The following is a 487,587-nucleotide window of genomic DNA, read 5'->3' on the forward strand; positions in this document are numbered from 1 at the left end:
TCATTTTCTCATTATTAACTAGTGGAGAGGCTCAGTAATTGGCCACTTCAAGACAATGCTGTCACATGGTTTCACAAAACCTAGCCAGGAATAGCATTATATTTATTAATCTATAAAGTTCATCCTAGTAAAAACATCACAAGAATATAAGTTACCTTTACAGACAGGCCAGGAAAAAACTGGTATGTTTCCTAGCTGAGAAAAACAATATTAAAAATCCACAACAAATGATGCAAAGCAATACTATTCCTTTCAAGTAAATCAGAGGGGAGCCGATTCTTTAAGAACATAAGCACAGTAATGATAAAAATGGAGTCAACTTACCTATTCGGATGAGACAGATGGCTTATAGGTAAGAACCCATCTTCAATAAGCACCCATTGGAGCATTAGCCACCATTGCATAAAAAGACCCCCAAGCCCTAACCAGGGTCCAATTGTCTTAAGTCATCATCCATTCAAGAAAATTCCTTTACAGTGAAAGACTCTACACTACTTATCAGGTGTTTTATCAAAGACTCTAAGGGGAAGGAGGAATTAATTTATGGAAGGGAAATTTCAAACCTATTTCAGAAACATACCTACTACATGAGGTGAAATACATCCCAGGAGATTGCCACTTAGAAGAGAGGACGTACTTTCTCCCTTGAACTCTCTCTAGATCACCTTCTCCCCTTGCTAAGAGAAAGGAATCAGACAGGAGCAGGGGGAGGCGTACTAAGTGTCAGGTTATCCTCAGCAAGCACCAGTCTCACAGTTCCCTATAGTCTCCGCACTATGGCAACACCCCTACCTCTCTGTACCTCAGTTTGTTCATCCTTAAAATGGACATCATAAAGAGCATATGATCTATGCGTTGTGATGAGGATTATATGTGTTCATGTATCCAAAGCCATTCAATAAGCATTTACTATCATTATTATTACTATTGCCTAAGCTGGAGAAGATGATTAAGTTTCCCCATGCAGTGCTAGCCTTATGATGAACAGAGAAATAGAAAGTATCATTTACGTAGTGAGATACTGGGGGCAAGGGAGAGCTGTCCTCCAATATATGAGCTTCACTGGATGGTAGCAGGAGTCCCCAGACCCCTGAACAAAGCAACTGGTTCAGGGACGCACACTCTGCCTTAGTTACTCCAGTGAGTGCCCACCAGAAAGGGCAGAGACTTCACCTGCCTTTGCCCACTGCTGTGTCTCCTACCACTTGTTTGAGGAATGTTAAATGAATCTTGGGACTTAAGAAGAAAGAAACACTCACTTTCCATGGGGGGTTGCTAAACTAATGCAATATTTACACCTCAAGCTACTGGTGGCCATTTTACTTTCATGAATGGAAAGCCTGCTAGAGACTGAACACAAACCAGAGGACAAAAGCCAAGAGAAAAAAAGACAGGTTCCCAAAGACATTTTAGCACTTGGGTACAGCTATGCCTGAAGGAAATTACACCTGTACTTTTTAGTTACAGTGACAATAAACTTTCTCTCTCTCTCTCTCTCTCCCCCATTGTTATTACTGTTATTATTGTCTTTTTAAAAATCAACTTGAGGGGCGCCTGGGTGGCTCAGTCGGTTGAGCGTCCGACTTCAGCTCGGGTCATGATCTCACAGTCTGTGAGTTCGAGCCCCGCGTCGGGCTCTGTGCTGACAGCTCAGAGCCCGGGGCCTGTTTCGGATTCTGTGTCTCCCTCTCTCTCTGACCCTCCCCCGTTCATGCTCTGTCTCTCTCTGTCTCAAAAATAAATAAACGTTAAAAAAAATTTTTTTAAAAATAAATAAAAATCAATTTGAATAGAGTTTCTGTAACTTGTAACTCACACAGTCCTGACTTTCACTATCTCTGTGCCCGGGTGTGTTCAATCACTGGATTAGATTGAAGCGAGAAGCAGAACAGAGTTCACCATCCCAAAGGAGATGGGGTAGGATGTAGAAGACACAAGTGAGGGGTCTTCAGAGCCCTGCTCACATGGACCCCCGAGGCTCCATCTTTCTCTTGAGTCACTAGGAGCCATAAGGAGAAGGAAAGTTCACTCCTGACAGTTTTCATCAGAGTCCTTGTGGCCAAGGTACTTTCTAGATAATCCAATTGTGCTCCCAGTTTTTATAGAGAAAGAACCCAGGGTAGCCTTGGCCAACTTTACCTGGCCAGACAATCTTTGCACCAAATAATTTTCATTCCAACCCTTGCAAAGCTGACATGTTTGGAACCACATAGGGCTGGGTCAAAATAACATCTTTTTGAAAAACTTTTCTTTTGGGCGTACCTGGATGGCTCAGTCGGTTAAGCGTCTGACTTCAGCTCAGGTCATGATCTCACAGTTCATGAGTTCGATCCCCACGTTGGGCTCTGTGCTGACAGCTCAGAGCCTGGAGCCTGCTTCAAGTTCAGTGTCCCTTTTTTCTCTGCCATGATGCCCTCCCCACTTGTGCTCTGTCTCTCTCTCTCAAAAATAAAATAAACATTAAAAAATTGTAAAAAAAAGAAAAAAAGAAAAACTTTTCTTTAAAAAAACTTTTTTTAACTGAGATTCTCCTTTGAAGCGGCCTCAGTCACTTCCATTTGAGGGAGGAAGCCTCTCAGTCAAAATCTTCGCTCAAGTTAGGGACAACATCTTGGTTTGCATTTTAATTCCTGTTCTGCAGAGCACCAGCAAACAAGCGCCTCCTTTAATCAATTCCTACAGTGGCCAAGCCAGACATATTTCATCTTCTGATTGGACCCTCAGGGCTGAATTTGCAAAGAATGCATCTTAAGCCATTAAGCCAATAAATGAACCCATTTTCAAAAGGACCATTTAAGTCATTAGTTCGGTTACTTCCAGGGAATTTCACCAGTGTGAAATCACTGGTGTAGCAGTGGAGGAGCTGCAGATCAGAGCTCATCTTCTACTGATACTGAGCTGCCACGGCTCTCCCAGCAGCCACTCAGAACAGACGCCTTGACCAGTCGCTCTGACCACTTGCAACCGGAAACACACACAAAGATGTCCCTATGACAGCTGTCTCAATAGCAACCTGTCTAAGGAAATACTGAAGTTGCATAGAATATGCTGTCATCACATGGAATTTCAGCGGGAAGTGGTAAGCAGTTTCTGCAAGAAAGAATTTAAAGGCCTAATCTAGGCTGAAAAGCAATGGCTCTGGAATTTCTGCGGTTTTGCTTCAACCTGTGCTAAAGTCCAACAGTTCTCTTTCCTGAAGTGGCAGGTGACCCGGGTTCCTACCAAGCTGAGCTCTGGACCTAAGGAGACCTGCTAGTAGTTATATATAGTTATAAGTGTGGTGTGCTCTGTGAATTGCCATTTCAAAGTGTGGAAAGGTAAAACAAAGAAAAAAAAAGAATTAGAAGGTTTAATTCCACCCTGCTAATACGAAAATGGTGTCAATGTCTTCTCTTTCTCATGATCGAATCTTTCTGACTCCATGCTTATTATAATTAACTCCATGTTAATTATGATTCAATTATCAAATGGAACCTGATGTCCTGTCTTCTCCCTTGCACTGTAGGGAAAGTTAGGATCTCTCCACTCGGCTTTCTCTCCGTTCACATTCCAAATCTGCCCCCTAAAGATCGGGGGTGTCTTTGAGTTTTCATTCTTGGCTGCACCCCCACACAAGAGTCCTGCTTAATGCTCCTGTTTCTCACACAGAAATCTTCCACACTGATGTGTACCTCTCACCAGTGTTCTCCAGAATGTGTTCCACATAAAACTAGTCTTACAGATGCCCTTGGAAAAAAGGGGGAGTGGGGGGTCCCATGATGCAATCACTTTGGGAAACATTCCATGCTATCTATATTCTCCCTCCAAGATTCACTATCCCTGGCATAGCATGATAATGGCTTGGAAAGTCTTACAGAAAACAAAAACCCTGTTAGTTAACAGAGATTCACCAGGCATTTCGAAAATTAATTTTGTCAACAGAAACTCTTTGTGGACCTCTATTAAGAGGGCACAAAGGTAACAGTCTGAGGATTCAGGTTTGACTCTGACTACAGAGACAGGTGCTAAAGCTTTCTTGATGCCCGGAGCTACGGAAAAACAACTTAAAAGCATATTAATGGTATGTCAGTATTTATGCATAAGATTGCATTCATTTATTTAAGACCTTCAGCTTTATTCAGAGGTGTTTTGGCATGAAAATGACTCATCATCATGGTTTCCTGGTCTATAGTATAAGACCACTGCTGAGATATTTTTAAATGCATATTTTGATATGCTTGACAATATGGTTTTTAAAAATAGCGCTGAAATGCAATTCATGAAAGTTCTCAACACTGATGTTATATTTTGTCTAGGCAGGATCTGTGGTGGGCTCCTCTTGGAAGCCTAAGTCTAATCGGGCTCCCCACCTTCCCACTCAACCAGCACCCCCTTATCCACCATTCCCACCAGTCTGTAGTTTGGGCACTGAGGAAGAAGCAAGGAGGCAAAAGATGGGTGGCAGGAAAAAGAAGGCAGTGACAGAGAAGTGGGAACCACTCAGGAGTGCTGGATAGAATTCAAATGACAGGTAAGTAAATTAATTAATTGGTTAAATGAAAACATTAAACATGGAAAGCAATGCCTCAGAGGGGAAAAACTACATTTGGATTCTTACAATATTTTTTATGCTAAAGGCTTACAATGCTTTCATTGATATACATTATTTTTTATTTTATATTCATAGAAGTTATTTTATTTTTAAATAAGTTTTATTTTTAAAAGATGCCTGTGACATTTGGGTATGGATGTTAGTGTTCTCACTTGGTCATTGAGATCACAAAGCTTACCAAATGAGTCAACTGCCCAAGGTCACAGAGGGAGCCACAGGGGCAGGGGAGGGTACCACTTCTTTCTTCTTACCCAATATACTAAATTCTGTTACTACATGCAAAATAAAGCTATACATGTGGCTTTAAAACGCATTCTTCTTTACTGTCAGTGAAATATCATCAGATGTAGATCAGTCCTAAATATGTCCTCCCTTTCTGTTTCTCAATCCCCACCCCCAAACTACTAAGTGATTATGTATTTCTGAAAGAAATAATAGATTAATGTCTGTAGAGTATCTTAAACGTCTAAGGGCATTTTATATAACAGCAAAAACCACCATATAAAGCAGAGGAAATTCAATCTACTTGCTGTTTTGTCTACAAATGTCAAACAGCCAAACACCTGGTTTGATTGATTTTCTAAATTGTGTTGATTGAGTGGATTGTAACCAACATGCCACTTAATCGTTTTTTTTCCTAAATGTAGCTTCGTGTTCAGCATCAAAGTCTATTTTCATGGTTATTAGGATGTCCGTGTTAGGAAATATTCCCCACTCTGAAATCTGTCACTCCATTGTGTCAAGAGATGTCTGTCTGTGATAGACTTTTTGGCAGTTAAAAGTTTTTGATAGATTTTTTTTTTTGAGTAGAGAATCTCCACACGTCATTGTGGAAAAGACAAAGGTCAGATGGTCATGGCCTCTGCCCCAAGAACTGTAGAAAAGAGATGATCCTTATGCAGCTATCACGAACAACAGAAGTAAGGATCATCAGATGGCTTCACAGAGATGTGGCATTTGACTTGAGCCTACAAGTGGAGAAAGGATTGGAAAAGGTTGACAGGAAGGGAAGAGTGTAAGCAAAATCACCCAAGTGGCAACATCATGTCTGCTTGGCAACATCGTGTCTGTTTAGGTCAGGGTGTGATGGCTGAGGGCGGACGCTGTGTTTGGAAAGTTAGGTTGGGGCCAGCCTGCACAGTCCTGGATATTTGGCTATGGAGGCTGAGCCTCACTAGGTGTGGGAGGAAGATTTTGATTTCTCGCTGCTCTCTCAGGGAAACAGAGAACAGTGGCTAAGAGCAGGGGCTCAGACCCCAGGGCCACTGCTTCCCGGACTGATTACTTAACCTCCCCAAAATTTAAGCTGTCTCACCTGGAACATAAAAAAAGACAACAGCTCCTTCCTCCTCAGGCTGATATACAAGTTAGGTGAGTTGATTCATTAGTGCACAAATACTTATTGATCACCTACTCTGTGCCACACACTCTTCCAAGTGCTGGTGATACAACTGTGACCAAAAAAGCCAAATACCATCCCTCCAGTGTCTTATATTCTAATGGGAGAAGCAGGCAGGAGAGCAGAGAAATCATCCATATAGATCACGTGAAGTCCTGTGAAGAAAAAACAAATAAGGAAAGGAAGATTTGAAGTAACAGGCTGGTGGACTGTCCAGAAAGGACCTCACTGAGAAGATGACTTTTAAGTAAAGACTAGAGAAGAGTGATTGTGTAACTAGAGATATTGGTTCTCAAAACATCCTATGCAGAGTGGGGAGTATATGCAAAGATCCTGAGACAGAAATGTGCCTGGGCTGTTTGAGGAAGAACGGGGAAGTCCAGTGTGGCTGGAGCAGAGTAAGAGATGAGTTCATGTAGGTTACAGTGGGGTGGGGTAGGTGGGCGAGCCATGTAGAGCATCTAAAAACTTGTCTTTTATTTTGAGTGATACGGGAAGCTATTGAAGAGTTTCAAAAGGGAGTGACATAATCTTAAGTTTTAACAAAATCCTTCAGACGGCTGGATAATGCATATAAAGTAGTTAGCATAGGTCTGGTGACATGGTATGATTTCAATAAATTTTATCTATTATTCTTATTATTTTTTTAATATTGATATTATATGGTCTGGGGAATACCAGGATCTGTAGGACACCAAAGTCTGTACAAATCCTTTTTTCAGTCCTGTTTTATGACAAGGGCTTGCATAACTGTGACAAATGGGCTGTCTACCTTGATAATAGGATCAGACAGATCTGGCTGTGGGGTATGCCTTCCTTGGTGCACCCCCTGGATTTGCAGGGTGAAGAGATCACACATGTAAATATCAGGCTATTGTCAAGCTGCCATGCACAGACCCAGTTAAAGTGTACAGGCAGGAATTGGACAGGAAAACACTTTTCTGGAAGTGCCAGAAGCTCCTGAATGCTGCTGATGACAGCCTCCCATCACCAAGCAGCCCCATTGTGCTGAAAGCCCCAGAATTACTCAGGGGTGGGGAGGAGGCAGCCTCTAGTGTGATTTGAGAACCTATTTGTTCCTTTCTATTCTCAGGAATTAATGATCATATAATGAGTTAAACATAATAGCAACTATGTAATATAACAACCATATAACCACCATAAAATACATTCTATCCACCAAGACCATCACTTTCATCCTTGGCCAGTGAAAGTGTAAATTGGTAAAACTTTTCTTTAAGGTAATTTGGGTAATAGGTATCAAAAACCTTCACAAAATTCACACTCCTTTATTCAGTAATTCCACGTATGGACAAAAATGTCACGAAGTCATCTATGCATGTAGAAAAAGAACTGAATATCTACTCTGGTTCTCCATCACTTAAAACATAAGGGCTGGATTTTGTGTTTTTCAAGGTGGTTTCAAATGCTTACTCGGCATGATGCTAGGAGGCAGTGCAGTCAAGTAGTCAATGAGTAGTATGAGCAGGAAATAGAAGTGACTCTGGGATAGGGTTACCCAAGAAACTACCATGGGCAGAAAGGGCCTGGGCTGAGCCTTGCAGAGAAAATAAGTACACAGCCTCTAAATCACTAGCCATTTTCTCACCAGCTCACAGGCCTGCATTTTCCAGAAAACCCCACATCATTCTCCTCCTTTCTTTCCACAATTAGAGTTGCTTGCTCACATTTGGGAACCCACGTTTCAGGGAATGAGAGCCTTTTTCCTATGTGAGTATTTTCCAAAATACATCCTACACAATGTTAACAGGTGTTAAGGATACAAATAGATGCTTTGGGAAAGTATTCCACAATCAATTACCTGGGGCGATGTGGTTGAAATTATACAAGCAACTTGGCTGCAGAGCTTCTCAGAAATTTCATTATGCATCATGAAATTCTAAGAGTGAGGCATCGTGGGCAGAAGACTGGTACAGACTTATTTGACTACATAGTTTTGTGGGGAATTCTGCACCTATTAACATTCTGCAAACCACCGGCCCTGAGGAATGCAATATTGGACACTTCTAGATTGGCCAGAATACTTGGACCTTGCCAAAGTAGGAAAAAACCTCTTCAGACAAACCCTTGTTACCATGATTTCAGGAATGTAACTTCTAATTACCAGCTCTAGGAAAAGAGTATCCATTGGTCAATGAATAACCCAAATATACAAAGAACTGTGATGGTACAAGGCACCAAGAGTTAGGAAGAACCATCCCACTCGAGATCTTAAACCCCTTTTATAAACAATACATGTGCCAGTTGCCAGAAGATTTACATGCTTAGATGACAAGACTTCTGTGCTAGCTGTCAGTCAAGAGAAGCCTGGAGAATTCTCAAGAGGGTTTTTTAAAAAATTCCCCAGCAGATGTGCATCTGGAACAAAATCCCACATTCCATTCTCACCCTGCATGTTGTCTAGAGGCAAAGAGCCACATATCTAAGAGGACTGCAAAGTTCACCTTATATTGTCAACAGTAAATATGTCAATCATAATCAGAGAGCGCCTGACAGACTGTGATTCACATTTGCATTAAATCCAAAATAGCTGCCTACAGCTGCCTCTGGGTTAGTGTCCTTCTCAGGACCTACCAAGACAAGTCTTTCCCCATCATGTAGTCACTTTCTCTTCATTTAATGTCTTGGGGATATTGGTGGCCAATATTGGATATTGTATTTGGCAGCCATGACTTTGGGAACTTGGGCCTCTGGTTCTGCTTTCCATATCACAACACTGAACTGCACGATAGTGTGCCCCAAATAAATGGCAAGGAAAACCAAGAATAATGTAAGCCAGACCGGCCAGTCCCTTCCCAACTTTGAATAAGCAAAGCTGTACAGATAGATTCTGCCTGCTGGCATGCTCAGATTTCTGCAGAGTTAGTACCCACAACTTTTCCTGACTACCCAAGTGAGAGCAACTGAGCTTATAGCTAGAAGGTCAGCAGTCGTTCAAGTAAAATTTAAACGTGCATAAAAAAGGAAAGTCAGGGACACTGTCAAGTACATAAGAAGGACTCACCACATTGTTAGCCATTATTACAATCACTTGTTCTCCCTTACTAGGCTTAGCTCAATATGGAGAATATGGGAGCATCTGGGTGGCTCAGTTGGTTAAGATTTCACCTCTTGATTTCAGCTCAGGTCATGATCTCGTGGTTTGTGAGTTAGAGCCCCACATCGGTTTCTGCACTGACAGTGAAGAGCCTGCTTGGGAGACTCTCTCTCTCCCTCTCTCTGCCCCTCCCCCACTTGTGCACACAGACACACACACACACACACACACACACACACACACACACACTCTTTCTCTCTGTCTCAAAAATAAATAAACTTAAAAAAATTTTTTAAATATGGAGAATACGTATTTTTTTCCTATTTGAAAAAATGGAAAGTCAGGACACTGGATACTTTCTCCAAAGCAGAGAAATTCCCTGAGCCAAAAGTCATATAAAGGATGCTTACATTTTTCTTTTCAAATATTTTCTCTACTTCTCTGCTTCTTCCTCTTGTTCCAAGTACACTCTTCAAAAAATATATGATTCTCATGGGAATATGAATATGACCAAACTCGTCAAATTATTGTATACATTAAATATGTGCAAGGTTTTGTATCTCAATAAAAAAATCAGATGAAATTGATTCAACTCCTTTTTTTAAGTTGTTATTTAAATTCCAGTGAGTTAACATCCAGTGTAATACTAGTTTCAGGTATATAATATAGTGATTCAACATTTCCATACAAAATGGACTCATCACAAAAATTGACTCAATTACTATAAAAAATATGATTTCCTGTGGACAAAACAACTATGCTTGCATATTCCTTTCTTTGTCCAAAATGTGTTTATAAACCATACCAAGTAGATAAGAAAGGATTATATGTATAGAGATAGAGGGTTTCATGCTATTGCTATTCCTGGCCTGCCTGGATACTCTGATTCCTATCAACCTTTCACAGGGAGTTATTTTGAGGACTTTGATGGGTATCTGAGATAAGGTATTTGTTGTTGGCAAGGACTTTCCTGGGGGGCCTTTTGCAGAAAGCTACTTCATTCCATCCCAAAGAATGAGTGGATCACCTTAAGACAAAGGGATACAGTAAACAGAAGTCATCCATGACCAGAGGGGCCTGCTCACCAGGGTGACATCTGGCAGTCAAGCCTTGACCTTGGGGGGCACGTGGACACCAAGGAGACAGTCTTCATGCCAAGTAGGACCTCAGAGAAAGTTGGAAAAGAAGTGCTGTGCCACAGGGCAAGCCCAGCATCACAGGCAAACCAGTAGAAAGTGAGGAGCATGCAGAAACAAAGTAGAAGGCAAAGCTTAGTCCTGGGAGGTGAGGCACAGGGCGTGCAGAGGCTAGAGCCTGCATGATGCAGAGAGGGCAATGAGCAGAGGAGACAAAGCACAGGCAGGAGGGAAGTGAGCACCTACGGGTAGATTATATGAGCAATCAGGAGAGCAAAACCTGTGTCCTGGGCAAATCAACTGGCAGGTGAGGAGCATCTGGGAGCACACAGAGTGAAGATGAAAGAGAAGCAACTTGAGATCAAGAGGTCCCAGGAACCGGGCTGAGACACTCACCTAGTAAGGCAGGACTGGCCAACCAGAACCAGGATTATACTGTGGCCCTAGGTTCATAACCACTCATAATGTTTAATTTAACTCTTTAGTAATTTGAGTAATATTTAATTTATAGGATTTAATCCATTATTCACAAAGAGATAACTTTTATCTGAAAGTCGGTTTTCAGTACCTTTTAAAAACTTCCAGTTCAAAGAACTGAAACAAGGCAAATGAGCAATGGGTCAGACCCACACATGGAGCCTGGAATGTCACCCACACTGGGGCCAACTGCCCCCCACTGAAGGCCGACTGAGGTCTCCCTGCACCTGTGCCTCTCTAGTGGGAAGAAGCAGAGGCTGGACAGGAGACCTGAAACAGGTAGGTACACCTTCATGTCTAGTGTTCTTAGGTCTCACGGGGATGTTAGCTGTTTTCCCACCATTTTGAGGAAATTTAGGCCTATAAAGGTTAATATTAAATAGTTTAAGGATAGAGAAGATGCCAAAAAACTCCAACTAGAATCCAGAGCTCTCAATCCTTTTGGAAAAAAAACAATATTCAAACCAGTACAAAATTTAATAGCCCATTTTCATTGGCTTTGGGATTAGGAAAGGAAAAAATACCAGTGAATACCAGTGGTATTGGCATCTTTTCCTGCTCCACTGGAGAGCTTTTCAGTAATGGGAAACTGGGCACAAGCATATGATACCGACAGCAATAGCTTCTGTTTATTTATTGAGAACTTGTTTCAGGCCAGGCATTGTTCTAAGCACTTGATAAGTTAATTCATTTTATATTCACAATAATTCTATGAAGTAGATATTATTATTATCTCCATTTTACAGATAGAGATATGGAGGCATAGAAATGTAACATGCCTGAGGTCACACAGCAATAATGATCAGAACGAGGCCTGGTACCCAGACTAGGCTGGAGAGCCTTTGATCTCAACAGTTACATTCCCCTGTGTGTTATCTGGGGATCCTTGGGCAAGATCTACCAACTATAGTGAATGTATTCCTTACATATTCATAAACCAAGCCTCTAGATTAGAACACTGGCATTTATAGATTCCTGTGCCACGTGTACCATGTAACCAACACCCACATAAGCCTCGAAAGAAAGAAAGAAAGAAAGAAAGAAAGAAAGAAAGAAAGAAAGAAAGAAAGAAAGAAAGAAAAGAGAGAGAGAGAGAGAGAGAAAGAAAGGGGAAAAAAGACCCTGAGCTTCTGGAAGACAAGACCCTTATTCTACCTGGTCCTGTGTTTTTATGGACTAATAAAATGTCTGGCATAAATCAGTTGACTGTTATGCATTTGGTAAATGGATAAATAGCTACTGATGAAAATCTGGCTTTTCACCATCAACAACACTATCTGCACAGAACTCTGATTCTTCAGCATAGTGAATCATAAATTAGTAGGCTATACATCTCTCCCTGAGCTCAGGCTCTATGAGCACAGGGACTGTATTTTATTTTTACTTCATCCCGACTGAAAGGCAAAGTGCATGGGACATAATTGTGCTCAATACCTTCTGGTGAATAGGTAAATTAGGTTTATACACCTACCTACAGGAAAAACTGGATTCAGTACCACTATCAGATGAATATTGCCTGTGATCTCATCTTGACTGTAGGCGGGGATTTGTTGAGTCAAGTCAACCAACACCCACTGAAAGGACAAAAGGCATAGTTCTTGAGCACTGAGCAATGCAGGTGACAGAAGAGGACGGGTCACGAGAGCTGCTGAATTGGGAAGATGCCCTTGGCAAAGGAGGGGGGCTCAGTCACTAATGAAATCCTAAGTACTCTTCAGAGGGAACTTTCTGCCCTGAACAAAGGCACATAACTCAGAATGTTCACTGCATGTACTGAGAATTAATGTTTGAAAGAAAGTATGGGACCTATCAGGGAAGACTATCAGGGGCCTTGGTCAAAAAGGGGAGTGATGAAGTAAAACAGTGACATGTCTGGAGCACTTCCAGGGCTCTGCTGACAGAGTGGAGATTAAAGTAGGGACACTTGTGTAGAAAGTTCTGGAATAGGGTGGAATGTGTGTGTGTGTGTGTGTGTGTGTGTGTGTGTAGGGTGGAATCTTTTTAACTGGTGGAATGTCTTGCAGCATGGATGAAGAAAAAGAGAATCATTTTGAACAAAGAAGGGTCATCTTAGTGTCACAAGTCACACCAACCCTAATATGAAACATGAGATCTTAGAAACAGATCTGCCAATTTCTTATAAAGACAGAGATGGTCCCTGAGAGTTCATTTTCCTGCAGGAGTGCTTGTTCAGCCTTTTCCTACAGGTTCCACAGCCATGGGATTAGACAGATTATCCTAAGTATTTTCCTAAGGGTATTAATTGATATTCTAGAGGGAAAAATGGTTCCAGGATCAAATAACATTGGAAAACATAGGTGTAGTGGAAAAAGCTCTGAGCAGAAATCAGAAAATATGAGTTAGAATCCCTATTTTGCCATTTCTTGGCCATATGACCCTGAAAAGTCACTTTTATCTCTTAATTCTCCGTGTTTTGAATCTGAAATATATTAACATCAATCACTAATCAAATGAAATAAAGCATGTTGAATGAAGTAAAATCACATAAAAAATGTAATGAGAATTTGCTCAGAAACTAATACTTTTCATTGTATGGAGTGAATTGTGTCCCTCCCCAATCAAATTCATATGTTGAAGCCATAACCCTCAATGTGATTGTGTTTAGGGATAGGGCTTTTAGGGGGTAAATAAGGTTAAATGAGGTCATAAGAGTAGGGTCCTAATCTGATGGGATGGTGGCCTTATAAGGAGAGAGAGAGAGAGAGAGAGAGTGAGAGAGAGAGAGAGAGAGAGAGGTTTCTTCTTATTCTTCATATAAAAAGAGGAACCCATATATGTACTGAGGAAAGGCCATTTGAGGGCACAGCAAGAACTAAGCCAGAAAGAGGGTTCTTACCAGAACACAGTCATGCTGGTGCCCTAATCTTGGACTTCTAGCCTCCAGAACTGTAAGAAAATAAATGTCTGCTGTTTAAGGCACCCAATCCATGGTGTTTTGTTAAGTCAGTCTAAGAACACTAAGATATCCATATATGTTAATATTATTATCCATGCTTCTATTTATATTTTTCCAGTTGATATGAAGCATTCAGAAATGAAAGCTGGCATAAACATGAGAAGGAAACTGCTCTTGTCATAAAAATCCTCTGTGGGAGCAGAACTAGACTTTTGAAACTTGGGAAGGAAGATGAAATGCACAGAAATTTTTTTAAAAGAAAAAGTCTTCAGTGACACAGGTGACCCCTGTTGGAAGTCAGTACAAGGTTTCTAAGATGCAAAATGAAGCTGCAAAGAAGGAAAGTGCCATCAGGAAGACACCAATATGTAAGGCTGCAGAGTTTAGTGAACAGTCTTTTTAATATAAGTGCCAATTCAAGGAAAATTAAAATTAATGGAACAGAAAAGAGAACCCAGAAATAAACCCATACTTAATGGTCAATTAATCTATGACAAAGGAGGCAACAATATAAGACCATGTCTTCAATAAATGGTGCTGGGAAAAGTGGACAGCTACATGCAAAAGAATGAAACTGGACCACTTTCTTACACCATCTACAAACATAAGCTCAAAATGGATTAAAGGCCTAAATTTAAGACATGAAACCATAAAATTCCTAAAAGAAAACATAGCCAGTAAACTCTTCCACATCAGTCTTAGCGATGTTTTTTTTGGATCTGTCTTCTCAAGGCAACAAAAACAAAAATAAACAATTAGGACCACATCAAACTAAAAAGTTTTTGCACAGTGAATAAAACCACTCATAAAATGAAATGTCAACCTACTGAATGGGAGAAGATATCTGCAAATCATGTGTCCAATAAGGGGTTAATATCCAAAATATATAAACTCATACAACTCAACACCAAGAAACAAAAACAAAAACAAAAACAAATGATTAAAACATGGGCTGAGGACCTGAACAGACATTTCTCCAAAGAAGACATACAGATGGCCAACCAGACACATCAGTCAGATACTCAACATCACTAATCATTAGGGAAATGCAAATCAAAATGGACGTGAGATATCACTTCACACCTGTCAGGGTGGCTAGTATCAAAAAGACAAGAATTAGCAAGTGTTGGTATGGATGTGGAAGAAAGAGAACCCTCATGCACTCTTGGTAGGGATATAAATTGGTCAGTCACTACAGAAAACAGTATGAAGGTTCCTCAAAAGTTAAAAATATAAATACACAATCCAGTAACTCCACTACTCTGTATTTACCCCAAGAAAACAAAAACACGAATTCAAAAAGATACATGTACCCATATGTTTATTGCTGCATTATTCACAGTAGCCAATTTATGGAAAAAACCCACACGTCCATCAATAGATGAATGGATAAAGATGTGGTGTATATACACAATGGAATATTACTCAGCCATTAAAAGAATGAAATGCTGCCATTTGTGACAACATGGATGGACCTAGGGAGTATCATGCTAAGTAAAACGAGTCAAAGAAAGACAAATATCATATGATTTCATTTACATGTGGAATTGAAAAAAAAATGAACAAACAAAAAACCAGAAAGACTCATAAATACAGAGGACAAACTGATCATTGCAAGAAGGAGGCAGTGAAGGGGAGATTAAGAAGTACAAACTTCCAGTTATAAGTCACAGAGATGAAAAGTTCAGCATAAGAAATATAGTCAGTAATACTGTAATAACTTTGTATTGTGACAGATGGTAACTACACTTGTGGTAAGCATTTCAAAAAGTATATAAATGTCAAATCACTATGTTGTGCACCTGAAACTAATATAATAGTGTATGTCAACTATACTCAATTAAATTTTTTTAATTAAAATTGGTATGTTTTACATTTTCTCATTCAAAATAAAAATGACTATTAAAACTCATATAAAAAATTGTATTCTTGGGGTGCCTGGTGGTTCAGTTTTTTAAGCATCTGACTCTTGATCTTGGCTCACATCATGATCTCACGGTTTGTGGGTTGAGCCCCATGCTGGGTTCTGCACTGACTGTGTGAAGCCTGCTTGGGATTCTCTGTCTCCTTCTCTCTCTGTCCCTCCCCACCTCTCAAAAATAAATAAACACAAAAAAAATTATATTCCTCCACCTAAGCTTATCTCTTTTACTGAGTAGAAAATTATAAGTGAGATTATTGGTCAGCCCTCTTACCTTCTTCTTTGAGAAATAGGTCTGGAGCTCTGAAACCACAGAGAATTTGCTTATAATGCTAGTCTGCATATTAATCCTCCCTTAAAATGTTAGATTAATTTTTTTTTCATTTTGAAAAAAATAGGTTAATTTTATCTCCATACGTACCATAGGATGAGGCAGACTACCAGTTTCATAGGCCATTTTTCTCAGATAAAATTCTGGGGAAGAATTTATTATTATTTATTGAGGTAAAATCTACATAACATAAACATAAAATTAATCAATTTGAAGTGTACGATTCCATGACACTAAGTATAGTCACTATACTTTGCTACTATCACCTCTATTTCCAGAACTTTCTCGCACCCCCAAAGGAAACCCCATATCCATTAACAGGTAGTCCCCATTCTTCCCACCTCCCCCAGCCTCTGGAGCAACCAATTGGTTTTTTCTCTTAAGACTTTATTTTTTTAGAGTAGTTTTAGATTCACAGCAAAATTGAGAGAAAGATACAGAGGTTTCCCATATATCCCCTTTTCCCATATGCACATAGCCTCCTCCATTATCAACATCCTCCACCACAGTGGTAACTTGGTACAACAGATGAACCTATATCAACACATCATAATCATCCAAAGTCCATAGTTTACAGTTCACTTTTGGGGTTACACATTCTCTGCATTTAGACAAATGCATAATGACATGTTTCCATCATTATGGTATCATACGAAGCATTGTCACTGCTCTAAAAATCCCCTGTGTTCTGCCTATTTATCTTTCTCCCTCCCCCAAATCCTGGCAATCACTGATCTTTTTTCTGTTTCCATAGTTTTGCCTTTCCCAGAATGTCATATAGTTAGAATCATCATACGGTATGTAGTCTTTTCAGATTGGTTTCTTTCACTTGGTAATATGTATTTAAGTTTATTTCATCTTTTTTTTTAAAATTTATTTATTTTTGAGAGAGAAAGCAAGCACCAGTGGGGGAGCAGCAGAGACAGGGTGAGACACAGAATCAAAGGAGGCTCCAGGCTCACAGCCCAACATGGGGTTTGAATCCACAAACTGTGAGATCATGACCTGAGCCAAAGTCAGACGCTCAATGCACTGAGCCATCCAGGCACCCCTCATCTTTTCATGGCTCCATAGCATACTTCTTTCTAGTGCTGAGTAATATTCCACTATCTGGATAGACCATGTTTATTTTAAACATTCACTGGGGAAGCATTTTAACTTCTCTGTAGGTGGCTGACTTAGTAGCTTAAGAGGATGTATGAAATGTTGCTTTGTAGATCATTACCCACCTCCTCCCACTCTCTTTCTTAATTCATGACATTAATTCATTAGTTCATTCATTGATTCATTTTTTTCAACAAAAAATTATTGTTCATGCTAGTGGCACAGAATTTCATGGAGCTTATAGCATAGAGGAGAGGGCAGATGATAAACAGCTAATTATATCATTAAATTTGTTTAACTATTACGATAATGGCTACAAAAGAATATCAAGTACTCTGAGAGTGTAAAATAGCATATGTTAACCTAGACCAGGATGGGACAGAAAAGTCTTTCCTGAAAACTTGCTCTTATAGCTGGGAATGTAAAGTATGAGAAGGTGGTAAGAAGAAAAGGAAAAGGCAGAAGTGCCTTGCAAGATACAGGTCAGCACAGGGAAAGAAGAAGGTAAATGTGAGTGCCAGCAAAGACCAATATGACCAGAGTATAGAAAATAACTGGGAGCTTAGCACAGAAAAAACCTGGTGCTGGAGGCAAAGGCCAGATAACTTCTGACCTTGGGAGCTTTGGCAATAAATTTATACTTCAAGAGCAAAGGGAGGCCACTAAGGATTTTAAACAGGGAGTAGGATGATCACAGGGTAATCTTTCTCTGCTTCCTAGAGCATCTCCTGTTCTATCAGGGCTTTGCGCTCCAAAGCAACATAATCCTGGTTGGAGGAAAATGGAAAGTCCTATCTGGTATTAGATAATGCCATGTGCTTGCCAATTTGGGGATTTTGCTGTTCTTTTCTGAACATAGTTAAATATTTAAAGGCAACACACTGGCCAGCTATTGACTCTGGCCAAAAAGTAATTATTAGTGGCTGCAAAGGGTTTTGTGGATGGAAAGCAAAATAAGGAATATCATTACCCTACATGAGTAGTAGCAGGTGGTAGAGCCTGAGGACAAGCTTTTCTTCTGTGGTGGTCTCCCCATATCAGCTCATCTTGTCCTGCTGCTACATGTAGATAAACACAGACCCTTTTAGGGGAAGAGAAAATCTACAGCATGAGTAAGGCTTTGTTTGCTTCACTTTAATCTCAGATGCATGTTGTCCCATGAAGAACAGCCAAGATGGGCACCCATTCCAGTTTAATACAAAGTCATCAGACGTTGTGTAACTAATGTAGTCATTTCCTGGACAGTATAGAGCAACAGAATCCGAAAATCCAAGCACTACCAACTGTATGAATGCAGACAGGTGACCTAAACAAAATTTAGTTAATTGGCCTTAATTAAGTCAAGCCTTAGATTACTCAAAAAGGTAGATTCACTCATTCATTCATCCATCCATTCACTTAAGTACTCATTCAATTATTTGGTAACTACTTGCTGAATGCCAGGCCTAATACTGGAGACAATAGCAAGCAGGACTGAGTTTTCTGGTGCTCACAAGGGAAAGATATGCAAACAGTAAGATAAGTTGTACTAAAAAAAACCCAAAAACAATAGGAGTTACCGTGAAAGCATATAGAAAATGTTAATACATCTATTTAAAAAATAGTTTTTATCCTGAATTGATTATAGATTCACAGGAACTTTCAATAATAGCTTAGAGAAGTCTGCTGTACCCTTCACCCAGCTTCCCCCAGTGGTAGCATCTTACAAAACTATGGTACAATATCAAAGCCAGGACGTTGGCATTAGTAGGATCTATGGAATTTATTCAAATTGTACCTATTTTGCATTCTTTCATTTAAATATCTGTGTGTGTATAGTTCTATGAAATTTTATCACATGCACACATTATATAACAACCACTACAATCAAGATACAGAATTGTTCTATCACTACAAAAGAACTTTCTCATGCTATCCTTTAGAATAATAACATCTTTTTTTAAATGTATACATGAAGTATGCTTTAAAGACACACAGAAGAAAAATAAAAGTTGTTTCCCTCAAAGATGATTGGGTTGATGATTGGGTACTTTGTAACTTTTGATTACTTACATTGGGACAAAAGTTGATGTTTCTGAGTCTTAGCTGAGGCCACTACAGGAAAGAGGAAGAGATCTATTATTTCAGTGACCTACCATATAGTAGGCATCTTGCTGGGAGCTTTACCCTACTAACTCATGTTTATCCAGTAAATTTCTTCTTCTAGGTCTATGGCCCTGCCCATTGCTGAACCACAAATGGACTCGGCCAGTTCTCACTGTGGAGCATTTTGTTCTTAAACAGTCAGATTCTTAGTGAAGGTCATGAAAAGTCAGTGAGTAGAGATGGGACACTGAACTTTTTTAGCCAGAGGCTCAAGTTCTCAGTCTCAGTCCTAAGTACCACCAAATTACAACTGCCTCACTGGCAGGAACCATCCCATACACATATTCATATCCTCATTGACCAATGAGCACAACGTGTGCCAACAGACACATATCCAAAATAGATTTGTTGCTCTCTCTTACCTTGGCAATGACTCTCAGCAGAACCATAGAGTCAACCTGGACATTGAGTCAGAGGTAGAGGGTGATATGTGGTGGGGTGATGGGACAATGAACTTTGCTGTGAGTCTTTTTGCCAGGCACAGCAAAGAGTGCATTAGATTACCTAACTGAATTCTACAGTAAGTCTTGAAGTATATATTAATATTCCTATCTTATTGATGAAGGTACAGTGGCTCAGAGAGGCCAAGTAAATTGCCAAAACCTATGCATCTACTGAGCTCCATCAGAACCCAGATCTTTGACCAAAGGGCTCTGTTTTTCCACAGGGAAGCAATTCCAGGAGAAGGACCTTCCCAGCATCAATGTATTGTCCAATGCCTAAAACTCTACACCTGGCACTCCATTCCTTTTGGTTTGCTCCATGAAAAGGCCAGTGAGACTCAATGCACTTTGCCATTATCAGTCATTTTTACCCAGTGGGAAATAATTTGTAAGCTTTTTTTCTAAACACTGCTAAAAAGCAGATTTGAAAAGTGGAAAGTTACTGAAGGATGGAACAAAATCAGGTGAGCAGGACACTAAAGACAAACTACCTATGTCAGAGGGTGGCCGGTCTACAAATCTAGTTCAGGAAGGACTGACAGAAGTACTGATTCCTCTTACACAGGGCAAGTCTGATTTTGACTGGCTTATCATGAACCATTTAGCAATAAATTATCCTTTTACCTAAAGCCTTCCTGCACAATTGGGCATGGTAAATTCATTGCAAAAAATGGCTCCAATTCTCCATGCCTTCCTGAATCCATGCCCCTCTGCATGGGGTTTTGAAGCTCTTCCCGTGCCCTTGACTCTGGATTGCCTTTGTGATTTGCTTTAGCCAAAAAAATGCAGAGAAGGTGAAGGCCTGCCAGTTCCAAATCTAAGCCTCAACAGGCCCTGAGTACTTCCCTTTGCTCTCTTAGACCTTGCCTCACCTGCCAAACAATTGTGGATTAGTCTACTGGAGGATGAGAGACCATGTGGAGGAAAATCAAGGCCACCCGAGATATGCAGCCCCCAGACACCCTGCCAGCTGACCACAAAACACATGAATGAGTTCATATAAGTTCACCCAAGCTTGACCCAGAATAGCAACACCACCTCATCGACCTATAGATACATGAACAAAAACTGAATGTTTATTAACATATGCCACTGAGGTTGTGGTTGTTTTTATGCAGCATTATTGTGGCAACAGATAACTGACAGAGCAAGGGTCTTAATCCCTTTCCTATGGTGGGAATCTAATTTTCTCTGCCTAGATACAGAGTCCCTAATTCTAGGAGTTATGCTAGATTTCTATCTGTGAGAGTGAGCAGCACCCCTGTGGTTGAATGACAGTGATGTGTTTTGCTCTTGTGTATAATACAGCCCACAAATCTCATGTAGGCTGCTCTCTGGCAGGGCTAGAAGCAGGCTGCTGGCATCATCCTTCAATGTGAAAGAAGTTAAATCGAACGCTAGCTCCTGGGCCTGACCACTTCCCATCCAATCCCCGGCAAGAGTAAGAGCTGACTAGGGAACTTCAGCACTCGGTTTCTAGTTTCATAGGCCAGAGGCACAGTATATCCACATGCAGATATTTGTTACAAATATTTATAGGTGGGGGAGATCATCTCTCAGCACAGCCTAAATTGTGATACTCCCCACTGTCAGTAGATGTCATGTAACTCCATAGTTTCTCTGACCCTGATAGATTTTTTTTTGTAAAAATATGCTGCAAAACATAATATTGATCTTACTAAATTCCTTTTCAGATGCTGAAATTTTCTCCAATAGACAAGGAAAGAATGCATTATGATGATGTATTAACAAGCATTTTGCCAATTAATTCTCATTCATACTTTATGGCTAAACCTAGCAAGTCAGCTCGCCCTGTGTACCCTGGTCCTGATTCCAAACACAAAGCCGTCAATAACTTCTATGACTACCTGCCTTCAGTACCCATCCTCACAATAATCCAACGAAAAGCTTTCATTCCTATGTAAGCCACAAATACAACTCAACAACTCAATACTGCCACTGCTGCACATCACCTGACTCAAACTTGCAGCAACCAATCAATACGAAGACTGAGGTCTCTCTCTCTCCAATGGAAAACAGAGTCCAAAGACCGAGAATCACCAAATCAGTCTGGACGAACCTAAATGCTGTCTCTTAAAGAAACTAACATTTCCCTCTATGCAAAGTCTCCCCACTCCAGGGCTCGAGTTGCTCCTCACAGGCTGCACTTAGAGAAAAACGCAGGTCAATGCAAAATTGTTCGGGGGCTGGCTGGCACCTATGAAAACTGGTAGACCAGACTATAGACATCTAGACCCAGCTTAAGTTTTACACCCAGCTACATGCATTAGGCCTACTCAGAAGCTTCCAGAAATGGATATCCCTCCACTCACAGGCTGTGTTCTCACTTTTTTAGAAACAGTAGTTAAGTGGTTAAGCTAACCTTAAAAATTAAGCTGAAAAAAATCAAAAATAAATAACCATAGAATAATACTCAACATAGGAGTTAGGTTCTGTCAGGCCGAGTTCTGACTGAGAAAACAGTGATTTCACATCTTCCATCTCCTGCTAAGTTCAGGGCATGCATTCACTGAGTTGGTCTTGGGCAAAGGAGCCCACCCCATTGAAATTGTTAAATCTTTGTCTTTCTGAGTGCATATAATCTAACTGGTGACTGTTCATACACACAAAGTGAAATTCCATTGTAATAGTGCTGCAATTATTTCCCTCACTAACTGGGATGTAAGCCCCTTTAAGGTCAGGGACTTCCTATATCACTGCTGTATATCCAGTGCCAAGAGGGGCAGCATCTGACATACCTATGTATGCAAGACATATTTGCTGAATGAATGCATAAGTGAATGCATGAATGAATTAATGCATCACCAAACTAACTAGTGTATCAAGGCTTGTGGTTCATAATACTCTTCTCTGTCAGAGTTTAAGGCTCTCCATATTTATGGCAGCTTCCTTCACCATTCAGCCTGCAGAGACCTCTCTCCCTATAATAGATTCATTGGCACCTTGCCCAGATCCCTTTGAAAGGCTGGTGCACCCATCCTCTAGCTTTTGTGCATGTCAACTTCTAAGGGCACGTAGCTGCACCATTCTCTGGAAAATGTCATCAGTGAACAACAGCTACCTCAACTGTAGATGTCTGAGAAGTTAACATAACGCCTCCCTGGGAGTGGCAAAACAGGCAAAGACAGAATGATTCAAGGATCCAACAGTGTGGTCCCTGTGGTCCCTTGGCCTGAAGATGGAGCAATCCTGTGTTGTCAGTCACCACAGCTCCCTGTGGGAACAGAATTAGACTAGACTTTAGCTGAACTCTCATCTTTGCTTGGCTTCATCCCCTGTCATAACTCGCATTCTCATTTCTTTATTGGTTTCTCCTGAGAACACTCCTTTAATAAATTAATTGCACAAGAATCCCATTTTCAGCTCTAAATGGTAATCAAAGCCCCATCCTCAGAGGTAGATGGGTTATTGAAAGTCCCTGGCACGTGTAGCTATGGACTTGCAATTTCCACCTAGCATGAATTGGATTGTAATTTAGGTAGAAGGGTATGCACTGGCTTCTGTGTAACACCCCTGGCATTCAGAGGAGTTGAGGAAGTAGTAATTACAAGGAGTATCGAATGAGGTAGCTGCTTCATGAAGACAGAACATGCAGTTTTGGGTAGATGAATCAACAGTTCAAAGCAAGGTGTGAACATCAAAAAGCCTCTTTGGTTGGTAGTATCTAAAAAGAGCCCTCTCTCCTACATCTTGGGGGGCCAGTTATGCTGAAAATTAAGCCCAAGAACCTAACTTTAAGAGTTAGAAAACTTCACAGGGAATTGAATTCTCAGCATTGACATGAAGTCTCCTAAACCAAGGTCAAGACACTGATAGGGGAAAAGTCATTCCTTGACACTGAGAGTAAGCCTGGGTGTTGTTAAAAGAGGTGAAATATAAAGCTGGATGGAGATAATTTATCAATACAAAGACAGCTCTCATGATGTAGGACTTAACATCTTGGTAAAAGCCTGAGCACTGTTCCTGGTACAGGGCAGGGATGGCTCTCAGAAGCTTAGAAAGAGTAATGGCCAAATTATTATTATTTTTTTTAGTGGGAGAGCATAAGCACAGTATAGGGTTAGAGGGGGAGGGGGAGAGAGAGAGAGGGAGACAGAGAGAGAGAGAGAGAGAGAGAGAGAGAGAGAGAGAGAGAGAGAGAATCTCAAGAAGGCTCCATGCTCAGCATGGAGCCCAATATGGGGCTCGATCCTATGACCCTTGGGATCATGACCTGAGCCAAAATCAAGAGTTGGATGCTCAAACAACTGAGCCACCCAGGCACCCCAGTAATGGCCATATTAAGTGCAGAAGAGATGCCAGAATGTCATTAGCAAAGTATAAAGAGTCAAAAAACTCAGAGAAGTGAGCATGCAAGAATGGATCTACTCTGTGTGACCAGCAACCCATCAACTGACTATGTTCCTCTCAAGGGCTCAGAGAATAATTTTTTTTCCAAGCTCTGGTGATGGGGACAGAAGCACCATTGAGAAGCTCTTTGTTGTCTGTCCTCTGCAAAGAACGACTGACAGCTGGCCATGTTATTATCAAACTAGGCTCCCTGGTAGCAATGGGGATGGTAAGAGTCCAAAACAGACAGAAGGCAGGTAGCAGCATTTAACCATGAGAAGGAGGGTGGCCATAATTACCTTAACTGGCATAGAGGTTGGAATTGCTGCCAGGAGGCCCTGAACCATAGCAATCTACAGATATGGCTAAAAGAACATGGTGTTATTAATGGCAAAATAGATGGACAATCCCTAAGAATACTGCTTAATACAAATAATCAAAATAAATTCAGGATGGCTAAGCAGGCTGAAGTCAACTGCCCCAAAGGAAAATCACAATCCTTTGGAAGGTCCACTGGAAACACGGAACCACCTAGTGCTGTTTCCTTGGTTCTCAAATAAGAATAGACATGCTTAGCAGTTGGCAGAAACCTCTCAACCAAGATAATAATTAAAAACCAATATCAAATCCAGGGGGAAGGGCAGAGAGAGGTGTGAAACTGTGTGTCCAACCAGTGGAATACACATGGGTCCAGGAACCAAGGGATAAAGTAAGAATGGTCCTGTTTTCCATCACTCTCAGTGACCTAGTTAGGAATTTGTACTTCTCATCCCTGTAACTTTAGTTTGTGTGGTTACAGAGGTCTTCATTCACAAAGAAAGGATATTTCCATCAGGGATACTGTAAGAGTCTCATTAAACTTAAAACTATCACTCCTGTCCAATAACTTAGATTTTCTACGTGTACAGAGTTAACTGACCCTGTTTATCATGAAAAGTTAGAGCTATTGCTACATAATAAAAGTAGAAATACGTTTAGAACGCAGAGAATAAACTGGGCATCTCTTGGCACCACCATGCTCAGGTTAGTTGTAAACAGGCAAGGACAGCAACCATAGCTAGGTAAGTAAGAGCATGGGAACTAGGGACTTAGACCCCCCCACCAAGGATGAAGATCTGGATCACACTACCAAGCAAGCCATATTGACTAACAGAGATGCTAGATGAGAGGAGGAGAATCCAGAAAGGATAGTAGGGGAGGGATGATGTGTACTAATTATGACCTTGGGTTATTACCTTCACTAAGCCCCAGTCTTGTAAGTTTCCCTAGCAACTATGATCAATCAGAATCTTAGAGGGGCTTTGCATAAATGAAATAAATATAATATGAGAAATAACAGGGAAATAGAAGCAGGGAACAGGAGTATATGATCAGAGCCCTATTTATATCCCCTTTGTAAGGGAAGTGCACCTATCTCCCAGAAACTGTGACCATGGCCACTGATAATCCCTAGCTATATCCTTCTCTGGAGAATTGCCATTGGTCAATGGGAGCCACCTTGCACAGGAATGTCTGGGAAGTTATACACCTCACCTCAAGCAACGGTCCACAGCAAATGACTAACTGATGCCTCAAGGTGGAATACAGCTGTGATACCATTACTGCTTCAGAGCTCTCACTGCGATAAAGATGATGCTAGCTTAGCTTCTTCCTGAGTCCTATCTTGCTTGTCTCACTTCCTTACAGGTTTCTTTGTGACAACAGCCTCACCTCCGCAAGAATCCCCATCTCAAGCTCAGCTTCCAGGGAATCTGACCAGGATACTAACCTCTAAATTCCTGTGGTTCTTATTATCACTAGTCAAGAACATCCATTGCTAAGACTTGCTGACAGTTGCACTTCCCTTCTGGGCAAGACGAGCTAGATCTGTTTCCTCCAGTGCTCCCTTAGTGTCTATAATTCCCTTTACCTTATCACTGATCCTTTTACATTGAAATGACAGGCTTGCTTATCACCAGTATTCTTACTACCCCTGAATCTTAGGTTCAATGTTCATATGAACAGGGTATGAAATAATGAAAGGACATTCTGATGAGAGACAGTATCTCTCACACTGAATATTATGACTGACTAGCCTGTAACCAAATACTGTGAAATGTGCACAATTTTAATCAAACTAATATTTTGGCATCACATTAACACAGACACACACACAGATGAAACCATGGGTTACTTGACAGTGTTCAAGTGTAAATTGTCTCTTTTCGCTCACTCATATTAAACCGTTTTCTGTTTGTAAATACAAGCTGGGGGCCATCCTGCACTGTGTTCTTGTGTGCTAGGCAATGAAACATGTTCTCAGAGCCATCAGATATTTTGGAAAAATACTTGATTTCAGACCTTGTCTTGTGGAACAATGGCTGTATTAGTCAGGGAAGGCTAACTGCTGTCACAAATATCCCCAAATCTCCATGGCTTAGCGCAGTAACACTGTTTCTCATTCACATCACAGGTGGAGGATCATGCATGGAAGATTTTATGGGCCAGTCCACAAAATGACATCCCTCCCTTCTGCCCACACTGTGGCATGTAGCTCCACCTACATGAAAAGGGTCTGGTACCATTTAGTACTGTGGCCAGGAAAAAAAGAGAGAAACAAAGCCGTTGGTGAGCACCAGCTCCCTCTACCAGTGTTGTGGCAGACAGAAATTTCCACTTAAGTGTTGTGCCCTGAAGCAACTCCAGAGACATCCAAATAGCCCCTGATAGGAAGGGCTTCTAGGGAAGTTGATTCCTACTTCTCCGAAGCACACAGCTGTCTTCACCAGTGGCAACACCAAGCAGCTCGTTTGCCACCTCATCCTGACATAAACAGATCTCAGGAGTACGTGTTTCTAACACTTACCATTCTGGAAACAAAATACTACAGGTTAACTATTTAGGATCTCAAGTTCGGGCAGTACCTTACATTTTTTGCGCCACTGATCATAATAGTTGTTAATGGATCAATAAACACAATTCACAACTGTCAACATTAGAAAGTTCCTCTGCTATTTTCAACATCTCTGCTTCAACACAGTTTGATACAAAATAAGTTTCTACTGCTTGAGAACAGTCTGATTTCACTAAACTGTTATTTCTTTTTCTCCAGCCTGTGCCTTTACATGTACCCATCACACTCACGTCTGCCATCATGGGAAGTTAAGGCTTTCACCTTGCATTTTGCCTCCAGAAATACCCTGATAATGTATACCCAGTCTCCTTTTTTACAGTTCCCCTCTGTCTCTCATTTGGTTTTATACCTTCTGTCCACCTCATTGCCAAACCACACTAGGACAGACAACCCAGCTGTCAATTATCTACCTGGCCCTGATTTTTCAGCCCTTGGCATGTTAAAAGAACAGAAATAATATGGAATTCTCAAGAATGCATTCAATTTATTTGTTGAATGGCTAACATATGCCAAAGTATGATGATGAACAAGAGGGTCATGGTCCCAACTATTACCACCTGTGATGGTAGACAATGCTGACATGGGGTACACACATCACGTGTTCTCACACACACACACACACACACACACACACACACACACATATTCAAGCATGCATTTATCATCATGACCACCATTATCCTAGCTCCCTTGGCCAGCAAGTCCTTTTCACCATTGGCATTCAGCACTTATTGATTCAACACAAGACTCACTAAGTCCCACTAAGATCACTACACCATATCCAGTACTTCTGGCAACACTCATTTCTAGAGAAAATGTTCTAGCCATTCCTCAATGCTCAATATTCCAGAGCAGGCTGTTCAAAACTTATTTAGCTAACATCTGGGTCTGTCACACCATTATCTATCATCTTGTGGAATAAAGAGTTGGACAGAGACTTGCCCATGGAGTAGACACACTGCAAGTCTGGGCTTTTGGAAGACAGCCCAAATATTCCACCAGCAGGACATGGGTACAGCACATAACTACCAAGGGCCCATCTAGGCTACCAGTGGTCAGACAATCCTATTCCAATTCTTAGTCCAAGTTCAATTCTGGCCACAGCAAATGATGATTTATGTCTCAGTGGGACCTAGGGTAGAAGGTCTTGCCTGTCAGACTATAAGGCTTTAGAAGTTTTTCACCTGATTAATATAGACAACTGGTACACCCCGTGTTGGAGAGAGACCAGTCCTCATGACAATGATCTCAGCAAATGAAGCAAAGAGATATACACTGCTTGTTGGTGATCTTCACCTTAGTTCTCGCCTTCCCAGCCTGCAAAGGTATAATCAGGTATATCTTGAAATAAATATCCATACTATTTACTCTTCATATCAGGGTCTCTACTACTATTTGCAAGAAATCTTTGATATTTGCTTATGAATTTGCTTATGAGTTTACTGATGTCTCCCCCTCAGTACAGTCTTTGACATTGTTATTGGTGTGGAGTTTGCTTCTTTTAATAGATTAAAAAATACCAGTTGGCTTCATCAGTTATTAACCTCAGAATGGCTACTCAATGCCAGAACTATATCAGACTTCCTCTAATCTGATCACTGTGTATTCTATCATTTCTTCATGTTGTGTCTAAAAGAAAGATATTTTTTAAAGTCCTTGTGGTAGACAACTTCTAAAATGCCTCCCAATGATCCTCAGTTCCTAATGTTCCTCATGTAACTCCCTCCCTCTGAGTGTCAGCTGGGTTTTTTGATTCATTTCTAATGAAGAGAATATGACAGAAAGAATGGGATGTCACCAACCGGCTTAGATTCTAAGAAGACTATGGTTGCCATCTGAGTGCTCACCTGCTCTCTCTCACTTGCTCTAAGAAAGGCCAGCTGCCATGTTGTGAGCTGATTTATGGAGAAGTCTCAGTGGTAAGAAACTGAGGGAGAACTCTAGCCAACAACCAGTGAGGAACCGAGGTCTTTATTCCAACAATCCATGAGGAACTGAATCTTGCCAAGAGTCACATGAATGAGCTCAGAAGCAGATTATCCTCCCATGCAGTCTTCAGATGATTCCTCAGCTCCAGGCCACAGCTTCACTGAAATCTCATGAAAGACCTTGAGCCAGGAACACTCACCGTTATATTTCAGATCAATGGGGACTATGAGATAACAATTGTTTATAGGTTTTTTTAAGTTGTTTTAATGTTTTCCTTTTGAAATAATTACAGATTCCCAGGAAACTGCAGGATTCCTACAGAGACATCTCATGTGTACTTCACCCAGTTTCCCCCAATGATTGCATCTTATAAAACTATAGTACAAAATCAAAACCAAAAATCAAAGCAGGTAGCATATGAGTGTAGAGTTTTATGCCATCTTACCCACGGTGTAGATTCTTATAACCACCAGGGTAATCAAGACAAAGAATCAAGATACAGAACTTCTCTATCACTACAAAGATCTTCATGCTACCCTTTGATTGTCATATCCATCCCATACATCATCCTTAACCCCTGGAAACCACTGATCTCTTCTCCATTTCTGGAATTTTGTTTTGCCAAGAATGTTATATAATTTATATCATATATGGTCTTCCGAGGTTGGCTTTGTCTTTTGCATGTCCTTCACATGCATCCTTTTTGTTGTTGTAAGGCATTGGGTTTTGCAGTGATTTGTTACACAGCAACAGCTAATACACCACTCTCGTGGGAAAAATTACTTCCTGATTAAAGTGTGAACTGAAAAAAGATTTCCCATTGGGTATAGGAACGTGAACACTTACTGAATGTCTCTTAGAAACAGCCATCATACCACAGCAAAGATATTTACAATAACCTCAAACTCATGTTCCTAGGGGTCCTCTGTTCACACAGCAGAAGGGTTGGACAAGTTTATAATTATATAAATATGAACGAGCATTTCTGAAAATGTGTTTTACTAACCGACTGTGCTGTGAGAGGTATCTCCTCGGAGAACACTCCCATTAAGTTAAGTATAAAGAACAAATTAAGACATATTGGTGGTTATGGTTGTCTCCTAAGTGTGCATGAGAATCAATTTAGGTTCTTGGGGAATAAATGAAAAACCTGATATCCTTGAGCCCCACACCTAGGGAATCGGATTCCGTAATCCACAGTGGGAAGACCTGGAATTTTTCATTTTTTACAAACTTTTGACGTGCTTCTGAGGCAGATGACCCAGGACCATACTTGGGGAAATACCATTGAACAGCATTTTCTCCTTCTCTTGCATTCTGCTACAAGTCTCGGAACACTTCCCGCTTCATTCATACTTTCACTTGCTACCTCAGTATTATTCACTGAATAGCAGAGAACAAACGGGATTGAGAGTCATGCAGACGTGAGACATCCCACTATCTCCGCTACCTCCTCCCTGTGCAAACTTGACAGAGTTACTTAAGCGATTTCAGCCTTGGCTGCACATTCACCCCATATAGTTGGTGTGAGGCTTTCAAAATGTTGTATAAATTATGCCGATCCGTGGTAGGAGCGCTTGAAATCCCACCTGATTTGGGTTTCATCCCCTTCCTTCCTTCCATTAATTATCTGGAAGCCTGGCTGTTCCATGTTATGGTTCCCCAGCACACTTGTCTCTCTTTCTTCAGCTACTGGTAGCCCCCTGCTCCTCCACAGTCTCTGTGACACCGACAACCAGAATGCATTTTGTTATTGCTTTTACCACTGTTGTTCAGGTAGCAGCTCCATGGCATGATCCTCCTCCATATAAATCATTTGTGGGCCCATTGCCAATAAAAATAACCACAGGAAGTATCTAGAGCCTGATTTTGTTTCCTAATACAGTTTTCCTCTTGTAAAGGACCCCATTATTAAAATATTTTTAACAATTTCTGGGACCAGCTCCCTCTTTACAAGAGTCTCTGGTTGGTAATGAAAGAATGAACATTAAATGCTTTTACATAAGTGGCTGGGGGAAAAATAGGAATAGCTGTGTTAAGAAAAACAGTTATTTAATTATGAGCATTTTATGGTGCTCTTAAGGTATCAGAACCCCACAGCTTGCTTTACTAACACTGCATTTCTAAATCTAGCTTGTGCTGGTTTCCTTCCATTTTCAACATTTTGTTTCCTGGGCAATTTGAAAACAGCAGGCCAGTTTGGGGATAAACATTAAAATACAAATACTTCAGCTCTAGTGATTTTGTGAAGCAGCTACACAAAGCACTTGCAGTTTTAAGCATATTTTTTTAAAACACACATTGCTTGGGGACCGCTGTGCCATAATACCTTACCTTAAATAGGTTGTTGATTCGTGGCAACACATTTAATGTCAGTGCTTTTATTATTTAACATAAAATTCAGGCAATGGGCCTGGCCCAGATTCAGCGAGAGAGAAAGCTGACAAGCTCCTGTCTTGTTGATGTGCTGGTTCCCTTTAAGGGAGAGCCTGGGTTTGAAAAACACATTGACTTGCCACTTCTAGGGACTTCCATGGGACCTCCTTTTATGACCATAGGACTCATCATATCATTGTGGTTATTACTTTTGTAAACATAGTTATGACCAAGTATACTAATAAGGAGGTCTCATATATGCTTGCTGTTTACAAAAGGTTTCCTCCTTATGTATTGGCTCAATGCTCACAATAGCTCAGTGAGGATGATCCTTGAGACTTCCATTATATAGATGCGGATGTTGAGGCTCACACGACTTAAGCCACACATGCTGAGCTTCTAGCTTGAAGAAATAGAACGTGAAATCAGATGCTTGACCCAGTTGTTAGAGTAGCCAGCTTATCTTCCTTAGTAAATATTTCTCCAAAATGTCAAAATGATTACACATTTCAGCTCAACAGTGGATCCAAGTGGTCAGAACAAGTCAGGCAACTTAGTTATTTGGAAATGCACACTTGGTTTTAAATGGTCATATATGCATTTCCTCCATGGACTCCTCTGTACCCTGCAAAGTCCAGCTCCTCCTCTGTGTACCTTTCCTCAGCTCTGCCAGGAAGGACCCTCCACTTTCATTCTTTCTACAAATAGGTATAAAGTACTTTTGTGCCTGGTGTAGTCCTAAGCACTAGGGAGTTAGCAGTAAGAAGGACAGACATGGCCTGGGGTTTCAAGAAGTTATTATCAAGTGGGATGGAAAAATGCAAAAACAATTTTTTTAAGTTTATTTATTCATTTTGGGGGGGGGGGGGAGGGGCAGCGAAGGAGGGAGAGCAAGAATCCCAAGCAGGCTCCACACTGCCAGTGCACAGCCCTATGTGGGGCTTAAACTCATGAACCATGAGATCATGACCTGAGCTAAAACCAAGAGTTGGACACTTAACTGACTGAACCACCCAGGGACCCCTGCAAAAACAATGTTTAAGTTTACATGATAATAAAAGCTATCAAGGATAAGAACATGGAGCGTTAGGGTGCACAGTAAGGATGCCTAGGCTAGGTAAAGAGACAGGAGGGGGCACAGAGATGAGGGAATGGAGGGCTAACTAGCTGCAGTTAAAGAGCCAAAGGTGGTTTCCCTGAGAAAATAACATGGCTCTTATTCTTTGGAGGAGAGCTACTGGTTTATGTTATTTTATGTTATTCTCCCCCATTATTCTGTTTAGCCTTTGGTGACAGGAAGCATATTTTATGCATATTTCTTTAATTTCTGAGCTTACAGTAGAAGCTCAATGATATGTGTAGTTGTTCTGTTGTGCCTGTTGAACCAATGAGCCAGCGACCTTCTCTCTAAACTCCAAGATAAAAGCCCTAGGCTACCAAGTTTCCAGCGGATTGTTACTTGGTGTTCTAGGGAGAGGAAGTAACCCAAAAGATTTCTTGCTTGTATTCCCTCAATCACTGCCTCCAGTAATATTAATACCACAATTAATAACCTTATGTCACAGTTTGATGTTGCTGCATGTGCTTAAAGCATATATCATGTTCATCCATCATTTCCTTATGTCAACAGGGCTGTCTACATTTAAGTAATATTAATATAATTAATTAGCATTAATTCAATTAATAATATTAATATTTATGAAGCACTTATTTTCTGCTACATCCTCTTTCTAAGCCCTTCATAAATATTTCCTAATCTTCACAATATTCTGAGGGGAAGAGAATTATTCCTACATTTTACAGATAAGGAAACTGATACAGCAAAAGGTTAAGTGATCTGTTCAAAGACCCAATAAAGACAGTGGCATAATTTAAACTAGGCAAACCACATGTGGAGCCTGCAGTCTTGGACACTATTCTAAAGCATGCTCTTCTGTGATTTGTGTAGTCTGGAGCCTACCTAGTCCAGTGGTCTTCCTTACTCAGCATTTGATTGCTGCCAAATTGTACCACTTTATCTAAAAAATCCACTCTGTAGATGTATCACATGAGTCAGTACATCCCAACATCATAACCTCAAAGGACTATTTATCCAATAAGGTAAGTTGGCATTGCCCAGAATCTAAAGATGAGAAGTCACAAACGCCATATTTGTTGTATCCTACCAGTGAACCATTTGGACTGAACTGACCCCTTAACGGAATGATTGACCAGTTAGCCGTTTGATTAAATAGGCTTCATGGACAATCCAAGGGCTGGGGATGTTTTAATTGGTCAGTCATTCCCAGAGAATTCAAAGCTATTCTCCTATAACTCAAATCTTTGGCAATTCGTGACAAGCGTAAAGTAAAATTTCCTTTTCTTTTTCTTTCAGTTCCATTGATTTTTCCCTTCACATTAAAGAAACCGTATGCAGACAGACCAGAATCTGTGGCTCCAGCTCAGCAGGTCCCCATAATGACGCATGTGTCTCTTCCCTAGTAGATCAAGCCCATGGAGATGGGAGGCTCACACGGATTTTCACTGCCCTCCCTCTCTTTTATATAACTGACTAGTTCTGTACTAGGTTTTGAATATGGAGTCAAGAAATATCAAGACAAAAACACCTTTGGCTCATTCAATCATTCATTCATTCATCTCCTTGGAGGGCCATCAGTGTTCACTCCTTTTAATATTTAACAGACTCCTTTAATTTTAACACTTAAACATTAACATACTTCTTAATGTTCACTTTATTCACATGCATATCAAATTCTTTTGCTTTCTTAGAATTGCACTCAATCTGCAGATGTCTCTTGCTCAGACTTTCTCTTTATAGGCTTTTCCTAGTTTTCTTCTTTTCTGCTATTCAATTCGAGAGCTCTAGATTGGGTTCTGGTTATAAGCCAGTTACACGATTACATCCTGTCCCAAGTCCTCAATTTTCTCACCTTTAAAATGAGGTGTGGGTAGGTAACTGCATGACCATAAAGAAACATGCTGGTTGTAATTTTTTTCCTGTTTCTATTTTTCTAATTTTAGTTAGGTGCTAAGCTACTTAAGGTCAGAATAGGTGGAGGGATACCTGGGGAAAAGGTGGCTGGATATCTCCTTGCATGACTTGACCACATTGCTCTGAAGAGGAGAGAGGAAGAAACTCATTCCCAGCCCACCAAGATGGTGTCTGATAAAACAAATATTCATTCCCTCTTGGATCCCTTAAATGACAGAGCACTGGCAGCAAGGATAAACTGGAACTCAACTTCTGCTATGACCACACTCGACCTGTTTGGCATGTCTTATCCAACTGTCTGTCAACCAACAAGAGACAGACACAGAATTATGTATGCCTCTGGATTTGGATGATTCTCCCTGATATTAATCACTTGTCAGTAGATTTGTCCCTGAGCCCAGGGCTGGCACTGGTACTGTGCATAGTATAAGAAACTAAAAGGACAAATTTCATTTATTTCATTTTCTTAAAGCTTTATATAACTCCTGGCACAGCTGTAACCCCTACAGATTTGGAGGCCACCCTTCACACATATCCCAAGAGATTCCGGGGCTGTTGACTCTGACAGGTCTTCTCATTTCTTTCCATTTCTGACTCTCCAAACTCGGACAGGGACAGCACATCAAAATAGACACTGATATCTACACTTACCGCTGCAACCATAGGTATCCATTACAACAGCTAGATCCATTCTTTCAAAGCCTTTCCAGTAATCTGAACGAGGAGAGAAAGTCTGGCCTTGGAGCTGACAATCAAAGCCCTCCAACATTAGTCTAGAGCCTCAATTAATGGCCTGACATGTCTTGAATTTTAAGTTGCTGGAATTTTTAATTAAATATTGAAGAATTCTTGTGGTAGAATATGACAGCGTGGTGCCAAATAATTTACACTACCATGTCCTATTACTTTTTTAAAGCACTTTCTCTAGTATGCAAAATCCCGAGACACGCCATCAACCAAAAGCACTAGGTTTTTCCATAAATTGAATTTTAAGAAAAGATACTTGTGGTTTGGGTTAGCATTTCTCCTTCTAAAAGATTCCAGAGAGGGGCGCCTGGGTGGCTCAGTCAGTTGGGCATCCGACTTCGGCTCAGGTCATGATCTCGCGGTCCGTGAGTTCGAGCCCCGCGTCGGGCTCTGTGCTGACAGCTCGGAGCCTGGAGCCTGTTTCAGATTCTGTGTCTCCCTGTCTCTCTGCCCCTCCCCCGTTCATGCTCTGTCTCTCCCTGTCTCAAAAATAAATAAACGTTAAAAAATAAAAAATAAAAAATAAAAAAAGATTCCAGAGAAAAATCTTTCCTCAGCACCAATCTATTTGAGGAATTTCTTTTACAAACTTTTATTGAACTATTGAACACATTTTAATACGCTATCTTATTAACCTTTATAAAAATTCTAGCATAGTAATTCATTCCCCTTGAAGAGATGAGAAAACTGAGGCCCAACTAGAACAGCAACTTGTACAAGATTACAGAAGGAAAAAAGGCAAAACCAGGATTCAAATGGACTTGAATTCAAAATCTTTCTCAAACTCCAAACCTTCTGTGTCTTTGTGTCAGTCTGGTTAACAATGTTAAATGTCACTAAGTTGAGGCTTTTTATTTGGTTGGTTGTTGGTTGGTCTGGTTGTTTTGTTATCCTCTATACTCAGACTTTTCCTTGAAGCTTATGGGAAGGATGAATGCCCTTGCAAATTTCCTTCCAGTCCTATGATCCTATGGTATTAACTCCCTCTCTCATTTCCTTCCTGCCTTCCTTCCACATTTCTAGAACACCTATTACACCTAGGCACCTATTACCTGCCAAGCTTAAAGATGAAAATACACTGCACCCACCTTGATACACATTCAGTATGCTTTTCCAATCCTATGATAGTCTCTGGCATTTCCCCATGCACCCACTCATTCCTTAACCAGGCAAATATTTATCGAGCATCTACTAAAGTAGTATACTAAGCCTTGAGGATTTAACAAATAATTCAGGCTTGGTCCCTGATCTCATGGAGCTGAGGCTCCGCTGTCTCCATCTGGGTTTCTCTTTAATTTCTTTTCTCTCCACATGCTTATTCTATAAGGATTTTTCTGAAACATGAGAGACTGGTAGGGTCATGAACTGAGGGTGTACATTTTTAAGTGGAAATTGAGATTATGAGACATTAGCAGATGCTTATTTCCACTTATTCAATAGTACCTACAGAATCATAGTACCTAAAGATATTTTCATTTATTCATTTCCTAACTTCATTTTATTTTTATTTAACCTTTTATAACTGCAGTTCACACCTTCCCCAACTCGTCTATATGCTTCTTGAGTCACTCCATGGTGACTCTACTCACAGCATAGGTTATAAAAATATCCATGGGATAAATTCCAAACCCATGTCTTTGTCTCTTGTTGTTGCTATGTGTCTGTAAACATGAGGTAGCAACTCTAAAGTCTTGTTATAACAGGCAAGCCTGTAAATATGAATAATACATATATTCCCAAGCAAGTTCCCTGCCCCAGGCAGCAGATACTCAGTGAAGGATACTACCAGGGGCTATAACTTTTTGATAAATATAGCAAGTGCTCCACTAGAAGTCATACAACTCCCCAAAGTGGATTTTAGACATTTCTCTCCTTCTCAATAAAAACATTGCAGAACTAGATAGGAAGCATGAGGTGGGAAGAGGCATTTGAACAAAAGTTGCCACATTTGTCTTCATCTGTGCCTTGGTTTCCTTATTTTGAATGTATTCTTAGTAGTGAAAGATGGTTGGGGCACCTGTGTGGCTCAGTCGGTTGAGCGTCCAACTTCAACTCAGGTAGTGATCTCATGGGTTCGAGCCCCACATCGAACTTTGGATCCTCTGTCCCCTCTCTCTGTTCCTCCCCCACTCACATTCTTTCTCTCTCTCAAAAATAAATTAACGTTAAAAAAATAGTAAAAAATGCTCTACCTACACCTCTTGGGATAGTTTTAACTATCCCATGAGATAAAATGTTAAAGTGTTTTATAAACAATAGCTATAAATCTATGTTGTGAACAAACTTTAAATTATATAGTATGCTACAGACAAAATTTAATTTGTATTCCTTCACTTTTCATTTATGCTTTTGACTTACCAGATTTGTGACCCATTCCCTCTAGGCTATGTTCCCAGCTCTGATAACTTACTAAATAACATATAAGATAAGCAGATCAGATAACATATCAGATAAGCAGATGTTAGTGCCTAATAATGGTTTAACTATCAACTATCTTCACTGACCAGTAAGGTTTAATAAGTGAGTATCCCCATTCCAAGTAGGGGAAATATGGTAGAATAGAGAAGAGTTTTCACTACTCTTCTTGCAACATATAAAGAGGTGTCTAATCGGGGCACCTGGGTGGCTCAGTAGGTTAAGTGTTCCACTCTTGATTTCAGCTCAGGTCATGATCTCATGGTTTCGTGGGATTGAGCCCCATGCCGGGCTCTGTGCTGGCACAGAGGAGCCTGCTTGGGATTCTCTCTGTCTCTCTCTCTCTCTCTGTGCTGCCTCCTGCTCATGCTCTCTCTGTCTCTCTCAAAATAAATAAATAAAACTTTGAAAAAACAACAAAAAACCTTTTAAAGAGGTGTCTGATCCACCTATCTACTCCCAGGGCCAACCCTGATAGAAGATCAAACTTTGGAATGTTGCAGAACATTCCATTTATTGATGTTTGAAAGGGAATGCACATACCAGTTAACATTTTTTGTACTCTACTGCCTATGCCAGGTATAATTCTAAATGTCATACATAGATTCATTATATCTTCACTGCACCCCTGTGAAGGAGACAATATCACATCGCCATTTTACAGATGAGAAAAGTGATACACAGAGAAGCCAGGAAAACTGTCCAATGTCACTACACTAGCACGAACAAGAGAACCCTGGCAGGCTGATCTCTGAACCCACCCCATTAGCCACCATGCCACATTGAGAACCCCCACAGTGCTGGCTACAGATGAGTGGCTCCAAGTTTCAGAATCCCCCAGGAAGAAAACAAAGGTCCCTTCCTGTGAAGACTAAAGGTATCTGACTAGCCACCTCTGGTTTCCTTTCATTTTTTTAAATGTATTTATTTTTTTTTGAGAGAGAGAAAGCATGAATAGGGGAGGGGGAAAGAAAGAAAGAGAGAGTGAGAGTGCGCGTGCACGCAAGAGAGAGACAGAATCCCAAGCAGACTCCACACTTTCAGCATGGAGCCCAATGTGGGGCTTGAACCAACAAACCGTGAGATCATGACCTAAGCTGAAACCAAGAGTCAGATGCTCAACTGACTGAGCCACCAAGTACTCCACTTTACATGCCTTCTTATGCCGTCTCGTGCCTTCATTTGTTGTGTACTATGTGCCTCTCACGTTAGCTTAATGCTTATTCATTTAATAGGAGTTAGCTTAAGGGTCCCCTCCTGTAGACAAATGTAGATGCTTCCCATAACCAGTTCCCATTGCCCAATACATATTCCCCCCCCCCCCCCCGCCACCTGTGGGTGCATTTACCTTCACATACTGCAATCGCCCACTTATCTGACAGCCACTCCTTGAAAGCTGGTATGGGTCTTTTCATCTCCATTTCACCAGGATCTTGCATGACATCTGGCTCAGGTAGAAAGATCTGTACAAGCCCATCAACACTGAGTGGGGATAGAAGGAAACAGATTTTAAATTACTGAAAACTACATCCAGAATCAGATTCACGTACAAATTCATCTCCACAATTTGAAGGAGAATTCTAAAACAAGAATTCTGGAAAGCATTAAACATTTCTATTTTCTCTTATGGTTTTCCAAATCAGAAAACTACCTGGGAGGCATATTAAATGGCTTCAAAAATCAAGTAATGAAAGAAATCGCTCATTTCTTGTAATCAGCACTCTGCCATGTGCAGCCAGAACAAGATTTAGAAGTGGGTGTTTCTTCAATCAGCAAAACTAAAAGGAAAATCAATGGAATGGGAGAAGATATTTGCAAACGACATATCAGATAAAGGGTTAGTATCCAAAATCTATAAAGAACTTATCAAACTCAACACCCCAAAAAACAAATAATCCAGTGAAGAAATGGGCAAAGGACATGAATAGACACTTCTCCAAAGAAGACATCCAGATGGCCAACCGACACATGAAAAAATGCTCAACATCACTCATCATCAGGGAAATACAAATCAAAACCATAATGAGATACCACCTCACACCTGTCAGAACGGCTAACATTAACAACTCAGGCAACAACAGATGTTGGCGAGGATGTGGAGAAAGAGGATCTCTTTTGCATTGTTGATGGGAATGCAAGCTGGTGCAGCCACTCTGGAAAACAGTATGGAGGTTCCTCAAAAATTAAAAATAGAACTATCCTATGACCCAGCAATTGCACTACTAGATATTTATCCAAGGGATAAAGGTATGCTGTTTCAAAGGGACACGTGCACCCCAATGGTTATAACAACACTATCAGCAATAGCCAAAGTATGGAAAGAGCCCAATGTCTATTGATGGATGAATGGATCAAGAAGATGTGGTATATATATACAATGGAGTATTACTTGGCAATCAAAAAGAATGAAATCTTGCCATTTGCAACTACATGGATGGAACTAGATGGTATTATGCTAAGTGAAATTAGTCAGTCAAAGAAAGATAAATATCATATGACTTCACTCATATGATAACCTTAAGATACAAAACAGATGAACATAAGGGAAAGGAAGCAAAAATAATAACAGGGAGAGGGACAAAACATAAGAGACCCTTAAATATGGAGAACAAACAGAGGGTTACTGGAGGGATTGTGGGAGGAGAGAGGGGCTAAGTGGGTAAGGGGCATTAAGGAATCTACTCTTGAAATCATTGTTGCACTATATGCTAACTTGGATGTAAATTTTTTAAAAAATAAATTAAATAAATCAATAAAAGAAGTGGGTGTTTCTCGGTTTTCCATCTATCCTGTTCTTAATCTGAGTCTTTCCCAAATCAGGTACTAGAATACTTGTGATGCCAAATACAAAATATGGGTGGAAGGGGCAGGCCCAGGAAGGGACAGGCATATAGGAATATCTCCTATGGATAGGAGAAATGACTAAGCCAAAGTCATCATGTTGATCTACGTAATACAGCGCAAGGCCATGGAGAGAGGACCAGAGAGAAAAATCAGTAGCATAAGTAGCATGGACTGGGATAGAGGATATGGAGGGGTGGAGTGCCTGGGTGGCTCAGTTGGTTAAGTGGGGTAAGCATCCAGCTCTTGATTTTGGCTTAGATCATGGTCTCACAGTTCATGAGATCAAGCCCTGAGTTGGGTTCTGCACTATCAGCGTGGAGCCTGCTTGGGATTCTCTCTCTTCCTCTCTCTCTCTGCCCCTCCTTCACTCATACTCCCTCTCTCTCTTTCAAAATAAATAAATAAACATCAAAAAAAAGGCTATGGAGGGGTACCTAGTGAAGGGAATGAGGATTTGTACATTTGCAGTGGAAATGATGAGAAATATGGTATGGCATGGATATGCTTTCTATGAGAGACGGGAGTAAATACAAATTTTTGTTACTATTATTTGTGGTTACTCAACTGCAGTTCCCCTTGAAAAAATAGCCACTTAGGTTTCCAGGATACTTAAAATTATATTCATCATTTAATTCCAGAATTTTGGCTATGACTACAAGGGTGCTTTACAAAAATGCTCAAAAGTCAAAAAAGTCTCCGTTTTTAATTTCACTCAAGGGCAATGTCCAGGAGTGAGATGAATTTGCATTTCTTTTTCAATTTATTCCAGCAATGATTTAGCATTCCTTACAGAGGGCACTCCAGGAAGCTAACTCTCTTCTTTCCTTTAACCTGGTTCTGCTTAAGGCTGAAGACATCCTGGATTTAGACAGATTTGTGGCTATTTGCTATGGAGGGATATTTCCAATGTTTTCTAGGACCTGTATCCCTTTGAGAATCCAATGGAAAGTATGGATATTCCTCAGAAAAATAAATGCACACAAGAAAATACACACAAAATTTTGCTTACATTTTGAATAGACTCACAAATGCCCTGAACCGTTTCCATGGACCTCTCAGGTATCCATGGACCCAAGTCACCCTGGGTAACTACATGGATCCAAGTAGGGACAGTTAGAACCTACTGTCCCTAGATGAATTCACTTACCTATCACGTTTAGCCATGTTAGAACATTTCATCTTACTTCCTGTCTCAAATAAGGAACATCTATAGCCAAAGTTACTCTGGGAAAATCTGGAGTTTTGCTTAACCCTAATGTGATTCTGGTACTCTAGGAATCCCTAATTTGATCCTTTCACTTACTACTGGAGACAAAGAATCACCCAGTGGGTTAACAAAGACAAATGTTGGTCTTTGTAATTTCTGAGACCATTTAAAGTCACAGTCCTGCAGTGGGCATTGTTTAATCATTGATATCCAGTGTGGAGTGCAGGTTCGTGATAAACATTTGAGGTCTTTAGGTAAGAAAGGTCACCTGTGAAGGAAGAGGTGGTTAGAGGAGGTCAGAGATAACAGATTCCTTCAAACTTCCTGGACGAAAGCACTCAAGGGTACTCATGCTACTATACCAGGTACCATCTGTAATTGATGAGTGGTTTTCAAAGCCGTCCCCAGCTAAAGCATTTTGCAGTAATCCACTCAGGCAATACTTAACTTGCTGCCAATAAGTCACATAATTCAGGCTGTCTACCTGAATCATCCCTCATGGAGTGTAAGTAAAGGCTTCTTCCTCCTCCCCACCTCCTTCTTCTCAGCAGCTAGCTCTCGGGAATGGGCCAGCAGTACTGAAGGCCAGTTAAATTCGTCTCTTACCTGACGGCCAAATGAAATGTTAAAATTCCCTCAACCCCTCCGAAGAAGCTTTCAATAATCAAATAACATAATTCCAACCAGATGTCAAATACTTTTAGAGTACCATTTCTCTTACATTTCTACTTCCCTCTAATGATTTTCTATGGGGAACATTTATAAAAATATTATGCTCTGAAGAATTATATGACGCTATTGTTTTTTCCTTAACTGAAGCATGAAACTTTCTTTTCCAATAAGATATAAAGAGCAAAAAATTATTTTAATGTTTAATGCACAAATAGCACTTAACATGCTATTAGGCCAGAAAAAGACTCCAATATTATATATTATATAACTATATTTACGTTACACAATAAAACAAAGTTTGAGTGAGAAACAAAAGTATGTTGAGTCTCAGACAGTAGATATTAGGCCAGAGAAGAGGGCTGGGCTTTCTTGAGAGACATGAACTGAATATTTTCTGAAACAGAAGAGTCATGTGAAATAACCTAGTCATTTTTTACAACAAGAAATAGAAAAGGAGGAAACTTCAAAATGTGTATGAAAGAGAATGAAGAAAAATATATCAACATCCAGAATAAAGCATACTCAGAATAAAATCAATCCAGCTGAAAACAAAGGGCTCAACTTTTCCGTGCAACGTCAGAAAGTGGTTAAATCTCATCAAGGCTAATTTCTTCCATATCAACCCTCAGTGTGTGTGAGTATATGTGAGTTTGGACCTAACATCTGTGAATACTTTACTCCCTTCAAGTTGAGAGAAATACACTTTCCCTTGCTCCTACCTTCAACAAGACAATAGCAGGAGTGTATTTTGACATCCTAAGGGTGGGAATACAAAAGCCATCTTGCAACAGACCTCTATCCTTGTGGGTTGTGCCATATCTGAAACTCATTCCTCCTCGGGGAATTCTTCTCTTTGTGGCAAAGGAGAACTTGTGTGTCACCTCTGGAGATTGCAAAGTCTCCATACTCCTGTTACAAGTCTGACTTGCTTCTAGGTACAAGCCCACAACGTGAGCTCTATCAGTCTGACTCTTGCAGCATGGACTTTGACGGTCACGTAGCAGAGCTAAAAAGGAAAGGTCCTAAAGACAGTCCCTGGCAGTGGTGGTGGTGGGAACAGCAGTAGCAACTGTGCTGACAGTAGTATAGCGTCGGGTACCAGCCACAGCAGCAATGCCAAGGGCAGTATCTAGCGCATCATGGAAGTGGCTGCTCTGTGGCAAAGGTCAAGCTCCTTGATGTTATGTGAAGCACTGTTTCCAGTTCTGAAGCCTTTTGGCCCGAATTTCTTGCAATCTAGGCTGTTCTTGGGCTATTCACTAAGTATCTTCCTCATTGTCTTTAGAGAATTACTAAAGCAAGCTCTTGTAACTAATAAAGCACTGCAACCTTAACTTTGTATAGCTTGCATCATTAATTTTTTTTTAACTAGATATAATTTCAAACTTCCACAAAAGTTGCAAGAGCAGTTCAAAGACTTTCTGGACACCCTTCAGCCAGTTTCCCCAATATTATTATTCTGCATTGCTTTCTTCTGTTTCTCTCTAGAATTCTTCTAAACTGCTTAATAGTAAATTATAGACGTGATATCTTTTCCCTAAAATGTCACTTGGTATTTACTTAAAAAAATTATCTTGCATACAGCACAATTTTCATCATATCAGTATGGATAAACTGCTATTATCTAATCTGCAGACTTTATTCAGAATTTTCCAAGTGTCCCAATGATGTCCTTTATAGCAAAAGAAAATTTAAGATCATTCTGGAACTATTTAGTACATTTTAAATAAATTGATGTCCTGCCTCAAGCAGCCAGAGTTGTTTTCTGTTGCTTGTGGCAGATAACCCAAACTGATAAAAACAATTGGAACTGGGAATGAGATTCTGCAAGCGATAGACTTTAAAATGTGCAACTGCCGGTGTGGAAAAAGGTAGGGACAGAAGGAAGAGAGGACGCTGGTGTGCTGCACTGGCAAGTTGTTGAACTATTTTTTGCTGAACTCTTGAGACCATCTACATGCCTAAGGAAGGCTGCCAATGCCAGCAATTTCTTAGGGTCATCAGTGGCATCATAAGAAAGAGACATAAGGAACAATGGCCCTTCTTTCTCTAAACAAAGCCATACCTGGAGGTGATGCCTAAGACTCCAACAGCCGTTTTGTGACCAGAGAGGGACAAGTCTGAAGGCAAAGACAACCCTTGGAAGACAGCACGGCATCAATGTGGAAACAATGGATCCCTCAGGATATGGCTGAGCTATCCCATCTCTGGACTTTTAGCTTTGTGAGATACGTTTTTTATCCATTATTTAAGCCAGTTTCTGTCAAGGTTTTCCATTACATGCAGCTGAAAACACTCTAAAGATAAACATACTCGCCAAATGACTCCGATTCCATGTTGACATTTTGTTTGACGGGTTAGACATTCTCATAAATATAAAACTGGAGGAGGTGCCATTATTCTCTACTGTATCATAAAGCTAGTTTCCTAGATCCTCCTAACATGGTATTTCTTTTTTCATAAGCATCATAGAGGATAGAATAAAATGTGTAAACCAACAATGACATGTAAAATACCACTAGTGAAAATAACAGCATAAAGAAGCCTCTTAAAATGAGTTTCTCAGTGTTTTTTGCATAATATGGATTAAATATCCTGTCAACATTTATTATAGACTTAATGGTACAGTTAACACTTGCACGACATGGATTTGAACTATGCAGGTTCACTTACATGTGGATTTTTTTCAATAAATACAGTACTATAAATATATTTTATCTTCCTTATGATTGTCTTACTAACATTTGATTTAGCTGACTTCATTGTAAGAAGACGGTATATAATATATATAACATACAAAATATGTGTTAATTGACTTCCAGTCAATTATGGGTAAGGCTTCCAGTCGACAGTAGGCAATCAGTAGTTAAGTTCTGGGGAGTCAAAAGTTATATGCAGATTTTTGACTGAGCAGGCTGGGCGTCACCCCTAACCCCCGGCATTGTTCAAGGGTGTAAATTAATAATGCTAAAGAAATCTTCTGTGCGGGTTAATTGATTAATCTCCATGGTATGCTATGCAATAGTTAGTCCCGTTTTACAGATGAGGAAACAGGATTAGGGAGATTTACCCACTGCATCAAGATCACAGAGATCTTAAATGCTGGACTCAAGATTCAAACTGAGTGAATCCCACTCCATAGAAGGTGTTCTACCTTTCTGATAATTAGGCCAAGGTGGTAACTCTCCTCGAGGGAAAATTAATTTAACAGGTTAAGTTGAACTGAAAACTAGACACATGAGTTGAACGGTGGGTGTGGAGCATTCTTTCCAAACTCGAGATGACCTCAAGGAGGGGCTGGGGGGTGTCAGTCTGGAGGAAGGGGCTGCCATATCTCCATCAGCACAGACTCCCTGCCCTACTCCCGGGCAGCCACTGCCACCCAACCGCACCCACAGATAAAAGTGGTTGGCACAGAGGGACTATAAGGGGAACTGTAACATTTGCAGAGGAATTGTTATGTTTAACAAAAACCTCTCAGAGAGCGGCTAGAGCTAACAGCCTCATTTGCTGGAAAATGAATCCGAGACACTTGCTCAATTATATCCCTGACCCATTCTCTTGTGCTTCAGAGGATAAGGTAGGCTTGTGAGCTGCCCAAAGGTGAGGAAATGCCTGCTTATTTTAACAGAGTTCACGACCCTCTCTTAGCTCTACGGAGGCCCCTGTCCCTACCCTATCTGTTCACTTGCAGCCTGATTTGCCAGTCTCATGGCTGGGCCTGGATAATTCTCCACAGAGAAGCAGAGGTATGTTTCTATCACTGATTGTCCAACTCTTAAAACATCACTTAACTGAATTTTACATATAGTGACTCTGAAAAGGATCAGTTTGGGCAGTGAGGACTAAGGTTGCAGGGGGCATTTATTTATTGGTGGAGTGTTTGGCTTCTATCCTATAACAATAGTAGGTAGACTCACCTCTCCAACATAGTTCTGAACAATTAACCAATTCATCTTCCCAGGATTACTTGATAGTGATCCATTTCCATAGTTAGCCAATTAGCATCAGGGGAAAAGTAATAAAAACTACCGTTTGTGATCTACTTACTTTCGTCCCAGCACTGAGCTTAGTGCTTTGTATATATTATATTAACAACCCCCATAACAAAACTCTGGGTATTCTTATCCCTAGGTAACACACGAGGAAACTAAAGTTCTGGGAGATTAAGAAACCTTCCCACATTCTCACAGCAAGTGAGTTCTTATCATCAGTCATGTCAATGTAGACCCACGACCTTCCTGACCCATCAAGATGCCACTTCATCCACCTCTTATTATAACTCACCAGAAGGGAATAATAATACAAACAATGGGGGCACCTTGGTGGCTCAGTTGGTTAAGCGCCCAACTCTTGATTTCAGCTCCAGTCATGATGTCACAGTTCATGAGTTTGAGCCCTGAATCGGGCTACACACAGCATGGAGCCTGCTGAGGATTCTCTCTCTCCCTCTCTCTATGTTCCCCTCTCCTCTAAATAAATAAACAAACAAACTTTTAGAAATTATAAAATAATACAAACAATGACTATTCTGTAAATAACCTCCTTTCCAGTAGGATCAAATGCTAGGGAGAAGGGCATGGTATTGTGGATGTTCAGGAGAAATACAAAGCAGGAAACAGAATTAGGGCATTAATCAAATTTCAGCATTTGACTTTCTTCTTGCAGAAATATCTTTATCACTCTTGATTTTCCTCCAACCTCAACCTTGCTCCTTCTTAATTTCCATTTCTGGTTCCTCCTCCTCTGCTAACCCTTAACTCTGTGGTCCACCCTCTTTTCTCTCCAAATTCCTTCTCTAGGTGATCTCATCCTCTTCCATGGCTTAAAATAACACTTTTGTACTGATGACTCATAAATCTCTATCTCTAGCTCTTAACACTCCCCTGGGCTCTAGATTTATACATCCAACTGCCTACTTGACATCGCCTCTTAGCTGTCTAATAGACATCTCAAATTTAGTTATGTCCAAAATAAAAGTCTTGATTTACCCCCAGCTGTCTTCCTTATCACAGTTGATGGTATCATCACCACCAAGCTTCTTGCGCCAAAATACCTTTTCTCACTCCTCCCAAACAATCTATCAGCAAATCTTGCCAATTCTTATCTCCAAAATACTTTCAAGAGCCCGCCACTTACCACCATCTCCATTGCTCTGGCCCTAATCCCAGCAACCAATATGTCACACCTGGACTTCAATGGGCTATTTCTACTTCTTCCTCTGCAGAGTTCATTCTCCACACAGCAGCCAGCCAGAATGGCCTTTTAAAGCATAATACAGGTCAAATTGATTAGGGCTTAAAAGCTTCCAACAGTTCCACTGGACTTAGAGTAAAAAACTCCTCCACATCACCAACAAAGCTATCCATGATACATTTCTTGCCAGTCTCTCAAACATGACCACATACGTCTCTCCTCACCATTCTCCAGCTTCCCTGGCCTTCTTCCTAGCCTTCTAGCACACTGAGCTCCTTCATGTCACTGGCCTTTGAACCTGGTATTCCTCTGCATAGACTTTCTTTCCTCAGATCTTCTATGATTACCTCTTTCTCCTCATTTGAGTCTCAGCTCTGATGTTCCCTCCTTAGAATGACTTTCATTGGCCATTCCAGCTAAACTGTCTTCCTCCATTCCTTCCTCCAAGTTCCATTATATCCCATCACCTAGTTTTATTAGTTTAAAAAGACTAGGGGTGCCTGGGTGGTCAGTCGGTTAAGGCGGCTGAATTCAACTCAGGTCATGATCTCATGGCCTGTGAGTTTAAGCCCCGCATCAGGCTCTGTGCTGACAGCTCAGAGCCTGGAGCCTGCTTAGGATTCTGTCTCCCTCTCTCTCTGACCCTCCCCCACTCATGCTCTCTCTCTCTCTCTCAAAAATAAACAAACATTAACAAACTTAAAAAAAGACTTACATTATGTGGTAAGTGACATTTTGTGTTCAGTATTTGTTGTTTGTCTCTGCCCCTTAGAACGTAATCTACAAGGAGAGAGTCCAGTCCAAGAGTCCTGGTCAAAGAATAGCTGAGCCCCATGGTGACATAACAGAGGTCAAGCTCCACAGAGATTGGATGAAATATCCCACAATTATACCCACTCGTGATTGAGCAATACTAGTTTCTGGAATCTCTTGACTCAGAGAATAACATGTTCTGGTTAGAGAACACTTAAGTAGACTTTCAATTTTAATTAACAAATCAGCACTTTTATCCATAACTTCTTATGAGTTTGAATGTATATTCCAGTTGCCTGGGACAAAATCATTTGATGACAATCATATTTAAGAAACCTACAAACCTAAGCACTACAGAGCTCTCCCATCCTGGTCAATACAAAAATAAGTGCCTAGAAGTGCAGTAATAACATATCAAAAACCTAAAGTGTGTGGCATTAGCTCAGTGCTCAGCTGGTAGGCAGCAAGGAATCTTTGGTTACAGCTGCAAAATAGATTATCTATTTTGTAAAACTGTCACCTGTGATAACTTAAAAGGTAATATACTTTTTGAACTTATAGCTTTACAGGAAGTAATTTGGAAAGAGAACTTTTCTAGCAGGTTGTTGACTGCTGTTGACTGAATGTGACAAGATACTATAATAAAAACAATGAGCTAAGAACAGAACTAACTGATTTGTAAGCAAGCATGGAAAGTAACAGAGATGGTCCAGAAAATAGGAGATTTGCAGGACTGGAACAGACCATTATTTCTTATCACTGATTGGTGAAAAACTGAAAGAATCGAACATAGCCTTGTGTCAAGGGATACATCAAGGGTATGGTTTTCACACCTAGTGTTAAACTTCTGAATGAGTTAAGATGGCACTTAGTTAGACTTACACTTGGATAAAATCATCCAAATAAAAAAGACTGAAGTTGTGGCTCTTTCCAATGAAGGCTGATGGGCTTAATACACCTGCAGTTAAGATGAAACAGAGAGAAGGATGTCTCAATAAAGAACGGTGTATGTGGCTATTGGCACAAGGAGCTGACCAAAATCAAGTATAAAAAGAAGCTGATTAAATTCTTGAGAAACTTGTACAGCCAAAGAAACTATGAGCCTTCTAAAAATGTTTGTGACAGTTTTGTGTAGTCTAAAGACAGAAACTTTAACAACAGTTGGGCTTGTGAGCTTCTATGAGCAAGCTGGAGGCTAAGAAAGCTTCTAAACCTTGAAGGAGGGCACATTCCACAATGCACTTTCTAGAAGTAGCCAAGCCAAATAATAGAAAAGGAAAGGCCCCTAAAGTACAGAGTCAGGGGCCCTGGAGAACAATGGACTCAGAAAACCCCTACCCTGGGGCCCGGTCAGAAACTAATCAAGAAGCTTTCTCACCGCCAGGGGACTGGGACTTGCAGTTAGATTTCAGAATTGACGTGAAGCAGCGACTTCCCCTTTCCAAACAGGAATGTTGTAGACACCCGGCCCCTGTTCTATTATTGTGTACTAGATATGGGGGAAAGAGAGAATCTGTTTTTTTCCAGTTGGCTTGGGGATCAAAAAGAACCACGTCCAGGGGCACCTGGGTGGCTCAGTCAGTTAAGCAGCTGACTCAGGGTCACAGGATCAAGCCCCACATCAGGCTCTGCACTGGGAGTGAAGTCTACTCGGGATTCTCTCTCTCCCTTTCTCTCTCTCTGATCCTCTCCTGCTTGTGCTCGCATGCATATGCACGCTCTCTCTCTCTCTATCAAAATAAAAAAAATTTTTTTAATTAAAAAAAAAAAAAAAAGAACCACATCCAGACCATCAGGCATTACCCAGAAATCATGGACTTGGAGTTTTTGATGCTCTGATGGAATAGGACTTTTTTTTTTAACTTTTCTTTAAAGTTTATTTATTCATTTTGAGAGAAAAAGAGAGAGAGAGCAACCAGGGGAAGGACAGAGAAAGAGAGGGAGAGAGAGAGAATCTCAAGCAGGCTCCAAATCGCCAGTGCAGAGCCCCATACAGGACTTGAACTCAAAAACCCTGATATCATGACCTGAGCCAAACCCTGAGATTATGACATAAGTCGGATGCTTAACTGACTGAGCCACACAAGTGCCCCTAACTGAACAGGACTTTTGAGTTGTCTCCCTCACTCAGACTGAGTGCGCTGAATATTGGTGACCATGAGTGGTATCTTTAGTGCTGCTTACTGAGTATTTCTAATTCTCTCATTCCCAATTACATGCAAGAATTACACTTCCTTGTTCCCTTTTGGGTGGGTGGGACATGTGACTAGACCTGGCCAATGAGTTATAAGAAGAAATGTCATCTTTTACTTCCAGGTCAGAACATTTCATTCCTTTTATAAAAATGAATTTTGACTCTATGCACTGTTTTATGACCTACTTACAAAACAGTCTCATGCATCTTTTTGTACCATTTATATATTTTTCTGCAACATTATCATTTATGGCTGCTTAATAGTCCATAGTAGGGATGTTATGTAATTTTTACTCTATCCAATATCGGTAAACCTAAATGAGCTGTTCTGAGCTTTTAGTATTATAAGTAACAATATAATGTATATTCTTACAGCTAAATCTTTTTTTTTAATATACTTTATTGTCAAACTGGCTAACATACAGTGTGTAAAGTATGCTCTTGGTTTTTGGGATAGTTTCCTGCGGTTTATCCCGTGATTCACGCAACACCCAGTGCTCATCCCAACAAGTGCCCTCCTCGATGCACATCACCGATTTCCGCCCCCCCACCCCCTCATCAACCCTCAGATTGTTCTCTGTAGTTAAGAGTCTCTTACGGTTTGCCTCCCTTCCTCTCTGTAACTTTTCTTTTTCCCTTCCCTTCCCCCGTGGTCTTCCGTTAAGTTTCTCAAGATCCACATATGAGTGAAAACATATGATTTCTGTCTTTCTCTCTTACAGCTAAATGTTAACAGTAGGCTCATATAATTTCTAATTCTTATAAGTGAAATTTGTGCACCATTTTATATGCAAAATTGTAAACATTTTGGCATTTATTGATTTATTTATTCAAGTTGATTTTTAGGCATTAAAGATTGCATAGTAATCAAGATGCAAAAAGACTTCACAGAGCAGGTTGCTAAAATGTTTCTAGAGAGAATCCACTGATGTGCTCTGATGCACCCTACTACCACCAAAGTATGAGTGCCCACTTTCCCACAGCCTTAGCTACAAAAATAACTTCTTACAATCATAAAACCACCTATTCAGAATGTCCTGCCCAGATTTGAAGATGATGATAATAAGCAAAATACACTTGTCTATTTTCAGAAGAGTGTGCCTCAAAAACTAAAATGAGCAGTCAACATTCTTTTCATCAACTTGGGAAAAGGGACAAAAGCACATGTTCGTGGCGCTTTGTTTAGTCCACTTTATAGCACTTCTCTCACTCCACAAGTTATTTGTTCATGTCTGTTTCCCTCACTAGATTATCACATCCTTGAAAAAGAATAAGGAAGAAGGAATGTTTAAGGAAGTGTTAGGTAGCCAATCACCCAAGCCACATCTTCAGATAAGGGTAAATCACTTCCCTGCCTATACTCTCCAGTTCCACTTTCTCAGTCACAACAAACATTGAATGTCCATGTTTTCCCTCTGTTCATACCATCCCAGTTCCCTGAAAGGCAAGTTAATTATGCAAATAAAGGAGGAAACTGTTGTGCTATTGAAAGAAACTGGTCACGATTACTGGACATCTTTTGCAGACTCATAAAATTGGAATAGGAGAAATAGCTGTAGGCTGGCATTATTTATGTGGATATAGACTTTCTACTTACATTGTAAGAAACCAAAAATTTTAAAAAGTAGAAAGCTATAGATTCTTCTTCCATACCAATTCTACAGGCATACACAATGGCCATACACAGTGATGTTACAGAACAGAATCTGGTACACCGAATCCATGGAAGTGAAAACCCAAACCAAAAAGTCCTGCCCTGAAAATTCACTGGCAAATTTGTATGATGAAGCTTTAGTCAGATTATTTTTTAAGCCTCTCAAGGGAGACTTTGGGGGAGAGCATAAAAGGAATATGATTCTAATACTTTATAAGGAAAATATTATTTTTCAATAAGATATAAAATATTTACTATATGCCAGTGATGGCATTCTGAGTGATTTGTAGGTATTACTGTGACAGCATAGTGTTTAAGGATGCATTTCATCCTACATAAGCAATAATTTGAGCAGTATATCAAAAACCTTAAAAAAAAACCAAACCCCAGTAGAGTAGAAATGGACTATTTCTGAAAATAAGTGCATGCATATCCTTAATATTATTAGCTTTGGGTTTTTTTTTTTCAAATATTCTCATTTAGATTTTCCACCAAACTAGTAAATTTTGATCAGACATCAGGAAGTGGTGTGCAATATAAAGATGTGAAAAAGGAAACATGATACACTTACTGCCATACTTATTTAATTTGCCAGAATGATTTTCTTTCCTTTTGGGTTCCTTGCTGGGTCCTTGAAGAATACTTTGTCTTTCTCTAGAGTGGGAAGGCATTGTATAAATCTTCCAAAAACCTGGCTTACACTTTAGTCTCTTGCTAACAGATGAAAATTTCTCCAGGAGGCATTAAGCCTTCTTACATCAATAGCGCTCACCTCACTGACCCAAGCTCACCCCACCTGCTTCTCCACAGAGGCCCTCTGCTCCACTAGAGGTCATCTCTACCATTTCTGTTAATACTTGTCTAACCCAACTGTCTCTCTTTCCCTTCTCATCTGCTCAGTTCCCCTTCCCTTGCCTTTTTCCTTGGTTGGTCACACCTAGAGTATCTTCTCTCTACTGTGTACATCCCAAGTTCTGTATTTCCTTTAAATCCAGCTCCACACTCACTTCTACCCTTCCATCTTCCTTCTATACTCAATGTTGAATATTCTTCAAAGTCCCCCAAATCAGGCGTGCCTGATGATCCTACACTTGCTTACATGATGACTTGGAATTATTTATTCTCTCACATTTTAGGTGGATAGATATATGTCTGACTAACCAAAGTGGTATCAGTAGAAAAATTATTAGAATAGGAATTAGGGATCCTGTGGTCTACCATAAAATTCCTTGAGTATTACATTACACAAATCACCTAACAACTGTTTTTTTTCTTTCTCTCTAAAAAAGAGTGTTGAATTACAATAACATCATCTTTAAAATATATTCACACCTAGAAGATTCTTTTTAGATTCACAGAACTGTCTTTTGTTTCCCTGGTATCCCCCATAACATCTACTACAGAGCTGGACAAACAGTAATTTAATACATGTAACTTAATAAATGTAATAGGTGACTATTCGTAGATTGATAGATGAGTGGGTGAGTGGGTATAAGATGCAGCTCTGTGATCTTATCAACTTTATAACCGTTCATTTCTCTGAACTAGCTAACATAAAAATCACCAAATATTTAATTTTCTTTTCTATATTGATCACATACATTACTAATGAATATTACTCTTTTTCTTCTCTCGTTTGCTGCCCAAATCTGCTCTAAAAGAAGAAAACTCTCTTCCTCCCTTCAGAAAAGCCCTGTGGAACCTACCTGCTCTAATGAATATACGGAGCTGCTTTTACAACTTTAATTACTAAAAAAGAAAAGATTCAACTCAACACTGAGAGATGTTATGATTTTTTTTTAAATGACTGGCTCTTACGAGATGAGATAATGTTCATAACCAAGACCTGAAATTTGATTCTCATCTATGGTAACTCTGGCTGTTTCAATTTTGTGAAATAATTTTCATCAACAATTTGACAGAGAAAAGCAAAAGAAAATGATTTTGTGTCTTCTAACAGCTGCAGATTTGTGAGCGGAGAGTAAATGACAGGCATATATTTGGATCAAAGTGTGAAGATATTCTTAATTCTCATCCAACACTTACTCTCAGCCCCATTTTTAAGATATAAGAATTAATTCCCATGCACACAAACCAGATTCAGATTTCCATGTGAATCACTGCTTACATTTCCAGGCAAAAAATTGCCTGTGGAAAGCTTCTATGGGGAGAACGTACAGGAAAATTACATCTAGGAATCCTTTCTGGAAGATAGGGATATCTTGCAAATGGACAGGAATATTGCTTTCTCAGGAGCCTCTTCTTCATTGGTCTTTAGTCCCCATAACTACTACCCCCTAGTTTCCAGATTCCATTCCACAAACCAGTACAGGACACAGATCCTTATCAGGGTGACCAGTCACATGGGACAGCAAAAGTTGTTATGACCTAAACCCTTCACCCAAATATCCAACCTGTGAGATATCTCTCTTCCTCACACAATACTCCATCCCATTTGGGGCATAATTAAAATACCTGTCTACTCCAAAATCAAAATACTCCATGATGTCAGAAGTGGTGACCATGTATTCTGGGTTTTTAAAGAGAGTTCCCATCTTAAATGTCATATATGACTACTACCTAAGTACATACCCACTTATTAGGCTATATTTCAATTTCTAGTTTCAGTCATATGATCATCACAGCTGTGGGTCATAAACTAATTTCAGTGAAGATCCTGGCAATACAATTCTCAAACTTGTATTCACTCAACAAACATTTCTTAGATAGACGTTTGTTCACTCAGCAAACATTTATTGTGTGCCAGGTATCGTGCAATGATTTGGAGATACAATGATGAATAAAATGCAATCTCAGCCTTCTAGGATGTAAGCCAGCAAACTCTTTGTAACGGGAGAGATAGCAAATATTTTAGGCTTGTGTGCCACACAGTCTCTACCATAACTGTACAACTTTCCTGCTATAGTGGGAAAGTGCCATAGACAACATGTAAATTAATGAGCCTGGCTGTGTTCCAATAAAACTTTATTTACACAAACAGGTAGCAGACTAAATTTGGCCCACTGAGCATAGTTTGCTGAACCCTGCTCTGGTTGTTTACAGCCTAGACCAGTACCATCCAACAGGAATATGATGGGAGGCACAAATGAGCCATGAATATAATTTTAAATTTTCTAGTAGGCACAGTTTAGGAAGTAAAAAGCAAGAAGGTGAACTTAACTTTAATAATGTATTTAATTTGACTTGATATTTACAAAATATTATTTCAAAATGTAACCAGCATTTTAAAATTACTAATTAAGTCATTCATACTCTTCATACTAATTCACTGAAATATGGTATTTTATGCTTACAGCACATCTCAATTCATCCTAGCTACATTTCAAGTGCTTGATAGCTACTATAGGTGGTTAGCAGCCACCATATTGGATAGCCCAGGCCTAGACAGATGAGCAAAGATCTAGTTGATAGGGATAAGCACAAAATATTTAGAGTGAACACGAAGGAGGAAAAGCCAACCTCATCTCCATGATGGTTGTAGCTGGAGGTCAGAGAGAGTTTCTCAAAAGAGAAGCATCCCGTGATATGAAGAGGAGTACTTCAGGTGAGGATAGAGGGAACAGGATAATTCTGGACAGAGGGAAAGACATGCACAAAAACCTGGAGAGAGAGAGAAAGATGCAGCTTTCTTCAAAGTGCTTCAAGTAGCTCGGGATGCACAGGGCCAGGGTGGAGATGTTGACCATGAGCTAAGGCAGTGGCAATGGAAATGGAGTGCAGTGCATTAGATGTGAGAGATATTAATGAGGCAGTATCGACAGAAATTGGAGATTGATTGGACGTAGGGGATGAGGAAGAAGGACGAGGAAAGGATGATGTTGAGCATTGCAGCTTACACAAAATGCAAAAACAGAGCTGTCATTTGTCAAGATGGGATGCTCAGGAGTAGGAGCAGATCGAGGGAAAGATGAACAGTTTAGCCTTGAACACCCTGGGCTTCGAGGCCTCGGGAACACACACAAAGGTAATGGGAGACACACACAAGCAGCACCCACACACAGAATATGTCTTCACACTCGGGAAAATCCCTTATGTAGTGGCTGCCCTCATTCTCTGATCAAAAGTCTGTCTCTCTCTCCCTGCAACCAAGATGTTTTTTCTAGTGGCTTTGCCACCACAGGAAGGGCCTAACATCCTGCTTCGCTCTGCCTGGAATGCTGGCTTTCTCTACTCCTCCTTATCTAGGTAGCTCCTGTTCATTTTCAGGGCCCAATTCAAATGTCACTTCTCAGAGAGACTCCTCAGATCTCCCCAGATGAGGTCAGATAGCCCTTGCTATATAGTCCATGTATCTTCTTCCTCAGTGGCAATCCCCACATTTGTAATTTCACATCTATTTGTATAACTATTTGATTAATTACTTTCTGCCTTGAAGGTAAAGATTATTCAGCAAGAGCCGTGTCTAGTCTTACTCCACATTGTAATACTAGCCTCTACCACTCACCTACCACTCATCCACAGAGTGGATGCTCTGTGTTTGTATACACACACACACATATACATATAGTACTTTATGCATATAGTATTTTAATATAGTATTACAAGTCACTGTTGACATCCAAAATTATCTGGAAAGGATCATAAGCCTTAACATGAATCAGTGCAATGGATTCCAATATCATCTACCAACACAAACAGGCAAGAAATATTAACTTTTTCTATTTTTCTATAATTTCACTGAACTTTTTTTCAATCCCTCATTTACAACCGAGGTGATAGAAACATAATCCCAGGCATTTCCCAACCTTGCTAGAGGCATTTCCTGCCTGTAACTGGCGTGGGTTTTACCAAGAGTCCTATCCCTTCCTTTGAGGGCATAGGCTTTTACAAACTACAGCCAAGAAGACTGACTTTTCCCCTTAGTTTCTTATAATATCCATTTCTTTTGGCAATGTGTGTACAAGGCTTCAGCTGCATGAATGGAGGTGGGGGCAGAAGAGAGAGATAAAAGATAAATGCTGAGGGAGGAGTGGAATGGGTCAATAATTTTAAAATGTTATCCTATCATATTAGTTTATTTAAAAATTAAGAGATCATAAATGACTGAATCCTAGACCGGAGACATTTCATCTGCAGCAAGGAATATATGCAGCTGCAAGAAACGTGAAGCAAAAAGCATAAAGTACTTCCCAGGGAAGGTCTAACTACTGAATAGAACAAAACCGTGTCTTTTTCACTTCTGCGACCCTCATGGAATGTAGCACAGCATGGCATAGAAAAAGCCCTTAGTGTGTAGTTCCTGAATTAAACAGCATCCGAAATTTCTCCATCAGAATTACTCATGAAGTGCCTGTAGGATCACCACCTCCACCTCTGGACCCTCAGTTCTATCCAGCATGGACACTCAGAGACACCGTGCCTCACCAGCACCTACCACAACGCCTTGTGAACATAGATGTTGGATAAATATTTATTGAATAAATAAATATGTTGAACAGGAAAAGGGCAGATGAAAATGCGCAGAGCCAAAATCCTCCTATCCTTCGAGTCCCAGCTCAAACCCTTTATCATATCAGCAGTTCCTTCTAGAGAAAAGTCTTTGCTCCTACCTCTGACCTCTCCAAATGCCTTGGTTATCTCTCTTCTAGCATGTATTAAGGAGCAATGTACATAGTAGTTAAGGGTACAAGCCCTGGAACCAGAAGGCCATTGTTTAAATACCAGCTAAGGCATTTACAAGATGTGTTACCTTGGGCAAATTATTTAAGGTCCCTGAGTCCCTGCTTCTCATCTACAAAAGGAAGAAAATTATTCTATCAGTTTCACAGAGGTTGTTGTGAGCACCGAGGAGAATAATAATACATCAAAAACTTAATTCAATAGTCAACACTGTCAGCACTCAAAAATTATCCATCAGATTTATCACTCTCTACTTTCATGATGACAGTGTTAAGAACTGCTTAATTTTTTAATGTTTTTAATGTAACATTTTTAATGTTGATTTAGTTTTTAAATATAATTTATTGTCAAGTTAGCTTGTATACATCCATACGGTATGTATACAGCATTCTCTTGGCTTCAGAAGTAGATTCCCATGATTCATCACTGACATACAACACCCAGGGCTCCTCCCAACAAGTGCCCTCCTCAGTGCCTATCACCCATTTTCCTCTCTCCCCGCCACTCCCCCCATCAACCCTCAGTTTGTTCTCTGTATTTAAGAGTCTCTTATGATTTGCCTCCCTCTCTGTTTGAAACTATTTTTTTCCCTTCCCTTCCCCCATGGTCTTCTGTTAAGTTTCTCAAATTCCACACTTATTGAACACATACTATACTTGGGGGCATGGTGGAAAGTGTTTTATATGGGTTTTCACAGTGAAGTCACAGTTGGTCTCAGGGGTTATTACTTTAGCTATCTACCACTATGAAGCTGATGCTCAAAGGGGTTCATAAATTGTCTGAGGTCATACAACTAATCATTACATTCACTGTCATTTGAGCCCAGACAATAATACAGCAACTCCATTCACTGTCTCCATGGATGTGTACACCTTATGTCTTACGCTAGGTCATAAGTTCCATTGTGGGCAAGGATTTGATCTGATCTATCTTCATATCCCACAAAGCATCTAGTGTAACGCCTCATATGTCAACAGTGGTTAAGTATTTATTAACTGATTAAACATAGAGTGAAGGGACCCCAAGGTCAAATTTTATCAATGTCATCATTTTGGTGCATTGGTTCTATAGAAGCTGTTCACATGCAGATCGAATAGAGTCTTTTCCACATTTGAGCAGCACCTACACGAACACACACATTAAAAAGAGCAGTGTTCCCCTAAGAGAAACACCACGTAAATTGGTCCTTTGTACAACCAAATCCATCTGTATGTTTGCTGGGTTCATCAAATGTGTAGTATCTTTAAAAATTTGTATTTACACCATGTCAGCAGCATGGCAACATAATTCATTAATGCCACCTACACATGTCAAATTTTAAAAATGCATTTATGCTGGGTGCAGTAGTCTTCCTCAGAAAACAGCGATGGCAACAATTACACACAATAATGCACTGAGAATACATGAAGCTTCAGACGCAAAACAGGAGCAGCCAGGCAGAGTCACCAGCTCTGGAGATGAGACGACTTAAAAGGCACAGAGTCTGAGTTGACAGGATCACAAAAATGCCAGAGCAGCAGTTCTCAGAGTTTGCCCCACGGACCATGAGGCTCCGCACCCCTTGGGAACTCTGCAGTAGTACAAATTCTCAGGTCCCAGACAGGACTTCAGAATCAGAAACTCTGATGCGGGACTTAACGATCTGTGTTTGCCGACACTACTGATGACTCTAATGAACGCCCAAGTTTGATAACCACTGATCGAGAGCAAGATCTGCACGGCGCACATCCTAGTTTAGAGACATGAATTATCATGTACACGGTTTCTCCAAGATCACACCGCTAGTTGGTAAAGAACTTCTATCCTCTGGTTCACAGTAAGGAAGGTGGGGAGAGGTGATGGCAGGGACAAAGGGACTTTATGTTCCCTCGGTCTAAGCCCCATTTATACCTAAAGACTGTGTTCATTTGCTTTTATTTGAGCAGAGTTGACACGCGATGTTACATTAGATTCAGGTGTACAACATAGTGATCCCACAAGTCTATAGGTTATGCTGTGCTCACCACAAGTATAGCTACCATCTGTCACCAAACTATTATCATATTATGGATTATATTTCCTGTGCTGTGCCTTTTATTCCTGTGATTTACTCGTTCCATCACTGGTAACCTCTATCTCCCCCTCCCCTGTTCCCATTTTGCCCATTTCCCCTATCCCCCCTCCCCTCTGGCAACAATCAGTTTATTCTCTGTATTTATAGGTCTGATTCTGCTTTAAGTTTGTTTATCCATTTGTTTTCTCTCTTTTTTTTAAGATTACACAGATGAGTAAAATCATATGGAACACATGGCCTGCAATTCCACTCCTAGGTACATACATAAGAGAATTAAAACAGGTGTTCAGCCAAAATCTTATACATGAATCTTAATGGCAACATTATTTAAAGTAGCCCCAAGGTAGAAATAACCCAAATGTCCATCACTGGATGAATGGGCAGATGGAATGTGTTGTATCCATATAACAGAATATTACTCAGCCATTAAAAGATACTGATATGCACTACAACATGAACAAACCTTGAAAACACCATGCTAAATAAAAGAAGCCAGATGCAAAAGGTTACATATTGCACGACTCCATTTATATCACGTGTCCAGCATAAGCAGAGGTACAGAGGCAGCAAGTAGATTAGTGATTGCCTAGGGCAAGAAGAGAATGAGGGGTTAGGACAGTGACAGCTACAGGGTACAGGGTACAGGGTTTCTCTTTATGGTGACAAAAATGTTCCAAAACTGACTGTGGTGATGGCTGCACAGATCTGTAAACGTACTAAAAACCATTGAGCTGCACGCTCTAAATGAGTGTGTATGAAATTGTATGGGATGTGAATGCTATCTCAATAAAATTGTCACAAGGTAGAAATTTTTTAAATATAAATAAATAAATAAATAAATAAATAAACACCGACCATGAAACCATTTAGCAGCCGTTCCTGGGTGAAGCCGGCAGGCACAGGCTCTGACTGCCATTAGGTCAGTGGTTGCAAGCACTGCAGAGTTAAGCCGGCATTCTTGGCTGCAGAACACTTAGTAAGGACATAAGTAATATTAATCTTCCAGAGGATAATAGAGTATGTAGCAGTGTCCAAAACTGTTTGACCACAAACTCTATACTAGCTTACAAAAAAAAAAAGGTAGGAAATGCTGATCTACATAATGTCTAAACGGTAAACCATTTTTGTTACACAACTGATTGATTTCATTGTTTAAGGGCCAATCAAATCAGTCAGACTCGAAGATGCTTAACTTGCCGTCCACAATATCCTAAATGCTGCCTGGCTCTCAGGGATCTGTAAAGCCCCTGAAATTACAAGCAACATTTTATGAATATGTGCAAATGCGATTTTTACCGGAGGGTTTCCAGAGATTTTTATTATATTTTCTAAGGGACCTATGTTTTATTCAATCACGAGACACCCCAGTTTCATGAAGATACAGCTGATGAAATCTGGGCTTTTCCTTCAGCTTAGGTTCTCAGGATTTCTCATTTACACTATTACAAAATTCTCCCGACTGCCATTTCCACTGCCCTTCCAGTCTCTCTCCACCCCACGCTCTAATTTTCTTGAACTCCAAGCCTATTAACATTCCTCCTCAAAACCACTGCCTACCAATTCAAGTGCAAATGTTTCAGACCTCCACAATCGGCTCTGCTGGCCTTGTCTCCCTATCCTTCAGGGCTCCCACACTCAGATGACTCATTTTCCCCAGGCACACTCACCTTCGCCACCTCCACATGTGGAACCACTCAACTCTATTTTCTCTTTAGACATTCTTTATACCCTTCTCTAAATTCTTCTCTTCCATGAAGTCATTGTGAGTCCCCAAATATTCACCAGCTTCTCCTCCACTCATGTCCCCAAAGCAAATACACGTCAGTCTCTTATGATACTAATCACACTCAGAAAATATATAGTCATGACTGGTGTGTTTATCACCCTTCTGTGCTTTAGCACAGTAACTATTATTACTCTTGTTTTTAATTGGTCAGTGAGTCCTTTTGCTAGGTCACCCTGTTCAGGGCTGTCACCAGGAAAGTGGTATTGACTTATCATAAGTTGTATCCTGAAATGATCAGATTTTGTTAGGGGGAAAAAATGTTCCTTTCTGTTCAGAAACAAATTCTTACCCATTTAGAAATCAAAAGATCCTCAGATGTTTTGTATGGTTTTGTTTGTATTATAACAGGCTGCCTTTGACAGGGGCTGAGGAATGGCAAAAGCAGTAGGAATCATAGGGACACAGAAGCATCCAGCCAGACAGCATGTACAGGCAGCAGCTTCCGTGCAAGCTTATTTCTGAGATGAAAGAATACAATTAAGGCAGATCAATAAAACAACAAAGATTTTCTCTTTGTGTTTGTTCATCTTTTTCCTTGTGATGAAGAACCATCACACGTATTTTCAGAAGTCATGAATCAAAAATAATCATTGTGTTTTTAATACATTAATCAACCTCCGGAATTCATCTTTCCCTGTTCCCACTTTATTTCTCCTTCAGTAGAAAAGCCTTTATTTGAATCAAGGAAAAAAATAAAAACAAGATGTTGGGGATAGGGTATAGGAGGCCAAAGCCTTAATACATTGTTAGAAAAATAAATACAAAATTCCAGACCAGGCTGGAATTTCTCAGGAAGAAGAGCAGAGGATTAGGATCCTATTTATAGACTTTCTAGGATGGCCCTCTTCATAGAGATCGGCAGGGCCCAACCTAAAGCAAGACACATGTTCCTTCCTCAACCCAGCCTGCAGGCTCTAAGCAGCCTGCTTCAGCCAGAGACTTAGGGTCAAAATCACAGTAAAGTTAGGGCCGGAACAGTAGTGGGCAGTCATGACCATGGAAACAGCATGGAAGGAGCTCGGTGTCAGCTCTATGTTGGGGGCCAAGAGGAGAGTGGGGGGTGGGGGGGGCACTGCAATGAGGAAGCTAAAATCCCCTGGTGGTCTTGGATCTCTTTTATTCCTTCCAATCAAAAAGGAGGATTTTAAGGGCACCTGGCTAGCTCAGTTGATAGAGTGTGTGACTCTTGATCTCAGGGTTGTAGGTTTGAGCCCCGCGTTGGGTGTTGAGATTACTTAAAAGTAAAAAGAAGGATTTAAAATGTTTCTAAAGTTTTATTTATTTTTGAGGGAGGGAGGGAGAGAGAGAGAGAAAGAGAGAGAGAGAGGGAGAATGAGCAGGGGAGGGCAGAGAGCAAGGGAGATAGGGCAATCTGAAGCAGGCTCCAGGCTCTGAGCTGTTAGCACCACCCAGGTACCCCTAAAAGGAAGCATTTTAAATAATACCACTGGCTCCGGGCCTACTGACAAAACCAGACTGTTTTTTGAAATAAAACTAGGCACAGAACTTTGTTTCCACATTGAAAAAAAGTCTATCCTTTCCATCACTTTACGCACTTATAAAAGATAATCTGGGTTTACTATTTCCCTTTCCTGTCCCTTCCTTGTCTCATTGGCTAGTGACTGATCTCAATTGGCAGAGACTGGCAAATGCAAACGGGATGCAAACAGAATGATGGTGAAGTAAATACACGCATTTAATCACCACTGCTCCACATATTCATAGTTAAGCATCCCAACTACCATTCTAAGAGTCTAAGAATTAAGTCTTCTTTTTTTCAATACACTTTATTTCTTCCTGAGATATACTTTTCCAGCAAATTCAGCTTATATACAAATGAAAAGGATAACCTAGCTAGGTTCTGATCTCCTCTCAAAATTTTCTGTCCCACTTTGGATGAGAACTTCTCCTACCCACCTGCCTTAGTTACCCTCGCTGCAAAATGGGAATAATGTCTTGCTTTTCTCATTACATCTAGTGTCTGCTCTAAGCTGTATGATGCTATAATTCAATAAATGTGAAATGATACTAACAATTTGCATCATATCCTTCAAAAGCATCTTGAGTGCCTAGGATGAATCCAATAAATAAACTATAGTAAGTTCGATCCCTAGGAGAATTACTTAATGGAAGAGTAACTGAGATGCTCCCAAGTTAATTACTACCAATCAGGGTAGGTGCGAGAGATGATTTGCTTTTTTCCCAAATTCAATTTGAGGGATTGATTTTATGGCTTCTCAGGTCTCTTTCACTGTTGAAATCCTACAAAATAAATGGATAATCAATGAAAGAAAAATCTGCTGGTGCTTGACTGGGTTACTATTCCCTCCATCTCCTTATTTTTTCTTTACCAAAATAAGTGTTGCCATCATGGTAAAAACAGCCCTTAGATTCTGTTCTGATTGAAAATCTAGATGCATAGTTGTCCTTTTATAATACACATACGTGTAGGTAACAATATTTGTTGCCATGGCCTTTTGCACATGCTGTGTGATATCCCACAATATTGGAAAACCCCACATTCAAATATTAAAACATTTGAGCTTATCCATTTGGTAAGCCATTTGATCTAGACTCTCATTCTGTTACTATGCCTGAAATTTGACTAGTTAGCTGCCTTAGGAACCACCATAAAGTTATGATATTGCAAAAATCATATTTTATTATAATATAAAAAATATGTTCTGCACCACACAATGGCACACTCAGCGACACAGAGTAATGCCTCATTTATCAGGATGGTTGGGTAATGAGGTGGTCCCGTGCGATTTTTTTGATAACCAAGACTGATTCCCTTGTCGTGCCAAAAAGTCTATTCCAACTAATTTTGACGGAAAGATTTCTCAAATGTATGACACAGTTTCCAGCTGAATTAAATACATACAAAAGCTATTAACATATTCTGTGATAAAGTTAGCACATGGCTATCAGCCATTGCACAGGGCAACATCACAGAGGAGGCCTGGAAGAGGAAGGCTTGCTTGCTCCTTTGCTGAATGTTCTCGACTCTTTCTGCTTTCAGAGTCAGGTATAAGAAAGCTGTAGCCCTTATTTTTTTATACCTTGCATGTCCAGTAACTCACTGATACCGCTTAAGCTGTGCCTAAGTCAAACTTCTTTGGCCAGTCAAAGGATCTCTTTCCTTTGATCATGACAGTCAAAAGAATTTATGTGGAGACTGGTCCTCAGAAGCAAAATGTAAAGGCACTTTACATTAATTTACATTAATTTAAGTATATCTGGCCCATTTAGATATTTATTCTGAAATTTTCATTTATCTCAATTATTTTCACCCTGCAAAAGTCACTTCAGGATATCATCTTCCTTTATGACATCAATTTTCTCAGCACCGGGTTCTTGATTCGCCCAGGATGTGAAAGCACACAGTTCCCTGGCCACACTGCAAAACATGTCTTGCCTCGGTTTTGATTGCTTCTGAAAACATTCTCTAAACCTGTAATGTGTTCACACCACTTGTCTGTAGACGCTTGGAAAGTGGAGTCAGAGATCTAACTACAACACATGGTAACACCAGGCTCTGGTTATCATTTTGCACCTGCACAGGGATTTGTAGAATGACACAGACTTCTACACATTACCTAAGACCAAACCCTTCTGGGAAGGTCTGCTTAGATTCTAATCCTAGACAGTAATTCACTGGGTATCCCCTGTAACATGCCCTTCTTTTCTCAAAGCTACATTTTTAAACACCCTCTCATCGACCTGTGAGAAAGCAGCTGCAAAAGTCACTTTTGTGACTTTTAAAAATCCAGAATGACCACAGCCTATCCTGATCCCTAAGCCATATTCTCTGTAAACAGAACATGGGAATAACACAATAGGGTCTGATGGCTGGCTGAATATATTTTTACAATAAAATATATGTATTAAAGAGTGAATAAAAATTTACATGAACTTCTGAGAGAGAAATAATAAATACCCATGTGCTCACCAAAATTTTGAGATATTCAGCATTATTACCCCATTAGTGCTCTGAGTAGCCCATCCCCAATACTTCCCTTCCTCTCCTCCAGAGGTAACAACCATTCTGAAACTGATCTTTCTGTCTCTTTCTCTCCCTTTCCTTCTCTTTCTTCCTCTTCTTTCTCTTTTCCTAACAAAATAACAGCTACCTTTTTTAAAAAGTTTATTTATTTATTTTTAGAGAGAGGAAAAGACAGCAGGGGAGGGGCAGAGAAAGGGAGGGAGAGAGAATCTCTAGCAGGCTGCAGGCTGTCAGCACAGAGCCCAATGCAGGGCTCAATCTCACAAACTGTGAGACCATGACCTGAGCCTAAACCAAGAGTCAGAAACTTAACCAACTGAGCCATCCAGGTGCCCTCCCCCCCAGCAGCTACCAGGGGTTTTTTTTTTGCAGAAATTAGCAAACTTACCCTGACATTCATATGCAAATGAAAATGACTCAGCAAAACAATCTTGTAAGAGCATAATAAAATTAGAGGACTCCCTCACTTCCCAAAGTCAGAACCTACTACAAAGGTATAGTAACCAGGACTGTGTGGTCCTGGCATACCGGTAGACAAATAGATCAATAGAATAGAATTCACAGTCCAGAAGCGGATCTGTATACATTTATGGTCAATTTCTGTTCAACAAAGGTGCCAAGGCAATCCAGTGGGGGGAGAACAGTCTTTCAACAAACGATGCTAAAAGAACTGGAGTTCCATATGCAAGAGAGTGAAGCTGGACCACTATGCCATACCACATACAAAAAGTAACTAAAAATAAAAAATACCCAAATATAAAGGCTGAAACTCTTGGAGAAAAATAAGGTACAAACCTTCAAGACTGTGGATGAGGCAATGGTTCTTAAATATCACAACAAAAGTACAAGAGTCTGGATGGGTGGATCTTCCAACTGAGGGGCCACCTCCCACCCCATGTTGGTGGTTCCTCCAGGAGTCAGAGGGCCTGGCCATCCCTCTCAGTGGTTCCTCCAGAAGTCAAAAGAGACGGCCATCCCTTTTGCTCCTGTGGCTGCACCCCTTCAAGTTTCCCTACCGTCCCCTGCCTGGGGCCGCTATGGCCATGGCCTAGGGTGCCCTGGTGCCCACCCATTTGGAGCGGGAAGTGTTATTACATGTACCTGGAGCTCCTGGCCGTCTAGCAGAGCTTCAGGCAGAACCCCAAGAAGCTCAGGGTCACCTGGATCCTGTAGGTGTCCGACCAAGGAGCCCAGCCCCGTTCCTGAATCCTAGAAGCAGGGGCTGCTGGGCCACCTGACCCGGGGCCGCCATCTACAACCGCTGGGGCGAGACCTGAGGAAGGGCCGCAAGACGCTGCTCACCTGGCTGCCGCTGGCCTGGCGCCCGCGCCGAGAGTCCTCCTGGCTTCGAGGTCACCGAGCTGCCCTTCCGCCCCAGGAGCACCACGGGGCAGGGCGTCCAGCTGGTGCGCGCGCTGGGCACGCTGCACGGGAGCTACCGCGAGCGCCCTCGACCGCACGCGGGAAACCGTACCCTTCACGCAGGGCCTGCGGCGGCTCACAGCCACCTGGTGGCGCTCGCCGGTCCATCTGCCAGTCAATGACAGGACGCCGCAGGAGCAGGAGGTGGAGATCCAGACCCAGGCCGGCGTCCTCCCGACACTCAAGGACCCCACCGGCTGGCTCCTGACCCCTGGAGCGCGCACGTGCAAAAGCAGCCCCGAGGTCCCGCCGGAGCTGTACGTCCCAGAGGCCGAGCGCGGCCACAGCCACCCCGCCTGTGCGCTGGGAAAGGAGCGGCCCCTGCCTCCCCTCTACTCCATCAGGCCCGCGGGGAGGAGCGGCCGTGCTCCCCCCGAAGACCCCAGGGCAGGAAGCTGGGGACATTGTAGGAGAGACGCAGAGCCTCAGCCAGTGCCTCCTGAGCACCCCCAGGATGGACTGAGGGACGCCCGCCCGCTCTCCAGCCTCCAGTGGGCAGGCCACCCACTGACAGGGTGTTTGAGGAGCCCAGAAGGGAGAAGCCAGATGGGCATGGTGGCTGGGCCCGGTGGTACCCCCACCCCCTGCCACATGGGTCCCCAAAGCACTACAGCTCAAGCGGGGACACCCGATGCCTCAGTACAAGAAAGCATCTTGAAGTTTGTACCCTTTATCTTAATGTCTTTAAAATAAAATAATACTTGATTTTAAGTATATAGGACACTTTGATCTTGGGAATGATCATTTCCCTTTTTGAAATGGCTTTTCTCTTAAGATTTTTTTTTTCCCAATGTCTTTCCATTTGTACTTTTTCTATTTGCTCAACTGGGGAAATGGTGGCCAGTCTTTCCCAGTTTCTCTGGCTATATGTGCAGGCCTCCAGCCAGGGTCTATATGTTTATTACAAATCAGTTAAAGGTGTTGGAGTCAAGATTAGCAGCTTTGTGAGGCAGAACATGGCCCTGACAGTCAGTGCTGTGCACATGGGCACCCATAAATAGCATGCTCATTAGAAAAAAAAAAAAAAAAAAAGTAAACTGGACATCATCAAAATGAAAAATTCTTGTGCTGCAAATGATACCATCAATAAAGGAAGCATGGGAAGATATTATTTTAAAAAATATTTTTATGTTTTATTTATTTTCTTCTATATTTGAGAGAGAGACAGGGAGACAGAGAGTGAGTAGAGGAGGGGCAGAGAGACAGAGACAGAATCTGAAGCAGGCTCCAGGCTCCGAGCTGTCAGCACAGAGCCCAACGTGGTGCTTGAACTCAGGAACCTTGAACTCAAGAACCCAAGTGGAAGCCCAACGGACTGAGCCACCCAGTGGCCCCGGGAAGATATTATTTTTAAACCATGTATCCTTGCAGGCCCAGTATCCAGAATATACAAAGAACTCTTAGAACTCAAAAATTAAAGGGGCACAGGGTGGCTCAGGCAGTTAAGCATCCGACTTGGGTTCAGGTCATGACCTTGCAGTTTGTGAGTTCGAGCCCCCCCCCCCCCCCACCCCCCCCCCCGCCGTTGGGCTCTGTGCTAACAGCTTGGAGCCTGCTTCAGATTCTGTATCTCCTCTCTCTGCCCTTCCCATGCTCATGCACTGTCTCTCACTCCCTCTCACAGATAAATAAACGTTAACAAAAATTTTTAAAAAAGAACTCAGGGGCACCTGGGTGGCTCAGTCGGTTAAGCGTCTGGCGTCTGACGTCAGCTCAGGTCATGATCTCACAGTCCGTGAGTTCAAGCCTCGCATGGGACTCTGTGCTGACAGCTCAGAGCCTGGAGCCTGCTTTGGATTCTGTGTCTCCCTCTCTCTCTCTGCCCCTCCCCTGCTCATGCTCTGTCTCTCTCTATCTCAAAAATAAACAAAAACATTAAAAAAATTAAAAAAAAAAGAACTCAATAATTAAAAAGACAACCCAATTAAACACTGTATAAACATTTTTACAAAAAAAGATATACAAATGGGCCAAGAAGTACATGAAAAGATGCGCAACATAATTAGCCACTGGAGAAAAACCATGAGATACCAGTTTACACTCACAATGGCTATAATAAAAAAGATAGAAGTAACAGGTGTTGGTGTTGATATGAAGAAATTAAAACCCTCAGACACTGCTAATGGGAATGGAAAATGGTACAGCTGCTTTGAGAAACAGTTCGACAGTTCCTCAAAAAGTTAAACATAGAATTACCATCAAGACCCAGCAATTCTACTCCTAGGTATATACCCAAAATAATTTGGTATATGTAAGTATAAACATACATACCCTTTATACCCAAGTACACCCTTGGATATATATAGGTATAAACATATGTCCACACATATGAAAAACTGGCATATGAATCTTCATGAAAGAATTACTCATTGTAACCAGAAGATTGAAACAACCTAACTATCCATCAACTGATGATGGATAAACTGGTGATGGATCAACTGATAATGGATAAACAAGTGTGATATATTCATACAGTGAAATATTATTTGACCAATAAAAAGATGAAGGTCTACTACATGCTATAACATAGTTTTGGTTTTTTTAAGCACTGAAAGCATTATGAAAAGCTTTGAAATCACTATGCCAAGCGAAAGAACCCAGTTTCAAAAGGCCGCATATTGTATGATTCCATTTATATGAAATGTCCACAATAGGAAAACACTCAGTGACAGAATTCATATTAGTGATTGCCGGGGCGGGGAGAACTGTCAATAGCTGCAGGGTTTCTTTTAGGGGTGATGGAAATGTTCCAGAATTAGATAGTGGTGATGGGTGTACCTATTTGTGAGTCTACCACAAAACATCTTAGTGAATTGTCCACTTTAAAATGGTGAACATCGGGGCACCTGGGTGGCTCAGTCGGTTAAGTGGCCAAGTCTTGATCTCTGCTCGGGTCATGATCTGATGATGCATGAGATGGAGCCTCACATCAGTGCTCCTCGCTGACAGCGTGGAACCTCCTTGGCATTCTCTCCCCACCCCCCTCTCTGCTGCTCTCCCTCTCCCAAAATAAATAAACTTAAAATCAATCAATCAATCAATCAATCAATAAAATGGTGAACTTTATGTTGCATGAATTATATTTCAATTAAAAAAATCAACCTTTGGCTTGTTGATCCTCTCTTTTATGTGTTTGCGTTTTCTTTTATTACTTTCTGCTCTAATCTTCGTTCTGCTGTTATTTTTCTAATTCCTTAAGTTAGAAATCTAGCTCATTCTTTTGGACCCCTCATTATTTTTAATGTTGACATTTAAGGCTACAATGTTTTCCTGTAAATACTGCTTAAGCAATTACTTATACATCTTGATAATTAGTACTGTAATTATCATACAGTTTTAAGTATGCTCTGATTTCCATCATTATTCCATGCGAGTTGTTTAAAAACGCATTCTTCGACTTTGAAGGATATAGCTTTCTTTTCCCTCATTTTTTATTCCAGATTTTTAACCTATCTGCAGTTTGTCAGAGAATATAGCTTGTACAATTCTATTTTAGGCAGCTACTTGATATGATGAGCTGTTCTAGAATCTCAGTGGCTTGACACACACACACACACACACACACACACACAGCAACTGGTCAGTGGGCTTTTCCAGAGTGGCTCTCCTCTGAGCAACAGCTTATGGGACCCGGCAGCATCCGTGTCATAGCTTTGCTTTGCTCTGGCCCCACTGGACAGCCTGCCACACTGAGCTGGCTGGTGAGTAAAGAGAGAAAGTACGTTGAGATCACGTAGGATGTGTGGAGGTGGCATAACCACATTCACCTACTTTCTTCCCTTTGACTGGAACGAATCCCATGTTCCCATTCCAGATACAAGGAGAAAACGTGGGCCCGGAAAGAGGAAGCTCGGTTACTGAACATCTAGCTCGTTCTTTGCTGCAGATGGCCATCTTTTGAAATGTGCTGAGACTAGTTTTGTGGTGGAGCTATGGTAAAATTTCATTAATTTTTTTTATGTTTGCTTGGAAATAAGATGAATTCTGGATTCAGTTGTTGGATACAGGATTCTGTAAATGTCTGTCAGTTTCCCTTCAAGTCTTCAACGCTCTTACTGATTTCCTTATGTGCTTGACCTATCACTTGAGAGAAAAATTGGATCCCCAAAGCGCTACAGTTGCACCTGATACTGAAACAGTCACTTTCTCCTTGTAGTCTTACTAATTTTTGTCATATATATGTGAGGCTGTTAAGGGCATACAAGTTTAGAGTTATTACATTATCCTGGCAAATTGGATATTTTTTCATTAGTTAGTGGTCACATTTGCCTCTGGTAGTACTTATTTCCTTCAAGTATATTTTGTCAGTTATTGATATAATTATATCAGCTAGCTTCTGTAAAAAATAATTATATTAGCTAGCTGAAATGATATGTTTTCAACCGATACAGTAAGTTTTTAAAAGATATTTTTACCTTTGATGTACCATTCTTGTGTTACATTAATAAGTTAGGGTTTTTTTAATTTTATAAGATATCTTCAGATGTAGTCTTATAAATTTTTCCTCAAAATATTTCATTCAAGAGCACCTGATGTCATTCTCTCACAACATCTCATAGCTATCAGCTGCCAAGCAGCATGCAATCATGTCCACGTCTACAATGATCTCAAATGATACCTAAGAATGCTGACTTAGTTAACATCACATAGAGAAACTTCTTAATTAATCAGCTAATTCTAATCAGAAATTAGAATTCCATAGTCATAAAACTAGGTTTAAATGCGTTCTCTGTTCTGCACATATTTAAAATGTGCTCTGACCTAGCTGGACATCAAAATGAGTCATTGATTTTTCACCAATACTTGCTTCGGACTTACATTCCCTCCCGAAATCATAAACCTTCTTGATCAATAACTTCAATCCATCTGTTTATTATTTGATCACTTTCCATTGCCTGCTTTTGCTGACCTGTGTTGTCCTGGCAATTTCAAGTATGGTACCATTCCATCAGCAATGACAACTTTTCATCTCATATATTTCATTGAAGAATGCAAAACACTTTTAGATAGCTCAGTAGGTATTCAATAACCATTTGTTCAATTGAATCATCCTACTTATTCATGATCACCAAATAGGAGTTTAATAATGACACAGTCAAGAATTTTCTGTGTGTGGCATTGAATGCCCTGAAAGCTGAATTTGTTCCCAATTTCAACGTTGCATGTCTGCAGCCCCATGAACTTGAAATGTCTGCTGCGATCTCATTCTTTATTATGTGCTAAGAATGCAGCCAAGAAAGACTGCTCACTTCTATGAAGTAAATCTAAGCCAAGGACATTAAATTCCATCTTTACCATTGAATACAGATTTCTATGAAAAGGCCAATCCATTTTTAAAAGCTGAATGGAGAGCCTCGAAGTAATTTACAGCTGATTAATATTTACGAATCCCCCCCAAAAAAATCCAGCAGAAGAATATTTCCCAGATTTATTGAACTTTACTTTGATTAGGACTTGATTGAATTTTCATTCACTCAGTTCTTACCTTTCTTCGGTTCTGAACTAGTCAATGGTGTGTCGCTGGCCATGTTGAGCTCCATGGTTCTGCCACCCTTATTGAAATGATCTATTTCTATGGCAAGACTGCCAGCTTGAGATAGTCTTTTTCCTGCTGAGCCATTTGCAGTGATAGATGATAGAAGGAACAGTAACGCTTTCCAATTTGGCGTCTTTTAGGCATTAACTGGGTCTTTTATTCCACATCCTTTCAGCCCTACCCTTATTTTTCTTTGAGCTCATTGACTTCTAGACAAGAAAATGACACATTTCCTTAAGGAATTCCCGTTAGCTAGGACTTGATGTCATTTTTTAAAAGAACTTCTTAGAAAAGGCAGAAGTGATTCTTAAACCTCAAGTTCTGTTGGAAACAGGGTGGGAATTTTATTAAAATACGTGAACAAGGATTTGTTGACCTAATAACAGACTGTATTAAGTAGAGGGAACCACCTGAAGCTTGAACTAGGGCATTTTACAAAAAGAGAGAATAATAAATCACAACATTTGCAGTAACTTCACGTGTAGCAGTGATTATTGCTGTTTGGCAATTATTTCCATTTCTCCCTTTGCATACACACAGCAGAATTACACTTCCTGGCCCTCTTGTGCTTGGGTGGAGCCATGTTTTGCCCAATGAATTATCTGGGCATATGAGTATGTCACTTGTGATCTGGATCATGTCATGTGAGTTCCTCAATGCCTCTCTTCCCTCTTGGCAGGTAACTGGCAATGGCTATCTTGTGGGTCTGCTTCCCTGAGTTACTACCTTGAGGAGTTAATCCCTGCTCGTTTGCAATAGGCAGGTAGCATGACCCAGAAATAATCCCTTGTTACCTTAAGCTACTGAAATCTACAGGCTATGTGTTATTGCAGCATACGCTCCATTTATGGAGCTTTATGGTTAAGACATAATTGGAACTTGCTATTGCCATCAGGTAAAAATTACAAATAGGCTCAGAACACTGTTCAGATAAACTTGGAGATGAAGCATCCCTGACAGGCTTTTATGGATTTCTAACTCTTGAGGTTGTTAATAAGAAAAGACAACCCTATCTTTTCATAAAATCCTACCTAGTATTGATGAGCAGAACCATAGGTTGGACATTCCAGATGCGGGTAAACTGTGGACGTTTTTAACTTCCGAAAAGTAACGTAGTCAAGGTAGAAAGTATGGACTTAGGAGCGTGGGTTTTATTTCTGATGACATTCCTTGTGAGCTCTTGTTCTCTAACCTCTTGAAGCCTCAGTTTGCTCATCTGCAAAATGGACGTGATGGTGTTACTGCCCCCATGTGGCAGTTATGGAAAAAAACACCAGTATGCTATTATAGCCCCGTTATAAAAAGGAGTAAGTACCTGTTCCAGGGCTGGACTTAAAGAAGTGCTTCATAAATCATGGTTCTCCTCCTGTGTTGAGGAGCTAATGACACAAATTTAAAACATCATACCAATACTGCAGGGCCGTTACTCCAACATAACCATCGACCTACTTTTCTTCCCTTTTCTGTTTGCCCTGAGCCTTTCTGATCCTGCTTCATTTTTCACGGGAAAAATTAGCCCGAGTAGCAACCATCTCATGGCATTGGTGCCTCATAAGTCATTGGTAAGAGAAGCATGGTAATAATAACAGTTCTGCCTCATGTTGTGATGTTACTTTGTGCATCTGGTCTTTGCTCTAGGTACTTTTCATACATTTTCTCCTTACAACAGCCTGGTAAGGCAGACATTTTTGCCTTCATCTTGCAAATGAAAAGGTTGAGGGTTGATATTTACCTACGATCATGTACCTATTAATTGATACAGCCAGAATTTGGTCCAGGATGGTCGGAAGATTGGGCTCTTAACTGCCAAGTAGAGGAAGCATATACCAGGTTTGCCTCCAACAGTCTCTATTTATGTCTAGTATTCTGACATTCCATCTGGCTTAGCATGTGTCTCAGATTTTTTTTTGTTTTTATAAGAGTATTATTATTAATAGCTGCATTAAAAAATGCTGGATTCACTTTCACCTCCAGCTTCTGCCACAGTTTCATCTAGTCTATGTGTGAAACGTGCATGCCATAGAGTTCAGAATTTAACAGTTAGTTATATTTGGAAATCAACCACAGCTGACCTCTTTCTTCTCTTTGACCCTTTCTAGATGCAATGCAATAATACCTCCCTTTGAAGGAACGGAAATGATATTGTACACTAGGAGCTGGGAAGACATGTTCAACACCAGTTCCCCTCCAATGAAGGTAACATATGTGCAGTTGGGGCCGTGGCCAGTCCTACAGCCTGCAAGATGCTTGAGGCCACCAGAACAGCAGGCCATAGAGGCAGAGAAACTTGGGAAATTTTGGATAGGTGTATGTAAAATGTGTGAGAAATAGAGACTGAGCGCCCTTCCATAGAAAGTGTAGAGCATAGTTCCTACTACTGTGGTTTTAGCATTTATTACACACTCAAAATGTACAACTTTTTTTATAAAAAAAAATTTTTAATGTTTATTTCTGCGAGAGAGAGACAGTGTGCAAGCTGGGGAAGGGCAGAGAGAGAGGGAGACACAGAGTCTGAAGCCAGCTCCAGGCTCTGAGCTGTCAGCACAGAGCCTGATGCAGGGCTTGAACCCACAAACTGCAAAATCATGACCTGAGGCGAAGTCAGATGCTTAACTGACTGAGCCACCCAGGCATCCCTGTATGACTTTTTATTTATGGTGCTGTTTGGTCACTCACTGCTTTAAAACTTTTTAATAAATCTTTTCAGCAGCAGCGAATTCTAGGAGGGAAATGTACATGTTTAATAAAAAAATTTAAGTACTGAGTTTCTAGTTATTAAGTAACTTTATGAACACTTAACTCACACAAAATGTTTTCTGGTGTGTGACATCTAATGTGGGGGCCATGATGATATTCGTGACCATATGAAGATTCATGACCATATGAAAACTTACCATGCAAATCTACTAAAAAGGCATCAGTATCTATTTCAAAAGCTAGTAGTTACTTTGCTCAGGTTTGCCTGAAAGTAACAATTTGATGTAACTTATCATGAAAATATCAAAGGAGGAAGTGAATAAATAAAAAGATGAACCCTCGTGCTGTGTATAATATTTAAATTTGAAATTCTAGGAAAGCCTGGGTGGCTCAATTGGTTGAGCGTCTGACTTCAGTTCAGGTCATGATCTCACAGTTTGTGAGTTCGAGCCCCGGGTCGGGCTCTGTACTGACAGCTCAGAGCCTGGAGCCTGCTTTGGATTCTGTGTGTGTGTGTGTGTGTGTGTGTGTGTGTGTGTCTCTGTTCCTCCCCCACTCGCACTCTGTCTCTCTCTCTCTCAAAAATAAAGATTAAAAAATTTTTAATTTGAAATTCTATACATGTACTTTGGAATGTCTCAATTTGTGGTGAGATTCTGAATTTAACTCTTCCTGTTAATTAAATAAATTTATATTCCATACTTGGAATGCAGTGAAAAATAAGCATGCCTCTGATTTTGCAACATAGGAGTTTGTAGAAACATTCAAAAAAAATCACAAAGACGTCTCAGCCAAAGAACTTCGATTAAAATATTTTTCAGGGATGCCTGGGTAGCTTAGTCAGTTAAGCATTTGACTCTTGATTTCATCTTAGATCATGATCTCACGGTTCGTGAGATCAAGCCTAGCATTGGGCTCTGTGCTGACAGCATGGAGCCTGCTTGGGATTCTCTCTCTCCCTCTCTCTCTGCCTCTCTCTCACTCTCTCTCAAAATAAATAAACTTTAAAAAATAAAATATTTTTCAAAGGAAGATATTCTGAATGGAGGCAAAAAGAGCATAAGTCTGAAAACATTTGGGATGACATATTTACCCATTTTGATTTTAGAATGGAACTGAGAATATACTCCATTAGCAGCATTTTCTCTTAGCTACCAAGTCCTTCTGTATCTAAAGAGAATTTTCTTAACTAAAAACATTATGGTCCATAGATGAGTCAATTAAATATGCTAATAATTATTTCAAATTTATTAGCCATAAATTGCAGTTGGAAGAAGACTGTGGGCAATTTTATGGGAAAAAATTAAAAATGAGATCATTAGAAAAAATACATTTTTTTAAATTTTTTAAATGTTTTTATTCATTTTTGAGAGAGAGAGAGAGAGAGAGAGAGAGAGAGAGAGTACAAGCAAGGGAGGGGCAGAGAGAGACACACACACACACAGAAACAGGCTCCAGGCTCTAAGCTGTCAGCACAGAGCCTGACGTGGGGCTCAAACTGATGAACCACGAGATCATGACCTGAGCCTAAGTCAGATGCCTACCCAACTGAGCCACCCAGGCACCCCAGAAAAAATACATTTTTGAGAGTATGAGAAACAGATAATGCTAAGGAATTGATTAATATATGTAAAGTAGATCAAACATAGTTATTCTGTTTATGTTATTTTTAATGTTTCATATAACCACATAATAACTAATGTAAAACCAAGACATAATAACCAAGTAATAACCAAGGCCTTTTTATTTTGTTTAAATATAAATGGATATATGCTATGTTTTAGAAAGAATTATATTTTTGAAAATGTTTTTTTCTATAGAACTATTCTACAAATACAAATGTGTTCTATAAAAACAAATACATCGATCAATAAGCAAATGTTTCAGAAAGCGTAATTTAAATTTTGAAGCATCCCCTTTTAGTCTAACAATAATTATATGGCCACGCATCCCAAACAGGCAGTCTGTATGCCACCAGAAAGTAGCATAGCCTGTGGGGTGTGGTGACCTCCTGTTTCCTTCCCAGCTTTCTGGATGTGGTAGGTCAGCTTCATCTCAGGCATCTTGGGGAAGTGTTTTAAGTGAAGAATTGAACATAAGCTTCTTGCTGCCTCTCCTACTTTTAAAAGGAAGCGTCTCTTCTGGGTTCTTTTTGATTCGAAGGTATCAAGGATTCCAGGAGACACAGTCACCTGAGAGTTATGGCTGATAAATGTCTTCATTGCCTCAAAGAAATGTTCTGGGGCTGTGACGCTCTCCAGTGTTGCCTGAATTCCAAACAGAACTACATGCCTTTGTGACTTTGAAGATTAATCTCTGTCACTCACAGGTCGTTGGCTTCCCCTGCTCATTTCTGCAATGTCTGCAGATGGTGTGGAGCTGTGTGCCAGAGTTATTTATCTACAAGTTCACTTCTCACATAGCTCCCTCTTTGAGCCATTCCAGGGAGAGTTAAATACTGAACAATTACACAACTCTTCTGTCAACCCATGGGTCTTTGCAGCTCCCATCCAAAAGGGTGGCTGTCCAATAATACCCACTATTCCTGAAGGCTGCTGCTTCTATCTCACAACTGAATGCAACAGGGACGTTGCCTTCAGGAAGTTGTTCAGACCACAAAATGAAACATTTTCAAAATACACATGAGCACCAACAAACTTTTCAGTTATAAGAATTCCCTACTCTGCTTCTGGTGCTGCCTACTTCTCTGCTGAATACTTATTCTAGAACCTGAGTCATGGAACTCACCAGTCCTCTAGCTTTTTATTAATTGAAAAGTCAGCAAGCATTTTGACACTGAGGACCACAGCTTTGGAAGAAAGAGGTAAGGTGGAAGTGAGAGTTGGAAAAAGGAAGAGGGGAACACAGTAATTGTGGTAGTGAGTCCTTTACATTCATTACTAATGTTTCCATCAACTCTATGAGTATTTTCGTATCCCATTTTACTTGTGAGGAAATAGAGACTCAACAAGATGAAATAACTTACACAAAGTCATATCCCTACTAATGACAGAAATAAGGTCCTGAATCCAGGCAGTTTGCATTTAGAGCCTGCAAACATAAACCGTTAAGCTGTATCTCTCCAACACTCTGAGAGAGGGGAACAAAAGGAAAAGAAGAAAAATATATATGGGAGAAGGAGATGGGAAAGAAGAGAAAACAAGTGGGAAGAAGAAAAGTAGAAGATGATAGAGGGATGAGGAGGAATAAAGGGAAAAATATGGGAGAGACTGAAGAAAAGAGACTGAAGAAAAGAGCAAGAGAAAGGCAGATGGAGTGAGTGATGGCCCTAGAGCCTTCTATGGTTCAAAGCTTAAGTAATCTGTGCCTTGATAAGTCTTGCATAAATTTAACAATTATTAAAATAGCTCCTGTCTTTTTTTTCAATAGCCATCTTTTTTTTTTTCATATTGTAAGAGTCTACTGCTGCTGATTTGCTACAGGAAGCTTCAAGTATTGGAAGAATACTGACTTTCAAATTAGTGAAGTTCATTTTCCTCTTCCAGAAATTGGGAACAAATACCCATCCACCTGACATCTCATAAATAAGGTACTGTAAGTAAAGCCTTGGAAATTACAAGTCAACCTCCTGTACACTAAGTACCATTATTTTAGTCAAGAAATTAAGGTGTAAAAATGGGGAATTGGACGAGGGAAGGACAAAGGAAGAGGAAGAAATAATAATAACAAATAGAATGCATTGAGCACTTGCTATGGGCCAAGGACAGTGTGTATTACCATAATGCACTCAGGAAGTTTAAGGTCTCTTCCTCTCTCCTCTGGAATGAAAGCAAGCACTGGCTGTTACTTCCAGACCCCCTAAACCTCAGGCAAGGGGTGGTATATAAAGCAGCATTTTAAGAATAGGATCAGAGCAATACTGGGTTTAATTGCTACTCCACCATCAAGTTCATCATTCTCATTGCCCCCTCAGATGATTCTCTGCTTTGTGCTGACTTCTATGGACTGCACCTCTGGGATTCTTCACCTTCTAACTTCTGGTTAGATCTGACCATTGGGAAGCACAGGCTCTCCCCTGTGTTCCATTCCTCCCAGCCAGCCAAGACATGGTAGGTTTGGGAAGTAAAGAACATCTTCTCCTTAAGGAGACAGCTCACATCCAGGGATCTCTCTCACACACCTGTTTTGCTGTTTCAGTAACACTGTGCTGAAGATGGGAAAGGATTCCTGTTGTTGCTTACCTTTGGAGACCTTGGAGCTATCCTTCAGGGGTTCCCATAATCCTACCCTCACCTCTGTAAACTTTTCTATCATTGAACTATCTTCAGTTGTCTTTTAGAATCTGCCATCTGTTTCTATCAAGACTTTGTCCAACACAGATGTGTACTTAGATGTGATCTTAGATAAGTTTCCTAGCATTATATGCCTCAGTTTCATTACCTATAAAATGGACAACTTGTATTTCAGAAAGATGCCATGAAAATTAAATTAAATTCCATGTCCTTTGGTGCTTAATACCTTTGGTGCTTAAACAGCAGCTGTTATTGTGTGCAGCCTGTGCAGGAAATATGAATGCATATAAGATCAGATCTTAAATACAAGTCCTCACACCCCCAACACACACACACACACACACACACACACACACACACACACACACACCTTTACTCTAAGAAGTTCTCTGCAGTATCCATAATTTAAGTGGTTATCTTAGTTTTAAGGTCTCTGGTAGTTCCTGACTCATTCTATTTCAAATGGGTCTAGGATTCTTAACATTTTTATTGAGTTTATGAAACGCAGAGTATGAAGGATGAAGGGATATAGGTATATGAGGAACCAGTATGCCTGGAAGACAGAACACTGACCCTTTATCCAACTAGATAGAGGCCAACACAAATTCTAGTAGGTTCTTCCAGAACTCAAGGATCCCCAAAACCATACTTTAAATTTAAGGAATAAATCCCAATTTATTGTATAGTATCGCAACAATAAATTGGCCCAGTATCTCCAATTATCGCATCTGTTAGATATATTGAATATAAAAACAGCCCACTGCTCTATCATTGTTCTGTATCTTGAGATTGCAAATAGGTTTCTTTTTTAAGTTCCAACTCGGATCAATTGGCAGTGGTTGCCTGGAGTGCTGGGTGGAGAAAAATTCTCAGGCCAAGTGCAGGCTCAGCAGGAAAATTAAGTGTTATAATTGATTAACAGTATTTGCTATGGACATGGAATGAGGGGGAGCACTCCCACAGTTGCCTATTTGCTGACCATGCATTAAAGTATTGAGATTTTCTGGAAAATAGCAGAATAGGGTGGTGGCACTCCAGTGACTTTTCCTCTTTCATGTAATGATGCTCGAATGATACTCTTCTTTGCACTCTTCTACAGAAACTATTTCAAATAAAAGGTAATGATGGAGATTACAGATACATTTTCTCATTTGGATCTTCCATTTTTACATCCATTTGCATTCAGCAGTGAAATTATAACACGTATTTGGTATCTGTTGTAAGCATCTGGGGATGGTTTATATTAAATAGATTCAAGAAACAGAACTCTCTACTGGACAGTGATTCAGTCAAAGATTTTCAACATAGCTCACTGAGCTCATCTCATCAATGACATGTTCACGCAGCTAAAGGCAAATGTTTAAACATTTACTTAATGTACCATATGTCTTAAATGTTTTAGTTCCATCTGACATTTTTAAAAATCTACTTTAGTGGGAAGACGCCAGGCTAGGTAGCTCTATCTGATATGGTTTATATCCTGAGGGCCACATGGCTTGTTGTAGGCAAAGAGGTCCCCAAGAGAAACCAATTGTCAACCATGGGGGCTCACAGTAGTGGTAAGAGAAGAACAAAATGGAAGACTAATAAAACAAAAGGGACAAGGTCAGAGAGGTCAAAGAAGTGGAGGAGGGAAAAAATGAGAAAAAAGACAAAGGCAAATAAAGAACATTGGCCACAGGATACAGTTATAACTCTTATTTTTCAGATCACACTTTCCTATGGATTCAAAACAGTACATGGGTAAAAATAATAACCATATAACTCTGAGGTTTAGGCATAGTGGTTAGAAACACAGAATTTTATACCAGATAAATTAAATCTTACCTCTACCAATTGTCAACTGTGACCTTAAGCAAAGTATTTCATCTCTCTGAGCCCAATTTCCTTATAGGATTGATTAAAATATCAAACAAGCATGGTGGGTGTGTATAAAAATTCAGGTCTGAGAAACAAAAGTAAGTTTTTTTTTTAAATAAGTGAATTCAACTTAAAGTATAAACTGCCAGTCTGCCTATAGCAGGAGATATATTTTATCACATTCCAGTGGAGTCCATTCTTATTCAGTGATTTTTATAAAGCCAACTTAAAGTATAATTTTCTCCATTTTTATCCCATTCAAACTTAAGATGCTTTTGGGTAAAAATTATTCTTTCTAAAGTTTCTCCTACTGCACCTCACCTTCTACCTTAGGGTGAATAAATTTGTGGAGAAGAGTGTTTTATAATATCCTGGCTTTGGATTTTTGCTGGTTCGCACTTGCGACATCTCATTCTTTTTTTTTTTTTAATTTTTTTTAACATCTATTTATTTTTGAGAGACAGAGAGAGACAGAGCATGAGCAGGGAAGGGGCAGAGAGAGAGGGAGACACAGAATCTGAAGTAGGCTCCAGGCTCCGAGCTGTCAGCACAGAGCCTGATGCGGGGCTCAAACTCACAAACCACCAGATCATGACCTGAGCTGAAGTCGGACGCTCAACCGACTGAGCCACCCAGACGCCCCGAGACATCTCATTCTGTGTGGCATTTGGTGGCTGGCCTCTTTCCTTTCTCTTCAGTTCTGGTAAACGGGTTCATCAAGCCTTGGGCATCCCAAGTTGGCGTCTATTCAAGTAGAGCTGGCCCTGCCTGATTTTTGTGATGTCTTGCTGGTACTCCCAGCCAAAGATCCTTGCCTTCTTCAGCTTCTCTCTCCTTACCTCAGACTTCTTCCTATCTATCAGTTTTTTCTTTAGTATTGTAGCCCCCATGGGAGTTTGGAGAACTCTTAACTACTCCATCTATACCATACTAGATTGCATAAGACCCAGGAAGGCTACCTGCAGCTCACCACCTACGCCCATCCATCCTCCACACTTACTCTACCATACTGGACACCAATATAGTTAATAAAAGGACTTCTCTGAAAGGATGTCAGTCTCCCAGTTTCTCTCCAGTCAGTGAAGTAGGAACTCTAGGCTAATCACAAACTCTAGACTTGAAGCTCTGGTCTCTCTACCTAGAGAGGAAGCATTCAGGAATAATCAAATGAGAGAAGAAAAGGATGAGTAAGGGAAGCAACTTAAAGTCCATTTCTTGAAATCTAAGTCTCTGAAAAAAACAAAACCTTTCCTGAAAAGGGAAGGGTAATTGTATCAAGTACAAGCCACCTCATCAGTTTGGTGATTTGGACAGGCTATGTTTTAGAGAAAGAACCCAGATTCCAAAGTCAGGCTGGAAAGACAACCCATAACTTGGATTACAAAGAAGTAAGCTTGAGATCATAGCCTGGAGTCTACTCTTGCTCACTGGTGGCCTAAGTGTAGCCAGTGCTGCTCTTTGGCTTCCTAAGACCAGAGACAAAATGGTCAGTCAGTCTGGGAAATGATGAGGATGCAGATCAGAGTGGCAGCCTTTTCTTCCTCTGGACATTAACAAAAAAAAAAAAAACTGCTTAACACCCTCTGGTAATTCAAGGTCATTTCAAGACTTATCTCTACTCCTCCCCCCCCCCCAAAAGCTCTGCCTGTTGTCTTTGAACTCTGTTAAGAAGAGGGCAGAGAAATGAAAACAGAATGTAAGCAGGGTATGGCTCCCACTTTGTTTGAAAGGAGGAAGATACCAAGACAAAACTAAAGATATTTGAGGGGAAGGATTGAGTGTGGGAAGATTTACTAAGAGAAGATTATAGCAGGAAGAGTATGTTTGAAAATATTTAATCAATGTATTGTCTTCCCTTTAAACCCTTAATTATTATTCACTTCCCTGTCACCTTTGAGGCATTCAATGTTAGAGAGAGAAGCTAGAACATCCTAGATCAAATAAATCATTGCTTGGCTTTGAGTTTTAAAAGATAGATTTGGGGCGCCTGGATGGCGCAGTCGGTTAAGCGTCCGACTTCAGCCAGGTCACGATCTCGCGGTCCGTGAGTTCGAGCCCCGCGTCGGGCTCTGGGCTGATGGCTCGGAGCCTGGAGCCTGTTTCCGATTCTGTATCTCCCTCTCTCTCTGCCCCTCCCCCGTTCATGCTCTGTCTCTCTCTGTCCCAAAAATAAATAAAAAACGTTGAAAAAAAAAAATTTAAAAGATAGATTTGTTGGGATGCCTGGGTGGCTCAGTCAATTAAGCGTCCAACTTTGGCTCAGGTCATCATCTTGCGGTTCGTGAGTTTGAACCCCATGTCAGGCTCTGTGCTGACAGCTTGAAGCCTGGAACCTGTTTCAGATTCGGTGTCTCCCTCCCTCCCTGCCCCTCCCCTGCTCGTGCTCTGTCTCTCTCTCTTTCTCTCAAAAATAAACAAACATTAAAAAATTTTTGGTTTGTTGTTGTTCATGGTAGGACAATAGGCTAAAGACAGGCATTTTTAATTTTCAGAACCCAGGATTTTGATAAGGTGTGTTCTTTGAACTCCAAAAAACTGAGCTTTATACATCAGAATCTAAAGCTAGAAAGACTAGAGTACAGGGTTTTAACATAAGCCTTGAATGGGAGAAGTGGAGGATGGGACTGAAGGGCAATTGATGTCACTGGAGTTGAAGTGGAAAATGAGAATACAGATCCTGGGAATGGGGGAAGAGGAGAAGCTGGGGAGCAGACTAAAGTGAATTTGTTTTCCTGTCACTTTGAGATCAATATGGGAGGAGGAGTCGTATCTAAAAACCTCTCATTAGAGTCAGGGATTACAAAGTAGGGTCCTTATTCCTTGCCCCCACCTCCCGAGCTCATGCCTTTCTCAGATGACCTGAGTCTATGTGGCAGCAAGGCCAACACGATGTCTAGTTGTTAGAGTAGAAACGACCTAGGAAAGTACCAAGTGGAAGTGCTCCGGTGCTCACTTCGGCAGCACATATACCAAGTGGAAGTGCTCCAGAGAGCATTCTTCCACCCTCTTCCCTCAACCCTGCCCCTACCTCATTCCAAAGGTCTGTGGAGAATTTGAAGTTCCCAGGAGCCCTAGGGTTGCAACAGGAGTCACAGCCAGCTCCAAAGGACTAGCAGCCCCAGGGATAACTAAGGTGAAGCCCAAGTCAACCATGGAGGAAATCACCAGGCCCTTAAATGTGATGCAAACTAGTTATGCTACTGCAAATACTTCAGCAATGGATGTAGCACAAACTCCTTCCCAGGAGAAGATCAGAAGGACCTCATGCCCCAAAACCTCAAGAGGTAAGTGTTCCTCTACTTCCAGGTAGATGCCATCTTGGGAAAGTAGAGGGGAAGGAGTAACTGTACAAACAGTTGGATATAAACCAGAAAGCCAAGAAATCTTTGATTGACAAGACTAACTGCTCTCCCCATCAATATGGTAGGACAACAAAAAGTTAAGTCATAGAAAATAAATGGAATTATGGAAAATAAAGGATTTGGGGGAGGGTTGGTTTTATGTTTGTTTTTAATGTATGTGTTAAATTTGCTCAGACTTTCATAATAGAATGCCACAGATTAGGTGGCTTAAACAACAGAAATTTATTTTCTCACAGTTCTAGAGGCTGGAAATCCAAGATCAAGGTGCCCACAGGTTTGGTTTCTGATGAGACCTCTGTCCTTGGCTTACAGATAGTACCTTCTCCCTGTGCCCTCACATGGCCCTTTCTCTGTGCTCACTCTGGTGTCTCTTCCCCTTCTTATAAAGACTATCAGATTAGGGCCCCACTTTATAATCTCCTGAGGGCCCCATCTCCAATAACAGTCCTACTGGGGCTTAGAGCTTTAACATATGGATTTTGGAAAGACACAATTCAGTCCTTACCAATATATAAACTAAAGGTGAGTGATAAAAAATATTGTCCATCTTAGATAATTAAAGACCTTAGTCCAGTTCCTGAGCTTGCTAAGTGCTTAACGAGAGGGAATAGTAATAATAATAATATTACATATTATATCATATCATATCATGTCATATTATATTATATTATATCAATAAAATTAGCTAATTTTAATGTGTACCAGGCATTGTTTTATGTGCTTTGCACCTACTATTGCATTTAATACCACAGTCTTACACAACATATACTATTACTCTCTAACTTTACTCCTATTAGCTCTACTAGAAAAATAACTTTCCCACTCCAAAGCCAAAGTTCAGCCACAGATAATTCACAGTAGGTATTGTCCTTGGAACACTAGTTTAATCGCAGACCACAGAGTTTCAATTCCTTTCCTCCCCTCTCTCTTTAACTGCTATGGTGAAATCTTCAGCTACTCATGACATCAAAAATGTCAATTGCCATTGGCATCCACTGAAGACACCAGGGCAACTGCTTTGGTCTGATGACAGTTACTGCTGTTGCTGCTGCCACCACTGAAGATATATATGGAACAACCAGTTTACTGAAGCAGCCACCATTGATGACCACAACCAACCATGTTCCTTTCATCACCAATGTCATCGTAGCTATACTCAACCTGCTGCTTGTCCAAGCAATGCCACCTTGCTATCACCCAATGACCCTTCAGATCAGATTGCTGCTAGAGATTCATTGAGTCCTACTGTGCTACACCCAGAATCAACAGTCCCTTCCTAACTTTTGCATCTTTCTTACTCTCAATTCTACCTATCCTCAATACCTACATTGATATTTCTAAAGTGTGTGATAAATACACCTTAGACTCAACATACAGTTGAAAAAGCAAATGGAGACACAGAAATTGAATAAGAAAAACAACACTCAAAGTGGATAAGCAGTTAGGACTAAGATTGGAAGTGCAAAAGATAAAATAAAAGTAGTTTTGGGTTACATAATATGATGAAGATAATATCTATCAATATGAATGATTTTCTCTGCCATTCAAGAAAAATATGCTTTAAATATTAAATAAAAATAATCCTCTGTACACATTCCACTACCTTTCTTTTTTTGAGCCCTATTTGATATGAAGCTGCCATTTCTTTCTGAACACACCAAAGCTCTGAGCTTCCAGAGAGAAATAAATCTGCAGTTCATCTTCCCACAGATATTATTTTGGAGCAACTCCATTAGATGCCTCCTGGATAAAGCAATCAACCCGGAAAGGAATGAGAAGCCCATATACTAAAAAGTGACACATAATTATTACCACACCTATTAAGTGAATAAACCAGCCAGAGCCCAATTACATCTTTGCAACATACAATGAAATACCTCTTAAACAGTTCTTCAACAAAGAAATAAACCTGTCATGGAAGAAAAATTTGCTGTACATCAAGGCTATGTATTGAGGAAGTAATGTTGGTGTCAGGGTCATGCTGGCTGTAATTCAATGAGCAATTAAGGGAAATTAGAGGCAGTCCTCATTACATACATTTTACACTTTGTTTATTGTGCTACAAATTCTGTAGTGGAATCACTGACTTGTAGCAACAATAGCTCATTTAATAGAAAATGAGAATGTTAACAAAGGATGTTTGATGGCTGAGGAGCAGAGCACAGCAATTTACGTTTCGTGCCACGTGTCCCTTCTTCCAAAGCACATATTTGGATTGACTTGAGTATGAAGTAGCCACAGGCAGAGCCAATGTAATATATCTGAAATGTTACTTGAGATTCAAAAGAATAGAAAAAAGACAGAAAACAAAAGTATTTCAATGATATTTAGCCCAAAGAACAAATTTCCAATCAATCATTTAACAAAGAACCAGAAATGAAGTGCACAAAAATGGCTGAGAAGCCATGTTGGACTGAAACTCATCAAAAAGAAAATGCTGGTCAATAAAGATCACTTTTGAAAGCTAATGGTCCCCTCAGGGAATACGCATTGAAAATACCGTAAATCTTAAATTCTGATATATTCAGTCTCAAAACCCTACAGTTGCTTCCAATCATTATTTCCATAAACTTCCACCATCTGATCATAGGCAAATAAAAAATAAGACTAGAAAAAGATGAATTATAAGGTAATAATGTGGTATGCAGATGACTGCCCTGTTGGGAATCTCAGGCTTGAGGGTTAAGAAGAGGATATTGGTCACATTGAGTGTTGGTTTATAAACTGGCCCCTGTTCATGGAGGAACATACATACTAGGCTTGTCTTGGACATCACAAGATGGATAGATCTCCACCCCCTCCCCACCAGAATCTTAAAAGTTTATATAGAGATCTTAGCTGAGTTCAGTTAGTATACCATCAAGATGGTCTCAATAACGCCTTACTCTCTCAAGGCTACATCCTTGGAACAGCTCCTACTGTGGAAACAATGGGAAGAACTTCTATTCCAGGAACAGGCAGAGGGGCTATTGAGCCTCCAGTTGTCCCAATTAAGCTCACAGGTCAACTGGCCCTCAAGTCTTCTCAATGACCTCCTCCAAGGAATCAGGTAAGCATTTTAACCTGCCTCTTGGCTACTGGATCACTTTGTAAACCTCTGACAGAGAGCAAGTGTTCAATTTTCCAAAATTAGAAAGGATTCATGGCTTCCTGTAACCCTACTTAGACTTTGGAGGGAGAATTCAGGTCTGTGGCAGTAGTAGCAGGAGAAAAATGAGACCACACAGACTTTGGAAAGCCTCTGACAGGAAATAAAAGTTCCAGATTACTTTTGGATGAAGTCTCTGCCTCTGAGAAGTTTGAGTTTTTCCCTCCCTGGAGCTTCCACAATCTCTGGCATCTTGACTGGTAACTCTCTCCAAACGAATCAGGCGTATGGATATTTGATGCTAACTACCCATGTAATCAGACTACAGTTAACATTATTTTCCTTCCAAAAAAACGAAAATGACCCAATTACATTGAAACATCCCTAGCCCCTTTCATTTTAGAAACTCTTCTGAAAAAAAAAGGGGGGGGGAGGGTGCCTGGAATATGAGGTCAAATAAACTCTCACTGATGCTTAGCAACTGCACAGATGTGTGTTGGGTGGGAGAATGGTAGGAAAGGCAGGGAAAGCTGAAAAGAAACAGTAAAATGCCCAAATTACTTGCCAGGATTCTCAAGGAGAGAAGGTTGTGCTTCTGAGCAATTAGAGGCATCCTCCGAAGTCAGAATACTGCCAAGCAGGGGAAGAAGAGCTATTTAAAATTCTGCTTTTCTTCCATGGGGAGAAAAGAGATGATCACATCTTTAACCCTTCCCAGACTTCAAGAAATATTTATAAAATAATGATTTTTAAAGTATATGTTCTCAGGCTTATCTTATGCTCTTCTTCTAAAAGTAGGTTTGCATTGCTAGAAAATTTTTCCTGTTAGTACTTTGATACCCAATCTTAATTGGGTCTTTGATTCATTGGAGACTATGGGGGAGGGTGCCTAAAATTACTGAAAGGACTGAACTGACCAAGGTTTCAGGAATTTGGCTACACCTCCCACCTCTTCTCTTTGGGTAAATGACTCAGTAAATGTTAAACATCATTTTGAAGTCTTTCTCCCAATTGTCCCTTATGGTGGGTCTGGCTTACTGCCTGGCTCTGCCATCACTTTTAAGCTATATGTCCTTAAGCCAAGTTATTTCATCTTTTTGTGCCTCAGTTTCTTCATCTGTAAAATATGAGTAATAATGTTCTTTATCTTATAAGCTTGCTGGGAAGAATACATTATTTAAAACATGTAAATAACTTGGAACTGTGCCTAGTGCATAGAAAAGTGCTGATTACATATTAGCTATTATTTGGAGAATAGGGAAATGTGTGATTAATTCTATCTTGATTCATCAGAAGAGATTTAAGCAATGAAGTGCTAAACAGAATAATGTCTGGGACACCAAATCAAAGAAGGCCTGGTAAAGAAGATGAGAAGGTACGTACATGGTAGAGTGAACTACAAGGGAATGGTTTGGATGCTAAATCAGCAGAGCATATTTAGAAAGTCAGAAGAATTTCCAAAGAAAAAAATTAATGGCTTCCAGTCCCCCAATCTCACCTAAATTCTAACTTCCTTTCTTGAACTTTTAACTTAGGAAGACGTGGCAGAGGGTATTTACCAAAGATAACCACAACAATACCTACCATCCTGCATGCTCACCTTACACCATGACCTTAACATTCCCCTTTTCAAGTCTCCTCCATGTTGAACCTGGGTAGAAAGTTGTTATTGTCTCAACCAATAGAAGAGAACAGAAAGATGTATCAAGAATGCCATTCTTGGGGCGCCTTGGTGGCTCAGTCGGTTGAGCGCCCGACTTCAGCTCAGGTCACGATCTCACGGTCCGTGAGTTCAAGCCCCGCATCGGGCTCTGGGCTGATGGCCCAGAGCCTAGAGCCTGCTTCCGATTCTGTGTCTCCCTCTCTCTCTGCCCCTCCCCCGTTCATGCTCTGTCTCTCTCTGTCTCAAAAATAAATAAACGTTAAAAAAAAAAATTAAAAGAAAAAAAAAAAAGAATGCCATTCTTTCTTGCTGTCTCAGAACACTGGCTCTTGGAAACCAGCTGCCGTGCTGTAAGGAAGTCCAATTAGTCCATTCAGAGAGACTAACTGGAGAGGAAACCACATGAAGATGCTCCGGCCAACAGCCTAGCTGAAGTCTCCAGCTGACAGTCAGCATCAACTTCTAAAGATAAAAGATGCTTCCAGATGATTCCAGCCTCCATCTATCATATCACTTCTAGTCTTTTGGTTTTTCCAGCTAAGGTACCAGACATAATGCAACAGAGACAAGCCATCCTTACTTTGTACTGTCCTAGTTCCTGGCCCACAGAATCTCTGAAAAAAAATAGATATCTGTCATATTCTAAGACATAGGGTTTTAGGGTGGCTTATTACACAGAATAGTAGTTAGGACAGGAGATATTCCTTCTCTTTCTGTGGGGGCAGGTGTTGCTTGCCATGTCACCATTCAAGGCTACCACTCCCATTCAAGGGGTCAGCTCTACCCAGAGCCACAGGAGAAGCCAACAAAGGTAGGCATCATGAACATCCCCAGAATAAGAGGCTTATCCAGGTAATAACATCAGGAGAGCAAGCCTGTATTAAGGATAGGGAAAGGAAGAAGGAATGGGCTACATAGTCAATCTTTGATGTCCTTCTCTCTGCCTCCTACTCTGTTTTACTGTCTTACCTTTATACTGATTCTTCTAACATTTTATTATCACTTTTAACAAGTATGTTGTCAATATATTATCTTTAAAACATATTTTGAATACATCCCTTTTGTGGATTGTGCCTAGATTACACCTAGAAACACACCACTTTGGTGTTCAGCCCCAGGATGCTCTAAGAGCCTCACCCACTGAATAGAAGAAATAAGGAAAGTCACAGCTATACTACGTATTATGAGCCTGCTGCCACAGAGAATACCCAGCTGTGAATAAATGCTCAGTAAATATTTCTTGACTGCATAAATGGCCAAGGCAGTTCTCTTTTCAAGTTAATGTTCTCTTTGCCCCTTCTCTCCCAAGCCTCTAACTGGCCCAAAACACAAGCTCAGAGGAAAGCACAGAAAAAAGAGGAAGACCATGGAGAGGTTAAAGCTTTGCCAAGCCACAGTTTGGTGAATATCCCTATTTGGTGTAACCTGATGCTTCCAGAGAAAACTTCAGTGTTCTGGAGAAGAATGAACAGTTGGGAGCAGAGATCTAGTTCAGTCTCAGCTGTCTTCTGGGAGAGCGCTTTGTGGCCCATCACAGCTGGAGCACAGCTGCCGGCCAGAGAACTGATTTCCTGATGGAGTCTGGATTTGGAAATCCCTGTAAGTCACAGCTGTGCCCACCACCTGGCCTTAGCCAACTTTTGCCTGTTGCGGGGAAGGCAGTTTGACTTCTGGTAGAAACCTGCAGACTTGACAGAGACAAGAGCTTGTCTGTTTACCTGTAGCACATAACATTCCTTGGAAGACTATTTGAGGTGTGTTTGCATAGGGGTCTTTGACTCCTAGCCAGAGTGCATAATTTGTGATATCTTGTAGTGTGTCTAACAGTCTTGAAACCTTCTCTCTCATCACCACTGCTGGCATGAGAAGGTTAAGAGAGCAGCATTGGTTCGGCACTGTTCCTGTCACTATAAAAACAGCTAGAGCCCCTGCCCTCGAAGTACTTACACTAGTTTCTTAATTAGCCTTTTGCATTGAGTGATAACTTCTTGTGGACACAGCAGGAAGGGATGGGAGATTTCAATCAACATCACTTATGTGTTATAAATGAAGATGTGATTATCCTCTGAGGGGTAGAAGAGATAGCAATATTGGTAATAACATATTAGTTACGGTATTCTTTCTGAACTTTAATGAGGAGGATGGTACAGTGTGCCTTGGTCTGTGTAAAAGTTTTTCTTATGTGATTGATCTAAAAACAGAGTGACAAGCCATTCCAATTTGCCCACAACTATTCCTGCATTAGCAGTGAAAGTCTCACATCCCAGAAAACCCCTCAGTCACAGACCAAATCAAGACACTTGATCACTGCACGAGTAAGAGGCTCCTCCGGGGGTGGGGGGGTTGGGGGGCAATGGGTGCACTAAGAGCTTGTTAATGGAAGAATCTAAAATTCCTGCCTTTTTTTTTTTACATTTTTTTTAATGTTTATTTATTTCTGAGAGAGACACAGTGCGAGCAGGGGAGGGACAGAGAGAAAGGGAGACACAGAATCCTAAGCAGGCTCCAGGCTCTGAGCTGTCAGCACACAGCCCAATGCAGGGCTCAAACTCACAAAAGGCAAGATCATGACCTTAGCCGAAGTCAGATGTTTAGCCAACTGAGCAGCCAGGTGCCCATGCCCATTTCTCTTAAAAGGCAAAAATTCCTGAAAAGCCAGATATTAACATCTGAGTACAGATCACTATCAAATCATCACACTTTGTCAATTGAATATATATTCAAATATTTATTGGACACCTATTGCAACCCAGGCACAGGATGACTTACTAGGGATATGGTGATAAATCAGCCAGGATGCCCAACCTGAAAGAGCTTAATGGACATGAACACAAGTGGGCAATGACAGCAGAGTAGGATAGCCCCATACTCTCTTATACATGCCGTGATACCAACACACACAGGAGGGCAGTTACCTGGCCTTGGGGGCAGAACAAGTGTCTGGATGAGGTGACATCTGAGCTCTGAAGGTTACCAGAAATTATTGGAGGTAAAAGTAGAGGTAAGGGAGGGATATTCCATGGAGAGGAAACTGTAGGAACAATGGCCTCAAGGAAAAAGAGACCTTTGTTTTTCCAGCATATGAATCACAAAGGAATAGGACAAAGGAAAGATGGGTTTTCTTGGTCTAGGATAGGTCAGGGAAAGGATTACTTCTCAGTCTTGTCTGGGGTCAGGTTTTTCATTAAATTAGAAAAAAAAAATGTCCCACACGCTATGATTATGATTCCTTGATTTTCTCAGAGAAAAGGGTCAAATCTGGTGAGAAAGAGAGATTGAGAATGTATTTGCCAATCTGCTTTTGAATTTCCCTGTTTGTCTTCATCCTGGTGACTCGGAAACACAAACTCAGGCAGCGACTCATATGGACACCTCCCTTCACTTTTCTCCACCTACTTCCTCAGCACTTGGGACTAATCTCAGGTTAGATCTCGAGTTAAGTCTCTAAGGAATGAATACAGAACTTGTTTTTGTTTTGTTTATCAGAGGCTTGACATTTCTTGTGGATGTTTCCCCACCAGAACCCACAGTACAGTATAATGACATAATAAAGGTATAGTGACATAATAAAATCAATAGTCAGAATTAGAACAAATACCCAAAATAGCAAAGACTAAGAAGAAAAACCTTCTTTAATATTTTTATTATTAAAAGTAACACATTTTGATGAAAAACTCAAACAGGTAAGATAACAAATTGAATACGAAATGCTTCATCCCTCTAACCTTCCTTCCCTCAACCACTTCAGAGATGCCTACTGTTGACAGTTCTCTGCACATCTTTTCAGATATTTTCTATACATACACAGGTTAGGATGGATGGATGGATGAATGGATGGATGGATGGATGGATTTTTTAATGCCAGTTACATTTATTGTTAGGTTATATACTTTCTTCACTAAGCTTATTCCTGACATTAATTTTTTTAATCTTTTTTATTTCTTTATTTTTTAGTTTACATCCAAGTTAGTTAGCATATAGTGCAATAATGATTTCAGGAATAGATTTCAGTGATTCATCCTCTACATATAACACCAGTGCTCATCCCAACAAGTGTCTTCCTTAAGGCCCCTTCCCCATTTAGCTCATCTCCCCTCCCACAACCCTTTCAGGAACCCTCAGTTTGTTCTCTATATTTAAGTGTCTCTTATGTTTTGTCCCCCTCCCTGTTTTTATATTATTTTTGCTTCCTTTCCCTTAGGTTCAGCTGCTTGTATCTTATATTCCACATATGAGTGAAGTCATATGATATTTGTCTTTCCCTGACTAATTTTGCTTAGCATAATACCCTCCAGTTCCAGCCACATAGCTGCAAATGGCAAGATTTCATTCGTTTTGACTGTCGAGTAATACTCCAGTGTATATATATACCACATCTTCTTGATCTATTCATCTGTTGATGGATATTTGGATTCTTTCCATACTTTGGCTGTTGTTGATAGCACTGCTATAAACATTGGGGTGCATGTGCCCCTTTTGAAACAGCACACCTGTATCCCTTAGATGAATACCTAGCAGTGCAATTGCTGGGTCGTAGGGTAGTTCTATTTTTAATTTTTTGAGGAACCTCCATACTGTCTTCCAGAGTAGCTGCACCAGTTTGCATTCCCACCAGCAGTGCAAAAGAGATCTCTCTCTCTCTCTGCATCTTTGCCAGCATCTGTTGTTGCCTGAGTTGTTAATGTTAGCCATTCTGACGGGTGTGAGGTAGTATCTCATTGTGGTTTTGATTTGTATTTCCCTGATAATGAGTGATGTCGAGCATTTTTTTCATGTGTCAGTTAGCCATCTGGGTGTCTTTGGAAAAGCGTCTATTTATCCTGACATTTTTTTGAGGTTAGATGTACCAGTCAGGTTTTGTTGTAGTAGTGCTATATGACAAACATCCTCAAAATCTCAGTGGCTTACAACAAATATTTATTCATTGCTATTGCTAGATGATGGTTACAGATCATCTGTGGTTCCATGGGCTTCATTTGACTTAGGTGGGCTCCTCTGGTTCTTCCCCAATAAGCTCTGTTCAACTCATTTTCTCATTTTGGAATCTAAGCTAATAAAGTAGCCACTATGTAACATTATGCTCATGTGATAAAGAGTTGGAGCAAAAGGCTTAGCCAAGCTAGGCAATCATATTTTGGAACATGGCATATATTATACCCATTCATATCCAATGGCAAAACATGTGATATGGCCAAGCATAAGTCAATGGAGCAATGAAGCACAGCTAGGATGAAAAGGAATGGAATGATTAAAAAAGAAACAATGCCATCTACCATTCTTCTGAATATCTCCATAATATTCTATGGAGAGGGATATAGATTATACATTCATTTTTATTTTTGCAATCAATGCTGTAATAAATACCCTTAAAATACATATTTTTAAATACTTATGGAAACATATCTATAGGTGGAATTACTGGGACAAGTGATACATGCATTTAATTTTTGTGTTGGACACTCCTAAATTGACTTCCAAAATTATGGTGAATCCAATTTCTCCTAACCCAAGGTGAATGAGACAATGTTTCTTCAAACCTTCCCCAAACTCTTTGCATGATCAAACTTTTAATTCCAAAAATAAAACGTTGACATTTTAAATTGACTTTCTTTCTTTAATGATGCAATATTTTTAAGTGTCCTAAATTTGGAGATAGTTCTGTCATAGCCCCAGACATCAGATTAGCTCAGATCTCTTGGAAAATAACTGTTGTATTAACACCAACAATTTTCCCTGCCCACTACATACACCGAATTTCTTTGGCTTTGTTCCGGAGGAAAACAGGGCAAGTCAGCTTGCCTTAAAACAGATAGTAATAGGTTTTCAACTAGAGAACCAAGTCCTATCATTCGATTGTGGCTATGTTTAGTGCCATGATGAAATAGACGGTGAATTGAGAGCAGTCTCAGCAGGGAAGAGTGGTATGATCCATTAGTGATGTCTTCCATGAACTTGGGAATGGCAGACAGCAACAAATATAGCATTTATTTGCTGTCCCTGCCTCTGAAACTGCTAGAACTCTGCCAGCATTTTTAACCCCCTCGTCTACCATTTCATTTGTCTCAAGTCGCAGATAAGTATTGAGCGAATATTTCATGAAAGATAACTTGAGCTCTTTCCCCTCCTATACTACTCATCTGGATCACATGAAATTTTCAGAAAATATCACAGACAGTGATTTGGAAAAAAAGGGCCAGCAAACATTTTGGTAATGTTCTGGTGTGGGCTTCGTTTGGCATCTTTATCTTTGCTGAGCTAAGTGGCTTAGGCTTTTAAAGATACTTTTACCAGCAGAGTAATATTATTTTGATAACCCACTTCCTGGTGATGTTTGAAAGACAGTTAATTATTGTGGGGGCTTTAAATACAGTGTCAAAGTAAATCACAACAGGATTCTTTGGTCAGGCTCAAGGTTAAAGACAACCACATTTCCCAACAACAGAGCAACATAATTGTTCTTTTTCCCACAGATAACCCTGGTCTTCCTGTCAGCCTACAGGAATCCCATTCCCTTTCCCCCGGTGTAACTGGACTCCCTGCCACAGAGAAACAACACTCTCCTCCTTCGCTTCACCACAGGGCAATCAGTCATTGCTACACGAGCCAATCTCCCAGTGCTGCAGTAACCACAGAAACCACACAGAGCTTGGACTGAGCACGTGACTGTGGACACAATCATCATTTTTAACACAGATGAAGTCACTCAGTCTTCTCTCTGATGAAAATAAAATATTGAAATACAGCGTAGGAAACAAATACTCTTCCTCCCAATGGGGAAATGTGTGCTAGAAAGACCAGACTCCACTCTACATCTCCGAGTAAAGGAAGCAAAGACCAATGAACAAAATTCCAGGAAAACCATTAAGAACCAGACAGAAGGTAAAAGGGAGGTGACACTATAGGGGTAAAGGAAATTGTCATCCATAGGACAATTAGGCATGTTCTCCCAGAAGAGAGAAAGATTGAGTCACCTCAGTTGCAAAAGGATGGGAATCCCATAGAAGAAAAATAGTGAATTCAAAATCACTGAAAAATAACTAAGCAAAGAAAAGCTTGGCTTTGAAGTGAAATTTTTGTTTCTTCTGGTGTCTGAACAGTAGTCTTCTAAGGAGAATAGCAAGAGCCCCTTCCCAACAGACTTTTAAGCTTCAGCTGTGAAAAGGCTATTCTTGGCTCACCGGCTCTGCTGATTTATTCTCACCTTGAGGCAGATCTGTAACCTTGCTTTCTACCTCAGCTTCCCAGTCAGCCAAGTGGGACATCCTACTTGCAATCTGCTTCATTTGCCAGGATGTCATGAAGATTAATTAACAACATTAATACACTAAACGTTCTTTGGGATGGTCAGGGAGAAAGCGTGATTATGATCATTATTGCTATGGATTACTAGGTAGAATATTGTCAGAACTATTCAAAATGAGATGGTTGCAGGAACTATATTTGGAAGTAGGAAAGCAGGCCAAATGGTGATCTTTGAATGGTTTCAAATACCCCTGGCCCAAAGATACTTCTTTCAGATTCTGGCCCAGGTATTTAAAATTTCCATGAATATGCAAATATAGTAGAAAGTGTACTGGGTTTGAAGAAAACCTATATTCCATTCTATCTTTGCCACTTATTAGATGTGTGATCCTATAGAACATACTTAATTGTCCTGAGCCTCAGTTTCTTCATCTGTAGAATTGGCATACTGATGCCTCCAATATTTATATGCCTCACAGTGTTCCTGAAAAGTCTGAATGAAATGTGAATCTTTCGAAAAATTGGGCTGACTATACAAAGATAAAATATTATCTCTGAGAAAAAATGCTTCAGCCGTGGTAGACTATAAATTATTTTAAGAGACACAATCCACCAACATAAGTACATCTAAGACAGACCATCTTTGACTCTGAAGAAGGACCAGAAATGTTGATACGGTTGTCAAACTGGGGACCTCTGTTAGCCATGGGTCTATTTGGGGTGCCTGGATGCCAGTGACACACCAAATAGGGAGATACCAAAGAGCAACTGTGCCTTTCACTCTTTCCCACATGCATGGAGGGCAAATCTATGATGCCTTAAAATCTTCCTATCTTAAAATGTTAGGCTTGGAAAGGAATTGGAGTTCCTGTTAGTTCAATTCCTTTATTTCATAAAATAGGAAACTTGGCCTCAACCTTGCTCTGAAAACCTCTTTCTTCCTCATACTTAGATGAGGGTTATTCCCATGACACACCATCCCCAATAGGCAGCTAGTTATTAAATGCTATGGGTGCAGCAACATTGAATTATTACTCATACCCACATCTCTCATTCCAATCCCACCATCCACACCTAGGTCCAAACCCCTAACATTATAGGTTTGAAATAGTATAATAGTCTCATACCCTATCTTCGTCTAATTTCTTCTCTGACCCCTCATCTTCTCTAAACATTTCTCTCAGATTAACCTTCCAAAAATGTTCACTGAACACTGCCTCCTCTGCTTAAAATCCACTCATGGCCATTGTGTACAAGAGAAGAGCAACAGCAATGTCTGCCTACCCTCTCTGTTCCTGAGGGGGTGACACTGTGCCATCGCCCCTAGTGCTCACGCTCTAGAGAGGGATTGACAAAAATGATAAATGCACCACTTCCCTGGGTTTGCTGTTCATCTTAAAAAGAAATCCAATTACAGTTTGCAATTGCATTTTGGTGAAACATAATGAGCTCTCTTTGGAGTTGCCTTATTCAGATCAAATTACTTCTTGGTAATTTAAAGCACATTACATTTCCCAGATACCTCTCAATGCACCCACAGTGTTCGAGTCTCTGTGTAACTATTACACAAACATTGGCAAGTCAACTCTGGATGAGTTCATAACCAAAGGACCACTTTGTGGTTACCCACAGACAAGCCACTTTTCATTTCCCTCATGTGGAGAGGTCAAAGATCATATAATTCTTCAGGAGCAACTTACTTCTCAAGGGCTAAAAATGGCAAGTTAGGGAGATCATTCCTCTAAAAAATATTATTGCAGAGAGGTCTAGATACTTGTGTATGAATGATCAATGTTATCAGTCAATGAAATTTCTTGGTCAATTATTCCCATATGTTGACATAAATGACACAGAGCCATCTGATGACTAACCAAAATGACAAACCCTGAAAACATCGACCAAGACTCTCAAGGATGACATTTTATAGTCTTTTTCTTCCAAAAAAAAGCAAGACATGTGACCAAAAGTTATGTCAGTGAGAGAGAAGAAGTAGAACTAAAACTTTATAATGGCAAATTGTCCTCTGATTTCTCTAGGAAAGTTCAGTGCATAAAACATCAATAGATCTGAATATCATTAAAATTTTCTCCACTAATTTTGACAGGCCAGAAAGGTCATCTAAGAGTTTTTAAAGTGCAGCATGACCTGATTTTTCTGCAGTATTATTGAGCCAGGAGTCTCATAAAGATACGTTTTCCTCCATTCATACAGTGAGAACAATAGCCGTTAAGGTCTTTTGTTCTGGACATTTTCATCTTCATTTCAGAGATTGTGTGCCATTGGACTGTATCAACTCTTAAATTTATCCTCTGATGATCCTCTTATATTTATCCCTACTAGTTTTAAGCAAGAGTCTAAGGTTCAAAGGATCTTTGGAAAATGGAGTCAACTTCCACTCAACTGCTAGAGTCACATTTATACCATTTCTGAAAATCACCAAACAATGCTTGGATGTTTTCAATGGTAGCCTTGAATATTTTCAGTTGGTTTCCTTTGTTGGACAGTGATCCTTTTAAAAGAAGATCTGTTTGATTCCATATTAAATGTATGCTCTTTTTGCCTACAGAAAAGAAAGCAAACATATGTAGAAGTCCACAAATTTGGAAAATCACAATTAAGTGACTCTTGACCACAGACAAAATAGATTGCCTTCTGAACATCAGATTGCAAAATAAGAACTATTGGTCAGAACATACATATGTAGAGACCCTTGATGGAGGAAGGATGGCTTTCAGGCCAACAGAACTTTGAACGTATTATCATAGTTTTGAGATTATGTAGATCTTGAGTTTGGGGATGGAGAAAGGGAGAAATTTGGTCAATTATGAAAACAAAAAAGGAAATCATCAAAGCCAATATTGGTGGTGTCCAGCCAAGCATTGTCCAGGAAGAACAGAGCTTTAGCTATTGGATTTAGAGTATTCTAGTTTATAGAGTAATGTAATTCCAATACGTAGCTGGATAGAGACTGTAGATTTTAAGCGGATTTCACTTCAATTTATTTATGATGAAATAGAGGCCTACATTTAATAAAACTTGATGGTTTGTGACATCTATATTACCTTGTTCCCCCAACCAGAACCACAACTCACACCCATCCTCAACTCACCTTTGACTTTTTTAGCTTCAGGTCTTAGGTTATAAATAATTTTCTCCTGGAAGGCTTTCTCCAACACACCTAATCTAAGTTTGATAACTCTCCTATATGTTTCTACAGCATCCTACACTTCTTTTATCATAGCCCTTCTTATCAGCATGTTATTATCTGTATAACTTATCAGTATGTTATTATCTGTTCCTTGGTATTTCAAAACTTCTTTAGGATTCCTAATATCAGGAGCCAGGTCTCTCTTTTGTCTCCTTAGAGTCTGAGAACCTAGCACAGTGTCTGGCACATTATAGATGCTGAATAAAAAGCATTGAATTAATGAATACAGTTTGACTACAAGAAGGGAATGTATTGATTTGGCCAATGTTAATCATTCTGGTTGTGGATCTGCTTCAGATTCCAAAGTGTTGTACTTGGTATGAGTTTTCTCAGGCTTGGTCATCCCTAGGACACTGACCAGAGTAAGACTCTCTTTGGCCCTTTAAGCAGATTCTATTCAATTTACCTTTCCCTTAGATGGTGCCATTTTTATATATCTTAAACTGCTTTCTAACTTTCTTTATAAACTCCTAGATATGCCAGAAGCCCAGCTTATACTTGTATCTCTCAATTTTATAATCTCCATGATAAAAAAAAAAAAAAAACTTGAGTCTTTTAAACTCTATTTACAAATTTTACAGAAAGAACTCCTGGGGGGGGTGGTGAGGTAAGGGGATAGTTTGTTAATCTGATCATCAAAATTATGAATACCAAAGGAACTGTTTTAAGGACCTTCAAAAGAATATCAAAGGAACTGTTTTAAGGACCTTCAAAGTTCATGCCAAATACTTAACTGCATTTGCTGTTTACTGTTTGTGTATCCTGTTAGAGAAGAACATGAATGAAAGAGCTGAGAAATACTCTCCCACATTACCCTTATAAAAGAGGATGATAACTTCTGAAAATGAATGGTAGAAAGAATGCAAACAGAAAGCAGTAGAGCAGTATGGGGGCACCTGGGTGGTTCAGTGGGTTAAGCATCTGACTTCAGCTCAGGTCATGATCTCACAATCCTTGAGTTCGAGCCTCATGTGAGGCTGTGTATTGACAGCTCAGAGCCTGGAGCCTGCTTCAGATTCTGTCTCTGTCTCTGTCTCTGTCTGTCTGTCTTTCTCTCTCCCCCTCCCATGCTCATGCTCTGTCTCTCCCTCTCTCTCTCAAAAATAAATAAACATTAAAAATAAAAAATTAAAAAAAAGAAAGCAGTAGAGCAGTATGGACTAGAGAAGTGAATGGTCAGAGTTACAAGAGAAAAATGCAAGAATGAAGGGAAAAGTAAGTGGGGAGAGCACAACAGAGTCTTCTCCTGGAGATTAACTTCAAACGTCCTGGTGAAGGAGGACTACCCTGTACTGACTGCTAAGAATATAAAGGTTCATACTTGGGGAAGAACACAGCTAGTTCCCCAAAGGGAAGCGACTCATCAAGGTGGCTGGTAAGTCCTTCTATGGGGCTCAGACCTGAAAAAAGCAATTCCGTAGGTTTGTGGTCTTGAAACATACATCCAAGAAATGGCAGAAAGTCTGACAAGGCTCATTGAGCCCACAAATTGCTACTTACTTTTGATGAATGTGGAACAAATGACAAAGTTGGAGAAAATAATTCAAATGTGTGTCTAAAAATTCGACAATTCTCATTAGAAATCTGACGGCTAGAAAACTCCAGTGGTTTTTTTCTCTTTTTTTCCTTTTCCTCCCTTCTTCTAGTTATTTTTAGGACTAAGGAAGAAAAGAAGACTTCAGCTTTTACGGTACAGATGAGCAAGGACTATGACTATTTTGTTTAGCACTAAGTGGAAAAAAACCCCACAGAGCCTAGTACTGAATCTGGAACATAGGTATTTTTTTTGTTTGAAAGAAAATGGAAGTGAATGGATGGCTACATAGATTATATAAAAGAGTTCACTTTCTCATTTAACTATGGCTAAAGTCATTAAAGTAGAAGGGTGGAATGCATATGGGGTGGAGATTGCAATTTAAAATATCAATGAAGATCATATAAAAAGCCCTTCATTTGTTTAATAAGTTTTAACCAACAATCCATAGAGAATTGCATTCCAAGACACTTAGCGAAACTCACAGGTGTAATCTCAGAGCTACTGTTATTAACATTCAAGCAATCATGAAAAATGGAAGAGCCTTCAGAAGCTCAGAGATGGTAAAATATTCAGGACTTTAGAAGGTGGGAAAGGTGGATGTTGGCAGTGACAAACTAAGAAGCTTGATGTCAATCCATAACCAAATTAACAATTATTTTGCTTGTAGTCATTTAGAAAAGATGGTAGTAATTATGATCACCCATCAATAATGACCTCCAAATGATTCTAAAATTAACTTGAAAGAATAGGAGTACAAGTATTAAGGAGTATTCATAAAAGAACTATGAGGGAAAATTAAACTTATGAGATCTGTTTTAAATCTTATTTTAAGCAATAAATAAAACTCATATGGTAATATTTCAAAATTAGGAAATTTAATCCATGAAACACAATAATTTAATATATTATTTTAAATTAGTACAAAAGCAAAAGAAGAAATGTGTTATAATATATGAGATTGAGGTAATAGTCTGAGGGAAAACAATGTAGATGTATTCCAGTAAAATTAAAGAATCTTAAATGCTTTCATTTTAATCAAGCAATCTGGGGGAAAAAAACAGATTACACATTTATACCATCAAGAAGAGATGGTCACTTTGGAGGATTTGAAGCAATAAAATATATTTTTATATAATAAATATTTATTAAGCAACTACTCTATGTACTAGGAAGTCAGTGTCAGTACATAGTGCCCAAGCACAGGGTAGACAGGACCCATGCCTTCAAGTAACCTACATTCTAGGGAGAAGAGTCGGGCACTAAACAGGTACACAGATTAGGAAAGAAGGCAATTCTGAAGAGTGATACCATGACAGAAAGTTATTATCATATGTATATACAATAAAAAAGAAACATAGCTACAAGGAAAATATTTGCATCAAAAGTGATAGAAAAGAATGATTCCTTAATGATCTCAGAATGCAACATATATTTTTAGAAACTACCCACAGGACTGCACTAGCATGATTAAATATCAAACAAACAAAATTTACACAAGAGAAAATACAAATAGGAAACAAATGTCTGGGAACATGTTCAAACTAACTTGTAATCAAGAAATGCAAATTTAAGCAACTTTTTAACATCTGCTAAGCTTAAAAAAATGTTTGAAAAAATAAAAACCAGACTTACAGGAAGGATGACAACATAAACATGGTCTCTATTCCGCATCCCCCCCCCACCCCCCCCCACCCACCCCAGCCCCAGGAAAGTCCTGAAATGACCAAAGTGGAAAGAGATAGGGCAGGGATAAGCTGCCCTCAGCAACCCAGGGAACGGGGGCCAATCACACATGGACCACAAAGTGGCGGATTCCTTCCAGCTTTGGTACCAACAGTGAAAGAAGTAACTACTTTCTCTCAAAGGCAGTTATAGGAAGGAAGGGGATGGAGAATTAGAGTGAAGGCATGGAGCAGGTTAAGAGCAGACAGAAGACAGCCATATCTGGAGTCCACTTCTCCACAGCTAGGGATATACATAGCCCTGTTGGCAAGAAAGGGAAGAGAAATCATGGTGCCATTCCTGGCCATTTTTCTCATCTTTGGAAAATCGTAGTGTCACTAGTCAAGGTGAACATGGGCTTGAGAAGGGAAAATTCTGATTTGAAGGGGTAAGATCTAAAAGCAAACTCATACTGTGGGAGAGATGAAGATTAATTAACTGTGAATAACAAGGAAAGGCAGCACTTGGGGAGTTTATATTTGCAGCCACATCTAGCAGAAAGCCCTCAGGCCAAAGGGTTTTTCTCTTAACTGAATTATTTTTAACAGTGTTCCTTTGCTATAAGCCAGAAGCTCAACACAGGACTGGAAAAACCCTCCCCAAGGGAGGGAAACTCCCCTAGCTCAGTGAAGCCACCGCTTCCATGGTAGTTTCAAGAGAACATTTATGTAAAGTACCCAGGTTTTCAATGTTTATGGCCCATGGGGCCTTTCCACCTTTCTTAGGTAAAACAGACTCACCTGCTCATATGATGTTGCCTCATCCAGCCCTCTACTTATTTCTATGGGGAAAAGCCCGGTCGTACACAAACAACCATAGAAGGAAGCTTACCTATGCATTATTGAGGGATAAAATTTCCCTCATTCAAAGATAAGAAAGGAGAAAACCACCAGTATGCATCTAGAAGACAACATAAAGTCATACAGGAAGCATTTAAGCATTGAGTTTCTAGAATCAGAATCCCAGCTCTACCATTTAGTAGCTATACACCCTCAAAGCTTAACCTTTCTATGCCTCATTTATAACATAAGGGAAATCGCTGTGAAGAAAATGAACATTGTGAGGATTAAATGATATATGTATATAAAATATTTCCAAAATGTTTGGTGCATGGTACCTGTTAGGAATTGTTATCATCACTATAGTATTATGCCTTTTGCAAAATAAATATTGGATGTATCATTATGGCTTTTTACCAAGTATTCCAGTTGCTTTCCCAGGTACATGAACTTTCCATCTCCTTTAGAGTTAGGCAGGGTGGTATGACTTGTTTTGATCATCCAAATGTGAGTAGAAGTCAAGTCTATCCCTTCTGGGGCGCCACTTTGAGTTACTGCATGAATTTGCCAAGCAACTTCTCTCTCTATCACAGGAGTGAGCCCCAGCCAATTGCTATCGCATGAAGGCAAATAAAAATCTTATGGTCTTAAGCCACTAAGAAGTGAGGACTTTTTTTTTGTTACTGTAGCACAACTTCACCTATACTGATTTACACAGAAGTATAAGGTAAATGAGGAGACTGTTTTTGAAAGCTTACCTCAAGAAAAGAGGAAAAACAAAGTAAAGAAAAATTACACAGAGACCACAAAGATTAAAAAGGCCTATGAAACAATAGTTAAAACGTGAGATAACAAGATATCTGCTTATAGACTGAATGTTTGTGTCCCCCTAAAATGGATATGTTAGAACCCTAAGCCCCAATGTGATGCTATTTGGAGATGGGGCCTTTGGGAGGTAGTCAGGTTCTGCCCTCATGAATAGCATTAGTGCCTTTAGAAAAGAGATCCTCCTTTTCCACCATGTGAGGCTAGAGCGAGAAGACAGTCCTCATGATCCAGGAAGCCAGGCTGCCACCAGACACAGAATCTGCTAATGCTTTGATCTTGGACTTCCCGATCTCCAGAAGTGAGAAATAAATGTTTGTTATTTAAGCATTCAGTTTATGGGATCTTGATGATAGCAGTCTCAAAGGACAAAGACGGAATCCAGATGTGATTAACAGTGAGGTAGCAAAGTCAAAGAAAGAAAATGAGGAAACCAGTATAGCAAGAGCTGGGTCAAGGCTGAGACTGGTATGTGCCATTATGTTGGAGTCAGGCCTTGAAGTTTAGAAAGTCAGCATGGATCTGCCTGAAGATCACTACAAAAATGTTCTTTGCTGTATCATTTAGAATAGAGGAAGAAGTAAGTTGGGGATAACTGAATATCAAGAACAGAGGATTTGTGAGGCACCGGGGTGGCTCAGTCGGTTGAACGTCTGACTCTTGATTTCAGCTCAGGTCACAATTTCACAGTTTATGAGTTCAAGCCCCATGCTGAGCTCTCACTGATAGCACAGAGCCTGCTTAGAATGCTCTCTCTTCTCTCTTTCTGACCCTCTCCTGCGAGCTCTCTCTCTCTCTCTCACTCTCTCAAAATAAATAAAAAACATTAAAAAAAAGAACAGAAGATTAGTTCAACGAACCTGTGCAAACCTTTATAAATGTGTAACAGTGCTGTCCAACAAATTTTTTTAGCATTAATGGAAATGTTCCATGCCCATGCTGTGTAGTAAGTAGTCACTACTCATATGTGGCTAATGAGGGTTTGACATGTAGCTGATGGGACTAAGGAAACTGAACTTCTAATTCAATTTCATTTGATATCATTTTAATTGATTTAACTGAATTTAAATAGTCGCACTGGCTAGTGACTTCTGAAAACATCAGCTCATATTTAAAATAAGAGAAATCTGCATTTGTTGGCATAAAAAATATCCATAATATATTGCTAAGGTAGGTCACATAGGGAGTATTTACAGCTTACTTTTTTGTGTGTGTGCACAAGTGTAGGTGCTCATGTACATACAACTGAGGGCTCCACACCTAAATGTCATCATAGGTACCAAAGAGTGGCAATATGGGTGACTTTTGCTTTCTTCCTCAAACTTTTTTGCGTTGTCTGAAGTTCCCAAAGCATATTTTAAGATTTTTATACACAGAAAGGTGCAACTATTTTCATTTTAAAAAATAAAATTGTTAGAAGCTAATACTGTAATACTGCAGGAAAATTGCCGATGGTATCACAAACTGATACAATTACTTTGGAAAAAATTAAGTATGTCTGCACCTCAAGAATGTATCCTAAAATAACTCTCAAAAGAAGGAAAAAAGATTTCTTCAGAAATCTTGTCCTTAGAGAATAATTGTTCCCAATTATTTTGCAACAAGTTAATTACAACTCCCTTTAAATGTGTCTATAGGTTATAATGGAATGTAAAAAGGGAAAAATGTTAAAAGCTGCTTTAGGAAAATATAACATTATCTGTTTTGTTTCCCTTTAATGTTTTAATAATACTATCACAAGAAATAAATCTTTGTGGGAGAGCTGGGCATCAAAAGGATAAGCAGCACTAATTATGGAAAATTAGTCCCCTGGCTCTCAGTGACTTAACACAAGTGAGGTTCATCAGTCATTCACATCATAGTCTGATGTAGGTGGGACAGCTGCCCTCATTGGTTGTCTTTTGAGTAGTAACTCCTTTCATTTCTTGGACTCCACTGTCACTATGAAAGGGAGGAGAGAATACAGAGGATCATGCAGGAAGCTTGATGGCCAGATCTACATTCCATTGACCAGAATCCAGTCACATGGCCCAGACTCAAATGCAAGGGATCTTGGTAAATGTAATCTTCCTTAATGCCCAAGAAGAATAAGATCAGGGTATACCTACCCAATCTCTGATAAACTGGGCATGTCAAACCAAATTCATTGGCTTTCCTGATAAGTTTATGAAGTAGGTCAACCATATTGATGGATGCTGCTGTAAAAATGCCAAAGACTGTATCTTAGATTTTTTTTAATATAAAAAATCCCAAGTATAATAGAATTGTTTTAGTCCATTCAGGCTACTATAACAAAATACCACAGACTGGGTGGCTTAAACAACAAACGTTCATTTCCCACAATGCTGGAGAATGAAAGTCTGAGATCTAGGTACTAGCAGATTCTGTGTCTGATAAGAGCCTGATTCCTGCTTCATAGAGGGCTAGCTTCTTGCTCTAACCTCATAGGGCAGAAAGAAGTGAGGGAGCTCTCTGGGATCTCTCTTCTAAGGGCACCAATCCCGTTTTTGAGGGCTCCACCTTCATGACCTAACACCCCCCAAGGTCCTACTTCCAAACACCATCACATTGGGAATTAAGATTTAAGATACAAATTTGGGGGGACAAACATTTAATCTATAGCGATAATAACATTACCCATGTTCCTACTGCCCAGAATTGACCACTTTTAACATTTGTCATATAACATTTTGTTATAATATCATGTTGCATTGTACAGGTCAAGCTGCACATTTTCTTTGCCATCAGTATGTTTTAGGAACAGTGTTCGTACTTAGCATTATAGCTGGCTTCTTTTAGTTATATAATATATTTCATTGCCTGAATATACCATGTGTTTATTTCTCTTGCTTTAGGAAAATATAACATTATCTGTTTTGTTTCCCTTTAATGTTTTAATAATACTATCACAAGAAATAAGAAATGTACTAATTATGGCATATCGTGTTATTCCCATTTTTCTCTAAAATAATTCTGCAAAGGACAGCCTTCAACCTGTCTTCTTAAGTATATGTGAGAGGATTAATGTGTAGAAGGGAAATTGCAAGGTCAAAAACGCTCAAGTTTTTTCAACATTTTGAATATGTATAACTTGGATACACATATGAAGATGTAAAACACACACATGTCAAATTTATAGATGTCACGAACCCAGAAAGGAGAGAGAACGTGTTAGATGACAAAAATCAATGTTCAAACTTTATGTATGTTAGGACATGGGATTGTAACTCCAAGATGGAACTCAAGAAAGACAAGGATAAAATATTGCATTTATTCAAAAGAACTAAATGCCCATTGCAGAAAGGCAGAAATATAACTAGACAAAAGTTTATCTGAAAAATGTGTAGGGATGTTACTTAACCTCTACTTTGCTGTGAACCAACAGCGTGACACTGTTTAGACTCAAAAATTTATGCTGACACAACTTTATTAATAGAAGAATAAGCTTTACAGGGTCTCCAGTCTAAATGTATTCCACTCTACTGAGGCAGAATTCCAAAACATTTAAATGAAACTAATTCATATTAACATAAACAAAAAGGAGAAAGCAGTGACTTCATATACTGCGTTGTAGAGAGGATGAGATTGGAGTCAGGCTGTAAGAACTAAACCAGGGCCTCCATGCTGCTATGACTCCATATCTCCCTGTTACTATCTCCCGTCTATGCATCTCTCTGCCTGCTGGATTTATTCTCTAAGCCACCAACTGTGTGAGGCCAGTCATGGCCATAGCAGATCTAGATGATCCTCATCTGCAATTTCAATTCAGAAACTCCCAGGGGAAGCTTCTGCTGAACCAATGCAATGGTATTAATTTTGTGTGCCCCCAGTTCACATGTTGAAATCCTAACCCCCAGTGTGATGGGATCATGAGCTGTAGCTTTGGGGAAGTAATTAGGTCATACGGGTGGAACCCGCATAAATGGGATTAGTGCCCTAATAAAAGTACCCCAGAGAGCTCTCTTACCATTTTTTCCAAGCCATTTGAGGATATGAGAAGTCAGCCAACTGCAACTTGGCAGAGGGCTCTCACCACAACCCAACCATGCTGGTACTCTGATCTTGGGCCTCCAGCCTCCCAAAGGGTGAGAAATAATTATCTGTTGTTTGTAAGCCAAGCCAACCTATGGTGCTTCATTATAGCAGCCCAAACTAAAGCACCTAACACAGGTCTTGTGCCCATATCTTGGACAATCAGAGTGGCAAATCAGGATAGAGGGGTCTAGAATACTGGATGGAACAGGAGAGGAACAACTACTTTATAGTCTTAGGAGAATAGAATCACTGTTGACCAGGAAGCCAATCTGTGTCTTCTAAAGTTATTGTTCTTCCCGCTGAAGTCATTAGGAATATAGTTATCTGCAAGCACGTTTACTTTACTTGCTTTTCTTAGAACTATGTTCTGATTCTGTGAGTCTTATTTATGCTGTGTGATCAACATCACGTAGACAACGGGTCCTAGATATATAAAGCTAGAAGAAAACTCCTGATATTTTGTTCACTGTGTGATTTTTTCCCCATCGATTTCATATTTTTAAGACTTATAAAAGTAGAATACTTATTTATAGTGGCTAATATCAAGAAAACTACTTCTATCAGTTGAATGGAGCCTTTGCAAATGTTTGCAGCAGGTATAATCAGAACACCTGCTTGAACTAGGTGTCTGGATCATTACCAGACTTGATATTTATTGAGCTCTGTGTGCAACCCCATAGGTGTGGGGTCTATACCAAGATATTTAAAATCTCACAGGTCCAACCAAACTGTGTGGATAACAACCAGAGAAGATGGATCCCATACAGGGGAAGGACTTAATCAGCCACTAGTTTCTAAGCAGCGGTTTCTGATCAACATCAGAACTTCTTAGGGGGCCTCAGTAGAAACCAGGCAAGAAAAAGATACTTGGAAGAAATGAGATTCTAACAGGACATAAAGGAGTAAAAGCAATACATTATAATGAGAGAAAGAGACTTAGGGTAGGACACAGACATGCATTTAAGAATATGTCACTGGACATTCTACATCAGTGGCTCTAAAACAAAACCTAGTGGCACAATCACCTGAAAAACCAAAATAAATAAAATAAAAAATAAGGATCCTGGGCCCCAACTCCAAAAGTTCTCATCCAGTCCATCTGAGCAGAGTTTCATGATTTATAATTTTAGTAATAATAATAATAGCTGATAATCTGTAGCACTTACTATTTGACAGAATTTAGCTTGTGTTTTATGTATAATATTAACTCTAAATCCTCATTATAACTGTATGAATTAGGAACTATTATTATCATCCTTTATGATAAGAAAACTGAAACCCAGAGAATGCCACATACTGCTGGGATTTGAACCCAGGCAGTCAGGTTGCAGAGCCTGCCTTTAATCGCTGTGCTGTACTGATTCTCAAAAAAAGAAAGTGAAGGCTGCAAATCTCTCTGGGTGATTCTGATGAATCCAGTTGCCAAACCAGCATTTGAAAAGCACAACACTGTAAACGCGAGAAAATTTCATTTACTGAACTCTACAAAAGAGAAGGGACTCCATATTCCTCAGTGCCTGGCATAGAGTATGTGCAGAATGCTGTTGACTATACTCCAGATAGAGGGAGTCCATAGAAACAAGGAGCAAGGGGAAATCTGGAAAGCCTGCTACTGCAGGAAGAAAGTGGGACAAACTGAGTGACTCACACCGTGTTTCCTGTCCTCATTAAAGGAAAGTGCCAAGAATCAGAGAATAAGAGATGTATCATTTTGACCCCACTTGGAATGCCCTGCCCAGCCTCTTAATCCTTCGCCTCTTTGTGCCACATACTATCTTAATTACTTGGAGAAACAAGGTTCCCGACTTTACTCTTTTAGCACCTTCTTCCTCTAGTTCTATCCTTTTTAGAAACATTACAGACGAGTAAGGAAATGTAAAACTCCAAGAAGCTGGTTTCCCTGCTTGTTAAGAAAGCCAATGAACTGTTTGTACATCATAGATACTTTTTGGATAGGTGAGTGGATGAAAGAATGCACAAAGAGATGGATAGATATCTAATAGTTAACCATGATTTCTGTCACCTATGGACTTGGCAAGACTGGCTTTTCCTCTGGTGACGTGCAATATGATGTTATGATAAGTGCACCATCCTTAGAATTAGGCGGCTTAGGTTCAATCCCGCCTCCACCAGTTACTAGCTGTGTGACCCTGAGCAAGTGACTTCTCCTCTGTCAACCTCAGTTTATTCTTTTTTTATTTTTTTATTCTTTTTAAAAATAGAGATCATGATATCACTTCACTTAAACCTGTGATAATAACAGCCCTTACTTCCACAAGGTATTGTGAGATAATGTATATGATAAGCACAATGTCCGGCACGTTCAAAAAAGCTCAATTGTGGATAGTGATTTCATAAGAAATGATATTAAATTTGGTTGCTTGAAATTGCCCTTCTAATATCATTTCATGGTAAAACTTTGTAGGTGTTATTTATTCTGGAAGGTAAAACTTTTTTTGGAATCTGAAAGGTAAAGTCAGACTTTATTAAGATTGGCATAGAAGGGGGAAAAAAGAAAGGAAAAGGGGAAGGAAAACATGACAGGGAACAAAAGGGAAGGAAATATATTAAACAATAGATAACATTTCTTTTTCTGAAAACCACATCAATATTTCTTTATACTCGTGCAATTTGAAATGTTTGCCTGCCAGTGATGAAGTTATCCCAATTATAATTCTCAGCAAAGAAACAGTCAATTCCTAAGAAAATGGTTTGAATATCTAGAAAGTCTTGAGGGCCTAAAGAGTCCATGTTCAATAAAGAGAAAATTTCAAGGTTATGAGCTAAGGTCACCCCAACCAGAGAGCTGAATTAATATCCTCAGGGTTAAGTTTGTTCTAGATATGTATATTATTTATTTATTTAAGAATTTATTTTGGTGCATCAGAAACAGTATAGTATGTTAGAGTTGGACAAACCTTAATTTGAATTCCAGCTCTCAAACATTTAATAGTTGTATGGCCCTGGGCAGATTGCTAGCAACAATACACCTCAGTTTCTTCCTAGGTAAAGGGGAAATCATGTTACCTTTTGCATCCACATGTTGAGATGATTAAACAAGGTCCTGTACGTAAAGCATTTAGCCCCAAACCTAGCATATAGTAACCACGCAGGAAATATTGTCTGTACTTATGTTCATCATTATTATTATTTTCATAATATTTTCTGCTCCCTTCCTTTATGAAGTGCATCATACCCTTGGGCATCAATACAAGTGGCCTAGAGTGGGAAGTCCTCTGGCTTTTGCTTTGTTAAAGGCATACCCAGAGCCCACCCATGAAACTAATTCACACCTCCTCTTGCCCCCATCCTAATTTTTCTTTTGTTCCAAATTCTATAACTGGAGATTTCCTCTTTGCCAAAATGGCTTCAGGCTACTTCTGCTCTCTTCCTATACAAAAGTCTTTAAAACCTCCAGTTTGTTTGTTTTTTCTTCCAACTAACTGGAAGTGAAGAAAGATTCCCCTCCCTTCATCTAGCACTGATTTTTTACTTATAATTCCATTTCAACAAAACCACTTGCACTAATGCTTATACACAATGTAAATAATTCATTAGAATTGTATATTTGTTTGATGTTTATATACTTGCCATGTGTCTGCAGAGTCTGATGTCTCAATCAAGGAAATAATAAAATTCTCAGTCACCAAGAGCGGATGGAAAATCCCCCTCTTTAAACAGATAAAAATTTAAGGGGCATGCAAGTCAATCTTGGAAATACAGAATGCTAGCACAGCAAGGGAATTTGGAATCTATATATTTTAACACTGTCAGTTTATAAATGTGGAAAATAAGTCTATATGACTATAGAAGGCTTTGCAGAATTCTGGATTGGGAGGGAGGCTGGATGCTGAGAAGGGAAAAAAAGATAGGAAGGATAAAGCCAGGTATATAGTGGCTAAAACCATGATACTGACACTGTGGCTACAACCAGGATACTGACACTGGAGACCACCCTAGGAAGTGTTTCACCCTGGGCAAGAAATACCAATATTCCAGTAGTAGATCCTGTTCCTTGTACCTGGAGAGGTAGCCAAGCATTTCTCACCTCTCCCAAAAAGAGTGGATTGTCTTCAAACAGCCAGGATCCTTACCATCTCACTGTCTTTCTCACTAAGACCAAGAATGAAACATAAACTGAGAATTAAATTTAATATTTCCTGATACTGAAGAGGGATATTCTCTGCTGAGTTTCTTTACCAAGCAGGAGTGCTAGTAGCCCAAGGTTTCCAGGGCCCAGACCTTAAACCCACATCAGCTATGCCCAGAGCTGGCAGGTACAGCTTAACCTGGGCTGTGTTAGTACTCCATCATCATCTCCGAACATGGCTGTGGATGCCTCAACGTAGCAACAGTGAAAGGAACTTGGGAATCCAGAGCAGAAAGTTCTATATGTTTACCATTATTGGCTCTACAGAATACAGGCAACCACACAGCTATTTCAGTAGGACTCACACATGGAGAACTGTGGGAGTGGATAAGGAATATCCCTGTCCATCTGAAAGAGGGACAAGCATATCCCCTGACATCCAGCAGCAAAGAAAATTTCATACTGTAAGGCCTAAGCTAGATAGAGTGGAGAGTGGGCAGAGCTCACTCATGAACTATAAGAAAAAAAAGGGAAAGAAAAAGAAAGGAAAGGAAATTCTAGGCCCAAATGGCTTTATTGGTGAATTCTACCAAATATTTAAGGAATAATTTAAACCAATTCTACATTGCTTATCAACTCAGCCTATGAGGCCAGCATTATTCTGACACCAAAACCAGACACAGACATTTCAAAAAAAAGAAACTACAGACCAATATCAATACTGTGAAAATAGGTACTAAAATTCCTAACACAGTTAAGCAGCAAAGTTTTATAGTCCCACAGAACAACTGATTCAAAGGAGCAGGGGAGAAGGAGAAAATTCAGGGAAAGGAAATGTGGGAAACTCAATCCAAAGAAGGTTGAAAGCAAATGATGGATGACATTGTCTATATGAACTTCCCAGGCATTTGATCTACTGGAGGGTATTTTACAGAGAGTCCCCACCACTTAGTTCATGAAGATTCTTTGGTTGGGCTGTCCAGAGGCAGAGGTTGAGACAGAGATTCTGGTGCACATGATTTGCTGAGGGACTATTCTCTAGGAAAAAGTAGATAAGCAAGTGATGGAAAAGGAAACGAGCAGAAACATAACAAGGATACAGTCCCAGATAAAGTCTAAACTTTACCTGATCCTCAGGGTGTGCTGGAGTCTAGACTGCATGATGGAGTTGTCCCACTTTGAGGCGAGGGCCTGGGCATCATATGTACTCTGATTCAGTCAGTCATTGGATGTGCCACTCAGTATTCCTGGGTTAGATGGATCAGAACCTAAGGGTAATTCTCTACAGAAGTCAACAGGTATAAGCTCTTAGCTTATACATGCACTGTACCTGGGGGAAGAGTTATAGCAGGTGCAGAGGGACCCCAGCTATGGCACCAACAGCATCTACCACACAGAACTCAGGACACTTAGAGTCTGAAGTAAGTATGGTGTGGAGTTAGTTAGGATGGGAGGTGTCTAGCTACTATTTAGACGGTAGAATTGGGAGGACATAGAGCTAACTGCATATGAAGGGTCAAGGGGAGATTAGTTGATGGACCATAAGAAGTACAAGACCATACTCAGGCCCTACGGAAATGCAGGAGTGGTGGGACCATCTTCAAGATACGGAAAGAAAGGAAAAGGGCAGGACTTAGAAGGATAGATCAACTCTGTCTTGGGTATTTTTTTAAATTTTTTTATGTTTATTTTTGAGAGAGAGAGAGAGAAAGACAGAGCGTGAGTGGGGGGAGGGGCAGAGAGAGGGAAACATAGAATCCAAAGCAGGCTCCAGGCTCTGAGCTGTCAGCACAGAGCCTGACGCGGGGCTCGAACTCATGAACCGCAAGATCATGACCTGAGCCGAAGTCAGACACTGAACCAACTGAGCCACCCAGGCACACCATGGATATTTTCAGTTTGAAAAGGAGATAGATTCCTCTTGAATAGCATACCTCAAGCTCTCTGGGAGGTTCAGGGACCAACCTCATGAGGATGGTGGGGTCAGCGACATGAGAAAAGGACATGAGAAAGTCAAGTGATCTTATCCTAGGTTCCTCATCCTTTCTATACCAGAGTAAGTTCTACTGTCTTGATTTGGTTCCCCCAAATTTAGACTCCCAGGAAGCACAAATACAGATAGTGAAACTGGAAAGGGAGAAAGAGCCACAAGTTGTGTATTAATGAGTAGAGGACAGCAGAGACAAAGTCTGTTGGAGGCCCTCTGAAGATTTGTGTGGAACTCACCTAAAATATTTCCCACCAAGTGGCAGGAATCTAGAGAATTTTTCCACCATGTTTGGAACCCATTGGTTGAGGGCAACCCTGAGGGGATCACAAACCCTTCAATCCCATACATTCCTGCAGGCCACCTGAGGGAACCTCTGTAGAGGCTATAGAAGAAAACTCACGGGCAGAGAAGCAGGGATACAATCTGCCCATCTTGGCTGGTGAACTCAAACCAGGCCAGTGCAACATGGAGCAAGGCATCTATGGCTCCTGCTACATCTGCTCCTCTGTTTCATATATTGAATTTCCATGTAGGATATATTTTTTAAGAGATCTCCTGTGAGGAAGAACAGGCTGGTCAATAGTTCTATAATCAAAAGTCCACAGCAGAAGGCATTTCGAAAGAGGGGCTTTTGCCTTCTCTGGTCTCACCTCCAACTTCTCATGCAAAATGAATGACGTACCCTGGGGACATCCCTCCTATTATCTAGTCTTGGTGAAAAGGGACAAAGGTAGAGCAGGATAATCTCTGCCATATCGATTTCCTGTGCAAGCTCCTCATGCCTCCAGGGAGACACCAGTGCTTTCAGTGCCTGTTAGCAGTTGTGTCTTTTAACCTCCGGGTCAGCCTGGCAGTGGGAGTCCAGCAGAGGCTCCAGCTCCAATTACCTCACCAGCACACAGCCTGGCTAGACGGGAGCCCACAGCACTGCATGTCGAAGCTGGAAATTGCACTTTCCACCAACATGGGGACAAGCAGAGAATGACATTCAATAAAGCCTAAGCTACAGCCCAGCATGGCAGGGAAGCGGGAAGGACCCACACACCAATTAGCCAGGCAGCTGTGGCCATCAATCAAGTATGACCGGGGTTCCCTGCATGCAGGTTGAGTCTGGATCCTGCCATAAAGATCATACTGAAAACCTGTTTCCAGAGGAGGACTGAGACAGCTGACCCTGCAAGTGGCAAAGGCTATCATTCCAACAAAGCAGTCTAATCCCACAACACGAAAAAGAAGGACCATATGACCAGTATGATACTAAAAATCTGTTACTCTGTATAGGAAATGATTTTTTGTTTGTATCTATTCCCAGGAAATTCTTGGCAAAGGCCCCTACTTTCCCAGGAAAATTAGATATAGAAATGACAACAATAAAACAGATTGGATATTTAAAGATGTAGAACCACCTCACTGTGGCTCAGACAGAGGTCCTTTTTGATACTTTAACATTTCCTGTAGGTTGGCCTAAGGCCCAAGAGGAAGCTGTAATTATCTGCCACTTACACGTTTGGTATGGGGCACCTGGATGGCTCAGTCAGTTGAGCATCTGACTTCGGCTCAGGTCATGATCTCACAATTCATGAGTTTGAGCCCCATGTAGGGCTGTTAGCACGAAGCCCACTTCGGATCCTCTGTCCCCCTCTCTCTCTGCCTTTCCCCAACTCGTGCTGTCTCCCTCAAAAATAAATACATACTTAAAAAAAATTTCACAGTGGCCATTTAGTTCAGTACTTCCTATAGGCCTCATTATGGTCTTTACGTAACAGGCAACATTCCTGTTGATTTGTGAATTACTATCAACCTGCACCTTCCCCACTGTTTTCAATGCTCTCTCTTAGACCTCAGAAACCCATCCAGACATACATGCTCCTGGGCTTGGAACTCAGCCCTCTGCTGTGAATATTCATTAAGGGTGGTTAACATGGTACTTCAGAACAGGGCTCTGGAGCCAGACTACCTGGGTTGAATTCCTATTCTGCTATTGATTGACCATGCAACATTAAACGACTTACTTAACCTCTCTGAGCCTCGATTTCATCATCTGTTAGTTGAGGATAATAGTGCCTACCTAATAGGGTTGTTGTAAGAGCACATAAAATCATGCGTGGCCCAAGTGCTAATTTTTATCTCTTATTACTGCATAGCTCTTTCTGCCTGCTCCCCTGGTCACAGGTATAGTTACAAAAGTGCCCTTGAACTATAAGTCCTCATGAACTGCTCCCTAAGTGGGTAATGCAGAGTTGTTGGAGCATGGAAGTGATGAGAACAGTTAACATTTCCGAGAGGCCAGCAGGAAGGTCAGAGTATGCTTCAGAGTCTGAAGCAGCCACAGTGGAGGTAGCCGTAGGCACCCACCATGTGATGGAGCAAATGAAGCCTTGTTCCTGGAGGGAGGAATTCAGTGTTACCAGATGATAGCAAAGGTGGTAAGCATGACCCTGGACCAGAGGGGTGAGTGAGAGACCCAAGCCAGCTAAGAAATTAACACAGGGTTGGGATGAGTTGTGTCAGCAGTGAGGTCCCTCACCATTCTCATTCTCCTCTTGCCACATGGAACGACCCTCACAAGGCCATGCTGCTCATAGGACCTGCCCTCTGGGAAGGGCCTGGTGGAAACCTGGCCTTCAGGATCAGGGAAAAACAGGCCTGTTTTCTCAGTTTTCCCCCTTCCTGACTCCACATTTTCAGAAGCAGGTCCATAGTTCAACCTTAAAAAGAGTTGATCAGAAGAGGGACTTGAGCTTCTGGCTGGCTCAGTCAGTTAAGGGTCCGACTTTGGCTCAGGTCATGATCTCATGGTTTGTGAGTTCGAACCCCATGTCAGGCTCTGTGCTGATGGCTCAGAGCCTGGAGCTTGCTTTGGATTCTGTGTCTCCCTCTCTCTCTGCCCCTCCTCTGCTCATGCTCTGTCTCTGTCTCAAAAATAAATAAAACATTAAAAACAAATTTTTTAAAAAGAAGAGGGGCTTCTTTTTGAGTCCAGGAATCAACTAAGAAAACACTTAGAATGAGAACAGCTGGAAGACTAACAAAATGTTGGCAAAAAGAGGTGCTCATCTTGAGAGCAGTGGGGGTTTCTAACTCTCTTGACAGATTATCTGTTTCTGCAAATGAAATTTAACATGGAGGTTCAGGGTATAAAAAGACAAGATGTAGAGCTGCTCTGTAGAAAGGGACCCCTTGGCTGGTCCTCCTCGGACCCTGAGGCAGCTCTGAGAAGTTTTCATCTCTCAGGAGCACGTTAGAAGAGAACCGCTCCAGTGCCTGAGGGACAAACAGAAGAGGAAGAAGAGGTCCCTCATCTTTGGGTCCAGTACTAGCTTCTTACGGCCACCACTACAAAGTTTCCAAACTGAGTCACTTAAACAATAGACATTTACAGTCGCACAGTTCTAGAGGCTAGAAGTCAAAGATCAAGGTGTCATCAGCAGTGCTGGGTCATTCTGAGAGAAAGGAGGTAGAATCTGTTCTGTGCCTTCTCTCTCCTAGCTTCTGGTAGTTTGGGGGCAATCATTGGTGTTACTTGGCCTGTAGAAGCATCACCCTAGTCTCTGACTTCATGTTTACGTGAAGTTCTAGGCATCTGTCTGTCTCTGGGTCCAAATTTCCCATTTTTTATAAGAATATCAGTTATATTGGAGTAGAGTCCACACTAATGACCTCACATTAACTAATTACATCTACAGTGACTTAATTTGCAAATAAGGTCAAATTCTGAAGTACTGAAAATTAGGACTTCAACATATAAATTTTGAGGGACAGCACTCAACACATGACAGTCCCAAGCTTGGACTGCACTTCTGGTACTTTCCAGAGCATCTCATGCTCCTCTTCGACACTATGCCCCCATCCCACCTCCCCAGGAAAAGTCCCAAGAGCACTGGAAGCCAGGTCAGAACATAAGAGACCGTGAAGAAAACTGAGCTGGTCATGTAATAAGAGCTTGCAGGACATGATGGAAAAGGCAAAAATGCAGTGGGGAGGTGAAAATGACATTCTTAGCTAAGAAATTACAGGATCAATGGCTCACGGTAGCCATAGGCCTCCCAAGAAGAGAGCAAGCAGCAGCTTTTCATAAAGGACGTGGCTGACAGTGAAGCCATCTGTGCAAAGACTGTGCTTGAGAAATCCAATGCTTGCTACCCTCCCCTTTCTGCCACCAGCTGCATATGCCAGATCTTTCTCCTGGTTAAGGAGGCTTGCACCTCCATGCACCCTTTTTACACTGGCTGCCCCATCTTGATAGGCTACCAGATTCCTGGCAGAAAATACTGATTCTACACGGGTTTGGAGCTCAGCTATTTTAGCCAGCCAGGTGAGGAGCTATTTGGATGTCCCACTCTTCTAATGAAGAATAATGAAACCAAGGAGAATCTAAATGCAGGAAACCTGAAAAACCCACCAAGATGGTGCAGGATTCCCTCCCCATGAGGTAAAAGAACCTCTCTACTCATTTACAGAAAAGCTCCCTTAGGAAAGGGATAAAGGTCATTATTGGGGCAGACATTGAAAAATTCTGATGCCCAGGGTACATCCTAAACCACTCAAAGCAGAATCTGTGGAGACAATATCCAGATGCCAACAGCAGTGCACTACCAGTGCTACCAAGCAGCAGTATCACTGCTTTAGAAGTTAGGGAGGGTTGGGGGTGCCTGTGTGGCTCAGTCATTTGAGCATCCGACTCTTGGTTTCAACTCAGATCACGATCTCACAGTTCGTGAGTTCGAGCCCTGCACCAAATCTTGCTTAGGATTCTCTTTCTCTCCCTCTTTCTCTCTCTGCCTCTCCCCCATTCTCTCTTTCTCTCAAAATAAACAAATAAACTTAAAAAAAAAGAAGTTAGGGAGGTTTTACGTATATATCTGTAAAATAGAAAATGTATGTATATGTGTGTACATCTGTATGTACATAAATATATAGACTATGCATGTTGTTATATATAAATATGTATGTATATACTATATATATACACATATAATTTGGATATATATCATATATACAGTACATACATATACACCTATAAACAGACACAAAAATGCACATACACAGATATAAAACATCCATTTCCCAACACTTGGAAAAAAGAAAGTATATCCTTTCTAGCATCATGCTACAGTATTATTTCACAGGCCTACCCCAAAATCAGTTAATCACCTAGGGGAATATACCTCTGTTTGACCTTTTCCTTGCTATTGATTAGAGCTCAGCACTTTTACAAGTCAACATGTACATTTTTATCCAGTCCACATGCAAACGGTTCCTGTCCAGCAGTAAAGATAACCCGAGGTTATGCTTAAATTGCCCTATAGGACACTACGCAGTTTTGTATCTTATCTGACAACCTATTTCTAACCTATCAATCCTATTCTATCTTTGTTCATTGTCTATAAATACCTAGTTCCTCCATTTTTTCTTGAATTAGTTTTGTCATATTATTGGTTCCCTCATTAAAGAGCTAGATACATTTTTGACATAAATTCATGGTATTTTGTATGAAACTCCTTTTTTCAACTTTTAAAAAATTATGCTTTGAAAGTACTTAGCTTCTTGTATACCCCTTTAATTTGCCTGCCATGATGGCACTCTCTAAAAAACTTCTCCAAACAGCTCCCCAATGCTGGAAATTTCCAATGCTGGAAATTCCCATATGGGTCATTCACAGTTAAGACTGCATTTCACCTTAGGTGAATGGTTAACTAGATTGTCCAGCTCATCACTCATCAGAGCTCTGTGAGAATAGGGATATGTTTCAGAGAAGTGGCAAGAGTCAAAAGAAGCAACTCAATGCTTAGGAGGAAGGAGAAGGGGTCATTTAGGAAGAGAGAGGGTAAAAATGGTGGCCCTTAGCACCTGAGGATGAAGTTGAGAAGAGCACCTCAACTAAAGATGTGGTGAGAGGCACAGGAAACATCAACTACTAACTTCGCAATTTTGGCCCAGGGCTAGCCTGGACCTGCTATAGAACAGATCTAAATGGTTAGAGACTGGATCAAACAGGCTATATTGATCTCATCTCCAAATATGAGCTTCTGGAGCTGCACAGAAGCTCCTGCAGCTTCAGGAAGGATGCCTGCCTGCTGCCCCATATGCGCTCCACTGATATTCAGGACCCACACCTAGACCCAATGATCATTGACCCTGCCTTGTCCCTTGACTCTGACCTTGACAAAGCCATTTGTAGGCTGATTAAAAGGAACCTCAGCCTCAATTTGGAAATTCATCAACCTCTGCCCATTTTCCTACTTAATGATCATATGGTATAATTTACCATGGAAAGTAACCCTTCTTCCTTCCTTACTATTGCTAGGAGGACTTATTCCCTGTGACATTAGCTTCTGAGAGACTCAACTGAGCAAGCAAATTATAGGACTGAAGTCAGGGATATATCCCACTCCGATCCCTGACTTGGTCACACGCTAAGCTGAAGTCAGCATTTTTCAGATAGTTCATCAGCAATACTAGGAGACCTTTCCAGCAAGGTCGCTGTACCACCGAAGCAATCATGTGTGAGTGCCCCCAGCCAGACGGAGCTAATTTAACATGAAGTAATCAGAGATAAGAAAAAGCCACAGGAGTTATAAAAATATACACATCAGGTATCCTTGCTGAGGAGGAAGGAGAAGTTTACTGGAGGTTAAGGGAGTGCACCAAAATGATAAGAAAAGTGAAGTCAAGAATGAAATGAAGATTTTATGAGAAGTTAAGATAAATAATAGAACAATTCTTTTTCTACTATAAACAGAGTAAGAGGCCAACTAAGGACTCAGCAGGGTTTGCCAAGACTAGAAGGAAGGTCACTTGTCAGAGGAGTTGGACATTACAGAAAATATGGATGGATGTGTCTTGTCAGCACTCACCAGGGAGGAAAATGCTCTGAGAGCAAGGCAGAAGAGATTTTGTTAAGGAAAACAATGAGTAGTGACAACCACTGGGGTAACAACATCTGCAGGGTAGAGGGAATCTGGAAGTCCATTTGGAAATACTCAAGCCAGGGAATCCCTGGAGCTCCTGAGGAGGAAGAGAAGCTGTTATGAGCACAAGCCCAGTGAGAGAGGCTTAGTCTTCCATACGTTCAGAGTCTTAACTTCAGGAGGTCAGAGATCAGGCATGACCCACCTCTCCAAACTTCAGATGTGGGAGGACCTCACTGCTTGGGCTGAAAGTCAAGGCTGGTTATGAACCCCCTTCCTTACACCCAAATTTCCTTTCAGCCTCTATATTTCCTGCTATTCTGGGGGTAGACCTGGGATGAACACTTTGGTCTTAAACCAAGGAGAACTAGTAAAGGAGCTAGAAGTAAGAGCTTTGCCAAAAGCTTGTGCTATAAACTTCTATCCCCAGGTTGGCACCAAACAGCAATTTCCAGGGTTTTGGTTTTTTGGGTTTTTTTGTTGTTGTTGTTGTTTGTTTGTTTGTTTGTTTGTTTGTCTCAATGGTCTATTTCAATGACTGGTGTTAAGAAAACTCATTTGCCATTGGGTAAAGATCATCTTATATCTCTACCTCTCACCAGACTGAAAAATTAATTCCAGGTAGGCCTTTTAAACCATAAAAATATGAGAAGAAAATATGAGCCAATGGTGGAGACCATTCTTCTACCTAGAAGCAAAGTGTTAGGAAGAATGAAGTGAAAGATGATGTTATGGATGCTGTTGGTACCTCGTCCAGGTCTCCTGGGATCTTTTTTCTCTTGGGAGTTCCATGGCCCCACTTCTGCAGGTACTGCTACCATAGATTCTCTGGAGAATTGCCCATTGTCAATTTAAGGCAAAGTTGCTGTGACCTTCTGACCTTCTTTCATCACCTGCTTGAAACTGAGGCTGGACTCAACCCAAGAGTATATCCTTCCTTCTTCCCCTTCCCCATCCTCCTTCCCAACTTTCACTTAAAGACTTAGTTTTCCCCTGAGAATATTTCTCTAATAAATCCACTTGTAGACAAATCTCCAGTTCAGCCTCTGTTTCTAGGTACCTCAACTATGATACCTGATATAACTAAATAAAAATGTAAATGACTATTATGTGGAAAGATATCATGAATAAATTTGAAAAGATATTTTATCACATGTTTGCATATATGTGTGTATAGACATATATCTATGTTATGGGTATAACTGTGTTCCTCCCAAATTTACATGTTAAAGTCCTAAATCTCCAGTATCTAAGAATGTGACTATATTGGAAGATTAGGCCTTAAGAGAGGTGATTAGGTTAAAATGAGGTCATTAGAGTGGGCCCTAATCCCATCTGACTGGTCTCCTTATAAGAAGAAACTGAACACACAGAGGCATAGTTGCACATAGGGAGGACCATCTGACGACACAGTGAGAAGGCAGCTGTCCAGGGAAACTCCCTGTGTTTTTCCTTTACTCACACACACAATACTTCTAACACCAGATGCACGTTCTTTCTGCCCCCTCTCCCCCAAATCAACCAATTCTCTGTCGCCAGCTGGGTAACCTGCAATTCAATTCAATTGAATTGACAGTAACTGACACTAACTGACTGACACTAACCAATGTAAGAGCAGACCCTCAGTCCCTTAAGACTGCTCCCCAACTCAGATTGCAAGTAGTCAGTCCCCAGGTTGCCCACAACTTCTAACTTGGATACAAATTAGAGGTTCCCACCACACCTTACTTTAATTCAATTGTTTGCTGCAACACCTCACAGAACTCAGAAAAACACTTACATTTACTGTTTTATTATATAGTAAAAGATATGATAAATGATACAGATGAACAGTCAGCTGAAGAGATACATAGGGCAATGTTTAAAAGAGTCCCAAGTGCAGGGGCTTCCATCCCTGTCGATTTGGGGTTCCCCCATCGTCCCAGGGCATACATATGTTCAACAACCTGGAAGCTCTTCAAATTCTGTACTTTGGGAATTTTTATGGAGCCTTCATCATGTAGATGTAGGCATGATCAATCAATAAGTCAGTCTTCAGCCCCTCTGCCCTTCCCAGAGGATGGGGAGAGAGGTGAAATTTTCAAGCTTCTAACCATGATTTGATCTTTCTGGTGACCAGAAAGATCTGGTGACCAGCCCCCATCCTGAAACTATCCAAGAACCCACCAAGAGTCATTTCATTATAACAGAAGACAGTCCTATCACCCAGGAAGTGTCAAGAGATTTAGGGACGTGTGTCAGGAACCAGGATCAAAGACCAAATGTTAGAATTAAAGACGCTCCTAGTTCTCTAATCACTTAGGAAGCTATAAGGGGTTTGGGAGCTCTGTGTCAGGGACCAGGCACAAAATATTATTTTTCTTCTATTATTTCACAGGCGCCATCTATAAGCCAAAGAGAGAGAGGCCTCAGGAAAAACCAAACCTACAGACATCTTGATCTTGGACTTTGAGCCTCCAGAACTGTGAGAAAATAAATTTCTGTTCTTTAAGCCATCCAGACTGTGGTGTTTAATTATGGGAGTCCTAGAAAACAAATCCAATCTATATAGAGATATATAGATATCTTTCTCTCTCTCTCTCTCTCTCTTTCACACACACACACACACACACACACACACACACCATAACATTTCAAAACATAATCAAAAGATACAAAGATGAGCACCTGGCTGGCTAAATTGGAAGAGCATATGAATCTTAATCTTGGGGTCATGAGTTTGAGCCCCATACTGGGCATAGAGATTACTTAAAAAATAAATAAAGTAAAACTTAAATATATATATATATATATAGAGAGAGAGAGAGAGAGAGAGAGAGAGAACGAGAGAGAGAGAGAGAGAGCTCATAAGTATTCAAGAAAAAATAGAAAAAAGGACAAAGGACTTAAATGAATAATTCACAAAAAATATCAAATGCCAATAAATATCCAAGAAGATGTTTAGCCTCATTATTTCCTCCTTTTGGGCTGCATATTCTTTATCCTGAGTCCTGTCTCTCTACCATGCCTCTGCATGTTGTTGTCCACTCCAGCTCTCCCTCATTATTATACCCACACTAAGAGCCTGGACAGTTCTGCACACAGGTGCGTATTTAATAACCATTGGCAGCAATTTAATAGTGTTCTGAGGTAGAGAAAAAAAACTAGTTTTAAGAGAATTCAATTCAAGAAGCTATCATAATGGTTCTAAGAAAATCACAAAAGAGAAGAATAACTAGCTCTAGTAAGTAAAAAAAAAACCTGTTTATCACAAGTCATGAAAAAAATGCAAAATAAAAGGCAATGAGATTGCTTTGCAAATTTGCATAACACAATAACAAAAAGCTAGAAAACCTTGATACTTGAAGTTCAGTAAAATGTATTTTTAGTTTGTTAGTGGCATCATCAATTGGTAAATACAATTTGGCAATGCATTTTTTAATGTTTATTTATTTATTGAGAGAGAGAGAGAGTGGGGGAGGGGCAGAGAGGGAGGGAAAGAGAGAATCCCAAGCAGGCTCTGCACTGTCAGCACAGAGCCCCACTCGGGGCTTGATTTCATGAACTGTAAGATCATGACCTGAGCTGAAACCAAGAGTCAGGTGCCTAACTGACTGAACCACCCAGATGCCCCTCTTTTCTGAAACCCTAAATACTAAGTCAAAATTTGGAAAAACATCATTTGAAAGACAATGTTTATAATCATGGTATTTATGATAATCAAAAATTAGTAATACTTCCAAATATCCAAATCGTCAGAAACTACAGGACAGTCACTCAAGGGAATAATGTAGAAACACCAAAAAGGACAAATATAAAGACGAAATATCAATATAAAATTAATATAAATGCATATATTAGGGTATAAAGTTATATATGCATAATGACTATAGCTATGCAAACACATGCAAATAAAAACTAGAAAGAATACAGAAAAGAATTTCAACTTTATGTTTTTTTATTTTTTTATGTTTATTTACTTTTGAGAGAGAGAGAGAGAGAGAGAGAGAGAGAGACAGAGCATGAATAGGGGAGGGGCAGAGAGAGGAAGACACAGAATCTGAAGCAGGCTCCAGGCTCTGAGCTGTCAGTACAGAGCCTGATGTGGGGCTCAAACTCACGAGCCGTGAGATCAAGACCTGAGCCAAGGTCGGGTGCTCAACCAACTGAGCCACCCAGGCACCCTAAGAATCTCAATTTTAGTACTCATCACAAAGATGGTTAGCTGCCCCCCAAGATGCACACCTTCCCCTCTGCAATGGAGAATTGTGGCTGGGAAGCAGCTGCCAAGCCAGAGCATTCCCCAGTAGCCCCTATGACTTTGCATCCAGGTGGAGCCACCTTACCAGAAGGCAAGCTATACATCCTGTGACAACACAATTTGTCCACAGGGCAAACACTAATCCATACAAGAGGATCAGATCTATAAATTAGTCAAAAGTCTGAAACTAAAGGTGTATGAATAGCAGAGATAATTGTCCTTTTCATTTAAAAATGGTGTTAAAATATGGCAATATCATTTGTCACCAATTCAACTGCCAACATCTGAGAAATGTTACTTCCCAGGATTGAACAGAGTGCCTGGAAATGGGCCATTTCCTATCCTACTACTGGTGAGAAGTAAGTTGATGCTGCCTTTCTGTGGCTTAGTTTGTCAACATGCATCAGGAGTCCAAAAACTTCAGAATTGTGTAAAATCCTTGACCTAGAGATTCTTTGGGAAATTATCCTAATGAAATAAGAGATCTGAGTAAAAATATACAGCAGAAGTATTGTCAATGTCAGAAATTTTTATAAGACTAGCAGAAGCCACATAAATAGCTATAGGGAAGTGGACAAATTCTACTTTGGCTACACAGTGAGTTACTATGCAACTATTTTAAATTATATTCCAAAATAATATTCAACAGCATGGAATGATCATGATACATTATACAGTGTGATTCCATTCTTACTGTGTTTTTAAAAACACATCTATATCAGGCATGAATTTTCTTCTTCCATACAGGTGCAAGAATTATTACATTTCCTTATTTCTCTAAATGGAATGAAATCTGGCTTAGAGTCCCATCCTGCCTGGCTGAGAGGAAGAACTGTGTCAGGGACTGTTGCCCACCCTCACGCACACGCTGCTCATGCCTTCCTCTGGATCTTCCTATTTTCCCAGGGCTCATGTGGTACCAAGAAACAGAAGAGGTGCCCATCTTTAGACCGTGGTCAGTGCCTCTGTCTCCACAGCTCCTCAAAGCACCCCTTGCTATTGACAAGGGCTGCAGTTCTGGAGGTGGGAGAAGAGGGGATGCTTCTATCACTGGACTTGTCATTGGGTGGCTATGGGACCCATGTACTGCTGATCTCAAAGCCATGGCTGTCAGTGTTCTATCCCCAAGGATATGCCACCAGAGGTTTTGCCCCTCGGGGGGGGGGGGGGCTGGGTGGGAGGGACACAAATCTCTGACTCGAAAGGAGCCTGTGCTATTCTCTCCTCTCTATCTCTTTTAGGAACTTCAGCTGTTTTCTAGGGGCATTCTACCCTTTAAGTGCCATTGTATTTTCCTCCCCATATAAGACAATCCTGCCTTAATTCCATGATCAGTCCAATCTTCCAAATTAAGGCCTTGGTTGGTTATTTCTTCAATGACCCCTGAGATCCAAATAAATTGTCCGTCTCCATCCCTCAAACCCAATCCACATTCACATGCACACTCACAATCAAACCCCACGCAAACCCACACACAGATGAGCTTAAACCTTAGAATACAAAGGGAAAAATGGTTTTTATATTTTTCTTCTCAAAAGTTTGTGTGTGTTGAGAGAAGAGGATAAAAATGGAAGGCATGGAATGGGAGAAGTGGGGGAATTAATTACATTTTTATCCTCTTTCAACTCAGCACTGAGAACAGGTCATCAAACCTGCCACATATATGTGCATTAAAAAGCCTGAGAGATGTCAGGACACCTGGGTGGCTCAGTTGGTTAAGTGTCTGACTCTTGATTTTGGCTCAGGTCATGATCTCACAGTTTGTGGGTTCAAGCCCTGTGTCCCACTCTGTGCTGATAGTGAGGAACCTACTTGGGATTCTCTCTCTCCCTCTCTCTCTCTGCGCCTCCCCCACTTGCATGTGAGCTCTCTCTCTCAAAATAAATAAATAAATTTTTAAAAAAGGCCTAAAAGGTGTCATATATATATATATATATATATATATATATATATATATATATATATATTTTTTTTTTTTTTAAGCCTGAAAAATGTTACAAGTGTTTTTCATTGGGTATTAGGATTATAGGAAAATTCATATGTTTCTTTGTATTTATTATCATTTTCTAAATTTTCTACAATTAACATAGGTCATTTTATTATTTAAAAGAATGCAATTAATTTTTTCTTGCTAACAGATCAACTATATTTCTTTTCTTTTTCTAATTTTCTTAACATCGATCCTAATACACCAATGTATTTTTAAAACAAAGAATAACTAGAAAGCAAAGAGATTTACTTTATTGATGTGCACAGACCATGGCTGTAAAGGGATTTTAAAAAATGAGAAAGAAATTCTAAAAATGTATTTTAAGTGGTAGCTTCACAGAAATCCATGTGTAACCTTCTGAGGTGACTCAGTTAATGTTAGCGTTGATTTTAGGTATACACATCTGGATTGATTGCTTTGTTCAGTTAATTTAAATCATTTTCTCTCCTTCTATAGATATTCCAAGCTTGATACCACTGTGGAGGGGTGCACCCACATTGAGACTAAATGTTTCTATCTTTAAAGAAATAACATATAACCATCCCTCAAACTCAAAACACAATCTCATTAGAAGATGGGGCCCTGGATAGCCTAAAGTTCAAGAAGAAATTGCTATCATCTCCCATTTTTCCTCTTTCAGAATCAGAGATTCTCTTGCCAACTGTCAACAGCCCAACCATCAAACAGGAGTAGAGATGGTGATCATCCCACAAAAAAGCCAGCAGTCCCATAGAAGTGCCTGGAATAATGAGAATCCTACACACTCTCCCACTTATTTTCCATTCTAGAGGCATTCTATTTCAATGCTCTCTCCTCTTTTCATACTTGGGCACCCATCCAGCCATTAAAATTCATATCTTCCTTTAAGAAATCTCCATCACAACTAATCTTTACCCTTGCCTCTAGCATAGATAAATCTTACATATGTGGTTCAAAGTACCCCAGAGGGAGACAGGCAGTGGAGGGAAAACAAAGAGTAATAAACAGAAGTATCCAGCAACATGTCCCTCATGTTGGGCTCATCTGATTCAGGAATGTCTCGTGTTCAAAACCAAACCCAGGGATTATTTGATACAGATGTACTTAAGGGGTTCTTGTCTTTTTCCTCTTTCTAAGTTGCCCTTAGTCACCCTGAAATCATGGCCAGATTTTTTTAGTACAAAGGCAACCCTTAAAGACCCAAGGAATGAACGCATCTGCTAGTCATTGGCTCCAAGCTCAGGTACTGTTTCCCGCCTGGGTTCTGTATGTCCTTAGTTTTCAGAGAAAATCCTATTCACAGGGAGCTCAGAGAAAGAGAATGTACATGTGAGACACTGAGAAGACAGGCCTAGTTCCAACAGTTTGTCCACACCCAGCACATCCAAAGATGGCCTTTTAGTTTGCAGCTGTAGCCAAGATAATGATGTTCAGAACATCTTTTCCCAAGTTCACATAGTCCTGAATCTGAACTAATGGACTGTGAGATCCCTGAGGGTTATGTCTTTAATTACTTCAATATTTATTAAGTAGTACTATAGGCCAAATGTTCTGCATTTTTGTTTTTGTAACACCAATCTTAGTCATAATAAGCATACGATAAATGTTTGTTTGTTTCAATGGATGAATATTTCCCCAACTAGAATGTGAGCTCTAAGTCAGGGACTTGAACTTGACACATCCTAGGTACTTAAATTTTGTTGAAGTGATGGATTAATTAATTAATTAATGAGTGACTAAAGTAATCAACTCATGCCAAAAAAAGTTGTAACCCAACAGTAGTGGAAATAATATATTTGTACAATAGAAATCTTTTGGGTTTTGGAGTTAGACCTGAATGCAAATTCCAGGCTTATATTCTCAATTTTGATGTCCCCATCTATAAAATAAAATAATGATATTTATCTGACTGAACTGTGAGGATTTAATGAATTAACAAACATTAAATGTTTGGCAGATTTAATGAATATAAAGTGTCTGGTTCTTTTTAATAGGTCATAACACCTAGTTCTCTACCTCTATGTCCTGTTTCTGAATCTCAGTTCATTATTTTTAAAGTGCAGGCAATAATGCTTATTTTATAAAGGTGGTAGAAGATTAATTTGCTGCAGAAAGTTCCTGGAACAGTGCTCAACAAATATTCTCTCCCTTCTTTCATTTTCCTCAATTTCATTAGGAGGTGGAAGGGTGGGGTGGGAAGAAAGAAAGTAGATCAGTCCTTGTAAAGAATTTCAGTGCGTGCATGTGTTTCTTAGTCATTAACCCTTCAACAGCCTCCTGGAAAAAGGAGAGTATAACAGAAACTGGTTGTACTCTAAAATTTATGCTTCTCTTTTCCTCAAGGCTAAAATTCCTGGGTTTCTCAGGATGCTCAGAAGAAAACTACATTTCCCAGCCTCTCTTGTAGCTAGCCATGGCCATGTGACTGAGTTCTAACCAATGGAATATGAATGCACTTCTAGGTCCTGCCTTTATGGGGAAAGGGTGTACTTCCTCCCCTTTCTCTTTCTCATTCCCTGCATGAGACACAGACACAGTGGTGAGCCATCTTGGACAACATGGGCAAGGGCACTACCCTCTGGAAAGTTGACATCAAGATAATAGTAGCCTAAGTCCCTGAACCCTGGAGGAATCATATTAGCCCCCAAATGATGAGAGAGAAATAAATATCTGTCCTGTTTAAATCAAAGATATTGTCAGTCTTAGTTATTGCAGATGAAAGTAAATCGGATCTAATACAGAAGTATCAGGAGATCTGTGAATATCCCAGACTTGTTAATGACAAATCCTCACCTCAGGCAATTTTTCAGTCTCCCCTGAAGTGCTTTCAGGCACCAGACAAGGCTGGTCTGCTTGGCTGGTGCTGCCTGCCCATCTCCTTACTGGCTTGCTTATCCACAGATTTAAAGTCCTCAGCCGCATCATGGGCAACCAGTCAGAATCTAACCTAGTCATGAAAGCCTCTTCCAAGATCAGCCTTGTTTATGAATCCATCCTCATCCTCGGTGAATAGCTGCACTCCTGGATCTCTCCCTTGTCTGAGCTCCATAGCAGCTAACTATACCACTATGACTGGGTCTCAATCCCACACTATTTTCTAGGCCATGGGTTTTCATTTCATTTTGTTGAGAACCCTTCCTCCTTATCTTAACAGCAAACTCATTGACAGCTAGAACCAAGCTTTTGACATTTTAATCAAATGTTTGTATCTTTATCTGATTTTGGAAGTAATCTTTAACCATGAAGCATCATGCTCTGAACTTTGAAAACATTGTGGACTTTAGTGATTTGTTTATATATAGCCTTAAATTGTGATGTCCTCAAAGGGAAAAAATGTATTATAATAACCTCTGCACTTAATTCTTACATGTACCTCAGTAGTACTTATTAATTGGTGAATAACTGTATTTTGGTAGCCTGCTAACATTTGGAATGATATCTTGTACTTAATGCCTGCATGGCTCTAGGCTAATGAGTTAATGCAGGTATTGCCAGGGTAGGAAGTGTTTTGATCTTTGGGTTTGGTACTCACATGAGTTAAAACATTTTCAATTGCAAGCAGTAGGGGCTTGATAAACTGACTTATGCAAAAAACAAACAAACAAACAAACAGTTCAGTCTCATATAACAGGGAAGTCAAGTAAGTGACTTCAGATAGTGCTAGACCAGAGGATCAAAATACATCATCAGGGTTCTGTCCCTCTCCTTGTCTTAGATGTGCCTTTCTATGGAGTCTCTTCCTGATTGTTTCCAGTAGCCCAAGATCTAGCCTAGCTACCCCAGCAGCCTAACAAAAACTATGTTCCCTAATATCCATGTCAAAATGAGATCATAGAGTGTTTTCACCGATTGGAAGAGGCTGATAACACATTCCATTCTTGAATCACTATGGCCATCACCATCCTGGAGCTGATACCTCTTCCCAGATTCAGTTTGCCCAAAGTTTTTGCCTGGGATCCACACCATTCTGGATTTCTTCTTACCATCTTCTTGCCACTGTTATTATCCTGCAGTCACCTTAAAACATTTCTTTAGTATTTCTCCCTTGCCCGCCTGCTCTACAGTGTCAAATTATAGTTAGTAGTTTACCAAACAGAAAGGGAGTAGGCACCCCAAGGCTTGGGAATCTGCTTTACCTCCTAACTGCCTCAAACATAGGGTCTGGGGTAATTGGAGCAAGTCCCTGGTGATGCCACACAAGGGGGCTCTGCTTCTAGGCATTCCTTTCTTGTAGGAAAGAAATTCAGTTTGACCTTAGTGACTTGCCTGATTAGCCTGTCAAGAAAGTACTTGGTAATCCAATGAAGCAGTTTGCTTTTTTATTGAGATCAGAGTTATTCTCTAAATTCTTCAGAAGATACTGAATTGCTCTAGTCACTGTGGGGGAAAAAATGGCATCCATGAATAACAAAAGAATCTCAAGGTCTCTGTGTTCTTAGTTTGCCAAATTTTGTAGCACTTGTTGAACACAGTTGGTTCCCACCAGGAGAAAAGTCTTTCAAGGTTCTGCATTGAGTGGTTAAAAACATGAATTCTGGATATAACTCTGCCCCAGAGTCGCCCTACATTTTCCATGCCCTTGCTTCCTCCTACCAAACCACACCCATGACTTCTTTGAAATCTCAACCTAAGCCAGACTTTTTGCAAGACTCACTGGAGTTCTTTGGCTTGCCTGAGTATTCTCTAAAGTCAGTGCCTTCCTTTGGTTTCTCTCTAGCACTTCCCAGGGTATCTATAACACTCTTGTGATCTTCTTTCATTACTAACATGGAGTAAAAATTCACAGTTTGTAAACCACTTTCCTAAGCATTTTGTATGAGTGCCACAACAGCTCTGAGAGATAAATATTATCATTGTGCCCTGATTAAGGAGGAAATTGAGGCTTAAAAGGAAAATGTAATAACTTGAAGTCACATGGCTAGTTAGTGGCAGAGACAGCTCCTAAACCCAGGCCCTCTCATGACAAATCCCTTGCTTTTCTTCCTATAATGCACTGCCTCTAATTATATTCTATTTGATGATTTTGACTCCCCAGTAAGTCAACTTGAAGGTAGGATGCAGGTCCTTTTGCCTTAGGGTTCTACCTGCAGAAAGCCCAGCACAGCACTATGGATTGATACTCCAAAATAACTTGTTGGTTGAGGAAATGGGCACATGGCTGCTGTTAGCTGGGTCATTTTGGGAATTCAGCCTTGCAGGCAGGGTGGTACACACACAGATAGGCTATTTGCTCACTAGCATCTGGAGGATGTACAAAGTGAAACCTTCATCTAATAGTGCTTAGAATTAGCTCTTCGTGTATCCATTCATTCAACTGATTCTTGTCTTTTGTCTTGTATATACCAGGCACGGTGATAGGTGTTAGCTATATATTGGTAAATAAAACAACTCTGGCCCTGAGGAGCTTATACCTCTGGGAGAGTTTTAGAATCAAATAGGTACAATCTAGTGATAAACTCTTCATTATTCTTACCTGTATTAGTTTTCTATTGATGCAGAACAAGTAACTACAAACTTAGAAGTTAAAAACAATATTGACTTATTAACTCATAGTTATATGAACTGGGCAAACTCAACTGAATTCTCTTCTGAAGGCCTTGCAAGGCCCAAATCAAGGCACTAGCTCAGCTGAACTATTACCTGAAGGCTCTAGGGAAGAATCTACCTTGGAGCTCATTTCTGGTTATAGGTAGAATCTAGTTCCTTGTGGTTGTAGGATTAAGGTCCCTGTTTTCTTGCTGGCTCTCAGCTGGGGTTTGCTGTCAGCTGCCAGAGGCCACCCTCCAGTCTTTCCCCTGTGACCACATCCATCCATCCATTGTTAGCTTTTGCTGCCAGCTGGAGAAAACCTTCTGCCCCTAAAGTATTCAGGCCCACCAGGCCTCTCTTTCTTATAGTCAACTGTGCCAAATAACATGATCTAATCACTAATTGACATGTCATCATATTCATAGATTCTACCCACACTCAAAAAGGAGAAGATTATACAAGCGATGAGGCAGCAAAAGGCAAGCTGACACCTCACAACTACCCTCTCCACTCGCCACTGCTGACTCTTGGGTGGGACTTGTGTGACACTCTTCAGGCATTCCTGGCTGCCCTAAAGCTAAGAGAAGGGAAAGACAAATAGTTAACTGATAGAGACCACAGTCATGGAGGATATGAGTCTCCAACTGTTTACAAATAGATATTTGTAGTGAATTACAAGAAAAAAAGCAATCTTATCAATAGCCTAACTTCTAGAAACCCAGACTCAGTTTCCTAGAGCCCTAACATTACCCTCTCCTTCATAGTGATGTGAGGAAGAAAATGTAGATAAAACTAAATTTCTTTATAACCTTCAGCCCACTGATAAATGCTTGAGATAGGTAGAGGAAAACATTCTTCCAAGAAACTCCCAACGGTCTTGCCTTAATGTTAATGCCTTACTAGAGGGAAAAATAAGTTTAGCTCAACAATAGCAAGGCCTCCAGCATCTTATGAGTCCTCTTTAGCATGTGAAAGTCCATTTGGAAACCTCCCATTTCCTTATCCCCACCCCCAACTCCATAGTATATAATCAGTCACTCCTTACAACCCCAATGCAGCTCTTTCTGCCCACAGGTCCTGTCCCATGCTTTAATAAAAAGGGACATCTTTGTGCACGAAAGATGTCTCAAGAATTCTTTATTGGTTGTCAGCTCCGAACCCCAACACTTCAAACCTCATCACAAGGGTATTAATCATTGGATATCATCTTAGAATCTGCCTACAACACAACCCTGATCAAATTTGGGAATTTAAAACTTCACATGAACTTTTGTTACAACCTAACATGTGCTCTTACCTTGTCTTGTCTCATCCATATTCATCCATATGATGCACCTCTACAGCTTCGCATAGGCCAGGCCAGTGTCTGCTATGAATACTTCCCTTGGTTTCAGCTCCTTCAACAAAATCCTCCTCAGCACCTACCACCTTTCGGGTGGGTCTTCTCAGCACCTACAACCCCTCAACCAGTGTTAAATACTCCCTTCTCTGTGTTTTCATGGGACTTTGCCCATCTCGCCACTTCAGAACCTACTATACTAATATAATCTTAGTCACCAAACTGAATCTCTGACAGCAAAAGATTCATTCATCTTTGCTTTTCCAGAGACTCCCATGGATCTTGACACATAAATACTTGGTGAATGTTTGTTGAATTGAACTAGACCTTCTATCCTCTGTTGTGGGGATTTATGATCAGAAGAACAACACAGGTATGAAACCTAGTCTATTTAGGGGTAGGGTAGAATGTCTGTAATTTTTACCTCCCCAGCACACATTCATTAATGTTCTGCTTACTGCACCCCGATTTGCCATTAGGGAACCACCATATTCCCATTTCCATTCATTTGGTTCATGTGGGAATGACCCTATTACCTTTCAAGGACAGACTCACATGTGACTCAGGCTTTGCCAGGAAGAAGAACCAGGATTGATTCCAAGATGGACACAGTGCAATTCAGCTGATGAGAGTCCTTCAGTACTTGTACACTGAAATCTGTGGGAAAGGAGTTCCCCTTTTATGTTGTTTATGCAGCCAGTGAAGGCTTAGATGGTTCTCTCTGCCATCTTTTGGGGAAACTTCCTACATAACAGACAAGAGAGAAAAATGTAAAACTAAGAGATTACAATATAGAAATACTGAAATACTGAGTCCCGAAGACATCATGAGCCTCTAGATTGAACCATGCCCAAGGCATGTCATCCTCTGAATTTATGAATAAACTAAATACCTTTTGACTTAAATTTCCACTAACACAAGCACTTTTTCATTTATTAATTTAAGTTAGGTTTTTGTTCCTTGCAACAATAACAGAAAAAGGTGGGTGGGGGTTGCTGAAAACATGCAGTGGTAATCTAGTGTTGTGGGAAAATTTTTTAAAGAACAACCCCCCTCAAGGACTAAATCCCAAGGCCTGAGATCTCTTAGCTCTTTATCAGTCTTGCTGAAAACCAAACAAAAAGGACCATCAGACAATGCAAGAGGAAGTGACCTTCTGCCTCCAGCATCTCCAAATGAATTTGCTGGGTCCTTTGCATTTTGTTTTGGAATCCAGATAGCAAGGATCTTTGGGCTGATACTGTGTTGACTGATGGGACACAGAGTAATTACTGTTATAACCTTCAGAAACACTAATGTAAGTCTAGTGGCCAAGATTTTTTGAGGGACACCAGGTGTGCAATTTGCAAGCAAATGACAATCGACATGACTATTGATTGCCCTGACTAGCTAATTATGAGCATGTAATTTCCTGGCCCTAGGATTTCTCCCCCACTGCTCATACTGGAATCTCCCACAGGATCTCATTTGTTTGCCTTAGGTCATCCCCAGAGAGGAATGTCTCTCATCAGCCTTCCCCAGGTCCTTCTCCAGTGCTAGCCTCTCAATAGCTGTGTCACCTGATTTCAAAGGGGACTTTCAGCTTGTTGCAAAATCAGCTCCTCCCTGAGTCTTTCCCCACCCCCACCATTACCTCAGGGTGCTGGAACTTTGCTAGGAGCTGCTGACAGATCATTAAAGATCCCAGCTGTTCCTGATCCATAACAAACCCTTTCAATTGGGTCTCCTTCAAGGAACAGCTGCAAAAGCTCCAGAAAGGAAGGGAGGAGGAACATTTAGCATGATAACAAATCAGTGGGGAGTGACCACTTTACCCAGAAAAGCTGTGATGCAGATGTATCCACCCTACAACACTCCCCACACCCCAGGAGAGAGGCAAATGTGTGCTGTCTCTGTGTGAAAACTCTCCCATAACCAATGGAATGAGATCAAGAATCCCCACCCTTGCTCCCAGGAGAGAAATTTGAAAAAGCTTCCTGCTTCCCTCATAATGATTCACAAAAAGATCTCTCAATGTTTACAAAAAGTTTATTATCTTATACACCCATACAAGTACTATGTACTCATTTATACCAAATGAGCAATATTGAAGAAGTGCTGGTGGCTGACATCTGATGGCATACAGGACACTGGGCAAAGTGCTCTATATACATTTTCTCATGGATACTCACAGCAAGTATTGATGGGCAAGGAAACCAAGACACAGAAAGATTGAATAATTTACCTGAGTTTGCACAACTCAGAAGTAGTTCACAAGTCTATCTGACACCAGAGCCTATGCTCTGAACTTCTACTCCATTCTGCTGCCTATATGCCAGCCTATCTGAACGCCTGCAGTTCCCTGTTGGACCAGAGTCTGGCAGTGGGTACTCAGTAAAGTTTGGCTGAATGATTATTTTTTAAATGAAGACTGATTCATACCACTATGTTTTTATAGAGATTGTTCTCTCTTCTTGAAACACTCTTCACTCACAACTACTTTGTCTACCTGGAAAACCTCAAATGGTTCTTCAAAATTTATCTTAGTTATTATGTACAGTATGAAAAGCACCCTTCCCACATCTAGGTGATAGTCTTAATCTTTGTCATAACCATTTCCTTCACATTTTCACATATCTCCATTATGGCACAATTCTTTATGTATCAAAGATTTTAATTATCTCTCTAACCATTACAGCTAAGCAAAATTGCCTTGAACTCCCCATTCCATGACCACAGGAAGTACTCCCTCAATATTTGTTAATTCCCAAAGGTTTTGCATCTCCTGCCTTGTTCTATCTCTCAAGCTTCATCTTTCCCTATTATTGCATATGCCTGTCATCATACACTTTGAGATGAAACTCAACAGTTTCTTTGATTTCTATAATCAATGCCAGGTATTCATGCATCTCATAATTTTGGAGATTTAGGACATCAAAAAGAGTCAGGAAGTGCAGTACTTTGCCTTTTACTGTCTTCTTGCTCTGACCTTTACTTTTTCTCCTCTTTCTTATAAGCAAAATAGTTCCTCAAATTCTTCATATGCAGAGCAATTCTCCCCAGAATCCTGATACCAATTACCATCAAGGTCTTGGAATGAAGGAACCACAAAGAAGTAGGCATAGAGTATTGAAAATTGAGGGGTGCCTGGGTGGCTTGGTCGGTTAAGCGTCTGACTTCGGCTCAGGTCATGATCTCACGGTCCGTGAGTTCGAGCCCCGCATCGGGCTCTGTGCTGACAGCTCAGAGCCTGGAGCTGTTTCAGATTCTGTGTCTCCCTCTCTCTCTCTGCTCCTCCCCTGTTCATGCTCTGTCTCTCTCTGTCTCAAAAATGAATAAACGTTAAAAAAAAAAAATTAAAAAAAAAAAAAAAAGAAAATTGAGAGTCATAACCTACTCCAAGCCCTCATGTATTCAACAATTTTTTATTGAGCACCCCTATATGTGAGGAAATTGGGATACAGAGATGAAGAAAAACAGATAAGAGCTCTACTGTTATGAAACTTACATCCTAGTACAGGGGACACACACACACAAAAACTGGTAAATGAGATGATTTCATCTTGTGGTGATGTGATATTTACTTGGAGGGGTGGACAGTGATGAATTAGGATAGTGTAGTCAGGCATGGACTATCTGTGGAGGTGGGATATTTGAACTGAGAGTTAAATATACAGTAGAATCAGCTTTGTGATGAGCTTGAGACAAATGTTGTAAACTGAAAGAATTATAAAGACAAAAACTCTGAGATAGTGATAAATTTTGTCTGTCCTGAAAAAAAAGGTAGTAAGTGAGAGCATGGCCATAAAAGACAACAACAGACAGGTAGTGATAGATCACGTAAAAGGCTTAGATTTTTTTCGTAAGTTTAATGGAACTCTATCAGAGATTTTTAAGATACCAATGACCTAATTAAATTATCAAACCATTTGTCTGAACAAGACAAGAACTTCTTCATATCTACTTACATATAAGTTTTGCCCACTAGACTATCAGTTCTTTGAAACCAGAAACTGTGTCTATGTTATGTTCATCATTTTATACTAAGGAACTAGCCCAGTACTTGGATACATAGTCAGTTGTTTTACAGATGAATAAAAATAGTTGAATAAATAAATTATTCTACAAAAAAAATACTTAGCAAGTATTTCGATATTTCTGTAGTATTTATAAAAGATCTGGCAATGAGGAATTTCAAGGAGAAATCATATTTTTAGAGTAGGCAGTTAATTAGATTTTAACAGGATGCCTGGAGGAGGCCAGTAAAGGGGGAGTCAGGGTCAACTGTCAGCAAGGATAGAGACCTGTCCACCTGTCCTGGAAGCACTCCAAAAACAAAGCCACAACAAACTGGATCAAACCAGACAGACCCAAGACAAAGAAGGCCAGAAACCCTGACCAAGTAAAGGAGAAAAGGCATGAAATCCAGCTCCCAAGAAATCCCTTCCCCAAATAATAAATATTACACCCCTCGTTAAGAACTGTCAATAAAAGATAGAAACCCAAACCCTGGGGCATGCAACTCTTTCCTGAGCTTGCCTGCTGTCACATCTCAAGAGTGTATTCTCACTTTATTTTTTTTTTTTAATTTTTTTTAACGTTTATTTATTTTTGAGACAGAGAGAGACAGAGCATGAACGGGGGAGGGTCAGAGAGAGGGAGACACAGAATCTGAAACAGGCTCCAGGCTCTGAGCTGTCAGCACAGAGCCCGACGCGGGGCTTGAACTCACGGACCGCAAGATCATGACCTGAGCCGAAGTCGGCCGCTTAACCGACTGAGCCACCCAGGTGCCCCGAGAGTGTATTCTCACTTTAATAAACTTTCTCACTTCTACTGCTCAATCACTGTGTCCGGTCTTTCCTTGAATTCTTTCCTGCTAGGAGACCGAGAGCCTCTGGTGACATTCTGGGGACAGGCTGGGTAGAGGCCTCAGGTCCAGGAGTCTCCCTGGTCCACTTGGCAACCATATCAGAGAGTTCTTGGCTTTTTGTCATCATATTAGCTCCTGCTGTACTTCCCCTCCCCCCATTCTATTTTGTGTCCCCCTTCATCAAATATTAAGCAGAGTCCTTTGCCAGCAGCAAACTAATTGTGGCCCCATCCTGACCGCAAGCTTTTACCAGAAGAATTCTGGTAACAACTATTAATATAAAAATAAGTAATAAAGCCTTAAAGTAACAACAATATTAATATCTTGTAGTACCCATAACATATATTTACAAAATATATGCTTGATTAATACAAAAGAAGATAAGAAAAAGAAATAAGGAACAAAAAATAGATATAATAAATAATAAGATAGTAAGCATAAAACCTGTATCAGAATTACATTAAATATAAATGGGTTTTAAAGATCAAATTAAAAGGCATATGTTGTCAAACTAGATTACACACAAATCTACATGTTGTATGTAAGGATCAAAACTTATATAAAAGTCCACAAAAAAAAAATGTGAAACTAAAAGAATAAAAAAAGCTATTCAATACAAACCTAATAAAAAGAAGCTGATGCCACATTTATATCAGATAAAGTAGACTTCAAGGCAAACCAAAAAAGAGCATTTCATAATAATAAAAGAGACAACTCAATAGACAGATAAAACATTCTGAATTTTTATGTAATTAACACAGTTTCCAAATATTTAAAGTAATGTTGGCAGAACTAAAAGGTGAAATAAGCAAACCTGAAACCATATGCAAAGTCAAAAAAGTCATAAGGAAAATTAGAAACGTTTCAAACTGAATGACAATGAGAAGACTACATGTTAAAATGTGTAATATAAACCTAAAACAATGCATATATTAGAAAAAGAGGTTTAAAATCAATGCTCTAAGTTTTTATTTTAAGGGGCTAAAAAACAAAGAAAAATTAAACCCAGAGTAAATAGAAAAAAGTCAAAAATAATCACAAAAGTAGACATCAATTAAATAGAAAACAGAAAGGCAATTGAGAAAAACCAACAAAGGCAAAGAAAATGTTTTCTTAAAGATTAACAAAATTTATAAACCCCGAACAATACTGATCAATAAAAAAAGAGAGAGAGAAGACACAATATAAGGAAAAAGAGACAGACACCACTACAGTTCCTACAGAAATTATAAGGATAATATAATACATAAGTCCTACAAAATACTCATAGTCCAAATAAGAATTCACACAAATAATAACAAAAAGAAACAATCCAACTTAAAATGTTTTTAATGTTTATTTATCTATTTTGAGGGATAAAGAGAGAGAAAAAACAGGGGAGGAACAGAGAGAGGAGAGAGAGAATCCCAAGCAGACTCCATATTCCACACAGAGCCTGATGTGGGGCTCAATCTCACAACTGTGAGACTGTGACCTGAGCCAAAATCAAAAGTCAGACACTTAACTGACTGAGCCACACAGACGCACCTCCAACTTTTTAAAAGGCAAAATTATTAAAAGACAGTTCACATAAAAGAATATTCAAATGTCAACAAACAAATAAAGGTATTAATCATCAAGGGAATGAAAATTAAAGCCACAATAAGATATCATCACCCCTGCATGAGGATGACTAAAATTAAAGAACTAACTAACAAAACCAAGCTTTGCTGTAGATACAGACAATATTAGGCCAAAGAAGCTGGACACAAGCAGATCCATACAAGTCCATTTCTATGAAATTCAAAGCCACAAAACTAATCTATAGTGTCAGAGGTATCCTTTTGGATGGTGCGTCTTGGTTAATAAGAGGCATCAATAAATAGCCTTCTGGGGTGCTGGGAATGTTCTATACTTTGAACTGAATGATAGTTCCATGTGTATATATGTATATATACATGTGTATATATATATAAAGATTTATTGAGCATCATACCTAAGATTTGTGTACTTCACTATGTATGAATTGTACCTCAGTTAGAAGGTACAAAACAAAAGTTGTGCATTACTTAGGCATTCTTTAAGCAAAGAAAAACAATTAAGCTATTAAAAACAACAGTCATGCAATAATAATAATAGTCCTTTTCCTTCCTCACAAGGCTATGGGTTCCTCTAGACAAAACAGGAGCTTGTTCACAATTATATTCTTACTTCTTGGCACCTTGTAGGTGTTTAATATGTAATTATTGAATTGAACAGAATTACAGTAATGAGAGGGCATAGGTTTATCATGTTTCCCCTTTTAGAGTGCTTTCTCTAACTCATCCGATGATGCAGTTCAGATGGTAAATCTCTAGGAATCCATTGTTTCCACTGTGTTGGGCCAATAAATCATGCCAGCTATCACATGGAGATAGTCAAGGTTTTGAAAGCATCAATCCCAAATAAGCCCAGAAACTGAGGGATATCTAAGAATGCTGAGATGTAAAAGAATGTCCAGTGATGTCAAATGGCCTCAGTAAAAGTTTGAAGGGCACCCAATATAAATGAAATTCAACACAGTTAGGCAATAGTATGAACAAAAGTGGGGTGACTTTAATAACTTAAAAATGAGGTTACTCTGAAGATAACATTACTAAAATCAAGGCCTAAAATATGACCCAAGACATCTGTCAGTGCTGACCAATCAGTTCTTAAAGAGTAATTCCAAGCAAGGTGACTAGAGAGTAGTGTAAGGAAGTGCAAGTTATATGAGTGTACCTCAAACTGCATACACACGTCATCAGGGAGAGCCAACTTAGAAAAAAAAATTGATTCTTGGTAACGTGGTCAGAGCTTTTATCTCATCAACTGCATTGAATCTTGTTGGAAGAAAGGATGTGCAAGCACAATGGGGCTGGTGGGCATGCCATCTATAAAAGCCTATTCTAAAGGGAACAAATGTATCAATATTCACCTACCCCGTCTTGACTTTGGATCAGAGGCTATCATGGTTAGTAGAAAGGAGTTAATTATTGAGGGACAAGTGGAGTTCATTGCCTGGATGAAATTGTTTTTAGGTCTAAACACTCATTTCCTCTGATTCCTTTCCTCATAAATGTTTTGAGAAAGGTAAAGAGGCTTTGTTTAATTTCCCAAGTGGAATCATATACGGGGAGAGAATGCGACCCTGAACATCATGGTCTGATCTGGCAATGGTTATTAGCTAACATTTGTTAATCATTTTGATAAGCTAAATCAGGATAGGCTAAAAGTGCTACATTAAAAAGCCTGAATTTCAGTGGATTAACCCAACAAAAGTTTTTAAATTTCCACCTCACTTATTGTCAAGCATGGGTCTTGGGTGAGAAAGAATAGGGAGGCATTAATCCAGGCATTCAGGCAGACATCCAGGCCTCTCATATCATTGGCACCATTGTCCTCCAAGTTCTCAGAAACGTATTAATTCAATTGGTCAGTGGAGAAAGAGAGCAAAGATTGCACATAGTAGGTATGTTGAGCCCGTCTGCAATTGATGCACATCACATTTGTCCACATTCGAATGGCCAGAACTCAGGCACATAGTCACATCTAACTGCAAGAGAAGCTGAGAAATGTCTTTCTGACATTTCTGACATTCTGAGTGCTCAGAAAGGAGAACCTAAACATTGACAGATCCAAAAATTTCTTCCACATCTACTAACTTCTTTACATGAATTACAGCATGTAATCTTCATCCCATTCCTTAAAAAGTGGTACTCATATTATCCTAACCTTACAAATGAGGAAACTAAAGCATAGCTAAGATGAGTAACTTGTCCTAGAATACAAAACTATGCCTGAACAAAAGCAAGGTTAGAACACATCTCTGGAGGGCTGCCTGGGTGGCTCAGTCAGTTAAGCGTCTGACTTTGGCTCAGGTCAGGTCATGATCTCATGGTTTGTGAGTTCAAGACCTGCACTGGGCTCTGTGCTGACAGCTCAGAGCCTGGAGCCTGCTTTAGATTCTGTATATTCCTCTCTCTCTCTGCCCTTCCCCTGCTCATGATCTGTCTCTCTCTTTCTCTCAAAAATAAATAAACATTAAAACAAAATTTTAAAAAAGAACACATCTCTGGAGTCCATATTTTTAACCAATACAGCACATAGCAATTATATTTATTGTGACAAATTAGTAAACTGGCCTTCAGATTTTTAAGCGTTAGTGAATTTATAAATCTGTGAGCCTGAACATGTAAATGGAGAACTAGATTCTAGAACACAGTGACCCAGTAAGTTTCTTTCTCCTGTGAGGCCATGATGGATAGTCAGCCAAATCCTCTAGAGGATAGTACATCCTGATGGGTCAAACTACCACAAATGAGAATATGAGGTAACAGCATATCATCACTTATCACCAAACCAGGTATAACGCTGAATGTCTTGCACGAATTGAGTGTAAATGGCTACAAAAACTCTATGAAATAGGCACTATTATGAAGCAGCTGCAACATGGGGAGATTAAGAAGCTTGCCAAGATCACACAGCCAGAAAGAGTCAGGGGCAGGATTGGATGCAAGGCAGTTTTAGTTCTAGAATCCATGCTCTGAAACACTATAGTAAAGAAACACCCAATAAAGATGGTACCAACACTGTTATTGGTATGTTGTTTTCCTCCACAGTGGTTCCCGTAATTACCCACATAGAATCAAAACTTGACACTTCTCAGCTAATACCAGCTCCTGTTCCCAGGAATGGACACTTCTTTAAATAGTTGCATGGGAAATATTTATGACACTGAAATTCTTTCAATTGTGTTAAATTGAAGTTTGCAGTGTGGTACCTGTTTCCCGTTAGTCTGTGGCCATAAAATAAAAAGTAGCTAAAGCACTTTATGTAACTCATCTCATTTAAAACTAATAACACCCTGCCATGGATGTAACTTTACCTCCAATTTATAGGTCATAACACTAAGTTTTAACATAAGGAAACAAAGTCCAGTGATAACTAACTTAGATATGAGTCTAGCCCTCCTGGTAACACTTTCATAATGAGTTCTAAACATCTGTCTAGATGACAAGAAATATCCTATTCTAGCATTCCAAGAATATAGTCTGTTAAAAATTCAGAACTTTGCTTTCACAATTCTGTCTTTTTTACTTCCAGGGAAGTCATTTCCGTGAAGCACTGGTGTGAACAACAGTCACAAGTGGGAAGAGCAATGGGACAAGGAGAAGGAAGGAAACGGTTCCATAATTTTAGAAAGAGTGTGAAGAAAAAAAGAAGACTTTTAGGTTCTATTTCTGGCTCTGCCTCTGTTTTCTAACCAGCCAGCCATCTCTCTACCTCTCTCTCCATTAATTAGAAAAAGTTGAGAAGAATACAGACTGGGTATAAAGCACTTTGTCGTTTTTGGATGAAAGATCCTGTGTTATGGCCAGCACAAACTCCAAACTAATCATGTTGTGAGATCCACGATGTGTTATAATATATCACTTTCAAGTTTTACAGGAATACTTTTACTCTGAATTCATGAGGTCAGAGAAGGCAAAATTGCATTTTTAGGTGGGAACACCAAAAGTGGGTATAGCACACTGAAAACAGAACGGTTGTGAGCAAATCTTGTCCTACACCAACTTGTAATGTCAATGAAATCTGTGACCCATCCTATCCTTTCTCTTCCTGCACTCTTTCTTCTTCATCAAGTGTTCCATTTCCTTATGTCATTTTTTTCACATTATTCTACATCTTCAGTATTAATAACTAGTAGGTTACTTCTCTCAGGAGTATTGCATATTAGAAGAAATCCCAAGGAAGAATGAGGCTACATGCCCAGCACAGTGACCCATTAACTGCTCTCCTCTTTAATATTCACATCATCATCCTCTTGTTTGGAGAGGATGGTGAAGGAGGAGTAGGACTGAAGAATGCTGATGTCCTTCTCAATACTGTGATATACTCTTCATCTGTGCAGAACACTTGTTGAACTTAAACAATTAATGTTTTCCCTCCAGTAACACCAGGATAGACCATCCTAATTGCTTGTGATCCATAAGCAAACCTTTATAATGTCTAAGTAGTGTCCTTTAGAAGTAGGGAGATACCTCTTTTTCACAGTCACCATCATATTGTTAGCCCCTATTTCCCCCAAACAGGACCACTTTCTTCTCAAGTCTCACTGGTAGAAATGAGGCCTCCAACTTCTACCAATAAGTAGCCCTTGCACACCCACACCTGAACCACCACAGGGCACCAATATGAATCTATGAGTATGGGTTCAGACACTCAGATATTTTCATCATGTCCTCCAACCCTCTTTCTTTTCATGGACCAAGCATCAATCTCTTTTTAAAAGAAGCCCTCCTGGGGCACCTGGGTGGCTCAGTTGGTGTCCAACTCTTGATTTCCGCTCAGGTCATGATTTCACAGTTTGTGGGATCGAGCCCTGTGTCTGTCAGGCTTCTGAGCTGACAGCACGCAAAGCCTACTTAGGATTCTGTCTCTCCTTCTCTCTGCCCCTTCCCTGTCTGTGTGCTCTCTCTCTCTCTCTCTCTCTCAAAATGAATAAACTTAAAAAAATAAAAATTAAAAAAAATCCCTCCTAACTTCATATAAATCACCTCAGATAAATAGATGGCTCAAGGCTATTGCCCCCACCACCTCATAAATATGCCCAAATATCCTGAATTTTTTTTAGGCTCACCTGAGACCTTCATCTCTCACCCTACACACAAAATTACAGAATCTATGTAGCACATTGTCACAATGTCTCCCCTCCAATCCTGTTTTATTTAATTTCTAAGATATCTAAGTACCTAAAAATAACTAATTATCTAATACACATATTTGTTAAATACCTAATATCTAATAAAATATATAAAATTAAAACAGTCTTCAAAAAAGTCCTTAAGACTGAGAACACTTCTTTGAATAACTTAACATGTTTTTTTTCTCTCTCTCTCTTTGCTCTACATGCAACAATTCTCTGCTTCCAAATACATAGATGTGACTCTCATAACAACTAAGCTTCTCCTATTAGAAATATTACTACTATAATGTTTGGTCTCAAATCTCTGAATAGTCTCCTGTTGGCCTTAAGAAGTATTATGCAGAGGGGCACATGGGTGGCTCAGTTAATTGAGCAGCCAACTCTTGATTTTGGCTCAGGTCATGATCGCAGGGTCGTGGGATCAAGCCCTGCATTGGGCTCCATGCTGAGCCCTGAGTGTGGAGCCTGCTTGAGATTCTTTCTCTCTCTGTCTCTCTCTCTCTCTCTCTCTTTCTCTCTCTCTCAATCCTTCTACCCCCTCCCACACTCACACTCTTTCTCTCTAAAATAAAAAATGTTTTTAAAAAGAAGTGTTATGCAGAAAATGTGTACATTTTCATTCCTGCTTTGACACTGGTTGATGGTGTCTTGAGGACTGATGCATCTCACCGATTTTACAGCCAAGATAAAAACATAGTTTTTAGTTTAAAACATGAGCAGCTGCGACATACATCCCTGTGTTTTGGTAAATCCATCATTAGAGAGAGAGAGAGACCTCAGTAAAGATTAAGCCCTTTGTCTTGTTATGTAGCATAGAAATTCTTGGACTAAATTAGCTGTGTAGCATCAAGTTCACGCTGGTTCTATGATCTCATTATTTTAGGGTCCTTATTAAAAGCAAGGTACTAGTTATTCTAATTTCAAAGTGTTTCCCTGCACTCTCACACACAAACCCTTGGTTAAAAAATAAAAAGCATACTCTTATTCAGACACACAGGAGAAGGTTAGTCACTTTGGTTCATTATTTGTAAATAATGCAACAAGCCCCAGAGATTTTTTCATAAGCTTAGAATGGTCCTGCAAATCTATGTGGATGGTGCATGTCTAGAATCATGATTGCCTCGTGTCTCTCCCTGGATTGTTTACGGAGAAAAAGGTATGAAAATATAGACTCATGGATTATTTGGAGCATTACAGAATTGTAATGATCAGGGACTAACTGTAGCGATTCAGAACAGTATGGGAGCTACACAAGTACCGGCAAAGACAGGGAACCTCCTAAAAGATGGAAAAACACAAACACCTTCTCATCATCTTCAGATCCTGACCATGTATCTTTTACATGGATATTCATTTAACAAATATGGAGTATAAAATGTGCCAAAAGCTGCATAGACCTAGGAGTTACAACAATGAAAACGTGTGGTCTTTTCTCCAAAAGCTCAAACTGTTGGGAGACATTGATTTATAAGGAAGTAATAACCATCTAATAATATAAGGGATATAAAGAATATAGATACAAGGTGCAATGGGAAATCATCATACGAATAGATTAAAGGAGAAAATTCTTAGGATTCTCTCCACAGGTGCTATTAACATTCAACCTCCTAGCCACAAGGTGAGAAACCTTATTTCTTGTCCTCACTAGAAGGACTTTTGCTCTCTAATGATAATGGGGGCCATATGAGAACAAGCACTTAGCTCCCTTATTCCACCAGCTACTGGTTTACTCTCTCAGGAGACAGCAGTCAGGCTAATTAGTTGCCATTGATGGAGCCCCTCAAAGTGGCCTCTTGCTCACTTGGACATTTGTGCTTTCAGGCAGAAAGGGTCTTTCTTTTCTGCTTCTTGCCTCAGTGTGGGAAGGGCCTCCCTACTATGCAGGACCTCTCTGTTCCTCTACCCTCATCTCTTTATGTGTTTATCTCCACCCCCACTTCCAACTCCATCTCTTCCTCATCTCCACCTCCATCTTGTACCAGTGACTGGGTGTGTGAATTAGGCCCAAGATTTTAGGCAGGTAAGCTTCTCCAGCAAGGTTACCAGGAGCTCTGAATTATAGGGTAAGACTGACTCTTGCTCAGCATCATTAAGTAGACGCTTTTGTCCCGTATGACTTGTGATCCTTATTATCTCTTCTCTATAGTTCAGTACATAGAATGAAGAGGGAAGAGTCTTAGCCTCTCCATCTCCAACATCTTACACTGGCTCACCATGCCAGTCCTCTTTTCTGGTGGACTGAAAATACTCTTACCACTATTTATGTCCTGAAATTTAACTACTGCCAATATCATTCATTCACTCACTCACCAGATACTTGAGTACTCAGTATCTAGCTCTGTGAAATGTCTTAGAGATTCAGCAGTAAACCAAAGAGATATGGTCTCTGTCCTTGTGAACATATAGTCTGGCTTGGGCAATAGATAGTAAATAATCATTTGGATAATTTATAACTGCACTTTTGATACATGCTGTGAAAGAAAAGTTGAGTAAACAATAGATCATGAGCAAGACAATTTTAACCTGGTCAGTGGAGTGATGCAAGGCCACCTTCAGAAAAGTCTACATTTCTGTGAGTGAGATATGAATCACCAAGATTGAGAGGAGGGGAGATAAAGTCCTTGAATAAAGAAAGAATTTGAGTCACAGAAAAGAAGGGATGAGGCTAGAGAGCCATATCATAGAGGGTCTTCCTGATCTTTATAACTTAATCTTAAAAGCAATGGGAAATCACTGAAAAATTTTAAGCAAGAGAGGGACATGATCAGTTATGTGTCACGCGGGGCAGCCCTGTAATGAATAGATTGCAAAGAGGCTGCTGAGAGGCCAGTCCAGAGGCCATTGCTTGGTCCATGATGGAAGCAGCAAAGATGGAGAAAAGTGGATGGAGTCAAGATACACTTTAGAGGTAGAATCAACAACCCTAAGTAGTTGGAGATTACAAAGAATGAGGGAAAAGAAAGTGACAAAGATGATTTCCAAATTTCTGGCTTGAGCAACTGCCTGGATACAGATGCCATTTTTTTTTTAAATGGGAAACTGCAGAAGAAGCCCCTTAAGACCCCAAAGAAGGATCAAGAGCTTCCTTCTAGACAAGTAGAGTTTTAGGAGATGTCCACACAAACTGTCAACAGGCAGGCAGATACCTGAATCTACGGCTGTGCGCGCGCGCGCTGCGCGCGCACACACACACACACACACACACACACACACACACACACACACACACAAGATGACTAAAATGAAGATATAAGTTTAGAATTCGTCAACATACAGATGGTATTTAAAGCCCTCTGAGTGAGGAGATCCCCCAGGGAGAGTGAAAATGGAAAAGAGAAGAGATAGAGAGAGTGAGATCCGGTTACCAACAGAATTAACTACTGTTAACTGTCACTGGGGAGACCTTGGCTTTGAATGCTCAAAGAATAACGTACAGGTTTTCTTTCAATTAAAATGATAGGATTAGGATGTGGGGGAAGAGAGGATGCCTATGACTTTTCTAGGCCACCCCAGTAGTTGGCATCTCCTCCCTCTCCCGATTCTGAAATCCATCTATAAAAGGACAGCACTCTGGGATGTAAGAGGCCTTGTTAGGTGAGAGTAGAGAAATACTCTCTTGGATGTGTGTTATTTACTTTTGAGGATTAGGTTTTCTCCACATGAGTGCCATCTGCAAATCTGTAGTGTTAATGTTCTCACTAGCCCTGTTAACCAAGTGAAATCTCTAAGGAGACAGAGAGCAGGTCTCCTACCAAATCCTAACATGCAGATGCTTTACGGAAATTCAGTGAGTAAATCACAAAAGGAAGAGCCAAACACCAAACAGCAATCTTCCCACACACCACTCCCTAGGTTGGTATTTAGGCAACAACCTGCGTCTTCATTTCAAAGACCTCTGAGTCTATGAAGTTTTCTGAAATGTAACCAAGTTTACTTAAAACTTCACATCAAGAGCCAGTGAGTCTTTGTCACTCAGCTCGTTTCAAGTATGCCAATTTTCATATGCACCTCTTCTTTCTTTTTTTTTCTATGATTCTTGTAAATGGTGCCCAACTCAGCACAGGTCAAACACAAGGAAAAGAGGTCTCAGTGTGAGAAGAAATACGTGCCAGCTAGTGAAGCAGGGCCCTAGTGTGGGAAAAAACAGAATAAGGTCAATTTCAAGTCTTCCCACAGTGCTTTGAAAATATTACCTTGTAGGTCATAATATTTGGGTGTAATCGTGGAAAGTGCTTCATTGCACAGAATTATTATATACCTAAAAATGCCAAATCAATTCACTCAAGGTTATAGTATAACCATCCATTCCCCATTTACTCTTTCCTGGCCTAAAGAAATGAATTAGTAGAAACTACACCCAATTTTTTGCTGCTCATGGGGGCTAACACTAACTATAGCATATCCTATCCCAGTGGTTCTAAAAGTTGACTATGTATAAGAATCACCTGAAGTATTTGTTAAAATAGTTTAATAGGTGCCATCCCCAGAAATTCTACTTCACTAGGTCAGAGCAGAGGCTGTGGACTTGCATTTCCAACATGTTTATAGGTAATGCTGCTGCTGCTGCTACTACTAGGACTATTTTAAGAATTACTTTCTACCTGATCTCCCGGAGGCCCCTGGGGGATTGAGCCCCAGCTGCTAGAAGTGGTAATCTCCTCAACAGGGCACTCTTTCTTCCCTTCCTTGTTTGATATTCCCATTCTTCTACCAGTGTTTCCAGGGATCACCTCCCTAACAGACTACTTGCATTCAAATCCTAGGCTCAGCATCTGCTTCCAGGACTAATCTAAACCAAGACAAAGGCAGAGCCAGAGGCAAATAAACCTCTTATTAGAGGGCAAAGGAAACAGTCAGAAACATGGCATCAGGGTGCCTACCTCTGTTGTTCTGCAGGGCACTGCTGCTGACCAGGGGTCCTAAAACATTCCAGGGGTGCATTGTCTTTGTATGCCTCACTCCAGATCCAAAGTCTTAGACTAGAGCCTCAGATGGACTAAGCCTGGGGCACATACCTGCTTTTTGGCTGCCTAAATGCCCAGATCCAAAATCTTGAAATAATCTTGGATTCCTTGCTATACATTTACCTTCTTCATACTGATCATTATACCTCGCCAATTCAACCTCCTCATTTCAAAGTTGTCTCCTCATCCATATCATGTGTGTCTGGTTTGGGCCTTCATCCCTTCACAGAAGGCTTTCTGTGACCAAGTCCCTGCTTACTTCTCTAGCCTAATTCCTTATTTCTTCAAAGCATATAGTCTATATTTAAGCCATAGCAAATTACTTTCATTTTCCTAAACAGATGTTCTCTTTCACTTCCATGCTTCTGCCCACATGCCTGGAATTCATTTATTTAACAAATATTTATTGAACTCCAGCTCTGTGACAGTCACTGTTCTACAATCTAGATGGTGGTTATATAGCTGCATAAAAGTACAAAAAAGGTTCTGTCTTCATGGAGCCTACCTACCAGCAGACAATAAACAAAATCAGTAAGTAAGATGTCATATGGTGACACATGCCAAGGAGAAAAACAGAGCAAGAAAGAAGATAGGATGCAAAAGAATAAGAAGTTCAGTTTTATATAGAATGTGGATGGAAGGCCTCAATGAGAAAAATTCTGCTGGAGGAAGTCTTGCAGATACCTGGGGAAGGTCATTCAAGCAGAGGGAACAGCAAAGTTGAAAACCACTCCTTGTCCCTCTCACTCTGCCAAGCTTCTTCTAACTTCTCATCTTTCAGAATTCCTCTTGGGTGCCTCCCACCAGTCAGAGCATTTCCTGACTCCCATTGCCAATTCTCAATTAAGGATCCCATCTCAATGCTCTCAAAACATGCAGGCATATTGTGGTAGCCTTTAAAATATTGGTGATAATAAATTGCAGTTAACATGTATAAAGTACCTGCTGAATAGCAGCTACTGTGCTGATGGCTTACTTGGTTGGGGTCTTTTTATAGTTCTCACCAACACTGGAAGAAGGTATGTATTTATATTACCTCATTTTACAAAGGTAAAAAATTGAGATACAGAGACATTAATTAACTTAAGATTACTATGAATTCTAATCTTTGTTCCATGAGCTCTCGCATAACAGGGACTGTGTGTCCCTCATAGCTGTATGCTTCATAATGGTGTGGCTCTAAAAAAAGAGCCTCTATCTTAATGCTTTGAATACACATTAACACATTTGTAAAATAAAATGCAAGTGCTATCTGCATGTATCTTAATAAATCACGCAAAAATGGTCAGATGAATTTGGACACATTTGGTGAGTACATTTGTGATGGTCTGACTTAGAGGTCAAATTTATTTGGTGAGTCTCTGGGGCCACCTCACTGAGAAAGGCTGGTATCTTTCAGAGAAGTCAAAATTCAATGCCACGTGGGAGAGATCTACTCTATGTTTTGACTCTATAGACTGAGGACATCAACAGTGGCTTCAATTATGAGTTCCAAATGGAAAGTCATTTATTAGTAATTTTCAGATGTTTGAAACATGGGTGTTAATGCACAATCATGCCGCTTCTTATATTCTATGTTGCTCCCCAGGTGAGTAGCTCCAGGGAGTTATTTGTAATAATAATCAACAAAAATCAACAATCAACAATTCTCCCAAGCAACTCTATATAGGCCTGCAAGTGTCTAATATTTCTCAAGTTCTATTAGCTACTATTTTTCATGTCCAGAATTGTCCCACCTATCTTCCTAACCATTGTTTCTCAATTGGGGGTAATTTTGACCCTTGGGGGACATTTGGCAATGAGACATTTCAAGTTGCGGTAACCGGTGGAGGTGGAGTACCACCGGCATATAGCAGGTAGAGGCCAGGGTTGCTGACAAGCATCCTACAGCATATGAGGTAGCCCCTCTACAAAAAGGAAACGATCCAGCCCCAAGTGTCAATAGTGCTACAGTCCTATCTTGTTACCATGTACAAACCCTATTGTCTCTCTTTGATTCCCATCCACTGACACAGCATGGATCCAATGATATGTCAAGCATTGTCCTTGCTATTGTTTACTGTGGAGAATCCTTGTTACATTACATAAATTTCCTCATGTCATAATTAGGATGAATCATTGGAGCAAAAATGCCCTCCACCCCCTTCCACAAAGTGAACACTTATTCTTTGTTAAAGCTCCTGAGCGTCACTTCCAATATAAAGACTTCTCTGACACCTCCCAGGAAGAACTGACCACCCTTTCCTTTGTACCCCCAACCATGACTTATGCATGATGCTAGCACGGGAACTATAATACTTTCTTTGCCATTATTGGTCATATACTCATCTTCTTTACAACTTCCCCATTAGCTCCTCATTGGAGCTCCGAGACCACGCCTAATTATTTTTACCTTCCCGAGACCTCACCTAGCCCAGCACCTAGTCCTTAGTAAGCACTCAGTCCAAGGGTTTGAAATTAATACATTCTCAGGGGAAATCTAAAGCTGCAGTTGTTTTACATTCAAGGACTCTGATTTTCACTGTAAATGTGACTTTCTTCTCCAGTTTCCAAATAGGATAAAAGCCAAGCAAACTTCACGGTCCATCCCTTTGCCCTCAGCCTCATAGCCCACCGCTAATGTTCATGTTCAAAAGACATTACTCCAATGTCCTCCAAACAACAATAAGAAGTCCTGGTAAGTGTGGGAAAGGATGATAAAAATAGGCTGCTTAAAAATCAAGCACTTTTGCACAGAAAAAGGAGACGCAAACAGCCTCTGGCACCTTCCTGTGAGTAACAGAAGTTTCTATTTTAAAAGAAAGGCAGTCAAATAAGAAGCAACTTTATCACAATGCCGCTTTCCCAGATTTCTTGGCCAAGACAACACATCAGCCTGTATTAGGCTCTTGGCGTTCCATGACGGATCCGGCTCCAGTGATGATTCAGAGCTGCCATGTGAGGAATGGAGGCTTTCACACAAACTTGCCCCTTTAAAACGAAAAAAAAAAAATGCAGTCCAATATAAAGCCCAGCTCTATCAATCATGCCTGTGGCGCTCAACTTCTCTCCCTGGCAGATAACAAGGTAAGTGATGAGGATTGCCAAAGGCACGGTCTTCCAGTGGGTCCCCAGCTTTCTGCTCTTACGTAGCTAAGGATGTCCACTTCTCCCTCGGCTCTGATGTGCAAATCTCCCAGAAGTTTCATGAACACAGTGGAGACACTGGCTTCATGAATCGAATCCTCCTCTTTTTTCCTCATCCTGCAAATTTCTTTGGTTTTGAATGGTCTCTATAGTTTCTAGATGAACTTCATGTTAGGCATTAAAAAATAGCCCTACTTACAACATTTCGAGTTACAAGTATTATTTGGTTAAGATTAAGTATGTTTATGCTTCCATTAAGTGAATGTTCTAGCACCTTCTGCTCCTGATAGGATTTAAGAAACAATGCTAACTGTTTACGAATAAAACAGTGCAGTTCATCTGAAGGAAACAGAAGGGATACGTGCTATCCGTAGCCTGAAATGAGTTGATTATCATTCTCTGGCAAAATGTTGGCTTAAAGTTTTCCTGAAACTGAGCCAGAGAAAAGGAACAGATTGGAAGTGTTTGTAAGTCAGCACTGAGGAATTCGAATATTGAGAAACTGGGAGGCAGGCGTCAGCATCTCTTTCCTGAGGGAGCTCCAGGGGCAGCAGGAGCCCCTTCCTGCTCAGCCCTGGAGTGGGAGCTCCCACCCTGTGCAGAGCCCCGGGGGCTGAGAAGAGGTCACACTGGGACTTTCCTGATGATGCCTGGAAACACTGAGTTTCCAATGATGCAACCAGGGCATGGGACCAAGAGAGAAGCACCAGAACCCCAAACTCGGCCTCTGGGGCAGGACAACCAGCATACTGCAGGTTCATTATGCTTGACTTTTCAAAAGCAGTCCCATCACGGAATTCCTAAAATTCAGGTAATCCCCTTAAATAGTGAGGTCCTAACAACCCCCATTGCTATTACCATCTATTAAGCATTTCTCATAGGTCAGATGCTACATTCATTTGATAATGATAATAAGAATGGTAAGAACAGGAATAAGATGTTTATGAAGAACTTATGGGAGTTCTTGGGTGGCTCAGTCAGTTAAGCATTGACTCTTGATTTTGGCTCAGGTCATGATCTTGCAGTTCGTGAAACCAAGCCCTGCACTGGGCTCTGTGCTGAGTGCAGAGCCTGCTTGGGATTCTCTCCCTCTCTTTCTCTGCCCCTCCTCAGTGCTCTCTCTCTCTCTCCCTCAAATAAAATAGTAAATAAACTTTAAAAAAAAAAAAAGAACTTATGGGTGTTGGGTACTGTTCCATCCTCTTTATATATTTTAATGCACAAAGTCCTTTCCACAGCCCCATAGAACAGGTACAATGATTCTAATCTTACCAGTAAGGAAGTTGAGGCATAGAGTTATCTACTGGGGCCACCAGCACATGGGTATTTGACTGCAGGAGTTCTGACAGGAACACAGACAAGGATTCTGCCTCTCAGACCACATTATTATTTTTTTTAATATTTATTTATTTTTGAGACAGAGAGAGACAGAGCATGAATGGGGGAGAGGCAGAGAGAGGGAAACACAGAATCTGAAGTAGGCTCCAGGCTCTGAGCTATCAGCACAGAACCTGATTTGGGGCTCGAAGTCATGAACCATGAGATCATGACCTCAGTTGAAGTCAGACAGTTACCCAGGCGCTCCTCTTTTTTTTTTTTTAAAGCAGTTTTATTGACATATAATTCACGTACCATACAATTGAACCATATAAAGTGTACACAATTCAATGGTTTTTATCATGTTCACCGAGTTGTGCAAACATCACAGTTAGGACATTTTTATCACTCCCAAAAGAAACCCATAACCTTCAACTGTATCTCCCCATCCCCCATCCTCTTTAGCCCTAGGCAATCACTAATCTACTTTCTATCTCTATAGATTTGCCTCCTCTGGACTATTAATATCAATAGGATCATATAATACACAGTCTTTTATGAGAAATGAACTTTAAATGAAGCTCAGGACCAAGCAGGGTAACTTTAAACAAATCACTTAAACTTTCTACACCTTGGTTGCCTCATTTATAAAAGAAGAGTAGCGACATCTACTTCTTAGACGTGGGAGATGCATGTCAACAGCATTGCCCAGTGCCAGGTACATCATAAGAGCTTAGTCATTATTAACCCCATTCTATCAGGTTGTATGTGTTGAGGCAGGCCTAGGACAAAGAGGGAGGTTAAGGAAGAAGGAGGAAGAGAAAGCAAACAAAACTGTGAGTGAATGGGACTGTTGAGGTTCTTTTCCTGCCTCTGGCTCTAGCACAAATCAGCACCATGGAACACTTGTGAGTATGACTTCATCTACCCAAAGACATCTGGAGAGGACTCCAGGGAGAGCGGCCCCATCCCCCACTTTTTGGTGCGTCTGTGGGTGCCCTACTTGTCATCTGCATGCTTCCAGCCCTAAACCCATTTGATGCCAAAGAATTCAAAAGCTTTTGGTGGGAGTGGAGACTTCAGTACATTCCCTGGGAAGCCTAAATAGGCTAAAACAATAACCTTAATCCAAGCATGCCAATTACATATTCAACCACATTTATTTCTGCGTTCTCCTTCATGCAATTAGAGAAGATAAGTATTAGGTTCAGGCTTCGCAGTAGGTTTCTGAGTTTTGAAATGAAATCATTTATAATTAATTGAAAATTGTCTTTCTCAAAAGTAATGCAAGCCTATTTTTAAGCTCTTACTAGCAGGCCCTGTATCAATTTGGAAACTGCAGACATAAAACAAGGAATATGGAAAAGGCAACAATTAAAACATGTTCTTTTTAAAAGGGGAGATAAAAGGGGAGGCTAATTAATATTACAAGCTGTAAAAGAGCAAGTTGTTTCAATCACTAAATGGATTTTTTTTTCCTGTTGCAAATAAAGCCTTTTATTCATTTATTCAGGTAATGTGCACCTATCATTAAAACGTAGTGGCTCTGCTCCTGGTTTCAGAGAATTCATTCCTTGTCAATAAAATATTTTTTAAAAAGTTGTTCATGCACAGTGAACAGAGGGACATGAGATCTGAGGACATTTTTAGATGGTTCATCTCAGCCTCAAGAAAACTGCACATTTTAGATCTAAATCATTGATCCACCCAGCCTTGGACTCTTTGCACATTAATCTAAAATGTTTATATTTTGGGAAATGGAGGGTGAGGGAAGCAGCACATTAACAAAGGCTGCTTGGCACCTTCCAGGGCTATTTGAAGATTGTGTGCATTGATTCAAAGAATAATTCATAAGAATCTATTATAATGAAGAAGAGAGGCTAATAGGTTATAGAATCTGCTCTGAACACAGGATTTTGGTGGCAAATTCTCAGTTCTCACTTTTTTTAGTAAACCTCACTTTGGTGGCCACTAACAAACCATGAATGCCAGCATCCAGGACTTGTGACTTCTTACCTGTCCTACTGCCCCTACTGATCTGGGCATGGCCACAGGACTGGCTTTGGCCAAAGGGACATTAGCAAGCATGATGTAAAGAGAGAATGCTCTTGGAATGCTTCTTTTGGAGACATGCCTACCCAAATCCCAGCCACCATGCAGTGAGAAGCTCAAATGGAGGAGAATTAAGTCCGGCACTGAGAGTCTCAGCTAAGCTCTCATCAACAGCCAGCATCAACTCACTAGCCATCTCTGCTGAGTGAACAACAGTGAGTGAAGAAGATCCTCAGGTCCCTGTTGACCCTCTACAGATGAGCCATTCTAGCCAGTGCTCCATGGGGCAGAGATGAGCTGATTCTCCTAAATCCCATCCAAATTGCAGAACAATGAATAAATAAATGACTGCTGTAATTTTAAGCTAATGTTTAGGGGTAGTTTGTTATATAGAGCTTTTTAAAAAAAAAATTTTTTTTTTTGCACAGAATTTTTTTTTCTGGGAACTAGCATGAATCTATTACACATTTATGTCCTTTATAGAGATCCACTAGATAGATAGATCAGAGAAATGTTGTAGGTATAGTATATCTGATTTTCTGCAGGACTTTTGATGAAGTTTTACATGTTGTATTTGTGAACAAGATAAAGAATGTAACACAGAATTTTTTTATTTTTAATTTTTTAATGTTTATTTTTGAGAGAGACAGAGAGTGGGGGAGGGGCAGAAAGAGGGCAGGACAGAGGAGCCAAAGTAGGCTCTGTGCTGACAGCAGAGAGTCCAATGTGGGGCTCAAACCCATGAACCATGAGATCATGACCTGAAGTCAGATGCTAACCTACTGAGCCACCCAGGAGCCCCTGTTAAATAGCTTTAGATAATCAAAATAATGATTGGAGCATAGCACCAAACAAGGATGTGAGTGAACTCTGCTTTTCCAGTCCCACATCCACCTTTATGAACCATCAAGAGGAAGAGAGTGTGCTTCTGACATAAGCTGAGTTTAAGAATACTGGCCCATGGCCTGCTGTTCCCCCCAAATTCTATCCTTTAATCAAATTGCAAAAGCATCACTTATTTAGCTCTTTCTAAGTGCCAGGGACTATTCTGAGGGATATATGTGTGTGTATACACACACACATACACACACACACACACACACACACACACACACACACACACAAGCATACCTCCTTTTATTTTGCTTCACTTTATTACCTTACACAGATAATTGCATTCTTTTACCAAATGAAGGTTTGTGACAACCCAACAGTGCCATTTTTCCAACAGCATTTGCTCACTTCATGTCTCTATGTCCCATCTTGGTAATTCGTGAAATATTTCAAACTTTCTCATTATTATTATATTTGTTATGGTGATCTGTGATCGGTGATTATGACTCCCTGAACGCTCAGATGGTGGTTAGCATTTTTTAGCAATAAAGTATTTTTTAATTAAGGTATGTACATTGCTTTTTTTAGACATAATACTATTGCACACTTAACAAGCTACAGAATAGGATAAACATAACTTTTATGTATGCTAGGAAACCAAAAAAATTCCTTTGGCTCACTTCATTGCCATATTCGCTTTATTGCGGTGGTCTGGAACTAAATCTGCAATGTCTCTGAGGCATGCCTATATAGAATATCATTTTGTGCATGTAATAAGTCTATCAGAAAAAGAAATAACTCTGGAGGCACCGGGGTGGCCCAGTCAGTTAAGCATTGGACTCTTGATTTTGATTCATGTTATTACCCCACAGTTCATGAGTTCAAACCCGTGTTAGGGTCCGCTCTGGCAATGCAGAGCCTGCTTAAGATTCTGTCTCCCTCTCTCTCTGCCCCTCCTCTACTCACTCTTTCTCTAAAAATAAATAAGCTTTAAAAAAAAGCTTTAAAAAAATAAGCTTTTAAAAAAAGAAATAACTTCATATAATAGATGAGGAAATGGAGACTTCGAAAAGTTAAGTCACTTGCCCGAGAGGTTCTAACCAATAAGTGATACAATTAGGATTCCATTAGTCCTTTACCCAGAATACGCTGCCTCTACCCCAGGAAGGCAATGTTGACCCACCTCCGTAGTCTAGGTATTGCATATGCTTTGATTTTCCTTTGTCTTTATGCATTTATTTATTTTACATTTTATTTTATTGTGGGAAGAACACTTAACATGAGATCTACTGCTTAACAAAATTTTAAGTGTACTAACATTATTTTTGACCAGAGGTAAAATGTCAGCAGCTCTCTAGAGCTTATATTCATCTTGCTTAACTGAAACTTTATGTTTATAGATTGGGCCTCACATTTCCTTATCAGCAGACACAAGGGGATTCTACTAACCTTTCCAGTCTCTAGCTATTGTCCTCCCAACTTGCCAAGCATTTTTTTCTTTTTTTTTTTTTTTTGGCCTTGTTGTTGTTTGTTTGTTTGCTTGGTTTTGAGATGTAAATGCCAAACATCAGACCACTTTTCTCTTCTGGGAGGGAAAGAAACCTCAGAGTAATTCTCGCCCCTGGATTTTCTCCAGCCACCACACTCCCATCTCAGTCCCATTAATGACCTGGAATCACCAGTGGTAAACACCACCCTATCCTGTCATAGCCACAGTCCTTTATGTTCACGGGAGACAGGGCCAGGAAAAGGACATGTGAGGCTTGGGCTCTAGATGCCAGTAATCACTCTCGGTGAACTAGGCTAGATCACATGACACGTCAAGAATGTGCCATGTGTTGGCATGAAAGCCCCTTATGTTTTCCTTCCTGGAGGATGGATATCAATCAAATACATATGTACACAAATACTAATAAAAACTACACATATCCTTTTGCCTTTAGTTGATAAGTATGACTTTTGGACTCTAAGCATATCACTCTCTTAGGCTCTATCTTTCTGTGGTGTTTTTGTGCATGTGGTAATTTTTGCAACAATTTAAAGTATCCTTGAAGACACTTAAGCCTTTTGAAAGATTTAAGCCTTCAAGAGAAGAAGCAGAGGTGCCTCTCCTTACCCCTCACCCCCTCCCATTTCAAGTAGTTGGGGAAGGGCAGATCTAAAACTGATGTTTAAAGCGTTGAGCTGCAGTCTTTACCATGAGGACCTCTCTCCAAAGCCGCCTCAATCCTGTCTCCAGAGCATTGACCAACAGCTGACAAGACTGAGCATTGAGTTAATACCCTACATTAAGCTAAGTCAAAAATCAAATACATCAATCACTTAACTAAAAGCTCATTTCAAAGGAGGACACAGCCAACTGGATAGCAATCCTAAGCAAAGCTTGTCCTGGCAGGTGTCTGATGAAGACACTACTCTGTAATGCTTTCAAAGTCCTTCTAAGCAATCAGCTTGGCAGTCCACTCTTTTGTTGGAAAGAGACGCCTCTAGTTCCAGGAGCAAGAGCTGAGGAAGGGGAAGGCAGACCACCCATAAACAACAACAGTTTGTCCTATTTTCATAATGCCACACCAACACTAGCACACTGATCTTGCCTACAGCCTTCACAAAAGTAGATCAGGATCCCCATGCTGCAGTTGAGGAAACAGATATGTTTTCCTCTCATAGTCAGTGGGTCAGCTTTGCCTCTGAATCCCTGAGATCTGGGATTCCCGCCCATTGGCCACTGCGTCACCAGTGCACTCATCCCCTAAAAACCAGGGCATTGCCACAGCTAAAAAATTAAAGAAGAGGACTGAGAATTGGTGGGATAGGAGGGTAATGGTGCTATTGGTATTTCCCCACCTTCTTCCATGCAGACTTCTCCAGTGTGTCATATGTCCATCATTTCTCTCACCAGATCTTCCAGGGAACACTGTCATCCTGGGGTACCCAGGACTACCTGAAGCAGAGAGTAGGTGAATGCTTTTCCCAAGGCCACAGGACAAGCTGTGGGAGGTCCTGATTTGCTCCATCAATCCCCCTTCCCAGATTTACGCTTGCACTCTTCCATCCTGGTGCTCAGACAGAGGAACAGGACACTCAAGTGTGAAACAACAAAATACACTTTCTCTTTCACAAAGCAAAGCAACATACCTCAGTCACAAAGCTTGTCATAATGTTAAAATACAGTGATAGAAACAGACAAAACAAGAGCCACAAGAAAGAGGCTGAGAGCATGTTAGGGCTCTCAAAAGGAAGTGGTATCCCTTGAGAACAGTTCTTGAGATATACCCGTTACTAAAAGATACCCAAGTCACCCACCCTACACCAGTTCCCATGTGTGGGTCTGCTATAACCAGGGAGGGTCACAGATATATTCAGTTCTGTAAAAAGCAGCTTTTAAAAATAAAATTCAATTCTTGGCATGTGTTGGAATACTTCCTCTGTTCCAAACTTAATACTGAAGCCACCCACAGGAGTGCTGTCCTAGCCAAATACAGTAAAGGAAACGAGCCTTCTTGCAGAAGGCCTAGATGAACAGCATCCAACAACCAGTGTCAGGCTGTGAAGGCTTCCATGATACAGCACCACCGGACGTGTTTCAGCCAGGCAGGCCAGAGCTGTTCTGCTACTGCTTTCTCCAAGTACTGCTCATAAAGACAGTTCTATAGACTTTAGGAAAAGATGTCCATTGGCACTTAGAACTTCGGACTCCAGGGAAGACAATACGCAGTTTTTGCCGTGAATCCAGTCTCTGCTAGACATGGAATGATGACAGCAGAGAAAGAGATCTCTCATCTAATCTCTCTATAATCCACAATGCCCATTCAGTTGCCCTTGAGTATCTACATTCTTACATAATTCACTAATATTTTCCCTATATAATTCTTACCTTCTCAGCTAGGTCATAAGTTACATAAGGGAAGAAACCATCCAGTTCTTGAACAATTTAAGCCATTAGAACTCACCCTCCCAACATACTGTACACTTGGCTTCACATACAAGGCCTTCATTCCATGTTTTACATTATTCACAATAGAGTCCTGAGACATATGTTCTAATTCATCTCATTTCTTGCTTCCTGAACTATTTTTCCTGGTTTTAACCTTCTAGTCTTTCTTCTGATAGATAACCTTTCCTTGTTCCTTGTATTTAGCCTTGAATTTGAGACATTCATCGGTAGTGGGTAAGAGTCCAGACTCAAAAGCCAGCACGTCTGAATTCAAATCTTGACACCACCATATATTAACAGTATGACCTTGGAAAAGTTATTTTAATTCTCTAAACTTTAGTTTTCTCAACTGCAAAATGGTGCTCATAATAGCACCTACATCTTGAAATTGTTGAGAAGATAAAAATGGCTTATATGAAAAGCAATTAAAACAATGCCTGGCACCATAGAATTGCTCAGTAAATGTTAGCAGTTGCAAGGCATTTTTCTACCACTTCTATGGCATGTGGACACTTTCATCAACCTGGCACAGCTCATCGTCTCACTGATGCTTATCTTCCAGGTACTTTACACCTGAAAAACCATGCCAAGTTCACTCCAGCAGACAGAGGAGAGAGCACTTACTTCAGATACGCAAACACATCGTGCCTAATGAAGAACAAAGCATTACAGTAAGTGCTAAGATTTTCTGATCCAGTGATTAATATCTTGTTGGCTCCAGGTTTTTTTAAACCGAGCTCCACAAAGCCTTAGCTAAATTAAACGCAAAAAGCACATTCCCTCTTTTCACTGGTTTCCTATCAAAGAAACACATGCCTTGCTCTTTAATAGAGAGTAGAATTCACAAATAACCCACTACACTTACCACATGTATACATTTCCAGTCTCCACATTGAAAGGACACCAAGAAAGCATTATTAATTCAATCAACCAACACTTATATGCTATGGATCCTGCCTTTATCTGTTAAGACAAGACTGACACATATGACATTATCAAACAATAGAAAGTATATAATTAAGTAAATACTGATTATAAACACAATATTTCTAAAAAGAGCATATCAGGTAGGGGGTCATGGTAATTCACTTATTCATCCCACATACACATACTGAGCATTATCTAAGTACCATGTCTTGTGTTAGAGATTGGATGTAGGGAGAGAGCACTGTGGTCTTTCTTCACTACAGTCCTGTTCTTCCCTGCTAGTATTCCCTGGGATAACATCCACATGGTTAGGGGAACTGACTCACCTAAGCCAATCATGACACACTCATTCATCTTGCTTGTGATTTATTCCTACACGGCCTTTGAGATTAAGAAGAGTTGGCTAGAGACTTCTGAGAAATCTCTTCCTTGGTCTGAAGAAACCATCACAGGAAAACACCTCCCTTTTCTTCTGGTTATGACCTCATATGGATGTGAAGACCCTAATTACTGCTCACATCTTGCCACCAGTTTGAAGACAGAGAAACAAGGGCCAAATGCACTATAGGGAAACAGGATCAGTACTACCAGATTAACTCAGCTTTTAACACTGCTCTAGGTCTGAGTTTCCAATTATTTAATCTCATACATGTCCTTATTGTTCAGTTAGCTCGACTTTTTTCTGTTACTTGCATACATATACATTCTAACTACTAGAACATATGAAGATCATTGAGATACAATCAACTCTCAAGGAACTCACAGCCTAATCTTGGCAAACACACAATCATACAACATTGCAATTTATTAGGATTAGTTATGTACAATGGAATCATGTTCCAGAAGTAAAAGTAGATCAGAAGAAGGAGGAGTTGGCAAAGATGTAAGAGAGGTAGCTTCATCAACTTCAATTAGTCCTTAAAGGACAGTCCATGAATGATGGTAAAACGGTGAGAAATTGGCAATATCCCCAACCTATCACTATAGAACTTGGCTTAATTCTTTTTTTTTTAATTTTTTTTAATGTTTATTTATTTTTGAGACAGAGAGAGAGCATGAACGGGGGAGGGTCAGAGAGAGGGAGACACAGAATCTGAAACAGGCTCCAGGCTCTGAGCTGTCATCACAGAGACCGATGTGGGACTTGAACTCACGGACCGCGATATCACGACCTGAGCTGAAGTCTGACGCTTACCGACTGAGCCACCCAGGCGCCCTGTGGACTTGGCTTAATTCTTATACCTTCACCAATTTTTGTTGTTAATCCAGATATCTTAAAGAGGAAAAGAAGCTCACCTTCCTGGAATTAAGAGCTAAAATACTAAACACATTCCTTCAGCTTGATTCCTGTTCCTGGAATCAGCCTGAAAGTTTCTCTTTTAAAGGCTATTTTTGATCTCTGAAGACGCAACTGGCTGCAAAATTATAGGAAATCAGAATGCATTGCCCAATGTGCATAGATCTTAGTAATTATGTGCATGGAAGAAAAAATTTTTCTCTCTTTGATATCATTAGATACACTTTTAGTCACCTTTCTGTACAGAAAGAAATGTTTACTGTCAATTTCAAAAGTAGACCCCCCTTGACTAGACATGTTATTATTTAGTTTACATTCATTACGTGCCTATTACATTGGGGAATTCCAAAACAGATTTTTAGAAATAAAGTTGTGGTGAGGAGGAGCCAGAATATGGAAGCTTTGTTTAGTTGAGGTTCAGAGCCCCAGATTAACTTTCAGGTTTCTCCAAGCACTAGCACTGGAGGGGTATTTAGGTCCTTAGTGTCATGAGTTCAAAGAAACATGGGAACCTTAGAAAGATGCATACCTCATTCAAAGATAAGGAGATGGAAGGATGTGGTGAGGCTTATAGAATTAGTGTCAGATCCTGGCCAAGAGCCAAAAACCCCTTAAGTCCAGACAAAGGGTCATTACTTTGACCTATGCCATAGTATTTTTCTGTTGGACTCATGCCTCCTCTGACCCTCTCGGTTGGCATAAAGAGAGCAGTGGTGTTATACAAGGGCTAGGATAAGGATGAGAACTATGCTGCTAAAACCAAGGGAAGAAAAGACAGGGCCAGAGAAGGCACTAGAGCATAGAATCCCACCAAAATATATACTCCTCAGTTGCCATACATGAGCAGGACCTCAAGTAAGGAGCTACCAGTTGTTGATATCAGAAGTATGTATTGAACTCTGTTCTAATTAATCAAATTCTGAAATTTTAGCATGGAAAGGGACCTCTATGGTTCTTCCATCTCTTCTCAGATGTTTTACACCATTTGCAATAGGTCTGCCTGGAAGTTATCAGTCTTATTTTAAATATCTCCAGTGAGAAAGAACTCATTGCTTCTTAGGGGAGCTCATTTTGCCTTCCAGCTTTCACTACAAAAACATTCTTCAATACCCTGAGCTAACAGTCTACTCTCTAAATTCTCTGGACTAGTTTTGCCATCTATGGATATCCTCAAGGCAGCTGTCATAACATCCCCGAGATTCCCTTTTGCCAGGCCCTTCAATTACTTTTCATATGGAATGACCTTTCATTGACATAGGATTTTCTTATCTATCTCTCCCTCTCCATGTAGTTAAGTGTATCAAATTTCCTCATCAAGTAGGGCTTCAGGTACAGGGTGAGCAGCTTAGAAGCCAGAACTTTCCTCGCTCCAGAGTTATATTTATGTGATGTAACTAAAGTTATTAGTCTTTGAGTGCTCACAGCCACCCCCACTCCACCTCCAGTCCAATAAAAATAATCCTACATTGCCTGCTCAGTCCCCACTCCTTCCCAGTCCTGCTAAGGAAGGATTTTTGCTTACTGAAAGAAGCTAAGTCAACCCACATAATAAAGTGATAGAAAGAGGGATAAGGAGAATAAAGATCAAAAACTTTACAGCCTGTTACCATAGGAAGAGTTTTTTGGAGCTAAATTTTTAAGAGAGAGATACTGGAGTGGCTACAGGATGTAAGGGAATTGGAGGAAAAAAGGAAAAGTGATGTTACAAAATGTCAAGGTGGCTTAGTAATGGGATTCTCTTTGATGATCCCCAGGAAATGCAAATAGAGATTTCTATTGCTTTTAACTACCTTTAGTTGTTAAATTGTTTCCTTGAATGTGACATACCACTCTTATGATTGGACCATATGGGTCACTGAATTTATTAGGTTATGCACATTCAAAATCATCTTAAAACAATTATAATAATTTGTATTCAGAGTGATTTACTATGTACCATGAACTGTACTAAAGATTTTACATTTATTATCTAACTCTCACAGAACCTCTTCGAGGTATCTATTAAATCCTTATTTTTTTGATGAGGAGGCTATAGGAAAACCAAATCCAATACATTATCTCTTGTGGTAGCCAGGGGTCCATTTTTGTCCAAAAATAAAGAGAAAGAGCCAGAGCTATGTGCCTGGAATCTGGGACTCTTCTGATGCCCCAGGGAGCTACCTCAAGTTTCTTGAGAGTGGACAGTCAAGTGCGGATCGAATACTGAGATCACAGCCAAAAGTATAACACACTAGTTGGGATTTGGGGCATATTCCTTAGAAAGAGATTCAGACTTTCAAAAACTTCAATCTCATTTCCCACAATGCTGATTACATAATTTTAGCCCATGGGTATTTTTTCCCTTAGCATATCCATTTAGAAACCTTAAAAAACAAAACTGGGTTCACACAAATGTAATTGATAAAGCTAACTCTTTCCTAGCTGACTTTATGGTTTCAGCTAAAATGCAAGCTAAACCAAATTCTATAATGGACTATACTTCATAATAATTGTAGGCTATTTGTATGCAAATAGCTGAACCGCATCTCTCAATTTCAGGCTCTGGCTGTAAACTCACATCAGTTTTGGGTAGATTCTAATTATACATCTGATATAATAGGTATTGAATCAATGAGAAATTCTGACACCAGTTTTGAGAGTTAACACTCATTATTCACTATATGAACCTTGGGTTCAAAAGATGTGCCTTTATAATAAAATGTGTTGGGTTGTACCATTGTTTAGTAACTGTTTAATGTAAAACAGGTTATTTAATTTCTCTGAACCACAGTGTTGTAAGAATGGAAATACTAATGACTCTCTTATAGGGTTATTGGATAATTAAATAAGATAATGTATACAAAATACTTGGACCAATATTTGGATCCGTAAATTACAGTTTTCCTCTTCTCTGTTGCCAGATTACCCTGATGGTGATTGGTACCTAGAGGGGCCAAATCTTAATTCATTGGCTTGCTAAAAACACCCCAAAAAGGGGTCCCCCTATGACTCCAGTCTGACCTTTAAAGACAAGACAGAGCTAACAGTCAGTAGGAACTGAGGGAGCAGGAAGCAGGATCAAGTAGACACATACACAAGGTTTGCTGTGGATCCACAACCTGCTCACCTAGTCTCACATGATATCCTCAGGCATGACTGATGCTTACCTAGCCCTGTATTTCTGAGGACAAGGGCCATAGAAGGAAGAAAACATTCTTTACAGGAGATGTTTATTTTCCCATTAATAAAGGGAAATTACTTTGTTGGTTGGGAGCCCAGATTTTTAAATTACTCCCATGGCTGTATCTAAAACCGATTCAATATTTTAAAACTCAAATTTGTTTGGTATAATAGACTTGAGGATGTCATAACTTGTGACATGGCCAGTCATAAAACGTTCCATGGGAACGGGAGGAGTGGGAAGAGGAAAGTTGCAATAATTTATGTCTAGAAGAGTCTAGTAAATGCTTGGGACAAACCTAGCTTCAGAGAACAGGGGAAAATTCATCCAAATGGGTGGGAGATGCTTATACTATTTGTTGACCATAAAGTGGGATAGAAGGAGGTCAGGCTCTAGAGTTGGACAGACAGATCTTGGCTCAAATCCAGGCTCTGCCCTTTATTTGCTGGGTAATACTGGGTAAGTCACTGACCTGGCTAATCCTCAGATTCCTTGTCTATGAAATGTGAATTGTAGTATTAATTTCATTATGGGCAAAAGGCTAAAGAAAGCACTTGGTTCAATGCCTCATACATGCTAATTTCTCAATAAATAACAGCTATTGTTAGTGTTAGGTTGTTGTTATTGTTCATGTGTTAGCAGCTCCTATGTGTTAGGTCCTCCAATATATTTGTCTATTTTCCTCCAAGATATAACACTCTGCCATATTAATTACCATCTCCATTTTATAGATGAGAAAAATGAGCAATATGCCCAAAGCCACATAGTTAGGAAAAAGTCAAGCTGCAAGTGGAACCTAGGTCTAGCTTATTTCAAAGTGCACATTATCTCCATTGCCCATCCTGACACTGTGGAAATGAAAAGTCTCATTAATAAGATATAGGCTGTAATCTAAGAAAGGCTTTGGCCAGTGAAAGGAAGAGGTAGCAGGACATCCTGAGTATGAAGGATCCAGAAGAAAAATCTCTTCAGAGATCTGGACAGACAGGAGGACAATAGGCTGCATTGAGGGCCATCAGAAAAGGAGATCCCAACTCTGAGGGCTCAAGGCAACATGGCCAGACTCAGAGCAGAACTGGCTTAGATACCAGGGTGGGTGGTGCCAGCTGATCTGGAAGCCTACTAGAGTTCTTAAAATCCCTATTGACAGCAGGAAGGGTTAGGCTCAGGGATAGGGTGGTACCAGCTGAGCTACAGGTGAGATTCAAGTAGATCTAGCTATGCAGAGGAACAGATGAGAAGACACAAGTCCCGACATCAGCAACCAGTTGATTGGCACACTTTTTAAAGCTTTGCAAACAGTTTCCCTGAGATCATGCAGACATAGTCTTAAACCTGTCAATTCTAGAGGCTCCAGATTTACACATGCACACTGCTCTGTCATTCTCCAAGTACAAGACTGCAGAATGCAATGTATCTTTCTCATTATTGCTATCCACTGTTCCATGACCTTGGGTTTAATGACAGCTGCTTCTCTAGCTTCTTCAAATTAGCCAGTACCTTCTCCTTGAGCATTGGCAATTCTGGAAATTATGTAACACTCCTTGGTCTATGACTTGTACCTGTGATCTATGACCTCAGAGTTTATACAGAGTCAGTACATACAGGGAACAGGGGAAGTCAGTACCCTTAACCATTTCCATGGTAGACATCACTAATCAATCACACCATTCCTTTCAATTTTGCCGAGAAAATCCTCATGACCATGCCCCAGGTGGTCATACCAATGGATTAGATTTTGCAGGTGATAACACTTACTGACACCAGAGATATTTAGTGGTTTACCTTTAAACAAGTCCTGAATTAAAAATAAAGCTAATAATGGATGCTTTAAAGTGACCTCCCTATTAATTCTATAAAGAAATCTCTGGGGCTCCTAGGTGGCTAGTCAATTGGGCATCTGACTCTTGATTTTGCCTCAAGTCATGAACTTACACTTTGTGGGTTCCGGCCCTGCACTGGGCTCTGAGCTGGCAGCTCGGAGCCTACTTGGGATTCTCTCTCTCCCTGTCTCTCTGCCCCTGCCCTGCACGTGCATGCGTGTGTTTCTCTGTCTCTCTCAAAATAAGTAAATAAACTTACAAAACAAAAACAAAACCAAAAACAACCAAACAAAAAAAAATCCTCAAAAACTCATTATATAAGAAGTAATATGGGGGATGCCTGGGTGGCTTAGTTGGTTAAGCAGCCAGCTCTTGGTTTCCACTCAGGTCACGATCTCATGGTTTGTGGGTTCAAATCCACGCTCTGTGCTGACAGCACAGAACCTGTTTGGTATTCTACCTCTCCCTCTTTCTCTGCCTCTTTCTCTCAAAATAAATAAATAAATAAACTTAAAAAAAAGAAGAAGAAATAAGGAACGCTGGATTCCCTCACTAGCTATCTAATTAAATTTAGCTATGTAAATACCTGCTATATTCTAAGGCTATATTCTAAGAGGCTATATTCTAAGAACTTTACATATGTTATCACATTTAATCTACATAACACAGTAAGTAGGGACTTTTAGTATCTTTTTTCACCAATGAATAATGGAATATTAAAGTGGTTAAATAACTTTGGTCACATGAGGTGATTAGAAGCAGCAATGAGGTTCAAAACCAGGTCCACCTAATTTTACAATCAGACACCTCAGAGTTTATACAGAGTTTATACAGTGTAGGTTAAACTCTACATTTATATTGTCTCCGCTAGATATTTGAAGGTCAAAATAAGACAAAAAGCTAAGTTGGCAAACAATGGATATGGTCTAGAATATTCTTAAGCCAGATAAGAGCTGCCAAGACAGTGGAGGCTACTGAAAGTCTTCATATGAGTCTGTTGTCTCAGGGACCAGAGAATAATAAACAGCCATGGCAATGCAGGACAGTCACTCTCCACAATACCAGGGGGACCAGGATATCAGAAAATGTCCCCATGGGAAATATAGCAGTTGACCGGGAGATGAAAGAAAGATTACAAGGGCAAACAGCCCACTGATTCTCTCTGCTCTGTCAGGTTCACTGACTTAGCAGAACCTGTCTTCTCTCCATAGCTACGTGCACAGCACATCTCCACAGCCTCAACAGATGCCCTTGCCATGGGAGGGAGTCTGAGATATGACAGTCGATGCCAAATTATCAATTACAAGATGGACATCAATCCCAAAGACCTCGCCATTCCTAGATCTGTTCCTGCTACCATTCTTTCCTTTCTTTCCTTGGCTCTGGGAGGGAGCATAGCACCAGCCCCAGAGAGACCCCAGTTCTGTACAAATAGCAATTTAATCCCACAAATATTCTCTGGCACTGAAAAAATTGTGGCTACCCCAGCATGAGCTTTCTTGACTTCTTTTCATCTTTCAGATTTCTCTGTTTTCACCTTCTCTTCCCTTGCTCTCAAAGGAGAATTGTCTCCCTATTGACCAATGTTACTGCCTTTACTGACACAGTATTCTCCATTTCTCCTGAAATAATGCTCCTCCCTGTCTTAAAGAGAAGTGAGATAAGTCAGGCAGTTAAAGTTCTCCTCCAGCCTGAAAAGCATACCTTCCCTTGAGCTTGCTACCCTACTAGTAATATTTACTGTTTTTACAACACCAGAAAATTTCTGACATCAAATGTGTAGATTTTTTTCACAACAGCAACCAATTCTTCAACTCTCCAGATACCAACTGGGTGTCCAACAATTCAGTTCAATTCTGACACTAACTACTTGGAGTTGGAGTCAGACCACGCAAGTTAGAGGCACAGACCCACAAGACTACTCATACTCCAGATGCCAGTTCAGGCCTCCTGTACTTCTGTCTGAGCTGTTATAAATCGGGGGTGTTTATGACCCCCTCCTCAGGCTCAGTATATTGCTAAACAGCTCACAGAACTCGGGGAAACACTTTATTTAGACTACTAGTTTTATTATAAAAGATGATATAAATGACACAAGTGATCAGCCAGTTGAAGAGGTACGTAGGGTAAAGTTCAGAAGGGTCTCAAGAGCATGAGCTCCCATAGGGTTTGGGGTTTGCCACTCTCCTGGCACGTGGATGAGTTCACCAACCCAGAAGCTCTCAGAGCCCCTTCATTTGGTGTTTGTATAGAGATGCCATTATGTAGGTATGGTTGATTGAATCACTGGCCATTGGTGATAAAGTCAATCTCCAGCCTCTCTCCTCAGAGGTTAGAGGGTGGGGCTGAAAGTTCCAACCCTCTAATCACATGGTTGGTTTCTCTGGCAACCAGATCCCAACCAGAAGCTATCTAGGGGCCTACTGAGAGTCACTTCATTAGCAAAAACTCAGGTATGGTTGAAAAGGGCTTACTATGAATAATAAGATACTCCTCTCATCCATATTTCTCAGGAAATTCCAAGGGTTTCAGAAGTCCTGTGCCAGGAACCAGGGAGGAAGACCAAACATATATAAATCTTATCATATCACAATATCACACCTACTATAGCCTAATCTCTTTCTTTCCATTCTCCACCAACATTCTTGCAAGAGTAATTTGTACCCACCAGCCTCTGTTTAGTGACAGTCCCTCACTCTATTGTTTCTGTAATATCATGTCTGCTACCACAACTCCAAGAGAAACCACTTCTTTTTTTTTTTTAATTTTTTTTTCAACGTTTTTTATTTATTTTTGGGACAGAGAGAGACAGAGCATGAACGGGGGAGGGGCAGAGAGAGAGGGAGACACAGAATCGGAAACAGGCTCCAGGCTCCGAGCCATCAGCCCAGAGCCCGACGCGGGGCTCGAACTCACAGACCGCGAGATCGTGACCTGGCTGAAGTCGGACGCTTAACCGACTGCGCCACCCAGGCGCCCCAAGAGAAACCACTTCTTGTTGGTTATCCATATGGATGTTTGTATCAGATTATACAATGAGGACTTCTGTTTATAAGTGACAAGAACAAACTCAACTGTTCTAGGATTTAAGGGTGAGAGGGGGCATACTGGTTCACATCCTCAAACCTGGGGAAGGGAAGGCATGGACCCGGCTAGAGCGTCATCAGGATGCTCTGTACAACTTATCCATCTGTCTCATTTCTATAGCTGTGTAACAACAAGGGAACTGGGCTTGAGACCATTCTGACCTCACATTTTCCCCTGTGTTCACCAGTTTGTTGGGAAAATCCAGACAAAGGACAGAATTGGCTTGTTTGAGTCACATGGCCACCTCTTGACCCATTCACTCTGACAGGGGAAGCTAATGTTGATTAGTCCAACCTAGGTCCAAGGTCTTTGAAGCTGTCTAGAGTTGGGTAGTGTCCGTTGCTAAAAGAGCTGGGGAGTCACATACACAGCTACTGGGGAAATAATGAACTGTGAAGCCACCATCATTTTGTGTTAACTAAACACATGTAATGCTGAGAATTATGCCCAATAAAATAAGAGATGGCTGAAGTGGGGTCATTATCAATACCAAACAATCATTAAGGCCAAGCAGCAATGTCAGGGATACTTGTATTTCCAGTCAAATGTGTATTTAAGATCCTAGACTTGTGTGGTACATGAGCTGTACCTTTTGAAGGTACACCCAGTAGGGCAAGGCGTCTCTGAATATTATCTCCCCCTACCTGTTGCCTTTTTGCTTCTGGACAGCTAGCTCTTTTAGTTTCAAAATCTTTCAATGAAGCACAAACCCCTATAAGAGAGCTACTATCATAGCTACAAATTAACAACTCGGGAAGGGTAGATAACAAATAACTGAACAAAAGACTCTAGCACCACAACTAGAAAACTACTGGAAATTTGGGGCCGGTGGAAGGTTGAAGAGGAGCTGTAGGGGCAATTCAGCTTCCCCAGCTTGAATTCAGCACACAGGGATATCCTATAGCAGGAGAGTGCTTTGAAGTTTTCTAAACATTATTATCCCAGTACGCCTAGGTGGCTCAGTTTGTTAATTGTCCAACTCTTGATTTTGGCTCAGGTCACAATCTCATGGTTGGTGAGATCAAGCCCCACATTGTGCTCTGCATTGACAGTGCAGAGCATGCTTGGGGTTCTCTCTCCCATTCTTGCTGCCCCTCCCCCACTTGTGTTTGTGCTCTCTTTCTCTCTCAAAATAAATATATATATATATATATATATATATATATATATATATATATATAATTATTATTATTATCCTAATCAACAGAAATGTGAAGCCAAGAAAGATTTTCTAAGGACTTGCCATGGGTCAGGTGTGCTAATACTCCCCAGGATGGAATTCAACCCATTTTACAGATGAGAACACTGAGGTTCAGAGAGCATAAAGAACCTGCCCAAGCTTACACAGCCAGATAGTGACAGGCTTGGGATTTTCACCCAGTTCTATCTGTGCAGCTCCCAAACACCGATGATGGGCAGTTCATAAATAAGCAAATTTATGTCAGAAACTAGGTTTTTTGACTTCCAGGATAGTGCCCTTGTCTACGGAGTACAACACCTTATTTGTGTACGCCATAATGTCAAACAAAGCACTTTCACAAGAGGAGCAGCATTCTTTGATCCCCTTACAACGTAGTCTGTGAGACAGGTGGGTGATTTTCCCCACTTAACAGCTAACGGAGCCCAGCCTCTGAAAGGACAAACTTAACCCACTAAGGATGTCATTCTCAATCCGGAAAGGCTAGGACCCCTGGAAATATCTTGCTTTTGCTTTTAGTAACCACATTCCCACAATTCAGCAGATCCTGGAACCAGGCCAGGCGGGCTGTTTTCTAGTGAACTCATCTGTCCTGTTTTTAGCTTCAATTCCTCATGACTGTTTTATATTCTGAGCCCTGCCCTTATTTTCAGGCTCTCATAAAGAAAAGTTGTTACATTAGAATTGAGTGACTCTGTCTGCCTCCTTCCTCATCTCAGACTGTATTTTTACATTATCAAGTAAATTAAAAGCCATACATTATGTGTACGTGCATTATGGAAGCTCATTTAAAATTCTGTTTAGCACACATTTTCAGAACTTTTGCTGATTCAATGACTGCCACAATTACCCATCAGGTATAAATCAGCATTTTGCTGTGAGGAATACTGAGGGACTGGCCACCCCAAAAGGGTCCATTTTGTACTTTCTCAAGTTTCAAGTTATCTCCTGGCCTCATGGTCTGAGGAGGTGAGGAAGGGAAAAGCTGAGCTCAGGAAGGCAATGTGAGACTGTGGGGCTCTTGCCCAGGACGTCCCACCTCAGGGGAAAAGGCGAGACACCCCATCCTTGGGTGGTGGCAACGTCTCCCACAGTCACCACCATAATAGGAAGACTGTCAGTCCCCAAGGCTGGCTTGCTGGGTATGCAGCCTGTATGACTGCAAAGCCTCTGGCTCTGAGAGGGACTCATGCTTGGTTTACTTCTCTGCTGTCACCACCTTGAAATCCTTAATAACTTTTTCACAAGGGGTCCTGCATTTTTATTTGACACTGGGCCTCACAAATTATGCAGTTTCATCATTCGCTACCATTAATGAGCATTTTCTACAAGTCAAAGTTGAGCTGAGGTTTCTCTTGCATCATCTAATTTAATCCTTGTACCATTCTGTTATTTGAATAAGTATTGAGCCATCCTTTAGGTCCACGCACTGTGTGAGATCCCAAGGATATCCGGAGAAACAGGATGAAATGGTTCCTGCCTTCATGGAAATGACATGCAGAGCACTACAGACACAGGTGATTTCAAGTTGTAACAATCTTTCTCAAGGAAAAAAAAAGTAATAAAGTACTGAGGTAAATATAAAAGGAAGGATCCACGTAAAATAAGGTAACCAGAAAGGGCCTTTCTGAGAGCCTAATAAGTAAGAACTGTTGTACTCATTTTATCGAGGAAGAAACTGAGTCTCAGAGTTGGTGAATTAGCCAAGGTCTCAGAGTCAGACAGTACCAGAGCCAAGCTTTGGAGTCAAGTCTGGCTGGCTTGGTGGCCAGTATTCTAGAGCAAAACTTCTCAAAATTTAATATGCATAGAGATCACTGGGGACTGTATTAAATTATAGACTGAGTCAGTAGATCTTGGGGGGCGATGATCTTGCTGAGCCCAGAATGACATTTGGAGTACAAGATCCTAAACCCCTGTGCGGAAGAACATGGTTGGGGTGGCCCTAAGATAGAGCATGGCATTGAGACCCGGGAGGCTAGCTCTCACTAGGGAAGTCTGATGGGGTCAGTGCCATGGACAGGCCCAGAGGGGCAGAGCAGGAACTTGGGGACCACAAGCCCCCAGGAATCTCATGCATCTGCCTAAATCTTGCAGAAAAGAATGGAAAGATCACCATAACAGTTTCTGACCAAGAACTTGGAAGGAGAGAACTGACCAACAAGAAAAGGAGCTTTTTTCTCCTCTCCAGATTCTTCCTAGATCCCAGAGCCTAGGTTTCTCACCTTGAGTGTTAAGAAATGTTTCTTCCTTAGGTAACAACACAATCTTTTCCACGGTGCTTAAGTTCATTTCCTTTTGCAAAGTTCTCTATGAAGACAGAGCATGACCAGTTCACATACTCCAGTTAGTTTTAAGTCATCTTTAGGTTTCTAAATTCTAATTTAAACACCTCACTGTCATTTATTTCTGTCCCTATGGGAGTCATTTTTAAATAATCTTTTTTTCTAATTCTCCTACAGTTTCATGAGCCAAATATGACATTATAAGAGCTGACTAATTTATAGCAAAAATAACTACCTCCAAACATACTCCCCTTATTCCCCAACAATGTATTAAATGGAGGACCAGCTGTGAATGCCAGGACTTTCTCTGCCATATATGTGTGTGTTCTGTCTCTCTGTTCTCTGTAGTTGTGTGTGCATCTGGCAGGGGGGGGTGGTGTTTGCTCACCTGTTTACTCGTTACTGAAAGCATGGTGATTAACACAATAACTGGCACACAGTAGGTGATTAATAAACATCTGTCAAATGAATGTTGTAAACAATCTTGAATTAGTTTCCACTGAACTATAACATGAATTTAAACTATTACCTGTCTTTCAGAATATTAGGAAGCTCCCAAAAGGGGAAGTGACCTCACTTTAGAGCCAAAATGTAAATGGTGACATCTAAGAGCTATTTTTCATGAGTAGCGGTTGGCCAAAGGAAGTATAGAATCTGTAATTTTTGAGAAGACAGGGAGAAAAGTCTGTCCACAGTCTTCCTAGTGGTGCATTTGATCTGCCCTCAAAATTCCCACTGACTTTGTGCACTTGCTGCTGGATAGGGCCCATTTAACCTGCATAACCATCTGACACCAAGGTGGGTAATCAAACACCCTGTGGATTTTGGGTCTATTCTCCAAGATATCATCTCCCTGAGCCCCAGCTCTCCCTCTCATGTCAGATAAATCACTCCCTCTTCTACACTTCACAGGGGCCGTGGTCGGGAGATCCTGGCTTCAGAGGGCAAGCTTGCTTCATCAGTCAGCCTCCATTGGCCTCTGCTTCTTCCCACCTGCCCTATAAGAGGAACCCATTTTTGCCAAGAAATTTTGTTTTTGTCTGTTTCTGATCCAGTACACAAGCTTCCCACAGGTATCTAATGTGCCATCTGCATTGGAGCGCGTATCATCCCTGCATTCAGCCTGAATCAAGGGCTTTTCTCTCAGCATCTGGAATTTGTACGTCTGCTGGAGGCATTGGCAGAGCAAACCAGGAGTGACAACAAAACAGCATCTGTGAAATGGGATAACCTACAGACAAAGGCCAAGGAGCTTTGGAGTAAGCAAAGGAGAAAACTGGCTTTGGGTCAGGGACGGGGAAGCAAATGAATGTGGACCCTGGGCTGTGGACCTTTTGTGCGCTTTGCAAGGCACTGAGTGCTTTTAACAAAAGTGGGTCATCTCAGCAACTCTGTAGCAGAACTTCCAGTTTACGGACGGAGAAAGTGAGGCTGGGAGAAGGGGGACAATCTCCCCAAAGTTGAGTGACGAATGAGAGGGTTCAAATCCAGGCCTGCAGGGGCGCCTGGGTGGCGCAGTCGGTTAAGCGTCCGACTTCAGCCAGGTCACGATCTCGCGGTCCGTGAGTTCGAGCCCCGCGTCAGGCTCTGGGCTGATGGCTCGGAGCCTGGAGCCTGTTTCCGATTCTGTGTCTCCCTCTCTCTCTGCCCCTCCCCTGTTCATGCTCTGTCTCTCTCTGTCCCAAAAATAAATAAAAACGTTGAAAAAAAAAAAAAATCAAATCCAGGCCTGCTTAACTTCAAACTCATGTTCTTTCATTTTGCATCAAATTGCTATGAGAAACGGAAGAAGAGTCAGGATAAGAGAAGGAGGTACAGGAAAGGAGGGGAGAGGAAAAGGAAAGGAAGGGAAGAGTGGGGGATCATCTATAGCTGCGTCATGTGGCACTCAGGGTGTGACATCGACATCAGAAAACACCCCCTCCTCACTTTCTGGTTTGGTTCTAGGACAGCCACATTCAACAAGTCTCTGAAGTCTTTCTTTCATCAGGCTTCTTTTCGCGGCTTTCGCCGAGCAGGTACAAGTGTCCACTGTCACCTGTGACCTCTTTCATGGCCCATGTTTGGCATATAGCTTCTAGCCTTGCCCACCTATGTACAGGCGCTACTGTTTAAGAGTCTATGAGCACGCATCCCAAAATGTAGCAGCTTAAACAACATCATCAGTGTATTATAATCTCTGAGGGCTAACTCCACTCAGTAGGGTGGTCCTTTCTCAGGGTCTCTCATGTGGCTTCAGTCAGACAGCACCCACACTGAAGGTACATATCATCATGGCTTCCTTGCTCACAGGTCAGGTCATTTGAGACCTCACCTGAGGCTGCCTTCCAAAACATCAGTGTGTGGCCCCTCCCTGTGGCTGGAGGTTCCTCACAGCATGGGGCTAGGTTCCAAGAGCCCCTGGTGGAAGCTGCACTGACTTTTATGGTGTAGCTTTGAACATCTGGTAGCATGACTTCTGCCATAGCCACAGGCTTTCCCAGATTCAAGGGGAGGGAACAGAAAGTTCACTTCTCAGTGAAAGAAGTGACACTGTCACATTGTATAAAAGGTCACGTGAGATGGGAAATCTCGTCATGACCATTTTGGAAACTATATTCTGCCAGAGTCTGCCCTTTGACCGCATGCCACCCCTTTCTCGCATACAAAGTACATCTTCCCTTCTCCCAAGACCACCAAATCTGAAACAATTACAGCACTCGTTTGAAGCCCAGGAGTGCATCAACTAAATAAAGTTTAGCTATGGGTGAGGCTCCTGGCATGTCTCTCCCTGAGCACCATTCCTCATTCTGAGCACCAGACTACTTTCTGTGGTAAAGGAGAAAAATAGAGCATCGTCATTATACAGTGGAGAGCTTGGACCACCCCTTGACTGGTGATCACAATGACCATTATCAACATCATCAGTGAGAGACATATGGTGATGGCGGGCTTCCAGAAGTGGTTCCTGAGAAAGATACCTCTGCAGGATTCTGGCCTAAAATGCATAATCTGAATCTGATCACAATGAAACATCATACAAACTCAAAATGAGGAAATGTTCTTGTTTGTTTGTTTGTTCATTTGTTTGTTTTCCCCATGGGGGCAGGGAGGAATGTGGCTTTTACTCTCAAAAATATCAGCGTCTTAAAAGAGGAAAAAATAATGCTGTGGAAATATATTCCAGATTAAAGGAGGCTAAGGAAGAGAACTAAATGGAACACTCAACTCCACACTGGATCTTGTACATATAACCTCATTAGGTCAACCGACAAAACTGGAAGAAGGGCAATAGAAATGTGTTGTTAATGTAACTTTATATAGTTGATAGCTGTACTGTGGTTATGGAAGAGAATACCTCTCTTCTTAGGAAATACCAACTGATATATTTAGGGGTAAATGATGACAGTGTGTGTACCTCACCCTCAAATGATTCAGCAAAAAAATAAATAAATAAAATAAAGATGAAAAATGAGTGGGGGTGGGGAAAAGGCAAATAATAAAGCAAAGGGAATAAAATGTTAAAAATAGTGAATCAAAGTAAACATATGGAGAATATATGGACGTTCTTTGTGTTGCTTTCGTTTTTGAAAACGTTTAAATTGACAATTATTTCCAAGTAAGAAGTGATGAAAAAGTAACAGTGAGTCAAATCACTAGCACTTTGGCACACCTTCAGGCTGTGTCCCCAACAGCTCTTGCGGCCATCGGACTGCTTTCTTCACCGCCACACGCTAACAACTTTTTAAAGGCCAGTTTCATTTTAAAATGTCATTGATGGGGGCACCTGGGTGCTCAGTCAATTAAGCCTCCAACTTCAGCTCAGGTCATGATCTCAAGGTTCATGGGTTTGAGCCCCACATCGGGCTCTATGCTGACGGCTCCGAGCTGGAGTCTGCTTCAGATTCTGTGTCTCCCTCTCTCTCTCTGCCCCTCCCCCACTCGCACTGTACCTCTGGCTCTCTCAAAAATAAATAAATATTAAAAATAAATATATAAATAAATAGTCATTGATGGTGCAATAGGAGTGATTAACTTCTTAAGTCTCGACCCATGGGTACATGCCATTTTAACATTCTTTATGACGAAATGGGAAGTACACCATAAAGCATTTCCATTTTCTGCAAAATTATGATCATTGTCTCAAGGAAAAGCATTTGTACAATTGTTTGAGTGCAAGCTGGATTAACTGGGGTTTTTTTTCCTCCCATGGAATTCCATTTCGACTCAAAAGGATGACCCACAGATGAACTATGGTTTTTCAGACCTGAGTACTGATTGGGCAGACACTTTCTCAAAAATGAACAAAGTGGGCCAGTCACTTCAAGGAAAGCCACTAACAGTACTTTTGCTACTAATAACACTTAAGACTTCATGTAAAACTTAGAAAATATTACAAAACTTAGAATCTGCCACCATGAGTCTGACAGTGTCCCGATACTTAAATACTTTACTCATGAGATCAGTGGTGATATTAATCACTATGATTTTGCACATTGTAAATAAAGTATGTCAATATTTGGAAGATCTGCATAACTCAGTGAGCCAATATTTTCCAAATGACCAATGCAGGATGATACAAAATCTCGTGTGGGTAAAAGACACATTCAAACTGCAAAAGATAGTAATGGATTTTAAAGTGTCTGAGGAAGAAATGTTTATTAATAAAGTTTCAGATTTTTAAGAAGTTACTATTTGTTGAGTTTTGGTATAATATGAAAGAAGAATCTCCACAATTATGTGAAAGGCTATTAAAATACTCCTCCCTCTTTCTCCTAAACATCTTTGTGAGGACAGCTTTTCTCTAAATACTTTAAACAGAATAAAATATCACAACAGAGTGAGTGCAATATGAGAATCTAGCTATCTCTTTTTTTTTTTTAAGTTTATTTATTTATTTTGAGAGAGAGAGAGAGCAAGTGAGCCAGGGAGGGGCAGAAGGAGAGAGGGAGAAAGAGAATCCAAAGCAGGCTCCATGCTGTCAGTGCGGAGAGGCTCAAACTCACAAACCATGAGATCATGACCTGAGCTGAAACCAAGAGTAAGTTGCTTAACCGACAGAGCCACCCAGGCACCCTTAGCTGTCTTCTATTTAACCAGACATTAAGACATTTGCAAAAATATAATACAAAACTCTTCCTACTAATGTTTCTGGCTTTATTAAATACAGCTATTTTTATTTTTAAAGTATAACATTTATAGGGTCTCCCGGGTGGCTCAGTCAGTTAAGCATCTGATTCTTGATTTCTGCTCAGGTCATGATCTCACAGTTTGCCAGATCAAGCCCCAGGTCGGGCTCTGTGTTGTTGTCAGAGCAGACCAGCTTGGGATTCTCTGTCACTGTCCTTCCTGCGCTCTCACTCTCTCTCTCTCTCAAAGTAAATAAACATTTAAAAATAAATAAATAAATAAAAAGAAACTGGTTTATTGTTATTTTTAAATAAATTAGCAAATAAATATTTTAAAATTTATCAGTTCTAATTTCTAATATGATACCTACACAAGTCAAAGCTCTTTGGGGTCCCCAGTAATTTTAAAAGGGTCCTGAGATCATTTTGTATTCTCAGTGGGAAGGATGGTAAACCCCAGTGCCTGCTCTTCTCCCATGGCTACTGAAGTTGTCCCTGGAGGCCACCTCTATAGGTATTTTGTTAACCACACCATCGAGTCAACAGCAGGCACATAACCTAAGCTTGGCCAATTGTATTTTCTCTTCTAGGATTTTAATTCTGGGATGAAATAGAACTGTGGCAGAAGATACAATTTCTGTTCATTCATTCTAATTTTTGAGATAATCTGGAGTTGCCTGCTTCCTCTGTTCTAAGCCTGATTTCTTCAGCCTTTCTTTTCACCTGATAAGGTTCCTTCGAGCAGGACAATGCGTTTCTTTTTGTTTCTTTCCCTCTAGTTTAGCCAGCATAGGATTCTGTTGCTTGCTCCCAAGGAATCTTAATGATTTATTAATTTCTTGCTTTACCCTGGAAATGCCTTCTCTTTGTGTTTCCTCTAAGCTACAGTTCTACTCTTTACACTGAGTCCTGTGTGTCCTGATTCTGAAGTTTTGTTCTCTGCCTCACCTGAGGACCAAAAGACTTACAGTCTGCTCCTTCTAGTCAATCTTCATGACTGGGACCCAGGATAAAAACAACGCAGAATTGTTGAGAAACACAACTGCTCAGACATTTCCCGTTAAGCTTGGTTAAATTTCTCTTTGCCTGGAAGAGCCCAGGGCATTTCCTGTTTAGCCAATTAAAGCCCATTGTTTTGTTTTGTTTTGTTTTAAATTTAAGTAGGTGAAAACATTATGAAAACAAAAAGGCACTCTAAAAATAACAATATGGTTTTGTGTTATTATTATGCGGTAAATGAGGAATCAGAGGGACCTCAAGGGGATACAGTAAAGAATACTAGATGTGGAATTAGAAAACCAGAATTATACTTCTTTTTAATTCACCCAAGGTGTGTCTTTGAGCGAAGACTGGATGATCTCATCAGTCCCTTCCAGCTCTAGTTATATAATTTAAAGTTCAGCAAAGCACCACCAGCTATCACTTCCTCCTCCATGCCTCCCTAAACAAAAATCAATGCCACTTTTCCTTAGCAGTATTCTTTGGTGGTTAATGTGGGACCCAAGGAATTTAACAAAAATCCCCTACCCCTGGACAAGCACAGCATGACTAACTCCATTTTGTGCTACACCCACCATGTCATGTATAACCCCCACATGACCTACTTATTGCTTAAGACACTCCCCCACCCTAGTCAAGCCGCTGAGCACACCCTTACTGGAAACCGGCTCATATAGGCTCATATAGGAATGCGGAACCCCTAACCACCAAAGAATGTAAACCCCGCCTTTTGCCCGCCAAACTTGCGCGCCAATTCTGACCAGAGTGATAGGCTAGTTCAAACAGTTACTATAGGGTAAATTGTAATTCAATTGGCCACCTGCGTGTGGACCGACATGACTATGCAACTTTCTGTGTGTGTTACAATCTCATTGGCCACTGGCCCCTATAAAACTGCTACGCCTCTTAACCTCAGGGTCCAAGTCCCTGCTCCGCTGTGTGGGGTATACTTGGGCCCAAGCTCGAGCTTGCAAATAAACCCTCGTGCATTTGCATCGGTATCGGCTCCTTGGTGGTCTCTCGGATTCGAAATCGGGGGCATTACAGTTAATAGCACAGGCTCGGAATCCTGGTCTACCTGGTCTAGCTCAAATCTGAGCTAAGTCACTTTACTTCTCTCAGTGTCAATTTTTCCCATCTAAAAAATGGGAATGATGATATCAAGGCATTGTTTGTGGATTAACAAGGTGCAGCATATATAACAAATTTAGCACAAAGCCTGTAATAGAACAAATGCTTAATGAAGGCGATCTGTAATTGTATTATACCTACAGGTGAACATTATCTCCATGGATTATAGTCATCCTGCCACTGAATACATTTTTGCAGACAGCTTGCTATTTCTTCATCTGTAATTCTAAATGCGTTTTACCTACAACTCAGAAAGAGTTAGGCTAAATTTATCACTTTGCATAGAATCAGCAAAAACAGTAATAGGATGTACTGTCAGTGAGTAATGGCATATATTTGTAAGGGATCAGAGCTTCCTGTAAAGAACAGGAGGGATTCAGACCCCATCTAGGAGAGCTCCTTTGCTGCTCTGTTTGCTACCCTTCAGTCTATCACTTTACTGAGAGATGGCTCAGGAAACAAATCAAGAGAGCATCATGGGCAAACTGCTCACACTCAAAAGAAGCTGCCTCTCAGGATCTGTCTTTTTTGTGCCCAGCTATATCCCATCTGTTGTGCCCTGACTTGTGTTCCCTCCAAATCCATGTGTTGAAGCCTTAAATTCCAGTATCTCAGAATGTGTAAATGAATTTGGAGATAAGGTCTTAAAGAAGACATTAAATCAAAATGAGTTCATTAGAGTAGGCCCTAATCTAGGATAACTGATGTTCTTTTAAGAACAGGAAATTTGGACACAGATATGTGCCCACATTGCAGAAAGGCCATGTGAGGACAGAAAGGGAAGATGGCCACCTACAAGTCAGGGAGAGGGGCCTCAAACGAAATTGGTCCTGCCAATCGGTATCTTGGTCTCAGTCTTTTGGTCTCCACAACTGGGAGAAAATAAATTTCTGTTGTTTAAGTCCCCCTGCCCCTGCCTCAGTCTGTGGTATTTTGTTATGGCAGCTCTAACAAACTGATCCCAAGGCCTAGAAAAGTGTCTAGCACACAGTAGGTGTTCAGTAATTACTCGTTGAATGAATACAAGGATAAATGCAGCAGCTGGTAGTTGACACCCAGGTTTTGGTGAAAGTAGGTCTCAGACCACATGCAGCCACACATTTATCGTGACTAGACAGAAACTAGTCACACAAGCAGGTCTGGAAGCTCCGTGGACTCCTAACCCTCTCTCCTATTTGAGGCTCAGAAGATGCTTTGCATGAAAGGTCACTGGGGCAAAGACCATGATACTCCAGCAACGTCTAACATCTAATGACTTCTAACAGCCATAGAAGGAGTCAGGTCCAAGGCCATTTAGGAATCAAGAACAGCATGGGGTGCCTGGGTGGCTCAGTCGGTTAAGCATCTAGCTTCGGCAAAGGTCATGATCTCACGTTCATGTAGTCATGCCACTGAATCTTGTCCAGCTAGAAACCTCTTAACCTTTTTGGAAGAATCCATGGCTTTCAGAGGAAATCCAACATGAGAGAGGTCAACTTCGATGGCCTCAAGCACCACAACTCAACAGGTAGATTTTTGCCATCTTTCCCCAAACTCCCTATTCCTTTTCTTTTTTCCTTTTATGGGTATAGATACTGAGGCTAACATGGTGAAGCAACCTGCCCAAATCCCAAACTAGTTAGTGGCTATTACCAATTAAGCTGCTTTCCGAGGCAAGGAATAGTAATGATTCAAACAGCTGTAAACAACTAGGAAATTTGCTGGTTCACAAACCTGCAAATCCAGAAATAGCATAGAATTTAGGATTATTCTATCTAGAGACTCCAAAGTGTGCACAAGGATTCATGTTCCTTCTGCCAGACATTCACAGTTCAGTGTCACCCTACAGACAGTTCTTTTCACACCCATTGGGATGGTGGCTTTTACTTCACATTTAGTAGGGTCCCTTTAAGAAGACATCCCTGAAGGGTGAGCAAGAATTTTCTTAGAATGCCCCAGCAGACCTCTCCTCATTTCTCTGAGGCCCAATGTGGGTTCATATGCCCATTCATGAACCAATCATTGTCAAGGGGAGATGAACTATCTAAAGCCAATCAGGCATATTCCTGAACCACAAAAAAAGCTGCTCTCTTAATGAGAAAGACAGAAAGTATGTGAGATAGGCAATCATCTATACCCACCACCGTGGTCCAGCTGGAACATGAAGCAGGTCTGGCTCATGCCAATGCCCAGGCTTTTTCCTGTCTACCTCACTATTCCTATCTGAAGAAACTTCAAAATTTACAAGCCAAATAAATGAGAAAATGGTTAGTCACATTGTTAAACAACTTTTTCCCAACACAAGTGTAGCCTAGTTTCTTTAAATAGTGAGCTTCTCGCTAGCAATTAAAAGTGGCTACAATATAGGAATTCTGACTTTCCTAGAACTTTCAAGAATAAGTTACTAACACCAAGCAAGGTCTTTCTGTATACAAACCATCCTCTCCCTTGTCCCCCCTTTCTATACACTAAATACAACTAGGGCTACTCCAAGAATACTGGAAGCCACTATTTCGTTACAAACAGTATTTTGCTGCTCATTTAAGTAGATACATTACTCTTAACAAAGGCTCAGTAAGTTATCGACAAGCGTCTCAGGAGGAAACCATCATGATTGCCAACCTTGTGCTTTCAGCTGCAGAGCATCCCTGGAGGCGGTGTGGGGGCACGCTGGGGGAGCTGCAGCTCCTTCCTGCAGATGCCTTGGCACTGGAGGCTGCTTTCTTCGAGCCCAGCCCTCCAGGCAATTGGTCCTGATCCTTTGGCTCAGAGAATCATTATCCTCTTTAGGTTTTGCAGCAGGAAAGCAATTGAGCCAAATGAAGAAATTAGAACCATACTCAGGCTTCACTGAAGCTTGAGCCCCCGCCCAGAAGAGCCCACTGAGAGAATTCCATACACACTCCACTGCACTTGAACAGCTAATATATCAGGTCAGACTCGAAAGTGTGAGATTCCATAAGGCAGAGAGACATGGTCCAGGAAGGAGAAGAGATAAAGCCTAAAAACATATAAAGGCGCCACGAGCAATCCCAGAGTCAGTCAAGAACCTAAATCCCAACTCCATCCTCAAAGTCCTTTCTCTCCCTCAATTCTTTTACTCTGTTAATGCTTTCACCATCTGTCAGTCACTCAAGCTTGAAGCCTCACAGTGAGGATGAAGGCGTCCTTCTCCCTCACTCACCATTCCTAATCAGCTGTCAAGACCTGTCACTTCTACCTCCTTGACTCCTCTTCTTTCTGCCTCTTCCTCTCCATTCTGTTTGCTGTCACCCTAATTCAAACCCTTATTAACTCTTGCTTGGGTTATTAAAATGGCTTCATAACTGGTCTATCCACCTCCCATCTCCCTGCTGTCCAAACTGCTCTACTGATAGTTGAATTGACATTCATAAAGCAGAGCTTCAGTTCTGTCACATCCCTGCTTGAAAAACTTCAGTGAGTCCTCTTTCCTATGAAAGTAAACCACAATCAGTGGTTTACTCTTTCCTATGAAAGTAAACCACAATCAGTGGTTTACTTTCAGAGAATCAGAGAATTTCAGTGTTCTGACATCCCAGTCTCACCTCTGTGTATATTCATTCAAACAGTACTTCTCATGATCCTCCACATTTCCCTCTCTGGTTCCTACTCAAGAATCCACCTGACCTGGAATCCCTCAAATCCCCACTTTCATCTGCCATCTTTCCATCCTCTAAGACCCAGCTCTGATGCCACGGCTTTGGAGGTGACACCAACCACTTGGGACCTCTCCATCTTCTGAATATCCAGAAAGTGTTATTTTTTCCCTTTTGCATCTACACTTCTTTTTTTTCCCCAAAAATATAAACCGTAGCTTTCTCACTGTATTCAACTCATTTATTCATTAATTCAAGGAGTATTTATTGAGTACACTGCTATTCTTGCTGTGGACACTATGGATACAATAACGAATGTATGGAACAGACAAAAACCCTTGCTTACAGTTTATACTTCATTAGAGGGGAGAAATTATTACATTAAGAAAGATCTGTATTACATCAGATAGTGGTGGGTGCTAAAGAGGAAGGAGAAATCAGGGAAGGGGATAGGAAGTCTGCATGAGGGGTTTGACATTTTAGATGCAGTGGTCAGGAAGGTGACTTGAGTGAAATTCTGAAAGAAGTGAGGCAGCCAGCCATGCAAATATCTCAGGGGAAGAGCACTCATGGCAGAAGGAACAGAAAATGCAAATGTCCTGAAGCATAAATTTGCCTGGCATGTTGAAAGAAAAAAAGGATGAGCCCTGAATGGCATGAATAAAGGCTGATGAACAGTGTTCCTGAATACAAAGATTGTGTTTGTCGTCAAAACACAGTAAAATCTTCCCTCAAAGTAGACATGAAATAATATTGTCTGCATTAATGAACATATTCCTTCATTAATTTCTGCATTTTTAGGTTTATAAATGAAGTCTTTGTCTTTTCCTTAAGAATTCTCATTACATGCTTCATGCAGGACTGCTGGAAATTAACTTCCTCAGTTTTCATTTGTGTGGAAATGTCTTTATTTCATTTCCAATTGTGAAGGATATTTTGTTGGGGTAAAAAATTCTACATTGGTATCATTTTCTTTCAGAAACATCAATATTCCTTCCATTGTCTTCTGGGTCCCATGCATTATGTTAACAAGTCAGCTGACTACTCAATTGAAGCAAAGTTTGAAGTTTGAGCCAAATGGCTCCAGCGGCTGCTTTCTTCAAGCTGAGCCCTCCAAGCAATTGGTCCTGATCTTTTGGCTCAGAGAATCATTATCCTCCTTAGGTTTTGCAGCAGGAAAGCAATTGAGCCAAATGAAGAAATTAGAACCATACTCAGGCTTCACCAAACCCACTGAGAGAATTCCACACACACTCCCCTATACTTGAGGAGCTAGTATATCAGATTGGACTCAAATAGGGCAAAGGACATGGTCCAGGAAGGAGAAGGGGTAAAGCCTAAAAATGATAGCGGTGCCACAAGTAATCCCGGATTCAATCCCAGCTTTACTTAGTGGTACACCAAATGACAAAGATACCCTCCTTGCCCTCACTTATCTCTCCATCTGTGATAGACACCTAGGCAGAAAACTCCAGCATGTGGTATTTGCTATAAAAGCAATATATACAGGATACTATGGTATAACAGGTGAAGGGACCTAGTACATTTTGGAAAGAGGACTGGGGAGAATGGATTAGAAATTCTAGAAGAGGGGGGCACCTGGGTGTTTCAGTTGGCTAAGCGTCCAACTTTTGATTTTGACTTAGATCATTATCTCACAGTTTGTGAGTTCAAGCCCTGCATCTGGCTCTGCACTGACAGCATGGGGCCTGCTTAGGATTTCTCTCTTCCTCTCTCTGTCCTTCCCCAGCTTGCTCTCTCTCTCTCTCAAAAAATAAATAAACATAAAAGTTAACAGAAAAAAAGAAATTCTGGAGGAAGTATTGGCTGAGTTTACTCTTAAGGAATCAATGAAAAAATAGGTTTGGGAAGGAAACAATCAGATCCCAGGCAGCAGGGACAGCATGAGCAAAGGCAACAGGCTAAAAACAAATAGGAAAGGAAACTTAGAAGGACACAAGAGGCTTCAGTGGTGACATTATGAGAGATCTAGAAAACCATGTAAAGGAGTTTAAGAATCTGAGAATGCCAGGAAATAGAGAATTCTTGAGTGCTTATAGGCAGCAAAGAAATGTAATCAGACATGTTGTTTAGATGAACCACTCCGCATACTTTTTTTTGTATATATGCTTTTTTTTTTTTTTTTTTTTTTTTTTTTTTTTACAAAATTGACCCATAGCTTTCATCAGATTCTGAAAGGCATCAATGACACAGAAGGATTATGGATCCCAATATAGGAAGGAATAGTAAATGTGAGCATATATGAGAAATGTCTGGTCACATTTTAAAATATTTAGATGATAGAACTCACCCCATGCTTATTGAATCAGACTCCAAACATGGGCTTAGTAATCTATGTATATCTGTAAAACTTCTTTGGTAGAGTTCATAGCCAGACAAATTCAGGAACGATTCATCTGGAACAAGAGGGCTAGGCCCTAACTCTTGCCTCCCCAGGAATCACCCACATTTTCATTTCCTGTCTCTTTTGTTTATTCACATCATGAATGACTTCATCCCTCAAGTGAGGTCCTAACTTCACAAAGAATGTGATTTTACTCTCAAAGGTTACAATAGAATAATCCTAACAGAATAAGGTTTTCATGTAATGGCTATAACCTACTCAGAATAACATAGTGAAGTGATTCTCTTAGATGATCCGAGACCTGGATGACCTAAGGATACTTGGTTTTTGGGTGGCCATCTTGGGAGTAGTTTTTAGCATCATGTAGAATGCCTAAGGTATTCACCTAAATAACATGAAGACAGTTGTTTTTGTAATTAAAGATTCAGTGATATACTGCAGAGTTGTTGCCTTTAAGCAGCTTAAGGCTTTATTTTTATAGACACTATGAGTTGATGGGTGAGGAAAAAGGGCCTCAAAATAAAGTATTTAGACAATGTTATGCAAAAAATAGCTGAAGGAATTTGTTCCTGCCAATATCTAGAAGCTATAAATAAGGAGTTAGGGAGTGAAAAGAAGAAACCAGCAGAAATCCTTCTGAGATATGCTTGGCTTAAAGAGATTTTTTTCTTCAGAAAAGTTGGAAATAGGTTGTAGATACGATACTCTAAAAAAATCTGAATGTTCTCTTCTTACCTCAGGAAGGGGGTGGAATATCATACCCACTTATTGGAAAAACTAGGTCAGATAATATCCATGCATAGATAGTCTAAACCAGAGCTAGTCCAAGCACTTGGGATCGTGAAGAAAACAAATTAATTAGCCAAAGATAATTTTGCACATCTGTCAAAAATACAAAATGTCTACCATCTCATAGACCTGGCCTCTTCTCCCATCTTTTAGAGCAGTTTTATATATCATGGCCATGCAGGCATTTGTTTCTACTAAGTGGTTCTGTGTCATGAATCATATTCTTGGTAATATCTACTCACTGGTTGATCCTTTGACTCAGAGTGACTTATATTTATTTATTTGATTTTTGAGAGAGAGAGTGTGTGTTAGAGAGAGAGAGAGAGAGAGAGAGAGAGAGAGAGATTGAGAATCCCAAGCAGGTTCCATGCTCAGTGTGGAGCCTGATGTGGGACTCAATCTCATGACTCTGAGATCATGATTGTGAGATCATGACCTGAGCCAAAATCAAGAGTCAGATGCTCAACTGACTGAGCCACCCAGGTGCCCCTAGAGTGACTTACATTTAGAATTGGGTTCATTTTCCCAGCAAGAATCCAAAGGCCAATGAATTCAACTCCATTTTAGGACCTTAGGTAATTGACACTTTTCATTAACCTTGGGCACTCCCACCAGTTTGGATAGCAAACAGTAACAGAAGGTTTGTTGGGATTTGACATGTTATATTTAGTGGAAATGTCATGTAAACTGGAGGATGAAATGTTCTTACAAAATTACAATCCAGTATTTAGAAAGAGCACTTAGGAAACATAACTGTCTTATTTTGTAAAACTAGGTTCTTGTGCTGTAGCTTTCTATGGCTTTGAGGATTTAGGGAAGCAATTCTTATCCTGGTGTCACTGGAATCATAGGAGCCCATGGATACCTTTCAGAGAGTTCATGGACCTCTTATATAGTGTGTCGAATATTGTGTGAATGTGGCTTATGCATATCTCTGGGCCAGATATCATAGCTCTGATTGAATTTCAAAGGAGTCGGAGACCCCAAGAGTTTGAAAAACAATTGCTTTAGTGTCTCATAGTAGGATAAAACCTTCCTTCCTATGTTCAAATGTGTCACTTTGGTGCACCACCCTACTTTTAAGAAAGGTGCTGCTTTGTCTTCTCATTGGCTAATATGTGAGACCCTCATTAGCCAAGGTTGGAATCATGGCACCCTATTTTAATTTTTTTCAAAATTGTGTTTATTTTATTGCTAGTGAATTTACGTATTCTTAACATTTTTAAAAATTGATGTGTATAAATAACACACAATAAAATACACAGGTGTACAATTCCTTGGGTTTTGAAAATTAAACACACTGATATAATCATCTCCTATTTCAAGATATAGAAAGATATCCATCACCCTAGGCTGTTGCCTCATACTGCTTTCTAGTTACTTTTATATCTACTCCAACCTAGAGGCAACCACTGTTCTTATTTTTATCACTGTATATTAGTTTTGCCTATTTCAGACTTCATAGGAGTATTTCCTAATGATGTCTTTTGATAAACAGAAAGTTTTTATTTTAATGGAGATCAATTTTTTTTCCTTTATGGTTGGTAATTTTTTTTAATCCTTCGACATTTTGCTAACTCCAAAGCCAAGGTCAAGAAGATTGTTTCTAATCTTTTCTTAAATACCATCAATTTTAACATTTGAACTTACTTTGTTCCCAGCTTTATTGAGAGATTATTGACATATACCATTCTGTAAATTTAAGGTGTATGATATAATTTAATGTAATTGTAAGTACAATGTGGTGATTTGATATATGTGTGTATACTGCAAAATTATTCCCACAGTAAGATTAGTTACTATATCCATTGTCTCAAATATTTGCATTTGTGTGTGTGTGTGTGTGTGTGTGTGTGTGTGTAGTGAGAACTTAAGATCTCTCTTAGCGACTTTCAAATATACAATACAGTATTGTCAACTATGGTCACCATGCTGTACATTACATCCCCAGAATTTATTCATCTTATAATTAGAAGTTTTTACCTTTGACTACCTTCTTCACCCATCTCCCCACCTTCACAACCCCCATCGCCTGGTACCATTATTCTACTCTCTATTCCTATGACTTTGGTTTTTTTAGATTCCACATATAAATGAGAACATACAGTATTTGTCTTTCTCTGTTTCACTTATTTCACTTAGCATAATGCCCTCAAAGTTCATCCATGTTGTTGCAAATGACAGGATTTCTTTATTTTCTAAGGCTGAATAATATATATAATTATTACATATATGCAATATATATTATATACAAAATATTATATACAATATTATATGTGTATATATCACATTTTCTTTATCCATTCACACTTACATTGTTTCCCTATGTTGGCTATTGTAAATAATGTTTCAGTGAACTTGGGGGTATAGCTATCTCTTCCAGAAACTGATCTCATTTCCTTCAGATATATATTCAGAAGTGGGATTGCTGGATCATATGGTAGTTCTATTTTTAATGTTTTGAGGAACCTCCATACTGTTTTCCATAGTCACTAGTGCAATATAAATTTGCTCCAACAGTTCACAAGGGCTCCCTTTTCTTCACATTCTTGCCAGATGGATGGTTCTATGTATCTCAGGGCATCTATCTTAGCTCTCCTGCCCTGTCCCCAGCTCCCAGTAAGCCAATGACTTGCATTTGATACAGGCTTTATGTACCTTGAAGGGACTCTCTCGTCTTTCATGCCCTGCTTCCACAATTTTAGGAGTTTCTGCTTTGCATTTGGTGAGGGTCCTGTGAACCTCAGGGGGATTTTTTCTTAATTTTCTTGTCCTCTCCCAGCCTTTGGTTGGTCATGGTCATGTATTAAGTGGAAGTCCAGTGAATCTTGAAGGGGGTCTCTCCTGTGTGTTTTGGGGGGATCTCAGCTTTCCTGCTCTTCCCCCAACCTTCAGTGGGCCACTGTTTTGCACTGTGATGATCCTCTACATGTTGGGATGAGAAGAATTTTCTGTTTTCCTTCCCTTCCTCCAGATATTCGTAGACCACTGACCTTCACCCAGTGAAGACTCAGTGTGACTCAAATGGTTTCTATGAGTTCTCTTGCCTTGCATTCGGTCTCCTGCTATATAAAATTGGTGAGGATGTCATGGGAAAGAATTGGTAGGTGGGCATGGATCAATAGGCGACGGGATCGCCTGGGAATTTGAGTCCTTCATGCCAGCCTGCACATGGCCACTGAAAGTTTATTAGCAACTCACTTGATTTCTCCTTTCCCCACTCTCTAAGGGAGTAACACTCTGGTGTTGCTAGGATGAAAGCAGCTATAGGATACTCTTCTCTTGGGAATGGATTGTCTCTTCCTAAGATTTAGCTCATTTAAGTTTCTGTTTTTAAGTTACTGTTCTCTGCCAGGCTTTAAATTACCATGATATTGTAACTTACCGGACTTATACTCATTGTCAGGGTGAGTGTGACAGTCTCCTGCAACCTTTCTACATCCTAACCAGAAATGGAAGTCAATTTTTCCATTTCAAAAGTCTTCAGAGCCAGACCATTCCTAAAGATTTTGAGAAGAATATGCTTTCTGCTCCCCTCTGCATACTTTGGTGAGTGCAGTAAAATCAGATATGACCCACAATTTCAGTGTTCTGTACTGAAAATTTTGCATTAGGAGAAAAGAAAATGGGATTCAATGAAATTATTACTATTACTATTATTATTACCTCCTTACTCTAGTTTTTGCTGAGAGCACCTGCCATTAGCCACACAGTCGTCCTAAGCCATGTCAGACTGAACCAACCACATCTTTGTGTGAGGATAATGTCTTTCACAGATCTAGGCTCTCATTTTTCCCTCTGTACATACTTCTGATGGATGGTATTTGAGTTCATGTCCCTTTGTAAGTAGTGTCCTTTCCACTCTTTTCTGTTAATTGAATTGATACTTATTTCTTTAAAAAGCCCAGCCCTGGCTTTTTATTTTTTTTTGAAGTTTATTTATTTATTTTGAGAGAAACAGAGACAGCATGAATGGGGAAGGGACAGAGAGAGAGGGAGAGAGAGAGAGAATCCCAAGCAGGCTCCAGGCTGTCAGCATAGATCCTGATGCAGGGCTTGAACTCAACATAACTATGAGACCATGATCTGAGCCAAAACCAAGAGTCAGACACTTAAACAACTAAGCCACCCAGGTGCCCCAAATTGCTACTTATTTCTTAAGGTCTCAAACACACATCTTCAATGAAGTCTCCCCCCAAGACATGTGAAATGCCTACTCTCCAACATTTCTGGGATAGCCGTGCTATGCCATTAGTGTAAAGGTTACCACATTGTATTATGCACATAATGTTAGAGAAAAGATGGTATCTCCTTTTTAAGGTACCAGTGGGGGTGCTTGGGTTGGCTCAGTTGGTTGAGCGTCCAACTTTGGTCATGATCTCATGGTTCGTGAGTTCCAGCCCCAAGTCAGGCTCTGTGCTGACAGCTCAGAGTCTGGAGCCTGCTTCAGACTCTGTGTCTCCCTCTCTCTCTGTCCTTTCCCTGCTCGTGCTATCTCTGTCTCTCTCAAAATAAATACATAAACTTGAAAAAAGAAAAGACATAAGGGACATGTTACCTAGAAAAAATTTTCCAATATTCAATGAGAGGGCTAATACCAGTAAGCTAGTCCTTCCTGGGGAATGATATCCAACTGTTTTTTTTAACCACTGAAGATGACCATTTGTTAATTTTGCCTTCATGGACCCCGATTTTATTTTTTTTTTGGACCCCAATTTTAAAAATATGATGGATGCCAAACTGCAATTGTATTTTCTAGATAGCTTTTTATCACGTCAATTTAAATTTTCTTTCAGTAGGCATTACAGTACATTGAAATATCTTGTGAATATGCAGCAAAAGTCTAAAACATTTATAATATTTGACCTGCTAATTTTAGGTCTATCATTTATCCTAAGAGACTGGTTACGGATGTGAACAAAGATTTTTCTTTGGGAATACTTATTGTAACATGGCTTACATTGACCGAATGTTGATTACAATATTTATCCCATAATTATAAGAAAATTTAAAAAACGTAAATTTCCAACAGTTAAGAATTGGGTAAAGAAAATATAGAATGGCCATAAAGCAGAGTACTATGCATTCATTACAATTTGATTATTCAAGATGTGATGACATAGAAATATGTTTGCTATATATTATGTGTTTTAAAAAGCATGTTATAAAATAACATGTATATATAAATCTTTGGGGAGCAGTGCAAATATCCTCCAAGTCTCCCTTGTCATTGCTTAACCTTGTTTTCCCTACTCTGAGATGGGATAACTGATCCTCTCTGATTAAAGACACATTTTAGGTTTGATTTACAAGTAGATTTAGCCAAAGAAACCAGGTTATTTGCCATTTAGTTTGGAAAAGAAATTTCAACTTGGCAAATCATTTACATATTGGCAAGAGCACGTTCTCTTTCTTAATGTGATTGAAGCCACCAGGAAAGAAACATTAATAATTGGCACCTAAACTTCCTTTTAGTCCTCAGCCACCTTGACTATATTCCATTTAATGAGAATAAAAAACAGACCATTCCTCAAAGAAGTTCAGCCAGAAAATAAAAACCTGACTTTGTGTAATTTCTGCTGATGGATTGCCTATTCCTGGATGCTATGATGATTTCATGTCAACAGACATTAAAATATAATTGTAGATGAAAACAAGAGATGCCTGGGACACTAGAAAGATCACAGTTTAATCTGGGTCAGTATTAATATCCTGAACATTAAACTCAGAATGTTTCCTTTTTAACAGATTAAGGAAACGATTCTTAAACCATTTTGGCAAAATATTAACTACTGATGTTAGGTAAAACTTACATACTTCTTATGCTATACTGAATGCTATTTTAAGAACTTTGTGTTTATTAATTTATTTCACCCTCATGAGAACCCTATGAGGTACAGACTAGTGCAATTCTGAGGAAAATGAGGCACAGAGAGGGCAGGTAGTTTCCATAAGGTCACAGAACTATCAAGACCAGAATCAGGATTCAAACCAGGTGGCTGTGTTCCAAAGACTTTGGGGTACCTGGGTGGCTTTGGGGTACCTGGGTGGCTCAGTCAGTTGAGCATCCAATTCTTGATTTCAGCTCAGGTCACGATCCTGGGGTTGTGGGATAAGCCCAGCATCAGGCTCTGCTTAGTGTGGAGCCTGCTTGAGGTCCTCTCTCTCTCACTCTCTCTCTCACTCTCTCCCCCCACTCCTTGCCCTTCACCCCTGCATGCTCTCTCTCTCTAAAAAGAAAATAAATCTTAAAAAAGAAGATTGGGACTTTAACCAGCGCACTTGAACAGCTCATCTGAGTGAGGTCAAATGCAAATAAAAACCTTGGATCCTCTGCAGTAAACAAATACCTCCATTATATCCTCCAAAGTATAGCTGAGCCTCAAACAGTAGGAGACATAGCCTAATTCATTCCCCCTGTATTATGAGTTCCTGCAATCAGACTAACATTAAGGGTGGCCAGTATGGAACGACTCAGGTGTCCATTAATAACTTCTAGTTTTCTCTTGTCATGAAACTTGGTGGAAACGCTCAGATTATAAAGCAACACCATGTTTAATTTATTAAGTAGGTTTGCTCAACGTGTTTTTGCATGCTATGCATTTGTTGAAACATCTGTGAGGTAGGGTTGGACTGAATTTTAAAGCTGCTTCTCCAATGGGCCTTCTAATGTGCTCTCACACTTGGGATTCTATCATCAGTAACACCGTGGGGCCAGATTTTACAAGTAGCACTGTCAGAACCATAGAACCCCGGTCTTGGCAAATTCCTTGCTGAGACTCCTTTGATGGCTTGCCTTGTCCAACCAGACCCTGACCTCTCTCTCTCTCTTGAGGACAGGGAGTAGGATTTCTAAAAAATTCCCTCCGATGCATCTAGCACAGGGCTGAGTATACAGTAGTTGCTTAGAAAATACTTGTAAATAAATATTCAGAAGTCACCATTTTACAGATGGACAAACTGAAACACAAAACATAAAACTTGATTGATACCCGAAAGGAAATCAACACCCCCAAGTGCAGTTGGGTGTTTGCTCCCCTGCAACTTGGTGACATTGGTGACTGATGTTTTTTTCTCTAAAAATGTCCCAAGAAAGAGGGTAGAAAAAGCGATGAGGAGATGCCCCTGGAAAGGAAGGAGAGAAGAGGGATTGACAGGAGGTTCCTAACTGGATAAACCTGACTATGATGGTCCTGACGCGTGGTGCTGCATTCACACCTGGAACCATTTATAAATTCTTTTGAGAAATGCCAGTCTAATAAATACTTCGCCATTCAGTAATTCACGAGCTCTACACAGTAGTTGAAACCAAAGGAGGTAATGGTCACAGCTGTCAGGCTCCAGATGCTCTGGACCCGGCCTCGCCATGATGTCCCAGAGCCTGCGTGGAGGAACACTGGGAACTGGGCACATCACCAGCATTCACCCTGGCCAGCTTCCAGCAGCCCCAGCTGCGTCTGGCCTGGAAGACGGCTGCTGGCAGCACCGTGGTGCCCGAGAGGCTGGGCGCTGGGATGCATCCGGGCGGGGAGAGTTGGACCTGCACCCAGCACACGTGGTCCAACCTCCTCTGCCTGCCCCCCACCGCCCCGAATCTCCCCAAAGCTTTGCCTTCCCCAGCACACAGAGTCCTCCTGAGAACCGACACCTTTCTGTCATCAACAGAAAAGATGGAATGAAAACCACTCAGATGAAAAGTCATGTCATTTATTAATAATCTCTCTCTCTCTCTCTTTTTTCTTCTTCTATAAATTGGAAGGAAACAGTCTTTGGTGACACTTGCTATAAAACAATCTATCTTGGATGGCAAAACTCAGACATAAAGTTACACAGGTCAATGAAGTAAATCAAGATCTATGGCTTTGTATTTTCTCGCACACACTCTCTCCAATGCACTTCAGGGCTTCGTTGCATTAATTAATAGTCTATCACAAACGGGGTAAACACTTCCGAGAAGTCCTGTGATGATACTGCAGAGATACCGGCAACATTGTTAGAAAACTGTCCCAAATGTACATCGGACACAAAATAAGGTATATTTTTTTCTTTTTTTTCTGCTTTACAGTTTGCCACCTAAATTAGTTCGTTTTTACTGCCTTTCTTCTACCCCTCAACATATCCTACACGTATTTTTCTCTCAAAGTAAACATACAAGGTTCATTACATGGTAACCAGGTCATTTGCATGGCCCCAGTTTTAGTAATAATCACAACCCAAAGGAAAGGGATGTAGTCCTGTAGGAGAAGAACAGAGAACTATTGCAGAAATCAAATGGCCTTTGAAGCCTAAAGGGCAACTTATTACAAAAGTAGAGTGACTGTAAAGCTAACTTGATTTTAAACAAGGGTGGGACCATGCCAATCTGAGGGCTTTCTTGAGGGCGGCTACTTGCCTCTTGTTCCAGAGGATAACACAGACTTCCTCACCTACTTAACTGGGCTGTGGAGGTCAGCAGTTTGGAGAGTTCATCTAGGCTCCCAACATGGAACGTGTTGGAACTTTAATGACAACTACAGATAAGAACCTGCTAAGTAAAAACGATGACAATAAAATCCTTTGGTTTCTGGAAAAGGTAAAAAGAAGAGATGGTTTTCAGGAGTCATCTTCATTATTGAGATTATTTTGTAAATAGCAGCTTTTCCATATCCATCCACAGCATCCAGACAGTCTCACGGAATCGATGGGGGAGGCCGTGTTCTTAAGGAGGCTGGATCCCATTTTTAAAAGTAGACCCGGAGTCGAAGAATCATCTAATGTCTGAATGCTGAAGTTCTAAGACTGAGGGAGACAAGTTCAGCACAGTTTGATATTAATGCTTATTGACTGAAAACGCAAGTCAAAATGACTTTGTCCCCCTCAAGCATGCCTGAGAAAATGAGGCCGGCAGTAAAAGAACTTTCTGGGTTAAATCTGGCCAAGAATGACAAAGCCAGCTGAAAATGGAAACTAGGTAAATGAATTCAGCAACTGATGTCCTGCTGCACTGGCTGCATGTCGATTCTATTAACTATTAGAAGGCAGGGACATTTTCATTTCAGAGTTCATGGCAGTAAGTGGTACTTTTTTTTTTTCTTTTCTTTTTTTAACTGGAGCTCTCAGACCGGAGGGAACATAAGACACGTTCAGGTCTGGAAGTTTGCCTCGGCTTTTGCATCCTTAATTCAGCTTGTCCAGCAAGAGCCTTATTCAGATTCTAACCTGGCAGAGTTCTCTGCCTTTTCCCTACTCCTGCCCTCCAAACAGGTTTGATGAAAATTTCATTAGTTGTTAAATCAAGAGCCCACTTAAAAAAAAAAAAAGAAGGCAGTATATGGGTCTCTTCATATTCATTCATGTCGCCCCCGGTTAAATTAAGTTCAGTAGCCTTTATGAAAGGCCACCGGCACGACAGACCTTCAAGTGACCAGGTATCCAGAACAGCTAAAATAAAGGCTAACATAGCCTACTGGAAATGAAAAACAAAAATCACTCCAAAAGAATAACTGAAGGAAGTCCTTTGAGCAGCAGTGGTAACAAGAAGAAATTAAACCGTGATGCACATGAGATTCCGGGTAGGAGAGATTTCACTTTCTTCTGAAGCATCCTCTGGAGACTGTGCTTTTATGTCCAGGTGGGTCCACCTAGGTATGTGATATTTTGTGCACGGCTACCGGGGTTAGTTCATAGATTTTTCTCTACGCTCTCCGTTTTCGGTTATCTCGTTTTCAACAAAGGTGATCTATTTCAGGTATGTGCAAACTTGATTGTGTATTTGCAAACCATTTCATGTAAATACAGAAGCCAGCTTTGAAAAAATTATTCTAATGTGGAACTGGAAAACGTGTGGAAATCCTAAGTGGCTGAGTCCTCTACGGAGTTTCTGCATGTAATTCATTATGGGATTGGCATTGTACTCTGGCCTTGGCTTCTTCCCAATTCATGTTGGCCCACTTAGGGACACCTGGTTATCATTAAACTTGACTGAGAGAGATAACTCTGGACACCCTACAGAGATGCTTATGATTTGTCAACTTGCTGCAGTGAAATACAACTCTTGCCTAAGTGAATTAAAATTACATCTTACTGCTGAGCCTCACTGATTTGCTAAGCATTGTTCAATTCCCAGCTGTATGTTCCGAATGGGAAAAGAACATACTAGCTAGCATCCCAAAGAGATTTGCTCAGACAATGACATGAAATGAAACCATGGAGATTTGAAGTGGCTGAGTGTGTCAGATGTTCTCATTTATAATTACTTTTTTTTTTTTTTTTCCATGGAATACATACTGTTCGTGGAGAATATGCCCTGTGAGCTTTGGGGCAGGTAAATCTGGCAGGGCAGTCCCTCAAATCCATTCATGTGACTGACTGGTACAATCAGGGACACTGCTCTGCAAGCCAAGTGACAACATGAGTTTCAAGTTGGCTTGGGGTCATTGAACAAAACATTGCATGCGTTTTTGCAAAAGAGAAAGACGCAAGAATAATTTGGCAGTCCTCAAAAATTAATTTAAATACAAATTTGCAAAGGCCAGATGAGTAAGGATTAATTGCTAACCGCTGAAGTCACTAAGAGTTGCAGCTTAAATGACAAAGAACCTATTAGACGGGGCATTTCAGAGAAACAAGTGCAGGTACCGTGGACCTAAGAATTAGTTTTCAACAAATACGAAGACAGAATCGCATCCACTTAGGAGAAAACGTCATGCTTGAGAGTGGGCTAAAGCTGGGTCAAACTGGATGAGAGAGACTTCAACAACTGTTCTGAGTCATGAGGCTGCAAAGGAAGGCCCCCCCTTTCGCTGAACCTCCTTGCCTGCCCACCACTCACAACACAGCGTCTGGATGCGTGGGCCGGCCCTCGTGCTGTCGTGAGGCAGCATGGAGTCACCTCTCTGGGACTCTGCAAACACCCAGTGTCTGTCCTGTTTGTGGGGGCCCTCCGTCCTTGCTTTCTAGCCCACCCCTCTTTCCCTTCCGGACGTCTACAAAGCAAGAGGAGTTCAAGTCTCCCGGATTTATGGTTCCCACTGACCTAAGCCAGGCACTTGGAATGATTGGAACATAATTCTGTAATGGGATTTTCTTCTAAGCAACACTAGAAATAAGTTTATGAGCTATATGGGAGTCCAGGGGGAAAGAACTAAAGTGCGCCTTGTTTATTCAGAGTAACAGGGGGACCCAATAATGTTCTCTATTCTCTCTTGCCTCTTCCCAGTGGAAGGAGGCATTTGATACCAGAAATCTCCGGCTTTTAGAAGGGAGTGAATGGATACATATATATTTTCTGTTGCTATTTGCAGTTTCACAATAATCAGAGACTGAAAGCAGCATTTGCAGGAATAGAAGTGTTCTTTTTAACAAGAAGCCCTACACAGCTTCTCCGCACACCGAAACATTAAGGTGTCAGGAAACGGTATTCACATTTGTTTCTGATTATTTTGTTTGCTGGATTCTTGCTCAAAACAAGGTTTGACCAAAGAGTGGTATAAGGATCCCAGTGGTGAGGTGAGGTGTACCCTCAGTTCCTTGTCAGCAATGCTCATGTTCAATGGGGAGAGTGTCTATATGATTACTTGTTTCTCATGAGAAGCTTCTGAAACTCGAGGTTTTCACAAATACAAAGAGCTTGTCTTGTGATTGCTGGTCTGCCATGGACACATCCACTGTTCCTTTGCCTCTAAACCAAAGCCTTCCCCCAGCTCTCAGAGGCCCTGTGTCAACGGTTAAAGGTATAATCTAGCCCACATCCCTGAAGAGCCCTGAAGAGTCACTGTTGTGGGTCGCTATTTCCATCTCACTAATATGCTGGTGGATTGTCTGGATGGTTCCTTGTGTGCACTGAACACTCTTAATTGTACAGTCTTTTCCTGCTGCTGACTCCCCCCATCCCCCAATGCCAAAGATGATCAGACCTCTGTGTCTCAAACATAAAGTTTTCTGCTACAACTGTCTACCTGGAGGTCATAATACTTTCTCCCATGCAGCAACATATTAGAGATAGACGTTCAAGTGGATCTGCAAATTCGGAAGTGGAAAACATTTGCACTGGCAAAGTGGAATCATGAACTTGTCTTAAACTTAGGCTCGGTTATTTCTTGACACTGGGTGGAGTGACTTCTTGTGTCTTCCACGAAGTCTGAGCGTCTGTAACTGCTGCGAACCCTGCGTGACCGACGGCAATGATGTTTGTGGGAAGAAGAGTAGCAGCTTTGAAATATTCACAACCAACACAATTTTGATTAAAGAAAGAACTCTGGTTTTTAATAGTTTTGATCATTAAAAAAGTTTAAACCTGCATAGCAATCATTTCAAAAATAATTATTTAATGTTCCATAATTAAACTGTACACAACCTAGTCTTGGGACATAGAAGCCAGTGAGGTGAGTTTGAGCAGTCCTGTGCAGTCCCAGGAGCCAGGAGTCGAGTTTTCATTGGCCTTTTTTTTTTTTCTTTTTTCCTTTTTTTTTTTTTTTTTGTCATTCTGTTCATCTAAGATTATTTGGATACTTGGCACAATCTGGCTCCGCTGCTAGCGGATCTGCACTAGGAAGAGAGAGCAGCCTGACCCCGTCCCTTCTCGCTGCCCCTCCCCCACTTGGCCGGATTCCTCAAAGTCGCTCAATGTCTCGGTATTTCTTCCTCAGAATGGAGACCTGGTCTTTAAAGAGGACAGGGTCGAGCCTCATCTGAGAGTGGATCAGCGGCATGTAGCCAAACCAGCTGGCAAACGTGTTCATGCAGCTCTGTCGCTGGGCAAAGTGGTCGGGGTCAGCCCAGCGGGAAGCCCGAGAAGTCTGGGGAAAGGGAGAGAGACGAGGAAGACAATGAGACAGTGCAAGGTGAGCTGGAAGACCGCAGAAAACCAAGTCAGGTTCCAGGGCAAGTGACAGAGCTTGGGGTCTGGACGGGCCACCAAACGTCCCACGCGCCTGCAGAAGATGATGACAGCACTAGTCCTGGGTTTCAGCCTCGCCAGAAGGTTTTCCCAAGATACGCGACTTTCCTTGATGTTAAAAACAGGCGAACAGACAAAGCTCCATATTGACTAATTCCCTGGTCTGGAATGATTTACCGGTTGAATTCCAACTACTATGGTCAGTAAACATAAACCTTTGTGCTTGCGATCAAATACTATGACTAACAATGTGTTTATGGTTTCAAAGACAGTTTCTAAAACCTTCTGGTTTACTTGGTTGATTCTGGGTAAGTAGGAAAGATGCCTACCATCTCTTTAGCTCTCTGTGTTTCCCCTAAGGTTGGTTAAATATTTTTAGATCATGTGGATAACACTGATTTAAAAGAAAGCCTTAAATGGCTTAAGCACTGAAATTTAAACAAGCATAATATCTCTGAAACCATGTTTTTATGAAACAAAGAAAAAGGGAGCTACCAGATTATGGGGGAAAAACACAAACACATTTATCAATAGGCAACTGTACAATGATGTATATGCACGTGTGTGTGTTTTTATTCTCATGTACTGTTAGAAAATACTTTCCTAGGAAGGTACGTTTTACTGTGAGAATCACTCAGAGTACTTAAAAACCTAAGTGTCAACGTGCTTGAAAGGAACCATTGAGGGTAAACACGAATGTCAAGTTACCTCTGAGCAGCAGAATAACAAACAAAACACTACTGGTAAAGTGTTTCCATGAAGCTCATTTGAGCCTCATAACAACAACCTGGTCAAGTTATCTATCCAGGTAATAACATCCCCCCCTTGCATAGATGAGGAAGCTGGTTTAGGGAAGTTACATTTACTTGTTCAAGGCTAGAAAGGGGCAGATCTCGAGTTCCATCCTCTACCATTTATGGTAGGAGAACTCTACTTGGTAAGTCAGAGAAAGTTTCTAATTAAGCTGACCAGTTGAGTTCATAGCAGAGCAGACTGTCCCAAAGGGCCAGACTCCCTACCCCCAGACATTTGCTCACATATGCAAATGTATGCAAATGGAACTACTGTCAAGAGTTGCTTAGTCTCTCTTACAAATGAAAAAAAAAAAAAAAGAATCCAGTTGAGTCATTCAAGTATCATTTTTGCCTCTAGATTTCCACATTTATTTTTTGGTCAGCCAACATCTTAGAGAAGATACATTTCCTGTGTAATAAAAACAATCATACCACATGATATCCATTTACTTCACCAGTCATACATTCAACAAACTAAAGTGCATGATAGGAAGCAGGGGCACGTATAGTACATATTAACTAGATACATCAAGTTATACCTAAGGCTGAATTTAGATGTGTCCCCAAATATGTGCAAAATCACTTGAAATACTGGTTTGGTAGAACTGGCAAGTCTATGAAAAGAACACAAAACCAATGCCTAAGAAAACATGTGTTATTAGAGTTCCACCCCTAATTAGTGTATAACCTCAGGGAAGTTCACTGAACTCTCTGAGCAAACAATGTTAAAGGAATGTTGTATCCCTAAGTGACATAGATGAAAATGGCTAGGCACACAGTAGCCACTCAATACATCTTGCTTGAATTTGAATACTCTGTCAGCCTTCAAGATGAAAAATTCTTGCAAATCCTCTTGCCTGTTCTTTTAGTAGTTAGACGGAAACAAAATTTTCCACTAGACTCTTTACTCATTAAGGACAGCAGCTCTGTCACAACCAGTATCTAAAACAGTGTCCGATACTCTACACATTCGTAAATACTGAACTATGAAATTTTATATACTTAAAATCCTGCACGTTTTTTGTTCTTACTAAATTCAGTGAATGAAAAATCATCAATTGTGTTAACATGAGCCCTGGCTAAGTGTTCCTTTGCAAGTTGGATTCTCGATTTAACTTGGGTGGATCTAAATGGTCTAAAGGTTTTTGGCTTCTTGTTGGTACTGGGCTCTGTCCAGGACGAATAAAGGCGGATGAACTACAGCATATCTAGATCATCTTGCTATGGAACCTAGAAGTGTAAAATAATGAGCAGTGGAAGGAACAGAGCCTGGGATTCAACTCCCAGTTCTGTCTCTAATAGTAGGTGACTTGTGGCACTATATTTAAAGTCTCTGGATCCTAATTTCCTTAGTTGTAAAAAGAGAAAGTTGAATTATATTTCCTTGCAAGTATCTTAAACTTACTACTACTACTTACTACTAACCTTACATGACTCAACAATATTTTACTTTCATAAAAGTTTTCATACATGTCACCCCAACCCCGTGAAGTAGACTTTTACTATTTCCATTTTAAGAATGAACCAACTGAGTTTCAGAAGGTAGCTGACTTGTGTATAGCCTATAGATGTTAGTTCTAGGTGAAAATCAAGGCTTATGACTCCTGGTCTGTCACTGTGATGCTCACCCAACTCAAGAGCACTTACCAGAAGGCTCTGTTGAAGACAGTATTATTAGCTATTCATTACACAAAGCACCTACAATAAACTTACATAAATTCTTGTAGGTCTTTAACTCTGGATAAGATACATCTTTCTCATGGCACTTTGTAGGTCATGTAAGAGCTTTTATGTTCTTGATAGAAAGATACCCTTGACTTAGGTCTTCCTATTCATCCATGTGCCAACCATATACTTCCTTAAAGCTTTTAGGTGTGTGTGTGTGTGTGTGTGTGTACGTATGTATGTATAAACACACACATATATTTCTTCATCATGCTTCCTAGAAGAACAGTGAGTCCTTATTACCTTAGGCTGAACCACCAGAGAGCAAAGCAGAGGAGGAGAGTTCTATTCTTACCTGCCCCATCATTGTCTCCTTATACTGCTTCTTCTGGGTGACTTTGATTGGAGGCAATTTTGTCACAGCAGACACCAGGAAATTCATGAGAATGTCCTCACAGTTGGCCAGTTGGTCCACCATGTTCTTCAGGCTGGCTGGCAGGTAATGGGTGTACAGGTAGTGATAATATCTGTAAAAACCAGACAGGTTTCATAGGTGGCCATCATTATATAATGACAAGTGGTCTTCTTTGACAGGAAACCTATACTTACTCTTTGAATCCCTAAACGGATCACAGATGATGACAATAGCTATCACTTATATGGTACTTACTATATGCCACATAATGTTCTAAAATGCTTTACAAGAAAGGCCTCGTGTAACCCTCATAAGGAGCCTATGATACAGGTACCGTCATTACCCGTGCTTCACAGATAAGGAAATAACATGCAGATATGCTTGGCCAGTGTGACTTTAATATCAGGGTGGTTGGTTAGAAGGTGAATATTCAGATGGTAAGAGAAGTTATTCACACATTATCTACCTATCCTTAAAAACTGCTGTACAATTTTAATTATTGGCTTAATCAGAACTGTATTCAACTATCCTATGGCTCTGAGTCCAACAATATTCCATTTTTGTGGCCTATAAACCATACATTTTTACACTGTTAGATCAAAACCCTAATTAATCTGGTGGTCAATCATTATGGAGAACCCAAAATTAAGTTGAATTATTTCTCCCTCTACTATTTTTTCTACTATTAAGAGAGAGATAATAGCATATATTTATAGGAAAAATCATTTGAATGAATCAGATTCATTGGGTGGTAGGGACAGGAAGAAAGGGAACAATGAACTTTCAAGGGGCAGAGTCTTAAGGGGCACCTGGGTGGCTCAGTTGATTAAGCATCCGATTCTTGATTTTGGCTCAGGTCATGATCTCACAGTTTGTGAGTTTGAGCTCTGTGTTGGGCTCTGCGTTGACAGCATGGAGCCTGCTTGGGATTCTCTCTCTCTCTCTCTCTCTCTCTCTCTCTCTCTCTGTCCCTCCCTTGCTCGCTCTCTTTCAAAATAAATAAACATTAAGAAAAAAGAGGTAAGGTCTTAAGATCAAGATTCAGTCAACCTAAATGCTTCTACCTTGTGCACTTGCAACTCTGTCCCTGAGATGGCAAGACTCTCTATTCTTTACTAAAGAAGACTAGGTTAAGATTAGTGTGTTCACCTTACTAAGGCAGAAGAATGGGGAATTTATTAATGACTGAGTCACTAACATTAGCCACCTACACTCACTAATTTGGTAGTCTTACCCAAGTCCCCTGGCTTTAAAGACCAAATATATTTAAACAACTCCCATATGTGTATCTCTATCCTTGCCCTTTTTCCAACATACCCTTTTGGAGGTCTTAGCATGCACAAGACTGAACTCCTGTATTTTCCCTAATACCTAATTCAGCTATATGAGCTTTTTCCATCTTTTAATGACTCCTATCCGTCCAGTTCCTTAGGTCAAAAAAACTTCGTCATCAGACTGGAGCATCTTCAAAATATGCCCATAATCTGATCCCTATTTACTACCTCCAGTGCTCCCTTACAGGTCCCAGGCTCTATCATCTCTTGCCTAGATGTCAATCACCTCCTAATAGGTCACCCTGCTTCTACCCTGTCCCCTGTATCATCTGTTCTCATCACAGCACCCAGAGTGGATGCCTAAAAAAGATGTCTCTACTCTGTTCAAACCCTGGCACTGGCTCCCATGCCTCTCTCCCCTGCTTTCCACTCACTCCACTCTTGGCACATTCGTCTTCCTGATATTCTGGCTCAGGGCACTCGCTTAGTTCAGCTGTTCCCTACACCAGAGCACTCTTCCTACAAATATCCTCTTGGATGATTTCTTCTCAAGGCTCTGCTCCGATCTCACCTGTTCAATCAGGATCACCGGCCACCTTCGAACCTCCCCTCTACCTTCAGCACTCATGATCCTTGACCTGTTTGACTTTGCCTTTTTGCTATATAACTCACCCCCTTAACCTATTGTAAAATTATTATGAATATTGTGTCCTCCCCTTGTTAAAAGAGAAAGCCTACTTAGGCAGGAATTTCTTTTCCTTTTTTTTTTTTTTTTTTTTTTTTAATTTTACTCAAAGGTAAACCCCAAGCACTCAGAATGGTGCCTGGGAATGCACAATTAAGTATTTACTTTTGTAGTTGTTATTCAAAATGTTCAGTTACTCAATGTACATGAGTATGTCCTCCAACTTCAGACAAATTGAAGATGTTACTCTACCATTATTTCTGGAAATGCAGTAAGCAAGGGGTTTTCCTGGTTTCAAAGACACATGCTGGCCACATTGACAAAACTTGTACAGTGATGCAAACTAATTTTTATTAATACTGTTAACAAGATCTGGCCCAAGTTCCGATTGATGCAACAGCCAGAAGTTAATCTACAGGAGTTACGTAAAAATCTATATGAGAGATGTCTAAATTCCTCACTTGTGGTAAATAGCAGCTCCTGTCAAAACCATGGAGTAGTCGTTTGTCCACTTGGACGTGTACCCCCACCGTTCCTTAGAGTTATCCCAGAAATGGCTGCGCGCGGGGTACCCCACAATCCTCTCGGGGAAGCTCTGCCACACTGTGAAGGCAAAATCCACCTGCAGGCAGAACACAAGCCAAACAAGCAATCAACAGCGTCAACAAATGTCAACAAAACATTACCTTCCCCCTGCTAATTCATAATGCGAAATCCCAGGACTGTTGCCCAACATTAATTCCATGTATTCATCAGCAAATTAAACTGACTGCTTGACATTTTGCCCCATAATTATGCACATTTTAATGTTTTCTGTTGAAGAAACTTCAGATGAGTGTAGAAATGAAAGAAGAAAAGAAATTGCCGATAGGTCCTTCAGAATCCAATTTGTTCAAGAAAAAACACAAGTCAAAAAAGCAGTTGCTTTCTCCCCTCCTTCCTCTAGGGTGCACGTGACCAATGATTCACACGAGGCACAAATGTGTCTGTTTTATAAACGGGAGATTTCCTGTATACATCCAGAGCATGAATATAGAGCACACAACATGACTAGCATACGGCAAAGCCAAAGTGACTAGAATCAAAGCATCCTCTTAAGAGCAAGAGAAAAGATGCTTAAAAACCACACAAGTTCTACCAGAAATTCAGAGCAGATATCATAAAGAAATGTAAGTCTGACCTCTCAGCTTTGAAGATGCTCAGTAAAAAGGAAATCTAGAAGAAGCAGCCACAATGAAAAATCACTAAGGGTAAGTGGGGAAAAGCTCCAAGTGAAGCCACATGGTGATTTTATTATTATTATTTTTTGCCACATGATTATTTTAAAGGAAACGCAGGTAAATGACTTTTCAGTGCTTATACTAACCCAAAGCAGGTACTTCTCTAAACATGCTGGAAACTGACATTTATAATTAGCAAATAATCTGTTTTTGAATGTGTGAGCTAATTTCTGACTTGCTATGATTGTTTGATGAATGAAAAATAAATAAAAAATAAAAACAGTAACAGCAAGTGATCAGCTAATGCTCATAATCATGTAATGCTTTGGTGCGAGGTACTTACACATTTTAACTCATTTAACCCACATAATAACCCTGTGAAGTGGGTAATTTTATAGTCTCCAATTTACAGAGAGGGAAGCTAAGGTATATGGAAGTTCACGTAATTCTCCTGAGCTAGTAAGAGGCAGAGCCAAGATTTCAATCCAGCCATCTGGTTTCAGACTTGGTATGTACTGTTACCATTAGCCTCCTTTTTACCTCTGTTGCTACGGTACTGAGAGCAATTTAGCTCTTATACAGGTCCCACATTCACCCCATGACCTGTCTCCAATCTCTTCTCAATAAGCCACGCAAATGGAAATTCCATTTATTCTACAAAATTTTCCAGTTGCTACGCTGGGATGGTGGCCGGGAACTGAGTGATGGCGGCAAGGCCAGTTCCTACCCCCCAGAGGTTGAAAAGCGTAGCCAGTAACTACTCACAACAGCCAGCAGCGAAAACGACCCAGTTCTATCAACTGATGAATACATAAACCAACCATGGTATCTCCATCCAATGGAATATTATTCAGCTATAAAAAAGAATGAAGTACTTAGAACATGGCTGAGCCTTGAAAACAGTATGCTGAGTGAAAGAAGCCACACACAAAAGGCTACATATGGTATGACATGCCCAGAATAAGGGAATCCATAGAGACAAAACCAGATCGGCGGTTCCAAAAGGTACGGAGTGACTGATTAATGGATATGGAGCCTTTTTTGGGGTGATGAAGATGTTTCTGAATGACACAGAACTGATGACTGTCCAGCATGGTGAATGTAGTAAATGCCACTCAATTATTCACTTTACAATGGTTAATTTTATGGTTATGTTGTGAATTTTATGTCAAATAAAGAGCACAGAAAATAAGCCTAGATCAGTATTTCCCAAGCATTCACCACATGCGTAACATCATTCTCTTTTCTGCCACAGTCCCACACCACACAATCACGTATTTAATATTTTTCTTTAAATTGCCTATGTTTGTTTTTTTCCTTTTCTTACTTAGCCTCATCCTATGTAAACATGTCGGTGAAATCCTAGGTTTCACTGCTGGCTATATTGTTTTCTAGCAAACAGTAAATACAATTGTTGAAATGAAATATGCTTGCCATGAGCCACGCAAAACTACTGTGCACAAACCATCCTCTAGGAAACACTGGCCTGAATCATCTGTGAGGGTCCTTCTATCTCTGAATTCACTGGGGGCCAGAAGTCACTATTTTTGTGAACAGCCATAAATTCAAAATTTTCTGAATATCTAGTTTCCCTAACTCAAGATAAGAAAGGCTTTAAGAACGTAGTTTGTTCCCACAAATGCAAACATGGGGGGGGGGGGGGCGGCGGGGAAAGCAGCCAGGCATTGGAAAATACATTAAGAAAGCTTGTTGGGGGCAGGGTATCTTGGAGCCAGCAGCAGGGGAGTGGACCGTATCTGCCAGAAGATTGAAATTGGTTGTGATAACCTGCACACCGTCACTGGCGCTCGATACTAATGGCGCCAACTGATGGGCCCGTATATTATGCAGCCCGGCGTCAAAGAATCAGCCTGGCTGTCAGCGCTCTTTGGGGTTTTCCATTATTCTTTGAAAAGGAAACACACGCACTGGCAACTGCTATAGAACCCGATGGGGTTTTTTTCATCACATGAATTTCTTACTATCTCAAAGCCGTTTCAAGTCATTTCAAAGGAACTGGAAAGTAAATTCAGATAAAACTACGATTCTTGTGATAGTTCTGCTTTCACGAAGATCATTAACACATCAAAGGAGGCAAAGGTCAGCTTAGGGCCTTTTCTCTTAAAAACCAACATCTGTTTCCTTTTGAGAATTTGCAGCAACCCAGATAAATGTAAATAACTGTAAACCAACTATATCTAATACCCTTTGCAGAATGCTGTTTAAAAATCTATCCTTGATACTACAGAGAGGCATTTAAACAACCGGAGAATCCTCAGAGAGGGAATAAAATGAACCGACATCCATTCACTTAAAAAGCGAGAAAAGAGAAGTCCTTGTCCTTGGCCGTTTTAGGTCACACAAGCACTTCGTGGTCAGCAGGCAAAAGTAAACCAGACCCCTGGCCAACGACGCTGACACCGTTCCCCAACCCCCCCCAACGCTGACTTCTCATTACTTCACACAGGACCCGTGTCCCTCCCAGCACGCCCTGGGCGGCTGGAATTGCCAGTCTTTGAAAAGACGTTCACCAGCCCATGGAAACGTCAAAGAAGCTGCAAGATACCTGCCCGTGGGACAGATAAAAACACCTGTAGAGTGGGACTAAGTGCCTTCTGCCCAGGGGAAGATGTAACGCGCATCAGTATTTGAGGCCATGGGATAATGATTTAAATAGACGCCGCAGATGTCTTGACCACACATTCTACCAGGCCAGCGTGCTGCTTTTCCCCGCGTCTGCTCTCCGACGTCCCCTCCCTGCTCTTCTGGCCATGCTCTGTGGCTGGGCAGGATGGAACCCTACGGATGGCACAACCTGGTCTCCCTTGCAGGCTGCTGGCTGACTGAGTTGGGTCAATGGCAGTCACCAGGGGGAACATGGAGGTGGGACAGAGAGGGAGAAAGAGAGAGGTCCGGGTATTTCTTCCCAGCTCCCTCCTAGGTTTGGCATCAGAGTTTTGGCAGTTACCATACCCCGCCGCCATCTACCCTATCCCACCGCCACGTGCCATATCCCGCTGCTGTCATCCATACCCCTCCACCATCTTCCCTATCCCACCGCCATCTTCCCTATCCTGCCGTTATCTGCCCTATCTCGCCCCCATCTGCCATATTCCGCTGTCGTCACAGCTCCTGGAGAGCAGTCTCCTCTCAAAGACGATGAAACACGATTTCCTCCTCTCCCTTCTTCACCCCTGGGGGTGGGGGCTGCTTGTGGTTCTTGTCGCTCTCCAGGTACTCCGGTGCCTACAAGCCCGCCCACCTAAGTCATCCTAAAGCCCTTCACTGAAATCCCTAGACTTGAATTCTGTTTGCTGCTACCACTGTGATGGCTAGAGGCAGGAGCTGGGTCATCAAGGTACCCGGTGTGGAGACCAGAACAAGGAGATCCCCCAATAAATACTTGTTGAATGAATATGCTACTGGGATGCCGGCTTCCCTTGCAGGAAGCAGCAGAAACATGCAAGCTGGAGTGTCCCACACCCTGTACTCCACAGCTGTCTTTCCCTTTGAACATTAGGCAGAGCTTGTCCCCCCCAAACCCCTTTCTCCTGCAGACTTGCACGTGCCGCAACTGGCTTTGTGCTCAGGCTTTAAACACCTCAGCACACATCTCTCCAATCATTCATTCACTGAGTATTTATAGAGCCTGGGCTGCAGAAAAAGCATTTACCAAGGTGAGTGAGGCCCAGGGCATTTTGTCCTGGGGTTATTTAGGCAGCTCTTGCACATAACTTCTGTTCAACTCCATTTGATGGAAATTGGAAGCATCCACCGAATTTCAAGAAAGAGGCCGTGGGACTGTTGGCCTAGGTTAACACCAAGCGCTGGCTGCGCAGGCAGCAGGCCATTAGAATCGGTCCAGCGTCCAGGAAAGTGCATGCTGGTAAGTGTCGATGTTTAAATTGGAAAGAAAATGATTATGAATAAGAGGGAGGAAAAAAGGTAAAGGGATAAGTAGCTCAGTCTCTGTGCTTTTTAGCAGCCACCATTAATAATGCATTTCCGATATATGACATTTTTATAGAACTGTCTTTGGTCCCCTCGATGGTTTAAAGTAAGGTTTCTGAGATCAATACTCATTCGGGTTGTAAAAATTGGTTTTCTATCATATCTATCTCTCCTCCTCTCTCTCTCCTCCTCACACGTTCTTTGTGCAATCTTATTTTTGGCACAAATACCTGAACATCTGAAATAGCAAGGATCTCCGACTCCGTCTTAAGAGTGAAATCGTTTGCTCTTGTGTGGGTGAAGGAAAATGAGCGCTTGAATGCGAGACAGAAGGCCTGCCTTCAGAACCCAGAATAGTTTTCCTTAACAATGGCAACACACACGCACACAGGCATTAGGATAACCGGGGAAGGATGGGCTGTTTGCTCTGGATTGTGTGGTCTCAAGATGATGCTAGCCAGGTTCCCCACCCCCGCCCCCACTACTCCCCTTGGCTCTGCACACGTGCCCACAGCTGTGCTGTTGAAAAACAAAAGGAGGGCAGGCAGGAGGGGAGAGGTGAGGCACAGCCATGCAAATGAGGAGCCAATTAGCAGAGAAAACAAAGGGGGAAAAAAATGCCCTCATCAGGGTTCCAGGTGGTGGCAAGGTGCTATCAGGAACCAGGTTGATTAAAACCGACTGTGCAGGAAGTTTTGAAAAAGGTTTTCAAGTTAGCCGAGGCAAGGGCAAAGGAAACGCTGGCCCCTTGGGGTTTGGGACACCTGCCTGAAGAGCCCACGCCCGCTCCTTACCTCCGTGGTGGAAAGCACAGTGTCCTCATCAAGGCTGAGCACTGCGTCTGTGACGATGTTGTCATAGGGCAGGAAACGGCTGCTCATAACCTGGGGTGGGGAGAAAGCAGACAGGAGGAAAGGAATTAAAGAAAAGAAGTAAATTTGGAGACCCGTTTTCAGGAAAATTCCCCCATCTTCACCTTCGAAAAGAATGTTCTACCACCGTGTCATCCTTCAACACTGAATATTTCCATTTCCCATCGGTGGAGAATCATGTACCGTTACTGGGCACCTACTGTGTACCGACACCTTGCTAGTCAAAGGGAGTACAAGGTAAATAAGACATTTTCTCCTGTCTTGGGAAAGTTCACAGTCCGCAGCCATCGAGATGCCGCTGACCAGTCCTAGCCCAATATGGACCATGCCAGGGGTGCAGAGGACGCAGCAGCCAGCCACTTGGAAGCGCAGGTGAAAACCTTAGAGAAGACGGGACATTTAAGTAGGACTTGATGGACAGGAATCCACCGGGTATAAAGAGAAGTGAGGCAGAAACAGCGCTCAGCAGACATAAGGCACAGAGGAAAGAACCAGCACCCTGAGGCCTGGAGAGAGTGGATGGATGGAGCCATGATTCCAAGTGTGGGCCACACACTACTGGAAGGCCACGTCATTTCAGGAGGTGTAGAGACACATATTTGAAAATTCTACTCTTCACTGATGTTAGCACAGATGAGAAAATATACATACACAGAGATTAGTGGCTATAGCAATAACAGGGAGCAGCAGTCAACTTATTCAAAAATAACTTCACTGAAACGAAAAGTAAGCTGATTTATAGAAAAATATTAAATAAACAGAGCATATGTGGTCTATGGATTTAGGCACATTGTGAAGGCACTACATGAATAAAGTTTGGGCAACTCCAGGATAAGGCATGGTGAGGTGTGTGTGTTTTGGTGGGGGGGTGGTGGTGGTGGTGGTGAGGGCTTTGGGGATAAAGGGACCAGCTGGAAAAATTAAGTCTAGAAAGACTTCTCTGTGACAGTCATACCTTCAACCTCTGTGCTGAATGTACCACAGGATAACTAACCATGAGAATGATGACTTAAGAATAACTAACATGGTAAAAAACCCATTTACTTTGTGTCAGAAATGTTCCAAGTTCTTTATACACGTCATCGCATTTCATCTTTATAATAACCCCATTGTACAGCTGAGAAAATTAAGGCATAGAAAGGTTAGATGTCTTGCTCAAGATGGACCCACCAGCATTGCATCCCAGATGGTGAGCTTCTACAGAGCACCTCATCCACCATGCTGGACCTGCCTCAGGCTTGACAAGGACCCCAAAAGTGAATTGGGGGCACATAAAGTGATCTCATATTCACCACCTTCCTCTGGAAATTATATTCACAGTTGTGACATCCTCTCTAAATTCACACTTGGAGACTGAGAGAAAAGGCACATTTGCCACCAACTTCCAAGGCACAAAAGGCCAGGGAATACAGCAGTTGGTCACTGGAGACAGAGGGAGAAGGGAGACCCTGAACCTGGCTACCAAGGGTCTGCTCTCCACAAATCTGAGACCCCCAACCCCCAAGAAGCTAGCTCATCCATGAACCCACATCTCAGAATCGGCTTCTGTGCCTGTGTAGCTACTGGAGGGCTTCTGACATCAGAGGGTGGGAAGTGCCCACATTTCCCATCTCTGGGAGCTCAAGGGATGGATCTGTAGCATAAATGGCTCCAGGGTCTGCTCCTACACATCTGTCAACTGGGTCAAGTTTTCTTTTTCTTTTTCAGGCTTTCAAAATAAAATAAAATATAAAGTGATCAGCAACCCCATATACACAGTGCTCGGAAATCTCAGCCTGAAGCAATTCTCCTGATACTGTTTACATGTCCACTGACTAACACAGAAACCATTAGCTGCCAGCTTAGTGATGCCCTGACCTTTCCCTTGTTAAGTCTTTAGGGGGAGAGCTGCAAAGACAAGTCCTATAAATTCAAAAGAGAATTTCGCAGCCAAAGCAGCAAACACATCAACTCTAAACTCAAGGCTAGATATGGAAATGTAAAATGGGGAATAAGGAGACCTATGACTCCTTTCCCATTATGTTCCCAACCACTGGTTTTAAAAGGATCCACTTCCTTTTTCTGAACATGCTTCATCGACAGAGGTTAAGAGCCCATAATCTAGCCACTTCAAATTCTAGTGTAGAAACTAGATGCTCTCTTTCAAATACCTTGCCTCAGCTACATTCCAAAAGTTGAATGCTTTAGCATGAAAGGAACTGGTGTACTTACAAAGTCAATCCTGAGTGAACCGGCTTTTGCTTGTTAGTTCATGTAAGAAACAGTTAGCTACCATATACCAGCCCAACCTCTTCTAGGATTAACAAAAATGACTACCAAGACTCAAGAAGTTTATGATCTAATGGGCAAGATAAGAAATATCCATAAGCAATTATAGAAAGAACAATAAGAGTTAATGTTTACCGAGCACTGACCACGTGCACACATACTTCTGAGCACATTTACAAGTACAGTGTTGTACCATTTGATCTTTTAGCTACCCTGTTAGGTATTATGATTGCTTCCATTTACTGAAGGAGGAATTGAGGCACAGAAAGTTAGTAACTCGTCTTACAGTCCATGATACGAACATTACAATACCTCCACAGAAGAGTAGCTGACGTTCATTGTACTCTTGGTGTATAACAGGAACCAGGCTAAGCACCTGTAATGCACTATCTCACTGAATCCTCAAAATGGGCCTGAGTCTTAGCCTAGGATAACCGGAATACAGAGCCTTAAGCAATACTTAATTGAGTGCAAATGCTTTACTAGGTGGTGCAATCCCAGAGTAGTGGGAGTGACAGCAAAGGAATCACATGGCCCACTGGAATCAGTGGCCAAGGTGGAGGCTAGGACTCAACAAATGGCAAGATGCCACAGATATGGCGGGGAGAATATGAAGTATCTTATAAGCTACATCTGATGAAACCCACTGTCTCGTAAATAAAGAAACTGGGACTACTTACAGGGTAAAAATATAAAATCAACCAATGAATCCGTGAGCCATAGAAGTCAGAACGGCTCCCAGTCAGTCCGACTGGAACCTGTATGGATATTCTAACAAATTCAAAGGAAGACTTTTTTACCAGAAGATCTAGTCACCCATGTAAGCACAAAAACAATGAATTTCCAAGTCCAAAGTTGACAGCATGCATGTGAGCACCGTTCAGGGACTCAGGCATTGGCAATGGCGTGAAAGATGTATGGGATTATAGGCGGGAGATTTTTGTGCACCCATCCCTCTCGTAAAACCACATCTGTGGGGAGACGGATTTCATAAGAGTAGGTAAGACGCATGCCGAGAGGCAGGTGATTTTCTAATTGCCATCTTTACTCATTAAATGCTTATGAAGCAGCTCTTGGATACCCACGTCGCTGGATGCCAGCCCTGGGAATGCTGGGATTCTACGTATCGTATTCTGCACTGTGTTCCATCACACTGCATGGTGCCCAGCACACAGTAGGCAGTCATAACCCTGGAAATGACAGGATAATGCACTGATAGTCTTGCCCACATGACAGTCACAGTTCTCACTGCATCATGTTGAACTGTGTGAAACTGCCACTTTTAGCAAGTCAAGTGATTGTTTTGAATGGTCTGACCCAATTGATATTTTTTTATTCTGGCTCAAAGATGTTTTACTTAGTGTGAGACAATCTCTCATGACTGGACTCCTTGGGCACTGACGAAAGAGGTCTCTTGGATGACTGCTTCACCAATCTGTTTTATTTAGGAGCCACTAATTGCCTCACAATGGATTATGGCCTACAAGAAGTAACAAGCAGAAGCTAGAGGAAAAAAAGAATGCTGCCAAGAGTGGAAGAAACTCCAAAGGGGAGGGTGCATGGGAGCAGGGATGAAAGAATACATGGGGATTTTGATAACAGAGATGAAGAGTTGAGAAGGGATAGTCAAGACTTAGAGCAAAAGGGAAAGACAAGAATTAGAGGCAGGAAGGCAATTTAGGTAACCGTGGATGATCAAATTTGGTGAGAGGACAAGGTCTGTGGGGGAAAACAATGAGAGAGAAGACTGGTAAGGCTGGCCAAGAACAGATTACACATGGCCTCAAATGTTAATGTAAAGCCCTAGCAAACAGAATCCCTTGAGGCTGCGAGATGATTAAGAAGTTCATCCCGCTCTAGGCAAAATGAATTGCAGAATGGAAGCAAGGGGCCAGCTAGGTGGCACCTGTGGGTCTCTGGTGGAGACACGCAAAGGAAATTAAAATGCAAATGTCCTTTGGGGGACAAATGTGAGGACCAGCAACTATTCTGAAAGACACAAGTAATCCAGGCTAACCAGCCAAGCAAACCTCATGCATCACCAGCATTGGCAGCCTCATCTGGATACTCATCTTTTATAGAAAGATCACCGTTGCCAGGTCCTGAATGCATTTAATCCTAACAGCTACCCTACGAGTATGTGTTATTACTTCTGTTTTATAGATGAGGAAACTGAGGCTCAGAGAAGGAAAATATATTCAGGGTCACAAAGCTCCTAAAGAGTTAGTATTAGGACCCAATCAAAGCGGAGGATATTCAGCGACAGGGACAATTTCATTTATGTATGTATGTATGTATTTATTTATTTACTTATTCATTCATTTATTTATATTTTTGAGAGAGAGAGAGAGAGAGCGCTCAAGCAGGGGAGGGGCTACAGAGAGAGGGAGACAGAGGATCTGAAGTGGGCTCTGCAGTGATAGCAGAGAGTCCCCAATGTGGGGCTCCAATTCACGAATCGGAACCACCCAGGGGCCCCAGGGACAATTTTAGAGAAAAGAGTCCAGGGCCAGAAGCTCCCCTGGGCAGGAAGAAGTAATCTAGAGCCAATGCCCAAAGCACCCCACAGAGAAACAAAGGCTCCATGGTGGTTCCACACTCAGGGCCACCTTCCTGTCCTACCTTGCTTTCTCCTTCAATGACGATGACAGGCACAGCCGTGGCAGGCCAGCGGTGTTTGGCTGGTAGAGGCTTGTCACAATTCCATAGAACTATGATCTGAAAGGGACAGGGGATCATTAGATGGCTCGGGAAGGCTGGCTTTATATAGGCCTCCAACCCAGCTCCTTCTCAAGACAGAGGGAGAAGAAGCCTTAGCAGGAGGCAGACATCAACCTTGAATTTTAAAGAGGGTCCCCTCCCACACAATCTTCAGAACCTGGTGACTCAACAACTAGAGAGACAGGGCAGAAAGAGTAACCTAACACAACAAGGAGGTAGGGGAAAGCTGGGGAGAAAAGAAGTAAACTTCAGGGTTGCTGAATCTTAATATAGTGGTTTCCTAAGTTCTGATGTCTTACTATGAGCAAGATAACAACACTGACCAAATTAAATAAAAACATATAGTGAGCATCTGAATTCTGGCTATGAGCCAGTGCTACTCCACTGTTAAGAGTATTGGAGTGACACTGATTTGGAAAATTTTATTGTCAAAGATGTAATCTTCTGCTCCCAATTTTATAATTAAGTCATGGTTGCTATGAAAGATGCATCCTGAAACCAGCAAGTCTGTTCCTTCTGTTGAAACTTAGTTTTCTGGGTCCTCCCATGGCATTTCTGATGTTACTTTACCACGGTGACATTTAAAAACAAAATAGTGTGCTTACGCATTCTTTAAAGAATGTGTTGGTGTATATATTTAAACGTAACCCCAGCGGAAAATCTCTTTGTAACCCATCCCTTACCTGTGCTAGATTTCACTTCCAAGAACCTCTAAGTTGATGAAAAGGGAGTAACAAGGCATGACAAATGAAAGGGGAGTAGCAGGGCATGACGTTAGACGAGTCCCAGGGAGCAAAGCGGAGGGCAGGTAAAAGCGGGGGGTGGGGGGGGGTCTCGGGTCCGCTGAGCTGGAGGAGGCAGGTGCTGCTGGCACTCCCACTCACCTGGGCACAGTACTGGGATTTGGCCGCAGCCACGAGAAGCTTCAACACTGGCTGGGACTGAGAGACCAGGGGGGTCACTGCATGGATGACTGCAGTGAATTTGGAGGGGGGCTTTAAACCTGAAATAGAAAGGGGAGAGGAGCCAATGAAACACTGAAAAACAACACTCAGAAAATCATTCCTCCTCGCTCCATTGCCTCACCCTAAGCTAATGTTCCCTCCTAGCATATTTGTCCTGCACCTCTTATGTCCTGACAGAACAAAAACAAGGTGAAAAGCTGCTAGTTAACTGCTGCCTGAGGCTCCAGGACCTCGATAATTTACAGCTCAATGTGTATCTGCAGGTTCTTCCTTTGATAACATTTTCCTCCCCTGGGGATGCATCTTTGATCACCCGTCTGCTCTTTAGGTACCCAAAGTCTTAACACACACCCCACCACTCACCTCCCTCTACTCCAGAAAGAGTCTATGCTAGTCACTTATATCGTAATATGGATTTAAGAAAATGTACTCTCTCTCCTTGGGTATTTGAATAGCTCTTATTCTTAATAAAGTAGTTAAGGGTTTTTTATTGTTTTTTTGTGTGGTTTTTTTTTTGCCTGATTATTACTATTTCAAATTATAACCAGCAAATGGTAAAGGTTAAAAGAACAGCATCCAGAGCCTCACTGTCTAGGTCTGAATCTCTGTGCTACCCCCCAGTGGTGGTGGGATCTTCCCCTCGGTGTTTCCCCTGCTATGAAATGGGGCTCAGGGTCAGAGCATCAAACCTGTGGGGTTATTATCAGAACTGAATTAAAGGAGTGAATGCTTTATGAGCAGGTAGCAGCGGACACAGCAAATAGTAAGTGCTCAATATTTGTTCATGGCTATCATCTCCATCACTGTCATCATCACTGTCATCATCACCATCATTTGGGAGTGGAAGCTTCTATGCTCCCAAGAAGCTCTTTCTGTGCGGTGCTGACAGAAGCTGAGAGAATAAGTGTGTGACCCAGACCTCTGCCAACTGTTGTGCTCTGAAGCCTTAGGTAGAAAGGTGTCATAAATATGCAAAACAGGCACTGCCACCAAAGCGAAAGAAGTGAGATGGCTTCTCCTTCGAGTGAGTTTTTCCGTAAGAACTCACTAAGAAAATGGAGACAGGTTTAAAAGCTTTTTAAGACTTCACTAGTTTAGACCCACAAATTTTGCATCTTGGTAGCTTAAATGCAAACAAGAGGGTGCAGTGACGTTTAAGTTCAGCTTTGGTGTTGGTAAAGGGAAGAATCAGACTATACATATTAAAGAATTCAATGGGTGTTTTGTAGAGCAAATTGTATCTTCCAATTGGTACTTTAATAGCATGTTAGAAAGAACCTAACTTCCCCACTATCTAGATACACAATCAAAATTTTGCCAAGGAAGAATAAATATGATGGAGGGGTTCCTTTTTCACAGTGAGGACGAGTCACTGCTTTAACGTTTTCCTGTACTAGTTTGAGCAGCATCATGTACACACTTCTAATGTGCTTGCTCCACATGAAGATCTCACTAGCTCTACAAGAAATACGTAGGGATTTTTATCAAATATGGCCTTATTCTAAAAATTACCAAATTCTAAATGTATTACCCAGTGTGGACCATACCCTGGTTTTACTACCAGTCCCCATAACATGTTTGGTTTGGATTAAAGGGTTCTTTGTCACTGGTTGATACTTCGGGACAGGACTTTCGTTCAGTTTCTTTTTTATCAGTTTCAAATGAAACACACAACTCACGGGTGAGATCGTTATGGGGAACATCTGCACAGGGCGGAAAATCTAGAGTCTTTTCCCCACAATATCTTGAAAGATGCTTTACTGTCCCAGAGTTTCTCCAATTTGGAACTGTGAATGAAGGGAAATGTCTAAAATGCTGTTAACACTAGCACAAGTGGGGCTGCAAAAACGTAAACGTCTATGGCAGTAATAGCCGAGCTCTGTCTAGGACTCTGCCCATTCCCTTTTCCTCATTGGGATTAGATTAGAAGCTGCCAGAGGGCAGAGACTGTGTCTCATCTGGTTTTTTATTTCTACCACCTAGCATTGCATTAATGGAACATATAAGAGGAGCACAATAAATGTTAAATGGGTGAATAGGTTTGTCTCTTGTCATACATTATTAAATCTTTCTCCATTCCCTTTATCAATTCCACTTTCCTTCGGTAGGAGAGAGATACGTTGAGATCGCAAACGAAGAAACAAAGAAGAGTTAGGGAGAGCTCTTCTGGTTCCATTTCATACAAGAGGAGATGTAAAATTACAGCAAACCCTTTGTCATGTTCAAAATGATCCATCGTTTGGGGAGCCCATGTCTCAAAAGAGAATGACTCTACTAAATGTGAAGTGCTGCTCAGACAAGAAAGGAGTTTTTTCATCTTGCGATGTTCTGCTAGATTTATAATTCTTGATCTCGATACGCCATGTATGACAGGGCCCGAGGAAGCAATGTCCCATGCAGGCTGGTAGGAAGACCCTGCTCTAGAACAGAAAAATCAAGGGACTTTAACCTGGACAACAGCTGGAGGGTAAACACAAGGTAGCACCCTGAAAGGAACTCACTTACCTAAATTAGCATAGTAGTAAGGAAAGTCTCCCAGATAAGATGAATACTGTGGTAGTACGAACAGTCCTCCAGGATGTTTGTTCCATATTAAACTGTTACGTGATATGTGCTTGAATATTCTGTCCTGAATAATCTAGAAAATAAAAACACAGTGTGTGGTGAGGATGAAACCCTGATGGTATTTGATAAGGAGCATGTTCAGTCCAAATTTGGAGAATGATGACCCTCAAAGTAGCGACTACCCCCAAATTCTTCACAGATAAAAGCGTCTGGGACACAAACAGACTGACAGAGCAATGGAAGAGAGTGTGAGAGAGAAAGAGATGAATTATGGCTAATCAAATTTCCTAATTAAACTTCAGTTTAACCATAAATTCTACCTTGTCTTTCTATAATAGTAAGTCCATTCTCATTTGAAAGCAGAGTGCATGGAACAGTTGCCTTGATGGTCGAGCCTCCAGCTGTGGTTCTAGATCCTTGCCAGGATGATCTATTCTCGGTCCACACACATATCCATGTGGAGACAGGGTGGGGAGGGTACAGAAGGCATGGCACATCCTAGAAGCTGTTGAAGTTTGATCTGTTCCTTTAATTTAGGAGGCAGATTTACCTGTCATATTTCATTTTCCTTCCAAAGTCAACTGTAGAACTTTGGGGTACTGGTTAGCTGACGTTTTTTACATTTCACCTCAAAAAGCAGTGAGTTAACAATTGCTCCAAACATCCCACATAATAGGACAAGAACCATGGCATATAAAGACTAATAGCCATGCTAGTTCATTAGTTTCTTTGGACTTTGGGACCTCGCAGATCATTAAATTCTACATTTAGAGTCAAACATTCTCCCATCCTGAATCATTTGTCAGATGAACATGATTAGTCCACTTTACAGATTTCTCTCTGTGACTTTCAAACTCTTGTAATTATACCATCCACTCATTAAGATATGATTTGGCAAATAATTAACTTGATACAGGATCTCATGTTTGTAGCAATTTTTTTTTTGCACTTAAAAAAAAAAAAAAGAAAAAGCCTACCATGCCTCTCAAGAGATTTAAGGCCTAAATCATTATTTTCCAGGTTCCCATTTAATGCAACGTGATTTTAAGTAAAGACCATTTTAACTGGAGCTTTATTATTTGTTAAGGTTATTAACACATTTGTCTCATCCCACATAGTGATAGATAAGTAATAAAGCAAGCTACATTTATTTTTGCAAACCTTATCATGTTTATATTTCTTAATGAGAGAGAAGAAAGGAAGCAAGGAGGTAATTTGAAAGAACTCAAATATCTTAGTTTAGTGATTTCTGTATTTTCTCTTACTCCCAGATCAAAACTGCTAATTTTATATGGCTAGGTAATGGTTTCTAATTTGGTGGAGAGTTTAAGAAGCTAGCTAAAATATGAATGTTTACACTCTGTGGTACAACAGGGGTGTGTTAAAAATGCTATTGTGTAGGCATTAATTATGAGAAACTTCTTATGGTTGTTAAGGGTTTTTATGTGGCTAACGATTTCACTTTCTATACCATTTATTCAAGTTTTATAATATTATTTATACCTTCCAAATCTACTGTCTATTTTCCCTTTTAGTTTTTCATTTAGATCCTCTTTTTTTGCTTTCCAAATTTATGTGGTCACTTAAATGAATTTGGACATCAAGACACAGAATAAATTGAAAGTAGACAGCATCATAAATCCGACATATATACGAATGACATGGAGCTCAGGATGCCACAAAGTGGTTCACCATTCACTTCGAGTCTCGGGGCAGTATGCTTCTCATTGTCATACTCCTTCTGGTTCAGTAGCACAATATTGTTATCATTTCAAATTCAAGGATACAACAAGTTATAGCAATCTTCTGAGATACCAGTAGGCATGTTATACTCTCTTCAAATGAATCTTGATAGGAAGATATCGGTAAAGTTATAAGAGCAACAGGAAATGTTTAATTTAACCTGGGTCAAGCAACTTGCCATCTTTATGTCTCACTTTTCTCATTTGTAGTAAAATAAAATATCATGTAAATTCTAACAACCCCTCAGAATTTGTTAGGAAGAGCTGCCCACGTTTTTATACTTAAGACTTGACTTTTTTGCCTTAAAAAAAGTCTCATTCCTGAATCCATTTTCTAGGCATAGATTTTTCCATTTGTACATAGTTTTAATATCACAGATATTAGATATTATAGGTGTCTTTCCATATTGTTAATAGTATTCATGGGCTATGTATCCTAAAGGACCAATAATAGTGTAATTTTTTCCATGCAGAGCAATGAATATATTTATGAGTTAAAAATTTCCACATCTAGAACTGATTCATTTTTAAAATGTTTATTTATTTTTGAGAGAGAGAGAGGCAGAGAGAGGAGAGGACAGAGAATCCCAAGCAGGCTCTGAGCAGAGCCCAATGTGGGGCTCAAACCCACAGGCCGTGAGATCATGACCTAAGCCAAAATCAAGAGTTGGACTCTTAACCAACTGAGCCACTCAGGTGCCCCTAAAATTGATTCTTTTTCAGAGAATTTGTCAAAGGGTATAAACACTGTTAAAACAGTTCATATGTACTGACAAATGTTTTCTAAAAGGTTTGTATCAACTTGCCTTCTCAAAAGTCTGAACAAGTATGGATCTCATCTCACCAAACAGAAAAGTCATTCTGTCCCTCTCCTAATGGCCAATTCTCCCTATTGCTACACTGGACAGCCCCCGGGGTCCTTGCAGGGGTCTAGAGCTCAATCTTTATCATTGTGGAAGAAGACACGACATTTAGAAGTTGGGCATTTCTTTGGCTATAAAGAAAATCAACACAAACATACACATAGATACATATACACTCATAATACAAAAGCTCTTCATTATAGACCCAAATGGTACCCTCGATAAGGATAATATTTCTCATTAATCGGAATTCAAAGGGAAGAATGGTGGGCTCCTTATTTTTCTTTTTTTATGTGCCATCTGTCTTCTAAATAATGGGCTACTGGTTACAGGTTACAGTCATTCTGTGTGGCCCTGACTTGGTCTTTTGACCAATGCAATATTGCCTCTCACACACAGTGCCACCATATGCCACCTTACTCTGAGCCAAAGCATTCTATTTCCATTATTTCATTGATTTTAATATTTCACTGTACAACAGCATCAGCAATACCATGGTTTGAATGTGCATTGTTAGGTAACTGAAGACAAAAAATTCATAAAACTCCATTAAAAATGTGCTTTCCAAACTGCCATTAGCTCTATTCATATATTATTACGATCTAGTGCACTTTTCTTTCACTCACCTTGATTCTGCCTGAGCTCGTATGGTTTAATCATTAGTGCCAGGTCACTGCTGTGCAATATTCTGACAAATAATGGAATCCATGAAGGAGCACTGTCTTTGCAATATTTGATCATTGTCCCATCATCACTTCTCAACTTGCATACACACACAAAAACTGAGCTCCAAAGAGCCCAGCTCTATTAAATAGCTCCTTAATTCCAAGATGCAGAATGAGGAAGTTTCTATCAGACTGGAAATGCTAGCCAACTCCCAAGCATGACAGAGTGCAGTGCAGCGGAATGCACTAACAACTTGACCCTGGCATTGGAGAGAAGGCGTCCTGTTTTCAATTGTGTCTAAGCATTACCTACAACACTAAGGCTCATAATCTTCAAAGACCGAGTAATCCCCTTCTATGGCCTCATGTATAGCAAGCAAGGAAGACCCAAAGTTTTAGAGTCTGAGTGTAGAACATCCTGAAAACAAAGGATCCTCAAATCTATGTTGTCTAAGGGTAATTTTGAATTATCCTCATAACTTAGTAGCTTTAGTACAGACTGACTTATATCATCTAAGTTCTAAGCCGAGGAGACATTTTTGATATGTGATACTTAGGTTGTTCTCATAAACATGTTGGCTTTATTTGTGTATGAGGATGGCATTTCCTGCTATTTTCTCTGCTTTTCTAGTTACATTGAATTCTGGGGTAATCTGATTCTGAATTAAAAAGGGAAATTGGATGGTATCTTTCATGCAATTCGGCTGAGAGGTCAAACTGTTACAATCCAATCTTGGAACTATATACGGAGATTTGACAGTTGCTATAAATTTGAATGAAGTATATGGTTCATAGTGTTTTCAAAACAACTGTGTCGCTAAAGAACTGCATGGCTTAAATCCAAGGGGAAGAAGGCCTTTCCAGCAGAGATGACAACAGCTTGACTTAAGATTCTACTCTGATGAATATAACACATCCAACTGTTCTCTCAGGATAACTGCACACTGCTAACTGAATAGGCAAGAGACTGGCTCTATGCAGAATACTCAAAAGAAGTGTAATTAATGAGATACCATCTTTCATCTGGCAAATCTGCAAAGTTGTGTTTGTGTGTGTTTTAATTATGATCCTTAAGGCTCACAAGAGCATAGCTAGAGAAGGTGTCCCCCCAGATGGCTTATGAGAGTCCAGACTGATGCATCCTTCTGGAAGGGTAATTTGGCAATGCTTATCATGAACCTAGACTCTGGCTCAGCAACAAATCCCACGTTAAGGACTCTAGCCTAAAGAAATAGAGTTGTAGCCTAAGATACATGTAGAAACTCATTGCTTGGATAAAGATATCTAGATCTAGATCTATACAAAATAAATAACTAGAAACAACATTAACAGTCAATAATAGTAGGTTAGGTAAACAAACAGAGGTCCGCCTAAGGATGACATACAGAGCAGGAAAAATGAAAACAAGTGGCCTCGGTATTTTAGAGTGGACAACTAATAGAGCAAAATCAACAGGCCAGAAACAGGGCGCCTGGGTGGCTCAGTTAGTTAAGCATCTGACTCTTGGTTTCGGCTCACATGATCATCTCATGGTTCATGGGATTAAGCCTCATGTCGGGCTCTGTGTTGATTATGTGGATTATCTGCTTGAGATTCTCTCTCCTTCTGCCTCTCCTGTTCTCTCTCTCTCCCAAAATAAATAAACATTAAAAAAAAAACCCACAAAAGGCCAGAAACAGACTCAAAGATGCATAAATGTGGCATGTGACAATATTGAGGAAAGAAAACAATATGTTGGGACAAACTACACAATAATCTGTCAAAAAAGAATAAAGATTTTTCAACATGGATCCTATATATGATCATATATATAAAAGTAAATAGGATTAAACAGCTAAATGTAAAAAGTTAACCATGAAAGTACTAGAAAAATATAAGGGAGTGTGTGTAGAAATTAAATTACCGGTCAAAAGATCTTTTCTAAACAGTAGTAGCAAATGAAAACGCCACAGATAAAAAGATTGCCTCATAATAGAAAGGGATACTACAAGTTGGGGGAAATATTTGCAACAAGAGAGTCAGAGGGTTAATATTTTTAGTAGAATAAGCTCTTAAAAATTAGTGAGAAAAAGTGGGACAAAGTTGTGGCCATTTCTATTTCTTTGTGAGTTGCCTAAGAAATATGAAAAATATTCATTCTTACTAATAGCCTAAGAAATATAAATTAAATAATAATGATTTATCATTTTGAAAGATATAATGTCCAATATTGGTGAAAGTGAAAATTACCCAAAATAATAAAAACAGGTCCTCTCATATAAGCTGGAGGGAATATAAATTAGTTCCATTCTATTGCAGGCAAACTGACAACTTATTAGAAATCTTAGCATTTGTCACATTCTTTGAACCAGGACTTTGGATTCAAGGAATTAATCCTCAGGAAGTCATTTTGAACCTGCATAACAATTTGGTGCTGAGACTATCTGCCGCAACAATGCATATAAATATTTAAAAAGCAGAAACCACTGTAATGTCTTCAAATTGAGGATAATTAAAGAAATTAAGTGATATTATGAATGGAATATTATATGGTCACTAAAATCATTATAGAAACATCTAACATGACAAAATGTTAACAGCATATTATTAAAAGCAGAAAAAACAGATTATAAACAAGTTTAGATTATATGTATCATCTAAATAAATTATAATCTAAATAAATTATATATATATAAGTTATATATATGATTATATATTTTATATATATATATTTATATATGATATATATATATATACACTGTGAAATCTTGGTTTGCGAGCATAATTCATTCTGGAAATATGCTTGTAATCCAAAACACTTGTACATCAAAGTGAATTTCAAGAACCATTGGCTCAGCTGTGATGATGTGACATTTGGCATCACGTACTAATATTGCAAGACATCACCCATTCATCACGTTAAAGTTTAGTAGAAATGTTTGCACGTCTTGCGGAACACTCACAGAACAAGTTACCTGCAATCCAAGGTACATATGGGCTCCATGTAGGCTCCATGCTCAGTGTGAGGCTTGAACTCACATTGAACAACCCTGAGATTAAGAGTCACGTGCTCAGGAGCCTGGGTAGCTTAGTCAGTTAAGTGTCCAGCTCTTCACTTCAGCTCAGGTCATGATCTCATGGTTCGTGAGTTCAAGCCCCATGTCAGGTTCTGCACTGACGGTGTGGAGCCAGCCTGTTTGGGACTCTCTCTCTTCCTGTCTCTCTCTGCCCCTCCTCTGGTTGTTCTCTCTCTCTCTCTCTCTCTCAAAAATAAATAAATTTACCTTTGAAAAAAAAAAAGAGTTGCAAGCTCTACCAACCCAGATAGCCAGACACCCCTGAAAGACTATTCTTTAAATTAAAAAATGCAACATATGTATAAATTCACATAGAAAAAGCCAATATATATGTGTTTGTGCATACCTATACATAAATAGTGATTTTGTATGGGGAGATGATTTTATTTGTATGCTTTAAGTATTTTCCATTATACATGTACTTGTTTAAATAAAAAGCACTCATTCCACAAAGAAAAAGAATTGACATTCAACTTTCCTTAAGAAGGGCCCAGGAAGGGTCTTGGATGGAAGATAGGATAGAAAAGTAAGATCTATTATATATTCAAATCTGCTGCTATGAACAGAAGAGAAAATGAAATCAATGTTAAGGAATAAGAGCTTTGCTTGCAATAAGGAAGCCCTTGGAAGCCATTCTGACCTTGTCCCCTTCATGGACTGGGCCTGGGTCCTAAATAGCCCCTTTCACCTAGGTCCAGGATGAAAAAAAAATGTGGACCATTCATGAGAAGACTCTGACTAGAGCAGGGGCCCAGGCTAGGCTCGGGGCAAGTAAACACCCCACTGTGCCCATGGCATGACCAGCACAGGCTGTGATACCCAGGATGGCAGGAGAACAGTGTTGTGGACAAGACAGGGTGATTTTCAATTTTCCTTGGTACTACTGAGACTTCTCAGTGTATGCTACAAATCCCATTAGCTTCTGGAGCAGTAAACACTTTTCCAAAGTAAATACTCCAAAGTGAGGCCATAAATGCCCCTGTTGCATTATGCGAACACCTCAGAATCACCTCAATGCTGTGCCTCACGAGAGGACCTCTGCTCTCCTTCCTGCAAGCCTGTAATTCATGAGTGTGCAGTTTCCTAAATCTTTTCTTAGCTTTTTGTGCTAGTGTGGTGTAGCCTCGGGCCATCACTATCTGTTCTACTTCCAAAGGTTTTAATCATCTCCATGCTTCCCTCTCCTTTTTCCCTCCTGCCTTAATAAAAAGCAACTTACAAGGGGCACCCATATGCCTAGAAGATTTTCTGCATTCATAAAGTTTAACACTTTCTGCACCAGAGAGGTGCAGTCCTGATTTTCTTCTCGACACATCCTGATGCTGGTTTCTTCTAGACAACACTGATGCTGGTTGGGTTGTGCAGGTGGGGTTGAGAATTACTTTTGTTGTACCCCAATGCCATTGGTGCCCAGTAAACTGCTTATATTTTTAGAATGGTAGAACATATTCCCCTACTTGGTCATTATTGGTTTTCTAAATGGGGTCCAGAAATATGTCTTCAAAGGATGTCACTGAGTGTGAAGGACAGGAGGGTAGTCATTAACCACATACTGCTGAAATGATGTAAGACTGAGCCAATCTCTGTGTCAAGGAGGGGAATTTCTCCTCATGTCAGTTTTCTCCTATGGAGCTTTGTTAGGAATGGAGGGATTTGCTTGGGCTTGGCAGGGCAGGTAAAAGAGGGTTAACTGACATATCCAAGTACATAAAATTCAGTTTTGTCGCATTTGACTCAATTACACCTCACCAATAACAGACAAGAAAGCCAACAGAAGTGTATAAAGGACCATTATTCAAGACAAAGAGCTAAGTGGTCTCACTTACCTCTAGTGTAGTTAATACAATCTTCTCAACTGAAGAAAAATAAGCCTCCCACAAGAATTGTGTCTGCTGTCTAAGTGCTAGGATTTTATCCTGATGAATAGACCTGATTGTAGAAGGAATCTGTAACACAAGGTGAACACATAATAACTAGAACTGTAAAACAATGAGATACCATTTGATCAAAATAACCCACCTGGGTTAGGCTTTTATACTTCATAGCACTCAGGTTCTAGCGTACAGATCTCCCAAAAATCACCAATCCTTAAACTGAAATGCCCTTAAGAAGGTGTCAGGTACAGACAAACAATACTTACTGGGGATCAGCTTTAACCACCTTTAATGCATGGAAGTTAAAGTTACCTCTAAGATTTGGTAGCAGCTTATCAGTTGCTCAGGGTTCCACAAATCCTCAGTCCTGCACACAACCACATTCTATAGAGAAAGAAGCTATCAGCTTTGGGGAAAGGCTGAAAGATATCATCCTCCAAACACTTCCAAGACATGCCATGCCAGGGACTACAAATGATCTACAAAAGGGCTTTTAAGGGAATATCTCTGAGTCTCTCCATTTAATCTGCAGCTGGACAGTCATTTCTATATGCACACACCTGCTACCTCACCCTGAGAGCTCTTCTGCTCCCCGACCTCTCTTCCTGCCTCTAGCACTTACCCCAATGATCTGCCAAACATCATCCATGTTCAGCCATCACTGTTCTCTACCAGGCTACATGATTTTAAAGGAGAGATCTATGTCCTGTCCATCATGCTACACATTTTAAGGCTAGAAGAGTGATTTTTATTCAAGAAATAAGAGTTAAACTGAACATGGCCATCTGAAGCCACCATAGGGATATCATTATTTTTTACCAGCAATATAGCTTAATGATTAAGCACAGGGACACCAGAAGTTAGACCAAAGTGGGATTCTTGGCTCTAACATTTACCAGCTGTGTTTTCTTGGACAAGTTCCTTGATCTCTCAAAGATTCTATTTCCTCATTTATAACATGGGGATACTGTACGAACATAACAAGGTTGTAATGGAGATTATCTAAGTGCTTCACACAGTGCCTAGAACATAGGAAGCTTAATTAACATAGCAAATTATTACTACCACTATTATTATTATTATTATTATTATTATTATTATTATCATTATTATTTACATAAGGGTCAAAGTTGGATCAATTGCTGCCTAATGTCTGCATGTGAACTTGCTTGGATCTGGAGCTCTGTCTGACATGTACTTCCTGGGTTTTTGGTGAGTTTGCTGGGCTTGCTCCCTATCTTCACCTATAGTTCAAGGTCTATTTCATTTATGGAGTCTATACTCTTAGAGGAGAATCCTTGTGATTAGCAACTGCTCTCTTGTGCTCACCTCTTTCTGCATGCTTGCTTTGCTAATGTGTAACTAATCAGACAGATGTGGGGGCCTGGGCTGAAGTAGGGATGCTCTGTTAGCTGCTTTAATAAGAAAGTCACTCACGGCATTGTGACCAAGTCCGTATCTGAATTTCCACTAGGGGAGAAGGAGGTGGTAGCACATTTTTTGTCTTAAGACTATTCTTCGAAGGAGCAATGAAACCGCCTCACAATAAGAACACAAGGACAAGCTCACTTGCTTTGGCAATATCCTAAAGCAGATACCAAATCTGTGCCCCAAAGTGTGTATCTGGATGCCCACCACTGAAGAAGCATGGAGGCAACAGGTAAAGGAAAAGCAATGGCAGGCAAACTTTAGCCCAGAATCAGAGCTCAAGGTCAAATGGAAGTAAAATACCCTTGGAGAAGGTAGAAAAATCATCCATATTGTGGATACTTGCTACGTCAAAGACTATTTTTATTTACTGAGAAAATTACCAAGATTGCCAAAAAAGACTAGGAAAAAGCTACCATGACCAATTTCATGATCAGGTTCTCTTCTAAATGCCAATGGTATTTTCTAAGAGTCCTATAGGTAGACTTCACTGTTTTGTCATGATCACAGGAAACCAGTCCATTAGAAAATGCCAAAAGCTACTGCCACTGTGTAGTCTCCAGAAAACTAAGTGGGCTGAAGTTATGAAAGAAGAGAGGGAATATCATATATTAACCTACCAGTACATTCCCCTCTTTTATAGAAGCCACAACTTGATGTTGGGACATCAAATAAAATACATGCTACCTGTTTGTACGTATAATATAAGTGACAGCCCTTTGCAAAGTGCTCTGGAAGAGAATTCCAAGTGACTGAAAAGACAAGAGTTCCAAGTTTTAATGGCATTTGGCTATTGGTTATTAATCTGCTTGTCCTGAGAGACAGGTATATGCGAGAGTGATAAATTAATTCCAATTTGGCCGGATTGTTCAGTGTGGCAGAACTCATTGAAGTCTTAATAAAAGGTCATGTATGGCAACAAAACTAATGGAATCTACCAAAATAGATATAGGAAAGCAACATTCAGCTCTCCTGGTGACATAATGACAAGAATATATTCAAATAAAAACATCCGAGCTGTTCTAAAACAAGAAACGAAAAATTGTAACATAACAACAACATTTCCCAGAGCAGACATTTGGGCTCGGTGCCAGACCTTTACAACCATTGTCAACGACAGTGCAGTCGCTGTTCAATATGGAGGCAGCTGTGCAAAGACAGACTGCGTACGAGATGGGAAAACGAGAGCAAGTTTGGGTGGGTGCAGGATCGAAAACAAAATCTTCAGAGTCAAGCAAAAAACTGCTGCGGAAGGTGAAATACATATCATCTTTAGTGAAACATTAGAAGCTGGACGACCGCATTCAAGTATCCCAGAATGCCCTCCTGTCCAAGACAAACTCCCAAGTTATTCACATCAAATTCACAGGAGCATTGGTAAACAACGGGAGATATTAGGGCTGATGTTTTTTATTCTTTTTAGTTCCCAAACTTCCTGTAATGATCATGTATTATTTAAAAAAAAAATCATAAAAAGGAGGAAAGAGGCAATGTGGAAAGGACCCACACAGATCAGTTTTGTCTGGCCTTTCATGAGTCAGTGTTTTCAGCATATGCCATTCTGCCTGGGGAGGATTTCGCTAGGTGACATATTCTTCTTTTGTGTTGGAGGTCCCAAGGGCCATAGAGTGATCTACCTGAGTACCAGAGAGAAGCCATGTTTTGGGAGCTGTGTTCAGCTTGGCTTGCCTAATCCATAGCGCTCTTGATTACAGGTACATCACCCGTTGCTTTAGGAAGACTACTGTGTTACTTCACCAGCCAGCTAGCAGACTGGCCAGCAGCACAAGCAGAAGCAACAAGAGAGTTAGAAACTCAATTTTCTTTTTTTGTTTTTTAATGTTTCTTTATTTTGAGAGAGAAATAGAGAGCAAGAGGGGGAGGGGCAGAGAGAGAGGGAGACAGAATCCCAAGCACATCCCTGATGTGGGGCTCGAACCCACAAACCATGAGATCATGACCTGAGCAGAAATCAAGAGTCAGACGCTTAACTGACTGAGCCACCCAGGCGCCCCAGAAACTCAATTTTCCCAATAATTTTTTTTTAAAGCTAGGACATTAAAAAAAACATTCTACCATATTGTGGTAGTTTAAGATAGAGTATATACTGCCATCAAAGGAAAACATTAAAATATTCTATACTTTTAGAGAAAGGAGTATGACAAATTATGTGGAACCTACAATATTATTACATGAAAGGGCTTTAGAAATCCTCAGTGACTGACAATTACTGCCCTTGGATTTCTCTGTATCATATTCCTCTCCCCAGGCAGCTCCTGAGAAGTTCAAACTTTTATTAGGTATCCTTGTAGAAGACTGGTTGACCATATATGAGTGGATTTATTTCTAGGCATTCTATTTTGTGCATTCGGTCTGTATCTCTCTCTATATGCCAGTACAGTATCATTTTGATCACTGTAGCTTTGTAATGTATTCTGAAATCAGGAATTATGATGCTTCCAGCTTTGTCCTTTCTCAAGACTGATTTGGTTATTTGAGGTCTTTTGTGGTTCCATATGAATTTTAAAATTAGTTTTCTACTTCTGTAAAAAATGCCATTGGGATTTTGATAGGGACTGCATTGAATCTGTAGATCAATTTAGGTAAGATGGCCATTTTAATAATATTAAGTCTGATTTCTGCAATACAGGAGAACATGGATGAACCTGGAGGATATTAGGCCAAGGGACGTAAACCAGTCACAGAAAAGACAAATGCTGTATGATTCTACTTACCTGAAGTCTCTAAAACAGCCAAATTCATAGAACTAAAGAGCAGAATGCTAGTTGCCAGGGTTGGGGGTGAGGAAGAAATGGGGAGTTACTAATCAGTGGGCATAAAGTTTCAGTTAAGCGAGATGAATAAGCTCAAGAAATATGTAGTACATTTCCCCACAGTCAGCAATAATGTATCGTGCATTTAAAAATAAGAGGATAAATCTCATCTTAAGTGTTCTTGCTACAGTAAAATAAAATAAAATAAAGTAAAATAAAATAAAATAAAATAAAATAATAAAATAGAGATCCAAATGGCAAAAAAATACATTTAAAAAACCAATTTTATCAGAGGCCGCTCTTTTAAATATACATGTTAAAGATTAACACTGCTCAGGCTCCCAGACCAGATCATTTGAGCAATGATAACACTAATTATACGAATCAACCCTAGAGACCTCCCTCTTTCTGAAAATTAATCTGAAGGCAATTACAGAAACAAGGGAAAGGAATATGGAGTGGCAGGATGGTACAAAAGCTCTCTTGTATCATTTCTAAAACTCCTGGATAGGGAAGAGGATGGATGTACACCCCTTCTTCCTTTCAAGTTCATGCCCTTCACCTGCCACTTCTCCTTTTCCAAATATATTCCCTAGACCTGGGCGGATTTTGTGTTGGAAAGTGAACAATGCCATATTAAATGACTTCATATTCGCCACGACACAGGCAATTTTCTCCTGATAAAATTTCTTTTATAGAGCTGACCTTTTGGATTCATCTTCTTTGAAAGTTTGGACGGCGGCAGCAATAATACACTCATCTGCTGAAGGCTGGAGCCCCTTCCTTACCTGTAATAACAATCTCTCATCGCCTATGACGGCAGCTTGGTTCCAATTAATCACTTCAGAGAATGGCAACTCCCATCCATTGCTGAGCATCACAGGGACACAGGCAGCCTGGGTGAGGAAGGGGGCATTCATGAGTGTGAAGGAAGCAGCAGGGGGACATTCCAATCAGAGGTGACATCAGTGCAAATTCAATTACTGGCATTTCTTGCTTGGATCACTGCATGGATCCTGGACTGCTTAGTCCAGAAGAAAAGTAAACTTACGGGGGTGCCTGGGTGGCTTAGCTGGTTAAACTTCTGACTCTTGATTTTGGCTCAGGTCATGATCTCACAGTCTGTGAGTTTGAGCCCCATGTCAGGCTCTGTGCTGCGGGTGCAGAACCTGCTAGGGATGCTGTCTCTGTCTCTCTTGCTCTCTCTCTGCCCCTCACCTGCTCATGCTCTCTCTCTCTCTCTCTCAAAATAAAGAAAGTTAAAAAACCAAAAAGGAAAAGTAAGCTTATATGAGTTATCAAGTCATGTGAAGGCTGTACATATCCAGCCAAGATTTTAATGTTTGCAAGTCTTGCCCTCAAATGCTAAAACCCCATTTCTATTCTAGTACATGGTTTGGCTGACCTTACCTCCATGGAGACGGCTGGCCTTGTTTGAGAAGTTTTATTGATGTAACAAAATCGTGCACCAACAATATCCTAGCATAAAACCAACCTTGAATATAAACAGTTTTGTCAATGTAACTGCCACAAGTCTGCTTGTGAAGTGGTTTATCCCACTATCAGGTGCAACAAAGAGCAAAATGGGGCTTGGCATTCCTAATGAAGCTTTTTGTGGACTTAACTATTACAGGGTGTTCACCTTTCCCTTGCTGTGCAAACATCTGAGCCAGAACCTTGTTCCGTGTCACTGTGGAGGGATCCAAACCACTGTCGTTAACAATGTACTGTCTGCACAGTGATCTGACAGCCAAGAAACGCCAGGCTAAGGACACGGGTCTGGTTCCAAAGCAGAGAACAATTTGCTTCGTGCCACATCCGAATGAGGCTACCAGAACATTAGTGACCGTATGCTTCACGGAACACAGAGCGCACTGGAAAGGACCTTAAAGAAAAGGAAGCTCTTCTGTTGAAGGACATGACAGAATGGTGTATGTTACAGAGTACTGTGCAAAAAGCATAGACTCTGGCAAGGTGCAGAACATAGAGGGGGAAGAACAGAGAGGCCAAGAGGTAAGGAGTGGAGGAGGAGAATCTCAGCTGGGAGCACGCTTTCTCGAGATCCAGGAGGGCTGGTTGCAACTCTCAGGTGGTTAATGTCGGACGAGTGTCTCATCTGGTGAGGCATTTCTGCAGAGTGAGGTTAATGAGCAGAACCTCACATAGGCCTCGGAGCTGCAGAGCCTCAGAATAGCTGGGCCAAGTGAATAGCGTGACCCATTGTGCATCACTCTTGGAATTTAGAGGCACCAAGAGATGACTGAGGAGGATGAGCAGAAAAGACAATTTGCTTTTTTTTTTTTAATTAAAAAAATTTTTTTTAAACATTTATTTTTGAGAGACAGAGATCGAGTATGAGTGGGGGAGGGGCAGAGAGAGAAGAGAGAAGGAGACACAGAATCCAAAGCAGGCTCCAGGCTCTGAGCTGTCAGCAGAGAGCCTGACATGGGGCTCGAACCCATGAACTATGAGATCATAGCCTGAGCCGAAGTTGGACACTCAACTGATTGAGCCACCCAGGTGCCCCAAGACAATTTATTTTTTGGAAGCACCACCAATAAGCCATTTTCTTTCTTTTTCTTTTCTTTTCTTTTCTTTTTAATGTTTACTTTTGAGTGGGGGGAGGGGCAGAGAGAGGGAGACAGAGGATCTGAAGCAGGCTCTGCACTGACAGCAGAGAGCCCGATGTGGGGCTCGATCTCACAAACTGTGAGATCATGACCTGAGCCGAATTCGGATGCTTAACCGACTGAGCCACCCAGGTGTCCCCAATAAGCCATTTTCTTAAGCCAGGGCTCTTGAGACCGGCTTCCAGGAGCAGAATAGTGTCTGCAAGGCTGCTGTTGGGCAGTCAGATCCACCTTCTGTCGGCAAACATGTCTCTGAAGAACACCTCCTCCCCGGTGGTGAACCGTTTAATCTTCTCAGGTCCAAAGACAATTAGTGAATCCTCTTTCCGCCCCATCTCTTATAAAAAATGTCACAGACTTTCTTGGGGAAACAGATTCCAGGTGTTCAAGGCAAACTATGCATTCTGCTTAGATCCCCGCAGAAAGGTTAAGGTTAAATCCACCCTGACTTCAGTCCTCAGCCCTATTCTGGGGAGGTCTTAGGGTCTCTTACCTGCAGAGCCTCCAGGAACCTGAAGGACCCAAGCCTGCGACCACGAGGAACCAGACAGAAAGTGGCATTGTGCAGCATTTCCCGATAATCATACCTGGAAGGAGAGGAGGAACAATCAGGAACAATCAGCAGACGAAGACCCGTGAGGAGTGGCAGGGTGAGGGGAGGGGACAGTGACCATCTGCGGGTGTATACCTAACATGGAATTACCCAGAGCAGCTCAGGAGACACGCTGGGCAGGCAGTTCTCACTTTCCCTTTGGGGAGTGGGGGGTGTTGCATGAACAACAAATGTGAACTTTCACGAGGGGCAAAGTAGTTAGGGTGTTTTGCAAGCAGTACATGAAAGGCAAGTCTGATGTTCCCAGTAACAATTTGGCTTGCCCATGGTTTGCTTCCAAAAATCAGATTTTTTGTGTCTTGATGAAATGTCTTGTCCCCATGAGCTTAAAAGCAAAAGATCACAACGAGTAGTTCTTGTTTAATGCCATGTCATTCAGCAAAACTAAGACAGTCCTTGTTCCCCACCCCACAAAACCATGCTGTTAAAACCTACCCAGGAAACCTCCATTACAAGCACAGAACATTTACTTTCTCCTTCAAGCTGGAGTTTCTATGTTTAACCAAGAATATGCAGCGACGCCAGACAAATACTCATATATAAGAATGGATAACATAACTTACAGGGGAAACACAAGAGAGACAGAAGGAGCTGGCCTAAGAAATGTGAAAATAAGAATAACAGGAGAAAAAAAAAGCATAGCGTGGGGTGCGGAAAACCAGGGTGCAGAAGAGAGGATTGTTTCTTTTACTCAGATACCACTTGACGGTACAACACGGTTCTTGCGCTTGAAAAAAGGCAAAATATAACATGAGCGCCGGCTGTCTCTTTAGGCTGGGGAAGTGCAGGAAAGGCGACAGGCATTTCATTTTGTTTAGGGATATCCCCTTAAAAGTGGCTTCTGCAAACACATTCCTAAACATGCAGTTTCAGGTTCATTATGAGTTTAAGCAAACTTGGGAAAGCAGAAATGGCTCGTGCCCTGTGCAAGCCTAGATTCTCAGAGCTAAGATGAAATCACTCTCATTTTTCAAGAGCTTGCAATGCTCGGCAGACAGGTGTGACTTTGACGGTAGCATATGTCACCAGCATTTTCTGACTCTAATAGTCTAATTTAATCATAGCCTGAAGGCATCGGATTCTTCCCTCCTCGTTTTGGGATACTGATATATACATTTATATTTTTAAAGTCCACATCTATTTTTATATTCTCATACAAACTAGGCATATGGGAGTAAGCCAATTTTCAATTATAAACCCGTCATTAAGAAGAGACATCATGCAAAGGACCATTTGCTTAAACAAGCTTGTACAACTAATTTGCACAAGAAAAGGTCACCATGAATGGATTAAGATTATCTCCATTGAGAGTAAAATAAAAACCCTTGCTGCATTAATTAAACTGCAAAATAGACTTGAAAGTAGAAAAGATTTTTAAGAGGGCTCAAATTTGGCTAAATAAGAAATATTAAATTATGATGGTAATGCTTTCTCCTTTGCTCACCAAACACGGGAAGTAATTGATAAGTATCTTCAAATTCAACTGTTAAAAAGTGTCTGGCTCTCTCCCTTAACCGATGAAGAGGGAAATATGTGCACACACACATATACTTATAAAGTTTAAACTCAAATTGTTTTAATATAAAAAGGTCAAATATACTTCAGACTACAGCAAAGTTTAGTAAGTGCCCAGAATAGAAACCCCTGAGGGATTAGCACAGAAGGTCCTACACCCTCATCATTAGGCTGCTAAAAATGTAGAACCCTATTAATGTTCTGGATTGTAACAAGTTTCAAAGTTGCCAGTTGCAGAATTTACTTTGGGGAAGGAGTAGAGGTAGAGAGAAGGCAGAAAACTTACAGCAAAAAATTCACCTGACAGTTATTCTAGGGTGTTGGTTTTTAAGTGGTGGCACAGGAGTATTTGCTGATGTAGGGGATAAAGCTTACATGATTGAAGCTTGTGTTCATTCATACAGCAGGTAAAGGGAGATGTGGGATGAACATCCTTGCCACTAGGTAGCTGTGACATTAGGAATAAAACACATGAGCACTAGGAATAAAACACATGAGCACTCCGGGCCTTACTTTCCTCATCAGCAAGATGACTAGAGATTGTCTGAACACTCCATTATTCTTTATGTTATTTTTAGGTGAGGAAGAAGAATGTTCTGGGGTGCATGGGTGGCTCCGTCAGTTGATAAGCATCCGACTCTTGATTTCAGCTCAAGTCATGATCTCACAGTTCATGGGATGGAGACAGTGTAGGGCTCTGCACTGAGTGTGAAGTCTGCTTGGAATTCTCTCTCTCTCTGCCCCTCCCCCTGCTCATGGTCACACACACTCTCTCTCTCAAAATAAAGAAACAAACCTAAAAAAAAAAAAAAAAAGAGAAGAATGTCCTTTCAGAATATCCCACTGCTCCAAAGGTTTCCAAAACCCTTGTATAAATGTATGTGTGCATATATATATATATATATATATATATATATATATATATATACACATACATATATGCATATATATGTATAAATATCTGCTCATGTGTATACAATGTATGTTTAACACATAAAGACATATACAGAACATGTGCACACAAAACTTAGAACAATGATTTTCAGACTTCTAACCATGCTCAGTCCGTCAGCCAGCCTCTCTTTTGGGCTCTAGTGAGAGGGAACCTATGAATGGATAAGTGTGTTCTAACTGAGGGAGTAATGATACCCTGAAAGGGGGGGCAGTTTTCCCAGGCGGGCCGCACTTGTGTTTGGTGCCCTCCCACTCAGCCTTTCTGGGACCCATCTCTCCATTTTGGTGTTCTCACACACCCACATCTACCTCCTTCTCGATGCTTGAACTCATTCAATTTTTTAGTCACTGTCTCAAAAAACACTATGTCCCAGGCCCTGTTCTAGTCCTGCAGATGTTGTGCAGAGAAGACCCTTCTCCAGTCACTAGGCTTATCAAGGAATCATCAAGGAATCATCTGATAATTAGGAGAGACTGATCAGAACTCCAGGTGTAAAATTACCTGGAAATCTGCATTATAAAGTACACTCGAGAAGGCTGGCCTTGCAAAGGGAGACACTAAGGAACTCTGGACACTCTCCCTAACAAAACAACAATTTAACTGGTAAACATTATTTAAAAAAAAAACAAACCCAAAACCAAAAACCTCATTCATTTAAATTTTCTGGAAATTGTCCTAAAGGTCTAATGACAAATGGAAAAACATTTGTTCGGGAGAAGCTACAGAATCTTGGCAAGAACACTGAGTGTCTGTGGCATTTGAACCATGGTCTGCTCCATTACCAACCCCTCCCAGTTCTGCCTCATAGAAGCTCCATCTCAGGCAAGTTCAGTCAAGAAGGCTGGGCTCCTTCTCCCACAAGTTGCCATCAAGAAAGTGAAAAGACAACCCACAGCAAAAAGAAAATATCTGAAAATCATTGATCTGGTAAGAGACTGTTATCCAGAATATGTAAAGAATGCTGACATTCAACAATCAAAAGACAAATAATCCAATCTTAAAACAAGCCACGAATTGACTAGATATTGTTCCAAAGAAAATATACAAAATGCCAATAAGCACAAAGATCCTCAACATCATTAACCGTTAAAGAAATGCAAATCACCCACGAGGATGGCTATCATCAAAAGGACAGGTGAGAACAGGTGCTCATGAGGCTGAGGAGAAATTGGAACCCTCGCATATTCCTGCCGGGAATGTAAAATGGTGCAGTCACGTTGGAAAAAAGTTGGGCAGTTTCTTTTAAAACTAAAAGTGGGATTAGCATATGACCCAACAATTGCACTCTTGGGCATTTAGCCCAGAGAAAATGAAAACTTATTTTCACGCAGAAACTTGTCCATGAATGTTCACAGCAGTTTTATCCTTAATAGCCCCAAACGGGAAACTATCCAAATGTCCTTCAATGGGTGAATAATTCAACAAACTGTGGTACATCTACAGCCTAGAATACTTCTCAGCAATAAAACGAAATGAACTATCGATACACACAACATCCTCAAGGAAATTATGCTAAGTGAAAAAGCCAGTCTCAAAAAGGTGAATACTGCCTTATTTATTTATATAGCATTCGTGAAGTAACATAATTTTAGGGATACATAACAGATTAGTAGTTACCAAAGGTTAGAGATGGGGGAGAAGGACAGGCAGAGAGAGGACAGGTCAAGTGAGGGGGATGGGCTTCTCAGAGGGATGAATTCTCCCCTATTAAGTTTAGAAGTGTAAATCACATCAGAATCATAAACATCTTCAAAATGAGAGGTAATTAACACATGATATCCTAAGCAAAAAGGTAAGTAGATAGGGCAGGCAACTAATCTCAGACACCTTTCCACTTCAAGTCAATAAATGGTTTTGTTACCCTCTTCAGATGGGCATTAAGTTCCCCATTGTGTAGGTGGTGATACAGAAGTTAGAGCAGTTTTTATAAATGGCTGCAAAGAAAAACGCAATAAAGTGACACGGCCTGAATTTAACCTAGAAACCAGGAACCACTCTATGGCTGTAATAATTTTCGCCTTAAAGTTGTGCCGAATAATGGATGAGATACACCCCATTTAAAATGGGCCCTGTAACAATGCAAAATTGAAGTCCTTCCCCCCCATATGAAACACATCGTAGCTGGCGGCAATTCAGTGTACCCGAGGAAGGGGGGATCAGCGTGGCAAGTGCAGGGTTCCCCAAGTGCCTTCCCCCACAGGAACATCATCCACACCCCCTGGGAACTTTGTGGAAATGGGAATGCCCAGCCCACCAAGGCCCACTGGTGTAGAAACTCCAGAGGAAGGGCCCAGAATCCTGTTGCCACAAGCCCTCCAGGTAATTAGGACGCATCCTAAATTTTGTGTGAAGAGCTCACAGAAAATTTGAGTTAAGAGGTCAGGAACACAAAGCTTTGTGGGTTAAGCAGCTTTAGACACAGCCAAACCTGGGTTCCCCTTTGCTATTTACAAGCTGGGTGATCTTGGGAAAGTTATTTGTCGAAATCTCAGGTTTCCTGGTGGGCAAATGGAGATACTTCTACTGTGAGGCTTAGCTGGTACAATTTAACTGAAGCACGGGCATATCCTAACCCATCCATAAATGGTAGCTATTATCATTACAGCTGAAGGAAGGCAACAGAATATAATGGAAAACAAAGCCGACCTGAAAAGTTAGAGGACCTGGCTTGAGGAACCTGGGTTCTGGATCTGCCACTTCCTGTATGGCCCTGTGTAAAAGAAGTTCTCCATGCTTCAAAGCAGTTAAGATCAAATGAGATCGAGTCCGTGCCCTATAAACTGCAATGCACTAGGCAAACTGTAAGCTGTTGTGGTAAATTACATCGGGACGAGAGGAATAAAACCATTAAAAAAAAAAAAAAAAGAACAATGAAAAAAGAAAAGAAAGAACAGATTCCCCAAGACAGAGCCAGAGACAAATGTGGAACAGACCCTTTAAAATAAAATGCAAACAGAAGCTGGGAATCACAACAGAACAGCAGCTTCTAATTGAAAGGATTTTGCCTTATTTTCAAAAGCTACACAGACACGGATGCTGCCTGTGCAGTGTGCCCACCGGCCGTCCCGTGCTTCCCTCAACCCCTCTGTAGCACACACAGTTGCCATGTGAGCCTGCTTTTTGCTAACCAAAGAATCAAAGAGGGTAGGGAAGAAGCCAAGCGATCCAGCCTCTCATCTCTGTAGTCACGCAATTCCAGTCTCCCCGTGATGTTGCTACAGTTTGTCTCAAGTATTTATTTATAAAGTGAACATCTACGCTATCTGTTCCCTCCAGTCCCCATCCTCATAAGTACTTAATCTTCTTTGCTTACACCCAGGTTTGAACTGTATCCTTTAGGAGAAAAAGAAAGAAAACAAAACCAATGTATGGCCGCTGTAGTTCCATTAAGTACATTGGATGAGGGAAATAAAACAAGGTCCTTAGCACCTCCCCTGTGCTTTCTTTCACTCACTCAAACAACATTAATTAGCTGAATGCCTACCATGTGTCACGCACTCCTCAAAGAACCAACGGTCCAGGGAAAAGGCAGATGTGTTATCAACTGATTGTTATTCAGTGAGGGAATATGATGATCAATGATTATTATTTATCGGTAGGATGGAGGCTTGAGGTGGAGATTATGCAGAGAAACAACAGCGACAACTTGGCTTTGGTGGGGAGACTGAGAAGCAGGGATGCCTCCAGGAGGAAGGGAGACGGAGCTAATTATTAATGGAAGAGCAAGAATCAGCCTGGTAAGGCTGAGAGGAGGCAATCGGCATTTCTGGGGGTAGAAACAGACAGCGGGAACAAACACCAAGATGAGAGAACCCACCAAAGTTCGGGGAGGGCGAGGCAGTGGGGGAGGGAGGAGGGGAGTGAAACTACCAGTAGGGCAGGGTCCCACTGGGAGGACAATGTGTGGTATCTCCTGGAGCTCAGACATAATCCTGTGTGGTGGATTGAGTCACTGAAGGGCTCAAGCAGAAGAAGGACATGCTCCCAATGGCATTCTTACAACTTGATAGGACACAACTTCACAGGCCAGTGTTTAGTGCAGACAGTCTGATAACCTTGCCAACAATGCAGGTCACAACTATGGAGCCATAAAGGGCTCCAATTCCACGCTTTCTGATACCAAAGAGCCTCTGCCTTCCACCACACCATGCTGCCTCTTTGGTCAGCTCACACAAATGCAAGGTCTGAAAGTACATTTCTTTCTTTCTTTTTTAGTAATCTCTGCACCCAACATGGGTCTCAAACTCACCACCCCAAGATCACGAGTCACGCTCTCCACTGACTGAGCCGGCCAGGCGCCCCTGAAACATTTCTTATGGAGCGAATCCCTAAGCAGTTCATCTAGTCAAGCACTGGTAACAAGTGGCTACCACTAAGAGGACCCTTTCTCCTCTACTCAAAGCCCTGCATCATGTCACGTGAGCAATTCGGTCCAAGATGGTGCTCTGTTTTTATTCACCATGTTGCCTTAGACCCTTTCTTGGACTTCACAGATTCAACACGTAAAATTTCAATGACTTTTGAGAAAACCCAAAGCCCATAACATGTAATAACATGAAATTGGCCCAAGACACAAATTTGAACTGAGAAACATACCTTTTAGTCAGAAAATGGGTCTAGTTGGCCGCTATAGTATGGCTATCTGTTGTCACGTAAGCATACATACAGAGGAGAACAGGCCCCCGTGGTCTTTGAGAATTCATGGGAAACGCTAAGCCTCAGTTTCTTCACCACTTGCTCACACAGCTCTTGTGCACATGAATGAACTCCATATGCTCCAGTGTCGGGTGACCAGATTGGCTGCAGCCTCAGGGACATTTACTGCCCCGCAGCCGGAAGGCACTTGCTGTGCAGGTGCTGTGGTTCCTCACATGGGTGATTCTTGCCTGGAGTGCTGCCTGCTGCCAGAACCTCAGGGGCACCCGGTCATGCCATTGGTTAGGATGCGATTTCTCTTTAATGCTTCTCAAAAGGATGCTGCTGGCCCCAAGTTTTCCAATGCAGAGAGCAGTGGTTGGCTACAAGGAGGGACATGCATCTACATCCATCCTTCACACCTGAAGGGCTATCCGCAGAAGACCATCTCCTCTTTACTGTCCATTTAAAATCCATTTCAGGGGCGCCTGGCTGGCTCAGTCAGTGGAGCATGTGACTCTTGATCTTGGGGTGGCACGTTTGAGCCCCACGCTGGGTGGAGAGACTACTTAAAAATAAAATCTTAAAAAAATCCATTTCAATGTAGGGAAGGGATGGAGGTTAAGGTTTTGCAGGCTCTCGTTGTGGCATGAGGCCCCATGGGAAGCCGGACTCTTGCACACATTTTCTCACCTAAGCCTCGCAGCCACACTAGGAGGTAAGTATGGTTATGCCAGCTTCTCACAGGGAACAGGAGTCAGAAGACACTTGGAATCCAATACCCCGTCTGAACACGCTGGATCCTAACCCCATATCATGTCAAAATTCCCTTACACCATCTTTACCCTAGCTACTGACAGCTCAGAACTGTAAACCTGGACCATGTGGTAATCGCCACCTGCAGATACTAATGAATACAACAAGTGCTAGATGCATCTCTTATTTCAAGATGGGTAGAAGACCATCTTGGTTGCCGTCATTAAATAGCAGCACAACGGCTAATATGTAAAAGTGATAAAATAGGACCATTGTGAAAGGTAACATTACAGTAATGACCACCTGCCCCCCTCCCCCACCACATACACATGCTGATTACATGTTCCTTGCGTGCAGGGCAGCAACCTGTGCTCATTATTGTACTTTATCTCTACAAGCACATGTGAAATGGCCCCATTTTACAGATGATGAAGTACAGTAGTAAAAGTTTTATGAGACTTGTAGAAGGAGGGCAGAATCCACAATATGCTCTGTTGTCTCTCAGGGCTGCCTAGAAGGAAGGAGTAACACGGGGACAGCAAAGGTGAAAACAAAGAATTTCCACCACATTGTGCCAGGTGACGCTGATCTCAGCTGTCTGGCGGGGTGAGGTTTTAGAGCACCGGCTTCTGTGCTCAGCAATAGCCAAACTCAAACGGCTCCAAGATAAATGCAATTCCAGGACATGTGGGTCTCATCAATTCTCTGGTTAGAAATAAAGCACTTCTGGAGCACTTGGTGGCTCAGTTGGCTGAGCCTCCAACTTCAGCTCAGGTCATGATCTGGTAGTTTGTGAGTTCGAGCCCTGCATTGGGCTCTGTGCTGACAGCTCAGAGCCTGGAGCCTGCTTTGGATTCTGTGTCTCCCTCTCTCTCTGCCCCTACTACCTGCTTGCACTCTATCTCTCAAAAATAAACATTAAAAACAAAAAAAAAAAAAAAAAAAAGAAAGCATTTCTGAAAATGCTACACAAAGTGCTACCTGGGTACAGGGGGACAGAAAAGGGAGAGGCCATAAAAAAAGCCAGCAGCAACAATGACCTCAGGTGGATAAATGGGTCCACAAGAGGTACACCAAGGTCTTGGCTGCAGGAGCTAAATGTCTTCTCAGTTCCCAAGGGCCACTGGGAATCCCGAGGTCATTATCTTACCATTAACTTTTCACCAGGCTCTGCACCAGGGAGACTGGCCAACAGGAGCGGGGCCAGGAAGTGTGGACCAAAGCTGAGAGTGCCAGCACGGAGTATCCGTCCTAAATGGCAGCTCCCTGCGCCACCCCCCAGCGTCCCCCCCCCTCCCCCCCCCGGACAAGCCGAGTCTTAGGGAGCAGGAGCAGGGGCACGTCCCCTCAGCATGCCCCTCTTTCCTTCCTCTGCTTTACATGCATTGCTGGAGGAAGCCTCGCTGAAACCCTGAGTCTTGGCCAGAGACCCTCTTGCTGCTCACCCAGTGCCCTGGTCTGACCTGTCTTCCACTCACATTGTATTAAGTTGCCTGTTTTCTTGTTTTCCTTTCATTGGACTCCAGGAGACAGGACCTCGGTCCTACTTGCTGTTGAACCAGCCCTTCCCCCAGGGCCTGGCCCTACAGGAGCCACTTGAAAAATAGTAAATGGATGGAAAGTGTCAGCATGCACTGGTTTGTATTTCGGGTGCAGCGGGCGCGAGATCAACAGAGAGACCAAGAGACGCAAGCCCCTCTTCATTATGATCATCTCCATTTAGCTGTAACAAACATTTCTGTGTGTGCCTGGTCTTCCGAGGACGACCTGCACTTCTCTGTTGAGGCTGAGCCCAAGCTAGACAGTGGAAAACAGGGTCTTTTATTTAACTATTTTTTTCTCTTCCTTTTGTACATTTTCTATCCCTTCTTCTTTGTCTTTATTTCTAAAGGCCTGGCAGTTTGTTAAAAGTTTCATTTTCTTTCTGCACCGTGGTGAGGGTGGGGGATTTGTGTTTCACCAGCCCTGATAAATAGCATTATTTGCAAATCGAGTCAAATGTATGTGCAGTGCTATTCAAAATGAACCTTCTCCTGGTCTTCCTCCACGTCTGAGCTGAAGGAAAAAAACCCCCAAAACCAAAAAAACAAACACGGTCCACCATCCTCCTGGCTTCATCACGACAAACACTGCTTTGGTCCAAAGGCAAGGCCTCCCCATCCCCCAAAGAAAACTGGGCTCAACCTAGTGTTCTGACCACTTCCATTCTTGAGCCAAAACATTCTTTCCTGCCCAGCCGGACTTGGTCAGCCCTGGGATTAGGAGGATGTCTGGAATTCCTTCTGGGCTGTTCTCATCACCACGGAGTGGCTGCCCAGTGGTGAATACGACATGCCCTGCATTCTTTGTCAGCCCTTAAGCCTTTCGTCTGGTCCTTGCACTTAAGTGATTATAAAATACCTTGAGAATCCAATTACAGTTAATGAAATAACAGCTGGCTCGGCCAACCTCCCCTTCCTAAGTCTGCTCCTATTTTTTCCATTCCTGAGCGTCTACCTTCTGACTTTGACAGTCAGGGCCAGCTCACTTCTGGGACTCTTCATGCTGAATAAGCAAATGAGGTCTCAGAATTCTGCACAGGTGAAGACGGTGCATCCTCAAGAAATTATGGGACACCAACATAATATGAAAGCTGCGTGAAGCTAGTTGACTAGGGAAAGTTTATTCTTTCCCTCTGGGTATGAGAATATATAAATGTTCAGGTGCATATGGGTCCATGGGACATACAAATGTGTGTTATGGTTAATGACCTGACGGTGCATATTGTTTATTTACCAGAACACCCTCCCATGAGGGGTTGGTCATTGGAGACTGGAAAGGCCCATAAACTCAGATTGTGCCATTTCCTTTGGAAGAAGAACTATAGTGCCCTGGGGGATGGAGTCTGAGCTCAGCGTCACCCCTCCTTCCTCCTCCAGCTGGCTCTGGTCAGCTCAGCTCCCCTTGAGAAGCTAGCCAGCTCCTAGGTGGCCTCATTTTGGGAAGAGGCTGTGAAACAGAGGAAATTTAAGCACTTAATAGGGGAGGGGTAGACCAGATGGCCCTAAGATGCCTTCTTGCTCTGATATTTGTTCACTGGACACATGAATCCTGAGCAACTCCTCTGTGCCAGACAGCACACTGCGCTCAGGGGAAACAACGGTGCCCTCAATGGTTTTTGTAATTACACAGGACCCCCCGGTCTCTTCACGCCCTTCCCTAGATCTCCCTTAATTCTATTCCTTTGGGTCTCCACATGAACAGAGCAATAAGAAGCATGCTCTGGTTCATGTTAGTTTCAGGTCAGAGTAAGTTCAATCTTTATGGGTTCAATCCATAGAGCGACCAAAGTTACCCTTAAAATGTTAACTCCAAGGCTGAAAACCCCCCAGTGGCTCCTCATGGCACTTAGAATAATATTCACACCCCTTGCCATGGCCAACAGGACTCTGTGAGAACTGGCCTCTGCCCACAGTTCAGACTGCCCTTCTCCTCACTCACCAGCTACTGCTATACTGCCCTCTCAGCTTCTTTACACACAAATCACTCATCATCATCTCCTGGGCTTGTACTTGCTACGCCCTCTGCTGGGAACATTCTCCCCAGTCTGCCCCAGATGCAAATTAGCCTTCAGATAAACAGTACGTCTTCAGAGAGGCCCTCACAGACTAGCCTGTGTTCCGAACACTCACTGTCCCATTGCTGTGTTTCATCTCTGTCTTAGGATTTACTACCGTCTGAATTCACCCGTTTTGTTGTTTTACAGGGTCACTCTCCTTCTCCCTAAATATAATATATATTATATATATATAATATATATATGTGTGTGTATAATATATATTATATATATATAATGTATACATTATATAATGTATATATATTATGTATATATGTATATAATGTATATAATATATAATGTATATATTATACACACACATATATATACACACATATATTATACACACACACACACACACATATAAATATACACACACACACACACACACACACACACACACACACACACACACAATGAGGAAAGGGGTTTACCTGCTCTTATTCAGCCCCTAGACCTGTGCCTGGACCGTAGTGACCTTAAGAAATATTTTTTGTTGGGCTGCCTGGGTGGCCCATTCGGTTGAGCGTCCGACTCTTGATTTCAGCTCAGGTCATGATTCCAGGGTTGTGGGATCGAGCCCAGTGTCGGGCTCTGCAGTGAGTGTGGGACTTGCTTAGGATTCTCTCCCTCTCTCTCTCTGTCTCTGTCTCTCTCCCTCTGCCTCTCCCTGGATCATGCTAACAGGTTAAAAAAAATTTTGTTGTTGCATAAATACCATATCTCTCATTCCTCAAGGGATAATACTCACGAGGCCACAAAGTGTCCCAGTTGCTGGCCATGCTTGTGGCGATAACCCACAGGACAACCTTCTAAAAGAACATAGAGAAGTTCTTGTTTGTCTTTTTTGTGTGTGTGCAATACCAGCCTCATCTCTCCGGTTAACGTTAAGATTCATCAACTGCTCTAAATGCCATCTGCTATGAAAGCAAGATCTCATTAAAAATGTCTGTGGAGAAAAAAAATTTTTTTTTAAAGAATGTCTTTAAGAGAGGCTTATGTAGAGTGATAGGATGAAACCTGCATGAACAAATATTAGAAACTATAGTTTCTGGTCTTGACTTTGTCATTAATGGCTTGATTTTAAGCAAGGCGCTTTGGTTCTAAATGCACGCTTGTTTGTAAGAGGGTGCAATCATACTAGTCTTGCCTGCCTAACGAGGTCTACTGATGATCTAATGGGACAGAGTGCATGAGAAGTTTATGGAAACTAAAGCACCTGGCAACATCAGGGAACACAAGGAAAGAGGCTTCTTGGAATGGTCTGCATATTGCGAGGCATAATGGAGAGGATGTCAGAGGTTTGGTGCTGTTTCGTTTCCTTTCCTCTTTTTTGAGTCCCAATTATTATGGCCTCCACCCCAAGCACATTCAATGCTTCAGAAGTGCAGGTCATTCTCCAAAGGAAGCATCTGGAATAGCTAATTTGTTACCAAAGCCAATGATGAAACACGCAGGACCCTAAAAGGGTCTGGAAAACCGGCCTTGATTCCCAGTGCTCTTCTGTGTTAGTTTTCAGCTATTAGCCAATCAGCCTGTTTTCAGAGTATGAATCTGTAATGAAGATGGCTCAGAACTCTTGGCTACAGGGCCCTTAAAGAGAGAGCAATTCTGTCACATGGAACCTCTTGTTGCTTAGTTTCCACTAAGGTATCTTGGCTTTTAAATAAACCGTCAAGTAAAACTTGGCATCAAAACACAAAGTGAGTAACTTCCTTTGTAGAAGAGCTGACAGCTCGGCGGTGTGTCAGATAGATAGCTGCTAAGAGTCAGCTCCAAAGGCGGCTGCATCCTCTCTGGAAGGGAGCTGGTACCATAAACTGCCTTCCTTGCTTGGGGTTAAGTCAAAGCAAAATTTAGGGATGCTCTTTATGGAAAGTTAACCCTGCAACGCCGATCGACCACATCCCTCTTCACGAGTGTTGGTTTTGGAATTATAAAAGTTTTGGAGGTGTGAAAACATAATTGGAAAACTTTTTTTTTCCTGCTTAAAGGGCTAATTGATTTCACAGGTGTTTAATTATCATTTGCTGTGAGATAATACCTTGTAGTGCCATAAAAAATGGATTTAATTTTCGAGTGCCTGCAAAACCATTGCCAAAGCCAAGTGAGAGCTAAAGCTAGATAATTATTCTATAAATCAAACACACTGCCTCCTTTCTTTGAAATTTTTAATACTTGGAGATAATGATATCTGACAACCTTGAAACTAACATGAAAAGGATTTTCCTGCCAAGTGCCGAAAGGCGACCATCACAGCATTTTAGGTGGCCTGGTTCATTAACAGTGACTCAGACAGCCTTAAGGTCCTGCCTGTGGGCTTCCAAGACATGCCAAGGGTAAGGGCAATGGTGTATGTCATGACACAGTAGGTCTCTACCAAGATCAAATGGCCACACGTCCAATAAGGTCTACAACAACAACAACAACAACAACAACAACAACAACAACAACAGGGATAAAACCCAAACCACCATTACCACCATTAGCAAAAAAAAAACTGCCTGAAAACAACTGTAACTCTTTAAGGCCAAACTCAGAGTCCTGGAACATGGCAAGCAGAGGTTTTTCAACTTGATCAATGAATACTTCCCTATCTTATGCTTGCGGCACAACACTTGTGCTTTCTGTAATAACAAGGGAGAGAAATCATGAAATCAAAAAAATGTTAACAGCTAGAAGGCACCACAAAGATCATCCATTCCAAACATCCCAGATGAAAAAAGCGAAGCTAGGAAGAGGTCAAGTAACTTGCCCAAGATACTACCACCAGGGGCAGAAGCAAGATAAAAAGGTTAGTTCAGAGCAAGCGGAGAAAGAAAGAGACAGCTTGAAAATAGATTTGGAGTTCCAATCTCATCCAAACTCTAAAAATAAAAGAAGGAATTTTTTAAAAGGAAAAAAAAAATTCATTCTGTAAGAGGAGTGGCTATTTCTTCAACAGAGCCCAGTTTCCGTGGAAGTGCCGAAGTTCCTTAAATAACCGTATGGGAGTTTTAGTTGGTGCCACGTTAAAAAATTTTTTTTCTCCAACTTTTATCCAGAAGCTGCTGCAGTCGTAATATGTTCCGTTAGATTAAGTGTGCTTAAATGCTTTAACAAAGCAGGGCAATCTGGTGGGGCACACACACACGGCCAGCATTAATTTAATACCTGTATACAGTGTGTGCATACTGGCAAATCACCATACAGTACAGATTTTCAGGTGGTCCAAGCTGGCCTTTACAGTAGTGGTTGAGGTATTAGAAGGCAAAATGCAGCATAACTGGTGTCACTCCTGGACACTGTGCTTGGGTCCTCATAGTAAAAATGGGAGCCCAGTACACGTAGGCAGAGCAGGGAGGGCAAGAAAACATGGGTCCCAGCACAGACTAAAAGGGGTTGGATGGACAAGCATTCAGGGGGACTGGCTTGGAATTGCAATGGAATTCTTGCTATCGATAAAAATGATGATGACAATTAGGGGCGCCTGGCGGCTCAGTCAGTTAAGTGTCTAACTCTAGATCTCAGCTCAGGTCATGATCTCACAGTTCTGAGATTGAGCCCCATGTTGGGCTCCATGCAATTCTCTCTTGCTCTCGCTCTCTCTCTCTCTGCCCACCTCCACCCCCACCCCCCCGTTTGCCTGCTCGCGTGCTCTCTTTCTCTCTCTCTCAAGAAAAAAAGATAACAATTAGAGCTAACATTTCTTGTGAGCTTCTTACATGCTCAACCTTCTGCAAAGCACTTTATATCTGGCCATTTGATCTTCCAACAACCCTGTGAGGTAGATAATATTATGTCTCCTCCTTTATAGAAGAAGGAATTGAGGATTATACCTAAGTTGTCTAAATTCACTTAATAAGCAGGCAGGTAGAATCTGAACTCAGGCATTCTTTTTTTTTTTTTAACATTTATTTATTTTTGAGAGACAGAGAAAGATGGAGCATGAGCGGGGGAGGGGCAGAGAAAGAGGGAGTCACAGAATCCGAAGCAGGCTCCAGGCTCTGAGCTGTCAGCACAAAGCCTGATATGGGGCTCAAACTCACAGACCGTGAGATCATGACCTGAGCCGAAGTCAGACGCTTAACCTACTGAGCCACCCAGGTGCCCCTGAACTCAGGCATTCTGACTGGAGGGCCCAACTTAACATATAGTAGCACAATATCTTGCTTCTATAATGCTTCTTGGAGATGGCCCAGGGACTAGCTAAGTGAGCTCTGTCTTGAGAGACACCATGAGAACCACTATGGAATCTTCTGGGCAGATTCATGGTCTTTTGGCTAGAGACAGGCCTGGCACTGCACCAGTTCTTTTATCTGGCTCTGAATTAGAGAAGGCATCCTTCCTGAGGTCCCCTCCCAAGAGAAGTGTTACTCCCAGATCCTGGGGAGCAGACAGAGCAGGTGAGAAACAAACGGCTGCCCGTCTGCTATATTTTATCCCGGTCAGGACCAGTGTCAGAACAGTGAACCTCAAGGCCTCTTTCTAAGAACTTAGATAAGTTTACATCCCCAATCCACCACAGGGCTTTGGTACCAAGACCCACAATGCATCCTTTGGTTACCTAGGAAACTGTGTGGAACCCCTCCTATGTGTGCAGGTCCCTGGAACTCCTACGTGTGCAGATCCCTAAGGCCATGTGAACGGGACAGGGAAGAGACACAAAATGAACACTATAGGAGACACTGGCATCTCGCTCATTCACTTACTCATCCATCCACCCATTTACCAATAATGCTTCTTGTGAAGCCACCTGAGAACCAGGCATACTGCTGTTAGGAGTGGGGAATACATGGGGAGCAAACATTCATCATCGTCATCATGGCATTTCTTTACCTTACAGAATTTCCAGTCTTGTTGGGAGGGCTGATATTAAATATCTATCTATTTATTTATTTATTTATTTATTTGAGAGAAAGAGAGAGAGCATGCACATGAGTGGGGGAGAAGGATGGGGGTAGGGAGGGGGAGGGGAAGAGAGAGAGAGAGAGAGAGAGAGAGAGAGAATTTTAAGCAGGCTCCATGCTCAGTGTGGAGCCCAATGTGGGGCTTGATCCCACAACCCTGGGGTCATGAGCTAAGCCAATAGCAAGAGTTGGCTGCTCAAATGACTGAGCCACCCAGATGCCCCGATATTAAATAATTTTTAATCAGTTCAAAGGATAGTCTAATGGTTCTACAAGAGCACATAAAAGAGGAGAGTGACCTTGTCAGGAGGAGGGGATTGAGCTGAGACCCCATAAGGGTCAAGGAGGCCTGGGGTTGAGATGAAGTGCTATGGGCAGTGTTGACAGAAAACTGTCAAAGGCCATGGATAAATTTAAAATACGTTTGGGCAAGCAAAAGACACATACTACATCCTGTCATCTCAACAAGTCAAAAACGTCTTGTGACAAAGATGAACTCTTTAGATGTGTGTGTAAAACAAAGGTTGGGGCTTCTTGCTGCCTGGAAACATGGAGTGGAACGAAGGATTGGCTGTCCGGACGGATAAGCACTTTCCGTGAAACACGCCCATTGTGCACAGCATTCTAGACACCACGCACCCTCTCGGCAATGGCACCGGGCAGCGGGTCTTAACTTGTGTTACAGAAGGAAGGCTGTGGCAGGAAAGAGCCTTCACATCTTGATTCGAGTTAACGAAAGCTACGTGGGACTGCTCGGTTCGTTTTACCTGCTCTTCCCTCCCAGGACCTGCCAACTCACCTATTATAGCACACTTTTGTGAGCCCCTTTTCCTGTCGTCACAAAATTCTACAAGCCTGTAGAGATTGTGCTGAGTCCCTAAATAATCATATTTTCACAGTAATTAAAAGGCAAATTCCCCAACTCCCTAAATGCTACGAGCAGCTTGAATGCCTGTATTTTGCCCTACCATCGAACATCTCCAGGGGGAAGGAAATCATGAGAGAAAAGGCAGAGGTGACACAGTCTCAGAAAAAGGCAGCCTCACAGTGCCGTCAAAGTGCATGGAGAGGAGAAGGCAGCCAGAGCTCCCACCGGGAGGGTGCACTTGGCCCCTGGGGTCTGGCTTCTGCCCGTCCTCCCGTGCTGACTGCTGTGTGGCCTGGCCCAGGGCCCGTGGCCGGGTGGGGGGGTGGGGAGGGCTGTGAAGGCATCTTTCTGCCACTGTGATACATCCTTCCTGCTGATTTAATAGTCCTTAAGGTGAAGGGTGCAAGAGGGAATTTCAGTGATTAAGGCATTAGTTTGGATTGGAGCCGGGAACAAAAGAAAAGCCACAACTGGGCTTTGCCCAACAAAGACATGGCTTTCATGCATCTGCCTCCTAGACTCACTTAGGGATTACAGGACCTACCAAGAACCTCCGACACAGCAAAATAAAGATCGGATCGTGAAGTCAGACCAGAGCAAACCGCTGCCACCTGTATCTTTAAGGCTGCTAAGCCCTTAGGAAAGAATTGGAAGAAAAGGTTGGAGGGAAAGATATATATGTGTCTAACATCACGACATACATTCTCCATTCTTTAAATCAGAATCCTGCCTAGAAAAAGAAAGATGATGATGAGAGTCCAAGGAAAGACTCCCGGTAAAAAATAAATACTAAAATACAATAATGGTAAAAATATAACAATTGCTCCAGCTGACAGCACACGTGTATGCTAATAAGCACCATGCTAACTGCTTGACAGACGGGGGTCACAATCGGAAGTCAGTACGATCACCCCCATTTTACAACTGAACACGGAGGCTGACAGAGGTTCGATAATCTGCCCAGAATTATAAAGCCGGTAAATAAAGACAATTAGAATTCAAGTGTGTTCTGAGAAGTTTGAGAACCTGCCTATTGTTCTTCAGCGGTGTTTTGTACTGGCAGTATTTGAGGTCTCCAGAAGAAAGAGGCATAGAGGAGATCTTTCAAAGCATCAGCACTGGAAATATTTTGATGCTTGTTCCAACAGGCAATTCCAATGAAGTATTACCAAACCTTAACATTCAGACCTTACATGCGCGTGGACGTTACAATGGCTTATTCTGAGGTTTTTCCCGATGGCTGCGTTCTGGTTAAGTTAATGCATTGGTTGCTTGGCTTTCCGTTTTTTACATCTCTGCTCTGAGAGGGTGCTAGGCACTCTCAGGTGTCTGAAATCATCCTGAACCATGAGAAGCCAAAGTAAGCTACTGGTCTGTTCACTTTGCACTGACACCGTGAAATCCTCTCGTGCTAAACAACTCAGCTAAACACAAAGGCTCAGAAAACCCAGCTGCATTCAACTCCTTCCCCTTTGGGGATTGAGTGGAGACTACAGAATAACAGTGAGGAAGAGTAAGTTAACAACTACCTCATAATTTTTAAAAGAAGAAAAAAACCCCGTAATTGACAGCAAGTGGCCTTAAAACTTAAAATTAAGATGGTTTCATGCTTTTGCTATTTCTGATGTGGAAATCTGGAGGGGGTGGTGTGAGGTAAGATGCTTCTGGGTGGGTATGTTAGACATATCCTTGGAAGGTAGCACAAGTTATAAAAAGCTACAAAATACCCACCTGAATTCAACGTTCAGACAGCGGCATCCCCAATACAACAGCAGCAGGGTGTCAGAAACGCTACCCACTTAGCCCTCAGCCCACAGACCTGCTGGGCAGCCTTTGCTACATCTCCTTATGAGCTAATCCATAAATTACACAAGCATAATGCACACGGAACAACAAAATGGTGCACGCAGATGTTAAACAATGGATTTTAACCCATGGACACAAGCGTGAAACTCTAACTTCAAGCTTGCAAAACCCACACGACAGAATGTGTGCAACTCAGATAAATACCTAGGCACTAGAGATGCTAGAACACGTGCTCCATAAACAAATTGTGCTTTACTTTTAATTTCGTTGCCAGCAGGATAGCAACGTGTGACCCAAACACCAGCATCATCTCAACTGCTTTTAAAGACCTTAACTGCACGGGGTAATGCCATCCACGAAGAATGTAGCCACCGGATTCAACCAGTAGATGGGGCACATCCACATGCAAGTGTTCCCGCTGAACTTGCCTGGTGAGAAAGGGGAATAGGTCCTGCTTCCCCCTCCTTAGCTCCCAAATAGTCAAAAAGATACGTGGGGAGGGGGAGGATATAGCTCATCTTTAGAAGAGGCATTTGATTGTTTCCTGGACTTCTCTTGCACTCCTATTACAATGTAAATAAAAAGGGGTAAAGACCAGCTGGACTGGGGGGAATGAGAATTGGCCAGCTCAAAAGGAAGAAATGTTCTCCCTGCCCACACACTGTGAATATACTCTAGAAAGCACATCAGGTATTCAGTCAGTCACTTACTCTAACTATGGACCAATATTTTCTGAGTGCCTATATATGGTGGCACTATACTGGATTGCATGCTAAATCTACAACAGGGGCTCAAACAGAAATGGGACGTGCTCCATCATCCACTGCGGGATGCAAACCCTGTTCAAATACACACGCAGGTCATAGGTAGCTACAGCTATAGATCCTAAAGACGCTGTAGAACAGGTAGGCGTTAAAGCAGTTATGAGCCGGCAGAGGCATAGAAGTGGAGATGAGGTGATCAGGAAAGCCCTTCTGAAGAAGCAACACTGACACCGGGCCTAAGGACTGAAGAGAAGACAGTGTCCTAAAAGTGGCGTGGAGAGAACGATTCGGCAAGTGGGGGCCATTTGGACAGAGCCCCAGTTTCAAACATTCCTGTTGCACTCAAGGAACGAGGGAAAGAAACCATGCCAGTCAGGGTGCGGGTGGCGGACGGGATGGCAGAAGAAGGAAGGTACGTGATAACGACCAAAGGCATCTGTCCAACAGGGCAGTGGGCGTCCCTCACTCTGAGGCACACTCACGCCTTCCAGGGAAAAAATAAACACACACAAAATTAGATAGAGCTTTATTTTCCAGGTGCTGTTTTAAGTTCCTTACATGTATAAACTTCATTTACTTCTCAAAATAACCCTAAAAGGTAAATACTATCATCCCCCTTTTACGGATGAGGAAACTAGGGCACAGAGAGGCTAAGTGCCTTGCCCACAGTCACACAGCTACTGTGTGACCACAGGAACCCCGGTGGTCTGACTCCAAAGTGCATGCTCTTGACTTCTACACTCTAAAGACTGTCAGAAGCATCATTTTGTTTCATTATTGCCGTGTATATTTTGATGTATAAGTCTGGGCTTTTTTTTTTTTCTTTGCATTTTTGTTTTGGTTTTGGTGGCACAGAGGACCGATGTGGCCCCAAATAAGAAATCTACAATTTGGCACTGAATACAAGACTAGACAGACGTATCAAACGTCCTGATAATCAAGCACAATTGTGTACCCCGACTCTTGCCAGACACCAGCTTCCTCATGAGTCTGGGTTCTGTACACAGGCTCCCCAAAGGACTGTAAATCAGTGTGCTGCATATCTCCATGAAGTTTCAAACAGATGTTCACCCTGTGCTTACTCTCCCAGGCTCCAGATGGCTCCAGATCCTGGCTCTTTCCTTCTGCAGACCCTCAAATCACACTTCAGACATGTCAGCAATGCAGGCTGAGGAAGAAGGCTGCAAGGAGCAGCTCCAGAGCAGTTCTTTAAGCAACCCAGTGGAGCCCAGCGGTATTTCACATATGCATATCAGGAGCCGAGAGCCGAGTCAGCATAAATCACTGTCAGCCTTTACTACCCGGGTACGATTTTCCAAAAGATGAAATTGTTTTACTTGTTGGGGGAAGTTTCTGCTGCCAGTGAGTCTGGGTCAGCTATGATATATTCCAACCTCTTTCATAGGCAACAAGTTGCACGGAATTTTACTATATTGACATAATCGCAAGACAATTCCACCCCCATCCCCATCCCCTCAAGAGGGTGAAGAGTCATCCTGAAAAAGGGATTACAGCAAAACGTTTTTTAAAAAGTGCTTAAGTAGACGTTCCAAACCAAGTGCCAAAACACAAAAATCTGAAATTAAAAAAAAAAAAAAAAAAAATCCATTCTCTCCCAGGCCAAGGAACAGGTTTACCCACTATTCTTTCTTCCTGTAAGTATCCTTGAGATTATCTAGTGATTTGTGCACATGGGTGATAAGGAACCCCAGGGGGCAGAGCTTGGTTATCAAGCCTGGCTTGTTTTCTTTTGGTAAGTCTAGAGATTCCCTCCCTTAGTCCCTTTTCTCCAAAGATACACAGACTTTTCCAAAAAAAAAAAAAAAAAAAAAAAAAAAAAAACACCAAAAAAACACAAAACAAAACAAAACAAAAAAAGAAAGCAGAAGCCGGGTTTCTTTATGGATTCCAGGCCTCTAGGATCTATTCATCTGCGTAAGAGACCAATTACAACGACAGAAGCCCAAAGAACATCTGCAGGCCAGAATGAGTGTGAGCTGTGATGTGAGCCCAAAGCAAACATTTGTTGATTTTGTTACAATTCCTTGTAAATTTCACCTCCGGTTTGACTTTTCATGGAGGCCTGGAGGCTCCAATCAAACCTCCCTGACTCTCACCCTGTGGTCAAGGGAAGTCTATCAGATCATCTTCCACTCAGTGGTATCTAGGCCTTGAGATGACACAGCGAGAAAAGTATCAGATGAACTTACTTTGAAATGACTTACTTTTTGTCTTAGACTTTATGAAAACTTTCTCTATTTCCTTCATCCCTCTTGGACCCTAGGAGGCTAGAGTGTTTCATAACCTTGTTCTCTATCCACCACATTCTACAGGCAGAGATAATTATGGGTAAAGTTATGTATTTCTGACTGTCAAAACTCACAGCAAGGCTTACTAGGAGCAGGTATTTGATAGATATTCATGCGACCTACAGATGATGGCACTCACTGTATACATTGTGTAAATAACCAGGTGTCTGTGCACACTGAATATCTAGAAATGCATTTGGGCTGACAAATGTTTGCACTGAGCTATACTATTTTAATTTACCCTCGGTTGCAGGGGGAGAAAGGTGAGGGCAATATCACATTAATAAAGGAAGAAAGTATTACAACTTACTACATGGAGGTTTCCCTTCTTTATGTAAAACCCAAATGTATAAAAAGTTAAGCCATTTAAAACTGAAGATAAAGATGTTATTTAATTATAATATACAATTTCCAATTAAGTAGAAACCTTATCTCAAGAATGGTTGGTTTAAAAAAAAACGTGAAAACACAGGGAGGTTAAGTGGTTGCTCAAGGTCACACAGCTGGTAAGGAGCACCCGCAGGATTCTGCCCAGCTCCACTGTTTTACTGCATTCCCAGCTAGCTAACTGAACAGGTCCTTTAACAAAATGGAGGGAATGCTATCGATCCCACCTGCCCCTTAGAAATGCTTGAGCCCGAAGGTAGTCAGTGCTTGATAAAGCCAACTTTCAGGTGTAAAGGAACCAGATAGCACAGTTATAAAAACCCATATGTTTATATTTGGGGGGGTGGGTCCTCTCAGTAGTACATGATTAGACATTCTTGGAGATGATTCTGTGGGCTGGTTGTTTTTGTGGGTCAGTAGATCTTTCTGGAACTATTTCTAGGTGGTATGAATCTTTGTCTAGGAATGTTTCCCTGGCCATCCAAAACATGAAGTGCATTTTGCTTTGTTCACAGATAACTTCCCTTCTACTATCCTTTGCAATGAAACCAATTCTGACAATATAAATGACCCTGAAAATGTCCCAAGGACATTCAGTTTACTTTTCTTACCTCTAATCTGCTCCCTCTTTTAGAAAGAAAGCTTGGAGAAATTTATAGCCCAGGAAGATGGGTGGAAAAATGATGCTATTTAAATGCAAAATCACTCTAGCAGGCTGTGTATGTGTGCACACTGTGTGTGTGTGGGGGGGGGGGTGCTGGTCAGGGAGAGGAGGAGAGTTGAAAGAAGGGGGTGGGTGGAAGGAAATGTCCATCTCCACGGGTAATTCGATTTTGGCTGCTCCATGGAGACAAACCAATTAGTATGGATTGTCAAGGTGTTTTGTATGAATTGGCTACCTGCCCATTATGAATTGGAATGGGATTAACTAGCTATTCCAAACACCCCACCAAATAGCAAACGGTCATAAAATAATGATTTTCAGTCACCAACACCCTGGCTGGATTGAAAGCTTGGAGGTAAAAAGGCTGAATGTAACAGTCTTCAGAGGGACTTTGATTCCTTCAAACCTACCTACTTCCTCTAAACATATCCTTTTCTTTTCCTTTCTTTCTTTTCCCTTCTTTTCTCTCTTAACTTCTATTTTTTAAAATGCTCTCCTGCTAATTGGGAGGATGTATGTTCTTCTGAACAAAACCATACCTACCGACCAACGAACCCCATAATAATTTGTACACTGTAGCGTGTAAGTTTTCCAGTCCCCCATCCCTGTAGTCTTCAAAATCCCATAGAAACCCATTACCACCAAATCTGCAAGGTTCTAGAACCAGTTCTTCCTCTGAGAGAAGCCCTGTGAAACTTAGGTTCAATTCAAGTTGAGGGATTCAGCAAACAACCAATGCCATTAGCTCTTTTTACTTATTGGTCTCGACTTCTTCCCCTTGCTCCAGACTCCAAGTCCATGCTGTGTACTTCAGGCTCAAGACGCTGGCTCCAGAAACCACCCCCCACTAGCCAACAACATCTTTGTCCACAATCTGTCCAGGCAAATGGAGCCTCCCACTGAGGTGAACAACGTTGAGGAAAAGAGTCCAAGGTAGATTTCAGTCCAAAGCACATGTGGAATTCTGGTGGGATTATCCTACATTGAATAATTGTTCACTTCCTTCCTTTCCAATACCCGTTTCTCCTCTGGGGAGCTACCCAGGCCCTTTGGGGTGGGTGGGACTGATCCTTATTCCTAGCCTTAGGGGCCTTGGTGATCTAAGTGTAAGCCACCAGCACAAAACCACATTCCCCAGGCCACGGTTTTCCAGGTATGGTGCTGGGAATCCTTTAAGCCAATATGGCTGCCTCCTCCTGTCAGGTTCTTTTACTCAATATTGGTAATATCTGCAAGAGTGTAGGAAGAAACTATATATACATCTTTCCACACATCCTCACTATCAAGTGGTATGTTACCATGAAAGCACGTCTCAGAACAAATTCTGGAGTCCTGCCAAAATCCCATCCCAGGAAGTAGGGCCTGATACCAATGTCAGACCATATTAATGCTGATGAAAAGCAGCCGAGTATGTGCATTCTCGCCATACCTCTGCTCCTCAACTTCCTCCACTCACCTGCCCTGGGGCTCTCAGGACCTCCCCAGTGCCAAGTGCCTGCCAAAAATCTCACTTTTTGCACAACTCTGGTTTCCCTGCTGTGTGTGTTCTGCCTGGTGGGCTCGAGTTGCTGCCAGCACATGTAGATGTCCACCCTGCCCCTCTCCAGTGGGTAAGGCTTCTCTCCAGGTGCAGGATTTCTGGTCTGCTCTGTGACCCTCAACTAATCTGTCCATACCTGTCTTCACATCCAGAATGCTGTCCATGCCTGCCTCCACATCCAGAATGGGGAAGAACTTAAATGAAAGAACCCCGATTTGCCAATCCGTGGTATTCAAATGGAAATTCCAATAGGTTAAGAAGCTCCATCTTGCCTGTGAACAGTTCTTCTCTTCAACCCACTCAGGACTGGCTAAAGGGCAACTCTTGTTCCAGAGTACAGAGTGCATAGGAATGTTTTAGTCTCAAGTGAATTCAATTACCAGAAACTTTTGAAATCCTCTAAAATGTCTCCCTCCCTCCCTTATAAACCATGCCTGGAAATCAAAATAAAATATCTTAGCAAATTTCCTTTTTTTCTGGTCATCATTGGCTCTTACTGAAGGACAGCATAGCAGGAACAAAGCCCATTTTCAATACAATATTTCATTTTATGCTATTCCTATCTTAATGTCAAATATAAACACAACCAGCACATACATTTCTGATTTTAAAACAATCTTATTTGATTAAGCTACATTTTAATGGATTGTTTGGAAAAGAATGGAATTTAAATTCTTTTGCCATAAGTATTTATTGTCCCTCACATTAAAAAAAATATGCATGTTGAGATTTTCTCCTTGAAACAACGTTATGCTAGGTGAATAGTGCTATTAATAATGTAGCTCTGAGAAAATAAAATCAAATATAATAACACTTTTGGGCTGCCTGGCTGGCTTAGTCAGTAGAGCATGTGAGCTTTGATCTTAGGGTCGTGAGTTTGAGCCCCATGTTGGGTGTAGAGATTATTTAAAAACATTTTTTTTTTTTAGTTACAAAAATTTATAATAGTACTTTAATTTTTTTTTAAATGTTTATTTTTGAGAGGGAGAGAGACACACACACACAGAGTGCGAGTGGGGGAGGGGCAGAGAGAGGAAGACTCAAATCTGAAGCAGGCTCCAGGTTCTGAGCTGTCAGCACAGAGCCAGATGTGGGGCTTGAACTCACGAACCATGAGATCATGACCTGAGCCAAAGTCAGATGCTTAACCGACTGAGCCACCCAGGTGCCCCAGATATATAATAGTACTTTAGACTATGAACTAATTTTCTGAGATTTAGGGAAAAAAATATTTACCATGTGAGATAAAGCAAGAATACAGCATGAGGTGACATTACTACCCTGATTACAGGAAACAACGGCCCCCAAAGCTTAAGCACTACTGATTTCAAATGAGAATATCATTGCTGTATTATTGAGGGCTTTAGGGCTTTACTTCTTACCTCAAAAAAAAAAATAAAAACCAGATTTAGGAAATGGACACTTTGTTTAAAGATGACCCAATTATTCATAAATCATTTCCATGATGACTCCTTTTTCTTAACGCGTAAGCAAAACTAAAATCGAAGCAACTAATTATGACAATATGACATACCTCTCCAATCTCAGTAAAATGGGATGCATGTTGCCTTAAAAATCCATCTTTGACCCCTAATTTTCCCCTGCGACTTTCAAGGTGTGGGTCCCCTTTATTCAAACATCTGAGAATCACTATGTCTGAGCATCTGCTCACATTCAATATTTGCTGCCAGGGTGTTCTTTGCTAGGGACTTTTCTAGGCACAGGTGACACACAGATGTCAGTCCTCTGGGAGCTGACAATTAATTAATGGAGCAAGTGGGCACCAAGCAGAAAGAAGGAAAGGTGTAATGGTGCTGTTTATAGCTTGGCTCTGCCATTAGTTCCCTACTTCTAGCACACTGCCCGACAGCCTACACTAGTCCCCGCTGAGTGGCTCATGCTGACAGTGCGTCTGTAACTGTGGACACGTGGCTCGTTTATGATCAGTCTTTAGCTCTACATTTTTTTTTTCCTGTTACTCAACTTGCTGCAGGGTGGTCGCCTCTTCCCACTGCAAGTGCTAGAAAATAGAAACCAACTTCACCATTCCAGGAAGTGTCAAGAGATTGGGAGCCCACTGAAGGTAGGGGCTACGTCAGTCTATTTTGTGTGCGGCATCCATCTCAGCACCCATCAGGTGCACCATAAATATTAACTGCTTCGTGAGGAAAACGAATAAAGGAACAAAATGAAATTCACTTTAATGGTTCAGTGATTAAAGTCACATATTATAAACAGTACTCGCAGGAATGCCAACTCAGTTTCTGTTCTATAGTAAAGCAATAGAGAAGAAAAAGAAAGTTAAATGACAAATACGAGTTGATTGCTAACTCCAAGCCCTGAGCTCTAGCTTTCTCTTTTTAATGGTATTTTCGCATGCATTGCCCATGTCTTACGGAATTATTTAAAAGCAACCTCTAATCTGCCTTTCGTTAGCTGTAACTGGATCCCCATATGGTTTCCTGACATAATTAAGAAAGAATCAACACTCTACTAGTACTTTATTTTACAGTCCAGTTATTTGACGAGTTTGGTACCTTCTGAGCATGTCCCTAAAACAATTAATTCCCAAGGCGGAATTGTAGTTCTGCCGCTTTATGCTGCATAAATGCACGTATCGGAATACACTGGCACCGACAACAGGATCAAGTGATAGGAGAACTCTTCCTTCCTAAAGCTCAGCAAGAAGCCCTCATCCTCTGCTCTGTGAGGGGCTTTTGCACACATCTGTTTCAGCTCAGTCCCCCAGAGATGTCTAAAATCTAATTAACCAATTAATTTGCAAATATATTCTAATTTATTCAAGGAAGATTTTCTTGGGTGTTAAATCATCTGACAGCGAACCATATGCGGTACACAAGAGCGGGACCTCACTGAAATACCACAGGTTACCCCAATGCAAGAACGACTACGCATACTCCAGTCCCTAAGAATTTCTATCCCCTAATGAGAAAACGCGTTGGCATTTCCTCTACTCTGATTAAGTTGTGTATGTCTTGGTGAAGTCCTGCTCAATGCCACTGAGAGAGCGGAGGGCTGATAAAGCACACTCAAGCATGTTTCCCGACAGTGCTTCCACAGTGCCCCCCAGGGTAGTGCTGGGGTAGGCATGGTTGGCTGTGGCCAAGAAATTGTGGAGAAAAAGGATAATATGACGACGTGTTTGTCTTAATCTGTTTTCCTGGGATGGGAGAAGGGGAAATTTAAGTTCTAGAAAAGGTATGCTCCGTCATACTGGGAATTACTGACTGTTGTTAATTTGCATGCAGAACTCTTGTTCTATAACAAAGCAGCCACAGCCGGTACCATTGTTTACTCAGACAATCAAGTCGGAATTTACTGAACTTGTGGATTAAAGAAAAAAAAAGGATAGGGTGTTCTTAATTGCTACACTGCGACATTTTATTCAGCTCAATGACTGTATAGCTACAGATAAGAATTGAGAATAACAATATCAAATGTTAAGGGGATTGCCTAATTTACAAAATGAAGAGTGTCTCGATGTACATTTTGTTACCTAAATGCTGAGTGTGGATTTTAACATGTTTACCATGAGATGTCTGGATAGCTGCTAATTGTGCAGCATTAAAAAAAAAAAAAAGTTGACCTTCTTTTTGGTTGTTGGTATTTTAGTCAAAGGATAAATTATTATTTTTAATGTGAGCAATGTGGAAAAGAAAGAAATGGCAACATCATACGATGCCATTTGGTATCTAATTTCTGTAATATACATTCTTCTACTATTTACTCAATTTCTAAGATTTCCAAGCACATGAAAATCAAATACTGAGGTAGTGAAAACACTGAAAGGGAATATCCAGTTTAGGGTTGAGGAAGCCAAATGGAATTTTACATAACAGATTCTGAATTTTGTACAAGGACTAGGGAGAAGTTAAAGAAAGAGGGTTTTCTCATTTTTAGAGTAAATACTTGGATTGCTCAGTTCACACTAGTTCCCTAAAAGAGAAATCTCTGACCACAAAACTCTTTTTGAAGGTAACTATAATTTCCGCTGAAACTGGGAAAGGTTAAGGAACTGGAGAAAACTAGCAAGCACAGTCAAGACCAAGACTGATCTCTCTCTCACTTACAAAAAGAGAACCAAAGTGGTATCTATAGATGTGCACGCCCACAGGATCGGAGTGACTTTTGACATCCATACGGATAAGAGTTCGTCAGTACCCGAAAGGACATTCACTCTGTATTTCTGGGCTGCATTTCTAGTTGGTTTGCTTAGGATGCCAGGAAAACATAACACACTAAAGCCTATCTCCCTCCATCTTGAAAGACAGGTGGGAGCAAATGTAAGGTTACCGGTGGCCTAGGCCAGCTTCTCAGGTATCTCCTTTGTTCGAGACACTCCAGTCCTCTTCAACCTTGTTAACCTCAGCATTAATTTACATGTTAATCCCCAGTGGCTGAGTAGATCTGGATAGGAGTTTGCCCAATTGATTCTGTGAGGAATTCCCAAATTTTAAGTAAGCATTTATTTTGAACAGAAATGAACAGAGAGGTGCAAAATAGTTTTAGTAGGCCAGTTCATAATGCATAATCAGGAGTGAATGCAAATTGACAAGTCTGGCGATTTTTCCTACTACATCTTTAAAATAAAAACCCTATACCTTTCCCCCAATTATCCTGGGTCATTAGCTACATGAACTTTCATACAGCCCCACCAATTGATCTCCTGACCCTCACTCAGGTGTCCATAAAAATGTAGGCAAGACTTCACTGACAACATCAACCTCAAAAGGTCTCTCAGCCAAATGGATTCCAATACTAACGACCACAGAAACTAGTAAATATGTTCCTTTTCCATCTTCCTTAGCGTCAAGTCACAGATACAGGTGACTGGCTGCACTTTAAAAATTACTTTATCCAGCTTCTAACATTGCTTTATTTCCTGAATTCCTTCTCTCCAACGGTCCAGTAGGTGCTCCTACGACAGAGTTACCCAGCTAGCTATTTTTTCTACATATAGAAGCTGCAAGAGGGAAAGATTTTAAACTGCAGCTTGAGGAAAAAAAAAATGAAGATGTTGGTCAGGTTTTCCACGGATGAGACAGCTAAGGAGACTGTCAAAAGAAATGGTGGTCGTCTTCCCTATGCTTTGAAATCAAGGCTGAGAATCACCTGCCCAGGATGACCAGCTAGAGGCAAAGGATGAAGAAGGAAGAAGCCTCTATATGTGTCCCTTCCAGCCCCTTGTTTCGAAAGCAACAGCTGGGATTTCAGAGCCCTGACTACTAATTCCACACGCAAAACTGTTTTAGGCAATGTTCCAGCTGTGTTCAGTGACTTTGTCAGGGTCACTCTTTTATTTGCTGTATTTCTGTGACATTCAAGTGAGCAAAATAATCAGCTCTCAAGCCCCACTAAGGGGAGAGGAGTTGAGGGGAGGAGGAAAAAAAAAAAAAAAAGGACAGGGAAGAATATGGTTGGAAGCCGAGCAACATGTATCAGGACCCAGGATTCCATTCAACAAATGCCTCTCTGGCCCTTCTTCCCACACAGCGGTGGCTATGGGCTCTGCGGCCGCAAGTACAATCAAGCCCTAAATTCAAACCTCCTAGGCAGAGAAGAAGGTGATTACCTAACCTAAAGACAGATGCTAAGGGCGATAAGCACCTAACTGAGGCTTTCTTTAGAACATAAACAATTCGATTCATGCAACAAATATTCTGAGCACCAGTAGGTGCCAGGCAGCATGCTAGATGCCCACCAAACAGAAATGAATAATATTCAGGCCATGACCTACAGGAGCTAAGAGTCTCACCATCTAACTGCTAATCAAGCAGCAACAATAAACGGTGATAAATGCTCTATGCTGGAAGTGTACTCACAGTGTACCGGGAGACATGGAGATTGAGAAGCATCTCATTCACAGGGGGGTGTGTCCAAAGGAAGTGACACTTGAAATGGATCTTAAAAGGATAGGGATCTTAAAGGGACAGGACTATCAGGACAGGGAAAGGAGGAAACACACTTGTGCAGTGGGAGAGAATGCAAAAGAGCACAAGAGAAGTGAGAACTTTGCAGCAGAAACAGGCAGAAGCAGAGAGCAATTTATTTCTGAAGCATTCAAATTCATTTTCAGAGAGACTACACCCCGGACCCACTGGCTGAAGACGGATTCTTATAAAACTGCTTTGTAAAAACGCCCCACACCTGTGGTCCAGCGGGACTTTAGAGAAATGTATTCCAGTCCTCGTCACTAGACAGTGTTGGGATCATCTGCCATTTTTCACAAAGGATTTTTACCTGCTGATCGAGGTAAGGGCAGAGGGTAAATAATGACCGATGATGAGGATGATGATGCATGTGGGTCACGGTGAATGAAGCATCGCGCGGCAGAAGATCTGAACTCTGTCTGAGTCCTCTTCCTGATATAGTCAATAATCAGACCCCACGGTCAGTAAGGTACTGAACACAGACATAGAATTAAAACGACGACTCATCACCAGGAGTCAGAGATTCATTTATCGGTCTGTCATGCACTCTTCATGGAACACCTATTTACTGAGCATGTATTAAGTGCCAGGCGCTATTCTAAGGTAGCAGAGCTACAGCAGCAACGACAAAAACCAGTGTCCATAGATAGTGGTGCCCCTCGGTTGTGGTGAAGGGGATGACATTAAAATAAGAGCATGATACGGCCAGGCAGGAGTCTACTTTTGTACACAGAGAGCCCCCTGCATCTGCCCCAAACTAACCAAGTCACAGAGGCTTGATTTAAGCGGCCCTAATGACTGAGCCAACGGGGCATCCTGGACCTTAATTACAGTCTCTCGTCGCTATTTTCCCTCCCAGTCCTTCAACTTTGCCCAGGGCAGATGTCAAGGTGTGCAGTCACCGGAGACCAGGGCAGCTGACGTGGCTGGGCCTTTGTGCGCCTCCGACCGGGGAGGTCCGTGAATGAATGAGGAACTCCAGGGTCCACAGGGAGGGGAGGGGAAGCAAGCCCGGCCAGCTCCGTAGGAAACCACAGGAAGCCTCGCTGGCCGGAGTCTATAAAGTTGAGGCATGTTGTTCCCACTGCAGTGCAACTATAGCTAAGCTGAGGTGAGAAAAAATAATTAGGTCCCAAATCTGCATTAAAACATTTTTGCAGGATTTTGTTCTTGAAGTGGAAAACTGTTCCCACAAGGTCTATTTTTAACCATTTTATTTTAAAGAGATCCGAAAACCTTTTTGTGTTGAAATTTCACAGTGGGAAACCTTACAGAAATGCTACTTAAAACCAGCCTAACGATGACATAGCAGAGGAAATGAGTGAATGTGCTAAAAAGTCTGCGGAAATATGCCGGCCCCTCACCCTTAAATGACAGGCATGGCTTAGAAAGGCCATGAATACAATATAATGACGTATATTTCCTTCCTGATCCAATTCAGTCTTTAGAATGCCAAAGTCAAGCAGAATCTGGGAAAGGTACTCGTTCAGAATCAACTCTTCCTTTAAACTACCAGTCTTTAAACTATTTTGCCAAGATGAGGCGAAGACAGTATTTCAAGCAATTGACAATACCTTGGTTATAATAAACTGAGGTCATGAATCTTGGTGACTTAACCTTGTGGTATCTATTCATTTATTGAGAAAAATAAATATTCGGCTTATTAACCAGAATCTGATTTTCTAGTAGAGGCACAGAGGAATAGTTAAGGAATGTGATTATTTTGACTACACACTCACTAAAATCAAAAGAGAAACCCATTGGAAGTAAATGACGTAGTTCATTAATTCACCAAATATCTGGTGAGCATGTACAGTTGTGGTAGGGTCCTCTCCGTAAGGGGGAAAAAGAACAGAAAACCTCAAGGCAACCTGGTTATACGTGTACATGACAACTTCCCTCACAACCTTGTAACAGGAGACCACTTAATCAGACTACATGTTTGTGTGTTACCACATATGGGAGACAAAGAAGTAGAAAATATATAAAAAACTATGCCACGTGGCGTTCAGGGCTCAGTTCTTCGGGTTTGAACCCAACTGCCAACTATGCTGGCACAAATAAAGTTGCTTCCTGGAAAGAACAGCCTCGGAGTCACGACTCTCTGTGTGAGAATCCTGCCACACTCTACACCAGGCACTTGAGACACTTCATCGTAACCAAGCTGTTGCCCACGTGGAACTTACTTTTTTTTAATGTTTATTTATTTTTGTGAGAAAAACACAGAAAGAGAGAGAGAGAAGAGAGAGAGAAGAGAGAGGGGGAGACAGAGAATCCCAAGCAGGCTCTGCACTGTCTGTGTAGAACCTGATGTGGGGCTTGAAAACCCAGGAACCAGGAGATCGCAACCCGAGTCGAAACGTAGAGTCAGATGTTTAACCGACTGAGCCATCCAGGTGCCCCGCCCACATGGAACACATGGATTGCCCACAGGCTATCTTTACATACGCAAAGATCCTCTACAAATTAGGCGTCCTGCCATAAGGATGGCCAAGTTCTTGTGGTTCAGTTTAAAGTCTCTCAAGGGCTAATTTGAGGAGAATCAGGGAAGGGGAAAGAGGATTTTTAAAATCACCTATCACTACACACAGAAAAATCCACTGTTCTAAAGGCAATGGCCCAAAGCCCTCCCTTCTTCCCACATTCATGCAAGTCCAGGTTTCCAATCTTTCCATGACTCTATTCCAGGACCACAGAAGTATGAACAGGCACTACCACATATGGGTGGCATTCCAGTCAGCTTGGGTGAAGTTAGGCAGCTGTAGTAACAAACAACCACAGCATCTACATCAATGGCTTTCTACAAGATGTCCATTGTGGGTCAGCTGTGGTCTATGTTCCACATCTTCACTAGGGGACCCAGGATGTAGGGTAGCTTGCCCCTAGGACATTACTGCCTTCATGGCAGAAGGAACACAGAGAATGACAGAGCCATTCAATGGCTCTTAAAGCTTTTCCTCACAAGTGGCACAGGTGACTTGAGCTCACATTTCATTGGCCAAAGCAGGTAACACAGTATGAGGTCAACAGGGCAAGGATATATTATTATCCCACAGGCAGGAGTGGCGAACAAAACAATCAATGATGGGTAGGTTGTAGCATTTATCAGAATGTAGCCAACTACCAAAAAAGATGTAGAAAATATTTCCAACCCTTCAATTTCCCCAAACTTGTGATTACTATTAGATTGTTGCCGAATCTTCTGAAGGGAAATAACTCCCTTTCACATCATGATTCCTCACCAGACCAAAAGCACACAGGATGCAGAACGGAACAGAAACAGAGCCCAGAGAAGTTTGAGGAGACCAATTTCTCCTTCTGTGGTTAGATGTCAAACAATTTCTTTTCCCCTCAATCATTCCTTCCCACTCGAAGGAAAAGGAACTCAAGAAATTACAGTGCGGAAGACTGCGTTTTACTTTGCAGCTAGTAAATTCGTTCTGAGATCCACGTGATACTTTACACTGCCAGGTAGAAGGAGACAGGCTGGGTTAACACACACCTCTTGGGAGTTTCCTTCTGCAGCAATTAAATGGAAGTGGGATACGGGAAAGACATACCATAACAATTCAAAAGGCCATCATAGCCCTTCTGGTTTCTTAGCAACATGCTGAGGAATGACACTTCAGTATTCAGCCATATGAGTTCATACCTGGCATTAAAACTTTTGATGCCGATTTCAGTTACTGTAAGGGTTGGCAACGGTGATTCTGTGACACTCAAAGAAACCCAGTAGACATGAGGGCTTTTTTTTTTTTTTTAACTCTTTGAAAGCGAGAGTGAGCAAGGACAACCTAAGGTGAAGGTATATTTCATGGTTTTCCCCAAGAAACACAAAGGAGAACCAGAAATTGTTCGGTCAGTCTCTGGTCACTCCTGAAAAGATGAGGTCCTAAAAGAGATCTGCATTGGTATTCTTTTAGCTAGTTTGGAAACCAAGAGCCTATCACTTATGATTAAAAATCCATGGGGTGCCTGGCTGAGTCAGTGGAGCATGTACCTTTTGATCTCGGGGTTATGAGTTTGAGCCCAGCACTGGATGTAGATTACTTAAAAATAAAATCTTAAAAAAAAAAAAAGTAAAAAATTAAAATTAAAATTCAGAATGGTGTTCATTGGACCATTCTTTCAACTTTTCTACATGTTTGAGAATTCATAAATGTCAAATTTTTAAATAAAATGTCAAGGGGAAAATTAGATGTATGTCCAGAACTGAATCAGCCTTTGAACTCCAGAAGCAAACACTTCCTGTACACAATCATGGATGAAATTTCCTTGTCACGCAGGAATTTTTGATAAGCCCTATAACCTAAACAACTAATACCATTCTACCAGCAAGTTTGGTCCCATGCATGTATTCATAATGGATTGAGAAATCCAAAGAGCATTTTAAGTCACAACATGTACCTAGAACTTACTTGTTCTAGCTTCACCTGTCAAAAATCGATTTGCTCAAAGTCAACATGCCAAGCTACCAAATCAATGAATGACCATTTCACCAAATACAGCATGCTGCATAACCACTTTGCTGGATTCACCAAATTTGTGACCATCTTCTTCCTCTAAACTATGCATGGAGTAGTCTTAAAAACTTCATATTTCTGGTGTTAATAATGAGTTTCCATCTTGTCTACATAGCACTGAAGGAAAGGTCCGTTCATCCAAAACTACAGATGACTTAGTTTTCTTTGGAATGCTTAATATCTGGGAAACATATTCCAAAATTATTTATCATAATTAGTAAATGAATCGGCACGATTTAAAAAAAAATAATCACTTTGTTTTAACTCATTTTTTAATCTTTTTGTTTGTTTTATTGACACTGTAATCTTTTCAGGAATCCTATACCTTGTGAAACTAAGCTTCAAGTTTTGAATTTTTCTTGTTTTGAATTAGGTGAGGTGTTTCGGAACAGATCTTCCTTATAAAATATAACCACCTAGTAGAAATCAAGTGCATGTATGCCCTAGTAGAATGTACACTCATCAAGAACAAAAATATTATGGGATGGCTAGTTCAGGGGTGGTAAACTATGGGCCATGACTGCCTGTTTTTATAAATCAAATTTCATTAGAACATTCAGCCAATATTTGCACACTGCTATGGCTCCTATTGTGCAAAACACAGCAGAAATGCATGGGTGCAACAGAAATGGTAAAACCTGGAATACTTACTATCTGGCACTTCAAAGAAAAAGTCTGCAACTGCTGGTCCAGTTCGTTGCTATAGCCACAGCCCCCAAAGTCATACCTGGCTAATTTGGGGGTCTCCGTAAAAAAATAGTAGAGTGAATGAATGGATGACTCTTGGTCTTTTACCATAGGCTGGCCAGCAGTGTCCATTCTTTCATTTTTCACTGTCTGGTGAGTGGAGCTGGTTCCTTATGGTGACACGGGAGTTAGGCAGCATGAGTCAACTGGTAAAGCAAACCACTTCTGCGGTTCCAGGAGAGAGGCCAACCTTAACACAGACGACTTGGTTTGTAGCAATGTAGAAATTAAGCCACATTTCTGCAAAGACTATGTTGAAGAGCTCCAAAGACAACTAAGCTGCCTGGTCTCTAAAAACCCGAGTCACTGCTTGTCCTTAAAAAAAGGAAAGAAAACGTAGGCTGGCCAATATATTTCTTTCCCCTTTTGAAGGCTGGCAGTGATTCTGTGGTTGAAGTGATGAGCTGCCCTGAGAAGAAGGAAACCACGAAACCACGCCCACTGCCACTCCCAAACTGTAGCTGCTGCTGCACACAAAATACATGTCTTCTTCCAGAGATTCCCTGGGATTGTTCTGGCATACAGTAGCTTCCCCAAACGTTATTCTCTGAGAAATGCAATTAAGAAAAGCCAAAAGTGATAAATCTAATGGGAATTTTTTGCCATTTAACACTTACCTCAAGACTGAAGGAAACACACCAGACAAAACCAAGTGACTTGGATTTTTACTGTTGTTATTTAGTTTAAGTAGCAAGTGGCAGGTTTGTTTGTTGGGCAGGGGGAGAGATGTCTAGCAACCTGCCTTAATTTCCTATTGTCTGTTAATGTCACTGATATTAAGGCTGTCTACCCCATTAATACTCAGTTCTACCAATCCCTAATTAGCCTCAGTAAACTCTTCAGGGTAGAATAAGGACAGGGACCATTACTTAGCAGCTTTAGAGGTGCTGTAAGTTGACTCATTTCATCCAAGGCAGGGTCTCGCAATCAGTCCTTTGTGCTTATCACTATGCTAGGTGCTCTGGGTATAAAAAATATGATATGGCATTATACTTTTGTTTAAAATGTTTTTGGTTTGTCTGGGAGAACAAAATGTCTAAGCCATGAAATTCCAAGGACTAAAAAAGAAAAAAAAAAGCAATGAATACAAAATACTACAACTCAATTTTCAGTGAAGGCTTCTAATCCACTTGGCCCACCCCAGAGGTGTACATGTTGTCCTCAATCACACATAAGAAAAGTGTCCACAGAAGTGGTCTTGAATGTTCCTTTTAAGTACTAGAGCATTTAAAAAGTGGTCTTGGCACCCAGCATTTGAAAAAAAAAATCAACTTTTAACGTCCATTTGTTTGGCATCTTGTCAACTTCTACTTCCTTTATAAACTTCTTTCTGGACCCTGTGCTACCATTCCTGAGATTACAAACCACTTTCAAATAATTTCAGAGACTGCTCTTCACCAGACAGAACTTATTGCCTCTGGATGGTTCTATCAGTGAAAGCAACAATAAAAGTCCCATCAAAATCATCACAGCTATGAAACACTGGCAATTTGGAAAGACTGGAGCTAACTCTTGAGTCATTTGGGCTCTCATCCAAAGGCACGTCTCTCCATACCACTTCTCTTTCTGGCTTTCTAAGATCCCTGCTACCTTCACAGCACACAACTAGACAAACTCAAACCAGAGCTATTCCTAGGAAGGTCCCCTAGCTAAGCAGTGGCTGCAGTGGAGTGTGCCCTGGAGAGGCCTTTCAGAGGGGTAAGGAGCTATGCTTGGGGCTTTACTGTGGCTGTCTTTTCAGAGACCACAGAGCAGCTGGAGTCTAGGTGAGATATCACTGTGATAGTATGAGCAGGGAAACTGCCGTCAGTCTTGAACGTACATTGAGAATTTTCGATTATACAGGGTACTTTCTCTGTAAGAAGACATCAAAGTTTTCATGCCACGAAGGGCAAATCTGCTTCTGTCTTCACATCTCTGAGCTTTTAACCTTCTCAACCAGCTCTGAGTAGCACTGGTGATTTGGAGAGGGTTGGAGGGAGTGCTGGATCTTTTCTCTGTGTCTCCAAAGAGACTCCAGAGCTCCTCTTTACGGAAGTAGAGGTTAATAAGTGACTCTAATTGAAAAAATGAAAATTCCTTAAATCTGTTTAGGCATGAAAAGAATAAAAGTAAATATTATCATACCTCCCTCTCACTTCGTCACCCCATTCCGAGGCATCAGTTTCTCCATACTAGACAGCAGGAAGACAAAGAGGTGTCTGGTATTCCCAAGAGTCATGCCCCACCCAACCCCTTCCCCCCCAAAGAAAAGGAAGGAAGAAAGGGATGAGCAAATACCTCTGCTATATCACTGCTTAGTAAAGAGTGAAATTAGCCACAAGTTTATCGCCCCTACCCCCACCTGCCCAGCTGTTGGCATTTGTACCCACTTGGAAATGGCAGAGGCAGATGAGCGGTCTTCCTAGATACGATCATCAATGTCAAATGTATGAAGTGGGCCATCAGCTCCCACCACCTGGATTAAGCAAGTTGGTTTCTTCTAAAGCTTTTGACGTCTGGGGTCTTGCAGACACTAGTGGGGCTGCCCATTCCTACTGTGGGCCCCCAGCTAATTCCCAGAGGCAGGAAACAGTCTGAGCGTGTCTTTCATATGCAAAGCAACCAGCCCAGAGCCCACACTGCTAATCACCTCCTTTATTAGGCTCTTACACCCTGTGCATGCCACTATTCCCTTGCCCTAATCCCCCCAGGGCTGGGTACCAGACAACTAGAAGTAGCCACTCTGCTCCAGGGTCTGCTGAAATTATTCAAATTAGCCAATCCTAAACCTGTTTACTCTGCCTCAGCCTGTCCTTCCAACAGAAACCACAATAAAGACTCTTGTCCAGATTTGCCCCTTATTCTGCCTCCTGACCAACCTAGGTGCTTCCCCATGTGGCCCTGGGCATGTCCCCCTCCCCTTGGGAATGGTCAGTAACCAACTGTCTTTTCAATAGCAACAGTAATCACCTGTTGGCCCCACCATACTTGAATAATAATAAAAGGGTACATTTTATTTAAAAACATTTTTTTAGGGGCGCCTGGCTGGCTCAGTCGGTTGAGCGTTCGACTTCAGCTCAGGTCATGATCTCACACTCCATGAGTTCAAGCCCCACGTTGGGCTCTGTGCTGACAGCTTAGAGCCTGGAGCCTGCTTTGAGTTCTGTGTCTCCCCCTCTCTCTGCCCCTCCCCTGCTCATGCTCTGTCTCTCTCTGTCTCAAAAATAAATAAAAACATTAAAAAAGTTAAGAAAAAAATTTTAAATGTTTTTATTTATTTTTGAGACAGAGAGAGAGAGAGAGCGCACATGTGCATGAATAGAGGAGGGGCAGAGACAGAGAGGGAGACACAGAATCCAAAGCAGGCTTCAGGCTCTGAGCTGTCAGTACAGAGCCCAACGCGGGGCTGGAACCCACGAAAGGTGAGTTCATGGCCTGAGCCGAAGTGAGACGCTTAACCGACTGAGCCACCCAGGCGCCCTTAAAAGGTGCATTTTAAAACAGCACCCAGGTGGAGCGCCTGGGTGACTCAGTCGGTTAAGCGGCTGACCTCAGCTCAGGTCACAATCTCACAGTTTGTGGGTTTGAGTTCCGCATCGGGCTCTCAGCTGTCAGCACAGAGCCCGCTTCAGACCTTCTGTCTCCTCCTTTCTCTGCCTCTTCTCCTCTCTTTGCCTCTCCACCACTCATTCTCTCTCCTTTTCTCTCTCTCTCAAAAATAAATTAAAAAAAATTTTTTTAAGCAGCACCCAGGGGGGTGCCTGGGTGGCTTAGTCAGTTGAGCATACGACTTCGGTTGAGGTCATGATCTCACAGTTTGTGAGTTCCAGCCCTGCGCTGGGCTCTATGCTGACAGCTCAGAGCCTGGAGCCTGCTTCAGATTCTGTGTCTCCCTCTCTCTCTGCCCCTCCCCCACTTGGCGCCCTGTCTCTCTCTCAAAAATAAATAAACATTTGATAAAATAAAACAGCACCCAAGGATGAATAGCCACTAATTACAGTAAACACATGCATCAAATTCACAAACACATCATGCTTCAAATTACCACTGTGTCCGTAATGTATAAGAGGCCTCACACTTTCCTTAACAGCATGCTGGAAACAGCCCCTGCCCCCATTCTTTTCTATTCTTCTTGTTGCACCGAAATGAAACTACCTGCATCCCACTAACACCTAAATATTCACCTGCTGGGTTACTTTATTAAACAAGCACTTAGGAGAGGGGTTTGTTGGGGAAGGGGGTGGGCATGGAACCAAGCTGCATGTGTATGGTTAATAAAAAAGAAACTTACTATTACATCTGTTCTTCTCTCTGGCTTTCTGAAGTAACAACATGGCTCAATTTCCCTTGATTAACACAAGGATTTAGATTTACTTTTCAAAAAGTGCTAATCAGCTTTAGCTTAAATGGATCGAAATGCAACACAAAAGTGGTTTCCCAGTTAATACAGGTCTCCTGAGGTTTTTTTTCCCCTGAGTGCTACATTAGAGATGAATCTTAAAAATGCAGCTAAAAATAATTATTTACTTTGAAAACATCCAGCTACCTTACACTATCGAAGTAGAGAAAATGGTGCCAGGCATAGCATCGATATACTCTCTAGGATGAAGAGTTAGTGGATGTAATGACCTCCTTCTAACTCATTCCGATACAGATGGCATTATCTAGTAAAGAACAAACCAAATAAATCAATACTCATCTTAAATGCATTCCCACCAAGTGCTGTGTATATGTATAAAAGTAAATATTTTAAGTAAATATTAAATGATGAGAACTCGCCTAGAGATTTACATGTAAATTAAACAGTAAAATCAAATTGGTATATTAACTCACTGTTTCTTAATATCTATCATCTAAAGTTGTCCTAGCAATATTGACATTAGCATTGGTGGAGGAGGGGGAAAGAAACCCTGCAATATTTTTTTCTGAAAATGAAAAACGGAAGAAAAAAATCTAGACTATCAACTCATACAACTCATTCAGTGCCTGTTAGAGGTTTAAAAGGGTATGTCAGGAAGAGGGAAGGCGATAGATACATCTCTTGGCTCAAAAGGTAGTGGCAGGATTCTTGACAGGGTTCTTTCCCAACTAGCTGGTACCATCAAGATTTTCCTTCCTGTCTTGACTCTGTGTTTTTTAAATTTTTTATTTATTTATTTTGTTATTTATTTACTTTTGAGAGAGAGAGACAGAGAGAGAGAGAGAGAGAGAGAGAGAGAGAGAGAGAGAGAGAGAGAGAGACGGAGACAGCATAAGGCAGGGAGAGGCAGAGAGAAAGAGACACAGAATCCCAAGCAGGCTCCAGACTCCAAGCTGTCAGCATGAGCCCGACAGGGGGCTCAAACCTGCAAACTGTGAGATCATGACCTGAGCTGAAGTCAGGCGCTTCAACAACTGAGCCACCCAGGCGCCCCTTGACTCTGTGGTTTTCATAGCCATTCACACATTCACAGAAGTTCAGGGCTCCTCCTTAGTGATTAATTTATGAAAGAAGTCACTCTTTTTTTTTTTTTAACTTGCCTCACACTTCACTCTAATCCAGTGTACAGCTGGGGACTTCCTAATTCCACAATCTCCCTGAAGGACACAATTTCTAAGGTCTTCTCCAGGATACTGGCCCTTTGGTCTTTAATCCACCACTGGTAGAAGATGCCAAGGGAATGGTGAAATCAATTTAGAATTAGGAGTCCATTGGAGCTGGTTTCAAATACCAGTTAAAAGTTGTATAACTCGAGGGCCTGGGTGGCTCAGTCAATTAAGCGTCTGACTCTTGATTTGGGCTTAGATCCTGATCTCACAGTGGTGAGATCAAGCCCTGTGTAGGGCTCTGTACTGGGCATGGAACCTGCTTAAGATTCCCTCCCTCTCCCTCTGCCTCTCCCCCTGCATGCTTGCACACGTGTGTGCTCTCTCTCTAAAAAAAAAAGGTAAGAAAGTTGTGTAACTGTGTACAAATTCAACTGTGTGACCTCTGAATCTCAGTCTTCATGTTTATATGATCCATCTAAGAATATACACCTCATAAGGTTGTTATTAGCCATGAATGAGATGATATATTTGTTAAAAACCTGACACATAATATAAAGATTTAAAAAATGGCAACTACATTAAATGTAAAATTATACCTTTTAAGTGAGCTTACCTCAGAATAAAGTCCTTTTAATGTCTCAGCAATTAATTCTTCTTGGGTGTAGTAAAGAATGGAACACCTTGTACTGCATTCAGTCACATGGTGAATGCTGGTCTCTAGGGTTTCTTCACTGTTAATTTCTTTCCATCTCATATTAGTGAGCTCCGACAGAAATGCAACCCAAGCAATTCGTCAGTAGATCTGATTCCACAAACGTTTGGTAGCTACCTATTGTGTCCTCCATACAAAAATGAGTGTAAACATTCCTACCCTCAAAGACAAAGTGTCTAGGTTGATGACTTAGTAAACATTTACTAAACAAATGGCCAGTGCTACTTGGCATCAGTGACTGATCCACCTGTAAACTGGCTGAGCACAAAAAATGTGAAATCCCAAGGAAAATTACACATCAGAAACTAGATCTTCACACAATCACTGGGCAAGACTCTGGAGAGACTCCTAGATCTCTGCTTTACCCTCGGTTTTTCCTTTCTGTGCTCAGGCTAACTAAGTCAATTATGTGCATATCACTTATTAGTTTCAGATGGTGAACTTACCTGCTCTCATGTGGTGCTTAAATGGGCAAAATTATTCAAGGGTTTCAATCTTCCTACTTGGAAAACCCGTATAATATAGAAGTTAAAATCTTAGGATAAAAAAATAAAAGCTTAGGATCTGGTTAGACTGACAAAGTTTGAATCCCAGCTTTGCAACTTAACTAGTTTGTGACTATGGTCACGCTAATGAATTTCTCTGTGCCTCAGCTACACATCTATTAAACAGTAATAAAAGAAGTCATGGGAAGGGGCGCCTGGGTGGCTCAGTCAGTTAAGCGGCCGACTTCGGCTCAGGTCATGATCTCGCAGTCAGTGAGTTCAAGCCCCGCATCGGGCTCTGTGCTGACAGCTCAGAGCCTGGAGCCTGTTTCAGATTCTGTGTCTCCCTCTCTCTGACCCTCCCCTGTTCATGCTCTGTCTCTCTCTGTCTCAAAAATAAATAAATGTTAAAAAAAAAAAATTAAAAAAAAAAAGTCATGGGAAGCATGCCATTGATAACACCATCTCTGCTCTACAGTTCAATGAAGAAAGCTTTCTTCTCATGAAAAGTGATCATCTTTGTCTTACTTTTATTGTAACAAATATTGTTCTATTTTCCAGGCCATACCTTAATATCCGAAGGCCAATATTCTACTGGCCAACAATTCATTACACAGATCTATGGGTTCACTCAGAATGATACATATTTATATGACTCAGGTACTTTTTATTCTTCCTCTAAGGCAGACTATGCCATAGTCAATCTTCCAGAAATACTGTAAGGACTTAACACCAAGCAGAACATGTTTTCAGAATGTCTCCAAACCCTTTCCTGTTCTTTTCATTCAATAATTTTTCTGTCTCTCATTGCTTATCTGACTTCTCTTTTTTATCAAATATCCACAGTTTGAAGGATTATTGACAAAAAGTGGATAACAATAAGACTATTCTATTAAACGAAATGCCATTTCTCTGAAATATTTACTTTTAAAAAACACATTAAAAACAAAAATTCTGCAGACTTGTGGTATCTAGACACACATATGAAGTTAGTAGAAATACATGTCAAGTCATTTGCACAGAGGTTATCATTTTATGCTATGATGAACTGTCTCAAGATTATGGTGATAATAAAAATAACAGATGATATAATAATAGATTAAATAATACAGTTACATTCATATAGATTCATGATCCTTGTAGATGGAAACAGTATGAGTCTCAGACCTTCTAAATTGGTTGCTTAATAGCTTGGGAAATAGGTTGAATCGAGTAACATGATATTTCTCATTCTGCAAAATCCTGAAGGCCGTCACCACATACAGTCATTATATACATATAGAAAGGGCAATATGGGTTAAAGGTTTTGTAAGTGGTCTAGAAAAAAAACAGAATACTTACTGGACCTCCATGTACAAATCCATTTTCTATTCTCAGGTCTTAGCTAAATGCCCTTGAACTATGGGCTGTAAAGAAGCCAGAAACTGGTATGTCTCTTTTTAGTGGACTCTGTTTGGGTTCCCTCTGTCTCTGCTTACCCAAGCTCTTTCTATCAAGGTCCTGTTCAAGTCCCACTTCCTTGCCTTTGCCTTCCTGGACTGCCAAGGCCCCTGATCTCACACTTTGTTTAAATTCCGGTAACATCTGTTGTCAATTAGCACTTACTTTCTCCTCCCAACTAGTAAGTAATACAGACTGTATTCAAATTTTAGCCTGCCCAAGTCCATTCTCTTTTCACTATTAATGAACCAATCTTCTTCCCTGAAGCAAAAACCTAATCTGATGATGTTCACATGGTCAATCCAAACACATTCCTCACCTTGATGGTGGCTTGCCAGGAGCTAGCTCCTATGGTCCAAGAGAGATAGAAGGTGTAATTTCCAGGAAATGTTCTTTAAGGGAGGGGCCCTTCTCTGATCCTTTTCCTTCTTTTCCAAGAGATGGAATGCAGTTGTGATAGCTGGAGCTGGGGCAGCCACCTTGGATCACAAGATGAAAGCTCTATGTTTAATGAATCACGTAGGGAAACAAAACGGGAGCCTGGATCCCTAATGATTGTGGAGCCTGCTTACCAGCCCTGAGCTGCCTACATTTAGGTGACTGAGAGTCAAACATGTATCTTGCTTGAGGCACTGCTTCCTTGAGTTTTGTGTCATTCATAGCTATTTATCACCCTAATTAAAACTGCTGCCATAAAGCAGAACAGTGGGGTTGTTTGAACTTTCCTAAGCAGTTTGACCTAACGATAATTTCATATCTTTGGCACACTGTGTTCCTTCCATAATTAAGGATCACTGAGTGCACAGTAATTTCTGCAAATGTTTTTCTGGGGATGGCAGGGGAGGGGGAACACATAGAATATGTCAGCAATTATCAAAACAGGTCTACAGAGCACCTTTCCTATGCACAGCCATGGAGTTAGGGATTAAAAGTGGTTTCTGACTTTTAGGAACTTGCATATCATCATGGAGATAAAATATACATCCTTTGACATTCATCAAAGATTCATGGTGCTCTCTGAGCCAGACTCTGTGCAAGCCCTCCAGGGATGTGAAATCACATAAGAAACAACCTCAGCTTTTAAGGAAATTGTGATCTAGTGGTTATGGATTCAAAAATGCAAATACCAGTGCAAGCTATAGAACAGACAGTCCCTGAGCCAAATCTATTGTGGACCTGTTCTTCTACCTCACGGCATTTATTTTGAGTCTTTCGATTATTCAGTTAATAACAGTTCCTCACATCCACCAGCTGACGCCAAAGGTGTGAACAAGTTCAAGGTAACAGGTTCTCCAATATCTCATCCTGTCACATAAGAGCCAAAGATTCTATATAAGCATTCAATTTTTTTTTTCTTTTTACACACATTTTCTTGTTGTTTCACTGCGGCCCCTACTACAAAAAGTATCGCCTGAAGCTTGAAAGAGAACCAAACATAAGAGAGGGCAGTTCTTTTTCCTCCATGACCCACTGCTCTCCTTCCTTCAAGTAACTCCCAATCCCACACTGCACACCCGTCCTGACCTCATGGCCCAACCCCTTCTATTTCCACAGAGTCCATCAAGTTTCTCAGGGGGACTGAGTTACTTACTTATCCCTAAGGACCAACAGAAGTAAAAAATTTCAACCACCTCCATCTTTTCCGAGCTTTGTGCACAAGCACGCCAAAAAGCCCTGCTTTTCTTTGGAAAGTAGGCTGCCTTTCCTAATTAGAGGCAGCTTGGCTAATAAAGATTACAACAAGGCGTTACGAGCGACACTAAAGGCAGCTCTCAGGCGGGTCAGTGGGGGTTTTCCTAAACATTTTGATTACAACTTTAACTGCTCTAAAACACATGTGAAAGTCTTATCATTAAATTTAAACAGCCTGATGATATGCTGAACAAGACTATGAGAACGGCAAATAAATTGCTGTAATCTGCCAGACTGTCACTTTCCCTGCTCTTCAGCAGCTGTAATTGACTAATAGGATAATAAGGTGGCAGTTTACAAATCTAAAGCTATACTCCTTTGTTGGAAATGCCCTTGAGGGGGAAAAAAAAAGGCTCCAAGTCAGGAAGACAGAGTGGGTGCGATCAACATCATGGCCCTGGATCCAATATATTTAAATATGCTTCTCATAGGAAGTCAAAAGAAGTCACTGAGCATTCCTGGATGTAGTGGCAGCACCAAATGCCACGGTGCTTATTTTGCTCTTGATTACTCCAGACATAGAAACCATTCAGAAGGGCTTTCCCCATCCCAGTGACACAGGCTGACGGCGGTGTCCTAAGCAGGAAATGCCTTCTTAGCACGAGTTTACTGATGGCAGAGGCTGACCCCTGACAGTGGCTTCTGTTTCCAATTTAACCATCTCCTGAGCTTTGGACAGTCGAAGAAAGATTCCAGCCCACCCCAAAGCATACAACCCAGTGACAGGTGCTGCCTCAGGACTGCTCAGTAAGGTCTGCAACGCACCCACCTAGGAAACAGCTCAAAGCAAATAATCTCACAAGGATATTTTTTTTTTCTTTTCTTTTTTTTTTTTTTCAACATTTTTTATTTATTTTTGGGACAGAGAGAGACAGAGCATGAACGGGGGAGGGGCAGAGAGAGAGGGAGACACAGAATCGGAAACAGGCTCCAGGCTCCGAGCCATCAGCCCAGAGCCTGACGCGGGGCTCGAACTCACGGACCGCGAGATCGTGACCTGGCTGAAGTCGGACGCTTAACCGACTGCGCCACCCAGGCGCCCCTCACAAGGATATTTTTGATGTGAGGATTCTGGCCAGCACAAGTCAGCTTAAATCTGGTAAGAAAATTATCCCCACTTCTTCTACTACTACTACTGTTTGAACAGTACATGTCAACCGGGAGACCGGTGAGGAAGAGAAGTGTTGGAAGATGGCATCAGGCTTCGCACCTTGCACGTCACATGAAGGGACATGGATCCTGCTGTGAGGAAACTACGGACGATTGTGAGTACGGGAGGGATGAGAACCGACTGATTTTTTAAAAGAACTCCTCTGGGGGATGGGGTGTGAAGAATTTGTAGTGGGGCACAGGTGGGGGTAGAAGCACGGAAGTCCATTAGGAAGCTGCTATGGTCTGAACGTTCGCGTCCTCTGAAAACTCTTGTTGAAACCTTAATGCCCACTGAGATTAGGAGGTGGGGTCTTTGGGAGGTGATTAGGTCATGAATGAAATTAATGTCCTTATAAAAAGAACCTAGAGGGGTGCCTGGGTGGCTCATGGGTTAAGCGTCAGGCTGTTATTCTCAGCTCAGGTCATGATCTCATGGTCGGTCATGAGCTTGAGCCCCGCATTGGGCTCTGTGCTGACAGTGCAGAGCCTGCTTGGGATTCTCTCTCTCCATAAACCCCACCCCCACCCCCACCCCATTTGCGCTCGCGCTCTCTCTCTCTCAAAATAAATAAATAAACTTAAAAAGAAAAAAAAAAAAGGAGGCCTGGAGAGATCCATAGCTTCCTCCACCATGTGAGGACACAGAAAGAAGTCTGGGACCCACAAGAGGGCTCCTGCCTAACCCTGCTGACATCCTGATCTCAGACTTTCAGCCTCCAGAACTGTGAGAAATAAATGGTTGGTAATAAACCACCCAGTCTGTGGTGTTTGCTACAGGAGCCCAGATGGACTTAGAGGCTGTTGCCATGGCCAGGTGAGCAGTGACCACAGCATGGGCGAGGGAGAAGGCCGTGGAGACGGTGAGGGGTTAGATTCTGAATGAATCCCAAAGCCACAGCAAACAGGATGTTTCGATGAGTTGGACGTGGTTTATGAGAGAAAGGAAGGAGTCAAGGACAACACCAAGGGCTTGGCCTCAGTGACCGCGAAAGGACTTGCTTTTCACAGAGATGGGATGCCTACAGATATTGCACATTTGGGAGGGTGAACAGGGAGAAATTAAGAACTTGGTTTTGGACATGTTATTCCAAAATGTATTACCATCTTCTATGCTTAAAAAACTGTGTTCACTGTCTCATTTCTGGACGTTCCTGAAAAAAGGTATCTGACACATTATAGCCACATTTATACACACATGTATGTGTATCTATTTATGTGAATGTGTATGTGCACATTATATGTGTATTGAAAATAAGAATGGATTGATGGATGGATGGCATGCTCCCCTCTCTTCATGAGTTGGGCAATTCTCTCAAAACAGAAATGGCCATGATATGCCATCTTTCTTGTCTAAGTGAACTCTCTGCTAAATAATAATTAAACGAGTAGCAGTATAATAAAGTTAAAGGAAAACCATGAGCATTTTCTAATCTTTCAGGAGGAGACACAGAAAAGCCATTTGGGCCGAACCAAAGGTCTCTGAGACCAGCCAAAGCTGTGCCGTTAATGCCAGGGTTTAGATAAACCTGTTCCACGCCAAGGCCATATGGGAAGCTTACCGGGAGAATAGCACAAAGAAACAAAAGGTCTCTGGAATCCTCTGAGGATTGCTGGGTGAAAATGGAATTTGGGCAGTGAGGCAAGAGGCATCCAGGCTGACCTCTGTGGGGTAGAGCATGTAAATTCAAGATGTTTGCACTCAAGCAGACTGATAAACTCCAAGTGGTGCCTAACATCTATGCCTGTCCCTAATCCCTGGGGCCTTCCTCTCTGACCCTGAAGGGAACTAACTGCGCTTTGAACGGGTGGGTACATTTACTGAGACCAGACAGTGACCAATGGAGCAAACACCTTGTGGAGTATTTCCCTCCATAGTGGTCCTGGTGGAGTTATGAATGAGGATGGCAGTAAGGTGAGTGAGGTGACTGGTGGTGGCACAGGGTTCCTGGTTCCATCTTTATCGCACAATGCTGTTAAAATGGACAGAATCAGTCCAGAGAGAAGATAACAAAGAAGACAGCCCCGTGAGTACTTACATTCCTAAGACTGCTTGTTCCCCTCACCCCCACCTTGAATTTCTTTTTAAGGAATACAGGAGAAACACGTCCCCACTGGTAATGCACTTAAAGTGACTATGAGTTACTTATGCCACATCCTTCCCACCTCGTCCAGGGCCCCGTTTCAAAGCAGAGAATGGACAGTATCTGTGTCTCTTCCCAAGACCACCACCTCTGTCCCTTGTAGTCAGAGATGCCTTGGCTGATCCTGATGGCGGCAGGTTAAATAAAGTGTAAGAAACAGACTCCCAATGATGCTGCTTCCTTTATCACAATGTCCAGTTTAATCCTGGCACCGTATCTGGGGATAAGGAGAGGGCAGCAAAAGAAAATGACAGGAAGTGATAAAGGAGCTAAAAATAAGCGTGGAGATGTGGAGATGTGAATTTCACTGAATATAAACAGGCTGAATGGATAGAGGATCAACCAATGAAAACAACGTCTGTAAGCTCCGTGGCCTTGCTGCATCAAATTGGCCAAACCTCTGGATGGGTGAACTAATCCACTGTCAATGGGAAATCTTAGATGACATGATCAAAATGGTTGTAAACCAAGGAAGGCTGTGAAGTTACAGAGACTGATTTGATAACATCCTAGCTTGCTTGGGCTCAGCTCTAATAGAGTCTACATGGGGGTTTATCTGTGACTTGGGAAAAGCACTCTATAGTCCAAAAATATCCCAAAGTGTCGACAGACACGAAGCAGTCACGATGACAAGAGTTATAAAAGGCTCCCATGTTTTGCTTAACAAATGTCATAAGAACGGCTATCATTCATTGAGCACCTACCTTGGCCAGACATTGGGCCAGGGCAGAAAAAATGAAGATAATCTGACTGGCAAGGCAAATGCAATCATATTATAAAATACAGCAGGCCCAGCAGAGTCCACTCTCAGCCAGAATCGTAAGTAGTTTCAAGCACTCCAAAATCAAACAGTAAACAACTTCACGCAAGACTAAAGGGAAGTCATTAAGACCCATCCAGGTCTAAGTGTTATATGAAAATGTTCATGTCGTTAATTACCTCCCAATCATAATGCAAATTATGGAAAATAATGAGAATGTTTACCCACCAAACTAATAGGAGCTGGTATTTCAACGCCGGCCGGAATAACCCAGGCAAGAAGAAATCTTATTCTCTGACATCTGACTGGCTTTACTTTTTCCTTCCTTTCCTGCTGACCCACTTCAAAGGTTTCACGCTGGAAACACTAATCACATCCTTGTCTGCTGGAGTCAGCCACACTCCTTTTGCTTCCTGCCCAGTGCCTCCATTCACACCCGAAGTGATGCTCAGTACCTGGGCACTCATGCCTTCAGGAGATCACAGGCACATCCCAAAACATAGCCTTTTACTTCTACACCGGCCTCCCCGTCTTAAAGATTGTATGGGTTTGTAAAAGACATATATGAGGGGCGCCTGGGTGGCTCAGTTGGTTAAGCGTCTGACTACTGATTTCGGCTCAGGTCATGATCTCACAGTTGGTGGGGTCAAGCCCTGTGTGGGCTTGGAGCATGGAGCCTGCTTAAAATTCTCTCTCTCCCTCTCCCTCTGCCCCTCCCTACCAGACACACGTGTACATACTCTCTCAAAAAAGAAAGACATAAATGGGCACTTACGGAAAGTAGTAAGATTTTAAAATGTGCCGGTTACATATTTATATTTTATATGGAACATTGCTAGAATTGATGACATGTGTTGGGTTTTATTTCTCCTCACATAGAAAATACAGATTTCAAGGGTATAAACTTCGAAAATTGTGTTCGTGCAGACGTATGCATGAATATATGTATACATGAGCACACAATCAGTAAGAGTTTACATTTTTTCAAACATTTTTTTTAATGTTTACTTGAGAGAGAGAGAGAGAGAGAGAGAGAGAGAGAGAGAGAGAGACAGCATGAGCAGGGGAAGGGCAGAGAGAGGGAGACACAGAGTCCAAAGCAGGTCCAGGCTCTGAGCTGTCAGCGCGGCGCCCAATGTGGGGCTGGAACTCACAAACTGCAAGTTCATGACCTGAGCCGAAGTCAGACGCTTAACCCACTGAGCCTCCCAGGCACCCAAGAGTTTATATTTTTTAAAAACCTGTATCCCCAAACCTCACAGATTATAATGCAAATAATCAACCCCATATTTTATTATAGTGCAAATGATCATATACATAACAACTCTCTCATCCATGCTTTGGTGCAAAAATTCAGATTCAGAGGAGTTAAAAGTCAGCCAAAAGAACATTAAAAAAACACCGGCGATATGGGAGGGAGCATATGTGGAGCAAAAAGAGAAAACCAGCTGGTTAGCTGGCCTTTTAAAAGCTATCTGGGAATTAGGCTCAAGGCCATTAATCCTACAGTTTTCACTCCTCTGCCAACTCACTGCTTATATTACCAAGCCATCATCCAGATTAAAAACGGGTTTCCATAAGGTTCCTGCCTCCCCAGGAACCCTCCACTTTACCCTCCCCACCTGCTGCCCCCTCAACATAGCAGCAGAATGGAATCTAAAAGAAAAATATTAAAATCAAATGAGGCTTTAGGGATTTGGGGAAGTGGACAGAGAGCGGGTTCTTATCTCGGCTTTAGCACAGTATTGCTTCTTCAAAGTCTTCTTAATTACATTTAGAGAGAACAGGGCACAGAATAGCTGCCTTCTAAACTCACTGCCCTTAAACAAAGGGTTCAGTTTTGCAGGTTTTGTCCCCAAGGGAAATGGTGAACTTTTGTGCTGAAGTTCTTTCACTGGCCTCAACCCACTTAGCTCCCATCCCCGTCATCATCTCCTCCTCCCCACTGAGTGCCCCTACTTGCCAGTTATCTGTCCACAGAATTTCTCTGCTGTGCGACTACATTACATTTTTCAACTGGAAAGAATACGAGGCTAATAGGGCTGTTGTTTCTATGATGCCAAAGCAGCAGCTAGTCAAAAATTGGGTAATTCAACCAGAACCAGTTGTTCTCGCCATTCAGGACAAAAGTAGCTGCCTGTGGCTTTTTTACCTGTAATGTAGAGCATGTTGACTCCCCCTCCCCCCATATATAAATGAGAATATTAAACTGTATCCAGCAGGGCACAAAGCACACACATCACCCATCTAAGCGGAGGTGATTTCAAAAGTGGCTGGTCATCTTGTATTGGGGGCATGGCATTCTTAACTCTAAGGGCCCAACTAAAGGTCTGAGTGCTTTCCCCAAGGAATGGAAGCTCCAGGTTCACCTTTGCTGTGGGCCTACTATGTGCCAGAATCCAATGCCAGGCACTATTCAAATACGTCGATGAACACTTGTAACAATCTGTAAAGTCATACTGGTTAAGAACCTGAGCTCTAGATCGAAAGCCCACCTTGGTTTCAATCACACTTCATCACTTTCTAAGAGTGCCATCTTGGCTGGTCAGCTGGCATTTATAAGCCTCTAAGTTTGCTCCTCTTTGAATGTAAGAACCTACCTTGTAAGGTGGTTATAAGAATAATATCGAGCACAAGACTTGGCACATAGGAAGTGCTTCCTAAGTGGCTCTTGTTATTATTTTAATATCCATTTTATAGATGCAAAGTAAAGTCATTTGTCCGGGAAGCAAATCCAGGAATGCGCTCCTAATCTGACTTGACTCCAAAGCGTGTGTGCTTTTTCTACGACACCTTATTATCTCCATATTCTGGGGAGAAACGCCAAGGATGGAGGTGCCTAGGGCTCTATTACAATCCAACCTTCAAATTAGCCATGAATGATCTCAGGGCTTCCATAATCCCATACTGGAGTCTCGATGATTTCCTTCATCTCAGAAGGAACGTGTGGTGAGTCGCTTCTTCAAAGGAAACGCTTCCCTATGGGACCCCAGGCACACTGTCCCAGATGTGGCTATCATGAAGGTGTTCTGAAGATTCACTCTTTTTCCTAGCATCAATCTTGCGAGTGCGGTGGAATACGAGGTTGGGACTTTCAGCCATGGAAATGCTGAATGAGACAGAGGTGGCTCAGAGATGTAGTCTGTTTAATGGCGTCGCGATGTCCTCACATTTTCAAGTGTGATTTTAATCACATCTTTTTGATTCAGCTATTGTTAAATTATACCTCTGTGACAAGCTGACTTCTAACCTCCCCCACTGCCACCTCTGCAGGTTTTGTGAAATGTGTGAACAGCTGAGGGCCACATGAAGCTTTGTAAGTCATAACGGTAAACATCCTAAAAAGCACACTAATGGCCTTTCCAGGCAGAGCTGGATAGAAGGGAGGAAAACAAAACAAAACAAAACCCAGACAAATGCAAGCATGGATTCCAATTCTGTTTGTTATCTTGCAGCAATTTATTTATGGTAGATGGTTTTAACATTACCTACTAAACTCAGTCCGCAGAAGAGAAATAAAAATGAATGAACACGGCTCTCCCAAGCTCAGAAAATGATACCAATCAGGTCAGTAAATAGTCAGAAAACTACAGTTTTGCCAATTCCTGATTTGTTTTGATTCAAAAAACAAAAACAAAAAACAGCCCCACATGCTTTCTTTCTCTAATCTCCAAATCTGTAGGTGGAGGAAAAATAAAGCCATTGATAATAAAGTGTTCACGATTTCAAAAGTACATATGTGCAATTTGAGTAGAAGGCCATTTACTCTATTTTTGAATACATTTATTCCATACTGATAAACACATTACACAGGAGAGAAGACTGTCTTCAGAATAGGCATTTACTAGGATTAAATTTACATCCTCCGTCTAAACACACACACACACACACACACACACACACACACACACAAATACACAAATACACATACTTTAAATTGAGTGGAACATGTTGCCCTCACATTTGCAAAGACTAATAAGGCAAGTTTTTTAAAGAACAGTTTTATGACTTTTGAAGGTAGTACAAATATAATTTTCTAATACCAGCTTTAAGGACTTGGAAAACATAATAGAAAAGTGACCTATTTTTTAAAATATTTATTTTTGAGAGAGAGAGAGAAAGACACAGAGTACCAGTGGGGGAGGGGCAGAGAGAGAGGGAGACAGAACCCGAAGCAGGCTCTAGGCTCTGAGCTGTCAGCACAGAGCCCGACGTGGGACTCGAACCCACGAACCAGAAGATCGTGACCTGAGCCAAAGTCGGACACTTAACCGAGTGAGCCACCCAGGTGCCCCAAAAAGTGACCGATTTTAACGACAAAGCATTCATAACATATCTTCTCATACTTAAAAGCTGGCTCAGTCTCAGCCTACCGCCTACCGCCAGAAAGGAGAGAAATCTGGGTGTATAAATAATTAGGCAATCGCAAAATGAGTCTGCAGTTGCTCTGAGATGAGCCTGCTGACAGAGTCACAATGACAGCTTGCTAACATGTTCACAGGACATCAGCTTCTCTTAAAAGTTGCTTTTGAAAGGATCAGCTGGGTTCCTACTGGGTTAAAACACAAACATTCTGAGACAGCTTGTGTTCAACAGCTACATACATCTATTAATCCAATCTGGAGGGAAGGGGGAGACCAAAGATTATGTTTCAGAGGCAATATAGGCCCGTGTTTCGAAGGAGCAGCAAGATAAATGCAACCAACATAAAATCAAAGCTTATCAGCTGTTGGGGTTTTGTAGTTGGTGCCACCTTTTGGGGCTGGAGAAGCAGGAAAGTATATATCTGAGGAAAATGGTTCTCTAGATGTGGCAATTTGTGCAAAGGACGGTCTGAGTCAAAATATCTTCCCTTGCACTCCATGCGTGCTCAGAAGTGTTAGTCTAAATCCAAACTGGAGTTAGGACAGGCATGGAGCCCTCTAATGCACTGGTGAGGTTTAGATCAACCAGTACAACGGATGGAGCTCACTTCATCCGAGGTGCTGGGCTGAGAGGGAGATTCACCAAGATGGCTACCAGGAAGATCCTTGCCTTTGTGGGGCTTGAGTCTTGTGGGGTAAGCCAACATGTAAACAGTTCACTTCTACACCGTGTGGCGGGTACTTTGACAGAAGTGTTCCATGGGAGCGTGGCAAGGACGGAGGCCCACCTGGAGGTAAGGAAAGACGCCAGAAGTGACATCTGAGTTGAGTGTGGTCTCCAGGCACTCAGCTAAGCAGGACAATAATGCTAAAGGCCACGTGAACATGGTCATTCCTCACAGACATGGAATTTTATAAATGTTACATGCTTCTCGTACAGAAAATGTGAGGAAGCTCTTCTATTTTTAAAAGCAGGCTGAAAACAATTGTACCGTATTCTTTGTGTCTGGCAGAGAATACCTACACATGGTTGCTTACGGAGTTCATCCCAGGTCAAGATTCAGAATGGCTGGCTACACGGCTGATGGTGGGTGTTCACTGCCAGTCTCTTCAGGAGCAGAAATGTGTTCTAACCCGAATCACTCCCGTTACTGACAAATAGGGGAAAACTACCACATATTGCTCAGCTGCAGACGCCATGGTGAGTGAACTCAACTCCGTTGGCTTGGAAGCAGCAGAAGCCTAGAATTAGCTGGAGACCCAACCTCCACAACGCAGTGTACTGTCTCTAAGCCCGGGATCCCACAACCTTTGTGTGATTCGCTTTTAGTAGCAATAGATTCGATGGCTCCTGGAACTAGGGGTAAAGGCAAGATGAAGAAAAGGGAAAGTTGGTATCAGTAAACTAGTAGCTACCATTACTGGCAGTTACTTTTCCTCAAGTCCTCGTTACTTTTGCAAGTAGATAATACCACTCCTGGAATTACAGATGAAGTTCAGAGGTTAAGTAACATGTCCAAGGATATATAGTTAATGAGCGGAACATCCATGGTTCAAGCACGGGTCTGCCTGATCTGAAAGCCTACTGTACCATTAAAAACATTTTCTGAGGGGCTCCCGGGTGGCTCAGTCGGTTAAATATCCGACTTCAGCTCAGGTCATGATCTCACAGTTCTTGGGATCGAGCCACAGCTTGGGTTCGAGCTGTGCTGACAACTCAGAGCCTGGAGCCTGCTTCAGATTCTGTGTCTCCCTCTCCCTCTGCCCCTATCCTGCTCGCTCTCTCTCTCTCTCTCTCAAAAGGAATAAACATTAAAATTTTTTTTTTTCCGATTCCTACTGAGATAGAAACTGTGTGGCCTCTGCAAAGAGTTAGTCCTATACAGAAGCAGAGGACCCCGTAAGAAGTCCCAGTGAAGCCAGAATTCTGATCTGCCAGAAATGAGATCCAGTAGTGTTGAGTCCAGCATTTTCCAAGGCACTACTTGGCAAGATCAGAGCATTTTACGATACTTGGCCAAGCACTGTTATGATAATTAGCCACCCAGCACTTACAGGGCTTGCCAGCCAAACACAGTGGCATAGCAAAACATATAAAGAACATAACACCATGCCCTGCGACAGCCTCCGGTAACCCTGTGCAAAGCAGGTAAGGGAGGGGCTCCTGAGGTTGAAACAATATATGACATATCTTCTCCCACTCACTTTTCCCTCTCTCCTCTGTTAAGCCCAAGGAGGAGCTCAGGTTCTTGATTTAGCTCACAGACCCTTAAATAGAATCCTTGTCACTGTCAGAAACAGGGATATTACAAATACATTCAATAATCTGGGCATAAGAAATGTCTTTCTTTCTTCACTGAGGTCTTCCTTGGTTTTCCCATCAAATCTCTAGTTTTATAAAGGGAGCTGTTTGTTTTCATTCCACCAATGAGAGCTATAAACCAGGATCTGCGTGTATCACCGCACCACTGAACTATACAGTCTTCAGTGTCAAATCATTCATCCATTCACTCCGTTAAGGGTATTTAAGTCCTTAATACGCACACGCCACCGTGTGTGTCTACAACTACGCCAAGCACAAAGGAAGAGTAAGGCCATGTATCCTTCCTTGTGGTATTTGCCTATTTGGGGGGTGTTTTATTAAGTTCGGCTCTATTTGAAGGCTCAAACTAAGAAGAAGCAGCAGGAAGTTGCCAAGGCAAAAACTCTAATACTCCAGAAGCTATTAAGGAAAGGAACAGAGGGAGACAGGGGTGTTCATTTAGCTCCGTGGATTCCCCAGACGTCCACAGAACACACTTCACGGAGGAGTCAGAACTCCCTGATGAGTGATAGGAGGAAAGAAAAGACTCATTTTCCACTTTAAAAACTCTATGTTTCTTATGAATATATTATAGCGTTTTATAAATTTCCAAAGCATCAGATCACTTAAAATTAGAATGGACTCTTAAAAAAAACACAAAATGTTTAAAGATTTACCACGGATTCAACTAAACATGAAGCAAAATGGCATTCCTGAAAGGACGTGGACAGTATTAAAAATTACTGTCAATCTCTGATGGCCTGTATGGAAACTCCCATTTCCTCCGTGCAGAGACCCTTGCCTGCACATAGAAGTTAGTCTTACAACTTGACAGAGTCTTTACCAAAATATCAAACTGTATGGTGCCTACAGCCAAGAATCTAAGGGCAACAGGCTCAATCCCAATGGTTAGTATTCCTGTATTTGCAAAGACATGAGAAAGAACTAGAAATAATAGACTCTCAGCCCACAAAACTCAATCTGTGAGATTGTTCTAATGATAGAAGGTGGAAACAATCACGTCCTCAGATGCCCCTCTTTTGAACTTTATTTGTATCAATTCAAAGGGCATGTAAAATATTTCCTGGGTTACTCAAGGGACAGTAATTGAACTTAAGTTCTTAAAATTTGTTTTTTTAATTAACTAGAAGGCAAAGAGATCAGATTTATTTTTTGCTGATATCTCCTTAGGAACTTCTAGTTCTGCTAAGAAAGTCAGTTGCAACAGCTTTAAGACAACAGTGTTAGTAAACAAGACTGTAAAGACCAGCTTCTACAGAGATCTGGAAATGTGAGAACAGCTCCTTAAAATACGGGACTTAGTCTTATTTCCAGGACTGCAATTATCTGGAATCAGAGTTCTTATTCTAAAAAAGAAAGGGAAGAAACAAAACAGGTCCTATAACAAACCTGGTGTCTATGCTCTTCTTCTTGAGTTTTATTCTTAAGCGAGCAAACTTATGTTTAGCAAAGAGTGAAGGTAAAAGCAGGCAGCTATGGTGTATTTTAAAGAAAAATGGAGGAGTGTAAAGAAATTTACCATTTACGAGGTAGTTTATAACTTTGCACAAGTCACTTAAGCTCTTTGAACTTCCGTTTCTTTGTATGGGCATATTTATGAAGAATATATAGCCATTTCACAGCTATATTCTTTAATATATTCCAAGTATATGATAAATGTTAGTAGAATGTGACTTGAAGTAGAATTAAATCAGCACTCATGATTTCTGTTACTTGTCATATTCATTCTCTATTAAGTGATTCCCAGACAAGGGGTACCTCAGGGCACTGTCCCCTCCGGTCCCTCAGGTACCTTCATGCAAGTCCTTGGGACAAAGTTCTGAGCTCAAGAAGTCCAAGAGATCACACTTCAGCCTGGAGGAATTAGTGGGAAAAAGGCAGGGGAGAGGGGAATAGGAGAGAAAGAGGAGGAAGGAGGGAGACAAAGAGAGAGAAAGAAATATACAAAAAAAAAAAAAAAATTACTCTATGGTTCGTCTCCACTCCAAGTGAAATGAAAGTCCATTCCTCTAGGCAGTGGTCACAAAGGGTGTGTTCACTTTGTGAAAACTGGTCAAGTTGTCGACTTCTGATGTGTGGACTTTTTTGCATGAATAGTATGTATGCTTCAATAAAAATGCTTCCTTTAAATGTCTTTCAAAAAGAACTACAAGAACATTCTATCTCTAGCTCTGGGCAAAGGAGAATCTAAATCAAGAAGGCCCATAAATAGACCACCTGATCCAAGTGTACTTAGAAGAATTCCTGTGACAAGACGCCAGAATTCAAGTGCAAGAGATCCAGAGTCAAGTCTAGCTCTTCAAGCTGACCTTGGGCAAGTTAACATTTTGGGGACTTCATTTTCCCTTCTATATAATGAAGCTAATGATAAGTTCCTTAAAGAGACATGTAGGTATGACCAGGCAGTAATTGCCTTCCTGATTCCTATTCTACTCTGAAAAATCCTCAAGGTCAGAATCTACACCAAGTCCTGTCATCTCAATACGGTGCCTAGTATATGGCAAGCAGCTTAATAAATCTTAGCTGCACGGAAGGAGGTGATGGATAGCCCGTTTCTTACCTTCTAGAGACCTATAATCTAGAACACAGTAGCAAGAGGGACTCATAAAAACCATTCATTTCCAAGACCCTCTACCAGCTTGTGGCTCCCCTTTTCTCCCAATCACAAACAATCTCTCCAAAGAGGCTGTTCTCACATTCCTCTGAAAAGACCATCCTTCTTGCTAGCTGCCTTTGCTTACATAAAACCATCTCTCCCTGCGGGAGCAGCTTCCTCTTTGCCATTCCTTAGTGTCGCTGATTCCAGAATTCTCCTAACTCTGGCCTGGTATTTGCTCCCTCCCAATTCCCACGGCAGGTGTCTGCCCATTCTCCACCATTCAATATCTTACCTAATGCTTTCACTTTAACTTTGCACATCTATTTTCTTCACAGCAAGTAACACATGGTAAAGAGCTCGACAAATAATTAGTTTTGATTGACTTAAGTCTTGGAACACTGGTAAGAACCATCTAAATATTGGTTTAGACAAAAGCACTACTCAATCTGTCTCATGTAAGAAAAATATATAAACCAGCAATGGCAAAACACATGATAAGACTGATTCCTGTGGCAGATATAAGTAATGGATTTCTTTCCCACTGCGCTCAGGAGCCCTTAGAATCCTTCTCAACACAGCAGTCCAGGAAGCTACTACCAAGGGATCTGAGTTGCCATCAGTTGAAATCTATTAATTATCCCCATAAATAAATATCCTCCCAAATGACATCTCTCCAAGACCTTATAACCTCAGAGCACATTTCCAAAATCTGCCCCTAATACATGCACCATTTCCTGTGTAAATCCTTACAGCACAAAACATTCATACTTTATATGTCAAACTTCTTACATGGAAATGGTATACCTCAAAACAACCAAAAGATGGTATATACCATGGGCACCTGAAAAATTAATGAAAAATACTTTACAGGGAAAACACTTGTCTCCATGGGAAAGAATAGTGTAGGTTTTACATCTATTTTAAGGAGAATGATGATGACACATTAACAGGTATCAGATCTATGAGATCAGAAGACAGAGGTCATGTCATACAGGTCTACTTATCCCACTCCACAAACCCATTCTAAATTATTTGGCTGATATGGAACTGTCATTATTCAAAATCTGAAGAATTCCAACTACAGAAAACACAGATGGCTTGTTTTAACACATCTCCCTTATCCCTCAGTATCACGATGGCCCAGACCATGCCGGACCCTACATATTCACCCATCAAAAGCCCTGATTTCTAGTAAAAGACATAGCATTCCCCACAGAAGTCCTTCTTGATATCCTTCATCCCACACCCCCTGTTCAAACAATTTTCAGATCAAACAAGGCTGCCTCGGCAAAGCACATGCTTTCACAAAGGCAAGGCAACCAATATCCAGACTGTTGCCCAAACACAAACAGGTGACAATGAATTCTCAAAGTTTTCATAGTTAAGACCATTAGCCCATCTAAGGGTCTGGCAATTTTTACCATTAAGAATTTTGTTCCCTCCTCATCTCCATTTTCCAGAGGTTTGGAACACTATAACATGCTTGGTGTAGGGACCTACCAACACAGTCCTGTACAATCCAGAAAGCCTCTGTCTGTTTCAGGACGAGGCCCGTCTCTGACAGTAAGTGCATTTTCTGCCCATCCTCTGACTTTTGTTGTTAGCGGGAACACCGTTACCTTAAAATAACATTCTGTAATCGCTTACTGCTGAGCACACTGGTGCTTTCAGTACTGACACTTAGAAATGAAAAGCTCTATTAATTATTAATAATGGAAAATGAGATGCTTTGAATGAAAAATAGCCTCTTGCTTTGCTGTTTCTAGTAGCCACTAGTTTTGCTGTATTATGTATGAATTAAGAAAAGCTGCTGTGAGGTTTACTGTCATTTCACATGTCACTTGGTCTTCCTGATCAAATTGACATTTTTTTAAACAAAGGAACTGGTGGGTATTTTTCCACTATTAGGAAGTTCTCACTGTTTTTTTTTTTTTTTTTTTTTTTTAAGTTCTTACTTTTTAAAGTAACCTAGGAAGTTTGCTGATCAGCCTGTTAGTAAATTCAGGTATTCATATGCCTATAAAACACAACAGCCACATATGGGGTTTGTTTTGTTTGTTTTTAAACACACTTGAGTAGTAAGATAGAGGTGGTTAGAAAACATTTTGGAAAAAGTCAAACACCGACTTCCTCATCATTTGTAACATCGAGAGTCAATCTATCAAGATGGATTACACTTCTCTTGCTCAAATAAGGTCTAAACTTCAAGGAAACAACTCTCTGGCTCATTTTAGCCAACATTACTTTTCCACTAAGGCAACATTTATTTGATATCCACAAATGAGCCTAGTCTTTTTATACAAAGAAATGTTATCAATGATATAGAATTAAGGAAGATGGTATTTTTTTCTGCCAAGAGAACTATGTTCCAAACCTGGAGAGGAAAATAAATGAAACTTAAAACTGCTCTATGTCTCATACAAACCAGTTTCTGAAGATTTCATTTTACAATAGGATCAGACAATTAAAAATTTAGAACCATCCAGGTAAACGGAGCTGTGGTGAAATGAGATGCTAAGTGCCCCGCTCCCCCTTCAAAAATGGTTTAGTTGGTGAGGAAGGGAAGCAGGTGGTACCCAGGCTTCCTGGGTCCATATATGGTCCTCCTTTTCAGGGAGTTCTTGCTCAGCCTGAATTTGGTGTTTTTGTGCATTTGAAATAAATACAAAACAAAATGGGAACAAAAACCAAAAAGCTTTTTTAGAACTTATTCATCATTCATATTGTTTACTAAATAAATTAGTATAACGCTTGCTGGTCCACAAACAGGATCAAATATATTCATGTTTATAATTTTAAAAGGGGTGCCTGGCTGGCTCAGCTGGAGTGTGCAACTCTTTATCTCAGGGCTGTTAAGTTCAAGCCTCATGCTGGGTAGAGATTACTTAAAAATAAAATGTTAAAAAAAAAATCGGTTCACATTTTATTGCCTATTATTGTTATCTGATCTCTTTGCACTCATCCATAAAATGGACTGGTAACATTATAAAGATGGCAGGCTAGAAGTGAAGTTTCTTTCCCTGTAAGCCAAAAGGGTTGTCTTACATTTCTAATTGCATCTGAATGGCCTCATTTGGCATCTCTTAACATCCTACTCTTAGTTTAGAATGGCTCACAATGACCTACGGTTTGTTCATTTCTAGTCGATGGCAGGACAGTCCCTGTAAATCACACCTAATGAGTTGGCTCAGTAAACTTCATTACAAAAATAAATAAATAAACAATAAAAGCCTGCCCAGCTCTCCAATGAAACAGGTCTCCACCCAGATGGAATAATACGAAAGCATAGCCTGGGGGTGAGGTACAGGCCTGAGGAAAAGACGATCTGCCCTTTTGTCTCAGGCTGAGAGTCCTGCCGGGGTGCCTTAAGGACTTCCGTTCTTTTGATCTGCAGGCAGAGGCCCATCCCAGGCTCCTCCATTGCCACTCCTATGACAATACGGTATAAAGGAGCTGTCAAAAGTCACAGAAATGTGTTTAAACCGTGGCATTTTATTATCCTTTAAAGACTCTAATTCTACTCCAAATGTTTGGGAAAGTGGTGTCCTGTAACACCTTTAAGGGAAGGGGAGGTTTCTCAATGAAAAGAACACACCAAAGGCCTAGGGCAGAGCTGACATTAATTTAAATGCCTTTGAAATGCTCATCATTTTTGCTGTCTCTTATACTATTCAAGTTAAACAGAAAAAAAAAAAAAAAGGATGGGCAGCTTTAACAAAAGTGCTATTGTGGCGCTAGGTGTGGGGACCTCCAATAAATTCTTGTTGACTGGGACTCAGGAAAGACTTCTTCTCACATGCTCCAGAAGAAAGAGAAGGACAGTGTAACCACTGCTCTCAGAAAATGGCCTCACTTGGTCAGCTACTTCTTGGACTCCAGGCACGGGTTCTAGGCTCAGGGATACAGTCCTGAGCAGGAGGAGATTACCACGCTCATGGAGCTCAGGTTCTACTGGGGGATAGCAAGCAAGCAAGAGGTCACCTGCAACAGTAAAAGGTGAGAGGAAGAAAATAAACCAGGGTTTAGCAATTGAAAGTGATATGGGGGCATCCCATATTAAAAAGGATGGCCAAGGAAGGCCCATCTGAAGAGACTGTCCTTGAATACCGGAGAGGCCAAAATGGGAAGAAGGATGTAAGTAGCCCTGTGAAGATTAGGCAGAAAGCTATGTTGGCAGAAGGATTGACAAGTTGCAAGGGCCCTGTGGTGGTGGGAAGTAAGAATAAGCTTTTAATGTCTGAGGGGGAGAAAAGGCCACTGTGGCTAGAAACTAATGAGGGAGGTGGGGAAACAGGGCAGATGCGGTGGGCAGGCAAGCCAAGGCTAGGTCCCTGAGGACCTTGTACATCACAGGACTAGATTTAATTCCAAGTACAATGGGAAAAACTTTACAGGTCTTAAGGAAGGACTTTTCTTTCTTTCTTTCTTTCTTTCTTTCTTTCTTTCTTTCTTTCTTTCTTTCTTTCTTTTGTTCTTTCTTTTTTTTTTTTGAGAGAGAGAGAGAACATGAGCAGGGGAGAGAGGCAGGAGAGAAATAGAGAGAGAGAGAGAGAGAGAGAGAGAGAGAGAGAGAGAGAGAGAGAGAGAGAACCCCCAAGCAGGTTCTGTGCCCAGCGGGGAGCCTGACATAGGGCTTGATCCCACAACCCCGGGATCATGACCTAAGCCAAAATCAAGAGTCAGCCACTCTGAGCCAACTAGGTGCCCCAAGAAAAGCTTTTAATACAAGGACAATGCCACACCTGCCTAACCTTTAGAGCCTATCTCCAGCTTTGGGTATGGGAGCCACGACTGTAATTATGCCTATACAGATAGAGAAGGTTCCCACATTCCGAAACACTGGGGCTGTGGTCTCCATTAACCATCCCAGTCTGTGTGTCTCTGGCATGTCCCCTCACTTCGCTGCCCTCAGTTTCTTTGTGGGCAAGACAAGGGTGGTTGGAGAAAACTACTTGTTTCTTGCTCTTTCTGTGATTATTCGAGTGTAAGGCCTGAATCATTAAGCCAAACCCTAACATTCACTGCAGACAGAAATTCTAGCCACTTACCATGCCATTCATTCATTGAAAGTGTCTTACTTTGAGATGCTAAATGGAAAAATATAGCTACAGTACAATAATGTTGACTATAAAACAAATTAGAGATAAGGACTGGAAAGGAGCAATACAATGAATTAATGACTGTCAATGTCATGAGAGATAAGACTGGTGACAGTCACAGACCGGAGGAGCTGAAGGAGACATGAAGACTAAAGGCAGTGTGGGATCCTGGATGGGATCCTGGAACAGAAAGAGAAGCAATGAAAAATCTGATGGAATCCAAATAAAATCTGTAGCTTAATTAATGGTATTGTACCAATGCTAATTTCTTGGTTTGCATAATTATACTGTGGTTATGCAATATGTGAACTTTAGGAAAAGCTGGGTGAAGAATATGAAGGAAGTCTCTATCCTACTTCTAGAACTTTCTGTAAAGCATAAAATTATTTTGAAATAAGCTAAAATAGGAAAGGCTGATTTGTGGCATATACTTGTTGGTGATATAGATCTCCTAAAAACTTGCTATTTTTATTTCCTATGTCAGTAACTTTATGTTATTAATAATTTCAATGCAGAAAAAAAAAAATCACAGCAGGAGGTTTATATTCATTGTCACCATTTCTAGGATCATTTTCCTTTCCTGGAAACTCCCGCTGGAGGAAATTTATAAATGAATTCATTTACAGGATGTCCAGAATGGGGTCTCATACGCTTTCCCTAGGATGACCGCCATCTGCATTCACTTTCCTCTTAGGAGGCTGCTTCCACAAGCAGGTGAAATGCCCCCCGCGAGGTCTGCAACACAAGAGCCAACATTTTCACAAGCCCTGTTGGATTGCCATGAGTCAAGTCTGGGGAGGTCAAGACGGACCTGCTGATGAAGATGAAAATCACTCCCCCATCAGAGAGAGACGGGAACTGGAGTGTGTTCCACTTGCGGGCCACCTCCCCCTGTGATGCATTTGTCTGCCTGCAGGCGCTGCCTCTCCGCTCCAGGAAAGACGGGGTTCACCTGGTGCAGAATCTGACCACAGCTGACACACGCAAGCAACCGGCTCCCCGAGAGCCTGAGACTGCCGTAAACACGGCCAGTTCTGCTTTCTTGCGACTTGAAACGACGCCCGGCCGTAGATGTGCTGAATTACTGCAACAGCAAGAGAGAAAATCAAGAAATAAAGGCAGGGAGGGAGACGAATGAGTGGGGAAAAGGACATGAAATGAACTGAGAACCAATGACGTGTGAGCCCATCTGTTTCACATGTCACTCAGCTTACCCATCTCCACAACCCCCCATCACGGGCCACTGTCCTCATCTTGCAGATCAGTTGACCAAGGCTGAGGGAAGTCTAGCAATGCGACTGTTGGGGCTCCACCTTGAGAAACCTGTCTACAAGACTGTGCCAAGATCCGTAAGATCCTAGACTAGCAAAACGATGCAGTCAATTAGCGCTCAGCGCATGTTGGAGAAACAGTTTTGCTTTAGGCACCACCTGTACATAATGAAACCACAGACATGCCCAGGAGGTGTAAATCTGCGAGATGTCAGGCTACAGGGATGGATGATGTTGGAAGGCATCAGGAGGAGAGCTTGGACTCTGGAGTCAACCGCCCAAGGCTGACTTCTGACTCCAAGACTAGCTGAGTGACTCTGGCAAGTCACTGGTCCCCTCCACACTTCAGCTTCCTTATCTCTACAATGGGCATAATACTACTTGCCTCTGGGTGTAAGCAGGTGGTTCGTGCAGATCCTGGTACGCAGTGGGTTCTTTAGCGTTACTAAATAAGTTCTTCCATGATCAATTTTCCCCAGTTATGTAATCAAACCAAGGGCAGGACAGGATCACAGACTAGATGATCCTCAGATCGGCCATGGACACAGGCCAACGCTTTCTACCTCCTGGTATCCAGTGGGGTAGCTGGAAAGCATGTACCACTAACCATCGGAAGAAAGCAGAGACTCTGAAGCGTGATTACTCCGACCACAATACCCGGAGAAATGAAACCCGCTCAGTCTGAATGGCTGCTCGCAGTCCCTACCCGATGAGTAATTGAGCCTAAAAACCACAAATGAAGCACTTAGAGATGCAAAAGTCTACAACTGACCGTCAACAAAAAGTAACACCTGACAAGCTGAACAGAAGCAAATCAAGAGCAAAGAGCAAATGGGAAACCTTCTCAGGGAATCGGCCTCGGGCAGAAGGCAAATGGTGGATCCAAACTGTACGTTTCCCATATGCTTTTGGAGGAGCTCATAAGAAGCATTATCTTTAACATCTGTTTCACCTTCTCAGCAAAGAGTGCCGATTTCCAGGACACCCAGAACCCTCCCTCAGCTTTCATTTCCATCCGAGCTGGCCAGCCACAAATTTGAGTGTCCTACTACATCATCGCACCTTTTTCTCGGACTCGCTTTGATGTCTTATCCACAGTGAGCTCAGTGAATATTTGTGGATTTGACTAATGGAATTAATTTATTTTTTAAAAACAGTGGCGGTCTACAATAGGAACATTCTTTGTCACAGGGAGTACAAGGACTTAGTTATTTCTAGGACGCCCTTAGAGAAATGCAGAAGAGGAAAAAAAAAATGAAAGAAGAGGGGAGCTGGAAGAAGGAGGAGGACAGAGACAGGAGACAAGAGAGCTACATTTTAAACACAAGCAGAAGAAAGACTACTGAAGCAATAAGTTACAAACAGAGATATGCCAGCTGCTGACCACTGGAGGCACCAGCTGCAAAGATCCCTTCCCTGGGAATGGTTCTGCCTATTAGCAGAGCATGCAACACAATACCTTAGAAAACCTTACAGGGCTACACGATGCCATCATTAGAGATAACCTCGACAATTTTCAAGCCCAGAGATTTCCCCCTTTATCTTCTGGGACCTACGGAGGGGGCACAACTTCCATTTGTTACCTTATTCTTTTCCATACTTTTTAATTTCATTTATTTCTTTCAATGAGCAGATACTAGTTTTGTGTTTAAAAAAAATAAAATTGGCATTTTAAAATATAACTAGGGGGTGCCTGGGTGGCTCAGTTGGTTAAGCATCTGACTTCAGCTCAGGTTTGTGAGTTCAGGCCCTGCATCAGGCTCTGTGCTGACAGCTCGGAGCCTGGAGCCTGCTTCGGATTCTGTGTCTCCCTCTTTCTCCAATCCTTCCCTACTCGCACACAGTCTCTCTCTCTCTCTCTCTCTCTCTCTCTCTCTCTCTCAAAAATAAATAAAACGTTAAAAATTTTTTTGAAAAAATAATTAGAAAGAAAAAATAATCTTCCTTCAGGGCTAGAAGAGGTCTTGAAAATGGTTAACTTCAATCGCCTCACTCACTGAGGAGAAAACTGGGGGCATAAGCAAGACCATTTCAGGGCTAGGATGCAGGTTTGCTAACCTGGGGTTCCGGGTTCTTTGTGCCTCCTGCACTTACCATGTCGACACTCATAGCCCTGGGTTGCAGAAGCCAAGGTGAGACAGCAAAGCGTGATGAGTTTATTCTGGCCTGACTGGATACTGACCCCGACCAATGAAATGTATCTCTATCCAACATGGCCACCAGAAAGTATATAAATATAATGTCTCAAAGTCAAGACCAATGCCCAGAAAAATTTCCTCCCAGAATTTATAGAAATATCTGGAAACCAGTACACTATTGGTAATAACGGTGGACAGGCTACCATGTGAAAGCCGTGACAGGTTCCAGATTATAGCCCAATACAGGGAGGTAATAATGTGGGTGGTAGAGCTCCCACTGGTAACAGGACCACTGAGCATCTGTTAGAAGGTATCAGGCCTTCCAAGGAAACCCCTGCCTACATAAGGGTCCCAGTCTCCCTTGTTTGCCTGTCCCCTCACTGGGGGTTAACCTCAAACCATGGGAATGCCCTACTAATGACACCTGGGCTCACCTCCAGTCTTGGGGCCTCAGCACGTGATGGCAGTTCAGGATCTCTCTTAGATGTTTCAATCATTCCAGGGACTCTGGGCAAAATTTCCCCTCCTTAAGCCACGTGGAAGATCCTCTTGACGATACCATGAGTTGGGTATAAAATCAAGAGTGGAGATGTTCTTCACTCAACATGGCCCCTTTTCCAGAGAATACCCAAGAGATCCTTAATTGGTATGGCCCAAAACTGGTTCCCAGCCAATTTAAGTATCAAAGCCAACAGTATAGCAAATCACTATTTGAGATAAGACCTGAGATTTTCCACTTACTCTGAACACAAAAACCTAACACCATAAAGCCGAATTGCTGTGGGCTGTGTGAGAGCCAGTTTTATAGCAGGAAGCCATTGCCTTCTGTGGATTTCTCTGACAGAAACTGCTTTTTTTGGCATTTCACTTTTTTCAAGGAAAAGACGTTATTCTGGAGGGACTGAGTGATACTATGTCTTGACACAGAAAAGTTATTTATACATAAGTTACAGTAACTTTACCCATGTTAATGAGGTTGTCATCCTCTTGTGTGATTTATTGCAATCTTTTAATAGAAAAGCTTCATTTCTTTGACACCTGTGTGGTAATGGGACCGATAATTCCACGCAGCAAATGTTTTTTCCTCTCTTCTACTGGAGGTGTGTTAAAATCTAGAGTGCATTTTTAGGTCAAAGTAATTCTGATACCAGTTTCCAGGGCCCAGAGCACAAGCACGCACGCATACACGCGTGCCTGTGAGCACACACACACACGCACGTGCCCCCCACCCCCCCAAAACCACAGTCATTTCTTGGAAACCTAGCTAGACCTCTTCTTTCTTTTTCTTTAAGAGATTTATAGCTTACGAGGATGGAGCCCTTCACTTGTCCTGAAACTTCGTTTTTGGAATGACAATATGCACGTAATTAAAATGGCATGAAAGGGTAGAAAAGTTAAAAATGACTAAGAATTAAAGTCGGTAATTAGCACTTTTAACAAAGAATTGGGATTTCTATCCAAATGTTACTTAACAAGACTGATTAAGGAAAACACTATTTCAGAGTATCATCGATAAGAGAACACACATCATTCAAGAACACCTATCAAAATCAATTTCTTTCCTCTGGACGTTACCAAAATAGTAGCCTTAGTATTAGTATTGATGGGAAGGAAGAACACAAGGAGAAGAGGAAAAGGATTTTCAGAAGCTACCACAACCTAATAGACATCTTTTTCACCAGTAGCTACAGTCTTTTTCAAAAATCTTCATCCTAATACTCACAGGAAAGTCTACAAAACCATTTATGCTTCTCTAAGATTTCATTGTTAATACACCCTCATAAAATCCTCACTCGAGATTTTTTGAGAATGGATGGGCTAATACGCATCTAACAGAGCTAATGGCATAGCCTGAAGGCTCTCCTCGGACCGGCAGGATTAGAACAGTTGCACATTTCCATGAGCACAGAGTACACGTCTGTCTGTCCAGTAGAATGGTGTCGGTCAGCACAGAAGACAGAACGGGACACGAGGGTGTGCCTGAACAAGCAATCATACATTCCGTGCAGAAGTCCTCGCCTGGTGCGGATACTGGTGTACAGGACCTACAATCCCTCATTTCTTTTCACTCACTCACTCACCAACTGGGGATTTATCGAGTGCCTAACGTGCGCTCTGTGCTTTTCTGGAGATACACAGATGACCAAGGCTCGGCCAGCATACTGTTGGGGGAGCTGGCAGCACAGATCCTGCCGCAGTGAATGTTAATGGGGGAGTCCTCTGTTCTTTCCAGAGATGTGACTTAAACCACCAGCGAGCATGCTTTCTGCCGAATGACTGCCTTTCTGAGCTTCAAAGACTCCTGTAATGCAGCTTTAAGCAGCATGACATGGTGGGACAAGAGACATCACTACACGACACATGAAGTTAGTATTTCCTATCTTAGGATTTATGTGATACTCAACTTTCTAAAATTTCACAGCATGCTCTTCGTTCAACAACAGTGAGTTCCTGCCTTGCATGAGGCACGGTGTCAGGTCCTATGAGGAACATGAAAAATACTATGGTTCCCGCCCCAAGGGAATGCCATGTGTCATTTTCACCTGGAAATGTGGTCCAGCATGCATAGTAATGATCACGCTGCACAGGTATAATGCACGCGCTCGTCTCCACTGACGGCCTCCATCAAGTCCTCCCTTCCCTGAACGTGTATGCTGTTTCTCCCATCTAGAGGTGAAATCCGTTTCCCCTCTTCCTGAATCCAGGCTGGTCTTGTGACTTGGCTTTAACCAGCAGCACTACCGCAGATGTGACACTATTTTGAGTGTAGCCCTTAAGTGGCCTAGCATTTCTGCTTTTGCTCTCTAGGAATCTGCTCTTGGGACCTGCTGTGAGGAAGTCCAAGTTCTTGTGCTGGAGGGAGGTTGCACAGAGGGGAACCAAGGTGCCCCAGCTGAGCCACCAGCTGAACGTGACCGCATGAGTAACCCCAGCTGACACCATGTGGAACAGACAAACAACCCAGTCAGTGTAGAAATTATAAATTGTTGTTTTAAGTTCCTATGTTTAGGAGTGTCTTAATACTCATGTGATTAATCACTAACATGATGCATTAGACCGACTGTAGGAGCAGAACATGAGAACAAAATCCATGGATCAGCTCCCCTAAGTGACTGTCTAAAATTCTCGAGGGAAACACAAATCTACAGGTTTACTAAATTCAATACCCCTCGTGGAAGAGACTCTTGTTTTTGCCCCACATATCCTTGGACAACCAAGAATGCAACTTTATAGAAAAATACTAAAAGGATTTCTCTTTACTTTCATACTCAATAAAGTGAAAAATAAAAGGACACCCACCTTTTTAAAAAAATATTTTTTAATGTTTTATTTTTGAAAGAGAGAGAGAGAGCGTGCATGCACGTGTGAGTGGGGGAGGGGCAGAGAGAGAGAGGGAGACACGGAATCTGAAGCAGACTCCAGGCTCTGTGCTGACAGCAGAGAGCCCAGTGTGGGGCTCGAACCCATGAACTGTGAGATCATGACCTGAGCTGAAGTCGGACGCTTAATCGACTGAGCCACTCAGGCGCCGCAAGGACACCTGACTTTTATAGAAATAACCTCTTTATATTTCAACTCCAAATTCAAAATAACATAGACTCAGTCTATGTTATTTTGAAGGTCAGCTAATATGATATTTTATAAACAATTAATATAGTAAAAGATTAATGTTCAATGTGTCACAAGTTTTTAAAGTCTGGTTCCTTTTTCTCAGATTCATATGAGGCAAGATCACTCAACGATGTGGATGGTGGTGAGGAGGGAGGGAAAGGAACCAGTGGAAGGAATAAGAGAAGAAATAACCAAACGTCTATTTTTTAACAGCATCACTGAGATTTTAGCAGCAACATTATATACCAATAGTAACATATTCCTGGGTCCTGGTCTAGAGTGTTGTTTTTCTCCCGCATTATGTCCTAAGCATGGGCAGCATTTCCACCTCCCAAAGAAAACACGATGGCAAATCATCGCCATAAAATCTCCTGGGAAGAGGAACTGCTGTGTCCTTATTAGTTTTTGCAGTTAGTGTTTGTGGTGTGCCTTCATATGTCCAAAATGCCTTTACAACCATCCCCTAGTTACTCTTTTCCAAATGCCTGGGGAAGTAGGTCAGCATTAAACATGTCCGGGATTCCGTGAGGGAGGAAGAAACAGGCCTATGGACTTAAGCAACTTATTCACGGCTGTCCTGGAATAAGAGGAGTGGCTGGTTCATGTGACGCCTGGGTGGCTCAGTCAGTTAAGCGTCTGACTCTTGGCTCCGGCTCAGGTCATGATCTCGAGGCTTCGTGGGTTCAAGCCCCACATGGGGCTCTGTGCTGACTGCGTGGAGCCTGCTTGGGATTCTCTCTCCTTCTCTGTCTCTGCCCCTCCCCCACTTGTGCTGTCTCTGTCTCTCTCAAAATAAATTAAAAACAACAACAACAACAACAACAACAGCAAACTTTAGGAGTAATTTGTGTCCAGTGTGCTCCCAGTTTGCTCCTCCAAAAAATTTTGCATGGCCCTGCTAATAGCATGGATCTATTGGTACCTTCCAGCCCTAAAACACAGGAGATGTAAAATTCAGAACAAACCTAGGTCTTCAAATTCATAGAACACGGGATCATAGTAACAGATTATCCTTTATCCTTTTACATCAAAAAGATGATTTCTGTTTTCCTTGCTCTGTTTTCAAAATGCACTTACAGTATATAAAGTACCATCCTGGTCAGGGTGCATTTCCTGACAGTAATGACTAGTAAAGGCTTCAAGCAAAGCCCAGGACATCTGGCCGGCGTCTTGAACAAAAAGGGAGCAGCATTTCAAGAAGCTCTACTCTTTCATAACCAATACTAACAGGGGCGCCTCTCATCTGAGGGTCCTTCTGATGCTCCTTACAGATACTACTCATTAAGTCTCAGGAGGCCGCTCAGAGCCAGACCCAACCAGAACATAAAAGGGCAGCCCGCTCACCAGAGCGAGAAAAGAGCAACCAGCTCATATACTAGACAGAATAACAACAATTTTACTGGAGGATGCCATTATAAACATTGCCTAGAAATCTCTGATCTGGATGCTTTCTTCTGAGCCTCATTCCCTCATTGGCAAAATGAGAATAATAATGTCCGACCAGCCAGCTTCATGAGTTAGAGTCAAGTTCAAGTCAAGGAATAGATGTAAAGGTGCTGAGTAAACTCTGATGCCTACAAGTAAAAGGCCTTATTTCTATGATCCAAGCCAAACCTAGATTTGAGGTGGAAAATGCCATCTCTAAACATTTTGCCCTAGACAGGAAGCCTTTCCTCCAAACAGCTTGGGCATTATTTATATAGATGCAAATTCTATTTCTATGTCTGTGATCATATTCCTATAGGGTACAGGAGATGAAAGAGAGAAAGCAAAATCAGAGTCAGAGCATACAGACACAACAATTATCCTTGATTGTAATGTTTGCATATATTCAACATTCAAAAAAAAATTTTTTTCCTCTGCCTGGAAAACATTCAGGATAGAAGAAATAGACCTACACACTCAAACTCTACATAGGATTATCTTGCCTTATTCAGATTTGTTTTCTTTTTTTTTCACCCCAGTTACAAAAATTGCAGCTTTGAAATTGCACTTAAATCCCTTTAAGAACTGCAAATGTTCAATTGCCAATTGGATTTGCCGCTGGAGGAAATAATCCACTTTGGTTCAGAGGAGGCTGCTCCTGGAAAGGAGATATGTCTTCTCAAAACCGTCATGGGCTACCTGAACGACTCGGCCCTTAGCACTTAGCCCCAAACGCCTTCCTACAATTCCCCAGGGCCTCCCTTCCTAAAGGAGAAAGGGACACACCTCCATCCATTTGAAGAAGTAAACTGATTTTATCTTGCAAGGTCTAATGCAAAAGAAACCTGGCAATGTGCTCAAACACACCTATAGTATTTCCCCAACGGGTTGACAGTGTAGTGAGAAACTATCAGTAGAAGTCAGAATTCAGAAGAACAGAGGGGCAAGTTGTTGTGTGACTTGAGCTGGCTGGTAGCCAACTTGAGTTCCATCAAGAAACTTTTGCTAAGTAGCTTCCCATGAGCATAAAAGTGATAGCGGACACCTACTGTTTTTCTGACTTCCTAATAACTGATCCCATCTTTTTTGACTGAGGAATTCTCCACTGTGAGAGGCTTTGGGAGGGGGCAGGGTTTGCCTCCCATTATGGAAGCAGGAAAAGGCCACCCTCTCTCTCTCTCCCTGCCCCAAGGCGGTCAGGTATGGAACCTAAGGTAGCCAGCCAGATGCCGCATCTAGGATCCAGTTGTGGCACTGGCCAGGATCCAATACCTGGCATTTCCTGAGAAGGACCCAGTCAGGGTTCTAACCAGTATTTCTAGTCTCGTTCTTACCATCCCGTCAATGCTGTGAACTGTCCAGTGTTGCTCGGTTATTTCTTTTTCTGCTGAATTTGGCTACAGTCAGTTTCTGTCGTTCGTTGCAATGAACCTTCACTGGACTTATCATGGGACAGAGGCAACATTTTCTAAAGCTAATGCCAGATGGGGCTGTGGATTATCGTGTGTGTAACTGACTTAAGAAACAGGGAATATAAGGATGACCTTCCTGGATGCCTCCAGCAAGTACGGTCTGGAACAAAGCTCTACTTGACCAGTATTGGGGATGAAATACCCCACTGAGAAAGTCTGACGCTGCATCTTGGGGGCTCAGAGGGAATGAGCTCACCAGTCAACTAGGGCTAAAAGCTGTGTAAGAGGGAGAAGGAAAGCACGGGGGAATGTATTCACCACCACTGACGTGGGGGAAAGAACTCCCAGACTGGGAGTTACAAAGGCTGGGTTCTGGTCCCAGTATTGCTTAGCTTGTACTCAAGGAGGCTCTCGGATCAGAGGAACCGACATCACATGGTAGCAGGTTAGAAACCCAGACTTTTAGACTCCACCTTAAATAGACTGAATCGCAACCTGCATTTTAAGAAATTAAATAGGTGATTCATACAGTCAATTCTAAAATTGCCTGATTTGGAAACAATTCTTTTCTCTTTCTCTACTTTATTAGTGACATTTCTTAAATGCCCCTCTGTGCATGGTATTGGGACTAGAACTATTGGAATACATACAAGGAACTGACTGATCTATAGCTCACATACAATGAAGAGATTTACTTTATATGTCATCAGCTACCCTCCAGAGTAGTACTGGCGGAGGGGAGGAGGTATTTTTGGCTGCTATAAAAGCCAATGGGAGCAATGCTAAATGAGTGGGATTCCTTTAGGTTGCATTGCTAACAGAAGCCAAAAGAAAATTATCTGTTTATGCCTTTATGCAACATCTTTCCAAATCTTCTGGGCACAAAGGCAATCAACAGTTTCCAGTAATGACTGTGCCATGTGAATACTACTGACCTCACACTGGCCTCCTTGGTAACATCACGCGTTTTAGAGAAAAACAATTACCACTACAGGTCAAAACAGGTAGAGTAAGTAGGAAATCCAGGGAAGCACAACAGACTTAGAGAGAAGAAGGGCAGGGGTAGGGGCTGGGTGGGGTGGGAGTGGGGGGCAACGGTTCCAGTAAGGTTTAGAAGGACATAAAACCAGCACAAATTGGCTAGAGAGTTCGCAAAATTTATATCCCCTTATTCTGTGTATTGGAGTCCGCCAGTTTAAAGGCGATTTTATATCATCCATAGGAGTTATTAATAAGGCACTTAAGTAAATGGCCCTTGAAATACATACAATTTCTGATATGTAATGGACTGGCTATAAGATGCCCCAAACTGCAACCTATTTCCTATTTCTCTAATAATCGAAAAACTCCTAAGAATGTGTTCTGTTAATTTTGTTTCCTAAACGATTTTTATTATAAATGTAGACATGTTTCCATGGAGGAAAATATCCCAAAAGATAGATCTGAAATCTTTCAGGGAGTTAGGGACTGTATTAAAGCCATCCCAATGCTATAGTAGAGATCTTTAGACTAAAGAATGCTTTTGAAATATTTTATAAAAACAGTAGCCCCCACTCCACCATCCACAGGGGATACATTCTAAGACCCCCCCACTGGATACCCAAAACTGCAGACAGTATATATAGGGTTCGGTAATATGTTTTTCCCTATACGTACATCCCTATGATAAAGTTTATAAATTATGCACAGTAAGAGAGTAACAATAACTAATAATTAAACAGAATTATAACAATATATTGTAGTTAAGTTAGGTGAATGGTCTACCTCTCAAAATGCCTTTCTGTACCTTACTTACCCTCTGTCTTGTGACAGTGGGAGACAATGTAATGTCTACGTGATGAAATGATGTAAAGGGCATGATGCAGGCACTGTGAGCTAGCTTTAGGTCACTGTGGACCATCCGACGATGCGTCAGAAAGAGCATCACCAGCTTCTGGACTGCAGTTGCCCATGAGTAACTGAATCCGTAGAAATGGAAACCTCAGATAAGGGGGACCACGGTACTTGTCACCCCCCGCCCCCACACTGTAGTCTATGGCTTTCCTACATGAGAGAAGGCTGTAAGAGCTTTCTCGGCAGGAGCTGTGCTTGTCTTGTTGACATTCTTTTCACAGCATTTAATATAGTCATTGGCACCTAAGTGTTGAAAGAGGGAACAGATCAATTAAACAACAACAACAATAACAACACTTATTATTACAGGTGTAAACTTAGCAGCATACTCTAGAGTTAGAGTGGAAGGTTGCAGAGAGAAGTATCTTGCTCTCAAAAAGCCTGCAGACTAACGGTGCTGTAACCTCCCGGCGTTCCCTAAGCCTTCTCCAGTCATGGAAGGGACAGGATTCTGGGTATATGAGAATATATCTGATGCACTCTGGGCTTAAAAACAAGAAATTGCTGGGGCTCCCGGCTGGCTCAGTTAGTAGAACGTGACACTTGATCTGGGGATGGTGAGTTTATGCCCCACCACTGGGCGTAGAAACTAAGAAAACAAACAAGTAATAGCTTTTCTAAAACCCTAGTTATCTTGCACTAGCCATCTCATAGGTTGTCTCCTTGAGCTGCTTCCTTTCAAAAGTAAGGAAGCCAAGCCCCTGAGGGTTAAGCGATCTATCTTGGGTCTGAAGGAAGAGCCTGGACCAGACAGAGCCCAGGCTGGGCAGCTCCCCAGCTCAGTACAGCCTTTTTTTCACTCGGTCATGCTGACACCTCCTGCTCTAAGAGGGAACTGTGAGCCTCCCAGAGGAACATAGATCTGTAAGCCCAGTACAATCCCAGTGCAAGGGTGAGGGCATAGCAGACTTTGACCCTATTCTTCAGATCACTCAGGTGGTAGAACTTCTCTTTTTCTTTATCTTTTCCCTTCTCTAGAGTCACAATATTTTAGGAAGATTTACCGGTCCTCAAAGTGACATAAGCTGATCACGGCTTCACGGCCTACAATTCTAAGGATTAGGACTCGGGTGAGTTCCTTTTAAAACAAACCAGGGAAGGGGCACCTGGCTGGCTCAGTTGGTAGAGCATGCGACTTGATCTCGGGGCTGTAAGTTCGGACCCCCACGTTGGGTGTAGACAGGATTTAAAAATCTTTTTTTTTAAATTTTTTTTCAATGTTTATTTTTGAGAGACAGAGAGAGACAGAGTGTGAGTAGGGAAGGGACAGAGAGAGAGAGGGAGACACAGAATCTGCAGCAGGCTCTAGGCTCTGAGCTGTCAGCACAGAGCCCGACGCGGGGCTCAAACCCATGAACCGTGAGATCATGACCTGGGCCGAAGTCGGATGTCCAACCGACTGAACCACACAGGTGCCCCAAGAGGACTTAAAAATCTTAAAGAGAAACAAAAATAGACAGATTAGGCAAAAGCCCAGATCAGGCCCTCATCTAATGCTCACCTAACTGACTGCTCTTTAGACACGGTCCCTTACTTTCTTGTATATGCTGTTTCCTCCTTCAGGCTTCATCATTAATGTACATTGTCATGGCTCCGTGCAGAGATGGAGTGGTGGGGCCTGGTGACTGAACCCATAAAAAGTCATTAATTGCCAAAATCACTGAGTAAATCCAAAGGACCTGAATGCATTAGCTCATAATGACAACTTGCTTCTAGGAAACTGGGGGGGAGAAGGTCACTGAAGCCAAAGCCACAACGTAGGAGGTCAAAGAGAATATGGAAAATAGGGCAGGCAGTTTAACTCTGTCCGTTTAGAAGATCCACACCCAGCAAAAATGCTTTACAGAAAAGCCTTTGCCTACAAACATCTTTATTTACCTTCTATTTGGACGGATTTCTAAATTTTCCTGGAGAGTCCAGGTTATTGAAAATAACTGCTCTGCTGGTTAAAGACCTGCCAAAAATTCTAAAAGAAAGCTAGCAACTAAAGCCCCAAATGTCACAATGAATTTCATCAATCTCTGCTCAGAGGCTTTACCAGCACTCACAAGTCCAGCCGTTTACATGTGCAATTTATAACTCCTTCGGTGAGCCCTCTTTTGGGTTCTCTACTATGTGGGATATACGCAGTGATAACTATCCCCTACATAAGAAAACCATTTATTTAAAATATCACGCAGAATAAATGCAGAATTACGAACACCGCCAGCTGTAAATTTCGCTCACGGATTTTCTTTCTTAGCTCTACTCACCGGGCTACCATCTTTCATAAAGTCCCTACTAGCAACAAAAATACTGATTTGTGTTGCACTGGAAGGGTTTTTTTCCAACTCACTGTGATAGGAGTCTCTTCCCTCTTACAGTGTATAGGCCCAGTTTGATTTCAGAGCACTTCGCCAAATGGCCCATCTCAGTTCCTACAAACACCTAATTCAACTGGATTCCTTTCAACTGGATTTTTCAAACCCATTTCCCTGGGAAAAAAGTAGTCTCTCTGGAAAAAAAAAAAAAAAAATCACAATTTCTCCTTACAACAAATGGACATTGCATTCACTGCATTTGACACATACCTCATGCCAGTCATCTGGCTGCAGGCAATCATAAATTTAGGTAACCTGCAGACCCTGTCTGAGAGTTTATACTCTCGTAAGAGAAGAGAGGCAGGGGGTGGCCTCTAATCATAGTAAGAATAAAAATAATAACTCGTACCCATTAAATCTGCTTACACAATAGGAAGATACTTGTTTCTGTCCTTAGATTCACGTGCAGGTAGGGCTGGCTTCGTGGGTGTGTGGCCTATGAGGTGACACAGGAACCCCGTACTCCCAGAGCAGTGCTGTGCTTGCTTTAATGCTCTCCAGAGTCTTAGACATTCGTAACCAATTTTGAACAAGGGGCCCATGTTTTCCTTTTGTGTAAGACCCTGTGAATTACGTAGCTGGTCCTGCCTGCAGGCTAAGACCTGCAAACATTAGTCTCGCTGGCTTATGAACAGCTCCCTTTCATATTAGCCGTCGTGGTCAAATGAGAAACCCTACCGCAGGCAGAATAGGGAAGATTATTGGTTCAGGACAGCCTCACGCTGACAGGCCAACTTCTTCATGGAACACACCTGATATGAATGATGCCTGCTGATCTTCACTGGGTGGGCACATCCCTCGTCATAAATCCCTGAGACCTTGGAGTCGATCGAGAACATCTTGGCCAACAGCCTCGTTTTGCAGGTGAAGAGCCTGGACATTTGGGTGACTCGCCAAAGAATAAAAAGTTCCTAGAAGACAGCATAAAACCAAGGCCACTGCTCTTTGACTACTTTAGGTTCCATTTGATGAGCCGGACGAGCCAGGGGCAGGAGTCCGGCTGGCTGGCTGATTATTGTAAATCTGCACCTCTGAACAGAGCCAGGCACACTGTCCATATGGGGCAAATAAATATCTGGTTGAATACACACATGTATGTATGTATGCACGAGCAAGCAAAAAAAGTAATAAAATAAATTGTATCCCACAGGGCACAGAACCTAAAAACTCTGTTTTGCTTACTTAAACTTTCTTGAAAACCTTCAGCTTTTTGTTTTTTGTTTTTTTTTTTTAAATCTTTCAAGAAAGGAATGCCTCTCCGGAAAAATATCAAGCAGGGTTCGCAAAATAATGATGATGATAATTACCACAATAACATTTATTTAGAACGCGACAGTTGAGGAAGGCCGAGACACCTCTCTGGCAAATGGCTCAGACCTCACATCCAACAGAGGGGAGCTCTATCCACTCCCCCCCTCCCCCCACCCCAGCTGCCCTGGAGTAAGTGGAACCTTGGGCCTGAGTGTGTACCAGACAGGTCTGCAGATGCATGTACTCTGAGCCCATCGGGTCTTCTGGCACATGGGTCGATATTTCAGAAACAAAGAGATTAAGCCGATGCATTAGAGGAGGATTTTAAAGACTGAAGTAAAAGTGAGACTATTTCTTTATGGAGCAACTACCTGTGACACAGATTAAAATGGGTCTGAAAAGGCCAAAGACTTTGAGTAACGCTCCCATTAAAACACGCCCGAAGCCCAAGGGCAAAACAAAAACGGAAATACCTGATCAGCTAGTTGATTAACGAAGCCTCCTTTATTTTGGTGGATCACGTGAGCTAAGCCTGAATGCCTTGCGATCCTTGGCTTTGCCAATCGGGTGCTAATGGAAGCATATACCCCTTGAGTCTCTGAGAGAAGGAAATGCGTGCGGACATACGCAGTGCGAGGAAGAGTTCTCGAGAAGTGTTGTCTGTTTCTGGGTTAAGCCTGACCACGCAGTGTTCTGTCTAGTAGCGTGTGTGATGCCGAACTCAAGAGAGAGAGATCCGAGGAAGGTGAAGACACGTACATGTGGTGAAGACACCGGTCAAACGCTCAAAAAAGATGATCTATGGGCAGGTGACCTAAATATAGGGAGCATCACCTTCTCGGAGCACTTGCCCCATGGCTCCGTGCACAGATATGAATAGAAACGCCTACGCCACTCTATGCATTGCGAGAGACACAGGGACACAATAGCATACAATGCACATTGCCCTCCTGTTGTCATGCTCACAGACTAGCCAGGAAAGCAGTTACAAGACATGGAGTCAGAGCTTAGGATTTGTTGAATGAATGAACCAATGAAAAATGATGACAAAAAAAAAAATCTAAGAATTAGAAGTAGGCTCAACAGATTTTTCTGGAATGTCCTATTGGGTTGTAGGGATGAGGTCGGAGCAGTGCCCCAAAGATGAAGACCTTCCCAGCAACCCCCAGCTAGCAAGGCTTGCACAGACACTAACGTGCCTCTCTCAATACGGGATACCTGTCTGCAGCTACGTGTTTGATGGGAACTTGGAAGAGCTGGCCAAGTGGGTGATCCTGTCATTAATCGAGAAGTGTGAGACTACCTGTCACTCACTGTCACCCCCACCAGTGGGTCAGTCCTCATTTTTCCTGAAATCTTCACACACGGACAGGAAGAAATGAAGCACCAAAAGATACTGGGGGAGAGGCGGGAAGAGTGACACCAAGTAACAAACCATCATTTCCCCCCCCAGGCTATGAAGGCAGACTTAGGCAATTAAATGCAAATTAATTCTTTTATCCATACATACAAAAAGAATAGGGCAATTATACACACAATCCAGGTGTCAAAGACCACACAGACTTCTCCATTTGGAAAGCTGGTAGACCTATCTTTGAATATCCACATCTGGTCTTTTCCCCACCCCCAAAAACCATTTCTAAAAATGGACTGGGCTAGAGGATGTGGGAGAGAAGAAGAGAATGTGATGACAAAACGTCTATCGGGTTTTAAATATATGTTTCTATATTTATATAGGCAACATGACAAGGTGACAACGTTTTCTCCAACAGCCAAGCAGACTGATATATGGATACATTTCCTGTACATGAACCCCAGAGGATGTGTGATTAGGAACAACGCAGACTGAGATATTAGAAATTGATAAATCTTTATAAATTACAGACTACGTTGATGCGTGCATGTGTGAAGGAGGGAGAAAAGGAGGAACGGAAGGAGAAAAGAGGAGGGTGTGGAAGGAGGGAGGGAAAACCAGACAGTTAGGAGTGGTTATCAGCTGGATATTAAGATGACTGTTTTACGACGTTTATCAGTCTTTCAGAAACCCAAAGTTGAGAGACATGGAGAGGCCGAAGACGGTGACTTTCAAAAATATGCTTCCAAAGGGACCTGACCCCAGTTACACCAGTGAACAACAGCTACATGCTGCAAAATCCCATTCCTTTCCTGGGACATCACAGCAATAACTGTATGCACCCCTCAAGGAGCTAAAGGCAGACTCTCAAAGCTTTGCATTCATTGCATCTGGGCCCTAGAATCTGGACAACCTGAAATGCTCTGCAGCTAGTTTATAAACTGGGGCAGTGAATCTCAAGTAACTGTGGACCATATTTGAAGAAGAAAATGCCCACATGGGGAATGCATTAAGTGAATGCATTTGCTTAAATTATTATTTTTTCATTGAAACGCTCCTCCTTATGCACAAATACAAAAATTTTAAAAACCAGAGAAATGTACATTGTTTTCATTGAAATCATGTTGTTTTGCTAAAACCCACCGGTCCGTATTAAGTCTTACAGTAGAAAAATAGCGTGCTGGCTGGGTTCTGTACTTAAGGGGTTTTGGGGGGTTTGTTTTTGTTTTTTTTTTTTTTTTTTTTTTTTTTTTTTTTTTTTTGGTGTTTTAACTTCCTTTTACAGAGGCAGACTGAACAAAAAGTTATCAGGGACTTCAAAGTTTTGTTTTCAGGTTTTCAAGATAATCAGCCTTCAGCTTAACCAAATGGAGACCAGGCAGCCATCCTGCCTTTGATGTTGACCTGACTGAGCAGTCACTACGGTAAATCTGAAAAGGTGTTTCATTCAAACGAAGATAAGGCTAGTTTTGAGGCATTTGAAAGCTGTGTTAAATGGTGTCTAATCCAGGTACTGAGCCAGAGACCAGGGGACAGAGCTACAGTGCACACGTGCTAAGCCTGCTCTGAACACACGTGGCCAGCTGAAAGGTGAAAGTGGAATCCCACTCTGCACACACATGTACTGACTACCTGGCCCAGGTTCTTGAGCAAGGCCGGGACACGCCTCAGTATCTAGGATGGCTCACTTCCCCTGCTCCTTTTGTTCTAGTCAAGCTACTGCAAAAATCTTCCTGCACGAAGCATGCCCCGACTTCCTGGGCCTTCATTTTGGCATGAGCCGATTGCAAAAACAAGCACGAATAGTTATGAAACCTGCAGCTTTGCTCAGACCTGGGATCATCAAGATGACCCAGAAAATGCTTTTATGACTGTTCTCAAGATTATGATCAAAATGAAGACATAAAGTGAAAGAGAACTTGGATTCACATCTGTGGGCACCCGAAATCCAGTCTGTAAAGCCCAGAGCTGGCAGCAAGGCCAGAGAAGCACAGAGAGGCTGAGCGATTTGCTCAAGGGCACTTAGCAGGGATATAAGACTTAACACTCCCAACACTCTCCCCCTTGCTCACTCACCTCCGGCCACACTGGCCTTCTTGCTGTTCTTTGAACATATTACTCTTTTGGTCTGCTCAGGGCCTTTTCACTGGCTCTTCTCACCCACAGGCAATGTTCTTTCTTGACCTTCACAAGACTGGGGCCAGTCTATGCTCACATTTTACCTCAAAGTTCCCCTCAGACAGGCCTCCTCGTCTTAGAAGATCAGTCACTTCCTAGCATTACCATAAACCTATCTAAAAATTTTTTTTAATGTTTATTTATTTTTGAGACTGAGGGAGACAGGGCATGAGTGGGAAAGGAGCAGAGAGAGAGGGAGACACAGAATCCGAAGTATGATCCAGGCTCTGAGCTGTCAGCACAGAGTCCCACAGCCCGACGCAGGGCTCGATCACGCACAGATCGCAAGATCATGACCTGAGCTGAAGTCGGACACCCAACCAATTGAGCCACCCAGGTACCCCATACCATAAACCTATTTTAATTCTCTGGGGACATTGTATTCTTTTTTTTTTTTTTTTAAGTTTTTAAGTTTTTTGAAGTTTTAAAAAAATTTTTAAGTTTATTTATTTTGAGAAAGAGAATGAGAGAGAGCACGTGCTTGCGTGTGTGTGTGGGGGGGGGGGTGGGGGGTGGGGGGATGGTGGTGGTAGAGAAAGAGAATCCCAAGCAGGCTCTGCACTGTCAGCACAGAGCCCCACGTGGGGCTCGAACTCACAAACTGTGAGATCATGACCTGAGCTGAAACCAAGAGTCAGATGCTTAACCAACTGAGCCACCCAGGTGTCCCAGGGATATTGCATTTTGAGTACTGTCTTGTTTGGTTATTTTCTGTTTACCAGAATATACGCCCCATGAGAACTGGTCCTTCTTGGTCTTGTATACAGCTGTGCCCCATGTTCCTGGACCACGGTTTCCATTATAAGTAATTAATAATCACCTGATGAATCAACAAAGGAAGGAGGAAGCACAGGGCACAGGAAGAGGACACAGCTGGCCCTCTCTCTGACTCTGTCTGCTATCTCCCATTCTCAGCAGGCCACATCACACTCCTCTTCTTGCTTTGTTCCCAAATGACCAAGTCCAGACGTGCTAGCAGGCTTGGTGGGGTCCCACCCCCTGGCCCTGCCCCACCTGAAGCCGTCCCCGCTCCAGGCCCCAGCTCTGCCAGCCTCTGCCACAGTCCTTTCCCGTCTCAGACTCTGGACAAAGGTTATCTTCTGGCTGGCATAGCCTGTGCCTCCTTCAGCAGGCATGGCTTGCAGCACAGCATTTCACAACTCTTTTGGTTGGGGATACACCTGTAAGTTTTCACTACCATCCCCCCCCCACTCCACCCCACCCCCCTCCACACACACACACACACACACACACACACACACACACACGAGGAGCAAGGTCAAGGAGAGCTTGTTTTGTTCTCTTCCGCAGTTTCCCTGCAGGGCTTCATGCCATAAAGGAGAGAAAAGGCCTGTGACTTGCCTTCGGGAAGAAGGAAGAAGGAGGGATCCAGAAGGCATAAGGACACTGTGGGACAAGGCTGGCTCTGTAAGAGAACAGGGAGAGCAGGGAGGTAGGCCAGTTTCTGGGCCTCCAGTAAGGAGAAATGGCGGAATCTGGGGAGTCCGCAGGGTGTGGGAAGAGGCCCCCGGGGCATCAGCAGACACAGTGGAAATCGGACTTCCCATTAAGCTTTAGTGTGGAATTTCTGGAGGCAGTGCCCTCTGGGGAAATTCCCTCTGAGGAATGTCACACTCCGTTTCTCTTCCTTCTTGTCTTGATGGCCCTCATCACTTCCCAGTCTCTTCAAAGGGCCCCTTCCTTTGGCTTCCTATAGAAAGAGAGCTGGAATGCAGTGTCCCCACAGGCAGCCAGCAGGCTGGGCCTCAGAAAAGCTGGGACCGCTCTGCCTCTGCTGTCTCTATAATGCCACCACACTGGGTGCCCTGTACTGTGGCTAAGGAGAGCCCTGCGCTTCTCTCCTTTATCAAAGCACAGGGCCTTTTCCTCCACAAAAGTGGTCTGTTGAAACTCAAGACAGGAACCCATTAAAAGCAGAGGTTGGGAGTCTCAAAGCCACTCTGGCTCTTTCTCCCTGAATCGATCCCAGGCATGCATCTGTCCTAGAAGGTCTCTAGGATTCAGCAGAACACAGCCTCAAGAGCACCCCTGGGGAGAACGCACAGGAGCTTTGTTATTGAAACAGACCTGGGCTTGAAAATGCACTACTGCTTACTAAACTCTGCCTCGATTTATCTCTAAAATAAGGACCTGCGGAGTCCCCAGGATTGTGGGCACAATGAAGTGATAAGGGGGTTAAAGAAGTGGGCTTTCAAGAAAACAGAGCAGCTATAGGGGCAGGAGACCAATGGGGTCATTGCCAAGGTCAGGCTGCCCACTTCTATTCACCCGATCAAACCCAGATCTGTCTTCTGCATAAAATTCTGTTTTGTCACTGTCACGCTTACAATCCGTGCCATCCAAGCTCCTTTCTTGAATACTGCCCAATGCAAATATGTAGTTCTCTAACTCTTGCCTTATTTTATTTTTTCACGTATGGACCTCTGTAATAGTCTCAACACAGAAAATCACAGTGCAGAGAGAGCCTGGGTTGTCAAAACACTAGGTTGTGAACCTTACAGGCAGGAATAATATTTAGTGAAAGCCATCTTCTACAGCTCAATACTATGTCCCAGGCTCCCTGCTTCTGGTTTACAGAAGAACACCAAGTGGAGGAATGAACGAAGACGCTTTTATAAAATCTTGCCTTGGTCAACAGAAGGGCTAAGGAAAAAGAGCAGGGTTGTACTTCAGTTCAGCTCAACACCCCATAAAACTTCTTTATTTGGAAAACCAGGCACGATATTTACTCAAGTAGAATGGCGGTCTGATTTGGCAACCTAATCCTAATGCTTCGTGCAAAACAAAAACAAAAACAAAAACAAACGAAAACAAAACCCCAAAACAGGTGCCGCGGGATCATGATTACCTCCGTATCCATGTTCTGCTTAGACAAAAACCTCTGAGACTGGAATTTCCCTGCCTGGCTTCTGGTGAGGCGAGGGCTGGAGCCTGTTCAGCAGTGCCTCCAATGGGGTGTGGGTCTAGAATCTCCAAATCCCCTGTCACTGACACCTCAGAGATCTCTACATGGGATTTCTCACAACCCAGGCACCTCACTGGTCAATGAAATCTGCACGCATCAAGAAGTATGGAGGCAGCTGATAGTTTTACTCTTCAACTTGAATGTCACCCAACAAGACCAATGCAGAGAAAACCAAGAGAATCACGGACATGTCAACTTGGAATCCTGACACAGGGGTCTGCTGATTTACACACAAAACACAATGAGAAGCACCACTTTAGAGCTGTCTACCTTCTCTTTTTAGGTAAGATCATAACTTTCTTATTTTTAAGCTACTTGGACAGTCTCTTATGTGTGGCCCAAAGCATTCTGATACATTTGCTTAACCCAGCGCCTGCCATATGGGAGATCAATAAACAGCACCATTCCTGGAGCTATTATTACTGTCTTCCTCCAACTCCTCATCCAACCCCTTCCCCCATTACAACCCACCGGCCTAACACCCCCCCACCCCCAAAACCCCATTTAGCTAATTCAAAAACCTTTTTTAACTTTATGCTTATTGGGCATTTTTGTTTCCAGAGTGGCTGTGTGTATTTAATATGATTAACAGCTTTAGTCATTAAACAGTGCTTTCTTTAAGAGGATTGCACGAGATTACCCTTAGGGTCTTGGGCTGAAATCATTGCACAGAGACTTGAACACAGCCAAGCTAGGTAATGGAAGTTCATCATCATGTAACAACTTCACTCAGTACTTAATATAACCGACGACACAACCCATAAAAATATTCTTCCTAAACTAATCAAATCATTAAAATGTCAGCTTCCGTGCAGACACTCCATGGTGCTCATGCCCCTGGCCCAGATTCAATTCAAAAGGAATCTTGCTGAATCGTCCTGATTTATGAAGTCTGTGTTTCTTCATGCTGCCCCCTCCCCATTGCTCAACTCCGCCTGCCTGAATATAGTCGTCCCAGCAAGCAAATAAACTGGCTGGAGGCCAGAAGCCAGGACACAAAGTGAGCTCTTGTCAAACGGTTTCCTCATTAGCCGTTCACGCACAATAAAGGCTGTAAGGTTTTCCCGTATTCAATGTGTTTCAGAGCATTTTCCCATTTGTTTAAAAGCTGAGGCTGGGTAGAAAAATAACAATGTGCCAGAGTGAACACTGGATTGAGAGGGAGAGAGGAGAGAGGGAGAAGGGGGGGTGGGGTGGGTGGAGAACACACATTGGTTTGTGGTCTGTAGTTTATTAACAGAGCCTGATTATGACAATTGCTTCCTGTGGCTCCATAATCAGGCTGGTATTTTGCAAGGCACTCTACTAAAGCACTGCTTATCCTAGTCATAGATTGCCTGAATGTTCTCTGAAACAATACTAATCAAAATAAACAGCTAGTTTTGTGGTCCTTCCCTTTTGGAATTACAGCAGCAGCAGAAGCCTCAATAAGCAACCTCTCCCTTATCCCACACCAATCCAAACCCAATGCTTCACGTCTGTATATTCCCTCTATGGATACCCCAAATAATTTCTAGACTCAGGTGCCATGCACCATGGTAGCCCTTAGCCACATGGGGCTACTGAAATTTAAATGAGTTAAAATTAAATAAAATTTAAAATTCAGTTTCTTAGTCATAGAAGCCACCTTTTGAGTGCTTACTAGCCCGATGTGATTTATGGCTGGTGCACTGGACAACCCAGATTAAGAAGCATGCCAATCGCTGAAAATCCCCTACCTGTTAGAGGCGGGATGCTCGTAATCATTTTCATTTTGTAGTGAGATAAATTTGGACCCAATGCCCCCTACCATTCTTTAACATAAATGTTAGTTAACACATGAACAAAAAAAGCGATTCAAAGTTTACAGATCAAAGAAATTTAGAAAATATTTATGGAGCATTCACTCTCTGGAAGGTACAGACCCTAGCCTGTCTTCACAGCTTCAGCACCCACAGAAACCCATCAAACATTCCTCAGTATATGCCAGATAGTCCAGACCACTTGTAAATTCCCTAATAAATTACCTCCTCACTTCTTTTCCCAGGCTGTTTCTTCCACTTGGAAGCCTCTCTTGCCTTCAATTTAAGACTTCACTCAAACACCACCTATTCTATGGACTCCTACCCTCTGTGAGAATTGGCCCATCAATAACAGTCTTAATAATGGCTAACATTTATCAATTGTGCCCAGCTAAATACTTTACACAGATAATCTTATTTAATTCTCCCAAGCCCTAAGAGGTGGATACCACTGTTATTTCCATCTGACAGATGAAAAAAGTGAAGCCTAGAAAAATTGCTTGCCCAAAGTCCCACGGCTAATAAATAACAGAGCTGGGATTTGACCTCAGGGCCCTCCAGCTTCAGAGACTAAATTCTTAACCCATGCCTTATATGTTTCTTTTCTTGTGGAGCATATTCTATTATTCCTTTGATAGTTGAAAGTTGTGTACCTATCTGCCTCAATCCCATCCTCCTTCCTTAGAAATCCCTTGAATGCAAAGACCACACTTGACACATTTCTGCCCTCACCCGGCACAAAACAGAAAACAAGGAATAAAAGACTGAGCAAGCGAATGACTGAACAAACGCTTTCATTTGACTATCGGACTAGGACTGCATCTTTCAGAAACCAGTTCTGGACCAAACTACAAAGTGGTAGCCCTTTTCCATGGCCAGAAATGGTGATTTGCCAAAAGGGTATGCCAGGGAGGTCTCAACTGTCCTCTGAACAATTTTCACAGTTGCACCAATAAGCCATGACATTCAACAACACAAGCCAGGATTTACCAACTGCCAGATTCTGAGTGGCAGCCAGAGTGTCATCCAAGAAGTGATGCTTGTTTTGACTCCTCTCCCTTGGGGTCCAGCCCACGTGGGCAGCAGATGACAGCAAGCCACTGGCCTGGGCTGATTGGTGTTGGAGTAGGGTGCATGAAGGGATACAGGTGGAAGAAAAGACTAGCCCAGGAAGAAAACCCAGAGAGGGGTGCACCATCTCAATGGCCCTGATACTCTGCAGAGAAAAGGGCAGCAAGCTGAGCTAGCATTACTGGAAAAGCCCCACATACCCCACATTGGAAAGGCTTGGAGGAATAGCCCCTTGGAGCTAAAGCACTAGGTAGCCTGGAAGAATGTTCCAGCTCATTTAAATTCAAAAGGTCTTTACTAAACAGCCACATAGGAACAGTCCTGGGGTCTGGAGTGTGTCTACTTAAAGGTGAATTAAAACATACTGTGCCCTCAAGAAATTCATTAGTCTAGCAGGGAGCTGGACATTAAGCCAATCCAGTGACACATGGTAGAGCTTGATAAGCAAAAGCAGAGACGAGAACATCATTAATTCAGAATGAGGACTTCTAGGCTGGGGGAAACTTTACACAGGTGGCATCTGTCTGGGTCTTGATGGATCAGGAGTCTGAATGGTGAGACGAGTGGGAGCTGCTGGTGTCCTACCCAGATCCCCCTTATTGGACCAGCAGTCGTTCCTGTGCCTTGAGTGTTGGCTGCTCATGTCTTCAGAGAACTGTCCCAGTAGCTGGCCTTTCCACCTCCATCAGAAATGCTTGGGTGGTTACCTCCCCGACCCAGAGGGCAGCCTGCAGCCCAGGGACTGATGGATACGGGGAACCTAAAGGCTCTAAGAACTCCCAGGGTCAGACTATAACTGAACCCACATCTTTGCCTCACTTCTTGCCCTGCCCTATCCTGCTTCCTTCATGCCTTTACTGGTTTCCATAAAGCATGCTCTCTCAGTCAATGACTGCAGGAGAATTTCCATCTCAGTCCCTGTCTCTAAGGAACCCTACCCATCACAATGGGCAAGAAGGGAAACAGCAACCAAGACAGAGAAGCTGTGGAGGGCAGGGGATGAAGGCAGGGTGATGGCCATGTGGTGAATACAGGCAGCCTACTAAACGCCATGGTAAGAAGCTTGGCATTTTCTTATGACAGCAGTGCAAAGCCACTGGACAGCTTTAGAGGTGGAGAGGGTCATCAGAGTCTCTAAATTGCAAAATTTGAAAGCCACAACGTGGCTCCTATTATCTATGCAGGGAAGAAATACCTTGGCTAGGCCTGTCATTTTACAAATTGGTGGACTGAGCAAACTCCAGGCAGGCTGGATCTGGGGCTGTGGAGATGGGGACTGGGAAGGAGGGTGGATGCAGAAGGGGCAGCTCGAGAAACAGCAACAAACACACCTTGCAAACTAGCCGCCGCCACAGCGGACCAAGGCCTTCGCCACGTACCGTGTACGAAGGGCTGACTGTAAATGAACCTTCTCCAGCCAGATGTCATGCAGGCCTCCTGAAAGGACTGGCACAGAAGGGCTTCGTTCTTACACCTTTCACACCCTCCTACCGGAATCCTCCGTCATTCCAGAACAGGTCCTGCGGAAAGCTCTAAACACAAAGCTCACTGTCCCTTTTCTTTAGGGGACCGGTCGTTTTGTCATGCAACCACAGGGCAGACATCACAGCTTTGAGCCTCATGCCGTCCAATGTACGACAGAGTGAGAAGTTGAGAAGCTGAGCGGCCCGCACCCCCCACCCCACCCCCCGGCCCCGGCCAGGTCACTGCACAGTGTTGACGCCACCACGGTCACTCTCTGCCACTTCTACTTGCCATCTGGCTGCCAGGCGCTGGGCTAATCCCACAATCCAGTTTCTACACGTTCAATACATACTCTCATCCTATTTCCAGCGGGGACTATGGAAGCTCACGGAAAATAATAACCGTTCAAGGAGCCAGACCAACCTCTTGATGTGTTTAGGTCTGTCTCCAAAGCCCACGATCTTTCCTCCATGTCATACGGCCTCCTCAGCCTCATTAATGTCCGCACTCGTTAATTTTAACACGAGGACACACTGATCGATTAAATCCCAATTCCTCACTCCCTTACACTCAGCTCATGGTTCACTCCTATTACTTTACCTCAAATGAAACACAGCTTCCCCTACATCCTCTCTGTACCCTTGTGCTCGTCTGTATTCTGTATTCTTGAGGCATTTATTCCTTTATCACGACTCTTCTGGGCCTCTCCCCAAGGAGACTATAACGCCACAGGGCAGGGGTAGACCTGACCCACGTCTTTTATATTCCCAGAGCCCAGCACACTAGTTGGTAGAAACTGTATACATGATAAGAAAACTTCTAATTTCAAAACCCCACCAAGTCCTGCCAAACAATCTCATGCAACAAGAATTACATGTGATAAAAAGTCAGATGGTCTAGGGGTCTCCTCCTCTCCCGGCACATAGTGATCAAGTGATCACGGGAAAATACAGAGTTTCCCCAGGCCCGTGGATCACAGGAACCTGTGAGGCCACTGGGTTAGAAACTCTCCAGTGATTACAAAGATCTGTTCCAATCTAATCGATATACACATTTATGCTAAAATGAGATAGCCCACATCTAATTCTCTAGCAGCTCTCTTAAATGTGTATTTGTGGAAAATACTCATGCAGAAGCTCTAAGCGACTTAACCAGAAAGCCTGACTTTCTTCTTTTCAGAGTATTTAAGGAAACATTTATTCAGGCAATTTTTAAAAGTGGTTTTATAAAATCTTTAATGTAAACATGATATTCTGCCCTGAACCATCCAGATTGAAGCCATGAATATCTCAGCACCATCATATGACTGCTCTGCACAGACATATGACTGCTCTACTCCGTCTTTATTGAAAGGGAGAGGTAGAGAATCACTAGCTACTCTTAATGTTCTAATAATGAAGTGGTGACTGCCTGTCTTCTCTCAAGTACATCAGGCGAGCACATATAACTAATTCATGTAGAAGCATACCCTCTTTATGGCAACCAATCCCTAAACAGTCCCCAAACAGTGGCTTCCTATTTGTGAAGAAACGAGGAATCCGCCGAACTTGGGTTTTCTTTCTCCTGCCTACAGAGAATCATACTGTACCCAGGATATTCCCTTTCCTGGAAGATCATGTCCCTGTCGTGAGGAAATTCTGCCAGGATTTATGACCAACAATGAGAAAATAGGTTGAATATGTGAAGAGTTCCTATAAAATAAGAAAAATAGAGCCACCATAATAGAAAATTAGGCAAAGGGCATCAGCAGGCACGTCACAGAAGAAAAAAAAATGCATATGGTCAATAAACAGATGAAGAGATTTGCAAACTGATCAGTAATCACAAATATACAAATTAATGCAAGGTACCTTTTTAAAAAGTTTTTATTTTGAGAGAGAGAGGGAGAGAGAGAGAAAGAGAGAGAAGGTGAGCAGGGGAGGGGCAGAGAGAGAGAGAGAGAGAGAGAGAGAGAGAGAGAGAATCCCAAGCAGGCTCCACTTGATCCCATAAGCCAAAATCGAGAGGCGGATGCTTAACCGACTGTCACCCAGATGCCCCAGCGAGGTACCTTTTTTAGTCTAACAGATTGGCAAGAATTTTTCCCCCTTAAGATGACTACCTGATACCTGCAAGGGTGAGAATAAATAGACACTTAGAAGCTGCTGGTAAGAAAGTAAACTGAGAGGTCTTTTGTGGAGGGCAATTTGACTATTTCTCCTACAGAAATCCCTAAGGAGGCATGTAAAAAAAAAAAAAGGGCCTACGTTTCTTATAATCACAGCCCCAAATATGACAATGCGTATGGCAAACAACCACGTGGCCCACAATAAATACTTCGATAAGTAATAGTCCATCTATGCCAAGGAACACTACACGGCCACATACAAAAAAACGTTTACGGCGGGAAATCTGCTAGAATGGAAAACTGCTTACAGTGCACTGCTGGTTGAACAAAGCATGTCAAAAAGCAATGGTGGTATTCTTGCAAAGGAAAGTACGTACGTATGCACGTGTGCGGTGCACATGTGGGCACACAGTTCAAAATGCACAGGAATATCCGAGGTGGGTAACACTCGTATTTCTCGCACGTGTACTAACATGTGGATTTTATCTCTCGTTTGCCACGTGAAACAACTTCCTGATACCAGGCCAGGAATGGGTAGCTCGGGCACTGCTACCCTCTGATGGTCGCCTCCTACTCCTGGTGGCATCCTGCAGGCAGCCCTGGCAAACCGCGCCGCGGTCTGTTCCCTAGGTGACTGTCCCATTATCTACTGGCTGTTCAGTTCCAGTTCCTCAGCTTCATTTCTGTATAATGGGTACAGGGGAGATCAGGAGGGTGTGGTGTTTTTTTATCTGTTGATCTCTCCCTAATTCTACCTTTAACTACAGGAAAAGAAATGGGTACAGGGAATAGAAAGCCCCTAAGGCTGTGCGTTGACCCAGCGCTCAGTCACTTCTAACTGTTCTCTTGCTACTCTTCACAGCTATTTGGTATTTCTTTCCCACTTGCTGATTGTGAGGAAGTAAAAATTCATTAGACACCAGCTTTGCCCAGCTGCAACTATGCTGCGCATACAGGCTCTACTTAGGACATACATGGCGGGTTGCAAGACAGAACCACTTCTGGACTTCCCAACTGGAAAAACTCATACCATGTTTGGAATGCCTACTAAGAACACATCTGTTACAAGAACGGGCAGTTTTTACTACTGAGACCGTTTCTGTTCTTAAACCTATTCTCCCAAATTCAAAGTACGATTATTGATTTTTTATAACAAGAGAAATAATATTGCCAGAACTCACTGAGCACTTCTGTGGACCAGGCCCATGCAGAGGGTTCTAAATGGCATGATCCCTTTCACTGTTCCCACTTTATTGATGACAAAACTGAGGACTGGAGAGGTTAAGGACCTAAGGGCACACAATTAATTAGCAAGTTGGCAAAGCTGGGAACTGACGCCAGAGCTCTCCCCATATGCTACCTTTCCTCAGACATGTCCTCAGGCTCTCCCTCTGTGAGGCTCTGTGCTAGCACTTAGGGGACCTGGGGGTTTTCCCAAGCTTCACTCCAGAGTCCCCTCAGAGGCCATTTGGACACAAGGGGCTGAGTTTAATGGATCTGAGAGAGCTCTACCCTCCTCTTTCAGATACCCTCCTCTCTCAGATACCCCTGAGATTCTAGAGTTACAGAGTATTTGACAAGTGTGGACGTAGAAGATTCCTATGTTGTGTTATATTCGAGGAAACTAATGTTATGTAAAAAAGCATGACCAGGGTTTCGAGGGTGCCCATTTTAACCAGGACATACTTGTGAGGCCTATGTGACTTGCCTATCTCAGTTTCCCCTTTGGCGTTAAGGCCCAAGTAATGATTTTTCACTTTACATCAATGCTCTCAGTGAGAACCAATAAAAGAGAAGGCAAAGCACTTAGCACACAGGAAAACCCTGTGTTAAGGGCTGTGGTGCTTAATCCTGGCACCCTCCGGGGCCTGTTCCTGAAGCCAGTCACACAGAAGGAAGGTACAGACAGGCCAAGGCCTGCTGAGACACAACCAGGGAGCTGAACAACCCACAGGAGCCAGCACGTAGACTGGGATCATAAGAAGGCAGACAAAAAGCTTCGTCAACAATGGGGCTTTGGCATGAGGACCAGGGGCAGGCTTGCAGCGTGTCCCAGCAAACAACAGGCACTGATCCAGGGGGAGGCGGGAGGCCCACGGCTTCGTAATTATTAACTTCTCATGCTCCCATGTGGACTTCACCACAGGCCCTTGTGCCACCTGGCACTGTCCTCAGGGATTTTCCACCATTCTCTTTGGGGAAAGTGAAACTTACATTGGGGAACAGCAAAGAATTGACTTCTGGCTACTCCTTGAAAATGCTCCTTCCTTCCTTCTCCCACAACTGCTTCATCAGCATTTCACAGAGGAAACCAGGGAGGACTCTGTGGCCAATTTCATAACATTACGGGATGTATTTTTGAGAAGTATATGGGCACCTGAGCCAAGAACTGTTATAAAGGAACCTTCTAAGCTTTAAGCAGAGATCTGTCCTATCTTGTTTAAAGGGACCATAATAAGTTATTAATTCCACTTAGGATTTGAGGGAGAAGAAAGGGCAGACATGATTATACACAGATGTGCTTAATCCACATACACGAGGAAAATAAGCCACATTTGTGGGTAAATACACTTGCATCCCAGTTACAGAGGGGTAGAACATTCTACATTTCAGGGGCCTCAAGATCTAGCAGTTAGTTCAGGTCTCAAACACACAGCACGTAAGTTGTACTTGACATTTACCTAAATTCACCCTTTCCTTTCCATTTCTTTTGAGATAATGTTTGTATGGAAAAGACATACCTGCGTCTTGTAATTTTCAGGGATCGGCAACTAGGAGGTTAGACTCGATCACCTGTCTTTAAAAGGGAACGTTTCTGAAGCGCTGGTGCCAGCAAATTGTTTGGGGAAAGCACAGGTCATCACTAAGTTCTGAAACTTTTGGGAAGCTGATGACACATGGACCACAAATGGGTCAGTGTGGCTCACGTTAGGGTCCTCCACAAGCAGACAACGTTAGGCTCCCAGGCAGGAAAGTCAAAAGCTGATAACTTGCATCAGTGAGAGATTAGTGTCTTGATCATTAACTGAAATCACATTCTTGCCTACTCTGTGGGAAATGCTGCCGAAGAACAACGGACAAACAAGCATGAGGGCCCTCATTGTTAAGGAGCTCAAAGTCTGCTGGGGGGTGCAGAAGGCGGGGGACACAAGATGAACCAACAACAGCAAGGACGTAACCTCTAGTGGAAGCATGAAAACAGTGTAAGTAAGCATATTTGAGTAAGTAGTACCAGGAAGGCAGAAATTATCTTTGTTTCACTTCAAAGGTCAGCCAAAGTCCCTGTCCCTCCCTTCCTGGGCCGCTCATTTGAAGAGAGCTTTCCCCACTCTCCAGAAGTAGGACAATTAGAGGATGTAGGTATTCCCTCAACCATCATGGGGAACAGACAAGTATCCTCCATTCCCCCTTACCCTGTAATCAATCAACAGGCACTCTGAGATCTTGCGGAGGCCTGTTATTTATATTCCACCTGCTTCCAGAGAAGATTGACAGTGCCTTGCAATAAATACACATATGTCCAGAGCAGTTTTTTAAGAAAAAAAAATAAAGTGAAATACCTAAATATGTATGTAGTAAGAAGAGAGAGAAGGATGCTCTGAACCAGATACAAACTAGGTGGTCTTGCTAGAAAGCACCAAGTTCGGTTGAAAGCATTTTAGTGGTCACAATGGGGGTGGGGGTGGGGGTGGGAGTGGTGGAGCCATTTAACTCTCCTTGCCTGAAAAAAAAAAAGCTGTACGTTTATGAGAAGACAACTTTTAGTTCATTTAAATGACAGAGACCAAAGTTAACAAGTGGCCACATTGCTCATCAGCAGCTTTGACTCTTATGTCTTAAGATCATGGATTCCAGTGAGAATCTAAGGAAAGTTCTAGACCCTGTTCCGCATCAGCTCATAATCATATAGTTTTGCATATACTCTTCAGGGTTCCACAGACCTAGGCTATATACTTGCTATGGGAATTCTCTTTAAAGTTTACATTCACATAGGAAATCCTCAATATTTCTTCTTCACTGAAGGCTTACAAGGCCACTTATTGAAGGCAGACACCTTGGAATAACCCTATGAATACGGTTTCTTCCACCTGCCATGCAACAGCCAACAATGGCTTGTAATCATAAATCAGAATTGTTCCGCTTGAAGGGAGCTTTAGTAAAACCCTAGTAATTTGTCTTGATCTTGTTCTTTTTTTTTTCTTTCTTTATCTTGGGACCTGCTTGCACTCGTATGCTGAGATATTTTCCCTGTTTATCTACTTATGTTTTTGAGTTGTTGGTTTTGAATTCTTGGCTTTCACATATTCTGCATCTTAAATTCCCCTAATTTACTGTGTAATTAAAACACCCATGCACATTTGTTCTCCATTAATGGAGACAAATTATTCCCCAGTGGAAGACAACTCTATTCCAACTTGGAACTGGAAGGGCGGATAGGGCTGAATTTTAAATGTTGTCTAATGACGCTAATACTCTTTGTTGACTGTGTTTGAGATAGGTTAATGTATCCTTGGGAGACAAATATCCCAAACACTCATCCCCACCCTCAGAACCAGATGAATTTGCAAACTCCCAACCAATTTTCTAATCCTTATTGTCTTAAATATGTCAGAAATTTGTTAAGATCATTTTCAGAAGAAAGAAAAAATTAAGTTGAATAAACAAAAAGGCAGGTAAAACTGGCTAAATAGCATTGAGGTGAAATAACAAATATCCATTTGAGGTCAACAGATCTATCATAAGCCTACATAGTTAAAGCTTTGGAAATATTTGACAGCATTAGAAAAAAAATCAACAGTGGACTGGAGAGATAGCTGACACTTAAAATTTGCAGGTAAAAGTAATGTTAGTACCTGTAGTTTTAATGTCAATACCTGTATTCATATATGTATATGTACACACACGTGTATATGCACACATACGTGTATATGTACATGTATGTATGCACATGCGTGTGCACATGTACATGCGCATATACATGTATGTGAATGACACAAATATCGGGGCACGAAGATCTAAACGTCTGAACATTATTTTCTCAGGCTTCCTTAGGAGTCAATTGTGAAGAATTAATAAAATAAATTGAAATTAGAACTCGGCTTTTTTTACACATCATTAATAATATGACATATAGTTCCAACAATATAAGATAGCAAGTAGGTTATATGGTAAAGTTTTCAACCTGGTTTAAAAAAAAAAAAAGATCTTTTACTAATTGAGACTTTTTTGGGAGATGTTTAGAAAAGGAAAGAGAACAATAGGTAACAGTCACTCATTCTTGAGGACATACTAATCTGAGAAACTGTGCTAAGTACTTAAAAATACTTCTTTTAAGCCCAACATCAATCCCACATGGGAAATGAAATTATATCCATTTTGTAGACAAGGTAACTGGTGCTCAGAGAGGGGTGACTAGGGGACATCTGAGTGTCCCTCTAAAATTACTACCAAGGAAACCTCTAGTAGGCTGGCCATAAAATCTACAACATGACCTTGGAGAGGCCATAGACCTTCCATCCAACAGGTAATTCATATCACTGATTCTAAACCAGTTGGCTGTAAAGGCCAGATGAGGATTTACACTTAGTACTTTGTTCAGGGTTCAACACACTTTAATTACATCAGATAATACTTGCTGTTCCCATTTTTTCCTGGAAATGGGGTGTGAGTCCAATTCCTGTTTATTTAATCTCCTGCCACAGTGAACTTTTACTTTGTCAAATAGAAGAACGTGATAGTTAAATGCAAGTGGTCACAATAGGAAGAGAAGCTGTGTTCGGCCAGTATCATAGCCAAGTCTGAATCTTCCCTCTTGGGCTTACATAATATTAACCTGATAGAACCAGGTAGGAGCACACCAGGGTAAAAAGCAGGTTGAAAAGACAGGCTTTGAAAGAAGTTAAAAATCTGTATATTGGACCATTAAATGGATGGCCTATGAATTGTGCTCAAATATGATACTCAAATTCACCTTGATTGTTGTAGTGGAAACTAGCCCAGAGCTTTAACTACACTGAGTATGTGCCCTTATCTATCATATTTATTAATGGGAGGATTTTACTGGCTCTCTACACTGTATCCATGGAGAAACAAAAATGTAAAAAGAAAAAAATGTGGGTTTCCTTATTTTTAAACAAAGGGGAGCAATCTGTGTTTGGGGGGAACATTATTGAACTTTGACCTTTAATTAGATAATCAATGCCAGAAGTAAGAGTATCAATACATATAAAAAGATGATTCTTAGTTACAAAATCTAATCCCATTTGAGATCATTTACTTATGGAAACCTTTCCTAAGGGTTGGCCAATCAGACCCTCTGTTTAAGTGGAAAGCTGGAGAAGAGGTAACATTTTAGAGTATCATTAATGCGAGATCATTTTCAGGGAAGAACCGAGACACCTTGGCAACCCTGGGTCAGTAGGAATGGAAAACTTTTTGTTGTTGTTGTTTTTTAATTTTATTTTTGAGAGACAGGGAGAAACAGAATCTGAAGCAGGCTCCAGGCTCTGAGCTGTCAGCACAGAGCCTGATGCAGGGCTCAAACCCACAAACCCCAATATCATGACCTGAGCTGAAGTCGGATGCTTAACCAACTGAGCCACTCAGGTGCCCCAGGAATGGAAATCTTCTAAAAATTATTTGCATATTTCCCAACTAAAACAGCGCCCCCCTTCACTGGTCACTCCTCCAGATGTTCTACAAAGCCTATTTATGAAGGTACAATGTCTCCAGACAAAATGATAGCACTGCAGTGGGTCTCCTCTTTGTTTTTCCTCCAAAGAAATGTTATCCTTTGTAATTCAATAATCATAAGCCCCTCCTGTGACATGTAAATCTGATTCTTTGATTCTTTTGCTCATTCACTCATAAGCACTAGACCCCAGGACTACAGGGAAGAATGAACCAGGACTCTGTCCTCACTTGGGATATCTGTTGCCTTAAGAAAAAACAGATAGTAAAGAACCAGTGGAATTAGGACTACAATCGAGGTAGGTACAAATGGCTACCTATAAGCCATTCTTCTGCCTACTCCTGATTCTTTAAATTAGGCTCTTTATATAGAGCACCTCCTCTGCTAACCGCACATTTAGTAAGTAGACCACTTCAGTCTACATAGGGGGTCTGCAAACTACAGCCCAGGGCCAAATCTGGCCTGCTGCCTGTTTTGGTACAGCCTGCAAACTAAGAATGATTTTCACCTTTTTAAATAGTTGGGAATAACAAAAGAAAAAAGTCAAAAAAAAGAGGACTACATGAAATTCAAATTTCGATGTTCATAAATGGTTTTATTGGAACATAGCCATGCTCACTCATTTAAGTATGATCTATGGCTATTTTCACGCTACAATGGCAGAACTGAATAGTTATGACACGGTACATATGGTTCACAAAACCAGAAACATTTTCTATTTGGCTTATCAAAGAAAAAAGTTTGCTAACCCTTGGTCTAGAAGGTTAGGACCTTATTGAAGGGTAAATTAAATCATTATCAGAAATTATTAATATTGGAAAATACAAAAACATGGCTCCTAAGTGGCTTTTGAAGCCTATTTTGTGATCATTCTAGGACAATGCTAGGACCCACCTCAAGTCAGTCATAAATAATCCTTTTTTTTCTTTTTTAATATACATCATCACATTCTGTGTGTGTGTGTGTGTGTGTGTGTGTGTATATATATATATATATATATATTTTTTTTTTTTTTTTTTTTAAAGAGACAAACCTAGACTCTTTTTTTCTAAGTTTATTTTGAGACAGAGAGAAAGAGTGTGGGGGGTGGACAATGCAAAGAGAGAATCCTAAGCCGAAAGTACGGAGCCTGACTCGGGGCTTGAACTCACGAACCATGAGATCAAGACCTTAGCCAAAATCAAGAGTTGAATCCTTAACCAACTGAGCCAACCCAGGTGCTCCCACATTCTGTCTTTATTAAATAGCACATGCCTGGGGCGCCTGAGTGGCTCAGTCAGTTAAGCATCTGACTTCGGCTCAGGTCATGATCTCATGGTTCATGAGTTCAAGCCCCACGTCGGGCTCCATGCTGACAGCGTGGAGCCTGCTTGAGATTCTTTCTCTATCCCTCTCTCTCTCTGCCTCTGCCCCACTCAGGCTCCCTCTCTCTCCCTCAAAATAAACAAACAAATAAATAAATAAATAGCTAGCACATGCCTCAGTAGTATAGATAATAAAGAGTGAAATACTAAAATGTTATCTGAACACAAAATTAGTGTCATATTACCTTTGAAATAGAATTGGTTCACATGTTCAACACCTACTCAGCCAACATTTGCAGAGTAAGGACTTCATTCCAGGTACTCTGCTAAAGGGGAGAAAAACATGAGGCTGCCACAATTCCTTGAAGGAATCTATAATTTAGCACGAAAACAAAATCAACTCTCAAAAAAATGTGGGTGAGAAGACATTTTCTAAAGAAGCCTCAGGATTGTCTTCTCCCTTCCGATTCTGCATTGCCTTACGTGAGGTAAGCCACGGAAGGACAGAAGGATTTGTGTGCACCAGAGAGGTTCAGCAACTTCCGAGTAATATGGTCTTCACTGACTGACCTATTTACAAGCCATATTTAGTACAGGGCTGAATAATATAGTTAGAAAACCAAAATATGTAATAGCTCTTCATACTGGCAAGGACGTGTGTATTTTAATTAATTTGCTTGTCGGCTTTCTACCCACTTTCCCCAACAGTGTCCCCAAATAACAATTCTCTCGTTTGTTTCTCAAGCCTTCCAGGGATTTGTAGACTATGATCTTATTTTGAGCTCTAATCCAGCTGGCCCCTCCGCTGTCACTTACCCAAGCTACACAAATATACGTATTGCTGCTTTAATCTTTCCTCATAAAACCATCCAGTCAGCGTAACACTGTTTGGGTCCTCAGATTATGGGAGGAATAGCCATTCTGCTCCCGTGATTCTGAGAATGGTTTTGTTCCAGTACTGTGAATGCCGATAAAGCTTACGGCCTCAACAATGCCCTGAGTGTGCACTCAGTTGTCCTGCTCTGCTTCTGCTGCTCCTATCCTGATGGGCCACCCTTCTTCCGACAATGCCTTCCCGAAAGCTCCCAATACCTATGGCTCAGGTATGCCAAATGAGAAGCCTCAGATGATCAAGTCTGAATGATGCCTGTGCTTCTCGTCCAGACGGCAGTCTCTTATGCGGCCATGTAGTTGGGTCATTCCCACCACTGTTTTATTGCCTCTTCCATTTTCAAATTTAACATTTATTATGAGACCAATGAATGGTAAGACTTTCAACATTGTAATAATCATAGCTGCTGTTTATTAAGTGTTTCTAATGTGCCCGAGACTCTTCCAGGTGCTTTATATGTATTAATCCATTGGATTCTCACCATAACCCTATTAAGTACTATTATTATCCTTGCCTCTACCTCTGAGGAAACTGCGGTTGTGGTAAGCATCCTGATTATCCATTTCTGTACTGGGCCCTCCTTTCTAGAAGAATCTCCATCGCATATCTACTCCCTTCCAGGGCTATTTGCCTGAGGGAAGACTAACCCCAGCTCCAGCTGATCAAGACTGGGTCAGCTTGTCACAGCGCTGCCCTTCTGCTCTCCAGGGATGATGTGGGCAGGGGGTCTGCCAAGGGGTTCCCAGAAAGGTCTCCTTACTCCTAAGAGAAGACCAAGGAGGAGACTGCTTCTAAAAGTCACCATGCCCTGAGGTGAGGAAAAGGATCAGCTTGTGACCAAAGCTGGAGCGCAAAAGCGGGAGGGTGCAAAGTGCCTGGAAAGCCACAGGTGTGCCTAGGCCACGGAATAAACCAACTCCGGAGCTCCCCACCCACCACCGTACTCCTTGTGGGTAGATTAACCTACGTCCTTTTGCTAAATGATACAAACAATGAGTGGACTGGAGCTTCAAAGCCTGGCCTGAATCGCGAGCCTTGCTTTAAACCCCACCAGTGCCCAGCAGGGTTATAATTTAAAACTCCATTCTGCAAACTGTCTGCATCTGTGAATTATTTAAGACAAATGTGCTACCAAGAGCAAAGCACCACCTAACCCCAGCCTCCCTAGGACAACGTCCCACCCCAAGTGTATGGGCATGACTACTTCTCTCATTATAACAACAGACTCAAAGAAGATGGAATCATAGAAGTAACAGCAAAAGCAGTCAATTTAAAAGGTACATCAAAATGATTTTAGAATATCTGCTGTTTACAGATAACCCGAACCTCCTGTCCCTCTGCAAAGTGTGGTTATTAATAAATCATGACACGATAGCAAAAGGTCCCAAAGTTGTAAGTATGGATTTTTTTTTTCCAAATAGCAAAATGGCAGGGGGCAGGGGGAGCTAGGTTGGCTCAGTCGGTTAAGCATCCAACTTCGGCTCAGGTCATGATCTCACGGTTCATGAGTTTGAGCCCCAAGTCCACGGAACCTGCTTCAGATTCTCTGCCTCCCTTTCTCTCTCTGCCCCTCCCCTGCTCATCCACATACTCTCTTTCTCTCTCTCGAAACTAAATAAACATTAAAAAAACAAACAGCCAAATGGAAAAGTAAAAACAGTATTTCCTTACTACTGTTGGAAGACCCCAACTTCTATCCTACGAACAGGCACAAATGATTCCAAGAAAGTATTTTAAATCACAGAAAACAGCTAATTTGCTTTCTCAGCTTAAGAGTCTCCGGTGCGAGGCAATGGACACACTGACCTAGGGTTCCTTCCCAATGGGTAAATATTCCCCACGGGTAGAGGAGAGTCTGGGGGGTATCAATACACTGGAGGGCCGGCTCAAGATACCTGCCTCCATGCGGAAGGCACTGCCTTCAGTTCTGCTGAACTGAATCCTAGGACGGAGGCAATCTCCAGCCTGATAAATGAGGTGGCAAGTTTGAAACCCGCCGTTTCACTTTTGCCAGGCTGTAACAACACAGTCATAATCTCGTTTGTAACTTGACCCATCTGACAGCTTGGGAAAAGTGGTTCTCCCAGCTTTGTGTCTTGGTGACAACAGTGTGTTAGCAGTCACAAAGAGTTATACCCAGGCCGGGGGTTAGAGGCTTGCAAGTGCAGAGAAACGGTAGCAAACACGAAAAGCAGAAAATCCCACGTGTAAGTGTTTCAAGAGTATTCGTCACCGCCTCATTATAGCGGATGTTCTTTGAAGACTGCTGAGACACCAAGATAAAAGCAGGGAATTGGTTAAATCCATTACTTTTGACAAAGTTGCAACCTATTCAACCAGCAAAACAGTGCCACTAAATTAAATTGTCTAAAGGGATGCCAGGGCCTCTGATAAACAGCCAATAATTCCTTGAATGCCGATGAGTTTGTGCTGCCCGTGCTCAGAACAGAAAGACTGCTCTTCATCGGCTGCAGATCTTACCTACGGGGCCTTGAACGGTAGACAGACCCTGAAATAGGAAATGAGAAAGCCCTGGCATAGGCCTGGCCCTGCCCTGGAGAAGTGACTTCCACTCACTGGGCCTCAGTTTCCTCGCCCAGAAGATCAAAAACCCAACACACTTCTACCAATCCATGACTCTGGAATGGGATATAACCACGGCTGTAGAGTAGAAAATCCAAACTTTTATCGAAACAATAAAGGAGGCAAGTGCTTACTAGGTGCCATGTAATGTTTTAATCAGGACTGTGTCTCACTGTGAAATTGCGTCTACAGAGTCCTAATCTGATCTGAAAAGTATTAGGGATTTGACTGAGACGATTCTATGTACATCTGTGTATGTGTGTGGGGAGGGCGGTTATAGAAATGCAAACTCCTCCAGGTCCCTGTACATGTAAGTTTTCAAGACAGCTACACCCTGTCCTGCATGTTATACACTCAGAACAAACATGTGAGACATTTTAATGGCGCCCCACAGACTTTCAAAGAATGTGAGCATATTTGTATTCGCTCTTTATTTTTTAATGGATGGTTTGGGGTAGAAGGAGTGCAAAAAGTCCATTCTTTTCTTCCTCTTTGACCAGTTTCTAAAGGAAGATTAAAATGCTCATTTCCAGCTTTAAGTTGGAAGTGTATCTATGCAGGTCAAGATACTTAACTATGTTTCTGCTGAAATGGGCTTCCGTGGAATATCACCAGTAGGTATCAAAACGATCTTATCTTCAGGGCTATTTTACAATCGGCTCATTCTAAAACTGAGACAACAGAACTCTGGCTTCTTTGGAAAGGGAAGGAATGAGACAGCTTCTAATGCCTCTAACAAAACCCAACACCACCTCAAGAGTTTCTGCTAACAAGTGGCCTGACTTGGGTGCCCTTTATTTTCAAAGGTTTAGAGACTCACTGAAATGGGGACAAAGTTAAAGCAGAAGGGGAATCCTGCAAGACTTTTCTCAAGGGCAGAGTTCTTTGTGAACAATATTCCAATCCCACAGGAAAGCCTCCAAGTACTGAAGTACACAAGAGAACAAAAGTTGAGGGAAAATGAGAAGCAGTGCCAGAGTGTGATCAGGGCCCAGAAGATGAAACCCACAGAGACACGCCATCACACAGATGACCCTAAACCTTCCAAAAAGGACCTGAATTCCAAAACGAACCAGACCTGTGTCCAAAGTGTGTGTCCCACACTTGAGTCAAACATAAACCACTGTTGGTAAAGGAAAAAACAGGGATGCTGAATCCACTCATAAACCAAGACAAAACTTGAGTCATCAAACTATTCTCCGAATCAAATCTAGTCTAAAAACTCATCTTTCCTTCTACTGAAGTTGCTACTTCTAACATAATTCTTTGGCTGCTTATTTGCTTTCCAAATTAAAACAACAACAATAATAAACTAAACTCAGAGAAACACAATAATCTTGATCCACTGCTTAGCAAATATTTATTGGGCATTTAACTATGACCCAAAGGCACCAGTTTTAATCCCTGCCTGTAGAACCAGACCCTTTCTTCAGTTCACCCAGTCAAAAGTAAGTGATTTACTAAAGTTTAAATTGTTTGGCTAAAAATATGGGGCGCCTCCATGGCTCAGTGGGTTAAGTGTCTGAGTCCTGATTTCGGGTCAGGTCATGATCTCACGGATCATGGGATTGAGTCCCGCATTGGGCTCTGTGCTGATGGCGTGGAACCTTCTTGGGATTCTCTCTCTCTCCCTCTCAAAATAACCAAATAAACATTAAAAAAAAAAAAAATAGATTCAAAGATCTTCTCCCCTCACCTCCAACACACCATTTCCACCTACAAGTCCTGCACTTCCTTTCTGGCTTCTCTATTAAAGCATTCCCATTGTATTCCATGTGTAAGTCTTTCCACTGAAGCCACAGAAAACCAGCAGTAGGATGGGCTTATCTGCACTGAGTTCCCACTACCGCCCTTTATCAAAGCGTCTCGTTTTTGATAAAATCAATGGGCGCCTATCAGCTGGGGGCCCCACGGATGAACTCTGGGTCTAATGTTCAACACCTGCTCCAACAAGCATCACTTTACACCTGGGAAAATAGCAACACATCGGTTGGAGTGAGGGAAATGAGCACAGCTTGAGAGTGGTTAGTGTGTGGGAAAGCTGCACTCACTGGGGAAAGCTCGCTGGGGGCAGCCCATTTTCCTGGAGGAGACACCGAACTCTCATGCGTGGCACACAGGGCCCGCCTGCTGACCTCCTGTCTCCCTCCCCGGCCTTGCTGCTGACCAGCCCTGCTTTGTTACTGGCACTTCCATCATCCTGCTCTGCTTCAGGATCCCCATACACCGAAGATGTTCTATCCTTCCAAGCCAGCAGTGACCTCATGCTACAAGCACAGGGATGGGGGTGCTTCCTCGGGAGGGGAACATGTAACTACACCATCCTCATGGTCGTCACTATTGTCACCACCTGCTCGATGCAGGTGCAAGATAAATACCTTCGACTATCTTACTTAACCTCCCGGTCACCCTCTGTGGTAACTAGTCATTGTCCCCATTTCACGGATGGGAACACTCGAGGTCATAGAGAGGAGAAAAGATGGAGAGAAAGCCCAAGTTTGTCTGATTCCAGAGCCCAGACTCATAAGAGCACATTGCAATGTTTCCTCATGAGACAGTTGTCCAAGCTACACTGAACCAAGCATTGAAGACCGGTCGGTGTTAGAGGTGAGGAACCCACACTGAAGGAGGCTCATGTTTAAGTTCACATCCCACCTCTTCCCTGGATGCCCAATTTTTGCCATTTACTTTCTCCATAACCATGGGTTAAGATACCTAGAATCTCAAAGCTTCAATATGACTTCATAGGGTTATGACGACACTGATTAGAACATTAGATTTAGCACAGTGAGTACACATAATAGATATCCAATATAAAACCTAAGTTATGGATTTACCTGCAAATTGAATAAGATTTGCATTTTCTATGGCTAACCTCAAAACTATTTTGTATGAGTAATCTAAATGTATTCCCCCCATATTTTATCCCCACTATGCCTTTGCTTTCTTCAAAAACTTACAAAAAGTTGCAAACCTAATGGACTCTTCCAGTTTTCATTCACCTACACCAAAAACAAATTATTCACCACCACCACCACCACCATCACCTCGTCTTAGAGGTACTCCACCGAGATTAGATAGAAAAGGAAATTAAGGAGTGAATGAATCTTAGGAAACAATTTCTTTTGTACATAATTAGAAGTACCTGGATCTGGGCAATGAGGAATTTTCACCATGCATAATAAACGCAGAAAAATGTGAAGGCAGGTGCGTGAAAAACGAAAATAGTTTAATTACAATTTGGTTTTGACGGAGTCGACTGCCTTAGGCGGCCATCTTGGGGAAGTGATAATAAGCATCCTGGATACTGTGCCGACAAAGGATGTTTAAGCAGTGAAATTAGACATTTAATTTTGGATACTGCTACTTATGAGAAGCCTGGGGCAAACTATGTGAGTGTTAGTGCATTGAAGGGCTACAAGGAATCCTTTGTTTTTCAAATAATAACGAGGTAGAATTCCACAGTGGTGAGATATGCCCAAGATGTTCTATGCTACACCCTCTTTGCCCCGGTGATTCTCCCAGCAAGAAAACATTATTGGGAAATAATCTCAGTACCATTTGCTTTGGTATTGATGAGACTCTAAGCCTGATGAAATTTCAGGCCATTTGCTTGTCCGAAGAATTTCTTGAGTTTGAAGCAGATGTCGAGGAAAGAGCATATGGAATTGAGGTGGCGGGGGGGGATCCTAGCGCAGAGGCCTGAGGATAAATAGATATCTTTGACATTAATCACTGACTTGAACATGCTCTGCAATTAAAATTTATAGTGAATTCAAGCAAACCCAACGTACAGAAATCTGGATGTACCCAAAGAATCATTATGAAGGGAGCTGACATTTATGTGGATTCCTAAAAGCTTTTAAGTTTTCAAATGGGACGCTATTTGCAAACATGCAACTTACACGCACTTATTTTCAGAATTCACATAGAGTGAGACGCAGCTGTGTTCTGTTCGGAACAAATATTCTCACAGAAAATAAGCATAGGTCTTGCACCTGAAAGATAGGTCTTTCTCAAGAAAGTTTCCAGCTGCAGGTCCCTACAACAAGATGCAGCTAGAACAGTACTTTTACAGGCAGAAGAGCAGCTGGAGCCTTGAAATATGGTGTCTAAACAACGCTTTCCCTTGTGGTTGCCTTGCACAGAACCACAGCTGAAAAGGGGTCATAGAGGGGTGCCAGGCTGACTCAGTTGGTAGAGCATGCAATGCTTGATCTCAAGGTCGTGTGTTTGAGCCCCATGCTGGGCTTCGAACCTACTTTAAAAAAGGGGGAGTCTTAGAGATCCCCCCAACTGTCTGAGTGAACTATGAATTCTTCACTTAGTAGCCTTCATAAATTAGTGATTCAATACCTGTTTTGTAAGCAAGACCTCAGGTTATAACCAATGATCAACATGCGGGCAAAAAGCTCACAAGACACTCAATTCAGTCTTTCAGTTGCTTCAGATTTTGTCCATTGATATAGAGCCACCTCAAAGTGCTCATGTGTTAGTTTTGGTCACTGGTTTCTCCCTCAGTCAGTTACCAGGTAATCTCAGTCTTGGTCAGGGGATCAGCCTCCTGAATTGAAAGAATCGCCACCTCCTGGTAGAGGAATGTACTGTGGGCTATACCGCAGCTATAGGAAGGCATTATCCATTTGGAATACTCTTCTTTCTAGGAATCTGTGCTATGAAAAGCAAAACCTGCTAATGTTGCTGCTGGAAATGTGGCAGATCAAATTTAGCCACTGCTATTTTATTCCCAAGAGCGTAATGTGTACGGTTGTTTACCCCAAATATAAATTGATTTTATTACATGCAACCCACCTCCTCTCCCCATCACTGGGGAGTCAGGTTCATTTGAAGAAAGTCTTAATAATTTTGACTAAGTGGTTATGCTGATTAAAGCTGGTGAAAGCTATAAAATATGGAATATTAATTTTAAGCACAAACCATTGTGCATTCTCAAAGAACCTGCTTTGGGGAATTACAATGCTTTTTATCATTTGTTTACTTATATACTTTAAATATTTCCCTCTCTATCCTCTTAATTTGCATGATCTTTGAAGATAGCAATGTAAAACAAAGATAAGCTTCAGTCTAGACAACCCTCCCAGTTGATCCAAACTCCAGAATTAGTAGAATTCCAATGAAGTGCTTACAATTTTTGTCTGCTAAGTTTTTATAAGGATCCCCTGAGGTCAGCTATCACATTGGCTTGTAGAGTACTTACTGCACATGAAAGAGAAAGAAATAAAAACTGCCATAATCATAAATTTATGGAGAAGGTAGAACTTTTGGTACCAGGAAAATGAAGAATTGTCCACTGGGACAACAAGGAAAGAGTCAATGCCGATTCCATAAAATACCAATTATTGAGACTAGAGACTGAGTTATACAGACTTTGGTATGATCACAGCAAACACTGCCATGTACAGTGTATTTTATCTTATCCTCCCCTCCTCCTCCCACCAAGGTGTGTGGGTAGAAGTGTGGAAATTGTGGGGGGTGTGGGAATAGAGGTTTGCTTACCAAAACAGGATGTACGGTGCATTTTGCCTTCTGGTTTAATTCTTCATTCCAAATACAACCACAGGAGGCAAAGGACACCTTGAAGAATCCTAACAACCTCCCTTCAGGAGGAGAGTGAATTTCACACAAAAATTTTTGTTTTCCTCACTGTTACATTCCAGGTGCCTAGACACGTATCCCCTAGTACACGGTGGGCGTTCAAGAAGGATTTGTTGGCTAAACAAACGAAGCAAAAAGGAGAGTCCGAAAGAAATGAATTCACCCTAATTTACTCTCAGTATTCCTACACCTTGTACTTGAGATAAGGGAGGACTTGAGAGTGGAAAGATACAACCAGCATTTCCACTGGAACTTGAGGGTGAAGATAAAATATGGTCTAAATTATGTGTTGTTTTTCTTCAGTCTTGTGCACAGGATGATTTCGTGTTCAATTACAAGACGTCTGGTGTCCTGGGCGTCAGTCGGCAATATTAGAATATTAAAGATCACACAGGCTGATTGCTACCGTTCAATTACCAACCTGGAGCCAAATCAGTGCTGCCAATTCGGGGGGCTCCCCCCGCAGCAGAGCACTAGATGTCTCCATTTAGTTTTTCAATGGTTACATGGAAAACAAGGGGAAATTAGCTTCAAAGTCCACCAAAGATGATGCTGGCATTTTGGGGTCAGAAGACGCTGATTACACAGTTTCAATAGATATGGTGCAATTGAGAAGACCATATACAAACCTCGACACTTAAAGGGTAGTTCTCTAATACACAGAGACAAAGAATCTCTTTCTTCCTCTTCCCTTCCAGTTACTTTTTTTTAAATTATTTTCAGAGAGAGAGAGAGCGAGCGAGCAGGGGAGCGGGGGAAAGGGGCAGAGGAAGAGAAAATCCCAAGCAGCTCCATGCTCAGCACAGAGCCCAGCGCAGGGCCGGATCCCATGACCCTGGGATCATGACCTGAGCTGAAATCAAGAGTCTGATGCTCAACCGACTGAGCCGCCCAAGCTCCCCTCCTTCCAGTTATGCTTAAGGTAGAAACTGTGAAAGCACTAAGTACATTATCAGCTATGTAATAGGCTCAATAAATATTAATCAATCTCTTGAACTTCTTTCCTAATACTCAAAAAGAAGCTACATTTTTAGAATTAGCAGGAAAAAAAAAAAGACTTTCTGTAAACTAGTCAATGTTTAACCATATGCGTGATGGTTCAGACCTGTGGAGTAAATAGCAACTCCTCTCACCATGAACAGAGGAGAGGGGCAATGTCCAAATTTCCCACTAGAGGAATAACCAAGAGAAGTATTTCTTCTTCATCGAGGGCAAGTGTATGACAAACAAACAAACAAACCCAAAAAATAAAACACAAAAACAATCCACAAACAAATAAAACAACTCCATAGAAACCACCTATTCCGCTAGCCAAATTACCACAAACAGGTCTATTTCAACATTTAATTCTCCTTAAAAGGTAAAAAATGATCCAATGGGTGACACGGGAAATTCCTCACATCAGCACACTTGTAAACTTTGTATCGTCCTCATTATGACAGGTCCACAAAGCAGTGTCCAATTCCAACACAGAATGAGATGTCTACCTTACGTATATCATATGACTGTTTAGGGTTCCCCCTTGCTCTCCAGACTATTTTTAATCAGCCACACCCCTGGCTGACATGATAACCACATCTAATATTAATTTATCACTACTATATGATAAATGTGTCTGAGTGCTTTATATACATTATCTTACTTAATCTCTACAGCAAGGTCTGGTGGACTAACATCCCCACTCTGCCAATAAAGAAAATGAGGGACGGAGGCTAAGTAACATGGAAGGAAGAGGTCACACAGCTGGTAAGCATGGGGACTGGGCTTCAATTTTGGGACCTGTCTGAAGTCAGGCTTCATACTGCTCTCATAGTAAGGCATTCACATATGCATTTCCTTTCTTACATGAGACATTTATTCTTTCTTGTATTTAATCGAATCTGAAATACACCAACTTCACTGCCATCTAAATGCAAACAAATCATTCTCCATTTTGATCAAGGGAAAGATTAACACAGTAATTTTTCCTTAACACTGATGATAAGATCCACTGATAATTTAGGTAAAAAAATTTTTTTTCTTGATCTCTTCTTCATTTTTCAATCTAATACAGTTCACTTTGTCCCTTAAATAAGGTGTTTTACTGCTATTGGGAAACCAATTTTCTCTCGAGACTTATTGCAATATTATCAGGAAACTGGCTACTTAAACAGCAGGTAATCTTTTATTTCATGCATAATTACCATGCACTATATTTTGATTTGATCCTAATGGCCCTAAGTACATTTTAAACAAACCCTCAACCTGCCCAAATGAAAAACATTTTGCTTCCTCGGTTGCACTTGTGTGGCGATGATAATTAACACATCTTGGGAAATTCAAGCTACATCTGATTAAATCATAACACACCATAAAGGTCTTTACAAATAATCCTTTGAAGAATCCAGCTGAGAAAATCATGAAAAGAAGAATTATGAGAAGAGAAAGCTCATTACAGTTTTGCGCCTGGCACTTAAAGGTGACCCTGTCAAGGTGAGTGTTTTGAATTCAGTTAACTCTCCCAGAATGCACCTGAATGTCTGATGGGAGGGGAGCTATTAGGATGACCAACTCTTCACTCAAAACCCCCCCATTTCTATTCAGTTTCTTGTTCTTATTTTTATGTCTTTGTTTGGGCCCACAGCCAAGGAAATGCTGCCCTTTCCTCAGACCAAAAACTTGAGAAGAAACAGTCATCAAACAACAACACCAAATTCTTCCCGAACAGGAGACATCTTCAGGCTGCCATGCTTAGAATTTCAGCTTGGTTAACTTGGGAGAGTATGTTTAAAATGGAAGCATCATAAAATATGGATGTGAACTGAACACACCATACTTTGGGGGGGAAACCCCAAAATTAAGCCTATCTGTTCCTTCCAAAGGTCAAAAGTCAAATGAAATTGGCACCTACCTAAATAATCTGGCACAGCCACCCCCTTCAAAAATGGACCAATTGGGGCATCTGGCTGGCTCAGTCGGTACAGTGTGTGACTCTTGATCTCGGGGTTGTGAGTTTGAGCCCCATGTCAGGCGTAGAGATCACTTACATAAATAAAACTTTAAAAATTACATTTAAACAACAGAACAAAAATGGACCTACTGCTGTTACTGTTCCTGCTAAAAACAATAATACTAGCCATCACACTTGTCATTTGCTTACTCATGCATTCTGCTACTTAATCTTCACAACATTGCCGAGTTATTTCTAACTCACAGAAAACAAAGGGTAAGTGGTATTCAGCAACTTGTCCAAGATCGCACAAGGGGCAGTAAGAATCACCGCTGGGGATCAGAAAGCCTGCCTCCTCCCAAAGCGCATGTTCGCATTAAACCCTACCCATCCTGCCTTATGCAAAGCAATCAATATTTGACTACAAACTACCTACTGCATGCAGCTGTGTTCAGTAATCTGGATGCAGTATAACATTTAGCAGAGAAGGCATGCAAAAACACCATGTTGAAAGAAAAAACAAATACGTACCTCCTTTTGTGCCCCAAAGTATTTATTAAGCAAAAATAGGCTCTATACCTATGACGGTATATAAACAAACCAAAAAATGCAAAAAGCAGATCTCGTACAAAGGAGTTTACCACCTCCAATGGAAAGGGAAGACTTACAAATGAAACAATTAGGGAGCAAAACAAAGCAGTTTCATTATTACTGAAGGCCTGCGGGCAGGGTCCAAGTCTTCTATGAGAAGACTCATTATTTGGGATCCCAAGTGAAAATGCAAACAAGCAGGATTCAGTGTCTTCCCCCACGGACCCCATCCAAAAAGTATCTTTCACGCTATTCGGTCTATGAGCACTCATAAAAAAATAAACAAACTGTACTCAGGAATTTGTTTCTTAACTGAATTGGACAGTTTTCCAAAGCTATCTCCTCCACATTTTGTTTTTCCAGGACTGTACCGCAATCGATGCATCCAGCCCTGTAAACTAAAATGTCAACCACAGTGTGAGGCTCCCTGTGTAACAAAAAGTGAAACGCCCCTGTTAAAATATACACGTGGATCCCAGAGATGCAAATTCTCTTACTTCTGAGGCCACGGTGAAATTCTAGCTTAATCTGTAGGGAACTATTTCAATGTACAGTTTAAGAAATCATCTCCAGGGTGCCTGGGTGGCTCAGTCGGTTAAGTGTCTGACTTCAGCTCAGGTCACGATCTCACGGTCCGTGAGTTCGAGCCCCGCGTGGGGCTCTTTGCTGACAGCTCAGAGCCTGGAACCTGCCTTGGATTCTGTCTCCATCTCTCTCTGACCCTCCCCCACTCATGCTCGCTCTCTCTCGCTCAAAAATAAATAAATGTTAAAAACATTTCTTTTATTAAAAAAAAAAAGCAATCATCTCCAAATACTGAAAAAATCCATGGAAGTCTTGCATAAATCCTGCATGTGTGCCTCATGTTGTGATGGATCCACCTGCAGGGTGTGTGTGTGTGTGTGTGTGCACGTGTGCACGTGTGCACGTGCCTGTGTTAGACAGAACCCTTTTTAGCTAGCTTATTGAATCTTTCCACCTCCTACAGAGAACGCAGGAAAATGCACTGTTTTTTTTTTTCAACATTCAAATGAGTGTGAATCAGAACGGTGGTTCTCACAGGATTCATCTTTTATGTGGAGTGTAGGGTCACTGACAGGATTGAAATGGATCCAAGTTTCCTTGATTAGCTGATTTTTAAAAGACTGGAGGCAGCAAGCTTCAGCGTAGAGAAAGGAAAACTGGTTCTAGTCTACTCCACTCTACCACAAATAAGCCATGAGAATTTTAACAAGTTACTTAAACCCTGTAAACCACAGCTTCCTTTTGTGTAAGAGGAGGAGATGAAACCAGGTGATCTTCGAGCAGAATTCACCAACTGGCAGTTTGTAGACATACTCTGTCCCCAAGGCCTTTGCAGGGGGAGGGGGAGACGGGGAATCTATAAAAAAAAAAAAGTTGTATTGCATGGCTCTGACATTTTAGTGCACAAACAAATCACCCAGAGTGCTTATAACTGGGCCTCACCCCTCAGAACTTCTGATCTGGTTAGTCGGAGGCAGAGCCCAGGAATCAGCATAGTCAACAACTCCTTCCCTGTGCCCAGTCCTCCCAAGTGATTTCAAGGTAAGTGGTCTACAACCACACTTGAGAAACTGGGTTAGTTGAAATTCTTAGTGATCTGGATGCTCACATCATGATTTAGCAATTATAAACTTGACTGAGATAGAGCCAAAATTCCTTGCAAATCTGATTTAAATGAACTGAGAACACATATGTGGGAGAACGCACATGGTGGAGTATACTTGAAAAACAAGGGTTTTAAATCTGCCATTTTCTGTTACTTCTAGACACTGTAATCACAGGTTATCTCAGTTTTTCCATGTGGAAAATAAAGCCAGTAAGAATTACCTCACAGGATTCTAGGAAGGATGAGGGACCTTGAGGGATTACCTAGCATGGTCTGTCCTACAGAGAAGGTCTTCAAACCCTGTGACATGCTTTCCTGGCTCCAGTCCCAGCCCCCAGGTGTCCTCCCCTGTGTAGGCTTGCCTTTGGCTCTCTGAAAGAGCAAAATGACCTTAATTTGTCTTGTTTGGAAAGGGAGGGGCCTGTAACCACCTGAACTTATTTCCAACCAAACCATTTCACTTGCTATAGAAAGTCAAAGGAAAATGCATCTCGTACCTCTTTCCACAACACTACTACATTTCCCCTGCCCCCAGAGCCTGAGTAATGGGCAAACTCCTGGAGTGGAAATGATGTGCTAAACTCTGGCCAACCCACACAAAGCACAGCTGGAGCTAAAAGGCACAAAATAGTTACTGACACCTGTTTCCTGATCAAAATCATTCCATGGGATTTACTTCTTGTAGTGAAGGGGACCACAGAAACCTGAAGGGACAAAGTCAGTTTTGAGGATAAATTAGAGAAATGGTCTATAGTCAAAGGATATTACTCCTTGGGTCTCACTTACTGGTGAAGATTAAATCCAAAGTTTATAGACTCCTCATGATTATTAATGACTTAACTGCAAGGAAATAAAGAAGCCATTGAAACCAACATCAGTGATGAAGAGCCAAAGAATGCTCAGCATCCTTCCTCTGCCCTCAAACCTATTGAATGAATGGTTAGTGTAAATTATAGATGCCTGATGGTCATCTGGGTTGAGTCCTTCTGCAAATGCTACCCCCCATCTTGATTTTTTCCGAAAAGACATTCTTGAGGTCTCTGCCAATGTGTTTGGGATCACCAAGAGGGCCATTCATAACACAAGACAACCTGAACAACAGAAAAATTAAATCAAGTTTGGCACTAGAAGAGGTTCCTGGCTTTCCAGAGAGCAGTTGAAGAATCCATTGTGCGATGTGCCATATTTTATAACCTCTGCCCATTTATTTTTCAGAGCAGTAGAACATTGTAGAGGAATATTTATCGTTTTCTACTTGAAAAGCAAATTTGTGGCAAGGGCGCTGGGCACAAATAAAATTAGTAAGTAATAGGTAGACACGGGAAAGGTCAATTGCTGGCAGAGAATATATGAAACCATCCTCATTCAGATGGCAGGAAGGGGTGAAGAGCTGTGAGGGGAGCAACTTCATTATACTCCAGCACCTTTTGTCTATTCCAGGGGAGAAAAAAGGGCATGTGCTCACACAACACATGCGTGCACACATATTACGGTGGCAAATGCAAAGTCTAATACCAGTAACTTTTCTTCACTAGTTTTCCTAAGTTTCAGCAGAAGTCAAAGAAAGATCCTGAAACCCAAGAAAAGCCCTGGTGTGAGGCTCAATGCTGTTTGCAGACACACACTATGTGGTGGTGGTGGTGGTGGTGGTGGTGGTGGTGGTGGTGGTGGGAGAACTCGTAGACCCAGTGGAAATGTTTTATTTTTACAAGAAATTCAGTGCTGGTTCTCCTCCTTGATCTGATGTGGACACTCCCACGGTGCCGACAATGAACTGACGGCCACACGTGATGCAAGGGCAGGAGACAAAACGACAGGAGAGTGGGGATCACCAGTAAGTCCCTCCTCTTCCACTACAACCGCTCGACTGGAAATGGTCTTGGCTCAGGTGAGCAGGTACATCCTCGGGGGCATCCTAACCAAAACTGCATGAGAATTTGTAACGTGTGTGAAGAAATACATGACGACTCTAGCAGTCTTCAGGATCTCCATCCCCAAGTATGCTGTTGGGTATTTGCATATTAACAGTGATGCTAGTTTAATATGGGGTCTTTACACCTTATAGAAAAAGTCTGCAAATACACCTGAAAGATGCTGGCAAAACTGAGCTGGGAACCTAATTACTCGGAATTACATGGTGTATGTGTTTTTGTTGAAGCCAAGTTCACGATAACAACTCAAGTAAACTGTTGAGGCAGTGGAAACAAATAAATGACAGACAGGACTCTGCGTAAGCTTGTAGACCAGTGTAGGCCAGCTCCAAAGTTTAGTCCCTCGTTAAATAAAGTCTTTACATGATGTGAAAAATTTATCATTTTTCCCATCCCCTTTCACCTCACTGGGTCATAAAACTATTCCCATCCTCAAAAATAACTCAGATTGATTAAAAACATGGGAAATAACAGATAAGACCTATCATTTGGTTTATTTTTGTTTACATGTCATACGAGCCAAAGAACTAAGAAAAGGTCAACTCAAAATATACAGCCAGAGGCTAGGCATTTAACTGAGCATTGCTCTGTGGGGCCAGCTTCCATGACTCTCCAGGCTCTGCCTCCTACTTCCCCGGCCCTCTTCTCTACTCTATTACCCTCCCTCATCCTTCCCCTGCTGCCCCATGGCTTCATGGATCCTCCTGTTGGCCGAAATCAGGCTGATACCACTGATGACCATCACCTGGATTTTGCTTTTGCTTCTCAGGGCTGTCTCCCAGAGGACCCTTGTTTCCATGGGTTACAAGCCAGTCTCACCAAGCCTAGGCTAATTATAATGCTACATAATAAAGTTCTTCCTCAAAAAGACCTGGGTTTACGATGAAGCACATCCACTATCTCTCGCCACATAAAATGATCCAATTTTGACCAAAAAAGTTTCTAAAATAGAAATTTGGTTGAAAGACAAGTCTTTGGGAAACTGAGCCTCAACCGGAGAAGGTTACAGACTTATTCCAATGAGAAGTGCTTTTTGCACACAAGTGCCGTTTTGGAATTGATGCCTGAGACACACAAGCTTTTGAATGTTCTTAATAGTGGTTAAGTCTTAAAGCCTTCTGAAGACAGATTGTATTTCTTTGAAATGAGCCAAAAGTGTTCAGGAGACAGCTCTGGCTGAGTATCCAGCTGGGGTGTACCATTTGGGTCAAAGCTATAAAGTATCAAGGGTGATTTTCTGGTGTGGCTTGAAAATTAGCTCTGAAAGTCATTCCAAAAGAGGCATTTCAGAAATGTATACAGCAATAGCACCATTAATGGAATAAAAACTTTTTTTTAGCTGTTTGTTGTTGTTCCCTAAAATTGTTGTTGTTCCCTAAAAATGGCTACTAGATGCATAATACTATTTCATGCCTCCCTTCCTTTAAATATGCTGTCTGGACCCGTTACCTATAGTACAAGTCCCTTATCCCGACCCTACCTTCTCATAATACCTCCATTTTTCTCTTCCTTCAAAATCCCCTCCTCCAAGAAGCCTTCTCTGAGTCCCCGGGTCTGACATACATGCCCCCACACCCCTGCCCTCCCCTCTAACATGCAGGACAATATATAAAGGACATTAAAAACATTGGTTTCCTTTTCTGCAGGCCCCCGCCCCCTGCCAGTACCAAACTGTCAGCTCCTTACAAATAATGGCTATGTTTTACGGTACCTGACAGAGTGATGGGTTCATACAACGCTAGTTGCCCAAATAAATCCATTTGAAAAATTAACCTCCTCACTTGAGTTTTAGTTTTGCTTCATATAATTTGGCAAACTTGTCATCTGTAGTTCAGTGTCAACCCAGGAGTAATTTCACAAGAAAGACTCTGACAGCGTTGACCCTGGATCCATATGTTACTATTTTTCAAAAAGAACCTGAATCCTGGAGGAAAAAGGAGGCTAATATAGAAAATAGTCACATGAGCTACAAAAAGTGGGCTAAGACGTAAAGAAAACAAACAAACCCCAATTCATGTTCAAAATAACACTGGAAACTTGGAAGAATAGTTTCTCCAAGAGTAGCAAGCAAAAAGTATTCAGACCTCCATTAGAGCTATTTCCCAACTTATGGAAAAATATACCCCACAAAGCTTACTGTGAAGCATAATTCTCAGAATCAAATTCAATTTCTCCCATTAAAAGTCTCATCTGAATAACCTATCACTTAGCAATTCCACTTGTGGCTATATAGCCGGCAGGGGAAAAAAAAGTGTTTCCATCAAAAGATAATGTATAAAAATGTTTATACAAGCTATATTCATAACGAGCCTCAAACTGGAAACCAGAATATTCATCCATAACATTAATGGGTAAACACACTGTGGCACATTTGTACGATGGAATACTGCTCAGCAAGAACAAAGAACGAACCAAGATGAATACAAGCTCCTGGAGGAAATCTCACAGACATAATGCTGAATTAAGGAAGGTGGGAACAAAAAAGGTACATGCAGTATGGTTCCATTTGTATGAAGTCTAAAATCATGCAAAGAAAATATCAACGAATTGCATGGGGGATATTACAGTGCACTGGGAATGTTCTATATCTTGAATCTGGTGATAATTACATGGGTGCATACATGCATAACATTTTATAAGGTTTACACTTCAATGGAAGTTTAAATTAGTATACATTTGTTTAACAACTCAAATGGAAGATTTAATCCTAAAACAGTACAGTAGGAGAAGGGCTGGTGGTGGAGAGGGAGATGATCCTGGGGGAGAGAGGGATAGGGACTTTCTTGGATGAGCGGAGTAGTGATAGCAAAAAAGATGTCAGGAAATTGGTATCCCAGGCGTGACCCCCTGAAGGGAGGAGTGGCCCTGGATATTAATGTTCTAGTGTTTGCATCCCTGGATAGAGTGAGCAGAATCTTTTGGGACTGATCTCTCAGGAAACCCATTGTTATACAGTGCATTAGGGTTTATAAGGACCCTTAATCCTAAGATCTTTCATATATCCAAGTGCTTCTTTAGTAGGGACACCAGCTAGTATGACAAAGTAGTAAAAGAAACTGCTAGCTGGAAAAGAAATTGCCTGAGGCTAGGATGAACTTAGAATAAGTTGATAAATTCGAGAGGCAAAGATGATGTGGGGCTCACAGCAGACCAAAAGCCATTTTAAATCTGTAAACCTAATACAGAGAACACATATAAAAAGAGCAAGGAACACAGATGGCAGAAGAGGTAGAGAAATCCTTGTACAAAATGAAGCACAGGGTGGTCCCTCAACAGGGTTTTGGGGTCCTCTCAATCACAACCTGGCCTTGGTCATAGGAAGGATTCGGTGAGAGGGATGAGATCCACGTAAACATCTCTGTACTCGGTATCCAAGATCGGTGGCCTGATGGGTACACCCTGAAGTTAGCCGAGAGGAGCTATGCATAACCTAGCCATTTAACAAAAGAGTGAGTGTGGAAATAGGTAGAGTGATAGGAGTTTCATTTCAAGGAAAATAACTCCAGAGCACAATAATTAACAGTGAAGTTACTTTAACTCAGTGCCTAGGACCTTATCTGTTTGCACAAAGGTGGTGTGGAATGCATGCCCTCTCAATATCCACTCTGTCCCATGATGTGAAGGAGCCTCTTTGCTGAGGAAGGGCGTAGGTGCTGTGCAGTAAATGGAGATATCATACTTTGTTTCAAGGATTGCAAAGATTTAGTAAACAACAACGATACAGGATGCCCAGTGAAATGTGAATGTCTGGCAACCCTTTGCTTACTTATTTCTGAACAACCACATCTGGCTCCAACTAAAACCACATCATTACACTCCTATTTTATACAGAGCCTTATTCTAAGTGGTTACAAAATAAAAACCAAGTAATGAGCTAATGACTTTTTCCCATCTCCTCCGTGTCAGCTTCCTCAGCCAGTATATCACCCCTTTGGAATTTTAATGCAAATGCTAGGAGACATAAAAGAATCTAGAGGTCACATTCAACCATGTAAAAGTACTTCTTATCTGAAATGTTCTCCCTAAAACTCACAATTTATCTAAACTAGTGAAGGGGGGAGGAACCAAGACTGGGTTGTGTTTCCATATGAGTCTGTGGGAGGGTAGAGCGGGGAGCGATCTCCTCTAGATGACATATATAGGAATAATTAACCAAACATTCCCAAGACAGTCCAGGAAGGTTTATCCTTTTTCAAATGTGCTGCAGCTGTATTATTCATACTTTCAGTTTGGGCCTTTGGGTACTTGTTTGAAAGTAGTGGTTACCACCAGACGAAAGCAACTAGGAAGGCTAGATCTGGTTGGGGGCTACACCTAACATTCCCGTGATTGGTGGAGAAACGACATCAACAGCCACGGATGCTAACACGGTCTGTACAACTGACAAAAGCCGCTTCATGCCGGACTTTTCTCTCCCAGTTGATTTTTCACCCCAACCCTGTGGTGGAGGCAGGGCAGGTGCTGTTACCACGTTACACGTGAGGAAGTGGAGCAGAGCAAGGTCCCACTGTGAGTTGCCGGCACAGCTCAGCTTTGGACCCTGTGAAAATGATTCCGAGACACAGGCTTCTCCCACCATCTCAGGCTAAGTCCCCCAGGCCCTGGTCCCAAGAGGAAGATATCATTACTATGATGGGTTGAAAACCAAATGGAATCATTTAGTCTGCAATCCCCATCTACCATTTATTTCTGCCTTCATTACCGATTACCAGGGCATATTTTTATAATTTGAGGGGGGGGGGGTGGGGAGGGGGTTGGATAGTCATGGTAAAGCAGGTAACGAAAGTTCTAAAACTGAGTCTGATGCCTGAAAAATATCAAAGAAGAGAAAAATGTACTCTAGACAATGGAAGACACCAGACTATCATGGTACAAAAACACTGGAAAAGGGGGTAACAAGAACATTACAAAGACAGCTCCCCTCCACAGTTTAATAACCAGACCAGGCAACACATAGTTAACAGTAAATGCATCATCTCTGCAATGAAATGTTCCATCTTTCCACCCCTAACTTCTACCTGTGAGTGAGTTAAGTGACTCTTTTCATCTTTCCAAAGCTCTGTAGTAAAACAGAGTGCCATGGGGAAACATACATACAAAATAGCCTTTATTTGGACCACTGCACCTTTAGTGAGTGACATACAAAAGCTAGAAAAAATAAATTCCCACGTAACTAAATTGTTTCATTATATGCCTGCATCCCAATATTTCCCCCAGAGTCCCACGGGTTAGTGCAGGTGTTTTCAGTGATACCTTGGGACCAAAGTCTTTAATGTGAAGCTTGTAGACACAATGGACAAGGTAGCAAAGCTGTAATGAAGAGGGCCCGGTGGTGTAAGTGACTGTGGCTGCCTGTCTACAATAGCATGGGTATGTTATTAATTCAGCAGGTCGGCGCTCTATGTCAATGTCCAGAGGGCTTAAGATGCTCTGCACAGAATTCTAGATGACTGGGTTCTGGCACCGACTGATCAAAGCAATGATCTCAGAAGCCCATTCTTATTTTTCCTGAGATGCTAATAGATAAGAAGAGGGGCAAGGCAAAGGGTTGAAAAAATGGTCTGGGTATCATCCTGGTCTTACCCCCCCTCCCCCATTCTCCACCTTCCACACGCCACCCATCATCAAGTCCTGCTTCTGCCAAAGGATTGTTCCAATCCATCCCTATCTGTCTCCACTGTCACCTCGCCTTTTGCTGCTCCCCTTCCCCTCTACAGTCCCTTCTTCATAAAAGTAGGCAGAGAGGTCTGAAATGCACAGCAGAGCATGGCACTCCCCTGCTGTATAACCTTCAATGGCTCCCCAACACTCTGACACTATAAAGCAAAACCTCCTTGAAGACCACATGCGAAGAACCCCAGCTTACCTCTCCATCCTTGTCTGGTGACATCCTCCTAGTGATCACTGTCCCAGCCACACCAGCCATCTTGGAGTTCTCAGACTATATCAAACTCCTTCCCGAGTCAGGCTTTGAATGTGTTTTCCTCCATCTGGAGGATTCTTCCCTAACTCTTCAGGGGCTGATTCATCCTGAATTCCTGTCTCTGCTTAAATGCCACCTCCTTAAAGTGGCCTCCTCTGATGGCTGTGTCTTATTGTCACTGTGCCCTCCCCATGGCCCACCCCAGCACACTGTGTATCACTACATTCTGTGACTGTCTTCCATTTCACAGCAAAATTTCTAACGATAAGGCTACCCTGTCCAATTATTATATTTAAATTCCAATTTAAAATAATTGGTATTTTCTATCTCCCCCAGGAGAGCACTGGCTCCAAGAAAGGAGAGATCGTGGTATATTTTTACCAATCCTGTGCTGAGAACCTAAGCCTGGCTCCTGGGACACAGTAAATCCCCCCCAAATTGCAGGCCATATGAAGTCAGATCCCCAGCACATACTTCATTTTGGGGAGACCTTCAGAGATGGGGAGTCTTTGACCAACATGCACAATTAATCCCACTGCTAAAAATCTTCATTACAAACGGTACAAACCGCATGTGAGCCAGTTTCCGGTTTCTCACCGCTGGGCCATTTGCCAACTTAATATATGGAAATCCCGCTCAGAAAGTTTGCTAAAGAACAACTATTCTCATTACATTTTTCCTGTCATCTGGGTTCTAACCCAGAGGGCTGTGTTTTAACCCAGATGGTCTTTCATTAAGAAAGGTTTGTTTGTTTGGGCAGGGTTTTTCCAGGCTAATAAGTTCATGAGTGGAAACTTCGCTCTGGTTTTCCAACCCTGTTTTCACAGCAGCTGGAGGACAGAGGCTGCCGTCCTCCCTCTTGTAAACAAAGAGGCCAAACCACAGTCCCCAGTCGGCAGGACAAACACACACTCCCGCTGGGAGGGCAGCCCCATGCGGTGTGCAAGCCATGGCAGGGGACAAGCAGGGAGCGGCTATCTGCTCTCCCGTTACTGCGCCGTCATTCATGAAAACCCAGCCTGCGATTACATCCGTGGCTTCCTTGCACAAAGGACTGTTTGCATGAGTTTTTTGACTGCATGTAGACAGCATCTTGTGTAAGAATGCCTTGCTCAAGTCTAAGGAAAGGGACCTCATTTACTCAAACCTATTTTAAAATCTGCCTCTGTAGCAAAGCATCTATGAACATCATGATATTCATCAAAGAGGGCTATCTCTCTGCATGAAACCAGCAACACTGGGAATCTTAAGTGCTTTATTTACTTTATTTTTTTAAGACAATCAATTCCATCCCTGCTAATTCAGAAACTACAGTATTCAGACAGGAGGAGAGCTGAAACCAATCTTTTACTGTCTACCAAGAAAGAACTGTTAAATTATAATGCACGAATAAGGCTGGTTCCAAGAATGGATAAAACACTTGGCAGAAACTATTTTAGGTCTTCCCTAGTAATTTGGAGCTACTCATTAATTTATAAACAGTTGATCTACTAATTACAGAAACGTTTTATCTATTCATTCAACCAGGACCCAAAGGAATAGGCAATTGATGTGAGCTTGATCCCACTGGCTGTGTGCTGGCTATTTGTACCTGAGAGAGGTACTTCCCTTCAGAAAGCAAACTGTATTTTGTATTTAAAGTTTTAGGAGGGTTTTTTTTTTTTAATTTAATATGGATGACATCTCCTTCTACATTAGTATTCTATTGCTATTGTAATAAATTACCATAAACATGGGGACTTAAAATACCACCAATTTATTAGTGCATAGTTCTGTAGGTCAAAAGTCCTGCACAGCATGATGAATTTCTCTCTGCTTCTTCCAAGCACATATGGCTGTGGCAAAATTCAGATCCTTGTGGTTGTAGGACTGAGGTCCATCTCTTTCCCGGACATCCGTCAGGGGCCACTCACAGCCAGGAGAGGCCACCTTCATGTCTTGCCATATCCCCCACACCTCGGACCCCCAATCTTCAAAGCCAGCAATGGAGAAGCTCCCTCAGGTAGCATCCCTCTCATGGCTTGAATCGCATCTTAAGGGAAGTATCGAGTCCCTTTTTAAAGGCTCATCTAATTAGGTCAGATCCAGCACCAGTCTTCTGCTCTGGATTTAAGTGTTCTTGATACCTCATCAAGGCCAATATAAAACAGTGTTACTTTAAGACCCCCCCCCCCCCCCAACAAGATTTGTAGTTTCCTTGAAGGCAGCTATTAAGGCCTTTCTTTTCTTTTCCTCCACATAAGTAACACCAGTCAGGGCAGGGAAGGAGGAGTAATGAATATCAGCCTTAAATATCACAATAAAGACTATCAGAAAACTCCAAACATCAACATGCAAGACTCAGTAATAGCAGCCCCCACTTCTCAGGCATGTTCTAAATACCTACCAGTAGTTCTAATACCCTTCCTTCCCCTCAAAACAATAAAGGCAATCCTACTTCAAACAAGGTCAACATCACAGACATTAAAAAAAAATGGAATACCATTTTAATAGGGCCTTTTAGGGGAAATCTAACAATTTAATATATGTGTGTGTTTATTGCATAGGGCTACACAAATAGACGCATTATTGTTTTCAGACCTAACCATAATATTGAAGCAGAGGTATTTTTCTTAGTCATGATGCTGCATCTTGCCTGGTCCTCCATACTCTGAATTTATCTATCTTGCCTTATTTTGTTGATGGTATCTGTCTTCTCGGCTCCCCCTCCTACTGTAATTTTCAGAAAATGAGATTACATAATTAAGAAATGGAAAACAAAAATCCACTATTCAACATACTTCAGCAATAAAGACTTCTTAAGTCCCTACAATATGCCAGGCACTATTCTGGGTGCTATTGGAGAGACTGATTAACAAAATAGAGAACTCCCCTACTTTTGTGGCACCCTACTTTATTCCAGGGCAGGGGAAGAAATGTAAGCAAGTGGTAATTAGGAAAAATAAGGCAGGGTGGTGGCCGCAGGGGCTAGAGACACTTTTAGATGTGGCAAACAAGGAACGCTTCTTGGACGATTGAGCACAAGGTGAAGGTGTGAAAAAGGATATAGAAGTCTTGAGGAAGAGTGGTCCAGGTAGAAACCCGGAGGCTGGAGCCTTGCAAGAGTGTCTGCAGGGAGCTGGAAACCCTGGGTGGCTAAGGCAGAGTGAACTGAGCGGGCAGTGTGGTGAGGAGGGAGGCCTGAGCGCCTGAACCACATCTTTTGATGAGAAGCCATTGACAGGTTTTGAGCAGATGAATGCCATGATCTGGCTTAACACACAAAAAAGAGCATTCCCACAGAGTGCAGAGAGGAGACCAGAAAGGATTTGAAAGAGGGTACTGGTAAGAATCTGAAGATACGGAGCTGATCACAAACTGGCTGAGTGAGAGGGACTCTCCTCTGCAAACAAACAAACAAAACAGTTTAACTCCTTCCACCACCTCAGAAATGGCCAAACGAGTCCGTGGAGCTCTGGCTCCCCACTTGTGATCTCAAGGAAAGTTCCTCAAAATGGTTGCTTATGAGAAAGCGGTGTCCGCTTGCCAGGCTCCCCAAGAATCAGGAAGAAACTCTGTTAACAGTTCTATGGAACTCTGGAATGCTGAACCACTGAATGAAGGAATTAACAAAAAGAACCCATGCATACCAAATCAAACCTCTGGAGGACAGAGGAGTGGCCTGACCACTCACCAAGTCTCTGCTCGCTCATCCTGCCAGCTCTCGAAGGCACAAGCCACGTATCTCTCTCCCTAACTTCCCTTTTGCTTTGCAGCTTTGCACACGGTTGCCCTTTCAGTACCAAGGCTCTCCCGGCCATGATACCAGGGAGAAAGTTGTGAGTCAGCGCTGATCCTGCCTGTTAACACCTTGTAACTCAGTCCCTCAATTAGGGAGACTTCCCAGCACATGGCACCAGGCACAGCCCAATGTTTGCAGATTTCTCTATTCATGGCGATCTTTAGAATGGGACCCCAGGGAGTAGAAAGTGTTCCTGGTTTGGCAAAACAGCCAAAAGAAAAGATGCCTTTGAGTCTGCATGTACAGGGTGCTCTGAGTATAAAGTGATCCTATGCCTTCGAGGAAGAGAGGAAATGGGAAATAAATTAAGAGGTCGTTTGAAGAAAAATGTTAGAAAAACTTTCACTGAAAATGTAAAGAAATAAACTCTTCATATTTCAGCTACTTTTTCTAACTTTATAAACTGTATAGGGACAAAGTGACAGGGGGCAGAGGTGGGGGGGGTGGGGAAGTATAGACACCGTGATTGCATTTGTATTCTTGAAATCAAAACATATGTGAACATGAGATGACATCAATTGCTGGTTCCTTGGCTAATTTATCAATTTTGTGATTTAAACAGGCCTAAAAACGTTATGGTCGACTCACAAATCACTTTTTTCGAATATTGGAATAAGGGACAGTTTCCCGCAGTCTTCCTCAGCTTGAACAATATAATGTGATGTTGTGTCCCTATTTCAGGGATTTGGACTGTACATTTCTTCCTTAACAGAAACCTACTGTACTCTTGCCTTTTTGAAAAAGGAAAGTGGCAGTTCCTGGATATTAGGCTATTCCTTTCATAGAGGTACCAGTGACCCTACATATTCTGGGTTAAAATAAAAAGGAACCAATTCATAATCGATAGCCCACATCCAATTCAGGAATAAAAGGGTATCAAGGTCTTTCTGTGATGTTTAAGGTGAATCCTACCATTAGGTATGTATGTATCTACATGTACACATGCTTGCGCTCTCTCTCTCTCTCTCTCTCTCTCTCTCTCTCACACACACACACACACACACACACACACACACACACACACACACACTTTGCTCAAAGCCTCCTCTTTCTGCTCTTGATAGAAAGCTAGAAACCGGTCTTTTTCTTGGACCTATACTCCTCTCTTCTATGAAGTTCGAACACTCTGGTGTCCCTGTCTCATCTCAAAAATGCTCCTATTTACCTCTTCTTTTCATAGAGAATAACTTTAAGACTGAAAAGAAGACCAAAGCCTATTAATCCAGAACATTATGGAAATAAAGTCTCTACATGGCACATCTTTGCAGTATGTGTGTTCTATACCCAGCCCTTCAACAGAGGGAGGAATCTCAAACTAACAATGAGATACAAGCTCTAGAGAAAATTGGTACATGGATCATACGTTCATTTTCCAAAAAACCATGCCAGAAAATATGAAGAGTTCTTATCACAAACAACTTGTAAAATGCACACCAAGACATGGAAACATCTGGCAAGTGGTTAATGGGACACTTAGTCTTAAATCTTCACATTGCCACAAACAAACCACACTTGCAAATGTTTAAGGTGAAAGATCATTATGTTTTAAAATTACTTTTTAATAAAGACCCGCCTTTGGATCTTCAATGCGGTCACAGCTCTAGTGAAGTTAAAGCCAACAAAACTCCTTTCAGAAGCACAATTGTGACCCAGGTTGAGGCACAAGTCGAAATTTTGTGCACGGTTCAGAATCTGAGATGCAAGCAGAGCATGTTGGCAGAAACCTCTCCCCACCCATCTGATCCTGTAAGATATTCTCTAACGACCCTCAGGTCCATGCATACTGAAAACCTCTCTCCACCTTACCTTACGTGTGAGGTCGTCTATTTAGCAAATTCCTCCCTGGAGTTGGAAGCAACGGTAATCTGAAGAAAGTACTATGAATGGAATGATTGATTTTTATCTTCAGACCTGCTTGGGCTGGTCCTATTTTGATGGCCAACTTTTCTCAGACACTAATCTGGAACCACGAAGAAGAAAATAAATACGTTTAGCGACCTCCAGACATCGGGAAAACCCCAGATTCTCCGTCTCTTCACATAGCCTCCCAAGAAGCAGAATAATGGTGAGGGGTGTGGGGGGAGGGGGGAGAAGCATGGCCTTTGACGCTTCCATGGGTGCTGGCCCCTTAGCAGAGAACTTTCCAGGTGCTGGCCCAGGGCAGTTGAGAGCATCTCATGCACACAGAGTAAGTAGCACAGGAGATAAAGTTTACGAGAGAAGCAGAGCCACACAATGGGGTCTGATGGACCGAAGTGGACAAAAAAGAATATTCCTTAAAAATGATGTACTCAGGATGGAGACTTAAGTCCAAATCCCAGTCAAACCTCAGGCTTTAATGGAAGTTAAAGTTCAATTTTAAAATATTCTATGTTTAATTTGTTAGCTTTTATACAACATGAAGTCACCCTGTACTCGGTTTAAACTTAGAAGATTCAGGGGTGTCTGGGTGGCTCAGTTGGTTGGGCATCTGACTTCGGCTTAGGTCATGATCTCGCGGTTTGTGTGTTCAAGCCCCATGTCAGGCTCTGTGCTGACAGCTTGGAGCCTGGAGCCTGCTTTGGATTATGGATGTCCCTCTCTTTCTCTCTGTCTCTCTCACGCTGGCACTCTGTCTCTCTCTGTCTCTCAAAAATAAATAAAACATTAAGAAAAAAACAAACTTAGAAGATTCATTCATGGAATATCACTACATAAGAGAGCCAAAGAGAAGAGAAGGACAAGGGCTGGAAATCTGGGTTTAAACACTGACCCTTTAATTCGTATTTGAACAACTTGTTTAAATCCCTTATGCCTCAATTTACCCACCGATAAGACAACGTTGTTATTAGGATCTATCTCTCAGGCATGCAAAACATTGAGCAGTGTCATATAATAAATCTACAACAAATATTAGTGACTACTATTAGTCCAAAAACAAAATCAGATTTTCTGAATGGAGAGCTTCCCCAAATTTAGAGTGCACAGGGCTCGCAAAATAGCTCGTCGGAAAATGCAGATTCTTGGGCCCGGCCTCAATGATGCCGATTCAGGAGGTCAGGGGTGAGGCCGAGACTTTGCAGGTTTGTTTAACAATGATCTCAGGTGGTTCTCCTGCAACCGGAAACGCAAGCCACATGGTAAGAACCAGTGCTGGAGGGGCTGAGCGCTGCGTTATCAGGGAAGAAGGCACAGCTGCCAGGAACCGAGAGACCATAGGACCGCGAAGAGGAATGGCAAGGCAGGTGTGCGGCTGCCCTCCTCCAGACCCCCAACTGCCCCGCCTCCAGCCCCCCACGGTGTCAGAAGCAGCCCTGCAGAGGTGGCAGCGGGAGCGGCCGCAGCTGCCTCTTCCCTGCAGCAGACCCAGTAATGGAAGGGGCCGCTGCCTCCTAATGCCAAATGCCAACCAGGTCCCTGTGGACGCAGCAGCACAAGTTCCGGCTGGCCCGACTCAGAGCCACACAGAGAGAAGACAGGGGAGGGGCTGTCCCCTGAAAACCAGCGTGAGGTGCCTGTTCTCTGACAACAACTTAAATGACAACTAAAACATAGGCGCATTTGAAACTCTGTGGAGTAAGTTCACTACTATCTCCCTTTTATGGAGGAAAAAAATGAAGGTTTTAAAGACAAGAGGCCACAGCAGAGGCAAGACCCAGCAAATTCCACTGGCTTTCCCTCCAACGGGGAGGGAAGAATATCCCGTCTCCCCTGGCTCCCACCTAGCTCTAAACTGAATTACTATGGTCTGGAGTATATCAAGTGCCTCCTGAGGACTCTCCTGCTTCCGCTCCCCTCTCCCGGTCTTCTGTAGGTTTATTTCTTTTTGCTGCCATGTTTCTTGTCCATCAGCCCCCACTAGACTACGTTCTCCTAGAGAAAAAGGACCGTTAACTGTGCCTTTCATTCCTGTGGCCCCAGACCTCATAATGGAGCCCAGTGAGTACACTCAGTAGTTCTTCTGAACTGACCGACTTCAAAGCCCACCATTTGGTAACTATTCCTCTCCTTTGGAAGTACCGCTTGGAGAAGTCTATTAGGCATCATTTACAAACTGCCAAGTCACCCACTCGGACCGCTCAAAAGAGAAAAGTCCAGGACAGGAAGTCAGATTTCAGGATTGGCAGTCATCAGTCGGGGTGAGAGGTCATCTACTGACAGGTGCTGTCAGTGCCGAGGAACTCCGGAAGCCCTGCCCCGCCAGAAGGTGCCCACACCAGCACATGTGACACCAACGACGCCACAAATCAAATGCATTTGCTTGTGTGCAAAATGGAAAAAAAAATATAATGACCCCTTGGAAGCCAGGTGGGGGTCTCCCTCTCCTCCTGCCCCGGAAGACAGTAATAAGCACAGTGATTCTGTTTCAAGACTGTAGACCGGAAACAACTGGCTTCCTTTTCCAGAGAACTGAACCACCCAGCAGCTGGGCACAGCATCCAATGAACCGGGTTGAACGAAAAGTAGCTGAGGAGACATCTTGACACATTCCAGCCTCCTAGAAAGTATTTGTACGTATTCACCTAAATATATGCTTTTCCTGACAACAAAATGCTCAGGAGCCATTTGTACCTATTGGGTGGTTAGTGCCTCAGTACTGAGACTGACAAACAGGAGTTAGGTGTGCTGACCCACGGCCGGAAGTCAGACCTTCCATTTGTATCCTCGTGGCCCACAACCTGATTTCCTAGAGATTTCCAAAGATGGGGACGTGGCCATGTGCTTCATCCCCTTACTTGCCTTAGGCACAACTGTCCTGTTTTCATCTCTTTTACGGGCAGTTTTTGCCCAGTTTGTGTTGTGCTGGGCACCATGAATTGCATGGAAGAAAAACTCTGGAAATCACTTCAAAAGCCCTTTTCACTCAACCTGCAAAATGAAGGTGGTCCTCAGGTGTCAAAAGGCGTTTTAGGTTGATGACACAAATAATAACCACCGCTCCAGCACAAAGGTCCATCCCCGGGGCCAAGTGCTGGGCTTGAAATGGGCTCAAACTCTGTAATCTTCATACCAAACGTGTGCAAATGGTGTTTATTGTGCCTACTTCACAGATGGGAAAACTGAGGCACCAAGAAGTTAAACAACCTTCCCAAGGTCCATACACGGGATGGAAGGTCCATACACGGGATGGAAGGTTGCAATTCAGTTCTTCTAGACCCAAATGTCTTCAGTGTAGGTCTTCAAATATTATCTTATTCAAACTCACCAAATCTTGAGAATAAAAAAGAGATGGGCGAGGCCTATCACAGAGGAGGGAAAGGGCCAGAAGACCACCACCATCACAAGGTCAACAGCCCTGCCCAACCCTTGCTAGGGACTCTCGCCATCCCTAGCTTGCCTGTTCTCCATGCTCAGAAATACAAGTTTGTGGCTGACACAAAACTTCTGGCAAAGACAAGTGTTTCACTACCTTACAGAACATGCTGGCAGCTGCCCGGAGGGGTTCCTCCTTTCCTTGGGGTTTCATCTCCCTGCTTCATTCTGTGAACAGTGGCTAAAGTAAATATGGCTGAGGTCTCTTAGGAAGAAAGATCTTATATAAGCGCAAAGAAGAATTATTGCCCCAACTTCAGAAGCCTCCCAAACACGTTATAAACTCTTCCTTGTGCTATTGTAAATATTAAAGTTTGCATTAAACATTCAGGAGAGCTGCTCTGGGTACATAATTAGGGAGAGCAAATATTTGTTCAAATAAGCCTCAATGGGACCTCTTCTTTTTGACTAGCTAAAAAAAAAAATTTTTTTTAAGCGGATGGATATAGGATACAAAGACTTGGCCCCAAATCTTCCCCTAGCCCTGATTACTCCACTCCTTGGAGACCCATGAATCTCCTTAACAAAGAAGAAGCTTCCAGGCCTCATACATTAGCCCAGCATTTTCTCCCCAGGTCTTCAGGTCCTGCTCCCCACAGAGATGCTGTTGACACTCCTCACAGGCACCTACTTGGCAGACCCTTTGTCTCCTGACAAGATAATCAGCACAAGCCTGATAAGCACAGAGGCGGAGGGAGGGAGGGAGTGGCGAGGGCTCTCACTCCACAGCAGCAGGCCTGCAAGATGGAGAAGGACATGGGGAGGGACAGCTGTAGACTCTGAGCCTGTCTTCTTCTCGGAATGCTTTCTTACCCCCGCGATGGTGACACCGTCAAGCAGAAAAACACCACTTTTTGCTACTTTCTTGTCATCTCATCAAGCTCAGTATTTCAGCTTCACAGACAGCATCTGGCTGATTTCACTTCTGTCTTGTGACAAAAACTCTCCCTTCCAACCAGAGGGGGACATGCCGAGTTCAGAAACCAAATTACATTTATTCTTTGGGAGACAGATGTTTTCTGCAGATAACTTGTTGAACACTTTTTGGAGAGAGAGAGAAGAAAGAGCAGGGCAGTAGGGAAATACTTCTTTCTTCCAGTTTTGCATTTCTTTCTTTTCCCCACCTTTTGTGACTCACTTGATTAAATGAACAGGGTGATGTGCTCTGCTGTATTGGTCTCTTGCTGGCTCATCAAGTTATAAAAAAAAAAAAAATTTGGAGAAGCAAGCATGCATTCATATACATGTCTATATGGAGATCAAGGGAAAAAAGAGAAAAAAGAGAGAGAGTGAATAATTACGGATGGAGGAAAGGCCAGCATCCCTCCAGTACAAGGACTAAACTCGGCCATTCAGAAAGTCAACAGCAGAGGCACAAAAGTAGTGGGGATAGTAAGTCCCACCTTTTCCTATGCAGAGGCTGAAAGCAGGCTGTCCCCAAGATGGGCCGCTTTGGCATGAAGATGATTTTGAGCTAAAAAACAATCAAAACCCAGCAGATTCAGAAAAAGCTCTTTATCACCCCCCCATACACACCCAATTGCCCAAAATGAATTTAGATAGAAGATCTGCACCAGGAAGAGAGCTATTACCATAGGTAATCACATCATCCTATGGACTAGGTCTGGCAGACAGGGAGGAACTTAGCAAGGCCTGATGGATCAAAGTCCTCTATATCCCATTGTTTCTGATGGGAATGTTTACCGAGCAAACATTTGTTTACTAAACATTTACTCTTTTTCATCTTCCTGAGAATGACATTCCCAAATCCCTAACCCCTTCTCCTTAGTTCAGAATGACATATATACCTCACTATCATTGGTTTTACCTCACTATCATTGGAATGTCCACGTCTGTGTGGATTCCCTGTACATATGAAATTAAATTTGAATTTTTTCCTGTTAATCTGCCTCGTGTCAAGGGAACAGGATAGCCTAGCTCCCCGACACCTACATTTTGTGCCAACGCTGGGTGTTTCGGCCCTGGGTTAAAGGGATAAGGCTGTAAAAAGAATACACTTGTGTCCTTGGCTTTGCAGGGTATGCAGTCGGGCCAGGCCAGCCTGGATATTTATGGACTGCAGGAGTTAACTGCAATGCAAACACAGTGAAGGAATGATTAGACTCTAAACACAAAGGCAGATTTTTAAACTCTACAGAAATCCAGAAGAGGATAGATGCGTTGCCTATAACACACCTGAAGTTTATCATCTATTTTGGCAGAGAGTATGTCATTGCTTAAATCCATACTTCCCAAAGCACGTCTCATAGAATACCATCAGAAAGAGAAAAGGGGTCTGTTGAGATCAAATATATTTGGTACTGATATATTCGGTCCCCTTTGGAGATTCACCACCCATATGAGCATATTTAAGGCTGAGAAAGGGTTCAGAAAGGAAACCTACATGATTGCATTTAGCCAGGCCTTCTCCAAACTGTTTCGGCTATCTAACCCACTAGCAATATCCTGGTCATCTTATAGAGAATGCTATAGGAAAAATGAGTCATGGCTGGCCTGGTGGTCCTTTCATAATCCTGTCCCATTCCCCCCCTCCCCCCAGGCCTTAGTGTACCAATGTCACCCCAGCCATGCTTCTAGAGATGGCTGCTACAGAAAAGAAGTGACTCCCGAGTTAAGACACTGCTAACAAGTTAGAGAGTTAGCCAACCAGAAGAGCATGTGACTCGATCTCTGGGTCCTATGTTCAAGCCCCATGTTGGGTATAGAGGTTATTAAAAAAATAAAAAATAAACTTAAAAACTCACGGTCGTGGGATCAAGCCCCCCATCAGGCTCCACACTGAGCATGAAGCCTACTTGAGATTCTCTCTCCCCTCCTCTCTCTCTCTGCCCCTCTTCCCTGCTCATGCTCCCTCTCAACAAAAAAAAAAAAAAAAGAAAGAAAAAAAAAAGAAAAAACAAAAAAAAGTTAGAGAGTTAGCAAAGTTCTTATACTCACCTCAGTAAATACCATTTCTAAAAACAGATCCTAGAACTGTCTTGCCCAATGGGATACTCTCTAGCACCGTGTCGCTAAGTTTAAATTAAATAAAATTTTAAGACTGAACTCCTCAGTTGTGCTAGCCACACTTCAAGTACTCAGTATCCACATGTGGTTAATGATTAACGTGCACATTTAGAATTTTTCATCACTGCAGGAAGTTCTATTGAGAATACAGCTCTGGAAGGACAAACAAATTACAGGTTTCAAAGTAAAGGAACAGAATTCGAAAATCTTCATTGAAAGGACTCTAGATCAGGCTTCTAACGTCCTGTATTTAAAAGAAATGACTGAACTAAATCCAGACTTATCCCTCAAATAAGCTGTTTCAGTCAATCTAGATCCACGGAGCTAGCAAGTCTAATTTGCTGGAGAAATGCTCCTTTTACAGTATCTTGTACATCTGGCAGTGAAGGAGATATTTCTAACTCAGTTGACAGTCAGATGCAATCAGTTGGAGCCACAGCATTTTCTACCAGTTTATGAAGAACCCAGCAGACGGTCTGAATTCTAAATCTGAACACCATTGAACATTAGCCGTTTGGACATTCTCGTTCAGTTAAGGGGATTTAGCACAACATTAAGAAATAGTCACAGATCCGGAAAAACACTACGCAGAATAGGAGATAGAGAAGTGTGGTCCAAGACCTGTGGCCAGAGCAACAGAGGCCAACTGGGAGAGAGGACCTTTGCCCAGCGGTGGGTTCTCACTGTCACTTCTGCCTTTCCAGCCGTTTAAATATTTCACCTTCATTTTTGAGATCTTAAAAATAGACGGAGCTTTTATTCTGGTCAATCAGCACAGCTAATGGTTTTCCACACCCCAGCACTTTTTGACATCAGACTCTAACCCACTCTAGCTCAGCTTCCTAGCAGGGGCCAATCAATATTTGTTTTCAATGCTGACCATGTGTGTTCAGGCATCTTTGTTCCTCTCTCAGAGCCAGACCTTCTTTAGAAAAGCCAGCATGGTATGAGGATTCTCTAATCCAATCCATGTTTCCTGCTGACAGGCAACTTGTCTGTAATTCATCAATGATATCCCCTTGGGCTATGGATTTTTCTGGATTGGCAACCTGCTAGGTATGCGGCTGGTTCTCAATATGCATGATATGGGTGGGCACACACACTCAAAATGAAGGACGTGGTTGGCAGGGTTAACTGTACAGTCCTATTTCTTGAACAAGCACTGGAGAATTGAGGCATCCCCAGGAAAAGCTTAGCTTTGCACTTTCCTCCTTTGTAATATGTTCAACCTTTTCCCTAAATTACTCATCTCTCTCTGGCAAACTCCTTGGTCAGTCTAGTCTGTCTTTAAGATCCAGTTTTCCAGTATGGAGGTTCCTCAAAAAATTAAAAATAGAACTACCCTATGACCTAGCAATAGCACTACTAGGAATTTATCCAAGGGATACAGGAGTGCTGATGCATAGGGGCACATGTACCCCAACGTTTATAGCAGCACTTTCAACAATAGCCAAACTATGGACAGAACCTAAATGTCCATCAACTGATGAATGGATAAAGAAGATGTGGTTTATATATGCAATGGAATACTACTTGGCAATGAGAAAGAATGAAATCATGCCATTTGCAGCAACGTGGATGGAACTTGAAGGTATCATGCTGGGTGAAATAAGTCAGTCATAGAAAGATATATGTTTTCACTCATATGTGGATCTTGAGAAACTTAACAGAAGACCATGGGGGAAGGGAAGGGGAAAAAACAGTTACAAACAGAGAGGGAAGGAGGCAAACCACAAAAGACTCTTAAATACAGAGAAGAAACTGAGGGCAGATGGGGGGTGGGGGGAGAGGGGAAAATGGGTGACGGGCACTGAGGAGGGCACTTGTTGGGATAAGTACTGGGTGTTGTACGTAAGCCAATTTGGCAATAAATTATATTTAAAAAAAAAAAAAAAGATCCAGTTTTCATGTTGCTTCTTCAAAGAGATTCCTGTGCATCTGAGCTACTCATCTCTTCCTACATATTATTGTGGCACAGACCACACTACCTTGGAAATACCTATGTGTACCCTCTGCACCCACCCTTTCCACCCTATGCTTCATTACTCTCAACTGCCATCCCCTAAATAACTGGATGCCAGCCTCAGAGTGGGCACTAAGTGTCTACAGAATGAATAAATGAATCGACGAACTGGCCACTAGAACAACTGGGGCAGACTGTATTTTCCAGAAATGACTAGAGTGGTATTTTTAGTCCAAATGCTCTTCCAGAACCTTGCCACTTGTCATCAAGAAATGGAGTCTACTGCCCCTCCTCTTGAACCTGGGTGGGATTTTGTGATTGCTTTGATGAATACAATATGGCAGAAACAGTACTATCTATTCCAATGCTGGGTCCCTCAGCTCCTTCTCTCAAGAAGCTCACCCTTGGAACCCAGCCACTGTATGCTGAGGAAGAGCAGGCCACGTCATGAGGTCACACAGGGGTGTTCCAGTGGAGACAGCCCAAACTAAATTCTCAACTAGTAGCTATTGGCTGCCATACTAGATAGTGCAAATCTACATTTAGCTCAGTGAACAAGTCTTCAGAATTGTTGCCCAATAATCACTAGTGATTACTTAAATCTGAATTAAAATAAAAATTCAGTTCCATAACTATACAAGCCACACTTGAATTGCTTAGTAGCTGTGTGTGGTTAGTGGCTGCCATATTGGACAGCATAGATATAGAATATTTTCATCATCACAGAAAGCTTCATTAGACAACACAGTTTCAGATGATTCCAACCCTAGCCTCTGAGCTTTTCAGCTGCGGGCCCATATATCACAGAGCAAAGACAAGGCATCTCTGCTCTGCCCTGTCTTAATGCTTGACCCACAGAATCCATCAACATAATAAACAGCTGTTTATGCCAGTAAATTTTGGAGTAATTTGTGATACAGTCCTAGTAACCGGAAAAACAGTATTTTGCATTACAATTTCTACATATTTCTTTGTAAAACTACCTTATTCCTACATTCCTTAAAGCAGGATTGGAAAAGGGGAAGAGAAAAGCAACAGGCAGAGGGCAGTCATTGTTGAGATGGCTTTTACTACAACACCTGAACACTCAGTATCTATCACTAACTGCTCTACCCAGAATGGGCTGATGGTCAACATTTTGGAGGAGAAGCAGCAAAAATTTCTACCAGTTTCTTTTCTGAGTGCAGGCCAGTGGAATACCCACCTTCATTCTGGAACACTACTCTATGGTCTTATCCTGCCATTGGACATCTCACTGAGAGATGAGATGCCAAAATCTCAGGGAGCCGTCAGCTCCCTCTCCATGTTCCTACCCCTTGCAGTGGCAGTCTTGAAACTGGGAAGGCCATCTGAAAAACATGGTGCCACTCTCAAAATCCTCTATTACAATGCAACTCAGTAGTTAGGAGAGAGGGAGAGTTCCCTTCCACTTGTCTGTCAAGTTGAGAGGCGATCCTGGAAGTTAGGCATTGGCCCTTCTCTGTGTTTTGGTGGTTGTTTTGTGTTTGTTTCTTCCAAATTGCCATAGCACACTGGGAAGGGATAATTCCCAACTTTCAGTATGATCAACTGGAATACAGTGACAGATATATATTTAGACTTCTACCCACCTATGTTCAGGAAGAATTTGAAGTTGTTTACAATAAATGCACAGATACAATCAAGCCAAAATCATTAATATAGGTCAAGACTGACACGGTTTTTCTGTAAAGTGCCTGGGCCATAGTTTGCCAAACCCATATACAGACTGAAAGATAAAAGGGTTAATGCCATGAACTCAAATAGGAATTGCTTTGGGAAAGAGATCAAGAGAAATTAAAACTTGAACTAGCTGAACTGACATGCACATTTTCCATCATTCAGTAGGGGCATGGAATAGTAAACAGCCAACTCTGGCCTTTGTCTGAAAGCATGGGCTCAGATTCAGCTTATTCTGATTATTTTTTATAAGTTAATAGGCACAACGTCTGTTCCATTAATATCCCAGGGCACTTGAAGTCACAAAACTACAAAACCTTTTCCCCTCATTTGGCAAGAATGTAAAAAGGAAAATAGTTTGCTTGGATGGTTACTGGATTAATCAAGTGTCTGGATTGCTCTTTTCTTATTGGAGATGAAGGCAACAGATCATACAACCTCAGGGTTAGGTAAGCATTTTGACAATTTACATCCTCACTTTACAGATGACAAAATCAGGAGCACATGGTTGTTACCCCAAGGCACACCCTGGCCAATCTGTGAATAGAGCCATCCCAGCCTGACTGTTTCCATGACATCATAGTGACCTGTGTGATCACCCAGGATCTAAAGTCACAAAGCAAATGTACAGGAAGCACCACATGGCTCATACGCTTTTCCAGTTCTTTCCTACAGTAAAGCTCATGCCCTCCACAGATGACTCTGGTCTCAAGATCCAAAACTTACAATTTAAAAAAAATTCAGTACCAGTGGTTCTCCCTCCTCCTAAGAAACTCCACAAAATATAGGCTGTCATCAGTGACTAGTCCCAGGTGGCACAGAATCTCACCTCCCACGCTGGTTTTCCCTACCAAGCCTTCCACTGGCCATCCGCACGCTGCCAAGGGAGAGCTCTTCCAGAGGGCTGTTAAAATGATACACACACGCACAGTCCAGAGATGCTCTCCTTGGTAAAGCACACCCTTTATTTTACAGAGACTGGTCTCCTCAAATGTCTCTTAATCAGAGACAATAAGCTCATCTCTTAACAAGCTAATAAGCATCTTATTTAAGCAGGATGCTTGCTTTTCACTCCCTCCCCATCTCTTATCTCCTTGCCCTATGGTTTCATGCAAAGCTGCTTCATCTGGGGTCACCTCTGCTCCCCAAGGAGCTCCCATGGCTCCTTGGCCCCAGGAAAGCCATGCTGACTGCATAGTCCTTCCCTACAGTATCCTCTGTGACTGGCAGTTGTATGTTTTTGCAAAGCATCTTCTTTGAAAAAGGGAACCCACTCTTATTCATTCACACATATAGGTAAATTCTGCATTTTGAGGCAGGGAATTTTTTTCTGTTGGTAAGATCATGCTGGTCTGCAAACAAGAAAACATAAATAAGAAAGTGCTCTGTGCCTATCACACAGATACAAGAGAGCTGAACATGGGTGAAGGCTCCTAGGCCCTTGAAACCAAATGCCAACTGGGAAAACCCCAGATGAGTCCAAATGAGCCCATTTTCACGAAAGCAAAGCAGGATGACTCCAGGCACTGAAATCAGAATCCCAGCTTGACCACTCCCTAAGTAGGTGGCCCTGCCCAGGTAAACTAACCCTTCTGCACTGGGGAAAGATGGTGATATGGCTAACATCCCAGGATGTTCTCCTTTCTCAGGAGAAAGGAGAAGACATATGTCTTACAGAGCACAATGCCCTGGACCCAGCAGGCCCTGGGAAATGCTAATTCACCTTCTCTTCATCCTCTCAGAAATTCTGGAATGAGAGGCTGGCATATAGCACACCAGCTAGATTTTAAAAGAGAATGTGGAAAACCAACAGTACCATCAATTATAAAGTTGGCTGTTCTAATTTAGTGTCTGACCAAATTATTTATAAACAATAGAATGCATAACTTTAGGGTTTAAAAACAACCAAATTCTGCATAAAACATCCCCCCATTACCTGAAACAGTGAAAATCTGAACAAAGAATGCCCAACTAACAAACAAGTCAATATTTGATTCCAATTTTAAAGGAGAACCGTCTGGTTAAATTGATACGAAACGCCCCACAACTTAACTCCTATACTTCAATCGTATTAGAGACTAGGATTGCAGAAAATACAGGGTGGTCCCAAAGATTTGTGTCCCCAGCCTGACCCCCCTTCCTAACTCAGGCATACACTGTTTATCATCTTTGTAGATTCATTAAATGTAATTAAACAACAATACAAAATATACCTGCGCTTTAGTTTTAGATGCTCTTTTTTTTAAAGTTTATTTACCTACCCTTGAGAGAGACAGAGACAGAGACAGAGAGACAGAGAGAGAGAGAATCCCAAGCAAGCTCTGCACTGTCAGCACAGAGCCCGATGTGGGGCTTGAACTCACAAACTGCAAGATCACGACTTGAGCGGAAACGAAGAGCAGGCCGCTCAACCGACTGAGCCACCCAGACGCCCCCAGATGCTCTTTTTTAACTCCTAACACCACTCTCATTGATCCTCCTCACCCCTAACAGAACAAAACTTTTCACTATAAGCAAGTGGTTAGAAAAACACACGGAACACAAACTCTGCATGGCTCACGCAGAAACCTAGTCCTCAATGCTCTTTCAATTAGAGGAACCAAATGAAATTATCTTAGTGGTGGTGGGGGTGGGTGACAAACACTAGTATTTACTCCTTGGGGCCCCCCTGGAGTCTAGATTCCTAGTGTTTTCCCTGCTCTAGCCTGTCCTTCCTCCTTGGATAATTGACAAAAATAGCACATTTTTCATTTAGGAAAAAAAGAGAGAAGAAACATTCTTTGACAACTTCATAATTTTTCTTTTATTTCTTCACAGCCAGAATATAAACCTGAAGAGTTGAGCTTCAGAACACAACCTAAAGCTAAAAGGAGATTTTTCACTACATACTTCTTTTAAACACACACACATATAGGGGCTCCTGGGTGGCTCAGTCGGTTAAGCGTCCGACTTCGGCTCAGGTCATGATCTCGCAGTTTGTGAGTTCGAGCCCCGCGTCAGGCTCTGTAGTGACAGCTCGGAGCCTGGCACCTGCTTCGGATTCTATGTCTCCTTCTCTCTCTGCCCCTCCCCCCCACTTGTGCTCTGTCTCTATCAAAAATAAATAAACGTAAAAAAATGAAATAAAAAAATTTAAACACACACATGTTATATGTTATAATGTAATATATTATTATGTAATATCATATTTATTATATGTTATATTATTATGGCTTGATTTTTTTCCTGATTAGTGCACCTCTGAAATTCTTTATTCATTGAAGCACATGTAAAGTGTGCTTGTATTTCATCAAATGTTATCAAAATCTCTCCTGTCCCTCTCTCATTTTAATGCTAATTTATGACTTTCAAAGGAAAAAAAATTATAAATAGGTTTGTGTGCATAAAGATGATTAATAGATAGATACACAGGTAAAGATACACACAAATAAGTAGACAGATCAGCATTAGGAAACATGAACCAAAACACCTCACCAAACCAAAACCTTGCCGTGAACTTGAGTGTACCTAACAGAGGTTTCAAAATGAATACTCCATGTCAACCTTGAGGAAGCCTAAGTCAAAAAAAAACAAAAAACAAAAAACAAAAAAACAAAGAAAAAACAAAACAGCATCATGGACCTATCTCAAAACCTTTCCACCGTGACCAAATAGGCCAAAATTGACAGACACGTGGGATGCCTAGAGCTGCAAGCCTTGTTTCCGTTTGCACACCTCTTCACGTAAACGGAAGTGGCCGGAGGTGATCTCTTGTCTTCCTGGCTCGGAAGCAATGTCTTAGCCAGTGTTGGAAGGCTCTGTTTAACTTCTTATTGGTCAATAACATGCCCCAGCAAGCAATAAATACACCCTGACCCTGCGGCTGCCCTTTAGCACTACATGCGTCGTTGATCTTATGGGTCTTTGGAAAAGAGCCAATCTGAACAAAGGTAAGCAGAGGCCGAGTGCCACTTCCAGAGCCTTCTTATGACTCCATAGTAACTGTAACTAGAAATAGAGCGCTGGGCAAATCATATCATGGATATGGGACTTAGGCTATTATTTCCATGAAAGAAAGATAAGGAGGGAGAGAGGGGGGTGACCAAGGGAGGGGGAAAGAAGGGAGGGAGGGAGACAGATTCTACATGCTCTAAGAAGAAGGGGATCTGACCCATATATAGCAAAATCTACTAGTCCACATAATTGAAACTAGGAGTTCAGCGTATCCTAGAGAAAGGGATCTGAAAAAAGATGGATTAAGAAGGGAAAAATCATTCCCCATAGTCCTGTATGTTTTCATCATTCAATAATAAAAATGCATGTCATTCATAAAACACCTACAGTAAAATGTACAATGAGCCCGTTCCTGGGAGGCCCCTGCCAGGAGAGTAACACACCAGACAGTTAAGTATTATTAACCCTTTGGCACTAATAGGATATCATCTCATACACCAGTTTTCTAAATTCCCTACTGTGTACCCACCCCTTAGTAATTAAAAAAAATTTTTTTTAATTGAGCATGTAATATACATGTTCTACTCTACGAATAAAAATATATATTATGGAATATACAATAAAAAGAACAAACTTAAGATGCAATAATATTTTTAAATAAATTTTATCTTATTTTTTAATAGTAAGAAAAAATTTAGTGAAAACTACAAGCGATAGAACATGCTTCATTAGGGGCACCTGGGTGGCTCAGTCAGTTAAGCGCCCAATTTCGGCTCAGGTCATGATCTCGCGGTTTGTGAGTTCGAGCCCCACGTCGGGCTCTGTGCTGACAGCTCAGAGCCTGGAGCCTGCTTTGGACTCTGTGTCTCCCTCTCTCTCTGCCCCTCCCCTACTCATACTCTGTGTCTGTCTCTTTCAAAAGTAAATATTAAAAGAAAATTTAAAAAGAAAAAGAACACGCTTCATTATTTTTATACTTTTTATTTTACAGGCAAATCATTCAAAGGCTGGGTTTGAAATTCAAAGTTTCTCCCCCAACGCCTGGGATTAGTGAGGGTTACCACTGCAATAAGAGAGCTACCAAAGAAAAGTAAATCTAAATGTAAGTACATTTGGGGATATACTTAAATAACCATGACCGAGATGATAAATCCTACCCAGCAAGTTCATAGGAAAGAGTCTACTGAAACTCACTAATATATTGTTACTTTACTAATGTTCTCTAAAACTTATCAGAAAAAATTGGATCTTTGTGTTTTTAACAAATAAATTTTATCTTTTAAGTTTATTTATTTTGAGGGAAAGAATGAGCAGGATAGAGGCAGGGAGAGAGAGAGAGAGAGAGAGAGAGAGAGAGAGAGAGAGAGAGAATCCCAAGCAGGCTCCACACAGCTTGATGTGGGGCTGGAACCCATGAACCATGAGACCATGATCTGAGCCGAAACCACAAGTTGGACACTTAACCAACTGAGCCACTCAGGTGCCCCTTTAACAAGTCAATTTCAAAAGAATACCACTGAGATTCCTGTTGGGAGATTTTTAGACAAAGTAAATAGTCATTGTCTAATGTTCAAAAATGAGAAGATAGGAAAGTGGGGGGGGGGTGCTATATTCTTTATAGCAACAAAATCTAACAATGGAAATACATCCATACGCTATTTTCAAAGTCATTTTTCCTTAGTATGAATTCCACTTAAAAAAGATGTCATTTTGACACACTGTTAACTGTTATCTTCACATTAGAGAGATTTAAATAAAAAATGTGTTTGTATGTTTTCTAAAGTTCCAACCAGCCACTAGGCAATGAGATTTTTCTAGTTCTGAGGCCCTAATATACCTATTTACGCAATGTTTATGGGAATCTGGACTCCTCAAGTCAAGAGTCAAAAAGATAGAAACAAAGAAATGGAAAAGAAAACCATCAGTTTTCTCACGGGCCAGCCAGCTGCACCATAAGCTCAGAGATTTTGCCAAATGTATCTACAAGCTCAAATTGAAGCTTAATTTTATTGTCAGCAAGTTCCATTTCCCCATAATCAGGCATACATGTTCTGGTCAAAATATGGATTTATTCTACTTTGATTTCAATTTAAATATTGCTCAACATACCAACCCAGTAGTTACTAACTTTTTGAAGAAAAATCCCACAGAAAAACAGAATACATTTGAAACTGACCTCCAGCATAGCTTAATAATATACTTCATTTTCATATTTATTGACTCCAAACAGGTACATTTTCACATTTTGTGTACTTATCCATACTTTTGCTTTTAGCACAACAGAAAAGCAAGATCACCACCACATTCTAATATGTTAACAAACATTTGAATGAATTGCAGATCAAACCTTGCTCCCTGAAATCCTGTGAGGCTCTACAAAGAACAGGTTTTGTGAACTTTAAATAGACTAGAAGTCCTTCAAAGAAGAGAAGCAGAACGCACAACCTCCCAAATAGCAGAGGGGGAAAAAAAAATATAGAGAAACCCTCAACAATCCTAAGGAAAATAAACTACATATATCACTGAAATTTTGAAATAAATTTTCTGTCCTCCTCAGCTAGAATGTAAACTCTATAAAGGGAGGGATTCACGTGCACATGTGTGTGTTTGTTTACACATATGCACATGCATGTGTGTGTGTGTTTTACTGCTGCACCTGCACAACCTAGCACATAACAGAAGCTAAATATTCATTCATTCATTCATTCATTCATTTATATTTTTAAAGAATTTATTTTTAAGTTATCTCTACACCCAATGTGGGGCTCAAACCTATAACCCCGAGATTAAGAGTCGCCCACTCTACTGACTGAGCCAGCCAGGTACCCCTGAAGCTAAATATTTATTGAATGAATCAGCAAATGCAAGCAAGAGAGTGTGGACAAAATACAGGAAAAAAAAAAAAATGAGATTGATTTGGCTGGGGAGGAAGAGTGCTAACACTCTAAATCTTTAAGCCATTGGAGGGGAGAAACTGGACCCGGAGCAGAGTGTAGATGTCCAACTAAACTCAGTCCATGGCTCAATCTTTCTGTTACTTTTGCAACCACCTGCAATCATTATCCTGGGTCCTGCACATGGGGTGTTTCAGTTACCCTCTATTCTAACCACTGTCACTGTGAACTTCCCTGCATCACAAATCCAGGAAATTCTTTTTGATTTCATCTCAAGCAAGTCACTTCCGGCCGGGCTGCAATTCATTTACCCACGTTCTCCAAGTAACATGCAATCTGTATGATTTCAGGCACACATGCACACTACATATATATATATATATAGCCTTATATATATATATATATATATATATAGCCTTATATATATATATATATATATATATATATACACACACACATATATACATATATACGTATACATGTATACATGTATACGTATATATGTATACATATACGTATATATATGTATATATATAGCCTATGGAGTTAGGGTAAAGTATTTTGATTTCCGGGATCTGAGACCAGAATTTTTCATTGATAATACTGAGAGATGCTGGCACTTACTGAGCATCTACAAGCCCACCACACACCACACTCTCTGGGCATTTACCAAACATTACTTATTCCCTGCACAGATCCTGAAAGATGTTATTTTTATCCCACTATTACATGGGGGTGAGGGAGACAAAACCCTGAATAAAGGTGAGTTGCATGAGATCCTAGAGCTGGGGACGGGTAGAGTCAGAACTCAGGGTCAAGTCTCATGTTCCTCCCCAAAGTCACGGGTCTTTTGACAGCCAGGGGTTTGTATGCAAGGGGCTGTCCCGGCCTCACTACAGGGAATTAGTCAGTGTCTTCGCATTAAGGTTTAGGGAATGAAGCCCGAGACGATACCCATTTACAGTGTCTGTGCCCACCACTTTCTTGGCTCTGGATCCCAAGCTCTGTCTGCTACAACACAGCAATTCAGAGACAGGCATCTCAACAATGATTTAAAAAAAAAAGAAAACAACAAAACAAAAGCAAGAACAAAAACAAAAACAAAAACCAGCAGCAGCAGCTAATACCTATGCACTATTTAGCATGTGCCAGGCTCCGTCCTCCAAATTTTTCACAAGGTACTCACTGAGCTTCCCAACAATACTATGACCTATGAATTTATTTTCTTAGTTCTACATACAGAGGAGAAATATGAAGTGACAAACAGTCCAATAAATTAATGATCTAAGGTCACACAACTGGTAAGTGTCAAAGCCAGGATTTTAAACCTGGCAGGCTGGTTCTGGGTCCAGGATCTCCACCACGATACCGACTGTCTTTGTGATCCTGGGCCCGCTTGGCACCTTTTCTTCCACATTACTGGAAGTGAAGATTGTAGGCTGACTGCCAACTCTTCAACGGGCAACCTCATCAGGGTGAATAGCACACCCCATCTTTCTTCATTCATGGCAGAGAACCTCCACCTTAGAAATGTAGTGGCTGATACCCAGCATTAATTAATAGGGTCCAAATAGCACTATACAATGTCTTAAAAGAACTCTCCATCAAGCATCAAGCAGCCATCTCTAACTGATATCATATAGCACGACAACCCTTTTCCTCTATAAGAACACAGGTGAAATAATGTTAACATGTACTTCTTGAGGTGTAGTCTTTATAAAAGTGCTTAAATCCTTCCAGCTGTATACAGCTAGGTCCCCATCAGAGTTTATAGAGCTCTGGAAAGCAATCTGTTATCCCTGTTCGCATCTCCCCTGCTTTCATGTTCTACAGCTCCCAGACCAGTTAGTGCCTTGCAAGGAGTGAGTCTCCTACAAGTTGTTGTTTGACCCCCATGAACTTTCCACTTGTTCTAAAACAACATCAACAATGAGGCTCCCTCCACCTTTCCTGCTTCTGTTCAGAATCAAATATGTTAGAATCATTAATGTTTCCACTGCAAAGAGTCTTGGAATTCATATAGATCCATGTAGTTTATGGATACAACTAAAAGGGTATAGTGTCTGGATTCAGAAAACCTGGGACCAGATGCCAGCTCTGCCCTTTTGTTATGTCACCTTCCTTTTTCACAGCAGTACCACATTTTGGTTTGGTCATCCGAAAAATGGATGTAATACTTTACCCATCTCTAGTAATGTTATAAAGGTCCAATAAAATCATGAGAGACAACTGTGGTTTGGCGGAGAAACCATTACAGTCGGATGATCTGAGTTCAAGTTTCATGTTACCCTAACCCACTTCACTGTGCAACATGGGCTGATGTCATTTCATGTCTCAGAGTCTCCTTTCCATCCTCAGCAGACAATGATGCACATCATTGTCATGAGTTGCTTTAGGGATAAAAGAAACTAGAATCCGCTTCTCCTCAGACCAAGCCAATGCCACTTAGACTAGAGCTGGCTTTGACTCATACTGAGTGTGATCGGATGCAAACTTGAGAAAACGACCCCCCACGTGGCTCTGGAAGACAGCCGCCACGGAGTGATACAAGTCTAGTACTGTCAGATTCCTATTGTCTTCCTTCCAGTTTTCCTACCTAAGCACTGGACCCCGACATTTATGTGAAACTTCCCAATCACTGGAGATGGTAATAAATTCAATTTTTTTTAACTGTTTGATGGTCAAAGAAAACACGTCTGCAGACAGGTCACATAAGAGTCACCACACACCGGGTGCTCGGGTGGCTCAGTTGGTTAAACATCCACCTTTGGCTCGGGTCATGATCTCATGGTTCATGAGTTCAAACCCCACATCGGGTTCTGTGCTGACAGCACAGAGACCACTTCGGGTCCTCTGTATCACCCCCCAACCCCACAACTCTCTCTGTCCCTACCCCCATCGCATGCACAGCAAGCCCATGGTACAAATGAAACATGTTATATTTAATTAGACATACATTGAATAGGTTGTTTCCAATCTCCTGTTATTAAAAACAAAAGTGTAGTAAAAAAAAAAAAAAAAAAGAAGGAAAAAAAAAGGTCAGTCAAGTTACTTAACTTCTTCCTGCTTCAACGACCTTATCTAGAAATAAAGATGTGATTAGCCTTATCTCACAGAGCTGTTAAATCCTTAGTGCCTGAAACAGGGTAAGTGCTCAGCAAGTGTCAGGTGTGGTTATTATTAATTACACAGGTCATCTCATGCCTATTTAAGTCTATCTGAAGGCTAAATTCCTAGTAGTAGAACTTCCAGGACCTTTAAGAGGAAATGGGAAGGGGGTTTTAGTGGTGGAAACCCCAGAAGACTGGGGAAATCAGTCTGTGAAATGAGACGGCTGTGGGCTTCAGCGAAGGGGGATCAGAGGCCCCGGGTGCTCCAGAGGCCACACAGCACAATAGGGACTTCAGAAGTTTGCTAGTCCTTTCTGGTGAAAGTGGCTTTTGAGCTGCTTTCGGGAAAATAACCACACCTCTCAGACTCTAATACCCTTCTCTGTTCTAAGGAACCACCGAAGTATCCTGGAAATGCCGAATTTTTGGCAGCCAAACTGCATTTCCCAGATTACCTCTCGATCCTGGAAGAAACATCAAAAACTTGGCCAAGATCTCACATCCCTATTTTCAGTACTACAAAATGAGCCCTTAGGTGAGTCATGGCCTGGTCCACAGAGGGGCAATTTGAGAAAAGCGTGTGGAGAAAAAGGACCGGTCGAAGCAGTGACCAGATACTGGCCAACGTTTGCAGGCTCTGTAATGGCAGGGGTATCACACACGCTGACACCCGGTCTACATCTGCCTGCACGAGAAATGAATCTAGTACAAAGAGGGGAAGAGGCTGCTGAGGGTATGGAGGTGTAGGAGGTGGTCAAGAGTCAGGGACAGGCTTAAGAACCAGGGAGGGCAAATCCGCCAACAGGGCACTGTACCACGTGTAAGGGAGACGGGAAGTTAGAGCAGCCCTTGCCCCACAGTGTCTTTATTTGTCTATAAAAAGATGGATGTTGAGGGGTGCCTGGGTGGCTCAGTCAGTTAAGTGTCCGACTTTGGCTCAGGTCATGATCTCACGGTTCATGGGTTTGATCCCCACGTCGGGCTCTGTGCTGACAGCTCAGAGCCCGGAGCCTGCTTTGGATTCTGTGTCTCCCTCTCTCTCTCTCTCTCCTCCCTGGCTGGTGCTCTGTCTCTCTGTCTGTCTGTCTGTCTGTCTCTCTCTCAAAAATAAACATTAAAAGTATTTTTTAAAAAGATGGATGTTGAGACTCAGAGTTGGCAGGATCCATGTATATTTTCACACTCGGCAGCTTATTCACCCCCACCTCTACTTCAACTCTCCCCAAATCTCAGCAAAATAACAAGAAGAAAACAGCACTTTGACCACCAGCTGGGGAGACTTCCAGCCGTGGCTGTTTACAAAGAAAACCAACACAAATTTCACTTGCATGTGTTACGCTGACCTCCTGAAATCCATCTCACCTATTTAAAAGGAGAAGCTTTAGAGCAGTTAGTGCTGATATTAGCTTTCAGGACCATCAGAAGTGTATTTACAGAGCACCTCAGTTTGCGGGGAGCCTTCCATTAGCGTGGCTGAAGGCATCAATTCTCTCGAGCGGCAGAGCGGCCCCCAGGTGTCGTGGGTCTACCGAACCTCATGAAAGTTTTAAGAACTCTGTCGGCTCACGTCTCCCTTTTTCTCACTCTAGCCCATCTCAGGCTTCAGTCTCTCCTTTCGCTAGAAGCTCCTTCGGCGGTAGGCTCTCATGGTGCCAAGGTTTCCGGTAACACTCCGACAGGAGAGCAACATCAACGAAAGCTTTCTGTGGGTAATTCTATTCTGCCGGTAATGTGACGCTGGGAGCGCAACGGTGAAGGAGAGAAGAGGGGAAAGAAAAGTGAGAGCCAGAAAGACGCACAAAAGAAAATGGAGTCTCCATGAGGGGAAGGTGCGCCTGCCCGCCACGGCCACTTGTCATCTCTAGCAAAGCAGCCATCTCCTCAGGGAGGCAAGCACTCCCTGCCCCCACAGCTAAATCCCCTGTGTCTCTTGTCCTCACGATCATACCTGCCATTAAAAGTACACTCCAGGGGCGCCTGGGTGGCTCAGTCAGTTCAGCACCGACCTCGGCTCAGGTCATGATCTCACGGTTCATGAGTTCGAGCCCCACGTCGGGCTCTGTGCTGACAGCTCGGAGCCTGAAGCCTGCTTTGGATTCTGTGTCTCCCTCTCTCTCTGCCCCTCCCCAGTTTGCATTCTCTCTCTCCCTCTGTCTCTCGAAAATAAATGTTAAAAAAATTAAAAAGAAAAAAAAGTAGACTCCAGGGGCACTTGGGTGGCTCAGTCGGTTAAGCGTCTGACTCTTGATTTCAGCTGAGGTCATGATCTCACCGTTTGTGAGTTCGAGCTCCACACTGGGCTCCAAGCTGACAGTGCAGAGCCTGCTTAGGATTCTCTCGCTCCCTCTTTCTCTGCCCCCTCCTCTCCTCTCACTCACTCTCTCAAAATAAATAAAGAAACTTTAAAAAGAAAAAAGTACACTCCATCTACTGATTTGTCTATTAGCCATCTCCCTGCCTAGAATGGAAACCTGCCCCGTGAATACTCTATCCCCGAGTGCCTCAAAGCATACCTGGCATAGGTGTTGACAAAGTATTTCTATTATGAACATCAATAAATGAATACCTGGAATTATGCAATAGCTGTTTTTTAATTTAAAAACTCCTATAAAATAAGATTTCTATAAATCAAAATCCATTTCCCACTACCGCCTTAGGATATGGAGAAGATTAGGAAAAATGTGGTCCTGAGAAACTAAGACAACGTATCCAAAATCATAGATGTGAAAAGTGATTGTTTCTGGTTTCTCGAACTCCAAAATTCCCTGCACCTTTTGCCTCCCACTTTCCCCCCTTTTCTGGCTTAGAAGGCTTTTGGTCGAGTTTTCAAGGATCAGGTATGGCTCTGCCACGCCTCTGACACGTAGTTTAGATTCACTTAAAGACAAATCCCCAGCTTGGATCTCACTATTTCAAGGAACCCTTTTAATTGCTTAGAAATGGGGAGAGTCTGTATTTATCAACGGTTCTAGAAGGGAGAACGTCTGCTGCAGCCAGAGTACCGGCGAGGCCCAGAGAGAAACAGAAGCAGCTGGCCCTGGGGCGAACAGAGACGCTCACACATGTAGCTGCAGGGGCACGAGGCAAGGGCACGTCCAAAGTCCTGCCCTCAGTCTTCACGCTCTGTCTTCACAACAGCATGGAATACTACTGTGGATGTGTTTCTTTTCTTTAAAGTCTTCATTATCATTTACTAATAAAGGAAAACCCATAGATGCAGGCTTTCACAAGCTCTCTCCAAAAGCAGGGAATCTTGGTTTAAGTGCATGCCAGAGCCAGTTTTAAGTCCAAAGCAATTCTGCAGTCATCGAGAGTTAAGCAGCTTGCTGGAAGCTTCCGCCGCACACAGGGCACATCTGACAGTATTTCCCCTGGGACAACAGCTAAGTCCTCAAGAAGTCGCAGTGGCTTTCCCAGTTTGCCACAGGTATTAAAAGGCACTGCTGGCATGGCCCCATTCCTGGGAAGCTACTATGTCTAAAACTACAGGGAGTGAGGTGCTCGTGTCCCCGTGTACAGTCCCGATTTCCTCACCAGCACACTCGGGCCGAGCTCACAAAACCCTCGGGGACTGTGGGCCTCTGACGCCAGAGCACAGATTACTACAAGGGCCACCTGACAGGACAGTTTACAGCGGCAGAGGGGGGAGGACTGCGCCCAACTAACAGGATTTATAGCACTAAGGGCAGCATAGGGCACAGAAGAACAGTGCTGTGGGGAGAGACTCCAGTCCTGTGCGTCACTACCATTAGACCTGGGGCTGGGGCCGCGCGTCACTTCTCTATCAGCTTCCACATCTTTAAAATGGGGCTGATAATAATGACTGCCTCACAGGGCAGCCTGTAAGAATGACGATGTATGTAAATTGCCTGGCACGTAATAGGCACTCAATCTAACATTAACTGGAAAATAATTGTTATCGGGCACTGGATCTAACATTAACCAAAATATAATTATTATTTTTCTCACAAAAATTTTACTCCAGGGAATATTTTTCTTAACTCACCCTTACCGCTCTGACTCTAATCATTGATACCCAAAATAAAAGCCTTTTCCCTAAATTTGTTGTGGCTGAGTAGTGGCCTGATTCTATCACCACTAAGAAGGTACTTGACCCTGGCCCTTGCTCTTATCTCTAAAATTCAACAAATGAAAACATCTATGCTCTGGGTGGAGAAAGTGCGAGCTATGTCCAGGTGTTCACTGACTTCAGACAGACCCTATTCTTACCTGAGCTATGATCTACCTACCTAAGAATAAAGGACAGAGTAGATAGGCCATTCATTTTGGCCCCAAAGAGAAGAGGGAAGAACCACAGATAGGAGTACAGAATGTGGCACTTAGAAAGAAGGAGGGAATGGACTTGGAGTCAGAAGTCAGGAGGAGATGACCCTATGATGTGAAACCCGCTAGCCATATCCAGGGTGACCAGATTTAGCAAATAAAAAATAGAGATGCCCAGTCAGACGTGAATTTCAGATACACAATGAATTTTTTCAGTATAAGTATACCCACTAATTTTGGAAAGTATAGGTTTTCCCACTAAAGTTTTAGTAAATTTAGTATATGTCCCAAATACATCATGAGCCATACTAAAAATACACATTGTTCACCTGAAATTCCAACTAAACTGGGCATCCTGTGTTTTGACAATCTTAAAAATCTACCTGATGTAGTAACAACACAATGGATTTTGAACTCAAATACAGCTGTGTGTGAATCCCAACTTAACCACATGCTAAATGTGTAATCCTTGCAAGTTACGCGAACGACCTCTCACTTTCTATATCTATAGACAGCGATGACATCTCACAGGGCTGTTCTACAGGGTAAATGAAATAAAAATAATGACAATACCTATGAGTATTGTCGCTGCTTCATTTCTTAAGTGATCAACAAATGTTAGTTTTCATTGCTCTTTGAGCCTCAAATATTTCCCATCTGAAAAATGGGATTAAAGGGAATGGCAATAGAACTCTAATATATTCTCTGGTTAGAATGATACTTTAGCCTTCGTCCCACAGATGTCTGGGAAAAGTCTCCAGCATTTCTTTTCTTTGGGTTGGCAAAAAACTCCTTCTCCCACTCAAATAATTTTTGTCCACCTAGTTGTGATAAATATATTTAATGGGAAATCATCTTAAGCCTCCCCTCAAGAGTCCACATACTCTTTCCCTCACAGCCCCTAAACTTGTTATTTCTTTAACATGTGGTCTGAGGATGTCAGTACTGGAACCACCAGTGGTTCCAAAGGACTTTCCTGGACCCAACCACAGTCCTGCTGAATCAAAGTTTCGGGGGTGGGGCGCAGAAAGCATCCTTCCTAACTTAACCCGCTGGATGACTCATCAGTACAGTGAAGTCTGGACACCATTACCCCCAAACCCTCAACTCCAGGCCCAGCAGCCACACTGGCAGATTCGCCTCTCCCAAAGTTAACATCCTCAAGGAAAAGAAATGGGTCCTAACTATGCTGTGACAGAGGGGCATGGAAAGTTCTAGAGTGATACAGGAATGGAAGCTTCAGAGCTTTTATATGAGGAACAGATCAGCTCATCTAACACTCTGTTTTGGAGCATTTGTGTCAAATTGACATTCCAATTTCAAGACCGTACATAAAACCCCATTCAATTATTTAGCACTGTACAGATTTTACATAACTCTTGAAGTTACTGACTCAATTCATTTTCCTTCGAACTACAAGACAGATTAATCTAAAATGAATTAAGACAGGCAACCAGAAGTAATGTTGCCACGGCCAGTAAACAGTCTTTAAACGGCTGGATCGGTAAGCTGCTTAAGGTCCTCGAGAGCACTGGATCCCACATCTGTTCCACAATTGCGTGATCTCAAGCCAAGGATTTAGAAACTGCATTTGTCCACAATGACAAAAACTCAAGAGAGGGGTTAACGTTTCACCCAAGGTTTTGCTCTTAGGTAAGTGTTTAAGTATCATTTCTTCCCCCAAAAGAGGAATGATACCAATATTTCAAGTTACATCAAAATGCATAAAGGTATCCACATTTCTATAACGTAACACTTCCAAGAATTTGAAAAAATATTTCTAAAATATCCTGAATTATCTCTGACATCAGGGTTCTTAGAGCCTAGCAGAGGGCTAAAAACACAGAATCAGTTGTGAGATAGGCTAAGAGGCATTCCAGTGAGGAAGTTCTGGCGTCAAAAGGGATGTCAAAGCCAGATGTTGGAGAAAGCAGTATCATGTAAGACTTCCCGGAGAAGGTGACATCTAGACCAAGAATGAGGGAAAACTAGATACTATGGCTTGACCTGTGTCCCCAAAAGCTATGCTGACGTCATAACCCCAGCACTTCCGAATGCGATCTTATTTCGAAATAGGCTTGTTGGAAATAGAGTTCATTAAGATGAGATCATCCAATATGACTGGAATCCTTATAAGAACTGGAAAGGGACAGTGAGGAGAACGCCTCGCCAAGAGAGAGACACACGCAGACACAGGGAGGGCGGCCATGTGAAGACAGAAGCAGAGACTGGGACTGTCCTGCCACAAATCAAGGAATGTTGGGGGCTATTGGATGCTGGAAGAGGCGTGGAAAAACATCTGGGGTCTTGAGAGAGAACGCAGCCCCAGCAGTACCTTAATCTGGGGCTTCTGGCCTCCAGATCTGTCAGAGAACAAATTTCTGTCATCTAAAGCCACCTAGTCGGTGGTACTTGGTCACAGCAGCCCTGGGAACTAACACAGCAGCAGGGAGGTGAAGGGGATGAGACCCGGACACGCGTGCGCAATCAGTGAAGAAGACACTTCCCTCCACAGTCAATGTCAGCCAGAAGCCTCAACTCTAAGGGGTGAAACCCAGCCTCCAGCTGGGTGAACAAGACACACGAAAACACCCCCAGTCAAAATTGAACCACGGCTAAAGAAACACCGCGATGGAAGCATGTTCTCAAAAAATTTACCAGTATTTACTGCCGGTGGAAAACAAAGCACCTTTTCAGCACAATCGGAAGTCTGAGTTAGCGACCGACCGGAAGAGAGAAACGAGCAGCCTCTGGGGGCTCTGCGTCCTGACCTGCACGCTGGTTACACAGGAAGGGGTCCACTTTGTGAAAAATCATCCAGCTGAGTGTGCGACTCGTGAACTTCTTTCTCTGTCTGCGTGCGGCGTTTATAAAATGTCCAGCGAAAGAGTCAAGGCATGTAGTAACATTTAGCATGTTGTTACCCCAGATGGACTGGTACAAGCATATTTCTAAGGAGAAGACGTCCATCATCTTGAATTTAAGATACTTCTATCCGTTTGTCTCCCTGGACCCTAATCTGATCACTTTAGGGTGGATTTTAAAACCCCAAAACATTACTAAGTAAAATCAACCTCATTCTCCTCCTGTATTATCCTCTCTTTTGCATGCTAATTAAAGAGTGGGTCTTGGCTGGCCTAGGTTAATAATAGACTACTACTTCAGATTTAAACAACAGATCTCACTTTTGAAAGTTTTTGTCGACGGCAAAACCTCACGTTTTATATGCAATGGAAGAGTTATTTGATGCTTGTTTGTACCTGAGTTGCTAAACAATAATAATGCCAGAATTGGGTCCTCAAAAAATCTGCGGTTGGGGACTCCCCTGGTTGGCATGCAGACACTCTTACCCTTGGTTTCGAAAAATACTTAAAATGGGCCTGCAGTCTAATGAACAAAACAGGTATTGGATAGAAAACCTAATTGGAAGATTATATTTCTAGTTGTAACCCCGAGATGGCTTTTGCAAATTACCAAAGCAACTCAAATCTGCACAATCTTAATTCAAAGCAGCGTAATTCGAGCCTGCGAGGAACCTAATTGCCAGCTAAGCAACTGCTTCCAACCGTAATTGGCTTCGCACAACCCTGCACACAATCGTGTACACACATGCATAACCACCGGACGTGGAAGGCATCTGGACTGAACACAAGGCTGCCAAAAGAACCCTTGGAAGAATGCAACAAAAGGAACGAGCTCTCGCACAGGATTTTCCATGCATTGATGCATTGGCTCAGAGCAATTTCACTTTCCAGAAATGTCAAGAAGGAAATTAGTACCGTTCGTTGCACAAAATTCTTTTTCTTGCAACTAATTCCTACACTTCTTAGAAATTCTCAACAACCTATAGCATGAACATTGTGATATACATACATATACCAATAGAGAGAAATCTATAGCTGTATGTTATGGGTTGAATTGTGTCCTCCCCCACCCCCACATTTATATTTTGAAGTTCCTTGTTTGGAGATAAGATAATGATAAGATATATCATTGCAGATATAATTAGTTAAGATGAGGTCATTCTGGAGTAGGATGGGCCCCTAATCCAATGACTAGCATCCTTATAAAAGGGGGAAATTTGGAGGGACGCAGACATACACATACACACCCAGAGAGAGAGAGAGAGAGAGAGAGAGGAAAAGGGAGGAAGGGAGGGAGATAGAAAAAGTGAAGGAGAGAAGGAGGACCACGCGAGGATGAAGGCAGAGTTAGGAACCTTCTTTCTATAAGTCAAAATACACCGAAGACTGCCAGAAACCACCAGCCGCTAGGGGAGAGGCAGGGAACTGTCTCTAACAGCCCCACAGAAGGAAGCCTGCTGACACCTTGATCTTGCACCTCTAGCCTCCAGAACTATGAGGTTTGTGTTTAACCATCAAGTTTACAGACGTTGCTATGGCAGCCCTAGCAAACAAATACATGTATCTACACAAAAATTTTAACTAAAAAGCTTGTGTGCCAATGTGTCCTATTTGTATATAAGCAGTCACCCACCAGTGAATAACCTTAGATTACTAACCTCTCGGCTGTTAGATCTGCAATAGTTGTGGGTGTGTGAGGTTAATCACACGACTGGGGAAATTCTGACTCATAATCCCAAAAGGCTAAAGTTCCAAATTTTGTCACGCAGCCCTGAATTCACTTCAGCTCTGGGAAACCTCAAATCCCAAAGAGAAACATGATCTGGTTTTCTCTCTCTTCCTTCCAATACAGATGCAGGTATAATTTAATAATAGTGCCCTGCTTCCCAAGTGCAATTAAAAATGGCCTTCATTACTCCTCTGAATGAGTGTGTTTTATAATGCTGCAATCTATGGTTCAATAAAAAAGCAACTACTGCACCTATCATGGAAAAGCTGTAAAAAGTGATCAATGTGCTTTCGGTAGCTTCAGAGGCAGAGACGGGGCGGGGGGGGGGGAGGAAAAAACCTTAAAGAAATATACACAACATAACCCGGTACAACGTAAGTGGCTTTAGAAATCCATGGTTCTTCATTTCTGAAACCTTTTATTTCCCTCCCTTTAAATGATTCCTTCCCCCTTCACTTAGGAAATAGTAAGGTGGGGCAGTCCAAAACAGGAGGGAGACATGGAGAAACAGACTCAAACTCTCATACAGAGGAAGACTCAAGTCTTGAGCGCATATAACCAACCCTAAGTAGTCCTCTGAACTGTTACACTTGAAAAAAGTGTGTGCATGCATATGTGTGCATGTGCATGCACATGAGGAGAAAGAAAGAGACAGAGAGAGAGAGAGGGAGAGAGAGAGTGTGTGTGTGTGTGTGTGTGTGTGTGTGTGTGTGTGTGTGTGAATCGGACACCTGCCTGTCAGAACAGGAATAATGATGAATAATGAATAATCCAGCATTAAATTGTTAGCAGAGCCTCAGGGAAATGGTAGGTTCCGGTTCTACTGTGGAAAGATTCATTTCCCGTGGCTATTCATCCCACCTCATCCGGACCCAGGAAAGCAATCCTTAAATCTTTGTTGGAATGATCTTCTACTATGCCATAAAGTCCCCAGATTCTTTACCTTTCTTTTCCCACCATCCCCAACCATTCTAACCTGGTGATCTGAACAGAATGAGGATCCTGTGGGCCACAAACTACTTTGAATACTTGAAATGGATTACTGTCAGCATCACTTTTTATAGTCGCAAAGGTTAAACAACTGCCCAAAGGTACTTACTCGGTTGGTAAATGGCAGAGCCAGGATTTGAACTCACCTGGAATCTAGAATCCAGGTTCCAGATTCTGGTCTTTTAACCGCCACCAATGCTGCTGTCTAAAAAACAACAGTTAAGTAACCAGAAGCAATATATCCAGTGCATGAGGAAATGCGTCTTTAGTCTCACGTCCAGAACCCCGGTGATTCCAACGTGAAAGAGTGATTCCAGCAACATGGGCCACTCAGTCAGCCCTGGTTACCACCTTGGGGGATTATTTAGTCTCTGCTTCCCCTCCACCTTTATTGGCAGTTATCATTTTAATGTTCCTCCAACAGCTTCGAAAAAAACCCTTGGCTTCGTTTTTATAAAAGAAAGGAACCTAAAATTTGTATTTTAGGCTTTATTAATAATCCTTACAAAGACACTTGTCTGGAGAGAATTTTAATAAAATTTCATTTGGAAATGATCGACAGATGCAATCGACCCATCTGGTCTCAGTTCCTACAGCAACATAAAATGTAAACACAGTTCACTGTGACACTCTTAGAGTTCACTCTGACATTATTAGAGATTCTATTTACAAATCTCACCCCCCTCCCTTGCTAGAATTAGAGACAGCTCATGGTCTGTCCTCTACACACCTTTGCTTGTAATGTCAGTGCTACATTTCAATCCAGATCTAGTTATTGATGTATGTGTCCAAGGTTAGAGGTGGCTTTAAAGGCATCACACAAAATAGGAGCTATTTTAATTGTGTTATCTAAAACACACTACAGATGCTATGGTAATCCTCTATAAAACAATGCTTAGTGTATTATCTGATCGAAGATGCAAATACAGAGCTTTTTCAAACATGCAGCTATCCAGCATTAGACACAGGGACAGCGATGCTAATCCTTGCTGCCATAGTCTTCTTTGATTAAAACGCAGCATATGCCCTTCAGCGTTAAGCACTGTCTGAGGTTATTCCAGGACTGTGCCTGACCGAATGGTATTATATTATGGGTTAGCACGGCTGAAGGGAGAGAGGCCTGGATTTGTGAGTCACAGAGTCTGTGTGTTCTTCAGTCCTCACTCAGCTACTCGGTGACCCTCCACGAGCCTCTTGTGACCACAGCTCCATTGGCTATAAAACCAGGATGTTAAGACCTACCCTCCTGACTTACAGGGTTGGTTACACAGATCAAATTAAACGATATACATAAAAGGTACTTTGCAAACTGTTCAGCATTGTACAAAGTTATCGCTGAGCCACGAGGGGAAGACAGAGTTAAACCAAATCTACATCCTTTAATGTAGCTTAACTTTCCAGTGATAAACTGCTGTACGTTTTACAGCTTCCAGTATATTTTGTATGTTACAACAATATTTATGAGTTCATTTCAAAGCTTTCTAATTTCAGTTAGACTCGGTGGAAAGCTTACACATTAAAATTTCTCTATAAATCATTTATTGTGCAAATATGAACTTTTATTAAAAAATTTTTTTTTTAAAGAAGGAGGCTTTAATTGGCAAGAACTGCCTAACTATATACTCTGGGTTGCTTCTGTGAACATATGTTTTACATGGCAGGCAGCTGACAATACATTACACAGGTTTTGCTATGACCACTAAACTAGGAGATCTTTAGGTGTCTGTCCCCAAAGTCTGAGGAAACTACTTCTAAACCGAAAACCCTCACTGGGTTAAGTCATTTGGTAGCTAAGTTATAAGATATATGTATTTAATCTCTCTTCTTGGACTAAACATTTTGCTAATAATTGTCAAGAAGGTTTTGACATTAAAAATTTATGACTCAAATAAAAATTCTCTACAGAAGTTCAGGTGCTCAGGGATAAGCACGGTAAAATGGACACTTCTGGAAGATGGCCAATTTGAAGAACATAAAAACTGTCACCCTGGGTAGGACCAGAAGTCCACGTCTCACCAGACATTATGTCTGACAAGGGCATCAAAACCTAGTCTGTGCAACAGAATCACTCGCCTGTGTGACGGCACACTCAAAGGTTTCAGGTGTCGTCTACACGTTGCCTGGATGTCGAAAGGACATCAGCGGGTTTTGCCCAAATCATTCTTGAATCCACAGCCCTGGCCTGCCAGAGGGCACAGGGGCCTGGGATAATGAGCTCGATGTGCCTGCTAGCCTCTAAGACATTCCAGTTCCCTTGATTTGAACTAAAACTACCTCCCTCTAGCTCAGAGACATACCCTTTTGTGCCAGAGCAGGCCCACGGCCTACCTGCCCTTCCCTTACACTTTCCCTTCATCCTGTAACTCCGGAGTCCTAATTTTTTTTTGCTCTTTGCTTTCTGGAACCCACGCTACCTTCTTGATCATTTTACTTGCCCCCATCAACCTATTTTAGTGAATGTAGAGCGAGATCCAGGTTTTCCACCTGTAATGAAATAGAAACTTGGCTGAAAACCAAGAATTTCAGTAAGTCTCCCAACTCATAAAACTCCGGGTAAACTGACCCCATCAGAGAAACCTGGACACAGCTTTCATAGTAGGTGCAGATTATGGTACCCAAGAGCAGTAACTTGTTTGGTTATCTGTAAAGTTAACATAAATGAATCTGTAATAACGGAAACAAACAAAAAAATACACAGAAGAATGGGAGGGATGTTGAAATAGGATAAATTCTTCATTTCCTTTAGGATTAGTTCCCAAGGTTAACCCAACAACATCTATAATTGTTGCTCATTATTTCAATAATTTCAAAGATTTATTACTTTCTGGAATGCAGCTGAGCAGATTAAAAGAAACAACCAATTACTTTTTATGACAAAAAGAAAGTGTGTCCTATCACTGATGGAGGTAAAAAGCCTGGGGAAACCGGTGAGGGTCAAATATTTGAAACCCTAGAACATTCACTGCATAAGGCTCGGCACCCAGGCATATTTTCGGATGTGAGAACTTCATCAAAGGTCAAAAGCCAAACGAATGAAGGGTAGCGAGGAAGGCCAGATGGCTAGAGGATTTAAGTCCATCGCTTCCGTCTGGTGTCATAAACCCAGTCATAAAGCACACAACGTTTCGAGACAAGGTCCCATTATTTCCTGGAAAATAACCGAATGTTACATAAGTATTCAAAATGTTCCATAAAAGGGCAAAATGGTTTCATTACTTAGGATGAACTAGAGGAAAGTTGACTTTCCTATTAGCTGAGGAAAAAGGAAGTTTGCAGAGAATCAGGTAAACAAGGAGATATCCTTGACTTACGGGAGATTAAACTATTTTCAAGCACTTCAAATATGGTAACACGACTGGTATACGAAGGGCTAATTATAAAAACGTCAAAAATTCCTATTAAGAAGGAATGACCCTGACCACTGCCAATTAAGTATGGCGTTACCCCACTCAACACAAAGGTAGCAGGCAACAAATTCTCCTGCCCTGGTTTTGCTTAGAAGAAAGCTCAGTCAGGGGCACCTGGGTGGCCCAGTCGGTTAAGCATCCGACTTCAGCTCGGGTCAGGATCTCATGGTTCCTGAGTTTGAGCCCCGCGACAGGCTTGCTGTCAATAGCAGGGAGCCTGCTTCAGATCCTCTGTCCCCCTTTCTCTGCTCTTCCCCCGACTCATGTGTGTGTGCTCTCTCTCTTTCAAAAATAAGTAAACATTATAAAAAAAAATAAAGAAGAATAAGAAAGCTCAGTCAGCAGAGGGGGAGTCTCAAAACAGGAATGGCTCAACTCCCTTGGCCACTTTAAATTTTTTTTTTGTTTTTTTACATTTTATTTATTTTTGAGAAACAGAGTGAGACAAAGCGTGAGCAGGGGAGGGGCAGAGAGAGAAGGAGACAGAATCTGAAGCAGACTCCAGGCTCTGAGCAAGCAGTCAGCACAGAGCCTGATGCGGGGCTTGAACCCACAAACTATGAGATCATGACCTGAGCTGAAGTCGGACGTTCAACCGACTGAGCCACCCAGGCGCCCCACCCTTGGCCACTTTAGATGCAAGAAGTGGACTGATGGAAAGGAAAACTGAGTCCTGGGCTACAAAGAAAGTGTGGTGTCATCAGCTAACCCTCAGCCTTCAGAAATGAATGAGCACCAAGTCCAGACACAGAGCAGTTCCCGAATATTCAGCATCCTGCCCTGGACCCAAACTCTCCCTATCTTTTCTTTCTTTTTTGGAGACAAAAGATGGAACTGAGGAGTTAAGATGAAAAAAGTAAACAGGAAAGAAGCGATGGTCAGTTTGGAAGAAAAAGTAACCACAGCAGTGAGCAACACACATCTCTAGAAGCTTATCAGGACCAGGGCTTGAGCAAAGAAACAGAGCTGCTCATTAATGATAATGTCAGTTCCAGAATTAGCAGTGTTGTCTCTTCTTTTCTTCCTGCACATTCGCTCACCGTCACACTTCTGCTCCACACCTCGCATTAAGCACGTCACTTGTGCCAGATGCTGGAAACAGAGATCTGATGTGGATCTTGCCCTCAGCGGACTGTAAGTTTAGCTGGCAGTCACTCACTTTCCCCTTCTTCTTATCTCTGATCTTCCCCTTCTTACATGCTAGATGCCTCACCGGTAGATGACAATGTGGGAGAAATTTCAAAATAAAAATAGGGGGTATTCGTGTTTGAAAAAATAAACCACAGCTGAAACAAAATAGATCAAGAAAGGTGAGGAAGTGTAAGCACTGTGAGTTAATACCCAATATAACCACCAAGGTTTTTCTTGACAGTGCTTTATGATCAACCTTTCCAGGATGGCTGACTTCTTAGGAATTGGTTAAAAACAACAACAAGAAATGTCTAGAATCTAAAGATAAAAAATGTGTTTGGATACTGAAGTGCAACTATTTTCCAAAAGGCAGCATTTCCTCCCTACCCAAAGGAAGCTTCTATATCATGTATTCATTCATCTAGCCAGCCACCCGTTTGTGTTTCATTCACTCATCCATTCATTCAACTATTTTCTATGGAGACCCTACTATATTCCAGGCAATGCACAAGCTCTAGGGATAAAAGGGGAGGAAAGGGGAGGAAAGGGGAGGAAACGGGAGGAAAGGAAAGGAAAGGAAAGGAAAGGAAAGGAAAGGAAAGGAAAAAGTTTACTTCCATAGAACTCGTAGTTTTCAGTTTACTTATTTTGAGAAAGAGAGCACAAGTCGGGGAGGGGCAGAAAGAGAGGGAGAGAGAGAGAATCCCAAGCAGGCTCTGCATGGTCAGTGTGGAGCTCGATGCGGGGCTCAAACCCACACACCGCGAGATCATGACATGAGCCAAAGTCAGATGCTTAACTGACTAAGCCGCCCAGGCACCCTGGGACTTGTAGTTTAAATACGAGGGAAGAAGTGCTATCTGAATAGTCACACAAATATAGAATTTACAAACTGTGATAAATACTATAAACAAACAGTCCAGGACACTATGCAGCACATAGTGGGGTAACTGGTCTGATACAAGGAAGCAAGGAAGACTTCTGTTTGAGAAACTAACAGAAGAACAAGACATAGGCAAGGGAACTCAGAAAGAGAGGGAAAATGATGCTAGATGAGGCTGGAGAGTCAGGAAGGAACCAGACCACACGAGGCCCGTCAGCACTGTAGGACTTTAATAAGATTGTCTTCCACCAAAAGAGCAGGAAGGAGATGCCAGATATCGACGTGTTTTAAACAGAGTCAGAAATCCAGATTTATGAGTTCGGATCCTATCAGGGATGTTGTTGCATACGTATGTGCTTCTACATATGTGTGTGAGTGAATCCTTATAGCTCATGAAATATTTCTAGAAGGATATAAAAAGAACTGATATTATTGGTTGCATCTGGGGGAAAAGACCAAGAGACTACAAGCGAGAAGTAGAAGAGAGACTTCATTGTCACCATACCCTGGGGATAGAGAGGGAAGGGAAAGGAGTGTGCTGCTATAGAAAAAAACTGTCATGGAGGAGCCTGGGTGGGTCAGTCGTTTCAGCGTCTGACTTTGGCTCAGGTCATGATCTCGCTGTTTGTGGGTTCATGGGTTTGAGCTCCACGTCGAGCTCTGTGCTGACAGCTCAGAGCCTGGAGCCTGCTTCGGATTCTGTGTCTCCCTCTCTCTCTGCCCCTCCCCTGTTCATGCTCTGCCTCTCTCTCTCTCTCAAGAATAAACATTAAAAAGAAATGTTTTTAAAAACAGAAAAAAACCGTCACTGAATTAGGAAGGATTGAGGTGAGCAAAAGTAGAAAAAAAGCAACAAAAACAACAACAGAATCACTCTACATAGTAAAGAACCAGATCCATTCCTGACGGGTTTTCGCTGGCTGAAGTGTGGGGAGAACTCCAAAGTGCAAGAACGGTTTTCTAGGTTATGAAAGCAGCCAAAGACCTGGAGAGCCTGTGTTCCAGCCAAAGAATGTTGGCTTATGGAATAAAAACAAAACAAACCACACCAGGTTTAAGATAACGGAAAGAGCCTGACACCATCTATGCAGGCCCCACTCTGATGTATCTTGAAAGACTTGAAGAAAAACCGAGAAACTTTCTCCAAAGTGCCACTTTCAACAGTTTTTACCATCTGGACTAGAAAAGGCCCGTCAAGCAAAATACGAGGCCCAGCAAATGTAGGCACAAGACTGTAAAAGGAGAGTGAGTGGGGAGTCGTCTGCAAGGTCAGCATTTAGCAATGATGGGCTGCGAACCTCAGGCAAAGCAGTTTTGGGCACAGGGGAAAAAATGTGGTCAAGGAGCTTTGTTGTTGTTTTTCCCCCCATATTTTTTTTTCCAGAACTACCATTTCAATCAAAGTTTTGACAATTATGAAACATGTCAGCTGATAGTGAAAATTCATCAAATGTGCCATAAATGACAAGAAATGAGAACCTGAATCTTGAAATTGGATGGGCTTCAAAAGTCCCTGACAATCACTGCCATAAATCATCCAGGCACATCAATCTTTGGCTGGAGAAGGCTCTGCAGACAGCAAAAATGTGAGACAAAGGCTCATGCAGAAAAGGGGTGCCCCACGCCGGTGGCAAAGGATGGCTCTCTGTTGTCAGGACTGTCCCTTGAGTTACACAGGTTGGGGGTCAGCTATGCAGAGATTATGGAAAGAGATACCACCTGCCTCTGTCACCATAGTGAAAATACATAGGTCTCCACCTGCACAACAAGAGACCCAGGGGCCAATGCCAAGCCCTACTGTCTTCATGGGATTTATGCTGGCTCTAAGAGCATTCTAGCACCTAGCTCACAGAAAACACTAACCCCTCTGTCCACGACACCCCTGGCACCCAGTTGAAATGATGACTCGGAGAGAAAATAGCACAGCTGTAGCATTGATCTCATTAGGATCCCAAGATGAAAAGCTTGGGTTGTTATTTTTTATATACTCAGAGTCTGTGGCATAATCTTGATAACAATTTAAAAAGGTAACAATCTCTATACTCTTTTCTCTTTCAATTCCTCTAATCTTTTTTTAAATTTTAACTAACCATAACAAACAGGACTTCTAGCTCTCTCCGTGAGATAATCAATATATTCACCATCATTCTCATCTTGAGTATGACGACGTTAAGCCACTGGGAAAAATCCCCTGAAGACGAGAAGCAAAGTTGATTTTCATTTGACTTCCAGCTCTGCCACAAATGCTGTTACAGTCAACTTAATTATCTCCTGGGTCTTTTATCTTTGGAGATAAACCTGGTGCTGGCTACTGAAGCCCACAGTCAGTCACTGATTCACTGGATTGTTGGGACCACATCTAACACCTTCAATGATCCATTAGTCACACATTCTGGGCAGTGTTGTCTTCAAACCCAAGAGGGTTCATTTGGAACACAGGGAACAGGATCTTCTCAGGCATCAGATTGTCCAAACTAATGACTCAATGTGCAGCCACAGGGATCGGGATTACCAAAAATGGCACTTCCAGCCCCAGGCAATGAGTCATGGGCTGACTTTTTTAACAAAAAAAAAAAATATTTTTTTTTTTTCAAAGAGACAAACTACAAGCACTGAGTACTCAGGGTTGGTGTTTTGAAAGAACCTGCAGTACAAGAAACAGTTTTACAGGGATGTTTCCCTTGGGTCCATTTGTCTCATCAGAAAATTAAGAAAGGTAGGTATCCAGGTTCCTCATGTTTAAAGAGTGCTTTCTGGTTTGCAGAGGAACGTCCCATATATACATTATCTCAGTTAATGTTCACAATAGCCACAAAGCAACAGCTACATTCGCATGTGCAGAAGAAACTGAGGTCACTGAATTGAAGGGCTGTGGCTCAGGGACATTTGGCTAAGGGACAGAGCCAGACTCCAGCCCCCACCTTCTGATTGTCCTCATCACCTGGTCTCTACAAGGGATTGCTCAGGCTATCAGCTTACATGGAATGTGGATCCAAAAGGCGAGCAGATGCCTTTTTGACCATACAAGGTTTGTGCTGAGCTGCAATCTTCTGGGAAGCACTTGCCCACGCGCTCTGAGCAATTATCAGAGTAACCACCTGCCTCGTCAGCGGTCACATCCCATGTCCCCACCTGGACACAAAGTCTTCACTCTCCAGTCACCCTTATTTAGCACGCACCCCCGCCCCCAGCATCCCAGTGCATTACTGGCACTCTGATCATTTCCCACTAACTTAAACATAGCGAAATGGCAAAATGGCAAGGGCTGACTTTGCAACCACTCCCCAGTCCCCTTCCTGGTTGTCCTGGAAATTATGACCTTCTATTAGCGGAATCCAGGAGTTTATGGTTATCAACAATATGCAGTTATCAACACATATTAGCCGGGCTGTTTGATGCGTGAGCTCACTTTTCCATTAATAGAAATGCTGCAGTTTCTACCTGAATTACGGTGAAATTAATGGTTGCCAAAATGAGTTTTCACCTACAGTGAAAGTTTTACATCCAATTATGCAGCTGTAAGGGAAGAATCAGAGGGAGAGTTGTGGCCCCGACCCTCAAAGGCCCTTGTGGTGAGGACAACATTTGAAGCCATGAGAGCCTACAACACTGGACAGATGGGGAAGAGTCCACTGCTCGGGCCCCAGAAGCAGTCACTCTCTTCTAGAGATACCAACACTCCACTAGTGGCCCACAGCCATGTCAGAGAAAGGGCAAGGACACATCTAGCCTTGAGGAAACAGGAACTCTTTAGAAAAGCACACTTCCGGGTCAACTGGGAAAGCACCATGCATCACCAGATAATTGACGCACGAAAGAATCCTCGATGGAAATTCCAACATGCTCCATTCACCAGACACTGCTCTTTTTTTTTTTTTTTTTTTTAACAATATTAGAATCTGCCTACTTTATTTAGGTGGGTGTGTGACAACCTTAACTAAATGAAAGTTAAGTGGTTTCCAACTTAACTAAATGAAAGAAAGGAGATTAAAACATGAATTTCTTTATATATACATGGCTGGTTGGTGGCGAAATTGACTACAAGAAGGAAAAAAAACAAAGGTAAGGCATAAAGCAATGTGTTATATGGTAAGATGTACTCATCATAATAGATACACATGTGTAAATAAATACTCGTTAAAAATCAAAATATGTTCAGACACATGAAAAGATGCCCAACATCTCTAATCATCAGGGGAAATGCAAATCAAACCCACAATGAGATATCACTTCAGAGAGTCAAACTGGCTAGTATCCTTCAAAACTGTGGTCTGGCCACCCTGAACTACTTTTACTTCTAGGGTACCAAGTGTTTTAGCCCCTGGGATACTTTTCTTTTGTGTTACTCCTCTGGCCAGACGTCCCTCTGGGGATGCTCTGTAACATATTGTACATCTCCTAGCCAATATATAATCCTGTGACCTAATTGCCTCTTTATTGATCTATATTCCCCTCTGTCTCCTGATCTCTTCGTGTCTGCCAGCTTCATGAAGGTAGAGACAGCTTGTCTGTCTCTGTTTTGTGTACTTTTCACCAAGGCCCAGCAGGACATATGGCCCAAAGCAGACTTCTGGATGAATGAACAGTGCCTTACAGTCTTCCGCTTCATAATATGGTTAATTATTAAGTCCCAGGAAATCCATTAGAAGGTCTCTTACATCCACCTCTTCCTTCCCATTTTCACCGACACTGCCCAGTGCTATACTCGTGTTCAGTTCTGTACTGTTCAGTTCTGTGCTGTACTCTGTCTCAACAGTGGACTGGTTTTAAGCATTTCCTCATTGCCCAGCCTCCTCCAGGTCTGTCTCTTCCATTCTATACTTCACACTTCTGTGATGTCGAGCTTCCTGAAGCACCCTAAACACAAGCCTTTCATCCCTTTAAAAGCTTTTCAAGGAATATGACCTATAAATGTTGAAGATCCTAACACCTTAATGATCATTAAATCGCTCCCAGTGATAAGCTAGAAGTCTTGTGCCATGTACTTGAGAAGATGGGTGCAAGCTGACATGTGAAAGTTCTTAGCAGCACTGTTCGGAAGAGTAAAACACTGCAAACAACCCAAATGCCCACCAACAGAAAAGTAAATAAATGATATCTTCATACCAAAAACCAAAAATAAAAACAAAGTGGCTAGGATCAAAGAGACAAGAAATAACAAGTCCCAGAGAGAATGTGGAGAAAAGAGGACCCTTGTGCACTGTTGGTGGGAATGTAAATTGGTGCAACCACTGTGGAAAACAGTATGGATGTTGTTCAAAAAATAAAAATAGAAATACCATATGGTCCAGTAATCCCACTACTGGCCACTGACCCAAATAAAAGAAAAACGCTAATTCAAAAAAGATATACACACCTCTATGTTTATTGCAGCATTATTCATAATAACTAAGATATGGAAGCAACCAAAGTATCCATCAACAGATGAATGGATAAAAAAAGATGTGCTATACATACAACGGAATATTACTTGGCCATAAAAAAGAATGTGACCTTGCCATTTATTTGCAACAGTGTGGATGGAATTCAAGGGTAATACGCTAAGTGAAATAAGTCAGGCAGAGAAAAACAAACACCGTGATTATAAGTGATTTCACTTATATATAGAATCCAAAAAACAAAATGAATAAACAAATACAGAAAGCTGGCGGTTGAAAGAGGGGAGGTAGGTGGGGGGATGGACAAAATAGGGAAAGGACATCAAGAGATACAAACTTCCAGGGGCACCTGGGTGGCTCAGTTGGTTAAGCATCCAACCCTTGATTTTGGCTCAGGTCATGATCTCACAGTTTTGTGAGTTGGAGCCCTGAGTCGGGCTCTGCGCTGACATCGTGGAGCCTGCTTGGGATTCATTCTCTCTCATTCTCTCTCTCTTCCTCTCTCTCTCTCTCTCTCTCTCTCTCTCTGTGCCCCACCCCCACCCCCCTCAAGCTCTCTCTGTCTCTCTCAAAATAAAAAGAGAGAGAGAGAGAGAGAGAGAAACTTCCAGTTACAAAATAAATCATGGAGATGAAAAGTAGAGCATAGGCAATATAATCACTAATACTGTAATAATGTTGTATGGTGACACGTGGTGACTACACTTACGAGGGTGAGTGAGCAGTGACTAACATATAGATTTGTCAAAGCACTACATCGCACACCTGAAACTAATATAACATTGTAGGTCAACTGCACTTCAATAACTTTAAAGTTTAAAAAATAAAAATATGTTCATGCCAGGGTACCTGGGTGGCTCAGGGGGTTAAGCATCCGACTTTTGATTGCGGCTCAGGTCATGATCTCAGTTTTGTGGATTCGAGCCCTGTGTCAGGCTCTGTGCTGACAGTGAGGAGCCTGCTTGGGTTTCTCTGTCTGCCTCTCCCCTACTCACACATGAGCGTGCGTGCGCTCTCTCTCTCTCTCAAAAATAAATATTTTTAAAAAGGGTTTAAAAAATATGTTCATGCCTAGTTGGATAGACAGTGTATGTATGTTAGGCAATATACAAAGAACTATATGTACCCAGTTTAAAATAAGAAACATTTATAGAGATGTCTTTGTAGATTCAACATTTATGAATATAAAACCCTAAGACTGGCAAGGAATCCTCTTTAAGGACCATGACCTGCTCACATAATATGTGATTCAAAGTGTGGAGTCAAGTAGAGCTGGGCCCAAATCCTGGCTCCTTCACACACAAGTGTGAGACCATCACAGAGTAACGGATCTCCAGAAGTCAGCTTCCCCATCTGACAAGTGAGCATGCTGACAGTGTGACAGCGCTTAAACTCCTGTGTTGTACCACGTGGCACAAAGAAAACGCTTAACAAATCTTACCGATCATTCATCTGTGAAAAAACTTGACCTGCACGTGATAAGCCAAGCAGCCAGTAGTAATGTTTCTTAGCAAGTCAATGTACCCCACCGAGAGTCAACATCTTTGCTCTTCTCTGCTTGCTGTGGACAAATGCCATCCGGCACTAATCTCAAATGAGAACCAGCGCTCCCAGAATGCAGGCAACTTACTTGCACTTTCCTTACCGATTCCGAGTACAAATATTTTCCCACAAGTATTTGTTTGCTCTTCCCCAGGTTAAGTTACAAGTTCACCCAAACTCTTGAAACGCATCATTTAAACTTCTCTGAACAGGTCTATGCCCCACACGACGTGGGGGGCCTGAATTCCGCAGGCTGCTAAAAGTTAAGAATGGTATTTATCCAGAAAATTCCCAGGGATACTTCCTCATGAAAGTTGCCAAAATATTTAGCTCTCAATCTGATAATGATCAGATTTAAATCCACGGCTTTTCTCTCTGAGAATCTTCTGTCTCCCTCACCGCACCCCACCCTTGAATATAATAACCACAGAGCAGCTCAGGCAGGTGGAAGATTTTGCCAGAAGAATTTTCTTCTGACCTGGGTTTTCCCATACTAACAAAAGCTAAGGATATAAAAGTCAACCTGGCCAGGGCAGATTCAAGACGCTGAGAGAAAAATGGGAAAAGGAACAGTGGAGTGACAAATAAATAACAGGATTCTGGAAAGTGTTTATACCATATAAACAATAATTAAAGCACCTAGGAGCGTGTGTTTTCTTACCTGGAATCCCCTCACCTAGACCTCAGGTCTATAGTTTAGAAAGCAAAATAAGAGGGTTCTCTGTGTTTTGACTTCTGTTTCTAGAAAGGGTAATTCCTCTATCCTCCTTTACAGTTCCCAAAGTAAAGGGGGGGGGGGGGGCGGCGTGGTGAGAACACTGGAGAAGGAACACAAAGAAACGCCCAACTCACTTCCACTGTTAAATTCTTAAAGGTTCTCCAAGGTGATCAAATGCTTCTCCTTCCCCCACTGGAAATTTGCACTCAGAAAGGAGGATGCATATTCATTCTCCTGGATTTGCATCCTCAAATGGTGCAGAGGGCACAAGGGCAAGCTAGAGCTAGCTAAATGAAAGAAGTAGGCCCCTCATGAGGCAGAGCTGAGGGCCTGGGGAAAGCCTGGAAAGCCTGGAAAGCCTGTCCCCTCTGAACCAAATGCTCATGGAGGAAGAGGAAACCGCTGCTACTCAGCTCCAGTCCCTGGCTGTTGAGAAAGAATCTGGGCCTTGAGTTGCCACAACTTCTAATGTTTCATTCAATAAAAGATAGAAATTTAGGGTTTGTCTATTTCTTTCTTTTTTTTTTTTTCATGCAAAGAATCTCCAAGTCAGCAACGAATTCAAGATTAAAAGGCTTCAGAGCCAGTAAAAACGCTTCCGTGGGCAGCCAGCCTTTGAGTTTTGAACCTTAGAGTCCACTGTGCTTTGAGCACAGCCATCTCCATCTGACCCCCCAGGGACAAACAAGGGTTTATTTTTCATCCCGCTCCATACCTGACTCTCAAAGAGAAGGTAAGCCTCCGTCTCTCAAGATTAAATTAGTTTTCCTTCTTACTTCCTATACTTTTTTTTTTTTTTTTTTGATGGTGGTGGCAGTGGAGGAAACACCTGAGGTCTACTCTTGTAGCAAATTCCAAGTATGCAACCCAGTATTATCAACTACAGTCACCACGTTACACGTTAGATCCCCAGAACTTGTTCATCTTATAACTGAAAGCTTATACCCTTTGACCTACATCTTCCCTTTTCCCATCCCCCAGCCCATGACAACCAGTCCTACTTTCTGTTTCTAGGAGTATGAGTTTTTAAGATTCCGCACACAAGTGATAGCATCCAGTATTTGCCTTTCTCTGGCTGGCTTATTTCACTTTAGCAACATGCCCTCAAGTTTCATCCACGCTGCTGCATATGACAGGATTCCTTCTTTTTTATGACTGGATAATACTCCACTGTATATACACACATTTCCTGTATCTTCTCGTCCACTGACAGACAGTCAGGTTGTTTCCATATCTGGGCTACTGTGAATAATGATCCAGCAAACATGGGAGTGCAGATATCTCTTTGGGAAACTGACTTCATTTACTTTGGATATATATCCAGAAATATAGATGATCATTGGATCATGTGGTAGTTCCATTTTTAATTTTTTTAGGAACCTTCATACTGTTTTTCCATAAGGCTGCACCAACTTACGTTCCCATCAACAGTACACATTCCTACCAACAGTGCACAAAGTTTCCCTTCTCTTAAAGTTAAATGTCAGCGTGACCTTTGATACTTCCTTAGGATTCAGAGGTGTGCTGAAGACAGATGATTGTTAAATTTCGGGAATTTTACACAAACTGGTTGATAGGTAGCTTTTAAATTGGTCATGATGTGGGAGGGAGGGGAGGGTGGGTGATGGGTATTGAGGAGGGCACGTTTTGGGATGAGCACTGGGTGCTGTATGGAAACCAATTTGACAATAAATTTCATATATTGAAAAAAAAAAGAATAAATTGGTCATGATGGAAGTATTTATGCCACAGAAACCAGCAACACTAAAATTAGGTCTCCTCCTGAAACATAAAGCCAACTGTGAGCTATTTACCAGCACACTGCTGCTTATGATGTTCTAGAGAAGGTGCCAAGGCCTCTGGGTGATGGGCTGAGCAACCAGGCTGAGAGTAAAAAGTGCCAAAGTCAATGGAATACTTCTGGCACAGTTGCTGATATGTAACAAGTATTCAATAAATGTTAGCTAGTATGAAAAATAATAAACAAAATACTTCTATTAGAGTAAGTAAATAGTTGGGTTTTCTATAATTCAGAGGTCTTCAAAGTGCAGAATAGCAACATCTCCTGGGAACTGGTTAGACATGCAAATTCGCAGGCCCCACCCTCGACTTAGTGAGTCAGAAATTTGAGGGTGATGAGGCCCAAAAACCTGCAGGAAGAAGCCTTCCAGGTCATTCTGGTACAGACCGCAGTCGCAAAATAGTGCTTTAGGACAAGAGATTTGCTTCAAGGTCTGTGGAAATTCTCATGACTCTAATCATCTGGAATCGAAAATCCCATCAAAACCCTACCATGTCTTTCACAGAGAGGGAGAATACAACTTTCAAACTAAGCTGAAATTCTAATCTCAAAAATGTAATTTAATTAATACCCAGGCATTAGGCTTAAAATGTGCTCTCCGGCACTATCGACAACAGTCCAATTATGGAAAGAGCCCAAATGTCCATCATCTGATGAATGGACATTCATATGGATTATGAACATGTGGTGTATACGTGTGATGGAATACCACTCGGCAATGAAAAAGAATGAAATCTCGCCATTTGCAACAACGTGGACGGACTGGAGGGTATTATGCTACACAAAATAAGTCAGAGAAAGATACATGATTTCACTCATATGTGGAATCTGAGAAACTCAACAGATGAACATAGGGGAAGGGAAGGAAAAATAAGGTAAACACAGAGAGGGAGACAAACCAAATACCGGGAAAACAGGATTGCTGGAGGGTGGGGGTGGCTGGGGGAGGTGGTGGGTTAAATGGGTGACAGGCATTAAGGAGAGCACATGCGGGGAGGAGTACGTGCGTCATTTGTAGGAGATGAATCACTGGGCTCTACTCCTGAAGCCAAGATTATACTGTATGTGAACTAGCTTGGAAATAAATAAAATAACAAAACAAAAATTAATACTGAATAAGTAAAATGTGCTCTCAAGTGAAAATTCTACTTCTTTCCGCTTCAAACTCTTAAACTGTGGAACATATCCCTTAGAAAAATGCAGCATGATTTCAATTTACAGCTTACTGCGAGACAGCCTAAGGCTGAGGTGGCTACCCATCTGGCTATCGGGAGTCTGGCTATCAAGAGTCCCACCAAAGGTTAGGTAACTTTAAGTTTGTGCCCCCCTGCACTTCACCAAATACCTGCCCACCCCCTGTTCTCTTACGCCAGACCAGTCTGCAACATTGTAAAGCCTGCCTGGCCGCTGTGGCCCATGAGACTGAGACCCTTGCATTCAGAAGGATTGTCTTCATCCTTTTACTGTTTGTGAATTCTGTATTTCTTTCCTGCTGTCTGGTGCTCGGAAACCTTTTGTTAACACAAAGAAATGTTGAGATGGTGTCGGTAATCATTTGACATGATCTGTACGACGCTCGGTCTCTGTGTGAAGAACATTACCAAAATGTGTATATTCAGATTCAAGGCACGGCCTCTGCCTCTAAGGAACTCTCCCTAAAGATTCAGCTTCTCATTTATTGAAAGAAAAGTTTGTATATTATTATCTCCCAAATCAACTCCAATTTCTAGGATTCTAGACAAGATGCCCGTACTGGCAAAATCCATATGCAGGCTGGGTAGCTGTTGAGCTGCACTGCCACTATATAATTTTAATCACTGACTGTTACAAAGGGGTGGGAAGAATCTGAAAATCAACTGGGAATAGGAGGCAAACTAAGAATAAGAATTAGAATACAAATAATGGGGCAAGAGCAGAGGGAAGTTCATCCCAGGTAAGATTTATTCAACATCCATTTCAGTGGATGCAAGATTCAGATTATGCAGGTGGGAGGATATTATGCACACACCCACAATGCACTGAGTTGCTCTTGTAAACAGTGTGTTTTAAACGAGGTGGTTCCTCATGCACTTTGCTAATTCTTGATACAGTTTCTGGAAGTGACCTAGTTTAATTTCAAATCCCTCTGGAATCCTGTGGGTGCTTCTGAGACAATCTCCAAAAGACACTAGCATTTTTTTAAAGGAAGCATTGGATCAGGGACGTGTTTCCTTGGTTACCAGAATCACAAGCCCATGTGCCATTTCAAACACTTCCTTCCAGCTATCTTAAGACAACATTTCTGAAACCCGAGTCTACCTTCTTCTCAAAGAGAAAAGTGATAAAGGCCGATAACATCTCTCAGAGTTGTGGGCCGTGGGCTGTTTATTTGAGGTGACATTTTTTAGACACAGAAACAACAGCAGCCCTGACAATGATGGAAAACCAAAATGGCATTTAGATCACACAGATATTAATGTGACAGTGGCTCGGCCTCATGCACACATGCGAAGTCACAGTGGTCCTGGTGACTGGCAGCATGTCTGAATGGGGTGGCACTGGAGAGGATCCTTGCTTGCTACTTTCCTGACGTGGTCTACATTTCTGGGCTGCTGTGATATTCAGAATGACTACCAGTTGACATAGGGGCCTCTCTGATTCTACCTTTGCCACAGGCTGCAGAGGCAGGAGCAGTAATTCCACCGATGGCCAAAACATGGCATTCATCACGTTCTATTTGGATGCAGGGGTTCAACTTACTACTGGGAGAGGAGGGACTCCATTGTTACCAGCAAAGCAGAAATAGAAATCCCCACCCTGCTGGGTGTCAGCAGTAAAAGATGAGTTTATGAAACTAAAAAGCTTTAAATTTTTAATGAAAAATTATAAAGTGCACTAAATGCATTGGGAAACATGGTTTCTGACAGTGTATTAAGTATCCTGTTAAAACAGAATGTTACAAAAGAGTCTTAACAGAAACAGAGCATGATTTTTTTTTCTAGAAAGGACAGAACGGAAAGGCAATGGACATTTTTTGAATACCGACCCTGGGCAGGTTCCAACTGTTCTTGGGCTTTTCATCTAGAGTGTAACTTAATCCTCAAACCATCCTGAGCAATGCTGATTGCTATCCTCACATGCAAACAGGAGGGCTGAAGCTCAGAGGCACTGGGTCACCTCCAGAGCCATGCTCGGAAGCCCTGGGAAGCCGACGGGGCTGAAGCCACGGGAGGTCAGCGCGCTTTCCAAACCCACGCTGTTCGAATCTGCCACAAACCCACGTACGTGTAACACCCTATTTTAAATTTCAAAAATAAAATTATTTTTGTGCCCTCTTTATTTAAAGTTCAAACTTTTTAAACTAAGATACAATCCTGGTCAATTCTTCCTAATCTAGAATATTTAGAGAAATAGGAAAAAAATGTATTTCATGAACAAAATTTACCCCAGAAGACAAATGATTTCTCTCTCTCTCTCTCTCTCTCTCTCTCTCTCTCACACACACACACACACACACACACACACACACACACACACACACACCCCTGGACACTTCAGTGTTGACAGGTCCCCGAACATACATCTTCCACTAGATTCCTAAGCATGTTTAATGATACCACTACCGGGCCAGTTAACTCAGAGCCAGAAACCTCAGCGTTCCCTGGGATTCTCCCCACATTTCCCACTCCCCCACGTCCCAGCACCTCCAGGCTGCCTCCCCTGGTCTGTATTCTCCGGTGCCTTAGTTCAGAGCCTCTTTCAGCCCCTGCCTATGACAGTGAAATTGCATAATCTCTCTCTTTTCCCACTACATTTCCTCGCACCCACTGCCAGAGCTAGAATTCTAAATCACTCATCTGACATGCCGAACACTTCACAGTGGTAATTTCATTTGAGTGGGGTGGGGTAGAATTATGGGAAAATTTCTCTTTGGGGGTCAACTTAACTCTATAATGTTTCAATTTAATAAACAAACATCACTTTTGTGATCATCAGTAAGAACAAAAAATGTACATGGTGAATAAGGTCACAGCACCAGGCCAGCAATGAAGTTAAAACTCTTTAGCCTTGAACACAAGGCCTTCCTCAAGTGCCTGTCAAAGAATTTACAGACTTTCTCTTCCCACCGCCCTAACCCCCCACCCAGAACCACGCCCCTTTCTTCAATACTCTTAGAACCTGCAAGACTTTGCCAACTCTGTTCCTAGTGTCACCTCCTAGTGAACTTGTGTCTTATGCCCCTTTTCTCATCTCCCTGTGTGTTCCAAATCTGCCTTATCGTGAGAATCACCAGAGGTCAGTGGCACACACCAGACCAAGGCAATCAGAATCCCTAGGCGGGAAAAAAAACCTCATAAACCAGATTTTGCTCCCCAGGTGCTGCTTGTATCCGAGCAAGAGTGGGAAACACTGACCTCGAAAATGCTTGAGGGAAAAAGGGAAAGGGAAGTTAAATTCCTATTTCGGTGTCCTTTTACAAGTCACATTTTCTAATTTCATGATCAATGCATATGACTCTTCAGAATTTTCTCCAGGATAACCTGAGTAAAATGTCTGTGTGAAATAAGCTAGCCCCAACTGACCTTGGAAAGTTACAGGTTGCAGTATGTAAAGGCAGGAGATGTGGGACGTGAGCTCACACAGGCTTGCACACCTAAACACACATAGATCTAAAGACACTGATGCCTGCCCTCATGGACCTTACGATTTTCCAATGAGAACATTTTTTTAAGCTTATTTAATTTAAGAAAGAGAGAGAGAGCAGGGGAAGGGTAGAGAGCGAGGGAGAGAGAGAGAATCCCAAGCAGGTTCTATGCTGTCAGCATGGAGCCCGACGAGGACTAGATCCCATGAACTGTGAGATCATGACCTGAGCTGAAATCTAAGAGTTGGACGCTCAAGCTCAACCGACTGGGCCACCCAGGCGCCGGCCCACCCCCACCATGAGAACATTCTTATAAGCATTCCCCTCTTATGACATGCCCTAAAAGAGAAATTCGTGTTTATTCTCTCTTATGCACACACATGCTTCACGACCTGACTGCCTCTAAGCAGCACGCACGTACATTATTGAGTGTGTTCTACCAGTTACACACAGTTAAAGTCAAATATGGGTTCTCCACTGCAAACTGAAAACTGCAAAACCTCTTCTTTTCTCTCTGACCAGTCTTTCAATATTCCTCCTATGAAACATTCTAGATCCTCCTTGTATCAGGAAGAGATTTCAAAGGAAGGAAAAATCAGCTGGAAAAGAAGAATGTGAGTGCCGGGCTCCAAAAGTATTCTGTTTTTAGTGGGAGAGGGAGAGACATCCTAATGGTATTTAAAACATGCAACACGTGAAAAAAGAAAATGTTGAATAAGGACAAGTTCTAAAAAGAACAACTTAACGTTGGAGGCTTACTGGCTCCCTTAATGGATTAAATATAAATTCTGAGGAAGTCAACGGCTACTTCATACTGCAGACTGTTGTGCTCGCTCTGTGCCAGGGACACTGCACGATGCCCCGGCAGGGGTCGAACCTGCATAATCAGGCAGGAGGGGTGGACCTTTCGAGGGCCACCAAGTTCAGCTACCCTCCCTGTGTTGGACTCTGTTTCAACACAGCCTCCAGGCTTGCCTTTGCCAAATTATATCAGGTGGTTTTAATTTTAATTTAAAAACGGTTCAGATCAGCCACGTCCCCTTCTTCCAAAGTTGTAATTCACTTTGAGGACCTGTATAGGACACCCAACACTAATAACAGCCCTTCCTGTTTACTGAGCACGGACTGTGCCCTAGGACGTTGTGTTTTGTCTTTGGTCCTTTTAACAACCCTGCAGATAACTACTTCTCCTACTTGCTAAGAGGAAATCCAAGAATAAAGCTGAGATTTAAAGTTAGCACTGTCTCATTTTAAGCCATTATTCTGACTTAGTCCACTCGGCTGCTCTAACAGAATGCCACAGATTGGGTGGCTCAGAACTGAAATTTACTTCCCACAGTTCTGGAGCCTGGAGAGTCCAAAATCAAAGTTCAGGTGGGGTTCAATGTCCGGTTCACTTTGCAGTTCATAGACTCTGTCTTCTCACATGGTAGAAAGGGACAAGGGGTAGGTATCTCTGGAGTCTCTTTTATAAGGGCTCACTCTCATGACCTAATCACCTTGCAAAAGCCCCACCTCCAAATATTGTCACACTGAGGATTAGGTTTCAACATGAAGGAGTTGGGGGGGGGGGGGGGTGGTGCATAACACAAACATTCAGTTTATAAGCATTCCTCATTAAATGATACCAGAAAGATCCTAATAAATTTGTCCACTCGGTGCCTCCATCCATTTCAGAGAAGGATCCTTTGAACACTGACCATAAGATGCTTCCTTCTTATCATCTTCCCTTTCACATGGACCATTTATTTCTTTCACAGAACTTACTGTATTCTGAAACAATCTTGTCAATTTATTAGATTATCTATCTTCTCTCTACACACACTCCGACAAGAAGAATGGAGGCCCCTTCAGGGCAGTGATTTTGAATTTCTAGTTCAGTCCCCTGTCGATAGCCATCTGGAAGACTGAGCTCAATAAATATTTGTAGGGATGGATGAATAACTCAACAGCTTTTGTGGCATCATCTAATTCCAAATGACAGAAGTTCATTTTTTATTATTTTTTAAATTTATTTATTATTTTGAGAGAGACAGAGACAGTGCTAGTGGGGGAGGGGCAGAAGAAGAGAGGAAGAGAGAGAATCCCAAGCAGGCTCCATGCTGCCAGCACAGAGCCTGATGCGGGGCTCACACCCACAAAGCCATGAGATCGTGACCTGAGCAGAAACCAAGAGTTGGACACTCAACCGACAGAGCCACCCAAGACGCCCCACAAGTTCATTTAAAAAAAAAAAAGTATGTTGGGCTAGATGGGCCCAGATAATCTATTTGCTAATTCTTTCTTTCACTCCAAGGTTCAGGTCTACATTCTGTTTCAACATGAAGAACCAGGAAGCGCAATGGAAAGGATGCCATCTGGTAATATCAAGGCAAAATGACAGAAAAATGAGAATTTTTGTGAAGAAAATGCTAATGAATTATTTTCCTTGAACACCCAAGCCAGAACCAGAAATTCACATAAATTATGGGAGAAGGTGACAGGATCTGAAATGGTCTGCCTTCATTGGGCTGGTGAGGTCAAGGACTGAGCAGGCTCGATGCTTTTTTCCAAAAATAAATGAACACACACAAAACAAACCCACTATGGGAGGAAGGCAGATAAAAGCACATCCACTCTGTCCATGTTAGCATCTGCACTTGGCATTTTCCTCCCAAAGTGTGGCTACATTTCAAAAATTGTGTGAAAAGCACAACAGCTCCCCAAAACAGAGAGTCCTGCAATGTCGAAACTGCTGTTTCATGAACAAGCTATTCTGGCTCATAAAAATTTCAAATGAGAAGTAGAAAGAGCCAATGTTTGACCTCTCGTACCTTCCTTCTCATTATGGTGAGAAACAAGACTTTGATGTATTTTTTAAAACATTATCTTTAACAAATTGCTCTATCACTAAAAAAGAAAAAAAAATACACGAAATAAAACACAAAATCTGCTGGCCTCATTCCCAGTCCTCAGACTACAGATTCATGCTAACCCCGGTAGCAACTCCCTTCCCAAGAGTGTCTTTGTTCCCCAGAGATGGGAATCCCAAGTGTTGTCAAAGTGATGGAAGGCTGCAGGGAACTATCTTTATGAAACTCTCTCTTGGTCACCTTGGGAGATGAGGGTAGGAGGAGCCGCTAGACAGAGTTGTTTGGGTTCCTGAATTGCTTAGACACCTTTCTCTTCATTTCCTCCTTCCCATCGTCTCTGTTTTTGCTTTGACTCCATAAGCTGGATAGCAAGCCTCCTGAACCAGTGCCATGTTCAGCTCTATTAATGGAAGTTTCCTTTATGCTTCCTTCAAGAACGCCCATGCTACAACTGGAACGAGACAGAAAATCGTGGTGTTCGTCCAGATCCAAGGACCACGGAGAAATCTGTGAGACGGCCTCCAACGTTCATCTCTTCTCTCCTCTTTTCTCCTGCAGCCTCTACTAACGCACTTACCGTGGTCTGTCCCATTTCCATCTTTATCTCCTCCAGAGGAAGACAAGCTCCCTGGGGCAAAGAACGTTCTTACTTCTCCCAGTACAGAAGACAAGGCCTGAGAAGACAAGGAACGAACTCCTTGTCTGATAAGGACTGGCAGCAAGTGCTCACAGGGCCTCTGTCAGATGAGCCACTAAATCTCTAGCTCTAGGGTAAGTCCAGACTCAGGCCTGACCCACACCCAAGGAGCAGGCTTCACGTGCTAAGCCACACCTCCCCCAATCTGTCCATTTGGGAGTTGGGTTCCTGCAGCAGACCCAATTCTTGTACAGAGCAAGCACTGTCAGGAGATGGAACCAGAAGTACACACACACGTTGTTGCTAATATATGACATACAAAGCCATTTCTAAACATCACCTCATTAATTGTAAACTTTTTATCCATAACAAATACGAGAATGACCAGAAGTATCTGTGCGGGGTGTTTCACAACTGGAACATTAAAAAGGAGTCCTCAAGACCGAAAAAACATGGGGATCTCCTCCGTAGGCATCAGGGAAGTGATTATTGTACAGAGTGAATGATCCACACTTTGAAATCATGTTTCTGGTCTCCGATTCCCACATGGAACCAGTATGACTTCGATAGATTATGTCTGCATTTCACTAATCCTTTCAAAATCCAGCACCTACTACGTGCCAGGCGTCTTTCTATGCATGGGGCATACAGCAGAGAACAAAACAGATGAGGTCTGCCTGAAAGCAGTAGCAACAGGGATAATAACAGTACCCATGTCATAGGGATATCATGTAATTCCACACCAAGGATTGGAGGTAAAGCCGTTAGAACAGTATCTGGTGCATGAACATGCTCCTCAATAAACAGTAACTATTATTTAGAGCAGGAAATGTCTTCCTACAAGATGGAGGAAGAAGTATGCTGGGTATACTTTTTTTTTTTTTCAAGGCAGGTTATGTTGGCTGAGTATCACATTTGTCACCCCACGGAACCCAGGGTTGGGTGAGGTGATCTGGCCAACTGCATGGATGAGACCACTGCTCTCTACTCTCTCCCCACTGTTTGCCCTGCTGAAGAAGACACTTTTCCCGTTAAGGGTGGGAACATCCATAGGGTCTTTGATGCTTAGAACACAAGAAGGGACCCCAAGAAATCTAACTGTGGTCCCCGCATCAAAGAATGTCAAGAAGTCAGTTTCGGGGTGCCTGGGTGGCTCAGTTGGTTAAGCATCTGACTCTTGATTTTGGCTCAGGTCATGATCTTATGGTTCATGAGTATGAGCCCCGAGTTGGGCTCTGTGCTGACAATGTGGAGCCTGCTTGGGATTCTGTCTCCTTCTCTCTCTGCCCCTCCCCCACTTGTGCAAGTGCACATACTCTCTCTTTCAAAACAGATAAGCAAACATTAAAAAAAAGAAAAAGAAGAAGTCAGCTTCAATGGGGCTCCAGGGATGTGTGCCCATGACCCTTCTCAAGCCTTTGGCTCCCATCAAGTAGGGCCTGTGACTCCCCGAATCCATCTTGTTCTTTAATCATACCATGTCTTTGCCCAGCTATTCACTTGCCTGCTAGGCGTGCCCTTCCCTGTTCTCCTTACCTTGGTACGCCTGGTATCGTTCCTCCCACCCTTTAAAGATCAAGTTCATACAATACCACATCCGAAGCCTTCCTGAACTCCGGGGTGGACAGCTGGCACTCTCACCTCTGCCCACCTGAACACTTATCACAGCCCCCATCTGTGGAATAATTCTCACTTGTTTCATATCCATGCTGCCATTAGACTACTCTGCTTGTACACCCAACACCAGATTGAGGGCAGTAGGTGCACCTCACGTACTTCTTTTGCTCACTTATTCAGAAAACATCGAGCTCTGACTCTATGGCACACTCTGTTTCAAGCTGCTGGGTTTATGGCAGTGAACCCAACAGCCCCCAATGCCTGCTCCAGGCGGCTGCCATCCTGGCGAGGGACTACTCCTCATCCCTCTTCCAGGCCTTCTCACCAGATCAGCCTGACCACCCACAACAAGAATTCCAGGTGCAACGAGTAGTTGTGTGCAGCATGTTTTCATGAATAAATAAATCACCTCACTTTTAGGTTCTTTGAAGTGTGAAGGAAAACTAAATGCCTAAAGCCATTACTGTCCCCATGGGCTGACACCACAAAATTCTACCCTCTATGTCACTGCATTGGTGACTCGGTGCCGTTTTTAAAATGAGGAGACACTTTATCCACCAAAAATCGACCTTGATGCCTGTGGGGAACAGGACTGAATTATTTCCTAGGAAAGATATCTATGCAGCCAAGATAAACTGTACTCACAAGGCTCCATCCGGATTTTCTCCAGGAAGTATCCACTGGGGTTAACGCCACCTGATTTGACTTTTTTCCTCAGGCTCAATCTCAAGCACCTTTATATGGCCCCCTGTGTCATATGAGCCCTCACTTTTTTATATCCTATCATATACATTAGCATCGTGCCTGGCTGTTTCACATACATCCATATTTCTTTTCTAACTCCACCGCAAGCTCTAGCATAACGGAAAACACAACACTCAATATGAACATACAGCAGGCGCTCAATAAGTGCTTGTTACATCTCACTTGCAGAAATTATTCCCTACACCTCTGCTGGGCGGGGGGCTGGAGGGGAGCCCAAATCAATGCCAAAAATTAGGTCAAAGTCGAATTCACTCCCAGAAAGGGAATGACACAGAATTTCCAAGAAGAAAACCATCCAAAAGAATAAACAGTGCTGGCCATGTGGAGCGTCCATGATGTCATCAACTTCTAGTCTGTGAAAGCCAATACATAACTAGTTTATAATATCGGTTCACCGTGCAGGGCTGGGATCTTAACATTGTCCTGCAAAAATGTTGCTTCACTTTCTCTCTGTCTTACCTTAAAAATGACTGTAGTCAGGGGCAACTGGGTGGCTCATATAGGTTGGTAGCATCTGACTCTTGATCTCGGCTCAGGTCATGATCTCACGGTTCCAGGGATCGAGCCCCACATCACTACCAGGACAGAACCTGCTAGGGATTCTCTCTTTCCCTCGCTCTCTGCCCCTCCCCACTTGTGCTCGTGAGCACTCTCTCTCTCTCAAGATAAATAAACTTTAAAAAAAATGACTGTAATCAAACATCAGGGTTGTGTATCATACAGACTGAAATGGGACATCGGTTTTGTTTTTGTTTTGCTTTTTCACTTTCACTAACTTTCCTGTGCCCTTCCTATGTTCTGGTCACTATGTAAAACTAGTCCTGTCATCTCATTTAATGCCAAAATAACCCCTATGAGGTTGGTTCTTCTACTGATCCCATTTTATTTTTTATTTAAAAAAAAAAAATTTTTTTTTTAATGTTTTTATTTGTTTTTGAAGGAGAGACAGAGCATGAGCAGGGGAGGAGCAGAGAGAGAAGGAGACACAGAATTTGAAGCAGGCTCCAGGCTCTAAGCTGTCAGCACAGAGCCTGATGCAGGCCTCGAACTCACGAACTGTGAGATCATGACCTGAGCCGAAGTCAGACGCTTAACTGACTGAGCCACCCAGGCGCCCCATCTACTGATCCCATTTTACAGCGGACAAAATGGAGAGTAAGGCACACAGCTGAGAACTGGTAGGTGATACCAGACGCTCTTCCTCCGCGGCCCATCTACTACCCCAGGAGTCAGAAAACTGAGGCCTGAGGGCCAAGTCCAGCCTACCACATATTTTTGTAAACAAAGCTTTATTGAAATGCTGCACAGCTCATTTCTTTGCATGTCGTCTATGGCTGTGTTCATGTTAGAACAGCAGAGCTGAAGAGTTTGCACAGAGACTGTGTGGCCCACAAAGCCTAAAATATTTACTGTCTGGCACTTCACAGAAAAAGTTTGCCAACCCCTGGTCCAGGCTATACTGGCAAAGATAGAATGTTTAAGTGTTAGCAGTCTTCTAAAAGGCTCAACATATCATACACAAAGTACAGCGCTTGCAACAAAAATGGAAGCTTTCCAATGACCTTAAAAATCTTGAGTGGGAACAGTCTTTCCGAGTCATCTGCCTTCTGTTTGTGAATTATAAGTTGAGCCTGGCATTAGTAAATGTCTCATTACTCTCACTCCCCTTTAGAAATAAGTACACTCAGGATCCCGGAAGTATTTATTGCTCGCAGAACTGTCTGATAATAAAGAAACGGCCCCATTGGCCAATAGCAATAGAAGATTTATCGATTTCCTTTTCAAAGTATTACCTCAGACCTCACCAAACCAGGCCAGGAAAGCCCAAGTTCAACATAAAGGACAGGTGGGATGGGTAGTAGTGGTATGGACCTTTCTTCACGCAGGCGCTACAGCCAGTGTAAGTTAAAGGGAGACGCTACATCAGCCCCAATGTGCAGCCACGGCGTGTACATAATAATGTGGAATGTGGCCCCGCTTGGCTTGTGATGAAGGTTGCAATGTAACTTTGCCCAGAACCTGTTTCATCATCCTCTTCCCTTTAACACTCAGACTCTCCTCCTGTGTTGTCCATCTGTGAACGTCACCATCAAGGCTGGAAGCTGTCACCCTCTTTCCTTCACTCACCATATGTCATAGGTATCCGAGTCCTTGCACCCAAAGCCTTCCCCCTTTCTATTTCTGCTGCGTTCAAGCTTGTTAAGGCCCCGATTCACTCTGGCTTAGAAATCCTTTCTTTTTCTTTTTTAGCCACTCAGGCTCTTGGGGGTCCCTTCCCATCCCACTCCAGTTCCTACTGGGCCAGCCACAGGTTATCTTCTAGAAATACATCTAGTTTCCCACTCATGTCCCTTCCTGACTGCTCACCAGCTACCAAACAAAGGACAGTCCTTGGCCCCGTGAATTCAAGCAACAATAGCTAAAGCTTAGTAACCTACTATTCACGCCCTGGCTCCGCGGCCTGCTGGAACAGCGCCGTCACCCCGGCCGCGTCGGCGGTCTGCCCTCCACGCCACGGGCACCGACCGGCTCCCGGTCCCCATCAAAGGCCTGGCACGTCCACTGTGCCAAGGAGGGCACGGAGACCGGCGGGGCTGAGCTGAGGAGAAGTGGCAGAGCGGGAACTCATCCCAGGGCTGCGGCCGGCAGAGGCCACTCTCCACACCGCTTCGCCCCCGGCCTCTGCCGTCCCCGGATTCCCTCCTGCTCTGTACTCCTCCGAAGTGACTTTGAGAAAATTAAACCTAGAATTACATTTATATACTTCCCTTCCAAAATTGAAAACCCCTGGAGGGTAGTGGTCTAGTTTTATTAATCTGTAAACCTCCTCAAATACCCAGCCTGGTACCCAGCTGGGGCTAAATGAAGAACAAAGGGCTATTCCCTCCTCCAGGAAGTAGAACAGGAACGAGAAAGAAAAGATCGCTCTGAAAATCCATCAACAGAATGCCCCCAAGAGGTCTTTCTTTGTGGTTTGTTTATACCCCAACATATATTCACCAGGACTTCCTGAAAATAATTTTGAGGAAACAAAGACCATGAAAAATTAGCTGCCAGATTTGGAATGGTGAGTTTCTGTGGAGGAGGGGTTGGAACTAAGGGAATGGCCACATAGAGCGACTCGATTTCCTAAGGAGAGTAATTCATTTTACGCCAAAAATGGGGTAAAGCAGCCGGTCTCAACCCTGGCTGCACATGAAAATCGCCTGGGGAAGTTTTAAAAATCCTGAGAGCCAGGCCAATCTCAGACCAAGTAAATCCAGCTCTCTGAGGGTGGGCCTGGGTATCTGTGGCTTTTAATGGCTCCTCCCCCCCCCCACCCCCGCCACCACCCTGAGGGGATCCCAATATGCAGCCAAAGTAAAAACTGCTGGAATGAAGGTCCTGCATTGGAATCCTGGCTCCACTAATTACCACTAATTATGTGACCTTGAGCAAGAGACTGCTCATGCATCCTTTTTCTTCAACCCCAAACAATCCTTTACTAGCTACAAGACCTCAGCTCAGTTTCCTCTTTGTCCAGTGGGAATCCTAACAGTACTTACCCCTCACAGAGGTTATTTTCAGCACTGAATGAAGAGGTTACAAGGAAGTTCTTAGAACAGTGCCCAGCATGTTGAAGGCACTCAATAAACGTTAGCTCTTGTTATCCCTAAAGGAATAAGGGGTTTGTAACGCCTATCTCACAAGCTGAGGACTAACTACGCAGGATTTGATATTAAAAATGCTTAATAAATGGTGCTCTCTTTTCCCACTTTTTTAAAGTTTTACTTTAAGTAATCTCTACACCCAACGTGGGGCTCGAACTCAGGACCCCGAGATCCAGAATCGCATATTCCTCCCACTCAGCCAGCCAGGCGTCCCTCTTTTCCTGTTCTTATATCCCACCCACAATTATCTCTGTGTTCCTGATCTAATTTGAGGGCCCTCAGGATAGAAAAACCTAGCTCCTTAACACTCCCTTAGAGTTGCCAGATAAAATACAGGGACATATTCAATATTTACAAATTATTCACTGTGTATCTGAAATTCAAACTTACCTGGTCACCCCGTATCTTTGTTAGTTAGATCTCGCAACCCTACATTCACCTGTCATCTAAACGTAGGCTGAAATGGAGGTGAGGAGGCAGAATCCAGTCCATGGATGAACCAAAAAACAAAAACAAAAACCAAACGAAGAAAGGTAAAACAAATCAGTACCTGGGACCTTTACCGCTTCGCTCCCTGGTAGCCAAAAGACATGTTACTATAATGATAAGCAACTAGCCAGCTCCCCTGTAGGGCAAGTCAATGCATTGTTCAGATGAACAAAACGCACTGGGAAACTATTCAAAGGCAAAGGAGAGCAGAAAGAAGAAAGCTTTCCTGAGCTGGCCCCTCTATTTTGCAGTCATTTATCTGATACATAAATCAAGCGAACTGTAAATTTGAACAGAAACCCTTGCCTCTTGGTGGAACATGTTGCAACCATCCCACAGGGCAAAAGCTTAACTATAAATTATTTAGCCCTATAAATGATGCAAGACCAAAACCCAAAGCCATGGTACAGGCTTTGAGAGTTCTAAGCCACACAGGTCTCTAAGGTGTCACGTGCTTTATGTTTTATTTTGTTTTAATCCTCCCTTTACAAAAAAAAAAAGCTAAGTTTATTTTACTTTTTCAAAGCAATTTTTTTCCATTAAAAGGCAGAAAAAACAGACCCATCAGAAAAACAATTTTCTTGAAACCCATTTCACAAGGTATTTATTTTGAATTCTCAGAGCAAGGTCCCTGGGGAAATGTTAAGTTCTGAACTGTGTCCACTATAATATTGGTATATGTGTAAGAAACTGAAGATTAAAACACTGCACAAGAAGTTAAGAAGCATTAAGAGCCAATGAGTCAGCTAGTTCTGTAAGAATTGAATTAAATCAGCCACTAGATTGTTCATTGATTATCACAAACACCAAAAGCTCTCCTGCAAAGGCATGTTTTCCAGTTCACTTGGCTAATCCCTTCTGTACAAGGATCCAAGGAATGAATATTATTTATCCAATGGCAAGCTGCACAAATTAATCACACCCAAGCACCATGCTGGCAGCCAAACACAATCTATAAAATAATTCCAGACTATCATCATAAGCCAATAACAAGAACTAAAGTAGCTCTGTTATTCACCTCCCCCCACCAAAAAAACTCCCAAGTTATAAAAGATCTGAAATGACATTCTCCCGCCCTGCTTTATGGCCAGCTAACTGGGGCTGGTAGGTCACATGAAAATACTTTTAAAAGAGGAAAAAGATAGGAAGGTAGAAATTTGTCTTTTTTTTTTTTTTTTTTAACCAGCAAGAGAACTAAAAGGCCAAATGGGCACAACCATTCATCAACTTGTGCAAAATTCACATTAAAAACCAAACTGTAAAGAGTGCATAGCATCAGCCTTACCCCCGGTGTACTTAGATGAGCTACCACATGTACTAATAACCTAAATAAGTTTGATAAAATCTGATTAGCTTTTTTCTACAAACTGTAGAAACGAACTCATTCTGCTAGACAAGCGGCAGATTTAGGCAGCGACCCACGGGATCCAGAAGCCAGGCGTTGGCAAAGTTCCGACTTCACAAGGTGGCTAATAATACGTGGTAGAGACAGCACAAAGGGAAGGGGGGCCAGGAGGACAAGAAATGCTCCTTTCATGACGCCCCGCATCCTTGGCTCAGTCTACTTGAATGCTGCTCTTATGAGGCTGCCAGCTTTGAAAGTAAAAAAGAGGGAAAAAATATGTGTAACTTAAGTCAGAAAGGAGTTCTCTGTTTGCTGTGCTCACTAAGAGACGGAGGAAAATCGTGCCAAAGAACCTTCATCTTCACGCGGAGAAGCTTTTTATTTCTTTTTGGCCTGTGGATATGCAGTTTAGAAAGCAACCACAGGGGCTGAACAAGAAGCGTGATAACGGAAAGAACACAGCTCTGTAGGTGGAGGTGGCCACGTGACTGCGGGGGTCCCTCCCTCCGCCCCTCCCCCTTCTGTCCGCGGAGACATTCTGCACCGGGCTCAGAATGTCACGTGTGAAAGTCTCCACCAGAGGTCAATGCACCACGTTACGCTCAGCCAGCGGCTCCTCTTAAGTTCCACTGACTGGATGCTGCCTGACGTGCTTTGCTCTCATTCAAGGTTAAGACCGATTCTATATACCCATTCACCTCAAGGTAAAATGACATCTCACTGCCCTCTCAAGGGCTGAATGCCCGCCAAGTTTTGTAGAGGAAAGAAAGACACTGAATAAAGGAAAAAAGAGGGTGGGAGTGAAGGAGGAGTTTCCTTCTAAACTCTTCAGCTACTTGGGAGAGGTATTTTCTGCTATAGTTCTATTTGAATTCGTGAGGAAATGAACTTGAGATATTCGTAACACTGAAAAGGAAAGACACAATGAGTGCCCATGAGGTGTGTATATAAATATTATACAGATACAATTACAGATTATTCCACGTCATATATACATACACATATATAATACATCTGTGTAAAGTCTGTATGTGTATAAATGCACGTGTACAACTGACCCTCGAACATTAGGGGATTAGGGGCCTTGACTCAGTTTAAAATCCACCTATAACTTTTGACTCCCCAAAACTTACCTACTTACAGCCTACTGTTAACTGGATGCCTTACCCATAGCGTCATCTGTCAAGTCAGACACATTTTGTCTATGTATTTCATATTGAATTCTTAGAATTAAGTAAGCTAGAGAAAAGAAAACATCATTAAGAAAATCATAAGGAAGGGAAAATATATTTACAGTACCGGACTGTATTTATATAAAAAAAAAAAAAAAAAATCCTTGTAAATGCATCCACAAACTTCAAACCTGTGTTGTTCAAGGGCCAAATGTGTGTGTGTGTGTGTGTGTGTGTGTGTGTGTGTGTGTGTGCGCGTATATGTATATATATATATATATATATATATATATACACATATATATATACACACACATGTATACATGTGTGTATACATATATATGTGTGCACACATTTTAGACATGTGTGCACATATGTCTAAAAACATATCTATTTATGTCACATTCACTATCTCATTTCATCCTCACCAAAACCTTCAGAAGTAGAACAATCTGGAGTCATTTTACCTTTGAGGAAACCAAGGAATGGACTCCATACCACCTGACTCTAAGCCTGTGCTCCTTTTCTTGCTGATGGCTTTTTCAGTCGGCTTCCACAGAAGGGGTGGGCAACTTTTCTGTGAACAGCCAGAGAGAGTAAACACTCTAGGCTTTGCTGACTATAAGGTCTCCGTTGCAGTGACTCACCTCTTCCACTACTGGGAGAGATCAACCAGAGACAGTAAGTAAAGGAATGAGCATGACTGGGTTTTAATAAAACTTTATTTATGGATGCTAGCATTTGAATTTCATGTAATTTTCACATCACAAAATGTTTTTCTTCTCTTGATTATTTTAACCATTTAAAAATGTGAAAGCCATCCTTAGCCCGTAGACCATAGGCCATAGTTTGTCAGTCAGCCTTGCTCTACGACATTCATAGATAACATTTTTTTTTTGAGAGAGAGAGAGAAAATACAAGTGGGGAAGGGGCAGAAAGAAGGGGATAGTGGATCTGAAACGGGCTCTGAAGTGAGCCCAATGTGGGGCTTGACTCATGAACCACGAGAACGTGACCTGAGCCGAAGTCGGATACTCAATGAACTGAACATCTTGATTAAGCTGTGGGTAGGGGAGAGGGAGGGAGATTACACTGTCCTAAGAATTAGATGGGAGAATCGGGGGAAGGTGTCCTGTGTTGTTTAATCTAAAACCTCATTCCCATTTCATGGCAGGCCAGGTATCTTCTCCATCACACCAGTGGAATAAAAAATAAAAAATAAATTGCTGCCATTGATACTAGCAGAGAAAGAATAATCCACACATACAGATATAGCGATATTTCATTCAAATGAACTCAGCTCACACACTAGCATACAATTCTGAAATTTTCTCTATTTAAAAAAAAAACTCTGAAGCATCAGTTTGCTTCCTGGGTACAACTGCCCCTCAGGTATTCTAGAAGGAAAAGGAGATTAAATAAAACCAGTTGAGGGGTGCCTGGGTAGCTCAGTCAGTTAAGTGTCAACTGATGATTTCAGTGCAGGTCATGACCTCACGGTTCATGAGTTGGAGCCCCGCATCTGGCTCTGCGCGGACAGTGTGGAGCCTGCATGGGATTCTGTCTCTCCCTCTTTCCCTGCCCCTACCCCCTCTCAAAATAAGTAAATAAACTATAAAAAAAAAAATAAAATCATAAATAAAATCAGTTGAAAATCATAAAACTGGAGACGACTTGACTCGGCAAGGAAAATAGAAGCAACCACGGCCAGAGATTAGTAAGGCATACAATACTTTGAACGTCTTTCCAAGATAGCAATGACAGGCTGATTTCCTAACGTTAGTGTGGAGTTAACTTACCATCTAATCAATGTGTTTCCTCCCAGGATTTCCCCCAAACACAGAGTGCTGGCCAGTTGGGTAAAGCCAGTCAACGATAACCACTACACTAGCAGTATCAGTAAGATCAATCATGCACTAAATTGCTCCTGAAAATATACTGTCTCTTCTGGTTCTGTTTCTCCACATGGCTGGCCGGCTATTTTCTGCTATGCATTCCCAACATAAAGTGTAACCACGTTTTGAAATCAGCGGTGGCCTTACCATTTGCCTTTGGAAAGGGGGTTACCATACCACATGCTACCCGCAAAGTAAATGTATGCTAATGGGTGGGAGCGCTGCTAAGTGTCGGAAGCACCTCTGAGGGGAAGAAGCTTACACACGTAGACACTGGGAGACTTTGCCTTCAAGGTCTTTATGCATTAAAGTCATCCGTGAATCATGTCAACTGACCCTTACAATTGTCCCACCTTGAGGAATAGGAAAGAGACTTACAAGTGAGCAACAGAAAGGCTACTGCCTAAAATTCAGAGACTAACGTACCACAAAACACTAGCCAGTGGGTAACAGGATAGGTTTTTACCCGTTGTCAGTCAGCTTGAAATGTTTAGGAAAGACTGTCCAAGAAAATCTTTAGAACATTTCCTCCTGATAGTGGCATTTGAAGTTTTAACATCTGTGCACTTTGTTTTTCTCAATCAACAGGTCTGAATGACAACACGTGGACAGACACTTTGCTTTTATTTCACTGTCTGCTTTACTAGCTCTTTTCTTTTGTTTTGGGTTACTTGTATTTCTGTTGTTCTCACATTTGAATCAGCCCTAACCATAATAAATTTAGCCAAGAATGTCAAATTAATCTAAATTATTGGGAGGATTTTACATACTTTTTTTTAAAATTTATTTATTTTGAGAAGGGGGGGGGAAGGGGAGGGGGAGGGGCAGAGAATTCCAAGCAGGCTCCGTGCTGTCAGCGCAGAGCCTAGCACAAGGCTCCCTCTCACAAACCATGAGATTGTGACTGGAGTCGAAACCAAGAGTTGAACACTTAACCTACTGAACTACCCAGGTGCCCTGGATTTTATATACTCTTAAGACAACTAGGCTAATTTAAACGTTGTACTCACAGAATAACATATGTTAGGCCACAGAACAAGCTTCAACTCTTGTAAGGTTAAAAAAAAAAAAATCCTTAAACCCTTTTTAACAGTCACCTTCTGCAAAGGAAGTGTGGGGCCAAATGATTCTCATTTTGTTTTGGAACATTTCAAATGATGTTCCAAAGCAGTTTAGATTCATGAAATTAGGTGATTAAAGAAAGTTCGTGATAAGAAGCAAATGTTATTAAATATTCTTTATTTAGAATAGATGAGGCCCATCTTTCTATAGTAAAAGCAACACAGGGGCTTAAAATAATCTGCCTTCCCCGGGAGGATCGCTCCAGCACTATGGCACTGCCTTTGTGTGTGTGGAATCTGAGGAATTTGGGTGAGAATCCTGGAGTGTTGCAGTGTTGGGGAATCCTTCTTTGAATGTGGGACAATGGGGCCAGCTGCCACTCCTGACCTTGATAAGCCACTGCATCAGTCATTCTGCCAGGCTCTACGCTGCTCCCGCGCTGCTCCCACCCTCGCTGGGGTGGAGGGGAGGAAATTCTCATTTGTTGGAGCCTGACACATCCCTAATAGCATTTCCTAAGCAGCCTCTAAAACGAGTGTGTTGTAAAAGCAACAGAAGGCTTCAGTTGGAAATGGTCACAGAAGACAATCTGGCTACCACACGAGGTCTCCAGTGTTACTGAAAAGTCCCGTTGGAATGAAGGCCCTTTCAGGGTCTGCTTTTGTGTCTGGGATGGTCTTCCTTCAGTGGCGAGAAGATGGAGATTTGCCTGGGGCCAGTGCTGCTCTCACAAGTTCCTTTACAGCACACAGCCACTCATGCCCTCCATGTCATTTTCTGCTCTGCTCAAGGATACCTGGCTCTTACATAATAACACAAGGATCTCTCAGTGGGTCCACGGAGGAAGAAGAATGAGCTTGGGGACAAAGTACCATTTTCTACATTTATCTTTCAATACCTTCCTTTCAGGCTAATTTTTTTAACAGGTCTTTTCAAGACATGGGCGCTTTAAAAATCAACTGAAGATTGCTAGAGACAGAAAGACTTGCTTGTCTTCCCATATATGGCTTTCAAAGTCTTGTGAATACAGGAAGAAACGGTAGGCTGTTTTCTTTAAGCAAATAATTAATGGTTTCAGTTACAATTTATTTATTCTCACAACAGCCCTATCAGTAAGTACCATAATTGCCCCCATTTTACAGATAAGTGAACTCAAATACAAAGAGGTCGTTTGCCAAAGGCCATGTTTGTAATTGGCGGTACCAGGATCTGAATCAGCTCTGACTCCTGATCAATGCTGGAAACCACTCTCCTTCTGCTAAACCTCTACAAGAGAACAGCTTACTGCATTATTATACAAGCTCCAATCCTTTCTCCCTTCCAATGTGGAAAAGAAACTATCCTCTTCAATGAAGCCTGGTCTAACCACCTGAGCAGTGGTCCTCAGTGCCCCCCCCCCCCCCCGCCCCCAGGACACACTTGGCAGTCTGGAGATAGTTCTGGTTGACTTGAACGGGAAAGCAGGTGCAGCTGGCGTCTAATGGGTAGATGCTAGGGATGCTGCTAAACATCCTACAATGTACACGGCAGCCCCCACAGTAAAGAACTGTCCAGAACAAAATGTCAATAATGACGAATAATCAGGTAAGTCCTCTCTTGACAAAGATCTTCCTTCCATTCCTTTTCTCAACCACTGCCTTCAAATCTATTGACTATTTGCACCCAAAACTATTTAGGAAACCAACTTTCCTAAAGTTGGCTTTCTTGCTCCTCCCCTATTTGACCTCTTCCTTGCTACCCACCCCCCCCAAATACCCTGATTTATGTAGTGCCATTTCTGCACTTGTACATTTCAGCTCATTCTACTTCATCTAACTCCTGCACAGGCTTCAAAAGCTATTTCAAGTGAGGTTTTGCCTGAGACGACCAGCCTACGGCAAGTATTTCCTCCCCCTATAATGTGTGTCTCCAGTTCACCAGTTACAATGCACCCCCAGCTCACAGGTTTGACAAGAATGATCACTGCCACTACGTTCCTACCATGTGCTCCAGACTTTGGCCAAGCATTTGATATATATTTATATCCTTAAGACAACCTCAAATAAAGATACTGTTATCTCCATTCTCCCCATCACAAATCTGAAGCTCAGAGAAGTTAAGGGAATTCAAAGGCTTCAGCCTGAAAAGTGAGAGAGCCAGGATTCAAGTCTATATCCATCCAGCTGACTGTAATGCTCGGGCTCTTTCTGAATGGGTCCCACTGCCGCACACAGCAAAACTCATGCCTCACACAAACCTCCGATTCTCCCAAAGTGTCTTCTTCAATAAACACCCACTGATAGTCTGATCTCACAATAACAACCTCTCTGGGGTTCAGAGGTCACGCTGCGAATGAGGTTCCCACTGTACAAATTTCTCTTTTCTTACCCCCACACATAAACACACCATTCTCCTTGCTTTTTCCGATTGCATATATATATTTTTAACAGCTTTATGAAAGTAAAATTGATATACAATAAACCTCACACATTTTTAAAATGTGCACTTCGGAAGTCTGACATAGACACATGATCATGAAACCATTTCCAAAATCAAGTTAATGATATATTCATCACCCCAAAAAGTTTCTTCACGGTTCCCTCCTTAACCACCACCCCACCCCCACCTACCCCCAACTCTACCCAGCCAACCACCAACCTGCTTTTTGTCAGTGTAAATTAATTTGCAGTTCCCAGAATTGTACATAAATGGCATCATATAACACAAATACTCTTTTTTTTCCTCTAGTGTAATATTTTGAGACTCGTCCATGTTAGGGTGTGTCAATAGTTGATCCCCTCCTACTGCTGGGTATCATGCCATCGTATGGATATGCACTGTCTATCTATCCAAATGCTGAGGGACATTACAAGTTGCTACGAGCATTCGTGTACAAGTCACCGCTCTCTTTTAAATTCAGCCGCATCCAAAGAAAAATTTTGCCAGATCATCAAACTGTGTTAAATTCCAACCCTTTTTCCAGCATCAAGCACGCCCTCTTACTGAGCACATGTTGCAGAAATGGCGAGGAGCGTGTTCTTCCGGGACAGATGGCTTGTCCCATCGTTTGGATTCATCCCTTAGTAATACTTTAACCTTGTTTCACTTTCCTTATGTATAAAATCAAGATAACAGAAGCTCCTGAACAGGGCTGTTGTAAAGATTAAATGATGATGATAATCCATACACGATCATAACCCTGCGCCCAATGGATGGTGAGTGTTGCTAACTATGGGATATGATTACTGTTAACGTGAATATCTATTGTGAAAAATGACTAAGCTTCATTATGCCTTCAAACAAATTCCTATTATTTCTACCAAATTCCTTTATACTGATTTTACCTTAAGATAATCACAGTACCAGTTCGAAATCAGAGAACAAACAAAAGATGATCTAACACAGTACTTCTTAAACATTTTTTAAACTCTGCCTCCTGTGTGGAAATTAAAAAAAAAAAAGTTCTTAATAAAAATCTCAGAAGAACTGACACGTTGTGCCTAAAAACATATCAAATATAAGCCTTTCCTCCAGTCTGATAGGACAGAGCTTGTGAGGACATGTTGCAACCTTCTAACCAGTAGCTCACTGTGAGTCACCTGATTATTCATTCATCAGAGAGAAGGAAATGAATGGATTCAATGAAACCCAACTAGTTTCCAGGAAGACGGTGATAAATAATTCTTCAACACTGGCTTACTTACCCTACCTCCCCCACCCCCATCCACCTGGCCCCTAACATCCACCCCTTGTACCTACCTGCACATGTGCAGGCAAGTCTGACAAGGGAGTGTTCGGAAGGGAAGTAATTGGCCCTGGGTGGAGAAGAAATATGCTCTGTAATTTGAGCCTGGGTGACCATCTGTGAGGAAGGCCAGGAAGGGATCCTGCACGGGGCAGTCTGGCCTAGACAAACAGTAAGCTTCCCACAAAGATGATGGGCACACTAACTAGACATTGATGTAATGGGAAGAACGGCAGCACAGGGCAGAGTGTCAGGGACTGCTCCCAGAGAAAGAGGCTGGGGGGGAACTTTGTGTGAGTTTCCGACCCTGGCTGGCGATGAAGTGCCCAGTGGGCTTGGCAGGTGTAGCCGGAGAACTCAGGAGGCGACTCAGTCAGCCTGGACAACAGTTCTTCGGAGTAAGAGGCAGCTATGCCTTGTTAACCAACAGCCCTGGGGGTGGGACTTAGTTTCCCAAAACTAAGGATGCAGAACAGGAACACGCTCAAGGATGCTCTCCTTTCTGATTACCATTTGCAGAGGGCAGCAGGATAGCATGAGGCAGACACAGCAGAAAGGCCAGTCTCTCCTCTCACAGCCTCAGCTGTTCAAATGCCTGCGTTCTCTCAACAGCCTTCCCTGATTCCCCTAGTGAGGTCCCCAGTTCATGCTCCTGTCACACCTGTTAGGTCCCCTCAGACATTTACCATAGTAATGAATGTATATGCTTACTTGCATAATGATTTGATTATTGTCCGCTCCCCAGCTACACTGTAAGCTCTAACAGGGCTGTCTTTTTGCTCACCATTTATATCCTTGGCACTCAGCCCAATGCCTGAGGCATATACTACGTGCTCAATAAATAGGTACGAAATTAATGAACGTAATGGGTTGAATTCATGAACGTTCAATTTCCATTCTTTTGTTCCGCACCTGGGCATGGGCATGACCAGTAGGCAATCTTCCTATTGAGCACCTAGGATGGCCTAGTACCCAGGGCAGTGACTGGCCCATGGAAGAGTTTAATAAATGTCTGCTCCGTTAAAAAAATCTAAAATGATCTGCACCTGAGCCAAAGGCTATCTCTACCCAGAATGTTTAGCTGCTTCATGAGAATATTCCTTGATGACAGTATATCTCTCAAAACTTCGACACCATGTGACTCCCCCACTCACACACACACACACACACACACACACACACACACACAGACAGACATAAATATACACCAGAAACATACAACATGAGAAGGAAAAATGGGGCTTGATCATTTTGGGGGCAAGCAAAACTTACTAAGAAACATCTATCAAATTGGGAGTAGATGATAAGAAAGAGTTTAGTTGCTGCAAGAGGAAATAAGGGGGAAACCTGATCCTGTCCTCTGGAATTTCCAAATCAATGTTCTGAGGTTTGAAAGTAATTTACCTTCTCTTATTCAGCAGTCATACTACCCACCAGTCAAGAAGTGCAAGTAGCCAATATTTCAATAAAAAGCTGAAGTATCACCTAAAAGCAGCTCATACTTTGGCAAAAATTGCCAAACTTCAGCCATAAACTTACAAAGATGCTTCCCTTCACCACCAAGACTTAACTCTTTAAGAACAACTCTGGAGTCAGGCAGAGGGTGGACAAATTCGGGAGTTCTTATCCACCTTAGCATCCCCTCATATGTTAAGAAACCAATGATCTCACTACATGGTCAAAAAGAGAAGACACCTAAGATGGTTTTATTTTGCATGAGAATTTCTAAAATTGAAATTTCTTACGAGGGGCACCTGGGTGGCTCAGTCAATAGAGCATCCGACTCTTGATTTCAGCCCAGGTCATGATCCCAGGGCTATGGAATCAAGCCCTGCATTGGGCTCTGTGCTGAGTGTGGAGCCCGTTTAAGATTCTCTCTTTCGCTCCCTCTGCCCCTCCCCCGTTCACATGCACGTGCACACACATGCTCTGTCTCTCTACAATTAAATAAATAAATAAATGTACTAAATAAGTAAATAATAAATAAAAGTGTTTACCTGATACAGAACACTTTTAACATAGGAGGGTCAAAAACCCATAAAATCTCCCATTATAAAGCTTCTCATGTATGTGCATATAGTATGATATAGATTAGATATACTGTAAATAAATATACAGATATATAGATATATATATACATGTATATGATTGATGGATGAATGGACTGACTGACAGACAGCGGGATAAGCAGATGGACAAAACTGTAATGTAGGAGATTTACACGGGTTGGACCCAAGGCAAAAACTGAACTCAGCTTCCCTCAACCCAACCTCCAAAGTTTCTGTCTTGCCTGTGTTGCTTCTCGGCATGTTGGTCCCCAACATCCCTCTTTCCTCCAACCCGCCAGACCAAAATTTTCCAGGAAGAAAGATCAGATAAAATAATTAACCTGAAAATGCATGTAAACGGTTGATTAAACGTGGAGAGGATCTTAAACAGAAAAACACCTACGTTGGCTTGACCATGGCAGGAGCCCCAAACCCCGTTACTTAAGTCCTCTGCTTCAGAGTGGGAAGAAGTCCTTCAGGAGCAGAGGGGAGAACCCAGCAGTTCTCTGAACCCAGTTCTAAGGAGGCAGTCGTTCTTATTCACAGAGTACACGGACACTACTACTGTCAACTTGGTTAGCTGGGAACTCCATTAAACAGAATGCACTTCCCGCTGTGATCCAGCTCCAGCTAGCCACATGAGGGGCTTGTGCGAGATCTGAAAGCACAGGTTAAGTCCAGTCCATTACTCTCAAACAGCTGGTAAACAGATGGAAGGTTGCTGGTGGGTCCCAGCTTGTCCCTGTCTCCCTCTGCTCTCACTCCCTTGTCTTCCCCAAAATGGCCCTGCCACCCAGCAGCGGCCCTAGCCTACTAGGAGATGCTTGGCCATACCTGGCAGAGGTAGGAACTACACAGACACAGTGGCAATGGCCTTTAGACTCCTCTCGTGTGCTTCCTTTCATGGTCCCCATTGGGTGGCCTCCCGGTGGAACTTCCTCTAACTCCCTGACACTCCCATCCCCTCCTCAGACTTTCATTTCCCAGCTCCTCCCATATTTGAGGAAGGGTCAATTTCTATAAATCCCTTAATCCTATAGCACTCACCATGGCTCTGCCTCTTAGACTGAAACCTAGCTGATAAAAGGATAATAATGCATACTACTGACCCACTTGTGACCAGCAACAAGACCCAGGGACCAAAACACAGCTCAGTAAGGAACACGCTTCTACAGTCCCACACATATGACCTACCCACACACTAGAGCCACGCCGCACCCCTGCAGATCTGCATGCCAAAGCTGACTACCATGGCAGACAGCCCTCTACAGCGCACCAAGTACCCCAAACAGCTAAGTTTCCAATATTTTGCTAGTCGAACAATTAACTCTTGAGTAATGATGAATAAGTGACTTCCTTCCTGTGAGTTATGTTCTTACCCGAAAGATAAAATAAATCTTTCCCAGACTCTGTTAGTCAAGTACCGATAAATTCACGTACCAACAGTGGTCGCCAGCTGGGTTCCTGAAAGCTGATTCCGGCCCACAGGCATGTTTGGTTTGGCCTTCAGACTTTTCCAAATGTTTGAATTGGTTCCAGATCTTGAGAAATTGGGAGATTCCTCCCCAAATTTCACATTTCCAACTTGTCCGGAAAGACCAGACAATTTTACCCCCTTCCCGCCCCAGCCCCACTTTCCTACATGGCCACCATCTCGGTTTCCACTTTGCACTCCACTCACTACCTGCTTAGACCCTGAGAACATGTGAGGCTGCAACCGCCAACTGGTGTTCATTCTTGGGAAGCCAGTACTCGGGGGCCTCCAAGGCTCGAAGACGTAGCCTTTGCGTGCCGTCTGAGTTTCCTCAACTGTTTTGTCCTAGGGTGTTTCTCGACTGGTGACTTGTAGTTTTGAGGAGTCTCTGCCAGGGAGGGCCATTTACATTTGGGGTTGCTAGAAATGCCTACATTTTCCAGGTCACAGTGTAGCACAGCTCTCACATTAAAGCAGAGGTGATTAAGAAGAGGTACATACCTGAAGCAATTAAGGGGCTGTATCAACATGTCCAGGAGCAAGCTGTAACACCACCCCGCTCGGCAGCTCCAGATAAAAATCACGCCGTCAGAGCCTGTGGAGCACATCTGTTACTCTCCCCCAAGGAGAGCAGTTTAAGGAAGATATATATGTATCTGCTTTCTATTATTAAAAACACTGGCTAGTGTTGTTTTCTCTTTCTTTACATCAGAAGACAGCGAAAGGAAAAGCAGAAGTCGCTGCACGAGGGATGCTCTCGGGTGAAAATGCTTTGCAGCCCAGATGCCCAAGCCTGAGAGAAGAAAGCAGGAGTGTCAGAAAGATATGCAAAAACTCCATAGAAAGTCCATTTCTGCAAACTGGCCAGGCACCTGGAGTAAGCTACTTTCCTCCTTGCTGCCCTGGTTTTCTGATCTGAAATCGGTCATCAGAAGAGCACTGTAGTGAGGAAGAAGTAAACACTGCATGCAAAGTGCTTGGCAGAGGGGCTGGGATACACATTCAATAAAGGCTCCAATGACTGTTATTGTTTTATTACTATCAACAAAGACCATTCACGCCAAAATTAAAAGCACATTCAACCAAGATAGGGAAGGGGACGCCTTTGGCAGCCACTCCAGTGGCTGTAAATCAAGACATTTGTAAGTCAAGAGTCTTTAAGTTGGGGCTGTTTGGGATGCAGTTTGGAGACGGTGTTTGGTTTGCTTCAGGAGTAACCAGCAAATACATTTCCTAGAAAATGTGGTAATAAAACTGTTCATCTGTGTAGAAACATGGTGTGGCTCATTAGATACCTAAAACCATTTCATAACCCACAAGGTTTAATACCCTAAACTTTCTACCCGAATGTTCAAATGAAAAACAAGGCAAATTGCCCCCATGACTGGCTCAGCACACCCTTGGGTGAGGGGTAGGAATGGCTAGGTCTCTGGGGAAGTTTGAAAAGCACTTTGTTCAACCTGAAACTCAAAATTCAACCACAAGTCATGTGAAAGGGGGAAAGCTAGAAGGAAAATACTTCTGCGTTTAGTTGGTCAGCAAAGTAATATTCCAAGATTTTAAAATCACAGGCTGGTTTCGGGTATGGAGACCAGTCAACAGAGTTGTTCATCTCCAAAGATTTGCAGATCAGATAATATTTCCATTCTATCTCCCTCAAGATAAATTAATAGCAAGGACATTATCCCCATTTTACAGGACAAGACTCTGAGTAACGAGACAAAATGAAAAAAACTGCCTTGATTGGATTTATAAATTTCAAAACGCCAAAACATTACTATCTTGACAAGGAAAGAAATTCCACAGGAAACTCGGAGAGAGGAAATGGTTTGTCATGGTAGAGCTTCATTAACGAAACAAAGACACCTGTAGTCAGGTAGCATTCATTCATCTTTAGAGGTGAACTAAAGGGACATCGTACATTCAATGACCTTTTTCTAGCTTCTCGATCATTATGAGTTCTGCGTCGCAATAATCCTTCTCCAGTTAACACGGATTCTATGAAAAGATCATCTGGTGCCTGGTAAGCTACAACGAAGGCTCATTCATTGACTTTCTCAATATTTAGGCAGAGGCCTGTGACATGTCAAGTCCTGGTTAGCCTCGAAGTCCAAAGATGAATAAGCCACATCCCAGTGGGGGAGACAGAATGGTAGACAAAGATTTCACAATGTAGGGCAGTCTGTGCTTTACAAAAGATCACTCAAGGGTTCGGAAAGCAGAAGAGGACCCAACCTGGCCAGCTTTACCCGGGGCATTATCCCAAGACTCAACAAAGTGAGGACATTTGATCTTAGTCTCCAAAGTTACCAGCTGGCACAAGGAGGGGATTTTCAGGGCATCCAAAGCAGAAGGAATAGCATGTTAGCAGTCTACGGATGTGAGACATTCATGAGTAACAGAAGTAAAGATGAGCTAAGAAGAATGCTTAGGGCCAATTTTGGAAGAACTTCATCTCCAGGCTTGAGTGTTTTGCCCACAGGAAAGGGGCAGATACAAAAAGCTTTTAAACAAGAAACTGGCCTACTTGGATCAGTGCTTCAGAAAGAGAAGTTCTGTATGTGGATTAAAGAAAGCAAGGACTATGTGTCAAAGATAAGAATACACAATTTATTCTGCTTAACATTTTTCTGTGACTTACCCACTTCCTCTACCCCCAACCACGTCATAACTATTATTAGGTCATTATAAACCTATAAACTCAAAATAATATGGACGCCAACCTTTCTGGAACCTCAAAGGTGCAAATCTGGAAGGGAAAAAAAAAAAAAAAAAAAAAAAAAGCAGAAAATGTCTCACCTCTACCTGAAAGGAAAAATCAAATGCAAACTTTTTGACAGACGAGGGCTTCTGTAGAGTTGGTACGTTTGTTAGTTTGCTTTTTATTCGTTTTTTTTATTTTTTTTAATTTTTTTTTAATGTTTATTTATTTTTGAGACAGAGAGAGACACAGCATGAGCAGGGAAGGGGCAGAGAGAGAGGGAGACACAGAATCAGAAGCAGGCTCCAGGCTCCGAGCTGTCAACCCAGAGCCCGACGCGGGGCTCGAATCCACGAACCGTGAGATCATGACCTGAGCCGAAGTCGGATGCTTAACCGACTGAGCCACCCAGGCGCCCCAGTTTGTTTGTTTTTTAACTGGAGTTACTTTTAAAACTTGACATCACTAAAAAAAAAAAAAAAACTTGACATCACTGACGAGCACAGATTAGTGGGGCCAAAATAAATTTTTTTAAGATGGTAGAGATGAAGCAACTGACAGTTACAGGAAAAAAAAAAAAATCAAGTTCCCTTTTAAAACAAAGAAGCGTGTATCTGCTTAGTAACTATAGTGCTAATCAAGGCAATCACACATCATTCAAAATTATCACAAACCCGTATTTTCCATTGCAGTTCATCTAGCGGTTTTTGTATGAAAGGTGTACACTTCGACAAGGCTGGCAGTGTTCACTGAAAGCAACCACTTATTTTTCTCCCTCTCACAAAAGTGGCCGAGGCATTTTCCTAAGCTTCACTGAAGCCCTAATCACACAATCAGTTTGGACAGAGTTGAAACATGGCAACTGATGTGACAACCAGGTTCACTGCATTTGCTGATATTCCTACCACATGCAGATGTTTTGCTCTTCGGAGTCTTGAAAACAAATTGCTTTATTTCTCTGTGGGGATACGGAGGAGTCTGTTTAACTGTGACGGACTAAATACCCTCTTACAAATAACACTGCAGCACTCGTTGTAAGTTCTGACCTTGAGTTTACAACTGGACTGGGAGATCACCGGCCTAATTCAGAAGACCAAAGGTTTTACTTAGAGTATGAACTTCTCAGTCCTTACATTACTATTATTTACATGGAGACAAACATCATACACTTTAGTTAACACTGGAACTACACGCTTTTAAACATGCCTTTAAATATGCCTCCGGATGGAGTCTTTGAAAAGAATCAATTCCCCAGGAGCCAATGGATTACATTCCAGAAGCTCTCTAAAGTAAACACTAGGACAGATCAAGTGAGGAACAAAACGGTAGCAACAAACAGACCAGAAAGATCAGGAACACCGTGATTTCACAAAGTTGTGTCAGAAAGAAAAAAAATAAAAGGTCCATTCTCTATTTCTTCCCTAGCTTCAAGTCAGAAAAATGTTAAAGGTTTTAAATCAGTCTTCACCAAATGAATCTAAGAATCTAGTATGTGTTGTAAAACTGCATACTGTTAAAGCATTCAGGGGGAAAAAAAAAACCTTCTACATTTTAACATACTTCTTGGGAATTTGCTAAAGAAAGGGTGGTTCCAATCACACATTCCGTAAACCAAGCACAATCAAAGGTAAGTTTTTAAAAAAATGTTTTAATGTTTAATTATTTTTGAGAGAGAGAGGGAGAGAGAGCGCATAATCAGGGGAGAGGCAGAGACACAGGGAGACAGAATCCGAAGCAGGCTCCAGGCTCCGAGCTGCCAGCACAGAGCCCAACATGGGGCTCAAACTCAAGAACCGCGAGATCATGACCTGAGCCTAAGTCAAAAGCTTAACCTACTGAGCCACCTAGGCGCACCCCAATCAAAGATAAGTTTTTTACCAATTCAAGCGTATCTGTGGGGGCAGGGGAGCTGAATTAGAAAGATAAAATTTAGTGGGTGAGCATGTTTTAAATTTCCTCTTGTCCAGGTTTTGCAATAGAGCAGTGGGGCTGCAAAAACGGGCAAGAGTCTTTGCTCTGTCACTAAATACCTGCCTGACCTAGGCCATGGGTCTGAAATTGCCCTTGGTCCCAGCTGCCACATTTGGAGAAAAAGCTCATGGAAAGGAGATGAAAAGAAACTGAACTCAAGAGTTTAAAGACCATTCTAGTTCTTTTTTTTTTTTTTTTTTTTAACATTTATTTTTCAGAGAGAGAGAAAGAGAAATAGAGAAAGCGCGGGGTAGGGGCAGAGAGAGGGAGACAGAGGATGCACCGTCAGCACAGAGCCTATACAGGGTTCAAACTCACGAACCATGAGATCATGACCTAAGCTGAAATCAAGAGCTGGCCGCTTAACTGACTAAGCCACTAGGTGCCCCAAGACCATTCTAGTTCTAATAAGGTTACTGTCCTGAACAGTCTTAAAATTTCTTGCTTAGCCACCACCCCTGTTTGAAATTTAGGCTTTATAGAAGTGCCAATCAATGATTTGCAGATGAAGTTAAACTCTGAAAAAAATGTTAAAAAGGGAAAACTTAAAACCTAATAGCATGACACTCTGCCATCCAATATTTGTTTGACAAATGTTTGCTCATAAATGATGAAGCCAAATGGGAAAAAAGACAGATGCCATCTCTAAGTCTCTGGTAGATTGTCTGCAACGTGGCCATCATAGTCCCTCTCCCTACATGCATGACACAGACCAGTCCCCTCCCTCACGGACCTGTGACCAAAACAATGTAGTGGAAATGACAACACAAGGCTTTCAGACCTAACCTGTGAGAAATCTTACTGTTTCCACTTACTGCCTTCTTGGGACACTGCTGCCACAAAAACAAGTCTGAGCTAACCCGCTGGAGAAGCCTTCCCCCTGGGGGCACCTAGACCGCCCCCCATCCAGGCCCCCAGCAGAGGATCGGGCCCATAGCCAGTGCTCATTAAGTGGCTGTTCTTACCTGGACAAGCATAGCATGCACCAGCTGGAAGAAGCAAGTAGCGTGAAGTAACACAACAAAAACGAGAAAGGACGCACCAGCGAGATGGAAGTAAGCTCTACAGCATGCACTGGCTGACGCCTTTTCTGCTTAGGAGACCCGCTCTTCTCTGTTCCTTGCCCAGTTTTCTCCAGTTTGAACAGGGCACAAAACTGAGCCCAGTTTTAGGTGTGGACAATGCATGCCACAGCTGAGGAAATCAGACCGAGACAAAGGGATTTCGTCCCCAAAGCAGCAGTCAGATCAATACTAATTGGGAATTATGGGAATTATCCTCCCCCAATTACTAAAATTGCAAAGCAACTATCCAGAGAGATCTTATCTCAGCAGGGATAAGGCCAGTTAAATGCTGGCTGGTTTTTAGAAATTGCACATTAAGTCAGAGACCTTATCTGGAGACAGGCCTACTTCTGCTAAACTCTCTCCCAGCTGGTTAACATTTGTGTTGATCCATGATTCATAGGCCCCATGCTGTATGCACTGTGAGGCCAGAGCAACCCGGTGACAGCTATGGAAGGGAAGTAGTCACTTATTCCTCCGGTGGGGAGGGTGAGCTGCTGTCACCATCTATAAGAAGCAGCCACTGAGGGGCGCCTGGGTGGCTCAGCCAGTTAAGGGTCCCACTTTGGCTCAGGTCGTGATCTTGCTGTTTGTGAGTTGGAGCCCCGCGTCGGGTTCTGTGCTGACAGCTCAGAGCCTGGAGCCTGTGTCTTCCTCTCCCTCTGCCCTCCCAACTCGTGCTCTATCTCTGTCTCTTTCTCAAAAATAAATAAACATAAAAATATATATATTTAAAAAAAGAAACAGCCACTGATGCCTGCTTTCTGAGCATTTGCTATAGCAATAACAACTACAATTTCTGAAGACCCGAGATAGCCACCCCCCACCAGTGTACTCAGATCTTTAGAACTACATTCTCATTTCATCTTTGTACAAAGATATTATTATTCTCATTTTATAGTTCAGTAAATTGGTTCAGCAAGCTGTGGCCACAGAACTTACCTACTCCAGAGCTGGGCAAGGACCGCTGGAGTCTGGCAGACTCCATAGCCTGAGTTCTTAACAATTCCTAAAACACAGTGGTCAGCCTCATCTTGGCATCTTGAAAGAGAACTCAAAAACGTAGATAATACTTCCAAAATCTTGTCTTGAAGAAAAAGTACATTTTTTTTAATCCACATGGCTAATGTGGTAACAGGACTGGCTAAATGTAATAACATGAAAGATAAACAGAAACTAAAAGTGATAAACTTGCACAACGCCTGTGTCTGAATAAATACTGGCTCTTTTGAGGTGGCAGAACATGTTACAAAAACACATTATTCCAAGTGCACATGCCTGATACACAACACTCAGAATGATTTTTAAAATAATCTTTAACGTTAAATATTTCTGATATTCAATGAACAAAGAGATCTGTCTCAGATTTCCTAGAAGAGCGGTTTATATTATTACTGTTCCTGTTGTTGTTTTGCCACTGTTGTTATTCGCTCAGTCCAGGTCTACACTGCGAGAAGCCCTTTGGCTTCCACTCCGGCCATCCTGGAACACTGGGCCCCGTGAACCAAGGCCAAGCTAACCTGTTGGGGAGGCCTTCCCCCTGAATACCTACCCTCCACCAACAGCACAGTGCCTGGCTCATAGCAAGTGCTCATTAAATGGCAGGTCCTACTTGGATAAACACAGCTTGGACCAGCTAGAAGAAGCAAGTAGTATGAAGTAACCCAAGACAATGAGAAAGACTACAGGAGGCTGAGGATAAGCCACTTAGATTTTTCTACTTGCCCATGACTTGTCTTTGTCAGTATTATGTAGCAGAGGTTAACTTCCCACCTGTAATAACTTTACAGAAAGAGAGGCAACAACCTGTCATTTTTAGCTTAAGGTTTCTTCACATAGAACCAAAGGACAGTCTCCTACCTGTCACTCTAGCAGTGTCATTCCCAAAAGGCTGCCTGCCCATGTGATCTTCAGCTGGTGCCCTGTCTGCTCCCATTCTGTTATTCTGATTCCATTTCCTCCTCTCTAGACTAGTTGTCTCAGAACTCCTGCTGGAGGCTAATCTTGCAAACCTAATATTCTCTCCAAATTGCAAATCATAAAATTCTCCCATTTAGCTGAAAGAAAGCAAAAGGCATGGGGCCAAATGTGTATTTGGCAGGAGTACATATTTAGAGTTAGTGGAGATGGACAGGCTGAGAGGTGTTGCAGAAATCAAGTGAACACCAAGACAGGTCATCTGGATGGCCAACTTTACCTCCAGGAAATAGCTTCCCAGGAAAAGTTGAAAGATATTTTGTAGCATGTCATGGGTGTTTGCGAGGGATTTTTTAATCTGCTACTCTGTATCATGTACTTTACTACCAAATGATTCATGGTAAGACCCAGCATGAAAGCCTACCTCTAGGAATGTAATAATGCAATGATATTTCTGTATAGGTTACCCGTCATCTAGGCACACTACAAAGATCTGCACTGTATTAGCTAATTTAATTCTGACAAGAACCTCATGAACAGGATGATATCCTTGCTTACCTGTTTTAGCCATGCAAATGAGGCTTTAAGCAAAAAATGTGATCATTTTTATACTGTAACTGATGTCAACATTAGATATATCTGGTTATATCCAAGCTTAAAGTAACTATAAAAATGTGGATTGTTTTTAAATTTCAGTAAATTTAATTCATACAGAAATGTAACACTGATGGTATACTTTTATTCCAGGACATATATTTTCAAAAATTTTTATTTTACTTTACTTTTTCTGACAGATCCAGGATTCTAAAAACACGTCATAAATTTCCATATATGTGTTTGTGTGCATCATAAACGAATACACACACACACATAGACCTAATATAAGCATTATGGCTATTTCAAAAAATACCTCTAAAACACTGGAAATTCTTTCTCTCTCTTAGGATTTTTGTTTACATAGTCAATCCTCTCAAATCAATTAGTGTTTGACATAAGGATTTTGGAAATTAATGTAAATTAAAGTTACTTTCCTTTCAGAAGTCTCAGAAGGCAGGATTAACTGGGAATCACCCAAGAGTTTGTAAAATCAAAACTGAAAATAACTGGGGCACCTGGGTGGCGCAGTCGGTTAAGCGTCCGACTTCAGCCAGGTCACGATCTCATGGTCCGTGAGTTCGAGCCCCGCGTCGGGCTCTGGGCTGATGGCTCGGAGCCTGGAGCCTGTTTCCGATCCTGTGTCTCCCTCTCTCTCTGTCCCTCCCCCGTTCATGCTCTGTCTCTCTCTGTCCCAAAAATAAAATAAACGTTGAAAAAAAAAATTAAAAAAAAAAAAAAAAACTGAAAATAACTGATTTAATGAAAATTGAAACTGATCTCTGAAGAAAGCCATACCATTTGGGAAAAGATTCGATTTTTGGACTTGCGTATCAATACAAATACAAATAAGCTCTGAAACTTCAGGAGTTAAGTCCAAACTAATGTCTTCATGACAGCTGCGTGCAAAGTCTTACGAATCCTACTTTATCACACACAAATAACACGCTGGAATCACCAGAACAGCACCTATCGATACAGTTAAGTGGAGAAAAAAGAGACAAGGGCAGGAACTTTCTGGTGATCTCCCCTGACATACACTGAATTGAAGTTACTTACTGCAAATGGAGCTTCGTGTAACTTTCTCCCCAACCCAGCTAGAAAAGGGATCTCAGGTGGTACAGTTTTTAGTGCTTTAGAAAAAAAGGCTTTCCATAAAATATCTAATCTAAACACAAAACCATGTAAAATATTAAGACTGATTTGAACGTTCCCGAGACTGTTTTAAAGCCTCCATTTATGATCTGACCCTTTCAGACTAAATGCTAATTTATTTGTTTTGAAGTAGCTTTTACCAACAAAACAGCCTCTCATTTGGGTCGTCTAAGTGGGTGTAGTAAACATAGTTAGGCCGTGAAAGTAAGAATTTAAGTAAATAAAAATAGTGTCAATAAAAAGCTACTTCAGTCTGCAAATGATTCCGTCATTCAATTATTGCAAATTGGTAGGTAGTGCATTTTGCAGCATCTGTCAGCATTCCCTTCCTTCGGACTGAATAAATAATTGAAGAATAAATAATCGTGCCCACGCCTGGTCTCAGGAGCCATTTTTATAGATTGCTAATGATAGGACCTTCTGTGAGACAATGTATTAATATGGGGTGAAATTACATAGTTCTTCGTTTGTGTTGACACTGTGATGGTACAACGTCCTTTTCTATTGTCTGGAATACAAGACAGGAGTAACGATGCAGTGGGTTTTTACTATTAAAATCTCCATGAGAGAAAGAGACACCTTTGTTTGTGTTTTCCAAAGGAAATAAGTATGTCAGGCGGTGACCGTTTCCATCACAAATGGTGGCGGCTAAGGCTAATAAAATTAATAAATGATGAGTAAGGAACAGAATACTCCATTGGAAAAGGAAGATGCTTCTGCTCGCTACAAGAGCTCTCCTGGCCCCTGTCCTGTTCTGTCTGTTTACCCATCCATTCCACAAATTTTCCACAAAGGACTGACACTGTACTTGGTACTGGAGTTTAAAAACTTGTCAAGGCTGACATGTTCCTTTTCTGCACAATTCCAACAGGTCTCTTTGGATGGAGAATGTGATAATGATATTCTTATTATTTTTAATAAACAACAGTTCCCATTCACTGAGCACCTATTATACGGGAAGCACTTAAATCCTTAAAATAAGGATTCATTTTACAACTGAGAAGCTCTGGCCAGGTTAAGCAACTTGCCCCAAGGTCCTACCTACAGAGGTAGAAGTAGGTAAAAAGAAGCCAGGACTAAAATCTAGGCTGTTTTCACAGAAGGCAACACTGCCTCTCCTTGGCTCCCTTCACTACAGGCCTCCCACAGCAAGAGGAAGGAATTAATCAAAGCTCATGCTGAGTAACAGCCACCCCACCTCGGTTGCCTCATCTGTAAAATGGAGAAAAGAAGCATATCCACCTTAGAAGTATGTGGTGAGGGTCAAATTAGTTGGTATCGGTACAGTTCCTAGACCTATCCCCTGATACATAGAAAGTGCTCAGAAAATACTAACAATTGTCATTGCTTCAAGAAAGGTAAGTGTCAATGACAGTGAAGAGCCTCAGAATAAAGAAGAGAGACTTGCATGAAACAATTTTGAAATCCGTTCCAGATGTAAGAGATGTGAGAGTCATTTTTCCCATTTCAGAATTCCTATCATCTCCTCCCGGTAATTTAGCACTTAATTACATATTACCTTACACTGTTACCTAATTGTCTGACCCAGCAAGGCTCTAGCTTCCTTCCAGAGGAGAGACCCCTTTTGTTTCTCTCCCTCTTTCCTAGTCCCCTGTGACCAGACCCTCCGCGCTTGTTGACTTAACATCAATTAATATTTGCACCGAAAGTCTTACTTACAGGAAACATAATGGGATGAGATCAAAAGCAATGTAGAAATTGGTTTATTCAAGAAACGGATCTGGCTATATGTGTTTTCTGTTCTTCCAGCCTAATCATACCAACATCTGTTCACAAGTATGTTGGAATTTTTGCAAGACATCTGACAAGATCTTTCCAGTCAGCCTCAAAACATGATAAAGAAATGGAGAGGAAAATACTGTCAGTGGGAACTCTGACCCAAAGGGACCTACTAATGGGTCTGAGTCAACTCAAGGCAAGTAGGTCTATAGAGATGCACCAAAGAGCTCCTTCCCACTTACTAGTCTGTCAACAAAGCCATCGCAGACACCAGGGGCATGCTGACCAAATCGGAAGAAAGCCTGAAGCTGAGAAAGGGTGATCTGACAGACTTCAGGGACAGAATCCAAAACTATCTCATCAGCTGGAATTAGGGGCCAAATCTATTAACAAGAAATTTAATATAGAAATCTATAAAAGTTGTAGTCAAGCCCACCGAACAGGAGAGCAAAGGAGATGTTTAATTAGTAGCCCAGGTAGAAATCTTGGAGAGATTTTCATTGATTGTAACTACACTATGAATTAGTGAGATAAGGTTACCCACACGCTAACTAATTAATTTTAGGTTACCCAAAGAGAAATGAAACAACACTCCCATCAATTAAGCACACAGCGGTAGGTGTTCATTAGAGATAGATAAGCACTTAAGGATCTAGTAAAAATAATTTGTTCTGAGAGAGGGACCCACTCACTGTCATATGTTTTTATAGATTTGCAAATGAACAGGCTCCCAGAAGATAAAGCTTACTCACGTTCCCATTCAGTTCCTTCAATAGCTATGTGCATTCCTATGGCTAGTGCACTGAGCTCACCAAATAACGATTACTACTCACTGGCAGGCAAACAGGATGATTCTACAGGAGCCCAAGGGCAGGCTAACAGATTCTCCTATAAAATTTGTTTGGTGACTTTCCTGAAGCTGCGGCAATTTTTTTCCACTCTTTCCTATAAGAAATAACCACTCAATATCCCCAAATAAATCTGACTTCCACACAGGCCAGGTTCACTACTAGCTTTACAGTAAGTTTCACTGGGAAGTCTAAAAGGATTAGATATCACTTGGGACATGGTGTTTGCTGTGATGTTACAACATCTTTTAATAGTGTCTGCAATTAAAGGTAGGAGGAGACACAGAGAATTTTTACTGTTATAAACAGAGGAAGTGGGAGAGGTATGGAGACCAGCTGAAGTGCCAACACAATGCCCTGCATTCGGGATCAGGAAGAGATATTACTTTTGAGGGTTTATAAAATGTGCTTAGTGGGTAAAATCACACCAAAAGGAACTAAGATTAAAGTCTGATCCAAGAGATAGAAAAAGGTAGAAGAGAGGCCCAGGATACATGGAAAAGGGGAAAGTCTGAAGCCAATAAAGAAAATCCAAGTTCATGCTCCTTAGCTTTGTATTTAACCGTGCAAAAAGAAAGCTATATTTGGACACATAAAAAATAAACAGAATCCAGTTCAGTTGCCCTAACGTTTATTCCCACTCTACAATTAATTAAATGGAAAAAGATTTAGAACACATAGGAATTTTTGCGACTACACTGAGGAGTTTCTGAAAGGAGGAAATGTGTATAATATTAATTATAACATACAGATAACATTTATTGAGCAATTACTGTAGTCAAATACCGTGTTCAACATTTCATTTGGATTTCCTTGCCTACTCTTTCAAAGAATCCTTCCGGTATCTAGAGGATTGGTACTGGAGATCGCACGTTTAAACAGCTTCAACTTCAATGGGGAAGGGAGACTTTACTGCCTTTAACCTTCCCCTTCAGTTAAAGATTTAGCTCATCGGTCCCCTCCCATCCTCACCTTTAGAATCTTCACACTCCCCTGTCTCCAGGAGCAGACAAGGCAAACAGGAAAAAGGGAGAGCCAGGATGGGAGGTGGAGAGAGGCGGTAAAGAGATGGAGAAATTCCATAGTAAAGTCTGGGATGAGGGAAGCAAGGGAGGCAGGAAGGGAGGCAGGAAGGGGGTGATCCAAGCTACCAATTGGAAAAGTGCATTTTTCTGAGGTAACAACCACCAGAGTTCAGAGGTTGCTCTAGACACGGTAAATCTTTTAGTGTCTTCAAAAGTCATTTTCTGTCCCAGACATTCACCCTTTTTGCTGTTGCAAAGAGAAAGGGACCAGCGACCCGTGAAGTGTCAGGAATGCATCTGAGGGAGCCCCAGCAAAGTTGCAGGGCAGCTATTGTGCTTCAGTGAAGTTCAAAGGAAAGGACCGTCCGAGACTGCTGGGGGGGGGGGGGGGGGAGCGTGCGGATGGGCTGCAGCGCAGGGCTCAGGAGACCGGGGGGAGGCAGAGCCCCACGCGCGACTGTCCCAGCGCCACCGAGGGCCACCACGCCAGGGGCTCACAAATCCTGCAGGAAGAGGAACTGAAAGAAAGGGAGGAGGGGAAAAAAGTGCAGAGAAAGGAAAAAAGAAAAAAGCCCTTGCCTTACGGGGTCAAGGCTTTGAATTGAGGGAGCCCAGGACCGCTTTGGGACCCAGCCAGGGGTGCAGGGCTGAGATATTTACATTTCTCCAAGCTGCCTAAGCGGGGGAGGGGGACGAGGCTGGGAAAGAAAGAAAAAGAAAACAAACTGTGCTCACCATTAAATATTCATGACAGCAGCTTTGCTAAGGCTAATGGAAAGCATATAAATCCCTTTACAACTTTGTTAAATGCAAAAAAGATGGATGAGGGTCACAGCACGCTCTGGGGCAAACTGGGAAGAATATGAAAATCTGGACTGCAGGAGGCTGGGATCCAGGAGAGCAGGGCTGGCTGCAGGTTCCATTTAGACCCATTCCACTAGTGTGGATCCCAATCCTATTCCTTTCCTATGACTACAATAAAACACTACTCAGAAAATGGGTTTTCAATTACCCCCACTCTCCTCAAGGGCATTTTTCCCATAAAAATGTTTCCCCTCAAATATTACAACATGGTCAACATTTGACAGATGTTAACTGCTTTAAGCCATGCTTAAACACAGGTCCAAATTCTGGACACAGACAATCTCTCTTGACCAAGAAAATGAGAGATGCAATAAAGTTGGATCTGAGACATCTTTCCAGCAGTATCTGCAAGAAGGTCTTTCAGAAAACACCCAAAGTCTTGGGTTCTGAGAGACCATGCTGTGTAGTGTTTGCATCTGACAGAGGACAGGGTCAGGGAATCCTAACATCTAGGCTTGGCTTGACCCAAGCCCCTGTGCTTTCGGGAATCTTGGTTGTGTGGGGTCTCTACATCTCACTCCAGCTGTACAAATGGAAGAGAAGCTAATCTATTCATCTTAAGGAAGGGTCAGGAAAACACTAGGAGGCACGGAAATGTTTGTAGTAAGGGGACAATGTATAATAAATAATGGTACTAAGGACACACATTTCTCATTATTTAAACAAAGAAATAAGTTCCTTTGGAAGAAGAAGTTGTTATTTGTACTGCAGGGGGGACTTATTCTGTTTTCTTTTATATTTTATATGCTGAAAAGAGAAAATAAATACAACCAAGGTTATGCTTTCGGTTGGGGGTAGATTTATATGTTCCCATCATTATAATTTAGGGGAGAGGAAAGCATATCCCTGAAACCAAACATAAAATAATTCCAAAAATATCTTTACAGATTAGTCACCAGTCGATAATACAAGGATTATATGATCTCAAAGGCCATAAGACACAAAATTGGCTGCTTTTGAACGTAAACGCTATCCTCTCTGCTAAGGTTTCCAGAACAAATTTCATTTTCCCCTTTACATTCCCATTCTACAAGGGAAAGGGGATGGTTTCAGCTGTGGAGTTTTGAACACTGTCCATGATAATCCTTGTGTACTTTCATTCCTGAGGGTGTAGATATCACTGGCTGCTTTCCGATGAGTTTTAACAACAAATGTTTTCAGAATGTCTTCATCTCTGCTGCTCTCAACATCCTTGTAGTCTTTTCCATTAGGGCTAAGTACTCCCCCCTTGCAGGCGTCCACCTTGGTCCCTCTCCCCACAGCACACCCTCCATCTCTGAGCTGTTGGAGGCCAATCAATGGCTTTACATCACCATCCTCCCCAAGACCAGTTTGGGTACTGCATAGACTCCTCAGGAGACCGAATGCATGGCACAGAATAAATGTTCCATAAACATGAGCTACTATTATAAAAAAGTGTCTGTTGAATGAACATTTGATAGAACTTTTGGAGACAGAGACGCTTCTTTTAGAAAAATCAATTATTTACTGAAATTATTTTTATCGAGTATTCAGATTGTAAGACCGTGTAACTGCAAGGAAATGACATCGTAATTTTTGGCTGACTTCACACAGGTAAGACATAAAGAAAAATTATTAATAGGAAAATTAAAATGGAATAGTAATGCAAATAATCACAGACCTTACATGGATTTTACTTGTGGAGGGGTTGTTTCTGTTAAAATGTTTAGAAAGCAATGTTCCAATATTCCTCCTTTTAACACTAGAGAGAAGGGAAGGAGGCTGAAAATCAGTTTCCAGAAAGAATTTTCAGTTAAGGAACCAACACATATGGAAAAGTCTAAGTGGTTGCAGTGAAATTAACAGGTTCATTTTTCTCCCCAAAGAGTGCATTTTAGATTTTATTTTGAAAAATAATGGACACATAGCTTCTCGGCCTTTTGACTAAGATCAAGTGTAGTGAAAAATAATGGACACAAATGATTCCCACAAGGTCCAGAATTCCTAGGAGGCAATGAACCGTCTTTCAAAGGAGCAGACTCAGAACCCCAAGGCTCCTGCTGTACATCGAAGGGATCATCAGTGGGTAGTGGGCTTCTGGCTGCACACATTCACAAGCCTTTCAGACCACCACTAGGCTTTGGACAATCCCCTAGGATCCAGCTCAGAAGCCTCCCTAATGAAGATTCAACGGAGACCACCCTGAGCAAATTCCCACAAAACAGGGCAAAATGTGTATTTAACCAAAAAAGAAAAGCCATGTACCCCAGGAATGGCATTGTAGGATGTATCTTGAATACACTTTTACAGCAAAAACAATTTGAGTCCTTACGACTATTCAAGACCCTATTCTGGGCAATCCTTAAAAGCAGGGTTACCCTATGGTATTTAATCACAGTAGCCTCAGCGCAAGGCCCAGCATAGTGAAAGTGACCAAAAATATTTGTAAGATGCATGAACGAAGCAAAAGAAGTCAGAAAATCAAGCAGAATTCAGCAGAAGATTTAGGTCTTAATTATTCTAAAAAGCAATAAAACCAGAATTAATATAGGGACTCTAGTAATAAATATCAAATACAATGATGATAAAAAAAAAAAAAAAACAGAGCCACCTTTCTACTTAGTATTCCTGCTAGGTCTGTACTTCAAAAAATATTCCTTATATTTTTACTAATAACTCAGTACTTTCATATTAGGTACAATTAACACCTGTGCCTAGAGCCTATAATCTGATTTCATTTGTATTTTCTTAATAAACTAGAGAGAACACTTATAAATACCAAAATGCTTCTGTCACAAATTAAGTGATCATTCTGTATACTACTAGCAACATAGACTGCTTTTAATAGTCATATGTTGCATTTCCATACAGTTTTACCATCCAACTGCGCCTCCCTAGACTCTATGATTTAGACTTGCCCATTTTTTAAAACAGAATTTGTTATATCCTTTATGTCTGTGACTCCACAGGTTGCCCTTCTAACCCTTTCCTCACATAACTTACTATTCATCTGTTAAAAAATGAGGGGCATTTGCCTAGATTTTTAATTTTAAAATTTTAATAATCAGTCTTCCTAGGTGAAGACCATTTTAGAAAAAAAACCCTCAAGGTCATGGGGAGAGACATTTTAGGTAATAAATACGTAAGTCATCTTTCTAAAACTGAAAGGTGAGCGAAGAAATAAAGGCAAACAAGGGGTGGCCTCCAGAGAGGATACACCTCGCAGAACACCATGTCAGAAAGGTTTAAATCGCTCTTATTCAAAAACAGGGAAACACTGAGTAAAGGACGTATTTAGTTTAAAAAAAAAAAAAATTAAGACTAGAAAAACCAAACATGATATCTCCATGTGCACAGGAGAAAAAAACAAAAAACAAAAACACCTCTCTGTGATGGACAAAATGCAACAAATACCAAACTTTGAGAATACAAGGAATAGGGGATTCAATTCAATATTAAGAACTTACCATGTGGCAAAACTTTGCTGCCAAAACGAGTTAAGATTTTAAATTCCATTAAAAGAGAAGTTCTGTGAGAAGCACACCCTTCCTGACTCATGTTTTTCCTATAAAAGATGTTAGATGCTATAAAAATGCTACTAAGAACATGCCCCCCATGGACAAGATTTTTCATGAGTAAGGTTAACAGAGTTAGATGTACTGGAGAATCAGGGGAATATTTAAGTCACCAAAAACAAAATAAAACAACCTTTCATCAAATTCAATCTTGCATAAGGAAAACAATTTTAAGGGTATTAAAAGCAACACGTGGAAACATTAGAGAAATGAGACCTTCCCGTCTTAAAAAACAACAACAACTATAGTCCAAATAAACTAAGCAAATGAAAGTTACTAGTTTTTCCACCATCAGTCCACAAGTCTGATGCTAACTTCGCTCTGTACCTTGAGAGTATTAATTCCTTGCTTAAACATTTTTGGTAGAGCACAGAATTCCTTTTGATGTCAAATACACAGAAAGTTCAAAGGTTAGCCTGCCACTCAACATTACGACTCCTCAAAAATCTGAACAGGAAACCCAATTCTAAACTTACCCATACAAGGTACTGCAACCCCAAAGGGAGAGCAGCTGGCCATTGTTTCGCCTGCTGGTGTTTTTGTACTTTGCTTAAGATTTATTCAGAAGGGTGACAATGCCTACCTCATCACCAAGGAGAAACATTCTTTCCAATACAAAGAATTGCAGCCCCCTCTTCTAACACTTTCCTTCCCACTAATTACTTTCTCAACATTCTGGAAGGCTAAGAGTCTAGTCAAGTTGAATAGCCCTGGATTTAGCCCACATTATATTGTATCTTGTACTTCACACTTCTCCAAAAAAATTTTTTTAAGAAAAGGAAAAAGCGTGAGCCGCATGGGGTGTACACATCAAGATTTACATGGAAAATAAAAAAAAGTACTTCATTAGAAAAAAAGAATAGAAATGGCTAATTATATAGAAATGGTTTCACTTACAAAAGGTTACAGGGCATATAAAGTCAGGGAAGCCAGGTTTGGGCAGAAAGTGATTCATTCATTCATTCATTCATTCATTCATTCATTCAATGAACATTCACTTCTCTGTCCAGGCACCCTCCTGGGCACTGCATGAAAAGATAAAAGTGGTTCTTGTCCCCGCAGAGCTCACAGAATAACTGCAAAAGAGAGACCGCTAAACAGAGGATTGTAATACAACTGTAATACTGCGCCACAAGGGCCAGGAGAAGAAGCAAAAGCAGGGTGCTATGGAATCCAAATGAGAGGGGCCCCTGGCCCAGGATGGCCAGAGGAAGGCAAGAAGCAACTTTCTCAGAGGAGGTGCTGTAGCTGAGTCTTGAAAGAGACAAACCTAAGCCAAAAAGTCAGGCAAGGTGAGGCTCACGGCAGCCGGTGCACCAGGCTGGGGAAAAGCACATGCTGGAGTGTGGACTGGAGCTATGAATGTCCGTGTCTGCTTGGGAGAGAACTCAGACAGTCACGACAGTCACAAAAGCAATGCAGAAAATTGGACGGAGGATGTCTCCACTAGTTCAAATCATGTGTGCTGCCTGAGTCGCTCAGCTGATAAATGCCACTTGCCTGTTATCAATGAGAACTTCATACCATACTGAAATCTTATCAAATAGCTGCTTCCTGAAAGCACAAGACATGTCACACATTTTGTAAGCACTGGACTTCTTCTATTATCTAACACCATTTTTTAGATTCAATAGATCGAGTCTGGAAGTTAATAAACGAGTTAAGGAAGTGACTGCCTTTTCTTTTAACTCCCGAGAAATGGGACCCCACCATCAGCAAACATCGAAGCTCCCTTGGAGAAGATCAGATGGAGATTGAGACATTAGTCTTTAAGGGACATTGGTTTTAATCAAATACTTTGCCTTTTCTATCACTTGCAGTTCAAATGGTGTTCTGCCATCTTCATGCATAATCGAAAACTATGAATGTTTCTCTGAAGGTAGTTCTTTTAAAACTTGGACAATGATAATGCCTTCCAAAGTGCAGAGATTTTTGCCACCAAAAAAAAAATCAAGGCAATGGAGGTTCTTAAATATATAAAAATTTATTCTTAAAGGAATAAATACCATGCCTCAAATATACAATGGGGTATTGTATGTATGTAACAGGGGTATGTATGTATGTAATACACATATGTATGTATGTAATACTGTATGTAATGGGGTATACAATAAAGAGAAAGTATAGAGGCCAAATGGAAAAGTTCATACAATCCCTACGGGCTGTGTGATGCCTGGGAAAACAGAAGAATTCTTAAGGGCGCACTCTCCTTTACAGAATGCAGAAAAACCCCCTACCTACGGGCAGCACCATGGTCCCATGAAAAGTCCTAAGATTTGGATCCTAATTCTGGCTCTACCAAAAATTAACACATAATCTCTCTGGGTCTCAGCTTCCTCGTAGCTTACCTTTCAATAGGCAGATAGAATCGCTATGTTTTTCAGGTTTTGTGGCAGTTCTTTTAATTCTAAATTTAAATTGATAATAAAACCAGTAAATATTTAGGGAGCACATACCTTGTGCCAGGAACTATGCTAAATGCTTTTCATTCAGCATCTTGTTTAATCTCACAGGGCAACTAGAGTAAGACAGAATCCCCACTTTCCTGACGAGTAAGTGGGGGCTTCAGGTGCTAGGACAGATTCCCCACTACACTGTTTGACATCGAACATGCTTAACCACTCAACTCAAGCCTTGAAGGTCTCACTAAACCATGCAGGCAATCAGATTCCAACTGATTCTTAAAACACATTGTTTCCCTAAGTGGAAACATTTTTGCAGTTTTTTTACACAAGACTGCCAAATGTGAATTCAGTATTCTTGAGGAATAAAAAGATTCTAATCCAAAATTTTCCACAAGACTCATTCCGTTGTACCCTCAAGCAGATTTCTCCTACCCAGGACCTGATGATGAAGTCCCGAGTGCTTTGGAATGTGGTCCCAGATCGTCCCCCCACGATGCCCCATTTTCATTCCCAATGTCTACAGCTGCAAAGGGGTATTTGTCGGGGTGGGGGGGGGGCGGGTCTTGTATAAAATCTCTGCATCAGAGGACCGGCCTCTGAAGAGAGGGAGACAGATGGGGGACATGTAAGTAACTGTAGCCACTTCCTTGGCAGCCTCCTTGCTCTCTGGGCTTCTGCTCTCCTCCCGGAAAATACAGACTTGCAAGAGGAGAAAGACCAAAGGGGCTGACAAAGAAATTGCCATTGTCATTTAATGAATTGACCCCGACATGCTTTTAATAGCTCCCATTTAATTGTACCATCATATGTTCTGGAGAAGCCCTCCTGCCATTAATGTATTAACAATCTCCTACCCTGTCCCTGGGGGATACAACTGCTCCATTTTCTCCTCTTTCAACCCAATCCCTACACCACTTGCTTTCCTCTTAACACCATCACAAAAGCTGAGAACAAAACAAAACATTACAGGATTTGAGCCAGGCATTACTTAGGTGTATTAAATTATGGCATTTCACTTCTGGGGGAGGGGGAGGGGAAGTGGAATTCTCGTAAAAGAGGAGTGTCGTTAATAGCATAAAAATGATAGAGGGCTGCAACCACGATCATGGGGGCAAGAAATGTTAATTTTCAGTTATTTTAAACCCATAACATCATCTAATCCATTACAGAGAACTGACGGCTACGTATGACCTCAGACCAAGGCAAGTGGATGGTTTTTCTCACCCTAAGATAACACACCAGGCCAAAAATAGCAAAATGTATTAAAAATAGTAGATGTCTTAACTAAGGCCTGTTGTGTCCAGGGGTGTGTTTATTTCTAAACCTCAACCTCATGCACCATAACACAATGCAAGAAGGACAATTCTCAAGCACTCTCGCCATTGTCCTAAAGAGCATTGTTAGTCACACCTGGGGGAAAATGGGTTTCTAAAAATGGACACCAAGAGAGGGCATCTTAAGATTACAACTGGAAACCTCATTTTATTATTTGGAAAGTTCTACATTTATTTTCCTATAAGATCTGCCTGCTCTGTCTCAATCATACCAATGTGAATAAAGCTCTCCAGAAATGAAACCGTTACAAAGTCATAGTAAGATCACTATATACTAAAACAAAGATATTTTATCAGATGCCCACAGTTTTTTTTTTTAAGCAAGAAAAGGATGAGCTAATTTAAGAAAATGTAGGGTGTCAATATCCCCTATAACAAAAAGAGTTCGTTTTTTTTTTTTTAAAAAGGGTTTTATTTTTTTTTATTTTAAAAATTTATTTTTGAGAGAGAGAGAGAGAGAGAGAGAGGGAGAGAGAAAGCACGGGGAGAGGGGCAGAGAGAGAGAGGGAGACAGGGGATCTGAAGCAGGCTCTACACTGACAGCAGAGAGCTGGATTAGGGGCTCAAACTCACGAGCTGTGAGATCATGACCCGAGCTGAAGTCAGACGCTTAACCCACTGAGCCACCCAGGCGCCTCTACAACAAAAAAAGTTCCAAACACAGATAATGTGACCCAGAACACTATTTTGGGCTAAAAGTAATTACATATGGAGCCGACCACATGTTTTAAAATCCAACTTCAGATAAGTTTGTCACAAGTCACCCCTCTCCACACTACCAATGACATCTTCGCTGGTCTTCCCAACTTCCTTTTGATTTCCCTCACTCATTCTAAAGTTCTTCTGCAATTGAAAACAGAGATGAAAGAATTAAGTTTGTGGTGAGGGAAAGAAACCTGAAATCTCAGAACCCCGAGGCCACCGGTAATGATTACACTTCTCTTCCAATCAGCTTCTCAATCTGTGTTACCAGGATATGCTGTGGAGTGTGGTACTTATGGCTCAAGAAATTTTTATACCTCCTAAAACTGTTGGACAAGACCAATCAATAGCAGAACTGATGGGGCTTGGAGGATGGAGAGACAGTTTCTCCCTTATTTTAAGCATAATTTGATAAAATTCCTTTTTGAGATATAAAAATGCTTTTTAGCTAAGCTTTCGATTTAAGGGATCAAAGAGCCAACTTTGAAATTTAGACTTTTCAAGGAGTCTGACATACAAAAAGCACTTAATAAATACGTCTTCAATGCGTGAATGAATACATCCACAGAATAGTCCTCTCCACAATTAAAGAACAATTATGGAGAACACCTTACTATTCAATACCCTCCATCAGGTCCCCACTGCTCCTATTCGCTGTTATGAACACATCTCCTTATAATGTGGCCAATCCCCCAACGGTCACCATAAGTGTTTAATGATCCTGGTGGTCAAAGCCAGCCTGGCCTTAATCCATATTTTGAATATAAGGAATTCAAGAACTAAATCCCAGGATCATTAGAGAGATGGGTCTTCTGCCTATGCCTTAGCTGACACCTCAACACCTGTCTTCCTAACCTAGACAAGTTTAATGGGCTTCTAAAGAACCACTGTCACGCTGATGTCATAACTGCCCGGAATAGAAGCAAGCAGCGCAAAAGAGGTTTTCTAAACTCAGGAATCAAGCATTAGCTTTTGCTCAATGGGTCTCAATAAGAAAAGCCAGCAAAGCCTGTCTTCCTTCTTAGTCCTAGCTGATGCTTTATCCTTGATCTAATAATCCCATTAAGGTGGACCCTGAGGAATACACTCATTAGTTTGGGGAGAAAATTGAAGCAATAGACAAACGACTGGTCTTACCACCCAAGCTCTCCCAGACAAACTGAATGGAGAAGATTCAAGATCCCTGACTGGGACTTTCAGGAGAACCGAGACCAAGGCTCTCCGGTATTTAATTATAGGGTTTGCACGGTAAAGATGCAACAACTCTTCTGAGCTAGAATAAACAGGACTTGCAGAAGTGACTATGTTCTAGATGCTACCTCTTCCACTGTAACGCCCCTCATGAGCATTACTACAGAGCACAACGCCTCTATCTCCCGCCATGATCTGAATGTCTGTGTGTCCCTACCCACCAAAATTCGTATGTTAAAATCTAACATCCAAGATGATGGAATTAGGAGGTGGGACCTTTGGGTGATTAAATCATGAGGGCAGAACTTAATGAATGGGATCAGTGCCTTTATAAAAGAGGCTCTCCCCCTCCACTCTGTGAGGACACAGGGAGAAGTCAGGAGTCTGCAACCCCTCCTGGATCATGCTGGCACCCTGATCTTGGACGTCCACCCTCCAGAACCATGAGAAATTCACGTCTGGTGTTTAGAAGCCACCAGTCTGCGGCATTTTGTCATAGCAGCCAGAACAGACTAAGACACCGCCGCGGCACTCGTCGGAAGGCATCTTGCTCAGGTCTGGTTGTGCGCGCACGCATTTCCCTCACTGGAATGCAGGCTTGAAGACTGTGAGGATGAGATCGGTCAGCAGCTCAACAACCAAGCGAGAAACCAAGCCACGGAGGTGACAGGATTCAGTCGCTGTCAGGCTTGCGTGACAGCATCAGAGTCACTTGTGAACCTTCAAGACACAATGCCCGGGGCCCAGCTCCTCGAGATGCTGAGTCCACAGTCATCAGCGTTTTGGTGAGTCCCTGGGTGATTCTACAAGCACAGCCCGGGCAGATACCCAGGGCACGGCAGGAGGTAAGTGTCCAGGTTCCAAAGTTCCAGCTCAGCTGAGGGCAGATGCCAGCTCTGCCTCTTACTCTTTGAGTGACTCCACCAGGCAAGTCATTTAACAAGTCTGTGCCTCACTGTCCTCATCTGTAAAATGAGGACGTGGGGCTGTTGCAAGGATGAGAAGAAAGAGTGCGTGTGAAGCACTGTGCCTTCCTGATACAGATGTTGCTTAATACGTGTCAGGCATCTGGGGAGGGGGCCCAAAGCACAGCTCCGTCGACAGTCCATGCTGCCTCCCAATAGCTGATAACTGAAAGGAACTGGGGTGTGTAAGACTTTGTTGCTTCAGAGGTGTGGATGTTTCGATGGTTAAGCATTAACTATCATGGCTAACACTCCTCTGTGCACAGATGCTGTCGCAAATTGGTGAAGAGGGAGGACACAATGTTTAGAAAGAGGTATTTTCAACTTCTATATTTAAGTTAACAAAACTTGGACGTCAAGTGTATACAGGTAGGGAGACAAGGCTGCTGAGACTGTTAAAATAACCTACGTGCTAAAACCTTGGGGACTCCTCTCTCCCGAGGGGACGATGGGAAGAAGTACCATTCTCAGAGCTGTGACCCGACTGTGTACTGCCATTCTGTTATTAATGCCATATACTCTCGCTTAACTGTGACAGGCCATATTTTGAGTGTCATTAGAAGCTTCGTCAGAAACCGTTTCCTTTAGATTTACGGTATTGAAAGGATTTCTCCTTTCTCTTCTTTTTTCTTGGTAGTCGTACATGAGAACATATTACATTCACAGCCCGGCGGAAGACAACACTATTTCTACAGAAGTCACTAGGGAAAAATAATTCACTTAAGTAGACCCTCACTTTACTGCCAACTTTAACGGGATGTTTCTGTTATAGAATTGGGAAGTAAAAGCCCCATGCTCACACACACTCACCTATGTTACATGTGTATGACTTTGCTCAGACAAAAAGCAGTGCTTTCACTTAAATAAAATGAACATTTTTTTTTTCTTTTTGGTGCACAGCACTAAAAACGGAAAGCTTTATCCATTCTGCATTTTCACCACCAACAAATCTTGTGGCCCGGCGTTTCCTCCCCAATAATCTATTTTAAAGGAATATTTCAAGCACCAGAAAAATACAAGAGCAATGCCCCTTAGATGAAGCTGACTTGTAAATAAGGAAAGCCATTAAGTGCTTAGTGTTTTTGGTCTTTCTACCATAAATACTAAAAACAGTCTCAGCATATACAGCTCACTGGGCTCTCCTCACGAGGGCTTCATTTTGTAGTAAGGGGTAGCACAGTATCTGGCAAATTCTCTGGCAGCTAACCCTCACCTCTTGAAAAACATAAAATTAAATAAAAGAAAATAAGAGCTGGGAGGAGGTGGCCAACGCAATAGAATAGAGTCCGAGAACGTAAGCACTCTTGTGTAATAAAGATTGTCACTTACGTGGCTAGTTGTAGTTATCAACTGCCTAAAATTGTACGAGAGCATACCACCAAATATTTTTCATGCCACCACCACGATCAGTATTTTGATGGACTTGGGAGTCTCTTTAGGTAAACCGGTTTAGGAGCAAGAGTACAGAAATAATCCTGAAAATGTCTTCTATTCTAAGTACCTGACATAAAGCTATTGTGTCCAGTGACTTCCATACATTAAGGAAATGCCCCGAGTCCTAAGGACTAATTGCACATCCACAGACTTCCTCTCTCTACAGTTCTTTTTAATTGGGCACTTTAAGTTGCCAAGTATGTTCAAAAATGGTATTTCAAATAAAGCACACAAAGTGACTGCTGATCTAGAATTGGAATATTCAGCCTCCCTTCGGATGAGGAACTGATGCTCTTATTTTAAGCTATTCATTCTCCAACAGATGACAACACGAAAGGAGAAATCAAGTAGCTATGTCTATTTAATTCAGCGCACATTCATAATAACACGAATGTTTCAGTGCGATTTCAATGCAATAGGATAGTGTAAAGAAGGGCTAGAACTCTAAAATTAGAAATGACTACTCAAACTGGATATAAATATTACATACATGTACTTTCACTTCCTGTAAGCAATTAAGTATAATAGTAGACAGAATGGGAGAACTATTTAGGGGCTTAATTTTGTGTTAGACTCTGTTATTTCTAGAGCCTCCTTTCTCCAGTAAAACTCTGTGCTTTGATTCTAAAGAAAAGGGTCGATACCACATACGAGACTCCGCGACATCACACAAGCACATAAAACTGTCATCGTGAAATACTGCGCTGCATGATTTTGTTACTGCCCCTTTTATTCTTGCCGCAACGGACACACACCCTCAGAGGATGGATTTGCCACTTCAAGGCTCGTGCCCAGCGCTGGATAGAAACAATAAAAACAGTCTCGGGAACAGGAGCCCCCAGGGAGGTAGGCACTGCCATCTAATCTGACAGCAAATCCACCTCTGAATTAATAATTTTTATACTTCCCACATTCTGAATGTTTTTTTTTTTTCTCAGATGAGAGGATTCCTCCATTCCTAGAAAGGTGCCCAACCCTGAAATTAAATCCAATGCTCCAAAACCAAATTTATTCCATCAGATATCCATGCACGAAAGCTAAAACCCTAGCTTCAGATTATCAGCACACTTTTCAAAATCATCAGCAGACATTAGCAGGGGTCTTTAACCAAGGATCAGAATGTCTCCAAATCTCATAAAAACATATGCAAAAGTTTGATGTGTACTTTTCCGCAAGGGTTCAGAATCCACGGAGTGGTCTGAGACCAAAATAAATGCAACAAGTGACTACAAAATTAAAGGGAACAATCAGAAATAAAGCTATACCGGCTGAACAGAATATAGAAACTGCCTTCAACCTCATGTGTTTGTGTAAAAGAAATGTGATGACAAACTTTTGTCGTGCACACTATAACAGAAAAAAACCCATTTGTTTAATAAAAGGTAAGTTGAATTCACACATGTAATTGGGAAGCTTTTGTTGTTACTGCTCTTACGGATTCATGTACAAAGAGATTCTTTATCGTGTAAGTAGAATTTAAAAACCTGGTAGAAACAAGCCCATTCTCAGGCTTATAAAACAAGCCTTTACAGATAATTATGTTTTATTACTCTTCATTTTATGGGGATTGTGTTATACAAAACAAATACCAGATGCCTATTTGTTTTATTCATTTCAGGGGGAAAAAAAAATCCTACAAGTACCTCTGCGAATAGAACTGCTTTTAATTAAACACAATGCACAATGAGCACATAAAAATTAATACTGTTTGAAGCCAGCAGGTAGAAAGTAAATGTATCGAACACAATAGTGGAATACCCCTTCTTTTCCTGCTGAACTGAGAAAGCGGACATTCCCAGGCTTATTACTTGGGAGCTAAAACCAGCAAGGGATACTCAAACAAGGTTATTCACAGACTCGTTTGGGGAAAATTAAGGCCAATGTTCATGGAAATATAAAACCTGGAGGTAAGAAGAAAAAAAAAAAATCTACCTGTTTTAATGGCACCCATTTGAACCAGACCCCACGTTAGCCTTCCTTTATGAAATCAGTCGGGTCCATTCTGAGCCCTTTGGGTAAAGCTGTTGAGATGGAATGAACCAGGTTCATTTCTGCTACATCAGAAAAATGCAAAGTGATTTCTGGCATGGTTCTTTCTGACATGGTGATTTCTGGCAGACTTGATCTGCAAACACTTACCACAGAAGGACATGTCAAACAGTAGCTGTCTGATTAATACAGCCATGCTTAAAAACAAAAAAAGGAGAGAAAGAAAGAAAGAAGAGAGAGAGAGAGAGAGAGAGAGAGAGAGAAAGAAAGAAAGAAAGAAAGAAAGAAAGAAAGAAAGAAAGAAAGAAAAGGGAAGGGAAGGAAAAAAAAAAAAAAGCCCGGGGGGGGGGGGGGCAGGCAGGGGCAGAGAAAAGAACAGTCACACTACAATCTGACAGTTTCTTCCTGCCTAAATTATTCTTGCAGCAATGGACACACAACCTCAGAAACAAATCATATCTGTTCAACTGTCAGTTCTAATCGGAAAGTGAAAATCCAGCACCCAGCATGTTAGTCCCCAGATGAGGAAATGTGGTATTCTTCTGTTACTTTTCTCCCCCTTTGCTTCTGTTTCTTTCTTCGCTTTTGATAAAGTCCGAGTGAGCCCTACTCGCTGCCTCGGGCCCAGAGCCGTACCATCCCGCCAGTCCTGGTTTGCAGACACCGGAGCCAAGCAGACAAGAAACAGTTTGACTGCACCATGTGAAGAAACGTGGAAGAGTTTGTAGTTGTACCTGGCAACCAACTTTCCACAAAGAATATCGACAAACCTCTTCCCGGTCATGCTTACTGACAGGGGTCACACCCCAACTTCTAAGACCTGTGATTCTGAACCTCCGGGTTGTCCTGACTGAGGCAAAGCTTTCACTCAATTTTCCCTCCACAGGAGACTAAGTCTTTTCAATCAGTGGACCGCGGTCTCTTGCTTAAATGGAAAAAATAAACTGTTCATGATTTGAAAAAAATTTTTTTTTAACATTTATTCATTTTTGAGAGACAGAGAGAGAATGCAAGCAGGAGAGAGGCAGAGAGAGGGAGTCACAGAATCCGAAGCAGGCTCCAGGCTCTGAGCTGCCAGCACAGAGCTCAATGTGGGGCTCGAACCCATGAACCATGAGATCATGACCTGAGCTGAAGTCAGACGCTTAACTGACTGAGCCACCCAGGCGCCCTAACCTGTTTATGATTTTTATATTTAAAAAAAGCGATTAAAATCCTAAGGTTTTTTTTAGCCTTTAAAATAGATTTTTAAACAGATGTGGGAAACTGAGAAAACAAAGCATTTAAACTAGTGATCCCTCCAAAAAACTCATTTTGCTAAAAGCAAACAAATAAACAAAAAAACCAGCTTGGGGCTACTCCTCATTCTGACTAAGGAACTGGGGGTGAATATACAGGAAGACAGACTGTGATCAGGAGTGAAATGCCATTTTACATTCTATTATAATCTAACCAAAGGATTATTTTCACAACAGAATAGTTTCAGCTGTTAAAATAAAGTGAGACATCTATATGTATGGACATGGAATGATGCTTGATATATAATGAAGTGATTAAAAAAAGAAATTAGATGGGGCGCCTGGGTGGCTCAGTCGGTTAAGCGGCCGACTTCGGCTCAGGTCATGATCTCACGGTCCGTGAGTTCGAGCCCCGCGTCAGGCTCTGTGCTGACAGCTCAGAGCCTGGAGCCTGTTTCAGATTCTGTGTCTCCCTCTCTCTGACCCTCCCCCGTTCATGCTCTGTCTCTGTCTCAAAAATAAATAAACGTTAAAAAAATTAAAAAAAAAAAAAGAAATTAGAAAAGAGAACATATATATATGTTCTAGTAAATAGGTAGTGAATGGGAGACATAGTGTAGGTAACTTTCACTTTCTGTAATATTTCAACTTTGAACAATGCTCAAGTATTATTGCTGCCATCTGCACTCTGAGTTTTAAAAGAACTTTTTTCCCCAAAACATCACCAGATTGTCGTTTGTGCTGTAACTCTTGGGTGGCTCTATCTTCAAGGTTAAATGTAAAATTGAGTTTCCAAGATGAGAATTGTTAGAAGCGAGAACAGCTTGACTTGAATGGCCCGAGGAGACCTGACGTAGGATGAGGGACAGCAAGGGGTCAAGAAGAGTGAGTGTGTGTGCACCTGCCCTTGGGTGTGCATGCAAGCACAAACCTTCCCAAGAGGGAGGGAGAGTCAGTTATTGAAAGGCAAAGTAATGAGGGGAGCCTGGATGGCTCAGCTGGTTAAGCATCTGACTCTCGATGTTGGCTCAGGTCATGATCTCCCTGTGGGTTCGAGCCTTGTGTGGGGCTCTGCACTGACAGTGCAGAGTCTGCTTGGGATTCTCTCTCTCCCTCTCTCTCTCTGCCTCTTATCCACATACATGCTCATGCTCTCGTTCTCTCTCTTTCTCAAAATACATAAATTTTAAAAAATAAATAATAAAAAATAATAAAATTTTTACGAAGGAAAAAAAAAGGAATGAGAAGGAAGAGGCACAAAGTAAGTGGGGTGACTCCGGCTGGGAGGGGAGCTTTCAGAAAGGCCGCAAATGCCTCTGGTGGCTCCCTGGTACAGCTGGAGAGTACCTAAGGAAAAAGAGGAGTGGTAAAAAATCCATCCTCGTGGGTGGGAGTGGGAGGTGCCAGGTGCTGCTCTGCAGAGAAGGGTCAACTGAAAGCCTGTAAAAAAGAATGAAGTGGCCTGGGGACGAGCCTTGGAAGCCAAAGCCAGCTTGTAGGAAACCATGTCCCTGGCGGAGGGGGCCACAGAACTGTACCCCTGTGCCTCCGCAGGAAGGCCGGAGCTACAGGGTGAGAGCCCAGGAGAGACGCTTCCCCCCCGAGCGGCTGGCCGAGCAGGGCAGGCTGTTGTACCATTCGGCAGCTGCCGGGGGGGAGCAAGCCGCGGTTCCCAACAGCACGGTGGCTCCCTTCCTTGGAGGGGGGCAGTCAGAGCACCAAGGGACAGACAGAGGGCCCTTCCGCCGTGGGGTAGCCTGGATCCACCACAATTCTCTGCAATGGATCTCTGCAATGTCAGCCTGCTCCTCAAAAGGAAGCAAACTTCGGAGCGACAGAAACCATAGCTAGCCAAGAACCGAGGCCTGTCCCACACCATACAGTGCAGTTCAGGCTCCATAAAGCGGGCATTTAGGGATATTACAGAGTTATGATCGGGAACCCACTCACAGCTAAAATGACAAAGACACAGCTTATTCCAAAGCTGCAAATCATTGTGTGATGTCGGTGAATCTCTAATTCCACACCTCAAGGTGGAGAGCAGGAAGGAGGAATTCTTCTAACCACATTTCCCTATTCAACATCCCCTCTGGGTTGCTGATTCCAAACAAAATTAAAGGATCCTGATAATTCAGTTCCAAAGTCTTCTATTCTGTACCACAGGCCACCATGACCAAAAGACAATCGATTGGCAAGTATTTCTCGAGGACCTACTGCATGCTCAGCACTGTGCTGATGCCAGGGAAACAGATTCTAAAGAAATACACACCATCTCTGTTCTCTCTCAGCTGACTGACATTCAAGACTATGACCTGACTTAAATCTGACTTCTATAGACTCATAACTTACAATGGACTTTGAATGCAAGTAGAATATAAAGTGTGAAATGTCCCAGTAACTTTGTGATTAAAAGGTATTTGGAGACAAATGGTGGAAAGAAAGAGCCTATTGGCTACATTTTTCCACCGTGAAAGGAGGTGCTGTATACTTTGATCCCAAAATATACGTACATATATTGGTCTGGCCCTCTTGATCTGTACTTGAAAAAGACATACACTAAAAAAAACTTTAAAAGATGAAGAATTCTAGAATGTACCATAGCCTTTCCTCCATCTGTTTTGGTTCAGGAATTTCTAGACTAAAGAAAGGAGGATGGCGAGCTAATCAGATATAGGAGGCACCGTCAAGCAAACTACTGCAGGGGTGGGTAAACCCTAGGGTACAGAAGAGGGGCCAGCTTTCCCCAGGAAGGCACAGAAAGCTAGAGAGACAAGAACTAAGTAATTACAAGGCAAGGCAGAATGATCTGAGGTTTAAAACTGCCTCAGCCTAACTTCTAGAGTTTCTCTGGGCCCTGTCATGACAGGACAGAAGACGGACCCTCAAAGCCTGCATGCCCAGATCCCTAAAATTACACAGGGTGAGAGGATGGGGGAGGCGGGTAGAAAAACTTCAGAGAGTCCCTTAGATTACCATCTCACCTGCCCTGTGTGGACAGAGAAATGCTTCATCCAGGCTTCTGCTGATGAGGTTGGTGATGACCAGACAATGCCCGGGACTGTAGGGCAGGCCAAGTAGCGGGCTGATTTATGTTCTGCTCTCTGAAAATTCGTTAGACCATTTCTATACCCCCAAGGGGAACTCAAATGACAGCCTCAAATGACAGGTCTTGTACCAGGTCCTGAATAGGAGCAAACTGAGAAAACGTCCAAGCCACGATACCCCAGAGTTCCAAAAGCGAGTATTTTAGACTTTCAGAGACATGTCAAAAAAACCCAATTAATTCACCTCATCTAATGAAATGAGTTCACTGAAAATACAATACGGTATTCTTATCAATCTGCTACCTGAATCTACAAGTCAGCTTACCAGGAGAAAGAAAGGCCATTTTTACTTTGTGGAGAAGAGATAAGAAGACTTTGGGACAAAGAAAGGGAAGGGGTGGGATGAAAAAAGTAGTATTTTTAAAAAATAGCACCTTGACTTTTGGCAGAAAATAATATCCGACACCTGACTCAGGAATGTTTCCAGAAAAAAAAATTTTAGATTTTGAATATCTATTCCACAGACAAATACAAATACCTATAGTCAACCTTGTGAATAAAATATATACACTGCTTCCTGTGTATATACCCTTACTTCACTTACCCTTAGTGAACCAACACAGAGTCCCTTTTCCAAGAGCTGACATTAGAGAACCCTCTGTGATTCTGTGATTTACCACAAGGATATAATGCCGTTCTAACATGTTTGTTCATTTGTTCTGATATGATGAAGTTCCGAGAGACAGGATTTCACCGGTGGTATATCCCAATCACAGCGAGGGCTGCTACCGTGTGGAATCCAGTAGGAAGCGGATCACATCTGGGTTTGGTGGCAAAACTGGTATTTTGGAAAAGCTCTTACGATATGTTTGTGCATTACTGCAGCTGGGTCCCCTTGCAGAAAGGATGGAAATGTAACTTATGCCGTGCCTGAACACCCCCCCGCCACCTAGATCTTCCAAACATCAGCTAAAATTTCCTCCCTAACGTTCACCCCGACTACAGTTAGAGGACAGGCACTGTTACTGCTGGTAAGGCCATCCTAAAGGAAAAGCCATGGATTGTTAATAGCCATGCAGATTGTGGAGAGTAGAAAGGTATTCCTTGTTGACGCTTCCTGACTTGCTATGTACTGCACAGTGATGGGATCACAGAATTGCTGGCGAAGAAAAACTAGTTTTATCTTCTCCATCTCGCCCAGGTTTATCCCGGAAAGTCATTTCAGGTGATCCCACTGGTACATCTGCCACTGTTTTAGTGCATTTCCAAGAGGCAGGGACAGGAAGACCCATGTGATTGCTCAGCTGCACAGAACCAGTAGGAAACATAACACTTCTGTAAAAGGAGAAAGAATTTTTTTAAAGACACAGAGTCATACTAATGATTCGGACTCTCGGTCGAACACCTTCCTGGAGATGAAAATCTATTGTATGTTGGCAACAGTTAGAACAGGTGGTTGGAATTCTGGGCACCTGCCAAACCACCTTGAGCACCTATATGACTGGCAAGCTGCTGTATCATATTGCGCACTACAATTATAATGAGCTGTAAACAGATAGGTCAAATAAAAGAAATGAAATGAAAGCAATGATAAACACACACAAACGCTAAGTCTGAAATGATACACAGTGTAACATGTTTTAACGGATCAGATTAAAGGCAATGGTTAAGAGTGGTTATTGACTGAGCCCTTACTATGTACCAAATACCACTAGAAGCACAATGCGTAACATTACTTGTTTAATCCTCATAGTAACACTATGAGGTGGGGACTATTATTTTCCCCATTTTACCAGTGAAGAAACAGACGCAGAGAGGAAAGTTGCCCAAGGTTTCACAGTGGCAGAGCCGCCACTGGAAATCAAGCCACTACTCTCCAGAGCCCACATGTATAATCTCCATGTGACACTTGGCTGGAAGTCAAGAGATGCATGTTCCATTTCCGGTTCTGTCACCACTGGCTACGTGACCTTGGGCAAGTTGCCCAACTTCCCTGGGTCTCTATTTCCTTATCTGTATAATGCAAGAGTTACACTGAATCTTTAAGGTTATTTCCATGATCTTATGGCTCTGTCTTCCAGACAAAACTATCTGGTACCATGACTGAACACCATCCTCAGACAAACATATGGCAGACATACGGACACAAATGTACGTGTACAGAAGTCGCAATCAGCCATGAGCTCATAAGTCTCCGTGCAAGAAAACCGGATGAGGGAGACTGAGGCCCAAGGAGGCTCAACAGTCACCAGTACTCCCAGAGAATATCTACTTTGTATTTTGAATTTAAGGATGTTCATTTCTTGACTTATTTTTATAAAAACTGAAGATTTATTCTGATAGCATTATTTACAACAGTCAAGACACGGAAACAACCTACATGCCCATTCACATATGAATGGATAAAGAAAACGTGGGATAGATATACAATGGAATATTATTCAGTCTTAAAAAAGAAGAAAATCCTGCAATTTGTAACAATACAAAAGGACCTTGAGAGCATTACGTTAACTGAAATAAGTCAGAGAAAGACAAATACTGTATGGTCTCACTTCTATGCAGAATCTAAAACAAACCAAACATAGATATGGAGAACAGATTGATGGTTGCCACAGACAAGAGGTGGGAGATAGGCAAAATGGGTAAAAGGGGTCTAAAGGTATAAACTTCCAGTTGTAAGATAAATAAGTCCCGAGGATGCAATATACAGCATGTTGACTATGGTTAATAAGAATGTATCATATACTGGAAAGCTGCTAAGAAAGATCTTAAAAACTCTCATCACAAGAAAAAAACTGTTATGTATCAAATCATTATGCTGTACACCTAAAACCAATACAATGTTAAAGTCAATTATATATTGGTTTAAAGAAGGATTTATTTTGATATTTAATCTTTTTGGCCTCTTTTGTCCTACTTGGGTTACTTCTTAGACACGGCTAAATCTAAACGAAGCACAGGGAAATATCATTCCAAGCCTTTAAACTATACTATACCAAACAGAGAGGTACCTAAATTTTATCTTAACACAAAATACTGTTCATTTAAAAAAAAAAAACAAAAAAAAAACATGTAATATAACTCTCCAACCTAAATACAGAAAATATTATACATTTCCACTCTTTGAATCAATAAAAGACTGCCCTACATTTACAGGTTGGCAACATTACACTTGCATACTTAAAAGTGCAGTTAGCATGAAAGGTGTTGCTTACAGGTAGCTTTTTTAATGCAGTGTGAATTTTAAAGGAGCCATGTAGCATATAAGAAATGGTGTTTTCAAGAAAAATTTATTCTCCACCTCTCAGTAAAGCAAAAGCATTTCAGTATGAGATTCCCTGTGATTAGGTCTTCAGATTGGCTTAGATATTCAGATCTAGCAATAATTTTGGTGAGTGACCTCACCAAGCTTTGTAAAAACATGAAACATAATTCTTATGTAATCAAGGGCCATATGATTGCCACCAAGGCTGAATCAATTTTTGAGACCTCTTAGAAGTAACTGTGATACAGTGCGTCCTCCATTTTATTTCTCTCTACACCTGCAGCACTTGTACACGATACTGCACACACAAGCTAACACAAACCAGGAGACTGTAAACGCAGGAAATGGAGGCCAGTGGGAGAAACAATCATACACCTTTCCCTTTGCTTTTTTCCCCCTTTGCTCTTTAATTAAATGATAAATCTCAGTATGAATTCATTAGAAGCCTGATGGCTCAATTAAGCACTATGTTATTATATACTCTGGGGCAATGCTTCAATATCAGTTAACAGAATTTGGAAGTAACCTGAGCGAAAAACACAAGCCAAAAGTTATACCTGACCAACCATTTCAGAGAAAAATTGCAGTTAAGGAGGAACAAAAAGTCTCAATATCTACAGACTATTAAAATTAAATAATAAAAAGACCATAACGGCTTCTCGTATAACACTAAATTATTTAGATTCATATTATGCAGCAAACCCGCTCAATTCATTTTAATTTGGTTTCACTAACACACTTACCCAACAGAATGGGAGAAAGAGAAAGAGAAAGAGAAGAAAAAGAAAGAAAGAAAGAAAAAAGAAAGAAAGAAAGAAAGAAAGAAAGAGAAAAAGAAAAAGAAAAAAGAGAGAGAAACTACCTTAGGGTTAAAAAGTTTATTGACAGAAACATCCCCTTGAAAATGAAAATGAAACAGGCGTCTGGCTGGCTCAGTCGGTAGAGCGTGTGACTCTTGATCTCAGGGTTGTGAGTTTGAGTCCCACATTGGGTGTAGAGATTACTTAAAAATATATATAAAACATATTTTTTTTAGTTAAAAAAAAAACCAAAAATGAAAAGAAATTCTGGGTGAATCAACAAGTGATTCAATGAACCCGGAGGACACATGGGAAGGTCTGTCCCGTAAAACAGAGCGTGGCGTCTAGAGAATCCGTACTTTGAATACACAGTCAGCGGTGCTAACGTTTCCATCAGTTAAATAAATGTAAGTTGTTTTCACTTACCCAGCCAGAACTGAGTGCCCAGTATGAGTGGGTCAGGCACAGTGCTAGGATGTGGAAATGTAAGGGCCACTGAGCTCAATGGCCCTTCCTAACGAGGCTTTCCTTCCCCTCCGTATTTAACACTGCAAAACCTTCCCTCACCCCCATTCGCATGGTGCCCCCAAATCACCTGGTGAGCTTTTTAAAAACCTGGAACTTCGTCCCTACAGTCTGGCCACAAGTAGGGCTCAGGCCCCATTTCCAGAAACTACCCAGGCTGAGATCCACTGCCTTACTCCCTGCCATGTGCTGCTTCTCTCTGCAGCCGTCTGGCACCTTCTAATACATGCCATCGCCGGCAGCTGCCAGCCCCCAGCCACTAGAGGGGGAGCGCCGAGAGGGCGGGGATGTTTGGCGCACTGTTGAATCCTTGTGCCTGCAGTAGGTGCTTAATGAATATCTGTTGAGTACATTACTGAAAAACCAACACGAATCCTCCCCTCAGGGCCTGTACAATCTACTAAGAAAAGAGAAAAACAAATAGTTAAATGAGCATAAAATAGTAGCTGCAGCCAAGTATTACACGTTCTGTTAGAGCACATACCAGGAGAATCTGACCAAATCTGAGGCATCAGGAAGTAACTGCAGAAGAAGAAAAAATGGAGCACGGGGAGAGCTTTCCAAGAAGGACAGAAAAGGGCATGCGGGGAGAGGGAGGAGGAGGAAAGGGGCTCTGCCAAGGGCTGGCTGCAGGACAGGCAGGCAGAGCTGGACCAACCCCACCTTGATATCACGTCAAACTAGGAGAAGCCTCCAAGGCAAGTCCAGCTAGGGTGGTGGCAGGTCGTAGTTTCCATCAGGGACTGTGGTGATTTCCACCAACCTGTCAGGGTGCCAGACCACATGCAGGAAGCGTGAAATCCATGTTATACCTCCACCCATCAGTGCCCATCCCGGGCACCCCTGGGTGCGGGGAAAAGGCAAAGCAAGCTGAGGTCACGCGCTCTGACACGCCCGCCAGGACCACCCCTCAGCCACACACTTCATGCCTCCTCTCCTCTCATGGGCACCTCCCTTCTCCAATCTCCAACCTCTATGTGCCACACCTGGGGCAAGCCGGCCAGCACTGGCCCGGGGCCACTCTCTCACCTGAGCCCACGGCCCAAGTCACTCTGGGTATTAGTCAATCAAGAGTAGCTAGCGTCACAGGCCCACACCGCAATACCAGGAAACTTTTCATTTCTCATAACTTTAAAGTACTGATATGTGTCATAAACCCCAAGAAATCTGAGTTAGCAACAAACACCCAGAAATTCAATGCTAATTCCGAGGGCACCCCATGTATCTAGAGCCCTTGGGGAACTTCCTAGGCTTGGTAGACAAATTTTCAAATGGAGAACTTACTCTTAGGAGCAGCAAAACATTTTGCTTTTAACCGTCAGGGTTAAAAGAAAAAGTTATAAAACGCACTACTTGTTCCTCTACTTTCTTTAACAAAGGACATCAACGTCATCAAAGGACATCAAAGGCGTACATCAACGATGGCCCACGGTGTCGTTCATCGGATATTTAAAGCAGCCATGCCTGTGACAGGCTTGGCGCTAGGCGGTGGGGTTTACAGGGACACTCCCCGAAGAGTCTCTAGGACACTGTCTCGGGCACTGAGCCAGCTGTTCTCCAACCGTAGTGCTTCTTTCCTTCTTCTGGGCATTACGGTTTATAACTCCCTGGCCTGCTTCCTCACGTTCACATCGCCGGCTGTCCCGTCCTCCTAGATCTGTCCGCAAGAATCCCCCTCTTTTTACATTTTACTGCTTCTAATCTACTGTGGGCTGAGAAACCAGACTGCCAAACTGGTTAGAATTGTCTCTCTAAAGTAAGATTAAATAAATACTAGGGGGCAAGTCCAAGGGATAATCGATCACACTGTTGTGGGTGAGGATGTGGTCTTTCTGACATCAAGCCCAGCTGTGCAGAAGCAGTAAGGAGCTTACTGGGAAAGAACGTGGGTTCAGCAGCCGGGCGGGCCTGGGTCACATCCCAGGTGTGCGCTCTCAGGTAAGTGACTCACAGAGACCCTCTGTCTTGGTTAGGCATCCAAAATGCGTATCTTCCTGCTGGGTGGGCATAAAGACTGAAGGAGATACGGCCCATCACCAGGCACACAGTACACTCTCAAGAAGGATTAGTTGCTATTGCCATTATCGCCGTCATCATCTGGGCTCAAATATGTCATGCCAACAGGATATGGCTTCAACAGTGCCTGCCACCGCCAACTTCCCCTAACCACAGTCCCCTGTTCCAGGAAGCAACTTTAGGCTGTTCTTTGCAAAAGGATGGCCACTTAAATCTAGAGTGGCAAAGTGGCGGGGCAGTCTTTTAACTGATGAGATCACCGCCATACCCGAGATGTGGCCAAATGTGAACGGCTCTCCCCAGAAGGAGTAACAATGGCCAGTAAAGTCAACCAGCCTGGTTTCCTCCCGGGCCTGGACAAGAGTTTTCAGGAAAGACAGGGCAGTAGCTGGCAGACACACACAGGCACAGGGGTGCTAGCCAAGGGAGATATCAAGGTGCAGAGTGGGAAGAAACGTATTCTGCTGAGTTCTGAGAACCTCCTGGAGCAGTTCCAGACGAGTGTCTGTTCCACGTCCCCTCAAATAAATCCTGTGGCTTAAAGTGACCTGAGTAATTTTCTGCTTTTGGCAACCTAAGGGCCTGCCGAACCAGCCCAGGGAGGCTACTGAGTAGCTCAGCTCCATTCTTACGACGGGTCCCTCACAAATGTCACCCTCGGCCGGTGAGGGCGCACAAGTCAACTGCAGAAAGGTAACCTGTATTCTTGGAAGAGCCCACCAGGGAACCTGGGGAAGGTGGAGTCAAGGAAGGGCCTGATGGCCCCAGAGACCACCCTGTCCCTGCTCCATGCCACCTGTAGGCTGTGGCTTGAAGGCCCTGTGTAGGTCTTTCCACAGCCCACAGACACAGTAGCTATGTTTCCAGTAGCTATGTTTCCAGTAATGCCTACCGCCATTTCTTGGGGATTAGGTGCCAAGGAAAAGAGGAGCAGTTATTTCTGGGACTTAGTTAAGGAAAGCCAAGTGATGGGGCACCTGGGTGGCTCAGTCGGTGAAGCGTCCAACTCCTGGTTTTGGCTCAGGTCATGACCTCATGGTTCATGAGTTCAAGCCCTGCACTGGGCTCTGTGCTGACAGTCAGCAGACTGGGATATTCATTCTCTCTCTCTCTCTCTCTCTCTCTCTCTCTCTCTCTCTCTCTCCCCCCCCCCCCACGCCCCTCCCCCACTTGCTCCGTCTCTCACTCTCTCAAAAACAAATAAACTTAAAAAAACTAAAAAAGAAAAAAAGAAAAGCCAAGTGATGAAACTAAGCAAACCACTACAGTTGATTAGAAAATGGCAGGAAGATGGTTTTTAGTAATAACACCACCCTGCAGAACACACTAGCATTTACAAGGAAGGTCCATACACACCGCCTCATCTGAACCCCTTAACGACCCTGTGAGGCAAGTGTTAGGGTCTCCACTCGCAGATATGGAAACTGAGGCAGAGGGTGAGCACCTCATCCATGAATCTGTGGGGGTCACTTCCTTCCTCGGTCCGGGGTCCCAGGCTGTCTTCTAAAGGTTCTCCGAGAAGACTAGAAGGCACACAAAATGAGGCCCTGTATCCCCACAAATCCCACTGCTGTTCAAAGCAGTTACGATGCAGAGAAGGCCAGAGAAGGCCCTGAACGGAACTAGTCGTAAACTGGTGGCCGGCTTTGTTTTCAGTCTTGGTTTTTAAATCACTTGGACGAGGGCCTCATTTGCACTGAGGAGTCCAGACCTTAAGTGGATGCCCCAATCCACCTCCAAGGCACCGTGGAGTCAACAATAATATACAAATAATAAGGAGGAAATAGAAACAGGGCTCTGACGAAGTGATACTGTTCGCTGAGAGAATGACATCTACTCAGGTCAGGCCTGAGGGAAAGCTGTGAGGAGAAGGCAGTCTGAGGGCGCCTGCTCAGTGAGAGGCTCCCCTAGGTTTCTGGCTCCAGCAAAAACAAAACTTCAAAGGGAGCAGAAGCTGTGGGAGCTTCAAAGACCCCCTGCAGGACCAATTAACACCTACAAATGTTTATCTAGGCAGCCATTTAATGATGGCTACTTCACTAAATGGGTGCACAGCCTCCCCTCAAAAATAGCTGTTCCTCTCAAAAAGACTGAGTTGGGGGGTGGGTGGGGAGAGGAAGTTCTGCCATGTTTTCTGAGAGACCTCACTGGGGGGGAGGGGGGGAGACGAATACAACAGTGAAATTCACCACAGACTTACTTATAATAAACAATAACAATTATAATAAAAAAACCAACACTAAAAAAACTCTTATTTGTAATAATAAAAATGAGAAATAATCAACAACCAATCTCTTAAGAAAATGTAAATGGCACCAGCTACGGGTTAGTGAAAAACCTCACACAGCCATTAACACCCGATTTTAATATTTTAATAGGATTTTCCTACTTAGTAGAAGTGGAAAATGTTCTTGGATAATGTAAAGAGAAAAGCAACATGCAAAAAAACATCTGGACTTCAAGACCGACGGACCGGAATGGGAAGGAGAGTCGAGTGGTTTGTTCGCGGCCGCAGCCCTAGCTCCAACCCCTGGGCATCTGGCACAAACAAGGCACTTAAGGAAAATGTGTGGAATTCATGATTTGCTTCCTATTAATTAAATAGTAACTAACATATCCATATGAAGCACTCGGACCTGAGAGGTACAATGATACCCTCGTAAAGGCGTGTATGCTCACAGGCCAGCTACACTGAAGTTTGATCATAGTGGTTACTTCCCCTAACAGGGAGCTCTTGTCAAGGGGATTAGAGAAGGAATTTGTTTGCAGGTTTATATCTTCTCTATTTTCCCAATTTTCCACAAAGGCACTCGGTAACTTTTATAATATTTTTTTTATAAATTTTTTTAATGTTTATTTATTTTTGAGAGAGAGAGACAGAGCGAGAATAGGGGAGGGACAGAGAGAGAAGGAGATGGAATTTGAAGCAGGCTCCAGGCTCTGAGCTGTCAGCACAGAGGCCGACGCGGGGCTCGAACCCACGGACTGGGCCACGAGATATGACCTGAGCCGAAGTCGGATGCTTAACTGACTGAGCCACCCAGGCGCCCCTGACTTTTATAATATCTTAAGCTCTGTTCTTCTTCACGGAGCCTGAGGACCCGGAAGCAGTGGCGTGGTGCATTTCTTTCACAAATGGAACCTTCCGTTGGGTCTCCCATTTCCACTGGAACATGCTGTTTACCTAGGGCGACAGTCAGTGCTGTGCCATCTCACAGTTCACTTACAACTAGAAAGGGAAACCCTGCACTTTATCGGTGAAGGCAAAGGTCACCCATTGTCCCTTTTCCTCGCTTTTTTTTTTTTTCTTTTTTGGAAGATCTCTAGGAGAGAACTAAAAGCAGAATCTGCTTTTATGGGAAGGGTTTAAGGAGTTCAATGCTTAAATGTCAAAATTAGGGGCCACCTTGATCACATCCCTGAGCCAAATTTTCTCCTTGGGAAACATGTGTTTTTAAAAAGCAGTGGAAACAAAGATAAGATCCACCAATACCTGGAGCACACTACACTCACTAATAAATAACATAAGAAACACAATAAATAGCATAAGGTAGAAATTTCATTAGATCCTTTAAGGTGGTATCATTTTGTAGAGGAAAAAAGAACAGACTTGGGAATCCACGACCCCCGGTTAGAACGCCACCATTGATTCACCACATGTGACTCTGGGCACCTTACTCTACCCTCTCCGGCCTGCATTCTAATCTGTAAAATGGGGATTTAACCCACCTCACACCGTTGTTGAAAGGCTCAAATAATAGGCATTCAACAAATCTCGCAGTTTTGAGGGAGTCCCTGTTTATTAAAAGAATGTGGTCACAAGTGGAAGAGCCTCCAAGGGAAAGCAATTAGTCACTAGGCTCACGGACACATGAGCCCGGTGTTCACGTCTGAACATGGAACACGCTCAGGAGACTGCAGAATCCAGTGACCACTTAGCCTGACCTGGTTCACCCTGAGCAGCTGTGCAGAGGCAGCAGCAGGCCTCAGTGAGAACCAGAGAACCGGGGCCAGAACACCTGGCTTTGTGGTCTCAGTTCAGCCACTTACGAGCTGTGCCACCTGTGGTCTCAGTTTACACATCTGTAAAATGGCCTCACAAGACACCTTGCAAGATGGTTGTGAGCAAAGCAGCCAGGCCGCATCCAGTGCAATCTTTGAAGTGATATTAGCATACTCAAGGTGACTTTCTAGCAGTGTCTTCTGGGGAGGCAGAGCTACAGGTGTGTAGACAAAGAGAACAATCACCAGCGGAAGGTGTGACAGCTTCCCCCTCTGCCAAGTGTGTGCCATCTAAAGCTGCTGGCTCAGTCAGCAGCACCAAAGGTGGCCTCCCATCGGTCTGGCCTGTCCAAGCCTCAGGAGCAAGCCATTCGCCGTATAACAAAATCCTGCAGGCTCCCAGTTCAGGTCAGATTCTACTCTAAACCAAGTCCTTTGTTGAAGGGGACTCAATCAATATGCAAACGTCCCCGGATGTAGCACATAGCACCCCTACCTTTATTTGGGGGATTCCTTGTAAATGAGACTCCTGGGTCCTCTCCAGAAAGCAAGTTCGGATGGAGGGAAGAAAAGGGGAGCAGAGAAAACTAGAACCATGGCACCAGAAGACACATTTGCCAATTTCATAATTTTGCATAATGTTCCCTATCTTTATTTTTAAACTGTGCTTGTATGGTTTATTTTAGAAATGCTTTTGTGCTCTCATACAACTGTGGTGAGTAGGGGGGAAGGCACTCATATTTTACATTTAAAACCCAAGAAGCACAATTTCTACCTTTCATTTCAGAGGAGGAAAGCATTCACCTAAGGTTCACTGCTGGCTCATGAACTTGCTCAAGGGGTCTGTTAATATGCTTTGGGATGATGGGGAGTAAACAAATAAATCATTTACAATGACTACTTGTTGTGCACATTTTCTTTTTTTATAACTGCATCTGTATTCTGCTTCTCTGTTAGGTTAAGTCACAGTCCAGTCCCCAAATCCCTTAGGTCCAAAATGCAAGGTCCAAGAACCTCCTACTTAGGCGAAACAGCTGCAGGCACCTACACCTTAGGCAGCAATGAAAAACAGAAGGTGAGCCCTACAGCAAGAATTTGGAAGTCTGAGGATGCCCTGAGCAGCGGCTGTGCATCCACCCAGAAAATTCTGTGACAGGCTGTACATGCATGTAGTTCCTAGGGCTTTTTTCAAAGTTTGTCCAAGGTCTTCATCAGCTTCCCCGAGGATTCCAAGAGAAATCCCGTAAGAACAGCATCAGTAAGGCTCTCCTAGTGGCTGGAGGGCTTTCAAGTATATCTGTAATTGAAGACGGAGCACTGTATGTCAAGGGGGAAAATTCACCCACCCCTGCCACTAACCAGTTTCTTAACCTTCAGCAAATCCCCGAAACATTCCATCCCTCAGTTTCCACATCTGTGAAAGGAGGATCCTGGAAGCTGAATGATCACTTAGCTTCAAGACTCTTAAAAATGCCAAGATTGTGAGGTACAGCTTTAGCAGACACAGGGAAACATATCAAAAAGGCCTGCACAAAATCCTGCCTGTTCCCAGAAGAGCTGCTTAAAATATTCGCCACTGCCTTCCTTGGAGGGGTCAAAGATAGAAGCCACCTCTCATTTCCTTCTCTTTCTTCTATTTCAGAAAGCCAAATTTGAAGCTTCACAATAATGCCCTTTCAAGGGATTTGAACTACGAAGTTCATGCAAGAAATATAGGAGCCCTGTAAGGATGCACGAGAAGCTCAAAGGAGTGAAACAGAATTTCTCTAAAGCTTCACTACGAATCATGTAATCGCTGCAGCCACTTCTTTTAGCCAGTATCATCGACATCTGTTAATGTATGTAACTGATGACAATTAATTATGGGTGTCGTGAAGATGGATGTTTTAATGTAGTCCTAGAAGTCTGGCGCTCAAAAATATTGCTATTACAGGAGAAAAAGTACTTCCCCTCATTCTGTGTCTTTCTTTTGTACTTTGAATAATAAACGTCTGATTTTCACAAAAGTGCAGGTGAGATGGAAGTCCTCAACCCCTTAGCACTAAACCTTTATCATCACATGAGGCTCAATTTCACTAAAGGCAATTTTTTTCTTTTTTTAGTTGATACACTTATATATATTCTGTCATACCCTAGCTAGGCCATGATACCATACATTTTCAATCTAATTATCTGACCCCGTAAGACCAAAGCAAACTTCTATGTCAGTTGCTTGGGGAGCAAATTAAACTGAAGACTTTTCAGAGGCACTTGCTAATAAAGAAGAGAAGTGGATGAAAACTGATCGTGTTTTTACAAGCCATCACCAAATGAATGAGTACAGCTCTCCCGGAGCAGTCAAAAGCCCATTCCACAGAAGGATAAACTGATGTTCAAGGTGACAGATCAAAAGTCATAAGTAAGAAGTCAGACTTACATGACTTGGACAACCTAACTTCACTATCACTTCCTTCTCTAAAACCCTGAAGGGACACTAGCATTGGATTTGAGTTCTGCATCTCAGATATGCATGACAGACTTAGAGAAAGCAACAGAGAGCAAAGGAGCGGCTCTTCGTTCTGAGCCCAACACGCAGTTGCTGGCTGCGCATTTATTTCTCACGGTGTTTCAGGGCTCAGTCTTTATCTGCATGTGTTTCAAAGGCAACACTAAAAGGCGATGATGTTTGCAAGCACTGTTACTCAGTGACCAAGAGTTCTGACAATCCGGGGAGAGGAAGGAGTTAAAACTCCAGGTAGACCAGGCTAATGAACATAAACGTTCCACAGCAGCATCCCGTCCTACTGAGCAAGGTTAGAGCTGGAAAGTATGCAAAAGGGGAACATGAAAAACATCCAGAAGTGCCTCTGCTAAAGAAATCCCTGCTCGGGAGAAAGAGCAAAAAACTTGGTTTCCTAACTAAATGCCACTTTTCATATGAGACCCAATCTTGAGGGCCTGACCCCTTGTGGTCTCTAAACATAAACCAAAACAAGAGTGTGGGTGTCAGATTTCCTGGCCCGATCCCAAAGAGGTCAAAAATTAGTTACATTTAATTGGCAAAAATTAGAGGTTCTAGGAAACCAACCCTTCCTTCCTTCATTGCCAAGCTCTAGAAAAAGCTTCAGCGGAGAATGTAGAGATTTAATACTTATTTGGAGGAATAAGAAGGTAAAGAAGATGATTGTTCTATTGGATTGAGGGTGTTTCCCAAAGAAATGTGCAATTCAGATTTCCTAAACTGAGAACTCAGCTCCAGCCGCTCTGGAAGAATGAGGACCACCGAGACCCCTGCATAAAATTCAGTGAGAATGCTTTAGAAGACACTGAAGGGTTAGACTTCATTGCAAGTTACTCCACCATAAGCCAGACAAAGAAATTCCTGAAAGGCTACAAGCATTTTTTTCTTACAAGCACCCAAAGGAACAGGTCAATGTAAATGTTGTGGAAACAAAGCAGTTTATTACTAACCATAGTTTGTTTCCCTTGTGAGAAAATTTTAATCCATTGCAATTGCATCCAACATCCACACACAACTGCCCCTGAAGAAGGGGGAAATACAGATTTCATAATTGACCCTAGCCTCGGGCTTTCTCTTATGCTTGGAAAGCAAGAGGTGTTGGGGGTTGGGGAATTCGAGTGTTTGATACTCTCTTTTTCACTGTCTATGATCGAGGATAGGAGGACTTTAATTTCCCTTCCAATCACTCCTACGGAGGCCTGAGTGTCTGAGGAAATCCACAGACAACAATCAAACCTTTCATCTTCAGGGCTGCTTCCCACCATAGCCCTTCCTGTGCCAATCAGGTCTGCGAAGCGTTTCCCCTATTCTGCATTTCATGAATCAGTTGCAAAATCTGCCAACCTCTGCCAGTTCCTCTTGTACTCGGCTGAGAGGTTCCCCTTCCTTCCCTGGGTAGCACAAGGCTGCTCGGGTTTTTAACTGGCGTAACGTGGAAATGCACTGTAGGAGCTCACTAACTCTTTCACAGCCAGATGCAAGTGAGAGTCTGGGGCTCCGACCCCACCGACTTGGGAACTGGCCCGCCAAAGCTCAGGTTAAAGCAGATTTGTGGAAACTAGCTTTGACCCCCAAATCCCGTGTGTCAGTTACTGTTCCTGGAAGGAAAAGGAAGAGAAAGAAGGGCTACAAAGTATCCAACTCAGTTACTTAGCAACTAGACAAAACTTGCCTCACTACTGAGGGTAAGGAGGCATCTCATGCCCATTCAAAGAGTAAGTCTCCGATTTACATGCAAATAATAAAGACAAAAGGGAAAGGAAAATCTAAATTAGCAACTGGAGTTTACAGCAGTGGGGCTGAGGCCCAGATTTTAAAAACAGCTTCTCCCTAGGAAGGAGACAGGATACAAACATGCACATGAATGAATGAATGAATGAATGAATGAATGAATGAATGAAAGAAAGATCACAGGCCTAGATCAGCTTGAGGTATCCCTTCACAGAGGCCAATGCCCTGGAGGGTAGGGGACAGACAGGCACTGAAAGTTTAGTAGCTAAAATTAAAACACTTGCAGCGCTAACACAAATTTAAGGCTTACAGAAATTTGACAACTGGAGGCTGGGAAATCCCCGGGGAAAACAGACCCCCCCCCCCCCCCCAGCTTGTGAGAAAAACAAATAAAGCATCAATCTTGGGATGGAAGGTCTCCAGACTGTGGGTGGATTTACAGCCTCTTCGGGGTCCCTAGACCTCCTCACAAACACCCTCCCGCACCCACTAAAGAAGCGGTCTCCAAACTTGGAGCAAACCCACACCTTTCACAGGAGACACATGGCCCTGAAGGGTTTCCAAGCAAGAGGGAGACACGGGCGCCTACTTGGCCCACGAAAGTGCTCGGGCTTTTCCGTTGGCCCGAGGAGATCCAACTCTGGGTCCCCAGCTCCTAGCCACATGCCAGAACCAGGCTGCTCAGTCCCAGGCTGAGAGAGGGCCCCTCGGCCGCGCCCCATCCCCCAACCTCACACCTGGCCCAGGTGGGCAGGGCCCAGGGTGACCGGCAGAGGCCCGCCAGCCGAGCCACTTACTTCTCATACTCCGTGTTGTCTCTGTCACAGCGAGAATCCTTGTGCTTTTGCCAGTCTTTGCCATGCTTGCAGGTGGTGAGGAGCACCACGTCCTCCCCGTTATGGACGTGATATAAGGCATTCCTGGTGTCTGACCCTATCCCTGTCAGGTACCTCTTCCCCTTGAATACCAGCATATACTTCCTGAGAGGAGGGATGGTGTTAAACTTCAAAAACCCCCTCTCCCCTCCTGTCCTGGGATGATCCTTAGAAAAGAGGGGGATGGAAACATCAAAGTTGGGTCGGAAGTTTTCAGTACTGATGCTGGCTTTGGCCAGCATCGCCTGGCCGATGTCAAACCCCACGTCCTCGGTGTAGTCAGGCCAAGTGCCGGAATATAAATTAAAAATTAAATGATTCCTACCATTGTTCCACAAGTGGAGACTCTGCACTTTGGATCTCAAATTGTGCACATACTGAGGTGACAGCTGGTCTCTGTCTAAAGTATCCAGACTCAGGACAAAGAGGCACGCCTGGCTGGGGTCCGAGGTGTAGAACCTGGAGCCCTCGATGGCCGCTAGAATGTTTTGGTAACTTTCGGCGATTTTCTCCCCTTTTTGCTGCGGGTACACGTAGACTTTGAAGCCGTTTTTCTTGCAAAGGGTGAAATCGAAGCAGGACTCCATGCGGCACTTCTTGCCTTTGTAGATGCTCGAGTTGGCGTCTCGCTTCTGCCGGGGGGATATGTGCACGCTGGAATCCTCGTTTTCCAATTGATCCCAAGGAACGAAGGGGCGCAGAGCGTCCGGGAAGCGGGGCCAGAAATGATCCGGACTCGGGTGGTGCAAGCCATTCCGACCGCTGTGCTCTTCTCTCCGGCTGTGGCTCCTTGATGCCCTAAACTGCAAGCCTCCGAAATAAAACAAAAGGGCGAGACAAGAGCCAGCTGAGAGCAGGATGAAATAGCGTTTTTTGGCCTGCATGTGTCCTGCCTGGGTCAAGAGGATTGTAAATAAACACAAGAATCACCCAAGTTTCCCAATCAACACTTTCAGCTCCAGTCCGCCATCTTCCCGCCTGTAAAGACTTCAAACTCTCCGCTCCCACCTTCTCTGGATGCCTTTCCCCAAGCCGTGGACTGATCCAGCGCATGTGGGCGATTTCTTTAACTTTCTCCCCTTCGGTCTTTCATCTTTGGGTTGCACAATGGACGGGAGAAAGCGGGGCTGAATATTTCTCACCCCGGGCGGGCGAGCAGCGGACTGTAATTTTCTTGCATGCAACAAGACGGAGGAAAAGAAAGAGAGGGGGGGAAAAAAAGCTCCCGATGCCCAATCAATGGCAAGACGAAGTGATTTCCTTGCCTCTCGGATTCCTCTCGGCAGCGTGGAAAACGAGCCCCGGGAAAGCAACTTCAACTCATCCACACTCCCGTGCAGAGCACTCCGGTTCCAACAAGTCAGCCGATCCCCGGGTTCAGCCGGCTAGTGCATCTTGCAGCTGGGGCGCCGTAACCTCACAAATCCCTGCATCTCTCTTTATTCCCTTCTGCAGCGGCTCCAAGACTCCGGCGGTGTTTACTCCTGCGCTCGCGGGGCCGGCCCCCGGGACGCGCGGCGGCCCGGCTGGAGGCGGCGGCGGCGGCGCTGGGTGACGGCGGCGGCGCGTCCTCCCCGCGGGCAGTGCCGGCCCCGAGCGGCGCTTCGCAGGCCCCCGCGCGATCGCCGCCGACCGCCGCGTTCGGTCGCCGAATGTTACCCGGTTCTGAATGTTACACTTACACATTCCATTCCCGACACGACAGCGCTGACCTCATCCATCCACGCAGCCCGCGCTTCCATTGGCCGAGCGTCACGTCCGGGGGGGGCGGTGCTTCCGCTGCGCCCATTCATAACCCCCGGCCGCCGG

At 42.0% G+C, this 487,587-nt stretch overlaps 1 protein-coding gene across 1 annotated transcript; it reads right to left on the reverse strand.

The window, feature by feature from the left end:
* Positions 1-202,291: 202,291 nt before the first annotated feature.
* EXT1 (exostosin glycosyltransferase 1) lies at positions 202,292-487,347 on the reverse strand. The gene is made up of 11 exons (XM_053896111.1): positions 485,701-487,347; positions 237,874-237,967; positions 235,539-235,646; positions 230,501-230,620; positions 222,289-222,421; positions 219,703-219,821; positions 218,720-218,815; positions 213,752-213,841; positions 208,248-208,408; positions 205,768-205,939; positions 202,292-202,852 (listed from the first exon to the last, which is right to left on the reverse strand). The coding sequence occupies exons 1-11, from the start codon at positions 486,660-486,662 to the stop codon at positions 202,667-202,669; spliced, it is 2,241 nt and encodes a 746-aa protein (XP_053752086.1). The 5' UTR covers positions 486,663-487,347; the 3' UTR covers positions 202,292-202,666.
* Between the last annotated feature and the right edge of the window lie 240 nt (positions 487,348-487,587).

This window comes from Panthera pardus, unplaced genomic scaffold (assembly GCF_024362965.1).
Source record: "Panthera pardus isolate Hobbes unplaced genomic scaffold, ASM2436296v1 HiC_scaffold_7, whole genome shotgun sequence".
In the NCBI taxonomy this organism is placed as follows: domain Eukaryota; kingdom Metazoa; phylum Chordata; class Mammalia; order Carnivora; family Felidae; genus Panthera; species Panthera pardus.

What these genes read in the sequence shown, in the direction of transcription:
- EXT1 (XM_053896111.1), bottom strand. Translation starts at nt 486,662, where the DNA reads ATGCAGGCCAAAAAACGCTATTTCATCCTGCTCTCAGCTGGCTCTTGT. An exon ending in GGTTCCTGGAGGCTCTGCAG is followed by an intron (nt 235,647 to 237,873) that starts GTAAGAGACCCT and finishes TTCCTCACCCAG; the next exon opens with GCTGCCTGTGTCCCTGTGAT. An exon ending in AATCCCAGTACTGTGCCCAG is followed by an intron (nt 218,816 to 219,702) that starts GTGAGTGGGAGT and finishes TGTCCCTTTCAG; the next exon opens with ATCATAGTTCTATGGAATTG.